General features: G+C 42.3%; 6 protein-coding genes, 1 long non-coding RNA gene and 2 pseudogenes across 36 annotated transcripts; 6 read left to right on the forward strand and 3 right to left on the reverse strand.

The window, feature by feature from the left end:
• Positions 1-10412: 10412 nt before the first annotated feature.
• LOC135228720 (uncharacterized) lies at positions 10413-15563 on the forward strand (annotated as a pseudogene).
• Positions 15564-38911: 23348 nt separating this feature from the next.
• FBXL2 (F-box and leucine rich repeat protein 2) lies at positions 38912-150163 on the forward strand. Of its 8 annotated transcripts, XM_023554869.2 has the most exons (15): positions 38912-38966; positions 66667-66728; positions 110095-110149; positions 110394-110468; positions 114144-114238; positions 121167-121235; positions 121336-121431; positions 122351-122477; positions 122603-122677; positions 124215-124345; positions 142258-142318; positions 143331-143375; positions 143925-143981; positions 147699-147911; positions 148715-150163. In XM_023554869.2, exons 1-15 carry the CDS (start codon positions 38964-38966, stop codon positions 148820-148822), a joined length of 1272 nt encoding a protein of 423 aa, XP_023410637.1. In that variant the 5' UTR covers positions 38912-38963; the 3' UTR covers positions 148823-150163. The 8 variants fall into 8 exon arrangements, with proteins under 8 accessions (XP_023410637.1, XP_023410636.1, XP_064133504.1 ...); XM_023554868.2 differs by lacking the exon at positions 148715-150163 and having other exon boundaries at positions 147699-148497; XM_064277434.1 differs by lacking the exon at positions 148715-150163 and having other exon boundaries at positions 146863-147750.
• An 864-nt stretch (positions 150164-151027) lies between these two features.
• Positions 151028-207099, reverse strand: UBP1 (upstream binding protein 1). Of its 7 annotated transcripts, none has more exons than XM_010595524.3 (16): positions 206949-207099; positions 194798-194949; positions 184374-184450; positions 180658-180763; positions 180105-180211; positions 178021-178173; positions 177808-177918; positions 177263-177370; positions 171784-171887; positions 170646-170700; positions 170305-170398; positions 167290-167380; positions 166435-166553; positions 164709-164851; positions 163967-164043; positions 151028-152608 (listed from the first exon to the last, which is right to left on the reverse strand). In XM_010595524.3, exons 1-15 carry the CDS (start codon positions 207059-207061, stop codon positions 164002-164004), a joined length of 1575 nt encoding a protein of 524 aa, XP_010593826.2. In that variant the 5' UTR covers positions 207062-207099; the 3' UTR covers positions 151028-152608; positions 163967-164001. The 7 variants fall into 7 exon arrangements, 5 of the variants coding, with proteins under 5 accessions (XP_010593826.2, XP_010593825.2, XP_023410635.1 ...); XM_010595523.3 differs by having other exon boundaries at positions 163967-164018; positions 206949-207098; XM_023554867.2 differs by lacking the exon at positions 206949-207099 and adding an exon at positions 206388-206759 and having other exon boundaries at positions 163967-164018.
• A 4494-nt stretch (positions 207100-211593) lies between these two features.
• Positions 211594-398248, reverse strand: CLASP2 (cytoplasmic linker associated protein 2). Of its 16 annotated transcripts, none has more exons than XM_064277437.1 (38): positions 398039-398248; positions 388530-388608; positions 381283-381386; positions 379098-379189; positions 377806-377881; positions 376642-376739; positions 361596-361666; positions 338077-338223; positions 322134-322213; positions 319698-319790; positions 314766-314911; positions 312422-312557; positions 308912-308982; positions 307449-307508; positions 306302-306379; positions 305522-305689; positions 299914-299969; positions 298526-298687; positions 286587-286688; positions 286410-286436; positions 280050-280220; positions 278526-278633; positions 274578-274684; positions 270697-270941; positions 267965-268028; positions 261143-261306; positions 260281-260359; positions 260098-260148; positions 255752-255895; positions 246421-246564; positions 245164-245270; positions 241917-242070; positions 237046-237274; positions 235566-235759; positions 234944-235072; positions 232649-232855; positions 224636-224752; positions 211594-222532 (listed from the first exon to the last, which is right to left on the reverse strand). In XM_064277437.1, the coding sequence occupies exons 1-38, from the start codon at positions 398231-398233 to the stop codon at positions 222446-222448; spliced, it is 4542 nt and encodes a 1513-aa protein (XP_064133507.1). In that variant the 5' UTR covers positions 398234-398248; the 3' UTR covers positions 211594-222445. The 16 variants fall into 16 exon arrangements, with proteins under 16 accessions (XP_064133507.1, XP_064133506.1, XP_064133509.1 ...); XM_064277436.1 differs by having other exon boundaries at positions 322134-322216; XM_064277439.1 differs by lacking the exon at positions 286410-286436.
• A 40917-nt stretch (positions 398249-439165) lies between these two features.
• On the forward strand, positions 439166-441395 carry LOC100662866 (adenylosuccinate synthetase isozyme 2-like; annotated as a pseudogene).
• Positions 441396-463908: 22513 nt separating this feature from the next.
• Positions 463909-529446, forward strand: PDCD6IP (programmed cell death 6 interacting protein). Of its 2 annotated transcripts, none has more exons than XM_023554853.2 (18): positions 463909-464187; positions 481647-481701; positions 483163-483232; positions 488538-488665; positions 490955-491108; positions 492291-492391; positions 494716-494847; positions 501158-501380; positions 502663-502786; positions 505010-505187; positions 513170-513281; positions 514410-514579; positions 516380-516628; positions 517907-518041; positions 519366-519460; positions 520440-520563; positions 521494-521699; positions 522636-529446. In XM_023554853.2, exons 1-18 carry the CDS (start codon positions 463979-463981, stop codon positions 522808-522810), a joined length of 2640 nt encoding a protein of 879 aa, XP_023410621.2. In that variant the 5' UTR covers positions 463909-463978; the 3' UTR covers positions 522811-529446. The 2 variants fall into 2 exon arrangements, with proteins under 2 accessions (XP_023410621.2, XP_003415757.2); XM_003415709.4 differs by having other exon boundaries at positions 463910-464187; positions 494731-494847; positions 522636-527315.
• LOC100670541 (large ribosomal subunit protein eL21-like) lies at positions 476992-477537 on the reverse strand. The gene has a single exon (XM_064277451.1). It carries the CDS (start codon positions 477501-477503, stop codon positions 477021-477023), a length of 483 nt encoding a protein of 160 aa, XP_064133521.1. The 5' UTR covers positions 477504-477537; the 3' UTR covers positions 476992-477020.
• LOC111752156 (uncharacterized) lies at positions 483239-487566 on the forward strand. The gene is made up of 2 exons (XR_002787153.2): positions 483239-485721; positions 485829-487566. It is a non-coding gene; the product is annotated as an uncharacterized LOC111752156 (long non-coding RNA).
• A 24607-nt stretch (positions 529447-554053) lies between the features above and the next one.
• Positions 554054-559514, forward strand: LOC111752152 (ral guanine nucleotide dissociation stimulator-like). The gene is made up of 3 exons (XM_023554811.2): positions 554054-555433; positions 556068-556127; positions 557041-559514. Exons 1-3 carry the CDS (start codon positions 555195-555197, stop codon positions 557270-557272), a joined length of 531 nt encoding a protein of 176 aa, XP_023410579.1. The 5' UTR covers positions 554054-555194; the 3' UTR covers positions 557273-559514.
• The last annotated feature ends 17202 nt before the right edge of the window (positions 559515-576716 follow it).

Consider the following 576716-nt stretch of genomic DNA (forward strand, 5'->3'; position numbering starts at 1 on the left):
AAAAACCCATATACACCTTGCTACACACTCGTAATTGCTCTCCCCACTGACGAGACAGCCCACTCTCCCTCCACTGTCTCTCTTTTCGTGTCTATTTCGTCAGCTTCTAACCCCCTCCACCCTCTCATCTCCCCTCCAGGCAGGAGATGCCAACATAGTCTCAAGTGTCCACCTGATCCAAGAAGCTCACTCCTCACCAGCATCCCTCTCCAACCCATTGTCCAGTCCAATCCATGTCTGAGGAGTTGGCTTCAGGAATGGTTCCTATCCTGGCCAACAGAAGGTCTGGGGGCCATGACCACTGGGGTCCTCCTAGTCTCAGTCAGACCATTAAGTCTGGTCTTTTTACAAGAATTTGGGGTCTGCATCCCACTGCTTTTTAAAACTTTAGAGAGGTTCTTTTGCAGCAGATTTTCCCAATGTGATTTGATTTGATTTTTTGATTGCTCCTTCCAAGGATGTTGATTGTTGATCCAAGTAGAATGAAATCATTGACAGCTTCAACGATTTCAGTAAAGCCGAGCAAATGGAGAGATGACCTATAAAGAGACTTCCATTATTCTCTTTGGGTCCAGAGGCCCTTTTTCACATACATGGTTGTTTCTTGTGTTTAAAACATCTCCTTTTGATCACGCTGGAGTCTCCACTCCCACATTGCCAAAATTTGTCAGATGTGGGGCGTGGTGGAGAGAGAGTTGGCATGGGATCATCTTGGGCCTATCCCACAAAGCCCATCTGGAGAGGCAAAGGGACTTCAGTAGGAAGAGGACAGAGGTTCATGTCAGCTGTCCATGGCTGAGAAAAGAGCTACAAAGGATCCCAAAACAGAGATGCATCCCTAAGAGACATGGGGGCACAAGCCAGTAGAAAGGAGAAGGCTTAATGCCAAGCCAAGTTATGGATTTTGTTTGTTAAGGGTCTAGTGCCAATTTCTGAAACAAACTATGTTTGTAACTTAAAGTGGCAGTGGGACCATTACCTTAAAGTGAATAAAACAGCCATAGTTCACTGGGTGTTGAAGGCAGGGAATGATTACCCCCCATTAAATAATTGGAGATAAGAATGTACTTGTATTTTGATCACAATCCATGTATCACTCTTGTTTAGCATGTTGTTGTTATTGTTAGGTGTCACCGAGTCAGTTCTGAGTCATAGCGACCCTATGTACAACAGAAAGAAACACTGCCTTGTCCTGCACCATCCTCACAATCTTTCCTATACTTGAGCCCATTGCTGCAGCCACTGTGTCAGTCCACCTCTTTGAGGGACTTCCTCTTTTTTGCTGACCCTTGACTTTACCAGTAATATACTTTAAACATCTTTGTATTAATTTAGAGCCCTGTCTTACCGTCTAAAGGTTTATATCAGGATTTGTAAGAATATATTTCCCTTTCTAATATTATACATTAGGTGCTAAAACCACTCACTGCAGACTTAACAAATCAACAATAATTAGATTGATTCATCTAAAAGTAATGGGATACAAATATGTATAGGAATATACACATGACAAATATCCAGGCACTTGTCTAGAACTGACTTGGATCCAGATAAAAAGCAAACCAAATCCGTTGCTGTTGAGTCAATTCCAACCCATAGTGACCCTGTAGGACAGAGTAGAACTGCACCATAGGGTTTCCAAGGAGTGCCTGGTGAATTCAAACTGCCAACCTTTTGGTTAGTAGCTCTAGCACTTCACCACTATGCCACCAGGGTTTCCGATAGGTAATGGGGAAAGGGGCAGAGATACCTTTTGTATTTTTCCTCTATTCCCTACACTGGACATTAGAATGCTGAACCAAAAAAAAAAAAAGTGGGTTCTGTCGCTTAGCTTTTTTCATTCATTCATTCCTTCAATAAACAACTTATCAATGGGAAAACAAGAAGCTGAGAAGCAGCCTCAAGGAGCATTTAAGTTGGAAGAAAATTGACAAAGTCTAGGAATAAAGCTGGGTTGGGATCCAGAGAGGACAACCACAGCATCTTGGAGGTACTACAGACATGTAGCCACCGAAGGCTCTACAAGGCATTGAGTTAATTCATGATTAAACCCTGCAGAAGGTCATCCCTGCTCTGGGAGAACTTGCATTACCTGTATCTTGGATTGCTGGCATGCCGTCTGCCATCTCAGTCCCTGTCTACTCTTTATGCCATCCATAAAAAGGTGGTCAAGCTTGCTTTAATTTGTGGGAAAGAGTAGGAACAGCTTTAGGAGAACGATTAGAACCCCACTGTTTTTTATTACATTATATTTTAAGACAGCATATTTTCCTGTCTACTGACTTTTAAGAGGGCCCTGCCAAATAGTCTGTGTAAGAGTAAATGAGCAAATAAAAAGATTGTTCTGAAGCTGTTTGGACTTGGTTTTTAAGGAACTTTATCTTCATTCATATGAAAAAATAAACAAAGTCTAACTTCAGCTTCTCCAGGACCCACAAAAATGTACAGTGTGTGCCTAGAGAAGCAGAAGGGAAAAAAAAGAATGGAACGAATGACTCAGCATTCAGAGGAAAAGATTCTGCGACCAGGGAACAGAGGGCCCTGTACGGATTGATTAGGTGGTGATGTTGACCAAAGTATCGGAAAAAGGTTGAAGAAGCAGTAGACTCTTTTGAAATGCTGGAGGGGAAAAATACTAGAAAGATACATGTATATTAAAAATAACCCCCAAATGCCAAGGACGTTGCCTGGCAAAATGACTGTCTTCCCCCAAAACGCTCTGTTCTTATTCCAAATTGTTCTCTTCACCATCATACCAAAAAGCCCAAACCCATTGCTGTTGAGTCAATTTCAACTTATAGCAACCTTTTTTTTTTATAGGACAGAGTAGAACTGAACCGTAGGGTTTCCAAAGCTGTAATCTTTACGGAAGCAGGCTGCCATATCTTTCTCTTGTGGAGTGGCTGGTGGATTTGAACTGCTGACCTTTCAATAGCAGCTGAGCACTTAACCACTGTGCCACTAGGGCTCCTTTCACAATTATGACTCTAATTTTTCAAATTTTTAATTACGCAAGTAAAACGAATTCATTCACTTTGTAAACACAAAAAAAAGTTATATAAAAGCGAAAGTACCCTTTGACTACCAGCCCTATAAAAGACAAACCCCTACCCTACTAGAGGTATCCACTATTGTGAGTTTGGTGGATATCATTCAGAAAAGAATGGGGTAGATCTGTGCATTCTAACATAGAAGTCCAAGGCATACACACAAAAAAGGAATTTGTTGAATATGCATTATGATACTATTCATGAAAGAAATGAAAATATACACTAAACAATACTATATATTTTTAATGGATATGTATGTATAAATCCATTGCTGTTAAGTTGATTCCAACTCATAGTGACCCCATAGGATAGAGTAGAACTGTCCCACAGGGTTTCCAAGGAGCGGCTGGTAGATTTGAACTGCCAACCTTTTTTTTTTTTTTTTTTTGGTTAGCACCTGAATGCTTAACCACTGTTCCACCAGGGCTGCATATATATGTACAGACAATACTATATATTTTAAATGGATCAGTGTGTACATGAATATATATTATATATAAACACATGTATGGATATATATTCAATATATATATATTCATATTTAGTTATAGATATATGGGACCAAACCAAAACCAAACTCGTTGCCATCAAGTCAGTTCTGATTCCTAGCAACCCTATAGGACAGAGTAGAACGGCCCCATAGGGTTTCTAAGGCTGTAATCTTCACGGAAACAGACCGGCACATCTTTCTCCTACAGGATGGCTCGTGGGTTCAAGCTGCCATCCTTTTGGCTCATGGCTGAGCACGCTTAACCACTGCATCACCAGTGAATGAGAAATGAATAGAAAATATTTAGAGGAATTTTTACTTCTGGTAATAGTGAAATCAGATAACTCTCTTTTTGAGGACAACTAAAAAACCTGGGCAAAATTTGAAAAACATTTATTGAGAGACATCAAGGAGCCAATCACATAGGCCAGGATCCAGGGAAAGGCAGCAACTCAGAGAGATGATCCTAGTGTAAGTGACTTCTTTTTCCTTTAGGGGTATTTGCTCATCCCAGCAGGGGCTGCTGAAAGGATGTAAAGATGAATGGTGCTTTTTATTATTTTTTTTAGTTGTATTTTAGGCAAAACTTTACAGCTCCAGTTAATCTCTTATCTGAATTTTACACACATATTGTCATAGTTACAATCCCCATAATGAGATAGCACACTCCCACTTTCCACCTTGGGTTTCCTGTGTCCCTCCAACCAGCTCCTGTCCCTTCCTGCCCTCTCCTACCTCCAGGCAGGGGCTGCCCACTTGGTCTCATGTATCTGCTTGAACTAAGAAGCACACTCCTCACAAGTATTATTTTATGTTTTGTAGTCCAGTCTGATCTTTGTCTGAAGAGTAGGCCTCAGGAATGGTTTCAGTTCTGGGGGCCATGGCTTTGGGGGTTCCTACAGTCTTAGTCAGACCGTTAAGTCTGGTCTGTTTATGTGAGTTTGAGTTCTGTTCCACACTCTTTTTTTCTGCTCCATCAGGGACTTTCGGTTGTGTTCCCTGTCAGGGTGGACATTGTTGATAGCAATGCACTATCTAGTTTTTCTGGTCTCAGAGTGGTAGAGTCTCTGGTTTATGTGACCCTTTTGTCTCTTGGGCTAATATTTTCCTTGTGTCTTTGGTGTTCTTCATTCCCCCTTGTTCCAAGTGGGTTGGGACCAATCAGTGTATCTTAGATGGCTGCTCACAAGCTTTTAAGACCTCAGACTCCACTCTGAATGGTGCTTTTGACAGCTTTGTCAGACAGAAGGGCCAGAAAAATGACAAGGTTCAACCAAGAAGGATATTTCCTGGTCAGGTTCCCTTCCTTTGTGTTGAGACCCCAAGTGCTCTACATGAGTAACAAGGTTGTACAAGAACAGACAGGTCTTCGTAGGGATTTCAGATCAGCTTTGAATGATATCAGTCACTGAATTTGACTTAAGGTGATCTTGTATTACTTGGGCGTATGTACATTTAGAGACATAAATAGAAATCTTCACTGGAGGAAGAATATATGATCCTGGGCAACAAATCCTTTTGCAAACAATTTTATAAATACATATCTGACCTATAATTAAAACAAAATGGGTACTCAGGAAATAAAAAAAATTTTTTTTGAAGAAAAGAGTGAAACCAGTAGAAAGAACAGACAATAGAATGAGATCCACAGAAAAACTACATATTGGAGCTATAAGACAAAAACTCTAAAATAACCGTTTATTATGATAAAGGCAAGACTTAGAAATTTGGCAGAAAGCTAGAAACTATGATAAAAACAGGATAGAAAGTCTACAACTGAAAATTATGGCTGAAGTTAAAAACTTAATGTATGTTTATAACATCAGATTAAAAATGCTAAAAAGAGATTTAGTGAACTGGAAGATATGTTGGAAGAAAAGGCATAGACAAAAGGGAGAAATATAAGATAACAAAGAATAAGAGATATAAAGAATACAAAGAGAATATCTAGCATAAGATGCTTTAAGAAGGAAAGAAAAGTAAGAATGAGGCAGAAAAACTATTTGAGATTATGGCTGAGAATTTTCTTCAAATGATTAAAGATATCAAGTCACAGATCCTAGAAGACTTACAAAACCCAACCAGGATAAATACAAAGAAGTCCATATCTAGGCACATCATAGTAGGACTGCTGAAAACCAAAGACAAAAACCAAAAAATTTAAAAGTACTAAAGAATGAAAGAGGGATTACCTTCAAAAGACAAACAAAAAACTGACTGATGACTTCCCTATAGAAGTAATGAAAACCCAAAGGCAATAAGAAGATATATTTAAATTCCAGAAAGAAAATAAATGTTTTCCCTATGCCCAGGGAAAACATCCTTCATGAATGAAATAAAGACCTTTTGTTTTCAGACAAACAAAACCTAGGTAAGTTAACATCAGCATGTCCACATTAAAGGAAATTCCAAAGGTATTCTTCAAGCAGAAGGAAAATAATTTAAGATGAAAAGCTGGAGATGTAGGAAGGAAGGAAAGTTAATGAAATGAGTAAAAATAGAGGATTACTGACTGCATAAGATAATAATAATAATAGGCTTCATAGGGCTTAAAATGTGTAAGAAATTAAAATGCATGATAACTACAGCATTGGGAGGGGAACAAATCAAGTTAAGATGTTCTAAGAGAAGGGAGAAAAATATCAACTAATATTACTCTTTGAGAACTTTGGATGTCAATAAAGATGGAGTAAATCTACTACAGTTTATCTGTCTGATAGAGTAAAACAAAAAACTCTTCCGGAATAGAAAAAGCAACTCTCAGAGAACTCTGAAAAGTAAACAACTACAGATGGATTGGAGAGGGAAGTCAAAACTCAAAGAATGACCAGTTCAGCATGAGTTACCTATTGTGTTTTATTTTTCATCAATACCTTGCTTTGATCTGAGGGTGACTGAAGTTGTAGAACTGCACAATTGGCATAAATAATAAAAGCTCTGAGAGAAACCCTTTGTGATAAGCAGACTCCTAAGAGGGCCTCCATGACTCATGCTTCTAGCATGCATGTCCTTGGGTAATCTCCTCCCCTTGGCATGTGGTCAAGATTTAATGACATACTTCTAATGAGTAGAACATGGCAGAAGTGACGGGATATAATTTCTTAGAGCAGGCTACAGAAAGACTGTGGGTTCTATTTCAGGTGCTCTGTCTCTGTCACTCACTCTGAGGGAAACCATCTGCTATGTTGTAAGCCACCTTATAGAGAAGCCCACATGGCAAGGAACTGAGGGAGGCTTCCATCTAATAGCCAGTAAGGAAGTGAGGCCCTCAGTCCAACAGCCTTCAAGGAAGTGAATCCTGCCAACAACCACATGGGAGAACTTAGAAGTGAATTCACCGCCAATCAAGCCTTCAGATGAGATTGCAGCCTCAGCCAACAGCTTGATCACAACCTCATGGGAGACCCTGAACCAGAGGCACCTGGCTGAATTGTTCCTGGATGCCTGACCCACAGAAGCTGTGAGATAATAAATATTTGTTGTTTTAAGCTATTAAATTTTGGAGTAACTTGTTATGCAGCAGTAGATAATTAGAAAAATATGTAATATCAGATGGGTAATTTCAGAGAGAGATGGAAACTATAAGAAAGAATCAAATGGAAATACTAAGAATAAAAAACACATTAAAAGAGGAAAGAATCAATGAACTTGAAGATCAGTGAATAGAAATTAACCAAATGAAACACAAAGAGAAAAGAGTGAGAAAAAAAGAACATCGAAGAACTGTGAGATAATATCAAATGGTTTAATATATGCATAATTCAAATCCCAGGAGGAGGTCAGAGAGAAAATAAGGAAAAATAAATATTTGAAGAAATAATGCCTAAGAATTTTCTGTAATTAAGGACAGATGCTAAATAGATGCAAAGAATTCTGAAAATGCCAAGCAGAATTAATCTAAAGAAAAAAATAAACAACAAAAAAAACCACATCAACAAAGCAAAACAAACACCTAAGCATCGTATTTAAACTGCTGAGAACCAAAGACAGAGAAAATCTTGAAGTCAGAGAAAAAAGGCACATTCCCTATACAGGAACAAGGATAAGAATTACAGCAGACTTCTTATCAGGCACAGGACCTGCACAAAGACAATGGAGTGACAGCTTTAAAGCACTGAGGAAAAAAAAGAGGAGGGGGACTTTCAACCCAGAATTTTTATCCAGTGAAAAATTTTTTTCAAAAATAAAGGAGAAATGCATACTTCCTTGGAAAAACAAAAAGCAAAGGAATTCATCGGTAGTAGACTTACTCTTTGGTTTTGGGTAGACTTACTCTACAAAAAAAGTTAAAGAAACTTCAGACAGAAGGATTATATCAGTCAGAAACTTTCATCTACGCAAAGAAATGAAGAGCGCTAAAAACGGAATAAATGAAGATGAAGTTATTTTTTCTTATTTTTATTGCTCTAGAAGATAATTGGTGGTCTAAAGCAAAACTAATAACGATGTATTATGTATTTATAGCATATTAAATGTAAAATGGAAACCCTGATGGCATAGTGGTTAAGAGTTCAGCTGCTAATCAAAAGGTCAGCAGTTTGTATCCACCAGGCATTCCTTGGAGACCCTATGTGACAGTTCTACCCGTCCTATAGGGTCTCTATGAGTCAGCAATTTGGGTTTTTTTTAATGGGTAAATGTAAAATATATGACAAAAACAGTACAAGTTGTAGAAGGGAGGAATTAGGAAGGCTCTTATACCATATGTGAAGTGATATAACATTAGAAGAAAGACTCAGATTATTTAAAATATGTACATATTGTAAATACTTAGGCAAACCACTAATTTTTTTTGTCACTAATAATAAGGCATTAGATAAAATAGAATCACAAAAAAAAGTTCTAAATTCACCCAAAAGAAGGCAGAAAAAGAGAAAAAATTAAAGAATAACTGGAACAAATAGTAAACAGGTAGTAGATTTTAACCCAACCATTTCAATAATTCCTTAAATATAAATAGTCTAAACACAACAGTTAAAAGATAGAGATTGCCAGATGGATAAAAAAGCAAGATGCAACTATATGCTGTCTACAAGGAGCTATCTTTAAATACAAAGAATCTGACTTTAAATGTAACCTATATAGATAAGTTAGAAGTAAAACGATGGGGGAGAGATTACCATGCAAACACTAAACAAAAGAAAACTGTTGTTAGGTGCTGCCATGGTTGAGATTGTGTGTTAACTTGGCTGGGCCATGATTCTCAGGTTTTTGGCAATCATATAATGTTGTGATGACCCCCACAATGTGATCAGCTGTGAGTGGTACTGGCGGGCACAGGGCCTGTGATAGCTCACTGCCCCCTCAGCTTTCATCTCTCTGTCCTCCACCACCTAGTCCTACCTGCTCTCCTTGCTGGGGCTTTTGTTTGTTCTAGACCCTGCAGCTGGCTTCTGTTCATCTGACCTCTGGTTCATGGGACCTGAGCTAGCAGTTTACCTGCCGTCCTTCCTGCCGATCTTGAGATTCGTCAGTCTTCACAGTCTGCAACAGCCCTGCTCTCCTGCCTGCCAATCTTGGGTTCGCCAGCCCCTGCACCTGCGTGAATCTGGAGAAGCCTCTTTCCTCCCCTACGGACTTGGGACGTTACAGCCTCTAAAAATCAGGTGAGCCGTTTCCTTGATATAAATCTCTCTGTCTGTCTATCATCTATCTGTCTGTCTGTCTGTCTATCTATCTATCTAATCTATCTTTACTGGTTTTGCTTCTCTAGAGGACCCAGCCTAAGACATTTGATACTGCGAGTGATTCTAGAGAAACAAAGTAGTAAGGATAAATTTTCTAAATTGGTTCTCAGGTCTGGTTAGTCTTAAAGATGTTGATATCTCTGCCTCCAGAAGTAAAGAGGGCACTGCTAATCCACCACGAGGTGGCGATTCAAATATATACAATACCGCCACCAACAGATCAAGTATTGGTGAAAGACGAGGCTCTGGGTGATTGCACAGATGATACCTTTCAACAATTTTGCCCTAACAAGAAGTGTAAGGAAGCTGGTTGGTTGGTCCTACTTTCGCTTGACGAACTGGTGAAAGAGATATGAGCTCAGGGCTTCAGGGTCAAAGCGCAAGCGTCGCATAAACGACCTTAAACTTTCCACTTGTGTTTTGAAAGAAAGCCTTATTTCTTGTAGTAACAGGGCTGATAATGCCAAAAACCAAACCCAGAATCTTATTTTAAGAGTGGCTGAATTACAATGCCAACTCAACTGCCAATCTCAAGAGGTGTCTGAAGTTAAACGGAGGGCATTGATAGGGAAGAATTGGGATCCTGAACATGTGATGGGTACATATGGGCAGATAATCAGGAAGCTGGAGATACAGAGCCCCTAAATTCCATTGAGTCACTCCTGCCAACAGAACCATTAGCTCCTCCACTCCCATCTAATGAGATTAAAACCCAGCTGTATCTAAAGCACCTTTGTCTGAGTCATTGCTTGGGACATCTCCTGAGGCAGGTGCTTTACAAGACAATGCTGAATGTTCTTAAAACATTTCCCCTGTTGGCACAGGACAGGAACCATCCCGAAGACAACTCATCAGACATGAAAGGGACTGGTCAGCGGGTGGGAGAGAGACGCTGATGAAGAGTGAGCTAATTATATCAGGTGGACACTTGAGATTGTGTTGGCAACTCTTGTCTGGAGGGGGGATGGGAGGATAGAGAGAGAGGGAAGCTGGCAAAATTGTCAAGAAAGGAGAGACTGAAAGGGCTGACTCGAGGGGGAGAGCAAGTGGGAGTAGGGAGTGAGATGTATGTAAACTTATATGTGACAGACTGATTGGATTTGTAAACGTTCACTTGAAGCTTAGTAAAAGTTATAAAAAAAAAAAAAATTCCCCACTGATTTTGGCTTCGAGGCTTAAGTCCCAATGAGCCCCAAAAGGTGAAGTACAAAGTGTGACCCAGGAGGAGGTACGCTACACTCTAAAAGAACTGCTTGACTTTACTAATAGGTACAAACAGAAACCTGGACAATATGTGTGGAAATGGCTATTAAGGGCTTGGGATAATGGTGCAGGGAACATAAAAATGGATCAGTCTGAGTTTATTGATGTGGGCTCACTAAGCACAGATTCTTCATCCAGTGTTTCAGCTCGAGAAGTTATGAAAGGATCTAATAATTTTTTTTGGTTGGGTTGCTGAAGCATGGATTACATGGTGGCCTACACTAAATCAATTTGAAATACCAGACCTGCCTTTGTAAACTGTAGAAGAAAGTGTCCAGATAAATTGGCCTGCTAGAGTGGGTTTCTCAGGTTAGACCCACAGAAGCATACATGGAGTGCCCAGAGGACATACCTTTTACCACAACTCTGAGGGACAAATTTGTGAAGGTAGCTCCAGCATCCTTGAAGACTGCTGTGATTGCTATTTTATGTGAGATTTGACAGTGGGAACTACACTAACAGAATTAAGACACCTAACTACAATGAGGCTAATTGGAGCCCATGGTAGCAGGGACTAAGCAGCAGCACTCAATTGACAGAGACAAGGTGGGCATGGTTACCATAATGGACAGCAGAGTCAAAGCAGTAATCAGAATAGTCTGACTCATCTGGACTTATGGCATTGGCTACTTATTCATGCTGTACCTAGGAGTGAAATAGATAGGAAATCTAAATATTTACTTGATCTGTACAAGCAGATGAATTCTAGGTCACGTGAACAGCAGTCTAACTTGAGTTGCCAGACTTGAGCAACTTTACAGACTCACAACTCCTTGATGGAAGGGGAGGCCGGGTCCCCTTGAGGAAGGATTCCAACACACTGCCCAAAACTTATACTGTTTATCTTTCTCCCAGCATTCCCCCAAGGGATCTATGGCCTTTTACAAGAGTGACTATTCATTGGGGAAAAGGAAATAATCAGACTTTTCAGGGATTACTGGATACTGGCTCTGAACTGACATGAATTCCAGGAGACCCAAAACATAGCTATGGCCCATGAGTCAGAGTGGGGGCATATGGAGGTCAGGTTATTAATAGAGTCTTAGCTCACGTCTGTCTCACAGTCGGTCTAGTGTGTCCCCAAACCCATCCTGTAGTGACTTCTCCAGTTCCTGAATTCATAATTGGAATAGATACGCTCAGCAACTTGCAGAACCCTCACACTGGATCCCTGACAAATGGAGTAAGGGCTATTATGGTAGGAAAAGCCAAGTAGAAGCCATTAGAACTGCCCCTACCTAGGAAAATAGTAAACCAAAAGCAATACGGTATTCCTGGAGGGATTGGAGAGATTACTGCCACCATCAAGAACTTGAAGGATGTGTGGGGGTGGTGATTCCACCACAGCCTCATTCAACTCACCTATTTGGCCTGTGCAAAAAACAGATGGATCTTGGAGAATGACAGTGGAGTATTGAAAACTCAGCCAGGTGCTGACTCCAATTGCAGCTGCTGTTACAAGTGCAGTCTCATCGCTTGAGCAAATTAATACATCTCCTGGTACCTGGTATGCAGCTATTGATCTGCCTAATGCCTTTTTCTCCATACCTGTTTCGAAGGAGCATCAGAAGCAGTTTGCCTTTAGCTGGCAAGGCCAGCAATACACCTTCACTTGCCTACCTCAGAGGCAAGTTTCCACAGGAAACTTGATTGCCTTTCCCTTCCACAAGATGTCACACTGGTCCATGACATTGATGACATTATGCTGATTGGACCTAGTAAGGAAGAAGTGTCAATGACTCTGGACTTAGATTGGAAAAACATTTGCATGCTAGAGGGTGGGAAATTAATCCCCAAAAATTCAGGTACCTTCGACCTCAGTAAAATTTCTAGGGGTCCAGGGGTGTGGGGCATGTGGAGAGATTCATTCTAAAGTGAAGGAAAAGTTATTGCATCTGGCTCCTCCCACAACTAAAAAGGAGGCACAATGCCTAGTAGGCCTCTTTGGATTTTGGAGGCAACATATTCCTCATTTGGGTGTGCTACCCCAGCCAATTACCGAGGGACTCTGAAAGCTGCTAGTTTTAAGTGGGGCGCAGAAAAAGAGAAGGCACGGCAACAGGTTCAGGCTGATGTCCAAGCTGCTGTGCCACTTGGGCCATGTGACTCCCTGATCCAATGGTGCTTGAAGTGTCCATGGCAGATACAGATGCTGTTTGGAGTCTCTAGCAGGCCCCTATTGGTGGCTCACAGAAACCCTGGTAGCATAGTAGTTAAGTGCTACGGCTGCTAACCAGAGGGTCGGCAGTTTGAATCCTCCAGGCGCTCCTTGGAAACTCTATAGGGCAGTTCTATTCTGTCCTATAGGGTTGCTATGGGTTGAAATCGACTCTACGGCACTGGGTCTGGGTTTCTTTTTTTTTTTATTGGTGGCTCACAGCACAGACTGTTAGGATTTTGGAGCAAAGCCCTGCCATCCTCTGCAGATAACTTCTCTCCTTTTGAGAAACAGCTTTTGGATTGTTACTGGGCCTTAGTAGAGACTGAACACTTAACCATGGGCCACCAAATCACCATGCAGCCTGAGCTGCCCATCATGAACTAGGTGTTTTCTGACCCACAGAGCCATAAAGTTGGATATGCACAGCAACACTCCATCATTAAATGGAAGAGGTACATATAAGATTGGGCCTGAACAGACCTGAAAGTGCAAGTAAGTTGCGTGAGAAAGTGACCCAAATTCACACGGTCTCCACTCCTGTCACATTACCTTCCATCTCCCATTCTGTACCTATGACCTCATGGGGAGTTCTTTATGATCAATTCACTGAAGAGAAAACTCTCGCCTGGTTTACAGATGGTTCTGCATGATGTGCAGGCACCTCTCAAAAATGAACAGTGACAGCCCCTTTCTGGCAACTCCCTGAAGGACAGTGGTGAAGGGAAGTCCTCCCAATGGGGAGAACTTCAAGCTGTTCACCTAGTTGTTCACTTTGCTTGGAAGGAGAAATGGCCAGATGCGCAATGGTACACTAATTCATGGTTTGGTTGTGTGGTCAGGGACTTGGAAGGAACATGATTGGGAAATTGAAGACAAGGATTTACGGGGAAGAGGTATATGGATAGACCTCTCTGAATGGGCCAAAGAAGTGAAGATATTTGTGTCTCATGTGAATGCTAACCAAAGGGTGACCTCAGCAGAGAAGGATTTTAACAATCAAGTAGATAAGATAACGCATTTTGTAGAAACCACTTATCTTCTTTCCGCACCTACTCCCGTCATTGCTCAATAGGCTCATGAACAAAGTGGCCATGGTGGCAGGGATGGAGGTTATGTATGTGCCCAGCAACATGGACTTCCACTCACCGAGGCCAACTTGGTTACAGCTACTGCTGAGTGCCCAATCTGCCAGCAGCGGAGACCAACACTGACTCCCCGATATGACACCATCCCTCGAGATGATCAGACAGCAACCTGGTGGCAAGTTAATTACATTGGACCACTTCCATCATGGAAAGGGCAGCATTTTGTTCTTAAGGGAATAGACACTTACGCTGGATATGGGTTTGCCTTCCCTGCACACAATATTTCTGCCAAAACTACCATCCTTGGACTTACAGAATGCCTTTATCCACCGTGATGGTATCCCATGCCGCATTGCCTTGGAGGAAGGGACTCACCTGACAGCAAATGTAGTGTGGCAGTGGGCCCATCCTCATGAAATTTACTGGTCTTACCATGTTCCCCATAATCCTGAAGCAACTGGCTTGATAGAATGATGGAATGGCCTCCTAAAGACACAATTATGGTGCCAGCTAGGTGGCAATACCTTGCTGGGTTGGGGCAGTGTTCTCCAGGAGGCTGTATATGTTCTAAACCAGTATCCAGTATATGGTGCTATTTCTGCCATAGCCGGGATTCATGGGCCCAGGAATCAAGGGGTGGAAATGGGAGTGGCACCACTCACTATTACCCCTAGCGACCCACTTTCAAGATTTTTGCTTCCTGTTCCTGCAACCTTACGCTCGGCAATTCTAGAGGTCTTAGTTCCAAAGGGAGGAATGTTCTCACCTGGAGACGTATTACTGATTCTATTGAACTGGAACCTAAGAATACCACTTGGCCACTTTGGGCTCCTTACGCCTCTGGATCAACAGGCAAAGGAGGGAGTTACCATACTGGCTGGTGTGATTGATCCTGATTACCAAGAGGAAATCAGATTGATATTACATAATGGAAGTAAAAAAGAGCATGCCTGGTATGCAGGAGATCCCCTAGGATGTCTCCTAGTACTACCATGCCCTGTGATTAAAGTCAATGGAAAACTACAGAAACTCAATTCCGACGTGACTACTAATGGCCCAGACCCTTCAGGAATGAAGGTTTGTGTTGCCCCACCAGGCAAAAAACCACGACCAGCTGAGGTGCTTGCTGAGGGCAAAGGGATTATGGAATGGGTGGTGGAAGAAGGTAGTTCTAAGTACCAGTTATGGCCATATGATCATTTGCAGAAAGGAGGGCTGTAGCTGTTATGAGTATTTCTGCTTTGTGCATCAAATATTTTTGTTTTCTCCACTTACAAAATATAAGATGTAAACAGGGCTAGTGCATTTTCAGTTGTATGTGTGTTTGTGGCATCATGTTAGGCGCAAGAATGACTTTATAATTGTCTTTATTCAGAGATTATGTACAGTTTAAGGAAATATGTACAGGTTTGAAGTTGACAAGGGGTGAACTGTGATGGTTAACATTGTGTGTCACCTCGGCTGGGCCATGATTCTCAGTGTTTTGGCAGTCATGTTTTGTTTTGCTCACCTCCCTGTTGAGATTTGATATGTGATCACCCCCATAATGGAACCTGATGTGAGAAAATAGGTCGAAGGGGAGTTTCCTTGGTCACATGGCCTGCACCAAGTGTGGACAGACGTCCTGGCAGGGCTCAGGGGCTTTTGCTCATTCTGGATCCTGCAGCTGGCTCCTGATGGTCTGACCTCTGGTTTTTGGGACTTCAGATAGCAGCTTACCTGCAGTCTTGCCTGCTGATCTTGGAATTCTTCAATCTTCACAGCCTGTGAGCAACAGCCCTGCTCTCCAGCCTGCTGATCTTGGATTCGTCAGCACCTGCAGCTATGTGAATCAGTAGCAGCCTTTATCCTGACTTGGGATGTTAGGGCCTGTACAATCGCATGAGCCGTTACCTTGATATAAATCTTTATATATATATACATGGTATATATATATACACTGTATATACATACATTGTATGCTTTACTGGTTTGGCTTCTTTAGAGAACCCAGCTTAAGACAGAACACTCACATAGGATACAAATATCTTCACTTCTTTGGCTGGTTCAGACAGATCTGTCACATGCCACTTCCCCATACCTCCTCGGCTCCAAATTTCCAATCATGTTCCTTCCAAGTGCCTGACTATACAGCCAAACCATTGACCACATCGCATGAATCAGTGTACACTTGCATATCTGGCCACTTATCCTTCCAAGCAAAGTGAAAAGCCATGTGCATTGATTGAAGTTCTGCCCTTTGGGAGGCTATTCCCTCACCACTCTCCTTAGGTCCCAGAAAGGGGCTGTAGTGCTGCCATCGTCCACTTTCAAGTGGTGCCTGTGTATCATGAAGAACCACCTGTAAACCAGGCACCAGTTTTCTCTTCCTCAGTCAACTGATCATGAGGTACTCCCCGTAAGGCCATAGATGAAGACTGGGAGAGGGCAGGTAATGTAACAGGAGTGGAGACCATGAGCATTTGGGCCATTTCCTCATGCAACTTACTTGAGCCTTCAGGTCCTGCTCAGGCCCGATCTCGTATATACCACTTCCATTTAATGATGGAGTGCTGCTCTGCACATCTGACTTTATGGCTGTGTAAGTGAGACAACACGTAGTTCATGATGGGAAGCTCAGGCTTCATAGTGATTTGGTGGCCCATGGTTAAATGTTGAGTCTCTACTAAGGCCTAGTAACAAGCCAAAAGCTGTTTATCAAAAGGAGAGTTGTTACCCACAGAGGATGGCAGGGCTTTGCTCTAAAGTCCCAAGAATTTGCACCATGATTCACCAATAGGAGCCTGTCAAAGACTCCAGACAATATTTCCGTCTGTCACTGACACTTCCGGAACCATTGGATCTGCCAAATCATATCGCCCAAGTGGCAGAGCAGCTCGGGTATCAGCCTGAACTTGTTGCAAGGCCTTCTCTTGTTCTGGGCCTAACTAGTCAAAACTAGCAGCTTTTTAAGCCCCTTGATAAATAGGCTGGAGTAGCACACCCAAAAGGGGGATATGATGCCTCCAAAATTCAAAGAGGCCCAACAGGTGTTGTGCTTCCTCTTTAGTTATAGGAAGGGCCAGGTACATCAACTTATCCTTCACTTTTCAAGGAATATCTTGACATGCTCCACACCACTGAAGCCCTAGAAATTTCAGTGACATGCAGGGCACCTGAATTTTTGTCAGAATAATTTCCCACCCCCTAACATGCAAATATCTTACCAATAAGCCTACAGTCATTGATACTTCTTTCTTACTAGGTCCAATCAGCATAATGTCATCAATGTAATGGACCAGCGTAACATCTCATGGAATAGAAAGGTGATCAGTGTCTGTGTGCGCTAAATTGTGACGTAAGGCTGGAGCGTTGAATACCTCTGAGATAAAACAGTGAAGTTGTATTGCTGGCCATGCCAGCTGAAGGCAAACTACTTCTGGTGGTCCTTCGAAAGAGGGAGAGAGAAAAAGGCATTGGCCAGATTAATGCCTGCATAGCTCAGGAGATATATTAATTTGCAGGCTGCATCCCCAAGAAAACTCCTCTTCCAACTCATTGGCTGCTCACATCAGATCACAAAATGGAGGATGATTATATAATGTCCCTCAAACCCCTGAAAATCGTGGCCTACCCAAGTTGACACATAACATAAACCGTCACAGTGGTGATGAAAATGTTCTGAAGTAGATTCTGGTGATGGTTGAATAAGATTGTGAAAGTATATAAAGCCACTATATTACACAGTTTAAAGCTACTAAAACAAAACTTTATTTAATGAGAAATCTACCAGTTAAAATATTATAAACTATAAAATATAAACTGAGCTGGAAAAATACTATGACAAAAAAAAACAAAAAATACCCACTCAGGTGAGGAGAAGAAAGGGGCTGGTTCTAGAGCTGATGTGCCCTGGCTGCTAATGAGTAGCTGCTGTGGAGGAGGTGTGGCAACTGCCTCAGCCTCTGGTGCCGGAGGCAGAGCTGCAGGTGGAGGACTTAGCAGTCTGTGAGGCTCCAGTGTTGGAGCAGAAGCAGGATCAATATCAGCTGTTAGCCTGGGAATTAGCTGGAGGTGGCCCAGGATGGAAATCCACCCCTCCAGCTGGCCCTTCATCTGGTGTGGGTGATAAAGCTGGAGAAGGAAGACCTGTGGCTACAGTAAGCTCCAATGTTGGTGCAGGATCAGGATGGGCATCAGCAGGTGCTAGAGGAACTATTTCTGAGGATGGCCAGGATAGGAATACAGTCCTCAATCAGGCTCTTCTCCTAGTGCCCGAGCCAGGGCTGGAGATGGAGGGATGTTGGCTACATTGAGCTCCAGTGTTGGTACGGGAGCAGGAGCAGGATTGACTTAGCTGGTGGTCCAGGAGCCAGTTCTAGATGTAGCCCAGGATAAGAATCCGACTTTCCAGCCGACTCTCTGCCTCGTGCCAGTGCTGGTGATGGAATACCTGGTAGTCTGTGAAGCTCCAGTGTTGGTGCAAGAGCAGGTTCGACATCAGTAGGTGGTACAGGAGCCGGTTCTGGATGTAGCCCAGGATAAGGATCTGACCCCCCAGCTGGCTCTTCACCTAGTCCAGTGCTGGAGGGGAGATGATCCTCTATGGAGCTCTGGTGTTAGTCCAGGAGCATGATGGACCTCACCAGGCGGTCCAGAAGCCGGTTATGGTATTGGCCCAAGAAGAGAATCTGGTCTTCAAGTAGGCTCTCTGTCACTGGCCAATGCTTAACTTGGTGACAGATGACCTGTTGTTGTACCCAGCTCCAGTGTTGCTGCAAGACCAGGACCTGACTCAGGAAGTGGTCCTGGAGTCTGTTCTGGAAGTTGCCCAGGGTAAAAATCCAGCTCTCCTGCGGGCTTTCCACCTGGTGCCAGTGTGGAAGCTGGTCAGGGGATAGGTGATGCTCTATGGAGCTTCGGTGTCGGTGCAGGACCAGGATCGACACCACCAGGTGGTCCAGGAACCGGCTCTGAAGGTGTCCCATGTTAAGAATCTGAACCTCCAGTGGGCTATCCATCTGCTGCCAGAGCTGAAGCTGGTGATGGAATAGTTGCTGCTCTGTTGAGTTCCTGCATTGAAGCAGGAGCAGAATTGACTTCAGCTGGTGACCCAGGATCTGGTTCTGGAGGTGGTCCAGGGTGGGAATCCACCTCTCCATCTGGCTCTCCATCTGACGCTGGTGACGGAGCTGGGGGAGGACCTGGGCTACATCAAGCTCCGGTGTTGGAGCAGGAGCAGGATTGACATCAGCCAGTGGTCTCAGAGTCAGCTCTGGAGGTGGCCCTCCAGCTGGTTCTTCATCAGGTGCCAGTGGAAGAGATGGTAGTAGAATAGCTGGTGCCCTACAGAGTTCCAGTGTTGGAGCAGGAGCAGGATCAACCTCACCAGGTGGCAGAGGAGCTGGGTCTGGAGATGGCCCAGGATGAAAATCCAGCCCTCCATCCAGCTCTGGGTCTGGTGCCGGCAATGGAGCTGGTGATGGAATAGCCGGTGTTCCACAGAGCTCCGGAGTTGGAGCAGGAGCAGGACTGACATTAGCCAGTGGTCCGGGAGCCAGTTCTGGAGGTGACCCTAGGTGGCAATCCACCCCTCTAGCCGGCTTTCCATCTGATGCCGGTGCTGGAGCTGGTGTTGTAATAGATGGTGCACTATGGAGCTCCAGTGCCAGTACAGGAGCAGGATGTACCCCAGGAAATGGTCCAGGAGCCCATGCTTGGGGCAAACATAGACCTTCAGCTACTTTTACAAGTGGCGCTGGCCCTGGCTCTGGAGCTGCAAGAGGAGAAATGTTCACCAGCATGGCTGCCTTTCCTCATGACTTTCCAATGATGCAAAGCATCCCATTGTCATGAAGAGAAACCCAATCCCAAGATTTCCACCCCAGGAAGTCTTCCCAGGCTGTGGTCCACCAGAGGAGGCTCTGAAGTTACTCTGAGCTCTGGCTTAACCCCAGCCTCTGGGGACCTTCACATGTCCCCCTCACAAGCTCACATGCAGGCATGCCCAGTCCTCCTCACCCTCTGGTTCTGCCTCAGTGACATCTATCTGATCCAGCTGGGCCAAGAGAAGTTGGGCACGGTGCTCCAGATGTGAGCCTGGCATGTTCACCTGCACATACTCCACCACGAGCTTTAGGCAGGGGAAGTACGGGGGCTGATCGAAATCCTCTGAGTAGTCCTTCAGCCATGTGCCCAGGATAAAAGAGATGGCGCTGGGGGTGGGTGATGAAGAGCAGGGTCAGAGGCCTGCCTTTTCCTGCCACACTGCCTTCCCAGGGCACCCCTGCAAAGGGCTGGGTTGCTCTGCCTGTCCCTGTCCTTCCAAAGGTCAGCACCACCCTACATCCTGCCCTCTGGCTGTCCTGGCAGTGGCAGGCCTGGTCACTGACAGGGGGCTGACGCAGAGCCTTGGTTCCAGGGAGCTCCCCATCAATGGTCTGACCAACTCTCCCTCCTCTGGGAGCCTGAATTACAGCCCTTTCTGTCCCCTGGCCCTCTCCCCACTGGACAGTAACCCTCTAAGAGCACGGAGATGTGTGTCTGCATGTTCACTTCGCAGCCTGGCACACAATAGTGCTCTAGGATTATCTAATTCTGAGCAACACACGGAGTCCATCCCCTGACCCAGACACCCAGGCCCTCAGGCCCCTCCTCTGAGCGTGTGTACCAGCGAGCTGCCTGGTTCTCTGCACATGTGTGAGGGTCTCTTCTCCCACAGACGCTGTTCTCCCCTGGGACAGGGGCCCCACATGCAGCTGAGCACCCATGACTGGGGATCAGAATTCAGGAGCAGATTTCTCCCTCCCCTTCCCGCACCTCCTGTTTTGGGCCCCAAATAGGGGAGGGGCAAGTGGTGATGTGAGGAGATTGTGGCGGGGGGGTGGATTCTCTCAGGGGCCTCTCTGAGCCCCCCAGCCTCTCTTCTGCTCCCCGAGGATGCCCAGGTTCCACCCCCAGCTCTTTATGACTGCTTACCTCCTTCAGGGGGCGCCCCTAAACTCATTCCTCTAGTGGAATCTAGATGTGTGAGGTCCAGGGTCTGCCCAGCTCCAGTCCAGACACAGGCCCCCTACAACTTCCATCCTTCTGTAGAAACAGGAGGCCCTCCTTCTCCACCCACAGTCCACTCACCCTTTCAGCTGGTCCTGGGGTTCACTGTCACCAGCAGAACTGGGGTGGTTACATCCATACCTAGAGGTGGTGTGAGAGTATCACATCTAATGCACTGTGGACACTACCTGCTTAAGATGCCTAGTGTTCCTGTCTGTCTGACTCCCCAACTAGAACGGAGGCCCAGGAAGGCAGGGCTTCCTATCTGCCTTGTCCACTGAATGATGTTAAGTGCCTAGAACAGTGTCTGCAAGAGTAGGGGCTGCATGGATAATTGGTGAATGAGTGAACCCAACCAGCACCTTCCCAGGTATTTAAGAGTCCTGGGGCCCCTCTACCAGCCTCCAGGGATCCCAGTTCTGGCTATACCAAGGACAAAACAAGGACCCACTAAATGGACTCTCAACCCCCCTTTACAAATGAGAAATGGGTTTGCTCAAGGGCATGTGGTCAGTGAGGGATGAGGCAGACAGCTGCTTCATGGGAGAGAGGAAAATAATAAATGTGAACACCCAAGTCCCTCCACTACCCTTTACCATAGAGCTGGGCTCCGTGTACACACTTTCTGTGGCTTGTCCCACTTGGTCTTGACAATAATTCTAGCTGACTGGTGCTTTACCACCCCATCTCTCAGGGGAGCAAACTGAGGCCCTGAGTGGCAAAGTGCCATTCCCAAGAACTGGTAGGGGACAGAGTCCCCACTGGGCTGCAGAGGGTAGGGTGCCCACCTTTGGAACAGCTGGTCTAGGACCTGCTGGGCTGTGGCGTAGCTTCTGTAGGTTCCCAGGAAGATTTTGATGTAGGAGAAGTCACCCTTCAGGAAGGCGGGCACCAGGTGCTCCACCAGCTTCTCCAGTGAGCCTGCCTTGACGGTTTTCATCACCCAGGCTTCATCCAGGGCCTGGTCTGATCCACAGATACACTGGGGTGGGACAGAGGAGGAACATATTATCAGAGGCAGCCCCATGGACCACCAGGAGGGTTGGAGGCTGGAGCTCAGACCAGGCACTCCCCTGCCATCAATGACCTGTGGCAGGAGGTGGGACATGAGTGCCTCCAGCAAAAAATAGGACTCAGCTTTCCAAGCAGAATTTGAGGTAGGGGATGATTAAAAACATTAAGAACCTTAAGTTATTTTGTTAAGTAGCCATGGTATCTCCCTGTAGGAACAGCAGTATCCTCGTGAGTTCTCACAAAACACCCCATTCCAGAGATGAGAGAACAGAGGCTTGGTGATGTCCAGCATCTGCTCGAAGTCACCGGGTCAGAGCCTGGAACTGTCCAACACCAAGGCTCTGTGATATTCCCTCTGTGTTACGTGAGGCCTGCTCTGCTTCTGACTTGGAAGTTCAAGTTCACTCCCTCCCAGCTGGAGACAGTGCACAGGGCAAACACACCCCCATGAGATGCCCTCTGATTGTGAAACAAGACACGGATTTTTTTTCCTGTACATTAAAGGGGGTTCTGAGAACCTGAAGCTATGAAGCACCCAGATCCAGCCAAGGGTGAGAGCCTGGAGATCCTGGGATGGGAGACAGGCCCCCACAGGACTGAGGATCTGACCAGACAGCACAGGGAGACAAATGCTAATAGCCGGTGAAGGACCGAGATGTGGCTCAGCTTCTCAGGGCCAACAAGCACCTCAAAGCCACCCTGCAGTTCCATTGGCCACCCTGAGAGCAGACTGGCAAAATGGAAAAGAACCCTAACACCTGGAACTGGCTCGATGCAGGGACGCAGCCGTCGCCACAGACTGCTGGGCCACAGGACTGCGACAGCTGTTTTGGGAAAGAGTCTGGCTCTAGCGTCTTAACTTGAAATGTACACGTCAGTCCCCCCAGCATGCTGCTGCAGGGAGTCTGTCCTGGGTGGGTCAGTGTGTGAGGACACACAGAAGGTTCCTGCAGCCCTGCTGAAAGGGCAGCAGAGGGAATCAGTCCAGGGCCAGCAGCAGCAAGAGGCTCAGTCACTGTGGGAACCAGCCTCCCTTCTGGAACATTCTGTAGCTAGTCAGGACACAGCGTCTGACCTGGAGGGGTCACATGATGTGTTCTCCGAGATCACAGGTGGCAGAAAAAGGTGTGTCGTAGCCTGACCCCCACGCTTTAGGGTAAAAGAAGCCTGCTAAGTGTGATGACATGTGAGTCTGGGAGAAGGTATGGAAGGACAGTCCAGCCAACTGCTGCCTGGGGCCCTGGGGTTGGAAGTTAAACACTAAAACAGGAGCAATGTGCAAAAAGACACATGGGCTGATGTGAAGTGAAAACAGTATAAAAAAACTGGTTTCTGGTATTCTCACGAATATGGGGAAAGCGAGTTTGTAGGTGGCCAGGGCAGGGAGGGCGGGGCCGGGAGGAGAGGGAAGGGTGGTGGTCAATTTCTTTGGGAGGGGGCTGGGGACCCTCGAGAAGGAAAGTCCTGGGAGGGAGCTGGGGGTCTCCAGGGCAGTGTCTGGGCCGTGGGTCCTCTTTAGTCATCTCGGGTCCCTGAGTGGGGGCCCCACTTCCCTCCCCCTCACTCACCCAGAACCTGCGCCAGCCCCTCCTGGCCCCTTTCTTGGGGTAGACTGAGTAGATGAAGCCGTCCTCCCTCTCCTGCCGAGAGTTCTGCAGAGACAGTGTCAGCAGTGGCCAGGGAGGCATCAAGGGCCCCTCCGAGCCACCTCCTTCCCTCGCTGCCCTTTCAGGCCCTTGTGCCCCCTGGCCTCAGAGGAGTTCCCAGTTCCCCCTGTATACCACATACTGGTCAGCCTGGGGGCTGCACCATCCAGCCCCAGCCAAGTTCACAGAGAAATCAACCTCTGAGTATTGCAGCAGGATCTGGGAGAAGCTGGCTGGCTCAGGGTCAGCAGTGGCCCAGGCAATGCCAACAACTAGGACTGAGCATTGACTGCCCCACTCAGGGTGAGCTGGATCTCAGGGAAGGCCCAGGTAAGAGTGCCACTCGGCCTGTGACCCCAACAGTCCCTCCCTAGAGCCCTGGTCTGAACTGGGACCTCTGGGTAGACTAAGATCCCAGAGTTCTGTGTGATCAGGGGGCTTGGGACAGGGACGTGAAGTGGGTCTCCACCTTTGCCACCCCAGTCTCTAGTCTCCAAAGGTACCCAACCTGATGAACTGTGCCCACCCGCCACCCCATTCCAGGTCAGACCCAGCCCCATGAACCCAGCGATAGTGAGAGGCTGGGGATGGACCTAGGGGCTGCCCTCAGTGAGTGCCAGTCCGGAAGCAGCAGCACCATTTTCATCATCCTCATCATCACTTCTCCCTCCCAAATCTCCCCAGATCACAGGGCCCCTCCTTCCCTGACCCTCACCCACCTCCCTCCCCTTTGGCTCCTGCCTCCTCTAACAACTTTCTGCCTCATCAATTCTGTCCTCATTTCCTCCCTGCCCCCATTACCAGGGACCCCACAAGGATAAGGGCTGGCATGGCCTGGGGGCTGGTATGACCTGGGGGGGGGTGCAGGGCTGCCCAGGTGGGATCACAGTGGTGGCCTGGCCTGGCTTGACAGCCCTGGGCCACCCTGTGTTACCTTCGGGTTCTTTTTGGTAAATGGCCAGAACCTTCGGGTATGGGGGATAAGACCATGTCTCAGCCTCCGTGAAAGGGTCGAACTCCTGGATTTCTCAAGCTTTGATACAAGGGAAGTCGAGAGACAGCAAGAAAACATGTTCCTAGCTCAAGCTTCTCCACTCAAGTGAGCTCGGTAGGAGGCTGTGTCTAGAATGTGGGTGCCTGGTTACCAGGGTTCCAAGTTCTGTGTATTCTGTTGTCAAGGAAGTGAGGTTATATCCTGGGTCCCCTTACCTGGGCCCGACCTCAGATAAGACTTCCCCAAAGTCACCTCTGGGCTGCTGAATGCTCACCTCTCCCCATGCCATCTCCATAACTATACACAGTGACACCAACACAGCCTCCTCCCCCCCACCCCGCCAGAACCTGGGGAAGGCCTGGGTGCAGCCAGGGCCCCAGATCTGAGCAGACAGAGCTGGGTTCAGACACAGTTCATCCCTCTTAACCACTTTGTGACCCTGTACAAATCTTTGTGCTTCTCGGAGTCTCCCCAGTCCCCATACCCACACAGTGGGGATTATTCTAACATCTTCAGGTGTATGTGAGATAACACCTGACACCTATAGAACCCATGGGCTGGTGTTACATGTAGCTAATCAGGGGTGGATTATCCAATAGGTAAGGTAAACACAGGGCTTACCTGCTTACCAGATCACCTGTTGTGAACATTTTTTTCACCACATCAAAGATTCTGCTTCTAGGCGTGGCTGGCACCTGTCTCTCTCCAGACACCACAGCACCTTCCTACGGAATCAAAGCCGCTTCAAATTCACAATCCCTGACATGAGCAGATGACCCAGTAAGGAAGGTAAGCACAGGCTTACTTGTGCTTACTTACTAATCTGTAGTGGACAATTTTATACGGGTTTCACCACATCAACGATGTGGTGTTCACCATGCTTACCTTGCCTATTGGATAACCTGACCCTGTAGCTAACGCACAAACTCAGAGATGGAAGAATTTCAAGCAGGGATGGGAAGCAGCATGGAGTACACCCCAAAACAGGGCTGGGTTCTGGTGGTATGATCTTGGGAAAGTCACTTCCCATGTTGGCCACGTTTCCCCGTCTGCACCAGAAGGGGTTTGGAATTAAATGAACATCAGATATTGTCACCGTCTGCATAAAACCCTCTAATAACTTCCATTATATTTAAAATCTGACCCAGTGCCTCCTCTCAGACTAGGGGATGGGCAGCCTGCACAATGGCTCCCAACAATTCCACCACCTGGTCTCCACATCCTGTGTGGCCCCTTCCCCTCAGTGTGGACTGCACTCAGGGACTCACTTCTCAAGAATGTTGTTGTTAGAGGCAACTGAGTTGATTTCAACTCATATTGACCCCATCTGGGGCAATGTCTTTTGGCTCTCTTTTATTCTCTCTCTGTCATTTATTTCTGTCTCCCCCAGGAAACAGCTGTGCTGTGTGACCTGCTGATAGAGAGGCCCATGTGACAAAGACCCGAGGGAGGGTTTTGATCAACAGAGAGGAAGTGAGGACCCCCAGTCTAACAGCTCACAGAGTCCTGCTCATAACATGGGAGTGAGCAGGGAGCGGATCTTCCCCAGGCAAGACTCAGTTGAGACCACAGCCCCAGGCTCCTGAGAACTTGGGGCAGTCACCAGGTAAGCCTTGCCCAGATTCCTGGCCCATAGAGACTGTGTGCTCTGTGCTGTTGTGAGTCATTAGTCTTGGGGTGTTGTTGTCACAGAGTAGGAGATAACTCCTCCAGGCTACCAGGTCCTGGGTCCTGGACCTGTCCTCCTCCCTGCCTCCTCTTCTCTCCAGCTCACTCTAGCCACACTGGTTGCTTTTTAACCCCCTCTCTGGACAAACTCATGTCTGCCTCCCAGTTTCTGTACCAGCTATGTCTTCTGCCTGGCATGCTGTCCCCAGACTCCCTCCTGTCATTCTAGTCACACATAAATGTCACCTTAGTGAGGTCTCTTGGACCATACCCCAGCCTCATCTCACAGTGCCTTGCTTTATTTTCTCTGTAAAATATGCTCTTTTCTTTGCATCCATTTGTTTTCATGCTTTTATGCATCTTCGGGGTCTCCCCTACAGATTGTGAGCTCCTGGGGACAGGGACCACACGAGTCATTTTCAGAACCAGCTCCCGGACCACCTGCTGATGTCAGTCCTACTCCTGCACTAACGCTGGCAGCCAGATGGAGGGGTGGATTGCCATCCTGGGCCACCTCCAGAACTGGCTCCCAGACCACCTGCTGATGTCAGTCCTCTCTTGCTCAACACCGAAGCTCCATAGAGCAGCAAGTCCTCCATTTCCTGCTCTGCCTCGGGTACCAGAGGCTAAGCCATTTGCCATACCTCCTCCACAGCCACTCCTCATTCACAGCCAGGAAACATCAGCTCCAAAACCGGACCCTTTTTTCTCCTCAGCTGAGTGGGAATTTTTGGGGTTTTGTTGTAGTATTTTCCCAAATCACTTTATACTTTACAGTGTATACTATTTTAACTGGTAGATTTCTCATAAAATAAAATTTGTTTTAATAGTTTCAAAGTGCATAATATCGTGGCTTTATGTACTTTCACAATCTTATTCAACCGTCACCAGTATGTACTTCAGAACATTTTCATCACCACTGTAATGGTTAGTGTTATGTGTCAACTTGAGTAGGCCATGATTCTCAGTGGTTTGGCATAAATTATGTAATCATCCTCCACTTTGTGATCTGATGTGAGCAGCCAATCAGTTGGAAGAGGATTTTCCTTGAAGGCGTGGACTGCAAATAAACACGTCTCCTGGTAGCTGGTATGCAGCCATGAATCTGGCCAATGCTTCTTTCTTCATCCTTGTTTTGAAGAACAGGCCTCTCTTGGTAAATCACGGCATGGACCCTTAGGATTTTGGAGCAAAGCCCTGCCATTCTCTGCAGATAACTACTCTCCTTTTGAGAAACAGCTTTTGGCTTGTTATTGGGCCTTAGTAAAGACTGAACGCTTAACAATGAGCCACCAAGTCACCATGTGGCCTGAGCTGCCCATCATGAACTTGATGTTGTCTGACCCAGAGAGTCATAAACTTGGACGGGCACAGCTGCACTCCATCATTAAATGGAAGTGGTGTGTACGAGATCAGGCTGGAGCAGGACCTGAAAGCACAAGTAAGTTGCATGAGAAAGTGGCCCAAATGCCTGTGGTCTCCACTCCTGTCCCATTACCTTCCATCTCCCCATCTGCACCTATGGCCTCATGGGGAGGTCCATATGATCAGTTGACTGTAGAAGAGAAAACTCGTGCCTGGTTTACAGATGGTTTTAAGCGATATGCAGGCACCACTCAAAAGTGGACAGTGGTAAGATAGATGCCAAGACCAATGGAGATGTCAAGCCGGTGCTCTGAATTCGGATTTCTGGCCTCCTAAACTGTGAGAAAATAAATTTCCGCTTGTCAAAGCCAAAAAAAAAGAAAAAAGTAGACAGTGGCAGAACTACATCCCCTTTCTGGCACCTCCCTAAAGAACGGTGGAAGTGGCCCAATGTAATCAACTTGCCACCAGATTTCTGTCTGATCACCTTGAGCGATGATGCCATATCAGGGAGTGTTGGTGAAATTCTCCCAATGGGCAGAGCTTCCAGCAGTGCACCTCATTGTTCACTTTGCTTGGAAGGAGAAATGACCAGAAGTCTGACTGTATATATTCTTATTCATAGGGTGTGGCCAACGGTTTGGCTGGATGGTCAAGGACTTGGAAGGAACATGATTGGAAAATTGGAGATAAGAATTTATAGGGAAGAGGTATGTGGCTAGACCTCTCTTGATGGGCCAAAGAAGTGAAGATATTTGTGTCTCATGTGAATGCTCACTAAGGGGTGACCTCAGCAGAGGAGGATTTTAACAATCAGGTAGATAGGATGATGCATTCTGTGGAAACCACTCATCCTCTTCCCACAGCTACTCCTGTTATTGCTCGAATGGCTCATGACCAAAGTGGCCATGGTAGCAGGGATGGAGGTTATGCATGGGCCCAGCAACATGGACTTCCACTCACCAAGGCCAACTTGGTTACAGCTACTGCTGAGTGCCCAGCCTGCCAGCAGCAGAGACCAACACTGGCACCATCCCTCAAGGTGATAGAAACCTGGTGGCAAGTTGGTTACATTGGACCACTTCCATCATGAAGAGGGCAGCATTTTGTTCTTACTGGAATAGACACTTACAGTGGATATGCATTTGCCATCCCTGCACGCAATGGTTCTGCCAAAACTGTCATCCTTGAACGTACACAATGCCTTTTGTACCATCATGGTGTCTCACACAGCATTGCCTCAGATCAAGGGACTCATTTCACAGCAAATGAAATGTGGCAGTGGACCCATGCTTATTGAATTCACTGGTCTTACCTTGTTCCCCGTCATCCTGAAGCAGCTGGCTTGATAGAATGATGGAATGGCCTCCTAAAGACTCAATTATGGTGCCAGCTAGGTGGTAATACTTTGCAGGGTTGGGGGAGTGTTCTCCAGGAGGCCATATATGTTCTAAACCAGCATCCAATATATGGTGCCATTTCTGCCATAGCCAGGCTTCATGGGTCCAGGGATTAAGGGGTGAAAATCGGAGAGGCACCACTCACTATTACTCCTAGTGATCCACTTGCAAGATTTTTGCTTCCTGTTCCTGTGACCTTATGCTCTGCAGGTCTAGAGGTCTTAGTTGCAAAGGAAGGAATGTTCCCACCTGGAGACACACCATTTATTCTATTGAACTGGAAGCTAAGAATGCCACCTGGCCACTTTGGGCTCCTTATGCCTCTGGATCAAGAGGTAAAGAAGGGAGTTAGCATACTGGCTGGTGTGATTGATCCTGGTTACCAAGAGGAAATCAGATTGATGTTACATAATGGAGGTAAAGAAGAGTATGTCTGGAATGCAAGAGATCCCTTAGGATGTCTCCTAGTACTACCATGCCCTGTGATTAAAGTCAATGGAAAACTACAGCAACCCAATTCTGACATGCCTACTAATGGTCCAGACGCTTCAGGAATGAAGGTTTGGGTCACCCCATCACACAAAAAACCATGACCCACTGAGGTGCTTGCTGAGGGCAAAGGGAATACGGAATAGGTGATGAAAGCAGGTAGTTCTAAATGCCAGTTAGGGCCACATGATCAGTTGCAGAAACAAGGACAGTTATTTTTATGAGTATTTCCACTTTGTATGTGTGTATCAAATATTTTTGTTTTCTTCACTTATAAAATATATAACGAAGACTATTACATTTTCAGTTGAGTGTGTGTTTGTTGTATCATGTTGTGCCCAAGTATGACTTTGTAAGTGTCTTTATTCAGAGATTATGTGTGGTTTGGGGGGATGTGTACAGGTGCCAACTTGACAAGAGGTGGACTGTGATGGTTAAGATTGTGCGTCAACTTGGCTGGGCCATGATTCTCAGTTGTATAATGTTGTGATCACTTCCCAGTTGAGATTGATACATGATCACCCTGACGATGGGACCTGCTTTGAGTGGTACTGGCAGGAGCGGGGCCTGTGGCGGCTCATCACCCCCTCAGCCTTTATCTCTCTGCCCACCACCACCTAGTCCTTCTGGCTCACCTTGCCAGGGCTTTTGTTTGTTCTAGATCCTGCAGCTGGCTCCTGTTCATCTGACATCTGGTTCTTGAGACTTGAGCTAGCAGATTACTTGCAGTCTTGCCTGCCGATCTTGGGATTCATCGATCTTCACAGCCTGCAACAGCCCTGCTCTCTGGCCTGCCCATCTTGAGTTCGCCAGCCCCTGTGGCTACATGAATCTGGAAAAGCCTCTTTCCTACCTCACGGAATCAGGACGTTACAGCCTCTAAAAATCACGTGAGCCATTTCCTTGATACAAATCTCTCACTATATATATTTACACGCTTTACTGGTTTTGCTTCTCTGGAGAACGCAGCCTAAGACAGGTGCTGTTGAGTCAGTTCCACCTTATAGTGCCCCTGTGTACAATGGAACAAAACACTGTCCAGTCTTGCGCCATCCTCACAATCATTGCTATGTTTGAGCCCATTGTTGCAGCCACTGTGTCAATCCATCTTGTTAAGGGTCTTCCTCTTTTCAATGACTGTCTACTTTACCAAGCATAATGTCCTTTTCCAGGGACTGGTCCCTCCTGATAACATGTCCAAAGTACATGAGACAGAGTCTTGTCATCCTCCCCTCTAAGGAACATTCTGGCTGTACTTCTTCCAAGACAGAGTTGTTCATTCTTCTGAAAGTCCATGGTATATTCGATATTCTTTGCCAACACTATAACTCAAAGGCATCAATTCTTCTTTGGTCTTCCTTATTCATTGTCCAGCTTTCGCATGCATATGAGGTGCCTGAAAATACCATGACTCGGTTCAGGCTCACCTTAGTCCTTAAGGTGACAGCTTTGTTTTTAACACCTCAAAGAGGTCTTTTGTAACAGATTTGCCCAATGTAATACGTTGTTTGATTTCTTGACTGCTGCTTCCATGAGTATTGATTGTGGATCCAAGTAAAATAAAATACTTGACAACTTCAATCTTTTCTCTCTTTATCATGATGTTGCTTATTGGTCCAGTTGTGAGGATTTTTGTTTTCTTTATGTTGAGGTGCAATCCATACTGAAGGCTGTGGTCTTTGATTTTCATCTCTAAGTGCTTCAAGTCCTCTTCACTTTCAGTGAGCAAGGTCGTGTCATCTGCATATCACAGGTTGTTAATGAGTCTTCCTCCAATCCTGATGCTGCATCCTTCCTCATATAGTCCAGCTTCTTGGATTATTTGCTCAGCATACAGATCGAATAAGTATGGTGAAAGCATACAACCTTGATGCATACCTTTCCTGATTTTAAACCGTGCAGTATCCCCTTCTTCTGTTCAAATGACTGCCTCTTGGTCTATGTACAGATCCACATGGACATAATTAAATGTTCTGAAATTCCCGTTCTTCAAAATGTTATCCATAACTTGTTATAATGCACACAGTCAAATGCCTTTGCATAGTCGATAAAACAGAGGTGAACATCTTTCTGGTATTCTCTTTCAGCCAAGATCCATCTGACATCAGCAATGATATCCCTCATTCCACATTCTCTTCTGAATTTGGCTTTAATTTCTGGAAGTCCCCAGTGTACTGCTGCAACTGTTTTTTAAGTATCTTCAGCACAATTTTACTCACGTTTGACATTAATGATAGTGTTCTATAATTTCCTCAGTCTGTTGGATCACCTTTCTTTGGAATGGGTGTAAATATGGATTTCTTCCAATTGGTTGGCCAGGTAGCTGTCTTCCAAATTTTTTGGCATAGACTAATGAGCGCTTCCAGCGTTGCATCTGTTTGTTGAGAGATCTCAGTTGGTATTCTGTCAGTTCCTGGAGCCTTGTTTTTTGCCAATGCCTTCGGTGCAGCTTGGACTTCTTCCTTCAATACCATTCATTCTTGATTGTAAGCTACCTCTTGAAATGGTTGAATGTCATTCAGTTCTGCTGCAGTAGCTATGCTAACATCAGACAAATTATACTTCAGAAGAAGGAGTATTTATTGGCAATAGGTAGGGATATAACATAATAATAATAGGGTCAATTCTCCAAAAAGACAGCAATCCTAAACAGGTGTATATTTAACAACAGGACTCCAAAATACAAAAGCTAATAAATCTGAAAGAAGAAATGGACAAATACACATTTATAGTTGAAGAGGTCAATACTTTTCTATCAATAATAGAACCCTGCTAGTTGGAATCCAAAGTGTCTGTATTAACTACTCATGGACTCATGGTTTATATATGTGTGGGTGTATATATATATATATGTGTGTGTGTGTATGTATCTATATAGTATAAAGACAAGTAATACAGAAATAAACATAGGTGTATGTTGGAGTCCTTGGGAGGTGTAAATGGTTAATGCATTCAGCTGCTAACCAAAAAGTTGGAGGTTTGAGTCTACCCAGAGGCACTTTGGAAGAAAGGCCTGGTGATCTACTTTTGAAAAATTAGCCATTGAACACTCTATGAAGTACAGTTCTATTCTGACACACATGGAGGGTCACCCTGAGTCAGAACCAACTGAATAGCAACTGAATGATTTTTTATTCATTCTGCCAATCTTTGTCTTTGGTGTCTTAGGCTGGGTTCTCTAGAGAAGCAAAACCAGTGAAGTATATATACAGGGAGAGAAGTATACATATATACATGGAGAGAGAGAGAGATTTGTATCAAGAAAAGGGCTCACAAGGTTGTAGAGGCTGGAAAGTCCCAAGTCCATGGGACAGGCCGGTGGCTTCTCCTGACTCACATAGCTACAGGGGCTGGCAAACTCAAAGCAGCAGGTCAGAGAACAGGCCTCTGGCTCACAGACCGCAGATGCTAATGAATTCCAAGATCAGCAGGTAAGCTGCTAGTTCAAGTCCCGAGAACTGGAGGTCAGATGAACAGGAGCCACCTGCAGGACCCAGAGTGCGCAAAAGCCTGAGAGCCTTGCCAGAAAGTCCACCTATATTGGATGCAGGCCACACCTTCAAGGAAACTCTCTGTCAACCAATTGGCTACTAACAGGAGATCTTATCATGGAGGTAATCACATTATATCAGATCTCATCATGGAAGTGATTACATCATTATACAACTGCCAAACTACCTCATAACTGCCAAAGCACTGAGAATCATGGCCCAGCCAAGTTGACACACAACTTTAATGATCACACTTAGTGAGTTTAACCCATTTACATTTAAAGTGATTAATGATGAAGGATTTATATCTTCCACTTTGTAGTATATCATATACCTTTTTTGTTTCTTATGTCCTTCAGTGCTGCCCACTTTTGTGTTTGATTGATTTTTTTTCAAGTGTACCATTTTGATTCCCTCCTTGTGTCCTTTTCTGTATACTTTTTAAGTTATTTTCTTAGTGGTGACCATGGGTATTACAATTAACATCTTATATTTATAACAATCTATTTTTAATCAATACAAACTTAGCTTCAATAGTATACAAAATTCTGCTTTTATATAGGCCAGTTCTCTCTCCCCCATTGATGTTGTTGTTCCAAAAATTACATCTTTATACATTGTGTGTCCATTAAGAGAGATGTATAGTTTTTATGCATTTGTGTTTTAAATCATATAAGAAAAAAGGAGAAGAGTAATATAAAAAAATATTACTGACTTTGATTTATCTAAGTAGTTACCTTTACCAGAGTCTTTATACCTTTTATGGCTTTGAGTTACTGTGTAGTGTCCTTTCATGCCAGCCAGAAGGACTCCTTTAGCATTTCTTGTAAGGCAGGTCTGCTAGTAACAAACTCCTTCAGTTTTTGTGTATCTGGGAGTGTCCTAATTTCTCCTTCATTTTTGAAGGATAGTTTTGCTAGATATGGCAATATTGGCTCATAGTTTCCTTTTTGTATTTTTTTCCCAGCACCTTATGTATATCATCCCACTATTTCCTGGCTTCAATGTTTTCTGATAGGAAATCAACTGTTAAACTTGTTGAGGATCCCTTGTACGTTACAATTCACCTACCTCTTGCTGCTTTCAATCTTCTTTCTCTGTCTTTTGACATTTTGATTATAATGTGTCTCTGTGTGTATATCTACATATTTATTGTCCTTTAAGTTTATTGAGCTTCTTAGATACCTAGATGACATTAGAGAAATTTTCAGTCATTATTTCTTCAAATATTCTTTCTGTCCTTTTATCTGTCTTTCCTTTCTGGGACTCCCTTAATGAGTATATTGGTATGCTTGATGCTGTCCCACAGACCCCTTAGGCTCTGTTCATTTTCTTCATTCTTTTTCCTTTATGCTCCTCAGATTGAATAATTTCAATTGTCCTTTTTCAAGTTTAGTTTTTCCTACTTTCTTGCTTAAATCTGCTATTGAACTCCTCTAGTGAAATTTTCATTTCAGCTCTGTAATTTCTGTTTAGTTCCTTTGTATAGTTTCTATTTCTTTATTGATATTCTCTACTTGTTCGTACATTGTTCTCTTGGTTTCCTTTTTTTCTTCTTCTTTTTTTTGCCTATAGTTTCCTTTAGCTCTTTGAGCAAATTTAAGACAATTGGCTTAAAATCTTTGTCTAGTAAGTCCAATATCTGGGTTTCCTTAGGATGCTTTCCGTCCATTTCTTTTCTTTATTTTCTTTTTTACAAATGGACCATCCTTTCTTGTTTCTTTTTATGACTTATAATATTGTGTTGAAAACTGGATAAACTGGATATTTTAAACATTATAATGTGGTAACTCTGGAAATCAGATTCTCTCCTGTCATTAGGGTTTTTTTTTTTTTTTTTATTGTTGAGAGCCAGTCATCATTTGCTTAGTGACGTTTCCAAACTATATCTGCAAAGATTGAATTCTTTGTCATATGTGGCCAGTGAAGTTTCTGTTCTGTTATCTCAGTAGTCAGTTCATGACCTGACAGTGATTTCTTTTAAATGCTAGTAGCCAAAAAGAAAAAGTAATACTCCCCCAGTCTTTGCAGATTGGCTTTGAGCTGGGGCATTCTTTCAATGCTAAGCCAGACCACCTAAAACTCTGCCTTAGCCTTCATTTCCTGCTTGCATGGAACCCCAAGATCAGCCAGAGGTGCAAGCCTAAAGCCTTGTTAGGTTTTTTTTTTTTTTGTGAGCATGTCTCCATCCTTAGGCATGCACATTACACTCCAGATTCCTCAATATATGTGGTAGCCCTTCAAAGCCCTTATTCCACCAACAATGTTCCTCTCAGCCTCCTTTTCTCCAAGTGTTTGGATCTCTCTGCTGCTTTCTCTGTCCTCCATCCTTTGACCCAGGAGGTAGGACCAATTCTTGGAGCTTTGTACTCCTCAATTTCCATGACATCATACATTTGTTGTTGTGTGCTGTTGAGTCAATTCCAACTCATAGTGACATTATAGGAGAGAGTAGAACTGCCCCACAGGGTTTCTAAGATTGTAATCTTAATGGAAGCAGACTGCCACATCTTTCTCCTGTGGAGCAGCTGGTGGATTTGATCCACCAAATTTTTTGATTAGCAGCTTAGTGCTTAACCACAGCTCTACTGGGGCTCCTTTTGAGGTCATGCATAATGATAGATTTTTAATACACCTTTCAAAACTGTAGAAGTCCATAAATTATCAAGGATACAGAAGATCTGAACATGAATAACGAACATTACCAAATCCCTATATGTGTATGTTTGTGTGTTATCTAGCCACTGTGCCTCTCGTGCACATACACAATGTTTATAAAATTTGTACGCTGTGCTATAAAGCAAGTCTCAACAAATTTCAAGAGTCTGCAATAATATAGAGGATATTATCCAACTACACCACAATTATTAAAAAAATTCATTTTTGAAAAAGAAAGTACAAAATCTTCGTATCCTTGGAAATTTTAAAATACCATGAGTCAAAAAAGACATCATAATGAAAGTTAGGATACATTTTGAAGTAAACAATTGTGAACATACTGTATATAAAAATTTGAGCAATACAGATAATATAATAGAGGAAACTTATAGCCTTAAAAATATAATTGGAACGAACAAATCTTGAAAAATAAGTGAAGTAAACATCCATCCCAAAATGTCAGGAAAAAATCAGAAACAAAAATTTTTGTTTCTATTAATGACTGAATACATACAACAGAGGATCAACAAAGGCTCAATAAGTTGGTTCTTAGAAAATACTAATAAAATTGACAAACTTTAGGCAAGACTGATCAAGTGAAAAAAATGAATGAAGGTATAAATAACCAATATTAGGAATTAGAAAGAGAATGACCAAAGACCTTGCAGAACTCACAGATAGTGTGAGAATATCATGAACTATATTAACCACTGCACCATCAGGGCTCGAGAACATTGGTTTAGCTACCTTGAGTGTATGCTTTTTTAGGACAACAGCAACTCAAAAGATTAGATAGGAACCTTAAGAAGCAGTGAGTTTATGTTAATGAAGGAGGAACAACTCAGAAAAGGAGGGTGAGAATGGTTGCACAACTTGAATGTAATCGATGTCATTGAATTATACGTGTAGAAACTGTTGAATTGGTGTCTGTTTTGCTATGTGTATTCTCAACAACAAAAAATAAAGAAAATTTACAGGTAATAAATAGCAAAAAAATAAAATTTCAAGGAGGGCTAAATATTTTGAAAATAAGAGAGTTACATGTGAGAGTGAGTGGGGTGAGCTGTTTTAATTAGATTAATGGTCAGTGAAGGTTTATGGGAGCAGGATATTCAAGGAGATAACTGGCCTGTATCAAATGCGAGAATGGTCTGTGTGAAGATCTGGAGGGAGAATATTGCCAATAAAGGAAAGAGTTGTTTCTGAGGCCCTTAAATAACCAAGTGTTTTGGCATGTTTGAGGAACCTCAGGAAATAAATCATGGCTAGTGTGGAGTGAGCGAGGGAAAACTGGTAGGAAATGAAGTTAGCATGGTGGGCAAGGCCCCCATCATGAAGGACCATGGGAAGGATTTTGGAATTTTTCCTAAGTGCCATGAGAAACCACTGAAGTGGTACTGTTATCTAGACTGTAAGGGGGAAGGTAGGTGGCACGGAGTCTAGTTTTAAGCAAGAGATGATGGTGGCTGTAAGGTAGAGGTAGTGAGAAGTGGATAGATTCAGGATTTATATTAAGGTAGAGCCAAGAGACCAGCATTTGTGTTGATGGATTGGATGCAAGACGTGAAGAAAGGGGAGAAATCAAGGATGATTCCTAGGTTTTTGTCCTGAACAACCTGGGGGATAGTGAGGACATTTGCTGATAAGGATGAATGGGAGGCGAGCAAGAAAGTGGGTTGAGAATTTTATTTGGACCATATTAAGTTTGGGATGCCTTGTAGACATTCAAGGGCAGATGTGAAGTCAGTTGTCAGTGAAGGAACAGCAGGGCAGGATATGTAAATGAGGGGATCCTAGAGGGCACAGGTGGAACTTACTGCCATGAATTGGCTGAGATAACGTAGGGAGTGGGAAGAGGGATGTTTCTTAAACATGGTTTGGAAATCAGTGAAAAAGGTGTGGGAGTGGCAGGGAGGCTTAGAGAACCTTCCCTCTTACTAAACCTAATGGGCTGAATTTGGAGATATCATAAGTTCCCTTCAACCATATGAGAAAAATCCAACAAACTACCAATTGATTTAATAAACTGATTCCAAAGTCCACCTTTCAGCCAAAGATTAAAAAAAAAAAAAAAAAAGCCAAACCCATTGCCATCCAGTCGATTCCAACTCATAGTGACCCTTTAGTACGGAATAGAACTGCCCCATAGAGTTTCCAAGGAGCAGCTGGTAGATTTGAACAGTTGCCTTTTTGGTTAGCAGCCCAGCTCTTAACCACTATGCCAGCAGGACTCAAAACAAACAATGCACGTGAGGAACGTGCTCCGTAGTTCAATCAAGTATGAGACCAAATGGGCAATCCCTGCTCAAAAGCAAAAATGAAAACGTAGGAAGGGACAGGAAACCTGGATGAATGGACATGGGGAACATGGGGTGGAAGGGGAAGGGGGGAGAGTACTGACATAATGCGGGGATTGCAACCTATGTCACAAAACAATGTGTGTATAAATTTTTGAATAAGAAACTAATATGAGCTGTGAACGTTCACCTAAAACACAATAACGTTAGAGAAAGAAAAAAAATCAAATAAAGCTCTCATTATAAAAAAAGGCAAAGATAATCCTTTTAATGGGAAAAAGTAGATTATAAAACAATGTGTATAACTAGCCCCCATTTTAAAGACTAGAATGTACTGTAGTATGATATGTATTTGCATTTGAAGTTTGGAAGAAGATTAGAGTTTGAGATGTGGTTACCTCAGGTGGTTGGGATTTAGCATGGTTTTATTTTTTTAATTCTTCTGTTACTGGTAATTTAAAATGTGTCTTCAAGCCAACTCTTCAGACGTGGATCGGACTGGACAGTGGGTTGGAGAGGGATGCTGGTGAGGAGTGAGCTTCTTAGGTCAGGTGGACACTTGAGACTATGTTGGCATCTCCTGCCTGGAGGGGCGATGAGAGGGTGGAGGGGGTTAGAAGCTCCTGAAATGGACACGAAAAGAGAGAGTGGAGGAAGAGAGCAGGCTGTGTCATTAGGGGGAGAGTAATTGGGAGTGTTATTTTTTTAGCAAGGTGTATATGAGTTTTTGTGTGAGAGACTGACTTGATTTGTAAACTTTCACTTAAAGCACAATAAAAATTATTTTTAAAAAAGTGTCTTCAATTATCAAAATATCAAAAATAATCAAAAGAATGCCTGTGTAGCCTGTTTTTTTAAATAAAGAAAATCCATTGAGATGGCTTCCAGCCAGGCAGTTTTCCAGCTGGGTTATTGGCCAGGTGAGGGGCGTCAAAGGGACCAGGTGAGGATGGTCCAAACCCAACCGAGAGACGAGGAGGCCCCGCCCAGGATTCGGGGGCGGGGCGGCCCAAGGGCACCGCCCCTACACGTCACGTGTCTGCTGGCCGCCAATGGCCGCCTCCGAGCCCACCTAGGGGACGGGGCGGGGCGCCTGGCTGGCGTCACCAGGACAACGGGCGTCGCCGGCGCCGTGTGACTCCGGGCTGGAGGTGCGCTCGCGGCGCTTCGGCCATGGTGAGTCTGGGGCCCGCGGGCGCCGGCTTCCTGCCTTGCTCGGCCGGGCGGGTCCCCGCGCGGCCGTCCTGCAGGCGGCGCTGGGGTCGCGGGGGCAGGGCCGCGGCCTGCGGAGCTGGGGGCTGGGCTGGGCGGGCCCGGGGAGGGGCGCCCGGGGCACCTGGAGGGTGCGCCCGGCCCGGGGCGGCCACGGCGCGGGGGTCTCTGCGCTGGGCGTCCGGGTCCCGCCGGCGCCGCACCCAGGGGGCGCCCGGGCGGCGTGACGCCGACCCTTGAGCCCGGGGAGCCGGAGACGCCACCGGGGAGGGTGTGGTTTAAAAAACAAATCTGTGCACAACTGTATTTCAACGTTTGCTTTCCTGTTTACGCTCTGCCCCGTCTGTGTGCTTCCAGCCTTGTTTCTGTGCAGCCATGTAGGTAACGGTATACAGCAGGCATTTCCTCCACATCCCTCGTTCTGAAAGGCTTTTTAGCGTGTAGAAATTCAAATTTGTCATTTTGGAGGTTTCTCCCTCTTTTTTTGAAAATGGGGGCATTAAGCTGCAGGATTTTCTCGAGCGCTCCATCCTCACTAAGGGATTTAATTAACCCATAGTTAAGACATTGTAACCATCTTAAATTGTTGCCTTTGTTTAAGAAACTTGAGGGTGAGTAGGCGTCCCACCTGACTCCTCTTAAGCTCGGTTTAAAAACCTGACTTGGAGACTCACCTGCCTTTTTGAATAGACAGGGTCCAGGGAATCGCCGACCAAAAGTATGGCTTCTCCAGGGACCTCCAGGGGGTGTAAAAGAAAAGCGGAGCGGGACACCCTGCTTGGGGCACACCCTTGGTGTGGAATATTTGAGGGTGTGTGTGGGGGGAACAGTGGGGGTGGGGGAGTGGGGTGGTTGGATAATAGGGAAATGCCTGATTTTAAGAAACAGTTTTTACACTAATTCAGCGTAGGCATGCTTCTTATCTGCAGAGGCTAGTGGCAGTGCTGAGAGCTGAGAATGTAGAGTGCTCCCCAAGCGCCAGTTGGCCTTTTGGAGGGAAAACTTGGTGGAAATCTCTCCAATTAAGCCATTTGTTTGTATTGCCTTTTTAAAAATGAGAGCTAACATTTATTGTGTACATTCTGTGTGTGAGGCCTTTTTCTAAGTGTCTTGTGTGTTTCATTTAATCTGCACAGCAACCTTATGAGAGATCCATTTTAGAGATGAGGAAACTGAGGCACAGAGAGGTAAAGTGACTTGCCCAGATCACCCCGCTGATAAATTGAACTAGGATTCAAACCCAGGCAGTTTGTTTCAGAATTTGCTTGTGTAATCACTGTGCATGACAGTAGGGAGCCCTGGTGGCTCAGTGGTTAAAGTGCTTGGCTGCTAACTAAAAGGTCAGCAGTTCGAACCCAGCAGCCTCTTTGTCAGAGACAGATGTGGCAGTCTGCTTCAGTAAAGATTTACAACCTTGGAAACCCTATGGTGCGGTTCTATTTTGTCCTGTTGGGTCACTATGAGTTGGAATCGACTTGATGGCAGTGGGTTTAGGTACCTAACAGTAATGTACAGTGTATTCTATATACCATATATATGTTCAGAAACTAATTTTCCCAAAATATACGCCATATATAGATGACCAATCCAGTTGCCATTGAGTAGATTTCCACTCATGACGACCCCATGAGTTTTCATAGTAGTACTGCACTCCAAAGGGTTTTCAGTAGCTGTGACCATTTGGAGGTAGATTGCCAAGGCTTTCTTCCAAGGCACCTCTGGGTGGACCTAAATCGCCAGGCTTTCAGTTAGTGGCCGAGTGCTTGACTGTTTGTGCCACCCAGGGGCTCTGAATATATATATGTGTATTAGGAAATTAGTTTTCCTCCTTACTTAGACTTTAACATTTTTGGGCTCTGATGAATACTTGTATTTTATTGTTCTTGGCACTGAACTAGATGCTACAGAACAGAGTAGGCACGCCTAGCCCTCTCTCTCTGCCTTGTCCCTCCCCTCTTTCACAGAGATGAAATGAAAGGGAATTAATAAAGACAGATTATTAGATCAGGGCTCACACTTAGGGCTCTAATAGCATTGGGAGTTTCTCCTGTCACTTCAGTTTGTGCTCAGGCATCAGCACCTGCTTTTTGTGAATCACAAAGACCAGTGCTTTATATAAAGCCATCTAGATGTGGGATATGAAGCAGTGATTTAAAAAAATGTTATTTTCAGAGTTTTTTTTCCTAATAATTATTTACATTTATTTTAGTTGTGTATTCTAAAGCTGTTGCAAAAAGGCATCAAATAATTGTTTAAATTTTAATTCATATGGATCAAAATATATGTTAAACTACCTATTACTTGTCATCGTCAAGTTTTTAGTAGTGTATAATACTTTAGTTTGTAAATCAGATTTTTTTTTTTTAATATAAAATGGCATTGTACAATTTTTCCGTATTAATTCATTGGGACTTTCCTCCTATTTTGCTCTTTTCTCCCTTTTTGTCTGTGGTTGGAACTTCTCAGAGGTGTTGGAAAGAACAAGTTGGGGGAAAACTTTACAGTAAAATATTTAATTGTGCTTTTTCAAATTAAGATGATATTCTTAATCAAAGATTTATAGACAGTTTTGGTCTTTTTGTATCACATGGTGTAATTAAGAAGACTTAAATGATGAGATCTGTGTTAATAGCTCACTAAAAATAAAAGTTTCTCTGTATATTAATTTTCCCACTCTTGAAAATATTGAAGTTCTTTTGTCTGTACGGGGGTGGTGGTGGTAATATTTTATAATTGTAACAGTAGTCTTTCATAGAGCCCTCCCTCTGTGCCCATTTCTGTGCTTACCACTTCACATTTATTTAATCCTTCCAAAATCTGTATGTGATTGATATTATTATACTCGTTTAACAAACCCAGTTTAATTACACCAGTTTCCCAAGATCACATAGATGGTAAGTGACAGAGTCAGGATTTGAGGCCAAACAATCTGTTTCCAAAGTTGGATCTTTTACACCATGGCTTCTTTTCCAAACTAAAGATCATGCCCAGTGCTTGGATGAATGGACTACCCCAAGATGAAGAGTCTCCATGTCTTATCAGCTGAGTCAGTGAACTCTTTGTTATTTTATGACAAATTCTCTGTTATGATGTCTAGTGACATCCTACATGATTTACTTGGCTCTTTTTCAATGCAGACAACCAAAGCTAAGATATGGATACAGATAGCTTTCACAGCTGCCTTCCCTGCCCTTGCACCATTGCTTTGTGTCCTACCTCCACCCTGTGGAGTGTCTGCTTCAGCCACTGCCACATCCAGCCCTGGGTGGAAAGCTAGAAAGGCTATGAAAGAGTTGGGGTTGGAGCAGGGAGTTCTAGGAAAGCAGAATGCGGAAGTCATTGGGAAAGTTTTTGTGGAGTCAGAATCAGGGCTCAAACCCAGGCTTCGCAGTTCTCAGTGCCACCCAATATTGTCTTTCAATTGATTTGTCTGTTGTTTGGTATTCTATCCAACAAATGTTGATTGTATGTTACTGTGTACCGTACACTGTTGTAGGCGGTGAGTATTGAGCAGCAGATGAAAGAGGCAGGACTGTGCCCTCATGGAACGTGCATTCTCATGTCAGGAAGGCAGATAATGAATAGACAAATAAGATGGTGAGACACGCTTTGGAGAAAAATACAGCTGGGTGAGAGGGTAAGGGAATTCTAGGACAGGGTGAGAAAGTAGATGCTTTTAATGTAGGGTAGAAGGCAAGGTGTCTCTGTTAAGGTGACAGTTGAGTAGAGCACAAACTGTGGGATGCCTGAAGGAAAACCATTTCAGAAGAGGGCACAAGTGCAAAGGTTCTGAGGCAAGAACATGCCTGATGTATTGGAGAAACAGTAAGGAAACCAGTGTGGCTGGAATGGAGCGAAGGGGGAACGCGGTAGGAGGCAAGACCAAAGTAGTAATGGAAGGCAGATCATGTAGGACTTGTAAGCCACTTAAAGGACTTTGACTTTTCCTTTGAGGGAAAAGGCAGGGTTTAAGTAGAGGAGTGGCATAATATGACTTATATCTCATACAAGGATTCTCTCCCCCCACCCCTTACTGCTACATGAAGATAAACAGAACTTCACATTGGAAAGAATACCAGCTCCTTTTACCTGATATGTCACGCCTGGCTTTCAACAGAAAATTGCAAGGCATACTAAAAAGCAGAAAACACAATCTGAAGAGAAATGGCAGATATCACAACCAGACTCAGATAATGGCAGAGAAGTTAGAATTATCAGACTGGGGATTTAAAATAACTATGATTTTTTTTTTTTTTTATGGTTAATATGTTAAGGGCTCTAATGGAAAAAGTGGACACCATGCAAAAACAGATGAGTAGCCTAAGCAAAGAAATTGGGAACTATAAGGAAATGTGAGAAATCAAAAACATTGCAACAGAAATGAATAATGCATTTGATGGGCTCATTAGTGGATTGGACATACCTGAGGGGAGAATCAGTGAACTTGAAGGTATTGCAGTAGAAACTTCTCACTGAAAAGCAAAGAGAAAAAAAAAAGCAGAGTATCCAAGAACTTGGGGCAATTACAAAACATGTAACATACACATAAGGGGAATACTAGCAGGAGACAAAAGAGAAAGGTACAGAAGAAATATTTGAAGCAGTAATGGCTGAGAATTTTCCGAAATTTTAGACAGACACCAAACTATAGATCCAGGAAGCTCAGAACACCAAAAAATCTACACGCAGTCATATCCTATTCAAACTGCAGAAAGCCAAAGGAGAAGAGATAGCGACACCTGTTATTGATAGAACGCAGACAAATCGGTAAGATATAAAAGATTTGAACAGCATTATCAACCAACTGAACCTAATTGCCATTCACGGAAGTGATACACTTAACCATTGCAGAATCACGTTCTTTGCAAGTGGACGTGCAACATTCATCAAACTGGACTGTATAACCCATTGCCACTGAGCCGACTCTGACTCATGGTGGTCCCACGTGTTATAGTAGAACTGTTCCATAGGATTTTCTTGGCTGTAATCTTTATGGAAGCAGATTGCCAGGCCTTTATTCTGTGGTGCCACTGGGTGGGTTTGAACCACCAACCTTCGGGCTAGTAGACAAGAGCAAACTATTTGTGCCACCCATTGCCATTCAGTCAGCTTTGACTCATAGCGACCCTGAAAAAAAAGACCCTAGGACAGGGTATAACTGCCTTATAGGGTTGCCAAGGCTGTAATCTTATGGAAGCAGAATGCCACATCTTTCTCTTACAGAGTAGCTGGTGGGTTTGAACTTCCAACCTTTCAGTCATCAGCCGATTGCTTAACTATTATGCCACCAGGGCTCTTTAAGTACCTTATACCCTTGTCCTTGAGTCAGTTCCGACTCGTAGTGACCCTATAGGACAGAGTAGAACTGCCCCAAAGAGTTTCCAAGGAGCGGCTGGTGGATACAAACTGGTGGCCTTTTGGCTAGCAGCCATAGCCCTTAACCACTACGCCACTGACCTAAAATAAATTTCAAAATGTTTAAGAGGATCAGAGTCGTAGAGTATATTATCTGGCTACAATGCCATTAAATTAGAAACCCAAAACAATAAAATATCTAGAAAACCTGCAAATAGTAGAAATTTAGGCAGTGTATTTCTTAATAATTCTTGGTTCAAAGAAGAAATCACAAGGGAGATTAGAAAATACTTTTAAAAAATATGTTTTTGGTGAAGGCTTCCATAGCAGTTTAATTTCTCATTCAGCAGTTTCTACACAAATTGTTCAGTGACACTGACTACATTCTTTACGATTTGTCAACATTCTCCATATTTCTGTTCTGGTTGTTCCACTCCCAGTAATCTAGTTTCCCTGCCCCTTTACATTCTTATCTTTGTTTTAAAGTATTTGTTGACCATTTGGTCTCATAAAGATGATTTTTTAAAAGAGCACAGTACTCATGGGTGATATTCTTTATTTTATAAGCCTGACTATTATTTAGCTAAAAGATAACCTTAGGGGGTAGTTTCAGTTCAAGGTTTAAGGAGTATCTCAGGACAGTAGTCCTCTGTTCTCAACCAGTCCAGTAAGTCTGGTTTTTGTTTTGTTTTTTAGGAATTTATGTTCTGTTCCACATTTTTCTCCCGTGCTATCACGGTCCATTGATCGTGGGCCTGATCTGAACGGTCAGTAGTGGTGGCCAGGCATCATTTAGTTCTTTTGGTTTCAGGGTAGATGAGGCTGTGGTTCGCGTAGACTATTATTAGTCCTGTACACTAGTTTCTTCTTAGAGCCCTTGGTTCCCTTCTTTCTTTTGTTCTGGATGCGTGGAGACCCATAGTTTTATCCTAGATGGCCAAATTCAAGCTTTTAAGACCCCAGACACTACTCCCCAAGCTAGGATGTAGAATGTAAACTTCATGAACTATATTATGCCAGTTGACAGCGATGGCCCATGAGACTATGGTCCTAACACTTCAAACCCAGGAAGCCAATCCTTTGAGGTGTTTGATTATGTCTAAGAAGTATCTGCAACTGTGCCCTCTATGTGCCTTGTTATATATACGTATACATGTGCATTCAGTCACATACACGCGTATGCGTACACCTGTGGACGCCTGGTGGTACAGTGGTTAAGAGCTTAGCTGCTAACCAAAAGGTCGCAGTTCAGATCCACCAGCCGTTCCTTGGAAATCCTATGGAGCAGTTCTGCTCTGTCCTGTAGGGTCACTATGAGTCAGAATTGTTTCAATGGCAATGGGTTATACGTACACAAATATATACTCGCATGTACATACCTATATACATATGCGTCTACATGCATACATACTCGCGTGTCTATTTTTTGGGTGTTGTTGCTGTTGTTTCAAAATTGTATGTCATAGCAGTTACCAAAAGGTCCTTTTTTCTTGTGTACCTTTTAGTAACATCGTTTACCTTGTCGGGCTGTGCGTGCTTCACTCATTTAGTGTTACCTTTCCATCACCAAAAATACAAGCGCCTACTATCTAGAGAGTGAATCCTCCTGTGCTCTTCTTTGTCCCTGGTAGCCACTAATGAACATTAATTTCTGTACATTTGCCTGTTCGTGTCGTTTCATAAAAGTGAGAACATACAATATGTCTTCTAGTGATTGAGTTATTTCGCTCACCATAATGCCTTCCAAGTTCATCCATGTCCGAAGATGTTTTGGGAACTCATTCTTCTTTATTACTGGGTAGATTCCATTGTATGTTGTCGTTAGGTGCTGTTGAGTCGGTTCCAACTCATAGCAACCCTGTGTACAACCGAACAAAAAATGGCCTGGTCCTGCATCATCCTCACAGTCATTGTTATGCTTGAGCCTATTACTGCAGCCATTGTGTCAGTTCATCTCATTGAGGGTCTTCCTCTTTTTTGCTGAGCCTCCGCTTTACGGAGCCTGATGTCCTTCTCCAGGGACTGGTCCCTCCTGATAACATGTCCGAAGTATGTGAGTCTCGCCGTCCTTGCTTCTAATGAGCATTCTGGCTTGTACTTCTTCCAAAACAAAGAAAAACCAAACCCAGTGCCATCGAGTCGATTCCGACTCATAGCGACCCTATAGGACAGAGTAGAACTGCCCCGTAGAGTTTCCTGGGAGCGCCTGGCGGATTCGAACTGCCGACCGTTTGGTTAGCAGCCGTAGCACTTAACCACTACGCCACTAGGGTTTCCACTTCTTTCAAGACAGATTTATTTGTTCTTCTGGATATTGTTTGCCAACACCATAATTCAAAGGTGTGAATTCTTTGATCTTCCTTATTCATTGTCCAGCTTTCACATGCATGTGAGGTGATTGAAAACACTATGGCTTGGGTCTAGTGCCCCTGAGTTCTTAAGGTGACCTCTTTGGTTTTTAACATTTTAAAAAGATCTTTTGCAGCAGCTTTGCCCAAGGCAGTGTGTCTTTTGATTTCTTGAATGCTTCTTCCATGGGTGTTGATTGTGGATCCAAGTAACATGAAATCCTTGACAATGCCAATCTTTTCTCTGTTTATCATGATGTTGCTTGTTGGTCCAGTTGTGAGAATTTTTGTTTTCTTTATGTTGAGGTGTAATCCATACTGAAGGCTGTGATGTTTGATCTTCATCAGTAAGTGTTTGAAGTCCTCTTCACTTTCAGCAACCAGGGTTGTGTCATCTGCATATTGAAGGTTGTTAATGAATCTTCCTCCAGTCCTGATGCCGTGTTCTTCTTCATATAGTCCATTGAATATATGTACCACGTTTTACTTATCCATTTATCCATTGATGGACACTTAGGCTGTTTCCATCTTCTTGCTGTTGTCAGTAGTGCTGTGATGAACATGCGTGTGCATATGTCTGTTCATGTTACTTCTGTTAAATCCCTAGGGTGTATACCTAGGAGTGGAATTGCTGGGTCATATGGCAGCTCTACCTCTAGTTTTTTGAGGAACCACCAGACTGCTTTCACAATGGCTGTACCATTTTGCATTCCCACCAGCAGTGGATGAGGGTTCAATTTCTCCACATCTCTTCCAGCACTTGTTATTTCTGAGTTTTTTGTTTGTTTGCTTTTTATCTTAGCCATCCTAGTGGGAGTGAAATGGTGTCTCATTGTGGTTTTGGTTTGTGTTTCCCTGATGACTAATGACGTTGAACATCTTTTCGTGTGTCTGGCTACACGTAGTGGGTAGTTATGGAAGCACAACATATCAAAATTTGTGCAATGCCACCAAAGTATTGCTTAGAGAAAAATTTAGAGCTTTTAATGATATATTAGAAATGAAAAAAGATGTAAAAACGATCACCTAAGTTTCCATCTTAAAAATACAGAAAAAGTAGAACGAATTAAACCTGAAGCAAATAGAAAAAAAATACAGGCAGAAAACAATGAAATAGGTAACAGGCCATAGGGAAAGTCAGCAAATTCAAAAGTTAATTATTTGAAAAAGATTAATAAAATTAATCAAGAAAAAAAGATAGGTAACCAACATCAGTAATGAAAGGGGACATTACCATAAATCAAAGGAATAAAGGGGCATTATAAGCAACTTTAAAACAATATAAGAGCTTAGATGAAACTGGCGAATTCCTTGAAAAATACAATTTAAACAAAACTGACAGAACAAAAAACGGAAAATCTGAAGATCCTGAATGAATATTCCAGTATCTATTAAATAGATTGAATTCGTTTTTAAAAATCTTCCCATAAAGAAAATCCCAGAGTAAGATGGCATCACTGGTGAATTCTAGGAAACTTCTAAGAAGAAATAATACTGATTTTATATAAACTCTCAGAAAAATAGATGCATAAGGAATACTTCCCAACAGAACTTTGATACTGAACCTGTCAAAGAAAATAAAATTAAAGACCAATATCCCTTATGAAAATGAAAACAAAACCAAACTCTTTGCTGTCCAGTTGATTCTGACTCATAGAGACCCTATAGAATAGAGTAGAGTTGCCCCATAGAGTTTCTAAGGAACAAACAGCTGGTGCATTCAAACTGCCAAGCTTTAGGTTAACAGCCAAGCCCTTAACCACTGTGCCACCAGGCCTCCTGTATGAAAACAGATGTAAAAAATCTATAATAATAAAATATTAGCAAATCAAATCTGGTAGCATATAAAAAGGATAACATATCTTGACCATGTGGGGTTTGCCTCAAAGATGCATATTTGATGTAGCATTTGAAAATCAGTCAGTGTAATTTACTGCGTTAACATCATAAAGGAAAAAATTTATGTTGCTAGGTGTCAAGCCAGCTCCACCTCATAAAGACCAGTAAGTATGATAAAACGAAACACTGCCTGGTCCTGAGCTGTCCTCACACTCGTTGCCATGTCTGACCCCATTGTTGTAGCCACTGTATCTGTCAATTCATCTTGTTGAGGATCTCCTTTTTTTGCTGACCATTATAGTGATTCATCCACTCTGAATGAGGAGCTCTTTGTTGGCTTATATGAATGGATCCAACCTATCCTTTAAAACTGCGTTTTTTTGTTTTTATGAAAAGTTTCCAATACACAGAAAAGTGGGATGCTATAATGAACGCTCATCATTTTACCCACGCCTTAGGTTGGATGGAAACCCTGGTGGCATAGTGGTTAAGTGTTATGGCTACTAACTAAAAGGTTGGCAGTTCAAATCCACCAAGCACTTCTTGGAAACTACGGGGCAGTTCTACCCTGCTCTGTAGGGTTGCTGTGAGTCAGAATCGACTCAATGGCAATGGGGTTTTTTTTGGTTTAGGTTGGATAATTTTAAACATTTGCCATATTTGCCCCTGTCATGGTTTGAATTGTGTCCCTCCAAAATATGTGTCAACGTGGTTAGGCCATGATTCCCAGTATTAAGTGGTCGTCCTCCATTTTGTGATTGTAATTTTATGTTAAAGAGGATTAGGGTGGGATTGTAACACCCTTACTACGGTCACATCCCTGATCCAGTGTAAAGGAAGTTTCCCTGGAGTGTGGCCTGCACCACCTTTTATCTTACAAGAGATGAAAAGAAAAGGGAAGCAAGCAGAGAGTGGGGACCTCATATCACCAAGAAAGCAGTGCTGGGAGCAGAGCGCATCCTTTGGACCTGGGTTTCCTGCACAGAGGAGCTCCTAGTCCAGGGGACGATTGATAACAAGGACCTTCCTCCAGAGCAGACAGAAAGCTTTCCCCTGGAGCTGACGCCTTGAATTTGGACTTTTAGCTCACTTTACTGTGAGGAAATAAATTTCTCTTTGCTAAAGCCATCCATTCATGGTATTTCTGTTACAGCAGCACTAGATGACTAAGACAGCCCTCCCCCCCCTTTTTTCCCTGAAGTTTTAAATCAATTACAGATGCTAAGGCATTTTACCTCTAAATAGTTCAGTATCATTCATCTCTTAAAAATAGCAACTCCTTCCTGTATGACCACAAAACCACTGTTGCTTTTTACAAAATTGATAGTTCCTCAATATCATCTAATACCCAGCCCGTATTCAAGTTTCTCCAGTTGTCTTGAGAATCCTTTCATAACTGGTTTATTCTGCAGGATCCAGGGCCATGTATGACATCTGATTGTTAGGATTTGGTAAAGCCAGACTTAATTTCTACCTTCTTTGTAAAATTTTTCTCGTTCATTACACTGGCCCACTCTTACGGTTTCTTTCAATTCATCAATTTTTTTTTTTTTCCTTGCCACTTATTTGGCTCCATCATGAAACACTTGTGAATTCTCTTGAATTGCTAATCCTTTTATTTAATATTTGTAGGTATTTTATTGAAGATAAGTGTAGTTGATTCTGTTCTTCAGAAATTTTCCTTTCCTTTTTTCCCACAGAGCAATTTGTACATGGTAGGTACGTACTAATAGTTTTGGATGAAAAGGAATTCTTAGGAGCATAAATTTAAGAGGGAAATTTTAGATTGAATACCAACATTTTTTGACATGGATAACTACAATGTGTGCAGGGCTATTGACAAATATGAGGCTTGGGAGGGAGCAAACTGACTGAGGTAGAAAATAAGTCCTATGTTAGTAATGATGAATTTGAGGGGAATAAGGAGAGTTGTCTTGTGGTTAGCTAGGGGAGTGGAGCTGGACTGTGAGTTAAGGCATCTGTTTCCAGGCCTGGCCCATCGGGGCTCAGTATTTACTATTGGGGAAAGGGCTGTAATAGAGAGATGTGTCCAGAACGCTCAGGCAGAGTGAAAAGTAGTAAGTATTTTTTTACTTTGGGGAAGTCAGGAAGGCTTCATAGAGAATGTGACCTTTGAACTCGGTCCTTACCATGAATACCCCTTTGCCTCTCTTAAGAAGCCGTGGTGGTGCAGTGGTTGTGCGGTGGTTAAGTGTTCATCTGCTCACCAGAAGGTTGGCAGTTCTGATCTATCAACCACTCCTTGGAAACCCTATGGGGCTGTTCCACTCTGTCCTATAGGATCGCTGTGAGTTGGAATTGGCTCAATGGAAATGGGTTTGGTTTTGGTTTTTGGTCTCTTAAGGAAGCCAGCACTTGGTGTGGAGGGAAGCCTATTCTGTGCAAAGGAACGTCTTTCTATTTTGGGCACAGCTCTTGCTCAAGATTGTACAATGTGTACCAGTTAAATGTTTACTGGGTGAGAGCAGTAAAAGAAGGACTAGAATAGTGTAGGGTCACAGGAGGCCAGTTAAAAAAGAGAAGAGGAGGAGAAAGGCTGTTATGAGAGTCAAGTCCTGAAAAGACATCTAGAAGATTGAGAGCTGAAAATAGCTTCTGGGCAAAATTCAAGTAAGGTCTATAAACCTGTTGCTGTCGAGTTGATTCCGACTCATAGCGACCCTATAGGACAGAGTAGAACTGCCCCACAGGGTTTCCAAGGAGTGCCTGGTGGATTCAAACTGCCAGCTTTTTGGTTACCAGCCGTAGTTCTTAATCAGTACGCCACCAGGGTTTCCAGACCTGTTGCCTGAGAGTCGATTCTGACTCATAGTGACCGTAAAGGTCTATGGAATAGTCAATGGTATTAGGTCAGTGTTGATTTCCTGCTTTCAATAATTGTATTATGGCTAAGGAAGAAATAAACATTAGGAAAAGTTGGGAGAAGGGTGTACGGGGACTCTGTACTGTTTCTGCAGCATTTCTGTAAGTCTAAAATTATTTTAAAATCTAATTTTTTTTTTTTTAAATGGCCTCTGGATTTGACATCAGTGCCGCAGAAAGGACTTGGAGACTTTTTTGACTGGTGTTTAAAAAGTGAGTTCCAAATTAGGCGGTGAAGTATAAAGGTTCAGATCAAGGTGGTTTATAATCTTGCCATATTTTTCTTTAAGTGATAACATTAAAAGGGATTTTTGACAAAGTAGAGTAACTTTCTGAGAAGGCTGGCCAAAATGGTGGGGCCTTTGGAAACTTGGTCATGAGACAAATGGTGTCAGGAATTGAGAATATTTAGTTTAGAGGAGAGAACTAAAGAACGGTAAGAGATGTTGTTGGGAGTGGCGGTGAATGACACCACGACAATTTTCAGATACTCAACAGTTGTCAGAAGGATGGGCTTATTATAATTAAAAAAAAAAAAAATCTTAATTGTGTTTTAGGTGAAAGTTTACAGTGCAGATTAGTTTCTCATTCAAAAATTTATACACAAATTGTTTTGTGACATTAGTTGTAATACCCGTAATGTGTCAGCACTCTCCTTTCCCTCTCTACCCCGGGCTCCTGGTGTCAATTCGTCCAGTTTTCCTGTCCCCTTCCTGCCTTCTCATCTTTGCTTTTGGGCAGGTGTTCCCCATTTGGTCATGTATATTTGAATGAACTAAGAAGCACAGTTCCTCACATGTTAATTGTTTTATAGGCCTGTCTAATCTTTGGCTGAGAGGTGGACTTTCGGCAGTGGCCTCAGCTCTGAGTTAGCAGGGTGCCGGGGGGCCGTAGTCTCGGAGGTCCCTCCAGTCTCTGTCAGACCAGTAAATCTGGTCTTTTTGGTGAATTTGAATTTTGTTCTACATTTTTTCTCCTGCTTTGTCCTGGCCTTTCTATTGTGATCCCTGTCAGAGAAGTTGGTGGTGGTAGCCAGGCACCAACCGTCTTGTTTTTCTGAGCTCATTTTTTTTTTCAGGCTGGTGGAGGCTGCTTCATATGGTCCATTAGTCCTTTGGACTACAGTTTTCCTTGTGTCTTTGGTATTTTTTTCATTCTACTTTGTTCCAGCAGTATGAGACCAGTAGATACATCTTAGATGGCCGCTCGCAAGTTTTTAAGACTTTAGACGCTACTCACCAAAGTCGGATGTAGAACATCTTTATGAACTGTGTCATGCTGGTTGACCTAGATGTTCCCCAAAACCATGATCCTTAGTCCCAGTAACTCCATTCCTCAAGGTGTTTGGATGTGTCTGGGAAGCTTCTATGACTTTGCATTGATCAGGCTGTGTTGACTTCCCCTTCACCAAACTGAACACTTGTCTACTATGTAGTTAGTCATTTCCCCTCCCTTGTAACCATCCAAGATTGTTTTTTTCTGTGTGTAAACCATTTCTTGGGTTTTTGTAATAGTGGTCTCATACAGTAGCTGTCTTTTTATGATTGACTTATTTCAGTCAGCATAGCCCTCCAGATTCATCCATGTTGTGAGATGTTTCACGGATTCATCATTGTTCTTTTTCATTGTGTAGTATTCCATTGTGTGTATGTACCACAGTTTGTTTATCCATTCGTCTGTTGATGGGCATTTAGGTTGTTTCCATCTTTTTGCTACTGTGAATAATGCTGCGGTGAACATGGGTGTGCATATGTGTATTCACGTGATGGCTCTTATTTCTCTAGGATATATTCCTAGGATTGGGATTGCTGGATCGTATGGTATTTCTATTTCTAACTTTTTAAGGAGTCACCGTATCATTTTCCATAATGCTTGTACCATTTTACAGTCCCACCAGCATTGCATAAGAATTCCAATCTCCCTTCAACTTCTCCAACATTTGTTATTTTCTGTTTATTTTGATTCGTTCTAGTAATGTCGGGATGAGATGGCATCTCATTTAGTTTTGAGTTGCATTTCTCTAATGGCTAATGATCGCAAGCATTTCCTCATGTGTCTGTTAACTGCCTCAATATATTCTTTGGTGAAGTGTCTATGTTGATATCCTTTGTCCATTTTTTGTATTGTCTTTTTGTTATTGAGATGTTGAAGTATTCTATAGATTTTAGAGATTAAACCCTGTTCCACTGGTCTGTGTGTCTCTGGTTGTACCAGTATCAGGCTGTTTAGACTACCATGGCTGTATAGTAGGTTCTGAGATCACATAGTGTGAGACCTCTTACTTTGTTCTTTTTTTTCAATAATGCTTTGCTTATCTGGGGCATCATTCCATATGAAGTTGGTAATTAGCTTTTCCATCTTGTTAAATGATGCTGTTGGTATTTGGATTGGGATTACTTTATACCTGTGTGTGTGTGTGTATATATATATATATATATATATATATGTAGTTTGCTTTGGGTAGAATTGACATTTTCACATTGTTGAGTCTTCCTTTGGTATGTTTTTCCATTTATGTAGGTCTGTTTTGGTTTCTTGCAATAGCGTTTTGTAGTTTTCTTTGTATAGGTCTTTTACATCCCTGGTTGGATTTATTCCTAACTATTTTTTTAGGGGCTAATATAAATGGTATTGTTTTCCTTATTTCTTTTATGAAGTTCTCTTTGGTATTTTGGAATCCAAATGATTTTTGTATGTTGACCTTGTCTCCTGCTAGTCTGCTGAATCTTTCTATTAGTTCCAATAGTTTTCTTGTGGAATCTTTGGGGTTCTCTATGTATTATTATATTAGGATGGGCTTATTTTTTATTCCAAGATCAGTGAATCAGAGTTACAAGATTTCAACTAAACATAGGAAATACCTTCTAGTTGTTAGAATAGGCCATACTAGAATGCTCTCTTCTGTGAAGCACTGATGCTTCACTCACAGTGCCTGGCCGAGGCCACAGAACCAAGAATTTCAGAGGAAGGAATCCCTTTTCCAGTGGAAAGTTTGACTAGGAAACCTCCAAGAATCAAATCTAATTTACTAAAGGAACATATCATCTGAGTTCTGCCCCTCACATCTGTGTAACCCTCAGACATGTCCTTTAACTTCTCTATATTGTGGTTTTCTCTAAAGTGAGGATGGGAATGGAACCTGTCTCATAGGGTTGTTGTGAATTAAATGAGTTCATATGTACATAAAGTGCCTAGAATAGCCTTGGCACCTAGTAAATGCTCAATAAATAGTAACTATGGCGATGGTTGTAATTTTGTAGGGGAACAGTCATAGTCACCTTTGAGAAAGAAGCTTCAGAAGAGCTGTGGAACGGAAACCAAATTGCAGGAGTTTAAGTAAATAATGAGTATTGAGAAAGTAAAGGCAGAAGGTATAGATCTTTTCATTTGTTTTAAAGCCATTTTTATACTTTATTCTATAAACTCCGTGTTCGGGTTCTATTTTGCTGATTTGGTTCTTGATTTTTCTATTGTTTCCAGAGATTCTTAGTTTGTGTTATATTTATTTATTTTCTTTCTGGATTTATCTATAATGTTTTTTGTTTTTCTGTTATGTTTTCTACTAAATGGCTTTAAAAAGTAAGTACAGTTAGGTCAACAAGCACATGAATAAATGCTTGAAACCTTTAGTCATTAGGAAAATGCAAATAAAAACTGCAATGAGATATCACTTCATACCTACTACAAAAAAAGGACGATAACAAGTGTTAGCAAGCATGTGGAGAAACTGAAACTCTCATTTGTTGTTGGGATTATAAAATGATACAGTCACTTTGGAAAATAGTTTGCAAGTTCCTCAAAATAGAGTTACCATATCATCCAGCAATTCCACTTGTACATATATACAAAAAATAGAAAAATATACAAAAGAGAAATGAAAATATACGTTCACCCACACAAATAACTTGTACATGAGTGTTCAGAGCAGCATTATTCATAACGCCTCCATCTTAGGCTGGGTTCTTCAGAGAAACAAAACTAGTGAAATGTATAATACTTGTATGTAGAGAGATGTATATCAAGGAAATGACTCACCCAGTTGTAGAGGCTGGAATAACCTGTGTCCATGGGTGAGGATGGAGACTTTTCCTGATTCACATAGCTACAGGAGCTGGCGAACCCAGGATCAGGAGGTCAGAGGGCAGGGATTTTGTTCACAGGCCGTGAAGATTGATGAATCCCAAGATCAGTAGGCAAGATGGCAGGTAAGCTGCTAGCTCAAGTCCCAAGAACTGGAGGTCAAACAGGAGCCAACTGCAGGATCCAGTGCAAGCAAAAAGCTGCTGCAGCTATGTGAGTCAAGAGAAGCCTCTATCCTGACCCATGTGCTTGGAACCTCCCAGCCTCCACAACCGTGTGAGCCGTATCCTTGATATAAGTCTCTCTCTATATATATGTATATGGATTTGTATGCTTTACTGTTTTTGCTTCTCTAAAGAACCCAGCCTAAGACATTTGGTACCAAGAGTGGTTCTAGAGAAACAAAATTATAAGGATAAATTTTCTAAATTGATTCTCAAGTCTAGTTTTAAAGATGCTGACGACTCTTTCCAGTAGTAGAGAGGGCACTGCTAATCCATGGCATGAGGTGACAATACAAATATGCAAAATATCATCACCAATAGATAAGGTATTGGTGAAAGGTGAGGCTCTGGGTGATTACATGTGTGATACCTTTCTACAATTTTACCATATTGAGAAGTATAAGGAAGCTGGTTGGTTGGTCCTACTTTCTCTAGACAAACTGGTGAAAGAAAGAGATGCACTCAGGGGTTCAGAGGCAGAGCTCAAGTGCTGCATAAATGACCTCAAAGCTTCCACCTATGCTTAGAAAGAAAGCCTTACTTCCTGTAGTAATAGAGCTGATGTTGCCGAAAACCAAACCCAGAGTCTGTTAGAGAGGTTGAATTACAATGCCAACTCAATTGCCAACCTCGAGAGGTCTCTGAAGTTAAAGTGAGGGCATTGATTGGGAAGACATGGGGTGCTGAAACCTGGGATGGGGACATATGGGCAGATAATCAGGAAGCTGGAGACACTGAGCCCCTAAATTCCATTGAATCACTCTTGCAAACAAAACCATTCCTCTTACTCCCATCTGAAGAGATTAGTCCATGTTTCTCTGCTAAACCACTCTGCTCAGTAAAATCATTAGCCCCTCCACCCCCATCTAATGAGGTTAACTTAGGTACATCTAAAGAGCCCTTGTTTGAGTCATTTCCTGGGGCATTGACTGAATTAGATGCTAGGTAAGCTGCTAGCTTAAGTCCCAAGAACTGGAGGTCAGACAAACAGGAGCCAGCTGCAGGACCCAGTGTGAGCAAAAAGCCCCTGCAGCTACGTGAATCAAGAGGAGCCTCTGTCTTGACCCATGGACCTGGGACATTCCAGCCTCTACAACTGTGTGGGCCCATATCCTTGATATAAATCTATCTCTCTCAAAACACTTCCCCACTACCAATTTTGGCTTCTCGACCTGTAACTAGACTTAAGTCCCAACGAACCTGAAAAGGTGAAGTACAGATATGACCCAGGAGGAGGTAATGCTACACTCCAAAAGAACTGCTCGACTTTTCTAATATGTACAAACAGAAACCTGGGAAATAAATGTGTGGCAATAGGCTATTAAGGATGTAGGTCAGTGGTGCAAGGAACATAAAGATAGATCAGTCTGAGTGTATTGATATGAGCTCACTAACCACAGATTCTTCATTCAGTGTTTCAGCTTGAGAAGTTACAAAAGGATCTAATAGTTTATTTCGTCGGGTTGCTGAAGCATGGATTATGCAGTGGACTACCCTAAATCAAGTTGAAGTACCAGACCTGCCTTAGTATACTGTAGAAGAAGATATCCAAAGGCTTAGGGAAATTGGGCTGCTGGAGTGGATTTATCAGGTTAAACCCACAGACCCACACTTGGAGTACCCAGAGGACACAGCTTTTACCACAACTGTGAGGAACTAATTTGTGAAGGGAGCCCCAGCATCCTTGAAGATTGCTGTGATTGCTATTTTATATGTTAGATTTTACAGTGGAAACTGCCCTAATTGAATTAAGACACCTAACTTTGTGGGGCTGATTGGACCCCTTAGTAGTAGGGTCCAAGTGACTGCACTCAATCAACAAAGAAAAGGTGGGTCTCTTTGGATTTTGGAGGCAACATATTCCTCATTTAGGTGTGCTACTCTGACCTGTTTATCAAGTGACTCGAAAAACTGCTAGGTTTGAGTGGGGGCCAGAACAAGAGAAGGCTCTGCAACAGGTTTAGGCTGCCAGGGCAAGTCACTCTCCCACTTGGGCCGTATGATCCAGCTGATCCAATGGGACTTGAAATGTCCATTGCAGATACAGGTGCTGTTCGAAGTCTTTGGCAGGCCCCTGTTGGTGGCTCACAGCACAGACCCTTAGGATTTTGGAGCAAAGCCCTGCCATCCTCTGCAGATAACTACTCTCCTTTTGAGAAATAGCTTTTGGCTTGTTACTGGGCCTTAGTAAAGACTGAATGCTTAACCATGGGACATAAAGTCACCATGCAGCCTGAGCTGCCCATCATGAAGTGAGTGTTGTCTGACCCACAGAGCCATAAAGTTGGACATGCACAGCTGCACTCCATCATTAAATGGAAGTGGTATATACGAAACCGGACCTGAGCAGGACCTGAAGGCACAAGTAAGTTGCATGAGGAAGTGGCCCAAATGCTTATGGTCTCCCCTCCTGTCACATTACCTTCCATCTCCCAGCCTGCACCTATGGCCTCATGGGGAGTTCTTATGATCAGTTGACTGAAGAAGAGAAAACTTGTGCCTGGTTTACAGATGGTTTCTCACGATATGCAGGCACAACATGAAGGTGGACAGCGGCAGCACTACAGCCCCTTTCTGGGACCTCCCTGAAGGACCTTGATGAAGGGAAATCCTCCCAATGGGCAGAACTTTAAGCAGGGCAACTGGTTGTTCCTTTGCTTTGAAGGAGAAATGGCCAGATGTGTGATTGTATTCTGATTCATGGATTGTGTCCAATGGTTTGGCTGAATGGTCAGGGATGTGGAAGAAACATGATTGGAAAATTGGAGACGAGGAGGTATGGGGAAGAGGTATGTGGATAGACCTTCTCAATGGGCCAAAGAAATGAAGATATTTGTGTCTCATGTGAATGCTCACCAAAGGGGACTTCATACCACCAATAAGTAGTGCCAGATCAGAGTGTGTCCTTTGGACTCTGAGTCCTTGTGCTGAGAAGCTCTTAGTCCAGGGGAAGATCGATGACAAGGACCTGCCGCTGGAGCCATTAGAGAGAGAGAAAGCCTTCCCCTGGAGTTGGCGCCCTGAATTTGGAGTTCTAGCCTACTGAATGTGAGAAAATAAATTTCTGTTTGTTAAAGCCATCCTCTTGTGGTATTTCTGTTACAGCAGCACTAGATGACTAAGACAACTCCCAAAGTAGAAACAATCCAAATGTCCATCAACTGATGAGTGAGTAAACAAAATGTGGTATAACCACACAATGAAATCTTATTCATCAATAAAAAGGAATGAAGTACGGTAGATGCTACAACATGGATGGACCTTGAAAACATACTGGGTGAAAGAAGCCAGACACAAAAGATCACATATTGTGTGATTCCATTCAAGTTCAATGTGCAGAATAGGCAAATCCATTGAGACAGAAAAGATTAGTGGTTGCCCAGAGCTAGGGAGAGAAGAATGGAGTGTGACTGCTAATGGGTGTGTGGTTTCTTTTGGGGTTGATGAAAATGTTCTAAAATTAGATACTGGTGATGGTTGCACAGCTCTGTGAATATACTAAAAACCACTGAAGTGAACACTTTAAAATGGTGAGTTTATGGTATGTAAATGTAAAAATTAAATACAATTGTGATATGATCTCTTGCTAAACACTTAAAGTGCTACCAATCCTAAATATTTATACATCTTCACCCATTTTATGAGGATTATGGCTATTACCAATATTCAGTCATTCATTTGACATGTAATCATTGAGCTTGTTTCTAGAACTTAGGAGGCACCATGGTAGGTTCTGAGCGATCAGTGGTATGTGGGACAGAAGTGCTACCTACCCTTATGAAGCCCCAGAGCTCTTTCACTCCTATGCATGTGCCCTCTATCAGATCACTTGATTTAAATCCCTTATTAGTTCTACTAGTTTTGACTTGATTCTCTGGTGTTTGCAAAGTAGACTTCTTTACATTAAACCTCTTATTTCAACGTCATATCTATCTACTGGTTTTCTTATGTATAACTCAGTTTTTCTTAGAGACCACATGGTGTAGGGAAAAGTTTTGGCTATCATCTCCCAGTTCCTAGCTGTCTGATCTGTAGCTAATCATTTACCTCTCTGGGTGTAAAATGGTGGTAGGTGTAGCATCAAAACCTGTCTAACTTCCGGGGGTATAATGGAAATCAGGGTCAGCCCAGTGATGATCCCCACGAGGTGGAGGTCAGACATACCTCTACTCTCCAACCTTTTTAGTGATTTCTGGCACCAGCCTTCCCTCCCATGGCACTCTCAACTTCTCATCTGGGTTTGATAATCCATTGCAGTGGCCACACAGAAATCACAGACCATACTTACAGTTAAATGGTTTATTAAGGAACAGGGTACAACTCAGGGTCGGGGTCAACAGGCTACAACTTAGGATCAGGAAGCACGTAGGCAAAGCCTCCGTCGGTGCTGGACAGCTCTCTCAGCTCCTCTCGGCCAGCAGTGCAGGCCTCCTCCCAGCCCCCTTACGAGGGGCTCCCTTCTGCCCTGTCATCTTTTGCCACCTACTCTGCCACAGGGCCCCTTTCAGGCCAGTTGCCACAGGCTCTGCCACTGGGCCTATTTTGAGCCTCTCACTGTCTTCAGCGTTACAGCTCTTGACCTGTGTTACAGTTCTTTTAGGAGATTCCTTGTCTCCTCTCTCTCTGTGTTTCTTCTCTCTTTCTTCCTTCTGCTTCTCTTCCTCCTTCTTTCTGTCTCCCAAAAACCTTTGTGGAGTTGGCTGCTTATATACACAACTCCTTTTCAATTTCAAGGCATAGCCCCTCCCAGCAGGGCTACAAACTGACCAATCCTCTCTTGGTAGCCAACAGGTATCTCCTTTGCATGATAGGCTATAACTCACCTCATTTGCATAGTCCATTGACTAATCCCTGTAAGGTGCATACCAATCCCAGGGCAGGCTGCAGCCCAGGACCAGACAAATAGTATCAAACCACAAGTTGTTTATGGTTTACCCAGGAAATGTCAATCAACCTGGACAAAAGTAACAAACCCTCTGGGATAGAAAACTAGGGCAAAGGTAACTCCTCAGGGCTTAGGAAAAAAATCTCTCAAGTTGTTTTTCCAAAGAACCAAGGCAAAAGGCCACATAAAGGAACTCATTTCACCACACTGTATCAGTTTTTTTCATATGTAAAAACAAGATAGTGATTTTCTTCTTGTAGAATTGCTGTGAAGATTAAATGAGACAGAAAATGGTGGGACAAGAAACTTAAAAAATCAGTCTATCGATAAACTGGCAAAAATTGACAGAATCAATTTCAGAACTCTGGATCTGATCTTTCATGCTCAAGTATCGCGGTAGCCATGGGGACAGCAGCCCATGTTCTTGGCGTGTCTTGTTGTTGCCAAGGGGCCAACATGGACATGGATCTCAAAAAATTGTGGTTATGTGTTTCGACCTGTGTAGTGGTTCCCCGAAGGACTGGAGCAGAGGCTCAGTGTTATTTCACCCCTCCCCCGTCCTTGGGCTAGAGTAGCTGACTAGGTGGTGCCTTTTGAAAGCATTTAAAAACATACACTAGCCATAGGCACTTGTGGCAAGGGATGGAGCAGCAAACAGACTGAAAATCCTGGGAAGAAGGTGGCTGAGGAGAAAGATCTTTTGAATAAGTTCTTTGAAGGGCTCCCACATGTACTGGGGAATCTGGAGTGCGGCATACGTGTCTGTGGCTGGAAAAGACCTACAGGGACCCTAGACGTATGCCTCTGCCTGATCTTTGGACTCTACATATCAGGAGGTGGTGGCTAAGGCAGAGTTGGAAGCAGTCCCGCTTATCACTGAAGGAGTACCCCAGCTCAGAACCAATCTGCAGACCAGGAGAGTGTTTTTATTTTTATTGATTTATTTATTTTGCTTCAGGCATTTAACGAAATCTCTGTCCAGCCACTGGCTGACCATTGAGATAATAGAACAAAGACCTCAGTGGATTGACACACAAGGAATACAGTCTTTGCAAAAATAGTTGGGAAAAGTTCATAAACAATTCGACTAATGTACCTGTCAGCAGTGAACAACAGCAAGTCCTGATGGGTGGGGAGAATCTGATTTCCAGAGTTACTACATTATAATATTCAAAATACCAGTTTCTAACAAAAAATTAGAAGACATACAAAGGATGGCCCATTCACAGGAAAAATAAAAAAAAGGCAGAAATTGTCCTTGAGAAAGCCCACATATTGGACTTATAGGCAGAGACTTTAAATCAGCTGTCTTAAATATGTTCACAGAGCTTAAGGAAATCATGGACAAAGAACTACAGTATACAATGAAAACTATGTATGAACAAAATGCTGACATCATCAAAGAGGTCAAAATTATAAAAGGGAACCAAATCTAAATTCAGCATACCTGAGCAGGCAGAAGAATCAGTGAAATTGAACATAGGACAATTAAAATAATCCAGTCTAAGGAGCAAAGACAGTTCTTCTTGGATGAAAGCAGAGAGCACCAGAAAGATGTTTACCTGTGTTTTATTGACTATACAAAGGCATTCAACTCTGTGGATCATAACAAATTACGAATAACATTGCACAGAATGGGAATTCCAGAACACTTAATTGTGCTCATGCAGAACCTGTATATAGACCAAGAGGCAGTCATTCTGGAAGAAAAAGGAACACTGCGCTGTTTAAAATTAGGAAGGGTGTGCATCAGGGTTGTATCCTTTCACCATACTTAATCTGTATGCTGAGCAAATAATCCGAGAAGCTGGACTGTATGAAGAAAAATGTGTCTTAGTTATCTAGTGCTGCTATAATACAAATAGCACAAGTAGATGGCTTCAACAAACAGAAATTTATTCTTTCACAGTCTAGTATGCTAGAAGTCCAAATTCAGGGCATCAGTTCCAGGGAAAGGCTTTCTCTCTGCTCTGAAGGAGGGTCCTTGTCATCAATCTTCCCTGGTTGAGGAGCTTCTCAGTGCAGGGATCCTGTGTCCAAAGTATGTGCTATTCTCCTCGCCCTTGTTTCTTGGTGGTATGAGGTCCCCGTGTCTCTCTACTTGCTTCCGTCTTTTATATCGCAAAAGAGATTGACTTAAGACACAACCTAATGTTGTAGATTGAGTCCTACCTCATTACCATAACTGCCACTAATCTCGCCTCATTAACATCATAGAGGTGGGATTTACAACACATAGGAAAATCACATCAGATGACAAAATGGTGGACAGTTACACAATACTGGGAATCATGGACTAACCAAGTTGATAAACATTTTTTTGGGAGGAGGGACACAATTCAGTCTGTAACAACGTAGTGTCAGGATTGGTGGAAGACTCATTAACAGCCTGCAATATGCAGATGACATAACCCTACTTGCTGAAAACAAAGAGGATTTGAAGCATTTACTGATGAAGATCAAAGACTACAGCCTTCAGTATGGATTACAACTCAACATAAAGAAAACAAAAATCCTCACAACTGGACCAATAAGCAAACATTGTGATAGACTGAGAAAATATTGATGTTTTGAAGGATTTCATTTTACATGGATCCACAATCAATGCCCATGGAAGCAGCAGTCAAGAAATCAAATGGCGTATTGCATTGAGCAAATCTGCAAAAGACTTCTTTAAAGTGTTCGAAAGTGAAGATGTCACTTTGGGGACTAAGGTGTGCCTGACCCAAGCCATGGTATTTTCAGTTGCCTCATATGCTTGCTAAAACTGGACAATGAATAAGGAAGACAGAAAAAAATTGATGCCTTTGAATTATGGTGTTGGTGAAGAATATTGAAATATACCATGGACTGCCAGAAGAATGAATAAGTCTGCCTTGGAAGAAGTACAACCAGGATGCTGTTTAGAAGCAAGGATAGTGAGACTTCGTCTCACATACTTTGGATGTGATATCAGGAAGGACCAGTCGCTGGAGAAGGACATCATGCTTATAGAGGGTCAGTGAAAAAGAGGAAGGGCTTCAACAAGATGGACTGACACAGTGGCTGCAACAGTGGACTCAAACATAGCAACGATTGTGAGGCTTGTGCGGGACCAGGCAGTGCTTCTTTCTGTTGTACATAGGGTTGCTGTGAGTCGGAACTAACTCAGTGGTGCTTAACGACAACAACAAGGAGCAAAAACAAAGAGTGAAGAAAAGTGAACAGAGCCTAAGGGACCTCTGGGATACTATTAAGCCAAAGGAGGAGAAAAGGACAGAAAGAATATTTGAAGAAATAATGGCTGAAAACTTTCCAAATTTGACAAAAGACTCATGTCTATCGTGTCATGTACACATCCAAGAAGCTCAGCAAACTCCAGGCAAGCCAGATAAACTTAAAGAGATTCATATTGAGGCACACTATATTCAAATTATTGAAAGACAAATACAGAGAGTCTCAAAAGTGGCAAGAGAGAATGCAACTCATCACCGACAGGGGATCCTCAATAAGATTAACAGGCAATTTCTTATCAGAAACCATGAAGACCAAAAAGTAGTGAGAGGACTTGTTTGAAAAACTGAAAGGGTGAAAAACAAACCCTGTCAACAAAGATTTCTATATCTGACAAAACTATCCTTCAGGAAAGGAGAAATTAAGATAACTGAGGGAGTTCGTCACCAGTAGACCAGCTCTGAAGGAAGTCTTTCAGGCTGAAATGAGGGAACACTAGAAAATAACCCAGAGCCATATGGAGAAATAAAGAGCTACGCTAAAGGTAACTAGATAGGCAAATATAAAAGCCAGATCATTGCATTTTTGATTTGTAACTCCTGTTTTTCTTTCTTACATGATTTTAAAGACAAATGCATATGACAATAATTGTAAATGTATGTTAATGAACACACAATATATAAAGATGTAATTTGTGACAGTGGCAACATAAAGGGGGGGAATGGAACTGTATAGAAGCAGTTTTATATGCTGTTGAAGTTAAGTTCATGTCAGTTCAAAGAAGATTGTTATAAAATTTAAATGTTAATTTAGTCTCCGTGGTAAGCAATAGAAGAACAATTAAAAATATATAGAAAAGAAAATAACAATGGCACACTTGAAAAAAATCAAATACAAAAATTGGCAGTATTGGAAGCATTGAGGAACAAAAAGGCATAAGTAATACAGAAAACAAATAGCAAGATGGCTGAAGTAAGTCCTTCCTTATCATTAATCACTATAAATGTAAAAGGATTAAACTGACCCATTAAAAGACAGAGACTGGCAGAATGGATAAAAACTCATGATCCAAATACAGGCTGTCTACAAGAGGTTCAGTTTAGATCCAAAGAAACAAATAAGTAAAACAATAGAAAAAAACACTCCATGCAAATATTAACCGAAGAGAATTGAGTGACTATTCTAGTATCAGACAAAGTAGACTTTTAAGTGAGAAATTGTTTCAGGAGACAAAGAAGGCCATTAAGTGTTGGTAAAAGGGTCGGTTTATCAAGAAGACATAACAGTTGTTAACATCTGTACCCAAACAACAGATCCCTAAAATATGTGATGCAAACATTGACAGAACTGAAGGGAGAAATGAGCGGTTTTACAACAATAGTGGGAGATTTCAGTACCCCACTTTGAATAATGAATAGAACATCTAGACAGAAAATCAATAGGGAGATAGAGAACTGAACAACAGTATAAACCAGCTAGACCTAATAGACATTTATAGAACACTCCACCCAGCAGTAGAAAGCACATTTTCGTTTAGTGCACAAGTTAAGCCCCGCAAAAGTCTCAAATTTAAGAAGATTAACGTTATTCAAGATATCTCCTCTGACCACAGCAGACTAAAGCTTGAAGTAGTAACAGAAGGAAAACTGGAAAACTTACAAATATGTGGGAAATAAACAACACACAGTTAACCAATGGATCAAAACAGAAATCTCAAAGATAATTAGAAAATACAGATAAATGAAAAGGAAAATATAACATATCAAAACTTATGTGATGTAGTGAAAGCAATACTCAGAAATTCGCAGCTGTAAATGCCTACGTTAAAAAAAAGATAGATCTCAAATCAGTAAGCTAGGTGTTCACGTCAAGGAGCTAGATTAAATAAGATAATTTAGATAAATAATCTGATACAGTGTTTACAGAAGCTGTAAGGTCCCTGTGAGTTGGAATTGACTGCAACGGGTTTGGTTTCTCAGTTTATGAGAGCTTGGAATACAGTAGGCACTTGATAAGTGTTAATCTTGCCACACCCTGGTGGCGCAGTTGCTAAGGTGATGGACTGCTAACCAAAAGGTCGGCGGTTGGAAACCACCGGCGGCTCCAAGGGAGAAAGATGTGGCGGTCTGCTTCCATAGAGGTTTACAGCCTTGGAAACCTGGGATGTTGCTATGAGTTGGAACTGACTTGATGGCGGTTTTTTTGGTTTAGTCTCACATACCACTATGACTCATCGCTGACACTACTTTGAAAATGAATGTAGGGAACTATTTATAACAGTGTTTCTACTTTTGCAGCCGGCAGAATTAGTTTGGTGGGTTGTGGTTATATGTTCTTATATATTTCTTACTGAGATATTACCCACATACCAGTAATTTCACCCTTTTAAAATGCACATTTCAGTAGGTCTTAGTGTATTCGCAAAATTGTGCAATCATCACAACTGTGTAATACAAGAACATTTTCGTTAATCCAAAAAGAAACCTCATACCAGTTAACAGCCACTCCCCAACCCTTAGCAACCAAGAATCTATTTTCTGTTTCCATGGATTTGCCTTTTCTGGACGCTTAATGTCAATGGAATTATACAGTATATGACCTTTTGTGTCTGGTTTCTTTGACTTAGCATGATGTTTTCACAGTTTGTTCATGTTGTGTATGTGTTTTATATCCATCAATTTTGCAGTATAGTGGCTTCATGAAATTAGTATAATTATATCTGTGGGGCAGTGATTGGGCGGTTCTATTTGATACAAAAAAATTTAGCAATGTTTTTGTTTTTTAGTGTAGGTTAAAAAAACATTTTAACAACTTTCCTTTTCTTTTTTTCCTTCCAGGTTTTCTCAAACAGTGATGAAGGCCTCATTAACAAAAAGTTACCCAAAGAACTTCTCTTAAGGTAAGTGTAGGTATGTTTTAGGTAGAGTTAAATTTGATCAGTCAAGTTCCATGAGTATCTTCTTTCTCACTGTGAGTCCATAGCAGAGAAAAACAGACAGAAGTAGCCTAACTGACTTTTTGTTTTTGTTTTATAGAATGCTGTTCAGCTTGTTGTTAAATTTTACTTGGTCTAATCCAGAATGTACTAAAGTATGTACATAGCATTGGTCTGGATTCTTTTTGTAATGTGGTAAGTATTGTGATAACCGTCAGTAGGTGCCATTGTCTGCTATCAGTAGATAACTGTAATGTAGCCAGCAATATGAAGAGAAGTTATCGCTAGGGTTGTGAGCTCCTAAAGTCACAGACTTTTAGGTGTTTTCTGATAAATGGGTTTTAAAATGAGTGCAGAAAATAAGAACAGCCCTTATATATTCTCATTAAGCACTTAAAATGCTGTCAATCCGAAATGTTGATTTGTTTTTACTCATTTCATGAGAATTATGTCCTGACAACAAGTATTATAAAACAGGCTTTTTGGTTTCTGTTTATTTCTAGCATCGCTGTACATGCAGTAAACGTTATTTTGCTTGTCATTTTACCAAGTAAAACTCTGATCCAACATTGGGTGACCCTGAGGTACTGCCCTTTTCTTTAGTACTCTAGAATCATCAAAGAAATCTTATTTTGGTTTTGGGTACTGTTACATTTTAACTCTTTACAAAAATTAATACACATATACATGGTGATCTTCGAATGGCATTTCCCAGACTCAGTTGCTCATTTTGCCGATATCCACAAAACAGAACAAGAAACAAATTCCACGACAACTAAGTGTGGGAAACACTGGGTTAAACAAACCGGTTTTCTGACTTTAGGACTTCTCAGAGCCATCGTAGGCTAACGTGCATGGTGATGCTCTAAGATGGGCAGTCGTGGCATTTCAAACTTCCTGACCATGGAGGCCTTTTCCTGTCGCAGGGGCAACTTGGGGGAAATGCTGACCGAGAGTAAGAGATTGACCAGATGACTCTATTCCCTTACCTAGCTAAGTCTCATTTTAACACTTGGGGAATGAGTAAGAGTTTTGTTTCATAATTGGGAGTAATTCTTTTTATCTGTCCCTGAATCTACCACAAAGTCACTCTGTAAATGCCGCCGATTAAAAATGAAAACCAAACCTTGCTGTTAAGTCGATTCTGACTCATAGTGACCCTGAAGAGCAGGGTAGAACTGCCCCATAGGATTTCCAAGGAGCAGCTGGTGGATTCGAACTGCCTAGCTTTTGGTTAGCAGCTGAGCCCTTAACCGCTGCACCACCAGGGCTCTGGTGTGAGGACTCAGCTTAGTGATGGTGGTCACATTTCAGGGGTGTCAGTGGGTTTTTTCCTTAGCCTCCTGTATTATTTGACACTGTTGTCGTGAGCTCATTCTACTCAGTATAAAAAAAAAAATTGACAGGATCGTACGAAAAATGTCACAACTATGTTTTATCCAATAAAACCAGTATTTGTTTGGATGCATAGAATATTCTTGGACATTTTAGATCGTCTTAAAGCTGTGAAAAGGAAGGCAGGTATGTATATCATATAAACCCATGAGGTCTTGATCAAACACAGCAAACTGTCAAAACCAACATTGCTGGATTATGGTAGGCACCTGCAATCACGGGGAACGCCGCCCACAACAGACCTCACTGTGGATGGTGTCCATAGAATTGTGCAGGGTCCGCCCCTGGCCAGAACATTGTTCTAGCACAGACGTCTAGCTCTAATATGAGTAGGACATCCTTACTCTGGGGAACCATAGCCAGCTTCAGGCTGGCCCATGTTAGTCACTCAACCCTGGGATGTCATTAACTCCAACGTTTGCATGATTACTGTTGCTCTCTTTGACTCAGGATATTAATTTAATATTTTTTCACTTCCAGTAGAGTAGCTTTTACACTCTATTCAGCCGTAGTGGGGTTTGTACCTGTTGGGAAAAAAAGGAGCGGGAGGTGAGGATAGGCCATATAAAAGACTAGTAAAGAATTAAGGAATTATATCACTTTTTGTGATAGTGTGATTTCTAAACTGAAATCTTAGAAATAATTTTATTTCTGTTAAAGACCTATGATGAACACAGCAATTAAGGATCCTGGAGGCTGTCATCACTAGTTATAGCTTTTGAATCACACCGCAAGGCTCATACATAGATCATTTTTCACAAAGGATTTGCCATTTGGGAGCAAATGTTCATAACATGTCTCTTCATAGATTCACGTCCCCACTTCTGATCTTATTTTGGAGCCTGTAAGAGGAATTTGAAGTACTGCTACTACAGGTCGCTGACTCAGGGATCTCAGAATTAACTCTAGCCAACCATGGTATTTTTGGTTTTTTGTTTATTTAGTTTTTGGTGGACTTCAATCATTTCTGCCATTTTATTCTGAGAGTTTCTCTTCCCAGTAGTAGCACCTCTCCCATTCCCTAGCTCTAGCCTTTCTAAGCGAGACTTTGAAGAAGAGTTTGAACCAGGCTACCAAAGCAGCTATCTTCATCTTCTGTTAATTTCACAACTGTGAGAGCAACAAAGTCCCCACCCTCCTGGAACTTATGTCTTGATTATTTTCAGCTCAGTTAAATGATGTCTTCTACTTTTGGTCTTCCGTAGGCTCACCTTTTTACTTCGTATTATAGACTTCTTTGTGACAGTGCAGACTCTTGTCTGTTTTCTTGAATTCCTTTTCACCTTTGGTCTGACTTCATCAATAGAGTGAATTCTTTGACTTTTATAATAACCGTATTTGCTTTCAGCCAAGGTCATTTTCTCTTCCGCCGTCTTTGACTGCCATCTGTTACCACCTCTTAAATTCTCACTGGTTTCCACTCCCAGGCACACCAGGTGAGGCTGCAGCTTCTACCTGGGAACCTTTGACGTGATGGCTGTGCTTCTTTTCATCTCTTTCTATTGCTTTGAACCCGCTCAGAAAACTCTGTTAATGTCCCTTTCGTCTAATCGTCTTATTGGTGATTTTAGGAATACACAGTGCTGTTAACCCACAGATTCCTTCCACCTCCTGTCCTTACTTTGTTACTAAACAACTTTTTACAGTTTTGCTATTTCTACCCAGCCTTCACTCATAAATTAATGGTTAGTCACGTTCTTCCTCTCTGCCCTTTGCTCGCACACAGCTCAACAAACAGCTTGTGGTTTTATGCTTTCTGGGGATTCAGTTATATAATGCTTACGACAATGGGAATATTTAATTTGTGGTAACCTGTAGTGAGTCAGTTTGCCTTTGCGTATGCTTGTCCTCATCATTATTGTCTGTGTTACTTCTGAAGCCAAACTTTCTGGGGTGCCATTTCAGTTCTGCCCGTATGTTAGTTGTGCGGCCTTAGCTAAGTGAATTGTTTCTCTGAGCCTTAACTTCATCATCTGTCAAGTGGTAATTTCTTACTCTGTGGGGTTGTTGCTACCAGTATGGAGTACTTGGTGCTTAATAAATGTTAACCCTTAGGGCTATTAACTAATATCAATTCTGGATGCCTGAATACTTAATAAATGATATTTGTTGCTGCAGTCAGTTTTAATGCAACAACTCATAAAGCAAGCTGTCCTGGTATGGATCTTAATGTCTGCTATTGCTAAAAGTATCTCAGTGAAGACCTGATTATTAAGTAAGTCTACGTAGAAGAAGTAAGTCTACGTAGAAGAAGTAAGTCTACGTAGAAGAAGTAAGTCTACGTAGAAGAAGTAAGTCTACGTAGAAGAAGTAAGTCTACGTAGAAGAAGTAAGTCTACGTAGAAGAAGTAAGTCTACGTAGAAGAAGTAAGTCTACGTAGAAGAAGTAAGTCTACGTAGAAGAAGTAAGTCTACGTAGAAGAAGTAAGTCTACGTAGAAGAAGTAAGTCTACGTAGAAGAAGTAAGTCTACGTAGAAGAAGTAAGTCTACGTAGAAGAAGTAAGTCTACGTAGAAGAAGAATCTGAATCAAGATGGACTAGTTCCATTTCAGTGGAAACGTGTACTACGATTTATATTAAACTAACAACTACTAGGGCTGAAGCAGATTCGTGGTGGTGGTGTGACAACTGATAATAGTTTTGGTATTATAAAAATGACAGTATCTTGGAAAGAACCATTGCTTTTTTGAGAAAAGAAGTCTATGTGAGTTGGCTCTTGGCCTAAAACTCAGATTATGAATTTTAATACTAGTTCGTTTGACCTAAGTTTTGATTTCTTTTATGGTTGCGTTCACGTTACTGATGAAATGAAGATGCACAGGAGATGACTGATACCTGCAGTAGATAGTTCACGACATTCTGAGAAGACAAAGCCCTTGTTAGTAAGAAATAATAGTGAAAGAAATCTCTTAAGGCAGATTAAAAAAAAAAAAAACCCTAAGCCATCATTTATGTGATTTATGTGATGTCTTTCCTTTTTAACCTTAACATGTATACGTTGCAAAACTAAGTACTTGTGGTGTGTGTTGGCGGATGAAGGAAGGTTTACTTGCCTCAAATGAGGGGGCTGCATCTAATAATTTGGGGCAATATGAAATGAACTACACAATTACATACAATTTAGCACTTTTAGTAGTTGAATCTGATAGGGAAAATTATAAAATGAGTAGTGTTTAAATTTTCAGGTATTCCTTTTTCAAAATGTGTAAGCCAATCCCATGAGTGAAATTGTGGGTTTTGTTGGAATCATTAAGCTACAGCCCAGTGCTTGCCTGTAAGCGCAGAACCTTGGGGAGCAGTGTAGTAAGGGGCTCCTCCTGTTGTGGGTGTACCATTGAGAGGGCGTTCTTGCCTGCTGACCGGTTTCAGCACTCCAGGTACCTTTGCAAAGGCTGGTGGCTCTACCTCCTGCTGTCTGTGACGCTTGCTGCTTTGTCTGTATTCCAAGGCAGCCTCACAGGTAAGACGTTCTTTTGGGGATACACACTACAACTTCAAGTTTTCTAATATCTGGGTAGATTATTTTGTTGTTGTTAAAGGGTTTGTTTGTTTTTCTTGTTATGTTTTTACCTTGCCTGAGGCAAAGTAAGATGCAGAAGCTTAAAAGGCCTTTTTATGACGTCTCTACCTTATTTTACACTATTTTAGGGTTGGCATTTAAGTCCAAATCATGACAGAAGCAAATTTTCCTTAGTCCAAGTTGGAGTAATCCTTGTACATTAAAACCTTTATAACGCCTTTGGATTTTTTTTTATCTACATTGAAATGGCTTGAAACATCAATGAAACTCTGCAGATAAGGAAGGATAGAACTAGATACATTCTGCCCTAATGTCTGATTCCTGGCAAGTTATTTTAGAGACCTGTTGATTTAAAAACATTGGATATAGTAGTTACAACAGAAAAGATTGGTTAATTTGTCTCTCTGAAAATACGGCAAAAAATGCCATACCAGAGAGAAATAGCACAGTCATGAGTGAAATAATTAGAATTCATGTTATAAACAATGGCCTGTTTCTTCAGTGTACAGAGAAAAATGCCCTTAAAATTGTTTGATTCCTTTTTAAAATAATTTTTATTTTGGCGAAAAACAAGGCTACAGGAATTGGTGGAATTTCAATTGAGATATTTCAACAAACATATGCAGCGCTAGAAGTACTCACTTGTCTATGCCAAGGAATTTGGAAGACAGCTACCTGGCCGACCAACTGGAGGAGATCTATGTTTATGCCTACTCCCAAGAAAGGTGATCTAGCTGAATGTGGGAATTATCGAACAAAATCGTTAATATCACACACAAGCAAAATTTTGCTGATGATCATTCAAAAGCGGCTACAGTAGTATATCAGCAAGGAGCTGCCAGAAACTCAGGCCAGATTCAATAGAGGATGTGGAGCCAGGGAGATCATTGCTAATGTCAGATGGATCCTGGCTGAAAGCAGAGAATACCAGAAGGATGTTTACCTGTGTTTTATTAACTATGCAAAGGCATTCGACTGTGTGGATCGTAACCAATTATGCATAATAACATTGCGAAGAATGGGAATTCCAGGACACTTAATTGTGCTCATGAGGAACCTCTATATAGATCAAGAGGCAATTGTTCAGACAGAACAAGGGGATACTGAGTGGTTTAAAGTCAAGAAAGGTGTACATCAGGGTATCTTTTCACCGTACCCGTTCAATCCGTATGCTGACCAAATAATCCGAGCAGCTGGACTATATGAAGAAGAATGAGGCATCAGGATTGGAAGAAGACTCATTAACAACCAGTGTTATGCAGATGGTGCACAATCTTGCTTGCTGAAAGTGAAGAGGACTTGAAGCACTTACTAATGAAGATCAGAAATCACAGCCATCAGTGTGGATTATACCTCAATATAAAGAAAACAAAAATCCTCACAACTGGACCAAGAAGCCACATCATGATAAATGGAGAAAAGATCGAAGTTGTCAAGGATTTCATTTTACTTGGATCCACAATCAACAGCCATGGAAGCAAGAGTCAAGAAATCAAAAGACGCGTTGCATTGGACAAATCTGCTTCAAAGGACCTGTTTAAAGTGTTGGAAAGCAAAAATGTCACCTTTAAGACTAAGGTGCACCTAACCCAAGCCCCATGGTATTTTCAATCGCATCATATGCATGTGAAAGCTGGACAGTGAATAAAGAAGACTGAAGAAGAATTGATACCTTTGAATTGCGGTGTTGGCAAAGAATATTGAATATACTGTGGACTGCCAAAAGAACACACAAATCTGTCTTGGAAGAAGTACAACCAGGATGCTCCTTAGAAGCAAGGTTGGTGAGACTGCGTCTTACATACTTTGGACACGTTGTCAGGAGCAATCAGTCCCTTGAGAAGGACATCGTGCTTGGTAAAGTACAGGGTCAGTGGAAAAGAGGAAGACCCTCAATGAGATGGATTGACACAGTGGCTGCAACAGTGGGGTCAGGCATAACAACGATTGTAAGGATGGCGCAGGACCAGGCCATGTTCCATTCTGTGGTACACAGGGTCTCTATGAGGTGGACCCGACTTGACGGTGCCTATGAACAACAACAAGAAACAGTGTTTGCGTTTGCTTGTTTATTAGGTGTAAAAACATATATTTTTTGAGACACATAAAAATTGTGTTACTAAGAGTGATCCATGCTGGTCTATTTGGCTCATTCATTTTTACTGCTGAATGGTATTCCATTAGGTGAATACACCAAAATTTACTTTTTAATTTCCCTGTTGATGAGTACTTGGATCCTTCCCAGTGTTTTATTAATGAAAATAGTGCTGCCATTCTTGTAGCTGTCTCCTGGTATACGTGTCCAAGAGTTTCTCCAGGAGTGGCATTGCCAGGAGTCATAGGCTATACAAATACTTAACTTTACAGTATTGTTTTTCCAAAGCGGCCTTACCAATTTGTATTCATACCAGCAATGGGTAAGAGAGTCAGTTGAGTCATTTCCTTTCCAACACTTAGTATTTTCATGTTGTAATTTTTACCACTGAAGTGTAGAATGGCATCGCATTGTGCTCTCTATTTGCATTTCCCTGAATTCTAGTAACGTCGAGCATCCGTTGGTGTTTATCAGCCACATGTATTTCTTTTCTGTGAAATCATGTTTGCTTTTTGCCTATTGAGTTATTTGTAGGAGTTTTTTTTTTTTGTTTTGTTTATATTCTCAGTAGTATTTGTGCTGATATTAAGGTTTATCTTACAAGTAATTTCTCCCAGCTCATAACTTGTTTTCTTATATTTTTAAGGTGTCTTTTCATGAAGAAACACCCTTCATGAAGTCAGATTTATTAGCCGTTTATTTTATGGCTGGTGCTTTTTGTGCTTCGTTAGGAATTTCTTCACCCTGAAGACCGAGAGATATTCACATGCGTGTTCTTCTGAAAGGTCAAAATTTTTGTTTTTGACGTTTCAGTTTGTAATTACTCTGGTGTAGGTCTTTATTTTCTTTTCCAAATGCGCTATCAATTTTTTTTTTAGCGTCATGTGTTAAACAGTTCCTTCTTTCCTCCCAAGGAATGCCATATCACCTTTGTCATATACCAAACCAAAAAAACCAAACCCAGTGCCGTTGGGTCAATTCTGACGCAAAGCGACCCTATAGGACAGAGTAGAGCTGCCCTATAGAGTTTCCAAGGAGTGCCTGGCAGATTTGAACTGCCAACCCTTTGGTTCACAGTCGTAGCACTTCACCACTATGCCACCAGGGTTTCTCTGTCATATATGTGTGCATTTATTTCTAGAGTCTTTATTCTGTTCCATTTTTCTGTGCGTGAATACCACGTACTTGGTAAGGCATCTGTATTTTTGAGTGATAAGGGCCTGTATGTTTATTTCTTATATTTTCTTTATCTGTTTTGAAATCAAAGTTTTACAAGCCTCATAGAATTGAGTTGGGGAGTGTTCACTTTTTTCCTGGTCTCTGGAAGAGCCTTTGTCTTCATATTAACTATTCCTTGAAAGCCTAATATAAGTATAAAATTATCTGAACCTGAAATTTTCTTTGTAGAAAAATTTAATTACTTTGCCTAATAGGATTTTTCAAACTTTCTATTTCTTCTTGAGTCACTTTTGCTAGTTTTATTTTTCTAGAAATTTATCCATTTCATCTGAATTTTAAAATTGTCTTGAAAGATTTTTTTGTTATCTTTTTAAAGTCTGCAGCGTTTATTGTAATGTACTTTCATTTGTAATACAATTTTGTTCAAGTGTTTACTCTTTCCTTTCTTGATCAGTGTTATTAGAACTTTACCTACTTTGTTCCTCTTTTCAAAGAACCAGCCTTTGGCTTTATTCTTTTCTAATTTTTTTCCCCCCTTTTAACAATGTTTGTTCATATCTTTTTAAATGCCATTTTTCTTTCTTGAGTTTATTCTGTTATTTTTGCTACCTTCATAAGTTGGACATTGAGCTTATTTTCAGCCTTCTTGGCAATAAACTCAAAGTTCTACTTTTGTTGCATTCTACAGATATTTAAATTTGTTTTTCTTATCTTTCAATTTCAAGTATTTATCAATTTCCATTATTTCTTCTGTGATCTTGATTTTTGTGCTTGTCACTGTATTTCATTTCTTTATAGATTTATCACCCAAATGTGTATCCTTAGACATTATAGTTCATTTTTACCCACTTTAGATATTTTTTAATTGTATCTTGGATGAGGGTTTACAGAGCAAATAAGTTTCTCATTAAACAATTAATACACATATTGTTTTGTGACATTGGTTGCTACCCCCATGACATGTCGACATTCTCCCCTTCTCCCATTATCAGCTTCCCTGTCCCTTTCTACCTTCTAGTCCTTGCCCCTGGGCTGGTATACCCATTTAGTCCTGTTTTGTTTTATGGGCCCATTTAATCTTTGGCTGAAGGGTGAACCTCAGGAGTAACTTCAATACTGAATTAAAAGGGAGTCCAAGGGCTATACCCTCAGAGTTTCCCCAGTCTCTGTCAGACCAGTAAGCCTGCTTTTTATTATTTTTTTTTCATGAGTTAGAATTTTGTTCTACATTTTTCTCCAGCTTTGTCCAGGATACTCTATTGTGATCCTTATCAGGGCAGTTTGGTGGTGGTAGCCAGGTGCTATCTAGTTTGTGCTGGACTCAGTCTGGTGGAGTCTGTGGTAGTTGTGGTCCATTAGTCCTTTGGACTAATCTTTCCCTTGTGTCTTTGGTTTTCTTCATTCTCTTTTGCTCCAGATGGGGTGAGACCAGTGGAGTATCTTAGATGTCCACTCTCAAGCTTTTAAGACCCAGATGCTGCTCACCAAGGTAGAATGTAGAGTATTTTTTTTTTAATAGACTATGTTATGCCAATTGAGCTAGAAATTCCCCAAGACCATGGTCCCCAGCCTCCAGCCCAGTAATTCGGTCCTTTAAGGAATTTGAATGTGTCTGTGGAGCTTCCATGCCTCGCCTTGGTCAAGTTATGCTGGTTTTCCCAGTATTGTGTACTGTTTTACCCTTCATCATAGTTACCACTTATCTATTGTCCGCTAAGTGTTTCTCCCTCCTCACTCCTCCCCTCCCTTGTAACCATCAAAGATTGTTTCTTTTTGTGTGTAAACCTTTTCATGAGTTTTTATGATAGTGGTGTCATATAATGTTTGTCCTTCTGTGATTGATTCATTGCACTCAGTGTAATGCCCTCCAGATTTATCTGTGTTATGAAATGTTTCGAAGATTCATCGTTGTTTATTGTTGCATAGCATTCCATTGGGTGTATGTACCATAGTTTATCCATTCTTCTAATGATGGACACTTAGGTTGTTTCCATCGTTTTGCTATTGTGAATAATGCTGCAATGAACGTGGGTGTGCATATGTCTATTTGCGTGACAGCTCTTATTTCTCTAGGATGTATTTCTAGGAGTGGGATTGCTGGATTGTATGGTATTTCTATTTCTAGCTTTTTAAGGAAGCACCATATCATTTTCCAAAATGGTTGTGCCATTTCGTATTCCCACCAGCAGTGCTTAAGAATTCCAATCTCCCTGCAGCCTCTCCAGCGTTTGTTATTTTCTGTTTTTTTGACTTGTGTCAGTAATGTCATGGTGAGATGGTATTTCATTGTGTTTTTGATTTGAATTTCCTCATGTATCTGTTAGCCATCTGAGTGTCTTCTTTGGTGAAGTGTCCTTTGCCCATTCATGTCCTCCTTTGTCCATTTTTAAACTGGATTATTTTTCTTTTTTGTTGTAGAGGTGTTGGATTTTCCTGTAGATTTTTGAGATTAGACCTTTGTTGAGTTTGTCATAGTCAAAATTTTTCCCGTCTATAGGTTCTCTTTTAACTCTTTTGGTGAAGTCTTTTGATGAGTATACGTGTTTAATTTTTAGAAGATCCCAGTTATCTAGCTTATCTTCTGATGTTTGTGTCTTGTTAGTTATGATTTGGATCCTATTTATGCCGGGTATTAGGGCCTCTAGCATTGACCTTCTTTTTTCTTCTGTGACCTTTGTAGTTTTTGGTTTTAAATTTAGGTCTTTGATCCACTTTGAATTAGTTTTTGTGTGTGCTGTGAGGTATGGGTCCTGTTTCTTTTTTTTGCAGAGGTACATCCAGTTTTTGCAGCACCATTTGTTAAAAAAAAAACAAAAACAGCTTTTCCCCATCTGATGGACTCTGGGCCTTTGTCGAAGGACGGATTTATATCTGGGTTCTCAGTTCTGTTCCATTGGTTGCTGTGTCTGTTGTTGTATCGGTACCATGCTATTTTGACTGCCGTAGCTGATTAGTAGATTCTGAGGTCAGGTAGTGCAAGTCCTTCTACTTTATTCTTCCTCTTCCATAGTGCTTTATTTATCCGGGGCCCCTTCCCTTTCCTTATAAAGTTAATGATTAGTTTTTCCATATCTTTAAAGAATGGTGTTGGTATTTGGATCAGTATTGTGTAGTATTTGTAGATTGCTTTGGGTAGAATTGACATTTTCGTAATGTTGAGTCTACCTATCCATGAGCATGGTATGTTTTTCCATTTATGTAGGTCTGTTTTGGTTTCTTGCAGTAGTGTTTTGTAGTTTTCTTTGTATAGGTCTTTTACACCCCTGGTTAGATTTATTGTTAAGTATTTTATTTTTTTAGGAGCCATTATAAAATGGTATTGCTTTCCTGATTTTCTTTTTGTAGATCTCTTTATTGGTGTATAGAGGAATCCAGCTGATTTTTGTATGTTGAACTTGTGTCCTGCTACTCTGCTGAATCTTTGTTAGTTCTAGTAGTTTTCTCATGGAGTCTTTTGGGTTTTCTATGTATGGTATTATATCATCTACAAATAGGGACAGTTTTACTTCTTCCTTACCAGTTTGGATGCTCTTTATTTCTGTTTCTTCCCTTATTGCTTTAGCTAGGACTTCCAGCACAGTGTTAAATGGGAATGGTGATAAAGGGCAACTTTGTCTTGTTCCTGTTTTCAAGGGTAATGTTTTCAGCCTCTCTCCCTTAAGGATGATGTTGGCTGTTGATTTTGTTTTTTATTATGTTGAAGAATTTCCCTTCTATACCAATTTTATTGAGAATTTTCATCAGGAATGGATGTTGAACTTTGTCAATGCCTTTTCTCTTTTGAATGAGATAACCATGTGATTCTTTTACCTGTGTGGTGGATTACGTTGATTGACTTTCTAATGTTGAACCATCCTTGCATACCTGGTATGAATCCCACTTGGTTGTGGCATATTATTTTTTTGATACATTGCTGAATTTTGTTGGGTAGTATTGTGAATTTTTGCATCTGTATTCATGACATTGGTCTGTAATTTTCTTTTTCTTTCTTTCTTTCTTTTTTTTGTGGTGTCTTTGCCTGGTTTTGGAATTAGGGTTTTGCTGGCTTCATAGAATGAATTTGGAAGTATCCATTCTTCTTCTGTGTTCTGAAATAGTTTGAGTAGTACTGATGTAAGCTCTTCTCTGAATGTTTGTAGAATTCTCCAGTGGAGCCAAATGAGGCAGGGCTTTTTTGTTGTTGTTGTTGTTATTGGGAGTTTTCGTTTTGTTTTTTTATTAGTAGCTTTTCAATCTCTTCTTATAGGTCTGTTCAGATTTTCAGCTTCAGTTTGTGTTAGTTTGGGTAGGTAGTGTATTCCTAGAAATTTGTCCATTTCCTCTAGGTTTTCATATTTGTAGCTAATGTTTTGATTTTGTCCTTTTTTTGATGTGTGCATCTATGGCTATAAATCGACCTATGACCGCCACCTTTGGTATGTCCAAAGGTTTTAGTATGATGTTTTCATTCTTATTTGATCGTGTGCATTTTTTGATTCCACCTTTGATTTCTTCTATTACTCAGTGGTTTTTAAGCACGGTGTTAATCAGTTTCCACGTATTTGATTTTTTTCCTTCCTCTTCCTGTTATTCTACTTTTATGGTATTATGATCAGAGAAAATACTTTGTATTATATCAATGTTTTGGATTCTGTTGAGGGTTGCTTTGTGGCCTAAGATGAGGTCTTTTCTGGAAAACGTTCCATGTGTGTTGGAAAAGAATGTGTACTTTGCTGTTGCGTGGAGTGTTCTATATGTGTCTGTGAGGTCAAGTTAGTTGATTGTATCTTTTGATTGTCTGTATCTTTTTGTTGAGTTTCTTTCTAGATGTTCTGTCCTTTACCCAGAGTAGTGTGTTGAAGTCTCCCATTATTAGTGTGGAACTGTCAATTCCTCTTTTCAGCACTGTTAGTTTGTTTAATGTATTTTGGAGCCCTGTCATTGGGTGCATAGATATTTATTATGGTTACTTCTTCATGATGGATTGTCCCTTTACTCATTATGTAATGCCCTTCTTTGTCTTTTATGGTGAATTTTGTTTTAAAGTCTATTCTATCTGAGGCTATTGTTGCTAGTCCTGCTATTTTTTGGTTGCTGTTTGCTTGATACATATTTTACCTCCTTTGATTTTTAATATGTATATATGTCTTTGTTTCTAAAATGTGTCCCTTGTAGACAGCATATTGATGGGTTCTGTTTTTTTAATCCATTCTTTCACTCTCTGTGCATTTAAGCCATTTAGGTTCACTGTTATTATTGATAGGTATGAGGTTACTGCTGTCATTTTGTAGTGCTTTTTTTTGTGGGGATGTTGATGTTTTCTTTGTTCTTGTTCCTCCCCTGTTGGTGTGTTCCTTTTGATTGTGGATTTTGTTTGTTTGTTTTGTTTTTGTAGACTTCGTGTTTACTGAGACTGTTTTTCTTCTTTATTTTGATGAGTAGGTTTGTTAACTTTCTTTGTGGTTACATTGAAATTTACCCCATCTTGCTAAATTTGAACCAGTCTTCTATAGCTTGCTTTCACCTTGACTTCCTCTCCATTTGAAAATTCTATACTTATATCATCTATAAGGTCGCTATGAGTTGGAATTGACATGATGGCAGCGGGTTTGGTTTGGTTTTAGTATATCGTTTATTCCCTCTTTTATTCTAATATTTTTGTCATTTACAGATCAACCTCTCTGGTCCCCTGTTGTAAATTTTTAAATTTTGTTTGAGAGAGATCATTACCTATGTTGGTAGCTGGCTGATGTAGTCTTGCATCCTAGATTCAGGTTGTTGTCTAATGTTGTTGGTTCTCTAACCAAAGGACTCCCTTTAATAATTTCATGTAAGTTTGGTTTGGCTTTTACATAGTCCCTTAATTTCTGTTTATCTGGAAATGTCCTCATTTTGCCATGATAATTGAGTGAGAGTTTTGCAGGGTATATTATTCTTGGTTGGCAATTTTTTTCTTTCAGGATTTTATACATGTTATCCCATTGCCTTCTTGCCTGCATGGTTTCTGGTGAGTAATCAGAGCTTAGTCTTATTCTTTCCTCTCTGTATGTGACTTTTCGCTTTTCTTGACCTGTTCTCAGGATTCTTTGTCTTTGGTTTTAGCAAGTGTGACTGTGATATGTCTTGGTGTTTTTCATCTGGGGTCTCTCTCACATGGGGTTCATTCAGCTTCTTGGATGGTCAGGTTTTCATCTTTCATGATATTAGGGAAGTTTTCTGTCAGTAAATCGTCAGTGATCCTTTCTATGATTTCTGTTTTCTCCCCCTGTTCTGGAATTCTGATTACACGCAGATTTTTGCTTTTGATGTATCACTCATCATTCTCAGGGTTTCTTCATTTTTCTTTGTTCTTTTCTCTGATTTTTCCTCAAAGTGGTATCCAAGGATTTGTCTTCAATTTCACTGATCCTGCCTTCCATTGTTTCAGATTTGCTCCTAAAACTTTCTGACACTGTCCATTTCTGAAACCTTTTATCTTTTGGGTTTCTTACTGCTGTTTTTGCATCATTTCTAATTGGTTGTTTATTTTGACATTTTGTTCCTGTATCATTTTCTTGAATTCTTCCATTGTTTTGTCTGTCATTTCCTTGATTTTTGGCTGTATTTTTCCCTAATTTTTTGTCTGCATCTTCCTTCATCTGTTGGAGAACCCTGAATATTAAAGTTTTTAATTCCCTACCAGGTAGTTCCAGCGCCTTTTCTTCTGCCAGAAGGTCATCTGATGTTTTATTTTGGTTGCTCTCTGGGGCCATCCTCTCCTGTTTTTTAATATGTTTTAATATTGTCTGCTCTCTCCAGGACATTCAGGAATTATTTTCGTTTATTGCTTGTAGATTTGACTGTTTCATCCTGCTTTTTTTGTTTTATTTTGGTTATGTCTGGGAAAGCAGGCTGGGTGTGTTTTGTCGCTTGCTCACCTGTGAGCATGATACTTCTCACCACCTTGTACAGGTAGGCAGGGCTAGTCACTCAGCTGTGGTGCAGCAAGGTGTATCCAGTGGGGGTGGAGGGGTGGGAATGGGTAGTTTGCTGCTCAAAATAGGGCCGATGGGGTGGGGCCAGAGCACAGTGCAGGATGGGGTCCTGGGAGTGCAGCACTAAGCACACCGTGCCAACAGGCAGGAGGGAAGGGAGTGGATGTGATATGTGGAACTAAGTGAGTGGGTGAAAGAAGAGAAAAAAAACACAAAAATAAGTAAATAAAATGGTGTGGTTGGATTTGGCAGGTGGGGGTGGAACAGACCTACCGCGGCTCTGTGCCAGTGGCACCCTAGCCAGGTGGTGTGGCTCGTCTTGTCGAGAGGAGGTGTGGATGGCACATGGGGCTAGGTGGACAGGAGAAAGGAAAATAAAGAGGGGAATGAGAGGAGAAACCAACAAAGAAAAATAATTAAAATAATAAAAACAACAACAAAAAATATATGGTGATCGGGGAGCCAGCCACTGGGGCGTGGTAGAATTGGGGTGGTGATGAGTTGATGTCTCTGTTGATATATGGCTTGGCATTGCTTGTGATGATGGGGTGGAGGCAGTTTGGGGCCTAGGTGGGAGGGAGAAGAGGAAAGATAAAAATAAAAAATAGGGAACTGAGGGAGCCATCCTGTGCGAGCGGCGCAGATCTGGGGAGGCCACGTGCCAGAGGCTTTCCAGCTGAATGGTACAACACAGCCCACCAAGAGGGGGGAGGTGGTACACAGGGCTAGGTGGGTGGGAGAAAGGAAGGAAGGGAGAGGGAAAAGAAACAAAAAAAAGGGAAAAAATTACTAATAAAATGGTGCTGAGGGAGCCAGTTAGAGATGGTGGTGCAGATCCAGGGAGGCCATGTGCAGTTATTCTATAGCTGGGTGGTACAGCATGGTCCCTCGAGAAGGGTGAGAACAGTGTACAGGGCTGGATGAGCAGGAGAAAGAAAAGGAGAGAGAGAAGAAACAGAATAAAAGAAAGAGGAAAGAAAAGAACAAAGTAAACCAAAAAATCACAGCCCATCAAGAAAGGGAGGGGATGGCACACAGGCCTAACTGGGCAGGAGAAAGGAAAGAAAATAAGGGGGAGAGAGAGAAGCAAGATAAATAAATAAGTAGAAAATGGCGCTGAAGGGGCTGGCCAGTGGGGTGGGGCAGACCTGGGCAGCAGTGAGCTGGTATCTCTCTGGTGGAGCGACTGTGACCCTGCTGGACAGCAGCAGAGGCTTGTACAGGGAAGAGGGGTGGGGATTGGGAAAGCATGTATCCCTGGTTACCAGGTACTCTGTCTCCTGTTGGGAGCTCCTGTGAAGTTGCGTTCCCATACTCCCTGTCCGCATTCCTTGGTAGCTGTAGTCCAAGATGGCAAATCTGTGCCGCATTAGCTTGTAGGGGACCTCCACTCTGTAGCTCTCGTTGTTCTCTGTTGTCTGTAAGTTTCTTATTCCATTTGGAGCTTGATTGAGTTCTTTATTCCTTCATTTGACGGCTTTATTCCTTCATTTGATCCAGGATTGACATTTGTATCTGTTTCACTTCGTTTTTTGGGTCTGTGCTGCAGAGGGACGGCATGGTGCTTCTGTCCGTAGTGCCTTGTTGGCTCCCTAATGTTGATACTTTGATCTCCTCTCATGAATCACTGGGGTGGTGCAGTTGTTAAGACCTACAGCAAGCTACATGTGCTAACCAAAAAGGTAGGCAATTTGAATCTGCCAGCTGCTCCTTGGAAAGCCCGTGGGGGAGCCCTACTCTGTCCTATAGGGTTGCTATGAGTCGGAATCGACTTAAAGACAATGGATTTTTTGGTTTTTCCTGTGAATCATGAAGGTTCTTATTGGCATCTAGATGGATGAAACCTTTCCAGAAGGTTTTCAATTTACTTTGCCCAGATTCATCAGAGAAATCACTGTCTATGGCTACTATTTCTTAAATAATAAGACTTGAAAGTCAAAATTACTCCTTGATCCGTGGACTGCAGAATAAATGTTGTGTTAGCAGGTATGAAAACAACATTAATCTGCTTGTACCTCTCCCTCAGAGCTCCTGGGTGACCAGGTGCATTGTCAATGAACAGTAATATTTTGAAAGGAATCTCATTTTCTAGGTAGCGGGTCTCAACCAAAAAAAAAAACCAAAAAACCAAACTTGTTGTCCTTGAGTCAATTCCAACTCATACGAACCCTATAGTACAGAGTAGAACTGCCCCATATGGTTTCCAAGGAGCGCCTGGTGGATTCAAACTGCCAACCTTTTGGTTAGCAGCCATAGCTCTTAACCACTACGATTCAGTAGACCATGTTGTAAACAGATGTGCTGTCGTCCAGGTTTGGTTGTTCCATTTATAGAGCACAGGCAGAGTAGATTTAGTATAATCCTTGAGGGCCGTAGGATTTTCAGAATGGTAAGTGAGCATTGATTTAAAGTCACCAGTAGCGTTAGCCTCTGATAAGAGCCAGTCTGTCCTTCGAAGCTTTGAAGCTAGGCATTGACTTCTCTTCTTCTAGCTGTGAAAATCCTAGACTGCATCGTCTTCCAGTGTAAGGCTGTTTTGTCTACACTGAAGATCTGTTGAGTGTGGCCGCCTTCATCAGTTACCTCAGCTGGATCTTCTGGGTAACTTGCTGCAGCTTCTACATCAGCACTGGCTGCTTCATCTTGCACTTTTGTGTTATGAAGACGGCCTCTTTCTTTAAACCTCATGAACCTTAGTGGTGTAGTGGTTAAGGTGATTGACTGCTAACTGAAAGGCTGCAGTGTGAAACCACCACCCGCTCTGCAGGAGAAAGATGTAGCAGTCTCCTTCTGTACAGATTTACAGCCTTGGAAATCCTATGGGGGTTGCTGTGAGTTGGAATCGACTCAGTGACAGTGGATTTAGTTTTCATTTGGGTCATTCACTTGAATATCCTCTTCGGTGAAATGTCTGTTCAAGTCCTTCGCCCATTTTTTGATTGGGTTGTCTTTTTATTGTTAAGTTGTAGAAGTGTGATATATATTTTTGATGTTAGGCCCTTATTGGATATATGGTTTCTGAAATTTTCTCCTGATCTGTAAATTTTCTTTTCACTTTGTTGAGGAAATCCTGTTAATAGATTGAATTGTGTCCCTCAAAAATTTATGTCAACTTGTCTAGTTCATGATTCCCAGTATTGTGTGATATTCCACCATTTTGTAATCTGATACGATTTTTCTATGTAAATCCTTCCTCTATGATGTTAATGAGGTAGGGTTAGCAGTAACTATGTTAATGAGGTTGGATTCGGTCTGCAAGATTAGACTGTGTCTTAAGTGAATCTGTTTTGAGATTAAAGAAAAAGATAAGGAGTAGAGAGACAGGGAAACCTCATATCATCAAGAAACAAGAGCCAGGAGAATAGCTTATCCTTTGAACCTGCAGAAAAGCACTTCATCCAGGGGAAGATTGATGACAAGGACCTTCCTCCAGAGCTGACAGAGAGAGAAAGCCTTTCCCTGAAGCTGATGCCCTGAATTGGACTTGTAGCCTACTAGACTGTGAGAGAATTAGTTTCTCTTTGTTAAAGCCATTCACTTTTGGTATTCTGTTATAGCAGCATTAGATAACTAAGACAAACCCTTTGATGAACACAGTATCTAATTTTTGAGGTCTCGTTTATCTATTTTGTCTTTTGCTGCTTGTGCTTTTGTTGTCATATCTGATAATGTATCATTAAAAACCAGTTCACTCAGCCACTCCCCTGTGTTTTCTTCTAAAATTTTTCTGGTTTTAGTTTTCACATCAAAATGGTCCTTGATTCATTTTGAATTGGTTTTTGTGTGTATGGTGTGAGGCATGGATTCTTCTTTATTCTTCTGTATATGGAAATACAATTCTATGAGCACAATTTAGTGAAGAGACTCTTCTTTCCTCAGTAAATGGACTTAGAACCTTTAATGCATTGTCAAGAACTGTCTAAATTCCCGAGGGAGAAGAATCAGGATCAGCACAAAGCTGATTCGTCTGAGGTGGAGGTCAGATATACCTCCGCTCTTCAATTTCTTCACCGTTTTCTGACACGAGTCTTCCCGCCTTCACAGCACTCTCTCCTTCTCTGCTGGGTTTGATAATTTGTTGCAGTAACCACACAGAAATCATATATAATACTCAGTTATGTGCTATCTTTGGGGAGTAACAGGCTACAAATCGGAATCAGGATCAACTGGGAAGTAATGGGAATGACTTGGGATCGGGGTCAGGATTAGGAAATACATAGGTGAGGTTTGGAAGGCTCCTCAGAGGTAGGGAGCACATCCTTCCCTTCAGTGCAGAACAGCTTCCAACCAGCACAGCTCTCTCTGCTGCTAGCAGATTTCTACCATGCTAGCTAGCCCTTCTCCGTGCAAGTTCTCCTTTCTCGGCCATGTGAGCAGGCTCCTCTCTGTTGTGCACATCCCCTCTTGGCCATGCATGGGTGTCTCTGTCTTTGGCTTCCTCACACTCAGCCCCTCTACTCCTATCTGGCCTAGCTCGTAGCCAGTGTAGCAGACTCTTCAGCTGTGCAGACCGTCTCAGCCCTCCAGCTCTACTGCTGGGCCCTTTCTGGGCTGCTCTGCCACCAGGCCCCATCTGGGCCTCTTGCCGTCTTCAGTGTTACAGCCCTTGACCCATATTACAGCTCTTTTGGGAGGTGTCCCTCGCTGAAACCCTGGGTCCAAACTGTTCTGCTCCAGGGTCTTCTTGGTCTTGAGGTTCCCTTCCTTGCCTCTTCTCTCTAAATCTCTGTGGAATTGACCTCGTAATATAAGCAAACTCCTTGTCAATTTCAAGGCATGGCCTTGCCAGCAGGACTGCGAACTGACCAATCCGCTCCATGGACTGTAAATTGCTCAATCCCGTTGAGTGGTTTTGCACACCACTTTTCCAACTAGTAAACTGGCCAATCCCTGCAAGGCGTGTAAAGTAGACCAATCACAGGTCAGACTGTGACCCAAATCATTTTTGGTAGAATTACAAATCCAGGGCCAGAAAGGCCATATATAAGAGAAACCCATTGCACTGGCTCACCCTTGTTGAAAATTAGTTGACCATAGATGTATGGACCTTCAATTCAATTTCATTGATCTCTCTGTCTGTTATTATACTAGTATCAGGCTGTTTAATTACTGTAACTTTATAGTATGTTTTGAAATCAGGAAGTATGAGTCTTCCTACTTTGTTCTTGTTCAAGATTGCTTTAGTTATTCAAGGGTCCCTTGCCCTTTCATATAAATTTGAGGATTGGCTTCTCTATTTCTGTAAAGAAGGCGTTAGAATTTTGATGAGGGTTGCTTTGAATTTCTAAATTGCTTTGGGTAGTATTGACAACCATATTAAGCCTTCTAATCCACAAACATAGAATGTCCTTCCATTCACTTAGGTCTTCTTTAATTTAGTAATATTTTATAGTTTTCTGTGTCCAAGCCTTTCACCTTCCTAGTTACATTTATTCCTTTAGAGTTATTGTAAATGGTAATGTTTCTTTAGTTTCCTCATTGCTGGTGTATAGAAACCTGATTGATTTTTGTGTGTTGACCTTGTACCCTGCCACCTTGCTGAATTCATTTATTAATTCCGATACCTTTCTTGTTAATTTTTTGGGATTTTCTATGTCTAGGATCATGCCATTTGTGAAAAGGAATAGTTTTACTTCTTTCTGATTTGGATAACTTTTTTTTTTCCCTAGCCTAATTGCTATCACTAGGACTTCTAGAAATAATATTGAGTAGTGGTGGTGAGAGTGGACATCTCTGCCTCGTTCATGATCTTCATGAGAAAGCTTTCAGTCTTTTCCCATTAAGTATGATGTTAGCTGTCAGTTTTTCATAAATGCACTTATTATATTGAGGAATTTTCCTTCTGTTACTATCTTGTTAGGTTTTTTTTATCAGGAATGGCTGTTGAATTTTGTTGTACTCTAACAAGTAACTCCACTTGTCTTCATTCAAAGTGAATTTTGTAACATCATGTATTTTGGAAAATATGGGTTCACTGAGTTATGCGAATCTTCTAGTTATTGACACATTTCATTATACAATATTGATCAATACTAGCACTGATCTCATAAGAAAAGTCTTAGTATTTTGGGAAGCTGACAACTCACAGTAGCAGATGCAAGTTTTCCAGAATTCTAATTTTCACTTGAAAACTTTATCACTGGCCTGAATTTTCCTTGAATAGACAATCTTACTTAACTCCTTTTTGAGAAAATGTCTACCAAGTACCCTAGTCTGAGTTACCGTAATTTATGTCAGTTGTTTTTCATGCCAGTTGTGTTTCATGAAAAAAGTGGCTAGTTCAGCTTACAGCTCAAGCAAGTGTTTTTCCTTAAGACAACTATTGTACTTCAATACGTAGTAGAGGCTCTTACGTATACTTCCCATTTGTCCACATAGAATATTAAAAAGATGTGTGCTCAGGAGTCAAGATTTAATAAAACTAGTAATTTAAACTGCTTTATCAAGAGTCCCTGCGTGATGCAAACAGTTAATGCACTCGGATGCCAACTGAAAAGCTGGAGGTTCAATTGCACCCAGAGGCTCTTCAGAAGAAAGGACTGGTGATCTACTTCCAAAAAACCAGCCACTGAAAACCCTATGTAACACAGTTCTACTGTGACACACATGGGGTCGCCATGAGTTGGAAAGGAAAATCAACTTGATGGCAGCTGGAAAAAAACTGGTTGATCAAGGACATTCTTAACTGAAATTGGCTTTTTTTTAAAAAAACTTAGAGCGTGGCAGTGAAGATTGTCATGACTCTAAGTATAGTTTAGTGCCACTGCCTTGAATTGTGCTAAGACACCAAGCAGTTTTACTCATCATTGCTTTTGCATTGTCAGTGCAAATTTGAATACAGTCATGAAGGTAAATAACATCTTAGTATAATGAAAATTATTAAGAATGCTCATTAGAAGGAAGGATGGTGAGACTTCGTCTCACACACTTTGGACATGTTATCAGGAGGGACCAATCCCTGGAGAAGGACATCATGCTTGGTAAAGTAGAGGGTCAGTGAAGAAGAGGAAGCCCCTCAAAGAGATGACTTGACACAGTGGCTCCAACAATGGGCTCAAGCTTAACAACGATTATGAGGGTGGCGCAGGATCAGGCAGTGTTTTGTTCAATTGTAGATAGGGTCGCTGTGAGTCAGAACTGACTCAACGGCACCTAATAACAACAACGTTATGAAAATAATTTCATGATACTTTTAGGATGCACTGAAAGGGCCTTGGGGGTCCCCCGTGGGTCTTCGGAACACATTTTGAGAATGGCTGTCTTAAAATGTTAATTATCTGTTTGGTTTATCCACTTTTGTGTTGGTCTGTGTTTTTTGTCTTTGTGTATATTCAGTGAAAAATATTTTTCTTATAATTCTGTTCTTTCCTGAGTTCTTTCACGTTATTCCGAGTTTTTCTAATTCTGATTTATGTATCATTTTCTTAAATTGTTTTAAAATATTAGTTTACAGTTTTACTCTGTTTTGTGGGCATATCTTTCTGATGTGTTAGAATTGTTGATAGGGATATTATTCTGTTCCTTTTTATTGTATTTTAGGTGAAAGTTACAAAGCATATTAGTTTTTCTCATTCAAAAATGTGTATGCAAATTGTTTTGGGACATTGGTTGCAATCCCCACATTGTGTCAGGACTCTCCCCCTTTCTCTTTCTACCCCAGGCTTCCTGGTTCCATTTGTCCAGTTTTCCTGTCCCTTCCCACATTCTCTTTGTTTTGGGGCAGGGGTTGCCCATTTGGCCTCATATACTTGATTGATCTAAGAAGCATGTTCCTCATGTGTGTTATTGTTTGTTTTATAGGCCTACCTAATCTTTGGCTAAAAGGTGAACTTCGGGAGTGGCTTCAGTTCTGAGTTAGAAGGGTGTTCCGTGGCCAGAGTCTCGAGGGTTCCTCCAGTCTCTGTCAGACCAGTAAGTCTGGTCTTTTTTGTGAATTTGATCTTTTATTCTACAGTTTTCTCCTGCTGTGTCCGGAATCCCCTGTTGTTTGTCTGAGCAGTTGGTAATGGTAACCAGACACCATCTAGTTCTGGTGTTGGGGTTGTGTAGGCTGTGGTTTATGTGGTCCATTAGGCCTTTGGACTCATTGCTCCCTTGAGTCTTTAGTTCTTTTCACTCTCCTTTGCTCTGGACTAGAAGAGACGGATAGTTGTATCTTAAATGGCCGCTCACAAGCTTTTAAGACTCCAGGTGCTACTCACCAAAGTAGGATGTAGAACATTGTCTTTAAGAACTATGTTATGTCAATTGATGTAGATGTCCCCTGCGTCTATGTCCGTTGCCTGAGAGCCTGGTAACTTCATCCCATGAGGTACTTAGTTATGTCTAAGAGGTTACCCTGGCTGTGCCACTTGTGTGTTCTATTGTCTGTATTAACATATGAGGAGCACCCACTGTCATGTATTTAGAAATTTCCACCACCAAACCTGTATCTGCTGGTAGGTATACTCCCTTACCTCCTCCCTCACCTCTTGGCACATCTGTCTATGTATCCATGTACATTATTGTTTGTTAACATTATTGTTACAGGATTGTCTGTGCTATAATGGTTACCGTAGTTGTCCTTTGTTCCTCCATTCCTGTCAGTGTCCTCTCTTGCCTTGGTCATATTGTACTGACTTCTCCCATATTGTGTATTGCCTTTCCCTTCACAACTATTAACACAACTATCTCTTGGGTAATTTCCCCTCCGTCTCCGTCCCATCCCTGGTAACCACAAAGAGTTTTTGTTTTTCCTGCATATATAAACCTTTTGTTGTTGCCTTGTAATAGGGGTCTCATACAATATTTGTCCTTTTGCAGTTGACTTATTTCACTTAGCATAATGCCCTCCACATTCATCCATGTTGTGCAGTGTTTTTTGGATTCGTCATTATTCTTTATCATTGCGTTGTATGCCGTTGTGTGTGTATGTACCATGGTTGGTTAATCCCTCCATCTGTTGATGGGCACTTAGGTTGCTTCCACCATTTTGCTATTGTGAATAATGCTGCAATAAACATGGGTGTGCGTATGTCTGTTCGTGTCATGGCTCTTATTTCTTTAGGGTATATACCTAGGAGTGGGATTGCTGGATCATATGGTATTTATATTTGTAGCTTTTTGAGGAAGCTCCATATCATTTTTCATAGTGGTTGTTCCATTGTACATTCCCACCAGCGGTGTATAAGAGTTCCAATCTGCCCACAACCTCACCAACATTTGTTATTTTCTGTTATTTTGACTAGTACCAATAATAGAGTGAGATGGTATCCCACTGGAGTTTTGATTTACATCTGTCTAATTTTTTTAATTGCTGATGATCATGAGCATTTCTTCATAGGTTTGTTAGCTGCCTGAATGTCTTCTTTGGTGAAGTGTCCATTCATATCTGCCCATTTTTTAATTGGATTATTTGCTTTTTGTTGTTGTAGAGGTGTCGAAGTTCTCTATAAATTTTAGAGATTAGACCCTTATTGGATATTGTCGTAGTCAAAATTTTTTTCCCAATCTGTACATTCTCTTTTTACTCTTTTGGAGGCTTTTGTTGAGCATGTTTAATTTTTAGGAGGTCTTATTTGTCTAGTTCATCTTCTTCTGTATGTGCATTTTTAGTTATGTTTGGAATTCTATTTATACCATATTTTAGGGCCCCAGCATTGTTCCTAGTTTTTCCTCCATGGTCTTTATAGTTTTATTTTTTATATTTAAATCTTTGATCCATTTTGAGTTAGTTATCTTCTTTCTTCTGGTGACTGTAGGCATCTTTTGCAACTGTCTTTCTAATTGTTGGAGTTGTAGGGTTAATGTTTTGATTTTTGTCCTTTTTTGATGTATGTGTTTATTGCTGTAAATTCACCTCTGAGCACTGCTTTTACATGTTATGTTTTTGTTCATATTTGATTCTAGGAATTTTTTGAGTTTCATCTTTGATTTCTTCTGTTACCCAGTAGTTTTTAAGGAGTGAGTTATTTAGTTTCCATTTATTGGATTTTTTTTTTTCCTTGCTCTTCCTGTTACTAATTTCTACTTTTATAGTATTGTGATCAGAGAAGATGCTTTGTGTTATTTTGATGTTTTCTAATTTGTTGGAGCTGACTTTGTGACCTAAAATGTGGTCTTTTCTGCAGAATGATCCATGAGCATTGGAGAAAAATGTATACTTTTCTGCTGTTGGCTGGAGTGCTGTGTATATGTCTATGAGGTCAAGTTGGTTGACTGTGATATTTAGGTTTTCTGTCTTTGTTGAGTTTCCTTCTTGTTGTTCTGTCCTTCACCAAAAGTGGTGTGTTAAATTCTCCTAGTATTATTGTGAAAGCGTCTCTTTCTCTTTTCAGTGCTGTTAGAGTTTGTTTTATGTATTTTGGAACTCTGTCTTTGGGTGCATATATATTTATTATGCTTGAGTCCTCTTGGTGGATAGCCCTTTAATCATTATATAACGACCTTCCTTGTCTTTTTTAGTGGATTTTGCTTTAAGATCTATTTTATCAGAGATTAATATTCCCACTCCTGTTCTTTTTTTGGTTATTGTTTGCTTGATATATCTTTTCCATCCTTTAAGTTTTATTTATTTGTATCTTTGTGTCTAAGGTGTGTCTCTTGCAGACAGCATATTGATGGGTTGTATTTTTTAAATCCATCCTGCCACTCTCTGTCTCTTTACTGGTGCATTTACGACATTTGTATTTTTTATGATTATTCACAGGTATGAGTTTATTGCTGTCATTGTCTTACGCTTTTTTTTTTTTTGTAGTGTTGGCGGTTTCTTCATTCCACCTAATTTTCCATGCTTTTTTTTTTTTAATTGTGGCTTGTTTTTTCATTTCTTTTGTTGTTTTTGGTTTTGTGTGTACTGAATCTTTATGATTTTCTTTTACAGTTTGATGAGTAAGTTTGTTGACTTTGTGGTTACCCTGAAATTTACCTTTATCTTCCTAAGTTTGAAGCAGGGATTTATTTCTTGATAATGGCCTTGACATCCTCTCCATATAGAATTTCTGAACCTGTACCGTTTACTCCCCCTTGATGTTTTGAAGTGGTCATCGTTTACAGATTGACCTATTATTATCTGCTTCTGTTTTGCCTGTTTATTTTTTGGTCTTTGGTGTAGGAGGACGTTATGGTGCATGTGACTAAGCCACCATCTTGGCACTGCCTCTCCTCCTTTTTCTTCTTTATCAAAATTTTGCATGGGATTTGTGAAATTAATTTTACTGAAATGTTAGGAGGTGTGGTTGAGGAAAGCTTTTTTTTTTTTTCTTTTAAATGTTCATGGAAACAGCAGCTTGCTCTCTTGATTTCCTGTCTTTCTTCCCTCTCTAACTTTTACTTAGATATTGTCATTACTTTGTTCTGTTGTCTCTGTCTTGCTCAATTTTTTATTCTATTCTTTTTTATTCCTTAATGTAGGGTACTGTCTTTAAAGGGAGCTTTAGAGGTTGCATTTAAGAGTTCATATGGCCCCAAATGCTCTAGCCCCTCTCAGAAATTGCTGTGGACCCCTTGCCCTCACATGCTATTTGATTCGGCATAATTCCCCTCCTTTCCCCAGTATCAACTGCTGTTCTCATATTGGCTGCCTGTGCTCTCTCAGGAATGTTTGAGATTCTCCTGCTCTCCCAGCATTTAAAGGCCCCTTTGCTTTCCTTTGGAAACCATGGTGGTGTAGTGGTTAAGTGTTACGGCTGCCAGCCAAAGGGTCGGCAGTTCAAATCCGCCAGGAGCTCCTCGGAAACTCTATGGGGCAGTTCTACTCTGTCCTATAGGGTCGCTATGAGTCAGGATCGACTCAACGGCACTGGGTTTGGTTTTGGTTTGATTTTGCTTTCCTTTGCTCGCTTCCACACTGATACTGATACAAATGGTCATTGATGGTTGGTCTCTACTCACTTGTATTCTGAGGAGTATCTTGTCATTTAGGCTTTTTCAAAAGTCAAATTTATTGAGGTATAATTCATGTATAATAAGATTCACTTTTTAAGGGATATTGTTTTCTAAGTTTGGCAGACATTTTCAGTTCTATAACCATCACCACAGTCAGTACATGGAATTTTCATCACCTCAGAATCTTCCCCTTGTGCCCTGTGCATCAGTTCTCCCCACCACCACCACCTCTAGCACCTGGCAACCACAGATCTGATTTTTGTACCCATAGTTTTGTGTTTTCCAAAATGTCATATAAAAGGATTTACATAGTATACAGCTGTAGTATCTGGCTCTCTTTTGCTCAGAATAAGGCTTTTATATTCATTCATGTATTGCAGGTATTGATAGTTTGTTCACGTATTGCTTAGCATTCAGCTGTAGGGACATTCCACAGTTTGTTTATGGACATGTGAGTTGCTGGACAGTTGATGGACTTTTGAGTTGTTTCCAGTTCACGGTCATTATAAATACAGCTGCTACAGATATCAGCATTCATACATAAGACTTTGTAAGCATCCATGGTTTTGTTTATTTTGGGCAGATACCTGGGAGTTGAATTGCTGAGTCAAATGGTAGGTGTGTACTTAACTTTTTATGAAACTGTTAACCAAGTGTCTGTACCATTTTGCATTCCTACCAGCAATGTACAAGAATTCCAGTCATTCCACATTTAGTATTACCGGGTGTTTTTGTTTTGTTTGGCTATTTTAGTCGTATGTCATTGTGGTTTTCTTTTGCATTTCCCCAATGAATAGATACCGAGCATCTCTTCATGTGCTTATGTGCAAATATTTTGCCCATTTTCTTTTGAGTTGTTTGTTTTTCTGTTACTGACTGTATTAGTTACCTAGTGCTGCTATAACAGAAAATACCACAAGTGAGTGACTTTAAAGAACAGAAATTTATTTCTCATGGTTCTGGAGGCTTGAAGTCTGAATCCAGCTAGAAGGCTAGAGGTCCTTCTTTGTCAATTTCAGCTTTTGGAGCTGGCAGTCCTTGGAGTTGCTGGGCTTCTAGATGTATCTGCGTGTGTGTCTGTCTTTGTCTTAGGCTGGGTTCTCTAGAAAAGCAAAACCAGTAAAGTGTGTGTGTGTGTATATATATGTATATATCAAGAGAGATTTATATCAAGGAAATGGCTCATGTGTTTTTTAGAGGCTGTATGTCCCAAGTCCATGAGTCAGGAAAGAGGATTACCCTGATTCACGTAGCCTCAAGGGCTGCCAAACCTAAGATTGGCAGGCCAGAGAACAGTGCTGTTGCAGGCTGTGAAGATCCATGAATCTCAAGATCGGCAGGCAAGATCACTGGTAAGCTGCTAGCCCAAGTCCCAAGAACCAGAGACCAGATGAATGAGAGCCAGCTGCAGGATCCAAAACAAGCAAAAGCCCTGGCAAGGCGAGTAGGAAGGAAGTAGATGGAGGAGGACCGAGAGATGAAGGCTGAGGGAGCAGTGAGCCGCCACAGGCCCCACCCCCGCCAGTATCACCAGCAGATTCCATCATGGAGGTGATCACATATCACATTTCAACAGGGAAGTGATCACAATATTATAGGACTGTCAAATATTGAGAATCATGGCCCAGCCATGTTGACACACAATCTTAACCATCACAGTCTTCATATGGTATCTTCTTCCTGTGTGTTTCTATTCTGCTTCTTTCATAACTCAGAAGTGATTAGGCTTAGGACCCACCCTCTAGGGTATATCCTGATTAATGTAAAAAAGAACACCTATTTTCAGACAGGATCACATTCGAAAGTATAGGGGCTAGGGCTTCAGTACATATTTTTGGTGAGGCACAATTCAGCCCATAACATGGAGTTTTGAGAGTTCTTTACGCATTAGGGATACTAGCCCTTTATTGTATGTATTTCGCAAATATTTTCTGCCAGTTTGTGGCTTGTCTTTTCACTTTCTTAGTGTTCTGTCTTTTTTTTTTTTTTAGTCTTGCTATCTGTCTAGTTGATGTTTTTATTTGGGGGTTTGTGACAATTCAAAACCTGACTCCATCAGTACTATTTTCCCAGAATTCCCCTGTATATTATTTAAATAAAAGTGTTTTACTACTGTTTTCCCAGAATCCCCCCATACAGTATTTAAAAGTGCTTTTAAATTTCCAAATACATAGTGATTTTAAATTTTATCTTTTTGTTAACTTCTAGGTAAATTGCATTATGGTCAGAGAACATGGTCTCTATGATAGTCTTTGACATTTTTGACATTTAAGTATGTATGAGAAGAATATGTACTTTAATTTTCAGATGCAGAATTTTATATATGATGATTAGTTTAAGCTTGTTTATTGTTTTTTTAATGATCAAAACCTTTCCCAATTTTTGGTGTCTTGCCTTATCAATAACCAAAAGAAGTATGTTAAAATTTCCTACTATAATACTGATTTGTATAATGATTTTTGTAGCTCAATTTTTGTTTTATATATTTTGAGACAACTTTATTAGGTACATATGCATTTTATATTTTTATGTCATGGTTAAGTGAACATTTTATTATATAGCTTTCATTTCTGTTTATGACAGTGTTACTTATCTTGAAATCAATTTTGTCTGATAGTAATATAGCTATACCTGCTTTCTTTTGGTTAGTATTTGCCTAGTGTGTATTTTCAATCATTTCATTCCTTTTTAAAGAACCTTTCTATTGTGAAAAAAAAAGATTGGGGGAGGGCAAAAGTTCATGATGACCCATAATATGTGGTGTAAGCTACCGTAAGATTTAATGATGTCAATTTATATGCAGTTAGAGCAATGAGAAGGAGATAAGTATATGGAGGAACATGAAAAGATGGTCCTTATGGGCCAGGCTTAGAAGTGGCACGTATTAGACCCTCACGTTCACTTGACAGTAGTAGTTCAACCGCATGTCCTCACCTAACTACAAGAGACAGAGGAGGCTAGTTGCTCTCCAGAATCTGTGTTCGCATCTTCTTCCTGGGCACATAGTCCACATCTATGTTTAAGAAGGAGAGGAAAACATGAAACTTGGTGAGCAGCTAGCCTTCCCTGGCATAGTTGGCCTTTCTGGTAATCAAATTACTATGTTGGTGACTGTCTTAGTTATCTAGTACTGTTATAACAGAAATACCACAAGGGGATGACTTTAACAAACAAAAGTATTTATTTTCTCACAGTTTAAGAGACTAGAAGTCCGAATTCAGAGTGCCAGCTCTAGGGGAAGGCTTTCTCTGTCAGCTCTGGAGGAAGGTCCTTTCTCTTCTGCCTGTTTTCTGGTTCCTTGGAGACCTCCATGTATCTTGGCCTCTGTCTTATCCCATCTCTCCTCCGCTTACCTATTTAATCACTTTTATATCTCAAAATAGGTTGATTCAAGATCCACCCTATATCAGTACTGCCTTATTAACAAAACAAAGACAACTTATTCACAAATGGATTATAACCGCAGGGATAGAGCCTAGGATTTACAACACATATTTTGGGGGGAGGTAATTCAACTCATAACAGTGACCCTTCTTCGCACACACAGAAGACACTCACCGCCCCCTCCGCTGAGAGATAATCCAGATCCTATCTATTCACTACATCTAGCTCCAAGCCCAGAATCTCTGGGCGGTACACAGTCCTCTCTTATCATATCTGGATATGGTTCTTCATGGTTTTGTTACCTCTCTCCCCATTCCTGTCTTCACTGCACATTCAAGAGCAGGGACAGGATAATGCAATAAATGCTCCCATTTGGAAAGAGGAAAAATTGAAAACACACCGTTACTGGTCCATAGCAGTGGTGAGGTTCTGTTAGGCAGGCATTATGAAGTCTCCCTAGTCCTAGCAGTAGCGAGGTTCCTGTTCTACTTTCTGGGAGGGGACTCCCTTATTCATTGTTTGGTGACTCTTCAGTCCAGCCTTTGGAAGGTACTTTATTGTCCGTTGACCTCTGTAGCTGTATTTGAAATGGAATTAGGGACTATACCTTTCTTAGGAGCTGTAGTTCTTCCCTAGCTATTTCCTATTTGTTCGGTTTTGGAGACCTGAAGATTAATTTACAGCCACAGCATGTTTCAGGCCTATGGATCCTTTGACAGAATTTAGTAGCCTTCTAATCTGTTTGATTCTAGTTAATTTCATACACTAGTAACCACAGCCGAAATTCTTTCCTAGACTAAAGCCTGAGGCCTCCTTTATTTTTTTTATTTCTTTGCTCACATTCCTTTTGTTCTCAGTGATGTCTCTCTTGAGACTTCCGAAACAATGGACTTGAAAAGAAAGGGAGCAACTTAAACTGATCTTTGCCCTAGGGCTTGGTTATTCTGTTTAATAGAGAAGCCTTCATGAGCCCTTGTAGCCCAAAGTGCTTTTCAGTCACATTTTCTAATATGTGAAGTTTAGGAACAGTTGGCTTTTTCCAGCCTTCTGAGGCCCTTAATTTCTGTATTCTCTCTCTCGTTTTTATTTCTGTTTATAAACCAGTCAATTCTTTCCTGAGTACTTCTCTTTCTTGTAATGCCTTGGTAAGTAAGGTAAGGAGAAGCCACCATTCGCCAACATTTTGCACTTTCTAACCCCTTCTGTAGATCTACATGCTTACTTAGCCTGCCTTCCGCGTTATCGTGGCAATAGTACCACATAAAGCATGTCTTCATCTTTCCAGCTTGTGATACGTTTCCTGTGCTGTCAACTACTAGGCACACACCATGTATTTTAGATTTTTGTTCTAGTAGCAAAGCACCCTGCTTTAGGAGCCCAGATGGCGCAGTGGTTAAGAGCTTGGCTGCTAACCAAAAGGTTGGCAGTTTGAATCGACCAGCTGCTCCTTGGAAACCCTATGGGGCAGTTCTACTCTGTCTTACAGGGTCGCTATGAGTCAGAAGTGTCTGGGCAGCAGCGGATAGCACCCTGCCTGAGGATATCCATTTCTGAATTAGTATAGTTAGTGTAGGCAAATTGTGGCATAGCTGTCTGGTATACATCTCATGTCTTAAGGACAATAGAACGTTTACTTACGGCTGAATTTACAGACTTGAGTGTGTGAAGAGCTCAGCAGGGTAGCCTTCCTATCTGTAGTTATTGAGGCTAAAGGAAACTCCACTGCCTTCAGCCGTGGCTTCCCTTCTACCCAGCTCACCTTCATGTTCCATGGCTAGCTCTCAGTTAATTGGCTACATGTGACTTCAGGGGAGCTAGTAAAGGTAGTATAGGTGTGTACCCAGGAATTTGGTGACTAGCTAGCAGTTTTTAATGCAAGCTCATTATTTACATAGCATGAATCCACCTCACCAAGAAGGGAATTTTCTAGGTTTTCCTTTAGATGCTTTAAAATGTCATAGTCCCAGGATCTATCAAGGCAAAACATAATTTGGGTTATCCCTGGTGTGTCTTTTCCATATTTTACAAACTGGGGACAATAAATAATGGTTCAGCACAAACTTCAGCAAGTTCCTAAAATCGACTAACAGAGAAACCCAGCCCATATTGGTGCCAAGTTCCCTGTTTTAAAACAGAGAAGAGGTTTTATAGGCAGTGAGTAACAAAGAAATTCTCAGTGATTAGTTAAGTGAACAAGGAAATTTTAGCAATTGGTCAAGTGAGAAGTATCTAATTTGGGGGGAGGGATTATGGAAGTGAGGAAAGTGAGTTCATTCAGTACATTGTAAATTCTTTCTGGTTGATTTGACTTTGGTTTACTGAATTAGAGACACTGTAATTGACAAGCTGATATAAAGGCCTTCTGAGTCTCTATTAGTGTCTTCCAAAGTTTATGGGTATTTTATCTCTTGTGAGAGGCCTTATGTTATCTAAGACAGCATAAATTTGGTGCTGCTTTGAAAAACAGCCCTGGAGAATGTTCAAGGTACCCGTTAGGTTAGCCAAATTTATTGCCTCAATTTTAATATTTAACAGGGGTATGTTGTGATATAGAGGAGATACTGGCAGAGGTCTATTTTCTCACAAAGAGGCTGTAGGAACTTCTGACAAGGGAGGAGCCAGTGGAGTCTGTATCTGGTTCTACCAAAATTATTCATATGAAATGTTAGAATAATTCCTTATAAGATTAGGAAGAAGACGAGGGTGCCCGCGATTAGTTATTCTATTCACTACTGTACTGAAGGTTCATAGTAGCTCAGAAAGATGACAAAAAGAAATAAAAGGTACAAGAACTGAAAAGGAATAATCAAAGTGGTCATTACAGATGATATGCTTGTCAATCCATTAGTAATTATAAGCAAAACCATTAGAAATAATAAGATATAGCAACATGGCTGGATATAAGATCAGTATACAAAGACTGATTGCATTTCTATATACCAGCAACAGAGAATACAATTTTAGAAGAGATATCATTTACAATAAAATATATAGGGCTTATGGTACCTGGTCCTGTGCCGTCCTCACAATCCTTGCTATGTTTGAGCCCATTGTTGCAGGCACCGTGTCAATCTATCTCATTGAGGGTTGTTATGGATTGAATTATGTCCCCCCAAAATGTTTGTCAACTTGGCTAGGCCATGATTCCCAGTATTGTGTGATCGTCCAGCATTTTGTCATCTGATGTGATTTTCCTATGTGTTGTAAATCCTGCCTCTGTGATTTTAACGAGGCGGTTATGTTAGTGAGGCAGAACTCAATCCATGAGATTAGGTTATATCTTCAATAAACCTCTTTTGAGATATAAAAGAGAGGCTAGCAGAGACATGGGGACCGCAAACCACCAAAAAGGCAATGCTGGGAGCAGAGCATGTCCTTTGGAACTGAGGTTCCTGCACTGAGAAGCTCCTGGACCAGAAGATTGATGACGAGGACCTTCCTCCAGAGCCAACAGAGAGAGAAAGCCTTTCCCAGGAGCTGACACCCTGATGTTGGACTTCCAGCTTCCTAGGCTGCGAGAGAATAAACTTCTGTTTGATAACGTCATCCACTTGTGGTGATTTTGTTGTAGCAGCTCTAGATAACCAAGACAAGAGTCTCCCTCTTTCTCACTCACCTTCTACTTTACCAAATATGATGTCCTTCTCCAGGGACTGGTAACATGTCCAAAGTACATGAGGCAAAGACTCACTGTCCTTGCTTCTAAGGAACATTCTGGCTGTACTTCTTTCAGAACAGAATTTGTTCATTCTTCTGGCAGTCCGTGGTATATTTGGTATAATTAACTAACACCATAATTTAAAGACATCAATTCTTCTTTGGTCTTCCTCACTCGTTGTCTAGCTTTCGCATGCATATAAGGCAATTGAAAACACCATGGCTTGGGTCAGGCGCACCTTAGTCTTCAAGATGACACCTTGGCTTTTCAACACTTTATAGAGGTCTTTTGCAGCAAATTTCCCCAATGCAGTGCATCATTTGATTTCTTGACTGCTGCTTCCATGGGTGTTGATTGTGATCTGAGTAAAACGAAGTCCTTGACAATTTCAGTCTTTTCTCCATTTATCATGATGTTGCTTATTGGTCCAGTTGTGAGGATTTTTGTTTCCTTTATATTGAGGTGTTATCCATACTGGAAGCTGTAGTCTTTGATCTTCATCAGTAAGTGCTTCAAGTCCTCTTTGCTTACAGCAAGCAAGGTTGTGTTATCTGCATAGCACAAGTTGTTAATGAGTCTTCCTCCAATTCTGGTGCCCTGTTTTTCTTTACATAGTCCAGCTTCTCAGATTATTTGCTCAGCGTACAGATTGAATATGTATGGTGAAAGGATACAACCCTGACACACACCTTTCTTGATTTTGAACCACGCAGTATCCTCTTGTTCTGTTCAAATGACTTCCTTGATCTGTGTACAGGCTCCTCATGACTACAGTTAAGCGCTTTGGAATTCCCATTTTTCACAATGTTATCCATAATTTGTTATGATTCACACAATTGTATAACTTTGCATAGTCAAAAAAAACACGGGTAAACATCTTTCTATTATTCTCTGCTTTCACCCAAGATTCATCTAACATTAGCAATAATATCCTTCAATCTCATGTCCTTGTCTGAATCCAGCCTGGACTTCTGGCAGTTCCCTGTAGATGTACTGCTGCAAACATTTTTGAATTATCCTCAACAAAGTTTTACTTGTGCGTGATATTAATGATACTGTTCAATAATTTCCATATTCTTTTGGATCACCTCTCTTTGGAATGGGCACAGATATGGCTGTCTTCCAGTCAGTTGGCCAGGGAGCTATCTTCTAGATTTCTTTGCTTAATGAGCAAGCACCCCCAGCACTGCATCCATTTGTTGTAACATCTCACTTGGTATTCCATCAATTCCTGGAGCCTTCTTTTTTTGTTGTTGTTTTTCGTCAGTGCCGTCAGTGCAGCTTGGACTTCTTCCTTCAGTACCATTAGTTTTTGATGATATGCTACCTCCTGAAATGCTTGAACATTGATCAGTTACATTAGCACCCCCCAAAATGAAATACTTACTTATAAAACTAACAAAATATATGCGGGATCTATATGCAGGAAACTACAACCTCCGGTGAAAAAAATCAAAGGAGATTTAAATAAATGGAGAAACATTTCATATTCATGAATAGGAAGACTCAATATTGTCATGATGTCAGTCCTTCCCAATTTGACCTACAGATTGATCATAACCTCAACCAAAAAAAGTTATTTTGTAACTGTCAGTAAACTGTTTCTAAAGTTCATATGGAAAGGCAAAAGGCTCAAAAGAACCAACGCAGTACTGAAGAAGAACTGTAAAAATGTCATGGCAGGGTTGTCTGAACTCCTCTAACTTCACTAGGGGGAAGGAGGATCAAGACAGACAGCCCAAGGCTGGTTCCTTCGAGGTGGAGGTTAGACAAGCCACCTCTGTCCACCATCTTTACCAATTCTGACACCAGCTGCCCCTCCCACGGCACTCTCTACCTCTCTGCTGAGTTTGGTAAGTCACTGCAGTGGCCACACACCTCGCAGGCCATACTCACAGTTACAGGGCTTCCTAGGGAAGTAACAGGCCACAGCTCAGATTCAGGAACGCTCAGGATGCAGTTCTGCCGCCGGAACAGCCGCTTTTCAGCCTTACTCGCAGGCACGCCTCTCTGGCCCCCGGCCTCTGCCCTGCTCGGGCAAGTGTTACAAAGCTCTTTTAGCTCTGCCAGCAAGTGCCCAGAGGCACCCCACTCTGCCAGTAAGCCTTGGCCTGAAGGCACTCAGCTCTCGCTCCATGCATGGGCAGACCTAGCTCCACCAAGTGCCCAGAGGCGCCCCACTCTGCCAGTAAGCCTTGGCCTGAAGGCACTCAGCTCTCACTCCATGCATGAGTAGACCTAGCTCCACCAAGTGCCCAGAGGCACCCCACTCTGCCAGTAAGCCTTGGCCTGAAGGCACTCAGCTCTCGCTCCATGCACGGGCAGACCTAGCTCCACCAAGTGCCCAGAGGCGCCCCACTCTGCCAGTAAGCCTTGGCCTGAAGGCACTCAGCTCTCGCTCCATGCACGGGCAGACCTAGCTCCACCAAGTGCCCAGAGGCACCCCACTCTGCCAGTAAGCCTTGGCCTGAAGGCACTCAGCTCTCGCTCCATGCATGGGCAGACCTAGCTCCACCAAGTGCCCAGAGGCGCCCCACTCTGCCAGTAAGCCTTGGCCTGAAGGCACTCAGCTCTCGCTCCATGCACGGGCAGACCTAGCTCCACCAAGTGCCCAGAGGCACCCCACTCTGCCAGTAAGCCTTGGCCTGAAGGCACTCAGCTCTCGCTCCATGCACGGGCAGACCTAGCTCCACCAAGTGCCCAGAGGCACCCCACTCTGCCAGTAAGCCTTGGCCTGAAGGCACTCAGCTCTCGCTCCATGCACGGGCAGACCTAGCTCCACCAAGTGCCCAGAGGCGCCCCACTCTGCCAGTAAGCCTTGGCCCGAAAGCACTCAGCTCTCGCTCCATGCACGGGCAGACCTAGCTCCACCAAGTGCCCAGAGGCGCCCCATTCTGCCAGTAAGCCTTGGCCCGAAAGCACTCAGCTCTCGCTCCATGCATGGGCAGACCTAGCTCCACCAAGTGCCCAGAGGCGCCCCACTCTGCCAGTAAGCCTTGGCCTGAAGGCACTCAGCTCTCACTCCATGCATGGGCAGACCTAGCTCCACCAAGTGCCCAGAGGCACCCCACTCTGCCAGTAAGCCTTGGCCCGAAAGCACTCAGCTCTCGCTCCATGCACGGGCAGACCTAGCTCCACCAAGTGCCCAGAGGCGCCCCATTCTGCCAGTAAGCCTTGGCCCGAAAGCACTCAGCTCTCGCTCCATGCACGGGCAGACCTAGCTCCACCAAGTGCCCAGAGGCGCCCCACTCTGCCAGTAAGCCTTGGCCCGAAAGCACTCAGCTCTCGCTCCATGCACGGGCAGACCTAGCTCCACCAAGTGCCCAGAGGCGCCCCATTCTGCCAGTAAGCCTTGGCCTGAAGGCACTCAGCTCTCACTCCATGCATGGGCAGACCTAGCTCCACCAAGTGCCCAGAGGCGCCCCATTCTGCCAGTAAGCCTTGGCCTGAAGGCACTCAGCTCTCACTCCATGCATGGGCAGACCTAGCTCCACCAAGTGCCCAGAGGCGCCCCATTCTGCCAATAAGCCTTGGCCCGAAAGCACTCAGCTCTTGCTCCATGCATGGGCAGACCTAGCTCCACCAAGTGCCCAGAGGCACCGCATTCTGCCAGTAAGCCTTGGCCCGAAAGCACTCAGCTCTCGCTCCATGCATGAGTAGACCTAGCTCCACCAAGTGCCCAGAGGCACCCCACTCTGCCAATAAGCCTTGGCCCGAAAGCACTCAGCTCTCGCTCCATGCACGGGCAGACCTAGCTCCACCAAGTGCCCAGAGGCGCCCCATTCTGCCAATAAGCCTTGGCCCGAAAGCACTCAGCTCTCGCTCCATGCACGGGCAGACCTAGCTCCACCAAGTGCCCAGAGGCGCCCCATTCTGCCAGTAAGCCTTGGCCCGAAAGCACTCAGCTCTCGCTCCATGCATGAGTAGACCTAGCTCCACCAAGTGCCCAGAGGCACCCCACTCTGCCAATAAGCTTTGGCCCGAAAGCACTCAGCTCTCGCTCCATGCACGGGCAGACCTAGCTCCACCAAGTGCCCAGAGGCGCCCCATTCTGCCAGTAAGCCTTGGCCCGAAAGCACTCAGCTCTCGCTCCATGCACGGGCAGACCTAGCTCCACCAAGTGCCCAGAGGCGCCCCATTCTGCCAATAAGCCTTGGCCCGAAAGCACTCAGCTCTCGCTGCATGCACGGGCAGACCTAGCTCCACCAAGTGCCCAGAGGCGCCCCATTCTGCCAGTAAGCCTTGGCCCGAAAGCACTCAGCTCTCACTCCATGCATGGGCAGACCTAGCTCCACCAAGTGCCCAGAGGCGCCCCATTCTGCCAATAAGCCTTGGCCCGAAAGCACTCAGCTCTTGCTCCATGCATGGGCAGACCTAGCTCCACCAAGTGCCCAGAGGCACCGCATTCTGCCAGTAAGCCTTGGCCCGAAAGCACTCAGCTCTCGCTCCATGTATGAGTAGACCTAGCTCCACCAAGTGCCCAGAGGCACCCCACTCTGCCAATAAGCCTTGGCCCGAAAGCACTCAGCTCTCGCTCCATGCACGGGCAGACCTAGCTCCACCAAGTGCCCAGAGGCGCCCCATTCTGCCAATAAGCCTTGGCCCGAAAGCACTCAGCTCTCGCTCCATGCACGGGCAGACCTAGCTCCACCAAGTGCCCAGAGGCGCCCCATTCTGCCAGTAAGCCTTGGCCCGAAAGCACTCAGCTCTCGCTCCATGCATGAGTAGACCTAGCTCCACCAAGTGCCCAGAGGCGCCCCACTCTGCCAATAAGCCTTGGCCCGAAAGTACTCAGCTCTCGCTCCATGCACGGGCAGACCTAGCTCCACCAAGTGCCCAGAGGCGCCCCACTCTGCCAATAAGCCTTGGCCCGAAAGCACTCAGCTCTCGCTCCATGCACGGGCAGACCTAGCTCCACCAAGTGCCCAGAGGCACCCTATTCTGCCAGTAAGCCTTGGCCCGAAAGCACTCAGCTCTCGCTCCATGCATGGGCAGACCTAGCTCCACCAAGTGCCCAGAGGCGCCCCACTCTGCCAATAAGCCTTGGCCCGAAAGCACTCAGCTCTCACTCCATGCACGGGCAGACCTAGCTCCACCAAGTGCCCAGAGGCGCCCCATTCTGCCAATAAGCCTTGGCCCGAAAGCACTCAGCTCTCGCTCCATGCATGGGCAGACCTAGCTCCACCAAGTGCCCAGAGGCGCCCCACTCTGCCAGTAAGCCTTGGCCCGAAAGCACTCAGCTCTCGCTCCATGCACGGGCAGACCTAGCTCCACCAAGTGCCCAGAGGCACCCTATTCTGCCAGTAAGCCTTGGCCCGAAAGCACTCAGCTCTCGCTCCATGCACGGGCAGACCTAGCTCCACCAAGTGCCCAGAGGCACCCCATTCTGCCAGTAAGCCTTGGCCTGAAGGCACTCAGCTCTCGCTCCATGCATGGGCAGACCTAGCTCCACCAAGTGCCCAGAGGCGCCCCACTCTGCCAGTAAGCCTTGGCCCGAAAGCACTCAGCTCTCGCTCCATGCACGGGCAGACCTAGCTCCACCAAGTGCCCAGAGGCACCCTATTCTGCCCGTAAGCCTTGGCCCGAAAGCACTCAGCTCTCGCTCCATGCACGGGCAGACCTAGCTCCACCAAGTGCCCAGAGGCACCCTATTCTGCCCGTAAGCCTTGGCCCGAAAGCACTCAGCTCTCACTCCATGCACGGGCAGACCTAGCTCCACCAAGTGCCCAGAGGCACCCTACTCCTCCAGCAAGCCTCCTGCGAAAAGGCGCTCAGCTTTCTTGCTCTGTGGACTGGGAAGCCTACCATGCCGTCTCCTGCTGCTGTTTCTCTGCCCCCGCCTCTTGCTGTCTTTGGTGTTACAGCTCTCTCGGTCGCCTGGTCCCAGGAGCTTTTCTGTGCGGGAATCCGGGTTCAAAGGACATGCTGTGCTCTGGTGCTTCTTCCTTGGTGGTATTGAGATCTCTCTTCCCGCCTCTGGGGTGGCTGATTTTAAGCCTAGAGGGATGGCAAAACTGACCAGTCTGCTTGTTAGGGTTCCATATGCCTTGTTAGCTTGGTCCCCACTCAGTCATTGTGTGTGAGTCACAGACTATGGCTAGAAGGGCCATTTAAGCAATTCATTGCACCACAAAAGAGAGTTGGAGGACTGACACTACCCAGCTTCAAGACTTACTGTAAAGCAACAAATATCAAGACTGTGTGGTATTCGTGAAAGAAGACAAATCAGTGGACTGGAATAGAGAGTCCAGAAATAGACCATGCAAATCTAGTGAATTGATCTTTGACAAAAGAGCAAAGGCAATTCAATGGAGAAAGGATAGTCTTTTCTACAAATGGTACTGGAACAATCCATATGCCCCCCCCCAAAAAAAAAACCTGGACAGACTTTACACCTGTCACAAAAATTAAGTCATGACATATCACAGAGCTAAATATGAAACACAAAACTATAAAACTCCTAGAAGATAACATAGGAGAAAATCTCAGTGACCTTTGGTTGGTAGTATGTTTTTAGATACAATACCAAGAGCATGATCTATGAGAGAAAAAATTAATTTTTTGTAACAGTAACATGTTTCTGGGTTGGAAGATATAACATTGTAAAGATTTCAGTTATCCCCAAATAATCTATAAATCCAATACAATTTCAGTAAAAATTCTGAAATGTTTTCTTGTGGAAATTGGTATGCCGATTCTAAAACTCAAGTAACAATTCAAAGAATCAAGAATAACCAAGACAATCTTGATGAACCACGCTGAAGAATTAGAAGTGGGGATGATAAAGGTTCGTAATTAAAACAGGGTCTTACTGGCACAAGGACAAACAGACCAATGAAACAGAATGCAAAGTCCAGAAGTACACCCACCCTCATGCACCCTATATATGTTTATAACTAGGGTGCCACTGCAGGGCTTACTTCATGAAGGATGGGGGTATCACATCTGAGATAGGAAGCAATTTCCAGGACAAGATGTTTTAGAGGAGCCAGAACTCAGCTTCCCGCTCCTGTAACTCCTCCAGCTACCTTTGTTTCTGTTGCCTGTATTCCAGGCCTTGTCATTCAGGGCCTTAATTTTATTCATTGAAACATAATTTGGGAATTTGGCTTAGGCTGCAGTTTGGAGTCCCATCATTCCTATTTAACTTGTGCGAATTCAACTACATGTACTCAGTTAAAGGGAGGGGGCAGGAAGGAGAGAGAAAAGAACGTTAACACTTCGAGCAATTGGCTTTTTCATTCAGTAACCGTAAAATTGGGTAGTAAGGATGAGATGAAAAATGTGATCCTATGTTCCACCTGTTGGTTCCTGCATGTGTCTCTATGTATTAGCATCTTGATTCACTAAATGTAATTATAGCCTCTAAAGATAAGTGTTTTCCATCTATAAATGCAAATCACTATATTTGGTGTTAACAGTCAGAGAAAGAGCTCGTAGTCGAATCCTCAGGGAGAAGCACCGCTCAGCTTTCCAAGATAGTACGTGTAGTGGTGATGGGCTTTGGCTCTGGAGCCACATTACCTGGGTTCAAGTCCCAGCTCCACCCTTCGTGTACGTGGGACCTGTGTGGGTTACTTAACCTCTCTGTGTTCAGTGTCCTTATGTTTCAAATAGAGATAATAACAGCACACATCTCATAGGATTGTTGTGAGAAATAACTCACTCATTAAGATATAAATAGTGGCTGACACATAGTATCTTATCAGTGTCAACTATTATTTTCAGTGTTATTACTGAGAGGTGATAGAATATGTTCTGTAGTTTGGTACAATCCCAAAAGATATTCAAAGAGAATTTAACTTATTCCTTTTTCCCCTTCAGCTTGTATGTCAGTACCCAGCCATAGCGTGTAACGGGATTCTACTGTATCAGGCCAGTTTCTTTTTTAGAGAGCTGACATTCATCGTGGCTGGTTGAGGAACAGTCATACAACCCAGCAGATGGCGATTTGGAGCAGGAGGGCCTGTGGTGGGGGAAGACATATTCTCATAGAGGCAGTATAGGTGTATAGACACCTTGTAATACATTTAATACTTAGATTTAAGTACACATAATTCAGCCACCTTCATTTTCCTAAGTACGAGGTCCGCTAAGTCCTTTAAGGTCAGTGCAGCCCTTAGTATGCCTCTGTCCTTTACTTTTCACTAGAAAATTATCAGAGCCTGCGTTGTAGAATGGAGTCTGTGTTATCACTAGCTCTGTGGTGGTGCTTGTGGGTGTGTGATTGTAGCTTTTATAGTCCTCTGCTGTTTTATGATTCTACTAACCTTCCCCAAGCCTAGGGACCTTTAACTCACCACTGAATGTTACCTTAGAAAATTTCTAAGGACCTTTACTGGTAGCTGTCTGTCGTCGCACTCCTACCCTTCCACACAGACACAAGCGTAGACTCTCATATCTGCCTTCCACGATTACCAGAATTGAGATGCCATTACTGTCCCTGACCTCAACCCCATCCACACTTCTTCTCCAAGAAAAGCTGCCCTTTGTTTTCAGCTGCTGCTCCACAGTGAGGAGGCGTGCACAGCTCTTTGCGCATCATGCCATCAGCTGCAGCCCCTCTCCTCCACTGCCGGGGTATTTGGACCCCACTCAGATGCCTGCTGTGCTGGCTGCTGCCACAGCCTCCGTGGGAATAACCGATGTCAACTATGTTTTTGTTCGCTTCTCTCTGCTTTTCTTTCCCCCGACTCTCCCGTTTCCCGTGGCTTTATAGATTTTGCTCAGAAAAAACTGTTCACTGATAGACCTTGTCAACCAGTGAGCTACATCCTTCTGTCAAGCAAACAAACACATCAGTCCGAACAGGATTGACCAGCAAGTTTTCCGTGGCCGTGTTACTTGTGGCTCAGACATCTGAGCCTGTTGGTATATCTACCACCAAAAGAAGGGTTTGTGGTGCGTGTTAGGAGTCGGAGAGGTCGAAGGATTTAGCTATCGCCCGACCCCGTGCTGGGGAGATTACAGAGTTGGTCTTTGAATAGAATTATTTATGATCTACTGTCCCATGTCAGTTCCTTAGAATATGGAAAATAAAAGCTGAATGAGTTCTGTTTTGAGAGGATTTGTGCAGTGTGTCTAAAACAGCTGCTGAACGTGTGAACATTTAATATTTCACAATGATGATGTACATTATAGTGTGCTTGGGTACTGCAAATTTAGGAATTGTGAAAAAAATTGACAGCATATCCATATGGTACACCAGATTTCATCTTTCAAGTTAGGAACGTCCTACAATGTTAACACCATTTCATTTTTGTGTTTTTTCCCTTTTTAGAATATTTTCCTTCTTGGATATAGTAACTTTGTGCCGATGTGCACAGATTTCCAAGGTAGAGTATTAGCTGTATTTTAATCACTAAAACGAATATTTTATTAGAATGAGGATAAGTTTTGGTTCAAGTAAACAGTTAAACGTTAAAATTGTATTATGTTATATTTGATATAGCGCAAAGTTATCATGATTCTGCATTTTTATTCTTATATCAAGAATAAAAGTTCTGAAACACAGAGATCGACTCAAAATTATGATTTAAGAGTTTCAGTCACTGTACCTCTTTATCTCCCACCTCTCAGGCCTGGAACATCTTAGCCTTGGATGGAAGCAACTGGCAAAGGATAGACCTTTTTAACTTTCAAACAGATGTGGAGGTAAGTTAACACAGTTAGACAGGAGAGCTTTTAAAAAAGAGAAGTATTCCTTTTCCCTGCCTTGTTATTTTGCTTCATTTGATATAAGAATAAAGTGCCAACATGGAACGGGAAGTAAAAAATTGGAAGGTATCTACCTACTTTCAGACGGAAATTCAGCGTGTGTTTTACTTTTTGTTTTGTATCAGTACATTTTCCCCTTTCGTTCATGTTTTTAATCTGCGTCTCATCACTCAGCTTTTTAAATCCTCACCCCTGCACCGTTGATAGTGCTTTGTCCTCGGGTGACTCTTGACAAGTGTTTATTAACCCAAAAGATCCACTGGGAAATCTGGGTCAGGGTCAGCAAAAATGGTAAAATGGCAGCAGCAGAGGCCCAGGAGTGGAGCAGATCTGAGGTGTCGTCCCAGCCCTCCTCCACTGGAGCCACAGCTCTCAGTGCCTTGCTTCGTTATCTATAAAATAAGGGAGTAAATAATCTCTAAAACACTTGATAATTCCAGGATTCTGGAGCATTTATCTGGGAAATACGTAAATACCTACATTTAAGAGTGGTAAACCTGGCCAAATGAGGAAAGTTTAAGGTTACTATCTCTTAGTTACCTAGTGCCGCCATAACAGAAGTACCACGAGCGAGTGGCTTTAAAGAACAGATACTAATTTTCTCACAGATCAGGAGCCTGGAAGTCCCAATTCAGGGCATCGCTCTAAGGGGAGATCTTTGTCTGTTTCAGCTTCTAGTGGTGCTGGCAACCCTTGGCGTTCCTTTGCTGGTAGACAGGTCCTCACATGGTATCTCTCTTCCCCCTGTGTGTGTGTCTGTGTCTATCCTGGTCTTTTTACAACTCAGAAGTGGTTAGGTTTAGGATCCACCCTACACTTGTATAGACTCATTAACATAACAAAGGGAAACCCTTTATTTCCAAACAGGGTTATATTTATAGATACAGGGATTGGGCTTTCAACACATATTTTGGAGCGACACAGTTCAATTCATAACGTTATTAAATACCATATTTCTGTTAATATAATAGTATTTACTGTGGCCCAGGCACTGTTCTAAACACTTTGCATGTATTCATTTAATCCTTTCAAAAACACCTTATTGAAGAAGCTGAGGCTCAGAAAGTTGAGTACCTTACCCAAAATCCACTGCCGTCTAGTAGATTCTGACTCATAGCAACCCTGCAGGACAGAGTAGAACTGCCCCATAGGGTTTCCACAGAGTGCCTGGTGGATTTAAACCACTGACCTTTTGGTTAGCAGCCATAGCTCTTAACCACTGTGCCACCAGGGTTTCCACGTTACCCAAGATCACTCATATAGTAAGGGGAGAAGATAGGTACATTGAACAGTATATTGCACAGCTGGCTGAATTCAAAGAAAAGGCAGAATAAAGTATCTGGATCACAAACGTAAACTTTGTCTTTCCTTCAGCATCACTCTTTCCTGAATATGTCATTTCCCTAATGTTTAGATATTTGTGTACCTTTAAAAGTGGAACACTTTGTTATCAGTGTCTTTGTGGTAATTAAAGATCTCCCGGGTTAAAAATGAGAAATAACTAAGTATTATATTAATTCGAAGCCACCAGCTGCTCCTTGGAAACCCTGTGGGGCAGTTCTACTCTGTCCTGTAGGTTCGCTATGAGTCGGAACCGACTCGACAACAACAGGTCTGGTTTTAGGTTTTTGTCTAAAGCCCTTCATTCTAAAATGTACGCCTACACCATGCTGTCTGGTAAATAAGATACAGAGCCGTTAACTTTAATATAATACAGTAAAACCTGTGAAAACCGGAACCTGCGTAAGGTGGAAGGAAATCTGTCAGAGAAGGAAAATGCAAATGTTTTCCATTAATACAGAGTAATAGAAAAGTGGCGAGGCTGCGCACTGTCAAAGGTGGGAAACTAGACCCAGAAGAACGAGGCAGTCACAGTTTCGCTGTATTTGAAAGGGTTTGTTCATTTGTTTTTTCTTAGTTGGAAACAATGGAGCAGAAAATTGTTATTATTTTTTTTTTAATTTAGTACAAGAATGTGTACTGTAAAGACAGAAGGAGTAGAAGTAGTTTAAATGGATGCGACTGATGTGAAATGGAGGAAATACGCTGTGTGCTCCACTTGTAGACATGGCCTTGGAGGTTTTGCTGTTTCATTAGGTACTTAAATACATTTATCTTGGATTTCCAAGGCAGTCTTTTTTTTTTTTTTCTGATGACAAAGATTTTAGAGTTAAGATTTTGTATCCCAAAGCAATTATTAGGTAGTACTAAGGAAAATATAAAGAAATGCGGCTAACAGTACAGTATCAAAGTTTGACTTTTCAACTGAGTTAAGATGTTAGCTGGATGACAAAGGCCTGTGAGCCCACTCGGGCGATCCTGTGGTTTGATGTGCCCTAGTGAATTCCTCATGCTCACAGTTCAGTGCCAAGATTGCCCTTTTATAAAGTAAGGATGATAGTAATTAAAAACAAAATTAAACAAAACCACCCTTTTTAAGTCCCTCCTCCCTTGTGGAAGGCAGTAGAAATCTCTCTGAAGAGCACACCAACTTTGAAATCCGATAAACCTGTTAAAACCCAGCTCTGCACAAAAGGGCAGCCTCAGGGTATTTAACTGTTTAATTTCCTAATTTGCAAAGTGAAGATAATACAGTCTTGTGAGGTTGTTGTGACTACTAAGTGAGTAATAATAGGTACACGAAAGTGTTAAAATTGTGCCTTGAAAAGTGAAATTGCTTCATCTATGTCCATTTTCTTTTTTCCTCCTTTAATATTTCTGCCAGTGCCCAGCAAAAGTTCCTTTTTCAAAGAAAATGTGTTTAAATAGAAGCCCGCTGGGGAGAGGGAAAACTTTGGCAATACGTTTTCATCTTCTTAGAGTGGTAACATTTAGCTAAAGTAGAATTTGTTTTTTAAGCAGCATTGTTTCAGGTCTCTGCTCAGCAGCCTGTGTTCCCAAAGCCAAGCCTCATAGCTAGTGACCAGTGGCTGTGAGTCCCGTGCAGGGGAGGCCTACCACCCCCGGGCTAAGCTTTCAAAATCCAGTGCACAAGGGTTTTTGTTTTGTTTTATTTTAGTTTTAAGGAGCCCTGGTGGTGCAGTGGTTGAGAGCTACAGCTGCTAACCAGAAGGTCGGCAGTTTGAATCCACCAGCTGCTCCTTGGAAACCCTATGGGGCAGTTCTACTCTGTCCTACAGGGTCGCTGGGAGTCAGAATTGACTCAATGGCAGTGGGTTTTGTTTTGTTTGTGGTGGCGCAGTGGTTAAGTGCTCAGCTGCCAACGAAAAGGTTGGTACTTTGAACCTACCAGCCACTCCAAGGGAGAAAAATGTGGCAGTCTGCTTCCATCAAGATTGCAGCCTTGGAGATACTATGGGGGCTGTTCTACTCTGTCCTCTAGGGTCTCAGTGAGTTGGAATTGACTCGATGGCAGTGGGTTTGGTTTTAGGGTTTTTTGAAAATAATACTCAATGTTTTGGTTGCAAATATTCTCACAAGCTCACAGCCCCTTCATACGCTAGAGGTAGAATTGAGGTGCTGGAGGGACAACCCAGAATATCTTCTCCTGCTCCTGGAAAAATGTATTCAGCTCCTAAATTTCAGGTTATTTTGCTGTTAAATAAACAGCGTGAAAAAATGATGCTTTTTCCCCAACTTCCTTAATTCAAGGGTCGCGTGGTGGAGAATATCTCAAAGCGATGCGGGGGATTCCTGAGGAAGCTGAGCTTGCGAGGCTGCATTGGTGTCGGGGATTCCTCCTTGAAGTAAGTCAGGCCACGGTGACTCCCAGCAGCTTGTAGCCGACGTTTTCGTCAGCAGAAATAAGCCAGGCATACGTTATGCTTTTCTTCTGTTAGGTTCCTTCTGTGGTAGTTTGCATGGGGTAATGGGATGACCGTGACTTTGGAGTCGGCAGGCCTGGGTTGAGCTCCACTGTTGTTAGGGACGTGACCTTGGGGCCAGTTCTTTCACCCCACTGGGCAGCCATTCCTTCTTCTGCAAAAAAAAAAATTTATTTTTTTATTTTTTATTTTTTTTCAAAGTGGGGGCAATTATCATTACTCCTGCATGGCAGTGCCATGGACGTCACGTGCAATAACATGTATGAAACACCTGGTACGTAATATATTCTCAACAAGTACTGTAATATTGGGAGTGCCCTGGTGGCACTGTGGTTAAGTGCTCAGCTGCTAACCGAAAAGTCAGCAGTTGAACCCACCAGCGGCCCCATGGGAGAAAGATGTGGCCATCTGCTTCCATAAAGATTTACAGGTGTGGAAATTTTTTAAGTACAAATTCAGTTCTTTAATGTATGTATAGCACTCTTCAGGCTATATGTTTCTTCTGGAGCGATCTTTCGTAGTGTGTGTCTTTCAATGGACTCGTCCATTTCATCTGAGTTCTTGAATTTATTGGCATAATGTTGTCTACAGTCTCCTGTTACCATTTTATTATCTGTAGAATGTACACTGGTAGCTCCTCTCTCATTCCCGATACTGGCAATTTTTGTCGTCATCTTCTGCAACCCCCATCAGCCTGACTAGAAGCTTATTAATTTTATTGATATTCTCAAAGAACCAGCTTTTGGTCTTACGGATTTTTGTTTGTTTTTCTGTTTTGTATTCATTGATTTACATTTTGATCTTTATCATTTCCTTTTATTTGGTTTTCATTTGATCTTAATTTTCTAGTTTCTTAAAGTGGAAGCAGAGATCATTGATTTGAAAACTTTTTTTTTTTTAACTAACATAGGAATTTAAAAACTGGTTGCCCTCGAGTCAATTCTGACTCATAGTGACCCTATAGGACAGGGTAGAACTGCCCCGCGGGGCTTCCAAGGAGTGGCTAGGGGATTCAAACTGCTGACCTTTGGGTGAGCAGCTGAGCTGTTACCCACCGTGCCACCAGGGCTCCAGTGTAGGAATTGAGTGGCATAAATTTCCTCTGAAGTACTGCTTTAGCAGCGTTTCTCAGATCCTAGTATGCTGTGTTTTTATTTTCATTCAGTTCAAAACACTTTCTGATTTCCCTTTTGATTTCTCATTTCTTCTTTGACTCATGATATTTGGGGACTTTATAGATATCTGTATGTTACTGATTTCTAATTTAATTCCATTGGTGATCGTAGAGGGGGTAGGTTACGACAACCACTTGTTCTTGGTTACCTGTGGAATGTCATGGGTGGCTCCTGCCCAAGTGATTCCCAGGAACTTTTCCGTGTGGGCAGGGCCCTGGAAAGCACCCTGGGAATTTAGAGGGCATATTAGAGTAGAACATGTAGATGCCCATCAGAAGAACCCGCTTCCTGGGTCAGAAGGCAATTGAGATCAGCAGGTAGACCTGTTGGCATACTCACTCGAGGTGGCAAATTGTATCTACTCAATGAGTGGAAGTAGGGGAAGTACAGCAATGAAGAGATGGGCTGAGTCTGGACATGTTCCATTGGCACTCATTGATCTAGCCCATGGGGGCTAGGGATGAGAGAGAGAAAGGGCTAGCTGGTCAGAAATGCAGGGAGTTGCGTGGACTCCTGAGCTTATGGGTGATGCTCGTTGGCCTAGACCATGGGGGCTAGGGATGAGAGAGAGAAAGGGCTAGCTGGTCAGAAATGCAGGGAGTTGTGTGGACTCCTGAGCTTATGCGTGATGCTAGTTGGCCTAGACCACGGGGGCTAGGGATGAGAGAGAGAAAGGGCTGGCTAGTCAGAAGTGCAGGAAGGTGTGTGTGAACTCCCGAGCCTACAGCTGGTACCCATTATGACCCAGCTTGGATGGTGGGGATGAGCTGACCAGAACCCAGCCGAATGAAGAGAAAGATGTTTGACACTTTGAGCTGGTGTAGATTGCTGCAATTCGATGGCTTTCTCTGGACTGGACTTTGCTTATGGATGCGGGTACTCATAGTTACAACTGGAACAGAAGATTCTTCAAGACCAAAGGACGTGCTTGTCTCCTCAGTACTGGTTTGATAGGGATGGGGAATTTAAACATTGGCTATCAAAAACGGGGCAGATAAAGGCATGAAGTGGCTGGCTTACACGCTTTCGTGCGCGTGCTTACACTCAACATGAGGGGGACAAGGGAGGGTCCCCACTGAATAGACTTCTCTTTTCCTAATGGGTCTGGGGAAGAAAGGGTAGGGGGAGATGCCCATAGGATTATATGGTACATTTATGGATGCTGATTGTTAACAGAGTTAATCGTGATTGTAAAAACTGTAATTGTAGAAGCTGTAAGTGTGAAAGAGTGGACTGGGAGGCACTGCTGGGCCAGATTACAGTGGCCAAACCTAAAGCCCCTTAAAGGTTTTGCTACGCTGATACCACCTGAGGATCAGAGCAAGGGAATAACCTTCTCTCAGTTAAGTTTCTTAGAGGCCAGGAAGGGTGATGATGAGATGAAGGTTTGGAGAAGCTGACCAGATCTGAGGGACACCTGCAGCAGACCTGAATAGCTGGTACCTGAGTAACCTCACCCCGAGGACTCTTTGCCGTACTGCAGGACTAATTGTTAATGGCTGCTTTGGACTGGTAGAATGATTGGGAGGGGCAGGTTGACCCTTCAGGTATGAAAGGGCCAATGGCTAGAAGAGCTGGGGGGGCCTGCGGTGCGGTAAATTCCTTAATAAATATGGCCCTTCTAGCCATAGTCTTTGGTCTTGTGCTTGACCCAAGCCATGGTGTTTTCAGTTGCGTCATATGCATGCGAAAACTGGACAATAAATAAGGAAGACCGAAGAAGAATTGACACCTCTGAATTATGGCGTTGGTGAAGAATGTTGAATGTATCATGAACTGCCAAAAGAACAAACAAATCTGTCTTGAATGAAGTCCAGCCAGAATGCTCCTTAGAAGCAAAGATGGCGAGACTTCGTCTCACATAGTTTGGACATGTGATCAGGAGGGATCGGTCCCTGGAGAAGGACATCATGTTTGGTAAAGAAGAGGGTCAGCGAAAGAGAGGAAAACCCTCAATGAGATGGATTCACACAGTGGCTGCAACAATGGGCTCAAGCATAACGATTGTGAGGACGGCACAGGACCCAGCAGTGTTCCGTCCTGTTGTACACAGGGGTCACCTTGAGTTGGAATTGACTTGACAGCACCTAACAACAACAACAGCCGTGGTCTTTGTAATCTGTGTAACTCCCACCAAATGACTGGGTGGGACTATGCACTTATATTAATGTGCTTATTGGCAGCAGTTAACAACAGTGTTTAAATCTGTCTAGCTATTTGTTTTCCATTTGTCCTGTACATTCTTTCTTCCCTGTTTCCATCTTCTTTTGAATTAGCTGAATATTTTTGTGGTTTTATTTCTTTTTTTTTTTTTTACTTTTGAGCTGTAATTCTTTATAATTTTCGTGGTTAGCTTAGGTTTCAAGGCTGTGACCTTTTGGAAGGAGATTGCCAGGCCTTTCTTCCAAGTCACCTCTGGTGGGTGCAAACCGTCATCCTGTTGGTTAGTAGTCGAGTGTTTAACCAGTTGCCCCGTCCAGGCCCCCCAAGGTTTGTGGTGTCCATCTTTACCTCACCACGGTCTACCCTGAGCTCATAGCACACGTCACTTCCGTTTCTCCTCCTCACCACGGTCCACCCTGCGCTCATAGCACACGTCACTTCCGTTTCTCCTCCTCACCACGGTCCACCCTGAGCTCATAGCACACGTCACTCCCGTTTCTCCTCATCAGCCTTTTGCTCTTGTCGTCATGCGTTTCGGCTCTGCATGTGTTGTGAGCTCCACACCACATTTTTAGTGTATGTGTTTTCACAGTCAAATATTTTTTAAGAGGTTTAAATAGTAACTAAAAAATCCCACACACCCACATAGGTGCCATTTCCAGGATTCTTCGTTTCTTTGTGTAGATAACGTATTTTCTACTGGTATCTTTTTCTTTCTGCCTGAAGAATTTTTTTTTTTTTTTTTTTAAACACTTCTTGTAGTGTGGATCTGCCGGTGATGAATTCTTTCAGGTTTTTTACGTCTGAAAAAGTCCTTATTTTTTCTGCATTTTTGAAAGATATTTTCTCTGAGTATGGAATTTTATGCTGTTTTTTTTTTTTTTTAATTTCAGTAGTTAATTAAAGTTGTTAACCCACCGTCTTCTCGTTTGATGTTTACCTGTGAGAAGTCTGCACTCATCTTTGTTCCTCTGTACAAAACGTATCTTTTTACTCTGACTTTTTAAAAGATTATCTCTTTATCACTAATTTTAGCAAACTGATTATGATGTGCCTTTGTGTAGTTTTCTTCATTTTTCTCATGCTTAGGAATTTCTGTGGGTTTATAGTTCTCATGAGATTTGTAAAACTTTATGGCCACCATTTCTTCAGATATTTTTTCTCGTCCTTCCCCCCCCCCCGCCCATCTCCTTTTCTTTGGAGAGTCTAATCACTGTATTTTTACACAAATAATGCACGCCTTCTATGTTTGTTTGCCAACTGCACCCTCCCCGTGAGTATTTTCGTAAGCACTATTATACCAATTTGTTTTTACATGTTGCTGTTAAAATAAAAAAAGAGAAGTATAGCAAGCTTAAGCAAATACCTTGCAACGAGAGGGCACAGTTGGCAAACGTAGAAGACTGTGCGTTATTTGCGTAAAAATAAAGTACGTTTATTTATGTTGCTTGATGTTGTCCCACAGTTGAGTGATGTTCTCTTCTTTTTCATCCTCTCTCTGTGTTTTCTTTTGGATAGTTTACTGCCATGTCTTCAAGTTCACTAACCTTTTCTTATACAATGTCTAGTCTGCCATTAATCCCATATAGCAAGTTTTTCGTCTTAGCCATTGTGGTTTTCATATCTGAAAGTTCAGTTTGGATCTTTTTTATACCTCATGTCTCTTCATAACATGCTTAATCTTTACTCTAGCTTCGTAGAACTGTATTTTATGGAACACAGTTATAATAACTTTTCTAGTATCTGTCAGTTCTGGATCAGTTTTGATAGATTGAATATTTCCCTCATTATGGATGTATTTTCCTTCTTTTTTTTGCATACGTGATAATTTTTGGTTTGATGCCTGACATTGTGAATTTTACTTTGTTGGGTGGTGAATATTAGGAAGACCAAAGAAGAAGTTACACCTTTGAATTATGGTGTTGGTGAAGAATATTGAATATACCACGGACTGCCAGAAGAATGAACAAATCTGTCTTGGAAGAAGGACAGCCTGAATGCTTCTTAGAAGCAAGGATGGTGACACATTGTCTCACAAACTTTGGACATCTTAACAGGAAGGACCAGTTCCTGGAGAAAGACGTGATGCTTGGGTAAAGTAGAGAGTCAGTGAAAAAGAGGAAGACCCTCATCAAGATGGATTGACACAGTGGCCGCAACAATGAACTCAAGCATAACAATGATTGTGAGGGTGGTGTAGGACTGGGCAGTGTTTTGTTCTGTTGTACACAGGATGGCTATGAATCAGAACCGACTTGACGGCACCTAACAACAACATCAATATTCTTGAGTTTTGTTCTGGGATGCAGTTAAGTTACTTAGAAATAATTCCTTTCAGGTTTTGCTTTTAAGATTTGTTAGATAGGACCAAATCAGTGTTTACTCTAGGGATAATTGTGCACCGTTCCTGAACCAAGACTCTTGTTAATTACTCCACGCAGTGCCTCATGAATTCTTAGGTTTTTCACTCTTAACTGGCGGGGTTGGGCACTATTCCTGACCCTGGGTGAGCTTTGGCTATTGTTCCCACTAATGCTTTTGGTCAGTCCTTTCCCTGGCCTTGAGTAGTTTTCTCACGTGCCCGTGCCGGTCAGTACTCTGCTGAATTCTTGAGGAGACTCTCTGCAGATCTCCGGAGTTCTCTGTCCATGCACTTTTCTCCACTCCAACATTGTGCTCTGCTAATTCTAGCTGCCTTGGTCTTTCTAGGCAACTCCATCGCCTCAACACAAGGAGTCCACCAGGTTCCACCTTGGCTCCCCTCCCTGCAGTGTGCGGGGTAGAAGGAGCAGATAAGGGCGCAGGGATTCTGAGGACAGGTTTTGGAGGCTTTTGAATAACCTGCAGTAGAGTCAGGATTGGTCCTATAAGATGAGTCGAAGCTGCATTTCAGGAAGATGCAGGTGACATCCGCCAGCCCTTGCTGACTATGCTAAGCAGTGAGTGGCAGATAGGAGATGTTTGATTTTCTGCTTCTGGCCTTGCTACCAACCAGTCATGAGAAAGTTGCCCTTCATGCCTCCACATCCTCACCAGTAAATTGATCAACTACTGTCCCATATCAGTGGCCAGAGATGGTTTCTCCAGAAAGTCTCCGTGGGAACTGAGTCGTGGCATGGCACAGTACAAGAAAGATTTGGCACTCTCACTTCAAAATAATTTTCCTGTAGAAAGGGAGGAACAGGGAGCCAGGGCTCAATTCTCAGATGACTGAACAAGGAGTGGGCAAAGGAGAGTCAGGACCTAGGTCGTCAATCTAGAGCCTTGTTTCTCCAAGTGTGGGGCCTGGGGTAGCAGCACTGGATCACCTGGGAGCTGCTTAGAAAAGCAGGCTGTCCAGTCCTACCCCAGATCTACTATCAGAACCTGCACTGAGACAGGAGCCCCGGATGATCCGCGTGTTCATTGAAGTGTGAGAAGCACTGTTCTGGGTGTGGACACCTGCCCTCTAGTGCCTGCCCAGCACCTTGCATCACTCCTGAGGGAATTTTAAAAATGTCTTCTCGTTTTAGGACCTTTGCTCAGAACTGCCAGAACATCGAACATTTAAACCTCAATGGATGCACAAAAATCAGTGACAGGTAGGTAGTGTGGCTTAGTGTGGTGACTGGATAGCCATGGGGAGAGTGATGGGAAAGAAATGTGGTTGAAAATATCTTTAGTTTGTCTGCTCTCTTACAGCACGTGTTACAGCCTCAGCAGGTTCTGTTCCAAGCTGAAACACCTGGACCTGACCTCCTGCGTGTCCATTACAAACAGCTCCTTGAAGGGCATCAGGTACGTGTGCCTGCTGTTTGTGGTTAAGAGAAATAGTTCCATCTAGCTCAACTGGCATAACATAGTTTATAAAGATGTTCTACTTTGGTGAGTAGCCTGTGGGGTCTTAGAAGCCTGTGAGCGGCCATCTAGGATACTCCACTGGTCTCACCCCTTCGGGAGCAAGGAGGAATGAAGAAAACTGAAGATACAAGGGAAAGGTTAGTCCAAAGGACTAATGGACCATGTCCACCACAGCCTCCACCAGCCTGAGTCCAGTACAACTATGCCCGGCTACCACCACTGACTGCTCTGACAGGGATCACAGTACAGGGTCCTGGACAAAGCTGGAGAAAAAATGTAGAAAAAGTTCTAACTCAAAAAGAAAGATCAGACTTGCTGGCCTGACAGAGACTGGAGAAACCCTGAGAGTATGGCCTCCAGACACTCCTTCAGCTCAGTAATGAAGTCACTCCTGAGGTTCACCCTTCAGCCAAAGATTGGACAGGCCCATAAAACATGATGAGACTAAAGCGGCACACCAGCCCAGGAGTAAGGACTAGAAGGCAGGAGGGAACAGGAAAGCTGGTAATGGGGAACCCAAGGTTGAGAAGGAAGAGTGTGGACATGTTGTGGGGTTGTTAACCAATGTCATAAAGCAATATGTGTACTAACTGTTTAATGAGAAACTAGTTCTATAAACTTTCATCTAAAGTACAATAAAAAACAGAGAGAAATAGTTCCCCAAACTGTGAATATTCTGGGGTGTTTGGAACTTGCCTAATGGTCTCATTAGAGCAGGAAAGTGGGCAACTCTAGCAAGTCACATGGGTGCTTTTCCCCCTGAATTGCTTGTGATGTACTAAACTTAAAGTTAGTAATCAGCTCTCTACAGGATAGACTGCACATGAGCAATTTTGTTTGTTTGTTCTTCTCTCAGTGAGGGCTGCCGAAACCTGGAGTACCTGAATCTCTCTTGGTGTGATCAGATCACGAAGGATGGCATCGAGGCATTGGTGCGAGGCTGTCGCGGCCTGAAAGCACTGCTCCTGAGGGGCTGCACTCAGGTAACAAGGGGTCAACACAGCTGCATTCATCTTATGGGTTAGGTGTGGGGACTTCACCAGAGAGCTTGCTGTTACATGTCCCTTACCTGGATTGCATTCTTCTTCTGTTTACTATGTTCACTCAGTTAGAAGACGAAGCCCTGAAACACATTCAGAATTACTGCCACGAGCTTGTGAGCCTCAACTTACAGTCCTGCTCAGTAAGTAGCATGCCTTTCCTGTGAGCGCCATCCTACTCCATGTTCCCTCCCTCAGGAATCTGCTCCTGCCACGACTATGAGCACCCCAGGCAGGTGAGGTGATGGGAACGGCCACGCTCACCACACCCAACCTCTTCTTCTGTGCCCTGAGATGACCCGTTAATCTGCCAGGAGATGAAAGAACAACAACCAAAAGGCGTTAATGCTTGGCACCAAGCCTCTGACATTTCCCCTAAAAAGAATGTAGATTGGGGTCTCAGTGTATTTTTTAACGATGTTGGGAAAGATGTCAAGAATGTTCTGAGGTAGCCACTAACTAGTTGGAAGACTTGGACAATTCATGATAACCCACTTATAAATTGAGGCTGATGATAACTCTCACATTTTCTCAGTGGATAAAAACTAAAAAAAAAAAAACCCGTTGCTGTCGAGTTGACTCCGACTCATAGCAACCCTATAGGACAGAGCAGAGCTGCCCCATAGGGTTTCCACAGGGCAGCTGGTAGATTCGAGCTTTTGGTTAGCGGCTGAGCTCTTAACCACTGTGCCATCAGGGCTCCAAAGGTGAAGTAACCAATGTGCAAATACTTTGAAAAACAAAGAAGAAGAAAAAAAAAAGCGTGTGCAAAAGCAAACGCCATTAGCCTGTGAGAGACTGTCGCTCCTCCTCCATCGTTACTGGGAGTAGTGATCGTCGAAAAGCGTGTTTGCTCCGTCCTACCAGGCTTCGCAAGGGGAGCGTAGATTTTCAGAAACGCGAGAGGAATCCCTCGTGTTCAGCTTTTAGTTAATAACTCGTGAATCTTTAGATTCCCTGATGGTGCCTGACAATAGAGAAACTGTTTCTGGACAAATTTTGACCTTATTGACCTGAACTGTTCAAAAACAGGACCTTGAATTGCATGTAAGATGGCAGTGGCGGATGACTTGAAATATAAGTGCACATGTATATTTCTACATACATTAGTATATTTAACTTATTGTTTTGACCCTTCATGGCTGAGTTAATAGAATTCTAAGCCATTTATCAATAATTTAGTGATTGATTTAATTTTCCTATTTTTTAAAATATGAGGAAATAATATTTTATAAATACTGTAATAAAAACTATAGTATTGTAAATTTTTTTTTTATGGTGGCTGTCTAGAGCTTTAATTTGTAGAAATTGAACCAAAAGATAATATGCCACTTAGCTAGGCACGTCTTTTTGAGATCTTAATTCCATCTGATTTTTAACATAATTTTATAAATTGTTCCTTAAAAAAAAAATCTGTATCTGTTTTGATGACTCCGGAGGAAAAATCAGATTTTAAACTTTCACTTTTCCTTAGTTTTTTGGGTTAGTAACGCTAGAGTATTTTCAAGTTGTTCCGAGGTGGCACAAAAACGACTCTGCCCATACCTCTCTTTATTTTGTTTAAATTATTAGGAGGATATGCCAGGTAACAGGCAACCAAAACGGGTTGAGCACAGTTGATGCTGTTTCTCTGCTCCTAGTCCGGAACTGATGGTTTTCTTCCTGTGATGTCTTCCCCAGCTCATCACGGACGAAGGTGTGGTGCAGATCTGCAGAGGCTGCCACCAGTTGCAGGCTCTCTGCGTTTCTGGTTGCAGCAGCCTCACGGACGCGTCTCTTACGGCCCTGGGTCTGAACTGCCCGAGACTTCAGTGAGTACGCCAAGCCCTCCCCTTTACTGTTCAGAGCTTGGCTGGACTTGGAGCGTGGCTGGGCTGCCCAGGAGGGCTTTCTCCGGGAGGAGGTGGCCTTGAAGGACATGCAGAAGAGGAAAGGCTTGCCAGCAAGTGGCATAGGTGATGGTAGCGGTGGTGGTTGTTAGCTTTTGTTGGGGGTGGGGGAAGTTCATTTCGGAGTATACCTGGAGAGGAGTGTAATATCCACCACCGAGGAATCCGAGCCTTAATTTCTTGATGGATTTCGTACATTTACCCACCTGAATGGCCTCATCCTGGGTTACTCTGTGCATCAGTGTGACCTCATAGGCCCACATCCAAATGTCACCAGGTTCTCCTCTAAACCCACTGCTAAATGAGCAGAAAAGGAGGAAAAGTCATGACCGCCTTCATATTTATCATCTTCCCCTCGCAGGAAGAAAAAAAAAAGTTTTTGTTTTAACTGATAGTGATTGATTTTCTGATTCTCTGGGTAAGTTATCATATCTTGTTGGAGTTGCACCGAGTCTCTTCCGACTCATGGCGACCCCATGTGTGTCCCCGTGTGTGTCCCCATGTGTGTCCGAGTAGAACTGTGCTCCCCAGGGTTTTCAGCAGCTGATTTTCTGGAAGTAGATCACCAGGCCTCTCTCCAGAGGCACCTCCGGGTGGCCTCCAGCCTCCAGCCTCTCGGTTGGTAGTGTGTTAGCTCTTTGGACCACCCAGAGACTTATCTTTACTAGTTGTGAATATTAAAACTCTAAGTGTAAAAACAGTACTGATAATAGTAACATCATTCGTGCTCATGTATGTTCAGCCCTGTGCTTGGCACTTGATCAGCATTGTTTCACTTAATCCTCACTGTATCTCTTTGAGTTAGGTACTCTTGTTCTCATCTGTTTTGCAGAAGACAGAGACTCATAGAAAATTACATAACATATCCTGGCTCATATGATGAGTAAGATGTAAAACTACAACTCAAACCAGTAGTTTAACTACAGAGCCAATAGTCTTAACCCATATACAAGAGGCAGGAAAGAAAAATACTTGTTTTCTTATTCTTCACACAGCAATAAAACTGATTTTCTCTCATACATATACCAGTTACATATCAGTTTTTTTAGATAAAATTTATATAATATAAAATGAGCCATTGTAACTATTTTGAAGTGTACAATTCAGTGACTTTTAGTATAGTCACAATATTGTGCAATCATCACTGTCTAATTTCAGAACATTTTCATCACCCCAGAAAGAAACGTCATACCCGTTGAGCAGCCGCTTCTCATTCTTCTCTTTCCCCACCCCTGTCATTGTAGTTAGGTGCCATTGAGTTGGCTCTGACTCGTAGCAACCCTGTGTGCAGCAGAACAAAACACTGCCTGGTCCTGTGCCATCCTCACAATTGTTGTTAGGCTTGAGCCTTTGTTGAGGCCACTGTGTCAGTCCATCTCGTTGACGGTCTTCCTCTGTTTTGCTGACCCTCCACTTTACCAAGCGTGATGACCTTCTCCAGGGACTGGGCCCTCCTGATAACATGTCCAGAGTATGTGAGATGAAGTCTCACCGTCCTCCCTTCTCAGGAGAATTCTGTCTGTACTTCTTCCAAGACAGATTTGTTCGTTCTTCTGGCAGTCCGTGGTATATTCAATATTCTTCAACACCGTAATTCAGAGGCATCAATTCTTCTTTGGTCTTTCTTAGTCATTGTTTAGCTTTCACATACATGTGAGGCAATTGAAAATACCATGGCTTGGGTCAGGTGCAGCTTAGTTCTCAAAGTGACATCTTTGCTTTTTCACACCTTAAAGAGGTCTTTTGTAGCAGATTTGCCCCGTGCATATGTTGTTTGATTTCTTAACTGCTGCTTCTATGCATGTTGATTGTGGATTCAAATAAACTGAAATCCTAACCCCTGGCAACCACTGGAGGAGCGCTGGCAGCACAGTGGTTAAGCACTTGGTTGCTAACCAGAAGGTCAGTTGTTTGAATCCACCAGGGGCTCCGTGGAAGAAAGATGTGGCAGGCTGCTTCCGTAAAGATCTACAGCCCTGGAAACTCTGTGGGGCCCTACAGGGTCACTGCGGATTGCAGTCGACTCGATGGCAATGGGTTTTGGGGTTTTTTTTTTTTTTTTGGTAATCAGTAATCTGTTTTCTGTCTCTACTGATTTGCATATTCTGGATATTTCATATACCATATATTTATGCATACAACGCGTGCCTTCTGCATTTGTTTGCCGGCTGCACTCTCCCTCCACAAGGCTCCCTCACAAGCACCGTCATACCAATTCTCATCCACATGTTGCTGTAAAAAAAAAAAAATTAGCACGTTTACAAAAATACCTCGGGGAGGGGGGAGGGCATGGCCAGCAAACAAATGCAGAACGCGCACACTATTTGCCTAAAAATGTGGTAAATGGAGTCATAAACAATATGTGGCCTGTGCTAACTGACTTCTTTCACTTAATAGGATGTTTTCCAGGTTCGTACATGTTGCAGTATGGATAACACTTCATTCCTTTTTATGGCTGAGTAATATTCCATTGTGTGTATATAACACATTTTGTTCATCCAGTCATCAGTTAATGGACGTCTCAGTTATCTTTACTTTTTGGCTGTTGTACACATGTGTTCATAATGCTGCTGTAAACATTTGTGTACAATTTTTTGTGTGGACATATGTTTTTAATTGTCTTAGATATATACCTAGGAGTGGAACTGCTGGATCATATAGTAATTCTGTTTTTAACTTTTTGAATAATTGCCAAACTGTTTTCCTCAGAGGCGGTACCATCTTATATTGCCACCAGGAATGTCTAATGGTTCCAGTTTCTCCACATCCTGACCAACACTCTTTATTTTCCATTTTTCTAATTACAGCCATCCTAATACGTGTGACATGGTGTCTCATCGTGGTTTTGATTTACATTTCCCTAATGGATAATATTGAGAATCCTTTCATGTGCTTATTGGCAATTTGTATATCTTCTTTGAAGAAATGTTTTGTCCAGGCTTTTGCCTGTTTTTTTAGTTGGGTATTGATTTTGTGATTGCACTGTTGTAAGAGCTCTTTACATTTTCTGGATACTAGATCCTCATCTTTTAGATTAAGAGGCAGTTGTTTGAATAGAACAAGGGGATACTGTGTGGTTTAAAGTCAGGAAAGGTGTGCATCAGGGTTGTATCCTTTCACCATACCTGTTCAATCTGTATGCTGAACAAATAATCTGAGAAGCTGGTCTATATGATGAACAAGGCATCAGGATTCAAGGAAGACTCATTAACAACCTGTGTTACGCAGATGACATAACCTTGCTTGCTGAAAGTAAAGAGAACTTGAAGCACTTACTGATGAAGATCAAAGACTACAGCCTTCAGTATGGATTATACCTACACATAAAGAAAACAAAAATCCTCACAACTGGACCAATAAGCAACATCATGATAAATGGAGAAAAGATTGAAGTTGTCAAGGACTTCCTCTACTTGGATCTACAATCGATACCCATAGAGGCAGCAGTCAAGAAATCAAACAATGCATTGCATTTGGCAAATCTGCTGCAAAAGACCTCTTTAAAGTTTTGAAAAGCAAAGATGTCACCTTGAAGACTAAGGTGCGCCTGACCCAAGCCATGGTCAGTCACCTCATATGCGTGCAAAAGCTGAACAATGAGTAAGGAAGACCAAAGAATTGACACCTTTGAATTATGGTGTCCGCAAAGAATAGCGAGTATACCATGGACTCCCAAAAGAAGGAACAAATCTGTCTTGGAAGAAATACAGCCAGATGTTCCTTAGAAGCAAGGATGGTAAGACTGTGTCTCACATACTTTGAACATGTTATCAGGAGGGACTAGTCTATGGAGAAGGGCATCATGCTTGGTGAAGTAGAGGGTCAGTGGAAGAGAGGAAGATCCTCAACGAGGTGGACTCACGCAGTGGCTACAACAGTAGACTAAGGCATAACAAGGATTGTGTGGATGGTGCAGGACTGGGCACTGTTTTGTTCTGTTGTACACAGGGTCCCTATGAGTTGGAACTGACTTGACGTCACCCACTAGTAACACATACCCTCCTCAGATTTGCACATACGTTCTCCCAGCCTGTGTGTTGTCATCTCATTTAATGATGGTGTCCTTTGATACACAGAAGTTTTTAATTTTGATGAAGTTCAACTTACTGGTTCCTTCTCTGGTTGCTTATGCTTTTGGTGCCGTATGTAAGAATCCATTGCCAAATTTGAAGCTATGAGCATTTAGCCCTGTGTTTTCTCCTAAGAGTTTCGTAGTTTTAATTCTTAAGTTTAAGATTTTGATCCCATTTTGAGCTGATTTTTGTATATGGTATGTGGTAGGGGTCCAGCTTCGTTTTTTACATGTGGAAATCCAGTTGTCCCAGCACCGTTTGTTGAAAAGACTGTTGTTTTCCTCCTTGACTGATCTGGGCACCCTTGTTGAAAACCTGTTGGCTATAGATGAACAGGTGTATTTTTGTACTCTCAGTTCTGTTGCGTTGATATATGTCTGTCCTTATGCCAGTACTACACTATTTTGATTACTACAGTTTGGTAGTAAATTTTGAAATCATGAAGTGTGAGTCCTTCAAGTTTTTCTTCTTTTTTCAATATTGTTTAGCTTTTTGGGGTCCCCTACAATTTTATGAATGTTAATCTAAATTATGCGTTTTAGAATCAGCTTCTTCATTTGTGTATTAAAAAAAAAAAGCTATTTGGATTTTGATAGAGATTGCAGTGACTCTGTAGATTGCTTTGGGTAGTATTGCCATCTTAGCAATATTAAGTCTTCCAGTACATAAACACAGAACGCCTTTCCATCTATTAGGTCTTCTTCAATTTCTTTCCACAGTATTTAAATAGCTTTCAGTGTGTAAGTCTTATTCCTCCTTGCTTAAATTTATTCCTAAGTGTTTTATTATTTTGGTGCTAATGTAAATGGAATTGTTGTCTTAATTTCCTTCTGGATTGTTCATTGCTAGCATGTAGAAATACAGCTTAATTTTGTGTGTTGATATTTCTGCCTGTAATTTTGCTGAATTTGTTTATTAGCTGTGATAGTCTTTTTGTGAATTCTTTAGGATTCTCTGTATATAAAGTCATCTCATCTGCAAATAGAGTTTTTATTCTTCCTTTCCAATTTCAGTACCCTTTATTTCTTGTCTCGTTGCCTTGGTGAGAACCCCCAGTACAGTGTTGAATGCACGTAGTGAGAGTAGACATCCTTGTCTTATTCCTGATCTTAGGAGAAAAGCCTTCAGCCTTTCACCGTTAACTATGAGGTTAACTGTGGGTTTTGCATAGATGTCCTTTATCAGGTTGAGGAAGTTGCCATCTGTTACTAGTGCTCTGAGTGTTTTATCATGAGAGGATGTTAGATTTGTCATATGCTTTTTCTGCATCAATTGATGTGATCACATTTTTTTCCTTTCATCCTGTTAATGTAATGTCTTACACTGATTTCCTTATATTGACTCTCCCTTATATTTCTCCCACTTGGTCTTTGTCCTTTTAATATATGTATACTCCTTTCAATATGCTGCTAAATTCGGCTTCCTAATACTTTGTCGACGATTTTTACATCAGTATTCATTAGGGTTGTTATGAGTCAGAATCAACTTGATGGCAATGAGTTTTTTCTTTTTTTGGTATTCATTCTTCTTTTCTCGTGATGTCCTACTCTGGCTCTGATAGCAAAGTAATATGAGCCTCTAGAATGAGTTGGAAATGTTCCCTCCTCTTCTGTTTTTTGGGAACAGTTTTAGAAAGATTGGGGTTAATTCATAAATAAAGCCAATCTGGTCCTGAGCTTTTCTTTGTTGGAAGCTTTTTAATTATTGATTCAGTCACTTCAGTTGTAAAGCTCTATTGAGATGTTCCATGTCTTCTGGACTCCATTTGGGTATTTGTGTGTTTCTAGGAATTTGTTCATTTCATCTAGGTTATCTAATTTGTTGGCGTACAATTGTTCATAGTATTCTCTTACAATCCTTTTTATTTTTGTAAGGTTGGAAGTGATGTCCTGACTTTCTGACTTTATAATTTAAGTCTTCTCTCTCTTTTCTTTAGTCGTCTGGCTCAAGTTCTGTCAATTGCTGATCTATTCAAAGTCTCTATTGTTTTTGTATTCTCTACTTTGTTTATCTCTCCTCTAATTGTCATCATTTCCTTCCCTCTGCTTGCTTTAGATTTACTTTGCTTTTCTTTTTCTAGTTGTTTAAGTTGAAGGTTAGGTTATTGGTTTGAGATCTCTCTTTATTCTTTTTTTAATGTAAACATTTACAGCTATAAGTTTTCCTGTGAGCACTGCCTTTGCTGTGTCCTGTAAGTGTTGGTGTGTTGTGTTTTCCTTTTCATTCATCTTAAAGTGTTTTTCTAATTTCCCTTGTGACTTCTTCTTTGATCCATTTTTTTAAAAAGAATGTATTGTTTAATTTCCACATATTTGTGAATTTTCCAATTTTTCTTCTGCTTTGATTTCTAATTTCATTCCATTGAGGCTGGAGAAGACACTTCATATGATTTCAGTCTTTTTAAATTTATTGAGACTTGTTCTGTGGCCTCACATATGGTCAGGGTCTATCCCAACATGGAGAATGTTCCAAGAGCACTTGAAAAGAATGTGTGTTCTGTTGGGTAGAGTGTTCTATATTTGTCTGTTAGGTCTAGTTGGTTTATAGTGTTGTTTTAGTCCTCTGTTTCCTTATCGATTTTCTGTACACTTGTTCTATTATTCAAAGTAGGGTATTGAAGTCTCCAACTATTATTGTACAACTATTTCCCTTTCAGTTCTTTCGTTCAGGTATTTGGCACTCTGTTTTTGGTAGTATCCTTGAGTGGCACAAACAGTTACATGCTGGGTGACTCCCCCAAAGGGTGGCAGTTTGAATCCACCGAGGCACCTCAGAAGAAAAGCCTGGCTATATACTTCCAAAAGATCACAGCCATGGAAAACTCTATAGTGTCCAGTTCTACTCTGACACACATGGTTTCACCATTAGTTGGAATCAACGGGACAGCAACTGTTTTGGAGTCCTTAGGGTAGTGCAAATGTTTAAGGTGCTGGACTGATAACTGAAAAGCTTGAAGTTTGATCCACCTTAGAAGAAAGGCTTATCGATCTACATTGGAAAAATGAACCACTGAAAACTATATTGACCACACTTCCACTCAGACACACATGGATTCGCGTTATGTCAAAGTTAACTTTAATGGCAACTGGTTTTTAAGATCCCTGAGTGGCACAAATGATTTGCACTTGAGCTACTAACCGAAAGGTTGATGGTTGGAATCAACCCAGTGGTGCCATGGAATACAGGCCTGACAATCTACTTCTGTAAGATTACAGCCACTGAAAACTAGTGGAACGCAATTCTACCCTGAAATATGGGGGCACCATGAGTCAGAATCAGCTTGACAGCAACAGGGTTTTTGTGTTTTGCAGGGGAATACATATATGTTTACCATTGTTACATCTTTTGATGAATTGATCCTTATTAGATAATATCCTTCCTTGTCTTCAAGTCCGTTTTGTGTGATAATACAGCCACTCCGGCTCTCTTTTGGCTACTGTCTGCATGGAATATCTTTTTCCACCCTTTACTCTCAGTCTGTTTGGCTATTTGAGTCTCTTGTACAGAGCATAAAGGTGAATCATAGTTTGATTCTGTTTGTTTTTTAAGTCCCTTCTGCCAGTGTCTGCCTTTTAACTGGAGGTTTTAATCTATTTACATTTAATATACTTACTAAAAAGGAAGGACTTATTTTCGCCATTTTGCTATTTGTTTTCCAGATGTCTCATATCATTTTTGTTCTCCAGTTCCTCCATTACCCATTGCTGTTGAGTCAATTCCGATTCCTAGCTACTCTATAGAACAGAGTAGAGCTGCCCCATAGGGTTTCCAAGGCTGTAATCTTTACAGAAGCCAACTGCCACATCTTTCTCCCGCTAGTTCCTCCCTTATTGCCTTCTTTTGTGTTTAGTAGATATTTTCTAATGTATCATTTTGATTTCCTTCTTGTTTCCTTTCTATATATTTTTTAGGTTCTTAGTGGTTGGCCTAGAAAGAATAATTAATGTCCTAATTTATAACAATTTAGTTCAAATTAATATATTGGATTAGGGCCCACGCTACTCTAGTATGACCTCGTGTTAACTAACTCCATCTGCAGAGAGTTTATTTCCAAATAAGGTGACATTCACAGATAGCAGGGGTTAGACTTGAACATACCTCTTTGAGGAGCACAAACATGTAAAACTCCTGGATAGCTGTCCACCCAATTTTATGTTATATTACCAAAGTACATCTTTATACTTTGAGTGCCCATCAACACAGGTTTATAATCATTTTATGCAGTTGTCTCTTAAGTCAGATAAGAAACAAACCAAAAATACAATAATATTGGCTTTTATATTTACTTATTTGATTACTGTTACCAGTGTTCTGTATCTCTTCATGTAGATTCAAGTTGCTGTTTCAATGTCCATTTATTTCCTACTGAAGCACTCTCTTTAGCATTTCTTTTAGGATAAATTTACTAGTGAAAAGCTTCCGCAGCTTCTGTTCATTAGAAATGTCATTTTTGAAGGACAGTTTTGCCAGACATAGAATTCTTGGTGAACAGTTTTGGGTTTTTCTTTCAGCACTTTGAATGTCATCCCACTGCCTTCTGGCCTCCAGGATTTCTAATGAATAATCATACTGAGTATCTATTGTACATTATGAGTCTCTTCCCTCTTGCTGCTCTCAAGATTCTCTTTGGTTTTCTATAATTTAATTATAGTATGCCTTCAGTGTGGATCTCTCTGAGTTTATCCTACTTGGAATTTTTTTGAGCTTCTTGGATGTGTAGATTCATGTCTTCAAATTTAGGAAAATTTCACCCATTATTTCTGGAAATACTTCTTCCTCTTTTTCTCTCTCCTCTCCTTCTGGGACTCTCATCTTGCATGTCTTGATAGGCTTGATGGCATCCCACAGGTTTCTTAGGCTCTGTTATTTTTCTTTATTCTTTTTTCTTTCTGTTCCTCAGACTGAATAATCAGTTGCCCTGTCTTCAGGTTTACTGACTCTTTCGTTTCTCTGTTCAGATCTGCTGTTTTAGTCCACTAGTTTTTTTTTTTTTTTACTTTACTTTTCAGCTCCAAAATTTCTAGTTTTTTTTTAATATATCATGTCTCTCTCTTATTGATATTCTTTATTTGGTAAGACATCATTCTCATGATTTCCTTTAGTTCTTTGTAGATGGTTTCCTTAGCTCTCTGAGCATATTTACATTCCAAAACAAAAAAACCAAACCTGTTGCTGTCAAGCTGATTCCAACTAATAGCAACCCTATAGGACTGAGTAGAGCTGCTCCATAGGGTTTCCAAGGAGTGGCTGGTGGATTCAAGCAGCCGACCTTTTGATTGGCAGCCAAGCTCTTAACATTAGTCAATTTAAAATCTTTGCCTAGAAAGTCTAATGTCTGGGCTTCCTCAGGGACAGTTTCTACGATTTATTTTAATAGTATATGGATGTGAGTAAGAATCAACACGAATCCAGTCCTCAAAATGTGGGGATTGACTCCTCCTCCTGAAATAGAGGAAACTCTGCCTGTGCCTCCCCTGAATGCCAGCTCAGATATAAGCAGCCCCAACACAGCAGGGAAGAAAGCCTCAGGCAAAACCAGAGGGCAACACCCAGCCCTGAAGGGGGCTTGCTGTGTGTGGGTTTTCTGACTGAAAAGTGGTTACAGAAACAGAGAAGGGAAGGGAGTAATAACCAGCGGGAGGGGACTGAACCCCCACTTTGACAGATTGATTAGTGCTCAGTATATCACCTGAGTGGTGGTGCCTGCTGGCAGACTGACTGACCACAGTGTGTTCTCTGGTATGTTTGGGAGACATTGAAAATTGAAAGATGAGATCTGGAACTTTTGAATTGTAATTAAACCAGGAAGGGAAGAGGAGCTATCACAGAGAAGGGGAGGAAATGGTAAACAAAGACTGAAGGCTCTGCCCACCGAAGAGATATTTTTTGCAGAAAGTAGTGCAGGCAAAAACAGTAAATGCTGAGGAGAACTGAGAAACTTAACACCCTTGAAAATTTCAATTCCCCAACAAAAAAATCACAAGATATACAAAGAGAAATGATGGCCCATCCAAGGGAACATGACAAAAAGAGTGAAAGCACATCTATGGAAGACTAAATAATGAAGAGAATGGAAGGATATAACAATGGTAAACACAATTAAAGAGTTAAGGGAAAGCATAGACAAGATGTAAAAAGAATAAGGAAAACAATAAGAAGAAATGAAGATCTTTAAAAAAGACATAAACTGAACAGAAATATTGCAACTGAAAGGCACAATAACTGAAATGAGAAGCACAATGGGAGGATTTAACAACAGATTAGAAAGAAGCAGGAAATTAGAGGATAAAATAGTTGAAATTACAGAGGCTGAAGAGCAGTAAGAATAGAGGCTCAAGAAGACTGAGCACATTTTAATGGAATTATGGGACATCAAGAGAACTAATACATGCATCATGGGAATTCCAGAAGGAGATCAGAAAGGAACAGAAAGAGTATTTGAAGAAATAATGAGAGAAAATTTCCCTAGTCTGATGAAGGACATGAATCTACAAATCCAAGAAGCTCAGAGAACTCCAAGCAGGATAAACCCAAAGAGAGCTACGCTGAGACACATCACAATCAGGCTCTGAAAAAGTAAAGATACAGAATCCTATAAAAACAGTGAGAGAGAAGCAAACAATCACACACAAAGGGTCCCCAGTGAAATAAGTGTCAGTTTTGCCTCAGAAACATTGAAGGCCAGAAGGCAAAGGAATGATACATTTGAAGTGCTAAAAGAAGGAAAAAAAAAAAAAAACTGTCAACGAAGAAAAAGTATACACAGTAAAACTATCCTTCAAGAATAAGAGTGAAATTAAGACATTCCCAGACAAACAGAAGCTGAAAGAGTTTCTATCCACCAGACCAGCCCTACCAAAAATACTAATGGGAGTTCTGCAGATTAGAAGGGAAAAGATAACTAGAAAGTAATTCAAAGAAAAATTCCGAATAAAAGGAAATGCAGGGACAAGTATCAGGGTTAGTAGTAAGGTGTTTATGCTTGATAATTGTGATTGTTTCGTCCTTCATGTTTTTTTTAAATGCGAATATATAAAAAGCAAGGATGAAATTATGTTACAGGGCATATGAAATATAAAAATGTAATTAGTGATAACAATAACAAAATGGAGGGGGAGAGGAATGATATAGAATTGCTTGTATGTTACTGAAGTTAAGTTGGTGCCAACTTACCCTAGGATGTTATGAATACAAGCTGTTAAATGTAATATTCATGGTAACCACTAAAAAAATACACACAAAGGGGAAGGGAACCAAAATGACTCACTACAATAAACAAACAAAACACAAAAGGAGGCCGTAGTAAAGGACAAAAACAGAGAAGCCTTAAGACACACAAAAAACAACAAAATGGTAAAAGTCACTTCTTATCACTAATTACAATGAATGTAAATGGACTAAATGCTCCAATCAAAAGGCAGAGAGTGGCAGAATGAATAAAAAGCCAGATGCAATTATTACTGTTTACAAGAGACACACCTTAGACTCAAGAGCACAAATAGGTTGAAAGTGAAAGGATGGAAAAAATAAACCATGTGCATACTAACCAAAAGAGAGCTGCAGTGGCAATCTTAACATCAGACAAAGTAGACTTTAAGAGAAGATACATTAGAAGAGAGAAAAATGGACATTATGGAGTGATAAAAGGGTCAATTCATGAAGAAGACTTAATCATAAATACATATGCACTCAACATTGGAGTGTCATACATTCTACTCCAGTAAACATGGCTCATTCTCCAGGATAGACCACGTGTTAGGTCACAAAGCAAGTCTTGATGAATTTAAAAAGATTGAAATCATACAGATTATTGTCTCTGACCACAAAGAAGTGAAGCTAGAAATCAATACCAGGAAAAAAAAAACAAAACTGGAAAATGCACAAACATATGGAAATTAAACAGCACGCTATTAAATCACCAGTGGGTCAAGGAAGAAATCAGAAGAAATACCACAGATTTCTTAGAGTCAAATGAAAGTGAAAGCACAACATACCAAAACTTACGGAGCACAGTGAGGACAGTTCTCTTATAGAAATAAATACCTACATGAAAAAAGAAAAAAAGCTCTCAAATCAACAGTCTAACGTGACAACTTGAAGAACTAGAAAGAGAAGAGCAAACTAAGCCTAAACCTTCCAGAAGAAAGGAAATAACAAGGATCAGAGCAGAAATAAAATCGAAAACAGAAAAACAATAGAGAATCAACAAAATCAGAAGTTGGCTCTTTAAAAAGATCAATAAAATTGACAAAATTGACAATAGACTGACAAAGATAAAAAGAGAAAAGATGCAAATAACCAAAACAAGAAATGAAAGAGAAGACATTACAACTGACCCAATAGAAATAAAGAGAATTGTGACAGAATATTATTAACAACTACATGGCTACAAACTGGATAAAACCAAACCAAACCCATTGCTGTTTAGTCGATTCTGACTCAAAGCGACCCTATAGAACACTGTAGAACTGCCCCATAGGGTTTCCAAGGAGCAGCTGGTAGATTTGAAATGCTGAACTTTTGGTTAGCAGCAGTAGCTCTTAACTGTGTTACCAGGGCTCCATAACCTAGATGAAATGAACAAATTCTTAGAAGTATACAACCTACCCAAATGGACACAAGGGAAAATAGAAAATCTCAACATACCCATAACAAGAGATTGAATCAGTGACCAAAAACCTAACAACAACAACAAAATGAAGTCCTGGACCAGATGGCTTTACTGGGGAATTGTACCAAACATTTAGAGAAGAATTGACACCAATCCTGTTTAAACTCTTCCAGAAGATAGAGAAGGAATACTCCCTAATTCATTTTATATAACAAACATAACCCTGATACCAAACAAGACAAAGACACCACAAGAAAAAACTACTGGCCAATATCCCTTACGAATATAAACCAAAAACAAACCAAACCCGTTGCTGTCAAGTCAATTGCGAATCATAGCGACCCTATAGGATAGAGTAGAACTGCCTATAGGAGCGCCTGGTGGATTTGAACTGCTGACCTTTTGGTTAGCAGCCATAGCTCTTAATTACACCAGCAGGGTTTCCCTTATGAATATAGATGTAAAAAATCCTCAACAAAATACTAGTGAACAGAATCCAACAGCATATTAAAAGCTGGGTCAGAGCTCACAAGTCAAAAGGACACTGTCCTTTGTAGTTAGAGATACTTCTCAGACAAAACCAAACACCTTGAGAGATTGGTTTTCTGAGTTTGAAAGCTTAGGACCGGAATCTCATGGGACATCCAGGTCAATTGGCATAATATAGTTCACTACGTTCATGTTCTGCCTCCTGGTGAGGCAAGTAGCATCTGGGGTCTTAAAAGGTTGTGAGCAGCCATCTAAGATAAAACTGTTGGCCTTTACTCATCAGGAGCAAAAGATAAAGAAGGAAACCATAGTCTCAGAGAAGGAACTAGTACGCAGGGCTAGTAGCCTACACAAGCCATGGGATCATCTAAACTGAGACCAGAAGAACTAAATGATGTCCTGCTACCACTACTGACTGTTCTGATCAGGGCCACAATAGATGGACCCTGATAGATCAGGAGAAAAATGCAGAACAGAACTCAAATTCCCTGAGGCTATCACCCTGAGATACTCTTTAAACCTTGAACTGAAACTATCCCCTTGATCACCTTTTAGCAAAATAACAGATTGGCACACAAAATAAAGGATATTACCTGTCAGTATGGTGTTCCATTGAAAGACCATCTACATGAGACCAAAAGGTCAACAGTTTCTCTAAAGCAGAGAAGAGAAGGGGACAGGTAACTGGAGAACTGGAACTGGAAGGACCAGAACACAGTTAAAGAGAATGTTGACACACTGAAAGATGTAACTAATATCAGTGAATGGTTTGTATAGAAATTGTTAAATGGGAACCTAAATTACTGTGTAAACTTTCACTGAAAACACAATAGTATTAAAAATAAATTTTAAAAAGGACACCGTTCTTCAGACTGCCAGATAGGCAGATGCAAACTGCTAGTTTGGGGAGTCCACATGATACCACAACCCTCTGACCTATTGGCCACAAACTTGGGGCTGCTTTCTAACTGTCCCTTCAGGATGCCAACCACAAGCTCAGTAATCTATGTGACATCCTTACTTTCTGACCTGCTGCCTCCCATTGTCTTTTTGGCTTCAATAATTTGCTGGAACGACTCACAGGATTCACAGAGATTATACCATACCTTTGGCTACAGAGTGGAAACCCTGGTGGCGTAGTGGTTAAGTGCTACGGCTGCTAACCAAGAGGTTGGCAGTTCAAATCCGCCAGGCGCTCCTTGGAAACTCTATGGGGCAGTTCTACTCTGTCCTTATAGGGTCGCTATCAGTCGGAATTGACTCGACGGCAGTGGGTGGGATGGCTACAGATATACTGCGCTAGTTAAGGTTGTGTGTCAGCTTGGCTGGGTCATGATTCTCAGTGGTTTGGCAGTTGTGATGTAGTTTGGCAGTCGTATAATGATGTACGCATTCCCATATTGAGATGTGATATAATGTAATCACCTCCATGATGAGATCTGCTATGAGTAGCCAGTCAGTTGAAAGCGAGTTTCCTTGAGGGTGTGGTCTGCATCCAATATAGGTGGACTTTTTGGTGAAGTTCGCTGGCTTTTGCTTGCTCTGGATCCTGCATCTGACCTTTGGTTCTTGGGACTTGAGCTAACAGCTTAAAAAAAAAAAAAAAAAATTTACCCGCCAATTTTGGGATTCATCAGCTTCCACAGCCTGTGAACCAGAAGCCTGCCATCTGACCTGCCAATCTTGGGTTCATCAGCCCTGCAGCTACGTGTCAAGAGAAGCCTCCAACCTGATCCGTGGACTTGGGACTTTATGGCCTCTATAACCATGTGAGCCATTTCCTTGATATAAATCTGTATGTATGAGTGTCTGTGTGTGTGTATATATAGATATACACACACACACACACACACACACACACACACACACACACACACACTTCACTGGTTTTGCTTCTCTAGAGAACAGAGCCTGAGACAACATACTGCTACAGGGCAAGGTCTGGGAGGGTTCCCAATGTGGAGCTTCTGTGTCCCAAGGGATATGCTACACTCCTGAGGGTAGATATTCCTGTCCCAGGAAGCTGTCTGAGCCTGTGTTCAGGGCTTTTATCAACTAGTCCTGCATGATAGGCTCAATCAAGCCTCCTGAGGCTAGTTGATATCAGCCTCCTAGGTGAGTCTTTTCTGGTCTAGCCAGCCCCTACTTGTCAGCACAGATTCTCAGGCATGGCCTGGAAGTCCACAGTTACTTCAAGGGTTATTTCTCTGGAGCCAAGGACAAAGGCCACCTTTTTTTTTTTTTTTGGCTTTAACAAAGAGTTTATTTCCTCACATTACAATATGCTAAAAGTCCAAATTCAGGGCATCAGCTCCAGGGGAAGCCTTCCTCTCTCTTTCAGCTTTCTCATCAATGTTCCCCCAGACTAGGAGCTTTTCTGGGCAGGGACCCCAGGTCCAAAGGATGTGCTCGCTCTGCTCCTGGCACGGCTTTCTTGGTGGTATGAGGTCCCCACATCTTGCTGCTCACTTCTCTCTTTTATATCTCAAAAGAGATTGGCTTAAGACACTATCTAGTCTTGTAGATCTCATCAGTGTAACTGAAAGGCCACCTTTCTTAAGGTGGGCCATACTTTATCTTTGCATGCCTCATAATTTTTGTTTAAAACTGTACATTTTGATTATTATAATATGGTTTAACTCTGGGAATCAGATCCTTCCTTTTCCCCAGGGTTCTTCTTGCTGCTTGTTAACAGTTGTTTGTTTAGTGACTTGCCTAATTTTTAAAGTTCCATTATTTTTTGTTGTGTGTGGCCACTGAAATCTCTGTCCCATTAGCTTGGTGGTGAGCTAGTGATTTAACAGAGATTTTCTTCAACTCCTGGAACCAAAAAAAAAAAATCTCCGGTCTTTGCAGTTGATCTGTGTGTGTGTTGGTGTACACCTTCAGTCCTCAGCCAGGCAGTTTACAGCCCTGCTTTATCCTTCACTTCCGGCTTGAGCAGAGCCTGAAGGTTGGCCACTGGGGATTACCTAGGGCCTTCTCAGTTATTTTCTTAGCATGAGCCTGACCCTGGGCGTATGTGTGGCCTTCTAAATTCCCAAGAATATGCAGGAGCTTTTCAAGGCCCTTCTTCGCTAAAGCACCTCATTTCTTAACTTTTCTTCACAAGTTTTGGTTTGTCTGTTATTTGTACAAATTGTTATCCCTGCCCCAGGTGACAAGTGCTAATACAATTGCCTTCAGATGTTTTTGACAAAGGACCCTAGGTAACTACCCCAACCCTGGCAGAGTTCTGAGTTAGTCAAAGGCAAACCCTTTGAGCTGCTCCTTTAGGGAGTCCACCAGACAGGTCAAAACAAATAGCCACAATATTTTGGATATAAGATCCCTGTTGCTCCCTCTGGTACTGGGAACCTATACCGAGAATCCAGCCTTGTCTTCAGGGTTGCCGCAGAGCTGGGCGGTAGGAACCGGTTAAAGCAACACAAAGCTCTGACCAAGACTCGGGTGTTTGGTTTGTATGTTTGTTTTGTTTTTTGGTTAAGTTTTCTGGTTGTTGTAAACTAGAGTTCCAAAAAAGTTGATTCTGATAGTTCCTGCCAGCTTATCCTTTGCTTTTGTGGCAGGACAGATTTTAGAGTCCCCTGCTCAGCATTTTCACATCATCCATATCTTATAAGGATGATCTATTTCATGCCCCCCCCCTTCTTACTGTAGTGGTGGGAAAGATTCTAGATAATTTTGATATTTCTGCTCACTGAAGGAATCTTAGTGATCAAAACTGGTCAAAAAAAAAAACTGGTCAAAAAAGAGGTCAAAATTGTTGATAAAATGGGCGTTTGACCTAGAAGTGTTATTTGTGCATCCGTCCCTGTTAAGTATGGGTAATTGAGAATTAACCCGTTTTTCATTGGCTGCAAGTTTTCTGCTTTCCTGTAGGGTACCTGGGAATTCGACAAAATACATCACATCTCAGATTTTGTTGAATAAAAGTCAATTTTAATTCTGTTTTTAAAGTCTCCAAAAATGAGAGAAATATTTAAAAACAAAAACAATGTGCAGACATTGTGAGAAGAATTCTAGATCTGATGCCGGCCGTGCTTCAGGGTGGGACTCTGGGGCTTTGATCAGGTTATAGTCCTCCCTAAGCCTAGTTCTGTCCAGTAGGGACGATGTGTGCGCCTGCAGCTGTTAGGAGAAGGTTGTTCTGTCCAGTAGGGACGGTGTGTGCGCCTGCAGCTGGTAGGAGAAGGTTGTTCTGTCCAGTAGGGACGGTGTGTGCGCCTGCAGCTGGTAGGAGAAGGTTGTTCTGTCCAGTAGGGACGGTGTGTGCGCCTGCAGCTGGTAGGAGAAGGTTGTTCTGTCCAGTAGGGACGGTGTGTGCGCCTGCAGCTGGTAGGAGAAGGTTGTTCTGTCCAGTAGGGACGGTGTGTGCGCCTGCAGCTGGTAGGAGAAGGTTGTTCTGTCCAGTAGGGACGGTGTGTGCGCCTGCAGCTGGTAGGAGAAGGTTGTTCTGTCCAGTAGGGACGATGTGTGCGCCTGCAGCTGGTAGGAGAAGGTTGTTCTGTCCAGTAGGGACGATGTGTGCACCTGCAGCTGGTAGGAGAAGGAAACGTGCGTCAGGGGTGAGCTCAGTCAGGCTGTGCGGCGTTAAGCCTGTGTTTCCGCGTATTAACCAGTCGGTACTTCTTTCTCCCTTGCATCTCCCCACCACCTAGGATTTTGGAGGCTGCCCGATGTTCCCATTTGACTGACGCAGGCTTTACACTTCTAGCTCGGGTAAGGCATCGATTAAAAAAAAAAAAATCTCTGATTCACCTCCCTAATTCAAAGTGACTTAGAGTAGTTTTGGGGTGTGCAAAACAACCATCTTCAGAAATGACGGGTGCCATGGCACAGTGGTTAAGAGCTTGGCTGCTAACCAAAAGGTCTACAGTTCAAATCCACCAAGCTGTTCCTTGAAAACCACATGGGGCAGTTTTACTCTGCTCCATAGGGTCGCTATGAGTCGGAATCGACTCGACGGCAGTAGGTATAGGCTCACTATGAGTCAGAATCAACTATGAGTCGGCAACGAGTTTGGGGTTTTTTGGTTTATGTAGAATAGAGCCCTTAGTATGTGTTTTGTTTTTTCCAGTTGGCCAGAAAACTGAGGAGGTCACGTAGAGCCCCGTAGGGGGTCCAGGCTTCACTCTGACAGGTGTGAGCGCCTGAAAGGTGCCTCCCCTCTGGCAGGAGGTGCCCTTCCTTACAGACCCCAGCCTGGCCCTCAGCACCTTTCCCCTGCTGAGCTGGGCTTGCCCTCCGTACTGCCTCCTACAGTGTTGCCCTGCAAATGCCAACCACTGCGGGCCCCCCAGGCTGCCAGGAAGCCCTATCCTCCTGGGGCGTCGATAACTTCTCCCACTCCCACCCCCACCCCCACCGTGGGACTGAGCACCCCCGCCCAGTGCTCTTTTCCAGCATGGGCCTGCTTTCTTCACCTCCTACGGCTAGAATAATATCCCATGCTGACGTGTGTGAGCCGCTGGGAAGGTGTGGGCACCTGTCTTTCTGGGTTGAGAGAAGGAAATGCAGCCATATTCTCATTTCCAGAGAAAACATGACTCAGAGGGCACCCTCTGGCTGAGAAGTGCAGCTTCATGGGGTTGCTCCAGGAACATGACACACACCCTAATGGGAGAGAACAAGGTCACTGGGCCAGGACCCCGAGGGACAGGGCGAGCCACAGTGTTGCCCTGAGCACTGATGTGCGTGGTGAGGTGGGGGCTGGTCTTGTGGACTCTTTCAGAATTGCCATGACCTGGAGAAGATGGATCTTGAAGAATGCATCCTGGTGAGTGGCTCCTTCTGACAGCCCTGCAGGGTAGCCCCTCAGTCACTGGCCAGACAGCCAAGCACGGCTACAGCCTGTGTCCTCCAGGCCCCAGTGTAGCTGGCAGGATGTGGGAACCGTGAGGGGCGTGGCAGTGGGGCATGGGAACTTTTGGCTGTCCTCAGTCATCAGACAGCTAGAAAAGTTCAGGATACCATGTTTTGCCAATTTTTGTTTTAAATGACTTATTTTTCATAGAACTTAAGGGAGAAATAAGCTTGTAGGTTTAGTGATGGAATGGCTCCAGAGAGAAGATTCCTTCAAGGAGGGGGGCCCCTCCTTGCCCACTCCTTTTTTGTCCCCTGCGGGGGACCAGAGGGGAGGCCAGAGAAGTTTGGCATCTCCAGGAGCGGGCCTCTCTGGTACAGAGACGTGCTCCCGCTGAGTGTGCCTCAGATCCGTCTTGAATTCCTTTCGGTTCTCATGCTCAGATGTGCTTCTTCACCGAAGCCAGGATTGGTGCTACATTCTGATGTAGAGGCCACACTGACCCAGCATGTTTCTCTCCAGATAACCGACAGCACGCTGACCCAGCTCTCCATCCACTGCCCCAAACTGCAAGCCCTGGTGAGTGGGAGTCTTTTGTGACATTAGTCATCTCTGAGGGATGACATCACCCTATACCACAGCGAGAACCTGTTTGGTTCTGTTTCTATAAAAGTGTCGTCATTCTTGGTTCCAAAAATCTGTTAATTGAGCTAGCTGGGAGGCAGTGTTCTCTCAGTGTCACTGCTTTCATTTTAGGATGTGAACATCATAATGTTAGTTGGCATCCAGTCAGTTCCAGCTCATGGCGACCCCATGTGTGCAGAGTAGAACTGCTCAATAGGGTTTTCAAGGCTGTGACCTTTGGAAGCAGATCCCCAGGCTTGTCTTCTGAGGCACCTCTGGGTGGGTTAGAACTGCCAACTTTCACACCTTACTACTTCACTGAAGTTCGTGTTCATCACCTTGGTCAGCTAGAGTGAGAGTCAGCACATTAAAATGTTATTATCCAAGACGAGGGATGTTTGCCATCCTTATGTTGTACTTCGTATCTGCTCATAAATACATCTGTAGGGTAAAAAGAATTAAAATACATTGAAAGATCAAAAATGAGCAGTAAAGAGTCGCTGACCCCTTTCACTGGACATCTCATTTCACACTGAGCTCTTTGCCTGGGAGCCTGGAGCAGGTGGAGGCATCTCCATTCACTGAACAGGCCCACAGAGAGGACACTCTGCTGGCCCGTTGTATGTATCATCCGATCTAATCCCACCAACAGCCCTGGGACGAGGGCACTATTAACATCCGCTGTTTATCGGAGATGCTCAGAGAGTTACACAGCTGCCGAAGGGCTTCAGGGCTCTTGACCTCCACAGAATCTGGTCTTTTACTGCCCTGGGATGTAAGCCCATTTTTCTTAAGCCAGCTTTCTCCTCTGTCTCCTTTGCAACTTGTTCTGTCCTCAAGGGCCAGGATTTTACAGCATCATTAGAGCCCTGTGTGGCCTTGAACTACTCTTGACCTGTTTTTTCCTTACTTCCATGTTCTCTCTGGACACGGTTTCCCTTAGGTGTAAGCAGGGGCTGTGGACACCCCTGGGGCTTTTCTGATCAGTCAGGAACTCAGCTGCATTGAAACTCTGGATAAATTGTTTTCCACTATGTATTAAAGACGCCAGTTAAGAACTCGGCCTGTAACACGAAAGGTTAGCTGTTTGAACCCACCCAGCAGCATTATGAGAGGAAGAGGTGGGGCTGTTCTCCTGTAAAGATTACAGCCAAGAAAAGCCTATGGGGCAGTTCTACTCTGTGACATGCAGTCACTATGAGTCAGAGTCAGAATCGACTCAGCAGCACCCAACAACATCTATATTCTGCAGATAGTTTTGTAGTTCTGTTGCTCTTTACCACCCGATTGTTTTAGACCTGATTTTATAACTGACAGAACGTGTAACTCAGGTGTACTTTCTCCTTTTATCCTCTCCAGCCCTGGGTTCCCTGAGACCTCCTGCCCCACAGGGATCGGGGAAACAGGAGCCCTGTGCCTTTTTTCCTGCGTCAGTCTCCTTGCTTCCTGCTTCTCCTGTCCCACTCTGACCTCAAGTCCACAAGAAGTCCACTTGCATCAGGTGCGGAGGCACCCAATGAGGGGTTACACTGAGAAAGCGAGGCCTGCCCCTAGCTCCTAATTCCTGCCCTGCCTGCTGGGGGATTGTACTCAGCTGCCTGTTTCTTGTGTCCAGTGTCAGCCTCTCTTGGATTCTCTCATTTTGCGGGAGTTCCTCCAGCCCATCTCCTCTAGCAGGATCTATCAGGATCTAAGTTATCAGGCATCTCCTCGCCCCAAAGCCTGCAGGACCCCCTACCTGTTCTCAGTTGCATCCACTTTTGTACTCCTGATACTTTCGACAGCCTGGATGATTTTTTTCCCCCCGTTTTAAATTTTTATTGAAGTAAAATATACACACAGAAAAATGCACATATTCTAAGTGTATATAAAAACCCAAACTCATTGCTGTCGAGTTGATTTCCACTCATAGTGACTCTATGGTACAGAGTAGGGCTGCCCCATAGGGTTTTCCAAGGAGCTGCTGGTGGATCTGAACTGCTGACCTGTTGGTTAGTAGCCAAGCTCTTAACCACTGCACCACCAGGGCTTCAAGTGTATATGGCCAATGTATTTTCATAAACTGAAGGTACTCAGATTAAGGATCAACATTACTAGGACCGCAGAGACTCCCGTTCCCTTCCAATCTTTAACTCCCCAAAGCTAGTGAGTAGCAATAGCAGAGATTAGTTTTGCCTGTTTGTATATTATGTGAGGTCTACGAATCCCATATACTGTCTGGCACCTTCACTGAGTATTTGTGACATTTATCCATATTGTCCTTGTAGTTGTACATCACGTATTCTTCTTGCCTTGTCACATAGCATTCCATCATATGAACATAGTGTAATTTATGTATCCTTCCTACTACTGGATATTCAAGTAGTTTTCCAGTTTGGGGCTATTACAGCCAGTATGGCATTGCCTTTCGTTAACACATATATGCATTTCGGTCAGGAATATCCAAACTTCCCCCTGCAACAAATGAGTTCGTTGCTCCACACCCTCACCGGCTTCATTTCTGCCATTCGGGCGGGTGTGTGGCGGCACATGACGATCTTCTTGAAAAACAAACTTATCATTGCTTTCTCCGTAAGAATCAAGGTGAAATTCCTTCACGTGGCCTTCGCACCTCTGTGATCTGGTCCCTGCTTCAGCTCCATCTGTGTTTAGATATGTCTCCACTCCTGACACGTCATGCTCGCCCTCTTCCCACACTTGGTGCTCACCATTCTCCCATCGACACAGGGCCTTGCACACAGCAGTCATCGGTTGTCACATCCTCAGGTCAAATCCCACTATGATATGCTCTCCTGGCTTCCGTTTTATAGTTTGATTAATGCCCTTCTCTCTTCAGGCTTTCAGCTCCCCATACAGAAGGTGTCTGTTCTCACTCACCACTGCACAATGTGGGACCTGGCACAGAGCTGGAGCTCAGAAGACTGAGACTTGGACGCAGTACTTGTTGTCTTTGAAGACATTTCATGGTGGAGTGAATATTACATTTTATATGCATTGGGGCAGTGGCAGGCCTGAAACTACTGACACAACTTAGAGGATGACAGAGATGCCATTTGGCTGTACAGTGAAACCTGTTAGAGCTGGAACTCGATGGATTGTTTTTCCAGGTCTCACGTTTTCTGCCTTTGACAGGGTGCAGTTTTACACTTTTCTATCACTCGTGTTAGTAGAAAATATTTGCATTTTCCTTCTCTGACAGGTTTCTACCTTACACAGGTTCTGGCTTTTGCAGGTTTACTGTATATTAATCTGGATGTGTTCTGTTCTGCAACCTTTACCATTTATTTCCCAGAGAAACAATCAGTGTCAAATCACACTATTTAAGGTCTATTTGATTGTAACATTCAAAGAGTCTGTGTGTCTCTCGGGCAGGGCTGTCTGCACCATTCTTAAATGAAGGACGTGAGACTGACTTTACTGGTCTCACTCCAAATGGAGAAATGGGCTACAAGACTCCACCAGAGGGGTAAATTCTGAGATTTTGGTTTCTGTCTTTACACAATCAGGGGAGAGAGAGGAACTACTGCCCCGTTGCAGCAAATCCACTGGCAAGGAGCTGAGGCTTTGCTGACTTCTTGGCCGTGAGCAGCTCCTGTGGGACACTGCACAGCTTCTCCAGGGCCTCGGTCTCTGGGCGAGGGCCCTGGGAACATCTGCCGCCTTCTCTTCCAGAGCCTCTCCCACTGTGAGCTCGTCACAGACGACGGGATCCTGCATCTGAGCAACAGTACCTGTGGCCACGAGCGGCTGCGGGTGCTGGAGCTGGATAACTGCCTCCTCATCACCGATGTGGCGCTGGAGCACCTAGAGAACTGCCGGGGCCTGGAGCGCCTCGAGCTGTACGACTGCCAGCAGGTTACCCGCGCTGGCATCAAGAGGATGCGGGTAGGTGGCGGCGGGGAGGTGGTCACACCCGGCACAGTTCCTGACCAATGCGTGATTACATCAACAGTGTGGTTTTCTGCGTTCTTTCCTGAGCTGGTAGTTACGCAAACTCACCTGGCTACACAAGAAGTCACCTTAGACTTCTTCAGAATTCCCTTGCTTAGACCTCGCCCTGAAGATTCAGCTTGAGCGTGCCTGGGGTGGAGGTTCCATGGAGTCTGGTGATCAGCACCCTCATAAGGTGGCCACATTGAGGTCATTACTGGTACAAAGTAGAACGTAGTCTTGGCTGATTTCCAGGATAAGACACAACAGATTTTTATTTCCTTTCCCCATTCGGTTCATCTACATTATTTTCCTGCTCACTCTTTAAACTCAGACAACGTTGCATTTACGCTCCAGAGCAGCTTCGTCCAGGAGACTACAGCTGTCCAGAACTTCACTCATTGACACACAGCCAGTTACAACACGGGGGCAGAAACCTCTTCAACTTCCCAGTTTCCATTTGTCTTTAGAAGGTGCTGTGTTAGTCTCTGTACGCGGCAGGACTAGCTTTTGAGATTTTGGTTTCTCTCTTTCCACAATCGGGAGAGAGAGGAACTACTGCCCCGTTGCAGCAAACCCGCTGGCAAGGGGCTGAGGCTTTGCTGACTTCTGTTTTAACTATTTGCCGGGTGATACTAAGATGAACTTATCTAAAATGTGGATTCTAAATGGAGGACCATGACGTTTCTAGGATTACGACCATAATCCTAAAAACACCAAGTATGAGGACTATTCCACATTTTCCTTCCTTCTTCCAGGCCCAGCTCCCTAATGTCAAAGTACATGCCTACTTCGCTCCTGTCACCCCACCAACGGCGGTGGGAGGAAGTGGACAGCGACTGTGCAGGTGCTGTGTTGTTCTCTGACGGCAGCTGCTCCTCCCCAAGGCAGGGTGTGGTGTCCCTTCCTCCAGAGAAGACAGCCTTTCTCATCTACTCCACTGCTACCCAACTCTGATGATACTCTACTGGGAAAGGCTTTTACAGGTAAAGACTTCTGTGTGGGTTGCAGTAACTCTGGTGATAACTGTCACCTTTATCCTGCTGTAGTGCAATCAAGTCAAAGCCTTGTCAGTTAACATGTGGCAGGAGTGGTCTCAATGCAGCCAGGATGGTGTGAGAGGCCCCAGAGCTCCTAAGAGGTGGGTGCCTATCTAGGTACAAAGTCATCCTGTGGCCCTGTTGGCACTCCTCAGAACAGACCATCAGTGTTAGCACAAACTGAGCAGAAAAAATCGGCTGATGAGTTTGAGACTTAAGAAACCAGTGGGCTACTATAATTCACGATTCCATTTTTATTAGCTGGATTCTTCCACTTTGAAGACTAAATAGCAACTTTATCGAAGTGACTGTACTGCAAATTCGTAATGCCTGGTCATTTGATATGTAGAGACTCGTGTGGAAGGTACGCTCGTTGGTTTCCATAAGACACCAAAGAAATGAGGACCCTGAACTGGGTGAAGCAGGGTCTTCACCCTCTGCTTGTCAGCCTGTCAAAGACACCTCCGGGAACCAAAAACGAAACAGAACCAGTTCAGAGTCTGTGTTGCCTGACTGGAAGCTCTGGCATAGGGTGCAGCACCTAGTGCATGTCTGTTAGCATGTCTGTTAAAGACAAGACGCTATGTCCACATCCCTCACAAACGGTGAGGGACCTAAAGAAATAGGACTGATTAAGGCTTTAAGTTTGTTAACATAACCAATTGGAAATAATGGATACATGTAGAGTGGATTTTTTTTTCAAGTTTATTTTAAAATCTTAGAAATCAAGTTACATCAGAACTACTCAAAAATTTTACACTTCAATCTCAGATCAGTAAAATGTTGGCACCTTTTACTCATAATAATGAATAAATCATTGCAATGTTAAAAAAAATTAACTGAGAGGGTTTTATTGCTATAATCTTATGGCAGACAAATCTGTGCGAAAGCATTTTTGAAGTTCAGACTTTCCTAACGTTGTCTAAAACCTGATCTGACCTCTTTTCTCCCATGGCCGGTTCCTGCTTTGTACTATTCCCATCTGTGGTCTTTATTAAAGATGAGAAACTCATCGCTGCTTTAGTTGTGAACTGGTGTGTTGTTAATCATAGCTGACGTTGCAACCACTCCCCCCAAAGAGAAGAGCCGGGAGCTCATGAGATGAAACTGCAAAAACCAGAGGGCATTTTTCCACACCCGGCAGCACCTCCATTAGCTGACAGATTTTAGAAGCAGCATTTTTAAAGACACACGGCCTCAGCCGTGCTCTAGGAGAGGGCGGGGGCACGCACAGCCCCATAAACCCACTTAGCAGGATGGGCGGAATACGCACTCAAGGCTGAATGATTTCACTGCCTTACGAGCTGCACCAGTGTCCCCTGTTCTGTACTTTGTGACCATTCTGTGGGGAGCAAACACCTGATGCAGGAAGTCAGTTAACAGTGGATACGGATGCCGATTTGCTTCCATGATTATGAATCAATCTCCTCTTAAATGACCAGAGCCTCCTAAGCATTCTCTTTAGAGACAGGACACAGCCCGTTAACAGCGACCTGGACTCGATGCTCAGTGACCCCTGACCTCATGCACAAAGTAGGAAAACCTCTTGAATCAGGTTTGCTTTCTCTTTGAGTGTGGGACCGTTAAACGGGGATAACCTGTCCTCTGTTGCATCAACTTTGAGAGAACAACAAATTGAAAACCAAACGCACAGGCCTAGCTGCTCACAACATTTGGACCCCCGCGGTTCTGTGTCTCACACAGGACTCGAGGTGACACTGCAGACATGGCAGAAACTGGGATTGTAAATGAGACACGTTTGCAAAACAATCGGAAAACATTTATTATACTCAAATGTGTACATCCTGCTGTTTAAAAACCAAGTAGCAAATTTGCTGGTGCCATAATTAACCTGTTTGACTGGGACAGACTCATGTTCCATACCACTCAGCACAGTTATGAATTTGATAAGCTTTTATTTTTTACTCCTAAAACCTGATGAGGAATTCAAATAGCCCACAGCATTAAGTGGCTTTTATTGTTCCATCAATCCTGAGACCCAGAAAGGACTGCTAAATAGACAAGCAAAACTCTAACACAAGAGAAGTTCACTTCTTTTTCCAAGTGATTGGTTCAGAAAACATGTGGCCATACACACGCAAAGGGGGAGTGACAGAAAGGAAAGCTGTCCTCCAGTAGGGTCTACAGCAGTTACAAGCATTTTGGAACTGAAGACAAATAGGAGAGAGTGCCCCTTTGTAGTAAGTGGTTGACCCGCTTTATGAATTAAAGTTATTCATTCCTCTGAACAAAGATGGAGATCAAATGGTATATTCAAAGCCAGAACACCTGGGCAAATGGACAGAGATAACTAATTAAAACAGAATATAAGGTTTTCTTAAAAACTGGGTCTGCTACACCACAGGCCTCAACAATGCTTGCTGATGACTTTCGGGATGGCTCCGGGCGAGGGTGGAGAGAATGAGAAAACAGTGGATTCCCTTCGGGGAAGTATACTGGCAGACAAGCATTTGATTTGGTTAAAGAGGCACTCTCTTTTATTAAAAAAGCAGCTATTACACGGTCTATAAAAAGCCCCTAATGAATAACCAGAATCTTCACCCACGATTGTATTAAGCTCAGTATTTGAGGATAAGGGACTTTCATGGTGCATTTTAGTGTTCATGACGTCTAGTGTTCCAAGAACAATTCTGTCTTGTTGACAACGAAGCCTCCTTAACACCAAGTCAGAAGCCATCAGGTGTAATACTTCTTCCCCCGCTGAGGTCACCTGTTTTCAACATCTGGGGTAGGGCTTTAAAAATGTTTAAAATGAAAAGTAGGAAACAGCGTAGAAGGGGGCAGGGGGAGAAAACCACTTGAGTTTTAAAGGTAATTGGGCTTCGAAAATGCAAAGTCAGAAACGAAAATGCTAAAAAGGGAAGCAGAAAGTTTTTCAATAAAAGTGTGACAAAGCAAAAACACACAAGTCTTTGTACCTATTAGGATTTACACTGATCCTCTCACCAAGGTACTCCTGGTCATGCAGTCTGCGTCAAGCCCATCTTTCCAGCTTGATCTTCCCCGATCTGGCACGATCCCACTGACACACACACCTTAGACATGATTTCCTCTGAGAAGGTGCAGAGCCTGTCTCACCTGGCTGCAGGTCCATCATCAGCACGACGTCTCTCCACAAACAGATCCCATCCTGGCTCTGCACTGCCCCCGCCCACCCCACCCCTCCAGGTCAGCATAAGATCCAAGCAATAAAAGCCAAACTGGCATAGAAAGGTAAATGCCCACAGTGAGTTTTTACATTCATTTCCAAACCCCATACAGTGTAAAAAGCAGCGAAGGCTGCTTCTAGGAACTTGATCTACTGGCCTCTGCCAGAGAAGCAGGCAGCTCTGTCCGCACCGGGGCCTCAAGCCGACGGTCTCACGAGGATGCTTGGCTGTGGCAGTGACAGGAGTCGCCTCTCATACAGCTCACCTGAAGGTCATCTTGTGTTTTCAATATGAAACATTTTATATGGTCAAATCCAATCCCACGACTTCTTGGATTCAGTCTTCACACACTTTTCAAGCGTGACTTTATTTGGTACTGAATATAGTTCAATCTACATAGGACATCACTTCAAAATTATGTGGATACCACCACCATTTTCAACTACAAAAAAAGGAAAAGGAAGTTTTTAGCCAGGCTTAGGAAAATAAAGACTATTGAATATTCCCTGAAATCTACAACCTCCTTCTCTAATAGAGCTGAGCTTTTAAAAATTCTAAAGAAAAAGAGCTGATTAACTTTCTCTAGCTCCTTCCTCTTCCCTACAGACAACTTCATATACACATTCCCTCTTTTAGACATTCTGCATTTTGATGCCTGACCCCTACTCCTCTTAGTGCCTCTGGTCTCAAGCTGCTCACCAGCTCTGTGGAATGGGGGCTGACAAGCAGCAAGCACACTGTAAGCATTAGGGGAACAAGAGGTGGAGTTGATGAAAATATCATGTGAGGGTGGAGGACAGTCAACTCTACAAATGTGTATTAACTGATGGTAGAGATATGAAGGGTGGAGCCAAGATGGCAGACTAGTCAGACACACTAAGCCATCCCTCTGCAACAAAGACCCAAAAAACCAAGTGGAGCAGATACAAACGTCAATCCTGGAATCCTGAACCTTCAATGAAGACACAGAGTATTAGAAGCCACTGAGGAAAAGGAACTAACGGAAAACAGCAAACCAGTGGAGACGTGGAATGGGGGCTCCCTGCCAACCAGCAAGGTACAGTGTTGCCATCTTGGTATAAAGCCAGAAACACCACATGAATAGCACAGAAAGGCACCTTTATGGAATTCCCAACAGGAGATAAGGAACAGCACAGACACACCCAAAGCAAAGTAAGGCAATGTTTGCTGGCTGCAGCTCAGAAAGGGCCCAGACAGCTCACAGTACCAGAAGTACACACTCCTATAACCCCACCCTTCTGCTGAACAGCAGCAGCAGGAACTGCCCTGTTCCTGCACCCTCGACTGCCAGAGCCACAGTATGACTTCCCATATCCCCCGACATCTAGCCCCATCCATCCCTCCCTCTAATACCCCTCGCCTCTCTCCCTGGCCCCACCATCCTGTGGCCCCAGGTGGAACAGGCACTGCTTCAGTCCTGCCCCCGCCACACAGCCCAGAGCAGAATCGGTGCCACAGACAAATGACCCATTCCCATTCCTCCTGCCCTGCCCACCCGGACAAGGTGGTGAGAACTATTGTGCCCACAGATGAGTAAGCAACGAAGCATGCCCGGTCTGCCCAGATGTAACCAAACACAACAAAAAAGCAGGATGAAACAAACCTACAATCAATAAAGAAAATAATATCAGAATATTCTGGAAACAGCAGACAGTATCAAAACATATAAAAAAAGCAGGACAAGATGGCACCAACAAATGACCAAAATAAAGCACCAGATGACCTTCCAGTAGAAGAAAAGGCACTGGAACGACCTGATACACAATTCAAAAGTCTAATATTCAAGCTTCTACAAGAGATTAGGAAAGCAATCATGGAAAACACCACCAACCAACCAAACCATAGCCAAAATCACAGAAAATGGACAAAGCAATAGAAGAACTCATGAAAATAATACAAAAACAAGATGTCAAAATTAAAAATCATACAAAAAACAGCAATTAGAAATCCAAAAGATAAAATTTTGGAAAAAGACAATGCAATAAAAAGTTTTAGAAACACATTTGAAAAAATGGAAGACAGAATCAGTGAAATTGAAGACAAATCCATTGGTGCCACTTTGAGGAAAAACTGGAGAAAAGGAAAGAAACCTAAGAATTATGTGATGATATGATACTATAGGGTCGCTATGAGTTGGAATCGACTCGACGGCACTGGGTTTTTTGGGATGATAGTATATATACATAGAGAATCCTAAAGACACCTCAAGAAAACTACTGGAACAGATTCAGCAGTAGCAGGATACAAGATAAATATATAAAAATCAGTTGGATTCCTATACTCCAATAAAGAGAACTATGAAAACGAAATCAATAAAACAATACCACCATTTATAATAATAATAATAAAAAAAAAATAGCCCCCTCAAAATAAAATACATAGGAATAAATCTAACCAGGGATGTAAAGTATCTATACAAAGAAAACTACAATATACTACAGTAAGAAACCAGAAGAGATTTACAAAAATCAATATGGTGAAAATGTCAATTCTACTCAAAGTGATCTACAATATCCCTATTCACATACCAACAGGATTCTTTAATGAGATGGAAAAACAAATCATTATATGGAAAGAGGCCACGGATAGGTAAAGCATTATCGAAGAACAAAGTAGGAGTCCTCACACTACAGAGTGGCCATAGCTATGGAAGTTAAAACAGCCCGGTAATGGAAAAACAACAGACATATTGACCAGTGGAACAGAATTGAGAACCCAGGTGTAAATCCATCCGCCTATGGTCATCTGATCTTTGACAAAGTCCATTAAATGAGGAAAAGACAGCCTTTTTAACAAAACCCAACCAAATGGTGCTGGTAAAACTGGATGTCCACCTGTAAGAAATAGAACTCATACCTCACACTATGCACAAAAACTAACTCAAAATGAATGGAAGATCTAAATATAAAACTTAAAATGATAAAGATCATGGAAGAAAAAACTAGGATCAACACTGTAATAAACTTGTTGCTATCAGGTCGATTCCGACTCATAGCAACCCTACAGGATAGGAGTAGAACTGCCCCATAGGGTTTCCGAGGAGCAGCTGAAGGATTCAAACTGGTGCCCTTTTGGTTAGCAGCTGAGCTCTTAACCACTGCGCCACCAGGGCTCCAATGCTATAGCAAGGGGCCCTAATACACAGCATAAATAGAATACAAACCATAACTAACAATACACAAAGACCAAAAAGTAAACTAGGTATCTGCGTTCTTCTAAAAATTAAACACTATGTGCTCATCAAAAGACTTCACTAAAAAGAGTTTAAAAAAAGAAACTACAGACTGGGAAAAACTTTTAGCTATGACATACCCACCTAAGGTCTAATCTCTAAAATCTGTATGATACCTCAACAACAAAAGACAATCCATTTAAAAAATGGGCAAAGATACACAGAAAACCCTAAGGAATCCTCCAGAAAACTACTGAAACTAATAGAAGAGTTTGGCAGAGTCTCAGGTTATAAAATAAACATACAAAAATCACTTGGATTCCTCTACATCAACAAAAAGAACACCGAAGAGGAAATAACCAAATCAATACCATTCACAGTAGCCCCCAAGAAGATAAAATACTTCGGAATAAATCTTACCAAGGATGTAAAAGACCTATACAAAGAAAACTACAAAGCTCTACTACAAGAAATTCAAAAGGACATACTTAAGTGGAAGAACATACCCTGCTCATGGATAGGAAGACTTAACATAGTAAAAATGTCTATTCTACAAAAAGCCATCTATACATATAACGCGCTTCCGATCCAAATTCCAATGTCATATTTTAAGGGGATAGAGAAACAAATCACCAATTTCATATGGAAGGGAAAGAAGCCCCGGATAAGCAAAGCATTACTGAAAAAGAAGAAGAAAGTGGGAGGCCTCACTCTACCTGATTTCAGAACCTATTATACAGCTAGAGTAGTCAAAACAGCCTGGTACTGGTACAACAACAGGCACATAGACCAATGGAACAGAATTGAGAACCCAGATATAAATCCATCCACGTATGAGCAGCTGATATTTGACAAAGGACCAGTGTCAGTTAATTGGGGAAAAGATAGTCTTTTTAACAAATGGTGCTGGCATAACTGGATATCCATTTGCAAAAAAAATGAAACAGGACCCATACCTCACACCATGCACAAAAACTAACTCCAAGTGGATCAATGACTTAAAGACTAAAACGATAAAGATCATGGAAGAAAAAATAGGGACAACCCTAGGAGCCCTAATACAAGGCATAAACAGAATACAAAACATTACCAAAAATGATGAAGAGAAACCAGATAACTGGGAGCTCCTAAAAAATCAAACACCTATGCTCATCTAAAGACTTCACCAAAAGAGTAAAAAGACCACCTACAGACTGGGAAAGAATTTTCAGCTATGACATCTCCGACCAGCGCCTGATCTCTAAAATCTACATGATTCTGTCAAAACTCAACCACAAAAAGACAAACAACCCAATCAAGAAGTGGGCAAAGGATATGAACACACATTTCACTAAAGAAGATATTCAGGCAGCCAACAGATACATGAGAAAATGCTCTCGATCATTAGCCATTAGAGAAATGCAAATTAAAACTACGATGAGATTCCATCTCACACCAACAAGGCTGGCATTAATCCAAAAAACACAAAATAATAAATGTTGGAGAGGCTGCGCAGAGATTGGAACTCTTATACACTGCTGGTGGGAATGTAAAATGGTACAACCACTTTGGAAATCTATCTGGCGTTATCTTAAACAGTTAGAAATAGAACTACCATACAACCCAGAAGTCCCACTCCTCGGAGTATACCCTAGGGATACAAGAGCCTTCACACAAACAGATATATGCACACCCATGTTTATTGCAGCTCTGTTTACAATAGCGAAAAGCTGGAAGCAACCAAGGTGCCCATCAACAGATGAATGGGTAAATAAATTGTGGTATATTCACACAATGGAATACTACGCATCGATAAAGAACAGTGACGAATCTCTGAAACATTTCATAACATGGAGGAACCTGGAAGGCATTATGCTGAGTGAAATTAGTCAGAGGCAAAAGGACAAATATTGTATAAGACTACTATTGTAAGATCTTGAGAAATAGTAAAAACTGAGAAGAACACATACTTTTGTGGTTACGAAGGGGGGAGGGAGGGAGGGAGGGAGAGGGTCTTTTATTGATTAATCAGTAGATAAGAACTGCTTTAGGTGAAGGGAAAGACAATACTCAATACATGGAAGGTCAGCTCAATTGGACTGGATCAAAAGCAAAGACGTTTCCGGGATAAAATGAATGCTTCAAAGGTCAGCGGAGCAAGGGCAGGGGTCTGGGGAACATGGTTTGCGGGGACTTCTAAGTCAACTGGCAAAATAATTCTGTTATGAAAACATTCTGCATCCCACTTTGAAATGTGGCGTCTGGGGTCTTAAATGCTAACAAGCGGCCATCTAAGATGCAGCAATTGGTCTCAACCCACCTGGAGCAAAGGAAAATGAAGAACACCAAGGTCACACGACAACTAAGAGCCCAAGAGACAGAAAGGGCCACATGAACCAGAGACCTACATCATCCTGAGACCAGAAGAACTAGTTGGTGCCTGGCCACAATCGATGACTGCCCTGACAGGGAGCACAGCAGAGGACCCCTGAGGGAGCAGGAGATCAGTGGGATACAGACCCCAAATTCTCATAAAAAGACCAGACTTAATGGTCTGACTGAGACTGGAGGAATCCCGGCGGCCATGCTCCCCAGACCTTCTGTTGACACAGGACAGGAACCATCCCCGAAGACAACTCATCAGACATGAAAGGGACAGGTCAGCGGGTGGGAGAGAGACGCTGATGAAGAGTGAGCTAATTATATCAGGTGGACACTCGAGATTGTGTTGGCATCTCTTGTCTGGAGGGGGGATGGGAGGATAGAGAGAGAGGGAAGCTGGCAAAATTGTCACGAAAGGAGAGACTGAAAGGGCTGACTCAATAGGGGGAGAGCAGGTGGGAGTACGGAGTAAGATGTATGTAAACTTCTATGTGACAGACTGATTGGATTTGTAAACGTTCACTTGAAGCTTAATAAAAGTTAATAAATAAATAAATAAAATAAAATAAAAAATGGGCAAAGGATATGGAGACGTGTCACAAAAGAAGACACTGAATGCCCATGATCATTTGCCATTAGAGAAATGCAGATCAAAACTATAGTGAGCTATGTCACCCCAACATTACTGGCAATAATACAAAATGCAGAAAATAACAAATGTTGGAGTGGTGTGGGGAGACTGGAACTCTTATGTACTGCTGGTAAGAATGGAAAGAGTACAACCACTATGATGAGAGTGTAAACAGTACAACCACTATGGAAAACAATACGGCGCTTCCTTAAAAAGCTAGAAATACCATACAATCCCAGTCCTAAGAATATATCCTAAAAGAGGCCTCACACAAATGGACAAACACACACCCACGTTCACTGCAGCATTATTTTCAATAGCAAAAAGACAGAAACAACCTAAGTGCTCATCAACAAAAGGATAGATAAATAATGTTACATACACACAATGGGATACTACACAATAAGAACAAAGATGAATCCACAAAACATCTCACAACATGGATGAATCTGGAGGTCATTATGGTGAGTGACATAAGTCAATCACAAAAGGACAAATATCGTATGAGACCAGTATTAAAAAAACCCAAGAAAGTTTACACACAGAAAGAATCTTTGATGGTTACGAGCAAGGGGAGTGGTGAGGAGGGGAGATGACTAATTATATAGTACCAAAAACCAAAGCCACTGCCGCTGAGTCAATTCCGACTCATAGCGATCCTACAGGACAGAGTAGAACTGCCTGACAGAGTTTCCAAGGAACGCCTGGCGCATTCGGACTGCCGACCTCTTCGTTAGCAGCCGTGGCATTTAACCACTACACCACCACGGTTTTCCGACTAGATAGTAGGCAAGTGTTAACTTTGGTGAAGGAAAACACAGCACACAAAACGGGTTAGTCAGCACAACCTGACTGACCAAAGCATAGTCACAGAAGCTTCACAGACGCCTCCAAACTCCCTGAAGGGACCGAGTTACTGGGCTGAGAGCTGGAGATCATGGTCTCGGTGGACATCAAGATCGATGGGCATAACATAGTTCATAAAGAAAACGTTCTACGTCCGACTTCAGGGACTAGCATCTAGGATCTTAAATGCCAGTGAGTGGCCATCTAGAATACACCTATTGGTCCCATCCAGTCTGGAGCAAAGGAAAATGAAGAAAACCAAAGATACAAGGGACATAAATACTAGTCCAAAGGACTAATGGACCACAAGGACCACAGCGTCCACCACCGACTGCTTTGACTGGGAACACAAATAGAGGGTCCCAGACAGAGCAGGAAAAAATACAGAGCAAAAGTCAAATTCAGACTTACCAGTCTGACAGAGATTGGAGAAATCCCAAGACTATGGGCCCCAGCCACCTTGCAAACTCAGAAGCGAAGTTACCCCCAAAATTCACCCTTCAGCCAAAGATTAGACAGGTCTATAAAACAGTAACATGTGTGAGGAACGTGCTTTGTAGTTCAGTCGTGTGTATGAGACTAAACGGGCATTACTTGCCCAAAAGCAAACACAAGGCGGCAGGAAGGGACCCAAAAACTGGGTGAATGGAAATGGGGAACCCAGGGTGGGAAACGGGGGTGTTGACACATCACAGGTTTGGCAACCAGTGTTACAAAACAATTTGTATATTGTTTAATAAGAAACTAATTTGCTCTATAAGCTTTCACCTAAAGCGCAATTAAAAATACATACGTGTGTGTGTGTATATATATGTATCTATAGATATATATAGATATAAATGCTTGCAGCCATCTTTTCTGGGAAATATTTTGGAACTCCTCAGAGGAAGACCCCAAACATTAAAAAAAAAGTATTACTTTTTTTGCTTGATGGCCTTGTGTTTCTCAGTAAATGGTGAGAAGCAGCAATATAACCATTCGTCAAAGAACAAATGAACTGTTTCAGGAAGACAAAAGTCTAAAAAAACAGTCAACTAACACTGGAGGGAGAAACCTACGTCGAACAGTGTAACAGAACACCATACAATTCTAGTATAAATTTCCTCTTTTAGACAATCTGAGCAGAAGGGCACTAAGCCAAAGATGGTTTTAAAAGTAGAAGACAAAGCCAAGCAGCTCATGATGAAAACTCAGCCTTGGGGTAAGCCTGATGGCATCTGTACCACGTCAGGCTCCAAGGGCCATCCCGAGTTCAGCACTGTTGGGGCTGCTCCCTTCTAGTGTGAAGGCCAGGAAAGTTTATGTGAAGGCTGGATTCGGACCTTAACCCACTTTTTTTTTTTTTTTTTTAAATGAGTTTTTGGTGGAAGTTACACAGCAAGTTAGGTTCCCAGGTGACAATTTCCACGAAATTGTTCGCTGACCTAAGTTCCATTTCTCACAGTTTGTCCACATCCCATATGTGCTCAACACTCGTTGTTACTTTGTGGTGCTGTGCTCACCACCTCCACATCCAGTGCCGCTTCTCCCGTTGCCACGAGTAACTAGTCTCTACGGCCTGACTTTTAAAAGCCTGAGTGTGTGGTCTCATCTCCGAAAACAATTATACATTAAAAAATCCCTCTTCTATCCAAGCTTTTAATATTGGAACCCACCTGAGGCCCATCTAAAGCCCTCTTTCCACCTTCACTCTGTAAAAGACTGACTATTCCTGTGGCTTTGGGTCAGTACTGCTACGCTGAAGACGTCCAAATTCACATCTCGAGTTCAGGCCTCTCTGAGCTGTGGACTGACACCACTAACTGCCTACCTGACATTTCTACATACCCACAACAGAGCTCCTGACTGCTTTTTCTCAGCCCTACCTACCTCTTTAATGGGACTACCCTTTACCCAGCTGCTCTCCCCAGAAAACCAGGGTCACAGGCTCCCCCCTCTCAAATGTGGAGCCGCGTGGGGCCCTATGATCTGTGGGCCACCATCACCTCGCAGGGATGACGCCTCCTGCCTCCAATGTGCCATCTTCTCATTGTCTCCACAGAGCAGTCAGGGTGATCCTTCTTCCTCCCTGTTCAGACCACCTCACTGACTTCAATCAGTACCAGGTCCTGCACATACCAGACCTTGCCTCCTGCTTTGCCCCACCTTGCTCTGCTTGCCACTCCCACAACAGCTACACTGGTCATCTTTCAGGCCTTAAATAAACCAAGCTATCTCCATGCACACTGCCATACACAGCCTTGGAAGGCTCCTCACTTGGCTGGCTCCTCCTCACTCTTCAATTCTCAGCATTCATGATCCCTCCTCAGAGAAGTCTTTCCTGACCGCCTCCTATCCCCTGACCTGGATTCCTTCATAAGCACCCCACACTGTCTCACTCCTTCATGGCACTCAAGATATTTATAATTAATGTCCATCCGTTAAAAAAAAAAAAAAAAAGAAACAGGACCTGTATCTTACACCTTACATGAAAACCAACTCATGATGGAACAGAGACCTAAACATAAAATGATAATGATCATGAAAGAAAAAACAGGGACAACATTAGGGACCCTAGTACATAGCATAAAGAGAATATGAACCATGATTAACAACTCACAAACACCAGAAGAGAAACTTCATAAATGGGAGTTCCTAAAAGTTAAACACTAACACTCATCAAGACTTCACTAGAAGAATAAAAAAACCTGCAGATTGGAGAAAAAAATCTTGGCTTTGACATATCTGACAAGGGTTTAATCTCTAAAATCTCCAGAATACTTCAAAACACCTCAACAGTAAGACGACGAATAACCCAACTAAAAAAAATGGGCAAAGGATATTAACAGGCACTTCACCAAAGAAGACATTCAGACAGCTAATAGATACATGAGGAAATGCTCGCGATCATTTGCCATTTGAGAAATGGAAATCAAACTACGAGACACCCTCACCCTGACATTACTGGCAAAAAAAAAAAAAAACAAAATAACAAATGTCAGAAAGATTGCGGGGAGACTGGAACTCTTATGGACTGCTGGTGGGAATGTAAAACGGTACAACCACTGTGTAAAATGATATGGCGCCTCCTTAAAAAGCTAGAAATAGACGATCAGCAATCCCACTCTTAGGATTATATCCTAGAGAAATAAGAATCGTCACATGAACAGACATAAGCATACCCATGTTCACTGCAGCATTATTCACAACAGCAAAAAGATGGAAACACACTAGGTGCCCATCAACAGATGAACGGATAAACAAATTATGGTACATACACACAATGGAATACTACACAACGATAAAGAGCATTGATGAATCCACAAAACATCTCACAACACAGGTGAATCTGGAGGGCATTAGGGTGAGTGAAATAAGTCAATCACAAAAGGACAAATATTGTACAGAACCACTATTATAAAAACCCAAGGAAAGGTTTACACACAGAAAGAAACAATCTTTGATGGTTATGAGGAACGGGAGGGGTACGGAGGAAAAATCACTAACTAGATAGTAGACAAGTGAAGGGAAAGATAACACACAACATAGGGGAAGTCAATACAACCTGACCAAGGCAAAAGTCATAGAACCTTCCTAGACACATCCAAACAAACACCTTGAGGGACCGAGTTATTAGTGCTGAGGGATGGGGAACAGGGTCTAAGGGGACATCTAGGTCAACTGGCATACCCACTGCAGTCATACCAACCATAGTTCATAAAGACAATGTCCTACATCCCACTTTGTGAGTAGCACCTGGGGTCTTAAAAGCTTGCGAGTGGGCCACCTAAGGTTCCATTCCATCTGGAGCAACGGAGAATGAAGAAAACCAAAAACACGAGGGAAGTCAGTCCGAAGGACCAATGGACCACATGTACCAGTCTCCTCCCCAGCCTGAGCTCAACAACTAGATGGTGCCCAGCTACCATCACCAACTGCTCCTACAGGGATCACAAAAGAGGGTCCCAGACAGAGTGGGAGAAAAATGTAGAACAAAATTCAAATTCACAAAAAAAGACCAGACTTACTGGTCTGACGGAGACTGGAGGAAGCCCCGAAACTATGGCCCCCAAACCCCCTGCTAACTCAGAATGGAAGCCACTCCCAAAGTCCACCTTTCAGCCAAAGGTTAGACAGGCCTATAAAACAGTAACACGCATGAGGAACACTGCCACTTGGTTCAATCAAGTCACGAAACAAGTGGACGGCACCTGCCCAAAAACAATGACAAGAAGGCAGGAAGGGACAGGAAAGCTGGGCGAATGGATATGAGGAACCTGGGGTGGGCAGGGAAAGGAGGAGAGTGCTGAAAAAATTGCGGGGATTGCAACCAATGTCACAAAACAATTTGTGTATAAATTTTTGAATGACTAGCGCTGTAAACTTTCACCTAAAACAAAACAAAAACTGTAATTACGTGTACCTGTTGGCCAACTTTGGTTTGATTTTCCCACTAGAGCAGGAGTTCCCTGAACTGAGGCGCTCTGCCTGTTCTGTCCTGAGCTAACTACTCTAAAAGCACGGTGACTGACAGAAGGGGCTCAGGGAAACGCTGGCGGAAAGAACTGAGATTCCTTCCAGCCATCTAGAAGGAGTGGCTCTTCTTCCCTATCGGTTAGTTCATTTCTGTTACAGTCACTAGAAATATTCTTGGTTCATTTTTAAAACTCTTTTCTTAAAATTAGTAAAGCTAGCATTTTCAAAAGTAAACACACAAGAGGGCTGCTGATTACAGGCACACGTTGTCTTTCAGACTCCAGCACCCTAAGACTCACGCCCATGCAGAGTACCTTTCACTGTGGAGAAGGAAAAACAGCTCTCTTCTTCAAAGTTGTGAACCATCTGGAAAGATAAAGCAGATGCACCCCTATAACTAAAATTCAGTTGTCTGCTCTTAACTGACTGGAAAGATTAAAATTAGCAGTTAAAGGAAAATGTCATCATCACGTATAGTTCTTGCACAGGTTCAGGAGTTGCTGGCTGACATGCCAACTTATGGATGGCACGTGAAGCAGCGGAAATGCAAGCCCACTGCCCTGCATGGCTGGGCCGGCTCTGCCCGCCCAGACAGAGGTCCAGCCCATCAGCCGGGAGCCCCTGGGCAGCGGGCCCTGTAAGTAATTACTAACAAACTCGTTTCATAAAAGTGCTTTTCTATTACTGCTTGTCATTAACCACCAGAGGGAAAACTGTCCTTCTCATCTTTAAAAGCAGTCCTCAAGTAACAGAGAACACATCCCAGCGCCTGGTGACATCAGTCGGGGCAAAGCCTGGAGCAGAGTCCCGGCGTCTCCGTTTAAACGGGGCCTCAGGGGAGCTACCGTTTCCCTTGACTTGTATTCCTCGTATCACTAGGACGCTCGAAGCTCTTGGTTATAAATTCTTAAGTTCCGATCCTTAACTCTTTGAAAAGGACCTTCGTGAGTATTTGCAAATGAGTTCAGAGAATTTTTCTACAGTTCTACAACGATACGTGGAGAAGTACATAATTGGTGTAAATACCAGGGCCGAGTGGAAGGGCGTTCTATTTACCTGATCGCTAACAAGAATGTGAATACCAGTGGGACCCTGTCTGTAAACGTGGTTAATTTGGTGCAAAGGAATATTAAACACCAACGCAAGTTTTCGAGCAACTTCTGAGGCAAGCATTTCTTCCAAGTAGATTGCATGATAAACTGAAATAAAAAACAAGAACAGCATTTTAACAGGAATCTTTGATTTGTTTGCTCCTGGTCTACAGGAAGATCACACCTTTCAAAGTACCAATATATATAATAATAACAACATTGTCCTGTCTTACTGCCCTCAAATCTCCCTGACCCTCCATCTATTCTGAGATGCCAGAGTGCACTGAGTATCTGTGCTCACGCCCCACTTAATAAACACGAGCAGCCATCTCTCTATTACAGGAGTTGAGGTTTTACGTTTTATCTGTATTTAAATCTTCCTGCAGTGAGCATGGAGTTTCATGTACTCAAAGGCTCTGTCAACGGGCACGGGGATCTCCTGGGAGGTGACAAAGCTAAAACTAGGGTGTGATAATGGCTGCAGAACCCTGGGAGGATTTTACAGGTGCAAACTCCACTGAAGAAAGTGACGTGTAGCTCTAGCAGTACATAAAAATAACCCTGTAAGCGTCACGGCTGTTGATGCGGTAATCTCACTACTGAGAATTTATCCTAAGAAATAAAAGCCGTCTGTAGTCTCCCCCGCAAAAAAATATAATTAAAAACATGAATATAAAAGAAACCATAAGAAAACTAACGATTTGTATTCTAAGTCTTAAAATTTCAAAATATGAATTTTGAATGCAGTCAAAATATTTCCAAATGGAAAAGCTCAAAACAGTGATGTTTCCTTACAAATTCTGAGTCCAATTCACATCACAAGGTATTCTAAGTCCTTTCCTACCCACTGTTAAAGCAAACAGCTGCCTCTTAGAGTTCCCTAACACATCTTTCCCTGAAAAGTTCCAAGCACGTGTTCTTATCCTATTGCAGAATGTGGGAGGAGGGAGATCTTACCATGTATCCACATTACAAATAAGAAAACAAATACAAGAAGTTTTTTGGCTTTTTTTTTTTTTTAAGGACCATATTTAGAAGTAGCGGGGGGGCCAGGATTATTTCTCTGCCCTATTTTTTTTTTTTAATCCAGCACTGTATCATACAGTTATTAAGGAAAACCCTCAGGATGAGAGGCGCTCCCACACTCGGACAGAAAATTACCTAAGAGCCTATTTCCAGTGACGCCTGAACATGCACCGGACCCCACATGGGCCCACGGTGCTGCCAGCCCAGGACACTGGTCGCATCAGCGAGGAGTCCACACACCCAGTACTTCACGCAGGTGCATCTTTGCACACATGTGATATTATAAGACATGTTCTCCCCAGTCAGTAAATCGGGGAAAAAGAAAACCCTCACGCTTCCTTGACAAGCTGTCAATGTCACATTCATCATTTCAATAACTGTGAGATTAAAAAAAAAAAAAGCCAGAGCAAGACCCTAAAGCACTCAAGCCAGTCTCTGGCTATCTCTGGCATAAGGAGCTGCACGTAAGAGCCGCGAGCGCGGCTGAGATAACCGAGGAGCTGTCGTTCCCCTTCTCTGAGAGCTGCTGCCTCCCTGCTCCCGTAGCAGCAACCGGGCCAGGCCGGACGAGAAAGGGGCCTTTGGAGCCCCACTCAGGGCTGCCCGTTTCTGTCTCACCGTCTCAGACGTGGAGCCACAGGAGTTGAGACGCCCTCGATACCCACCGTGGGGTGTCCCACTGCCACTGTCGCCTCCACTGCCTGCAGCCTGCTGCTGCCCGGGCAGCACTGTGCCGCCCAGCTGCTCCTGGCAGACGTAGATGGTTAACCGAGGCCTAACCGACCTGCAATCAGAAGATGTACTCATGAGCCTAGAGGAGAAAGTTGTCTCACGGCAGGTGCAGGGACTGGCTACAGGCATCTGAATTCTATTCCTTATGAGAACTTTACAGTGTTGTATCATTATACACAGTCATTTACTAGTAAGACTATCAAAGCCACACACCTCACACCGACTGTCACAGGTGGTCTAATGTGACGACCCAGACGCTAAACCACTGAGACGGTCTGTCAGATGCTGGTAAATTTCAGTTTCAAGATTAAGTCAGCAATTGAGAATTAGTAAGATTCAGTTTTAATGGAACTCTGACACCACAAGTCTAGAAATAGCAATGACAGCAAACGGATCTGAAAAGCCAGCATGGTTTACGGTTCTATCATTCTAATTCACAGTTAAAAGTTTACATTTTTAATAACTGTTAAGTAGCCACGACCTTGAAAACCAGATTGTGTAGAGCTCACCTAAATGAGAAGTTTTGCTTTCTTGGCAACAGACCCAGTCGTCTTCAAGAAATGAGTCCTGCCATGTGCATGTCTACCAGTCCTACGGTCTACCTCTGCCTCATCAGTGCCTGCATCAAATCTGGGCCTGCCTGAAGGTGTACACAGAACAGTCTCCTCGTGAGCGCACGCGGGCACGCGCCAGCCCAGCGTGGAGAGACGTCCTGCCCACACTCCCCACGTGAAGAAGGTACATTCTCATTTCACGCACAACCACTCCCTTGAAGCACAGTGTTTTACCTTGACTTCAGTGAGTTATAGAGCCGAATCCCATCGGCCGCACCACAGATTTGTACCAGGTCCTCTTTTGTCAGTTTTAGTAAGTCGGCACCTGGAGAACACAAAGACTTCTCTCAACAAAATGGAAGAACGACTATCAGAATTGGCTGCTCTGCTGCCTCTGTATTTGTGCAGTTAATTAAATGTCCTTCACGACCACCTCAGGTGTCCTCAGCAGACACGTACAGGTGGACAACACAAATGCACACACACCATCTGTCCCGCACGGCCCGTGAAAGTGCGGCCTCCTCCTGTCCTGTATCAGGACAGAGCTGAGAACAGAGAGGCTGGTGGACGACGTCAACAGGCGGGGTCAACAGGACTGTCCCCAACACAGGGTTTCATTGCCTACCTTGTTCCCTGGTTGGGCTTTGAGTGTGTGAATAAGCATGACTGTGACTCCAGATTACTCAACTCTCAAATCATCCAGACCAGTCAATACTTTATTTTCCAAAAAGGAAAGAAATGGAAGTCCAGAATATTGGGGACTTGTCCAAAGTCGTACAAGTATAGCTGGCAGAGCCAGAACTCAGCCTCTTTTTGCTGTAAATGCAACATACGGTCAGTCTGTAACATCCTAACGCCATCACGGCAGCCCGTCTTAACATGAACGCTGTTTCACATTAAGCTTTCCTATTGGCTTAAACTGCAGAGACCTGCACATTGTACCTGAAGACTTCCACGAGTGTAGACGACGAGGTGTCTAGGATTTACTTTAAAAGAAGACAGAAGGGTAAGGAACAGCGGAGGAGCAAGACTGACCAGAGTCAGGTCACTGCTGAAGCGGGGAGGGGGGGGCGGTGGTTACACAGGGCCCATCACACCCTGCTCCCCACGTTTGATGCTAACCTTGTGTTTACCTTTGATGTTAACCTTCTTTTTAACACCCGTGATGCAGTTTGTTGGGGAAACTAAGATGCCCTTTGAGATTAAGGTGTGATTTCCATATGCTAAACACCGCCTCAGGTACATAATGAGATGACTGACAGGGTTCTCCTGTTTTTAAGGGCTCAAATGTGAGGGCCTAATACCTTTGTAGTCTGTAGGAGAAAAAAAGACCAAAGAAGCACATCTCCCATGAATACTGATGGAGGCAGGGAAGGAGAGAGGCTCTCTCATCCGTCCACCAGGACCCACTACCACGCACCCTTGAAGATGTGGTGCGTGCACCCTTCACCCATACAGGCACGGACGCTTCCTGAAATGTGAGTGCCCACAAGGGCCAGGACAGGAACCCCCTCTCCTCCTCACTGTTCTCTTGTCAGCACTGTGTGTCCACAGATGTGACAACCCCGGAGGAAGCTCACAGGGTGAGGAAAAAGGGCAGGACCATGGAGACCACTACTCAGTGACAAATACTCTCCAGATACAGACACATATGCTCTGTATGACAACGGGAACACGCACCCTCCCTATGATAACAAGAGCACATATCCTCCCTATGGTAAGGGGAACACGTGTGCTCCTATGATGATGGCCAACAAGTGCCCTCCCTATGAAACAGGAACACATATGCTCCTATGATGAGACGTGTGCGTTCCTATGGTTCCGGGAACACCTACACTGCTATGATGACAGGAACACGTGTGCTCCTATGGTAACAGCAGTAACCCAAAGCCACCCTCTGTGCCAACTGTCAACTTTTCCTATGTGCTACACTCTTCATCTGCCTTCCGTGTTCCTCCACTGAGATTTTACAGATTCTGGCTTTTCACACATAAAAGGCCTTACTTAATCACAGAGAAATGGGACCCAGCCAGCAGGTGACCTCCATCTGGTGCTTTAACTCTAACACCGTATGGACACTGCAGTCAACAGCTGACACAGTAAGAAACAATGTTCCTTGTGAAATCGAGCATCCTCAAGGCCGAGAACGTGCACATAGGCTCTGTCTTTCCAAAGGGCTTGAGCTGCTCTCTTCTGGCCCCACAGCACAGGAGGCGAAGGAAGCTGACTGCCACTGTATCAGGGCCCAGGGTTTCTCAGGACATGCCTGCCGGGATGTGTCAGGGAAAGGGCCCCAGGGCCAGATCTGTCTGTGAAGTCCTGCCTCCACCACCCACCTGGCTGGCACAGTCCTTACTGTCCCTCTAAACAGCTTTTCCATCGCGGCACCTAAGGGAGGCACTGCTTGACCCCTTTTAAAATCCCACCTAAAGGCTCCCTTAGCTTACTCTGTGAGAAAAAAGGAAGCTGAAGCACACAAAAGTCCTGAGTACACCCATACCACGGAATGGGACTTGGCAGTAAAAGGGAACAAACTATTGATGGATCTCAAGGGCACTGTGCTAAGTGATAAAAGCCAAACTCAGAAAGTGACAGAGTGTAGGATTCCATTTAGGTAACATTCTGGAAAAGACAAGATCCTAGAGACAGAGAGCAGATCCGCAGTTACGAGGAGCTGGGCGTGGTGGGGGAGGGGCATGGGTGTGATTACACAGGGGTGACAGAAGGGACACCTTTAGTTGATGGCACAGTTCTATGTTTTAACCGTGGGGCTGGCTACATAAATCAACGTATGTGATGAAATGACAGACGCACGCTGTACCCAGCTTAACCTCCTGGTTTAATTTTACATAACGATTTCATAGGATGTAATCCCACTGGGAGAAACTGAGTTAGGTACATAGAGCTTCTCTGTTCTACCTCTGCAACTTCCTGCAAAACTGTAATTATTTCAAAATTAAAAGTTAAAAAAATGAAAAAGAAAATTGTACAGAACTATGTACACACCCACAAATAAGTGCACACACAATCTGGTAAAATCTAGACTGTGCCACGTCAACTCCCTAGTCCCGACGGGGTATGACAAGTACCCTAGACGTTAGCACTGGGGGGCCTGGGGGAGGGCACACAGGCTCTCCCCGTGCATTTCTGTGTAACCACTTGTCAATCTATAATTATCTCAAAGTAAAAGAAAAAAAATTATAAAGGTTAAGAAAAGCACAAATAAAACACACACACACACAAACTTACCTGAAAAATTGGAAAACAGTCTTGTGTAGGAAGAGAACCGGTTTTTGAGCAGCCACTGCTGTGTCTCCTGGATGGTGGCTGAAGACTGAAGTTGCTGTTAACAAACAAAGAGTATAAACAGAAGAAACTAGTTAAACTTACAAAAAATAACCCAACTTTCTGGCATATTATAAAGAAGAGCATGTAAGCAAAACACAGAAATCCTCAAGTTCTGAAATAAAAAACACCCCAGAAGAGCATGGGTCTGACTGCTTAGAGACTCACAAGGACAAGAGGCCTGTAAGAGCCTTGCAGATGCAGGGGCCTGAGAGCAGCTGAGAGGTGAGGAAAAAGACACTCACCTCACCAGAGGCCTGTGAGACGCCATCTCCCTGATGATTTGGGGAAGAAGAATTGCTGGGAGAAGAGAAAAGAAAGGGAAGGATGATTTTTATATCTGTATTTTAAAATCGAGATAATAAATAAAGGCTACACGAGTAGGTGAGTTTAGCGTAAGACAACACTGGGGCAGAGCAGTATGGGGGCAGCTAGCGGTTCCACAGCTGATCAAAGTCAGTGTGGTGATGAGACCCAGAGACTGGAGGCTGCACGTCTTAATCTGTGCCTCCTTCTCCGTCTGTCCTCGCAAGAAATTCAAGTTCTGTGAGGCCAAAGCACTCCGCTAACTATCTCCAGGGGTGCCAGGAAAATGAAAGACACTCATTCGTTTTAGTTGGAAAAAAAAATGAGAAATCAAATAAGTTAAACTGAAAATAACTGTAAAAAAAAAAAAAACTAATAACAAACTGCAAGAAATGGTATAATGATCCTAAGCCAAAATACCAAAGTTACTCCTTTAGCTAGTACGTATATCCATGATTAAAGAGAGTGATATTCAAGAGAACAAAAGAAACTAACCGGTACCACTATCCCTGTGTTTCTAAAGGGAAAATGAAAAACAACTCCACAGGGAATCCGACCACCTTCCTTTGCACCTGTACCTCAGTTATTGAGGTTTATTGTGTTGACTGTCCTTCTCTCTTTACCCATGAGCCCCATTAATGTTTTTACTTCACAAAGAATATATGCCGGCTATTAACTTCAGAATGTCCCCTTTTCTACAATTACCACAGCTGTGAACGTCTGAGGCATGCGGGGCTGGAGCAGACGGGCTGGCAGGTAAAGACAAGGATTCTCCTCTGGGACTCAGGTAGCCAGTATTTCCCATGACTGTACACTTCTGCTGTGGAGCCCTGGTGGCGCAGTGGTTAAGAGTTATGGCTGCTAACCAAAAAGTCAGCAGTTCAAATCCACCAGCCACTCCTTGGGCACCCCGTAGGGTCAATGAGTCAGAATTAACTCATCGGCAATGGGTTTGGTTGTTGTGGTTTTATATACTTCAGGTATACCAAAAAAGAGGCTGCTGTAGACTGAGAGAAAGGGAAGTCATGGCGCATGAGCACCAGTCAGCTTATCCACACAGCTACGTAAACCAGGTACCTGTCTGGGACACTGCAGGTGCTCTGCGGGGGGGAGGTGAAAGCCGCTGCTGCGGAAGGACTGTTATTCACGTAGGCTGTGGGGGTATCGGGCCACGGAGAACACTAAGGACAGAAACAGAAAGAAATCAGTGAAATGCTTTTACAGTCTGTGGAAGAAATACTTCTGCTATTCACTCTCTAGTCTGGCCAAATGCAAGATCATAAAATGCAAGATACTCGACACTCATCAAGCAACCTCACAGAAACAGGTCAAGTTTACTTCTCTGTGGCAAAGAAAAATGTTACCTGCTGTGTGCAGCTAGGTACTGATTAGTCTTAGAGAAGACCTGAAGTGGTAACAGCAGCAAACATTTATAAAGGCATTTTAAATGGATACTTTTGTACCGCTTGCTTTCAAACACTTTCACCCCCCCCATACCAGAATCTTAGTGAAATCTCAGCCCCCAGCAGGCCCCCAGCAAGGTTTAAGGCAGCAGAGAGAGAAGAGAGTCATAAGCAACACCTGACAGACAGTGGCTCCGCCCACCTGGTCTCCCCCCCATCCGTCCTCTTCCCCAAACAGCCACACAGCGCCCATGTTCACCACTTGTCTCCTGAGATTAGTAATCCCCAAGTAAGACTGAAAGGCCCAGCATCAAAATATGTCAACTGTGTAAGATACCGCCTGCCTCCATCTATCGATCTTTGCTTGAGGGGCATGGGGAACTGAAATACTGTTCACCTCAAGCAAAATCCCAACCAGATACAGGAGGAAAGTGGGATGCAGACCTGAAGTTCTACTAAAAAAACCAGACTTACTTAATGGTCTGGCTGAGACTGGAGGGACCCCAGAGATCATGGCCCCCAGACTCTGTTAGCCCAAAATTAAAACCATTCTTGAAGCCAACTCTTCAGACAAAGATTAGACTGGACTGTAAGACAAAACGATACTGGTGAGGAGTGTGCTTCTTAGCTCAAGTAGACACATGAGACTAAGTGGGCGGCTCCTGTCTAGAGGGGAGATGAGAAAGCAGAGGGGGACAGGAGCTGGGTGAATGGACAGGGGAAATACAGCATGGAAAGGAGGAGTGTGCTGTCACATTGCATGGAGAGCAACTAGGGTCACATAACAATGTGTGCATAAGTTTTTGTATGAGAGACTGACTTGAATTGTAAACTTTTGCTTAAAGCACAATAAAAAAAAAGTATAAAATATTAAAAAAAAAAAAAAGTCCCAACCAGATATAGAGCAAAGATACAAAGACACTGAAGAGCCACTCAAGGATCAGTCTTTAACCAAGTACGCAGGGACCGCGTTTCACACACAGGCACTCTTCCAAGCTATTCAGCCTGGGAAGGCCCCCCATCTCCAGGGTGCCCTTTCACAATCACCCTTCTCCCATTTTACACATGAAAGGGATCACATCTTCCTGAGGCCCTGGGGTAGGAAACTCTCCCAAAAGCCAAGCAGAAGACCACCCAACGACATCAGAACACATATGGAGAAAACACGACCCTAATGACTAAATTTTTCTGTTTAAGTCAGGTGGTTTTCCTTTCTTTTTTTGCTTTCAACAAAATTTAAGGCGGACCTAATTGAGCTGTCAGCTGGCATACATTAATCTACTGGATTGTTTTAAAAAAAAAAAGCCACTGGGATTTTGGCAGATGACCCGGGAGTTCAAAAACCCGAATGTCACTGCTGAGACAACTTCTCCCATCTACTAATTCATGAAAATAAGGTTTCTCACGTCTATTTAAAAGGAATAAAAAAAAAAACCGAATTTATGTTCTACCCTGTTGCATTCAAGATACGCTCCCGGTAACATTTCTACTTTTATATTTAATGATTATTTCTCAAAAGGTCCATGATTTTTGTTGTTCTGATAAACTGGGACTACTAATAATGCTGAGGTTTACATTTCTCGGCTGAGTTAAGAGCCATATGGTCACAGAAATTTTAAAAATTAGGTTTCAATTTCTGTAAGTCTGCTGTAAAGTGTCAGGGTGATCATTAAGACTTGCAGGCATAAAAATATGTCACATTAGGATAAAACTCTTTGCAGGCAGTGAAATGGCAATGAGATCAAGAAGAAAGAGCCAAGTAAAACTGTGGACTGTTAAGGAGTCGGAGCTCCAGCTTTTTAAATGAATGACGGTGGGTGTCCAACTGCCTGGGATTCAGACTCCGCAGGATACATTTCCAAGAGTGATATAATCGTTAACTGAAAATGTAAACACAAGTTGCAATACGCCAGAAAATTATCTCCTTTGCAATGACTTAAATTTATAATGAAAGCTTTTAGATTTCAACCTAAAAACTTATAAGGAAGTATACCCTTTTTCTAAATTGTTCTGACTGTCAAGACCAAGCGTGAAGGAGCTAACAGGCTGGAACCAAGTTTCTCCCGGGGGCAGGGGTTTAATCACACGTGCCTGACACCCACCAAAAGCTGGGGTACCACAAAAATAAAACAGCAATCCCAGAACCTAACATTCTTTACAATTACCCAATTATGTATCCCCTCAGAAATGGGAGGAAACCCTGGTGGCGTAGTGGTTAAGCGCTACGGCTGCTAACCAAAGGGTCGGCAGTTCAAATCCGCCAGACACTCCTTGGAAACTCTATGGGGTAGTTCTCCTCTCTCCTATAGGGTCACTATGAGTCAGGATTGACTCAATGGCAACAGGTTTTCAGAAATGGGAAAAATAATTGTAGATTTATTTTTTCAACTACTGTTAGCTGACTATAAAGGGAAAAAAATCTAATCTGGTTGGATGGCTTTGGCAAACTTATTGCAGGGCATATCTATGTCACCACAATGATGCTTGTACAACACAGTCCATTCTTTTTAAACTAGGGCTTTTGGTTTTCTTCCCATCTTACAAAGTAGCACCCCCTCAGCTTATGCAGTTTGCGGAGCCCAAGACCCCCTGAGCCAACTGGCAGATTCAGTCACTTACGGGTGTGATTCATGCACAGTCATCTGTACTACCAGGGAGATTTTCCTCCTGATCCATCCTCCCCAGATACACAATGTTACAACACAGTGTAACACCCATATCTAAATAATGTCAGCCTCTCAACACTGAAAACACCAAGTCTCCTCAACTTTGCTTAGTCATTACTGCCAGCTGCTTAACTGAGGAAACGAAGCCACAGAAAAGCTTCCAGGTAGGATGGCAGGGGAAGGTGGAGAAATCAAGTCTGCTGAAACTCCATAAACACACCTACTTCACTTTTATACGTTGTCACTTCTTTTAGCAGAAGGCCACAGTTCTTAAAGTTTGGCGTCTAAAACCTGCCCGATAATATGCGACTCAATTCATTGAGTGCTGGAAACCTAGTGGTATTCATTAAAAACCAGTCCCATTGGGGGGCTTCTGCTTTTAGAGATAATGAAGTCTGTGTTCTCAACTGGCCAGGCTGAATGAAAGGCCCAAACCTGCCTGTGTCCTATTTCATGGTCTTTTTTGCAGACTCAAGTGGAGGGTGAAGGCATACCGGGAAATTTTTACAATGTTTCCTTTATCTTGTCATTCTTCCTTGTCTTTAAAAGTCTGCAATGGTGGGCTGCCCTGTGCTACTAAGAGCAATCTGTAATTCACGAAGATGTTAGCAATACCTGGCCTGGACTCCGGCAGGCAACGCTGGCCCATCTTGGGCTGCAGCAGTTCTCAGCCCTGATCTGAGTCAGCGGCAGAGCTCAGCAGACACAGCGGGGGCCCTGCCGCACGCCATCTCCCAGGAGCCGGCAGTAGTGCCTCTGTTCAGCGTGGGGCCGTTCCACACAGCATCTCTTAGACTTTAACGAGAAGTCTTCAAGTCTAGGCATCCCTGCTAACTGAAAGCCGACTGGAACTACCCAAGAACTGCGAGAAAAGTTGGACTTCCTTTGTAGGCATTTTAAAGAATACAAAACATACGAAGTGCTGTGGGCCTTCTTTTTCAAAGGATGGATTCATACCCTGCTTTTCTAAACACAGGTTCTCAAGATGACCTCTAGCTACATCTATCTAGAAGCACCTTTAGCAAACCAAAGACAGCCAAGGGTGACAAGCAACACACCAGGAAGATGTAAAATCCCAAGGCCGGTCAACTGCTGACGTTTCCCGTACTTTAGACCCAAGTTAGGAATCACAGAAAACATACCAACAACAAGTCTACCATCTTCAGGTCAGTGCTGGGCTATAACTGGTTTCTTTCATTTATGAATTACTAGAGCCCATTTTTAAAAGCTGACTGAGTGGTTTGTTGTAACAGGAACGAGAGTGATCTGAGCTACCAAGATCTCCCCAAAAGGTTTACTAAGAACCATTTCTGAATCTTGAGCTGAAAAATCAGAGGGGTAGAAATATAAAATGGGGGCAGGGCACGTTTTGGGCAAGGAGTACACAGCTGTCCATACAGCCTGTGATTTGAGTCTAAAAAGCCCAATAAAGGAAAATGCCCCGTGCACGCCCCTCACTTGGATGAGTCCATTTTCAGTTTTCCTGTACACGTACAGGAGCATCTCATTTTCACTCACTGCTTTACTCTGGGAACGAGGTTCCCGTGATAGTGACTTTCACATCTGCAGATAATCATGGAAATGTGTACGAGTGACAAATCCATCTTTTGCATCTTGATATGGAAGCACTGTGATGATGAATAGTGCTGCCATTAACTCATAGGATAAGTTATTTTAAAAGTTCTTTAAGGCTCTGGGTTTGTATTTACTGAGAGTATACAGCTGACCTAAGTTAGCCTAACAGGATAATCCCTGTGGACTGTTCCAGAAGGAAAGAATCGTGCCATGAGATAAGATGTGCTGCCCTTTCCTGACAAAGCTCCGCGCTGCACGGTGGGGCAACCAGGTCCAGGTGTAGCACAGAGCACTCACTACCCTTTGTGCACCATGAAGTCACATCGCAGGTGCCAAGAGGAAACGCTAACGCAGGCAAAGGCTTGTCTCTACCAGTGCTGCAGAACAAACGGGCTTTTAGAAGCACAGACAGACACACATTCGTGTACTACATGCAGAGAAATTTGACACAAAGAATTGTCCACGTTACTGTCAAGCTTGCTGCCACCCAGTCTCTAGGTGCAGGTGGAGTTTTCTTATCAGCTACACACAGGAGAAAGCAACACCTGTTTTAACTACACAAAAATGGCAACTATTTTACTGAAAGTATTTTTAATTAATTTGAGCGCTTCAGTGTGTGAAGGAGAAAGGGGAAGGGGGGAGGGGAGGAGACAGGGAAAGAGCACACATCTGTGAGTGTTGTTTTTTTTTCCCTCCCAAACCACCCAATATGGCCAACATCGTTTTTGCTTTGCTTTAAAGTGTTAGATTTAGGAAATTTTCCTCAGTGAGGAACAAAGAGAAAGCAGCAAGTCTAAACAGAAGCAAATCAAATCAAGACAAGGACATCGAAAACAGTTTTGGCTTTACTTTTGTGGACGTCGGTCCTATATCTAACACTGCACAGTGAAAAGAGAAGCAGAAGCCCCTTACACTGCCTCGCTTTGCCAGAGAATCACCGTAGTCTGCTGGCAAAGTCCGCTTGCTGGACTTTTTCTGCTCATGTTCAACTGCATCTTCAATTATAGGCTCAAGCCTCATCTGGACAAACACCAAAGATTGGGGTCAATGTCTTTTCATCACACAAAGAAAGATCTAACACCTGACTCAGTCCCTGCAGTCCAATTACGTAAATGCGTGACCAGCTGGGTTCTCAGGGGAAGAGAAGGCAAAACCCCAGCAGTGACAGAAAGCGGACGTTCTAGGTCCCGACTTAATCTCTTGCCAACTTCCAGGTTTTAAGGTCTGTTTCTGAGACCCGATTTGGGACTTCAACATCTTCATTCAACATCCCACCCAGGAGGCTCATCTATTAAAACCCCCAAATTTATATATTTCCCCACAAATAGCACCAAAAACATTATGTCCGTCTACCCCCTGGTCTTCCCCTCGCCCCTGGCAGCGACTCAGCCTGTGGGCCGCTGCTGACCCGCAAACCTCTGCTGGTCTTCCGACCCCAAACCGCCGCTCCACATTACCTCTGTGAGGATTGTGGTGTCGTAGGACGGCTGATACTTTTCTTTTTCGTGGGCAGTTCTCTTCTCCATCTTCTCTCGGTCTGTTTTTTGTTTCCTGTCTGCTCCTTTAGGCTTAAAACAAAGCAGGTTATTTCATTAACTGGCTGAAGACAGCGAACGGATTTACTAGTGAAACAAGGTCTTAGTTCCTAAAGACTGGTGTCCATCTCTTACCTTAAACACTTTGATTTGGCAGCTAGCAGAGTGTAGATGGTCCGTGTATTCCCCATTTTCATTCTGCTTAAAGGTGTCAACCTGGATCCTGAAAGGCACCCCCTTTTCCCCCCCGTGCTTCCGGGGTGTAAATTCCGTACTGATGCAGTGCACCTGGAGAACAGTTCACACTGAAATGGATTCCAGGTACCCTCCATTCACTGCCTCCTACCTCGTCCCCGCCCAGATGTCCTGCCCCCACTATACATTCAAAATCCTTTAAAATGGACTTCCAAACATTAGCCAAGTATCTCGCTGATCTCTCTGCATCATTCTTAACATATGGCTTTCCTTTCGAATCCTATGTATGAATCCAAGTGAGTCTTTCTGGGCTCTTTGGGATAAGCTCGATCCCATCCCACAGCGATTCTCCTGATGCAGGATTTGGTCCAAACAGGGTACAGTGGCTCCCTGAACGTCTCCCACCCCGCCCTGGACTGAATGCTGCTCTCAGACCCAGAGTCCTCATGTGTCACTACCACCCTGTACTGGCTCCCAGTGGTCCATGAGTCAACTCAAAGTAAACCTACCTCACCGTTGTCTGCCCTCCACTGCCATCATCCTGCTCTGGCCGGCCATCTCACTATTCCTCGTATAACCTGTGATGCTTTGCCTGGGGAACTTCTGTAGTCCAGAAAACCCTCTCCTCATCCTGCCTGTGTTCATCTGAACGCTCCTGTTGACCCTTCAACGTTCACTCATGATCCCGAGCGCAGTACAGGCAGAGCCCAGGTTACGAGCGCGATCCGTTCCAACCTGCATCTTTAAGTCTCTACGCTGGGACGGGTGCTCTTACTCAGCCTCACATTAGTGGAAGAAACGGCTCGAAGCTTTTTCAGTAATTTAAAAGCTGCACGTGCAGCAAGTAAAGAATGTGGTGAGTAGGGGCTGGTTCAGTCGTTTCACAGGGAGGGCAAATTTAGGCAGCGTTACAGGGCAGGTATTCATACCCCAGGGACTGCCTGCGCTTATCTTCTGCCACCTCCATGCCCCCGTGCAGTGTCACCACAGGTAACAGCCTCAGTAGAAAGCATAGGGTACCAAGACTTTGGGAGCTCCTGGCCGCTACACATCCTTCTTCTAGAGTGATTCCATGTTCCCGCAGATCTCTGAAATATGACTCTACAACCTGTGATTTCAGGCCAGGTCTTACGTTGCTTTCATTCGCTACACAACTAGTTACCCTGTTAAACAGTATGAGAAAACCCTCAACTACGACAAAGCATGTCCAGCGATTATTAGTTGATGGGGGATAATATCTGATAGACCACAAAAATGCAAAACACTATCAAAGGAAGACCCTCAATGAGACGGACTGACACAGTGGCTGCAACAGTGGCTCAAGCACAACAACGATCACGAAGACGGCGCAGGACCGGGCAGCGTTTCCTTCTGTTGTGCACAGAGTCGCTGAGTCAGAACCAGCTCAACGGCACCTACCACCACCACCAACAGTTACATTTTTAAGAAGCTCATCTCTTAGAGAGGCAAGCTGAGTACTTATGGATTAAATGATGTGTCTGGAATTTACTTCACAGTATTCCAAAACAACTAAAAAAAGGGGAAACTGCTGCTTTCATTAACTTTTGAAGCCCGGTGAAGAGACTTGGAGGGCATATTATTATTCTCTTGCTGGGTCTGAAAATTTCTGTATTAAAATAGTCTCCGAATAATGTTGTAAAGAATTTCAAAACCTCAAGCTTTTTTCAACCAAATTCTTTAAATGGAAGCTTTTGTTCACAAGAAATGTATCCCATGAAAAAAATGGAAATTTTGATTATTGTTACTACTGGTGGTAAAAATATTTGAATAATTATTTACAAGTCACGAATGTCTATATGTTACTTATATGTCTATATGTTAGTTTATATCATCACTGGTTTAGTAGATTAAACCCAATTTTACTGTCTATATTTAAAAAAGAGACATTATAAGAGAATTTACAAATAAGCATTTAAAAGAAATCATACATCAGGAATTCAGTCCCATCCCTGGCCTTCTACACGACTAGGTTAACATGCATCTAAGGATATAAAAATCCAAACCTGAATGAAAGCAGATGTGCGCTTTGCAGGATCCCACAGAAATTCAACTGCATTTAACTGGCTTGGATTTGTCCTTGTGTCAATTATTCCCACAGACATTGGGATATCTACATTAAAAAAAAAAAGTGACATTAAAAACTCACCCTCACTGAGTGACTAAAATTTACAACCCACTGTATAACGTGTTCTTATGAAATGATTACAGCTTCACGTTGAACTTTGCCTTCAATGTTCCTCACAGTCAACCTCTTCAGCATTACAACCCACCTAATAAGTATCACTGTTTCTCTCATCACGGTTTGTATTTCATTTTCTTAAGCGTATGATAGATGGTGCCAAAAAAGAATTAAAAGGTTTCAAACTCGTAAAATTCATGGCTCAGGTTCTTTTAGCACCAAAAAGCGACTCCACTTTTAACTACAAAACAACTCAAGTCACATAGTGTCTGCTGATGCCAAACCTTTCTCCACACAGTGCCATGTGGAGCCAGCACACTGAGGGGGGAATACAGCCCAACAACCGCCCTCACTTCTCCACGGTCTCTCGCTCGTACCTAAATCCAGCAGTCTATCTCCCGGGCGATTCCACCTCCAGCCTTCGAGCTGCTGATGCTCCGTATACTGCAGCCGTCTGTCGTGGAACACGACTCGGATGATGCTCTATGGACAAGGGGGGAAATGACCACTTTTAAACTGCTCTAGCTGAAAGCGCAGATGCATTTTTGCTACTTATCCATTAACCTGTAACAATAGCAGATAGACAGACAGAAACAGTCTGCTTTCAGTATTTCAAAAGTGACCTTTTCTGCAGTATCTGGCTCCTGATGTCTACAGTATGGGCACAATTATTTGGTTCAAAGAAATTTAACTCAAAAAGCACAAATGAAATGGCTACCTAATATAACTTTCACAAAAGAATTAAAAGTTACGGTCCATTCCTGTAAAAGCAGTGAGCAAAGAATTGTATTTCTATGAAGAAAATGCCAAATACACACATGAATTGTTAACGTGAAAAAGCAGTATAAGGAAAGACAGAAAAACCCTGGCCCAATGGTAAAATAAACTTTGTAAATTTAAAATAACAATATGCTAACTGGATTTCTTTTAAACAGACAGTCATTCTAAAATGGTAGAACCGCTGTGAAAAGTTTCTTGGTTCTCAAAAAGTTAGAATTACTGTATGACTCAGCAATTCCACTTTTAGGTAGATACCCAAAAGAACTGAAAACGCTCAGCCAGATACCTGTACACCGATGTTCATGACAGCATATTCACAATAGGGAAAAACCAAAACCCACTGCTGTTGGATTCCGATGCATAGTAGCCCTTTAGGACAGAGCAGAACTGCCCCATAGGGCTTCCAAGGCTGTAATCTAATAAGGAAGCAAAGCAGCTGGTGGGTTCGAACTGCCAACTTTTTGGTTAGCAGCTGAGCGTTTTAACCACTGCACCATTAGGGCTCATTCATAGTAAGAAGAGAAAAACCCAAATATGCACCAACAGATGAACAGATAAACATACCCACAACACACACTGAAATACCATTTAGTCATAAAAAGAAATGAAGTTCTAATACATGTTATGAAATGGCTGAACCTTGAAAACATCATGCTGACTGAAATAAGCCAGACACAAAAGGATGCACATTTTGTGATTCCACCTATAAGAAATCTCTGGAAGAAGCAATTTCATGGCGACAGAGAGTACAGGGTGGGGGCGGGGTGGCCGCTGCCCACTAGGCAGCACAGAGCTTCCGTCTGTGGTAAGGATGTTTCCGACGCAGACAGCAGTGATGGTACACAACACAGTGCAGTGAACTGCACATTTAAAAATGGTTAAGATGGTAAATTTTATGATATATGTATCCTAACACAATTAAAAAAGCCTCAAGAACTGAGTATCATTTATGGAAAAATAATGTTACATTTCAACAGTAACAAGAGCAGAGTCATTCTAGCAGCCAACTGAAAATAAAAAACCTGCCCCCATCCCCAGAAAAAGAGAACCTAGATGCAAAATTTACTCTCAACTATTTAACCTGCAAGCAGTTAGCTGGGGGGTGTGTGTGCGTGGGAGGTGGTCCACAGGTAAATCTTGTCCAAGCACTCCTGTCCTTAGGAAAGGCTTCAACCCTAACCCAAAGTGCATTCAGACACCACGCTCGCACTAATTAGTGTTTCCGAATACGATGCAGTAAGACAGGTATTTCCAGCGGCATCTCTGCTGGTTTTAACAGGAAGTCATTGGTTAGCAACACACATAAGCATCACTTCAGCAGTCCTGCCCCCCAATACTGTCCAAAACACAATAAATATTTTGAAGAAAACCACTTGAAAGCAGCAATTTATTTTTTGACATAGTTAAAAAAAAAAAAGAGGCCACATCAGTCCTTAGGGCCCATGTGGGGCAAGTCCCGGGGCCCAGTTTCCACTCCACCCATCCCTGTCCCCCATGCTGCACCCACGTCTGCAGGGCCTTCCCAGGCAATGCATCAGCACCCACTTCACCCATCTTTTTGTCGGCAGAGCCCACAGTGATGGCGTGTGGGCTGGTGTGGCCCCTGGAACACCAACACCAGAGGGTCACAGTCTCCAACAGGCTGGTCTCTCGGAAGCAAGTGCAGCACAGAAAACATCACGATTTTGATTCTTCATATTCAGCTGGAACCAGACTAAATCCACGTATTCACATAAAAATAATCTGAGAATAAGGGTAGCAGATTTAAGAGAGCTACTAAGCCCCATTCTAGAAGGTCAGACTTGCCCCCTGAGGGAATACAGCAACCGCAGCTGCCTCGGCACACACACAACAGACTCACAGTACAGACGGCCGAGCTGGGAATGGGCTAAAAACCTCTCCCGTTCTATCCCAAATATGTGGGGCGCCCCTGGAGTCAGAAGGCGAAATCTAAGAGCTCACTTGGGCTGGCGAGACAATGATTCAGATGGGACCAGATCCCCTACCTTTCCCTCAGAGAGGAGAAACACCCAAGCTCAGCTTCCCACAGGAACAGGGGCTCCTGCCCACAGTACTGAGAGAACTGCAGCATCCCAAAGGCTCTCAGCCTCCAGGTGCTGAGCAGTTAGCCTTCCCAGGAAACATGGGTCATCAGCTAGCATCCCAAATTGAGACTGCCCGTCACCAAGCAGCCTGAGTATCCACCTCACTCGCCAAGGCTGCCTTTCCTGTGCTCGCCTCCAAGATGGCAGATCCACAAGGGAAACGGGATGCCTCCTCACATGGGCCCCATAACAACTTCCTGGGGGAGGACGAAGGACCAGGAAAACTCGTCTACTCCTCACCTGTGAACACTTCACCACAGGAAATTGTGCCTTTCCCTGGAGAACCCTCTTCCATACATTTAGCCCCGTGACGCCGTGGCATTTATAACAAACTCTGGTGTATGACAGGTAGAGGCCAGAAGGACCCACCTGGTGTGAGGCTGAAGGGGGTGGGAACGGTTTGAAGGTATATGCTAAAAGGAACTGGTTGTCCAGCCAATGGCTATGCCTCCTACATCTGGGATGACCTACTTCATTCACATACATTAAGAGGGTAAACAGATTTTTTTCCTACTTAGAGACACATTAAGAGATGAAATAAGAGTTTTTAAAAGTTTTAGAACTGATACTGGTGAGGAGTGAGCTTCTTGGATCAAGTAGACACAAGTCTATGTGGGCAGCTCCTGTCTGGAAGGGAGATGAGAAGGCAGAGGGGACAGGAGCTGGCTGAATGGACACAGGAATACAGGGTAGAAAGGAGCGTGCTGTCTCATTAGGGGGAGAGCAACTAGGAGTACATAGCAAGGTGTATGAAAATTTTTGTATGAGAGGCTGACTTGATTCGTAAACTTTCACTTGAAGCACAATAAAAATTTTTTTAAAAAAGGAAAAAAAAAGTTTTAGATTAACACATTTCCCCCCAAACTATCTTGTACTTTGATACAAGATAATGTAACTTTGGCGGTGGTTTGTTGCTGTTGTTTTCCCATAACTGCAACTAATTTTTCTATGGTTTCTTCCTTGCAAAGGGCTTTCACATTTACTTCACCCAGTAACTGCTGTAATCCCCATTTTAGAGATGAGTTAAAAAAAAAAAAAAAAAAATACAGCTCAGAAAGTTAGGATTTTTAATACAGCCTGTACTTCTTGAAGTGAAATTACATATTTTAGTGAAATTCAGTATCTTTCTTAAAAGACTCTTGTGGAAACACTGCCACCCTACTCGACCACTGCAGTGTCTTCTAGGAGGTCAGATGAACTGCCCTTACCTTTACCAGCTTCCCGCTAAGCGCGGGCGGATCTCCCATTTTCCGATTATCCAGCATCCGAATTTCGTAAGATTGACCTGTTGAAAGAAATCATTTATTACAAAGAATCCATACAAAGAACATCACTTTGCTAACGTAAGACCTTTCTCCTCCCTGCGGCTCACACCGCTCTTCCCCGCCGGCGCTATCACGGTTCCTCCGGCAGTTTATTTTCATCTGCTGTCCCTCACACCAAGTTATTATGCATGCAGACATCATCTCCAAAGCCATTTTTAACAACAGCTTTGTTTACACATGATTTACATACCATAAAATTTACCTTTTTAAAGTGTGTAATTCAGTGGTTTTTAGCATATTCAGAGGTTTACGACCATCACCACAATCCATTTTAGAACATTTTGATCACCCTGAAAGGTAACCCTGTACCCATTAGCGGTCACTCCCTATAACCCAGCTCTAGACATGTCACATAAACGGAAGCCTTTTCTAACCTGCTTCTTTCACTTAACACGATGTTCTCAAGGTTTAGCACGATGTTGCGTGTATCAGAACTTCATTCCTTTTTATGCGAATAACAGTCCATTGTGTAGGTGGAACACCTTTTATCTAGTCATCGCTGATGGATATTTGGGCTCTTTCCACTTTTTGGCTATAATGAATAATGATGCCAATCAACATTTGTACACAGGTTTTTGTGTGGACCAAAGCCAATTTTTAATCCTGGCGTCTTCTCCCCTATATCCAACGGACACCAAGTCACATTTTCCCACTGCTCAACTACAGTGTCCTTTAAGAAAACACAAACAGATATTTACACACCAATCTTGTAACTAGCAAGATAAACAGCTGCGAAAAATTAATAGTGTATTCCAAATCCCCAAAAATGATTTCTGGATTACCTGTCATTAAGTAGTAAAAATAACATAATTTGATACACAGAAAATCAGTAAGCATTAAAGAGTGCCTGCAGCACCACATGAAGTCGAAGCTCTTAATCAAACGACCACATTCCCTTGGGACTCAGAAAAATATACAAAGGGTTCTGGATCAAGGGGTCAAAATACAAGTAAGGGTTATCCAAATACAACAAAATCACTCCAAAGATGGTGAAGGAAAACAAGTAAACGTTACTATCGAGTCTTCCGTAAGTTCATTCAACAGATTGACAATAAAAACGCCTTTATGGCAAGAGACATTTAGAACTTACTGTAGTTTTCACAGATAACGCATGCTATGCCAGAACCGTCTTACTTAATTTCATCACTTGTGTGTGTTTACACGTTATTTATGTGGGCGCACTATATGTGAAAAAATACGGCAAACCAAAACACAGATTGGAAGATATCAGATCCATATTTAACAATGGATCTGAACTTAGAACCATCAGTAAGAAATACTTCGTAAGATAAAACATACAAGGAAAGATTTTCTTGAAAATCACACAAGGCACATTTAAAATGACACTCAACTTCATAAGCATTTCGGAAATAAAAATTAACAAAATGTTTGTGCTGATTATCAGATCAACAAAAAAAAGTTTACCAGAAGTCAGGTGGGCAGACATGGGAGAAATAAGGAACGAAGACTGAGAAAATCTTCCTAGACAGCAATCCAGCTGCACCTGTCAGGTTAACTGCATTATCCTTCGGCTCAGGGATTCTGAATGGTGAAGGCAAATACAGAAAAATGCCAGAGGGGGAATGTCTGCGACACAGGTTACACACAAAGGGCTAATCTCTCTAATACAGAAAGAGCTGCCAGAAAATCGCTAACAAGCAAAATAGTCCAGAGCAGAAAATGGGCAAATGACGTAACACAGGGCTCTCAAAAAAAAAAGGCAACGATGACAACTCTTGAGCATATTAAAAGGCACCAACCTCCACCCTGAAATCAAGCTTCTCCTACCAGATCAGCCTAAACCCTCGTGTGAGCTGCGTGACTGACGTACACACTCAGATGCTGACAGCAGGAGGCAGTAAGCATTTTCTGGTGTACAGGACATAAAGCGTGAGAAGAAAGAAGAGCTGAGAATTACTACATAGTTTTGGCCAAAAGAAATAGAGGAGTTGCTATTTCCTGAGACGGGGAAGATTGCAAGGAGTAGATCTGGGGCAGAAAGTCACAAATTCAACAGTGCACACACGTCGGAGACCCCTGCTGGACATCTAAGTCACAAACCACACTGATTTACAACTCTGGACTGAGAGGAAGGGGGCCAGATTGGCAATATCAATCGGGGACTTTCCAGGGTATGGCAGTTAGGTAAAGCCATGTGAAGACAGGATTACCTAAGAGTGTGGCGGTTAGGTAAAGCTGTGTGAAGACAGGATCGCCTAAGAGTGTGGTGGTTAGGTAAAGCCGCGCGAAGACAGGATCACCTAAGGGTGTGGTGGTTAGGTAAAGCCATGTGAAGACAGGATCACCTAAGAGTGTGGCGGTTAGGTAAAGCCATGTGAAGACAGGATCGCCTAAGGGTGTGGTGGGTAGGTAAAGCCGTGTGAAGACAGGTTCACCTAAGGGTGTGGTGGTTAGGTAAAGCCGTGTGAAGACAGGATCGCCTAAGGGTGTGGTGGTTAGGTAAAGCCATGTGAAGACAGGATCGCCTAAGGGTGTGGTGGGTAGGTAAAGCCGTGTGAAGACAGGTTCACCTAAGGGTGTGGTGGTTAGGTAAAGCCGTGTGAAGACAGGATCGCCTAAGGGTGTGGTGGTTAGGTAAAGCCGTGTGAAGACAGGATCGCCTAAGGGTGTGGTGGTTAGGTAAAGCCGTGTGAAGACAGGATCGCCTAAGGGTGTGGTGGTTAGGTAAAGCCATGTGAAGACAGGATCGCCTAAGGGTGTGGTGGGTAGGTAAAGCCGTGTGAAGACAGGATCGCCTAAGAGTGTGGTGGTTAGGTAAAGCCGCGCGAAGACAGGATCGCCTAAGAGTGTGGCGGTTAGGTAAAGCCATGTGAAGACAGGATCGCCTAAGGGTGTGGTGGGTAGGTAAAGCCGTGTGAAGACAGGTTCACCTAAGGGTGTGGTGGTTAGGTAAAGCCGTGTGAAGACAGGATCGCCTAAGGGTGTGGTGGTTAGGTAAAGCCATGTGAAGACAGGATCGCCTAAGGGTGTGGTGGGTAGGTAAAGCCGTGTGAAGACAGGTTCACCTAAGGGTGTGGTGGTTAGGTAAAGCCGTGTGAAGACAGGATCGCCTAAGGGTGTGGTGGTTAGGTAAAGCCGTGTGAAGACAGGATCGCCTAAGGGTGTGGTGGTTAGGTAAAGCCGTGTGAAGACAGGATCGCCTAAGGGTGTGGTGGTTAGGTAAAGCCATGTGAAGACAGGATCGCCTAAGGGTGTGGTGGGTAGGTAAAGCCGTGTGAAGACAGGTTCACCTAAGGGTGTGGTGGTTAGGTAAAGCCGTGTGAAGACAGGATCGCCTAAGGGTGTGGTGGTTAGGTAAAGCCATGTGAAGACAGGATCGCCTAAGGGTGTGGTGGTTAGGTAAAGCCATGTGAAGACAGGATCACCTAAGAGTGTGGCGGTTAGGTAAAGCCATGTGAAGACAGGATCGCCTAAAGGTGTGGTGGGTAGGTAAAGCCGTGTGAAGACAGGTTCACCTAAGGGTGTGGTGGTTAGGTAAAGCCGTGTGAAGATAGGATCGCCTAAGGGTGTGGTGGTTAGGTAAAGCCGTGTGAAGACAGGATCGCCTAAGGGTGTGGTGGTTAGGTAAAGCCGTGTGAAGACAGGATCGCCTAAGGGTGTGGTGGGTAGGTAAAGCCGTGTGAAGACAGGTTCACCTAAGGGTGTGGTGGTTAGGTAAAGCCGTGTGAAGACAGGATCGCCTAAGGGTGTGGTGGTTAGGTAAAGCCGTGTGAAGACAGGATCGCCTAAGGGTGTGGTGGTTAGGTAAAGCCGTGTGAAGACAGGATCGCCTAAGGGTGTGGTGGTTAGGTAAAGCCGTGTGAAGACAGGATCGCCTAAGGGTGTGGTGGTTAGGTAAAGCCGTGTGAAGACAGGATCGCCTAAGGGTGTGGTGGTTAGGTAAAGCCGTGTGAAGACAGGTTCGCCTAAGGGTGTGGTGGTTAGGTAAAGCTGTGTGAAGACAGGTTCGCCTAAGGGTGTGGTGGTTAGGTAAAGCCTAAGAGAGTACAGATAAAGAGGGCCAAGGACTGTAAGGCAGTGAGGAGGGAGGTGGACCAAGCGCATAGCATCCTGGGAGCCCTTTCACCTGACTGCCAACAAGTAAGGAAAGTCTGTCTCAACAGGATTATCTTGTGATCCTCAGAAACTCAAAAATTCCCAGGACTGAAAAAAATCAAATAAAAGAAATCTCAACGTCCTTACCTTCTTTTGCATTCTTTTTCCGGGTCAATCTAATGAGAGAACGTCTACGCTCAGTATAATCTCTTTCCACAAACAGATCTTAAGACTTCTTGCTCTTGTATTCTACATTTTTATTCTTCTAAAATCATAAACACCAAAACCAAACCCACTGCCATAGAGGCAATTCCGACTCACAGCGACCCTATAGGACAGAGTAGAACCGCACCACAGAGTTTCCAAGGAGCGCCTGGTGGATCTGAACTGCCGACCTCCTGGTTAGCAGCCATAGCACTTAACCACTACGCCACCAGGGTTTCCAAATCATAAATAGGTTTTTAAAAAAAGGCTCTGTAACATTTTGTTAGGCTTCACGCTTCAAATATTTTCCCTATCATTCAAGACGCAAATTTTTAACGAAAGAAACTACATGTCTCAGCCTCTTCTCTTCTTCAGGGTTATCCCAACTTGCTTGTTATCCAGAAATCCCTCTCCGCCAACAAACTTCTCCCGTGGTAGTGACCACTGAACAAACCACCAGACTTGCACGGGTTGAATTTGTCCTATTTGCATCTCCCCTCTCCGTATTTCTCTTAATAACGTAGCTTCCTCAATATTACTCTAGGTTCTAACTGAAATATAAAGAAAGGTCCACTATGAACGAAATATAAAGCTAGCAGAGTCAAGGATCAACACCCGATGACTTGTGAACCCTATTTTTAGCTTTATCTTCTGAACGCAGCTCACGGGGTTCCGCTTCTCCCTCCATTCTGGCTTAGAGACACAAAGGCACTGCCGGGTTTGAGAAATGCACCTGCTGCGAGTCCATGCCCCCACGCACCCTTCAACGTACAGACTTCTCAATCCAGTTTCCTCGGTGACTCACGAGCAACATGGAGCCCAAGACGTGACAACGTGGCTAAGGCCAAAGCGTTTGGTGTTAGCTGCCGTCAGGCCGGCTTCAATCCCCGGCGACCTTAGCCTGACCGAATGAGAGGCTGCACGGCCCCGTGCCGTCTTCGTGAACGTCGGTCTGTTTGAATCCGTTCTTACAGCTGTTTTGTTGGTCCATCTCTTTGAGGGTGTCCCTCGTTTTCACTGACCCTCTACTTTAAAACCACAATGTCCGTTTCTAGCAACTGATCTTTCCAGTGACGTGTCCAAATTAAGCGGGCTGAAGTCTCCCCATACTCGCTTCTGAGGAGACTCCTGGTTTTGTTTCTTCTAAGACTGATTTGTTCGTTCTTCTGACAGTTCACAGTATATTCTACATTCTTCAGCGACACCACAATGCGAACGGATCAATTCTGTCCTTTTTCATTGTCCAGCTTTCACATGCATATGAGGCAACTGAGAAGACCACAGCTTGAGTCCGGTGAACCGTCGCCATCTAAGTAACTCTTTGCTTGTTAACACTTTAAAGAGGTCTACTACAGGAGATTTTCCCAACATCGTTTGACTTCTTGACTGCTGCTCCGTGGTCCAACAGAGTAAAATCATCGACAGCAATGAAACTGATATTATCAATGATTTTTTAAAGCGTTAGGAACCTTACAAAGTCCTAATATATAGACCTTTAGTCTAGTAATAAGAAGCAAAGCTAATCCAAAGGAAATCTACCACAGTGTAAAGTGAAACTAACCTAACAGGTACCTTTTCTTTTCAGAGGCATGTATCATGTACCAGAATTTTTAATCCAATAAACATGCTAGTTCTGAGGCTTAAAACCTGCTTGTAACATAGCTGATGTCAGTTAATTAATACTCTTAGAAGAGGAATCTCCAAGTAGAATTCTGCCTCCACATGAACAGGTATTTTGGGGAGAAACTAGAAAGAAAAGTTGTCCTTATTTTAAGAGATAACTCTGACCTGGCAGCAACCATGAGCCCATCTGGAATAAGTCAAGGGGTTCAGATCCCAAGTCTCACTCACATCACAAGGTGTGGAAGCAGCAAAGACTCAGTCAGCCCCCAGCTCTAAGACAAGTGGCCACCTACTCCAGCCAGATCCCTGCTCAAAGGGAGAGCCAGCTGTGAGTGCTCCACCCTCTGGTGGCTCCATGTTGGGACTGCAGTTTTTTACTCCCTATTTAGCCATAAGCCAGAAGAGACTGAACTCCTCCTGTGACCTAAGAGCAGAGGGCGAAACCTGCTCAGGCACGACCAGGCAAACAGAAACACAATTTTTAAACTCTGGTAAAAATAACATACAAATTGACACTCTCTAAGGCAGCCATACGGCTTGGAAAACTTGCTCCAATTTCTACCTAATAGAGTTAGACGACACAGAGTTTTTTCCTTTTAATGGTACACAAAGGCAAATACCCTTTAGCAACAGCTGCCCAAGAGGCAGAGGATGAGCAATGAGCATTAAGGTGAGGCTACTAACAGTGACCATTCACAGCCAAAGAATGGCATGCAGCCCTCAACTATGTGCCACCCCTCCTCAGAGGAATTCTACCTGTAAAAGGCTGTGGTGAGGGGAAGCCCACATACACTCCCTGAATACTCAAAGTAGTGAAGTGTGGTCTCTGGAGGAGCAGCAGCAGCTGGAAACTGGTCAGATACGCATATTCTCGGGCCGAACCCCAGACCTACTGAATCTGAAATTCTACAGGCCTTCCAGGTGGTTCTGATGTGTGTTCAGGTTGCAGAATCACGGCTTTCTGTGAAGCTACAAATATCCAGGCAGTCAATTATCTGGAATTCCAAAACAACGTGCTCAGGACCTGCTCCTGGGAAAAGCTCTGATGTCACCCTCTGCTTAACCTTTCCCAATTTTTTGAGCAGAGTGGCTCTGCGATCCTGTAACACTGAGTGTATGTATCTTTCAGCTCTCCTCCCATTACATCACATACTTCTTCTCCACAAAATGCAAGCTCCTTGTCACCACTGGCTCCTAGAACTGAACCCGAACACATGCTCCTCAACTCTGCACAGCCAATGCCAGGGCGGAGACTGGGAGAAGGCACAGGGGGCCTGCCGGGGTGCTGGACGTGCTGTACACAGGCAGGAGTTCCGAGGGAGTGCGTGAAGGTAAAAACACACTGAGACGTACACTTCGCGGCTTTTACACACTCTACTGTATACGCGTTCTTTTTTTTTAATATCTAGCTTCCCGGATTGACACTGAGCAAGATAATTACTACTGTAAGCCTCAGTTTTTTAATCTGTAAAACAGATTAACAGAGCCTCTCCTAGGGCTATTGTGCGAACTGAGCAAGATAACACATGTATTTAGCACAATGCATCGTACACAGTAAGCACTTCATAAACGTCAGGCCAATGTCATCACTGCAGATGGTGGGCTGCAACGTTTATCAATATAAAATATCATTACCCTATTTAATAATGAGACCGATAAATGTGGGCACCTCTTCACCCCAGGCCAAGAGACAGACAAATCGGTCACTCCTTTACGTAGCTGCGGGTGTGTGTCTATTCCCCCGTATACAGGTAGCAGAAGGTATTCACTATTCCCCAACTAAGGGAATTTCAGGTCACTTCCTTTTTTATCATTACAAATAAAGCTACCATGAATATCCTTGCCCCTACACTGTTTCTTCTGATATTTTCATGTTTAAGATACATTACTATACAAATTCTTACAGTTCTTTCAAATATGAAGCTTCAGTCTCAAGCAACGAATACCTATCAAATACTAAGTCAACGTCAAAAACGAAGTCAGTTTTGCCACAGATGCTCCACAGAGTAGAATTATCTGACGTAAGTCTCATGCAGCCTACATATATGTATAAAAAGAAAAGCTGGACAAAGCTATTCTTCCATGTTTCAGGCTATCACTAGGAGCTGCTGTTAGAGGTCACCGAGTAGGTCCCAACTCACAGCGACCCTATGTACAACCGAACAAAACACCGCCTGGTCCTGTACCATCTTCACAATCGTAGCTATGTTTGAGCCCATTCTTGTAACCACTGTGTCAATCCATCTCATCGAGGGTCTTTTTCCTTCTCTGACCCTCTCCTTTACCAAGTACAATGTCCTTTTCCAGGGACCGTCCCTCTTGATGACATATCCAAAGTACACGAGATGAAGTCTCGCCATCCTCACTTCTAAGGAGCGTTCTGGCTGCACTCTTCCAAGAAAGATTTGTTCTTCTGGGAGTCTACAGTATATTTGATATTCTTCGCCAGCACCATAATTCAAATGCATCATTTTTTCTTCAGTCTTATCTGTTGTCCAGTTTTCCCACGCATGTGAGGTGATTGAAAATACCGTGGCTAGGGTCTGGAGCACCTTAGTCTTCAAAGTGACATCTTTGCTTTTTAACACGTTAAAGACATCTTTTGCCTCAGGATTTGCCCAGTGCAATGCGTCTTTTGATTTCTTGACTGCTGCTTCCGTGGGCATTGATTGTGGGTCCAAGTAAAATGAAATCCTTGACAGCTTCAATCTTGTCTCCATTTACCATGATGGTGCTTACTGGTCCAGTTGTGAGGATTTTTGTTTTCTTTATGTAAGGTGTAATCCATAATGAAGACTGTAGTCTTTGATCTTCATCAGTAAGTGCTTCAAGTCCTCATCGCTTTCAGCAAACCAGGCTGTGTCATCTGCATAACACCGATTGTTAATGAGTCTTCCTCCAATCCTGATGCCACATTCTTCTTCATATAGTTCAGCTTCTCGGATTATTGGCTCAGCATACAGATTGAATAAATATGGTAAAAGGACAGAACCCTGATGCACACCTTTCCTAACTTTAAACCACTCAGTATCCCATTCTGTTCGAATGACTACCTCTTGGTCTATGTACAGGTTCCTCATGAGCACAATTAACTGTTTTGGAATTCCCATTCTTCATAATGTTATTCATAATTTCTTAGGATCCACAGAGTCGAGTGCCTTTGCATAGTCAATTAAACACAGGTAAATACTTCTCTAGTATTCTCCGCTTTTAGCCAAAATCCATCTGCCATGAGCAATGAAATCCCTGGCTCCACATCCTCTCCTGAATCTGGCTTGAATTTCTGGCAGCTCCCTGTCGATGTACTGCTGCAACCGTTTTTGGATCATCTTCAGCATAATTTTACTTGCGTGTGATATTAATGACATCATTTAATAATTTCTCCAATCCACTGGATCACCGTTCTTTGGAATGGGCACAAATATGGGTCTCATCCAATCGGTTGACCAGGGAGCTGTCTTCCAAATTTCTTGGCATAGACAAGTGAGCACTTCCAGCGCTACGTTGGTTTATTGAAACATCTCAGTTGGTATTCCATCTGTTCCTGGAGCCTTGTTTTTCACCAATGCCTTCAGTGCAGCTTGGACTTCTTCCTTCAGTACCATAGGTTTCTGATCATATGTTACTTCCTGAAACAGCTGAACGTCAACTAATTCTTTTTGGTACAGTGACTCTGTGTATTCCTTCCATCTTCTTTTGGTGTTTCCTGTGTGTCGTTCAATAGTCTCCTTTTTTCCTTCAATATTGCAACTTGAGGCTTGTAAGTTTTTTTAGTTCTTTCAGCTTGAGAAATGCTGGGCGTGTCTTCCCTTTTGGTTTTCTAACTCCGAGTCTTTGCATGTTTCATTATAATACATTACTTTGTTTTCTTGAGCCGCCCCTTGAAATCTTCTGTTCAGCTCTTTCACTTCACCATTTCTTTTGCTTTAGCTACTCTGCATTCAAAAGCAACTTTCAGAGTCACTCCTGACATAAAACATAAACAAGATATGGGTAGATAAAATGTGAAATAGCGTACTTAGTCACAGAACACATCCTGACGTAAGTTACGTGCATTTTCAGCACAAACGTGCTTCTTCTCTGAGACCAGGTTCCTTGCTAGCTAGACCTCATATTTATTTTCAAGATCCATCTCGAAACGACTGCCATCCTTTCCTACTTGCTCCCCTTTGGATTTTTTCTGAAAAACCCTGTAATAAATCTTGCTCCACAGACTCTCCTTACGCAAATCAGTTTCCACAAGCTACTATTCTGCTGGCTCTCGGTAAAATTCCTATAATTTTCACTAATTAAAGCTGTAAAATTAAGGGGGAAAAAAACTAATTTTGAATTATTATCAATAATTTATAGGCTAGAATGCCAAAAACATTTACACTGAAATCTGTAAATTCTTACACGTCAAAACGTGACCTAGGCGTGCTTACCTTGGTTCAGGTACGTGAGCGTCTCATCGTGCAGTTTCACTGCGGGTGACGTCGCGGCACACATGACATACTGAAAGGGGGGGTGTTCAGTGTCCCCATCCAGCGGAAGGCTGGAATCTTCCTGCTTGAAGATGGGTAATGCCAGCACATCACTGAAAACCCAAAAATCAATACTGACCTTACTGGGAGTTACTAACACATAACAGCATATCAAAACATTTATGAGTAATTTCTTTTAAAAAGTAACATGAGACATGATATACAGAATAAAAGAACTAGCAACGTTAACGTGGTTAACCCAAAAGACGGCAGCGTTACCAACCCCGCACCTCGCTGGGAGAAGGGGCGGCCAGAGGCAGCTCTAACTCGGGAGAAGACTCGGAGGTGGCTGAGAGTTAACGAAGTCCACGCTGCTCATTAAGTAACAGACCAGGTTCACAATATAGACGGTATTTTTTTAGAAGCTACTCTTAAAAATTCTTTGAACACTTTAAACTCCAAGTTATTTCTAGAGCAAGTTAAAGTGTATCTACCTGTTTTGAAAGGTGGGAACTATTATTGCTGCCAAAGGTAAATCACATTGGGGCCACAGATTTCCAAGCAAGCACGTGATTAAAATGACCCCTTGTAAAAAGTTCCCTGCTCAGCCAGGCAAGTACTGAGAGCATTAGCTTCATGCTTCGTCTGAAACAAAGGCTGCTTCTCAGAGGCAAACAGTACCAATAACAGCAGCTGCTGTTTTCCCCACAAGAATAACTTGGGGCATTGATTGGGAGGGGCGTAAGGGCGGGCCTTCTAGGGTGCTGTCTCTAGTCTCGGTTAATCAGGGTGGTGGTTACATGAGCGTGTTTGGGTATTTCTGGTTGTTGGGTTTTTTTTTTTTGGTCTTTTTAACAGCTTCAATGAGACATAATTCACATACAATTCACCCTTTTAAAGTGCACTAAGTGGTTTTTAGTATATTCATATAGCTATACAACCACAACACTAATTCCACAACATTTTCATCACCCCAAAAAGAAACCCACATCCAGTAACAGTCACTCTCCATTCTGCCCTCCCCCAGTCCCTAACCACTCATCTACTTCCTGTCTCTACAGGCTGGCCTACTTCTGGACAATTCATACAAAGGGAATTACACAGTACATGGCCTTTTGTAACGGACTTCTTTCACTTAGCATGTTTTCAAGGTTCATCCATGTTGTAGCAGGTCAGTGCTTCATTCCTTTTTATGGTCAAATAATATTTCATAGTATGAACAGAACATATTTTGTTTATCCATTCATCGTGTGATCTACTTTTTGGCTACTATAATGATACTATAACATTTATGGACAAGTTTTCATGTGAACATATGTTTTCAATCTTCTTGGGTATACACACCTAGGAGCAGAATTGCTGGGTCATATGGTAACTGTTTAACTTTCTGAGGAACTGCCAAACTGTTTACAAAGTGGTTGTGCCATTTTACATTCCCACCAGTATTGTATAAGGGTGTTTGTTTTTGACCTAATCCACTGAGCTGTACATTTATACCTTGATAACTTGTCTGTATTCACTCCTCAACAAAAAGTAAAATAATAACAAAATAGCCAAATGAATAACTACTGCATCAACACCAAGGGCAGGGGCTTGGCTTTAAACTGCTATTTCTGTAAGCTGGTGACTACCTCTTATGTTTGGCTAGCCCATTTTAATTAAATTCAATTTAAAAACAAAATGTGGAAAACAAATGAAATGGGAGAAAAACTCTGGCAGGGAAAGTTATCCCTACCTGCATTCCTCTTCCCTGCACATATTTCTATTAAAGCACTGGACTCACTATCCAAAGAGACTGAACTGCCCACTAGTTCTCTCTTCTGCTTTATTAATATTATCAAAACATTCCCGAGGACCTAAGTATAACCAAGGACCACACAGTCAAGGATGGTCCCCAAACCTCCCTAGAGTTCTTAACACTTGCCAAGGGGTTTTGTCCCATCTAAGTTTCTGCCTTTGGGGCAGACATTAGAACTTAAAAGAGACTTCAAATGTTACTTTAAAACTCAATGAAGCTTTTTTTATGAAAAACATCCAAAACAATCAAAATAGCGCCAGGGTAGAGAAAAAAAACATTCTTACGTCACACAGACATACGCATTTAAAGACCCATCAGTGAGAAAGAAAAAAATGAGCTGAAAACTACGACTCAAAAACGTCAGTTACATGAACAAACCAAACTGGTGGAATAATTTTAAGATTCCAAAGCTAATGGCTTGGGTTAATCATTAGACACAAATCATTAAAGCAAGGCATAAGGCTGCATAAGAATGGCTATTAAGAAGTAAACTGTCACATACTGCAAATAAAATTTTATATGCTTTAGATACTAGAAGGGAACCACAATCTTATTCACTTGGTTACAGCCTCAGTGGTCCACACAGGAAATACAATGCTCATAAAAAAACCAAAAACCCATCGCTGACGAGTCTATTCCGACCTGGAGGTGCAGCCATTCCTGGAGACCACCTTTCCGCCAGGTGGTCTGACAGGCCCATAATATAAACAGTAACACGGAGAGGAATGTGCTCCTCAGAATAATCAATTATACAAGATCAAAAGAGCAGCATTTGCCCAGAAGCAAAGACGAAAAGACAGGAAGGGGTAGAAAATCCAGACAGAAGGAAATGGGGACCCAGGGCAGAAATGGGAAGACTGTTGACAGGCTGTGGGGAACGCAACCAATGTCAAGCAATACTTTATGTACAAACTACTGAATGAGACACTAATTTTCTCTGTAAACTTTCACCTAAAGCACAATAAAAAGTTTTTTAAAAAAGTTCTTTTTACCAGAAAGTTACTACCGTCTTGATCATGTAATACACCAAACACATGGCCACAAAATATGTAAAACTGAAAGATCTACCTGTGGCAAAGGAGGGCTGGTGGCCCAATGGTTTAGCACTCAGCTGCTAATCCAAAAGTCGGTGGTTCGAACCCACCAGAGCTCTGTGGGTGAACAGACCTGGCATCTGCTCCCATAAATATTTCAGCCTAGGAAACCCTATGGCGTAGTGTTACTCTGTCCTATAGGGTTGCCATGAGTTGACAGCACCTGGTGGTTCGAACCCACCAGAGCTCTGTGGGAGAACAGACCTGGCAATCCGCTCCCATAAATATTTCAGCCTAGGAAACCCTATGGGGTAGTTTTACTGTGTCCTATAGGGTTGCCATGAGTTGACAGCACCTGACAACAACAACATAGCTCACTTTAAAACCACAAACTTGATCAAATGGGTATACTATAAAAAAATTTCTCATCACGGCAAATAGAGAATTATTTCCTCAAGTACATGCGGAATGTGGACAAACCACCATGAAAAAGACCACACAGGAAACTGACAAGCAGCCAAAAATCCTCTTCATGCAGACTGTGCTCCCAGACCACATGCAATAAATAAAAAATCAGTGACAACAGGCTGCCACCGTGAGGACTCCTGAGAATCCAGCAGCACGAGCTGCCCTCAGGGAGGACAACTGAGTGGCTGGGAGACACCAGCGCGAGGGGCAGACGTCAATGGACACCTTTTCGTAGCTTTTGCGTTTATATGAATATATTAGCTATTCAAAGAAATTAAAATCTGAATTTCTCTTAATGACAGAAAGACTGCTAAAACATTTGAAAGCTAAATGAAAATTTTAAAGAATTCAAGAGACAAGGAAGAAACCAAGATGGAAATAACAATACCGAGAGACCTGAATGAATCTTCGGGCTCTGTTGTTGCTGAGTCGATTCTGCCTCAGGGAGACCCCATGTGTAGAGCGGAACTGCCCCAAAGGGTTTTCCAGGCTGTGACCTCTCAGAAGCAGACTGCCAGGCCTGTCTTCTGCGGCACCTCTGGGTAGGTTGGAACCACCAACCCTTCAGCTAGTAGCCGAGCACTTAACCACTGGTGCCACCCAGGGACTCTGCAGTAATGGCAGGCTACCCAGTTTAGACTGGCTCCACTCTACTCCCACTGAGAACAAGTAGGAAAAAAAGCTGCAATATGAACAAGTATTCTTAAAAGTACGGAAGCCCGATACGAGATAATTAGGAAACACGAGGTTAAAATCTAAGAGAAAGCAGCAAGAACTCAGAGGAGCAAGCCTAGAATTCTAAGTGGCATTTGCCTGATGGCACCTCCCCAACCTGAGAAAAGAACTGCAAAGCTGCACTATGGTTTTGGTAGCTTTGGGGGTCAAGAATACCCTCACCCACACTAAACCGGGATGGAGAGGGCTAAGTACCACCCAGGTTAAAACTGAGGAAAAAGTAAGCAAGCCTTGGCACGGACTTTCAGAACCAGTTAGCTTCTCCAGGGTGGTTCAGGGAACCTTAACCTTGAATTTGGACAAGGTGATTCCAGACGGATAGAGCCCAAGGGGTCTGAGAAGGAAATAAAAAGCCTGAGGCTTCAAAGTATTCCAAGTAATTTTTCAAATGCCACTAACCAAAAATAACCAGGCACACAAGGACAAACAAGACTCCAGGGGCAAGAATCATCAGCAAAAACAACAGATGGCATACACCAAGTTCCAGATTCTGTCTGCTGGTATTCGGCTCTCTGCCTCTGCGGCAGAGGATTAGGGGCCTGAAAGCTACATATAGAAGACTTCTTGCCAGCTGGGCTCTTGTTAGGTTGCTCCAAAGGGAACCCACTGGCAGGAAATTAAAAAGCCAGAGGCAGGCAGGCACAAAGATGCTGGGCCCAGGACGGTTCAGAGCAGCAAGGGCCATCATGCCTCCAGCACCCAGCCCAGAAGTGACATGGTTTCCTGGTCACAGGTAACACACCCTCCTCGCCCAGCCCTTCCAACACCTTTGCAATCAAATACCGCATTAAATCCTTCTCTGCTTCAAACATCTAAGTGGTTTCTATTTTCCTGATTGGAGACGGACTGATACAGACCCCAAAGACTTCGGATGCTGTAATTATCAGACGTGTGTTACGGAAGGATACTTACTCTGTGTCATGGTTAAGATTATGTGTCAACTTGGTTAGGCCATGATTCTCTGCGGTCTGGGAGATACTGTGTAATTATCCTCCACTTTGTGACCTCACGCGAGCAGCCGGTCAGTGGAAAAGGGAGTTTCCTTGGTAGTGTGGCCTGCCTCCCACACATAAAGATGTTCTGGCAAAGTTCCCGCTCTCTATATCCTGAGTCTGACTCGTCATCCTCTGACCTCTGGTTCTTGGGACGTAAGCCAGTGGCCTCCGTCTGACCTGCCAATTTTGGGTTCGTCAGCCCCTGCAACCACAGTACTCTGTCACGTGATGTCTGACCCACGGATTTGGGACTTGCCAGCCTCCACAGCTGCGTGAGCCATTTCCTTGAAATAACTCTCTCTCTCGATACAAAAAACCTGAAACCTGTAGCCATCTAGTAGATTCCAACTTTAGCGACCTTATAGGACAGAGTCAAAATGTCCCATAGGGTAATTCTATACAGAAACAGACTGTCATGTCTTTCTCCCACGGAGTGGCTGGTGGATTCGAACCAACAAAATTTTGGTTAGCAGTTGAGCGCTTAACCACTGAGCCACCAGGGCTCCATCACTAGTCACTGACCCACTGCTATTGAGTAGATTCCAACTCATAGTGATCCTATAAGACACAGCAGAGCTGTAACACATAGTGTTTCCAGAGCTGTAATCTTTACGGAAGCAGACTGCCACATCTTTCTTCCACAGAGGGCTCGTGGGTTCAAACTGTACACCTTTTGATTAGCAGCCAAGAGCTTTAACCACTGCACCACCAGGGCTCCTTTCGTTAGTCATTCCAAACCAAACCTGTTGCTTTATAGTCGATTCCGACTCAAAGTGACCCTACAGGACAGAGCAGAACTGCCCCACTGGACTTGCACAGAACAGCTGATGGATTTGAACTGCTCATTTTTTTGGTTAGCAGCCAAGCTCTTAACCCACTGTGCCACCAGGGCTCCCATTAGTCATTCGGGAGAAGCAAGTCAAAACCACAACGAGATACCACTTCACCTTCATTACAGTAGCTATGACAAAAATTAAAAAAAAGGAAAACAACAGGTGTTGTCAAGAATGCGGAAAAACTGCAACACTCACACATTGCTGGTGGGAATGAAAATCGTACAGTCACTGTGGAAAACAGTTTGGGGGTTCCTCAAAAAATTAAACACGGAACTACCAAAAGACCTAGCAATTCCACTCCTAGGTATATACCGAAAGAACTGAAAGCAGAAACGCAAACTGAACACCAATGTTCACTGCAGCACTGTCCACGCAGCCAAACAGTGGCAACAACCGAAATGTCCGTCAACAGATGAACGGATAAACAAACGCGGTATAAACACCTACGACAGAATGCTACTGAGGCATAAAGAGAATGAAGTCCTGATGCACGCCACAACGCGTGAGATGTTGAGTGAAATACATCATATTTGGAAATACTATGCTGAGTGAATAAAGCAATTGCAGGAGGACAAATACCGTACGGCCTCAATTACATGAGACAGGCAAATATACAGCCACGTGCCGCGTAACGTCCTTTCGGCCAACATCCAACCGCAGGTTCAGAAATCCCAATCGGAAAATGGGACGTATTGGATTTAGGCATTTCATACCCAACAATCACAACGATCCTCAAAAACAGAAGAAATTCTCCAAGCTGCTAAAGGATCAGCTCCACTGCACGTTACAAGGCTAAGGAAAACGCAAGGGCCCGTAACAGACATGGAGAAACTGCCAATGACGTGACTGAGGTCCAAACACAGAAGTGAATCCTTCTCAGCACGCCGACGATCGCCGCTAAGGCACGAAGCTTGTTTGAGATGTGACTAGATACCTAGTTTAGTGCTAGGTCTGGGTAGTTCAAATGTTTTTTGCTGCACAGTGTGAAAGGGAGCGGTGAGTCTGCGAGGGCTGAGGAGCGGGCAGCAGCAGACCTGATTGAAACCTTAGACAAGCCAATTGTGGAGGGGGGTTATTTTTCCCCAGCAAGTTTTTAATGTGGAGGAAGCCTCTATATCCTGGAGGCGAATGCCTGAAGGGACCTTTATCCGTGATATGGCACATCAACTTCCAAATCACCTAACGTCCTATTTCACAGAAGGTACCATGGACGTTAAGTGAGGCATGGCTGTGTTGAGACCATAGTTTGTCGGTGGTTACCAGGGATGGGATGGAGAGGGACAAGAGGGCACACTGCTAAGGGCGCTGAGTTTCTGTTAATGGTGGTGGAATGATCCGGAACAGGGGAGTGGTGACGGCTGCACATGATCAATATAATCGATGTCACTGATTCTACGTGGAAAAATAGCTGGATTAGCAAATGTTCTGTTACGCATATTTTTACCACACACAAAAAAAATTAAAAGCAATGTGGACACTGTAATCTGAAATCAGTACATACTTTTAAAATCCTCAATTTATTTAAAAGTTCTTTCCTGGACCACCATCGAAATTAAATTCAGAAAAAATTTTTTAAACTTAAAATAAGCTTTATTGTTGACACCTCCAGAAATATTCTTACCCACCACCATAATAAATTTTAAATATTTCGCTTCTAAATTTTTTCTTTCCTTTCAAGATGTCACCTGCTCAGAGACATTGTTTTAGCATGAGATCAAAAGATAATTAATAGCTACATAGTAAGTCCTATTTTAATCTTCTGATTTAGCAAGCTGTCTGTAAAACATGGATCTATCTCCCACTTTAGAATACAAGCAGTAAAGTTTAATTTTTGTTTCAAAGTAGATTTATACCACAGTCAAGTTTAACAAACAGGGCTGGGACGATGCCCTTTGTATTTCCAAACGATACATAATTTAGCGTCAAAGTTTCACTGAGGGTAATCTAGAGAAGCCGCCATCACTCCTTATTTCCTTCAAAAATAGTTCAATACCAACTGTAAATCCTGTAAATCAACTTACTACAGATTATAAATTTCATGTGCACAATGAGATGGAAAGAAAATTGCCAGGTGGTCCAAAAGACCCTCTTAGAAGAGTTTTAATGGGTTTTATTTTTTAAAGTCATTATCTGCTCCTTACTTCACACAACATGAGTGGCCCAGATTTCAAGTTACAACGGGTTTCAGGCTTCTCTCAGTGATGAGAAACCAACCTTCCTTTGGAGTGGTAGCCACTTTCTGGCCGCACAAGCCAATCACTTTAGCAACACTCAGCCTCAGTTCATTCATATAAGAAAAGGGTTGGTCTACAAGGTTCCTAAGATGTCTTTGTGCATCTCTAGAATCCTGAATTGCAGCTAAGCTTTACAGAAACGTTTCAGAAAGAATCTGTACAGCTTACACCTCACATACACGCACGGTACAACAGTACACACAGAAGAAAGCACAAAGAGAGCCAGAGCAAAGGGGGAAGAAAAAGGGGGAAGCAAAGGTAACATCGGAAATTAGCCTCGACATATCCCCAATACTATCAAGCTGCACTACTTAACACAAATATTTTTTAAATTAAGTTCGACTATTTAGAGAAACCATTTCTTTCTTTCAAGCTACTGTCCCAAAAAGCTGATGAAACCACTCCCTAAAAGCAGCCTTCAGAAATACTTCCTGTTTAAAGCCATCCAAAAAGCAAATACAGTAATCATACTTGACTGTAAAAATGAAAAGCTGCCTAAAAAGTAAATTTTTATCAATAAATCACTTTTCCAATCATTTCCTCAAGTTTACCACCTCAGGTTAAGTCTTCAACTTAAGACAGAACAAAGGGAGGAGAAAGGCCAGCATCGGCAGCCTCACTTCCCCTTTGCTGCCAGGGGAAAAGAGACTGCTCACGTGAAGAAGCAGCGGCTCTGACCCGGGAGGGTGTGGCCATGGTGGGTGCTCTGATGGGCGCTCCCGGAGCTCCAGGGCCCGGCACCGGCACCAAAGCTGCAATGGAAGGAGGCTTGCAACAGCCTACAGCCTTCTCCAGACTTTCTCCCGATCAAGTTAATTCCCTAATTTTGAAATTTGCTAAATCTGAATTTCAAATAAAGGGCCTTGAATTTGCATGAGGCGAGGGCACTCATGGGCTCCTCTTAGTTTTTGAGGACCCAATTAAGCACGAAATTATTACTAAATAAGCTCCTTAAAAATGGTATTTCCTTTCAAAGTTACTCAGCAATTTAGATCAAAGGACATAACCAAAAACATTAAACGTAAAACGTTTTCTCACGGGGAGCATCTAAAGGGATAAAGTACTAAGAAAAATTTAACCAGAAAGGAAAAGACTTGAATACAGATAACTATAAAACGTTACTAAAAGAAATTAAAGACAACCTAAATAAACGGAAGGACATTCTGTGTTCATGGAGTGGAAGGCTTAATATTTTTAAAATGTCAATACTACACCCAAAATAATTTATAAATTCAATGTAATCCCTGTCAAATTTTCAACAGCATGCTTTACAGAAATGGGAAAGCCAATCCCCAAATCTACATGGAATGGCAAGGGACCTTCAATAGCTAGAGCAATTTTAGAAAAAAAAAAAGTAGGAGGGCCCACATATCTTGATTTCAAAACAGACCACAAAGCCACAGTAACTAAATAAAAATTATATACTTTTGTACATCAAAGGACTTCATCAAGAAAGTGAAAAGACAACCTATAGGATCGGAGAGAACTTCTATAACTTAACAACAAAAAGGCAAACAACTCAGTCAAAAAATGGGCAAAAGACCTAGACAGTTCACCAAAGAGGACACCCAAATGTCCAACAAATACATGAGAAGACGTTCAATGTCATTAGCCACTGCTGTTGAGTGCCATCGAGTTGACTGCAACTCAACGGCAACTCTATAGGACAGAGCAGAACTGTCCCACAGGATTTCCAAGGCTGTAATCTTTAATCTTTAAGGACACCAACAGCCATCTCTTTCTACCTCAGAGCAGCTGGTGAGTTCCAATCGCTGACCTCTAGGCTAGCAGCCCAGTGCTTATCCACTGTGCCGCCAGGGCCCCCTCCTTAGCCATTAACCCATTTGCCGTTGATTTTGACTCATAGCGACCCTACGGGACAGAGCAGAACTGCCGCATACGGTTTCCAAGGAGCACCTGGTGGATTCAAGTTGCCAACCTTTTGGTTAGCAGCCAAGCTCTTAACCACTGCGCCCTGGCAACCAGGGGTCCACTTTATGTTAATGGGGCAGAGTAACTGGGACAAGGACAGGGAAGATGGTGGTACGACAGGAAGAACAGAATCAACGTCACTAAACTTTGCACGCAGAAACTGTCAAACCGGTGCATGTTTTCTGTGTATTTTCACCACAGTACTAAAAACAAGTCTCCCCATGGGGAGTACTGTAAAGAACACACAATTACAAAATGCCAGGCGCTGCGTTATGTACAAATTCGGGAAAAGGGTTAACATCAAGATTTCCTGTACTTTTCGTAGAAATTAAACCATAGATAGAAGTTCATCAGTTATGCATTATTATTACAATTATAATATTTTACTAATTACTATTAATCAGTTGGCTAAACACTAAAACCAAGTAAGTATCAAATTAAACCTAGAAAAAAGTTTTAGCTCAAAATAAGCATCAATAAGCAGAGTTTTCAGCAGCAAACTTTCATTTTGCCACAACCGAGATGTGATCGAAAACCCACACATACTGGCCTCACTTCATGTGCCCTCTTCCACCTTGACTGCAAGGAGCAGCCTGGCACCTCAGGGGTGTGTTTCCACTAGGGAAGCCTTGTGTCAGGAACTCTCCTCTGGGGTGATCTCCATGACTTTCAGTAACTCAAGTTCCTCCACAACTGAGACAGCTGGTCTAGAAAATAAACCACCTCATCTAGAGCCCTGAAGCTGCACAAGGGGAGACAGAGGAGGTGCCAAGTTCAGGGAGACCAGTGGAGGCCAACTGAGGCCCAGACACTGGTGACCCAAACCTCAGTTTAAGATGCTTTCCAGCACTGGCTTCCACGTGCATCTTTCCGATAGTTCTTCATAGCCCAGAGTTTCCCTTTAAGATGTAAAAGCCCAATTACCTAAGAGGTCACCCCCAACATTCCAGGCCTGCTCTGACCCTGAAGTCTTTCCTCTTTCGCGACATGGAGGCCCCCTGGCCTCCCTGAGAGCTGCAGTTAGATGCCTACATGAAAGCTACTGGGAAGCTGTACAGCACGTCAAAGACATCAGGCTTTACTTCAAGGAACGTTATTTGGAAAGCTTCACTTCATTCACATGAATAAAGAGCTGCCAAATAATTGAACTGTACACTTTAACCTGTAAACTACATGCTACATAAATTATATTTTAATAAAATTGCTAAAAAAACACAAAAATAGTGAACTGGCCGACTAACAGTAGTTAAAAACAAGAGTTCTTCAGGAAAAAGGCCAGAGGCTAGCTCAGATATGTTTCAACTTCTCAAACTTAAGGAAAATGAATGGTTGCTGGTACAGACAGCTCAGACTAAACAAACTCCTGCTCCCGGTGCAATCAGTGCACCTCAAAGCCCTCTTCCTGGGGAAACGGCTTGAGGGGGCCCCCCAAATGAGAAATTCTGAGACAATCAAAAACACATAACCGGAGTCGGCCTGCCTTTTCCCCGCTGTTCCTCGTTCACCTGCGATATGTTACCTTAATACCCACTGATTTTAATAACCAGCCCAGCAAAACTACAGCGCAGGGCAACGAAGGCACGGACACCAAAACGTCTCAGGGTGTTTTCCCGATGTCAAGGCTGCCATTTCGTGCACTGGGCTCCATCTCCAGGGTCCTGGTGGCGCAGTGGTTAAAGCGCTCGGCTGCTACCCGAAAGATGGTTCGAACCCACTCACGAGCCTCTCCGCGGGAGAAAGACGGCGCAGCCTTGGAGACCCTGCCGGGCAGCTGTGCTCTGTCCCACAGGGTCGCTGTGGGTCGGCACCGCCCGGAGGGCAGCGGGTTCGCTAGGGTCTCGCCCCGTCTCCAAGGGGCTGGGGAGTGACTCGCGGGGCAGTGGGCCCCTTCCCCCGTCCCCGGGCCGCTCTCAGGGGACCCAGGCCCAGGCTGGAGGCCCCGCGGCGAGGCCCGGGCACCCGCGACCCGCTTCCCCGGGGGAGACCCGCTTCCCCGGGGTGACCCGCTTCCCCGGGGAGACCCGCTTCCCCGGGGTGACCCGCTTCCCCGGGGTGACCCGCTTCCCGGGGCGCCCCCTACCTCATGCTGTAGGCGCCGGCGCCCAGCTCCTGCCCGATGCCCGACAGGCTGGCGTCGAAGTCGTGCACCAGCCCCGACTCGATCACCTCGTCCATCTTGAGCACCCAGGCCATCTTCCGGCCTCGCAGCCGCCCGGCGCGCGACGCGGCCTCGGCGTCCGGGGCCGGGGGCCGGGGTTCCGCGGGCGCGTCCTGGGGGAGGGCGCGGGTGAAGCCTCCGGCGGCGCGGCGGGCGGTCACCGGCGGCGGCGCGGGCGGCGGCCGGGGCGGGAGCGGCCGGGGCCCCGCGGGCCGGGCCCGGCGAGCCCGGCGAGCAGCTGCAGCGGGAGCGGCCGGGCCGCCGGCAGCGCCTCCCTCCCGCGGGCGCCGGCCCCGCGCCTCATGCCGCCGCCGCCCGCCCCGCGCGCCCCGCGCCGCTAGCGCTGCCGCCGCCGCCGCCGCCCGCCCCGCCCCGGGGCCCCCGGCCGCATCCTCCCCGGGACCGCGCGGGGACGGGAGCTCAGCCCGCCACGCCGACCGCACCCCGCGCCCGGCCTCGACCCCCGGCCCGCGACCCGCCCGCCCGGGCTCCGCGGCCCGCCGCCCCGGCCAACCCCGCCGACGCAGCTCCGCCGGCCCGCGCGGTGGCTCCGGCTCCGGCTCCGGCTCGAGCTCGCTCGCCGCTTCCGCCTACCTCGGCCCCGCCCCGGCCCCGCCCTCCGCTCGCCCCCGCCCCGGCCCGCCCCCGCGGCCGGCGCCTCGGGACACTCCCCGCGCCCGCCCGCCGCCGAGAGGCCGCACCGCCGGCCACGCGGCCCCGCCCACGCGGCAGCTTCCCTGCCCCCGCGGCCTCGCCGCCCGGCCGCACACCACCCAGGAAGGGGCGGTGCCCGACGGCGGCCTGTTCCCGCCCCCTCCAGGGAGCCGAGGGGATTGACAGGCGAACTGGTCAATAATGACCAGGGGAGGGCGGACGACACTCCCGTGAGCCTCTTTGGCTCGGGCCTGAGCAGCCAATCAAAATGGTCTCCTCGGGCGGACTCGAGGACTGAATTTGCTGCCAAATGAGAAGGTTCATTGGGCAGCACCGTAGCCGAGCCGTCCCAAGCGCCACTTCCGGTCGTGCCTCTTTCCTCTTGTGAACTTTCCCAGTAGTCTTTGCCCGTTACCTTCAACCGGAGGGGGAAACCAGTTGTGAATCTTAGCCAATCACCTCGCACTCCGTCTCGGGACTGGAAGGCCCATTGGGTAGAAAATCTTGATTGGCATGAGCTTAAGTCAATCAACGCTCACCGGAAGAGCTCCGGAACGTCTTCCCCCCGACTGCCGGATTGCAGCGAGCAGTATGGCGAACTTGAGTTAGGTTAGAGTGTCGGTTGCCGTCAAAGACGTGCGATCTTTTAGCCTTTGAGCTCGAAACCACTAGGAAGGGCCACAGTAGTACACCTGGGAAGACCTGAAGGTGCTGCTCAGCGACCCAGCCGTCCCACGGCCACTGGGGCTGAAGACCAACCCCTTTCCCCCCGGGAGGCGAAAGAGAAAGGGAGAGGCAGGGGCGGCACTTGTAGGCTCGCGTGCGGGTTATAGAGCTTCTGAGGTTCCGCTCCCGTAGCTCGGAGGGCGAGATTCCTCCTGGAGAGCAAGCCAGGGCTTTTGCCGCAAGAGTAACAGTCAGATACTGAGCACTGGTCCACCTGCGCGCTGCCTCACTCGTGAAACTCGGAGATCTGCTGGGGGCGGGGGAGATGGGGCGAGTGCCCATACGTTACATGTTAACAACTCACGGGATGTTTTTACGAAACATTTTTGCAAACATCTCACTTGCTGCAGCCACCGAAGTAAATACAAAAGGTAACATTTTACAGATGCGAAAATTAAGTGAAAACATCTGCCCAAGGTTACACAGTTAGTGGCTGTGCCAGGCCTTTTTGACTAACCCAGTTCTCTGTGATTCCAGGCCAAAGCAGCCCATCAGCTCAGAAAGCTCTAATCAGCTGTGATAAATAAATCTGCAGTACCAGTCAGATAGTCGGTGGACACACAGTTGGGCTGTTCCGTTGGGAGCCCAGATATGTAGCCGTTCCAGGGACACTTAAATGTCCTCAGGCCTCGTTCCTGTAACCCAGTCTGTAACCAGATTAAAACCAAAAAAAGCCAGTTGCTGTGGAGTCGATTCAGACTTAGACGGCAACAACCCCATGTGTGTCCAAGAACTAAGGTAATTCTCCGATTCTTGGGAATAGTATAATTGCGCAAGCTACCATCAATTTATCAGTCTGTACTTAGAAGCAGAGTCTTAGAAATCTAAGAAGACGCCAGTCGTCTCTGCCTGAGAAGTAGCAGAATAACACAGGCTATTTCCCTGAGTCCAATTTAAAGAAACCACAGTGACTGGGGGAAACATTGATGGATAAAAGAAATTAATGCGGGGAGGGGGGAGGGGGCGACGAAGACGCCTGGGCCATCAAAGGCGCCTGGGTCTTTGGGAGCAGCAGCCCAGAACAGAAGAGGTCCAAGCTCCGCAGACTGAGTTGGGTTTGGGCAGAGGATGTCAGCTGTACATATTTTTGCCTGTCTCTTCCACACATCTCTGGAAAATTCATCTTCCTCCCTGCAGAAAAACTGCATCAGCCCAGTACCCATAATATCAGAGAGGAACTTGAGCCCTGCTAAGATGAAGAAAAAATACCAATGGGAAGTGTCCTGAGAGCATTTCCCACTTCACGTACCCTTTCTGTGACCTGAGGGAGACGACACCTAAGAGAAAGACTTGGAGGAGGAGGTAGAGATGCCCTAAGGGAGTGGGGTAACACTAATTATTCAAAGGAGGCCTGAGGGAGACGACACCTAAGAGAAAGACTTGGAGGAGGAGGTAGAGATTCCCTAAGGGAGTGGGGTAACACTAATTATTCAAAGGAGGGCCGTAAAGTGGGGCCTAGACTTAAGTGCTTCTCTCTAGGAATACAAGACTACCCAGGGTGGCTCATAACCATAACCAGATAAAATAGAAATATCTGAAAAGTTTAATTTACCAATCTGCATCAAATGGAGAATCCAAAATAATCATATTAAATATGCCAAACAAAATATACTAACTTATAATCTATTTGTAGTGATTGAAATTAAGTAGATTATTGATTACAAAAGTAATATAGCTTAAGAACTAGGCTAGGAAACTCTCCCAGAAAACGCAAAAATTAAGAGTTATGTTGGATATAAACAGACATGCCAACAGTCATTAATAGGAGTCTCAGAAAGAGATGGAAATATAAAGGAAGTATAGGAAATATTTGAAGAACTTATGAGTTAGAGTTTCTCAAGAATAAAAGCAAAGCAAAGAAAGAAGTTCACAAACAGACTCTTAGAATCCCAAACAGGATACATGGAAGGAAAAGAAAACACCTAAATGCAACATTAAAGACAGAAAATTTCCTAAAAACTTATATAAATTGGTTCACCGACATAAATAAATAAATAATTGACTGCAACACTGAATGTTCGAAGATAAGGGAATAATTCAGTGTTGAAGGAAAAGAATTTAGAACCCAGAATTTTTTTGCTCAGCTTAACATTTATTTACATAAGAGTTAGATGAAGGTGTGTGTGTTCAGGCATACAAAGGGTCAAAAGGTTTCCCAACAAAGAACTTTGAAAACACTGAGCAAGTACGTCAACAAAAAGATACATAAATGGTGGACGGCACCCTGAAATAAAGGAAAGAATACACCAGATTCCTGTTTTATAAACAAGGTTGTATGCATAACAAATTACATGTGTAACAGTTTACAGTATTCTACGTAAAGACCACATAGGGGAAGGAAAGGCCAAAGTGAGGTAAGGGCATACAAAGATACTTTCACTTAAAAGATCTGTAACAGCTAAGGGTGTAGCCAGTCTTCTGTTTTTTAATTGAGAGAAAATTCACCATTTTAACCATTTTAAAATGCACAGTTCAGTGGTGGTTAGTATATATACACAATGCTGTCCAGCCATCACTACTACCTAATTACAGAACATCCTATCATTGCGAAAAGAAACCTGTACCCTATGGACCAAAACAAACAAGCCCATTGCCATCAAGTCAGTTCCTACTTATAGCAACCCTATAGGACAGAGTAGAACTGCTCCACAGAGTTTCCAAGGAGTGGTTGATAGATTTGAACTGCTGATGTTAAGCTTAGCAGCCACATGCTTAATCATCGCACCACCAGGGCTCCCATCAACCTAAAGCAAACCCGTTGCCACTGAGTCGATTGCAACTCATAGTGACCCTATAGGACAGAGCAGAACTGCCCTATAGAATTTCCAAGGAGCACGTGGTGAATTGGAACTGCCACCGTTTTCATTAGCAGCCATAGCTCTTAACCACTTCACCACCAGCGGTTCCTCTCATCAACAATTCCCTCCTCCCCCATCTCCTTGCAACCACTGATTTATTTTCTATCTCTACGGATTTGCCCGTTCTGGGCATTTAATGTAAATAGAATCATAAAATTGGATTTGCCTATTCTGGACATTTAATGTAAATAGAATCATAAAATACACAGCCCTTTGTATCTGGTTACTTTTACTTATCGTTGTGTTTCCAAGGTCATCTGTGTTGTAACGTGTTAGAACTTTATTCCTTTTTTATGGCTGAATAATATTCATATATATATATATATACACACATACACCATATTTTGTTTATCCGTTCATCTGTTCACGGATACTTGTGTCGTTTCTACCTTTCGGCTATTGTGGATGATGCTGCTGTTAACACTGATGTACAAATACCTGTTGGAGTCTCTGTTTTCAATGGTTTGGAGTATATACCTAGGAGCAGAATTGCTGGGTCACGTGGTACTTCTGTGTCACTTTGGGAGGAAGTGCCAAACTGTTTTCCACACCGACCGCATCATTTTACATTCTCCCACCAGCAATGTCTAAGGGCTCCAGTTTCTTCATATCCTCTCCAGCACTTGTCAGTTTCCTTTTTTTTTCTTTTTAAATAATAGCCATCATAGAGAGCATGAAATGGTATTTAATGTGGTTTGGTGGTCATTTGTATGTTTTCTTTGGAGGAATTCAAGTCCTTTGCTTATTTTTTCATCGGGTTGTTTGTAGTTGAGTTGTTGAGTTCTTTGATAATATTTTAGATGTTAAAACTTTATAAGATGTATGATTTGTAAATATTTTGTCACATCCTGTGAGGTGCCTTTTCACTCGCTAGTGTCCTTCGAAACACGAGCTTTTAAAATTTGGAGTCCAATTTAGTTTTTCTTTTATTGCGCATGCTTTTGAGGTCACATTTAAGAAACCACTGCCAAATTCAGGGTCATAAAGATTTGCCCCTGTGTTTTCTTCTAAAAATTTTATAGCTTTAAATTTAGGTCCTTGATCCATTTTTGGTTTTGGTTTTGTTTTATGGTATGAGGTAAGGGCCCAATTTCATTCTTTTGCATGTGGATATCCGGTTTTCCCTGAACCGTTTGTCGAAGAGACTGTTCTTTCTCCATTGAATGTTCTTAGCACCTTTGTGAAAAATCAGTTGAGCATAAATGTGAGGGTTTATTTCTGAACTCTCAATTCTATTCTATGGGTTACATCTCTATCCTTACGCCAGTATCACACTGTTATGAGTACTATAGCATTGCATAAAGTTTTGATATCAGGAAGTGTGAGTCCTCCAACTTTATTCTTTTTCCAGATGGTTTAACCTATTCAGGCCCATTACAATTTCTATGAAATTTAGGATGAATTTTTCCATTTCTTCAAAAAATACCATTGGGATTTTGATATGAATTCCATTGAATCTGCATTTTGCTTTGGGTGTCGTTGTTGTTGTTGTTAGGTGCCATCGAGTAGCTTCCAACTCTTAGCGCCCCTGTGTACAACAGAAGAAAACACTGCCTGGTCCTGTGCCATCCTCACAATCGTTGTTATGCTTGGGCCCATTGTTGCAGCCACTGTGTCAATCCATCTCATTGAGGGTCTTCCTTTTTTTCACTGACCTTCTACTTTACCAAGCATGATGTCCTTCTGCAGGGACAGGCCCTCCTGATAACATGTCAAAAGTATGTGAGGTAAAGTCTGGATATCCGCATTTCTAAGGAGCATACTGGCTATACTTCCAAGAAAATTTGTTCGTTTTTCTGGCAGTCCACGGTATATTCAGTATTCTTCACCACCACAATTCAAAGGCATTTCTTCTTCAGTCTTCCTTACTCATTGTCCAACTTTCACATGCATACGAAGTGAATGAAAACACCAAGGCTTGGGTCAGATGCACCGCAGTCCTTAAAGTGACATCTTTGCTCTTTAACACTTTAAAGACATACTTACAGTAGATTTGCCCAATGCAATGCATCATTTGGTTTCTTGACTGCTTCTTCCATGAGCGTTGATTGTGGATCCAAGTAAAATGAAATTCTTGACATCTTGAATACGTTCTCCACTTATCATGATGTTGCTCATTGGTCCAGTTGTGAGGATTTTTGTTTTCTTTATGTTGAGGCGTAATCCATACTGAAGGCTGTGGTTTTTGATCTTCATCAGTAAGTGCTTCAAGTCCTCTTTGCTTTCAGCAAGCAAGGGTGTGTTATCTGTATATCGCAGGTTGTTAATGAGTCTTCCTCCAATCTCGATGCTGTGTTCTTCTTCATAAAGTCCAGCTTCTCGGATTATTTGCTCAGCATACAGATTGAATAAGTATGGTGAAAGGATACAACCCTGATGCACACTTTTCTTGACTTTAAAACACACAATGTCTCCTTGTTCTGTTCGAACGACTGCTTCTTGGTTTAAGTACAGTTCCCCATGAGCACAATTAAGTGTTCTGGAATTCCCATTCTTCACAATGTTGTCCATAATTTGTTATGATCCACACAGTTGAATACCTTTGCATAGTCAATAAAGCACAGGTAAACATCTTTCTGGTATTCTCTGCTTTCAGCCAGAATTCATCTGACATCAGCAATGACATCCCTTGTTCCATGTCCTCTGCTGCATCCAGCTTGAATTTCTGGCAGTTCCATGTTGATATACTGCTACAGCCACTTTTCAATGATCTTCAGCAAAATTTTACTTGTGTGTGATACTAATGATATTGTTCAATAGTTTTTGCACTCTGTTGGATCACCTTTCTTTGGAGTGGGTACAAATATGGATCTCTTCCAGTTGGTTGGCCAGGTGGCCTTCTTCCAAATTCATTGGCATAGGCAAGTGTCATGGATTGAATTGTGTCCCCTCAAAATACCTGTCAACTTGGCTAGGCCACAATTCCCAGTACTGTGTGCTTGTCAACCACTTCGTTATCTGATGTGATTTTCCTGTGTGTTGTAAATCCTATCTCTAAGATGTTAATGAGATGGGATTAGCAGCAGTTATGTTGATGAGGCAGGACTCAATCTACTAGATTGTGTCATAAATTTATCTCTTTTGAGATATAAAAGACAGAAGTCTGGAGAATAGTGCGTCCTTTAGACCCGGGGTCCCTGTACTGAGAAGCTCCTAGTCCAGGGGAAGATTGATAACATGGACCTCCCTCCAGAGCCAACAGAGACAGCCTTTACCTGGAGTTGAAGTCCTGAATTTGGACTTCTGGCCAACTAGATTGTGAGAGAATAAACTTCTGTTTGTTGAAGCCATCCACTTGTGGTATTTCTGTTATAGCAGCACTAGATGACCAAGACGAGTGAGCACCTCCAGCACTGCATCTGTTTTTTGAAACATCTCATCAATTCCCGGAGCCTTGTTTTTTGCAAATGCCTTCAGTGCAGCTTGGACTTCTTCCTTCAGTACCATTACATTAGTTCTTGATCATATGCTACCTTCTGAAACGGTTGAACGTCAATCAATTCTTTGGTACAATGACCCTGTGTATTCCTTCCTTCTTCTTTTGATGCTTCTTGTGTTAATATTTTCCCCATAGAATCCTTCAATATTGCAACTGGAGGCTTGAATTTTTCCTTCAGTTCTTTCAGCTTGAGAAATGCCCAGCGTGTTCTTTCCTTTTGGTTTTCTATCTCCAGGTCTTTGTGCATTTTACCATAACACTTTACTTTGTCTTCTTGAACCGCCCTTTGAAATCTTCTGTTCAGCTCTTGAACTTCATCATTTCTTCCCTTTTGCTTTAGCTACTCTGCATTTAACAGCAACTTTCAGAATCTCTTCTGACATCCATTTTGGCCTTCTTTCTTTCCTGTCTTTTTAATTACTTCTCGATTTCTGCATGTATGATGTCCTTGATGTCGTTTCACAACTTGTCTTTGGTCACTAGTGTTCAATGTGTCAAATCTACTCTTGAAATGGTCTCTAAATTCAGGTGGGATATACTCAAGGTCATACTTCAGTTCTCATGGACGTGCTCTAATTTTCTTCAACTTGAACTTGCATATGAGCAATTGATGGTCTGTTCTGCAGTCGACCCCTGGCCTTGTTCTGACTGATGATATTGAGCTTTTCTATTGTCTCTTTCCACAGATGTGGTCGATTTGATTCCTGTGTATTCCCTCTGGCCAGGTCCATGTGTATCCAAAAAAAAAACCAAACCCAGTGCCGTTGAGTCAATTCCGACTCATAGCGACCCTATAGTCACTGTTCATATTGTTGCAAAAAGGTATTTGCAATGAAGAAGTCCTTAGTCTTGCGAAATTCTATCATGCAATCTCCGGCATCATTTCTATCACCAAGGCCGTATATTCCAACTATTAATTCCAAAAACTCCCTGATCTTTCTCTCCTTAGTCCCCACTGCTATGTCACATATGCCGCATTTTTCTTATTTATCTTGTCTGTCTGTCTCTCCGGCTAGAATGTTAAGTTCCTTGAGGGAAGAGATTCTTGCACACCTGCATTCTTTTTTTTTTTTTTTTGGGGGCGGGGGTTCTCGTTTTTGCCACCATGAATAGTACACATCTGGAAGCACTGGTGAAATTCATTTTTTTAAGAAAATCGAAGTGGCAAAAGTACATAGTTTAGAACATCCACTAATGCTACTAGGCTTATTGTCAGAATATTAGTCCCCTGGCCCAAACTCCTTTCTCCTGAGATTGCTACTCTCCAAAAAGAGTCACTTTCAGCCCCTAGCGACTTCTTCCGGTATTGAGTTTTAGACAGTATCTACTGACTTGTGTTTACAATGAAAGTTGAGAATTCAACTCTTTATACATCTCCTGCCTCATCATAAATATAGTGTCTTTTTGATTAAGTCAACTTTCATTATTAACATTAACCCAAAAACCCAGTGCCATCGGGTCACCAGGCGCTCCTTGGAAACTCTACGGGGCCGTTCTGCTCTGTCCTGTAGGGTCGCTATGGATTATTAACATTACGCATGTTTAAATGAAGCCCTGGTGGCATAGTGGCTAAGAGCTCAGGCTGCTAACAAAAAGGTGGGCAGTTCGAATCCACCAGCCACTCCTTGAAAACCCTATGGGGCGGTTCTACTCTGTCCTATAGGGTCACTATGAGTCGGAATCAACAGCAGTGGGTTTGGTTTTTTTTGTATATTTAAATATTACAGCTGAGGATATAGTATGACATTTGGCTTTTTTTTTCTTTTTAAATTTTTATGGTGCTTTAAGCGAGTTTACCAGTCTCTCATACAAAAATTTATATACCCCTTGCTATATACTCCTAATTGCACTACCCCTAATGAGACAGCCAGCTCCTTCCCTCCACTCTCTTCGTATTCATTCCACCAGCTTCTGACCCCCTCTGCTCTCTCATCTTCCCTCCAGATGGGAGATGCCAACATAGTCTCAAGTGTCTACTTGATCCGAGAATTCTTTTATAACATTGTCCAGTCCTGTATTTGGCTTTTCATTTGCTTAATTGTCAAGGTATGTTCCCCAAAGCTGAGAAAATCCCCTCTCGATACATTCACTCATCAAGTCTTTCAGAGCCTGGTATGCCTGCATTCCAATGTGGACTTGCTACTTCTCCTTAGGGCTGTTGTCTGGTGTCTTCCTGAGACCTCCTTCACCATCCAGCCTGGAAGACAGGCAAGCAGAGGGGAAGGATAGTTGGGGAAGGATGACATAATCTGAAGTGTGGGCAGTCTCAGCGAGAAGGTGCAGCTGGAGCGTCTGGAACGGGAGGCGAAAAGCTGCAACCACACAGCTTCCACTGTCCTGCCCAGCCCCACTTTGGGCTCTTAGGTCCCTTAAGGCAGATGTTTGCATTGAACTATGAGGCCTCGTTTTATCAATGCTTCCGGTACAGGAGGAGATACATAAACTGCGTCCTCTGGAATATTATTCTTACTTATTGTGAGTCGTTCCTAGCTTAGATGTGTGTGTTTTTAGAAACTCAATACTTTTATACACTAGTTCTTCAAAAGACCTCAAGAGCCATTTTGAAATGCTATTTTTTGAGGGGGTATGTTAAAGAGCACCAGTGTTGACAAAGTGGGTAAGGACCTTAAAATGTTCATGTAGAATAACTAGGGCACAGTGATTAAGTTTTCTGGCTGTGCTTTCAAACAGTCTGGATTTAAAACCTGGTTACAAAGCTTCCAGGCTCCATGCCTTTGGGCAAATCAATTAACCTCTCTAAGCCTCAGTTTCTTCTTCTGTAAATTGGGTATGGTGATGATAATAATACCTGCCTTATAGGATTGGAATGAAGAGAATAATGAGTCTGTCTGCGGCAACCCGTTTGCTTTAGGACAAGGTTCTCACTGAGCACTGTTAACATTTTCAGTTGGATAACTGTTTTGGGGGCCATCCTGGGTATCGTAGGACATTTAGCAGCATCCCTAGCTTTTACCCACTAGAAGCCAGTCAGCTGTGACAACCAAAAACATCTCCAGATATTGACAAATGTCTTCTGGGGGCAAAATCAGCCCCCCCCCCCGAGAACCACTGCTTTAAGAGGATGGAGAAAAGCAGGTTTCTCGCTTTGTTGAAGTAAGCCAACCCCGATTCTTACTTTCTACTCTAACCTCAACTTGGCTAAAAATAAAACCAGCAAAACTGATGGTCACACAATGTCTTTTTGCACTCGCTTTTAATTAAAAAAAACAGATCTGCCCTTCTTCAGGGGCGAGTTGCTGCCCTGAGGGTCTGGTACCAACATTGAATGAACAGCGGGAGATCCGGGCTGTAGGAGGCCTGCTGCTCAGGACGATGTGCCGGGAGCGGCGCCACTGGGTGCTGTTCTACCCCAAGTTACAGGCCTGCCCCTCCTGCACCACTCCTATTTTTGAGGGCACGTTAACGCATCTCTTCCGTTACCAGGTCCACAACTACGTATTCGGAGCATACAGATTTTAGGGGTGTCTGACGCCTAGCAGGTGCTCAAGTATTTAATAAGAGAATAAAGGACATCAGCAGTAAGTTAGGAGAGAGGCCTGCAGTGTTATAAACCATCGTGACCTGCAAATACCTCACTTCTAACGCTTAGATTCTGTAAAATTGAAGTGTTCATGATGTCAGTTCTAATCACGTTATTTTTCTGCTTAAGTCTTCGGTGAATCCTTCACCTTAGGATCTATCTTAGGACATCTATCACTCCACCTTGGGTCATTCCCCCACCGGTATCCTATATTTCTGCCAAACCAAGCTGTGTAACAGTGGCCAGCTGGGGAGACACAAAGGGACATGTTCCGTGTGAAAAAGCACACTGACTAGTATAATTTTATGTCAAGAAAACATTTTTGAAATACCAACTACGGGAAAAGCCCTATCCAAGTTTTCTTGGTCATGAGGGTCCACAGATGATTCATTTTTTTTTGTTGTTGGCACTTTTAAGGGAGAGGGGAAGAGTGTGACCTTTACCCTTAGAAAAAGCAGCTATGGTTTAAAGTCTCAGTGAAATGCCCCCATGTTTCTTGCCATTTTAAGCTTCTCTGCTTTGCCACTTTCACTTCGCTCTGACCTCCCCACTCTCTAACCCACTCTCTGACTCCCGATGCATCTAGCACACATTCAGCCCGTTGGTGACGTTTAAGCATCGTCTCTCCCAGGCAGCCTTCCATGATTCCCTCCGCCCCTAGCTTCCATCAAAGCACCCAGCGTTTCCACCAATCGCCAACCACATTGTGTTAGTTACGTGCTTTACTTTGCCCCTTGAAGGCAGGTACTCATGCCCGTTAATGGATGAATGCAGGCAGGCTTGAAAAACTGAAAATCTAGTACATGTCAAGAAATCTTGTCTGATTTTCTTGTTCTATTTTAGATTGCAATTACAATTTCAACCCAGCTATTCAGTGTATCTTCAAATAAGTGTGGCTTTCTATATTTAGCAGTTTCAAGTTGTCTAGTATGAAATAACTGGAGATGTGGCAAAGACGTAGGTGTCTGTTCTAAGAATATTCAGTGAAGATCAACCATCCAGCATTATGTGCTAGCATATGATGAACACTTTGCTGCCTTTAGAAGTCACCTTGTAGAAGGACAAAGGATTAACATATTAAAAATGTACTGTTCAGTACGTGCAGAAAACAGAAGCACTCAGAATGTTCGCTAATTCTAATCCTAACACTCTTCTGGTTAACAAAACTTAATGTCTCTACAGTTTTCAGTATTAAGTCAATTCATTGCATTAGTACCCCAAAAATATCAACACAAATTATCTCCAAGTGGTGATATCAGAGGTTATTTTGTTTTTCTACTTGGCTTTTCATTATTTTCCAAATATCCTACAATAAAGATCCATACATTCTTAACTGAAAGTTTTGTTTTTACAGCTGAGTTCTAGACCTTTCTTTTTCATAGCTGCAAAACAGTACTAATGAACTACAATAAAATGAACTGAAAACAATGCAAAGATATTCAAGATTAAGTAAAAACTCATGTATTATTGCATAATATGCTAATTCTCATTTCTGTGTACTGTAAATTTATTCTAAATTAACCCTCACAAGATATACCTGAATTTACAGACAGAGCTGGTCTGATGGTAAGGTGCGAGTCTTTTACCACAAGACAGAGCTTGATGGAAAAAAGCAATTTTAACCTTAAGTTTGTAAGAATAAAATATGAAGAAACACAGTGAATCAACTTCAAATTTGAAGCCTCAAGTTCAAGCCAAATCCTACTTTAAAATGTCGGAGGTCTATTACAGACTTTGCAAACCCAGAGGAGGCGAGCGTGTCTTAGAATCCGGACTTAGATGCTTTTAATTAACCTTGAGCAGCGCACTAAACGAATGACAGTGGCAATTAGGGGAGAAGAGTAGGAGGAGAAAATTTCAACAGTCGCTTTTTATGACCATTCTTTAATAGCTCACATCTCAGTACGTTTCTGGAACGAACAAGTTAAAGGTATACTGCATATAGTGGTTTGAATCATCAATAACAACTTTCTTACGGTCTCATCAACTGAAATTATAGAATTTTAAACAAGAATTCTTTTTTCATGTTCTTATATATTAGTTCTCACTTAGTCACGTTAAACCATACTTTTCTGTTACTCAGTACATTCATTTCTCGAGTGCCTCCCTTTAGATGCCAGGCGCTTGATCTAATTTTTCAATGATTAAAAAGAGTCCCTGTCAGCTAACATCACTCTACTTAGTTGTCAACAGCAGTTAAAGCCAGGCCTTAAGGGAGAGGTTAAGTTTTAAATCAATCATTACTGTGACTTAAACAGATTAAAAACTACGCCACAGGTCACGGTACATAAAACACTACTGAGAAGAGCTCAGGGTTTAAATTGTCTTTTCTTCTTTAAGATAAGCTCTTAATATACACAGGCTCACATCGCTACGTACACTTGAGAGTTGCTGCTATCCCGATAAATCTTTTCTCCTCGGGTGTACTCATAAAATTCGTGAGCGAACACCATCGATACAAGACCAACAACAAAAGCCCCTAGTTATATGAAAGTGACCTTTTTTTCGTCATACTGTGAGACAGAAAAACACAGCTGATATACATTATCCATTTTTCAAGTAATGTTATGTACAGTTTTATTGCCAGTATATGCACAACAGGCAGCAGGGAACTATAAATACACAATGTCATTAACAGTAGAAAACAAACTCGTTACAGGTCAGGGATGGGAAACTCAGAAACCCTTCCTGCTGCTGGAACAGAAACCAAGGAAGGGAAAAGCCGACGATCAATCACCCATTCAGTCCTCCTCTTAAATTCTTTACATACAGTTTCTACACTTTTTTTCAGTTAAACAAAGAAAGTACTGATAACTCTGCGACAGCAGCAAATTGCTCCCCTAACAGCTATTTGCCTTTCCAGTCAAATTCACTTTATCTTAGGATTAAAAAAAAAAGGTCAAGATGAGAAATGATTAGTAGCCTGGTTCCAAATCAGTCTAATTTGCCTTTCACCAAAAGTGTGATTTTTTGAAGGTTGGCTGCATGTGAAGAGAATAGGTGTAGCAAAAGGTGACTAAAAAATTTTGTTAAAAAATAACAGAAAAATCACCCTCTAAGTAGTTTTCCAAAAGACACGAGAGGCAGCAGCTCAGTCAGAAGTATTCGCCCCGAAGAGGTAGAGAATTTGAGCCCGTTCCAGAAAGACAGCCTCGGTACCATCTTCTCTCTCGTCAGGGTCGATGTTTTCAAGTAGGGCAATTTCATGGTAAAAGGAAACCAGGTGCCACCACTTCAAGACTCGGTGCGGTTGACTCCTGTGTCCAGGAATCAGCTTGTTTGTTAAAGGAGAAACAGAAGGCTGTCAACGACATATATGCACTGGGGTTTTTTTTTTTTGTCTGTTTCCATTATCACGTTTATTCATAAGTGAATTTGATATTAATAAATACAAAAAAAAAGCATCATTCACAACAAAGATAAACCAAAAAACCTTGCAATAAAACCTTCTATTTTTCTAAGTATCAAGGAAAAAAACAAAACCCAAAAGAGGCCGACGATCCGGTGCAGTTACCGAAGGGATGATGGAGGGGAGATGGTTTTAAATAAAAAGGCTAGCTCAATAACCAACGAACGGCGTCAGCTTTATGTTGCTTTCGGAGGTCTTCGTTTTCAAACTACAGACCACCCCAAAGAAGGTGGAACTAATGACATGGATCACCACACACAACAGAGTCCAGCTGCAGTTCAGATCAGTCCTGGTTCGTTTTCCCATCATTTCAGCACTTCTAGCATAGGACATGATACGGAACAAAACGCAGAGTAGCAAGAAAATATTATTTTGCAGTTGAATAAAGGCAAAAAAAAAAAAAAAAGTTTAGACTGTTAAACTTTTAAAGCTTTAAGCATTCCTGTTTAACCAGCACTTGGGAAAAAAAAAAATTGTACAATCGTAACACTGGCAAAGGTTAATGGGAAGACAAAAGGTACAGACATGTAAAATGACGAATTAGATTAAAAATTCCTTTGTATTGACCAACTGGTGTTAATACTGCTTCATCTTGGATTTGGGATAACTATCATAAAAGTTACATGCAGACTGAGGATAGCCCTCCGTTACAGAAAATACAAAACAAAACAAAAAATTAAAACTGGGAAACAATGGTAAGTCTAAAAGATATATTTGAAAATTTCCTTTCATTGACGAGGGTGGTCTTTTTGCCCTTTCTTTGAGAGACCTGGTTCACTTCTGTCAGCTTCACTAACTCTGTCCAGAAACATCAGTAGTGGGATCAGCGCCCCCGGAGCCTGTCTGCGCACGTTTGATGTAGAGATTCAGGAGCTTCATCTGCAGATTCAAGCCAGACACGAGTCATTAAGGGGGAACTCCAAAAGCTGCAAGTTGCTCACAGTTATAAGATGATCATTGAAAGAAATTATATACACACATGTGAAATTGGAAAGATTTTAGACAGGTGGCGGTTATTGTTCAGTTACTGCTGGTAATAGTTACAAAAAAGGACGTTTAAGTCTCTGAGTCTGTATATGACCACATGCCTTTTCAAAAAATGCTACAGTAATGACACAGAAGACATTAACGCAGAATTAGAAAAAGAGGTCACCGTGAAAGTAATGAGGACAAACACCTGAGGATTACGTGCTACCACTATGGGGACTGCTCTGTATCCCTGCAGCATCTCACAGGTGTGCAAACCGGGATACGGAGCGGCTAAGCCACCGCCTCAGATCGCAGGGCGGGTAAGAAGCTGGCTGGCAGGACTCTGGGACCTGCTCCCAGGGCCGAGGCCCTCGGATCGCGGGGCGGGTAAGAAGCGGGCTGGCAGGACTCTGGGACCTGCTCCCAGGGCCGAGGCCCTCGGATCGCGGGGCGGGTAAGAAGCTGGCTGGCAGGACTCTGGGACCTGCTCCCAGGGCCGAGGCCCTCAGATCGCAGGGCAGATAAGAAGCGGGCTGGCAGGACTCTGGGACCTGCTCCGAGGGCCGAGGCCCTCGGATCGCAGGGCGGGTAAGAAGCTGGCTGGCAGGACTCTGGGACTTGCTCCCAGGGCCGAGGCCCTCGGATCGCGGGGCGGGTAAGAAGCGGGCTGGCAGGACTCTGGGACCTGCTCCCAGGGCCGAGGACCTCAGATCGCGGGGCGGGTAAGAAGCGGGCTGGCAGGACTCTGGGACTTGCTCCCAGGGCCGAGGCCCTCGGAACACTGTGCCGCTGCCGTCCTAACGATCTCTGTGTCCTTTTGCTTGAGAGCTTATTTTTGGACACGCGTGATCAATGCACGTACAATTCTACACTCTGCCTTTTTCACCTAATGTTATTTCCTAATATTGCTCCCCCTTGCTACTATCTTGAGATAAGGTGCTGAATTTTAATTCTGCAGGCACCTCCAGATTACCAGAACCTAGGTTGAGTTTATCAGAAAAGCTGGGATACTTTTTTCTTTGAAAATCACGCGTTTGTTGGAGGTTTGTTTTTTAATGCTAACTCTTTGCTTCAAGCATTCCTAACCTGGTGTCGTGGGGTCCGGGGACTCGCTGAGCCCCCCGAAACCACCTGTGACATCTTCCATGTGCATTTGTTTTCCTTGGGCAGAGATGACACCTAAATCTTAAAGCTGTCTGTCACTGCTGTAATCTATCTATAACTTAGGTATTTAGTGAAAAGTGTGTACCTGAGCTGATTCTCCTTTAAAAAAGGCAGATATTTTTCTTCTGCTTTTTTGCTATTTTAAAAATAAATCTGACCACACTAATGACAACTGTTAGGATTCTGGGAAGCTCTTTAAATGAAGAGGAATACCTCCTGCCAACTGGTTCTTAAGCCATAATTCAGCAATCATCCTCAGCTACCCTCAGCCCCTAAAACAAACTTCGAGGTTTGGGTAGTAACAAAAAATGAGACAGGTAAATTCTATTTTATTTACTGAAGTCTTAAGGACTACTCAGAAGTTCTTATTTTAACACACAAAGTCAAAGTTGAACATGAATCTGGATCATAATAATAAAGAACAGAAAAAGGAGGGCAATATTTGGTTATTATAGCTCTTAAGGGGAAAATTTTAAAAAATGTTGAAGTGTTCCACTGGGGAGGGTATGAGATAGTCCATAAATGTGTAATCACGACAGCCTCTTTGTTCTTCATTAAATGGTCCCTGGGAGTAAGGATTTGGTGCTGGGCTGGGGCAGGAGTCAGCTGGGTGTTACAAATGACCAGAAGCTGCAGGCATTTTCTCCAGGAGCAGTCCACCAACCGCCCTACCAAACCGTACCTTCACCTGAGTGACAACTGATTGGGTGAATAAGGGCAGGATGGATGCTCCAAGCATTACTGATTAAGAGCCGACTAATAAATTTAACCTTCAACACACACACACAAAACTAAGTTTTGAAGAACATACCGTGGCCGCCATATTTAAAATAAAGCGGCATTACTTACTTTACTGCCAGTGAGTTGACTGAGATGGGGTTTTAGTTCATCACCAATCACCGCATGAACAGCCACCAGGCAGAACACACAGGCTTTCCGAACACTGCTCTCTGAATTATCATAACCCTAGGGTGAAAAGTTCAGTGTTAGCATTCCTGGGGCGCTGAAGAAAAACTAGCTTTCCAACAGGGACAGCAGATGCACCTCAAAGATGGAATCTCACATGTACTAAGAAGAAAAAAGCTCTCGTGACCCACGTTTACCTTTATGAACTTTTTAGTCATAAACATACCCTTCTTTCCTTCCGCTTCTCCGTCTGTACCCCTCAATCCCCACCGTTCCCCTCCTCGTCAGGTTTTCTTACCTAGCCTGCACAGCTACAGTTCTCTGGCTCTAAGGCTGCTCCCTTGCCAGTCCACCCCCCGCCCCCAAAATGCTCCGGATTAGTCTTCCTAAAGCACCCAGCTTTAAGGCATTCAACAACTCCTAAACCCTTTGGTCTGGCAGTCAACACTCTCCTCCCAGAGTTCAGGCTACAGTGGAAAGGCTGGAATTCCAAGTACACCCAGATGTACCTCGGAAGGCAGGCTAGGTGATGTGCTCCTGAAAAATCAGCCACTGAAAGAGCCTTGTGCTGCACAGTTCTACTCCGACACACACGGGGTCACCATGAGTTGGAAGGGACTCCATGGCAACGGGTAAACTGGTAACTAAGTTCTACTTCTGTTCCAGCCCGGCATAGACCCTTGAATCCAGTCAATGTGAACTGTCTCCCTTATGCTTTTGATCACACTATTTAGTTGATTCGAATGGTACTGAAATCTTATCCACAGGGTATTTTTGAACCAATTATCTAAATGTACATGAACGTGTTACCCCAGGGGACACAGAACTCATCTCCACTAAAATCGTCATCATCTTACCTTACAAAAATCACTGCCAAAACGTATCCAGCTAATAGACATATATTCCTCATAAGTCATTAAATACAACTGTGTTCAGTTTACTTTCTCAACATTTTAATATAATTTAAATTATAAAGTAAATTAATTTTTAACAGAGTGCCTGGTGGCACAAACAGTTAAATGCTCAACTACTAGCCAAAAGGTTGGCAGTTCAAACCCACCCAGAAGTGCCTTGCAAGACAGGCCTGGTGATCCGCTTCCGAAAGTTCGCCGTGAAAACCCTGCAGAGCAGTTCCACTCTGCACACACAGGGCTGCAATGAGTTAGGGTCAACTCAACGCAACTAACAACAATTTTTCAATATGGTTATGGTCTTCATTATAATGATCATTTTTAATGGTTTTATGAAGAATCCATTTTTTTTTCCTAATTTAAACATGCTATGTTCTTTATCAATGCATAGTATTCCATTGTGTGAATATACCGTAATTTATTTATCCATTCATTCATTGATGGGCACCTTGGTTGCTTCCAATTTTTGCTATTCTAAACAGTGCTGCAATGAACATGGGTGTGCATATATCTGTTCGGGTAAAGGCTCTTATTACTCTAGGATATATTCCAAGGAGTGGGATTGCTGGATCATATGGTAGTTCTATTTCTAGCTTTTTAAGGAAGCACCAAATCGATTTCCAAAGTGGTTGTACCATTTTACATTCCCACCAGCAGTGTATAAGTGTTCCAATCTCTCCACAGCCTCTCCGACATTTATTATTTTGTGTTTTTTGGATTAATGCCAGCCTCGTTGGAGTGAGATGAAATCTTATTTTAGTTTTGATTTTTTTATAGTTTTTTTTTTTATAGTGTTAGCTGGAGCCCTGGTGGTGCAGTGGTTAAGCACTCACCTGCTAACCAAAAGGTCAGTAGTTCAAATCCACCAGGCACTCCTTGGAAACCCTATAGGGCAGTTCTACTCTGTTCTATAGGGTCACTAAGAGTTGGAATCAACTCAACGGCAACGGTTCTGTTTTGTTTTTTTCGATATAGCATTATATAAGGAACCCTGGTGGTACGATGACTAAGCGGTTGACTGGAAAACCCTATGGGGGCGGTTCTACTCTGTCCTATAGGGTCACTATGAGTTGCAATTCAACTTGACTGCAATGGGTTGGGTTTATAGTGTTGTATCCTAAGAAATTATGGGTAACGTTATAAAGAATGGGAATTACAGAGCACTTAATTGTGCTCATGCAGAATGTGCACACGGATCAAGAGGCAGTTATTCGAACAGGACAAAGGGCATACTAAAGGGCTCCGAACTGGAAAAGGTGTGCAGCTGGGTTGTATCATTTCATTTTACTTATTCAATCTGTATGCTGAACAAATATTCTGAGAAGCGAGACTATATGAAGAAAGATGCGGCATCAGGAATAGAGGAAGACTCACTAACAACCTGATATTCAGATGATACAACCCTGCTTGCTGATAATGAAAGTGACCTGAAGCATTTACTGATGAAGGTCAAAGACTACAGCCTTTAGTATGGATTATACCTGAATGGGAAGAAAATGAAAATCCTCACAACTGGACTGATAAACAACTCATGATAAAGGAGGAAGAAATTGAAGTTGTCAATGATTTCACCCTACGTGGACCAACAATCAATGTCCATGGAAGCAAGAAGTCAAAAAATCAAATGAAGATGTCACCTCAATGACTAAGGCACCCCTAACTCAAGTCATGGTGTTTTCAATGGCCTCATATGCATACGAAAGCTGGACAATGAAAAAGGAAGACAGAAGAACTGATGCGTTCAAACTATGGTGTGGCGAAGAATACTGAATATACTGTGGACTCCCAGAAGAACAAACAAATCTGTCTTAGAAGAAATACAACCAGAATGCTTCTTAAAAGCCAAGATGGCGAGACTTCAGGTCACTTAATTTGGATACATCATCAGGAAAGACCAACTGCTAGAAAAAGACACCAGGGTCAGCAGGGTTCAGCGGCAACGATGGAAACTATCAATGAGATGGATTGACACAATTGCCGCAACAACGGACGAAACGTACCAACGATCACGTTTTGTTACATAAGGTCACCGTGAGTCGGAGCCGACCCCATAGCAACTAGCGATGAAAAGTGTTTACGTTTAGGTCTTCTCCTCCCTAAATTTTTCCTATTACAAATACTACTGCAAAGAATACTGTACTCATTGTTGAAATATTTAAGGGCAACAAATGTGACTAGAGAGGACCAGGTAAGTGATGCTGCAGTGCCCAGCAGGATACACAAGGTAAACCTTCCTGGCACTTTCACAACAGGACAGTTACAGGATCACACAGCAAGAGCAGGTGCTGGGGACAGGTACCGAGGGCATAGCAAAGTGACAGTCAGAAAATACTTGGCTGAGAAAGGGCTGTTTAAACTGAGACCTGAAAAATGACAACAACAAATTAAAAGAAGGAGTGGGGGTGTGGATGAGTGGACCAGACAGAAGAACATACGCAGTGGCCCCAAAGTGAGAGAGATCCTAGTGGTTTCTATGAAAGAACTGAATTCCTTACAGGTGGAGCCGATGCGGCAGGAGGGGAAGGTAGGCGGGGTCTAGCTGGGTAAACTGCAGGTAGACACTTGGACTTGTCAGGTCAACAAAAATCCCTGGAGGGTTTTAAGTAGGGAGTGACCTTATCAGATCTCTATTCAGGAAGATGACTTCGGCAGCAATAGAAAGAATGGTCTGGTGGCCTGGCAGGACGCAGGCAGATCCAATAGGACTCTACGCAGTGGTTGGGAAAGATGCAATGAGGGCCGGGGGCTTCAATAGCATAAATAAAGTAAAATACGTAGTGATGAGATGCCCGGCAAGTGAAATTGGCAAGAATCGGTGAATGGGAACAGAAGGCGGATGGATGGTAGTAGGTCTGTTCATGCTCACAGTTTTGTTTCATCAAATTTTTTTTTTCATTTTTAGTGTTTTATTACGATATTTAAACATACGCTTGTTTCACCCATTGTCAATCTTGTTTTATCCCCTTCCCCTCCTAACTCATGGCGTATTGAATGCAAATCCCTCATTAAAGCAAATCCCATTTGACCTACACATCTTCAGCACATACCTCTAAGAGATAAGAATCTTCGAAAAATACCCATACCCACAATAGTATCCACACACAGAAATCAGCAATCCCTCACTCTCATCGGCCTGTGCTCAAGTTTCCCCGACTGTCCCAAACTGCCTTTTTGTAGTTAGTTCGAATCAGGATCTAAACGAGCCTGCATTTGGCTGACATGCCTTTCTCTTTTTTTCATAACGGCTTTATTGAGGTATTATTCACATACCATAAAACCTGCCCATTGAAGGTGTGCAATTCAATGGCTTCTACTCTACCTACAGAGCCACGCAGGAATCACCACTATCAATTTTAGAACACTTTTTGTGCTCTTTGTGACTGGCCGGTCTCAGTATTTTCAAGGTTCGTCCACATTGTAGCATGTAACAGTACTGCGTTTTTATCACCACATAAAAAAAAATGGATGTATCATTTTTTTTTTTTTTCTTTTTTAATCCATTCATCAGTTGATGGCCATTTGGGTTGTATCTACCTTTTGGTTATTAGCAACTATGCCGCTACGAACATTAGCGTCCAAGGTCCTGCACAGACGGAAGTTTTCGTTTCTCCTGGTATGTATCCAGGAGCACAAGTGCAGAGTCATACGGCAACTTTATATTTAGCCTTCTGAGAAACTGGCAGAATGTTGTTCAAAGTGCTGCGTGATTCTGAATTCTCACCAGCAACATCCATTCATTCCAGTTCTTCACGTCCTTGTCAACACTTGTTATTTTCTGTACTTTTGAGTGTAGCCATCTAGTGGGTGTGAAGTGGTATCTCACTGTGGTTTTGACTTGCATTTCTTTAATAAGCAATGATGTTAAGCATCCTTTCATGTGCTTCTTGGACATTTGTATAAATTCCTGGAGAAATGTCTATTCAAACTGTCCATTTTAAAACTGGCTTATCTGTCGTTTTGTAGTGAAGTTGTAAAGGTTCTTTACATACTTGATATCAGATTCCTATCAGATATATACTTAGGAAAATCTTCTTGCATTCCATAGGTTGTCTTTTCATTTTTTTTTTATTGTGCTTTAAGTGAAAGTTTACAGCTTCAAGTTGATTGCTCATACCAACATTTATACACACATGGTTATGTGACCCTAGCTGCTCTCCCTACAATGTGACAGTACACTCCTTTCCGCCCCAGGCTTCTCGTGTCCATTCAACCAGCTCCTGTCCCTTTTCCCTTCTCATCTTGCCTCCAGACAGGAGCTGCCCACTCAGTCTCAGGTACGTACTTGAGCTAAGAAGCACTCTTCACAAGTATTTTATTTCTTATAGTCCAGTCTAATCTGACGAGCTGGCTTCGGGAACGGTTTTAATTTTGAGCTAACAAAGACTCCGGGGGCCATGTGTTCCAGGGTCTCTCCAGTCTTAGTCAGACCATTAAGTCTGGTCCTTTTACTAGAATTTGAGTTCTGCACCCCACTTCTCTCCTGCTCCGTGAGGGACTCTCTGTTGTTCACTTTTTTGACAATGCCCTTAGATGCACAAATTTTAAAGTTTGATGAAGTCCAATTTAGCTCTTTGTTCTTCTGCTGCTTGGTTTTTGGTGTTATGCCTAATAACCCATTGCTGAATCCAAGGTCATGAAGGTTTACACCCATGTTTTCTTTGAAGAATTTTATAGTTTTAACTCTTACATATTTTGTGTTAATTTTTGTATATGGTATAAGGGAGGGGTCCAACTTCATTCCTTTGAATGTTGCTATCCAGTTCCCAGCAACACTTGTTGAAGAGACTATTCTTTCCCCCACTGAATTGTCCATGACACTGATGAAAACCACTTGACCGTAGATGTATGGGTTTATTTCTGATTTTCAAATCTGCTCCCTTGGTGTATAGGCTAATGCTTATGCCAGTAGCAAACTGTTTCGATTATTGTTGGTCTGTGGTAAGTTCTGAAATTGGGTGTGTGAGTCTTGTACTTGTGTTCTTTGTTGTCAAGCTGGTATGTCCCTTAAGACCCTTTAAAATGGTAATGGTTGTTAGTCTCCTCTACCCCTTTATTCATGCCACTTCTCTGTTGAAGGAACTTGGTAATTTTTCTTACAGAATATCCTACATTCTGGATTTCACTGAGTGCATCTTCAAGGTGCCGTTTCTCTATGCTCTGAATTTCCTTCAACTTTATAGTTAAAATCTAGAGGCTTGATTAGATTGAGGGTCAATTGTTTTAGGAAAGAAAACGTTTGTAGGTAGTACTTGTACTTTCTATTGCTTCTCATCAAAAAATACACAATGTCGCACGCTTACGTGTGTGGTTGTTCCAACCCAAATATCTAATAACAGTGTGGTACACTGATGTCTTTATTAACCATCTATTAAGATGAATGAATTAAATCAACTGATACATATTCATTAACTTGAACAGTAACTGAAAATATAATGTTCACTGGAAAAAAGCAAGTTTCTTTTTCCACATTAAACATTTTTTTTCTATCATGAACACATCACAAAACAATGTTATGTATTGCTTATGCATTGCTGTACACCTTCAATATACTCAGGGAAAATATAAAAGCATGGACTGGCTTCAGATCAAAATCACGACAGAGGTTGTTTCTGAGGAGTGAGGGAGAAAAACAGAAACCTTGACTTTATAATGTTTTAATTTCTATAAAATGATCTCAAGGTAAAAACCACATGGATAATTATTATATTATCTTTTGGCATTTTTCAGCATGTTTGTTTTCCTTAAGCCTTTCGAGAAAACTGAAAAAAGAGGGGAAAAAAAGAGAGAGAGACCTCAAGGACATTCACCCAAATGGTGGGATCATGGGTGAATTCAGAGGGTGATGGAGGCTGAATGCCTTCTTAGAGGTTTAATGCCTGGGGAATGCCGCGTGACCTGCTCGTGGTCATCTAACTCCCACCTATACCAGTTCTTCATGCTATATTACTTTCCTCAGTTAGTGGGATCACCATCTACTCAGTCTCTCAAATTAAAAAAATATTAGCAATGTTTCTTGTTAACTCCTTTCCCTCATTTCCTGCCACGTCATCCCATCAGCCACCTCTGTATTTTTCTGTCACCCCCTCTGAAGTGCCAGCTCAGGGACAGCTCAGTGTCTAGGGCACAGAAGCTATTCGGTAAATGTTCTGGAAGCACGTAATGCTAGGAGAGGCATGGGGAGGAGGGAGTAAAGGTGTAGATCCGACAGGGGAGCATGCTCTTTACTTTAGAAGCATTGAAAAATATTGAAAGGATCCCTAGCAGGAAGTTACCAAGTCTCGGTTTGTATTCTTACCACCCCTTTTATCATGAAAAGGTAGGCTCGGGTATGTATTTTCAACATACTTTTTATAAATATAACACCAAAGACATCAAGAACATTGACCACAATCATCTCACGATTTATCCTGATTCGACTACGATGTCTTCTAGAAGGTACAGTCTACAGAGAGCAAAGTAAATTAAAGAACATACTTTTTTGCTCACCTACTTAAAATATTATTTACCTTAGGAGCAAAGGGGAAGTGAATTATTGAGACACTTTTTTTTTTTTTTTTTAGATACCACTAATCGAAAGCTAAGGTGTCCTGGTGGCGCAATGGCTAAGCGCTCAGCTACTAACCAAAAGGATGGCAGTCTGCTTCTGTAAAGACTAAAAACAAAACTAAACAAAACCTGTTGCCATCGAGTCAATTCTGACTCGTGGTGACCCTATGGGACAGAGTACAACTGCCTCATAGAGTTTCCAAGAAGCGCCTGGTGGATTTGAACTGCCGATGTTTTGGTTAGCAGCCACAGCCCTTAACCGCCACCAGGGTTTCAGCTTTGGAAACTATGGGGACAGCTCTGCTCTGTCCTATAGGGCTGTTATGAATTGCAATCCACTTGATGGCACACAAACAACAAGAATCAAAAACCAGTGAGGAAATGTCTTTGTTGTGAACACTGTGGACAGAAGGACGTGCCACTGGTGTGGCTTGGAAAGGGCCTCAACTAACTGAATCACAAACTGTCGTGGCTCATTCCTTCAAGCTTTACGGCTTACCTGTATCAGGCCGGGCATGATCTCCGGCAAGAGCAGGTTAAGGGTTTCCTTGGACACTCTCTCTATCACTTTTGTTTGCATTTTGATCGCAGCCAGATTAATTGGGTAGTCTGCAGTCTGGATGATGGGACAAAGGACTTTGATGCACTGCTCCGGACTAATCGAAGTGGCCAACACTGACGCAGCTTCCTCAGCAGCTCTCACCACCTGCAACAAACCAGAAATTCAGCCAGAAATAACTCCTCCAAATATTACAGGGGGTCCTGGAAGTACACACTTCATGAAGTATTGATCAGGACGTGACATATGGGATTTGCCTTGAAAATATGCCAGTACAAACTAAACACAAAAAGTCCGGGTGCAGATAAAACAGGATGGGCGACGTGCCAACAACCGTCGAAGCCAGATGATACATACGCAGGGCTTTATCTCGCCGTCTTCCCTTCTTCTGTGTAGGTTTAAAATTTTTCAAAAGAAAAAAAAAAAAGTTACTGCTGGCTATGGTAATTTTTAAATTGTGATCGAGGGTGCTGGGGTGCTATTTACATAATGTGAACGGGGTCCCCTGGCAACAGCTAAGGCAAGGCCTGGTCAACTCCAGGGGTGTTTGTGCCTTTTCTATCACATGAATGCAAAATAAAATCACAATCACCTCATTAATGTGTTATCATAAAATTAATGATAGTCTCCCTTTTGTTCATCATTTTCCTCCCTTCTGTATGGGGCTGGGGAGGTCCAGCGAGGGTGAGACACAGGTTTCCAATGAAGAGAAGACATGTCATCTTACTAGAATCTTTAATTTCTAAAGACGGTCTTTAAAACATGTAAAAATGATGGCTTTTGATCCTACTTTGGTAGTGTCTCCCTTATAACCTCAACCCATGAGAGGTACTTCAGAGGGTACGGGAGAAAATGCACTGAGTCAGAAGACCTGGGCTAATTTCAGCGGTAACATGTTAAGAGCATCAATTTTTCTTTTGTAAGATTACGGATGCTGGGCCTTATTTGGGCTCTAAAGCAGAAAACTAAACGACAAATATTAGATGCCGTTTTTTAAGCTTTGGCAGTGAGCACCAAGTGTCATGTGAAGCTCTGGATCGATTTAGATGTTATGACTCACACTCCCACTAGATTCACAGTTGACTCCTTCAAAAAACAAATTACCCTGAGGGTTTCAATTTCTCCACACCCTTGGAAGCACTTGTTACTGTCTGCCTTTCTTATCTCAGTCATTCTAGTGGGGGTCAGGCGGTATCTCTCTGTGGTTTTGTTTGGAGGTCCCTGATGGTTGACAACGCCGAGCATCTTCCATGTTCCTGTGGACCATTTGTAGATCTTCCCTGGAGAAAGGTCTATTCAGATTCTCTGCACATTTTCAAATCAGGTTGTTTTTTTACTGGCGAGTTGTAAGAATTCTTTATATATTCTGGATACTAGTCCCTTGTCAGGTATGTGACTTGCAAAAATTTTCTCGAATTCTGTGGGCTCACAAGTGTTCAATTTTGAAATCTATTTGGTTTTTGTTGTTGGTGGTGGTTGCTCATGCTGTTGGTATTATATCTAAGAAACTGCTGCCCGACTCAAGGTAATAAAGATTTACACTTATGTTTTCTTCTAAAAGTTTTAGCTCATATTTAGCTTTGATCCATTTTGTCTCACTGCTGTTTTAACTTTCTTTCTTTGGCTTGCCCTTTGCTCGTGCCTTAGTCCTACCAGAGACACAATGGTGTCTCTCTGGTGCTTTCTCTTGGAAACGTCGTCCCTATTGGAAATTTCCTGTTTGAATTCTTTCTGAGATTTCCAATAAAAATCTTCATGGTTACCTAATCAACGTCATGGGGCGGAGGGTGAAATACCACAACTATAAAGTGATGAGACAGGTTTATAGAATTCTTTCATGAAAGCTGTCCTCATTATTCAACAAACTCCTAACAGGTACATAGTTCCTATAAGCAATTTACCACAGTAAAATAACAAAGAGTTCCTGTCTTCATTAGCTACTTGAAAAATCAAATTCTTATCACTAAATGGAAAGTGAAGATGATGAGAAAGAAAATACAATTAGACATTACTTTCTAGAGCTGGCCTATGTTAGGTGCAAGGCCCAGTATCATCACAATTCATCTGACAGGAAAGAATATGTGCTGGCGTCTCAGTCAGTTGCCTTGAATATCTACGTAAGTGTCTGTTATGGGGATAACTGATAATTACAGTACTTTTCAAGTAACGTTTCTATGTTTCCTGCAATTGTATCAGAAGTGCTGAGGTTCAGTGATAATCTGTCAGGTAACTCACCTCTTTATGGGGGTCTTTATGTGCTTCCAAGGTCTTCATGACTGTCAGCTCTGCATAGTTTTTAAATCTTGCTGGCTGATGCCTCAGGATTTCTCTTAAAACTTTCAGTGCCAAAGCCCTGATCGTAGGCTGAGAAGAAACATTTCAAAGTTTTAATGTTTTGCGTTTGCAGACAGTCTTTTCAGTTTCTGTAATTTCAGGGTTACTACTGGGGGGAAACAGACAAATGTGTGAAGCATATGATGTAATTAAGTTCTCACATCTCTAGCTGAAAACTTGTATCACAGTCTCCCACTTGTAAGAAATCAACAACTATGTCTTCAGTATTAAGAAGGAGGTTTTACTTCTGAAAAGCTAGTTTAAATATGCAAAACGAGTAGCCTGGGCTCTCCTATAACCTTTCATTCTTCCCAGTGTCAATTATTCAAGATTGTTGAACTACTTTCTCACTGGTACGATCGGGTTTAAAAGAAAAAGTGAAATTTACGGTGAAAATTTCCTGCAGAAGGAAGCAGCAGGACAGACCCGTTTTCCCAGTTTCTCAGTCTGTGTAGTGCCTGATGAACAGGCAACGACAGGCAATCCAAAAGGCTGGTTATTGTTTCCATCTTCTGCCATTTACCTCTTTATCCCCAAGGGTTTCAAGCAGTAACAGCAATATGGTTTTAAAGTGTTCATCCCAAACACTGAACGATTCTTCCTGTGTTAGCTTCATTAGTTCATAGAGGGCAATCTTTCTTTCCTCCACCCGTTCATTATGGTTAGAAAGCTCCTTCAACAACTCTGCAACCAGGTCAGAATGGTCGAGGGAAAGATCTGTCAATGGGATATGAAATTAATTCTGTTACTTTAACCGTCAACTCTTTCAAGTATTGGGATGACAACTTTATAACACTGTGAAACAGATATAACCAACCCTCGTTGTTAAAACAAAACAAAACAACAAACTCAGTCATAAAAGGACTTGAATAGATATTTCACCAAAGAGGACATTCGAATGGCCGCCAAACACAAGAAAAGGTGCTCAGCATCATTAGCCAACGCAGAGATCCAAATCAAAACCATTATGAGGTACCATTTCACTCCCACTGGGATGGCTAGGATTAAAGAAAATTTTTTTTTAATTTCATTTGTATAGACCAATGTTGTTGGCATAAGAAGAACTACTACACCCTGACAAAGGCATCTCTATAAATGCCACAAAAATCACTCCTGGAAAATGGTAAGTTATCAGACTTTCGCAGGTGTCCGAGATCATTCTCACAAGAGCGTATTTTATTTTAGTGAATAAAAGGGGTTCACAAGAAAATGGCTTTCAGAGGAACTCAGTTCTCTTTTTCGTGAATGTAGGCCCTGCAATTGCTCCATGAGATAATCAGAAGTGGCCTGACATACAACAGTCTGGGTAGATGACTGACGGGAAAATAACCTCCACCAAAGAAAGGACGTAAGTTATTTATTACAAAACTGAACCATTTATACCACACCAGTGACAAACCTAAGGTAGTGAGTCAATCCAGACCAAGTGCAATCAGCTGTTATTTCCTCTTCTGACACAGAGAGGCACTGTGGTCGAGTGAAAACAACACGGGGCTTCGCAGTCTCACCAAACCTCTGCACCTTATGTTCTGTGTGACTGGACACGTTAGTCATTACTGCTGAGGCTCAGTTTTCGTATTAGTGAAATGGGAAAACAGCTTTATATTCTGCGATTATGGTGAGAACCTGGGCCCAGAATACAGTAACCTGACGAATATGAATTATCCTTGTGTCCTTCTGACAAACACTGACACAATTACAATTCTGACTAAAATTTTTGTTTCAGTGCTCAAAAAATACTGAATATTCTTTCAAATTGGTGAACTCTGACGGGTCTCCCTTGAAGAACGGTATCATCGTCACTGGAGACAGTATTTTGGAATACTACAGTCCCAGGAAACTCTACAAAGGTTATCATTAGATGTGGACAACTGTGAGGATGGCGCAGGACCAGGCAATGTTTCATTCTGCTGTACACAGGGTCGCTACGAGTCAGAACTGACCTGACGGCACATAACAACAACAACAAAACACAGGAAGTAGCAGCCTGACCCAGAACGTACCATCAGGAAACTGGTCCGCGTCATCATCAAACATGGCTTCCTTGAGGGCAGACTTGTTGAAGGGACTGATGCTATCTGAGTAGTTATATGGATTATAGTCTCGAGAGCGCGGAGAGGCGTGAGCAGGCATTGAGTGGAGCAAGGAAGCTTTATTATCAAGAACCGTTTGGCTGGAGTCGGTAGCATCACCTCCTGCTCTTGGGTCGGCTATCCCAGGACCGCCACATACCTATCGAAGGGAATGAGAAGACATGGCAAATTAACTCATTTTCAAATCTCTTCAAAATCCCAAAAGGATGTTTCTCTACTGCTTGAAAAATATATTTTAAAAAGGAAATAATAGCCAGCTGGATAAAGTTATGGCAACCAACATGATAAGCTAAAATATAATCAAAATGTCAAATTTCATAGTAACTACAGTTCACAGCTGCGAAGGGGAATAAGAGCCATAAAAGAATGCTGCCCCTAACGACATTCACGGTTCCCTGGCCAATGGCTTCACCAACAATATATGAAAACTGATTACAACAACTTCTCACACCAGCTAAATACACACAAAGACTTTCGTTAGCAACACAGAACTAAAAGCAGCTAGATTTCACTACTAACGTAGTGAGTTATATAATGATGATTAGGTCAAGAAAATATAAGAAAACCAAATTTAAAAGCAACCTGGTTAAAAAAAAAACACCCTAAAAGGTCTGCATAACTTTTAGAAGGATGTCTGATAGAATTTGGGTCCATTTAAATAGTAATTAAAATATTAATACTAATACTGATTCTAACGCTAGTATCCAAATCATTACCACCACCAGTGCCACCATCTAACGAGCAATCAATACGCTAGGCGTTTTAGGAATATTCTCCAAACATTTACTGTGTACCTATACACGCAAGGTATTGTTCTTGGCACTGGGGTCACACTACTGAACAAAAAAGAAAGTGACGTCTGCCCTCACGGAGCTGACACTCTAGTGCAGGGACAGAGACAAAAAACACACTGAATGAAAGCAGTATGTCGTATATCAGAAGATTACTGTATGGGCAAAAAAGAGCAGGTAGTGCAGTATCAGGAGTGCTGAGGTGGGGAGGCTGCAGATCAACTAGAGTGATCAAAGCAGGGTTCACTGAGCAGTCTTTTGAACAAAGACGAGAAGGAAATGAGGGAATTAGCCACGCAGCTATCTGGAGGAACACTGTTTCAGGAGAGGAACAGCCAGCACAAAGGCCCTGAGGTGGGAACGCGCCTAGAAAGTTCAAGGAAAAAGAGGCCAGCACGGTTGGCGTAGAGTGAACAAGGGGACAGCATGGATGGAGAAATGAGGAGATGGTGTGAATGGAGTAGAGTGAACAAGGTGGACGGCGTGGATGGAGTGGACAAGGGTGACTGCATGGTTGGAGTAGACAGAACAAGGGGGACAGCATGGATGGAGCAGACTGAACAAGTGGGATGGCGTGGATGGAGTAGAGAGAACAAGGGAGACAATGTGGATGGAGCAGAGAGAACAAGGGGGACGGTGTGGATGGAGTAGAGAGAACAAGTGGGACGGTGTGGATGGAGTAGAGAGAACAAGGGGGACGGCATGGATGGAGTAGAGAGAACAAGGGGGACGGTGTGGATGGAGTAGAGAGAACAAGGTGGACGGTGTGGATGGAGCAGAGAGAACAAGGTGGAGAATGTGGATGGAGCAGAGAGAACAAGGTAGACAATGTGGATGGAGCAGAGAGAACAAGGGGGACAATGTGGATGGAGCAGAGAGAACAAGGGGGACAATGTGGATGGAGCAGAGAGAACAAGGGGGACAATGTGGATGGAGCAGAGAGAACAAGGGGAACGGCGTGGATGGAGGAGAGAGAACAAGGGGGATGGTGTGGATGGAGTAGAGAGAACAAGGGGGATGGTGTGGATGGAGCAGAGAGAACAAGGGGGACGGCGTGGATGGAGCAGAGAGAATAAGGGGGATGGCGTGGATGGAGAAAAGTGAACAAGGGAACAGCATGGATGGAATAGAGAGAACAAGGGGGCTGGCAGGAGATGATGCCAGAGAGGGGACAGGGGGTCATACTGTGCAGACTGGCTTTAACACTCACAATGGGAACCCTAGAGAGTTGCAAGTAGAGACGACAAGAGGCCAAGGGCCGGATCAGGAAGGTCAGTTACGTCTGTTTTAATTATCCAGGTGAAAGAGCTGATGATGATGGTTTGGACCAGAAAGGTGGTGGTGAGAAATGGTGGATTTTGTATATATTGTGAGGGGAGAGACAATAAATGTCCTGGTAGACTGAGTGTGGAGGGTAAGCAAAAGAGAGGAGTCAAGGACTACTCTTTTGTTATGATTTTTGGCTGAGCAACTAGAGATGCCAACATCTGAGATAAGGAAGAGTGATTTTAGGGGAGAAACCAGGACTTCAACAGGCAGTTGGATATATAACTCTGGAGTTCAGGAGAGAGGTCTGGACCAGAGAGGGTTATATGACTTATTATATCAGAATAACTTTTAAGATAGGTGGTAATACCCCTATTTTCCTAATGATGTCATTGAGGGTTAGAGGTGGTAACCTGACTAGCTATTAACTGCTGTGAACCGGGATTAAAACTCACTTCTGTCAGAATCCACTCCTTGAGCTTCCCGCACCATGCCATGCTATTCTGAAAAACACTGAGGCTCAATTAAGCAATAACGTTTGCTGACCTGTCGCTGCCACCACATGAAATGTTTAGGGTTGCTGTTGCTGTGTGCCACTGAGTCGATTCCAACTCATAGCAACCCTGTAAGACGGAGTAGAACTGCCTCATATGGTTTTCTAGGCCACCACATGAAGTGTTTAGGGTTGCTGTTGTTGTGTGCCACTGAGTCGATTCCAACTCATAGCACCCCTATGAGACAGAGTAGAACTGCCTCATATGGTTTTCTAGGCTGTAATCTTTATAGGAGCAGATCACTAGGTCTTTTCTCCACTGGACTGGCCGGTAGGTTCAAACTGCTGACCTTCTGGTTAGCGGCCAGGCACTTTAACCACTGTGTCACCAGGGTAGAGAGCCCAAATATGAGAGGTACGGTGGTTCCAGGCAGTCGGTTTCCAAGGCCCATCAGAAAGGGCATGGGCAGAAAACAAGGGCAGGAAAGGAGCCAGAAGGCAGAGGCGGGAACTGGTCAGAGATGTGCTGATGCACCACGACGCTCTGCAATGTCCCAAACACTGACGAACAACGGTCCGTGATGGATGGTGGGGTGGCTTGTTTTGATATCAGAAAAAAGAAGCAAAGCAAAAACAAAAGCACTTCTCTTTGCATAATGGCAGAAGCAACAAACTGAACAATGATATTCAAAAACGTCACAGAGATGGGCTACAGCCTTCTTAGAGCCACACAAACTAATGATGGACTTAGGAAGGAGGGGAAAAATCTAAACTCTCTGTCTTCTCTTCTAGGACCCACATGACCTGGCCCACGTCCTACCACCCCCTCTTCCATGATGCTCCAGCTATAGTGGCTTTCTTCCTGGCCCTCACTATGCAAAGCCGTTCCCACTGAGGATCTCTGCGTTTGCATTCTTTTATGGGATACTCCTCTCCTAGATCTTGTATGGCTGTCCTTTTTTTATAGGAAAAAAAAAATTTTTTTTTAAATTGTGGTACAACACACACCACATAAAATTTGCCATTTAAACAATTTTCACGCTTATGTTGTTTCTAAAACTTGTCCATCAGCTAGATGGTGCCCAGCTATCACCACTGACTGCTCTGATAGGGATCACAACAGAGGTCCTGGACAGAGATGGAGAAAACTATACAGCAAAATTCTAACTCACACATACTCACACACACAACAAGACCAGACTTACTGGTCTGACAGAGACTGCAGAAACCCTGAGAGTAAGGCCCACATACACCCTTTTAACTCAGTACTGCAGTCACTCCTGAGGTTCACCCTTCAGCCAAAGATTAGACAGGCCCATAAAACAAAACGAGACTAAATGGGCACGCTAGCCCAGATGTAAGGATGAGAAGGCAGGAGGGGACAGGAAAGTGGTAACAGAGATCCCAAGGCTGAGAAAGAGAGAGAGTGCTGGCATGTCATGGGGTTGGCAACCAATATCACAAAACCGTATATGTATTAACTGTTTAATGAGGAACTAATTTGATCTGTAAACAATCTAAAGTACAATAAAATTAAAAAAGTGGGAATGAATGAATGAAGCATTTTATTTTCCATCACCTCAAACAAACTCTGTACCCATAAAGCAGCAACTCCTCACTGCCCCTCCACCTAGCCCGTGGGAATCACTACTCTACTTTCCGTCTCTGGGCATTTGTCTACTCTTGACATTTCATACAAGTGGGATCAGAGGATCTTTGTCCTTCTGTGTCTGGCTTAATTCACTTAGTATAATGTTTTCAAGGGTCATCCATGTATAGTGTGTATTATAACCTTATTCCTTTCTATGGCAGAATAGTATCCCATTAATGGCACATTCATCCATTCATCTGCTGAGGGACACTTGTCCCTCTCTTTAGTTAGGTCTCAACGCAAACGGCACTCCTGAGAGAAGCCTTCCTTGAACACTCACTTTAAAATATTCACTTTCCTCCAAGGCACTTTCAAACTAAAACTCCGTAATACTCAGCTCTATCTGAATCTCTTATTTTTTGCCTATGTGTTTGTCTCTCCCCACTAGAATTCAAGGGACTTGAAGGCAGGAACTTTGTCTTGTAAATCCAAGACCCAGAACAGGCCTGGCGTGTGGCAGATACAAGTAAAAATGACTGACTGCCCCTAAAAACCCTATTTGAAAATGACAGAAAGCAAAGTTAAAAAAAAAAAAAAACTCAATGAAATACGCAGCTTCCACGTAAGAATATTCACTCACTGAATCGCCATCTTCTTTTTTAGAATCCCTTTTCAAGGGCTCATTCATATCTTCCTGACTCCGGAAGCTGAAATTCTGAATTGCTTCTGTGACACCTCGAAGGGAGCTGTAAATATCCTCAGAGTTCATGTTTTCTGTGTCGTAATCAAATGCACTAGGAAAAGGAAAACCGAAGTTTTACTTACGTGCGGTTATAAAATACAAACCCAACTGAGGAGATTATGGAAGGTATTTATAGGGACAGGGTTAGAGAGTGTATATTCCCCCCAGGGCATCATTAGCAGAACAAAACCCAGCAGCTATAAATGGTGAGAGTACCTGGCTCCTCTGCCCCTGCGAAGGGCAGTCTGCAATGACTCTGGAATGTCTAGCCCTTAACAACTGAAGAGCCTATATTCACCTTCAAACACATTCCGATTAATCAGGGGTTAGCAAACGATGCCTGTTTTTGTATGGCCTGTAAGCGAACACTGGAGTACTGGCCACAGACGCTGTATGGCCTGTACGCTAACAGTGGAGTACTGGCTACAGACGCTGTATGGCCTCTAAGCTAACAGCAGGGTACTGGCCACAGACAGACACTGTATGGCCTGTAAGCTAACAGCAAGGTACTGGCCACAGAGGCTGTATGGCCTGTAAGCTAACAGCGGGGTACTGGCCACAGAGACTGTATGGCCTGTAAGCTAACAGCGGGGTACTGGCCACAGAGGCTGTATGGCCTGTAAGCTAACAGCGGGGTACTGGCCACAGAGGCTGTATGGCCTGTAAGCTAACAGCGGGGTACTGGCCACAGAGACGGTATGGCCTGTAAGCTAACAGCGGGGTACTGGCCACAGAGGCTGTATGGCCTGTAAGCTAACAGCGGGGTACTGGCCACAGAGGCTGTATGGCCTGTAAGCTAACAGCGGGGTACTGGCCACAGAGGCTGTATGGCCTGTAAGCTAACAGCGGGGTACTGGCCACAGAGGCTGTATGGCCTGTAAGCTAACAGTGGGGTACTGGCCACAGAGGCTGTATGGCCTCTAAGCTAACAGTGGAGTACTGGCCATAGATGCTGTATGGCCTGTAAGCTAACAGCGGGGTACTGGCCACAGATGCTGTGTGGCCTGTAAACTAACAGCAGGGTACTAGCCACACACGCTGTATGGCCTCTAAGCTAACAGCAGGGTACTGGCCACAGACACTGTATGGCCTGTACGCTAACAGTGGAGTACTGGCCACAGAGGCTGTATGGCCTGTAAGCTAACAGCGGGGTACTGGCCACAGAGGCTGTATGGCCTGTAAACTAACAGCAGGGTACTGACCACAGACACTGTATGGCCTGTATGCTAACAGTGGAGTACTGGCCACAGAGGCTGTATGGCCTGTAAGCTAACAGTGGGGTACCGGCCACAGAGGCTGTATGGCCTGTAAGCTAACAGAGGGGTGCTGGCCACAGAGGCTGTATGGTCTGTAAGCTAACAGCAGGGTACTGGCCACAGAGGCTGTACGGACTGTAAGCTAACAGTGGGGTACTAGCCACAGAGCTGTACGGCCCGTAAGCTAACAGTGGGGTACTGGCCACAGAGGCTGTACGGACTGCAATGCCTGAAATATTTACCATGTGGCCCTTTACAGAAAAAGTTTGTCAACCCCTGTGATTGATCACAACAATGGTAATGCTTGAAAATGAAATAAATGTATTTCACACGAAGTTATAAGACAGCAGAGAATTTTTAACACAGAATGTACACATTATCAACATGAATTATATAGTCAAATTCTAAAATTCAACTGAGGCTGGAATTTGGTGACCAAAATGGTCACACATGTATAGCATGGAAGGAACAGATCAGACGTTAGGTTTGCAATGTATTTTTCTTTCTGAAATGCTGATCTTATGTGTGTGTTTGTGTACACGTACGTGCGCATACATCTTATAATCGTAACAAAGAATCTGATGAAGCTGTTATACCCATTAAAAACCTACTGTTGTCGAGTTGATTTTGACTCGTAATGACCCTGTAGCATGCTATAGTATATGACTAACAACAAAAATCAAACTATTAATTACAAACGTGAACTACTACATAACCTGTTTTTTTAAAAGGCCAGAAAAAGGGAAGAAATATTAGTCCCTTAACGAGTGAAAAGCTTCCTCTGGAATATAGTCCATGCTTGAATTGCACCAGAGCGTGAGAATTACACATCTTATATTTTGTATTAAGGATCAATCTCTTACTCAAGTTTTTGCCTAAAAAATATACATAATGCTAGTTTCATTAGTTCTTCCCTATTAGTTCTTCTCTGTTTTTACATTTTGTCTATAAGCTTAATTTTCCCCCTACTTTTAGAGGTGGTTAAAAAAACCAAAACCAAACCTGATGCCGTCGAGTCAATTCTAGCTCATGGTGACCCCACAGAACAGAGTAGAACTGCCCCACAGGGTTTCTAAGGAGGAGCCAGTGGATGTGAACCACAGACCTTTTGGTTAGCAGCTGAGCTCTTAATCACTGTGCCACCAGGGTTGGTCAATATTAACTCTAAGTATCCATCATTATAATTTGACCTCACTATTTATAGTGGTTGGAGACCTGGTGGTACAGTGGTTAAGAGCTTGGCTGCTAACCAAAAGGTCCACAGTTCAAATCTACCAGCAGCTCCTTGGATACCCTGTGGGGCAGTTCTACTCTGTCCTATAAGGTCGCTATGAGTTGGAATCAACTCAACGGCAAAACCCTGGTGGCGTAGTGGTTAAGTGCTACAGCTGCTAACCAAAGGTCAGCAGTTCAAATCCACCAGGCGCTCCTTGGGAACTCTATGAGGCAGTTCTACTGTGTCCTATAGGGTCGCTATGAGTCAGACACAACTGACTCAACAGCAATGGGTTTTGTTTTGTTTCTTAACATACCTTAAAGGCAAAATTTACAATTTTCTGTACTTCCCTTTTTTCTATCTTTCTATAGATCTTTATTATTTACTGGATTTATAGAGCATCTCCAAGAAACATAACTATGCTATTTAATGCAAATTAGCAGAAATTTACCAAAGCTGTGTCAACAGGTTTCCTAGTCAGTTATAAAAATTTTTCATATCCTATGTATTTTTTTTTCCATTATCATCATCTAAACAGTTAGCTTTGGAACAAACTTAGAATTGTTCAGATATGCTAAGTTTCTACTTGTCTAAGGCTTTTTGAGTCCAGTGGAAATTAGCGGTAACGTCTCCGCTTTTTTAAGAACTGGAATTTGCAAATGCAAACCATTACCTTGGAGATAAAGTATTTTGTGATGTATTGGTAGGAGAAGTAAGAGGACTGGACCAATTGGCTGGTGAACGTGACGCTGGTCTTGTCAGAGGACTCCCCATGGAACCCTGATGGAGGGAGAGAGGTAGGTAGAACAGGTAAGTTCAACTAAAAGACTCTTAAGGAAAACACACCATCATTAGGTTGAAACATCTGAACTAGTCCCATTTGTAGGTCAACATTCACAGTCCATGTCTCTCTGGTTTCTGGTGGGGAAAACGTCCTTCTCCATCCAGACATCTAACTCTCAGTCTCTTCCTCTTCTCCTCACCCCCTCCTGCTCTCAAATATTACCAACATCTTTTCCTCAAAGATTCAACAAGACCCAAAACTAACAATTTTAAATTAACTTCCTGTTCTGAGCCAATTTTCTCCTTCCAAACATTACTAATGTCCAAGTTTTATTCCTCTTTGAGTCTCCTTTAATAAATAATTTTCACAAAGATGCCAAGGGAGTAAAATCTGCTCATAATATTAATTTATCTCTTAAGATACAATGAAACAATTCCTTCTCCTTTTAAAGAGATCCCCAACTTTGGTTCTGAAGAAATTCCTCTCGGGTTATTTTTAATCCTCAAATTTCCCCTTAAGCCTGCTGTCAGGGGATTTACCTTCTCTTTTACCTATTACTAAAGGTCTGCCTGCCTGCCTGCCTGTCTTTTAAAGCTTAACTCCAATTCTTTAGGCATATTATGCAGATTATTCCATACCATTTCTATATTTACAACAACACCGCAATCCTTCACTCACTCGGAGCTTACTTCTTTGTAACAGGGTCCCGTATATCCAGGCACACACGGACCAGCAGGCCTGCAATCATCAATTACAACCCTTTTAACACTCTTCCTCTCGGCCTCAGCTGTTAGCTGTGGAGGAGGTCATCCCTGCTAGTCCTATAATTAGGACTGGTTCACCCACAGAGCATTTTCCTACTCTGATGGCTTCCAACTGGTGTTCTCATCTGTGTCCTGCTTACATATGGCTTTCCCTGTTTACACCCTGCCCACTGCTCACCACCACCCAAATTATACACCAAATTATACTATGAACATGACAGGCCCTGGAATCTATTTCTTCCTACCAGTATTTCTGCTGAGGAAATGCTGTCCATTGCAGATGCAAAAATAGGTTCAGAAGTTCACTTCATGTGAAAGAAAGCAATTCTCATTAAGCCAACCATCACGTTATACAATAGCCATGAAAGCAAGTGGGAAATACCTGGGTCCCATTGCCTGTGTTTCGAAGGTGATTATGAAGAAGCTTGGTAGCACCATCCTGAAAAGTTTTTGGTAAAGCTCCTAACAACATCGTAAACTCTGGGGTATTGAGTTCAAATAAGGAAATCAACACTGACTGTGCTGCCTGGAAAACAAAATCATACAAGAAGGAGGTGAATACATTCTGGTTATTCAAAGGAGACCACATGCCTACTTCAGCATTTTCAGTAGCACAAGGCTTCGCGATCTTTCCAAGGGAAAAACAAAAACAAAAAAAACATATTCTTACTTGCTTTCAAGTTTCTTTGTTGGAAGCACAAAAAAATTTTTTTCTTATCTATTTCTTGAATCTAAGAAGGAAATATAATAAAGTATGACAAACGTGACCTAACAACCAAGGGCAAAAGTTAATGTTTCCTAATAAATGATTACAAGGAGAAAAATGGATAGAACTAAGAAAGTATATCATTAAGCTATACAAAGCCTAACCAGCGCAACTTAGTACTGTAAATTCCATTTTCTCAATAAGTGGCTCTTATATTAACCAGCCACATCTAGCCTTCTAACAAATTTATAATTTGAAGCTAAAACCAGTCTAATGTTTTATCGAAATGGGAACAAGACAAAGTTTACTCAAATCTGCTAAGAAAATTTACAGTTTTTCTTTCTTCTAAAGTAATCAACTCAGTTACTGAAAGCCAAACTTTGAAATTCATATTACAGAGAAATTTAACTGTGAGGAGAAAGAAACCCAAATGGGTCTAAACTGCATGACTTGTATCCAAATGTGAGTGTCTTGTTCTGGACTTTTCCTGACCCCCCTCTATGAAACCTAAGTGTTCTACAGAATGTTTATGGCATTTAAACATACAACACTGGAAACAAACAAACAAAAAAACCCACTGCTGTCGAGTCTATTCCGACTCATAGTGACCCTATAGGACGGAATAGAACTGCCCCACAGGGTTCCCAAAGCTGTAATCTTTACGGAAGCAGACTGCCACATCTTTCTTCCGCAGAGCGGCTGGTAGATTCGAGCCACTGACCTTTCGGTAAGCAGCCGAGTGCTTAGCTACCGCGCCACCAGGGCTCCCTGACAATGCTAGAGGAATGGTTAAATTACACTACACTGAAAGAACAGACTACTACAGGACACTGCTGAAATAAAAATATTACTGAAACCAGCGATGACATGAGCCCATTTTGTTAAAACTAAAACAAAGTATACGTTGTGCGGGCGTGTACTCTTTTAACACATTAATAGCTTGATAAAGCTATTTTGATAACTAAAACAAGAAGGAATGATCCTGTGTCATTTCTGGAACCACTGAGAGGACCTCAAGTTAAGTTGAGCAAACGAAAATTAATCACTGTTAACGTACAGTTTAAAGAGCCTTGGTGCTGCAATAGTTAAGTGCTTGGCTGTGAACCAAAAGGTTGGAGGTTGGAACTTACACAGCGTTCAGAGACAGAAAACACCCGGTGAACAACTGCCATAAAAATTACGGCCTAAGAAACCCTATGGGAAAGCTCTACTCTGTCGTCTAGGGTTGCTATGAGTAAGAATCGACACAACCACAGGGTACAGTCTAGGGGACGTCGGTGGCACAGTGGCAGAATTTTTGCCTTCCATGTGGAAAGCCCAGGGTTGATTTAGGGCCCCTGGGTCTCATGCACGGCCCCCACCCATCTGTCAGGGGAGGCATGCGTGTTGCCGTGGTGCTGAACAGGTTTCTGGGGAGCTTCTAGATTTAGATGGACTAGGAAGAAGGGCCTGGTGAACAACTTCAGGAAATCAGCCGGTGAAAACCCTACGGATAACAACAGTCTCTGATTCACAACTGATCATGGCGATGGAGTAAGACTGGGCAGCACTTCGCTCTGTTGTGCTTGGGGTCGCCATGAGTCAGGTGGTGACTTGACAGCAGCTAACAACAACAACGTATAACTTGTTCCATCTACAGCTTATTTAGAGTGTAGTAGGTTTAGCTTTATTTTCCCCTAGAGTCGGCCCAATTGTTTCTAGATCTAAATCTAAATTCTACACTGGCCTTTGAAGCGTTTGGTTTATTCAGGAAACTTTTTTGCTTTTGGTTTAGTCCAGTTGTGCTGACCTCTCCTGTATTGTGTGTTGTCTTCCCCTTCACCTAAAACAGTTCTCGCCTGCATCTAACTAGTGAATACCCCTCTTCCTCCCTCCCTCCCCACTCTCGTAACCATCAAAGGGTATTTTCTTCTCTGTTTAAGCTATTTCTCGAGTTCTCATAATAGTGGTCTCATACAATATTTGTCCTTTTGCAACTAATTTCTCTCAGCATAATGCCTTCCAGGTTCCTCCATGTTATGAAATGTTTCACAGATTCCTCACTGTTCTTTATTGATGCATAGTATCCATTGTGTGAATATAACAATTTATCCATTCATCCGTTGATGGGCACCTTGGTTGCTTCCATCTTTTTGCTATTGTAAACAGTGCTGCAATAAACATGGGTGTGCATATATCTATTCATGTAAAGGCTCTTATTTCTCTAGGATATATTCCAAGGAGTGGGATTGATGGATTGTATGGTTGTTCTATTTATAGCTTTTTAAGGAAGCGCCAAATCGATTTCCAAAGTGGTTGTACCATTTGACATTCCCACCAGCAGTGTAGAAGTGTTCCAGTCTCTCCACAGCCTCTTCAACATTTATTATTTTGTGTTTTTTGGATTAATGCCAGCCTTGTTGGAGTGAGATGAAATCTCATTGTAGTTTTGATCTGCATTTCTCTAACGGCTAATAATCGTGAACATTTCCTCATATATCTGTTTGCTACCTGAATGTCTTCTTTAGTGAAGTGTCTATCCATAACTTTTGCCCATTTTTTAATTCGGTTATTTGTCTTTTTGCAGTTGAGTTTCTGCAGTACCATGTAGATTTTAGAGATCAGATACTGATTGGAAATGTCATAGCTAAAAACTTTTTCCCAGTCTGTAGGTGGTCTTTTTACTCTTTTGGCAAAGTCTTTGGACGAGCACAGGTGTTTGATTTTTAGGAGCTCCCAGTTATCTAGTTTCTCTTCTGGTATTTGTGCATTGTTAGTAATGTTTTGTATACTTTTTATGCCATGTATTAGGTCTCTTAGCTTTGTCCCTATTTTTTCTTCCATGATCTTTATCGTTTTAGATTTTATATTTAGGTCTTTGATCCATTTTGAGTTTGTTTTTGTGCATGGTGTGAGGTATGAGTCTTATTTCATTTTTTTGCAGATGGATACTCAGTTATTTCATCTCTACTTAAAAAAAAATTATTTTAATATCACATTTCTCTACTGGATAAATTTTACATTTATTTTTAAATATTTTTTCAAGTCTTTAAATCAAAGTAATACATGCATATGGATTTTGAAAAAAATCAAACAGTAGAAAAGGTTTTATCATTCTTAATTCTCCTGTTCAGCTCCCTAGAAACACCCCCTTTTAATGCTTATTTCCTTCTGATAGTTAGGCATTCAAAGATTTACACAATTATTTCTTTATCAGTGTGAGACGTTTTCTAAAGATTCCCTACTGCAATAGATTAGGTTTTAGGTTCCTCTCTATATCAGCCCTACCCTTCTCACCTTCTTCTCCCTTACACATCCATCAACAGTACAGTTCTGTCACTGGACAAAAACGTGAATCAGATCGTATCACCCTGTACCTTAAACCATCCCAATGACTTCTCCAGTCACATCATATTCCTGTTCTTGGAATATCCCAAGATCATTCCCATGTTAGGATCTTTCCACCTGCTGTTAATCTTGTACCTACTTGCTAACTGAATCAGGTGGTAGTTATCCAGTTGGGCTCTCTTGAGTTCTCCAGTCATATAATCTTGATTTCAACGTTTCCTGGCAATATTTATATCTCATTTCCCTTTCTTGTCTTAATACATTGGCCATGATCTCAAACTCAATACTGAAGAACAGTAGTTTTATTAGGCGGCCATGTCTTGTTCCTAACTTTGGTAGGAATCTTTCTAATATTTTGCTGCTACAGATACTGAGGAAACCCCAGTGGAGTAGTGGTTAAGAGCTACGGCTGCTAACCAAAGGGTCAGCAGTTCAAATGCACCAGGCACTCCTTGGAAAACCTATAGGGCAGTACTACTCTGTTCTATAGGGTCACTATGAGTCGGAATCAACTTGACAGCAACGGGTTTGGTTTGGTTTTATAGATACTGAGTATAGGTTTCCTTTGTCACGTTCTGGAGGTATCCCTCTCTCCATACTTTAAGAGTCTTTAAGTTTCTTTTTTTCAAGTGTGATGAATCTTTTTTCTTTTTTTATAATTTATTTTATTTTTTTGTCGTTGGGAATATACACAGCAGAACATGCCAATTCAACAGTTTCTACAGGTACGATTCAGTAACACTGATTACATTCTTTGAGTTGTGCAACCATTCTCCCCCTCTTTTTCTGAGTTGTTCCTTACCCATTAACATAAACTCACTGCCCCGTAAGTTTTCTATCTAATCTTTCCAGTTTCTATCGTCAATTTGATCCCATGTAGATTGATCTTAAAAGAGCACAATGCTCAAGGCAGACATTCTTTACTAATTAAAATAAACCACTGTTTGGTTTTAAGAAGACTATAGGGGATATTTTTGGCTTACAATTTAAAGATTACCTCAGGGCAATAGTTTCTGGGCTTCATCCAGCCTCCATGACTCCAGAAAATCTGGATCCTATGAGAATTTGAAATTCTGCTCTGCATTTTATATTGCTATTTCTTGATTTTTAAATTCTGGGGTCTACTTCCTACTATGAAAAATACGGATTTCGCTGTTTGATCTTCCCTGTTTCAGCCACACCCATACACTTTTCATATACCTACTCATACTCCCAATATAATTATATGGCAATTTGATTAATTTTTATTCAGTATTTACATTAATGCATCTATATAAACCCTATTCACCACTAAGTCATATAGAATCTATGGTAACTTTCTTTTTCTGTGCAACCCCCTCCCCACTTGGAGTTAATAATTATCTTATTTATTATTTGCTTTTTTTTTAAAGTATTTTTATTACTAATCTAATCAAGTGTGATGAATTTTTTTAAAAATATTTTTTGCTATCTATTGAGAGAATCAGTTTGTTTTCTTTATTCTGCTAATTTGGCAAACTGATTATTATGCTGTTGGATTTGACTTATTAATGTTTTACTTGGGTTGTTTTTCATATTAACACTTTCAAACCTACGTTTATAGGTTTATAATTTCTCATCTTACCTGACCTCTCAGCAGCATTCAAAATAGTTGGCCATTCGTTTTCTCTTTCTTAAAAGACTTTATTTGGCTTCCTGACTCCACATTATCCTGATTTTTCCTCCTATTTCCTTGGTTGCTCTGTCTGAATCTGTATAATTCTACTCTTCTGCATGACCCATACGCTGGAAATGCCTCAGGGCCTGAAACTAAACCACTGGTGCGCTGGTAAATATTTAACTGGTTCTCCGAGAAAAAGAAAAAGGCCCGACTTGTAGCATTTACCAACATTCATGGTGTAAATACTCCCGTCATTGCCAACCTCACCCTACCAATGTAATGTCACTGAACACAGAGCTGAGAAGAAAAAGGCATAACTGTCTCACAACCTGCTATAAGCCAACTCCAGCACCACTGGACTAAGCCCTCTTTTCTGTCTGGACCTTCTCTCATTTCCGTGCCTACGACATCAGCTTTGTAACTCCGACTCTAACCTGTTCTTGGAGCTCCAGATACAACATCCAGCTGCCCGCTTTATGTCTTTAGTGGCATGTTGCATGGGCACCTGGAGGTCTTATCCACAAAACTTCAACCAAAAATGACAAAATAAAACAAACAAAAAACTTGGTAGGTTCACACACTAACGCGAGATCTTATCCCAGAGATACATTTCTCTACCCTCTCCGCCTAAATAAAAGATCAGTCCAAAAACGTGAATTCCTCCTTCAAGTCATAATCTCATCTCCTTCCTAATTTATCTCACATTAGTCTACTTCTCTCAGCATCCAAAACCATCATATTAGTCTTCTTACCTAAGCAGACAAAAAAACCCAAACCTGCTGCCGTCAAGTCGATTCTGACTCATGGCAACCCCACAGGACAGGGTAGAACTGCCTGTAGAGTTCCCTGGATTTGAACTGCCGACCTTTTGGTTAGCAGCCGAGCTCCTGACCACTGTGCCACCAGGGCTCTCTCTCTTCTTACCTAGACTACAATATCCTCCTAATAGGTCTCTGCTTCTATTTTGCTGTTCTACAGTTTTCCTGCTTGACGGTAGTCACAGAAATGTCTCCGGAACATAAACAAGACCATGGTACTCTCCTGCTTAAACTCTTCAAGGGCCTCTTATAGCACCTGGAATAGTGCTCAACTCCTTCTTAATACACTTGATAAAGCCCTGGACATTTCAGCAACCACTTATCGCCAAGATCAACTGATGTCACTCTCACCCATCCCACCTCACTTCAGCCATAACTGGCTTTCAGCAACTCAAATGCTCCAAGCTCCTTTCCAGCTCAAACCTGGTCCTTCTGCTCATCCCACTGTTGCTCACAGCCTGGCTTTTCCCCGAGCCCATTCTGTGCTGTCACTCTTTTATAGACGCCTTGATCATTTTTGTCACAGCACTTATCACAAATTACAATTATATATGTTTAAGGCCAGTCTCCCAGAGTTGTAAGCTTCCTGAGGGCAGGGACACACTGATTTTGTTTACCAACTATATACAGTTACCTTACCGATGCTCAAAAATAAGGAAAACACGAGATAAAAGAAGGCTTGAAGTATATTTAGGGTTTTAGATAAAATTCAGAATTCTGCCTAAATTCCCACGCAGTCAGGGGTCTAACAGGAAATAGTTTAAAGCTGTCGTGAGGTGCTATGGAGTTGATTTTGACTCGTTGCGACCCCACGTGACAGAGCAGAGCTGACCTATAGAGTTTTCTAGGCTGTAATCTTTATGGAAGCAGATTGCCAGGTTTTATTCCTACAGACCTTCTGGGAGGGTTTGAACCACCAACATTTGGTTAGTGGCCGAGTACCACCAGGGCTCCTTAGTTTAAAGCTAAACAATCGAAAACCAAAAATGAAAGAGATGATGTCTTGTTTAAAACAGCAGGTTGACCACATACTTTTATTTCCTCTTCTTCCAAAAATCCCCTTTAACTGACTATAAATGAACGCAGAAACCATAAACTGACAAGGACAAAGAGAACAGAAAAGCAAGTACCAATGAACAGAAGATCATAAATTTTTGCAAGACTGAAACCAGACAGTGGGGTAGTGACTAACCTACCAGAGTCCCTGCGTGGTGCAAATGGTTGACGCACTTATCTGCTAACCAAAAGGTTGGAGGTTCAAGTCCACCCAGCAGTGCTTTGGAAAAAAGGCCTGGCAATCGGTTTCTGAAAAATCAGCCACTGAAAACCCAATGGAGCGCTGCCACTGCCATGTACATGGAGTTGCCATGAGCTGGAATCAACTCCGAAGGCAAGTGGTTAACTAACCTAGCAGAGAGGGAGTAGTTAAAACCTACAGTGTCTAAATGGGGGATATACTGACACAAAGCAAGTCTGCAGGACACCTAGGAGGCTGCATGCCCCGTACTTTGGCAGAATGAGGGCAAGAACAGAGCTGAAAAGAGGCGAATAGGTTAACAGTTGCCTGGGAAAATCCCCAGTGGCTGTCTGTGCTCTTTCCTGGATGCATGTTCGGTGTTTGAGCCGGCTTGCACTGGGTATGAGAGCCAGGAATTTTGTGGGCCACAGCTTGAAATCGTCCATAACGGGTGTATTTACAGCATGGAAACTGGCAAAGACTACAGATGAGGGATTATTAGCATTATTTTTTCTTTTTGGAGAGCTGGCTTACCAGCACACCAAAGTTTATATGTCAGTAAAACGTTATAAAAAGGCGGAGAGGTTGGACTCCCAGCTCCTCTCCCCACCCTGTGGAGTCAGGTGACCCCCTGTGTCTCAACTATTAACGGCTTACATTTACTGTCTAACACGAGATAGTTTCAGGCTCAGGGAATCAGGTACTACAGTGAGCAGGCATGATGAGCATGACTCAAGACAAGGCAATGAGTGAGAGTCTCCAAGCTCTGGGAGGACCCTCAGCTCGTCTGCCCGATCCTGAGGCCTTCACACACTCTGCGAGCAAAAAACTGGAGAAATCAGTCAGTGGCAAAAAAGGGATCTCTGGACACTGAATTCTGAGCCCGGCACACAAATCGAGCACCTGACAGGTTCCCCAAATACACACAGAGTCTCCACTTAGGTCTTTGGTATAGCATTCTAAAATTAGAGCAAACAGTTCAGGATCTGAATCATTAAATATTTAAATAAGTCCTGAAACAGGTAAAAGATCAAAACAAACAAAAGGGAAAAAAGGACACAGAGGTGGTGGAGACACACATACACACTCACACACACACTCTCTCTCAAAATATCTTCCAGAGGGGAAAAAAATTAGAAGGTGAAAAAAAATAAGAAAATTGAGAAGCAACACTCAGGAGACATAATATCCAACTAATAATAGTTCAAATAAGAGAAAAGAGAATAGAAAGAGGAAGCTATCATCAAGGAAATAATACAAAGATATTTCCGGGAACTGAAGGACACTGAGTTTCTATCTGAAATCGCTCATCCAGTGTTTGGTACCATGAATAAAAAAGGGCCACACCAAAGCACATCATTGCAAAACGTCAGAATACTAGTGATACAAAGGAGGACCCTAAAGGTTTCCATGAAAGAAAAAGATCACATAGACAAGAAAGGAAATCAGCATGGCATTACACCTCGCAACAGTAATCCTGAATGCTAGAGGACAACCAGGCAAATGAAAAGCAAGACAAACAAAGAACTTCGGAACAAATGAAGTTTCCATGAGGAGGAGGTAGTGGTAAACCACTTGGGAGAGGAGTAAAAACCTGCACACCCAAAACGTAAATCCTTTTTACTTATTACCAACAATTGATAACTATTTTGAAGGTCATGGGGAGGGAGACAGGAAAGAATGTGGAAGTGATATGGGAAAGCTAAGTCTTCACTTACTGAGATAGAATAACTGATTGATAAACAGATACATAATACCTAAAATTATTAATAGCTCAATAGATAAAATGAACAAGCTAGAAATGGATGGTACCTAACAGCAACAACAACTGGTGAAGAACAGGAAAAAAACCCATAGATTGTGCTCTTCATAAAAAAAAAAAACAAAACAGGTAATGTGCTGAAAATATTAGCTTCCTTTACTGACAATCCAAAATAATTTACTTGCTTTTCCAATTCATCTTCCAAACCTTATATTAAAACCTACCTTCCGAACATCAGAACTTTTGGGTTCTGTTGTCCAAGTAATGACCCGAGACACTGCCAGGCGAGTTTCACTGGAATTTACAAAATCTCCTGGGTCCATCTGTTTGGCCAGAGTTTCTATGTATTTAAGGATAGCAACCTTCACCTGCAGAGGTAAGCGCACAATGAGAGAATGGCGCCAAATAGTCAATGGGGGACACTGGAGAATTAGGTGATTATTCCTTGGCAAATGAAAATGAAAAGACATCAACAACAAAAGTTACACAACCACCTACCTACCCGAGGTACCAGGTATGTGATAATGTGGATAATTTTCATTTTTCAAACACATCAGAACTTTTAAGTCCCAGGCATTTCATTCCCCGAGTCTGAACAATTGCTAAAGACTCACTCCTCCAAGACTATAAACTTCTCCTTGAGTCTGCCTTCAGAACTCGTGGCTGACTCTTTTGTTTAGCCTTAACGGGAGCCAGTCTTTGTCAACTGAGTGAAACTGGCTTTTGGGGAGCCAATCCAAAGTATTTTGAAAATAAAGTGTGGTAAATCCAGTGGGTAATCAAGGTGGGCAACATAGGGTTTTTTTTGTCAAACGTGGGTTAGAGTCATACAGTGAGATTGGTTTCCTTTAGAAGTCTATCACTGTTGTGACTGCCTTCCCAAAGAGTTGTCACAAAAATGTTTTAAACAAGAGTCACTGAAGAAAAGGCAATACTTATTTGTATAAAAGAGTTATGCTGTGTGGGTTTAAAAAGAGTCTCGCTACTCTCCCGTGAATCCTTGATGTGTGTGTCCATGTGCATGCGTGTGTGTGTATGGTGCATGCGTGTGTGTGTGTGTGTGTGTGTACGGCAGGGCAGTGGTGGTGCGGCAAGCAGGACTCAGAATCAGCAGGGAGTGGGGCTGTTTTTCTCATACTCAGACTTATCACCCTTACAGGAAGCCACCCATTAAATTCCCTCCCTTCTCTCAGGAACGCTGGGGCAGAAAAAAGGGTGAGAAGCATTGCCTTAAAGTTACATCATTCAACTTTCTAGGATTTCTAGATAATAGTTCTCTTAGATTCTACCTCTTCACTTTAGAAATGGCACCTGGCATAGCGTATGGTCCTTGCACATACATGACGTTAAGCACCGATTAAGTGATTTGCTAACTTAGAAAAATGATTAAGATTAAGTGATTTGCTAACTTAGAAAAATGATTAAGACAGCAATTTGAAAAAATATTGCTGAAGATTAAGGTAATCAGTTTTTCTATGTTCTTTTTTCCTTTATTATTGATCTTAAGGTCATGTTTCTAACTTGTTCTAAATAAAGAAATGTGTCAAGTTAACATGCAGGAAGTAAACTATTAAAATAAGGTCCTGAGTCTTCTATGTTTTCACCTCCTAATTCTAGTTAATACCCTTTTTTTCCCCCCAAGAAAAAGACAGAATGGATTAAATTACAATCTTCATTTCATAAGGAATAAATTTTAAGAAGTAAAGTTTTAAGAAATATACTGAAAAAACCAAGGGTTAACCTATCAGTCACCCTGGTGAAATGTGCAGTGAATAGGGAAAGAGACTGCAGGTGAGCTTGTAGCAGCACACACACACACACACAAAAAAGGCAGCTCCAATTAAATTACGTAGCACATAATATTCTAAATTCTTGAAGCCATGTCACCTTTTGTAAGTGGGAATAGCTGAAAGGTGACTATATTAAATCCAAAAATGAACATCAATATATTTTGTTTTTGATCTGTCATAATCAATAACTGAATGTATTTATTTGCGCTGTGTGAGATTCAATTAATGCAGCGTCTTGGAAATGCAGAGGGGCATGCGGTTTTGAAAGGGTTTCACAGAATAGGTGTGTTTACTATACCCACAGGCAAAATGACCAAAATATACATATAATCATTTGAAAGTTTGTATTTTAGTAGGACATTATACAAGGTTAAACATATCTACAGATTTAATAAGGTAAACACGTACTCTTTGTCAAAGAAGGAAAAAAAAAACAGTTGCTATAAGCTGTGTAATTTTTCAACATAATTATGAAACCCCAAAAAAGAGGTCAACAAAAACTCTACTCTTTATTTTTAAAATATTACTAATTCAAATAAGGTCCTTGGTATTGCCATGTCCCCCTAGTCCACTGCCTCTTTTCCATGACTCTAATACTCCCCAGCGTGTTTGCTCTTTTTCAAAACGGGCAATTGAGAGTGTGACATAACTAGTGTCATGATGAATCTCTAAGTTTTTTTCCCCTCCTCTGCCTGCCTTCTCCTTTCTGCATACCTTTGCTAATGACTTTGTTTTGATCTGATGCTAATGACTTTGTTTTGTTTTCTCTGGCCACCTGTGACTTAGGACTCTCCACCTGGAGAGTAGAGCCCAGATGTCTGGCACGTATATCTTTAGCCTGATAAGGAGTCTCTTGTAATTATCTTGTAATGAATAACTCATCTGAACATGCCATCTGTGGGCTACAAAGACACATCTAACCCTTGTAAAAATCATATATAAGCCCTAAGGTAAAACTGCCTTTCAGGACTCCACAAAGACAGTCTGCATTGCTGTCGGATTGTCGTTGGTGCCACCTCCTAAATAAACTTTCTCTCTCTGACTTGGAGTACGTTTTGTTGGCTTGACTGCTCCGGCGCATGGACCCTCATCGGGCAACATCTTCTGACATTTAATCACATGATACTCTTTAAGAGACTTGAAATTTTATACAGACATCTATATTTTATATGAAAGATTCATCATTTTTAATAAAAAATTTTTCCAGATCTCATACTCAAGTTACCTGTTTTTCTACATGTTAAGTTTTTAATACTTCTGCCACCCATCTGAAATTTACATTTGCTTTTGGTATAAGGTATGGGTCCAAGATAACGTCCTCTCTATTTCTGTAAAATATCAATTGAAGAGCAATCTTCCCCTGCAAATTTGCTAGTGTACAAATGTGTTTTTATGGATGTATATATGTGTGTGCTTATGTGTATATATACGTTGTGTGTGTGTTTGTTTGTTTTAGGATATTACAGAAATAATCTGTGATTCTGGTCTCCCCATAAGGTTTTCCAAAAGGAAAGCTAATTTTAATTTGCCTGTTTCCCATTTTACTCTTGCCTTTGACTGTCTTTCTCTTGGGCTGTCGGCAACTTCATTCTCTCCCTCAACTCACCCTGCAGCCTTAGTTCTTAGTTGGTTTAGACCTCCACTTCCCCCGGCCCATGAAACACCTCTACACACATTTTCAGCAGCACTTGACAGTACCAACATCATCACTCCTAAAGCAATTTACAATTTATCATATATTATTGACGATAACGATACGTAATGATGAGTTTTGCATTCCTGGGAATGCCTAGCCCAATGTCTTGGACATAAACAGAGCTCAACAAATATTTATCAATAATACCAAGTAAATTCTTCTGTAAATCACTTTTCAAAATCCAAATAGTCACTTTTCAAAACCCCTTTCACAAAGCAGCTCTGTGACAACAACAAGCTGAATGTAAGACAACCCTGGTCAAGAAATATAATTGTAATTTTGAGGCATAATCATATTCAGACACCAAGGGAAAATCAATCCTGGGGAGTAATGCTTGTGCAAATGTATTTCGTGCAGAAGAGTGCAGAGAAATAAAAGGCTTGTATATGCACACATGCTTGTTATTTCCCTGACTTTAATCTCATTTAAAACTCACTAAGAAAGATCTTGTATATGATTCGCATGAATTCTTTGGTAAAGAACTTGGGCTTATCTTTTACCTTATTTTTTCCTTTTATCTTAAATTTATAATTATTTTTAATCATAAATTAACTGGAAAATGTGTGCAAAAAAAAATGACTGAGAAGGTTAATCCTCATTCAAAACCTTATGCACACATCAGAAACATTCCACTGCAAAAACTATTTCTTATCTTGGTTATAGAAAATTAGAGAAGTGAACCAAGATTAAACTTAAAAACTTTCCTTAATAAATACGTAGGCAAAACTAACAGTCGGCCCAAAGTCACTATTAAAATTCCTAAAATTAAAAGAGAAAAAAAAAGTATTGGGAAATCACAAACATAAAATTAGATGAGGCTTCATAGAGCAAGTGTGCACTACCAGCTTAGGGTTAGACGGCCATACTCAAAGTGATGCCTTCTAAATGGGTATCCCCAGTAAGCCTCTCCAAAGGACAGTCTAGCATTTGAATAACATTTGAAATCAGATATCTGCATGCTTAAAAGTCTTACGAATGTTAGTAATTGAATACAGATGCATAAGAACAGTATCTGAAACACCGCAGAGTTTGTAAAGAGAGTTAAGAAAAGAAAATAATGCAGATTAAAGTAAAACCAAAAAACCTTGGAGCTCCAAAAAGAGTGAAGCTGGTCCCGAAGTGCTGGCTTGAACGTCTGAAAGTTCATAAAAACAAAATCCACTGATTGAACAGCTTCTCGTGTAGCAGAAATGTAAATATCAACATAACTATATTAATAAAATACTTTGATTCCTTACAAAGTTTTCAAAAGACTTCCAATTTTTACCTTGAGGCTTGGTGTTTGGGTCTGGTCAACTGTAAATCTCATTAGGATATTGAATTGAAGATCATTTGGAAAAGACTCTCTGAAATAAGAAAAGAATGAAACAAAACAAAAAAGTCAGCAAGCGAGCCTTTAGCAAACTTAACAGCAGCAGACTATGCTTAACACCAAAACACACTGTCAGGGAAAAAGCACCCACACAGTAGTTTCAGCATGTGGTATAGTCTATCTGATACAGTACCCAATAAAAGCTATGCCCAGGAGAATACAAACATGGAGTTTATACCCAGTATGGGATCAAAAAGCAACACTACAGTAAATAATAGTCTATCTTACCTCAACTACAGAAAGATGTACTCAATAAAAAGTTCAACATTGTCAGAGATGTTTCCCTACACCTACAGTCTGAATTCTAGACTCACTTCAACTTTGTAAATGGTATTTTAAATAAGTCATGTGAGCAATCTACAGAAGAAAGCAGAAGTACATCAGTGGTTCAAAATCTTTTTAAAAACTCTTTGAATATTTAAATGCATAATCAAATATTCTTCTTACACCTAGGAAATATACATATTTTTACATTAGGTTGAATAAAACCTTCAACTCTACTTTGCAGGTATATTTTAATGAAAATAAAATACTAACGTGAATTACTCAAGTGATGTTAACCAAACTTTGACCAAGCAGTGCAGTGTTTTACCAATGGGCCAACGCTGCGTCACGTGTGCATGTGAATGGGCATTTCAAACGGAGCCCCTGCAGTCTCGATTGTTTTAAGGACTCAGAAATCTCTGCTTTTAACATAGGAAGGAACTATTTCTGATTGCCATCAGGTAAACTTGAAACACATGAAGAAAAACATTACCTTGTAACATCAAGGGCTTTCTGAACTTTTGCCTGAACAGATCCAAGCAAATCAGCACCCATTTTTTTTAGTAGCTGCGTCAGCAATACAAACAACCAGTCTTGAAGATCATCCTTGTGGACTTGTATGAAGTCCACCAGAGTCTCCAAAAACATGCTGAACACCTACAGTTGATAAGAGGGGACAGGGGAGGGCAAGAGGGGGGAAGGGAGGAGAAAAAGGAGGAAATATTGACCTCTATGCTCAGTTCAAAACTGCAATGGAAAGGAATACAGGTATCAGAGGCACAGCGATTGGCAGCCAAGCGGGAAATAATCTCTCTTGCTTTTCTTTGGACTCTGTGATACAAGAGTGCATCAAACGTAATCCGACTTCTGCTGAAGTTCGACAATTAGCTATTCCATGCAGCATCACTTGGTAAAGAAACTTTGGCCATAATGGCTGGCACACCTAACGTTGTCAATGATGCCACAGCTTAAACTTGAATTCTATTTTCTCTGAAATTTAGGGAAAGGAACTATCGTCTCACCGGCCCGCAGCTTTGGAAGAGTGGCATGGGGCAAATGAGAGGATGGCTCTGCTGACAGCTACCTTAGAGTATAAACTTCCTATGACATAATGGGCTGTTGTCACATATTTTTTTGGTTTGAGATACATTATTTACTAAAACTGCCCCAAAAGTAATCTTAAATGTGGGATAAAAGTCTGTATCTAAATGTTAATGATTTTAAAAAAGTCCTAGAGGGCATGCTATTAGTCTCCATTTCTGTTGATGGGTTTTATATTTGGTTCTACTAGCTTAAAACATTTTATTAAAACATGAAGGGAGACTATTATTCATAAGTGACACATTTCATTAAAATACTTGTCAGTAAGTGAACCTTGAGGGTATGACACTTTATAAGAAATTCAACACCATACTGGAAAATTTACTTCTAGACAAATAACTGCTTTAAGACAATGTTAGTTATGCTGCATTATGAGATAAATTATAATCACAATTGATTATAAAAACACGTTTTTTAAAGTATCATACTTTATGCAAATAACGCACACTTTCTACGTCTGTTGGCCAACCACGTCCTCCCAAATGTACAAGGTGCGCGTTATTTGTGTAAAAACATGGTAGTTAATAATCTTAAAACTAATTTGTGAATTAAAAGAGTTTTGCTCTCAATGTGTGTGTTATTTCTTGAATTTCCTTTATACAATTATACACGGACTCCATTTCTTCCTCCTATGTTAGAAATGGAGGATTTTCTCTATCGGAATTATAACCAAGTTTTAACATTTGAATCTGAGTTAGAAAGTAAAAAATACACATTAGCAACCTGCTTGAGAACCTCTGTATTAGTAAAAGTAAAAACTATGAATACTTTCAAGGTTCTACTACTTTCTGGGCCCCAGGTAGAGCCTGCTTCAACACAATGAACACTCATAATGCAGGTTCTCTTACTCCCACCCAATCAGAACCAAGCTCTAAGCTATCAGCGGCCGAGGACTCAACAGAAAGCCGTTCAATGGATGAGTAGGGGAAAATTCTTAAAAAAAAAAAAAAAAAGTAAGGATTTCCTTTTAAGTAGTGTCATTTGCCCTGTAACTGGCAGCCAATCCTTTCTCCTCAATGTGAGGGAAGAGGTACAGCTATTTCCCTTCACTTCAGCCAAGTTTAACTTCTATTTCCTATAAACTTTCTGGCATCTCCCAGCTCCTTTCTCTGGGCTTATGCCAGCCATTCCAGGAGGCCCTTTCTTTTCACGTTGACATCTCTAAAGCTTATGTCCCTGTCAATATCTGAACTACTATTTCCTTCAAGAAAGCCTCTCTAAATAGAAAATCCTTTTGGTTAGATATAATGTGAATACACAGGGTTAAAAAAAATGTTGGCATGCTGTTTACAGTACACCACATATAGGATTGTACTGTTGTTTAAAGAAAAACCTTACAGCTTGTCAACGGTAACTACTAAATAACTTCATGTATTTACATTAAGTCTTTATTGTGTGTACATATATCTTCAAACTATACGTTAGAAATTTCACGCAAAATTTCTCATTTGATTGCTCTACCACAAAACGTCTGCTGTCCGATGTTGCTCTTCTCCCATTTCCTTATACGCTGATATAATACCAGCGATAAAAGCTTTCTTTCGGAACAGAAAATTAAGCATCACTGCTCTGTAAACTGCCATTTGCTTTTATGGGATGACATTAGTACAATATTAGAAAAAGTATATGGGAAGGTCAGGAGCTGGCTAATTTTTTAAACAATTGTAAACCCAGGAAATGTTTTTTAAAGTAAGTAACCCTCAGTGAAGTCACTTTTTAATTCTGCTTATCTCACAACTGCACTTAGTGGAAAAGAATCAAAATGTTTGAGCTATTACAATTGGGGCAGCCTTTTCTTAAACTCTCCTATATCTTAGGTGTGCCAGTCATCAAATACAGAACAGAAGAACGTAATCAAATTAGATTAATTAGTAGATTAAAAAAGCACATCTCCAAACAGAATGGCAGTTTGCGTAACTGCAAATAGCGTTTCGTGGATTGCAAGGGTCCAACACTGCATGAACTCTCTGGGAGAGAAAACAGAGAAAAAGGGTTAATTTCACAGTCATGCAGTAAAGTTAGGTTTCCAACAAATATTGAACCAACTTACTCTCTATTGAGAGTTCCAACACAGGGGACAGCATGCAAAAAGAAAAAAGAAAAAAAAAGAACACACAAATTAGTCGCCATCAGTGCAAAGTTCCTGTATGGGAGAAAAACACTTAGAAAATAAAAGCCACAAATGTTTTTCAAACTTTTATGACAAACTCAAAATACTTTTAAAAACAAGAGTTAAATGAACAGTGCAGGAGAACAGCATGGGGTTTTCCCGTGTTTCTCCCTCGCCTCTCTGTCAAGGAAATTCAACAAACACACAAATAAAAAAACTTCTCTTCCTGACTCTCTTATCCTGGAGGCTCAACTTCTGGAAAGAACCCAAGATTAACCCTCACCCGCCCCCATTTCTGAATACCGCCAACATTTAGTTCCAAAGCATGAAACTACTCCTTTCTTTATGGATTGTCTGCACTGCATACTGGAGATTGTCTGATATTTTAATTGGACCCCAGACCCTTACCCTAAAAAAACCTAGCAGGGAGAAGTTCTGGGGCCTGGAGAAGGTGGTTCTAGCTCAAAGGGGATGAGGCTGCTTCTCACAACCTGGCTCTCTAAGTCTCCTGCTTCTGCTGGAGACGACAGGGAATCTAATCAGGTTGGGAGAAGTAAGCACAACCTTCACATATCATGGAAGCCAACCACCAACCAGAAGCTGTTAAAACCAAAAAACCAAACCCACTGCCATCGTGCCGAGTCCAACTCACAGTGACCCTATAGTACAGAGTAGAACTGCCCCATAGGGTTTCCAAGCCTGTAATCTCTACGGAAGCCGAATGCCATCTCTCTCTAATCTCTACGGAAGCTGAATGCCATCTCTCTCTCCTGGGGAGCGGCTGGCAGTTTTGAATTGCCGACCTTTTGGTTAGCAGGTGAGCACGTTACCAGTGCGCCACTAGGGCTCCTTCAAGCTGTTAATAGAGGGACTAAAATGATGATTTCAACATAAAAAAGGACATGAGGAAATCTACCCAACTAATGCTCATGGTATGAGGTGTCTCCCAAACACTAAGGTCCATTCTAGGGGCAAGAATTCAGGCTCATTTTCTGGCCTGTGAGCTTTCGTGAGAGCTGGGGTTACAGAGAAGCAAATTCTAATTCAGCGTGGAGATCTGACCCAGGCTTGAGGAAGAGGTCCTATTTAAGCAGAAGGCCCAAGGATGCTGGCTGGCTTGGGGAAGGAAAAGTGCCCCCAGGTGGCATATTTCTAAGCATGTTAAAGCTTTGCACATTTAGGGAAAGGAACACAGTTCAAGCTGGGGTGAGAGTGAGGGCGGAACGATACGCAAAAATGATAGGCTTTGTTGGCCATTTTCCTGAGGGTAAAGGGGAGTCAGTTGTTAGCGAAAGAGTTTTAAGCAAGTGGAAAAAGAAAGATTTATCTTCAGAAAAAACACACTAAATAAACTCACAACAAAGCTGAAAAACAAAAAACGGTGCCAATCAGCAAGTTGGGATTTATGAGAAATTCCTGGAAGAGCAGGCAGATGAGACCATGTTGACAAGATAGGATATATTTATTATTACGGACCTAACACCACGGCTTCAAGGTGACACCTCCTTCCGTTTTCATAGGAGGGCAGGTAAAAGAACGGGTTCACCTGTGGTTAAGCTTACTGGTTTGGAGGCAGGAGGTGGAATTTCTGCTTGATGGCTTCTGTTTTCTCAGTGAGATAATGGGCAAGGCCACATGCTTGGGGTATAAAATGAGGGGTCGGGGTGGTGAACGGGGGTGCAGTTTTGAGGAGAAGAGAGCATCTCACAGCCTCCATGGAGGCATGAGACAGCTGAGAGGGGGAGGACTACCAGGCAGCACTGAGCACTCAGCCAAGATCACAGACCAGCTGTGCAGTGACAGGAATCTGCAGGGCTGTGTGGTTTCACCCAGTAGGGGCCAGGACACTGTTTTTCTTCAAGAGTCCTAACCTTCAACCAGTGGCACAGCCCCCCTCTTCTAAGAATATAAGTTCCTGAATCTCTGTTTCTATCTTTAGTGCCAGTGATTATACAGAACAGGGGTTGGTCTGTGAGCTAAGGATGGCTTTAACATGGTTGGGGGAAAAAAAAAAAACCCAGAAGAAAAAGAGTATTTTGTGACACATGAAAATTATACAAAAAAATTGTATATAGAAAGAAAAGGAAAGAATGCATCAAAAAAGTTAGCTGCTAGATCCTGAAGATTGAACTGTTGGTACTTTACAAAGATACATTAAAAAGGGGAAATATCTGCTATTTCCACAGTATCAGGATATATTGGTGGCGCAGTGGATAAGAGCTCAGCTGCTAACCAAAAGGACGGAAGTTTGAATCCACCAGCCACTCCTTGGAAACCCTGTGGAGCAGTTCTATTCTGTCCTACAGAGTTGCTAATAAGTAAGAATGAACTTGACAGCAACGGGTTAGTTAGATTAGGGTATACTATAAAAACTCAAACCAAACTCTAATTGGCCATTTTTGACTCAGCACAGTCATACATGTCCAGTTTACTCTTAATGAATTACATTATCGGCAGAGACTGATGGATAATCTCCAAACAAAACCAAATGAACAAACATATTCCCATCACATTTTCTTCACACACTGACTAAAACAAAGAAAGAAAAACCAAACCAGCCAACCAAAAACCAGATGGGTCAATAAAAATTATACATTGTTATAAAATCCTAAGGCGGAGCACCAAAAGCCACCTTTCTGATTTAATTCTAGGGAGAATTATAGCGGCTTCTCCATATTTCTTCAGGGAGGCCAAAAAATTGAGCTCAGTTCAGTTCCTTTACGAACGTCAAACTCAGTTTTTCTATTTGAGTTCCAAGAGCCTGTTCGAAAGCATTTCTCTTTATTACTACTTAGATCCTGGCATCCAACTAAATTACACTATCACGCCAACAAAAAATCAAACACTGTGACTTTGAGAAGTAACCCAGCCTCAGTCTTACACCTGCTGGGAGGGAAGAGTTATGTCATTCAATGAAGATGTTTTTAAAATGTATGTTTCAAAGCTGTACAGGCTATCAATTAAAATGTTGTATAATGAAACAGGTTCACACAGGTCAAAACTGTCTCTTGTTTTGGCTTATATTACCATCTAAAGAGTATCAAAAGTTCATTTGTTTAGAATTTACCATAAATTTAATTACAGCAATTCCTAGAGCTGTAATTAGCAGTAGCAATATCAGCATAAGATGGCACAGCTATCGACATGCTCAGCTCGAGAGTTACAAACTTTGATTAAGTTTGTCCCCCACTGGATTTAAATCTTTAGCTGGTTTTGGTTTAAAGTAGGCTTTTAATATATTTAAATAGTGTTGTATGTAATGGAAAAAATCAAAATTAGAAAGAAATGGAGAAACGATGTGTGTAACAGTAAATCGAATTAAAAAACAACAGTAAAGTAAAATTTGTTAATATTTTTCTTCTAATTTCCCTCCCACAACACCCTCTTATTTAGGTTAGAAATGATCCTGTATAACCTGATAACCCTAAAGGAAGATACTAACACAGTATCAACACTGTCAAACACACTGCTGGAAATAGAATAAGTGAATACATTTTTATACAGTGCTATCTATCAGCATAAACCAACACTGAAGAGTTCACATGCAGATAATGCAATAAGTATTTAATCAAACATATTTTAATTGACATTTAAAACTGAACGAAGTTTTGAAAGTCTTCATGGACTGTTTCTAATATACAAAATGGTTCTTCTTTACATTGCCAACAAACTTACGGCTAAAGCCAGAGCTTGTGTTTTTGTGTTATTTAATAATTGTTTTCTACATAACCTAATTACTTCCTCTACAAATACCACAAAACTCTTAGTAATACAACATGACATCCACCCTTGAGTTAAAATGCAGAGTAATTTCTTCCATGTCTCTCTAGTAACAAGAATGGTGCTCGTTACTATATTTGGCTCCCAGCCTTGGACAATCTATCTTTGGAGAAGCTTGGATAGTTACCAGAGAGCAAATTCTAAATTACGTGCCCTATCGAACAATTAATTTCAATCATGTTTGAAAATATTAGTACCATTTTGAGGGCAGAAATTAAAAAAAAAAAAAAAAGGCTTACAGTTTTTTGCTGCTGTTTACTGCTTTTGGGGCTATACCCAAAGGACACACTTTCGGAGCGAATAATCTTAAAAACCGAAACGTACCTTGCCGTGAGGATCAGCAAACATCCTTGTGAAAATTTCACAGAGTCTTTTCAGCTCAACTCGACTGCCAAAATAATACAGTGACTAATTAGTAACTTGCTGTAGGAAAAAGAAACTTAAAGGTAACCTTACATGTAATTAGGTTTCTTTAAAAAATAAAAACGGTGAAAACATCAGCCCTCAAAACCAGGGAATGTTTTTTGCCATTTACTTAGTCAGGGCTAAATACAAAGTGTATGACGTGCAACAACAATGAATAACGTTCTGTCACTAACCACCGTACGTTAAAAGTTGAAGGTTATATGAATAGAAATAAAATCACATTTCATTAAAGTAGCATGAGGGGCAATTTTACAATGACCTTCCCAGAACGTGAATCTTACGCTTTGTAAGTACCAGGATGTTTTCTTAAACTGTGCCACTTAGGTGCTGAAATCTTTCTAAACTATTACGCCTTTTCCCTTTGCCATTTAAAATGTATACTGAACGTAATGGTGTCCTAAGCATGAAGGGGCTGGGAACAATATTAGGACGGATTATTCAGTAATTCATTGAGTGTGATATGTGTACATGAACATATACCGGGTATTACACTGATAAACACTACTCATTTTAAATTATATACCTCTAATACTTCCTAAAATAAACAACAGCTAGTACGTCAAACTCTGATTCACACAATCAAGAAGGAGCCCTTCATATTTCACCACACTCAAACCCATGAATTGTTTGAAACTAGCTTCTTTTTTTTTTTAAAACTTAAGGAATGTTCAATTTTAACAGCATCTTGATAAAGGTATGCTTCCTTTCATTTCAATACACTTCTGCACATGTGTATGTTTTAAAATCTAGGAAACGGACAAACCACAAGTTAACTCAACATGACACAATGACCCCTCACTTATCGACTATCTTCTTATCTGATATTTCACATTTACGACTATAATGAAAACCCCACTATGAGCCGAAGTCAGAGGGAGAGGAGGAGGAGGGCAAGGTTTGTGAGAGGGTGCGAGGCCCTGCGGGCAGCCAGCTGTTCGTGTATTCGCTGGGCGGGCACAGGAACTGGGCCGACCTGCAGCGCAGGGCTGGGGAGTGATGTGGGGGAGGCGAGGGCACCAGAGCTGGGGTGAGAAGGGGTGGGGGTGGAGGGTTGCTCAGAAATCTCATCTTTCCAAAGAGGCCTCTCTGCCACCTCTGCAGCCTCCACCTGCCCCCAGGCCCAAGAGCCACACCCAGTCAAAGCCAGTCGCCAGGGTTGGTGGGTCGAGCAGGAAGGTTAAGAGGCATGGTGGGGGGTGGGGGGGGGCGGCGTGGGGGTGGTCCATACGATGCCCAGAGCACGACCTGGTGATGGTGGGCCCCTGCTGCCCTGCAGACTTATAGGCAATCCCCTACCACCACCACCCCAACCCCCACGGGCTCTGTGGTGCTGGGGAAAGCGTGGTGAGGAAGGGGGGGTCCACCAGCCATGGGCATCCCGAGAAGTGCCAGGGGCTAGGCCCATCTATCACGTGGGTTCTCCCATGACGACCTTTTCTTTGGAACCTAATCTTACAGACAGGTAAGGAGTGGGTGTATACATGTTGCTGTGTGCCATCGAGTCCAACCCAACCCATAGTAACCCTATATGACAGAGTAGAACTGCCCAATAGGGTTTCCTAGGCTGTAATCTTCATAGGAGCGGACTACCAGGTCTTCTCTTCCACGGAACTGGTTCATACCACGGAGGCTTTGGTTAGTAGCCAAGTGCTGAACCATTGTGCTACCACGGCTCCGTGAATATACAGAGTTAACGCTGTACTATTTTTATGCAGCCCCTTCGAAAAAGCACTGATACACCCAACTGTTACATGTATCACTTCATAAAGAACACAGTGTTTACCATCACTAATACCCACACAATCAGTTCACGTTCTGGGATGCAATGATTTAGAACGCAAGCTTCTGCTGCAAATGGCTTAAACTCATGGCAGTTTTGTCGTTCAACATCGAACTTGAGAAATTGAGATTAGTTAAGAAAAACGAAATAAATACTAACCCTAATTTATGTTACTTAAGTATTCAAATCTTTAAAAGTAGGGAGTCTGCGGTCTATTTGTAATTAGGTTTTAAGGAGTTTGAAACTAGGTTCTTGAAAAAGTGAACTAAAGGGGCTTAAAGCAATATCTAGATGAGTACAATACAGAATGTAGGAGAAAAAAGCCATCAAAAGCCATTAGGGAAGGCAACTAAGCCAGAAAAAAAAAACAAACCATCTTTGTCCTTCGGGAAGTTCACTCCAATTCCATCTTATCTCACACACATCTCACGAGCACTAAGAAAATAGCTTCATCTCCAAATAAGCGCATGCACTTCTGCCCTCTCAGTGAAAAAGTTACCAGGAACGGATTTTCATAAACCAGTCAGCTTTCTTTTGGTACATTTCATTGCTTAATTTTTTTTTTTTTAAATAACAACTTTTAAAATTTAACTTCCATTTATAAACAGAAGTTTTCTTTTAAAAATATTTCTTTAAAGAGTGCATGAATTGATAAGAAATTTAGTAAACTGTGGTGCAGATGTTCTACAGGACTGAGGTTTAGGGAAAACCCATTGACACCATTTCCTGTATTTAGGACGAGCCGGGGCGGTTTGTCCTATATCAGCGTCTCTAAAATATTATGGAAACAAAACCAAGTCAAAGGGTGCAAACGCGGGCAGGACAATTCCTTGAAGACCACGTCCCTCACCTTAGCGTTCTCTGATTTTTAAGTAAGTTCTGCAGACCCAGAAGGCCTTCTTTCCTTTCTGACCAGTTGGAACTGGCGCATCGGTTGAGGACCTCTGCCACATCTTCCGTCTGCCTCATGTATGTTGGAATGCTGCCGTTCCGAGAACTATAGGAGCGCTCTGAGCAAGCGCTGGACGCGTCACTGTTGGCATCATCGTCTGAATGCATCCCGTAGGACTCGTATCTCCTTCGGGCAGGCTTTTTCTGTTACACATAAGGGATCTCATCAGTGGGAGCTAAAACCGTACATTGACCGCTAGCTATCTCTGCTATCTACTGACCACAAAAGGATCAATTTTTGCTTTAAAATCAGTGCAAAGCATGCTGCTAATCACTGTAATAATAAAATGACAATATTTAGTTTTTCTTCAGAAAACTTGTTTTTGATGTTAGTAGAAGATGGAATATTCTTTAACTATGATGGAAAGTGGCAGAAGCAGAGCCAGGCTACATGGAAGTTCAGGGACGTGGCGTGGGAAGTGCTCAAAGATGGGGGTCTTTTCCTTTTCTTCTTTCTCCCTGTTAGAGAACCAAGAACTGTTCCTGTTTTGTGCCGTCAAGTTGATCCTGACTTATAGCAACCCTGCAGGACAGAGTAGAACTGCCCACAGAGTTTCCAAGGCTGTAAATCGTTGCAGAAAGCGACTGTCAAATCTTTCTCCAGCTGAGCGACTGGCGGGTTCAAACTGCTGATCTTTTCGGTTAGCAGCCAAGTGCTTTAGCCACTGCACCACCAGGCTCCTTCAAGAAGAACTACCAGGATGCAAATTAACATTAACTGCACTAGAAACGTAAGTTGATAAGAACACAATATTACCTTTTGAAAAGGAAGAGTCCACTGGATTGAAAAGCTCATGCTTTACCCTGTGTGAGGCTCTACCTTCCCCCTTCTCTCATCTCTGTTCTCCTTTCGCCTCTTCTACCACTTCTCTAACCTGTTGCCATCGAGTAGATCCTGACTCACAGCGACCCTACAGGACAGAGGAGAACTGCCCCATAGGGTTTCCAAGGAGCAGCTGGTGGATTTGAACTGCTGCCTTTTGGTTTGCAGCCGAGCTCTTAACCAATGTACCACCAAGGCTGTGAGTCAGAATCGACTTGACAGCAACTAGTTTCGTTTTGTTTACCACTTCTCTTTCCACTCTGCCTTCCCTTGTACCCAACCTTCATGTCTCCTAGAGAAGTAAGATACAAAGAAGGATATGAGAAGCTGTTCTGCTTACTATTTTTAGGATGCAAGCTCCTTGAGGGCCCTTCTCTGCTTTTCTTAACGTATCTACACTGTCTACTTCAATAAACAAGAGAAAGCACATTCGGATTCCTTCTATGTCTTTATACCTAAGGCTTGTTATTTAATATATGGAACTGCCAATCTTACCTTGCACCTTAAAAGTGAAATGAGAAAGAATAAAGAGCTTGCTTAAGATTTCCTTGGAAGAGCTGGAAACAAATCTTTACATAACCTGACATTTGAATTCAGGTCGATGAATGGTGAAGACATTTCTATGACATATGTTAAGCACAATAATTTAACATAGCTCTAAACCCAGTGCTGTTGAGTCAATTCCGACTCACAGCGACCCTATAGGACAGAGTAGAACTGCCCCTAGAGTTTCCCAGAAGCGCCTTGCAGATTTGAACTGCTGACCCTTGGGTTAGCAGCTGTAGCACTTAACCACTACGCCACCAGGGTAACATAGCTCTAGGTACCTACAAACTCTCCAAAGTCCAAAATCTAAAAGAAATGTGATTTGAACTTAATTTGTAATAATTCTATAACGACGTTTTTATTACTAAATGCCTTAGGCTGATTTAGAGACTGCAACCTGAATTTTCTTGGCAAAATTAAGTGCCCAAACCTAGAAAGGTAATGCTGTGATGTTTCCTGTATTGGGTCAGTTTTGTTACATGCTTTGGTGTTAATGACCTCACCTCCTCTGTATGAAGTAGTCAGCCATAAAGGACCAGAACCCCATGGGACACTCTATTAAGGCAGAAATCTCCTTGTTGATACTCATATGTACAGAAAAATAAATGTACGTCTAACAATCATTACTTTCACTTAATTTTTTACAGAAGACTATCATCTGTTAAACTGATGAAGCGAAAGAAATAAAAATCATGGAATAAGATGTCAGAAAATATCGATGTCTATACCTTAGTCCGTATGTCTCCTAAGAGCTGAGAGCAGTATATTTTTAAAGAGAAAAATTGAAAATAATGAAGAACATTTTGCTAAACAGCACAGTGAAGGGGGCATTATTAACCATGCCCGTAACCAGAAACATCAAGTTTTTTAAACACATAGATACAAAGGAACTGCTTATTAGCAAGATAATCTTTACTCTTGCCAATATCCTTTAGTCCAAAGAGAAATACCTAAGCGACAAAATATTCCCACAACCAGTTTTCCCAAAACGTCTTCTATTTGACTCCTTTTGTCATTTCCAATGTTGATTTTAACTCTTTGATTTTCCCCATGCCCAGATTAGGCTTCACAGTCAGCAAATCTGCTCCTAAATATCGGGGGTCGTAATGGGAGAATCTACGGTATGTAAATAACAGAGGTGACAGAATCAGGTCACTGGGATTCGGATTTTGGCCTCAGTGGTTAAACTTTCCTCTTATAATTCACACACAGCATTTTATTATATAATTAGTATTTCAAGAAAAGCCCATTCAATTCACAAAACTATATATAAGCAGAATCTAACCAGTAAATCACCCAAGTAAACAAAAATAAATGAACCAAACTAGAAAACATCATTTAAGAAATATGTTCATGAGAATAGTAAATCTGAAGCATCTGACCAATTTAATATCATCAGATAAAGATGGGATCCAATATATTCCATGTTCAAGAGAAAAAAGTCCCTACTTAGTTACATTAATTTATATATTAAAAAATATCAAATGGCTAAGGTAAAGGGAAAAATTCAGAAGACAGAGGCTTTCAGAGCAGAATTACATGTGTGATTAAATTTAATACATTACAGCTAAGACCCGTGAATATTTTCAAAAGCTTGTTTTTCAAATATATGTTGCAAAAATTATATCAGCACTGGTTAAGATGTGATCTACACTTTTAAAAGGCACAATATATTTTGTATTTCAAGATAAAGACAAAGCCTTTTATAAATTCTGGATAAGAAACTGGGTAAATGCTTCAGAAACTCAGGTTTAAGATCATAATTCAGAAGAGGAAGCGTCATACTGAATTCACGGAAGTCAATTAGATACATTATTTCAGGTGACAGGGATTTACGCACAGACTACAGACACTTCAGACAAACTATCATGAATCTCTGGATTGTTTTTAAGCCTCCCTGCTTAATGTTGGGCATAAAGAACCAGGAAGATATCTTAATTATAACGTGTTTTAAAGCTATACTTTCTCTTAGCTCAGAAAATGCAAATAATTGAGACTAAACAAAATCTCCCCCCAAACAAAAACGATCCCTAAACACTCGAGATTAAGCTGGTCCTGAGACGATAGGCTTGTAAGTGTGCATATTTACGCAGTTATCCAACTGCCCTGAGTGTGCCACAGCGCATGAAACGCCATCACCACGTAAAAGGCATCATTGTTTATATTCCTGACCCTGCCCCCATCAACTATAATTGGCCCTGGCTTAAAATTCTGACCAATTAATAAAGATCAGGAATGAATTATTCTGCTCTGTTTTTCACACTGCAAAAGTCTGAGAGCCCACGTCTTATCTTCCTGGATTTAATCCCCAGAACTTCTCGGATCTCCTTCCCCACACTGGTAAAGTGGCTCACTCAGCATTAGCTTCCTAACTGGAACACTTTAAATGACAGAGACACGGAGAAAAGTACCAGGGCATCTGCGACCGCCTCTTCCACATCGGAGCCGGTGTTCAGGACTCGCATGGCGCTGACGGAGGATGACAGTCGGCTTGACTGGCTGATCCCGTACCCTGGACCTATTTCATCAGAGAAAGGAAAAGAGCTGTGAGAGGATCATAATGTAACAGGGTCGGGTCGGAAAACTTGAAGATCCTTAAAGGGGAGGGGGGAAAAAAACCCAATGGGGCAAAGCATTTTAAAAGCAATACTGTAGTCCCTGGGCACATTTAATTTTTGGCAAAATAAAAGGGTGAGTGCAGTTAAAATTACTGACAGTGTGTGGAAAATACATTTAAACACAGCAGCTATAATGTATTGATGACCAGGAAACAGAAGAGAGCACGGCTGGCCAACTACGGGCTTGCAAGTCTATAGCCCTGTAATTAATCCAGCTTTATCAGTCAGGCAGATCTCATCTATATGGGTAAACCATAGAGTGGCTCAGAACAAATATTAATCCTCAATTGGACAAAACTCAATGAGGCCACACCAGGGACTTGACATGGAAAAAGCTCCAGTTACCCTCTCCTCTCCCACAAGTTAGGCTGACTTCAAATTCTTTAAGTAAGACATGCCATTTGATATCTGTTAAGTGCCTATGTGCCCGGAATTCTGAAGTAAAGACAAACCAGAGACGGATTCTGTCCCCCGCTGCTTTCTGTAGCAAAATTTACAATTAAAACACTTCATCCACCATTGTGGTTTTTTTTTTTAAACACACATACAAAGATGAAATACAAAACTAAGAACATAAAACAATACTACATTTTAAAATAACGTAGGTTACACAAATAATGTCCATCTACCAGTGAGAAATATATTCAAATAAGGTTGCTGGAGGGGAAAAAGTTACTTGGGGGGAAAAAAATCACAAATGATTTACTCTCCAACAAATTAAATTTAAATCAAAACAAATAAATTTTAAAACATGAGTATCATTGGATGGAAACTGAAAAGGACAAAAATCTGAGATGAACGCACAGATGATAGTGAAAATGTACTCATCCTTCACCTGAGGCCCCGTACACATCGGGGGCGTAGAGGGCACCAGTAGACCTGGAGTGGTGTCTGGAGGCTGGAATAACAGGACCATACAAACCTCGTCTATCACCACAGAAACAAGGAATAGTGGCAGCACTACAGTCAGGAAGGGGGTTAGTCAACATCAGCGTGCTTATTACAGTTAAAGACCAGAATCCTGCTGAACAGGGCGACTGAATGCTAGCGCTGACACACCATCCTGGATTCGTAAGCACGTCTTACATCTAAGTGGACAGACAGGCCTTCAGAAGACAAAGAAACAAGTATTCCAATGGAAGGAAATGTCAAAAGTACAAGCGTGAGACAAAAAACAGACATTGTAGTTAAATAAAAAAAAAACCACTATGGTAACTAGTAACAATAATCTTATCTCCTTTAATCCTGACGCCAAATGAAGCAGTTATTACTATTCCGTTTAACAGACGGAGAAACTAAAGCCTGGGAAGGTTCTTCGATCTGATCAAAGCCACACCCCTGGTAACCGCTACAGCTCAGCGTCTGTCCTCTCCAGGGTCTCTGCTCTCCAACAGAACACACACCCCCTCCACGTCGTTCAGAAGATAATATGCCCTGTTCATGTCGACGCCGACATTTTTTACATAATGGTCATGGGAAATAAACCCTGCGTTTAGTAGATTAAATACCGAAAGACATTTAAATACTTAAAAAAATAATTTATCCCCCCTCAAAAAAAAAAAAAAACCTGGAAATTTGTGATGTGTCTCCTCTATATACTGCTCGAGGACCTAAATTTAATATATTTGGTTTTTTAGATTTAAAACTCTGATTTGCATAAAAACATAGTCAATTTTTCTCTTAATACAGAAACAATCATACTCTTTAATGAAATGTATTATTTTTATTTTAAAAATTCCTCTTCCTCAGATATTTAAATTAGAATGGTTAAAATCCCTTTATAACAGGAATCACTCCTTGGCCACAGGATAAACTTTAATGACCAGGAAAATGGTCAGAAGATCGAGAGAAAGAAGGATTAAACACAGAGAACGCTATATCCAATGTTTAACCAGTCCCTGAAGGGCGTCGGTGTATTTAGGAAAACATAGCAATATATCGTTAGTTTTAATTTTACTTAACGGAAATAATATCGAACAAACATGGAACTGCCTAGTGAATGAAAGTCTTTGAAAACGTTCACGGTGTCGACAGTTACCTGTGGCTGAAGGTAACAGGCAAGAGACACCATTCATGTGCTTCTAATAAGGGAAGCCTTTTTCTGAATCCTGGTTCCAGAGGTAAATGGAAATTCAAGGTGTGAGCTCCAGAGCAGTTCAGCTTTGCTCAGCTTTGACTTATTTTTGATGCTCTGGGCTCCTCACACTGGCCTAATGCCACCTTTATTACTACGGCTGTATGGCTGACAAGCTCTGGGATTATCTGCTGGAAGGCAATGCTCAGTGACAGGCAACGAAAGGGTGCCACCAATACACCAATAAAGCGAGGAGAGCAGAGGGCAGGCGTGGACAGCGGAGAACGGGAAGGGAGAGGACAGTGGATCTCAGAGATGCTCCCCTTCAGACCTGTGAAACCAACAGAGCTAACCTACCACCTCTGCTACACAGTTCACATGTCAATAAAAGGGCTATGGAAATCGATCCTTCTAAAATTATCTGATTACCAGGTTTAATCATCTTTAGCCCAAACAGGGCATTACACTCGAATCAGGAAAACTGCTTCCTCTAATCATAAAAGTAATTTAAACGGCCAAATGGAGGCTTTGAGAAGGATCTAGAAAACTAATGGCTAGATGATGTACGTTCGTTTTAAGAAACAGCCATACCAACATCTACAATAGTACTTTTTAATAGTATTTGCTTGTAATTTTCCTCTAATTTCTGACTACCGTATGGGCTTAAAAGGGGGAAAAAACATATTTTGGTTTCTTCTTGATATCTCGCTTTTCCTAGTAACGCTGTAGGTGTTCTACCACTAAAAACCCCGAGATGTGTGCCACCAACATAGAGAGCTACCGCTGGGTAAGAGACTGTGTTCTGGAGGAGAGGGATAGGAACAGCGGCAGTGGTGGCAGCAACGCCCTCGATGCCATCATGCAGAGATTCTAAGGTCTCGATGTAAAAACTCTGCCTCTCAGTTATTCTAAAACTACTAACCATTTGTTTTTAAAAAGTCAATTAGTATTTTTATAATTTAGGTAAATATTATAATCCAGTTTACGATACAAACTCCATTATAAGGGACAAGTTTTAGGGCAGCGACATGACATGAGCTATTACGTGGGAAATGACAAACAATAAAATACTATAAAAATGCGAGTCCCTCCCCTCAAGAAGTAGTTCCTGTACTGTTTTCTAGCACTCTTTCTAATAGCCTACGTTAAGCGATCTAAGTTGTAATGTCAACATTTCTGCTGAAAAGAACAAAAGTGTTTACTTCATCCAACTAAATCATCCTTATTCCTTCAGATTAAATTTTAAAATATTATCTTTACATTTTGTAGGCTTATCTGTTAAGAAAAATCTTGAATTCAATATTCTGTAGTTTAAGTCTGTGTGACATTTACTTGATTATGAAGTCAATTCGTTTATAAAGTGACTAGCCTACTCATTTAAGACAAGTGTCAAAGGGAAACTCTGGTGGTGTAATGGTTAAGAGCTACAGCTGCTAACCAAAAGATCAGCAGTTGGAATCCACCAAGTGCTCCTTGGAAACTCTATGGGGCAGTTCTACCCTTTCCCAAACATGCAATTTCCTTCTTTCTCACCAAAAAACAAAACCAGAAAAGAGATAGAGCCAGAGACATGGTCGATGAGGAAAGCTGAATGCAGCTATGCCCAGATGGCCAGATGCAGCTAACACGGGGACGGCAGTGCGCCTCACACCTGCCCAGGTACTCACCGAGGGGCTGAAAAGAGCGCACAGGACTTGTGTCTCTGCTGCTCTCTCGACTAGCTTCCCGGCTGCACCCCTGACTCACGCTTGGTCGAGGAATACGGCTGCTTCGGGCTGGCGTGAAGCAACAGCAGCAGGGGCAGGGAGGAAACAGAAGACATGTACGTGGGCTTTATTTTTCTTCTTAAAAACTGTTCAGTAATTTAAGTTTTTCTAAGGTTGAAAATAAATTACTCTTGATGAGGCATCGCGACAATACAGTTAAATTTCTTGAATGTGCTCCTCTGGTTTGTATGAAATTAGAAGGGTATGATAATATTTCATTTAAAAAATATATTTTAAATTAGAAGATTTAAAATATTGAACCACATAATAAAATTCAATTTTTCTTTTCCAATGTTGACTAAACTTTATCTATCACGCTTTTGGTATCGTAGGTCCAAATCTTTATTTTATTAGAAATAAATATCTTTCCATGTAAAATATTAACCCAGAGTATAAAACCCATCCTTAAGCTTTCAGTTCAAGAAAAGGAAGGAGCAATGAGCATCCCTCTCCTGACTCCTCACAAATAAGAACACACAAACACAAGTACAGAAAGAAATAAACAAGTAACAGGAAATCAATGGGCAAAGATGGATAAAAAATGGAGTAGAGCCTTTAAAATAATGTCTGGAAAATAAACAGAAGCAGGTTCAGTCTAGATAGGAACTTCAGAGGCTCTGGGGTCAGATATAACAAATATCAGGAAAGCATAAGCAAAAAGTGGTACTGTGCAAAGGACAGAGCCTGCAAGCCTAACAGAAGTCTGTGCCACCCACGGAACGAAGACATTCTCAGACGAGTGAGGCCTCAAAAAGCTCAACTCCCACAAAAACAATCTTAGGAATTTATTTGAGAATGTGTATGAATAAAACAAGGGAGAAAATCAAGAAAAAAAGACAGAGGATCCAGGGAAGAGAAAGGGAGTGAGGGAATAAGGAAGATAGGTTGATTCTGGGTCCATGCGGACAATGTTGACCACTCAACCCCTGGATCAACCAATCATGAAGGCTGCATTACCTCCAAGCTTTTCAGTTAAAAGAGGCAATAAATCCCCTTTTATTGTTTAAGCTGGCTTCAACTGCAATTTGTTATCTGAAATTAAAAGTATCCTAACCAAGACACAGAGGAAAAGAAAGTTTATTAGCATTCAAACAGGGTTGATCTAAAATATAAATGTCAAATACAAGCAGCTAACACATATACATTTAAGTGCATGTGTATATGCACATATATATGAAAATATATTGTGAATTACAAAATAATTCTGTGCTTTAAAATGCTAGCTATATTTTTTAAAGCTCCCTATCAATCCTACTCTCAAGATAAGATACCTAATTCAAATCATCACCCTATTTGAATTGATTCTCCTGGAATTTGTTTTCCTCTAACTTATCAGTGCCTAATTGTATTCCAAAGCCTTCAATGCTACCAAAGACTGAAACAGAAAAGAAATACAAAGTCCCAGTCACACGCAGGAGGTCTTACCCACTGAGAGCCTAGACGGACTAGCCTCTCTGCTGCAGCCCTGGCTCCGTGGAATCTTGCTTCTCTTCTGCGCTGAGGCGGAATTGACCAGGACTCTTTGAACACCGGAACTCACAGTAGAGAGGGCAGTCGTGGTCAGGACTCTTCCTGGGGACCCAGACCGGCTGCCAGCTGAACACCAAACACACACACGATTAAGATATGAACTCCAAGAGAGCTTGCTGAAAGAAGGATGAAAATTAAACCTGACAGAATGGCAGGTTCTAAGTTCAAAGGAAACGGACCAAGGAAGATTTGTATATAATCATAACCTGGAAAGAAAACAGTGTACAGTGAAACCTGTGAGAGCCAGAACTCGACAAGACTGCCTTGTTTTTCCTGGTCTCACAAGTTTTCTGCCTTTGATAGGGTGCAGTCTTACCACTTTTCCATTACTCTCTATTAGTGGAACGTATTTGAGTTTCTCTTCTCTGATAGGTTTCCGCCTTACACAGGCTTTACTGTACTGTATTCACAAGGACTGAATAATAAGTCACCTAAATTATATTTTCAGTTTTGAGCGTTATGAGATACTAAGCTTAATGAGGACATTATTATAATTTTCAGAACGCAAGTAGTAAAAAAGACTTCCAAAGAAACCACTTATCTGACAAATACACTGCATGTAACTACGATGTTCTGTATGAAAAACCTTATATATTTAAAAGGGAAAAAATGAATAATTCTATTATTGCTATAATCTTTGTTAAGAACATAATGATAATTTGCTTCACGGTAAACAGTTTGCCTGCAGAGATGCCTCTATGTGGCTTTAACAGAGTTTATCTATCTTACTACTACATATATTAATTTTTACAAAATTTAATTTTAAATATTAACAAAAGTGGGCCAGCTGAAAAAAGAAACCTGAGGAGACTATAGCTGCCTTCAAATAGCAAAGAGCTCCTGGGTGGCCCCGGGTGGGATACGGAGGTACTGAGTACAGACAAGGACTAATGGGCAGATGCCAAAGAAGGAAGACCCCTTCTGAAGTGCTGGTTTTCAGTTTTGGAAGGCAGAGGAGACGCGGTCAGGTAGACAGAGACGGGAGCTAACTGGATGCTGCTGAGTCGATTCCGGCTTGCGGCGACCCTACGTGTGTCAGAGCAGAACTGTGCTCCGTAGGGTTTTCAATGCCTCATTTTGGGATGCAGACTTCCAGGGCTTTCTTTCGAGGCACCTCTGGGTGAACTCAAACCTCCAACCTTTTGGTTATCAGCCCAATGCATTAACTGTCCGCACCGCCCAGGGACTCCTTAGAGGTGGAGCTGGACAAAATCTCAGAGTGCAAGACATGGAGTAAAAAAAAAAATAACACATTTTTAAGCCAGAAGTGTACTGGTTACCTTTTAAGGATGGGCGCCCTGTCAGTAAGAGCATTTGACATCTGCATTGAATGGGAAAATAAACTAAATGATTGCAAGATATAATCTAACACTAGATCCTGAACAGTAACTTCATAGGGGGAAAATCAAACTTGCACTTCAGTGAATCTCTGTGAAAGCTGCCCTTTCCCTTCATACCACACCAGTTCTCCTAACCAGCAGGGCATCTACTGCTTGCCTTCTAGTCTTACCCGATCCTGCTTCACTGCCACACAGCAAAGACCAAAGCTCAACGCCAACGGGAAAAGCAGAGGGTGTCAATGGGGGAGGAGTGCTGAGTGCGGGCAGGCAGTGGTAAGGAGATCATGATCTGCAGGGGCTGTTTGCCCCTTTCCTAAGAGAGAGGCGGTGTTTCAGTTCCTGGTGGTTTGCCCTGAGCTAACACCAGCCAGGTCTTGGGATTTTTTTTTAAATGGAAGCTTTGCAACTTCGTGAGTTTTATCCTGCCATGTGGGCCAAACTCTAGCCGAACGGAGGCTGGCTGGGCGCAGGCTGCTGGTCTGTGGCTCTTGCTACAGTTTCCTTGACGGGCAGTCGCTGACTCCAATTTACACTTGTGTTTAATCCCTAAACGTTAGCAGCACACAAACGAAAACTTATCTTCCACGACTTATAGTGATATTATAAAACAAAGCAATGTTTCTGCTAAGATGAACAATTTGCATCTAAGTAGAAGGAATTCTACATTGTTGCAGAGAAATTATTCAAGTCTACTTTTAAACGATGGCTCATCTGGACGTTTCACAGTATTTCAGGTGAAGAATTGTTGAACAGGTTTCTTTCGGTGATAACCTTCAGGATACTCAGAGGGCACCCATTTTCTCCATGCAGCATCTAAACTAAACGTACACACCGAAACATCCAAACACTCAACATGCCACAGACTCACAATGCAAGAGCAGCTGATGGAGTATTTGATGGGAAAATCCACAACGACGTAGAAAGTACAAATGATGAACTGAGCACAGACGATATGGTATTCTGTTACAACCAACAGAAATCTGGGGGGAGGGCTGGTGGGAGAGGGTGGAAAGTTCTTTGACATGTGGGTCTATTCAGCAGACAGAAAACGTGCAGTCCAGAAGAGCGACCTCTGCATCTACTTAGATTTCCTGAATTTATCAAAATTATGCACGCTCACTTTACGTGCAAATTTGCTCATGCCCTCTCTTATGGAACAAAATGGCATATTCATTCTGCTTTAACCATTACCATCTCTTCTCCAAGACTCCCTGGCCCCCACCAAGAGGGTGACAATCCCAGTGCTTATCATTCATTCTGGAATTCTATATTTTTACTCAGAAGAAAATACCAAGGCTCTTTCTCTAGCAGAGAACCACCAAGGCTGGAAAACAGTGCTGATTACTTCTTCCAGGGAAGTCAGAGAGCTGATGAAAAAGGGCATGACGTACCTAGAGAGTAGCACGCTACTAGAAAATACTCTCATTTGCAAAACCTGAAACTGGATGCCGCATTTCTCTTCCTCTCTTTCAAGTTTTCAAACTTTATACATTTTATGAGATAGCTCCACGGCGTTACTAAAGCACCTCTGCTTCTGGACGTTTATACTCGTGGGGTCAACTTGGATAATTTAAACAATCCAGGGTTTGGGTAATAAAATAAAAACAGGCCAGAGAAAAACTGTAACGGATAATTTCTGCCTTGCTACGGCTACAAAATGATGAATAGTGTATGTTAAGAATTTCTGCTGAATAGAACCTCTTCTTAATAATGAACGTAGGTGATCGAACGACAGATGCACACTCGTAGGTCTGAAGATTCTTACCACCAATGGTATTAGCAGATTGGGATCCTGAACAAGCGCAAAGGCAGAATTAGGGTAAGGGTTAAAATCCGTGAGGGAAGGAGCAGATTAAAACGGATGGCAGATGGAAATAAGAAAGCTTTAGTCAGTTCTCAGAAACAAAAAGCCCTAGAGCAGAAAAGCAAATTTAGAAAAACCCAGAGCCACAGAAGTCCGTGGTAAAAGCGGCACATTCGGTGGTTTCTGTGGCTGATAAATTGAAATCAGACATTCCCGCACGAAGCAGACGGAACGAAGCTGCAAACGTAGATGTAAATTCTTCAGCTCTTCCGCTACTGATCATCCAAACTCCAGACAGTCAAGTGTTCAAGCTTTCGTTACTCAAACCTTTAATTTAAAGCTATAGGCCAGGAAGAACTGTAGCATCTGACAGCTGAAGAAAAATTACATTAAAAAGCTACAAATTTTATCTTTCTCAAGGCAAAGACAGAAAAAAAAAAAAACAGGGTTGGGGAGACAAAGTTCATGACAAGCTGTGTAATCATCTGCACACAACTAGTCACTATTAACAGAAAAGACACTCTCCTCGCATAAATGCAAATCTCAAAGTCTCTCCTGGGTCTGCTCTTATTTACTTTGGTTAGCCATCAGAACATACCTGCTTTGATCCAAGAGATTTTTTTCCCTAAGTGGTAATATAAAAATTGGGAAAGACTATGCAAACCCCAATGAATTACTTTATAACAAGGTGAAGATGGAAATCCCAGTAGTATTTCTGTGCAATATGTTGTAAAGAAACCTGCATCAAGTTACATAAGGCCACCATATCTTTCTTAAAAAGAATTTAGGAGGGAACACACAGTCGTTCAAATAAACAAGTGAGCAAACTTACAAATAAAACCCCTGTACTAGGACGTAACACCTAAGTGATGTCACAGCGAGAAAGTCTTTCATCTGAAAGGCCTACAAGGTCTGAAAGCACAGTCACTGTGTTCACGCACCTCAGTAGAGGACGTGAAGTCTCCTGCATCGGGTTTCAAAGTGAAAACCATACACGTGTGGTCATTACAAACCATGTGAGTGCACGGTTCACTCTATTACCATAGAATAACGTCTCACTGGATTGATCTGTACTTACAATGTACCTAAAAGGAAGGTTCTTAAGTAATATGCTAAACCCACTGCCACTGAGTCGATTCTGACTTGCAGCGACCCTGTAAGGACAGAGCAGGGCTGTCCCAGAGCGTTTCCGAAGCTGTAAACCCCGATGGAAGCGAACTGCCCCATCTTTCTCCGGGGCGCGGCTGGCAGGTCTGAACCACCAATATTTTGGCTGGCAGCTGAGTGCTTTAACCACTGCACCACCAGAGCTTCTCCATGTAATGTACTAAAGAACCATATAAAAAGCACTCTGAATAGTTTGCCCTAAGTTCGACCTGACTATTATTTTAGAAGAGAATAAAGTAAAACATCTCACATACAATTTACTTTTATCCTTAAGACACTGAACATGGACGGTTTTGTGACTGCTACTTTTATTTTTCTTTACGTTTTAAGTTTCCTAACTCCACCATTATTCATGTCTGTTTCCTGGATGCCATAAGGATAACTAGGTGGAGAAGTACACACCAGGAACATCAAATTCAATTCACCTAAGATTAATGAGGAGATGTTATCAGCTACCACATGTGGTGCTTATCCTAGGCCGGGCACGGCTGCCAGTTTATCACATACACTACATCATTTAACCCTCACAACAACCCTCTCAGGGGTAAAATTCATCTTATAGATGAGCATACAGACACACAGAGAGCTTAAACAGCCTGGAGAGGCCGAGGTTCAGACCTCACAGTGTGGCCCCAGAGCCCATGACCTGAATCGGTACTCCTTGACCTTTACCGAGATACAGATCACCCAGTGGTCTTGTTAAAATGCAGAGCGTGATTCGGCAGACCTGGGGTGGGACATGGGACTCTGCATTTCTGACAAGTTCCCAGGTGACGCTGACATTGCTGACTGTGGACCACATGTGGAGCCGTGACAGCAAGGCTCCCAGTGACTACTCTATGCTGCTAAAGATGAAGCTACTCTGAAAATTACTGGAAAAACACACAAGTTCAGGGCAGAATGTGGTAAGATCTACTCCTCATGTGGGTAGGAGAAATGCCCTTGGCTAGAGTACATTTGCCATTTTTCCTATTTGCAAATAAATCCTTAATTTGCAAAGCAAGTTTACTGAGTATTTCTGCTGCTGGTACAGGGCCCGTCGCCTGCTCCCGAGGCTACGCTGGCCATGGATTTGTACAACCAGCACCCTGCCCGCCAAGCCCCAGCTCTTTTCACCTATCACAGGTCAGAGGATCAAAGACTCAGGCATCAGGATCAGGGGCAAACAAACAGGGCACCCACAGTCTGGTAGGTCACCTCAACAGCTGAAGGCCTTAAGTCCGCTTCTTTCCCAAAGAGCCAAGTATGCAGAACCACCCTTCATAATCACCTCCCCAGAAAAGTTTCCTGCTTTCAGAGGTAAGTGCTCACGAAAATCTCTTGGTAAAGGAGGGATGGGAAAGAACGCTTTTAAATTAATAATAAATAGATGTTACTATTCTGGGACACGTAGAGATGGATCATTCGTTTTACCTAGACCTCAAAATTGTGCTTTTTAGTAATTGTGCTCATCAGGAAGTCAGCTTCCAGCGAAACAGCAAAAACAGAAATCTTAAATTTAACAGGGTTACAACTGAATTGGTCATTTCAATATATGTTTCCTCACTCTGAATTGCTATATATCTGCTGAAAATGCTGACCAAAAATAAGGAGTTTTAATACGCTCTGGGGTGAGTAAGAAGCTGTACCAAAGATCTATCCTTGGACAGCATTAATCAGATGCAGCCAGATTCTGGTGCTAATATACGGCTACTATTTTGCCTCTAAAAAGCACAATCTTTTACATTTGCCAATTTCTGAGTAGACTGTGGAAACCTTAATGCTGCGGATATGTGCTGTTTAAAATATCTCCATGCAGAAGTTGCTACGGAAGATGAAGTTTTTCTTTCTAGGTGGCAGACATCAAAGATGCAGCCCTAATAACACATCCAAGACAAGACAACACCCACTCAAAAAAATTCCAAGACATGCACAACGACTGACCCAAAACATTGAAAAAAATACCTTCGTTTCTGTCAGGTGATGACGAACCTAAAGCACAGAACAAGAACTCAGTATGGGGCTCGTCTCTGGTGAAGTCAGCTCTTTATCCAACGGTCAATCGCCCAATACAGAAATTGACAAGCAGCACGCACATCCTACCGCACGGACGAACGCGGAGGACTGATAAACGGTACCTACGCTGTGACTGGGACACCATCTTCGTTCGACTTCTTCCTCTGGAGTCTGTCTTGGCACTTCCCGTGCCTGCCAGTGGTGCTGAAAGCTTGGCTCTCACCCGGCCTGAGGAATAAAATATTTCCATCACTAAAGACATTTTTCTCTAATAATATTTAGGAATGAGGGAAAAAAAATTCACCATATTTTCTAATTGGGTGTGCTTTAAAACCATACTATTTTTACCTGCTGTACCATAAAAGCTTACTTCCTTAAAGGGTCGGAATATTGTCTAACTAAAAGATTTCCATTCTTACTTTGACCTTACTAGTCCAGTAAAGTGGGGCTGTAATTAAGGTAATTACCACAGACATGTCACTTGCTACTTAATTGGTAGTTCCAATTCTAAAATTTTATTTTCCAAAACATTTAGCTTATTCTCAAATCTGGCCTACGGTTTTAAATATAAGCCTATTCTTAGAAGCAAAAACCTAAACAACCGTTTTGACCAAAAATGTACTTCTAAAGGGGCTGCAGGAAGAGATACTACCAGATAAGACAGTTCATCTTTCGATCCCGTATCAAACAGGAGATTACAACAGATGTATATGGACATGTCTACTGCTCTCTTCCCCCAAGCAACCAATTTCATTTAGAAAATAATTTGAGGAAACATGTATCACGTGAGAGTTGGCTCTTTTCTCAATTTCTTTCTCTACCTCCCCGTCCTACCCCTCTCTCCTCTACCACTGTTCCACCTTCCTCCACAAAACCAGGCCACAAAATTCTCATCCTATTTCTAGAGCTCTTGAAGCAAAGGAGATAATGCTTATCAGAGCTCTTAAGTAATCTGTCATTAAAAAAACAAAACAAAACAAATTTTAAAAAAAGAAACAAGTAAGAATATAGTATCGCTAGCAGGTCTATAAAGAAGCCCTGATGGTGCAGTGGTTAAGAGCGACAGTGAGCTACAGCTGCTAACCAAAAGGTCGGCAATTCGAATCCACCAGGTGCTCCCTGGAAACCCTATGGGGCAGTTCTACTCTGTTCTATAGAGTTGCTATGAGTCACAATCGACTTGATGGCCACAGGTTTAGCAGGTACAATGGTATTCTAGGAGCCCTGGTGACACAGTGGTTAAGAACTCAGGCGCTAACCAAAAGGTCATCAGTTTGAATCCAGCAGCCACTCCTTGGAAATCCTATGGGGCAGTGCTACTCTGTCCTTTAGGGTCGCTATGAGTTGGAATCGACTTGATGGGATCAGGTTGTATGGCATTCTAAAGCAACAGTCTCAACCACTATCAAATGAGGACCAGTACCAAGCATGATCACAGAACAGGGCTTGGGCCGTTTCAGTTAAAAGGCATAATTTATAGCACATAAACAATATCGCCTGATATAGCTACATTAATTAGGAAAAAACATACTGGAAGAGTAAGTAGAAATCTCAAAATTAAGAAATGTGTGATGGAAGAGAAGAGAATAACAAGGACGAGGAACAAAACAGATGCAAACCCAGAAGGGCAGCTGGTAGAGTCCTTGCATTCCACCAACTTCCTCAAGTCTCCTAAGGAGCCCACAGTTCAGGCCTCCTGCCCTTTCACAGAGTCTATTTATAGTAAGGCACAATGTTCTCCTGACTCCCAGGGAAAACAGAAAGACCAAGCTGTTATTTTTGAAATAGAGAATCTACCCACATTCTATATAACAAAGAAATTTGGATATGATAAGCATTTCAATATTAAAATTCCTAAGTCACAATGCCAGTGTCACAAATCACGTATTTCAGTGCAAAACTTGAAATATGACAACATTCCACATGTATCAGAGTAAAAATTAGACCTAAAAAAAAGGTAATCTACTTGGTTTTATAGCAGAAGAAAATGTTATCCATGTAAAATTTGGAGGGAAAAAAAATGTGATTCAAATCAGAGGCTTTTGTAAGACAGCTTCAGGCAGGATAACTATAAGGATTGAATTTTTCTACAAATTCAAATGCAATAAATAATTATTTTGAAGAGCACACTGAATCAATAAAAGAAGGTCTCGTGCCACAGTCATTTTTTCGTAACACCAAATTCAAATAAAATGTCTCATTCCACAGTCACTGATTCAAAAATAAGACTCATTTAAAAGCCGACTAAATAAATGCTTTTAAACTCTAATGAGATGATTATAAAAACCATGGTGCATGCTTCCCCGAAGTATAAATGAATTGGCGTAAATTAAAAAATAGAGCCACAAAAACAAAATGAAAAGCATTGATGTCACTACAGAAAAAAATGAAATTATGTACTAATTTTATAGTAGATATTATTAAACATGTTAAGCAATTATGTTTTTTAAGCATGTGATGATCCATGATATAGAAAGCAAAATCAGAGGGTGGGAAAAAAAAAAAAAAAAATCCAGACATACAACACAACCAAACAAAAAATGTAGAAGCCGCCACAGCTTGCAAATTATATAGATTTGCAAAGAAATTAGACTACTTTAGTTTCAACATTTAATTCCTACTAATGAAAAAATTAATGTAGAGATATCCGTGTTACTAGCAAAATGTATAACTCTTACCATCTTCAGATGCTGTTCCTAAATAAGAGAAATAAAACAATAACATTTCAACAAACTCTGCCAATGTTGATGTTAAGACCTACCTCGAGACCCCACCCAAGACTAAAATGAAAGGATAAAAACAAAAAATATCTTTAGTTTGATAGCCTCAATTTAACTTCAAAAAGGTTCATTTTGACAAAAAGAAATTTCAAGTAACTTAATGACACACAGAGCCCACGCGGGCACACACACAAGTTAACACAAGACAACTGAAAATGGTAAAATTTCATAGTAAACACTTTTATCTGCTATATTCCATTCTTAAAATTTGAAACGGTGAAGAAAATTAGAGAAATTAGTCACTCGAGGAAGAAGCAACTCTATCACTACTCTTCTTTGCAAAGAAGAGCAGAAATATATTCCCTGCATTTTCAAAAGGTCATCCCTAGAGGAACTAGAGAAGCTAACTGACAAGCATGGGAAAAAAATCCACAACCTAGGCCTCATTAGCCCGGTATTTTCATCAAAGCATCTACAGAGCCAAAGAGCTACCAATTCATCAGTTATTTACTCAACACGTTATCGATGAAAACTAGTATGAAAAAAAGATCAAATATGAATATTACTATTACTAAAGAGCAAATATATACATGTGTGTATATACATGTACACATACACACACACACGTATGTAGCCCTGGTAGCACAGTGGTTAAGAGCTCGGCTGCTAAACAAAAGGTCGGCAGCTTGAATCACCAGCTCCCCCTTGGAAGCTCTATGGGGCAGTTCTATTCCGTCCTATAGGGTGGCTATGAGTCATCAACTTGATGGCAAGGGGTTTGGGTTTTGTGTGTGTGTGTAGGTACCTATGTATATGTATGTACGCAAGTGATGGTGTGAGAATATCTATATAAACACAGGATTTGCACACAAGTGAGGGTAAGACACTACATAACAGGTGACCCTCAACTACGTTGATCTGGAAAATGAGAATAATTTGTTCTTAAAGGATTCAGGATATTACTATCAGAATCTAAGGGTCTGACACACAGAAATCATCTCTTGATGGGTCTTCATTTCATTCAACAATTTTTAAAAATTCATCAAATACTATAAACATACAGAAAAGCACAGAGACTACCATATATAACTAGCACTCATAAACCTAACCCAAGATTACCTAAATATTCCATTTTATTAAAGTGGAAGGTATATTAAGTCAATTTTCAGAGTATACATAATTATTGACAGGGAAAAATCATTCTCTATTTAGAGAGATGCTACTCTCACATCTGGTGGTGCAGTGGTTAAGAACTCGGCTGCTAACCAGTTCAAATCCACCAGGTGCTTCTTGGAAACCCAATGGTGCAGTTCTACTCGGTCCTATAGGGTCGCTATGAGTTGGAATCGACTCTGTGGCAACGGGTTTATTCTCACACCATGACTTCCAGATTCAGCACCTTATTGTAAGTTCTTAAAGAATGTACAAGTTCCCAGAGAGCATGATGGTATCAGATGAAGTGAGGGGAAAGTGCAGACCACAGGCTGTCTAGTATCAGACAGAAACGCCACACAGGGTTGTTATTGAATCAAACAAATACAGATAAACTAATCATTTGAATGCTGGGATGTAAAAGGCAAAGCTTAAAGTAAATTCAGTTTTGATTCAATGTTAGTTTGAAAGTCACTCTTAAAAAGACAGCATCTGCAACTTGCGTTTCATTTTCGTAAATAACCATATGAACTTGTAAAATATGTCATTTTGTCTCTCTCTGCATCAGAGTTAATAAACTGAAAAGCTGAAACAAATGACTTAGGAGAGTCCTCTCCATTCTTCTGAGTCTAGTATCTTAGAGAAAGACTTAAACAGAATTTTCAGAAGAATATTTCTAACAGCTCGGGTAAAAACATTTAAGATATTTAACTTACAACAAACAGTAACCTAGCGTTTGAGTGGACTAGGATGGATATGCTTAACCCAAAACTCAATCATAGAACTATGCTGCCATTTTCACATTAAGACTGTTGAGGAATAAGCAGCATATTCCCAGAAATTAAGAACGAACAAAGATATCATATCAAATCCAGGGTCATAAAAATCTCTAATAATAGAATTAGAAAAGGAAGTTCTTACCATCCATCTTGTCAGAAGTATCCTCTTTGATGAAAGAGCAAGCAAAGAACAGAGGAAAACTTAGTATATTAGAACAAATGGTTTTATAATACCTAGAAAAATTTTTAAGATAGAATTCATAGCACAGACATACATATCAAGCTTGTTTCCAACTAGATCATACTACAAGTTTAAACTAAATGAGGTTCCTATGTGAGATAAAGACTACATCTAACATCCTAAAAAAGGGCACTAAAAAAAAAAAATTGACACTAAGTCTGAAAGAAAAGTTAGTGAAGCCCATGCCCAGGCCCAAATCTGGACAAATCTAACAAGTCACTTTCTCTGCTCCCCTAGGTGCGGTGCACCACAGCCTCGAGCAGGCTTCCCTGGACAGAAACTCTGCAGACGTTGGTGCATTTCATGTTGAAGGATCACGGTCTGTGCAGCCCCTCCCCCCGCCTCTGAGAGGAGAACTTCTGGAAACCTGAGCCCAGACTCCTTTAGGCTCCACCTGACCAGCCTTTGGCCCTTGCTGATCCTGCTGTGAACCCTTTCTGCTGTAAGAAAGTTCAGCCATGAAACAAGACTCAGAGCTCTGTGAGACCTTCTACGAAGTCACCAAAGGCAGGGGTAGTTGTGGGTGCCTGCAACAGTTCTGAATCTCTTGGGACCTTCACTGGTGACTCTACACCTCAAGGCACCTCTCACAGGCACCCTGTTTACCCTTAGCGAGTGACCCGGACTTCTTGAGTAGAATTATCAACAACTTCCTGACTGTACTCTTCTTCCTGCTCCTGGCCTGCTTAAAAATAAAAATAAAGTATACCTGAATCTACCTCTTTCCTTCCCTGGTGCCTCAGGGAAACTGGTGCCCCTTCCACACCTACAGCTAACTCCTCAGCTAAAATCTACAGGTCCCAGTCCTCCTGCCTTCCACACCTACAGCTAACTCCTCAGCTAAAATCTACAGGTCCCAGTCCTCCCGCCTTCCACACCTACAGCTAACTCCTCAGCTAAAATCTACAGGTCCCAGTCCTCCCGCCTTCCACACCTACAGCTAACTTTGGTTTTCCCAGAGCAATTCCAAACAAGTACAGTCAGTGGATCCACAGCTTTATAAATCCAGTTGTTGCAAACATTCCTAAATACATATACATATATATTTTTTTATATTAAAGTTTCTTTAATGCAAATTTTTTGTGACTGTCTCCAATCACATCAAGCTTTCTTTTTAGGCTAAAGATAAAGGGTAAACTCAAAACACTTATGATACCCTTACTGCCAAAAGACGCAGCACTTTAGGAAAAAAATACAAGGTGCAAATGCTTTAAGGCAAGTGCTGAGTTTAATACTAAAGGGGAGATTACAGTCAGAACAACTCTCTAAAGAATTCCCAATCTAATGTCTAGCATAAATCTCTCTCCAAAGCTCTATTTACGCCATATCCCAACTGCCTCCTGAGCACATCCAGTTTATGTCTCACAGGGACAGCAAACTTAAAACACTTAAAACTCACCCCACTTTTAGGTGCTCATCTCTTCCCAGCAAACTACCGACAGATTGAGAGGCCCTTTGAGTATGGAAGCATATGCCACTGGACCCCCTAGCAGGTGCCTGGCAAAAGCTAAGCGCCCAATAAGGGCTTTCTAAAACAAACTGGGACACTCTCTCGGATGCAAAAATGCTCAGCCATGATAACCTTGGGTGTGAATGTGGGACAGCTGAAGAAAAGAGAAAAGTGGGAATCTTCCCCTTCTATAATTAAGCAAACATAAAATTCAAACTTTACGGAACCAAAGGAACCAAATTAAATCAATCTCATAGCAGTATTAGAGGCTTTCTTATGAAAAGATACTGTTGCAAATTAACTTTCCAGTTCACAATAAAACACTTAAAATATGTGGTTTTTTTTTTTAATGGTAATAAATAGATATTCAATGTAATTTTTCTGAGTGAGAATGGTCTTTTTTTTTTTTTTCCTTTTGGAGAAATAATTCATAACCCAAAACTTCTCCCTTTTATAGTCCACAAGTCCAGTGATTTTGAGCACATTCATATGGTTGTGCAACCCTCACCACTATGTAATCCCAGGACATATTCATCACCCCAAAAAGAAACCCTGTGGCCGTCAGCAGCCACTCCACATTTCCCTAACTCCCAGCCCCTGGCAGCCACTAGCTGTTTTGTTTTTGTGGATCTGCCTATGCTGGACATTTCAAGTAAATAGAATCACACAAAATGCGGTCTTCTCGGTCTGGCTTCTTCACTCAGCACGTTTTCGAGGGTCATCCATTCTGTAGCTCACACTAGCACTGTCTTCCTTTTGTTGCCCACTAATGCTGTATTGAATGGTTAGACCACATTTTGTTTATCCATTCGTCAGGTGATGGGCATACAGGTTGCTTCCCTTTTTTGCTAACATGAATAATGCTGCTGTGGATGTCCACATACACGTTTTTTGTGAGGATATGTTTTCATATCGCTTGGGTCTACAGCTATGAGTGGAACTTGCTGAGTCACACAGTAAGTCCTATATTTAGCTTTCTGAGGACTTGCTGTTTTCCAGTGTGGCTGCCCCATTTCACGGTCCCACCAGCAATGTACGGCGATTCCAGTTCCAACAGTCTTTGCCCGCACTGGTTACTGCTCATCTTTTTTGCGTCTGGCCACCCTAGTGGGTGTGGAGTGGTATCTCATTACGGTTCTGTATTTCCCTAACGACTCGTGATGCTGACCATCTTCTCATGGGCTTACTGATCACTTCTACATCTTCTTTGGAAAAATGTCTATTTAAATCCTTTATATATTTTAAAATCAGGTTGTCTTTTTAAAAATTTAATTGTAAGAGTTTTAACTTTGTATATACCCCTCCAGTCTTGCATCTATCTATAATTTTAGACAAAATGATGAAACCATTAACACATTGTTTGGTAGTCCATATCACTGGATTTTCTTTGAAAAATATGACTCGCTGATGGCTGTAGAATACATATAAGGATATAACGTAATCAGTCCTCTTGTTACCTATTAAACTCTAAAAACATCTATTATTAAAAATACAATGAATATTCTTTTTTATTGCTCAACATAATTATCTAGACATTGAATTACTGGGCCCAGAATTCTGAACTTTTAAAAGCTTCAGAAAAATTGCTCCATCACCAATTCACATCAGCACTGCATGAAACAGCCTTTCTCACTATATTCTTGTCAACAGTAGGCACTAACTTTACCTTTCTTGTTACATTTATGGTTCTTTCGATTTGCATTTACAGTAAAATCTGAGAAAGCCGGAGCCTGTGTAAGGCAGAACCTGTCAGAGAAGGAAAACCCAGATATTTTGCACTAAAACGAGCACTAGGAAAGTGGTAAGACCGCACCCTGTCAAAGGTGGACAACTTGCGAGTCCCGGAAAAAACGAGGCCGTCCTGTAGAGTTCTGGCTCTCACGGGTTTCGCTGTATTTGATTACCACTGAGGTTTAACGTTCATTCTGATGTTTACTAGCAATTCTAATATATGCTTTTACTGATACACTTAAAACTTTTTCCTATAAAAGTAAACTCATTCATTTCTCACAGACTTAAAAAACTTTCTGATATATTAACTTCTTTTTGTAACATGTGGTTAAGTATCTGTTTCCTTTTAGTTTTCAGCCACTTGATTTTCTATTTTCACACTTAAGTTTTAAATCTGAGATATATTTCCTTCATGGTTTCTTTGCGTTTACGTTCAGAAATTCCTTCCCCAATGTGAAAGTAGAATACTCACCTACGGTGTTTTTACCTAGTGGCTTTTAAGTTTCTGTTCAACTTTTCAGTCATTCGGAATGTATTTTTATATGGCATGAAGCATTGTTCTAACTTAATTTTGTACTAAATAGTAAATCGACTGTCTAAACACCACTAGTGAGTAACCCATCCTTGCCTCATGGTTCTGAATGCAGCCATGCCAACGTATTACATTCCACGTGCACACCTAAAGTCTCTGCACTTTCTGTTCATTCCAATGCCGGCCTAGCTCCACTAGTTCCACCAGGTCCTAACAGCTACAGCTTTGTAACAAGCATCAATAAGTAACAGGGAGAGCAGCTCTTCCAAGTCTTCACAGGTATTCCCTTCATTATTATTCTTGGTTCAAATTTTTCTCAAGTATTCTGATCCTTTAATTTTTCCAGGTAAGTTTGAAAATTATTATGAAAGTTGAAATTTCTTAAAACTGGAATTTTAATGAGTTTAATTCCACTTTCATATTGATTTTGGAATAAAATCTTTATAATATTGAGCCTTTCCTTCAGGCCATGTCTCCAACAGTTCAAGTCTCCACAGTAAATTTTTACAGATTTCATTCTCTAAGTCTTTCAACTGCCTTAAATTGTTAATATGTTATTAAATATTTACGTTGCTAACTTAATATGAATAATTTTAACTGAAGGCTACTATATCTTTGTAATTCTTATCTTGTATAATTATTTTATATCTAATCAACGTGTTTATCTTTCAGTCCTAATAATTTCCTAGTTGACTCTCCAGGGGTTTCTAAAACATCGTCTCTGCAAATTACGGTAATTTCTTTCTCCTTCTTCCCAATAGTTATTAATTTCATTTTCATTTTATGCCATATTTCATCAGAGTGACTTAGGGAACAACGCTAAAATCACGGTGGTGACTATGCGCAACCTGATACCGATGGACTGCAGCTGACAAGTATAGGATGCTGTCTGAGGAAGTAAAGGAAAAAAAACAGAAGTACACCCACTCCTCACTTATCGACATGGTTAGGTTCCAAAGACCAGGTTGTTGCGTGAAAATTGGCATGCAAAAATGGGGGATTTTTTTCTTGTTTTCAGACCATCCATTTACTCAATTTCCTTTATTTAGAAAATATGATCAGAGAAATAATAACTGCTAAGATTTACTGATGTGCTCATCACTGTCCAGTTACGGATCATTCCGCTGTGGAGAAGGAGGCTTGGAGGAGACAAATCTGCATGCAGCCGGGTTATGTGACTGGAGGGCCCACGGCTTGACCACTTCCCCTTCTCGCGGAGCCGCCTCTGGGGCTCCACTTCCACCCCTGCAAGCCCTATGTTCAGTATCTGAAGTCTGCTCTGCTCTTGGGCCTGATGAGTCACCGAGGCTGGGCCTCCTGAGAGGGCACTGGGGGCCTCGCCGCACACCCGGCCCCACCAAGGTGGAAGCGTCAGGCCCAGTGGGGCTCACTTTGGGAAGTCATTAAGGTCACATGCATTTCTTCCAAACACCCTCTCCAATGCCACCTCTTTCTTTCCTCCCTTGCCATCCCACAGCAATTGTGAGCTGCAGGGCCACAGGCCGCATAGTCTCAGTGCTGTCTGCACACTTGCCTGGAGGCCCTGACCACGAAGGAGGCTGCCCCATGCGTGTGGCAGCTGGACGCTGTGGCCCCGCTGGCAGGAGGGAATGGAGGGTGTGGGGCAGCACAGCCAGGCTTCCAGGTGGGGGGAGACTCTCCTAGAGGGAGGAGGTGCTCCCCAGCCATTGCCACTATGCCTCCCACCTGGTTAATGCACAAAAAGTCAGACAGTAGATTTTTTCACTATTGTCATAAACGCGAAACGTCAGATAATGAGGCAGTCAGTAAGTAAGGACTGTGTGCAAATGCCTTAACATGACAGAGAATATGTATAAGCCACCGTGTCAGGAACAGATGTTAATTTTTAATCGAACAGTTTTGGGCGTCTAGTAAGATGACCGTGTCCCTTCTTTACTGTCCTGCGATTTCCTTCCTGCGTGCGCCAGTCACGTGACAGGAATGACGGCACTGCAATAGTAAAGCCCCCACGCTGGCTACGGGATGTTCTGATTTTTGACCTATTACTGAATTATATCTGCTATCACTTTCTTCTTTAGGATGTTGACATCTACACTCATAAATGAGACAGGTTTTCTTTGTACGTGCTTTTGGGTTTTGAAATCTCAGGGTTAAACACATACGCAGTTCAATTTCTTTTGGGTATCCTCGAAGTTAAGAATGTTTCTTATTTCAAGGATGTTTATTACTGAAATGCTATTCACGCTACAGAGGGACAGAAACACAAACCAGAGCACTCAGTTCAGACGGTTCAAAGTGGTTCCCTGGATTGCTTTATTGGAATAATCCAAATCCGATGACCTTTTAAGTGCTCTGATTTGTCCCCATACCTCTCAGCAATCCCAGAAACAAACACACAATAGGAAAGGCGGGTGGCTCTACCAAGTGCACCCACATGACTTCAGAAACACAAAGACTCTGATACAAAACAGTTTTTTAGCCTGTGCTCTTCCTTGCCTGCTTGTCTGAGCCAAAACAAAGCACACTTCAAATTTTCACATCTAATTCATAAAAACCTCAAAGGCATCAGAGGAAGGAATGGAAGCCAGGCTGTAGACAGGAAAATCAGGGCAGCAGGTTAAAATTTTAAGAATAAAAACAGTAATAAATAGAAAGATGCGGCTGTGTCCCCATCTGTTTTCTGTTCATATAGCGAATCCTAACAGTATCCCATATTGACACCTACAGGCTTACTCAGTTAAAAACACAAGGCGAAAATGCACATGAATAATATATGATTGTGCTAACCTTCCCAACAACATATCTAACATGGACAAATTAAAATTCACGTCTGGATTTTACACCACCAAAAGTTCACAATAATTTACCATGCCTTTAGGACACACTATTCAAGTCTGCGCTGCATTTAGTGACATGGTCAAATGAAGAGTTTGAAGAGAAAGAAAAATCAAGCACAGAGACAGGCAACATGGAAAACTAACCTCATGCTTTTAAGTTGATGGACATAAAAATATACAAAAACGGGCTCTGACTAGCCTTTGGGATATACGTTAAAGCTGTGATTAGAAACAGAAAAGCTCTGCTGTCCTCCCAGGTCCCTGAAAGGCTTTCACTCCTCGGCACAGTGATAAAAGTGGGAGAAAGAAAAGAGAACAGAGAAGCAAGACACAAGGCCCATGCCCTTCCCAAAGCCCCTTAGTAACCGGTGGCCTGATGCAGCACAACTGCAGAGCTGTGTGAAAACTCTACAGGCAAATCATGGAATCGAGGATCGTTTCTTTGATCAGTACGATGAGGAGGAGGACAAGTGCGAACAAGGCAGCTTAGATACCTCAGAATGGTGTCCCCACTATGAAACCTTACTAAAATGTGTCACCACCCATAACTAGCAGGAATGGAAGGGAGGTCATGAGGTATCATCCTGCCTTCACTGAGACTGGGGTGAGAACGCTGTACAACTTCCCAATGGCCGACTTACCTAGAGACGCATAGCAGCCTGGTGCACCTAAGCGCCCGCTCCGCACTGACTGCCCGGCAGCGTGATGTGCCTTGGCACCAGCAGCGGCATTCACATCAATGTCACTTCGCGAACGCTGCAGGCTTCCTGGGAGGGAGCTGGCTTTGCTGCTGCTGGCCGACACTAGGGAAGACAAAGCAAAGGCAACCTGTGTTATTTAAATCACTGCCCCAAAACCAAAAAAACGAATCCACTGCCATCAAATCCATTTCAACTCATAGCGACCCTACAGGACAGAGCAGAACTTCCCCATACAGCTTCCGAGGCTGTAATCTTTACGGAAGCTTTCTCCTGCTGAGCGGCTGGGGGGTTCTAACTGCTGACCTTTCAGTTAGCAGCCAAGCGCTTAACCACTGCGCCCCCAAGACTCCTTTAAATCGCTGCTAGCAACATGAAAATAACATAGACGTGAAACCAACATGAGGTAACCCATGATGACGAACGGTCAAACAAGAAAGCAGTGTACGATGGACAATACTACAAAGTACTTTAAAGTCAGGGCCACTCAGTTTCAATCCTGGCACAACCAAAGCTTCTAAGGGCAATTTTCTCAGTGGGAGAAAGTGAGAAAAGTGATCATACTTTGACTGCAAAATTCACAGGACAGTTTTGGTGATGACGAGATGACGTTTCTGGTTTATGAAAATAAAGCACTGTACCTGATCAACAGATGGCAGTAGTTTTATTTTTCACTATCAGAAAATGCAACAACTGGAGCAGCAACAGGGATACTCAGATTCAAGGCAGGCTCTGACACTCTTCAGTACTAAGTCATTAAGTTGCTGGTCGTTAGTTTTTCAGTTTTAAAAGTGAGGAATTTTACAGCATAGCTGTGAGTCCTCGCCCACCACCCACTGCTGCCGAATATATTCCGACTCATAGCGACCCTCTAGGATAGAACAGAACTGCCCCATAGGGTTTTCAAGGCTATAGTCTTTACAGAAGCAGACGGCCACATCCTTCTCCTGCAGAGAGACCTGGTGGGTTTGAGCTGCCGATCTTTTGGTTAGCAGCCAAGCACTTAACCAGTGTGCCACCAGGGCTCCTCAACTGTGAGTCAGGTCCCATTAGTAGGCCGTGAAATCAAATGACCAGGACATAACCAGCATTTTTTAAGGGATGAAATGGAATAAAAAACAGAGTGCATCACAAGAATGCGTAAGTAGTGTTTCACGGAACTTCTGCATATAGTGTACTTGTACACCGCAGGCATACACACAGGTATAGTGTATTTGTGTGGTACTGGGTTAGGATGTAATATGATTTTTCCACTGTGACTCACCTGCAAGCTGTTAAAAAGTTGCTACCTTAGAGATAAAGTATGCTACCATTCTTAAAAAGGCCATTACCTCTTCCAGCCACAGTTGACGGGTTTGCTGTAGACCATTTGGAAGAAAAAGGACGACTGCAAAGTAAAAAAAAGGGCTTTTAGTAAGAAGACTTGATTTACCACTTTTTCTGAAAATAGTGAAATACTTCAGTGAGTTTTCTGAAGAAAACATAAGTTACAACTACAAGTTCCCAAAGTACTTCTAATTTTAACTTTCATTTACAAATCATTTTACAACAATTGTTCTCAAACATATGTCACCACAGATCAATGGTTATCTCAACAGGCTGTGACGCAAAAATGAAGTACTGGCAGTGAGTAAAGACTGTAAGCTCTACAGAACACGGGGCAGGGTTACTTCTGTACACTCTGGACCTCAGCACCACCAGTGCCCAGCACAGAGGCTCAATGACAGCACTCTCAACTACTTGCAGTCTGCTGTTTTGCTCAAAGGGAGAGACAGGCAGGGTTACTTCTGTACAGCCTAGTCCTCAGCACCCATCAGTGCCCAGCACAGAGGCCTCAATGACAGCGCTCTGAACCACATGCAGTCTGCTATTTTACTCAGAAGGAGAGACAGGCAGGGTTACTACCAGCACACAGGTAACTCTCTCACCTAAGCCACATGGTTGTGGCCAGTGGCAATTCAGGCAGTTATCTATCATGTAGATAATCTGCTACCCACAGCAGCGCTATCAGTGTCACTGCCTGGGCCAGCAGAAAAAAGGCTAAGAGCCACTGCCAAAGACAACACATTAGCAATTACAATGGTACTCTGCAGCCCACGGATACATAATACAGCTAAATAGGTATGTAATCGGGATCTGGAAAGTACATCTATAAAGTTTTAAGGGGTAGGGGAAACACTGAAAACCAATCCCCTTGCTGTCAAGTCAATTTCCACTCATAGCAACCCTACAGGACAGAGTAGAGCTGACCCATAGGGTTTCCAAGAACTGCCTGGTGGATTCGAACTGCTGACCTTTTGGTTAGCAGCCGTAGTTCTTAACCATTATGCCACCAAGGGTAGGAGAGGGAAGCAAAAACCTCAAACTGATTTATGCCAGAAAAATATTATTTAAGTTATATCATCAAATAGTAAATTTGGTAGTTCATTATTAAACCCAGTGTTATATAATTTTTATAACTGTCCTCTAAAATTGCTATCATCTTATATTGAGGGAGGCCACTTTAAGGTCCAAAAATTTAAAGTTGTTAACCCACCCAGGCGTAAGGTGGAAGATAGGCCTGGTGATCTGCTTTCATTAAGATTACGGCAAGGAAAACCCTATGGAGCAGTTCTACTCTGCGACTCATGGGGTTGCCCTGAGGCAGAACTGAGTCAACCGCAACTAACAACAAAATGTTTAAAGTTGCTATCAAAACCCAAACCCACTGCCATCGAGTCGATTCCGACTCACAGTGTCCCTACAGGACAGAGGAGAACTGCCCCATAGGGTTTCCGAGAAGCACCTGGTGGATTTAAACTGGCGATCTTTTGGTTAGCAGCCAAATGCTTAACCACTGTGCCAGATACTGTACTAAGTAAAATAATTTTGCTACTCAAAGTATGGTCCATGGACAAACAGCTTTGGCATCACCAAGGGGCTTGTAAAAAGTGAGACCTCCTGAATACAAACCTGCATTTTAACAAGATCTTTAAGGTTCACGTATACTTTAAAGTCTGAGAATACTAAAATAAAACTGAGAAAGAGCAACAAAGAGCTCATTTCAGGTGAGGCGGTCACCATAATTTTAAATAGATGTTTAGATGAGTTAATTACTCTTACATTAATTATTTTTTGAAATCAGATCAGATCTGCTTTTATTAAAAAAACGTGTGTCACTGAGCTTGTGTACAGGTGCTCTTCTGAAACTAGGGCCATGGGTCATAGGTCTTTCTAAGAGCCCCCAACTGACCCGACTCGGGGGAAATGCTTTATTTAGAACCATCTTAGAGCTCTGAAATCACAACCCAGTGACCCGCCACGAACAGAACACCACCTAAAGACCAGAAGAGAAGCCACAGAGAACAGGCTTCAAAATGTTTTCTTTTCTTTTTTACGTTTTTTAAAAAAAAGCATCACACATGCATGGGAGAAACAAAAACGGTAGAAAATATGTGGAAAAGCAAGTCTCCTTCCACACGGGATCCTCCACAGAGACAACCATTACCACCAACCCTTGTCTTTCCTCTTCCAGGGACACTCTAGGCTTATGTGTATGGGTGGACGACTATACACACGCCCCCCTTTTTATACCAATGGTAGCTTTGTATACCCGTTAGGCCACACAATAAATTTACCTCTCTTTGAACAATACCGTAGTTTTTTTTTCTGCTTCTACCACCTTGTAAATAGTTCCTCCCTGATGGCAATTTATGCAGTTTCTAGTGTTTGTTGTCACAAAAATAACTACATGAATATTCTCTTTAGTGTAGTTAAGAACTGCGCTTTGAACCCCTGCTAGGAATTCGCATTTCTAGCGAGTTCCCAGGAAGTTATACATAAGAATCACCTGGGGATCTCCTTGAAGTGCAGATTCTGATTCAGTATATCTGGGGCAGGAATGCAAATTCTCAGCAGGGGTGCAAACTGGAATGAACAGTCTGAAGCCCTGGTTAAGAACAGGTTCAGTTTGTTGCTGTAAAAATTCCACCTCAAGACATGTATTTTTAATCAATTTATTTCTTGGTTAACTTTTAATGAAAAATTCAAACATATATGAAAGTAGAGAAAAACCCGCCCAGTACCCACATCCACCTACGGCGTTCATCAACTTATTGCTAACCTTGTTCCAACTGTCTCGGCCCCTCAGACACACACACACACCCTCAGACAGACACACACCCCCTCAGACACACCCACACACACACCCTCAGACACACACACACACACCCCCTCAGACACACACACACACACCCCTCAGACACACACACACACACCCCTCAGACACACACACACCCCCTCAGACACACACACCCCTCAGACACACACACTCCCCTCAGACACACACACACACCCCTCAGACAGACACACATACCCCTCAGACAGACACACACCCCTCTCCCTCTCTGCCTCCCTCTTCATCTATACTATTAAATACTGTCTTAAAAACATACAAGCACTGTTTTAAAAAACAAACTGCAATACTGTCATCACCCTTAAAAATCTGACAATTCATGGATGTCATTAAATGTCTACCTGGTATTCAGATATCCCAGCTTCCTCAATATTTTTTTAAAATAATTTTTATTGTCCTTTAAGTGAAAGTTTACAAATCAAGTCAGTCTGTCACATAAAAGCTTATATACACCTTACTCCCTACTCCCACTTACTCTCCCCCTAATGAGTCAGCCTGCTCCCTCCTTCCAGTATCTCCTTTCGTGACGGTTTTGCCAGTTTCTAACCCTCTCTACCCTCCCATCTCCACTCCAGACAGGAGACGCCAACACAGTCTCAAGTGTCCTCCTGATACAAGTAGCTCACTCTTTATCAGCATCTCTCTCCAACCCACTGTCCAGTCCCTTCCATGTCTGATGAGTTTTCTTCGGGAATGGTTCCTGTCCTGGGCCAACAGACGGTTTGGGGACCATGACCGCCAGGATTCTTCTAGTCTCAGTCAGACCATTAAGTCTTGCCTTAATATTTTTTATAGTTAGTTTGTTCAAATCAAGAGGTCCACACATTAAATGTGTTTGATACGCCTCCTAAATTTGTTTTACAAATGGTCCAAAATTACTCTGAAGCCAAAGATGAGAAGGTAAGGGGGCAGGGAAACTAGAGAACTGGAAATGGTACAACCAGATGGAGTGAATAGGAACGGTGGCACTTGGTGAAAATGTAAACAGTATCACTAAGTTGTAAAGAAATTGTTAAATTGGAACCTAACCTGCTGTGTAAAGTTTCGCCTTAAACACAAGAAGTATTAATTAAAAAAAAAAATTGTTTTAAGCTGTAGGTCCTGCTTCCTTTATTTCCGCCCATTTTCTGTGTTGAAGGAACTTGGTTGTTTATTCTATAGAAATTCCCACACTGGGGATTTTTGCCAGTTGTACTCCCATATTATCACAATATTTTCATCTGTTCCATGTTATTTCCTGTAAACTGACAGATCCAGAAGACTGATCTGATGCAGACATGACTTTGGCAAGACTACTTTTATATAGAAACACGCATTTATCTACATGTACATGTATGTGTATCAATGTATGTATACACATATATACGCATATGATACTTTCAGAACAACAGTATTCACAAGACCCAAGTGCCTCTTAAATTCTGCATGATAGGTGCCTCTCTTGCCTCACCCTCATCCCAGCCCTGTATCAGGATGCTGCCAAGACAACCAGAAATCTCTGTGGGGTTCAAACTCCCAAAGAGAAGGAAATTACAGAGAGGCAAGCTGACCTTCTTTGAGCCACTCTTCCCTGGGGAATCTGGAGATACTTGGCACAGAGCAGAAAGCCTTGAAGATGGACAGAAGCCGCTGATGAGAAGCAGAAAGGCCACGAAAGCTTGTAACAATCTCACTGGGTAAGTACGACAGTAAGTAGGGACAGGGCTGCCAAGGCAGCAAAGATCCATGGATCTCACCATAATAATGAGAAGGAAGTTACAGAGAAGTGAGTCAGATACTGGGTAACTTTGCACCCCGAGGGATTTGCTGAATTCTTAAGCTGAGCAAGCGGTGAGGAAGGAAAGCAATACAGATTTTACTAGCCACCCAGGGCTGTGTAACACTCCTGCAATAAGTTCTCAATCTCCATTACAATGCCCCAGAAATGGGTTACTTATTTTATGTACTATTCTTACATAAAAAAAAAAATTTTTTTTTTTTAATTCTTAGTACATTAAAAAAAAGTATATACCAGACTTAATGGTGAGACTAGAGAGACCCTGGAGGTCACAGTCCCCAGACCCTCTGTTAGCCCAAAACTGGAACCATTCCCAAAGCCAACTGTTCAAATAGGGATTGGACTGGATCGTAAGAGAGGAGTAAAGATGAGAAAGCAGAAGTGGACAGGAGCTGGTTGAATGGACATGGGGAATAGAGGGTGGAGAGAAGGAGTGTACGGTCTCATTAGGGGGAGAGCAGCTAGGAGTACATAGCAAGGTGTATATAACTTTTTGTATGAGAGACTGACTTGATTTATAAACCTTCACTTAAAGCACAATTTAAAAAAAAGTATAAAGATCAGTGCCTCTCAATCTTCTTCACAGATATGAGTGTACAGAGAAGCCACGCTAGCATGTAACCCAACCCTTGAGAAAATAGACCGAAGACATTAAGTACACTTGAATCAACCTTTTTTTTAAGGCTTTAGGTGAATGCAAGTGATACTCAACCATTCAACTTAAGTGCTCATGGCGACCCCATGTGCGTGGAGTAGAACTGCTCCACAGGGTTTTGAAGGCCGTGACCTTTCTGAAGCAGGCTGCTAGGCCTGTCTTCTGAGGCACCTCTCGGTGGGTTCCAACTATCAACCTTTCACCTAGTAGCCGAGCACCAACCTTCACCATGGGCTAGAACCAACTCAATGGCAACTAACAATGACAACTTAAGTAACTTTGGGGAGTAGGGGGCAAGAAGAAATCAGTAATGATCACATAAATGAACCTTACTTGAGACTTTCTTGTGAGCTGGATGAGGACCTGTCTGACTGAGGAAGAGATGCCACGCTGCCAGAACTCTTTAAGTAAGTTTGAAGACTCTTCTGATAAGATGGCTCCAGGGAATTATACAATGTCTCAGCTTCACCAGGAAAGTGGTTTCTAAGACCCATGTATGTCCTGTAAAACAAACAAGAAGGAAAAGAAAATGGCATGAGGTAACAGCTTCTATGATTAGGCATTAACAGCAAAATGCACACGTTCAGGAAGAATAAAGATGAGCCCACAGGTTTTAATACATCTACTAAGTGCGATGTGGATAAATTCAACACGTTTCAGCAGAAACACAGTAGACCATGAAAGCAGACCTCAGTTTGAAACTTGGCTGTGCCGCCCACGGTTTACCCGGCCCCGAGAAAACTGCAAAATCTCCAAACCTCAGCCGCTACCCATGGAGGTAACATCCACTTTGTGGAATCATTTTAACAATTAGAAAATCATGTCTGCCAAGTGCCTCACAGAACATTAGGTACACATGTTCAACATATTAGTGATTTTTATTTACAATGAAAGTGACAAGGTTGTGATGGGATAGCAACACTGATGACTACACAGACCAGTCAGTCGGCTAGTGAAGATTTAATGGAGAAACACCAATCCAAACTGTATCAACGAACTAGGGAAGCAGAATACTTGGGACGCCTCCGATATGTTTATTCTCCCAGTACAACTCCTTTCAGAGAAACGACCAAAGTCTGGTTAAAATGTCACAAAAACACACTGTAAACTTACTTTCTTGCCTCCACTCTGGCCTCAGCATCAGCATCATGAATTCCCTTCTTAATTGTTTCGACCAAGACAGCTGCATGTCTATAAAATAAATATCTATCATTATATTCTTGTATAAAGGTGTGTATTTCACCACCAACGATACTGCCTATATGTTAACATCAATGACAAAGGGGCAAGTGAATGGATTTGTCAGTGCATTACAATAAATCTAAGACAGCAGGATTGTTCTAAGAGCCCACCCCATGTATTCCACTCATGCATGGTTTCCTTCTAATAATTCACTCACTATAACCCTGACAACAATTATTTTTATAAGGAATCCAATATAAATTTATAAATATACAGTACTCAAATTTCACCTTTTTTAATTAAAAAAAAAAAAAAAAAACTTCCATGTGGTTTCTAAGTCACTCACCCACTGTAAACAACAATTTGCTAAGAGGCTAATCAGTTACAATCTGACCAAACTGAATAGCAACTACCACCAAAGAATTTAAAGAAAGCCTAGAATTATATCATGCCTACATTAAACAACAAATTCTATTTTTTAAAAATAGGCTGTGACAGGATAATATATGATTTAAGGATTTCCACAAAAATGGGAATCAGCAGGTATTACCAAGCTTCAAACTTGAAACTAATGAAAAACAGAGCCGCGCGACTAGCCAGTGACCAGCTGCTGCCCACCGTTTTCCTCTCATTCCTCTCAGAGCTACATTACGCACGGCCCAGTATACACTTGACCGACGACACCTCATGATGATGAGGTGAAACTTTCCAACAGTTTCTCTCTTTCCTCTGAAAGGATGCCCCTTCCTTCTGTCTTAAATCATTCACTACTTGATTAGCTGTATCTCAGAAAACCTCTCTCACATGAGTAGAGATACATATTAAAAATTTTGCCCAACTCAACCTGCAGTATCTTACATATCCTATTCTAGTTAAGAAGGCCTTATCCACCCCACAAAGAAGGAAGTATACTATACACGCTGCAACAATTAAGAGAAGAACAACGCCACATCTTTAAAGGAAAACCAATACAAATAACCTTTAAGCAAAATGAGAAATAATGCAAAACCAATACCACCAACTTCTAAAGAAGCAGTGGCAATGGGGGAGGGCACAGGGAAGGAGAGTTTCTGCGTACCTTTCCAATGAGTGAGTCTGCCACTCCTGTAACAGCAAATCTAGGAACTCAAAGGAGCGCCTGAAAAATACAAGTTACATTATAATTACATGTTATGTTAAGAACTGCACTAACACTTTCTTCTATAATATTACACTTTGCCCGCTGAATTATATGTTAAAAAATTTTTGGAGATCTTAACTGTTGAATACCTCTTAACTTATTCCAGCTATTCTTACACTAAATCTATTAAAAAGACCTTAGGAGCTCCTCATAATTTTAACTTAAAATGTTTGTCTACTATAAAATATAACAAATTTCATTTATTAATTTAAAAATATTTATGAAGCAGCTACTATGCACTAGACACTGAAGATACACAATAGTGACCGAGAAAGACATGCCAACAGGATCTCGCATTCTACATTTCCCTATTTACACTGTATACCCGCACGTGATTTTGAAGTAAACATTTGTACATTTCCTCCCAAGCCCTCTAGTTCTCAGCTTTTTCAACTGTCTCCTTCTTGAGTTCCTCTTCTTCCCTGGTATCTGATGACACAGCTCTGTCCCGTTTTTCTTTCACTATTAACACTTCTTCTCTTTCTCCACCCACTCTTAAACAGGCGCTTGTCTGGCTGGCACTGACCTCAGCCCACTTCATGTGACTAACAACATCCACCCTTAGCTCTGACTATCAGCTATGCTCTTCAGATCTAATCCTCCATCTCCTGCACTGGTTCTCCACCTCAGCTGTTAAGTCCGAGTTCCAACTAGCTCACGGGCATCTCCACGTAGGCACAGGATGTCAACTCAAGCACTACCTACAGAGGAACTGATGGATGACAGCCAATTTTCGTTATCTGCAGTGGTCACGTTCCATAAAGCTGTCATGAACGCTGAATAAGCGAATACTGTACTAGCTCCTAGGAGAAATACCTCTGGTGAATGGTGCTGACACTAAAAATTGCAGAAATCACAGACAGAAAGAGAGCACAAGCTCTCGTGTGCACGTGGAGGCAAGCAGGCGAGCACAGTAACAAGACTGCTTACTTTGTTCTGAGCACTGTGGCGAGTTTCAGCAATGTGTATCTTGGTTAATCCTTACAATTCTATGGGATCAACATCATTAGTGCTATCAACATGTACAGACAGTAAGGTCCAGAGCAGTTAAAACGATCACCAAGGCGGGTCAGCTGGTGGCAGGTGCCGGCCCCTAGCCCGGACCCAACTCCAGATGCCGTGCTCGCTGAAACCCACAGCGATCCAGCGTCCCGAATAAACCACAGCTTTGATGTGATAAAACTAAAACGGGTGGTCATTATCATCGCCCCAGGACCTTCCTTTACATGAGATAAGATGAAAAATTTATTACAGTTTCCGGAAAGCAAGAAATTAGTAACAAACAACGTTTGTGACAGACTGAGAATTAAAGAAAGCAACGTTACAGCTACAGTTAAAAAAAAAATCCCCCCGGAGCTTACCTCCTCACAGGAACGGATTTTGATGTGCAATTGCTTGTTATTAATGGTATGAGTCTGGGTACATGAGTATGCTGAAAAACATATTTTAGAAAAAGTTCAAAACTACTGTGAACTTCGCAAAGTCCCTTCTTCTATTTCCTTCACATTCAAGTATTTAAGTTAGAACAGGACAATAAAAGCATAAAATCAGATTCTGAAACCACTGTCAGAATCGACTCAATGGCATACAACAACAATAACAATAATGCGGAGGTAAAAGAAGGAACAAATCTGTCTTGGAAGAAGTACAGCCAGAATGCTCCTTAGAAGCAAGGATGGTGAGGCTACGTCTCACATACTTTGGACATGTTATCAGGAGGGATCAGTCCCTGGAGAAGAACATCATGCTTGGTAAAGTAGAGGGTCAGCGAAAAAGAGGAAGCCCCTCAACGAGATGGATTGACACAGTGGCTGCAACAATGGGCTCAAGTGTTAACAACAACTGTGAGGATGGCGCAGAACCGGGCAGGGTTTTGTTCTGTTGCACACAGGGTTGCCATGAGTTGGAACCGAATCAACGGCACCTAACAACGTAACAACAATATGGAGGTAATACCCATACAGATACCCTAGCTACACAGCCTACATAGGAGTTCTCACATTCAGCCCCCTCTGATCGCTCATAACCTCCCCCCCACCCTGCTGTACACACGTGCGCGCGTGCGCGCGCACACACACACACACACAAGCCCCACTGGTAGGCTAACCACGTCCAGCATAATGGCTGGGATGGGAGGAATGCAGCCCTAACTATAGCTGTACCACATTCAGCAGGAGCTGTACCAAAGGACGAAGAGTGACCCTTATAATCACAGACAACCATTCGACCAAACACTAAGTCATAACAATTTAGACTTGACTGTATTAATACAAGTTGACAAGTGAAAACAAGCTTCTCTAGAATGTAGAAAAGAATCAGGAATCAGGGAGAGCTATCTGAGGATGCAGTTCTCTGGGAAACAAAGGAAACACACACACACAGAAATGAGATTTAAAACATTTGTTTTTCAATGAGATGATGGGATATTATGTCAAAAACATGGGACAAAACTCATGACAAATGAGCAATTTGGAAACAAAGAATAAAGTGTAAAGCCTAAGAATGGCAGAAGGGGTACTGTCAAATAAGCAGAATGTAAAAGAATTCATCCTGAGCACACGCACCACTGTAAGTCAAAGGGCAAAAGCTACCCAGGCAGTAATAAACGACATTAAGAGTTTCAAAATGTTTATAACAAGAGTAACAGAGGAAAAACACTGGGCGAATGAAAGAGAAGAAACAAATCATGGAATTTTTTTTTTTTTTTGGCTATAAAAGAATCAAATGGTATCTCAGAGAGAAAAAAAGAGCAGTTAAGAGGACAGCTCTGAGGCAAAAGGATTGTGAACCTAAAACGCAGCAGTCAGGTTTTAGTTCTTGTGTAAGGGCGAAGAAAAGCCATTTCAAAACATGCAAGGAAAAAAACCTGGAAGTCAAACTAAAATGACCTAGGACCCATTCAAAAACGAGAAGTGAGAGTATACCAATAACACTGGTCAAGAATAAAAGCAGTAAAACGTTACAGTTAATCCCAACTGCTGAAAATAGAAGTGTCTTTGTTAAACTGAATTCAATGGTTAGGAAAAAAATTCTGGCACAAGAAAGGTAAAGTGTATGTTTTTAAAAAGGGGAAAGTAAAACAAACATGGACGAAGAATGCGGAACTTCTAAATTACAGGAGGATGAAAAGAAAACAAGAAACAGATAAAAAGAAAACACAATGAAAAAATAAAGCAGAAAAAATAGCATTTCGAGATGCTAACAGTCAAAAACTGTGACCAAGAGCTGTTAGGAAAATAAACTGACAAAACCTATAATCGGAATTGGCCAGATAAAACGAGACTATAAAGAATTTGAAATAGCATAAACATTAAGACTGACTTAGTGGTGAATAAAGAACTTCATACGCTACCAGTGGATCCCATACTCCACAAATGCTAAAGGCCTAAGAGTATAAGCTGATGATCAACTAGCACGTTAATAAAATTTCAACGCAATCACAAAAAAAAGAAATCATATAATAAAATTTCCTGAGCAGAGTATCATGAAATTAGAAAATAATGAGGATAAGGACAAAAGAGCCATTTGAAAATGAAAGCACTATTATTATATAATTCAGAGGTCAGCTGAAACAGCTATTACAAATGATGTAGAAATACGAAGAGAATGGTACACCCTTAGGTAATCTGTCACAGCTTCTTACTTAATATTACGAGGCTGTAAATTTTCTTCCGAGTTTGGCTTTGCCAGCATCCCAATGATTTAGACATAGCATAAAGATCCAGAAATAAATAAAATAAGCCAAAAAGCAGGTAGAAAAAAGGATTTACAAAACTTAAATGCAGAAACTAAAGAATGAGAAAAAACTAAAGAACCACACTAGAAAGCAGTAAAACTACAACTTGAAGCTCATGAAAGACCCGTAATAATGGCCTTGGCAAGTATAAAAAATATAAATGCATAACATTATCATAAAAAAAGTGGTATCACAACTACAGCGGTAGAGATTCTTTTAAATTATGAAAATAGGATATGCAACCTTATGACAAAGATTCTTAAAATCTGTACTGTAACCTAAAACACTGGAAATACTATTAGATAATTTCAAAGATCATCAAACTCTAATAACAGAATAATATAACAAAATGCATAAAACACAGGAAAATACAGAAAATTATACAAGACTCATTCATTAAAACAAGTGCAAAATTCTTAACTAAAATATTAGCAGATGATTCTAGCATTATCATAATGTTCAAGGGCCAAGCAAAGTTTAGCTGCTAACCAAAAGGTGGGTGGTTTGAACCCACCAGCTGCTCTGAGGAAGAAAGATGTGGCAGCCTGCTTCCGTAAAGACCGAAGCCGTGGAAACCCTATGGAGCAGTTATTCCCTGTCCCATAGGGTCACTATGAGATGAAATCAACTCAATGGTAGCAAGATTGGTGTGTGTGTGTGTGTGTATTCATACACACACACACATCTTCCATTTGTGTAGCAAATATGTTTGATAGAAGTATGGGAAAAAAAAGGACACACTAAATTGCTAATTGTAGAAGAGTGGAATTCAAGAAAGAAAAATAATTTTTAAAAGTCTGTTCTTTTGTGCATCTTCAATAACTAGATGATTGAAAAAGAGATACAGATGAAAAGCTAAATTAAGAATCTGCCTGCTATCTTTCATTATTACCTGTAATACCTGTGATTTTACACACACGCATATATATAGACATATATGTACACACATGTACATGTAAATATGCAAGCATACTTATTTTGTTAGCCCCTGTATTACTTAAATGTTCTATATTGACCATGTATTGTTTTAATTATCAGGAAAATAATTCAATAGCTATTTTCCTTTAAGGGTTAAAAAAAAAAAGTTCGCCAGCGACTTAAGTCCATTTAAATAAAAAGAAAGGAAACAACCTACCCGAATGATGAATCTGATCGCTGCACATCCAGAAGTTGCCATGACTTTTGCACTATTGGGGACGAGATTAAAAAGTGTGGGCACAATGGCCTCGGCGCCATGATCAAACTTGTTTCCCAAAACTGTTGACAGATGGCTACGAAGACAAAAATGTTGTTACATGGTTTAACATTAAACACAGATAGGACCACAGAATTTTAAAATACTCTTTTAATGAATTAATTCAGGAATTTTTATTTTAATTCATTCTAGTGACAGAGAAAGGGAAGTACAAATACTGACATATCCTTTTCTTTTCCCCATCTTTTACCTGGATGCTCCCAAGTCAAAATTTGGCATTTTCCTCACCTCTCTGCAATGGCACTTCGGGAATTTGACAATCAATCTAAGTTAATGACAGTCAGATAACTCTGACTGGCCTGACCTGTAGCCATTCTTCAGCAGATATTTCCATTTTGATGCCCCAACATCAATCTTCGGTTAAACGTATTTTAAAAACAAGTTCAAAATCTTACCCAAATCAGTGCTCAAGACATTGTCTATGTTAATGGTACCACGTTTCTGGTCACAAATACTCCATGACTTGGGCAAGGATTTTGGAATTCTTGATTGAAATTACAACTCTACCACACTAGTTAGTTGCATCATTTTAAGGAAATCTGTCTTCTTTTTCCAAATTAGTAGCTAACCTAAGTTAGACTTTAATTGGATGATTTTAGTTAAAACACTTAAGATGGACAGCTCTGACAATACATGCCGTGTTGGTTGGTTTCCATATAGTTATATTTTATTAAAATACATGATTGGGATAGTCGACTCCAAAAACTCAGGTTCTTAATTCAACGAAATACGCAGACTCAAGTTATAATTTCAGTTTTCCAGGTCTAAACTCATAGGCAAAAACGAACTTCAAATCAGAAGTAGGCAGGTGTCACCTGTCGCATAAATCAAGGTTCGAACTGACAGTTCTATTTCTGGTATATCTGTTATGTTCTTCTTCTCTAACTCAGTACCAGAACCTCATTGACTTCACTCATAGATTTCCTAAGTAATTTTTCCAAACTGGTGACACAAATCACCCCCATTGTGTTCTTGAGGTGGGTCCTGGTCATCCTCAGGCCTTTGTTCTTTCACACAACTTATAGAATCAAAATCTGCTGGGACTTTCAATGAAACTCACTGAGTCTATCTGAGGGCTGACATATTTGGTGCTAACTGACATTTTTCAATATCAAGACTTATTATACAGTATAAATTTCATTTTTCAGTACTTCTTTAATATGTCAAAAAGCTTTATTTTTTTTTCTAAGAATATCATCAATACCCTTTGTTAGAATTATTCCTAAAATATTATGTTTTTTCTTATATTACACACACTATTTTTTGGAAGAGTAAAAATCTTTCATTTTGATGATGCCTACTTTATCTTTTTTTTTTTTTTGAGGTTCGTGCTTTCTGGATCTTATCTAAAAAAAACTACACCCTCACTAAAATTGTGAGGATTTTCTCTTATGTTTTCTTTTACAATTTTTTAGCTTTCATGTTTAGGCCTGTAATCCATTTCAAGTTAGTTTTTGTGTGTGATATAAAGTAAGGCTGAGGCTGACTTTTTTCCCGTAGATATTCAATTATTCCAATAAAATCGTTATTGGACGTTATCTTGAAAAGGCTTGCCTTAAACCAAAAAAACAAACAAACAAACAACAAACCGACTGCCGTCAAGTCAATTCTGACTCATGGCGATCCTGCAGGACAGAGTAGAACTGCCCCATAGGGTTTCCAGAGGTGTAAATCTTTACGGAAACAGGCTGCCACATCTCTCACCCTTTGTCAAAACGTAATTGACCAAATACGCATGGGTATGTTTCTAGACTATTTGGTCCAACTGGTCTTATGTCTATCCTCACCAATAGCAAACTAAACTTTATAATACCATACTTTTATGCAAATAACACACAACTTCTACGTTAGTTTGCCAGCCATGCCCTCCCCCGCTCGAGGTATTTTTAAAGTGCACTGTGCTAATTTTTTTACAGCAACATGTAAAAAAAAATCGGCATAGTGGCGCATATGAAAATACCTAGTTGGGTGCGGGATGTGGCTGGCAAACAACCGTAGGTGTTCGTTAAGTCTTGAAATCAGGTCGTGTGAGTCCTCTGACCTTGTTCTCCTTTTTCAAAAGTTCTGACTCTTCTAGGTCCTTTGCATTTCATGTAACTTGGATTTCTGGGTCATACATATGATTCTTTGGGTTACCCTGCTACCGCTTTACTTAATGACTGCCGAATCAGTACGTACTAAATCTGCTCATAAAAAATAAATATCACAAAAAGAATATACTTACGCTACAGTAATACAAGCTTCCCTAACCACCTGGGATCTGAGATCCTTAGCTGAAAGTTTCAGTGCGCCATCCAGCAAACGCAGGTGTTGGAAAAAGCAGTCATAGTTCGCAGCTCCAGCCACGAGCAATGACCGAATCTTCTTAAGCTGAAACAGAGAGTTTTCATCATTGACATAAAAGGTGGCAATGCCAAAAAAAGGGGAGAGAGCCACCTAAACAAAATTTAATAAATTAAATGCAACACATATAATGTCTTCGTGTATTTATACTTAGACATTCTGGTAGCAATAAATACCTTAAAAATAAGTAACACAAACCAAAAAAGAAGAACTTTCTGGAAAAGAACATTCTAGACTTAGTTATATGCATAATGAACACGTGTACTGTGTAAGTTGATAAGTTTTAAGGGAGTGGTTTTTTCTATCGTAAAACACAGACAGCATAAATTTACCATTTTAAAACGTACATACAATTCAGCGGCATTACGTGTATTCACAACGTCATGTAACCATCACGGCTATCTAGTGAGGGAAACGATTTTTAAAAGGGCCAAATCTGGAACTACATTCATCCATCAGCAAAAGTACAAAATCAAAGACCAACAACGATCAAGCCACCATCATGCCTGTATTTCAGCATGATCACACTGGATTTGTGAAGCACACTACTCTTTCTCCCTCTCTATATACCGTTAGCGATACTTTTTACTAAGAGTTGCCAAATATTTTCTATGTGAACACCAAATACATATAATAAAATTACATTAATCCAAAGAGAAACACACAGGTACACATCTGTGCTCACACATACTTAGACGCTAAATGTTTGTTTACCAAAACCATTGCTATGCATAATTTCACATTAAATTCTGAGATTTTGTAAATTTTTAACTTCAGATGTATTCAAGATGCAAATGTAAAAATAACAAGCTGTAAATATTATGAAAAAATCGGAAAGAATATTTATATTACTTTGGGGTATATGATCGAGGGGAAACCACCGTTAAAAAGAGAGCAATTCTATAAGGCATGTATACAGGGTTAATTAAAAACAAAATAAAAAAACACAATACGGTAGGAAGAATTTACCTATGACACCTGAGACCTTAAACAAAGAATGAAAATAAAAGAGAAAGAATTACTAAATTGAGCAAAAAAAATATGAAAATATGATCTACTTTAGTAGCAGATATGCAAATACAAATTACAACAAAGATACATAAATTTCTCCCTTCGGATTGGCAAAAATTAAAGACTTAATAGTATCCTGTAGCAGGAAATTTAAAAAATGCTCTCAAACAACACAAGTAACATTACAAATGACTAATACCTTTGTTCAAAATATTTTGGCAGTATCTACTAAAATAAAATTGCACCTACTCTTTACTCAACAACCCCACATTTCAAAACCTAACCTACAAAAATAAATGCCACTGTTACAAACGTGTACAAGGGCATTCACTGCAGCATGGTGAAAAACAGCAGAAAAATAAAATCACTTAAAGCCCACTGCTGTCAAGTCAATTCCGACTCACAGCGACCCTAATGAAGGCCCAGCTAAAAATCTATCCAATGGAAATGGCTTTGAACTAAGGAATACAGGTACCTGTGAGCTAAAGAATACAGTTACCTGTGAACTAAGGAATACAGGTACCTGTGAGCTAAGGAAAACAGGTACCTGTGAACTAAGGAATACAGGTACCTGTGAACTAAGGAATACAGGTACCTGTGAACTAAGGAATACAGGTACCTGTGAGCTAAAGAATACAGGTACCTGCGAGCTAAAGAATACAGGTACCCGCGAGCTAAGGAATACAGGCACCCGTGAACTAAGGAATACAGGTAGCTGCGAACTAAGGAATACAGCTACCTGCGAACTAAGGAATACAGGTACCCGTGAACTAAGGAAAACAGGTACCTGCGAACTAAGGAATACAGGTACCCGTGAACTAAGGAAAACAGGTACCTGTGAACTAAGAAATACAGGTACCTGTGAACTAAGGAAAACAGGTACCTGTGAACTAAGGAATACAGGTACCTGTGAACTAAGGAAAACAGGTACCTGTGAACTAAGGAATACAGCTACCTGTGAACTAAGGAAAACAGGTACCTGTGAACTAAGGAATACAGCTACCTGTGAACTAAGAAATACAGGTACCTGTGAACTAAGGAATACAGGTACCTGTGAACTAAGGAAAACAGGTACCTGTGAACTAAGGAATACAGCTACCTGTGAACTAAGGAAAACAGGTACCTGTGAACTAAGGAATACAGCTACCTGTGAACTAAGGAAAACAGGTACCTGTGAACTAAGGTATACAGCTACCTGTGAACTAAGGAAAACAGGTACCTGTGAACTAAGGAATACAGCTACCTGTGAACTAAGGAATACAGGTACCTGTGAACTAAGGAAAACAGGTACCTGTGAACTAAGGAATACAGCTACCTGTGAACTAAGGAAAACAGGTACCTGTGAACTAAGGAATACAGCTACCTGTGAACTAAGGAAAACAGGTACCTGTGAACTAAGGAATACAGCTACCTGTGAACTAAGAAATACAGGTACCTGTGAACTAAGGAATACAGGTACCTGTGAACTAAGGAAAACAGGTACCTGTGAACTAAGGAATACAGGTACCTGTGAACTAAGGAAAACAGGTACCTGTGAACTAAGGAATACAGCTACCTGTGAACTAAGGAAAACAGGTACCTGTGAACTAAGGTATACAGCTACCTGTGAACTAAGGAAAACAGGTACCTGTGAACTAAGGAATACAGCTACCTGTGAACTAAGGAATACAGGTACCTGTGAACTAAGGAAAACAGGTACCTGTGAACTAAGGAATACAGCTACCTGTGAACTAAGGAAAACAGGTACCTGTGAACTAAGGAATACAGCTACCTGTGAACTAAGGAATACAGGTACCTGTGAACTAAGGAAAACAGCTACCTGTGAGCTAAGGAATACAGGTACCTGTGAGCTAAGGAAAACAGCTACCTGTGAACTAAGGAATACAGCTACCTGTGAGCTAAGGAAAACAGCTACCTGTGAACTAAGGAATACAGGTACCTGTGAACTAAGGAATACAGGTACCTGCTCATCTGCATTCAATAATACCTGAGTGACTCTTACATGCCTGACACCTATACAGGTGTGCAGACTAGGCATGGTTTGTTAAGTTAAAAAAAAAAAAGTTACTAAGTAACATATCCAGAACGATCCCGTTAGTTTTTATACAAAGGGTGAAAACAAAACCAGACCCGTGTTTATCTGATTATTCATGTTTGCACACACACACCTAGAGAAGGACATACCCCGAAATGGAAACACGCGTTCCCTTAATAGGGACCGAATTTTCACTTTTGGTTTATAATCCTTTGTATTCAGTTACTGCAATGAGCCTGTGTCATTTTCCTAATTAAAAAAAGACGAAAAGACCATCTGCTGTTTCCAAATGGTACAAAGTTCACATTTTACAGGGATACCATTTAATCCGACACGTTTCTCCACAGATCACCTGTAGCAAAGGTTTTCCTGCACCAGCCTAGCCTCAGGACTGAAGGGGGAGGAACAAACTATATGTAACAAATGTGCGGCAACAAACCCTCTGTTAAAAACAGTATTTTGACATTTTAAGATACGTAGATTTCCTAACAAAGAGAAGCTAAAAAATTTATCTTTTGTTCATAGCATACAAGGCCATTTTGATTGTATTCATCGAAATGGATATTTTCACAACCAGCTCATTTGGGAGCTCTTAGAGCAGATGGGAGTCTTCAAATGAAACCCATTCTCCGGCTTGTTGCGGACTCCTAGCTACTCAGCTGGTGCCTTACATGTAAATGTGTCAAATTCACGAACTTAAAAATACAGGGTCCTTTGTCAATGCAAGTATTATTTTAAAATTCATCAAATGTTTTCCTCAAGGAATTTAGGCTAAATAAAAATATTCTTAATTCAAGGATACCAGATTTTTTCTTTGGTAAGTGAGAAATATGCATCACATTCAATGAGAGATACGTAAGAGAAGAGAAAAACCAAACAAAAGGGACACTCTGTTGTGAATTTATGTCAGTACTATGAAAACGTTCAGCTCACAGAGGCGGTGTGAGCTGCTTCACTGGTAAACCTCATTACGCGAATACAGGGCAGTACCGAAGAGCAGCCCTGCAGCCCCACAGAGAGGCCTCACACTTCCCTGGTCAGTCGTACACCTAGGAGGCTAGGTCCCTGGGTCGTGTAATCGGTTTGTGCTTGACTACTAATCAAAAGGTTGGTGGTTCAAGGTCATCCAGCGGCACTGTAAAAGAAAGCCCTGGTGATCTGCTTCGATAAAGATCACAGCCAAGAAAACCCTATGGAGCAGGTCTACTCTGTAACACTCGGGGTTGCCATGAGTCAGGATTAGCTCGATGGCGATGGATTTGGATTTCTGGTTTTGGTGGAGAGGCTAACAAATGGATGGAACGGGTTCTATCTGATAAGCAAATCCACAATAAAAACTGACCCTAAGATCAAATTGACAACAGCAACTCGAAAGATTAGGTAGGAAATTTAGGGAGCAGTGAGTTTATGTTAATGGTGGAGAGAGAGTTCCAAAAAGGAAGGTGAGGATGGCTGCAGAATTCAAAGAACATAATCGATGTCACCGATTTGTACATGTACAAACTGTCGAATTGGTGTATGTTCTGCTATGTATATTCTCAACAACAAAAATACGATAGATTAAAAAAACACTGACCCTAAATCAGAAAATACCAGGCCATTTTATATCCAGTATTATGGCAGCATGATTTCCAGAAGGAAATCTTACCTACCAGACTCTCCATTTCATAACCAGACACCAGACAGTACTACTCATCAATTCCTATCTTTTTAAAAACGAACGTTGAAAAAATAAGGAAAGGGATAAGAAATTTTTTAAAAACTTACTGCATTGGCACGCTGATCCCAATCATGCTTGTCATCTGACAAAATTTCCCTGATTTTATTTAATGTTTCTTCAAGTTCTCGACTAGAATAGATCTTAAAGGAAAGATTCAGAATTATAATATTTCTTCACAGAAGCAATATCAAAATTACGCTCTGATTTTTAAAACAACCTTTCAAGTAATAAGGTTATTTCCCCCCTAGCATCATTATTATCATTTTGTAGAGACAGAAAATACACTATAGACAATGTTAAAAAACATTTTGTCTTTCTACCTTACCTGTGACCCCTTTTGCAATTTTCCTCCTCATGAGTTTTTTTGGTTTTTTTTAAGTAGCTTTAAACATACTCTTAAAATGCTTTGTAATTTAAAAACAAGATGCAAACATCCAAATAATTAATAAAGACAGGCCTAATTTCTCAAGACAGTTTCAGGTATACAACACAGCTTACTGCATTCATATGCTTATTACAACATATTGTCAAAAGGATGTATTTTTAGTATATATTTTTTCCCTCCAGTGTTCTCATAGGCTGTAGCCAGGATAGACACAAGCTTTGTTTCCTCTGGACCCAGTTGCCAGGCAGCCAGATGTCGTTATTGTTTTACTCATTCAACAGATGTTCACCTAATAAGACTGCACTAGTCTAGGCAACAGGGAAACTGACCTGAGCAAAAACCTTCTGCGTAAGCACTAACATTCCTGTTTTAAGAGAAGGCAACTAGGTAACTTGCCCAAGGCTGACAGCTGGTGTGGTAGAGCTGAGATTCAAATCCAGGCAACAGTGGACAGTCGTCCAGGTCAGTACATGGCAGCAATAAGGAGGCCGTACCAACAAGTGGGTGTTGGAATAACGCTCACCAAGTGGCAAGGAGGAGAGCAAGAACCACAGACCCTGTTGTTCTTGTATAGTAACAACGACACTATCAATTACTGAGGGCATGTGGGTGGAGAAAAATGAATAGTGTTCCCTTTAAAGAACTTCAAGAAATAATCAAGTTTTAACTAAGGCAAGGATGTTGAAGGGGTCCTCAAAAAACGAGGTTAAGGATTTTTTGATAAGGATTTAACAATAAAAAATGTTCAAATTCAGCAAGTTTTACTACTTGTTCCTCCAATACTAATCTGGCCCCAATAAGAAAGGCCTGTAAAAGATAAAATACTTGATGTTATGAAACAGATGCTCCAGAAGGCATAATGGAAGGTGCGGAACGTTTGGAAGGTGAAGGCCTGGGGGGACGGTGGGGGGTTAGTTGTAAAGGAGCACTGGGTAACTGTGAATCAGCTTTTTTCCCTCCATAGAGTTGAGGAGCCCTTGGCTTCACTGATGCCATGATGCTAAAAGTCTGGCAGCTCATTGAACAATAAAAAATGTTCAAATTCAGGAAGTTTTATTACTTGTTCCTCCAACACTAATCTGGCCCCGATAAGAAAGGCCTGTAAAATACAAAAGGAAAAGGTGTGTGTGGAAGTTATGTTTTTCCTTTTCTTTAAACAAGTATGTTCAGATAAGAAAGATGGGCCCAATAAAGGTATAACAAAATACACTCAAATCAGAAAAGTTTCTAAAGCTTTCCAACAACTTTTTAAGATCTAAGTAAATTAAATAGCCTACTGGACAATTCTTCCTTTCAAAGAGCCGAAAAGGTAATACAGACAGTCGAGGACTATCTGCAAAGACAGTCTGTAGGAGTTTAAACTGGAACAACCATCTCTACAGAGTAACATCTAACAAAGCTGGAAATTCTAACCATGCAATCGCACTCCCATGTTTACACCCTAAAGAAACCCCTACAAATAATCAAGGATGTAGGTACGAGAATCTTCATCGCAGCACGCGGCGGAATAGCAAAAAGCTAGAAACAACCTAAACGTCCACCAGAATTGTGGTCTGTTCATACAACAGAATATTATCTATCGGCAAAGTGAACAAACAGGAGTCACACATTTTATAATGCACAAAAATATGAAAAACCGTACTGGATGAAAAGTCAAATTGCAGAGGGCTATTGAGAATATGCCATTTATTTTAATTTTTAAAACAGGGAAATAATACTTATATGCCTTATTTATGCATACATTCACTTTGGCTACATCAATTCCTTCTATGCAAATGGCTTCCAAATTTCCACTGTCAACTAATCTCCCACATGGTTCTGGGCTCAGAACTCATTAACTCAAGAATCTGAACTTTAATTAGAACACACGACAGTGTACAGTGATTTGACAGTTTGGGTTCAATTTTATTTCACCCTCACTGAAAATATCACTTGAAAACCTAAAAGTACCAACAAATGACAGCTTGGTAATAATGAGTCAAATATTTAATTCATGTAGCTATTTAAGAAAAAAAAGAATAAGAAAAGCAACAAAAATCGTTAGATAAGCAGGTAGAGGAGCACTATTCCTGGAAGGCCGTCCTGCTGGGAGCCTCACCTGGACCGAAGGAACGTCTGTAAAGGCTTTTATAAAATCATCTTCATCAACTGCTCCAGCGCCTCCTTCCTTAGAACCACCTGCTAATTAAAAGAAAACGTATTTTTCAACATGATTTGAAATATTTTAAGACCAAGTACAAAATAAAAAATGACCTTTTCAATATTAATGAAGGCATAATTTTGAAGGACATTCTGTTTTATAAAAAAGCATTATTTCCTCAATAGTCATTTAACAATCTTTATATTAAATTCTCTCTGTAAAAATAGCTGTTGTCATTTCTGGCCCCTGAATGAATCCTGGCTGATAAAGGTGGTACTTAACTTTCTAACTCCACCTTACAGAGATCTGTTTTTTCATGTTAAGAATTTAACACTCGAAATGGACTTTGGCTACACCAGGCATACATTCCAGGGGTCAAGCAACATAAAAACCTATCAAACATATCCCAATGAAGTTTCAATATCTGCCAAAGGAAATATTCACACTTGAAAATTGGATTTAAAAAATCAGCATCATCATAATAAAAAGTACACAGCATTTCCAAAGGTAGGTAAAAAGCTCTTCATCTTAAAAAACAAAAACCTTTGAAGATCTTTTTTATGAGATTTAGTAGGAATAAGAGATGGACTGCAGGATAGCATAACATGAAGTTGTAGGGCAACACAAAACGACGAATTAAAAGAACAAGAAATTTAATGACCTGAAGAAAGAGTGCATGCACACTTGCTATAGAGATATTCAACAATTACAAGGGTAAATACAGTACAAAGCTATTACTTAGATGGTTAAAAAACTGATAAATTTTTCTTTAATATTAAAAATAAGCAAGCAAGCAATTGCACACACACGTACAAATATTCTGAATCACTTGGAGGTATTTTCACAAGTGGGCTAACTTTTTTTACGGCAACATGTGGAAGAGAATTGACCTGGAGGCCCTTGGGAGGGTGTCTAGGGGAGAAGATGTGGCCAGCAAGCAAACACAGAAGGTGCGTGTTATTTGCATAAAATATGGTTACTGCGAGGGCAGAGCGTGCACACCAAGAGCAGGGCGTGCACACCAAGAGCAGGGCGTGCACACCAAGAGCAGGGCGTGCACACCAAGAAAAGTGTTTTGCTAAGGTAAGTCTGAAAGAAGAAGCACAAGCAGAGGCTGGCTGAAGGGAGGCCCAGTGCTGGCTTCCAACTTGTCTACAGCTCCCTCAAACAGGACCCGTTAAACAATCACGTTAGAGGGGATTATTGGGCTAGAACAGAACAAAACAGCTTTGCCCAGTTGTCTAACCATTCTAGAACAGGGGTGTTATGGACTGAATTGTACCCCCCCGCCATTGTGTTGTAAACCCTAACCTCTATTCCTGTGGTTATAATCCCATCTGGGACCGGGTTGTCTTTGTTATGTTAATGAGGCAGGATTAGTGTCTTGTCTTGAGTTGATCTCTTTTGAGATATTAAGGAGGTTAAATGAAAGCTAGCAAGCCTACATGGGGGAAGAGTGATGCCAAGCGACACGAAGGCTGCTGAGGAGCACTAAACAAAAAAGACTGCCTACGAGCAGAAGCTCACAAGAGACAAGGACCTTCCTGCAGAGCCAAGAGCGACAGAAAGCCCTCCCCTAGAACTGGCACTCTGAATTTGGACTTCTAGCCACCTAAACCGTGAGAATATACATTTCTGCTTGTTAAAGCCACCCATTTGTGGTATTTCTGTTACAGCAGCACTGGATAAGACAGACAATGGGTCAGAAACTTCTTCTGTAAAGGGTAAGACAATAAATAGTTCAGAGCCTGGAGGCCATCTGATCTCTGCTGCCCCCGCTCACTTTGCTACTGCTGCAGGAAAGCGGCCAGACGCCCTAACGACCGAGCGAGGCTGTGTCCCGGTACAGCTTCCTACGGACCCCGAGACTTTAATTTCATGTAGCTTTCACATGCCACGATAAGTCATTCATCTTCTGAATATTTTTAACCATTAAGTAAGATTTAATGAAAAATTCTTAGCTCATGGGCAAAGCAAGGACAGACAGCTGGCTGGATTTGGCCCTTGGGCTGTAGTTTGCTGAACCTTGCTCTACAACTCCCCCCAGGGTGGTAGTGGTGGTGGGGCAGGAGGTCGGGCGGATACTGCCATTCGAGAGACGTCATGGTTTCCAGCGTGCCAGAATGACCAGAGGGGGCACACCACAAAAATCCCCAAATATTACTTTAACATGTTCTGCCATTCCTTAAGAAAAGCATCGTAAGTATCAAGAGAAAATTCCATTCTACTTAGTCCTTAACTACTTATAAGGTGAAGTGCTGGGTATGAAAGTAATGTTTCAGATATAGAAGCAAGGAGAACAAAGTTCCAGGCATGGCAAGGGGCAAGTTCTCCTCAGGTTACAATGAAGGGCCTGGCACTTAGGAGAAGGATAAATGATGACGAAATAACATGGCAGTAAATATGCAGCAAACCCTAAACAAATTCACACAAAATTCACAATTTTTAAAGAGAGTTGTACGAATGAAGGCGCCCTGGTGGCACAATGGTTAAGAGCTCGGCTGCTAACCAAAATGTCGGCAGTTCAAATCCACCAGCCGCTCCTCAGAAACCCTACAGGGCAGTTCTACTCTCTCCTGTAGGGTTCCTGTGAGTCGGAGATGACTCGACAGCCGTGGGTTTGGTTTTTGTACCAACGAAAGCACTACTGTCTTGGACTAGAAGAGACAGAGGCAGTCTGAAATGCTAAGAGCCTTCTGGATCTCCAACATTCTAAAAGAAAAGCTGAGAAAGTCACTCAGCTGTAAGCACAGGACGTTTCTTATACAAAAGGAGGAAAGGTCATAGAGGGAGAAAAGAATACATTTTAATGATTTAACGGCAGGCATTAAGGAATACCAAAATAAATGGAGAAATAGTCCACATTCATGGACAGGAAGACTCAGTATCATAAAGATGTCCAGTCTCCCCAAAGAAATGCAATATCAAACCTGCAACAGAGTCTCACGAGAAATTTGCCAAGCTGATTCTGAAGAGCAATGGACCAAGAACTGTTGACACACTCCTGTGGAAGAAAACGGTGAGGCAAAGATTACCTTACCAAATATCAAGGCTTACAAAGTTATCATAAAATAAGTATGACAGCTAGGTTTTGCCACAGGGATAGACCAACTGGCCAAAAGAACAAACAGAAAGCTCAAAACTAGAACCACACCTTGGAATATATCCTAGAGAAATAAGAGCCTTTACACGAACAGATATATGCACACACCCATGTTCACTGCAGCACTGTTTACAATAGCAAAAAGATGGAAGCAACCAAGGTGCTCATCAATGGATGAATGGATAAATAAATTATGGTATATTCACACAATGGAATACTATGTATCGATAAAGAACAGTGATGAATCCCTGAAACATTTCATAACATGGAGGAATCTGGAAGGCATTATGCTGAGTGAAATTAGTTGCAAAAGGACAAATATTGTATGAGACCACTATTATAAGAACTGAAGAAATAGTTTAAACACAGAAGAAAATATTTTTTGATGGTTACTAGGGTGGGGAGGGTGGGAGGGAGAGGGGTATTCACTGATTAGATAGTAGACAAGAACTATTTTAGGTGAAGGGAAAGACAACACACAATACAGAAGAGGTCAGCACAACTGGACTAAACCACAAGCAAAGAAGTTTCCTGAATAAACTGAACACTTCGAAGGACAGCGTAGCAGGGGCAGGGGTCTGGGGACCATGGTTTCAGGGGAAATCTGGGTCATTTGGCATAATAAAATCTATTAAGAAAACATTCTGAACCCCACTTTCATGAGTGGTGTCTGGGGTCTTAAACACTAGCAAGCGGCCATCTAAGTTGCATCAATTGGTCTGAACCTACCTGGAGCAAAGGAGAATGAAGAACACCAAAGACAGAAGGTAATTATGAGCCCAAGAGACAGAAAAGGCCACATAAACCAGAGATTACATCAGTCTGAGACCAGAAGAACTAGATGGTACCTGGCTGGCTACAACCAATGACTGCCCTGACAGGGAACACAACAGAGAATCCCTGATGGAGCAGGAGAGCAGTGGGATGCAGACCTCAAATTCTTGTAAAAAGACCAGACTTAATGGTCTGACTGAGACTAAAAGGACCCTGGTGGCCATGGTCCCCAGACCTTCTGTTAGCCCAAGGCTGGAACTATTCCCAAAGCCAACTCTTCACACAGGGATTGGACAGGACTATAAGATAGAAAATGATACTGGTGAGGAATGAGTTTCTTGGCTCAAGTAGATGCATGAGACTATGTGGGCAGTCCTGTCTGGAGGGAAGATGAGAAGGCAGAGGGGGACAGGAGTTGGCTGAATGGACACGGGAAAACATGGTGGAGAGAAGGTGTGTGCTGTCTCATTAGGGGGAGAGCAACTAGGAGTACACAGCAAGGTGTACATAAATTTTTTATGAGAGACTATTTGATTTGTAAGCTTTCACTTAAAGCACAGTTAAAAAAAAAACTAGAACCATAAATAGATGAAACTTTGACACATGACTAAGAAATAATAATTCAGATCAATGGGGAAAGTAGGAACTACTCAATAATAATGACCCAGAATTTAATAAAATGCTGAGACCATGAATCATCTATTTAAAATATTAATGGAAAACGTACTTCCTTACTAGATATTAAAACTTACAGTAGACATTTTCATTCCCATGAAAAAACAGAAGTTATCCAAATTCAAATCTTTCATTAAAAACTAGAGACCAAAAAGAAGAGCAAATACGATCACTCACAGCCCAAGTGAGACAACACTTCAAACTTCAATTTACACCTAAGTAAACCAAACCCACTGCCTCTGAGTCGACTTTTACTCATAGCGACCTTAAAGGACAGAGCAGAACTGCCCCACAGGGCTTCCAAGGCTGTTATCTTTACCGAAGCAGACTGCCACATCTTCCTCTGGAAGAGCGGCTGGTGGGTTTGAAACGCTGATCTTTTGGTTAGGAGCCAAGTGCTTTAATCATTGCGCCACCAGGGCTACTTTTACCAGTTGCCGTTGTTAGGTGCTGCTGAGTTGGTTCCAACCCATAGTGACCCTACAGGACAGAGTAGAACTGCCCCATAGGGCTTCCAAGGAGCGGCTGGTGGATTTGAACTGCTGAGCTTTCGGTTGGCAGCTGAGCTCTTAACCACTGCGCCCCACCAGGGCTCCAGGCTTTTACAAGTAAGTAAAAAAAAAAAAAAAAAAAAACTAGTGCCATCGAGTCGTTTCCGCTGAGCTTTCGGTTGGCAGCTGAGCTCTTAACCACTGCGCCCCACCAGGGCTCCAGGCTTTTACAAGTAAGTAGGGAAGTATAAATACCCAAGATCAGCAATGCCAAGTCCAGAGCCCTCGCTGGAGAGAAAAATCAGCAGAAATTGTACGGAAGAAAAGGATCCTGGTGATGGTGGAATACAGGCTTCAACTAAGGTTTACTCTCTCCCCAGAAGGAACGGTCTCATTCTAAATGAAAATACAGTAAGCAAAGCATCTGAGACCAATGAGCCAAACAACTGGCTTTGGGGCATGCGATGTGGCAAGACCAGAGGTAAGTACCATTCAGAAGGTGGAGGTGTCCCTTAGTAAGCAAAGGATCTGAGGCCTATGGGCCAAACAACTGGCTTTGGGGCATGGGACGTGGCAGGACCAGAGGTAAGCACCATTTAGAAGGTGGAGGTGTCCCTTAGTAAGCAAAGCATCTGAGGCCTATGGGCCAAAGGCCATGGCTTTGGGGCATGGGACGTGGCGGGACCAGAGGTAAGCACCATTTAGAAGGTGGAGGTGTCCCTTAGTAAGCAAAGCATCTGAGGCCCATGGGCCAAAGGACTGGCTTTGGGGCACGGGACGTGGCGGGACCAGAGGTAAGCACCATTCAGAAGGTGGAGGTGTCCCTTAGAAGCTTGGTGGGAAAAGGAAGAAACAATGGAAGAGCTCCACTGAAACAAGGTGGTATCACAGAGTCAGAAAAAGCCCCTCACATGTCATTTAGCTGGCGGGGGGGGGGGACACCAAAAAACCAAACCCGTTGCCGTCAAGTCGATTCCAATTCACAGCGAGCCTTTAGGACAGAGTAGAACTGCCCCACAGGGTTTCCAAGGAGCGCCCGGTGGATCTGAAATGCCAACCTTTTGGTTAGCAGCCACAGCGCTTAACCACTACGCCACCAGGGTTTCCATCACTTAGTAAAGCAGCTGCGTTTTACTACTCCAGGAGAAGAGGGCTCTTGAGCCAAGGAACTGAGTAACCCTTTCATCCTGGCCCTACAGCATCACCTGTTTTTTGTGTTCCAGGGAAATATAATACTTTATCACAAACAGAAAAATAAACCAACATCTATTCCAGGCTTCTGTAAGAAGAAAACAAAGTAACAATGAAAAGCTGTTCTGCCGATGAGCGTAACCCACTTAAAATAACCTCAACCACCAAGTGAAAAGAAAAAACCTCTAACATAATACTCCAACATGAATTCTAAAGGACTGAAATAGTAATTGCAGGTTTGAAAGAATACAGAAATCAGAAATTCAAAAACTGTGAATAGATACGGAAGATGTGAAAAGATAGTTGGCTAAACACAAGAAAGAAACCTAACAAAGAGACAAAAATCATCAGAGAATAAATACATCTAAAAGTACAGTAGGGGAGAGAGGATAAGAGTGAAAAGACAAAGAGGACAAAGCAAAATACAGAATATGGTTAAAAAGGATCAAAGATCTAAAAAAACGTTAAAGTTACCATACGTCCCAGAAATTCTACTCCTACCTACATACCCAAGAGATACGGAAACATATCCACACAAAAACCTATACACAATGTTCACAGCAGCATTATTCATGATAGCAAAAAAGCTGAAATAACCCTCCTATCTACCAACTGACGAATGGACAAATAAAATGCGGTATAACCATAATGTAGTTTTTAGGTGCCACTGACTCAGCTCCGACTGGGACCCTGTGTGCAACAGAATGACACACTGCCCGGTCCCGCGCCATTCTCACAATCACTGCTATGTTTGAGCCCGTTGTTGCAGCCGCCGTGTCAATTTATCTCCTTGAGGGTCGTCTTCCCTTTTGCTGACTCTCTACTTTACCAAGCATGATTTCCTTCTCCAGGGACTGGTCCGTCCTGTTAACATGCCCAAAGTACGTGAGACAAATTCTTGCCATCCTCAGTTCTAAGGAGCACTCTGGCTGTACTTCTAAGACAGATTTGCTTGTTCTGGCAGTCCATGGCATGTTCAATACTCTTTCTCAACACCATAATTCAATGGCATCAATTCTTTGGTCTTCCTTATTCATTGTCTAGCTCTCGCATGCATACGAGGCAACTGAAAATACCATGGCTTGGGTTAGGTGCATCTTAGCCCTCAAAGTGACATCTTTGCTTTTTAAACACTTTAAAGAGGTCTTTTGCAGCAGATTTGACCAACGCAATAAACCGTCTGACTTCCTGTTACTTCCACGGAGGCTGATTATGGATCCTAGGAAGATGAAATCCTTGACAACTTCAATACACAACCATATAATGAAATATTATTCTGCCATAAGAAGCAATGAAGCACTGACGCATGCTACAATATGGATGCACCCTGAGAACACCGTATGTGAAAGAAGCCAGACACAAGCGGCCATATATTGTATTACTCCATTAATACGAGATGTTTAGAATAGGCAAATCCACACAGATGGAAAATAAATTAGTGGTTGACAGGAGCTGGGGAGAGGGGATAATGGGGAACGGCTGCTAATGAGTACAGGGTTTCTTTGGGTGATGAAATGCTCTAAAATAACACAGTGATAACAGCTGCACACCTCTGTGAATACACTAACAAACCACTGAATTATACACTTTAAAAAGGTAAATTTTGTGATATGTCAATTATATCTCAATAAAGGTGTTTAAAAAAGTATCAAGGAGAAACAGCAACCAAATGAATCAAGAGAACTTCGTTGGACCCTGGTTTGAATAAGAAAAGGTATAAAAAAATCTTCTTAGGACAGGAGGATATTTGAATATGGAATGGAGGTGCTTCAACCAGAGCGAGTTAAAGGAGGTACGGAGACAGCTTACACTGACAGAAAACAAAGGGGCTAGAGCAGCGAGTTAACATCAGGAAGAAATCAGATTCAGAACTTGGAATTTTCTGGAAACAACAACTGGCCTACACTCTTCTAAAAGTCAGTGTCAGGGAAGTAAAAATTGGTGAGGGGACTATCTTAGATAATATGAATGAATTTTCTGCATATGGTAATGGTATCCTGGTTATAATGGACCATGCCTGGAGGTTCTCGGAGATGCACGTTAAATATTTAAGGGTAAAATGTCATGATGTCTACCATTTATTTTCCAATGGTTGAGACATAAAAAAGGCTATGTATGGAAATACATCTACACAGTGAGAGTTAAAGGGCTAACAGTTGCATACCTCTATGAATATACTAACAAACCACTGAATTATGGCAAAATGCTAGTTACTAAATCTAAGCGATGAGTTTCACTGTACGTCAACTTGCTGTAAGGGCAAAACTTTTCAAAACAAAACAGTTTGGGAAACTACTCACTCATCATAAAGCTAGAGTAGGTACAGACAGAGCAGTAAAAACAGAGAGAAACTCAGAAACTGATCAAGACACACATGGTGGCACTTCAATGAGGGAAAGAATGTTTTTCTTTAATTGCACAGACCACAGGCTATGCACAAGGAAAAAATAAATTAAAATGGATATACTGTCACTTTGTTGCAAAAAAAATTCCAGATGTACTGAACAAACTAGATGTAAAAAATTAATGTTTTAGAATAAATTAAACTATTTTTATACCTTTAGACTAGACAGTAGTCCTTCTTATTCAAGTCAGGAAATGTGGAAGTCAAAAAGAAAAGGACAAATATTTTAACTATCACAACAAAAGTTTTTAAATTTTGATGTAAAAATGCCATAAGCAAACTCAAAAAACAAAAAAAAGACTGAGGAAATATTTTAGCCACAGAATAAAAAACTCCAACAAATTGGTAAGACAAAACAGCTGAGTAAAAAAAAGGCAAATAATAGGAACACATAATTCACGGGAGATACGTTAATTCTTATTAATGGATTTAAATATTCTGAGGCTCAATATAAGCTCCATGAGGACAGGGTCTTTGTGCTTTTCACTAATACTTCCCCAGAGATTACAGAAACAGCAGCGCACTAAAGCCTTTAATAAACATTTGCTGGCTGACTAGTGGGGTAAATGGAAAAATGCAAGTTAAAAGAAAGAAGCACCATTTTTTACCCATCAAAAGGCAATAATTAATGAAGTCATTATATCCAGTGGTGCAGAAGGTAAAATAATCCGTCTTTAACTATTAAAATTAAAAAAAAGAAGAAGAAATACAACCAAGCCTCCTGCCCCCCACCACGGCCACACACAACCTCTGACGGAATTGAATCCTCTCCTGTAGAGAAATCTGGTCTACGGAACAGAAGAACCGGGATGTCCAAATACATAAGTACATGGGGATTCACATTTTTTATCACAACATAAAGCTGTAAACCATGACAGTGACAGGGGACACCTTACTAAATCGTGGTACCTCGACAACGTGGGACTACCATACAGCTATTAAGAGACAGCTCTCACTCTTGATATTCAAGGATGTTGTGGGAAAAAGTCAAGCTGCATGTTCACCAGCATGTTTAATATATGAGCCCATTTAAAAAATACGGGCAAAAATAAAATCTCACTTGAGTACCTACATCCATGAACGTGGAGATGCGAAAGGATACACATCAAACTTAACCCTGGCACCTCAGGACAATGGAATTAGAGACATAAGATACCAGTTTGTTTCTGAAACATCTCTGTGTTGTTTGACTTGTTAACAATGATTGTGACTTGGATATTTTTTTAAAAAACCAAACTATGCATTTTAATTCTTTATTAGTAAGAAATGCATACATCAGCTCTAAAAAAGAGAAATAAAAAGTTAATTTTAAAAATCAGCTTAAATTCACAACATGCCCATGTAGAAATAATGCATCTTACCAACTTAACTATATTAGGGGGTATGTGATAAGCACAAGCCTGAAATCACAGTTATTATCACAAAAATTTCTACGGGTCAAATATAAGGAATCTAATGAAAATTCCTCATGTATGAGATCTAAATTACTGTTTTACTCTTTTCTGAGGCAAACCTTTAATCAGTTTCCCTACCTATATGAGGTTTTATGATTTTCTAACACACAAATTTCAATCAAAAAGTAGATCAAATAAAGTATGAAAGGATCAAAATGGAAACAGTAACACTGATTGGTAGAATAAAGAACATGGCAGATGCTGTAATTGTCTTTGCAGATTTAAAACCTTCAGCTGAACACTCCACACGGTCTTCTCAGTGCCTAACACGGAGCCTTGTACACAGCAGGCTCTGTACACAGCTGTAGGTAGCAACAACAACTCAACTGTGGGGAGGTTATCTTCAGTTTGCCTGTTCAAGATCAATCAAAATGACTTGGCTGTTTATACTATTTTCTCCCTTTTCTTATACATACTGGATGTCTCAAAAAATAAATCCTATACAGTGAAATTTCTTTATTGCTTCAGTTTGTACAGGAGGTAACACAAAATTGAGGTCAAAGAAAACAACTACAGTAAATATATATTCTTATACATACTAAACAACTAGGCAACTTACTGGTTTATATTGATAATAATTTACCTATTATTTACTCAAACTATATTTACCCTCCAATCTAAATTAAGATCAATAGTATAAGGGCATCTTATGATGGGCTCGTAGTGACTTAAGGCAGAAGAGTGACTGGCCAATCTCTGGATAATCTCTAAATTCCAAGTGTCAGTAATAATGTTTTGCTACATGGGATAAAAATAGGAAATATGTACAACAAGAACTATTACTTAGAAAATGACCCAGAGATGATCCAAGAGGAAGTCCTTGACAGTAGGCCCAACACTGGGTTCTCCTCTCATCTGTGCTAAGAACCAACCGTCTGACCTAGGCTGCATCATTCGACTCTCTGAGGCTCACTTTCTTCCCCTGAATCTGGGTCAGATCATTTTTAAGGCCCTTCAGGGCTAACGTCCTCTGTGTTTAGTACCTTTCCCTGTCAGTAATGGAAGAAGAAGGAAACAAACAAAAACAAAACGCACAAATGGAAAAGTTAATTGGCTTATATACGGTTCACAAACAAGAAGCTGAGGTCTATCAGGTAAAGCACAGGTAATTTGGATTCTAGGATTAAACGACAAATTCGGTGAGGTTTGTTTCATGAAATATATACAGATTCTCATGACCTTTATTTCTTTAAAAAAAAAAAAAGTTTTCATGATGGGAAAAAAATGAAAGCAATTAGCATCATTTGTGGAAAGATAGAATTCAGACATGCTTAATAAAATCTAAAGTCAGACATAAATGAAGGAAACAAATATAAAAATTCTCTGAAGTTGAGTAAAAAGTTGAGTAAGTCCTACTAATTTGAAAAGGTGGTAATTACCTAACTAAGAGAACTGAAAGAAAGATAAAGCCATTTCAAAGTCATCTTTTGATATCAGATGGGAAACCCAGGGAGAAAAAAAGGCCCTGCCCACTTGGACGAGGGAGCGAGCGAGTGAGTAACTACAACAGAACTTTGAGAACTGATGACTAGGTCAACGATGTGTCTCAATGATTACCTACAAGCCTCAGCGACAAACCAATCGCAAATCTCAAAGTCTGTTACTAATTCTACAAAATGTTGATTATGTAATCGTCCAATTCAATCCATATTTAAAAAAAAAAGAAACAGCCAAAATAATTGGTACAGAAATAGGGATACTCTAACTCAGAAAAGAAACTTCAAAAAGGCAATTTCGACAAGAAATTATTTAAAAGCATTTCTATTTACAATGTAAAAATTACAGGTTTTCTTATTTCTAAAGATTCTATTTTGCTGGGGCTCACGTTAGTGACCTTTAGATGACTGACTTATGGACGCAGAAAGGTGGTGATCAGTACTACAGATTACAGGATGTAAAATCTAGAAGCTGTAAAATCTAGAAGAATCGTTATTTACCCAGCAAGATCAGTGTGAGTGGAAGTGGCAAAGTGGTTTTTGTGTTCTTCCCACTTACTACATGTGTGAACCTGGGCAAGTTACTTAACTTCCCCAAATTTAAGTTTGCTTATCAGTAAAATTGGGAGAATAAAGTGCCTAACTCAGGGTTTGAGGTTTAAATGAGAGAATATATGTAAGAACACTCAATAACTCTTTTTAAATTGTAACTTAAAATACCAGAGAGGTAGAAGTATTTTTAAAAAATAAGGCACCAAATCACTGAGCCAAAAGAACAGGGTAAGTGTTTCCCTAATTTTCTATTATGAATTTCCAAGTGTTATTCAGAAAATAAAGACTATTCAAGGGAATTCGCTTTATCCCTATTCTAACTAGTAAAGCACAAAGGTGACACTTTAGACACCCACGTAATTGGGGTTTTCAGAGCAACAATATATTTTTCAATTCTCCTCAGCTTAAAAGGCAAACAATTACAATGTGAGTATAATAGGTTGGCAGACTGAGGCCAAAGAATAAAATAAAACACACACTAAAGGTTAAATATGTGTCTTATTTGCTTTAATGAAATGGGTAGGACACTTAGACAAAAATAGCATACCTCTCTTTAATCTTGACAAGTATCTCTGGAAGAAGTAAATTAAACCCTAAAACTTCAAAAGGCGATTCAGTCATGATTGCAAAGACTGACCTCCCTTTGGGGTGGGGGTGGGGTTACTCTAACCTAAAAAGAAATCTGAAAAAGCCCTTGGGCTCTGACTGGTTTGCACCACTATTACAGACCTCCACTACCATATTCCTTTACGTAGAAACTAACCATCTTTCTTTGTTGGTTACAGACCGAGGAGTAGCGAATGAAATGCTGTGACTGAATTATCAGCATTCCGTGTACCCTTACAGGGTGGACATATGACAGGAGAGAGATAACAAGAGGTGGGGCAATTTTCAAGTACTAGCAAGTTTCACACTGACAAACAATTCACCCTCCCTGTATAAGTTACAAGGAGGCAGAGTTAATGCAACATAGAAAAGAACTAACATATCCAGTATTGGGACGGGTTTGTAACTTTCTGGAAGACACTTTGCCAAACTGAAAAAAAAGAGCCCTTAAAAACACTTGCAGCAAATTCAGTGAATTTTAGAAATTTATTCCAAGGAAATGATTGGAGATGTACCAAAAGATATAAGAGTAATGACACTGTTTATAAAAGAAACTATAAACTGGAAGCAATCTAGGTATTATTTATCCTTGAGGAAATTTCAGTTGGTAACTGAGGACAATGAGAAAGTGCTCAGGGTAAAATATTAATAAGAAAAAGGTTATACGTAACTATATACTCAATGGTGTCAATTTCGTCAAAGAAAACATTTGTATGTGTAAAAATAAGAAGAAAGTAATTAGAAGACAGTACATCGTAATTTATTAGTAATCGCTTCTATGTGCAGCAGTATTGAGTTTTAATCCATGAGCACCTGTACTTTAATCAAATACTGAAGATTCATCTTTCAGGAATATTAGGGGAGCGAACTCTATACTTGAAGAGTAAATTTAGGTCCCTTCCAACTTAAAGATTCTACAACTCTAAGAAAACTTTTTTACAACTCCTTTAAAAATTAAGACCAGAGAATCTAAAGTTAATTTTCAAAGAAGGACTGACAGCCAAGAATGGCATTAATTTAAGAAGCAATATCAGTATCTTCTGCCTAGGAGCTCTTTCCTAGATAGGAAAATGGGCAATGAACCTAAAAGAACTGTGGCAAAAAAAAAAAAAAAAAAGGATGAATCTGCAATTGAAAAAAAAAAAAGATGAAGGAGAAGAAAGGATGAAGGTTTCTCCTTGATTTTTCTCAAAACAATTTCTGCCTAGATGCTAAAGGCATAATCTGTATGAGTGATTACTAACTACAATGATGAAGCTGCCTGACGTTTTCCCACCCAGCAGGGCCATAATGCGGTAACATTTGCAGAGAGGGGAACATCCCATGTTAAGAAAGTCTCTCCTCTTTGAAAGAAGAGTCTCTGATTATGTCAATGTGGTTAACACCAGAATTATGGGACCTTTGGCAAATAAACTACAATCTCAACTTTCATCTAAAAAAAGGCAGGAAAGCCTGAAAAACAGCTAATTAGGAACCACTGGGGCCCAGACTGGTTCCTAATTAGCTGTTTTTCAGGCTTGGCCCAGATGAAAACCCTGGTGGCATCGTGGTTAAGTGCTACGGCTGCTAACCAAAGGGTCAGCAGTTCAAATCCACCAGGCGCTCCTTGGAAACTCTATGGGGCAGTTCTACTCTGTCCTATAGTGTCACTATGAGTCGGAATCGACTCGAGGGCACTGGGTGTTCTAGGTGGCCCAGATTCACAAAATGTTAGAAATTATCACGTGTATTTCAATGTTAATTCGTTTCAAGTCAAATAAGCCAGTCTCATGAAATAATTATAATAGAATCATAGATTAGAATCTATAGCCCAAAATAAGAAAATAAACTCCTTGTAATAACTGAAAGTAGCCGTTAGCTACAAAAGGAAATCTTCAAATGTGATATACTTTTTTGTAGAGAGGAGTAAGAATGCTTAACATAAAATATCATTTGACAGGATATCATAACTAATATCTGGATGAGAGTATACGCCTATAATTAGAAAAACAAAACGAAAATAATTAAAATTCTAAACGGTTACTCTAAATAGAAAAATTAGTAAGACATTATTATTTCATAGCATTTCCTTCATTTATTTATATGCTTACATATACTATATTTACTCGTTTATATGTACATACACAACATACACACATAGATATCATACTATCTTGCTAGTTATGTGGCAAATAAGATAGGTAAAGTACTTACAATAGTTTTCCTATAGTTAGAATATCAGATAATTTGGAAAAAATATTTCTGGTTATATAGAATGATCAAGGGAACACAAGTCTTTACAGAACCTGGCCAAAAACATACAGTTTACCTTTATTTCCTTTTTTGAATAAAGGAACTAAATACTAAAAGAGAAAAAATGAAAACCACGAAGACCATGATTTTCCCACCAGTTACTGCCAACGAGGTAAATATCTGTTCTCCTAAATTATCACAACTATCAACACGATTTAAAAAAAAGAAGAAAGCGAGAAAGGAAGAGAGGCTACTGCCCTTTAGCATTAATGTTGACCTTTATTCTTACCGGATTCATTCTCTCAGCGAGACCCATAGAAACTAACATGCGAAATGTACTCAGGGCTTTCAAATCAGTATATGAGAGGAGAAAAAAAAAAAAATATATATATAAACCATATGCTACAAAAAATAGTTCTACTATGATGAGAAAACAAACTACGCCCTACAAAACTGCATAAAACTTGCTTTTTCTCATTTATTTTTATCCAGAAGCAATTTCTGAGGCAATTTTACCTGACCACCACCCATTGCCTATTGTGGTAAATATGATTCAACACTCGGTGTCTCCAACCGTCTTCTCAATGCTGGAGAATTTAAGACTCACTACTTTGATGAATGTGCAAAAATATTACAGAATTCAACATTTCTGTAACGGTTACAGCACCTGAAAATTAATAGCCAGATCTGAAAAACCTGCGTTATCCTTTAAAAAAAAAAACCACTCCCTTTAAAAATGGCACCTGAAAATAAACACTCTCAAGAAGACACTGATTCACCTATGTTTTGACTGGACACAGCCCCATAGAGCATTTTCAATGTTTTCTAAAGGCACCACATTCTTCAGTGTGTTGCCAGAGACCCTCCAGCTCCGCGACCACGCTGCAGTCATGAATAAACATGCTCCCCTCAAGTTCTGGGGCTGCGTGGCCGTATCAGGGGCGCGGGGCATACACAGGAGATCCCAAATGGATTGACATTACCTCCAACCTTGGGGCCACCTGCTGAACCAGGCTTCCTCCCACTGTTGACAGGATTTCCGGATGTTTTAGGTGCAGGAACCTTGAAGGCTGAAGCAGCTGATGACGGCCTATTTCCATCCAGTGATTCTTCATCATCAAAGCTTTTATCTGCACAGAGCATTAGAAAACCGAGTTTGAGAGAACTAAGCTTTGCTGCATTTTTCATAAAACTCAAGAATCAAAGCCATGTACCAAATCACTACTGTGGAAAGATACATAATACAAAATAAAGCTCCTCTGACTAAGCACTGCTGTATTAGCTGGCACTATGTAAAACAACCCCGTGTCATTTAAAATCAGAATGCAATACTGTCGTTAATTCCTACCTACATATACATTAAGTCAAAACAGAAAGCCAAAGACGTAACTCTAAGGATAGTAAAAAGCCATTTTCGGTTTTTTGCTACTCATGCAAGCATTTGCTGCCAGCCCCTCCCATGGAGCATCTTCTAGCACGCCCTGCCTTGTCCCTCACACCCAGACTCTGCAACTTACAATCACAGATCCGTTTGCAGATCAGCCGCCTCATTCCTCTGAAAGCTCTGAATTCCCCTCGCCCTAGGCCGCTCCCGATAGCTCACATGGCCAAACACAGCAGGTCCAACACTAATCAAAGATTCTATCAAAAATGGGCAGAAACGGCCACAGAGCCACCAGTGAGGCTCGTGCCGGCATTTTTCTTTCTCTTCCCTGCCCTAGGTGCTGCAACAGCCAATCAGCGACAAGGTGACATCATCCCATGGCAGCTACCGCCAGGCGAAAGGTAAAAATTCTCCATGCAGCTAAAAAATTCTCCATGCCGCTACAATCCTGGTTCTCCAGAAAACCCGACGGTGCGAAATACTGAAGGTTTGTAAACCTCAATCTGTCTTCTCTTTTTTAATTCACATCAAAATTTACGCAGATAGGGAAGGAAAAAAAAAAAGGTTTTATGCAATATTCTGCAGGGGCGATTACTATTGCATCAGTAAAGCATGGAGTATCACGGTGCTCATTACTGTGCATAATTAACTCTGACTATGCTGTTTATTTAGGCCATGGAAACCAAGCTGAACCATTTTCTTCTCGTAAATGACTCTACAACATTCAATAAAGCTCCTTTTACGAGGCTTCTATCCACACTAGTATCATCTCCTTGCATATAAATGAAACACACACACACACACCCCTTACAAGATGTACGCATTTCACTCTTCTCTTGTGAGAAGCTGGTTCTCTCTAGGACCCTGCAGAAGCCAACCATGACAAACAAGATGGGAGAGGCAGAGACGCAGCCTCAGCAGAGGCTTCAGACCAATATGCAGGATCTCTCTCCCCTCTTCTTTCTGCCCCCTTACCTGTGCAAATACCTGAATCACCTAGAACGAAACTGTCCCTCCAAAAGCATCCTTAAATCCAACTACTAAATATATTTGAAAGAAAATACACCAAACAAGTTTTAACACTTTTATTTACTGGGGGGAAAAAAATCAAAGAGACACTCTAACATAAAGCCACATTCCATTTCAGCAAGTGTTTTTCTTAAATAGCACAAGTTACAGGAAATAGAAGTATCTTCCAGTTAAAAAAAATTTTTTTTTTTTTTGCATAACACTATCAAGGAGCCAGCTTGGATAAAATAGTGGGCTTATAAACCTATGGCTTAAATAGACTGTTAAAACATTAATACAATTCCCAAATAAACTTTTTTGCCACCAACATATAAAAATAAAAATAAGGTGAGAGACAGCGTAGACACACAAACCCCACGGAAAGACAGGCAGTGAAACACAGAGTAGCCAGAAGTTCCCATGGAAACAGCATTCCCTTTGCAAATCAGCTGCCTGATCCAACACACAAGAATTGAAAGAGTAAACTTCCCTACCATTAAAACAAACAAACAAAAAAAATAACTCTTAACATTCTCAAACTACCAGGAAATTAATTTTTAACTTTTTGTCAGAATAGACCAGAGAAAAGTATACAAATCATAACATAACTCAATGAAATTTCACAGAATAAATATGCCAGCATCACCAGAATCCAGAGCAGTAACAGATTAACAGCATCATGTAAGCACCCTCATGACCCCCAGTTACCATCTCCTGCTTAAAGCTAACTAGTCTTAACGTAGCTGGTTCGTGCAATATGTACTAGGTGTCCAGCTTCTTTTCATTCAGTATGTTTCGAAGATACACTCATTTTCATTGCTGTATAGTTCCTTAGCATATGAAATGTACGATGATTTATTAATATCCATTCTACTGCTGACTGGCATTTGGGCTGTTTCCCATTTGAGGTTACTGTAAGAGAGTGCTTCTCAGAGGTAAGCAAACAAAGTTAAAGGGTTCTAAGGCTTTCAGCATTACTGGGGAAGTAGTAAACATACTAATTTAGTTTGTAATAAGTCAAAGATGCATATCATAACCTCTAGGGGCGTGGTACCCAAAGGGTGGTTCCCAGGCCAGCAGCTGAGCATCACCTGGTCCCAACACAAACCTGCATCAGAAACCATGGGGATGGGGGCTCACAGTCTGTGTGCTAACAAGCCCTCTAGGTGGTTCTGCTGCATGCTCTAGTTTGAGAACCACTCGCAGTGGTTAGGAGCTCGGCTGCTGACCAAAGGTCGGTAATTTGAATCTACCAGCCCCTCCTTGGAAACCCTATGGGGCAGTTCTGCCCTGTCCTATAGGGTCAACAGGAGTTGGAATCACTTGATGGCAACAGGTTTGGTTTTTTGGTTTTAGCCCTAGGGCAGGGGCTGGCAAATTTTTTCTGTAAAGAGCCGTACAACAAATATTTTAGGCTCTGCAGGTTCACGTATATACTGACTGACTGTGCAGCTACTCAATTATGCCACTGTAGCATGAAAACAGTGATAAAAAATGTTAACAAACGGGCGTGACTGTGTCTCAATTAAATTTTATTTAAAAAAACAAGAGGGCAACTGGATATGGCCTGTAGACAATAGTTTGTCAAACCTTGCCCCAGGGTAACTACTAAAAGAACAGTAAAAGTAAACATAAGTAGACTAATAGAAGAGAAATAATATAATAAAAGTTTCTGATTAATTGAAAATAGGAAAGAATACAAAACGAGATATAAAACATGGAGAAACAGAATAAATTATAAAATAATAAAATAAATACAAAATAAAATACAATGTCCGTAATTACCTCAACTTTGAGTGAACTAAATATTCCAAGCAAAAGATCAAGATTAGAAAAAAATATATAGGCTGCTTAAATGTGGTATAAGATCATACCAGGTTAAAAAGGCCCTCCGTGGTACAAATAGTTAACACATTTGGTTGCTAACTAAAAGGTTAGCGTCCACCCAGAAGTACCTCAGAAGAAAAGCCTGGAGGTTCACTTCCCCAAAAAATCAGTCACTGAAAACCCTGTGGAGCATAGTTCTACTCACACACTGGGTCACCGTGAGTTGGAATTAACTTGATGGCAACTGGTAAAAAGTAAAATGTTAGTGAAAGGTACGCCGTGGCTGACACTAAACTAAAAGAAAGCTGGGGTAGCTCTAAACACACACACCAACTGCCGCTGAGTAAATTTCGACTCACAGCAACCCTGAAGGGCAGAGCAGAACTCCCCATAAGGTTTCGAAGGCTGTAACCTTTACGGCAGCAGAGGGCCACATCTTTCTCCTGCTGAGCGGCTGGTAGGTTCGAACTGCCGACCTTTTGGTTCGCAGCCGAGCGCTTAACCACAGCGCTACCAGGGCTCCTTACTAATTTCAAACAAAGCAGCTTCAAGAAGCATTACTAAAGAGAAATAATAATGATAAAGCAACCAACGGGAAGAAATCACAACCTCAAATTTTTATGCACCCAATACATAAGGTATATAAGGCAAAATTTGAAGAACTAAAAGGATAAACAGACAAATCTACAAACATAAGGGAAATAAATTTTAACCCACTCCCAACCTACAAGAATTCATAAAGCTAATTCATCATCACAGGCTCTAGAATCAAAAAATCTGTTTTACAATTTATATAGAGGTTATAAACACTCTTGGCTCAAAAATATATTCTTAATAGGTATATCAGAACAAACCTCAATTACTTTTCTCCCTAGCACCTACCACTTCGTGAAATAACAGACACTGATTTTTATGAGAGGACTGCAAGCTTCTTAAGGGCAGCAACTTTGTATTGTTCATGCTGTAACCTAGGATAATGCCAGGGTAACTGTCATAGCCAACTACCTCCTCTCCCTGCTTCCCACCTTTGCCTCTTTAGAGTTCACTTTCAACACAGCATCCTGAGTTGAACAGTCATATCAATCACTGCTCAAAATCCTCCTATGACTCCATATAGAGGCCTACCAGCACTCTAAGGTCTTAGAGATCTCAGCAATCCCCCAGGTCTCTCTAACTTTACCTCCTACTCATTCCCCATCTTTCTCTCTACACTGGTCGTCCTGGGCTCCTGGCTGTGACTCATGCCAGGGCCTCTGCACTCGCTCCCTCTTCCTGGAATGCCCTTCCTCTCCATATCCACACTGCTAGTTCACTCACCTCCTTCAGATCTTTATTGAACTGTTACCTTCTTACTAAGGTCTTCTCTGGACACTAAAACCACAAACTCACCAAGACCTTGACAATCCTGATGTACCCATTCCTACCTCCCTGCTTTATTTTTCTCCCTAGCACTTACCATCTACGTATTTTACTTCTTTGGTTCATCTGTCTCTTCCCACTGAAATACATGATCTACAGGGTGGAGACTTCTATTTTGCCCACTGCTATCTCCCCAACATCTGGAACAAAATCTCCCCAACATCAGGAACAAAATCTTTGTAGGGAGACTTTAGGTCTTTAGTATAAGCATTACCAGGTTATCTGAAACAAAACTCTGAAGACAAACAACTATAAACACTGGATAAAATGCATATTTTAAAAAACCTTCTTAAAAGCAATAAATGGCTAAGACAAGATAATAGGAAATACAAGGATAAAACTGGTATATTTGAACTTCTTTCTGAAAGCTTTGTGGGGCAAGGGAATAGAATTCAAAACCCACAAAATGTACAGTCTAACAGGAGACCCTTCCCACCAAATGCTGTTATATCAAGTTACTACGCCCTCAAGGTCAAAGTGAACCAAAAGTTTAAGTCCTTACTATAATTTATTCTTTTTCAAACTTTTCTCAAAAGAGAGCAACAAAGAAGTAAACAAATTGACCACTTCATTTAGGGTCAACTGCTTAAGCATTCCAGAGAGACTCAAGCTTTTACACTCAGTGGGTTCAGACTAGTAGTACTACCAAGCAACAGCCAAAGCAAATGCAAAATCCCTCTAGAAATAGGTCTCTGGTTTCAAATTATTCCCACAAATAACTTTCCAAAGGTTACCAGGCGTAACAGGAAACAAGACACCATGAGCAAGAACAAATACAAAGAAGTAGACAACAGAAACAGGTCTACCTCAAATCCTAGAATTATCAGATAAAATACAGACTATAAAATGCTCATGTTGAAAATAATTAAAAAAAAAAAAAAAACAGTGTCAGGGATCAGGAAAATTATAAAGAGTGGCATAGATTTTTTAAATAACCAAACAGAACTTCTAGAAATGAAAATACAATAACTGAAATTTAAATTCAGTGGCCAGGCATAACAGCTCAAGGGATCGCTAGTAAAGTGGAAGATAAATCAATAGAAATCACCTAGGATAAAAATAGTAGGTGCTCTAATATTTACTGAATAAACTAAAGAAGGATCAAACACAGAAACCCAATAGTAAATTGTAACTATGCTGACACTTCCATTTTCACTCCATTGTTTCAACAAGACAATACTATGGCTGAGTAAGGAAACCAAAGACAAACATTAAAAAGTAATAGAGGACAGAAGCTAATAAAATGAGGAGGCTACAGCGGCTAATTATATGATGGAGAAGATGGAGAAGGGGAGGAAGAGGAGACAGAGATGATGGAGAAGATGAAGAGAGGAAACGGAGAGGAGGAAGAAGTGATGGAGGTAAAAAAGGAGAAGGAGATGGAGGAGATGGGGAGGAGGTAAGAAAAACAGAGGAGATATAAACAGAAGAGGAGGAGGAGATGGAGACAGGAGGAGGAGGAGAGAAAAACAGAAAAGGGGGAGGAGATGGAGGAGGATGAGATGGAGGAGACGGGAGGAGGACAGAAAAACAGAGGAGACATAAACAGAAAAGGTGGAGGAGATGAGAGCAAAGGAGGAGGAAGAGATGGAAAAAGGAGAGGAAGAGAGAGAAGAGGAAATGAAGGCTAAGAAAAGGAAGAGGAGATGGAAAAAGAGGAGGAGGAGAAGGGAGAGAGAAAGGGGACAGGAAGAAAGAGGGAGGAGCAAACAGGAGGGGAAGAAAAGAAGCCCAAGTAAGGGTCTTAACTTACAGCCTTTCACTAACTTTCATTAACATGTGGAACCCTCCTCAGCAAGCACTGAGATACTACAGGTCCACAGTCACATACCTGCGTGTCTGAAATCCAAAAAGCTCTGAAAATCAAGTTTTTGTTTCGTGTTTTTAAACTCATTTGGTGGCAAAATCTGAACTCAGTTTATGGCAACACATGATGTGAACTGCCATGAAGCTATTAACGGTCTTTATCTATTCAACTCAGTGTAAATTTGCATTAACTGCAAAACATTTACCTGCATTTGATTGATTATAAGGTGCTGCCCCAGACTGGAGTCGCTACGTGGTATATGGCATATAACCTTGTATGTATCTAAAACCTGACTCATCTATATGGCATATAACCGTGTATGTATCTAAAACCTGACACATCTGAGTTCAAAGCTCAACTGTCCTCAAGGTTTCAGACAAGGAGTTTTGGATTTGTTTTCTTAACCAAGCTTCTTCCCCCTCTTCGAAGGAAAACCATATATTCAAATGGCTTTTTAAACTTTCCACTTCACTTTTGTTGGTATATATATTCCAAACCCTGAAATTTCTGCTTCTGAATTCATATAAAGGATGAAAAATGACTCCATCTTGCATGGCAGACAAAAGACCAAGTCAAAACTTTATACCACAACTCAGAAAATAAATTCACTTTGTGTGGCTTTTCTTCAGCAGAAACCCGTGAGAGAATCCCCGATAACGTAGCTTCTCATGCACAAAATACAATTCATTTCCTATATTAAGTGGATTCTTATACCAAAGTTCCTCTTTTCACTGGAAGCTGTATCCTTCCTTCTTCTTGTGAAAACAATGAGCAAGAGGACTCTGGATTTGTGAGCTGTTTCATGCTCTTTCATTTCCAGCAGTGACCACAGTCATGTCTAAGAGCTAAACCAGTGACTGAGGTCAGGAAACGATAATGCCTAAACTACTGCAGCATGAGTGTCTCAGAAAACTCTACAAGTTTTAGTTGTTAGCACTCCAGACTTTGTGCTTCTGCAATGGGACACTGCCCCTGGCTTTCCTCTGCCTTCACAGGCCCCTCCAGCTGGGTCTCTTGTGTTGGCTCCTCCTGTTGTTGCTAGTTGCTACAGTCGATTCCTGCTCCTGGTGACCCCGTGTGTGCAGCAGAACTGCTCCATAGGGTTTCCAAGGCTATGACCTTTCAGAAGCAGATGGCAAGGCCTGTCTTCCGAGGTGCCTCTAAGTGAGTTCAAACTGCCAACCTTTTGGCCACTAACAGAAGCTTAACCATTCATACCACCCAGAGACTCTTCCTGGTCCTCTACCCAACCACTAAGTGTTGAATATCCTCCTTCTCCCCAGATTACACAGTCTCTAAATGGCCTCATCCGTTCTCAATGGTTTTAAACCTCATCTGTATGCTACAAACTCTCAAATATTAGTCTCTAGCCTAGATTATCTCTGAGTGCCAGGCCTGTATATCCACAACTGCCTACTACACATTTCCTTGATGGATATCCGAAAGGCATTTCTAATTTAACATAGATAACACCAACAGCCATCTCTAAACCTGTTCTCCTTAATGCTTTCCGCATCTCAGTAAATTACATCACCACCTACTGAGCTGCTGAAGCTCATGAGTGGGAGCCCCTTTGACCAACACAGACAATCTACCCACAGTTCATGTACGTGTAACTCCAAGTTAAATCTCAAATCCACCTATTTCTCTTTACCTAGGCTGCCACTTGTAATCTAAGATCAGACCAATATCATCTTTGTCTATATATTACAACAATCTCTTAACTGCTCTCCTGTCTTCCGTCCTTGGCCTCCTTCCAAATCTATCTCCATAAAGTAGACAATGCAATTCTCTTAAAAAGTAATTTGGCAAGGGGCTCAGAAAAACCAAAGCAATCTTGAAAAAGAAGAACAAACTAAGAGGACTCACACTTCCTGATCTCAAAACATATTACAAAGCTACAGTAATTCAAAGTCTGGTACTGGTATAATGACAGACATAGAGACCAATGGAATAGAATTGAGAATTGAGAAACAAATCTGTACATCTATGATCGATTAATCTGGACAAAGGTGCTAAAGTCCATTCAATGGGGGAAAGAATAGTCTCTTTAATAAATGGTGCTAGGACACCTGGATTTCTACAAACAAAAGAATGAACCTGGACCCATATCTCACACCATGCATGAAAACTAACTCAAAATGGATCAAAGACCTAAATATAAGAACTAAAACCATAAAACTCTTAAGACGAAAGCATAGGGGTAATGCTTCAGGACCTAGTTTTTAACAACAAATTCTTAGACATAACACCAGAAAAGCAAACAACAAAAAACAAAATGAATAAATGAGACCTCATGAAAATTAAAAACTTTTATTATCAAAGGACTTTACCATCAAAGTGAAAGACAACCTACAGACTCAGAAAAAAAATTGGGGTACCTGATAAGGGTTTAATATTCAAGGTATATAAAGAACTCCTCCAACTTAACAAGAAGACAAACAACCCAATCAAAAAGCAAGCAAAGCCTCGTGAAGAGTGTGCTTCTTAGTTCTAGTAGATACACGAGACTAGACGGGCAGCTCCTGTCCAGAGGCGGGATGAGAGGGCAGAAAGGGATAGGAGCTGGTTGAATGGACACCCAAGGTGGAAAGGAGGGATGTGTGGTGACATTACAGGGGTAGTAAATGGGGTCACATAACAATATGTGTATAAATATTTGTATGAGAAATTAACTTAAGCTGTAAACTTTCACCTAAAGGAAAATTAAAAAAAAACAAAGAACTTGAGCAGACATTTCACCAAGAAGGAACACATATGGCCAACAAGCACGTGAAAAGATGCGCAGTTAGAGCAATGTAAATCAAAACCACAATAAGATAGCACTTCAAACTCACTAAGATGGTTATGATTAAAAAGCAAACAAAAATGGAAAACAACAGGTTTAGCGAGGATTTGGAGAAAACTGGAACCCTCATCCATTGCTGGTGGTATTGTGAAATGGTATAGCCATTGTGGAAATCGGTTTGACAGTTCTCCAAAAAGTTAAACATAGAATTATCATATGATCCAGCTATTCCACTCCCAGGTATATACCCCAAAGAATTGAAAACAGACACGCCAACAGGCATTTGTACACCCGTGGTCATTGCAGCATTATTCACAACAGTCTAAAGGTAGAAACAGCCTAAATGACCATCAACGGATGAATGGATAAACAAAATGTGGTACATTCACACAATGAAATATTACTCAGCCATAAAGAGAAATGAAGTCTTGATACATGTCACAACATGGATGAACTCTGAAAACATTACGATGAGTGAAATAAGTCAAATATAAAAGGACAAATATTATATGATTCCACCTATCTGAAATATCTAGAATAGACATGTGTGTAAAGACCAAAGTTTATCTGTGGCCACGAGGGGCAGGTGAAAGGGAAGGGGAGAGGGAGACTCACTGCCTAGAAACACTGAGCTTGGGTTAAAGGTGACAGGCTAATTGGGAGACAGTAAGGGTGATGGTTGAACAACGCGATAAACACAATTAATGTCACGGGATTGTACATGTGAAGAGTGTTGTAGTGCTAATGTCTTGTTACATGTGTATTTATCACAATTAAAAAAAAAAAGTCAATTTGGAGCAATGGCTCCTGAAACCGTTAAGTAACAGGCTCGTGGGAACTTCATAAAAAGATGGATGACATCTGAGTCCACTGATGAACAGTAATATCACCAAGACAAACAATCACAGAAATACATAACACCACCTATTAAAACTCATACCAAAAACACCAGGAAAAAAACAGATTCTGACCAAACTGCTAAAACAATTTTCAGAAAACACAGCCAGTACAGAAACATTAATAACCAAAACATAAAAATACCATGACAATGCAATCAACAAAAGCTAGTATAGGGGAACAGTCTACCTGACAGATGACCTATGTCTTCAAATAAACAGCAAGTGGAGGTGGGACAAAAGGGAGAGAGGGAGAACCCTTACAGATGTACAGAGCCTTAAGAGACGTTATCAACCAACTGCGGTGTTGAACCTTGTTTGAACACAGATTCAAACAAACTCACTGTAAAAGAATATTTATGAAATAACTGAGGAAATTCGAACACTGAATATTTAATAAATAAAAATATATATATATTTAATACTAAGGGTTAATTATTTTATGTACAGTAATGGCACTGGGACTGTTTTTCAAAAAGAAGCGTCACGTTATATACGGGTATGGATAATGACTGGCCATGTATTGACAATTTGTCGACCGGATGATGGGTGGTACTTGGAGGCTCATTACAGTATTCTCTATTTCTGGGTATGTCTGAAATTTTTCCTTAAAAATTTATAATGATTTGAAACACTTTATTCCTTGTGTAAAATTCTACAATGGAATCCCAAGAAAATGATAAATGACATCATGAGAGCAGAGAAAATAAGGAAGGGGCAGAAAGTATGCGAAATCAGCACCTAAAGCTTGTAGCAAATACTTAAAAGATGCAAATAAAAGTATGAAAGATTACTGAAGAACAGCACCACAGCAAAACTGCCACTGGGGATTCTCAGGAAGGGTCTAAACAGCACAGAGAACTGGTCTACCTTGCAGAATGACAGAAAAGTGACAACTTCTGAGCCAGCAGGTATACGAAAGAGCAGCAAAGAACAACTGAAAATCCATGGAATGTCTTCCCCACACTCAACTCCAGGCATTCAACATTTTACACACAGGTATGCTCATGCAAGCACATGTGTGCACGTGCACGTGCGCACACACACACACACACACAATCTGTGAAAATGGAACCATCAGAAAAAGAAAAAAAAGTTCTTGGAACCATTTAAACCCTGTCTGCCAAAATTAAAATTTAATAGAAGGGCTGGAAACAATGAGGAAATCTCCTAGAACATAGAGTAAAAAAAAAGAAAGGTGTAAAACTTGAGAAAGAAGATAAAACATAAAAGATAGTGGACCAACCCAAGAAGTTCAACATTTAACTAATAACGGTTCCATAAGGAGAGACTAAAGCTAACGGAGGGGAGAAACATGAAAAAAGTAATCAGGCATGGTTAATATCTATTTTGCTAGTTCATTTAGGACTTTTACGTTTTTACTCACAGGTGAGATCGGTCTGTGTTTGGGCGGTGCGTATGCGTGTGGTGTGCTCTGTCAAGTTTTTGGTATCAGGGTTATGCTTCCTTGGTAAAAAAAATAACTGGAAAATTTCCCATCTTTTTAAAAAACCCTGGCCACATAGTGGTTAAGTGCCACGGCTGCTAACCAAAAGGTCGGCAGTTCGAATCCACCAGGTGCTCCTTGGAAACTCTATGGGGCAGTTCTACTCTGTGCTATAGGGCCACTATGAGTCAGAATTGACTGGATGGCAATGGGTGTGGGTTTTGGTTTTTTTAACACTTTCAACAGCACTGGAGTTCTGCTAGGACTTGCCTCCTCCTGCCTGTGCCCACCCCCACCCCCAGCTCCGCTAAGACACACGGGCCAGAACCATTTTTAAAGGAAGTTATTTGAAAATGTATTCAACTTTTCTTATGATTATTGCACAATTTGAGTTTTTTTTTTCTCTAATAAGTTTTGGTTATGTGCTCCTAAAAAAAAAAACAGTCATCCCTTTCATCCAAATTTTCAACTCTCACCATGCTTTCTGAATAGCAGGTTTACTGATATAGAATTCACATGCCATACAATTTACCGATGTAAAGGGTACAATTCAATAGCTTTTAGTCTATTCAGTGAGCTGTGCAACCAACACCACAAGGCATTTTAGGACATCTTCTATCACCCAAAAAAGAAACCCCATACCCATTAGCAGCTACACTTCCCCCTACCCTAGTCCCATGCAACCACTAGTCTACTTTCTTCTTCCACAGATTCGCTTATTCTGGGCATTTCATACGAATGGGATTATACAAAAAAAAGGGAGAAAATTTCTCAGAGAAATCACAACCCTTCACTATGAAAATAATTAAATGGTAAAAATAAAAAATGTCCTCCATTTAAACTAAAATGAAAAAAATTTCAGTAAAATGATTAAAAAAAAGAAAAAAATGATTAGAAGCTAAAAATTCAAGCACTTCAATAAAAAACAAAGGCCCAATTCCAACATTCACATGAAGACGCTGTCTTATCAGCAGCATAGTTAATCTGATGTAGTTAACTATTTTATGACTTCATTTACAAATAAAGTTTACAAGAGACCAAGAAATTTGATTCAGCATCTTAAAATATCTAGGTAGGTTTCAACCAACTAGTTAAAAACATATTTGAAGACTTTCACCATTTTCTTTAAAGGCATCATTGAAAAATTCAAGACCTTCAATAATTCAATGAAGTAAAGGGACAATCACAATTTAAACCATTATTCGGTATTAATAAAATTAAATGACAACATATGTTATGATAATCATAATATCAAAGTAACTAAATGAGGCTCACAATAAGGTTTATTTAGAATCTTTTAAAAATTTAGTCGTTCCAGGTACTTAAATTTTCCAGCAGCTGAAGGCTGATCACAGCAGCTGTTAAGAACACTGACTATTCCATTCTGTATGTACAGAGAAAAGCTGTAAACCTCTCATGGCAGATTCAGGTTCATCAGCAACCCTATGCAGTAGTCCTACTCTGTAACTCATGGGGTTACCATGAGTCAGAATCATCCAAGGGCAACTAACAACAAGAACAACAAGCAACATCAGGCTTACGGAGATCCTACTACTAGTGCCCAACTCCTTATACCCAGACGGACAAACGGGACTGCCTCGAGACGGCTACTAGAGTCAGAAGTACAGCATAGGTGGCTGGGCACCCTTAACACAGACCCAAGCCACTGGATGACCGTCCAAGGCCTTCAAGGGCTAAAATAGGGAGTGCTATAGGGTTGCTTGGAAACCCTGGTGGCGTAGTGGTTAAGAGCTACGGCTGCTAACCAAAAGGTCTGCAGTTCAAATCCAGTAGGTGCTCCTCAAAACTCTCTGGGGCAGTTCCACTCTGTCCTACACGGTCACTATGTGTCAGAATCGACTTAATGGCAATGAGTTATAGGGTTGCTCAGAAACCCTGGTGGTGTACTGTTAAAGTGCTACGATCGCTAACCAAAAGGCTGGCAGTTCATATCCACCAGGCGCTCCTTGGGAACACCATGGGGCAGTTCTACTCTGTCCTATAGGGTCGCTATAAGTCAGAATGGACTTGGCTGCAATGGGTGTGGTTTTGGGTTTTTACAGAGTTGCTTTACTTTGGCCACTGTCTATTTTCAATCTTTGTGATCACTGCTTAGTGCCTATACTGCTGCTGAATGCCCAAGCTTCTATCCCTTGTAATTTACTTTTTCTCCTTACAGGCTCTTCTTTTTCCTATCATTGCTCTTTCAAGAAAAGTTTGGACTTTTATTAGATTTGCCAGGAAGTCAAAGGGTTCCTTTCTTTCAGTGACTTAAATTATCCAATCCTAATTATCACATAGAATATTCAAGGATTGGAAGAGGAGAGATCTATTCAGCATTAACTTCTTGCCCTTGTTCCCCACCCCCTAAATCAATAGCTACATCTCAGTTTGGAGTGGTCCCAGAAACCCAAGGGTCCCAGAGGGCTAACCTCTCGAGATCCCTGGTTCTACAATCATTTATATATACATATTTTTAAAAGACTGAAGTTTGCAATAGTAGACTGTGGTGAAATGTTAAATGTTTGGCAACAGTCTCTTTATTATAAAACCATATTTCTTTCCCCGTCAATCTGCAGCATAACAACAAAAGGCCAAATTCCTCTCGTGCGCTTTTGAGGCAGATTGCAGGACTCAGCATTACACAGTAATCCTACAGGTTTTTAACTCTATCTGGTATGACTGCCCAGAGCTCCTACACAATCATCTGGCTGCTTGTTTTCATGCTCTTGGGTAAGGATGAAGACAACAAAACAGAAAAGCACCCTAAAGCCATTCCCAGAAAATTCAGTTGACAGCCACTGTAGTGGTAAGCTACAGCTGCTAACTAAAAGGTCGGCAGTTAGAATCCACCAGGTGCTTCTTGCAAACCCTGTGTGGCAGTTCTGCTCTGTCCTATAGGGTCACTATGAGTCAGAATTGACTTGACATCAATGGGGTGTTTTTGTTTTTGTTTTTTAATAGTGTTTCACAGAGCCCTGGTGGTGCAGTGGTTAAGAGCTCGGCTGCTAACCAAAAGGTCAGCATTCTGAATCAATCCACCAGCTGCTCCTTGGAAACCCTACGGGGCAGCTCTACTCTGTCATATAGGATAGCTAGGAGTTGGAGTCAACTCCACGGCAGTGGGTTTGGTTTTGGCACAGTGTTTCGTAAATCCAATCTCATCTAGGAATAAAACTGCTAATGAACTCATTCATATGGCCCTGAAGTTAAGCTTATATACGACACACTAGGCTAATAAGTAAGAATATATAAAGAGCAACTATAAACAAATTTTAAAAAGTCAGACAACCAAGAAGTTTGCTAAGGATGCCAAAAAGCAATCCACAGATAAGGAAATACAAATAACCAAAGACAGGGAGACAATCAAATGCATCAGAAAAGCAGTGGTGTTTTAAAAGGCTGATGCCATTTTTACCTATCTGGAAGGCAAAATTAAAAAGATTAGTAGCAGCCAGGACTGGAAAAAATGCAGGACAGCAGCCACTGCTGGTGAGAAAGTAAGTGGAAAAGCTTTGGGGGAGCAATTTAGCTACAGCTAACACATATAGGATGGCACACAACAACAACAACACAACTTAAAATGAATACAAACTTGAATCCAGAAATTCCACTTCTAGACTGTCTTAAGAAATATACGTGTGTGTGCATACACGTACACATGGTTTGTACAAAGATGTTTATTTCAGAGCAATTTAGAAAAATTACATGTGATAATCTAAAATTCCATTAAAAAAAGAAATGGTTATGGTGCATTCAAATGAGGCAGATTTACATGATTGCATTAAAAAAAAAAAAAAAACCAGCTCCATGCCATATTGAATAGACATAGTAAATGGCAAAAATACATTCAGAATGATATCGTTCAGGTAAACACAGTCAAAACAAAATTATTCTGGTACTTAACCTGCATGTAAAGGCACAGTAAAAGGTATAAGACATATCCTGAACTAAGAAAAGTGCTCACTTCTGCTTATACCAAGCTTGGGGGTTGAAGGTGGTTTTGAGGGAATTTTTGCTTTATCTTCATTATTATTATATTCATTGTTTGAATTTTGAAAAGGAGAAAAACAAACACAGGTTAGGACTAGTATGATCCATTTATGTTAGATATTCTCATGAGTCTGGTGTGTATTGTAAATGAGAGTGATTAACACATAAATATACACTAAGCTGTTAAAAACTATAAATCCCAAGATAACTGTTACTATACACACATCTTTATTTTGGTATATTTTATTTCTACCTTCACTACCAGTAAAATCCAACAAAAATATTCCTATTTTAAAGAAGAGAATGAGCTGGAAGGTTAACCTCTGAGCCTCACAACAAGTTACTTTTTCTTTAAATCAATACATTTCTGAACAACCTGAATGTATTTATGTACTACTTGAAAAAGACTAAGTAAATATACATTGATAGCTACTGAACCTATAATATTTAAGAATGAAAATAAAATCTGGATATGGCTCAAACCAAATGCAACATTTAAAGCTGCCTGCAAATTAAGATTTAAAAAATGATGAAAACAAAAAAACAAAAAGAGAAAAGGAGAAAAAAAAAAATCCCTTAAGTATCGGAGAACTTAATTTGTTAATTTTGACAGCTTTCGCCTTAAAAAGTAGTAGTTAAAATGATATTCATTTTTGTAAGATCATACAAGACAGTTATATGAATTCTTGGAATAGACCATAACAATATGCAAACCCAAATTTACTATCATGTTTCAATTTAACTATACGCAACAGTTTAAAGGACTGTTCACCAATACCATCATTTTCATGAGTTTGCGTCCTATTCCTCGTAACCCTGAAGGGACTACTCTCCTTAGACAGAAGAGCCATTATATAGACATGAGGGAGGCTAAAACAGAGTTAAAACCCTACATACAGACCAGTCTTCCAGAAGAGCCTAGTGAAAAACACACAAAACATTCTGGAGCAACCTCAAATTCCCCTTTATATACATCTCTGGTGTTGAAGCAATTATGAAAAACACCTCGAAGCATCTTAACAGAAGGCTTAAGAGTGGGAAAAAAAAATAAAGGAGGAAGAAAAAGCTCAGTTACCAAGTGTTACAAAGGACAATGCCAAATGCACCCTTGAGGCCCTAGATATGGGTTCTGGGTTGCTCTCTGGGTCTGGATCAGGGGCATATAATCTCAGCAAGTTTCAGTCTCCCCATCTGTAGCATGGAAATACTAAAATACTCTGTGCACTTCACAGTTATTTGTACCTGAGGAGCTAATGTATACTAAGTATCTACAAAAGTGCTTAGGAAAACTATAAAACACTACAGAAAAATGTGTGTTTTTAAAAGTATTCTTGTCAAAATAAAGCACCGGTAAAATCAGTTTTTAATCAAATTATAACTTCTATAGAATTCTTAATAGGGTAAATATTTTCTAGAGAACTCTTTACCAGGAACGCTCACAAAACACAAACACGTTAATTAAAACAGTGGCCGTGGCAAACCATTTAACTTCTTTAAATATTTTCTTACCACAGAATTCTGTCTGGGATCAAATACTCAGGAAAGATGTCAAGCCAGCTAACCAAACCCTGTCATCCCTCCAAAGGCCATGTTCTCACTTCAAAGCTTTTGCATATATTACATGTTTCTTCAAATAGCCCTTCCTACCCACAACCAGAGGCTGAGCGCTTGGCTGGGTCACAAGGTAAACTGTCACCTTCTATCTGCCAGCTGCGGACTGATCAAGTAGAAAAGACACCAAATGACAAGTGAGCACACACGTGCATACATGCACACACGTGTGTACACACACACATACGCAAAAGTGTCCTTCGTTCTTGGAAGAGATGTGTTTCTCGCACGGCAAACGACCGTCACCTTAAAAGGAAGTGGTGAACGCAAGGAAGGGGTGAAAAACAGATCTTACTCACCATCTCCCATAGCCATTCGGATGGTCCAGGGAGCCCTGTGAAAGCGAGAGGTCAACGGCCGCGGCAGAGGAGTGCGGCCCGGTGCCTGCGCCACTGGGCTGGGCCTGCAGCCTGCAGACACCGGGAGCCCTGTGTGTGTGACCCAGGCCGCGCTGCAGCTCAGCACCGCAATAGCCAACAGCTGCTACTCCACTTCAAAATAAAAGTCTGGGGGCTTGCTGAAAACCCTCCTTTATTCGGCAGAGCCTAGCGGGGCTCGACCGAGATAATTCCTGAATCACACAGATGCTGCTTGATGCGAGTTACGAAGCCTCTCCTTGCACTGGCTGCCCGAAATTTAATGTAGGAAAAGCTCTGGGAGCCAATAAATGCCACCCCACTGGGGGACTTTTAATGCAATCATCAAAACACAAGGCATGTGTTCAGCGATCATTTTCTGCTTCCCTAAAGATATCCTCTAATCAGTGGCAATCACATGATCCGATGGATTAACTGATTTGCGCCTTTTTAGGAAGGTTTTCGTCCCTTTGCCGTTACCTTTGAATATTTACAACGGGAGACTGCTGGGTGTGCACAAACAGGAAGAGCCCGGTCTCCACGATTTACTGCTCTCACTATGCAGGAAGCATCTCTGGCTGCCGTAAACAAATCACGTCAAAGGCCGCCCATCAAAGGCTGCTCTGTGTGTGGACAGCGGGCCGCACAGAACAAAGCTTGCTTCTGGTGGAGACAGAACCCAGCCAGTGCGCAGCTGCGGGGGTGCAGGGCACCCTCCATCCAAGCTGCACAGCCCTCAGCGTAGCACCAAGCTCTAGCAAGGGCCTGCGCTCATAAACAGGTTTTCACATCAGCCTCGGAAAAGAGCCGCTCTGCCTTTCACAAAAAGGGAATGTTATAAACACACACAAGGCCAGACTGCAAACGCTGCCTCGTTGCCTCTTGTAAGCCAAACATCAGAGTAATTCCAAAGCCTAATTTTCATGGCTTATTTTATCGTCAACCTCCAAGAGCAATTCTTTTCCTAGCAAGTGTTTCAAAGAGGGAGGCTGGAAAATATTTTACAACTGTACGCCAAAACTACACCGGGTCCTACACACAGCCACAGACAAATCAGAATTAGGCGTAGCTTCTTCACAGCCAGTGGGGAGGGGAGGCCTGCAGTCACAGCCACAGCGCTGCTGCCGTTTACATCGTGGTTAGCCTAGGAGACTGTCTAGAAGGCTCCATGGCGACATCAGACCCTGCCGAGATCACAGAGGGGCTGCAACTTCCAGTCTTTCCCTCCCTACAGGGCGGGCGTGGACGCTTTCCAGCCACTATCTGAGCAGATTTAAATCCAGTTTCTTTCTAACAGCAGAGCTAATGCCACTGCATTTAGGGACTCTGCCTTACTCACTCTGTACAGAGAGAATTAGAAGTCAGGCTCAAAAAAGCCCTCAAGACAGGAAACGTCTCACTCGTCTTTCTGTTCCTAAGCTGATGATACGTTCCAGTCTCTGAGGATACAACGCACCGCTCAGTGCTCCTGAGTGTGCTCAACTAGTGCTCTAGAAAATCAAGTTAACCGATTCTACCAGAACTGAACCCCAAGGAATACAAATACGGCAATGATGAAAGGAAGCAGATAAAAGCAGGAGATGCGAAAGATATGGATCAGAACATGCCTAAATGGAGAACTGGGAGAATAAAGAAAAGAAAAAAAAAACAGACTTTATCTGAACCAGAAAAGTAAATAGGATGAGAGCCTACACCAGGTCACGCCCACTCAGCCCATCCCTCTCCGGGCTAAAACCCCTCACCGGGTTCCCACTGCCAAAAGGCCCTCTGAGGTCTTCCACACGGCCCACGAGGCTTCATATCACGGTTCCTACTCACTTCTCTAACTAGACCTCAGACGTGGTCACTCGTTTTCCCAACCTACTAGGCTTTGGCCAGGCCTTCCCTCCCTTCTGCTCTTCAAACACACCAAGCCCTTTCCCACCTCTGGGCTTGATGGTGGCGTTTTTCCTGTTGCTCATTCTCTGTTCAAATAAGTCACCTCTCAAAGAGGCCTGTCCGCTACTCTTCTAAAGTGGCACCCCTGAGCTACTCATCATCCGAACACCCTACCTGCTGCACTTAATGACTGACTGTTCAGGGCTCAGGTGGTACAAGCCGTCAATGCACTCAGCTACTACCTGAAAGGCTAGAGGTGGGGGTGCACCCAGAGGCACCTTGGAAGAAAGTCCTGGTTAGCTACTTCTGAAAAACCAGCCAATGAAAACCCTGTGCAGCGCAGTTCTACCCTGACACGCATGAGGTTGGGCTGCCATGAGTCGGAATCGCCTCGACCACCAATGGTTCTTCTGGTTTAACCACTGCTCGGATAACAACTTTCCGCTAAAGTAGTTACTAAGAAGTTGTCACACTGTTGCAACAGATCCTTTTTCTGCTGTTGTCGGTATCTGGTAACATGGCTTTTTCATCCCAAAACACTCTGAATCAATACACTATGAGGTGATATTTCATTATCATGGTTTCAGGAAAACACATGAAAAGGTTTTACTTGCCATAATAGTTTCTGAGGTGATATTTCATTATCATGGTTTCAGGAAAACACATGAAAAGGTTTTACTTGCCATAATACTTTCTGAGGTGATATTTCATTATCATGATTTCAGGAAAACACATGAAAAGGTTTTACTTGCCATAATAGTTTCTAGTCAGAGAATATCATACATAAAATAATTCGCTTTGCACACACACACCAAGGGAGAGAGAGGCATCTTCCCTGCTACTTCAGTATGGTGTGCACAGGAACCATCTCCACAAGTTCTTTATGTCCTATAGGTTCATTTTGGCAACCCTGGTGGCGTAGTGGTTACGAGCTACGGCTGCTAACCAAAAAGTCGGCAGTCCGGATCTACCAGGTGCTCCTCGGAAACTCCATGGGGCAGTTCTGCTCTGTCCTATAGGGTTGCTATGAGTCGGAATTGACTCGACAGCAGTGGGTTTGGGTTCATAGCTTAATTTTAAAGTTTTCGTTTTAGTGGAAGATAACAAAGAGCCATCAAAAAGCTGAAAATTTTGTGGAAAAAACTCGTGTAGAAATAAAAAAGGAATCCAATAAACTCCATGATATTACATTTCATGTGTAAACTATTTCCTTTCAAATTTACTCATATGAATATATTTTCAATGTTCAGTCAATACCTTTTGCTACTTGTGAAGATTATCTGGGTATGCTGGGTAGGAATAAAACATAAGATCATAATTTTTCCCACTAATATTAGTGAGAAAATTTCCTTTTTTCGTTTTAATGGCTTTTCACTGAGGAGCAGGGTTCTTAGGAATAATTTAAAGTCATTCAACAAGGAGTAGTCGCATTTCCTCCATTTCCAACTATAATCACCTTGTTTATCCATTTGTTTGCTTACGTACATCTATCTCCCTCAGTAGAACGCAGGTGCCTTGAGGACAGGAACTTTAACCGTCCTCCTCACTGTTGTGACATGATCTCACTTATATCTGAAGAAGTTCACTCTGACTTCTGGGTAGAAAGTGGATTAGAGGGGAACAAACATGCAACAGAAGTCTACTGCAGGTAAAAACGAAAGGCAACTTAAGAGTGGCGTGCTAACAGCAGAGACGGAAAAAAAATAAGCAAATTTGGGACTTACCAGTATTTCAGAGGTAAAAAAGAGTGATTAGCTAGAAAGGGTGATTGACAATGATCTTCAGGTTTCTATCCTGAGTGAACAGTGGTACCAATGACCAGAACAGATGAGAATTGAGGAGGAACAGATGTGAGGGGCAGGAAGAGACAACGGGGTTCCACTTTTGGACATGTTAAGCCTGAGATACCTATTAAGCATCCAAGTGGAAATGCCATCGAGGCCACAAGCTACCATGTCTAGAACATCAGGGAAAGATGAGTCAGGCTAGAACTACACATTTGGGAGTCATCAGCAAATAGTTGTCATTTGAAGCCTCTGGCGGGATTAGAGCACTGAGAGGTGGGGGAGGGGAGAAAGAGAAAGAAAGAATATGAATGAATGAAGGGAGACAGGGGAGAAGAAAGGTCAAAGGCCTGGGCCCTGCCAGCATGATGAATGATCTTCCCTCTTCTATTCCCCTCCCTTGTTAACTAATCCATTATTTTTCATTGACAGCATCAAAAATATCATGACCAATTTCCTTATCTCAACGCATATACTGTAAATAACTTTCACATTTGACAATGCTTGCCATATTCAGATCATATTCTCTAAGACAATCTCTGAAAACTCTCTCCAAGAGAACATATACATAAAAAGAGAAAAAAGGGAGCTAAAAGAACAGGAATCAAAAAAGCTTCTGTTTTGAGGGTCACAGAAATAACCTCACAAAAAGTAGGACAGTGCTTGCAAATAAACTATATCCAAACAGCATCTTAAAATTTATAATATGGATTGCATCTTTTCCTTCAGAGTTTTAACTACATAGAATGGAATACACAAATAAGAATATACTGTAAATGTTATGAAAACACACATCTCAGTTCAAGAAATTTTAACAACTCTATATTCCTGCTGTTTCGGGTTTCCATGGAAATGGAAAAAGGTAACCACTGGCAAAAATAAGGACGAGGAACTTAAAACACCTTCTATTCAGAGAAGAGAAGTGAGAAACAGCTGGCAGTCAGGGTGAGGGCTGGCAGCCCCAGAGTCAACGTATGCTTCTGGGACTAAGTTTAGATTAGGCCAGACACAACCTGTGTAACACTAAATTCTCACCCCATCTGCCTTCATGCAACCCAACCAGGCTTAGCCTTGGTTTAACCCAGAGAAAAATAACTAAATCACACTGCTAATCAAAAAGTCAGTAGTTCAAATCCACCAGCCACTCCCTGGAAGCCCTATGGGGCAGTTCTACTCTGTTCTTTAGGGTTGCTATGAGTTGGAACTGACTCAGCGGCACCCAACAATAATAAAAACAACAATCTGCCTTCATGCAACTGAACTAGGCTTAGCCTTGGTTTAACTCAGAGAAAAATAACTAAATCATATTAGTAACCAGTTTTCCTATTTGGCTACACAGTTCACACACCAAACTCATTCCCCAACAACATTTACATTTCCAACCTAATCAGACTCTCTCTTTGTCATGAAGCTACTTTCCTAGGTGGAAAAACCACCTATACCATCTTTGGAAACGGCATATATTCTTCACATACATTGCTAATTAGTATTTAATCTAGGTAAATGCTGCCCAATAAAACTAAACACAATTCAATAATCTTATAAAAAGGAGAACCAAAACCAAACCCGCTGCCTTGATGAGTCGATTCCGACTCCTAGTGACCCTACAGGACAGAGGAGACCTGCCCCATAGGGTTTCTGAGGAACGGCGGTGGATTCAAACTGCCAACCTTTGGTTAGCAGCTGAGTTCTTAACCACTGTGCCCCCAGGGCTCCTACAAAAAGGAGGGCAACCACAAGATCAAATAAATGCCAGATACTAACTTCAAGCCTCCCCGGGTTCCAATTTGGTCTCATCTGCATGAAGAAGCCAGAGGTGATCATGCTGGTGAAGTTCCTATGCTTGTGTCTCCTCGCCAGCATCACTGATTGTCTACGTAACAGAGTCCACCAACCCCACGACTTCCACTAGAAACTACCAAGGAAAACAATTACTCTAAAAAAAAAAAAAAAATTTTTAACAAAAAAATATATTTTATGCATGGAATGTGGGGAGGGGGGCAAAGGGGTCATCCCACCTTCAACCCAGAAGACCAAGAAAAAAAAAGTAAAAATACAGTATAATTTTACACAAGTGATCTAGAATTAAATTTTAATTTATTTCAAAAAGAGTCACATGATAGGTAATCATCAGCAGGACGGAAATGCTATTACTGTAGCTCAACTGAGCTGTCAAGCTACGAAACCAACGCTGGCTAAATCGCAGCGACGTAATAGCTGACGTGAAGACTCTTGTTAGTGTCTAAAACGTTGCTAAATAATCTTAGAAATGTTTGAGAACTGGAATAACTTAATCACTCTTACCTTTGCAGACACTCAAAATCATACCGCCTGAATTTTGCACTTCATCAAATTTGGCAAATATCATTTCTAATCTGGGAATAAAGAATAAATTTTGTTTGTTCATTTGTTTTTACATACAGATTAAGTAGAAACAATTTCCTTCACTATCTCCCTTAGAAAAAACAATTCTAGGGCCTTCGTCTGACTTTCCACACAACTCCGTTTTGCAATTAATTCACTTACTGAAAGGAGACACCAAACCCATCTCTCTTCAGTTGAGAGAAGCTAAGTACTGGTAGCCTTCTACATACCCGCAGGTATGTTTGTGAAAAGAAGACTCCCAGGCAAAGCAATTTCATGTGTTTCATAAAAAAATTAATCCTCTAACCCCATCAGAAATATTCTAGTTCCAAACATAAAAACACTAAAATATAAAATACCGGAAACCAAACAATGCTGACACAGTGACTGATAATCCAATGCTATCCCTATTACCCTGTTTCTATACAACACTGATGCCATTAACGCTTCTAATTTTACATTCAGGATAATTACTCTTTCTACACTTTTGCTATCACATTTTTTTAAAGTTAAACACGTGTTTCTTATTACACAAGCAAAGCACACTCATTACAAAAGAAAATGCAGACAAGAACAAAGGCGGAAAAGCACAATTCCACCATTAGAGAAGGTCACTGTGTCCTTTCTTTATACTCATACATAGATGTTCTTTAGACCACAATGGGAGCATACTGACAGTACTGTTATTTTAGCTTGTTTTTCTTTTACTTTCTAATACATCATCTTATGATTGCTTCATCATTTTGTGACTTAGAGATTTGGGGAAGCAGGAGGGCGATCATCATGTCTTTAAATCTCAAATGGTTTTCCCCGACTTTGCCTATGTTTCTCTCACAATTTTATTTCCCAAAACCTTAGGTAAGCCTTGGTCCACACACCACCACTTCTTACTTATAAACTGAGGAGGAAGGTATTTTTTGGCTTAAATTTTTTTTTAGTTGGAAGACGCCCAGGGATTCATTACAATGGAATTTCTAAATGTTGACCTCACCTCCTACCCCCACTCACATGAACAAATACAACTATTCACACACCCAAAAGCACTTCAGTGCAAAGACACAGGTCCTCTGACCCTACAGAGCAGCGTTTTCCCCAGAGCTGAGCAGGCACCAGGCAGGTCCCAGGAGGCAGACAAGATGTGGACAGGAGGTGGGGGAGCAGCCCTGGGATTGGAGGCTGAGCTGTCTGGGAAGGAAGCAACACAAGTGTTGAGAAGCATGAGATTAACACTCAGCTATAGATCATGAAAGTAGAAGTGGGAAATTTAGGACTGAAAGATCAGATTGAGAACAGGGTTGGCAAGAACTGAGGTGTGGGAGATAAAACATATCAGAAAGAAATGGAGATGTAGGTAGTTTTAACAGAAGGCGGCTCAATTGAAATACTAGACAGATACAACAGGAACAGGGCAAGAAAGAGAAAAAAAGAAAGGCAGGGGAGGAAGGTGTCATCGAAGGTCTTTTAGGGAAGGACACACAGAGAAGATGCTGACCTCACACCCCTCCGCCAACCCTCACTTTGTTCTTTTTACTCTCCCTGTGACTGTCCTCACTTCTCGCTGTCCCTTTCCTTCCAACGTTTCTCACTTTATCAACTCTCGTGAAAAACTAATACCTGACTTTTGTTTGGTATTTACTCAGGATGATGGAATTAAAAAAGCAACGCTAACCAAAGTCCATAGTAAAGTTTAAGTTAAGAATAATCAATCCCAAGGACAATATGAGAGAGACGATTAGGATCTCAGAGCTGATCTTTTCCTTTTAGTAATAGCTTTGAGATACAATTCACATACCATACAATCCACTCCCCTGAAAATGTACAAATCAATGGTTTTCAGCATATTCAAAGAGTTGTACAACTATCACATGACCAATTTTAGAACATTTTCTTCACTCCAACAAGAAACCCTATGCCCACTAGCAGTCACTCCCTATTTCCCCCAACCCTTCCAGTCTTGGGCAACCCTTAATTTACTTCCCGTCTACAGGTTCGCCTTATCTGGCCATTTCACACAAATGGAATCATACAATGTACAGCCTTCTGTGACCACCTTCTTTCACTGAGCATAATGTTTTCAAGGTTCATACACGTGGTAGTATAGGTACAATGCTTTATTCCTTTTCATAGCTGAATAATATTCCACTGTCTATATATACCACAAGGAGCCCTGGTGTCACAGTCGTTAAGTGTTCAGATGCTAACGGAAAAGTTGGCAGTTCAAACCCACCAGCCGCTCAGAGGGAGGAAGGTGTGGCAGTCTGCTTCCAAAAAGATTTACAGCCTGCCTTACAGGGTCGCTATGAGTTGCAGTCAACTCGACGGCAGCGCGTTTGGTTTTTGGTATATATACCACATTTTATGTATTGGTACATTCATCGACTGATAACGACATTTGCATGGTTTCTACTTCTGGGCTATTACAAACAATGCTGTTATGAGCATTTGCGTATAGGTTCTCATGTGGGCATATGGTAAGTCTACGTGTAACGTTTTAAGGAACTGCAAAACTGTTTTCCAAAGTGGCTGCACCATTTTACATTCCCACCAGCAATGAATGAGGGCTCCAATTTCAATACATCCTCACCAATATTTGTTATTGTCTGCCTTTTTAAATTTAGCCATCCCAGTGGATGTGAAATGGCATCTCACTGTGGTTTTTATTTATATTTCTAAGACTTTTTTATACATTTGGTATATAAGTTTCTTATCAGACACATGATTTGCAGACATTATCTCCTATTCTATGGACTCCCATTTTACTTTCTTGATAGTGTCCCCTGAAAGGTAAGTTTTTAATTCTGATGAAGTCCAATTAATCTATTCCCCCCCGCCACCCCTTGGCTGTTTGTGGTTTTGGTGTCATATATGAAAAACCACAGCCTAATCCAAGGTCACAAAGATTTAAGCCTATGTACTCTTCCAAGAGTTTTATCAGTTTTGCTCTTATAGTTAGGTGTACGATCCATTTTGAGTTAATTTTTGTGTGTGTGGTGTGAGGTAGGGGTCCAGCTTCATTCTTTTCCAGTATATCCACTTTTCCCAGCACCACTTGTTGAAACGTCTTGGCACCATTGTTGAAAATCAACTGACCACAAATATAAGGGTTTATTTCTGGGCTCTCAACTGTACTTCATTGGCCTATATGTCTACCTTATGCCAATATGACACTGTTAGAGATTATCTTTTTAAAAATACCTGACAGAGGAAAAATACGTTTAAATCATTATTTTAAAACTATTTGATTTAGCGCCTGATGAATTATATTTAGGTTTAGTTGTTTTAACAAAGAAAAGTGTCTTTGACATAAACAGGAGGGTGAGCTAAAGCAGAGCTTTAACCTTAGAGGGCTGTATCCAACTGGGAATTTGGAAACCACAAGGGGAGTCATATCTGAGAAGAAAAAATAACGCTTCTGAAAATTAAGTCAGAATGTGACCACTATGACAAGAGGGTATACTGTTTCAAATGAATGTCATACTCAGTATAAATTAACTCTCAAGAATAAATGCTAGTGGAAAGAGGCAAACAATGGAACAACTGCCTGAAGAAGTGGGTAAACCAAAGCTCGTTCACACGGTTTTAGATTTCTTTCATATGAATGTGTCCAGTGTTTTGAGGACTCAAAATACTGCCTTTAAAATAATGATGCCGTATGTTGACAGAAAACACTATGCCTGCTTAAAAAAGCAAAGCCCACCACTCCGTGTACCTGGGCAGAATCCTTCCCACTCTTGACTACCTGTTAGATGACTATCTGCTGAAAACAGCAACAAAAGCACAGTGTGGAAGAAAGAATAGCATGAGTCCGGAAGCCTTCAGCTTCTTATCAACTAGCTGTCACTGCTCTAGGTCTCGGGTCTCAGAGTGAGGCCTCATCTGCCCACTAGCTAGACACTTGAGGGTGGGAGAAAGCATAAGTACGAATGGCTACAGTTAATAAGCCACTGACTTATTTTGGTAAGAACATTAAAGTATTAGCTGCCTGCATATAATAAAATCCGTATGCGGTGCAATGGATTACTTTTTTGTGTGGCCTTTCTAGCCATGGTCTTGTAACTCCCACCCGGATGATTGGGTGAGACTGTGTGATAGGGTAATTGCGGTCCACCAATGGAATTGGTCAGTTTTGTCTTAACAGAGAGCAAATTCTAGAGCAGAGATGAGGATCCTAACACCACCAAGGAAGAACAGCCAGGAGCAGAGAGTGCTTCCTTTGGACCCAGGATGCCTGCCCTGAGAAGTTCCTGGAAGCAGGAAGCCGAGAGAGAGGAAGAGAGAGAGAGAGAGGTAGCTGTAGACCTGAAGATGGTGAGAAGAGGAGAGACCCAGCAGCAGAGACCCGGCAGCAGGAGATAGCACAGTGGGCTTCCCTGGTCCACGGAGAGAAAAAGCTGAGTGCCTCTAAACAGCCGCCTAGGGCCTGGGAGAGGCGTGCCTGACAGCATGGCTAGGAAGAGGCTGTCCTGGTGGAAGACCTGTTTCCTTGAGTGTTCCTGAGCCTGAACTGCAATCTGTTACTCCCCTAATAAACCCCATAACTGTGAGTATGGTCTGTGAGTTCTGTGTAGCCACTGCAATGAATTATCAATCCCAATAGAAAAGTAGAAAGCACTGTGCAAGGGACGGTTGGTGTCAGAATTAGTAAAGATGGCGGAGAGAGGAGGCATGTTTGGCCTCTGTCTCATGGGAGTCACCCTTGTGCTGTTGATCTTGATTCTCCTTCCCCCTTGTGAAGTTAGAGGTCAGACACCACCCCCAAGCCATTTTTACACCATATCAGGTTGACTTTGATTGAGGGGGGGAGGGAATTAAATAAGAGATCTCCTCTAACAACTAAGATTACTAACATAAGTTACACAAGAAAAATTATAAGCCTTTCTCACTTTGAGCATAGATGCAAAAATCCTAAGCACATCTGTGGACACTTTATAACACTGGGAGCACCAAAGAAAGATCTTTCAGTAAGTGGTGCTAAGTCAAGAGGATACCCATCCGTACAGGGGAAAAATGTATCTCAACCTCACACCACTTACAAAAGTGAATTCCAGAAGGACTACAGATCTAAATGTGAATAAAACCTCAAGACACTAACATAAGAAAAATGTTTTCATGATGTTAGGGTAAGCAAAGGTTTCTTAAACAAGGCACAGGAATGTCTAGTCACAAAGGTCATGATTGAGAACTACATTAAAATTAAGAACTTCATGACATCAAAAGACATCAAAAAAGTAAAAATGGAGAAGATATATGAAACACATGTATAGCTGACAATGATTTTATATCCTGAATATATAAAGAACTCCTACAAACCAATAACGAAAAAGACAGACAACCTGTCACGGACTGAACTGGGCCCCCAAAAAGTATGTGTCAACTTGGCTAGCCCATGATTCCCAGTATTGTGTGGTTGTCCTCCGTTTTGTGATCTGATGTAATTTGTGTTGTAAACTCTACCCTCTATGTCTGTGGTATGGTTCCATTTGGGAGTGAGCTGTCCGTTATGTTAATGAGGCAGGGTTAGGTCAAGTTAATGAGGATTAGGTTATGCTTGCAATCCTAATGAAACAGGATTGGGGGCATGTATCTTGAGTTCACCACCCTAGAGATAAAAGTAGCTGAGAAGTGAGTAGAGATAAGGACCTCAGTACCACAAAGAAAGAAAAGCCAGGAGCAGAGCACGTCCTTTGGACCTGGGATCTCCTAGACCTAGGGGAAGACTGATGACAAGGACCTTCCTCAACAGCCGACAAGAGAGAGAAAGCCTTCCCCTGGAGCTAGTGCCCTCAGTTTGGATTCCTGGCCTCCCACACCGGGAAAGCCTTTCCCCGGAGCTCGTGCCCTCAGTTTGGACTCCTGGCCTCCCACACCGGGAAAGCCTTCCCCTGGAGCTAGTGCCCTCAGTTTGGACTCCTGGCCTCCCACACCGGGAAAGCCTTCCCCTGGAGCTCGTGCCCTCAGTTTGGACTCCTGGCCTCCCACACCGGGAAAGCCTTCCCCCGGAGCTCGTGCCCTCAGTTTGGACTCCTGGCCGCCCACACCGGGAAAGCCTTCCCCCGGAGCTAGTGCCCTCAGTTTGGACTCCTGGCCTCCCACACCGGGAAAGCCTTCCCCTGGAGCTCGTGCCCTCAGTTTGGACTCCTAGCCTCCCACGCCGGGAAAGCCTTCCCCTGGAGCTCGTGCCCTCAGTTTGGACTCCTGGCCGCCCACACCGGGAAAGCCTTCCCCCGGAGCTCGTGCCCTCAGTTTGGACTCCTGGCCTCCCACACCGGGAAAGCCTTCCCCTGGAGCTCGTGCCCTCAGTTTGGACTCCTGGCCTCCCACACCGGGAAAGCCTTCCCCTGGAGCTAGTGCCCTCAGTTTGGACTCCTGGCCTCCCACGCCGGGAAAGCCTTCCCCTGGAGCTCGTGCCCTCAGTTTGGACTCCTGGCCTCCCACACCGGGAAAGCCTTCCCCTGGAGCTCGTGCCCTCAGTTTGGACTCCTGGCCTCCCACACCGGGAAAGCCTTCCCCTGGAGCTCGTGCCCTCAGTTTGGACTCCTGGCCTCCCACACCGGGAAAGCCTTCCCCCGGAGCTCGTGCCCTCAGTTTGGACTCCTGGCCTCCCACACCGGGAAAGCCTTCCCCTGGAGCTAGTGCCCTCAGTTTGGACTCCTGGCCTCCCACACCGGGAAAGCCTTCCCCTGGAGCTCGTGCCCTCAGTTTGGACTCCTGGCCTCCCACACCGGGAAAGCCTTCCCCTGGAGCTAGTGCCCTCAGTTTGGACTCCTGGCCTCCCACACCGGGAAAGCCTTCCCCTGGAGCTCGTGCCCTCAGTTTGGACTCCTAGCCTCCCACGCCGGGAAAGCCTTCCCCTGGAGCTCGTGCCCTCAGTTTGGACTCCTGGCCGCCCACACCGGGAAAGCCTTCCCCCGGAGCTCGTGCCCTCAGTTTGGACTCCTGGCCTCCCACACCGGGAAAGCCTTCCCCTGGAGCTCGTGCCCTCAGTTTGGACTCCTGGCCTCCCACACCGGGAAAGCCTTCCCCTGGAGCTAGTGCCCTCAGTTTGGACTCCTGGCCTCCCACGCCGGGAAAGCCTTCCCCTGGAGCTCGTGCCCTCAGTTTGGACTCCTGGCCTCCCACACCGGGAAAGCCTTCCCCTGGAGCTCGTGCCCTCAGTTTGGACTCCTGGCCTCCCACACCGGGAAAGCCTTCCCCTGGAGCTCGTGCCCTCAGTTTGGACTCCTGGCCTCCCACACCGGGAAAGCCTTCCCCCGGAGCTCGTGCCCTCAGTTTGGACTCCTGGCCTCCCACACCGGGAAAGCCTTCCCCTGGAGCTCGTGCCCTCAGTTTGGACTCCTGGCCTCCCACACCGGGAAAGCCTTCCCCCGGAGCTCGTGCCCTCAGTTTGGACTCCTGGCCTCCCACACCGGGAAAGGGTAAATTTGCTTGTTAAAGCCGTTTCCTTGTGGCAGTTGCTATGGCAGCACTAGATAACTAAGACATAATCCAGTTAAAAAAACTGGGTGTCATGTATTGAATTGTGTCCCCAAAAATATCTGTCCACTTGGCTAGGTCATGATTCCCTTGTATAATTGTCTACCGTTTTATCTTCTGATGTGGCTTCCCCATGTGTTGTAAATCCTATCACTACACTGTGAAAAGGTAGATTAGCAGCAACTATACTGATGAGGTCTACAAGATTAGGTAGTGTCTTAAGCCAGTCTCTTATCAGATATAAAAGAGAGAAACAAGCAGAGAGACATGGGGACCTCATACCACCAAGAAAGCAGCACTAGGAGCAGACCATGTCCTTTGGATCTGGAGTCCCTGCACCTGAGAAGCTCCTTAACCACAGAAAAATTTAGGACACGAATCTTCCTTCAAAGCTGACAGAGGAAAGCCTTCCCCTGGAGCCGGTACCCTGAATTGGACTTGTTAGCCTACTAGACTGTGAGAAAACAAACTTCTCTTTGTTAAAGCCATCCACTTGTATTTCTGTTACAGCAGCACTAGATGACTAAGCCACTGGGTTAAGATCTGAAAAGATATTTCACAAAAGAACATAACCAAGTGGCTGGTAAATACATGAAATGGTGCTCTTCTTTATTTGTAATTAGAAAAACGCAGATTGCAATCACAATGAAACCACAACAAACCCACCAGAAACCTAAAATTTATAAGCATATGTAAAAATGGTGCTAAGGCATCGGACCCCCTCATCTAACTTCACTACGAGGAGGAGAAAGAATCAAGCCCATCATCAGCCCAAGGTTGACTCCTAAGACATGGAAGTCAAACGCCTCCACCCTCCAATCTTTTTACCAACTCTAACATCAGCCATCCCTCCCACACCACCCTCTACTTTTCTACTGGGTTCCGTAATTTGTTGCAGTGGCCACAGAGTTCAAAGACAATATCCACAATTATAGGGTTTATCAGGGAAGTAACAGGCTACAGTTCAGGGCCATGAATGACTCAGAATACAATTCTACAATCAGGACAGCTTCTTCTCAGCCATGCCCGCAGGCAGGCCTCTCTCTGGTCCTCGGTCCCTCGGCTTCTCAGCCTCATCTCTGCCCTGCTCAGGCAAGCGTTACAAAGCTCTTTAGCTGTTACAGTAAGTGCCTGGAGGCACGCCACTCTGCCAGCAAGCCTCCTACACAAAGGCCTTCAGCATCCTCGCTCTGTGGGTCAGCACGCCCACTGCATCATCTTGTGCCAGTCTCCTGGTTCTGCTACCGTCACTTCTCATCATCTCTCACCACCTCTGGTGTTACAGCTCTCTGTCTCCTGCGTCTAGGAGGTTCTCAGCAGAGGGACCCCAGGTCCAAAGGATGTACTCTACCTCCAGGTCTTCTCTACTTCCAGCTCCTCTTTCTTGGTGGTACTGAGGTCCCCTCTTTCCACCTCCGGGATGGCTCATTTTAAGCCTAGCAGGATGGAAAAACTGACCGATCCCCTCGTTCCAGTTCCACACACCTTATTTGCAGGGTCACACCCCCCACAAGTAGGTCATGCACCTTATTTGTATTATTAACGAGCTGTCCAACCCCCTTGATGAGTCATAAGCACCTTATTTACATAGTCCTACCCAATTGTTCAGTGGGGGTTACAAGATGATGGCAAAAAAGGTCATATAAAAGCAATCCATCCGGCTGCATGATGGGACTAATACCAGATATCGGTAAAAGTGTAGAATAATGTGAACCTGAAAACAATGCTAGTGAGAATACAAATAGGTACAACTAGTCTTAAAAACTGTTTGGTGGTATCAACTAAAGGTGAGCACGAACATACCCTATGGCCCAACAATTTCACTCTTAGATATATTCCAAAAGAATAATTATGTACACCAAAAAAATATGTGCAAGAATGCTTTTAGCAACATTACTCATAAAAGCTAAAAACTGCAAACAACCCACATGTCTATCAACAAAGTATGATCTAGTTATACAACGGAAAACTACACGGCAAGGAAAATAAACAACTACAGCTGGATCCAAACCCTTAAAAAGATAATATTGATTGAAAAAAAACAGTCCTAAAAAGAGCACATATTATGTAATTCTACTTCTCTAAAATTCAGTAACAGGAAAAACTAAGCTATGGTAGCAGAACTCAGAATTGTGGTTCCCTCTGGGAAGAGAGCAAGAGGAAGGGACTGAAAGGGGGTGTGGAAAGAAGTCTAGGATGTTGTAAAGTTCTACGTCTACACCTGTATGGTAGACACATGGGTGTAGTCACTCTATAATAACTTTTAGAGCCGCATACTTACGATTTGATTACATTCTGTATGGGTATCATACTTGAATAAAACTAAAAAATACTTCAATAAAAAAGTAACTACAATAAAAAGTTAAAAATACTTAATGTACATACATATGTACACAAACGCATTCACACACATAGACAAAATATATGTTAATATCACTTCTTTCATCAAACGAAATGATATGGCATTTACTCAACTGAAATTTCTGTCAGCCCTGGAAGTAGAAAGTAAATAAATGAACAAGTAAACAAACTGCCTATTTACGGGACAACCTTGTTATCAGAAAACAATTGGTACTGTAAAAAATCTACAGCTATTAAGAGACTCCTGATAATAGAACACACTAATAGTACCTATGAAGAAGCCTTCTCCCGACTGCACAATAAATTCTGACCGAGCCCCTAGATCCAGCTACTTATTTATAGTATATAATGAGGAGAGAAGAACATGGTAAACCAAAAAAAAAAAAAAAAAGTCAAGCCCGCTGTCATAGCATCAGTTCCAACTCACAGCAACTCCACAGTAAATCATACCACAGGAAAAGAATCACCAAAGTCTAGAACGTGGGAAGCTTCACAGGATAAACTAGCCAGCATGTTCAATAAATAAAATGCGAGGGGAAATTAAAAAAAAAAAAAGAGCATGCTGGGGGAACATAAAAATTTACATATGGACTCTATTTGGATTCTGATTCAAACAAACTGTGAAAAATTCATACATACTTAAAGCATTTATAAAACAACTGGAAATTTGAACCCTAACTGAGTATTTGGTACTATGTAATTACATTCAATTTGTTAAGGAGTTACAATGGTATTGTGGTTGTAAATGAAAAAAAAAAATTTTTCTTTTAGAAATATACTGAAATAAATTTCAAATGAAATGTTTTCATGACTTTGATTTGCTTCAAAATAATACAGGAGATAGGTAAAAAATAGGTCCCCATACATCTGATACGAAACTGGCACGAGTTGTTAACTGCTTAACTGAGGTAACAGATACCTGGAGGTTCATTATACTACTATACCAACTTTTGCATATGTTTAAAATTTTACATAATAAAAAGTTTAAAAAAATTCTTTTAGTGAATCTCCTTAAAACGGGGACTAAAATGTCATTGCAAAAAAGAAAAGAAGGTTTAATTGGAACAATATCTTTAATAAAAATGTGGACTCTGAGATGCACTAAGGGTCCTTTGGAAAAAAATGTTCTGGTACACCAGAAGCTTTTCAACAAGATCTGTCTGGATTAACATTTTTTCACTAAATCCTTACCCCAACATATCTCAAATAATGACTATTATCACCTGGTATCAAAAAATAGTTACCTGACAATGGTATTTAATTGTTGTTGTTGTTAGGTGCCGTCGAGTCGGTTCCGACTCATAGCAACCCTATGCACAACAGAACGAAACACTGCCGGTCCTGAGCCATCCTTACAATCGTTGTTATGCTTGAGCTCCTTGTTGCAGCCACTGTGTCAGTCCACCTCATTAAGGGTCTTCCTCTTTTTCGCTGACCCTGTACTCTGCCAAGCATGATGTCCTTCTCTAGGGACCGATCCCTCCTGACTACGTGTCCAAAGTATGTAAGACGCAGTCTCGCCATCCTTGCTTTAAGGAGCATTCTTCTAAGACAGATTTGTTCGTTCTTTTGGCAGTCCATGGTATATTCAATATTCTTCGCCAACACCACAATTCAAAGGCGTCAACTCTTCTCCTTCGGTCTTCTTTATTCATTGTCCAGCTTTCACATGTATATGATGCAACTGAAAATACCATGGCTTGGGTCAGGTGCACCTTAGTCTTCAGGGTGACATCTTTGCTCTTCAACACTCTGAAGAGGTCCTTTGCACCAGATTTGCCCAATGCAATGCGTCTTTTGATTTCTTGACTGCTGCTTCCATGGCCGTTGATTGTGGATCCAAGTAAAATGAAATCCTTGACAACTTCAGTCTTTTCTCCATTTATCATGATGTTGCTCACTGGTCCAGTTGTGAGGATTTTTGTTTCCTTTATGTTGAGGTGTAATCCTTATTGAAGTCTATGGTCTTTGATCTTCATTAGTAAGTGCTTCAAGTCCTCTTCACTTTCAGCAAGCAAGGTTGTGTCATCTGCACAACGCAGGTTGTGAATGAGTCTTCCTCCAATCTTGATGGCCTGTTCTTCTTCATACAGTCCAGCTTCTCAGATTATTTGTTCAGCATACGGATTAAATAGGTATGGTGAAAGTATACAACCCTGATGCACACCTTTCCTGACTTTAAACCAATCAGTATCCCCTTGTTCTGCCTGAACGACTGCCTCTTGATCTATGTAAAGGTTCCTCATGAGCACAATTAAGTCTTCTGGAATTCCCATTCTTCGCAGAGTTATCCATAATTTGTTATGATCCACACAGTCAAATGCCTTTGCATAATCAATAAAACACAGGTAAACATCCTTCTGGTATTCTCTGCTTTCAGCCACGATCCATCTGACATCAGCAATGATATCCCTGGTTCCACGTCCTCTTCTGAAACTGGCCTGAATTTCTGGCAGTTCCCTGTCGATATGCTGCTGCAGCCGTTTTTGAATGATCTTCAGCAGAATTTTGCTTGCGTGTGATATTAATGATATTGTTCCATAATTTCCACATTTGGTTGGATCACCTTTCTTGGGAATAGCCATAAATATGGATCTCTTCCAGTCAGTTGGCCAGGAAGCTGTCTTCCATATTTCTTGGCATAGACAAGGGAGCACCTCCAGGGCTGCATCTGTTTGTTGAAACATCTCAGTTGATATTCCATCAGTTCCTGGAGCCTTGTTTTTCACCAATGCCTTCAGAGCAGCTTGGACTTCTTCCTTCAGTACCATTGGTTCCTGATCATATGCCACCTCTTGAAATGGTTGAATATCGATTAATTCTTTTTGGTATAATGACTCTGTGTATTCCTTCCATCTTCTTTTGATGCTTCCTGCATCACTTAATATTTTCTCCATGGAATCCTTCACTATTGCAACTCGAGGCTTGAATTTTTTCTTCAGTTCTTTCAGCTTGAGAAACTCCGAGCGTGTTCTTCCCTTTTGGTTTTCCATCTCCAGCTCTTTGCGCATGTCATTATAATACTTTGTCTTCTCGAGAGGCCCTTTGAAATCTTCTGTTCAGGTCTTTTACTTCATCAATTCTTCCTTTTGCTTTAGCTGTTCAATGCTCAAGAGCAAGTTTCAGAGTCTCCTCTGACATCCATCTTGGTCTTTTCTTTCTTTCCTGTCTTTTCAGTGACCTCTTGCTTTCTTCATGGATGATGTCCTTGATGTCATTCCACAACTCATCTGGTCCTTGGTCACTAGTGTTCAATGCGTCAAATCTATTCCTGAGACGGTCTCTAAATTCAGGTGGGATATACTCAAGGTCATATTTTGGCTCTCATGGACTTGCTCTGATTTTCTTCAGTTTCAGCTTTAACTTGCATATGAGCAGTTGATGGTCTGTTCTACAGTCGGCCCCTGGCCTTGTTCTGACTGATGATATTGAGCTTTTCCATCGTCTCTTTCCACAGATGTTGTCAATTTGATTTCTGTGTGTTCCATCTGGTAAGGTCCATGTGTATAGTCGCCGTTTATGTTGGTGAAAGAAGGTATTTGCAATGAAGAAGTCGTTGGTCTTGCAAAACTCTATCATTCGATCTCCGGCATTGTTTCTATCACCAAGGCCATATTTTCCAACTACTGATCCTTCTTGTTTCCAACTTTCGCATTCCAATCACCAGTAATTATCAATGCATCTTGATTGCATGTTCGATGAATTTCAGACTGCAGCAGCTGATAAAAAATCTTGTATTTCTTCATCTTTGGCCCTAGTGGTTGGTGCGTACATTTGAATAATAGCCATATTAACTGGTCTTCCTTGTAGGTATACAGATATTATCCTATCACTGACAGCGCTGTACTTCAGGATAGATCTTGAAATGTTCTTTTTGATGATGAATGCAACACCATTCCTCTTTGAGTTGCCATTCCCAGCATAATAGACTATATGATTGTCCGATTCAAAATGGCCAATACCAGTCCATTTCAGCTCACTAATGCCTAGGATATCGATGGTTATGCATTCCATTTCATTTTTGATGATTTCCAATTTTCCTAGATTCATACTTCGTATCTTCCAGGTTCTAATTATTAATGGATGTCTGCAGCTGTTTCTTCTCATTTTGAGTCGTGCCACATCAGCAAATGAAGATCCCAAAAGCTTTACTCCATCCACATCATTAAGGTCGACTTACTTTGAGGAGGCAGCTCTTCCCCAGTCATCTTTTGAGTGCCTTCCAACCTGGGGGGCTCATCTTCCAGCACTGTATCAGACAATGTCCCACTGCTATTCATAAAGTTTTCACTGGGTAATGCTTTTCAGAAGTAGACTGCCGGGTCCTTCTTCCTAGTCTGTCTTAGTCTGGAAGCTCAGCTGAAACCTGTCCTCCATAGGTGACCCTGCTGGTATCTCAATACCAGTGGAATAGCTTCCAGCATCACAGCAACACACAAGCCCCACAGTACGACAAACTGACAAATACGTGGGGAGCTATTTAAATTACGTATTAAATAATATATAAGTAATAAATGAACATATAATGAAAGAGTGACCAAGAAAGTTACAGGACCTAAAGAATGTTTTAAACAGCAATAACCTACACATGGAGCCCTGGTGGTGTGGTGGTTAAGAGCTCCACTGCTAAGCAACAGGTGGGCAGTTCAAATCCACCAGGTGCTACCTAGGAACCCTATGGGGCAGTTCTACTCTGTCCTATAGGGTCGCTATGAGTCAGAATCGACTCCACAGCACTGGTTTGGTACCAAACCAAAACCAAACCCATTGCTGTCTACTCCACAGCACTGGGGTTGGTACCAAACCAAAACCAAACCCATTGCTGTTGACTCCACAGCACTGTGTTTGGTACCAAACCAAAACCAAACCCACTGCTGTCAAGTCGATTCGGACTCACAGGGACCCTATAAGACAGAGTAGAACTGCCCCACAGGGTTTCCAAGGAGCACCTGGCGGATTCGAACTGCTCATCTTTTGGTTAACAGTCACAGTAGTTAACTACTTTGCCACCAGGGTTTGGGATGGGAATGTACATATTCTTTTTCATCTCTGAATTCTGAAACATTTCAGAAATTATAATTTATTTAAAATAAACACCTTAAATTAAGACATTTTTAAACAATGGCAAAAAAATAAATCCAGCGAGACTTACCTAGCAGGAGGAATTCCTCTCCTCTGAAGGTCTACCCTCACTTTCTCTCCCACGTGTCTGTAAATCTCCACTATGGCCAATACTGCGGCATCTCTCACCTGTCAAAGAATGCACAACTATTTTAAAACTTACATTCCACCCAACAAAATACTCCATCTCACAGTAACACTGCACTACCAACCATTTACCAACTTGAAGCTCCAAGCTGATTTTACTGCCTGTAAGCCCCCTGAAGATTATCATGGCAGGTCATAGCAAAAACCAAAAGAGCCTGCCAAAAAGCCTCTAGGGAATCCTCGTGAAAGGGTTTTACAGAAATCTAAGAAATCTGTAATTAAAGGTTACTGGTTTGGCCTTTTAAAAAATCAAGTTTATAATAAGATTCTGTAAAAAATGACCAATAATTGTATGAATACAAATTATTATCAAGGTTAATATATTCTCCTTGAATAAACCTGCCTTTCAAGAATGTGGCCTAAAGACAAGAATTTGGAAGATAGCTCCAGTCCCCTTGGACAGTTCAATGTCAAAGACCACCTGGACAGACAGCAGAAATCTCTCTTTACAAACCTCCCGAGGGGGAGCCAGGGCAGGAAAGAAGAAAAAACCTTGCCCAGGGTACATTCGATATACGCAAGCTGTGCCAGAAAGGTTACAGCCAAGGCTGAACTCCAGCAGGACAGACAGATCTACAACACATCCCTGTAATTCTGCCTAGAGTGTGTGCAGCTCAGATAAAGGCATCTTAACCAGTGATAAAGCACTGGCCCCAATCCCCTGCTAAAGTTATAAGACTGCGACAAGGACCAGCTATATTCAGGAATGAAGAAGGGAAACCAACAACCCTCCCCCCACAATTTGTGTACAGGGGACTATAGAAAAGAATCCAGGTTCTTTGTTATTTTATCTCCAAAACTCAATAACTAGCCGTTAAATCCCATCTACCATTAATACTAGCCAGATATCTGACAAACTAAAGCAATTTATGGGAATATAATACATTGTTTTTAAAAATTAACTTTGGTGCAACGAAAAAAAAAAAAAAGAGGTAAGATCTTAATTTCACCCCCCTCCACTGTCTTTCCTCTTTATTTTAAATGGGGTTAAGAGCACCAGAAAAGAAAGACCCAAAAAGGCAACCCTTAAATGTAAATAAATTTTTACCTGACTGTTGGAATCTCCAAAAAGGGTGCACAAATGTGGTACCAACTTGCTGAGAACTAACGGCTGAGCCCCGAAACTAAAAATAATTTGAGGAAAAAAAAAAAGGTTTTAATCAGAGTAAACCAAAATATCCTTATACTTTCTTCTTGTCTGTATCAATAAGACAAATATCATGGCAGACAGCCTGGGCACCCATCATTAAAACACGACGGACATGAGACACGAGCAAAAATTAATTTTACCTGATATGAAACACACCAACTTAACTAATAACTGACACTGAAAATTGTCAACCCAAGATTCAAAAGAGCAAAACGTTCAGCCATGAACATAATGGCACATTTAAACCTAGTCATCTACCAGTCATCTATGCTCACGAAGAAAATCAGAGTCTCACATTGCATTCTAATGAAATTAGATAGATGTAAAAGGAAATAAGAACTTATTTAATTAAAAGATCTTCATGTATGTTTATTAATGGTTTGATGAGGTCATGGGCTGACAGCAAATGACAAGTATGTCAAATACCACAAAAGTTGTGCATACAGAATGCATTCCCAAACTCTAAATGGCAGAAAGGAGTACGAGAATACTGTTAGAGAAAAGGAAGTAAAAGAAAAAGCGGAAAGCTACTACTTATTACCTATTATGTCGCACAGAAGCTGAAAAAAAAAAAGATCTACCATGAGGACAAAAGGCCTCAGCTTACTATCTGTGCAGACTGGCAGTCCTGAGCTCTGTAGCATCCATGCAGTCAGAGCCCTGCACGCCGGTACCAGACCTGCTCTCTAGTTACCTGGGAGAGTCTTATTCAGTCTATGACTTTAGTAGCCACCCATACTGCTCTAGGAAGCCTATTGTAAACCACCAAGAGAAAGATAGAGACAGAAAGAAAGAACACTGGCTACAATATCTGAAATCCCACTGAGTTAACAACAATTCCAAATCACCAGCCCAGAAATGGGTCCTGTGTTATCAGTGTATCAGTTATATGACCGCCTACTTTGAGTGGCTACTGTTAATACACTGAAGAAAAAGAAGGAGAGAAAGAAAAAAGCACTTCTTACCACTGAATGATAATCTAAAATTAACAACATGGAAGATAACAACATACACAAAAAACAGATAAAGGCATCAAACTAGAACTCTTGTGCTGGAGTTCAATCATTAACTATTTAAAAATTTCATAGCTATTTCCATAGCTTTCCTTCAGCTTTGTCATATGGATTTTTGTTTTTCTTAAGAAAAATAGAAAACATAAGAAGTCCATTCTAAGTAATCATTAAACTTACATGTTTAAGGTCTCAACAATACACAGACAGACACCTTCCCGTGACCGAAAATTCTTGTGCTTAAAACCTGAAGCCAACTGCTCCCAGATGTACTGTTTGAAAAAAAGTGAACACATATAACAAAAAATTAAATTACTCATGTTGTAACCTTTTATCTCTTTCCAACCTTATTACTAATTTATTATCAACCTTACTGGTAACTGAATTTTCTCCCCAGTTACTTCACGTCTCTACTATGTACAAGAAGTCTTTCTAAGCCAAATTTGTACTACATGTTTTGATATCTTAATCTTGTGTTTAGTTTTTATTTATATAACACTTTTGCTTATTCTCAGAAAAACCATGTCCTGTATCGAAACGGAAACCCTGGTGGCATAGTGGTTAAGTGCTACGGCTGCTAACCAAGAGGTCGGCAGTTCAAATCCACCAGGTGCTCCTTAGAAACTCTATGCGGCAGCTCTACTCTGTCCTATAGGGTCGCTATGAGTCGGAATCGACTCGACGGCATGGGTTTCACTTCATTTTTTATATCAAAACATCTTAGAATTTTCAGGGACATAGGATTTCTCCTAAGCTTTAGTAACCTTCAACAACAATGCTACTACTATAAGCTCAGTAGTCCAGTGAGCATTTGAGAGGTCCAACGTTTCCTAGCAACTGGCTACAGACTGTCACACAGAACAGGTTTTTTCAACATTTTATAATTCAGTCTGTTCTCCTTTTAATACTGGATTCAAATACATAAAAGTATTTGGGCAAGTCATCTTATGGCTAAGACAAAACACCACACCCACAGCCTTCAAGTCGATTCCAACTCGTAACGACCCTAAAGGACAGAGTAGAACTGCTCCATAGGGTTTCCAAGGCAGGCTGCCACATCCTTCTCCTGTGGAGTAACTGGTGGGGTCAAACCACTGACCTTTCGGTTAACGGCTGAGTGTTTAACTACTGCACCACCAGGGCTCCTATTCTATGGCTTCCTATTTTACTTCTCTTTTGGAATAAGCATTTATAAAATATAAAAATAATCCAAAATGAGTACACGAGTTTGACATAAGGAATCCTACTATTTTTCCAAACACAAAGATAATTGTTCCAATCCATCCTTTCTCCACATTTGGAAACACCACCTTTGCTATTTACTAAATTCACTTGTATCTATCATATGCCTCTTTGTGGACTTTCTGCTCAGTTCTACTAATGTGCTTCTCTCTTCCTGAAAAACTTTTTGGATGGTAACTCCAAAGTTTATACAAAAATCTTAGCTGTGAATAACATGACTCAGCAACACCATCTCCAGAACTTCAGCCTATAGAAATGTTTATATTTGCACTCAAAGATACATGTACAAGGATGTTTCTTACAGTACTTTTTGCAATAAAAGAAAGTCAAAAGCAACTTAAAGTACAAATCAATGAAGTATCGAAGGAATCAATAAACTATCGAAGGAGATCCACACCAAACGACAAAGATTTAGTTGTGAGGTGTCTAGAATCTGGGAAGACAATTCACTTTAACAATTCATTATATCTGGATTTTTTATAAAATATTATAATTTTTATACATTTTAAATGATATTATATTATTATGCATACTGTATATTCTGGGATTTTTTTTTCCACTTAACATAAGCTATTCTTTAAATCTTTGTATATGTGTCAATATATTTTTGCTCTGCTTTCAAAATACCTCTATAAGGACACAAATTATTCCTATTGTATTCATAAAATGAGTCATTGTCAGAGAATATATGTCTTACATAATTAGTAACCACCTGCTAAAATAAAAATATTCTTCCTGTCTCTGCTGCAAAAATTAACAATGTAACGTTCACAGTTGTCAAAATAAGTTTCTCAATAAACTTAACTTGCAGGCAGGGAAAATAAAAAAATATTAAGTATAATATACTCAGTATATTGTGAAATCATTTAAAACTATGGGCTAGCTTAAAAAAAAAAGCATTGAAGAATAGAAAGTAAGAAAAAGAAAACTGAAAATCCAGTAATTTAAATATTGACATTTACCATAAATTTCAATTCCTTCTAAGCATTAGTAACCATTCATTGTTTAAAAAATTCCACTATCATGCCCCCTGGGGCTTTACTGACCCCACTATCGTTACCACCTGTCTTTATTGATGTTCCTTCTTAATTAGCAAAATCAGGATTTTAACAGTGAGGCCTACCATGGGTGATGCTACTTGATCCATCAACTTCAATATCAGAGTCACAGCTTCATCTCGAACCTTGTCTTTGGCATCTCCCATTCTGTCTATTAAAGCTACAATAACTAGAGAGAGGGAAAGAGGAAAAGCGTGAGTATTTACTAACTTATCTCCACCACAAACTATATTTTACAAATTACAAGCAACAACTGTTTCTGTAAATGAAAAGTTACAAGGTAAGCAAATTAATTGTTCTAAGTTCCTTACTCACGAGTCTGATCAAAGAAAAATAACTGAGAAGCAAGCTTCAGAAGACTACACACAGGACGACTCCACTTACAATCATGTTCAAAACTACAGGCGGCGCTAAGTATTTTATTTAGGGATGCACCCTGGTAGTGCAGTGGTTAAGTGCTATGGCTGCTCCCCAAAAGGTCGGTGGTTCAAATCCACCAGGCGCTCCTTGGAAATTCCATGGGGGCAGTTCTACTCTGTCCTATAGGGTCACTATGAGTCGGAATCGACTTGACGGCAGTGGGTTTGGTTTTTTTGGTTTTTATAGATGGTCATGCTCTACAGACAAGCCAAGGAGTGACTAACCCAAAGGTCAGGATGATGGTTACCTTTGGGGGAGGGAAGCAGAAGGTGTCATCAGGAAATGCAAAGAGGAAGCTTCTAAGGAACTGGCAGAGTCCTATTTTCTTGACCTGGGCATAGTCTAGTGCTGGTTTTATAATTATTCTTTCAGGTGTACATTTTCGATATGCATTCTTCTGCATGTACGACCTATTTCACGACAGGCCCCTGGGGCTGAAGACTTTCCCGACTCCCTCCTAGTCTTTGGCACTACCCCATAAAAGGAGACAGGAAAGACGGGTCAGAGTCCAGTCTTGAAGAGACTTCATGAACAAGAGCTCTATAACGCTAAGTGAATAATCCACCACAAAGTAATCACATCTTGTACCGGAGGAGCGGAATGTGAGGAAGGGGTGGCATTCAGGGGGGACAGGGTCTAAAGTCAGCTCATAGGGCAAAAATTTCTCACAGTCAAAATTATCTTTCTGTAATTCACTTAGTGTAGTGTATTTAGGTTTGTGACTCTGAAGAGGTTATTTAACATCTTTTCATCTTTACTTCCTCACCCATAAATGGAATGGGGTTAGCAGTACTCACCTCAGATAATTACTGTAAGACAATACATGTAAACAACTTAAAAAAAAAAAAAAGAAAACCAAATCCATTGTCAAGTTGATTCTGACTCATAGTGACGCTGTATGACAGAGTAGAACCGCCCCATAGGGTTTCCAAGGAGCAGCTGGTGGATCTGAACTGCCAACCTTTTGGTTAGCAGCCTTAGCTCTTAACCACCGCGCCACCAGAGTTCTGCGAGCAACGCAGACAGTCATTACCATCCTGCATGTTTAAAAGCAAAGAAATCAACTTTCTTTTCTGATATTTCAGCTCCATCTGGAGCAACAAAGGGCCGGAGGTGTAGTTCAAACAAAGGAAGGAGGAAAAAATGAAATCAGGAAAGGGATTTTTCTCTAGTGCATTTATACTGGGGAAAAAAAAAACCCAAACCTGTTGTCATCAAGTCGATTCCAACTCATGGCAACCCCATGTGTTTTAGAGTAGAACTGCTCCCTAGGGTTTTCCTGGCTGTAATCTTTATGGAAGCAGGCTGCCAGGACTCTCTTCCACGGCACTGCTGGGTGGGTATGAACCACCAGCCTTTAGGTGGGTAGTCAAGTACAAACTGTGCCAGCTGAGAACCTCAACTTACAGACACAATATAATTAAATGTGTAAGTCTGATGCTAATGTATTTGTACAAAATGTGATAACCAATTGAAATGTTATAACGATCAATAACACTTGAGGAGAAAATAAATTACTTTCTTTTTGGAAGAAAATGACTAGGGTGGGAAGCCACTATTACAAACTGAATGAGATCATCCAAAAACCTAACATAAAAATCATGGGGCAGCAGAAATATCTGTTGTTTAGGTATGTCAATGCTAGAGAAATTTATGGACATACGCAAGATTGGCTGTTGTGGGACTCTGGTTCTGATAACCTCTGAGAGGCAAAAGTCAAAAGAAAAGGCTCCACAACTGTCAGATGTTACTATGCGCTAAGCACCGTGCTATCTCTTTAATCCTCACGATGACCCTACCCAGTGCCAGCAGACTAGGCTCCTTGGAGAAGGCCCAGGGGGATTAAATCACTAGCCCAAGGTCGTACAAATAACAAGTGGTGAAACCAGGGTGTAAATAACCTAGACAGTGTGAGGTCCCAGTAGTCATGACCACTTCTGTTTGCTGTTCGAGCCGTCTGGATGCACGCATGTCTTTGTTTTAACAATCATGTAACAAAACCAAAACCCGCTGCCATCCAGTGGATTCCGACTCATAGCAACCCTATAGGACCATGTAACAATAACAGGAAAAAAAAAATAGGCACTTGATTCCTGAGAGCTGGGCTTTAACTACAAAAGGGAAATAGTAATAATAATGTTGGCCCATGCAAGGCTCACGTCAGTACTAAAAACAAATTATGTAAAGCAAGAACAAAAACAAAATAACCTCACACTACATAAACCTAATAACATCACAGCTATTAAACAAAAAATTCGTAATTTCTTTTGTGTTAGAATCCCTTTTGAACACATACTGTCTTGAAGATTCTATTCCAGCTCTAGCAGTAATTAAGTACGTTGTTGTTATTGTTGTTAGGTGCCATCGAGTCAGTCCCAACTCACAGTGACCCTGTGTACGAAAGAAAAAAACACTGCCTCGTCCTATGCTATCCTCACAGTCGTTGTTACGCTTGAGCCCACTGTTGCAGCTACTGTGTCAGCCCATCTTGTTGAGGGTCTTTCTCTCTTCTGCTGACCCTCTACTTTACCAAGAATGATGTTCTTCTCCAGAGACTGGTCCCTCCTGATAACGTGCCCAGAGTACGCGAGATGAATTATATAAGACAATAAAGGTCTCTCAACTCTGAAGTCTCCTTTGTAAGATGAGGACGGATACGAATACTAGGCCTGCACCTCACATGACCAACGTCAGGATGAAGTAACGAGAATTAAAAGCCCCAGTGCCAGGCCCGTGATAAGCACTCAGAGGTGTCAGTAGTCTTCCCTAAAGACGTGTATATTGTACAATGACCACTGAAATATCATTAAATACAAGCAACATTCAACAGGTATTTACCGGGCATCCAGGACAGAGCTTTTCACGCTGTTAGCTGCCGTTGAGTTGGCTCTGACTCAAGGCAACCTTAGATGTAACAGAACATAGACTCTCAATGAGAATTTGTGAAACAAGTGAACCAGTCTATCACAGCCTGGAATTTGCAACGTAAAACATGGACTAAGCGTGAAACATACCTGTTAGTACATTTTACTCTCTTAGCATGGAACGAGATGAAAACCATTTTGCCAGATACAAAACCAAGGATCCTGACTATTCCAGCAGTCTTTATACATTGCCATTCAGGTTAAAACTCTCTGCTCCGGATTCGTAAAATACAAGATCCTTTACTGAATTCGGAGCCCCGGTGGCGCAGTGGTTAAGAGCTACTGCTGCTAACCAAAAGGTCAGCAGTTCGTATCCACCAGCTGCTCCCTGGAAACACTACGGGGCACTTCTACTCTGTCCTATAGGGTCACTATGAGTTGGAATCCACTCAACAGCAAAGCGTTGGTTGGGGTTACTGAATTCAGTTATAAAACCTGGGTTAGCGACCAGTGTTAAATGTAAATTGTGTATCTGCTTTATTTGAAAATTTTATTTCTTCACAATACACGTGGTCACATAAGAAAAAAATTAAAATTATTTAGATTACTATGCAAATGTACGGGTTAAAGTATTACATGAATACAGCCCTCACCCTTTTGGAACAATGTCTAAAACTACATGCGACTCTCAATTTTTCTACAACACCCTTACACTTTTCATGCAAAAGGGCATTAAAAGTACCGATAAAGATAGTTAAAAACCTAAACACGCCAAAACAATACCACTGAAACGAAGTTACATCTATCTAGGGTTATAGCATCAAAAACTTTCAGAACAAAATTTAACCTAATCCCTTCCTCTTACAGTCAGGGTCCTAAAGTTTAGGTGTCTTGACTCAGGGTTGAGACAGGGATAGGAAGTTAACTAACCCTGTGGACTCAGTCCAGCTCTGAGCCTCTTCAAGAGTGCACAGGTGTACTGCCTGTCTCGCAGGGACCCTGTTGACTCAGTCCAGCTCTGAGCCTCCTCAAGAGTGCACAGGTGTACTGCCTGTCTCGCAGGGACCCTGTGGACTCAGTGCAGCTCTGAGCCTCTTCAAGAGTGCACAGGTGCACTGCCTGTCTCCCAGGGACCCTGTGGACTCAGTTCAGCTCTGAGCCTCCTCAGGAGTGCATAGGTGCACTGCCTGTCTCAGGGACCCTGTGGACTCAGTCCAGCTCTGAGCCTCTTTAACACTGCACAGATGCACTGCCTGTCTCACAAATCCTGTGGACTCAGCCCAGCTCTGAGCCTCCTCGAGATTGCACAGGTGCACTGCCTGTCTCCCAGGGACCCTGTGGACTCAGTCCACCTCTGAGCCTCCTCAAGAGTGCACAGGTGCACTGCCTGTCTCGCAGGGACCCTGTGGACTCAGTGCAGCTCTGAGCCTCTTCAAGAGTGCACAGGTACACTGCCTGTCTCCCAGGGACCCTGTGGACTCAGTCCAGCTCTGAGCCTCCTCAAGAGTGCACAGGTGCACTGCCTGTCTCGCAGGGCTGTTTTGAAAATCAGAAATAGTGGGAGGTAATCTTCCACGCATGTAAAGCGGACAGGCTCAGTAAATGGGTAAAAGGTGGACGTTCAATAAATGGTAGCTAAACTGTGATGAAATTTCCTATTATACCACACCAACCCTCAAGTTCATAACAAGTTCAAGCTCCATGAAGGACAATGATGAGCACTTAGAGATCAAAGTGAAAACAATATTGAGGAACGGGGTAACCAGGCAGAGTAGGAGATTTAAAACTAACAAACTGTATGCGAGATTTTGTAAATATGTGGTATCTAGCTCAGCAAATACATATGAAGAACACTAACGAACAAAGGCAACGTAACGTAATTCGTTAAGTATTTAAGGGCACAGGAATCACGGAGTAAAGAAATTCAGTATGTCATGAGGTTAATCTGAAAAGTCCCCAGACATCAGAATTTAAAAGGAAAAGAAAGAACTATGGAGAAGAGGAGAGGATCTGAAAACAGAAGTAATAGGACAATGGAGACATAAACAAGCTAGAAATAAAGGGTGAGCAAGTTTCTGATTAGCTGGAGTGGATAAAGAGCCCTTGGTGAAGATCACAAAGAACTAAAGCTATTCGGGTGGAGAAGGGTCATACGCGGTGGGAGAACCTGCAGGACGGAGCGCGAAGCCGGAGAAGGTTGTGAAAGCAGAAGCGTGTCGGGAGGCAGCAAACTAGGATCGTGGCGCCAACGCTCTTACTGCCTCAGTGTGAGCGGTCAGTACATCGAGCCCCACCTGGCCCTCCTCGTGGCTGAAAAATAAGTGACCCAGCTACGTAGTCCTAGAATTACGCTCAATTTTATAGTGTCATCTTTAACAGCTAATAACAGAGGGCTTCTACGACAGGGCAGGTCACAAACGAACGCCTACAGCCAAGGAGGTGTAGGAAACGCAACCCTGAGCCAGCTCTGCAACCTGCGTGCGGTCGTCCAGCCCTACCGCTCTGTGACCAACGCTCTCAGTGACCAGGGGACGAGAGCAGACCGACTTAGGAAATGAAGAGCTCACGCCCCGCCCCAAAGGGAAGCTGTGACAGGGCCTCAGCCAATAACCACACGCAGGGCTGGAAGGCCAGGGACGCAGCAGCAGCCAAAGTTTTCAAGATAAACGAGACATATAAATTTTCATCTATAACTTCCCAATTTTAAACACTGCCTCAAAATGTTTTAAAACAAGCAAGCAAATAAGATGTGTTTTCGGGGAAGAGTTTTTAACATCTACCACAGGATTCTGAACAGGAGACTGACAGAGTAAAAAAAATTTTTTAATATATTTATACAAATGATGACTTTGAACAGGGTATAGATTATAAGGGGAATAATAAAGATAGGAAAATCTACTAGGATGCCTCAGCTAAAAGGGTGGCGAACCAAACCAAAACCCATTGCCACTGAGTTGATTCTGGCTCACGGTGACCCTACAGGACGGGGCAGAATTGCCCCATAGTGCTTCCGAGGAGTGGCTGGTGGATTCCAACTGCCAACCTTTTGATTAGCAGAAAAGCTCTTAACCACTGCGCCACCAGGGCTCCAAAAGGGTGGCTACAAAATAAAAATAAGGGAAGAAACTGGCAGAATTTGCTGACACACTGAGCATAAAGAAAAAAGCCGACTAAAGATATCTGGATCTGAGTGTGATGGTACACTGACATTTTGAGGTATCAGTTTGACGCACAGAAAAATCACTCTAACATCTGCGGTTCCCCTGAGATGTACTGCTATATGATAGGACCAAGTTCATGCACCAGAGCATTCAGAAAGGCAGGTGAAGGTCACTCAGGTTTACAAAACAGGTAAGACCCCACTTCGTTATCCCTATTGCATTATACCACAGACGTACTGTAAGTAAATAAGTATGACTCAAACTGTGGCCAGCAGCCCCGAGCCAGTGTGCAAACTGCTCGGGGTAAAGAAACTGAGAATGTTTATAAAACATTTCTGAACTAATCTGACCAAAGTAACTTTGCTTTTTGACTCTAACAATAAAAACTTGGGCCTTGTATTTTCTTTTTTTATTTCATTTTTTTAGTTTTTATTGTCTTTTACAAAATATTGGTCTGCAATATTTTCATAGGCAGTGACAGAACTGGTCCTTCAACACAATCTGAAAAGTGTTGCTACGAGTTATGTTTTAAATTTTCATATTTTACAAAAAAGTACAAGATGTGAAAACATTAGATAAAAATCTATTTAGCAGTATATTTAACAGGTTTTTTGCCTCAAAGGGGATATAATTATTTATTTAAACAAGCTCAAAATCTTTCATGTCTGGGCAAATTAAATGCTAAATGGTGGACCTCTGGGTTGTACAAACTTGTGTTTTTGCGCTTACAGAAAGCTAATGATCTCAGATAAAAAAAGGTTACTATGGATTTTACTAGTTAATAGAATATGTGTTTGCCAAAAAAAAAGAAAAAGTCACTATGTTAATTCTCAAGATGATTTTTTAAAATAAATACAGTTAACTTACCCATTGCTACATAGGATTTAAATCGTGTCGATAATCTATCCACAAAGGCACTTAGAATTTCCAATCCCATTAATGACACCTACAAAGAAAAAGGCGTTTTAGTGAATACAAATTATAGATGCATACTTTAAATCCACTTAAACTGCTGACATTTAAAGACATTCACATAATAAACTACTGAGGCTTTTAAGAAATATGGAGATGGAAGTAATTAGGGATGAACTGTCACGAGTTTGGGGCTCCTTGTTCTCTGATGGTTTGACAGTAACACCGATAATAATGCACAATTTGAATCTTCAGTTACCTCGGTGGGCAGTGACATCAGGCATCAAGTAAACACAAATTAAGACTACGAGGAGACACCGCTACATCTACAGCAGGATGCTGACATTCCAAAGACCGACAGCATCAAGTAAACACAAATTAAGACTACAAGGAGACACCGCTACATCTACAGCAGGATGCTGACATTCCAAAGACCGACAGCATCAAGTGTTTACAAGGACACGAAGCAGCCACAACTTTTATACATTCCTGGCGGGAGTGTAAACTGATACAATCACTTGATAAAACTCTTTGGTAGTATCTTTAAAGCTACAGCCAAAAAAACATTCAAAAAAGGAAAAAAAATCCAAATGTGCGCTGACGGGAGAATGGATAAATAATTGTATATTTATACAATGGAATAACACACAGCAAGAAGAACTATTGCTAATATTTGTGCTAGATACAACAACAGACAAATCTCAAAGTGAAAAGAAGCCAGGCACAAAGGATACATGCCATTCCACACCTTCCATATCGATAAAGTTCAAGAACAGGCAAAACTTACATATAATGATGACAGTCAAAATGGGTTTACCTCTGCAAGCTTAACAACTAAAGAGGCTGAACCAGAAATCAAAAAACCATCCACAAAGAAAAGCCTAGGCCCAGATGGCCAAATTCTACCAAACATTTAAAGAAGAATTAATACTTCTTCAGAAACTCTTCAAAGAAAAAAAAAACTGAAGAAAACACTTCTCAATTTACTATCGTATCCAAAATCCATTGCCGTCGTCGATTCCGACTCATAGCGACCCTATAGGACAGAGTAGAACTCCCCCATAGAGTTTCCAAGGAGCGCGTGGTGGATTTGAACTGCCGACCTTTAGGTTAGCAGCCATAGCACTTAACCAGTATACCACTTACTATAAAACACCACTTACTATATGAGGCCATTATTACGCTGACAACAAAATGAACATAAAAATACAGGCAATATCACTTACAAATAGACACATCCTAGTAACAAATCCTAGTAAACCAAATCGAGAAACATAAAAAGAATCATACACCATGAACAAACGAGGTTTATCCCAGAAATTCAAGGTTAGTTTAACGTTTAAAAATCAATTAAGGTACTACAAGGCATCCTGGAATAAAAAACAAAAACCACATGATCATCTCAATAGAAAAGCATTTGACAAAAATCCAACTGCTTTCACGATACACTCAACACACTAGGGAAAAAGAAAAACTTCCTCGACTTAATAAAGGGCACCTGCAAACAACCACAGCTGTCATACTTAACAGGAACCCTGGTGTCAAGTGGTTAAGGCCTTGGCTGCTGACAAAAAGACAGGCAGTTCACATCTACAAGCTCCTCCTTAGAAACCCTATGGAGCAGCTCTACTCTGTCCTATAGGGTCGCTATGAGTGAGAATTAATTCTATGGCACTTTTTTTTTTTTCAAATCATACTTAACAGTGAAAGGCTGGATACTTTCCTCCTAAGATCAGGAACAGGACAAGGATGTCTGATTTCACCACTTCTATTCAACGCTGTATTGGAGGTTTAGCCTGGGCGATTAGGCATGAAAGAGAGTTAAAAGACATCCAGATGGAAAGGAAGAAGTAAAACTACCTCTATCTGCATGACAGAAAATTATTATATAGAGAAAATCCTGAGGAATTCACTAAAATACAATTAGAACCAATAAACTAGTTCAGCAAGGTTGTGGGATACAAGATCAATAAACAAAAATCAGTTACTTTTATACATTCACAATAAACAATACAAAAATGAAATTAAAAAAAAATTCTATTTACAACAGCATCAAAAAGAATACTGAGTAATAACTTTAACAAAAAGTACAAAACTTACAGTCTGAAAACTATAAAACATTGTTGAAAGAAATTAACAAGGTCTAAACAAATGGAAAAACATCCCATGTTAATGGATCAGAAGGCAATATTGTTAAGACGGCAGTACTCACCCAAACTCAAGCCTATTCCTATTAGAATCCCGCCTGGCTTCTTTTTAGAAACTGGTAAGCTGACATTAAAAATCACATGGAATCGCAAGGGACCCAGAATAGCCAGAACGATCTTTAAAAAGAACAGAACAGTTGGAGGACTCACACTTCCTGAGTTCAAAACTTAGTACAAAGCAATAGTAATCAAAACAGCGCGATGCTGGCCTAAGACTAAACATATACCTCATTGCTGTTGAGTCCACAGAGGCTCACGGCAACCTTACGTATACCAGAAGGGAACACTGCCCGGTTCTGCACCACCTTCATGATCGTTTGTATATCTGAGTCCATTGCTGTGTCCACTCTGTCAGCCCATCTGACTGAAGGTTTCCCTTTTCACTGACCCCCTACTTTACCAAACACGATATTCTTTTCTAGTCATTGGCCTTTCCTGGTGACATGTCCAAGGTAACCGAGTCTCGCCATCCTCGCTTGTAAGGAGCATTCTGGTTATATTTCTTCTAAGACTGACTTATTTGTTCTTCTGGCTGTCCATATTATGTTCAATATTTTTCACCAACAACACAGTTCAAATGCATCAAACTCTTCTACCTTCCTTCTTCACTGTCCAGCTTTCTCATGCATAGGAGGCGACTGAAAAGATAAAGCCTCGGGTCAGGCACACCTCAGTCATCAAAGTGACTGCTTTTGAAAATGTTAGTGAGTTCTTTCGCAGCAGATTTGCCCAATATAATATGCTATTTTATTTCATGACTGCTGCTTCCATGCACACTATTAATCAAAGTAGAATGAAACCACTGACTTCAATTTCTTCATTTATCATAATGTTTGTTATAGATATATATAAATATACATTAATGGCACAGAATTGAGAGAGCAGAAATAAACTTATTTGTGGTCAAGTGATTTTTGATAAGAGTGTCAAGACCATTCAATGAGGAAAGAACCGTCTTTTCCAAAGGTAATGCTGAGACAGCTGGATATCCGCATGCAAAAGAATAAAGCTGGACCCTTACCTCACACCATATTCAAAAAGTAACTCGACACCTCAAGAAAAAAAAATTTTTTTTAAATTAGCTCAAAATGGATCAAAGACCTAAATTTAAGAGCTAAAACTATAAAGCTCTTAGAAGAAAACATAGGCATGAATCTTCATGGTCTTGGCAATGCTTTCCTAGACATGACACCAAATGCATAAGCAACAAAAGAAAAAAATATATAAATTTGACTTCATCAACATTAAAACCTTTTGTGCTTCAAAGAACACTATTAAGAAAGTAAAAAGACAATCCACAGAACGGAAGGGAATCTTAGCAAATTACATGCCTGATAAGGGACTGCTATCTAGAATGTGTGAAAACTCTTAAACATTCAATAATAAAAACAAATAACACAATTAAAAATGGATAAAGGATCTGAATAGACATTTCTTCAAAGAAGATATACAAAAGCCAATAAGCACACGAAAACATGCTCAACATCACTGGTCATCAGAGAAATGCCTACTGCACAATTAGACGCCACTTCACACCCACCAGGAAGGCTAGAATCAAAAAGACAATAATAGCTGCTGACAAAATTGTGATGTTATCAGAACCTTCCTACACTGCTGGCAGGAACATAAAATAGTATAAACCCACCGCCGTCGAGTTGATTCCAATGCATAGTGACCCTATAAAATGGTACAGCCACTTTGAAATATAGTGTGGCAGTTCCTCAAAGTCAAAAATTGTTGACGTTGTCGTGTGCCGCTGGGTCTACTTTGACTCACAGCGACCCTACAGGAACAACATATTTCCTTCATGCCTGTACTCAAATGTCATCTGACTTCCTTGACCACCCAAAATGGAGCCCCGTCTTACCCTATTTCTTTCAACATGCTGATTTACCTACCCTTGTTAACTGAAATTATCTAATTTGTATTTTTGTCTGTCTACCTCTTTCTATATCATCTCCATGACAGCGGGGATCTCTCTCTCCCATCCAGTCAGCAAGCTCTTCAATATCAACTGTTGAAATTTCCAACCACCCTCCCCAGCGCCCCCTATTCCCTTCACTGCTTTGTCGCCAAAGCATTTATCACTATCAAATATATTATAAATTTTACTTATTTATCTTGCTTATTTCTCTCCCCCAACTAAAATCTAACTCCACAATGTTAGGAATTTGTCTTTTTTTATTTTTCACTATTGCATCTGCAGTGCCTAGAAGAGTGAGTGCCTATAGGTAAGAGGCCCTCAATCAATATCTGAAGATTGAATGAATGAGCCTGGCTTGTCTTGTTCACAAATAGATTCTCCACATCTAGAACAGTGTCCAGCATATAAAAGGCAGTCATTAGTTGTTAAATCAATAAACGTAATATACTCTGTAAGTTAAGACGTTCAAAATTTGAAGTACTTTCCTCATCCAAAGACTTCGCCAAAAGAGTAAAAAGATTACCTACAGACTGGGAAAAAGTTTTTAGCTATGACATTTCTGACCAGCATCTGATCTGTAAAATCTACGTGATACAACAAAAACTCAACTACAAAAAAGACAAATAACCCAATTATAAAATGGGCAAAGGATATGAACAGGCACTTCACTAAAGACATTCAGGTAGCTACATGAGGAAATGCTCAGGATCATTAGCCATTAGAGAAATACAAATCGAAACTACAATGAGACTCTATCTCACTCCAACAAGGCTGGCATTAATTCAAAAAACACAAAATAATAAATGTTGGAGAGGTTGTGGAGAGATTGGAACACTTATACACTGCTGGTGGGAATGTAAAATGAGACAACCACTTTGGAAATCGATTTGGCGCTTCCTTAAAAAGCTAGAAACAGAACTACCACACAATCCAGCAATCCCATCCCTTGGAATATATCCTAGTGAGATAAGGGCCTTTACACGGACAGATACATGCACACCCATGTTCACTGCAGCACTGTTTACAATAGCAAAAAGATGGAAGCAACCAAGGTGCCCATCAATGGATGAACGGATAAATAAATTATGGTATATTCACACAATGGAATACTTCGCATCGATGAAGAACAATTATGAATCTGTGAAACATTTCATAACATGGAGGAATCTGGACGTCATTATGCCGAGTGAAATTAGTCTGTTGCAAAAGGACAAATATTGTATGAGACCACTATCATAAGAACTCGAGAAATAGTTTAAACAGAGAAGAAAATATTCTTTGATGGTTATGAGAGTGGGGAGTAAGGGAGGGAGAGGGTAATCACTAATTAGATAGTAGAAGGGAAAGACAACACACAATACAGGAGAGGTCAGCACAACTGGACTAAACCAAAAGCAGTTTCCTGAATAAACTGAACACTTCGAAGGACAGCGTAGCAGAGGTGGGGGTTTGGGGACCATGGTTTCAGGGGACATCTAGGTCAAGTGGCATAATAAAATCTACTAAGAAAACATTATGCATCCCACTTTGGAGAGTGGCATCTGGGGTCTTAAACGCTAGCAAGCAGCCATCTGAGATGCATCAATTGGTCTCAACCCACCTGGAACAAAGGAGAATGGAGAACACCAAAGATACAAGGTACTTATGAGCCCGAGAGACTGAAATGAAAGGGCCACATAAACCGGAGACTCCATCAGCCTGAGACCAGAAGAACTAGATGGTGCCCGGCTACAACCGATGCCTGCCCTGACAGGGAACACAACAGAGAACCCCTGAGGGAGCAGGGGAGCAGTGGGATGCAGACCTCAAATTCTTGTAAAAAGACCAGAGTTAATGGTCTGACTGAGACTAGAAGGACCCCAGTGGTCATGGCCCCCAGACCTTCTGTTAGCCCAAGATAGGAACCATTCCCAAAGACAACTCTTCAGACAGGGACTGGACTGGACTATGGGATAGAAAATGATACTGGTGAGGATTGAGCTCCTTGGATCAAGTAGACACATAAGACTGTGTGGGCAGGTCCTGTCTGGAGGGGAGATGAGAGGGCAGAGGGGGTGAGAAGCTGGCCGAATGGACACGGAACGAGAGAATGGAAAGGAGGGTGCTGTCTCATTAGGGGCAGAGCAACTAGGGGTATACAGCAAGGCGTACATAAATTTTTGTATGAGAGAGTGACTTGATTTGTAAACTTTCACTTAAAGCAAAATAAAAATTTTTAAAAAACACTTTAAGGAAAAAAAATAAAGGTAACAAAAAAAAACTGAAGTAATTTCAAAGCCAAAAAATTATATTTTAGTTGAAATAATTTAAAATGTAAGTACAATTCTCTTTGTGGTTATGTTCAAAAATGTCTACAATATACTTTAAAAAAAAAAAGAGTTAAATATATTTCATTGTACCTTGAGTAAAAAATGATAACCTAGTTGAGTAACTAAGGAGCTCTAGTAGCACAGTGGTTAAATGCTCAGCTGCTAACCGGAAAGTCAGTGGTTCGAATCCACCAGCCACTCTGCAGAAGAAAGATGTGGCAGTCTGCTTCTGTAAGGACTAGTCTTGGAAACCTTGCGGGACAGTTCTACTCTGTCCTATAGAGTTGCTAGGAGTTAAAATCTATTCAACAGCAATGGGTTTGTTTTTTTGTTTGTTTAGTTGTGTAACTTAGTTTATAAAACTAATAGACTATACAAAAAAAGACCAGACTTACTGGTCTGACAGAGATTGGGGGAACCCCCAAGACTATGACCCCTGGACACTCTGCTACACTGAGAACCGAAACCAATCTCAAAGCTCACTTTTCAGACAAAAATTACACAGGACTATAAAACAAAAAATAACACATGTGAGGAATGTCCTTCTTAGTTAATCAAATACATGAGACCACATGGGCAACTCCTGTCCAAAAGCAAGACTGGAAGGCAGGAAGGGACAGGAACTGGACAAATGGACACAGGGAGCCTGGGGTGGAAAAGGGGGGCATGCGATCACGTTGTGGGGATTGCAACCAATGTCACAAAACAGTATGTGTATATATTTTTGAACAAGAATTTACCTTGAGCTGTAAACTTTCACCTGAAGCACAAAATTAAAAAAAAAAAAAAAGTGCGGAGAAAAAAAAAGTAATAGACTAATAAGAATACTCTCTACCTCACAATGGCAGAGAAGAGTTTTAATATTACAGAATTCAGTGGAAAAAAGAGAACTAATGATTCAGAAAGACAGCGCAGAGCTGATGGATCGGTGTCCCTAAGCAGGCAAGAAGAGATGGGACCTGACACACATTTAGGGATTGGAATTAGTAAGGAACACAGACCATCCATTCATTGTGATGGGAAGGAAGGTGGATGTGAGGGTACAGCTACAGGGAAGTGTGTAGATGAGGTGGAGGGGGCCTGTGGCAGTTCTCTTCTGATGGCTGGAATTGTCTCAGGCCACTGAGTCTGGCAAGAAAATGTATGCTAAAAAGAGATGAGCAGGTAGGACAGACTCTGGACGGATGGATAAAGATCGGCAATCTGCTTCTGTAAGGATTACCCAACAACCAAAACCCTATGGGGCAGTTCTGCTCTGTCACACGGGGACACTATGAGTTGAAAATCAACTAGACGGCACCTAAGGACAAGAAGGATCAGCTAAAGGAAAAACAGCACTAGGTGGAAGTAATGCTTAAGACGTAAAAGAAAAATGGGTATAATGTGGTATCATAAAAGCCAAGAGTATGTTTCAAGAGATTGGACTGCCCAGCCGTTGTGGACTGATGGTACATCTGAGGAGGAAAACGGCCCAAAGCCAATTCGCTGCAGCCAGTGCAGAAGGAGGCAGCCGGGCAAGCTTCACTTGGGAAGGGAGGCCAGACGTCAAGAGCTGACTGTCCACAACAGCCTACGCTACAGCATAAAAACGACTATCCGGAGTGTACCGTCCGTACGTGCCTTTCTTGCAGGGTAAGTAAATTCAGCTGTTTCTTCCAAAGAAATAAGAATAATCCCCCACAAATGGTAATAATAGCTTATTAAATATTAACTTTTTCCAAACTTTTAAAAAAAAATGGTATGTAATAGAGCTCAAGGCAGTTAGCTCAAACTGTTTATATTTTCCTTGTAAATCAAAAATCAAGCCATTCCAAAACTCATACAGGTTTCACCATTAAATCTGCATAATGATTCTGGAGTTTGCCTTTCTTTACTACGTGGACGAAAGCTCTCAAAAACTACAGGCTATCCCTGGGTTATAAGGACAAACTGCTAAAAAGAATCTCTTCATTCACGGGAGGTTCAAGTCAACATTTTAAACCAACACTGCCACCAGAAGACTAGAAAGAAAAGTAACTGCCAACAACCACCAACCCAGTGCCATCGAACCGATTCCGACTCAGAGCGACCCTACAGGACAGAGCAGAACTGCCCCATAGAGTTTCCAAGGAGCGCCTGGTGGATCTGAACTGCCGACCCTTTGGTTAGCAGCCTTAACCACTACGCCACCAGGGTTTCCAACAACTACAGTACATACTAACGACAGAATTTTTATCTTGTCTCCCAACGTGGCTGCATTAAAGCCAGCCTACTACAGACTCCAGAAACACTCATTCCTTCTTGTACCTCATCCTTTTTTTTTCTCAGCATCAGCCCAGTCTGCTATGACACGGTTTCAAATCCGAATCAGTTCTCAACTGCGGCAAGGCAAAATCAGAGAGCGCTCAACTCATTTCCGCCGTCAATAAACTACAAAGCAGATAAGTAACGCCATGAGGTCAGCACCTTTTCATCAGATGTAACGGTAAACGCGATCAGACACCAGATTAAATCCTAAAGATGCTTGAGAGACCAAGAGCACAACCTCCCAGACGTAAAAATTATAAAAGAAAAAAAGAAACGAGATATCAGGTAGAATTAAAAAAAAAAATTAGGAGGGGTAACTTGGACATCTCTTTCCAACTTAAACACTGGCTTCATGCGCTGTCCTGGTCAGGGTGGTGTTTACAGAGGTATGTAAAACGGAAAAGAGTCTTCCAGCCCTGTATTTTAAGTAAGTTATCGGGGACTTTGTACCAGCGATCAGCACTGGGTCCCAGTCCCGCGTTAGCCCCACAACGTGCAGTGGAATCGCGAGGTCTGTCCCAACTGCTCAGAAACGTGGGAAAACCTGCCGGCGGCGGGCAGCCGGTCCCCGCCGGCGTCCGGAGCGGCAGGCTCGCCCGCGGGGCGCCCCTGGGGTCCCCGGGGCTGCGGGGTCCCCTCCCGGGCGGGCCCCACCGGCCGTGCCGCCGCCTCCGGGCGCTCCGGTCCCGGATTAAAGGGCCGGCCGCGGAGGGCGTGCCCGCCGGCGGCGCCGCTCACCCGGTAGTTGCTGGAGCCCACCCAGCCGGTGAGCGCGTCCACGGTCTTGCCCAGGCGGCCCGGGTCCTCGTCCAGGTCGGGGAGGGCGCCGGGGCTGGCGAGGTAGAGCAGCAGCTCCTGGCCGCCCTGCAGCCGGCCGCCCACGTCCTTCTGCTGCACCTGGGCGCTGAAGTACTCCATGCTGCGCGGCTCCATGGCCGCCGCCGCCGGCCGGCGAGGGGCCGACCTCCGCCGAGCGCCGCCAGCCGCCGGTGCGGGCCCCGCCGGAGCGGGTCGGGGCGCAGCGGGCGGCGGGAGCGGCGCCGAGCGCCCGGCGGCCCCCGAACTAGTCAAACTCGGCGCCCCCCGAGCCCCAGCCCGCTTCAGAGGCCGCGGCCGCCGGCGACGTCAGCGCGCGTGTGACGTCAGCGCGGCGCCGCCGGGAGCCCGCCGTCCGGCTCGAGGTCGGCAATGGCGGAGTCGGCCATGGCGGGGCCGGGGGGCGGCGGGGACACGGGGGGCGGCGGGGACACGGGGGGGTCGGCCATGGCGGGGCCGGGGGGCGGCGGGGACACGGGGGGCGGCGGGGACACGGGGGGCGGCGGGGACACGGGGGGCGGCGGGGACACGGGGGGGTCGGCCATGGCGGGGCCGGGGGGCGGCGGGGTTGGGGACACGGGGTGGGCCGTGGCGGGGCCGGGGGGCGGCGGGGACACGGGGGACGGCGGGGACACGGGGGGCGGCGGGGACACGGGGGGGTCGGCCATGGCGGGGCCGGGGGGCGGCGGGGACACGGGGGGCGGCGGGGACACGGGGGGGTCGGCCATGGCGGGGCCGGGGGGCGGCGGGGACACGGGGGGGCCGGCCATGGCGGGGCCGGGGGGCGGCGGGGACACGGGGGGCGGCGGGGACACGGGGGGCGGCGGGGACACGGGGGGGTCGGCCATGGCGGGGCCGGGGGGCGGCGGGGTTGGGGACACGGGGTGGGCCGTGGCGGGGCCGGGGGGCGGCGGGGACACGGGGGACGGCGGGGCCGGGGGGCGGCGGGGCGCTTCGCGGGAGGCTGCCCCGGTCTCCATCTGGCGCCCTTCCTCGGGCTGGGAGACGTGGGAGCGCTTTCCCGCTGCTCCTGAGATGTCTGATACCTGGACCCTCCTTTCCCACCCCACAACCATGAAAACTAAAACCTTGCACGGAAGAACCCGAGACTATGGCCCCGGACAGCCCGATAACTCAGAACTGAAATCACCCCAGAAGTCCACCTTTCAGCCAAAGATTAAACAGGCCTCTAAAACGGTAACTCACGTCAGGAACGTGCTTCTCAGCTCAGTTATAGGAAACCAGATGGGCAACACCTGCCCAAAAGCAAAGCCAAGAAGGCAGGAAGGGACGGGAAAACTGGACGAATGGACACGGGGGGACCGGGGTGGAACGGGAAAGGGGGTGCGTGAGACAATGCCAGGATTGCAACCAATGTCACAAAATAATTTGTAAAGTATTCGAGTGAGAAACTAATTTGTGCTGTAAACTTACACCTAAAACACAATTTTAAAAAAACCTTGCAAAATGTCCTTTAATAACCTTCTTCATAGAAAATAGTGTGACCTCCTACTTCCAACCACCACATACAGTCAAATCACGCTGTAATACCTTTTTTTTTAAAGGTTTAATTTATATAGAGTAAAATGCACAGGTTTTTAACTGTGTTGTGTAAAAATATATACAACAACGTGGACAAAATCAGTGGTGTTCACATCCTTCAAGTTGTGCCACCTTTCCTGGCAACCTTTTCCAAACTACTTCACCATCGTTAATACAAACTTACTGCCCCCCCAAGCTTCTCATCTATCTTTTCAAGTTGTTGTCAGTTTGATCCCGTATAGATAATTCTTTAAAGCAGGGTAATGCTCAATGCAGGCATTCTATTCTAATTAGGCTAAGCTATTATTTGGTTCAAAGATGACTTCAGGGGATAGCTTTGGTTCAAGGTTTAAAGATTTCCTCAGGGTAATAGTTTCAGGGGGTCATCTGGCCTCAATGGCTCCAGAAATTGTGGATTCCACGAGAATTTGAAATTCTCTTCTGCAAAACACAGATTTTAAGTGTACAGTCCGTGAGGTTTGACAAATATATTCACCCTGAAACCACCACCCCAGTCAAGATCCAGCACATCTGCATCACCCCAGAAGGTTCCATCATGAGGCTACCCAGTCAGTAGCCACACATTCACCACGAAATGCAAACCTGATGTCTACTACCACAGCATAATTTTTCATGCCTTTGAACTTCACACATAACCTCATATAGTAGGAACTTCTTGAGTTTGACTTCTTTAGCTTAGCATAATGTTTTGAAATTGATTCGTGTTGTTGGTTTATCACTAATTTCTTGTTAAGTAGTATTCCATTGTATATTCATTAAAAAAAAAAAAAAAAAAAACTTGCCGAAGAGTCTATTCTGACTCATACCCACCCCATAGATACACAATACCACAACTTGTTTATCCATTCATCTGTTGATGGACATTCGGACTGTTGCCAACGTTTGACAATTATGAATAAAGCTGCTGCGACCATTCCGGAAAAAGTCTCTGTATGAACGTATGTTTTCATTTCTTTTCAGTAAATACCTAGGCACCTAGGAGTGTAATTACTAGGTCTTAGGGTAAGTGTGGGGCCCTGGTGGCACAGTGTTTAAGCAATTGGCTGCTAACTGGAAGGTCAGCAGTTTGAACCCACCAGCCATTCTGTGGGGAAAAAATGTGGGAAAAAGATGTGGCGATCTGCTTCTTAAAGACGACAGCCTTAGAAACTCTGTGGGGCAGTTCTGCTCTGTCCTGTAAGGTTGTTACGAGTTGGAATCAACTCAAGGTCAGGGGGTTTAACAGGTAGGATAAGCGCGGAGTCCCTGGTGGTGCAAACGGTTAGCAGCGCTCAGAAGCTGCCTTGAAGGTTGGTGGCTTGAGCATACCCAGAGGTGCCCCAGGAGAAAGGCCTAGAGTGATACTTCCTGAAAAAACAGCTCTTGAAGAATTCTATGCAGCACAGTTCTGCTCTGACACACGTGGGGTCCCCGTGAGTCAGAGTCTACCCCACAGCAGCTGGCTGTAAACCGACAGTTTTCCAAAGTGGCTGAGCCGGATGACACTTCTAGCACCCGTGTTTAGGGACCGAGTTGCTCTACGTCCAGGCAACAGCTGGTGCGGTCAGGGTTATCAGGTTTAGCTAGTCCAGTGGGTGTGACGTGGTCTGTGTTGCTGGCCGCTGTGGAGTTGGCCTCTGACTCATGGCGACCCCAAGCACAATACAACCAAACTAAACTCTGCCGGATCCTGGGCATTCCTACGATCGGCTGGAGTTTGGACTGTTGTGACCCATAGGGTTTTCACCAACTGATTTTCAGAATCAGGTCACCAGGCCTTTCTTCCCAGCCCATCTTAGTCCAGAAGCTCTGTGGGAACCTGTTTAGCATCATAACAACGCAGAAGCCTCCACTGATGATGAGTGGTGGCTGCACCCGAGGTGCAGTGGCCGGGAATCAACCTGGGTCTCCCACGTGAAAGGCGAGAATTCTACCACTGAACCAGCACTGCCCCAGGGTGGTCTATAATACATTCTAAATCCACACTGTATCTTCCTGACAGTTTACTCCCTAGTAAACACAAATAATGGGTGCTCAATCAATTTAAGTTGGATGAGTGAATGAATTAAACAAAAATTGGCATTTGAAATGTTCACAACAGCTAAATAATAATAATAAAAGAAACAGAATCTCCGAATTCAAGATAACCTGTTTTCTATTTTTGTTCAGAAACTTTTTCTATTTTTCTGTATTTTCCATTGAATTGTATTCTAAAGTTTCTTCCGTCTTTAATTGGCTGTGATTTCCTTGAAACTGGGCCTCCATCAAGTAAACTGTGGTAACTATCCCTTGGGTGCCTAAAGTCCCATTCTAAAAGGGTTGCAGAAGAAATTTAAGAGGGTTCTGACCACAACAAGCCAACGCTTTAGTTGCTGGTGGCCAGCTGTGGTATGAAAGGAGCCCTGGTGGCATAGTGGTTAAAGTGCTTGGCTGCTAACCAAAAGGTTGGCAGTTCAAACCCACCAGCCACTCCACAGTAGAAAGATAGCAGTCTGCTTCCGTAAAGACTACAGCCTTGGAAACCCTATCTACCCTATGAGTCAAAACTGACTTGACGGCAATGGGATTTTTTTTTTTTTTGGTTGGAGTGTGTGGTATAAAAACTAAAACAAAAATTGCAACTCTGAAAAGGACAAATATTGTATAAGACCACTATTATAAGATCTTGAGAAATAGTATAAACTGAGAACACATACTTTTGTGGTAACGGGGGGAGGGAGGGAGGGTGGGAGAGGGTTTTTTACTGATTAATTAGTAGATAATAACTGCTTTAGGTGAAGGGAAGGACAATACTCAATACATGGAAGGTCAGCTCAACTGGACTGGACCAAAAGCAAAGAAGTTTCTGGGATAAAATGAATGCTTCAAAGGTCAGCAGAGCAAGGGCGGTGGTTTGGGGACCATGGTTTAAGGGGACTTCTAAGTCAATTGGCAAAATAATTCTATTATGAAAACATTCTGCATCCCACTTTGAAATGTGGCGTCTGGGGTCTTAAATGCTAAGAAGCGGCCATCTAAGATGCATCAATTGGTCTCAACCCACCTGAATCAAAGGAGAATGAAGAACACCAAGGTCACACGATAACTAAGAGCCCAAGAGACAGAAAGGGCCACATGAACCAGAGACCTACATCACCCTGAGACCAGAAGAACTAGATGGTGCCTGGCCACAACCGATGACTGCCCTGACAGGGAGCACAACAGAGAACCCCTGAGGGAGCAGGAGATCAGTGGGATGCAGACTCCAAATTCTCACAAAAAGACCAGACTTAATGGTCTGACTGAGACTAGAGGAATCCCGGCGGTCATGGTCCCCAAACCTTCTGTTGGCCCAGGACAGGAACAATTCCCGAAGACAACTCATCAGACATGAAAGGGACTGGACAGTGGGTAGGAGAGAGATGCTGATGAAGGGTGAGCTAATTATATCAGGTGGACACTTGAGATTGTGTTGGCATCTCCTGTCTGGAGGGGGGATGGGAGGATAGAGAGACTGGAAGGGCTGACACATCAGGGGGAGAGCAAGTGGGAGTACGGAGTAAGGTGTATATAAACTTACATGTGACAGTCTGACTTGATTTGTAAACGTTGACTTGAAGCTCAATAAAAGTTAATAAAAAAAAAAAAATTGCAACTCTGGGTTCCAAATTCAGCCTGCTTGTCCCTATGACCAAAAGCGACCCCTGTTCTCGGCCTGGGTTGTCTCTATTCACCTTTCTGAGCTTCCGTAACTCAACCATCATACTAGATGGCCTTTAAGTTATAACTAGACAGTCTAGTTGTGATGTGATGGCATTTGCATAACCCCAACAGCAGCTGCAAAATGCTTAGTAAACACTGGTTACTGTTAACCTGTATGTACCCTGTGTCTCATTAATTCATTAAACAAACAGCTTCTGAGTACATTATGTGCCAGGCATTGTACCGATTTCATAGACACTAAGTTCATTTGGAAACCCTGGTGGCATAGTGGTTAAGTGCTACAGCTGCTAACCAAAAGGTCGGCAGTTCGAATCCACCAGATGCTGCTTGGAAACTCTGTGGGGCAGGTCTACTGTGTCCTATAGGGTCGCTATGAGTCGGAACTGACTCGATGGCAATGGGTTTGGTTTGGTTGGTTTAAGTTCAGTTAGACCTGGTCTCTGTCCACAGCAAATGCAAATCGAGACCAGAAAATCAACATTTCCAGGACACTATGATTGAGCAGGAGCTCTGGAGACATACTGGTTAAGAGCTTGGCTGCTAACCAAAAGGTTAGCAGTTCAAATCCACCAGCCACTGCTTGGAAACCGTATGGGGCAGTTCTACTCTCTCCTATAGGGTTGCTATGAGTCGGAATCAATGCTGCAGCACCTAACAGCAACAACAATCAAGTAAGGGGCCCTGGTAGCACAAGGGTTAAGAGCTGGGGCCGCTAGCCAAAAAATTGGCAGTTCAAACCCACCTAGCAGCTCTGCAGGAGAAAAGACCTGGTGATCTGCTCCTGTGAAGATTACAGCTAAGAAAACCCTATGGGGCAGTTCTACTCTGTCTCATTGGGTCTCTATGAGTCAAAATTGACTTAACAACAACAACATGAAGGAGCAAACAGGGAGTTTTTGAAAGCCCAGATGAGTCACCTTATCTAGATGGCACTGAGAATAGAGGTAGAAGAGTTGGAAACCAGGGAAAACTTCCAGGAGGCCCTTATATTTAAATTGAATTTTGAAGATAAGTAGGAATTAGCTAATTAAGGAAGTGGTGGCCTGGGGAATAGCATGTTTATCTACAAGATATAGCCTTGACTATTTTCATTTTAAATGTGTGTTATTAAGTGCCTGCTACAAAATTTACATCTTTATCTTTATCACTGTTGTCTGTTCTAGGTTAAATATCCTCAGAGCAGAAACTTCCCAAACTTCCTAGTTCACAATGCTCCTAGTGGCTCAGCCATTTTTTCACAGCACTCCTAAAGAAATACCTAAGAGATACCACTTAATAACAGTAAGGTTCGAATAACTCAGTGATTATTCATGTCGGTTAAGTGCTTGGTTGCTGACCGTAAGGTTAGTGGTTCAAACACACACAGCAGCTCCACGGGAGAAAGACCTGGCAATCTGCTTCTGTAAAGATTACAGCCTAGAAAAACCCTACAGAGCAGTTCTACTCTGTCACAGGGGGCTGCCAAATCGACTTGATGGTACCTAACAACAGCTTAATAGCCATAGGAAAAAATAATACACTTAAATTGAAAAAAAATTGTTCTATTTCCTTCTTAAATGACCACAATTCCTTACTGATGGGATACGTCCACCTGTTGGTCGCTGCACAGGTTTGCAAACCTTGGAATCAGATTGAACACCAGCACCATCATATCCCGTTGCACACTGATTTTCACACAGTACCTGCTGTTTTATTGCAGCAACCACAGAAAACACAGCCTTACAAACATAGAGTATCAATGAAAGAAATGTACCACGATCCATTGTTGGAATTGTGAACTTCTGGAAGCCAGTCGTTCAGCCCATGTCTGAGAGACGTCAAATACCACCAGTTTCCCTTTACGTTTTAAAACATTCAGGTGTGCTCCTAGTGACTTTGCTACAGCTACCCGAAGGTGCCTCAGCCTTCAGTTTAGGAACCATAGAAGATGATGTCTAACAATGCCTAAGCTATCAGAGAGACAAGAAGAGACAGGAAGAAGGCATGGGTCCAGTGAGAACTGGGCTTCACAAGGCTGCTGCCAGAGAGCCCAGCCTGACATGCGTTAGGTCTTTCATAATCCTCCAAACAATCCTATATTTTAGAGACGGGAAAGCTGAGGCTCAGGGACCCTAGCTCAATCGTGTAGCTAAAAGTAGCTAGAGAGGTTCAAATCCATGATTCAAACCCAGGATATCTGGCCTCTTGTGGTCTCCCAAATAGATAGTCTTAAAGGAAAGAACAACCACCCATCTGTCAGTTTGTCATACTGTGGTGGGTTATGTGTTGCTGTGACGCTGGAAGCCATGCCACTGGTAGTTCAAATACCAGCAGGGTCACCCACGTGGACAGGTTATAGTGGAGCGTCCAGGCTAAGATTAGGAAGGAAAAAAGCCTGGTGATCTCTTATGAAGGTTAGCGAATAAAAACCCGATGGATCACGACAGAGCAATACTTGATACAGCGCTGGAAGATAGACTGGAAGGCACAAGACGGACTCCAACGATAGCCAAGATGGTGGGAGACGAGGCAGCATTCCATTCTTGTACACGGGGTTGCCATGTGTTGGAGCTAACTCGACAACAACTAACAACAACAACAAAGTGAAAAAAAAGTTTGCAATTAACTACCAAAATAATAACACTCCCTGTAAAACTTATTGCATCTCTTTGAATATCTATATAGTATTTCCACTGTCATTCTCTGAATTGCTGTGGGAAAAAAAAAAAAAAAGAAGGGGGTAGAAATGCGGAACAGGATTTCAGTCTCATGGAACCCAGACTTTCCGGAGCCCTTGAGGTTGGATGAACCCATGAAAATATTGCCCTGAGATAATCTTAAAACCTTAAATAAAAAATATCCCCTGGAGTCTTCTTTAAACCAAACACTAGTTTAGTTTAGCTGATAAAGAATGTCTGTCTTGAACACTGTGGTCTTTTAAAGAACTGTCTATTATGGGTTCAGAATGACAATAATAGCTGAAAAGAGGAGCTAGAAAGCTCCAGGGGAAATGTGTTTATGTTAATGGGGGAGGAACACTCTGGAAAAGTAAAGTAAGAATGATTGTACAACTTGAAGAATGTAATAGAATTTTAGGAAAGAAAATGGTGGAGGAAATACCTACAATCTTTTGTAATCAGTCACCAAAATGTATCAGGGAGCACAAGTCTATTTTTAGCTGGCAACAAGACTGAAATAGGTCCTTTAAATACAGGAGACTGACTTCCTGACCTATTTGTCCGTAATTCATGGTAATAGCGGAAACTCTGAGTAGACTTTGTTCTGACACTGAATTTTATTTTCCATACAAAGGCTAAGAGGCAGAAATCACCACGCTGCCTGTTTGAAACCATATGTCAGCAAATATCCATCAAGAAGGGCACTGTGTTAGGTGTTGGGGTGGGGGGTGGGATGAGAATGGGACCAGAGTGGGTCACCGAGGGTGTATTACGGTATTTCCTCAAAGGTTAAGAGAGAAATGTTCATAGCAGCACAAACAGGAAGCAAAGTATTTTTTTTTCTTTTCATTGGTAGTTGTTCTGTATAATATGCAAGCAAAACAAGAGTTTACCAACTGGAAAATAGATAACTCTAGTATATTCACAATGGAATTCTACAAAGCAATAAAAAAAAAAACTCGATAATGAAGATTGTCTTAGTCATCTAGTGCTGCTGTAACAGAAATACCACAAGTGGATGGCTTTAACAACGAGTTTATTTCCTCGTAGTTAAGTAGGCTAAAAGTCCAAATTCAGGGCATTAGCTCCAGGGGAAGGCTTTCTCTCTCTGTTGGGTCTGGAGGAAGGCCCTTGTCCTCAATCTTCCCCTGGTCAAGGAGCTTCTCAGGTGCAGGGATCCGGGTACAAAGGATGTGCTCTGCTCCCAGTGCTGCTTTCTTGGTGGTGTGAGGTCCCCACTCTCTGCTTGCTTCCCTTTCGTTTTTATCTCTTGAGAGAAAAAAGGCGGTGAAGGCCAATCTCAGGGAAACTCCCTTTAAACTGGATCAGGGATGTGACCTGGGTAAGGGTGTTACAATCCCTTCCTAATCCTCTTCAACATAAAATTACAATCACAAAATGGAGCATAACCACACCATACTGGGAATCATGGCCTAACCAAGTTGACACATATTTTGGGGGAACACAATTCAATCCATGACAAAGATGAATCTGAAAAACACCATGTTGAGTGAGAGAAGCAAGACACGAAAGAGTATATACTGTATGATTATATTTCTGAGAAGTTCTAATACAGGAAAATCTTACTGATAGTGACAGAAGTTAGAAGAGGGGTTATCACAAAGGTGAAGTTGGTGGGTACTGACTAGGAAAGAGCGGAGAACTCTCTGCAGTGATGGCAATGTTCTACCTCTTGATCCCGGTGGAGATGGTGGGAGTCAATGTAGAGGGAAAAATCAGCAAGGTCTGCACTTAAGATTAGGATACGTGACGCATTTTCTATATGTATATTATACCTAATAAAACCAACATCCAAATAAAAGGTTAAAAGCAAGAGATTAAAAGAAAAACAAAACAAAAAAAAGGTTGAGAGAGTTGTGGTCTATCTATCACAGCACCGTCCAACAGGAATATAATGTGAGCCACAAACATAAATTTTCTAATAGCCGTATTTTAAAAAGTAAAAAGAAACATACGAGAGTATATTTAACAATACATAAATTGGAGCCCTAGTGGCACAATTATATTTAATAATACTTCATTTAATGACAGCTAATTTTTTAATAATACTTAATAAACTATAGGTGATGATATTTTGTTAAATATTGTATCTCCTAATATTATTTATTATATTTAATAATAGTTTATTAATACCTAAATATTGTTATAATCTGTGATAAAAATAAAATTACTGATAAAAAATTTACAAGTGGGACAGCATAGGTCTGTTGAAAATAGTACCAATTAAGATTTAGAAGATCTAAGTTCTGCTATTACCAGCTTGTCAACTTAAGTCATCTACTAACTTTATTGAGCTTCAGTGTTTCAGTCTATATAATGGGGGTTAATAATGATTGTTGGGAAAAACACTCCTCCATGGCTATCTTCTACTTCTATAAGTCTTGCTGGATATGCCAAGAATGCAAGGTCTTGATCACTCATCAGCTGGGGTGTTTCTCAGTGTTATATTTGCAGCAAGCGCCCTTGAGGGATGAAGAAACGTCTTCCTCTAGGACAAAGAGCACACTTACTTACTGCTTACTATAAAATCGTGGGTTTCCCAAGGTTAGTGTTTCTCTCCTGTAACACACCACCATGGGAACTGGAAGGCCAGGAGAAGCAATGCAAACATGAAGCTGATGCTGCTTGCTGTACTAAGAGTAAAAAAGTCCCTTGGCTCTGACCCAGGAATCTATTGCATCCATCAAACAGTAACAGGCTAAGTTATTGGCTTATAAGTATGATAAAATCAAATCCCATAGCTGACAACCAAAGGCTATTTATTTTCTTGTAAAGATCAAGTATATCTATTAGGAGGTGAAAGACTCCATAAATGTAGTAAATTACATTTAAATATCATTATTAGACAAAATGTAATTAACCCCTAGGCAAATGGAACCCAACTGTTAAGGAGGTTCAGCTAAAAAGATCAGAGAAAGCTTCATAGGCTGTCCTTAAAAGTAATAAATGATGGCATATACCTGCCCCAGCAGTATTTGCTATAAAATTATTTCTGGAGTAAATATTATTTTCTCATTGATTTCCAAAGTAAGAACATCAGAGGTGGTTTTCCAATGAGTAGAATACTTTGTTGAAGAAAGCGGCTGGTAGTTAAATTGAAGACTGGGTTGAAGATGCTCTGTGAGCACTGAAGTTTCCATCACTCTGCCTGTTGGGAGGGCTCTGTTCACCTCTGTGCCACCAATGGCTTCAATTCTCCTAACTTCCCACTATAACCCCGAAGTGCAGAAGGGCTTATTCCCATAATCCTTTAATTGGGAAATACTCTTGGGCCCCTCTTATGGATTGAGTTATGTTCCCCCAAAATATGTATTGTAAATCGTAACCTCTATGCCTATGGTTATAATCCCATATGGGAGTGGGCTGTCTTTGTTATGTTAATTAGGCAGGATTAGGGTAGGGTATCTTTTGAGTCCGTCTCCGAGACATATAAAAAGAGATTAAACAAGAAAGGCAGAGAGAGAGATGGGGAAAGAGAGACTCCAAGACACAAGGAGATCTCCAAGTAACCAGGAAGTAGAAGCTGAAGAGACAAAGACCTTCCTACAGAGCTGACAGAGAGAGAAAGCCTTACCCTAGAGCCAGCACCCTAAATTTGGACTTCTAGCCTCCTAAACTGAGAAAATGAATTTGTTTCTTAAAGCCACCCACTTGTGGTGTTTCCCTTATAGCAGCACTGGGTAACTATGACAGCCCCTTACCACTTTTTTAAAAGGTAATTCAAATTCAGAAGGAACTTAAATTCTTTTACTGGAGAAGAATTTAACTCCAAATGTCTAACTGTAAAAATGCATCTATTGTAACACTAAATGTGGAAATATTCGTAAGTGTATACAGCCCAAGGTGGGAGAAATTACACTCCCATGGAAGCTTCCTGAGAAGCTTCTTGACATAGGAAGGAATGAGATGAGTGGGAACATGGATAAGCATTTCAGCAAGGAGAGGCATAGAGCATAGAGGGAATTCCAGCCTTGGGAAGGAAACTGGATGCAGAGGCAGGAAAGCCAGGAGGAGCTCAGCAATGGTGGCCAGGTCAGCTCAGCTGGTTCTCAGGACCTATGTAAGTGGAGTTCTTATTGGAATTTTTCTTTAAACCCTAAAAAGGTTATATGACATTCATTCAATAAGGAAAAAAAACAATATACCATTTTGTATGGTAGCCAATCTCTTGTTTTCTGTAAAAGCCTGGAAAAGTAGAAAGTTTTTATGTGCAATGAATGATAGGAAAATTTAGTACTTTAATGCTGTTAGAGAGCCCAGCGGTGTTTTCCTGTCAGATGAGTCAAAGGTGTGTTGGTAAAACAAACTATGGAAATATCACAGGGACCCATTGTATTAATGTGATATTTCTCGCTAAGTCTGCAAAAACCCACCCATCCAGTATTTCCAAAATTAAATTCTCAGTTTTTAAAATTTTTGACAAAAGCATTATCTATTCTCTATTATCTATTAACTCCCATAAAATTACTTCCTGCCCCAGTAGCCTACGTCTGTAAATAGCACTATTCCAGTTCATTTAGGAGTGAGTTTTCTGATTTAAAAAAGTACTGAAAATTTTGTGCTTTGCAACCTCGTTTCTGTTTGATTGCTTGTATGTTATCTATTGCTGAGTAACAAATTACCTCACAACTTAGTGGTTTAAAACAACAATAAATACTTATTATCTCATAGTTTGGGTGGGTCAGGAGTTCAGGAGCAGCTTACCTGAATGGTTTTGGCTCAGGTTTTTTCATGAAGTTGCAATCAGTATGTCAGCTAGGACTGCAATCATACGAAGGCTTGACTGGGGTGGAGGATCCACTTTAAAGGTGGCTTACTGTTATGGATTGGATTGTGTCCCCCCAAAAAGTTATGTGGAAGTCCTAACCCATGTGCCTGTAAATATGACCTCCTTTAGAAATAAGGGGTTTCTTTTGTTATATTAATGAAACCATACCAGAATCTAATGGTACTAAACCAAATCCCTTCTCAGTGGTGTCTCATAAAAAGTGCAAAATAGACCCAGACACACACAGGGGGAAGACACCTTGTGAAGACAAAGGCAGATGAATTTACAAGCCCAGGAATGCCAAGAATCGCTGGTGGCTACTAGAAGCTGAAAGAGACAGAAGAATTTTACCCAAAAGCCAATACTCTGAATCCAGATTTCTACCTTCTAGAGTTATGAGAAAATAAATTTCTGTTCTTGAAAGCCACCCATTTGTGGTATTTTTTTTTTCTTTTTGTTATAGCAGCAGGAGGAAACTAAAACATTCACTCACATGGCTGTTGGCAGGAGGCCTCAGCTCCTCCCCTCGTGGGCCTCTTCACAGGACTGCTTGGTTGTCTTCATGAGGTGCAGCTGATTTCCTCTAAAGTGAGTGATCCAAGAACAATCAAAAAGGAAGTTGCAATGTCTTGTATGACCTAGCCTCAGAAGTCACACACCCTAATTTCCACAATATTATATTACTTGCACAGATCAGCCCATTTGGTATAGAAGAGAATAAGGTATAAATCCCCAGAGGCAAGGATGGGGGCTATTCTGGAGGATGACTACCACACTATCTTAAATTATAATACTCTAAAAATTGTATTTTCAAATGGTAACGTGGATCAATGGCTTAAAAGAGAAAGTTGTCATTGTAAGCTTTAAACAGTGAGAATAGAAAAAATTCAGAAAAACCTGAAATTATTGAGATTACTGACAGTCAGAACTACACAAAAAACTCCGTATTATTTTGACATTGATGAATTCCAATCACCACTCTAATAAGTCCATCTAGAATATACTCAAATGTTTACCTGTAATATAAATTTCTGTTATTGTGGATATGCGAATGAGCCTAAATCTTGTTATCTGTTCTTTAAGAAAACTGAGCAGTAATTACCTGAAACCATTATGCTTGAAGGGACATTTAAAAAATCAGTTTTGCTAACTATTGAGGAAGACCGTGTTTTTTTTTTTTTTTTTAATTAGAAAGAGAAGAATTATGATAAAATGCATAGCTAAGTTAAAAATTGCATAAATCTTCAAGGTCTATTTTTTAATTACCTTGGAAACTGAAGTTTATAAAAAATAAAAACTGATGATGTCCTGACTGGTAGATATTTCCATATCTGCTTTAGGTCAAAAACAGGTTTGTAGTCTGAAAATTTGTTCTTATGTAAATGACACAGCTAATAAACACATTTAAATATACTTTTAAAAAAGTCACATTTAACCCATTTCTTTTTTTTCTTTTTATAGTTGGATGAAAACACGGTTGTTATTGGTTACACAATTCTCTACTGTATTTTTAATGGTGACATCTGTGAAGATGAAGGTGACGCCTGATAAAACAACTGGTGAAACTATTTTCAACCAGAAAGGAAAGGTTTTCAGCACATAGATTTTCTGGGAACAAATGTATGGGACTATACAGAGATGAAGCCAAGTATCTGACAAATAGATCTCCAGTAGCGGTGTCTTAGTCATCCAGTTCTGCTATAACAGAAATACCACAAGTGGATGGCTTTAATGAAGAGAAGTTTATTTCCTCATAGTAAAGTAGGCTAAAAGTCCAAAGTCAGGGCATTGGCTCCAGGGGAAAGCTTTCTCTCTCTGTTGGCTCTAGAGGAAGGTCCTAGTCCTCAAACTTCCCCTGGTCAAGGAGCTTCTCAGGTGCAGGGACCCTGGGTCCGAAGGATGCACTCTGCTCCCAGTGCTGCTTTCTTGGTGATATGAGGTCCCCAACTCTCTGCTTGCTTCCTTTTCCTTTTATCTCTTTACATTGGATCAGGGAGGTGACCTGAGTAAGGGTGGTATACCCACCCCACCCAGTGCCGTCGAGTCGATTCCGACTCATAGCGACCCCACAGGACAGAGTAGAACTGCCCCATAGAGTTTCCAAGGAGCGCCTGGTGCATTTGAACTGCTGACCCTTTGGTTAGCAGCCGTAGTACTTATCCACTACGCCACCAAGGGTGGTATAATCCCACCCTAATACTCTCAACATAAAATTACAATCACAAAATGGAGGACAACCACAAAATACTGGGAATCATGGCCTAATCAAGTTGATACGCACATTTTGTGGGGGACGTAATTCAATCCATGACAAGCGGTAAACCATATCAAGGCTCCTCTTTCAAGAACACTGTCACGGAGTGAACTGTGTCCCCCCAAAATATGTGTCAACTTGATAAGGTCATATTTCACAGTATCCTGCAGTTGTCTTCCATTTTGTAATTGATATAATTTTCCTATGTGTTGTAAATCCTAATCTCTGCCTGTGGTTAATGAGACAAGATGAGATTATGTTGAAAAGGATTAGGGTGGAATATAACACCCTTACCCAGGTCACATCCCTGATCCAATGTAAAGGGAGTTTCCGTGGGGTATGGCCTACACCACTTTTTATCTCTCAAGAGATAAAAGGGAAAGAAAGTGAGCAGAGAAGGGGGAAACCTCATACCACCAAGAAAGCAGTGCCTGGTAGCACAGCGTGTCCTGTGGACCCAGGATTCCTACATGGAGAAGCTCCTAGTCCGGGGGAAGATTGATGAGAAGGACCTTCCTCAAGGGCCAACAGTGACAGAAGGACTTCCTTGAAGCTGACACCCTGAATTTGGACTTCTAGTCTACTAGACTGTGAGATAATAAATTTCTCTTTGAAGCCATCCACTAGTGGTATTTCTGTTATAATAGCACTAGATAACTAAGACAAACACTATGCCTCAATGGAGAATAGAATTTCAAATTATCATGGGATTCAGACTTTCTGGAGCCATGGAGGCTGGATGAACCCTCAAAATTATTGCCCTAACATAGTCTTTAAACCTTAAACCAAAAATATCCCCTTAAGTCTTCTTTAAACCTAACAATAGTTTAATTGAAGTAGTAAAGAATATTTGCCTCGAGCATTGTGCTTTTTTAAAGAACTCTCTATATGGGATCAAACTGACAACAGCAAGGCAACCAATGTCACAAAACAGTGTGTGTATTAATTGTTGAATGAGAAATAAACTTGCTCTGTAAACGTTCACCTAAACTCTAAAAAAAAAAAATTAGTTCACCTAAAGCACAATTAAAAAAAAAATTACAACAACAAGAAAATTGACAACAGCAACTCAGAAGGTTAGATGGGAAACTTGGGGCAGTGAGTTTATGTTAAGTGGGGGAGGAGCAGTTTGGAAAAGGAGGGTGAGCATGGTTTTACAACTTGAAGAGTGTAATCAATGTCACTGATTTGCACATGTAAAAAAATTGTTAAATTGGTATATGTTCTGCTGTGTATATTTTCAACAGCAACAATAAATAATAAATTATTTTTTAATAAAATAAGCAAATAAAAGAAACAACACTTTGGCTCAAAATTTTTATTTTCTTATTTTCACAGAAGGATAGTAAAGAAGCAGGTGTCGCTTAAAAAAAAAAAAATCCGTGGATTGGTTATTTGTTCTTTTGAGTCCAATTTATAATGAACATGTTGATTTTTGAAAGTTTGCTTCATTACACAGATGTATACTAGCTTAACCAGGACTGGCCACTGGTCAGTTTTCAAGGATGAATTGTTATTTTCTTTATGGAAAAAAAGAAAATGCTGTGACAAAGGGTAAAACTCAAATTAAATGAATAGCTTCTTTATCTGCTCCCCTTGTAGATAAATGTGGCTCACGAACCCCACTTAATCTGAATTTTTAAAAAGCTAAAGCTTTAAAAGGCAATTACAAAACAAAGCTAATATTTTCATTGCACGCGGCAAGATTTGTAGAGTGAAAATAAAGTGTTTGGGTTAGAAGAGAGTTCATGGTGGGGCTGTGAGTTGCTTGAGACATGAGCCATTTTCTCGGGATAAATCTCTCTCTCTGTATATATGTTTCACTGCTTTTGCTTCTTTAGAGAACCCAGCCTAAGACACTTACTAAGCCATATATTGCCTTCTCTACCTAAGTTCATTTAAGTTCATTTTCTGTTGCTTGCAACCATGAGAATCCTGACCACTATAGCCTGTCAACATGAAGGTACATTTATTAAAACTTTAATCAACTGTAGTCTGAAAATGTTCAATGTTCTACTTCTCGGTCAGCATTCAGAGCATCTCTATTTCATAATGGAAACCCTGGTGGTGTAGTGGTTAAGTGCTATGGCTGCTAACCAAAAGGTTGGCAATTAGGATCCACCAGGTGCTCCTTGGAAACCCTACGGAGCAGTTCTACTCTGTCCTGTAGGGTCGCTATGAGTCGTAATTGACTCGACTGCAACAGGTTTGTTTTCTATTTAATAATCACCCAGCATAGTTCCTAAAGAAGTTAAAAAAAATTATATCCATACACTTAAGTGTCCGGATTCTAGAAATATCGTGACACCAAAAGCAAGAAGAAATTGCCTGATACGAGCTCTCAGGTCCCTGCCATTCAGTCTAATTATCCATAATAGACGTATTTAACCAAAACCAAACCAAAAACCAAATAACCAAAAAACCAAACGCATTGCCATGGAGTCGATTCTGACTCATAGCAACCCTACAGGACAAAGTAGAACTGCCCCATAGGGTTTCCAAGGAGCAGCTGGTGAATTCAAACTGCCGACCTTTTGGTTAGCACCCAAACTCTTACTCATTGCGCCACCAGGTTTCCTATTTGATGCAGTAGCTCATATCAACTAACCAAGGAAACAATCGGAAAAAAAAATCTTTTGAAAACTTTTCTGATGGTAAGAAATGTAAGATGTTTTTTCAATTAAAAGAAGTATGGGACCAGAAGAACTAGTTGGTGCCCAGCCACGATCGATGACTGCCCTGACAGGGAGCACAGCAGAGGACCCCTGAGGGAGCAGGAGATCAGTGGGATGCAGACCCCAAATTCTCATAAAAAGGCCAAACTTAATGGTCTGACTGAGACTAGAGGAATCCCGGCGGCCATGCTCCCCAGACCTTCTGTTGACACAGGACAGGAACCATCCCCGAAGACAACTCATCAGAAATGAAAGGGACTGGTCAGCGGGTGGGAGAGAGACGCTGATGAAGAGTGAGCTAATTATATCAGGTGGACACTTGAGATTGTGTTGGCAACTCTTGTCTGGAGGGGGGATGGGAGGATAGAGAGAGAGGGAAGCCGGCAAAATTGTCAAGAAAGGAGAGACTGAAAGGGCTGACTCAATAGGGGGAGAGTAAGTGGGAGTAGGGAGTGAGATGTATGTAAACTTATATGTGACAGACGATTGGATTTGTAAACGTTCACTTGAAGCTTAATAAAAGTTATTAAAAAAAAAAAAAGAAGTATGGGCATGTTATGGACTCGAAGGCAAAGTTGATGTAAAATTTTAAGAGCCTAGAATCAAAGACATTTCTTACTTGATCCCAGTGGCTTTAGTTCATACATCCCAGGCCACGTGTTCATTTTCCTGTAGAGTTAGAAAAGGTACTTCTATACAAAAGTTGGAGCCCTGATGGCACAGTGGTTAAGAGATTGGCTGCTAACCAAAAGATCAGCAGCTTGAATCCAACAGTTGCTCTTTGCAAGCCCTGTGGGGGCAGTTCTACCCTGTTAAAATAGAGTTGCTTTGAGTTGGAATCGACTCTGCAGCAACGACTTACGCAAAAGCTAGAGAAGTCTCACAACAGAAATGGGGAGCCGTTAGAAAGTTTTGAAAACACTGGAGACGTGACCAGGGCTACTAACCTCTGTAGATGAGACGGTCTTGAAAGACAGGAAGCCAGAAAGGAGAGCGCTTAAGAGTTCAGGGCAATCCTCCTGACAAGGAATGATGATGGTTGGTCTCAATAAAGGTAAAGTGTTGCCTGCCGTGGACCTCACCTTGCTTATCAGGAAAGCATCAATGACAAAAGGAAAAGTACATGTTGAACACTAAGCAGTTAACATATACAAGCTTCTTTATTTTTATTTTAGCAAACCCTTAGATAGCATTCAAGAGCCAGGAGCTGTTCCAAGGATTTTACAAGTATTAGCTCACTGAACCCTTATAATAAACTTATGACGTAGGTACTATTAATATCCCCATTGTACAGATGGGAAAACTGATCAAAAGAAGACTAAATAACTTGTACACGTTTGCCCAACCAATAGATGGGAAAGCCAAGATTTGACTCCACATTGTCTCCAAAACCCTTAGTCTTAACAGCAATACTGTGTTCTTTTTGTGAGGAGGTGGGGGAGGGCTGTGTAATTTGAGAGGTGATACTCAAGATATATGGTTTAGGTCATGACTTTAAGAACTAAAATGTAAATGGTGAGGAGAGAACTATTACATACTCATCAACCATTCAGGGCTCCTGGATGGATTTGTGGAAGAGAATTTCATCAATGTACCAAAAAAAAAAAAAAAATGCTAAACACAGCAAACCATACCTGAGGCTATATTATTAACGCCTTGGTTGATGGTTAAACCAAAAAATACCAAAAAAAACCCCAACAAAATATTGAAACAACAACAAAAAATTAAAGACCTGAGCTTGTGAAATCAAACTTCAGTTAAATAGCAGCTGCAGAGAATCTCTGGAAATCTCCCCTGTAGCTGGAAAATTTGAATGCGTTTATTATGTTTGTACTGGCATTCAGTGAGGGGTGAAGTCAAAGTCATTTTAATTGTTTATTTCTACTTGTGGCAGCAATGAAAAATTTGAGGTTTTCAGAGAACTGAAGTCATGCTGGTTTGCCAGAGAAAATCTGTCTGTTGGGAGCTTCTAGGGTGTGTGGAGGGAATACTGGAGGGTCACTGGCTGTTTTCACTGTCCTTTCCCTGGTCTAAGCCCTGGTGGTGCAGTGGTTAAAGCGATCGACTGTTAACTGAAAGGTCTGTGGTTTGAAACCACCAGCAGCTCCAAGGGAGAAAGATGTGACAGTCTGTGTCCATAGAGATTTATAGCCTTGGAGACCCTATGGGATCACTGAGTTAGAACTGACTCCACAGCAGTGGGTTTGGTTTTGGTTCCCTGCCCTACTAGTTATGTGACTTTTACTCACCATGATTCAGTTTACTCATCTGTAAAAGGAGGATGGTAATAATCAAATCTTGTAGGATTGTCATGAGAATTAATGAAAGACTACAAACTAAAGAACACTTTTGAATGACGGAGGGAAATTCACAACTGTCAACACTGGTGAGGCTGAAAATTTGATAGAAGAAAAAAAAAAGCTTAGTTTTCTTTTTAAAAAAAGAAAACAGCAACTAATACCAAATAAATGATCATGGTTCTAAATTTTAAGAGGCAGGTAACTGCAGTAAATGATTAAACTTAAACAAACTTTCCAGAAGTTAAATGACAATCACAATTTATTATTTAGTCTGCTCTTGGGAATTTTCTACGCATTTTACATACATGTCTTTTGTCATTTAATTCTCATGACCACCCTACAAGGTTTGATTATCATCACCCTCCTTTTACAGACAAGTAATATTAATATCACCGATATTAATGATATTGTTAGATGATTTCCACATTCCATTGGCTCACCTTTCTTGGGAATAGGCATAAATACGGATCTCTTCCAGTTGGTTGGCCAGGAAGCTGTCTTCCAAATTTCTTGGCATAGATGAGTGAGCACCTCCAGTGCTGCATCCCTTTGTGGAAACATCTCAGTTGGTATTCCTTCAATTCCTGGAGCCTTGTTTTTCACCAATGCCTTCAGTGCAGCTTGGACTTCTTTCTTCATTTTTACTCTACCTACGCTTGAACCAAAATATACACCAAAATTTTTTTTCAAAAGAAAAATAGTGTTTAAGATAACCTACATAATCATAGAACCAAAAACCAAACCCGTTGCCGTCAAGTCAATTCTGATTTTTAGCGACTCTATAGGACAGAGTAGAACTGTCCCGTAGAGCTCCAAGGAGTGCCTGGTGGATTTGAACTGCTGACCTTTTGGTTAGCCGCCAAAGCACTTTACCACCACTCCACCAGGGTTTCCACTTATTCAGGGATGTCTTCAATCTTACTATGTAAGCCTTTGGGGAAAGAGGTTATTATTTTGGGCCAGCTGACATTTACTTCTGAAATGTTAAATAAAAATACAGAAACACAGAAGTCAATTTATTTAACATCTTAGCAGGACCAACTCATGGATAACTTTCAGAGCACTCAAGGTATGTTATTGTAATTACCCAGCCTCTGCTCTGCTGTGACTGACTTTAGGACAGAGTGTGCCTAATTCACCCTTTTATCTCTAAAGCCAAGCTCGGGGCTGGGCACAAAGTGAGTTTTCAATAAGTTAGTAGGGAAAAGAAACCAGAAGTCATAATCAGATGCCTGCAGACCAAATGAACCACACAGATACGTATGTATTGCTTGGGCTGCACGCTGTCATTGTTTTTTTTTTTTTAATTTGAGTTAGTTTTTAATGTTTAAAATTTAGTGGAGGCTACATACATGTTCAGATAACTAGTTTCTTTTGGAAAATGGGAAGGTCTTGCCATAACTAAACCCACTTTCCCAAAAGGCAACATATGGCTTGAGTTGAACAGTGGCTGTGCTCTCCAGAAAGGGCCTGTGCCCCCTGCAATTCCAGCCAGCCTGCCCTCCCATCGAAGTTCCCAGCCTGAACTCAAAGCATGAGTTGCTACCTATGTCTGACACCCCAGTTCTGGAGACAATGTCAGGGCAGTCACAAATCTGGATAGCTTTAATATCCTGGGTTACCTTACTGTAGCATTTGGCACTCAACTGTTAGGCTAATGTGTGAGGTGGGCTTTTTCTGTTGATGTCCACCTCCCACCCCCGAAGAAAATGAACAAAATTTCAGGTGGAACTGTAAATCAAGTTCCCACTTGTTTATGCGCCTCAATTTTACTCTCTGTGAGCATGAAAGCATACAATTCTGTCATCTGTTTCAGAGGTCACAGTACAAAAATTAAAATAGCAAAGCTATAAGTTATACCTTCAGGAAGGAGGGAGAATACCAGAGCTGTTCTTCCCTCCTGCATCCTGATCATACCTCTTCCTAATAGTACCTGGCACCCTTTGGGTTTGGGAGGTGAAGAAAGGGAAAGTAAAAGGGATGAGAAAAGGAAAAGCGGAGTAAACCATGGGGATAATGGAACAACGCATAGAAAAAGTTTTTTTTTAAAGGAGCACGTCTTTTAACCCAGCAAGTCCACATCTAGAAGTGTATTCGCAGAAAATATTTAAGGATATATGCACTTATTTAACAACAAGAATAGTCATCATAGCAGTGTTCATAATAGTAAATGATAAAATGGGGAAACTGCTGAATAAGTTATGGCTTATGGGATATTAAACCCAAACCCATTGCCATTGAATTGATTCCGATGCATAGTGACTGTATAGGACAGAGTAGAACTGCCTCAGGGGGTTTCCAAGGTGGATTCGAACTGCCAACCTTTTTTGGTTAGCAGCTGTAGCTCTTAACCGCTACACCACCAGGGTTTCCTATGGAATATTAGGCAACCATTAAAAATAGCAGTGTCGAAGAGCATTTAATAACATGAAAAAGTACACAACATGTTAACTAAGAAAAATAAGTAATAAGCAGACATGTACTAACCAAAAGTTTGGCAGTTCTAATCCACCCAGTGGTGCCGTGAAAGAAAGGCCTGGCAATCTACTTCCCTAAGATTACAGACATTGAAAACCTTATGGAGCACTGTTCTACTCTGAAACACGTGGGGTTGCCATGAGTCAGAGCTGACTCGATGGCAATGGGTTTATAGTATAATTTTATTCTTGTTTAAAGTATATAAACAAAATTATACCTGTGTTTTACATAAGCATAAAAAAATCTGGAAAGTAATATACCACAATATTAACTGTGGTTCTTTCTGGGTAATGGAATCATAGGTGATTTTAATTCTCTAGGCATACTATTCCACATTTAATCTAATGAACACATATTACTTTTTGTTTTCTTACAGCTTAGAGGTGGTATTTATTTGTGTTACATGTGATTTTCTTTTAAAACCACAAATTTTAGTTGCATCGTGTAGCTTAAAAACATACAAGTCCAGGATAGTTCAAGGCAAGCAAACAAACAAACATATTCTATCAGTAATGATAAATCTAATAGACAATACAACATTGAAATTAGGGTTTGACGCATGGGAAATGTTCAAACAAGCCATTCATCATCTCAGGCTTCCAACCTGGAAACAGCTAGTGAATTTCCCTGGGTTCTGCCCTGGATGTGGTCAGCAGGGAGACATAGAGGGAGAAGGGGAAAGTGGTTCAGCGTTCTTCTCTAGAGCCCAAAAGGCCGTGAGTCTTTGGCCAAAGATGGACAGAAAGGCGGAGTGTGAACCTATTACTCTTCTAATTAGAAAATGTTATTTTTAATAAAAGTGTTCCGTGTCGAAATAGTGTTATATCATGTTCTAAAGTAAAAAAGTATAGTCTCTTTAAGTAAAGAAGGAGCTGCTGTCTTTGGCAAAACACTGAGGACTTGGAAGAAAATCTGGGTTAATGGAAGACTGATAAATAGGGAGGAAGACAAATAAATTTGGAACATGGTTGCTAAGGCAACTTGTCTCTATTTGAAAGAAAGGAGTGGTGGTTTTGGAAGGAGCCTTTTACAAAGACTAGAGAAAGATACACAATAGAAGGGCGCGTCCTTCAGACCCATCTTTTCCACATTCTCGTCTCATGTTACAGTAAATATCGTTACACCTAGATTTTTTTGCGTGTGTTCCTTTTTTTTTTTTTAAGTTTTACTGTGGTGAAATACGTGTAACCAAACATTTACCATATCGACCATTTTAACATGTTATGCAACCATCACCATTATCCGTTTTTCCAAGTTTTTTCATCACCCTTCACAGAAACTTGTACTCCTTAAGCAAGGCCTCCCATTTGCCCCTCCCACCCGGCCCTGGTAACCATAACAAACTTTGGTGTCTATGCATTTGCCAGTTCCGGATATTTCATGTAAGTAGGATCATACAATACTTGTCCTTTTGTGTCTGCCTTATTTTACTCAGTCAGTGCTTTCAAGGTTCATCCATGTTGTAGCATGTATCAGAACTTCGTTTCTCTCCATGGCTGAACAATATTCCATTGTATATATAGCACATTTTATTTATCTGTTTGTCTGTTGATGGACACCTGGGTTGTTTCCACCATTTGTCTATTATGAATAATGTCACAAGAGCATTTCAAAAATCATTTTGGAAAATTTCAAATATGTACAATATGTACAAAAATAGTGAGCACATTGTATAATGAATTTCATGTACCCATCAAAAAAAAAATTGGGGGGTTTTTTGGGTATCATGCTTCTTCAACAAACTTCAATTTATGACCAATCTTTTGGTCATAATGAACTTAATGAGTTTAAATGAGTATGTCTACAGTACAGATTACTAGTTGTAGAACTGATGAGTAAATGGATTTAGGCACTTTAGATTTTTTTTGAAGGGGCGTTTCGATGGCTGATTTGTGTGTGTGTGTGTGTGTGTGTGTGTGTGTGTGTGTGTGCATGTGAGTGCTTTCGGTGAAAGTTTATAGCTCAAGTTAATTTCTCATTAAAACATGTATACACATATTGTTTTGTGACATTGTGACATTGTGTCAGCGCACTCCCCCTTTTCACCCCAGGTTTAATGTGTCCGTTCATCCAGTTCCTGTCTCTTCCTGCCTTCTCATCTTGCTTTTGGGCAGGAGTTGCCCATTTGGTCTCATATATGTGATTGAACTAAGAAGTATTTTCCTCATGTTTGTTTTACAGGCCTGTCTAATCTTTGTCTAAAAAGTGAGCTTTGGGAGTGGTTTCAATTCTGAGTTAGCACAGTGTCCAGGGACCATAGTCTCGAGGGTTCTCCAGTCTCTGTCAGACCAGTAAGTCTGGTCTTTTTTCATGACTTGATTTCTGTTCTACTTTTTTCTCCTGTTCTGTCCAGAGCTCTCTGTTGTGATCCCTGTCACAGCGGTCGTTAGTGGTTGCTGGGTACCATCTAGTTCTTCTGGGTTCAGGCAAATGAAGGCTCTGGTTTATGCGGTCCTAAAGGTTATGTGGGCCTTTGGGCTAGTATTTTCCTTGTGTCTTTGGTTTCCTTCATTCTCCTTTGCTCTGGACGGGATGGGACCAATAGATGTATCTTAGATGGCTGCTTGCAAGCTTTGAAGACCCCAGACGCTGCTCATCAAAGCAGAATGTAGAACATTTTCTTTATGGGTACTTTAGATTTTGATGTAAATTTTCTGTAAACAATGTCTACATGGAAAGAAATCATTTGCTGTCGTCTTGTAAAATCTATCACAGTGGTTAAAACAATTTTACTGAGAGAGAATTTCCTACCTCAAAATCAATGGAGAATATTTTCAATCTAGGTAAAAGGTAGTTTTTCTGTGTATCTGAGGTAATTGTTAATGAAGCTATTGTATGGTCTCCGAGCTTTAGTTTCCTAATACGTTACTCAGATCTTTGAGAGCTGGTGAGACTCATTCCAAGGGCAGAAATACAATCTTTCTTCAACGTTTGCAACAGCTTTCTCAAGAAATGATTCCCCAACTTTCAGCCTCTCCTCCCCTTTGACTTACTCAGCACTTCACAGCTCCTTTACTCAAAAATCTTCAATAATCTCCCATTGCCGAAGGACAGATTATAAACTACTGTGCTGGTTCCGCTCCATCTCTCCAGCCTTCATGCGCCTTATATCCCTAACCACATGGAACCAATTACTGTCTCTTGAAAACCCCAAACCCTTTCTCACTTCCTCGGAATATATATAATGAATCCCTGGTATCAGAAATTGCTTTGCACCATTCTAAAAGGTTTTCAGGTCAATACCAAATTCTACATGTCAAGCCTTTGAAAAGATGAATGTAAAAGAAGGAATTTAGCACATCATAGAAAGGGAAGCTTTCGCCAACCACATTTATAAAGTGCATAGGGCACATTGGAGCTCAGCCAGTGTGAGTGGGTTAACAGCTGCTTAGACAGGTATGATAAAAAAAAAAAAAAAAAAACACCAAGACAGGTATGATAGAGGGGGTTTAAATGAACTTGTTTTTCAAACTCCCTGTTTCACTTTTAAAGTTTTCAGAGAAGTCTCAGATGCACTCAGTAACTCTGCCCCTGCCATTATTAGTTGTTATCAGTCCTTGGTGGTGCAGTGGTTAAGAGCTCAGGCTGCAAACCAAAAGGTTGGTGGTTCAAATCAACCAGCTGCTGCTTAGAAACCATGGGGTGGGCTGCTATGAGTGACTCGATGGCATCAGGTTTTTGTTTTTTGTTTTGTTTTGTTTCCCATCGGAAACAGTAATACAATAGAAGAGGACTGGACTAGGAATCTAAACATCTGGGTTCTGGTTCTGGCTGTGTCTCTTTGTTTCATGTTCTCATACAACTCACATAGCCTATCCTATATTATGATTGTATATTATTTTATAAAGGTAGTTAAGCTGAAAAAGATATTTTGAAGTTCTTTTAACTTCCTTAATGGAATAGGGTTAACTGAAGGATCTAGACAGGATTGGCTCGAATGTTTATATTCCACGCCTCGGGGGAAAGGAAACCCAGTGTGCTGGCCAAGATCTCTGTGAATTCCCTGGGGAGTTATGGTCTCCTGGTCCTTCTGGCTCTGACTGCCTTCACGGAATTCTTGCTCTCCATTCTGCAACTTGAGGCTGTTCCTTTATCTCCACCCTGACTTTAACTGGCTCATTAGTTTTCATGCCAAAACAGCTCCTATTTTCCCAAGGTTTTGAGAATATAGCCATCTACCATGAATGTTTAGGGAGGTGAAACCACGCAAACATCTTAAAAACAAACACCAGACATGCATATCCTCAGCAGTCTTCTGGCTATATTCCTTGTTGCTGTACTTACTCTTCTGTCCTCTCAAAAGAAGAAAGAATAAATAACATCAACACAGAAAACAAATTCTTTCATTTCCTACTGTAGAACTCATCAGACTTCTCCAGCTCCTGCTTCCCACAGCACCTCTGAGCTTTCATCCGGGATTTTTATGGTTTTCCTTTTTTTAGATATAAATCTTTGGACTATATGGTATTTGCTTTTAAGTCTTTTTTTTTTTTTTAATTTATTGCATTTGTGCAAATCAATACAAAGAGGCGGATATAAATTAGCAAACTGACCAAGAAAGGAAAATGAAAAACCAACAGACAAAAAAAGTAAGGTTCAATAGGAGCGTCTTGTTCAGAATGAATAAAAGAAGCCCTTAAAGGGGACTTCTAAGTCAATTGGCAAAATAATTCTATTATGAAAACATTCTGTATCCCACTTTGAAATGTGGCGTCTGGGGTCTTAAATGTTAACAAGTGGCCATCTAAGATGCATCAATTGGTCTCAACCCACCTGGATCAAAGGAGAATGAAGAACACCAAGGTCACATGATAACTATGAGCCCAAGAGACAGAAAGGGCCACATGAACCAGAGACTTACATCATCCTGAGACCAGAAGAACTAGATGGTGCCTGGCCACAATCGATGACTGCCCTGACAGGGAGCACAACAGAGAACCCCTGAGGGAGCAGGACATCAGTGGGATGCAGACCCCAAATTCTCATAAAAAGACCAGACTTAATGGTCTGACTGAGACTAGAGGAGTCCTGACGGTCATGGTCCCCAAACCTTCTGTTGGCCCAGGACAGGAATCATTCCCGAAGACAACTCATCAGACATGGAAGGGACTGGACAATGGGTTGGAGAGAGATGCTGATGAAGAGTGAGCTACTTGTATCAGGAGGACACTTGAGACTGTTGGCATCTCCTGTCTGGAGTGGAGATGGGAGGGTAGAGAGGGTTAGAAACTGGCAAAACCGTCACGAAAGGAGAGACTGGAAGGAGGGAGCAGGCTGACTCATTAGGGGGAAAGTAAGTGGGAGTATGGAGTAAGGTGTATATAAGCTTACATGTGACAGACTGACTTGATTTGTAAACTTTCACTTAAAGCTCAATAAAAATTATTAAAAAAAAAAAAAAAAGAAGCCCTTAAAGACAGTTTGTTGCCAGGTGTAGTGAACATGGTTGGCATCTCATAGAATCCTTCAGTATTGCAACTTGAGGCTTGAATTTTTTCTTCAGTTCTTTCAGCTTAGGAAATGCTGAGCTGAGCGTGTTCTTCACTTTTGGTTTTCTAACTTCAGGTCTCTGCACATTTCTTTATAATACTTTACTTTGTCTTCTGGAGCTGTCCTTTGAAATCTTCTGTTCTGCTCTTTTACTTCATCATTTCTTCCATTTGCTTTAGCTCCTCTATGTTCAAGAGTAGGTTTCAGAGTCTCTTCTGACATCCATTTTGATCTTTTCTTTCTTTCCTGTCTTTTTAATGACCTTTTGCTTTTTTTACGTATGATGTCCTACCATAACTCATCAGATCTTTGGTCATTAGTGCTCAATGTGTCAAATCTGTTCTTGAGATGGTCTCTAAATTCAGGTGGGATATACTCAAGGTCATACTTTGGCTCTTGTGGACTTCTTTTAATTTTCTTCAGCGTCAACTTGAACTTGCTTAGAAACAATGGATGGTCTATTCCGCGGTTGGCCCCTGGCCTTGTCCTGACTGATATTGAGAGTTTCCATCGTCTCTTTCCACAGATGTAATCAGTTTGATTCCTATGGATTCCATCCAGTGAGATCCACACGTATAGTCGTAGTTTACGTTGTTGAAAAAAAGTATTTGCAAAGAATAAGTCACTTGTCTTGCCAAATTTTATCATGCAATCTCCGAGATCATTTGTTCAAGGCAGACTTTTTTTTTGCTAGTTAAGCTAAACTACTGTTTGGTTTTAAGAAGATATAAGGGGATATTTTTGTTTTAAGGTTTAAAGGTTATCTATCACAGGGCAAAAGTATCAGGGACTCATACAGCCTCCATGGCTCCAGAAAGTCCAGAGTCAATGAGAATTTGAAATTCTGTTCTGCATATTCCCCCTTTGATCAGGATTCTTCTATAGAATCTTTGATTAAAACATTCAGTAATGGTAGCAGGGCACCATCCAGTTCTTCTGGTTTCATGGCAAAGGAGACAGTTGTTCATGAAGGCAATTAGCTGCCACACAGTAATATTTTTAATTTTCTTGCTACATTTTTATTAAACCCTGTTGCTGTCAAGTCAATTCTGACTCATAGTGAACCTATAGGACTTATTAGAACCGTCCCATAGGGTTTCCTATGCGGTAAATCTTTGTAGAAGTGAACTGCCACATTTTTCTCCTGTGGAGTGGCTGGTGGGTTTGAACTGTTGACCTTTTGGTTAGCAGCTGAGCACTTAATCACCGTGCCACCAGGGTTCCTGATTCTGAACTCTGTTCCATATCATTGGGATTGGCGGGAAGTTTTGGGCATCACCCTGAGCTGCTTCCAGGTATTATGATCAAATGTGAACCCTGAAATTATAGAGCAATTTTTCTCTGACAGCCCTTTTGGCACTCTGCAAAGTTGATAAACATATACTCAAAAGCTGGAAGAAAAATATATCGGCTAGGAGACTGGATTCCTGAATTTCTCTTCTGCTCTTTGGCTGAATTTTGCTCTGAATTTCTTCATGTTCAGGTATTGTATACAAATATGCCCATAATATGCCATCTGCTTATGTCTTTGATGTGTACAGAAAAGCGCCCATTGTTGAGAGAGAGTTAAATCCTCATCAAGTGGTCTTCTCAGTTTTATCTTCTTGAGACCGTATCCTCCATGTTAAAAAGTATAATATCTTGGCTATGTGAAAGCTAATGAAGGTAGTCAATACATCACTGAGGTGCACCCCTTGAGTAAGCTACTTGAAAACTGGCATTATCAGTGACATGCAGAAATGTGTTCAGCAATCCCTTATAAAAGGATGGATGTGAGCACCTCTCCCTCCGCAGGAAAGATCTTCAGGGGGGAAAACCTGCTCTATTTGCTGTCTTTTTTTTTTTTTTAAGCACTCACTGGAAAGCCACTTGTTGCAATTTCATCGTGTTTGACTTTTTTCCCAGCCATTATTATTTTTTTTAACTATACTTACATGCAAAAATGTTGGTTAACTTCAGAAAACTTCTAGCAAACACCAGTTCCAAACCCAAATCAAACCCACTGCCGTGGAGTCGGTTCCAACTCATAGCAGCCCTGTAGGATAGGTTAGAACTGCCCCACAGGGTTTCCAAAGTTGTAAATCTTTATGGAAGCAAACTGCCACATCTTTCTCCTGCAGAGTGGCTGGTGGGTTCATACCACCGACCTTTAGGCTAGCAGCCGAGCCAAGAGCTTTAGCCACTGCACCACCAAGGCTCCTAAAGACCAATTAGGCAGTGACAAATAACTAGAAATGGTGACTTTTTTGATCAAGACTGACATGGAAGAAAGGGCTCTACAGCTATGGTTTATCCTCAATGAGACTATGGCACAATGACCTGCATAAGCTAGAGTGACAGTTACGTTTAAATCTGATCAAAATGTTGAATCTCTTTCATGAAGCTAGCAAATCAACTGCAGCATATGTATTTCTAAGCTTTATAATTTTCAAGGTCAAGAACCACAAAAAAGATTAAAAGAGAGTAAGAAAAAAATAGTAAAATAAAGAGATATGACAACTAAATGCAATGCACAACCCTGGAGTGGATCCTAGACTGGGGGGAAGTAGCCGTGGAGGTCAATACGCAGGCAATTCAAGAATCTGAATATGGATAAAAAAAAAAAGAAATGGATAGTGATTAGGTATTAATGCTATAAGAGTCTTGCATTTCCTGATTTTGATAACTGTCTTGTGCTTACATAAGAGGATTCTTTGTACTTTGGAAATAGATCCTGAAGTATTTAGGGGAGAAGGGGCATGATGTCTCTACTTTCAAATGGTACAGAAAAAACATACACAGATGTATTTGTATAGAGAGGGTGATAAAGCGAATGTGGGAAAACATAAACAATCTGGGTAAACAGTATGTGAAAGACCTTTGTACCAGAATCACCGCTTTTATGTAAAGTTAGAAATCATAACAAAATTAAAAGTCAAACAAACAAAAGGCTTTAAAATTAAGCCTCAAAAGTTTTTAAAACCATATATTTGAAGTCTTTTCCTGAGTTCACTCTAAATAACTCAGACTTTTCTTAGTTCACTCGTAACTACAGATAGACTGCTTGGCCTAAAGATGTAAGCATGAGGGGAAAACATGTGAAGATGCCACATAACAGTCTATCAATCCATAGCTGCTGAAAGGAAAATATAAAATGAAGAGAAAGATTTTATCTTAGATTCTCACCATCTTTTCTTCCTCAATTAGGAAATGAACTCTAGTGCAAAGGCGATCATGTGTATAAATAGGTTTTTTCTTTGGTGAAGGAGACCCAGGAAAAGATGTATATCTCACTTTCTTCGTGAGCTATCAGATGCGGAGTATTTAGGGGGGTGACAGCACTTTACTCTCAAATGGTTCAGAAAATAATAATACATTAGAGAGAAAGACAGAGACTAGTAAAACAAATATGACAAATTACTGACAAGTGGTGAATGGCAATGAAGAGTACATAGGAGCTTTTTGTATGATTTTTTTTTCTTCATAACTTTTTTCCCCAATACTTCTACAAGTTTGAAATTATTTCAAAATTACAAAAAATACATTATGAATTATCAGATGGATTGTCTCCACACTGCCTTCTTTCTCTAGTACCAGAACAAATTCTGTCTACACTGCCTGTACTATCAAAGGCCTAGATTCATCCTAGTTGGATATTTGCCAATTTTTGTAGCCCGCACCTCAGACTCAGTGAGCCTGACTCATTCCAGAATGTCACTCTACTGAGATTTGTCATAATTGGTCAGATCGGTCGGGGCATTTGACAGCTTGTGTAGTTAACAGGTGAGTGCCACCAATATCCCCATTTTTATATGTGCTGTTTAGTTGAAGCTCTAAAAACAAAACAAAAGCTAATTTTCATCCCCCCCCCCAAATTTTTTTTTTTGCTTATCAGTAAATCCTGAGAGGCTGAGAAATATATAACTTAACAATGGCTGCCTGGGTCTGCAACTCAGCTGGGGCGAAACTTTGATCTCCCTAGACTTCCAGTCTCTGTGTTTACAGTTTTTATTTTCATGACTCCCTTCAGTATTAAATCGAGGTCAAGTAGCATATTGTTCTCCACTGAGACAGTAAATAAAGCACTGTGTGGGTTGACATTCAGCCTGACTTTTTAAATTTGCCTATCAGTGCCTTTCCCTGTTGTCCACGAAGCTGGTGGGACATCAGTGCTGATATAAATACACATTTTTCAGACTCACAACATTATTATAAACAACAATAAACAAACAAACAAAAAACCCAAACCTGTTGCCGTCAAGTTGATTCCAACTCATAGCGACCCTATAGGTCAGAGTAGAACTGCCCCATAGAGTTTCCAAGGAGTGGCTGCTGGATTCAAACTGCCGACCTTTTGGTTTGTAGCCATAGCTGTTAACCACTACGCTACCAGGGTTTCTAGGTAATATTAATTAGAAGAGAAATTTACTGGATTAGGGAAGTTTATTAAGATAGCTGATAGACATACAATTTGTATTCAATAGAGGATTTGAAAAGGAAAATAAATAAGATTCTGAACGATTGAGATGTGAACCTACCCGGAGGCCCCTCAGAAGACAGGCCTGGGGATTTGCTCCTGAGAGGTTGCAGCCTTGAAAATCCTATGGAGCAGTTGTACTCTGCATACGTGGGGTCTCTATGACTTAGAGCCGGCTTGACAGCAACTAGAAACAACAATAAGGTTGTCTCGTGGTGTACCTTGCTGTAGTGCAACTCCAGTCTCACACTCCTGTTAGAAATAAAAATGAAGAGTTTTATCGAAGGGAAAAAGTTTCACGGAACGGGAGACACACAAGCACCCAGTCAGGATGCTGCAGTGTGTTCCAAATTGCAGGGAGAACAGTGAGGTTTTTATCAGATGAAGTGAACAAAAGGCCATGGGGTTGCAGCCACCAAGGGGTGGGGAGAGTAAAAAGAAAGGAAAAAAGAAAGAGGTTTGTCAAACTACAAACTTTGTTAACATTAATCTCTAACCTAACATTATTGTCTTAGTCATCTGGTGCTGCTATAACAGAAATACCACAAGTACGTGGCTTTAACAAAGAGAAGTTTATTCTCTCACAGTCCAGGAGGCTAGAAGTCCCAATTCAGGGCACCAGCTTCAGGGGAAGGCCTTCTCTTTCTGTTGGCTCTGCAGGAAGGTCCTTGTCATCAGTCTTCCCTTGGTCTAGGAGATTCTCAGGCACAGGGACCCCGGGTCCAAGCGACACACTCTGCTCCTGGCACTGCTTTCTTGGTGGTATGAAGTCCCCAACTCTCTCTGCTTGCTTCGCTTTCCTTTCATCTCTTGTAAGACAAAAGGTGGTACAGGCCACATCCCAGGGAAACTCCCTTTACATTGGATCAGGGATGTGACCTGAGCAAGGGTGTTACATCGCACCCAAATCGTCTTTAACTACAGGCAGAGATTATGATTTATAACACATAGGGAAATCACAAAATGGAGGACAACCACACATACTGGGAATCATGGCCTAGCCCAGTTGACACATATTTTTGGGGGACACAATTCAATCCATGACATTATTAATCTCTAACCTCCTGGAATCTATGGACTAAACCAATTTCTCTAGGGCAAGCTGCAAACACATCCTTGACAAACATCTTTTAACGACCAATTCCTCGTACAAGCTAAATCCCTGACCCTTTCTTCTTTTATGTTATAAACAGTTGAACTTTCACAAGAAGCTAAATTGTTTTGTCAGACGAGTAGAAGCGGAGATTCCAGGTCTAGCTACAGCTTAATTTAAAATGGAGTTTCTCATTTTACTTCTGGGGCAGCTATCTAGTTACGCCAAAGTGCCTCAGTTTTAAGGTTTGCTTACTCAGTCTCAGTACGTTCAGGGATATGTGGTGAAAGACATTTTGTAAATAACTTGGTGGAAGAATAGTGCACGGGACTGGTAGAGTTAGATGAATATGCTTTAATTAGCAAGACACTTGGGAGGCACAGGCATGATAACGAGGAAGAAGTTCAGCTTTTAAATTTTTGCAGTCAAACAGTGAAATGAGACAAGAAAGGCGCTGGGATCTGACGAAGGAGAAAGGAGGTCTTGAGTGAACAGATTGCAGAGCCATACGATTGTACCCTAAGGACCCCGCTCATATTAATTATATTATAATGAACAATATATCACATGAAAATAAGTTGTGCACGAGAGATGGTAGGGCACTTAGGGGACATACTGGGGTAGCATTTAGGAGTTGGAGGAACAGATTTTTAAAAAATAATATCACCTGGGGGAAGGGCATGGATTTTAGATAAGGCTGGATATATTGTGTCTGTGAGTTCCTGAATATCTTGGCGCTGCGCATACCTATTGTTTCTCCCACTGGCATAGCTACAATCTGTGAAAATCGCTATGGTTTTCCATAGAGCAGAAATTCTCGACCTTGTCAGGCAGTGGAATCACCTGGGAAATTTTGACAATCCCAATGCTTGGGTCCCACCTCTAAAGATTCTGATTTACTTGGTCCTGGGTGTGGCCTGGGCATTGGAACTTTAAAGGCACCCGGGTGATTCCAACAGGCAGCCAAGGTTGAGAGGCCCCATCCCGGAGAAAAAGTGGCAACAGAATACCTTTTTTTTTTTTTAATTGTGCTTTAAGTTAGTCTCTCATATAAATATTTACACACATTGTTATGTGACCCTTGTTGCTCTCTGATACTGTGCCAGCATACTCCTCCTCTCCCCCCTGTATTTCCCTCGTTCATTCGACCAGCTCCTGTCCCCCTCTGCCTCCTCATCTTGCCTCCAGACAGGAGCTGCCCACTTGGTCTCAAGTGTTAACTGGAGCCAAGAGGCACACTCCTCACCAATACTATTTTATGTCATAGTCCAGTCTAATCTTTGTCTGAAGAGCTGGCTTTGGGAATGGTTTTAGTTTTGTGCTAACAGAGAGTCTGGGGGCCATGTCCTCTGGGGTCCCTCCAGTCTCAGTCAGGCCATTAAGTCTGGTCTTTTTTTTTTTTTTTTTTTTTACCAGGATTTGAGTTCCGTACTCCATTTTTTCTCCTGCTCCATCAGGGACTCTCTGTTGTGTTACCTGTCAGAACACTCATTGGTGGTAGCTGGGCACCATCCAATTCTTTTGGTCTGAGGCTGATGGAGTCTCTGTCTCTTGGACTCTTATTTTCCTTGTGTCTTTCGTGTCTTCATTCTCCTTTTCTCCAGGTAGGTTGGGACCAATTAATGCATCTTAGATGGACGCTTGCTACCTTTTAAGACCCCAGGGGCCAATCATCAAAGTGGGATGCAGAACATTTTCTCAATAAGCTTTATTATGCAAATTGACCTAGATGTTCCCTGAAACCACAGTCCTCAGACCCCCACACACTTGCTACTCTGTCCGTTGAAGTGTTTGGTTATTTCCAGGAAACTTCTTAGCTTTTGGTTCAGTCCGGTTGTACTGACTTCCCCTGTATTGTGTGTTGTCCTTCCCTTCACCTAAAATAATTCTTGTCTACTATCTAGTTAGTGACTACTCCTTTCCGCCATTCCCACCCTCGTAACCACCAAAGAATGTTTTCTTCTGTGTTTGAACCTTTTCTTGAGTTCTTGTAGTAGTGGTCTCATACAATATTTGTCCTTTTGTGACTGACTAATTTCACTTAGCATAATGTCTTCCAGATTCGTCCATGTTATGAGACGTTTCACGGATTCATCGTTGTTCTTTATTGTTGCGTAGTATTCCATTGTGTGAATATACCATAATTTATCCATTCATCCGTTTAGGGGCACTTAGGTTGTTTCCATCTTTTTGCTATCGTGAGCAGTGCAGCAGAATATCTGACTCGTTTTAAGGTCCCCTGATGCCCTGAAATTTCCACTTAGTGCTCATTTTTAAAAGCTTATAGTCAGGCCTAGCCCAGACAAATGACGTCAGCAAGTGCTTACAGAAGAGCTAAATTATTCTTAGTGGTAGCATGTAGGTTACTATTTTCAACACTAACTTTAAGCTTCCAAGAACCACATCTGAACAACTGATACAGTAGATGACTTGGGGGCCATAAAACAACAGAGCCGAGCCCATCAGAGATATTAACAAAAGTAAACAATCACATACAAATTACTCAAAAACACAGTGGCTGAGATGAAACGACACCTCAGAGTAACTCAGCAAAATGACTTACTCTTTCAGATCAGTTCGAAAGCCATCCTTACACTGTAATGATTTTTAAGATTGCAGTCAGAAAGCCACAGTTAATCCAATATTTCCAAATTATGAATAACATTGTTCATCGTTTTTCCCTCAAAAACTTCCAAAGTGCTTGACGGCCACAGACCAGTGCTCTGGAATTAACACCTGGGGAAACACTTTCAGTGGTTCGTTGTTTCCGTCAACGGTGAATCATATCCAAGGCCGCACCTGCAAAGTCTCCACTGCCTTATCCAGCTGCTGTGACTTTTTTAAACTTCATTTTTTTTAATTAATTTATTACTTGTAAAATGCGCACATTTCTGTTTGTACATTGTACTTTAACAAAAGATTTCTTTAAAAATTATGGACGTAAATAATTTTACAAGTCAAATAGTTCAATGAATCTGGTAACAAAAGTAAAAGCAATGCATATCCATGCCTCTCCCCATTTTCGTTTTCCACTCCCTAGGAGCGACCCCTTTGATCACGTTTAGCTGGTTTTTTAGTATTTATTGTCATATTTCCAAATACCACCTCAGGATGCTACTTCTTGACTTTTCAAAGTTAACAGTATTTTTATTGTCTTTTTAAAATGAAAATTGAGGATTTCTCTTTCTTACACTCCCATCTTCCTCTCCTCACCTCCACTTCCTCTCAAACCACTTTTCCCGATATATTTAGATCACAATTTATGGTTAGCTCAATCAATATTCATGGTTTAATCTCAGGGAACAGCTAGCTCATTTGGCATAAGATAGTTTATAAAGAAAATGTTATACACCCTGCTTTGGCGAGTAGCGTCTGGGGTTTTAAAGCTTGTGAGCAGCCAAGATATTTCACTGGTCCCATCCTATCTGGAGCAAGGGAGAATGAAGAAAAACAAAGACACAAGGAAAAGATTAGTCCAAATGACTGATGGACCACAGCTATCACAGCTTCCAGCAGACTGAGTCCCACACAACTAGATGGTACCCAGTTACCACCACCAACTGCTCTGACAGGGATCACAATAGAGGGTCCTGGACAGAGCGGAAGAAAAATGTAGAACAAAATTCTAACTCATAAAAAAGACCAGACTTATTGTCTGACAGAGACTGGAGAAACCCCAAGAATATGGCCCATGGACACCTTCTAAGTCAGTACTGAAGTCACTTTTGAGATTCTCCCTTTAGCCAAAGATTAGACAGGCCCATAAAACAAAACGAGACTAAATGGGCACACCAGCCCAGGGGCAAGAACGAGAAGGCAGAATGGGACAGGAAACCTGGTATCAGGGAACCCAAGGTTGAGAAGGGGAGAGAGATGACATGTAGTGGGGTTGGCAACCAGTGTCAAAAAATGATATGTGTATTGTTTAATGAGAAACTAATTTGCTCCATAAAACTTCATCTAAAGTACAATAAAAAAAAAAAGAAAGGAAAAAAAAAATTTGTGGTTCATTTTATTAAAAAAACATTTTATTATGACAATGTAAATATTGTTCACAACTGAGCCACATAGATAACTTCTACAACTTTTCTTCTGCAACTTTTTGTTTATTCAAACTAAGAGATACTTTTAAGCCTTGTTTTTTTTTGTTGTTTAATTGTTTAATATTCCATATACGTACAATTAATTACAAGGAGCCCTGCTGGAGCAGTGGTTAAGCACTCGGCTGCTAACCCAAAGGTTGGCAGTTTGAACCCACCAGCTGCTCAGTGGGAGAAAGATGTAGCAAGTCTGCTTCTGTAAAGATTACGGCCTCGGAAACCCTGTGGGGCAGATCTACTCGGTCCCGTAGGGTCACTATGAGTTGGAGTCGACTGGATGGCGGTGAGGTTTTGTCATTAGTTCATCCTCATCATCTTTTTCAGAGAATACTCCCAATGATTTTTGGTTTTTTACTCCCAGTGAGTATATTGTAGGGCTTTGAACCGGTTCATTCCAGGGAATTTGCATTTCCACCCTAGATACGCTGAATCAGAATCTTCACTTTAACAAGATCTCCAGGTGATTCTTACATACAATAAATGTTGAGAACTGCTGCTCTACTAGTCATAGTATGAGTTGGAATCAACTCAACGGCAGTGGGTTTTGGGGCTTTACCAGTGGTTCTCAGAATTGGTCCCTAACCAGCAGCATAAGCATAGCCTGGAAACTTGTTAGAAATGCAGATTCTCGGCAGGGGTTCGAATTGGAATGAGCCGATTAAAAGCCCTTGATTCAATTATTTTCTTTAAAGGTATCAGTTCTGTTCTCACTTAGGCTGGTTACTTTCTGGGTGGACTACACAGCTGTCTTGGGATTTCATTTCACCATAATCCAGGGAATTGCCTTCTCTTCTCCCTTGTGTCATAGATCCTATAGTTTGTCTTTCTTGGTTCACACCCTTGTCTTGGGTAAAGCACATCTCCAATGGAAGATAAATTATTAAAGACTGGCGTTTCTAATCAGGTATTTATTATATCCTCACACTGGGGTGGTTTGGGTATAGTATGTTGAAAATAATTTTCTCTCACAGTTTGTTAGGCATCGCTGAAAGGCCTTCTGTATTCCAATGTATTGGTTGAAAAGCTTTTTTTTTTTTTAATAATTTTTATTGAGCTTTAAGTGAAAGTTTACATATCAAGTCAGTCTGTCACATATAAGTTTATATACACCTTACTCCATACTGCCACTTACTCTCCCCCTAATGAGTCAGCCCTTCCAGTCTCTCCTTTTGTGACAATTTTGCCAGTTTCTATCCCTCTCTACCCTCCCATCTCCCCTCCAGACAGGAGATGCCAACACAGTCTCAAGTGTCTACCTGATACAAGTAGCTCACTCTTCATCAGCATCTCTCTCCTACCCATTGTCCAGTCCCTTCCATGTCTGATGAGTTGTCTTCGGGCATGGTTCCTGTCCTGGGCCAACAGAAGGTTTGGGGACCATGACCCCCAGGATTCCTCTAGTCTCAGTCAGACCATTAAGTCTGGTCTTTTAATGAGAATTTGGGGTCTGCATCCCACTGATCTCCTGCTCCCTCAGGGGTTCTCTGTTGTGCTCCCTGGCAGGGCAATCATCGGTTGTGGCCGGGCACCATCTAGTTCTTCTGGTCCCAGGACGATGTAAGTCTCTGGTTCGTGTGGCCCTTTCTGTTTCTTGGGCTCATAGTTATCGTGTGACCTTGGTGTTCTTCATTCTCCTTTGATCCAGGTGGGTTGAGACCAATTGATGCATCTTAGATGGCCGCTTGTTGGCATTTAAGTTGAAAAGCTTTTAGAATGATTACTTATCACAATTGTAGTGAAATTTCAGGATAATGTGTCCTGATATGGTTCTTTGTAATTTATTTTGCTGGGCACTCAGTAAAACTTTTCAATATGTAAATTTATGTCCTCAAGTTTGGAGACGTTTTGTCTTATGTCTTTGAAGACTTTTTCCCCTCTATTTGCTCTGCTTTCTTTTTCTGGAACTCCTATTTGTTGCATACTAGACTGGGACTGGTTGTACTTAACTAATTTTCATACCTTTTTCCTCCTATTTCCTATATCTTTGATTTTTATTTTACTTCTAAGAGAATTCCTCTATTTAAAAATATATTTTGGGGGTGTCCTATTTTTAATTTCCACAAGCTATTTCTAATCCTCTTAAGGTAATTGGAGCAGTGGTGGAGCAGTGGTTAAGAGCTGGGCTGCGAATCAAAACAGGCAGTTCAAATCCACAAGCGCTCCTTAGCAACCCTATGGGGCAGTTCTACTCTATGAGTTGGAATCAACTCCACAGCACCAGGTTTTTTGGTTTTTTAATGTACTTAAGAAAATAAACAGTCTGTTCTTTTGCAATGTTCTCTCTTATCTAAACATTCTTTTAGATTTTTTCCTGTTCCCTGCATATTCGGTCTACTCTAACTTCCTTCTTTTTTTTTTTTTTTTTTTTATCTCTGTCATTAATGATAGAGTATTTCCTCAAATGCTTATTTGAGAAGGGAGTTATTAAAAAGCTACCGGACCTACAAAACAAACAGTAACACATGTGAGGAACGTGCTTCTTAGTTTATTCAAGTCTAGGAGACCAAATGGGCAACTTCTGCCCATAAGAAAGAGCACAAGGCAGCCAAAGGCCGGGGAACCGGGACGAATGGACATGGGGAACCCTGGGTGGAAAGGGGAGAGTGCTGACATATTGCGGGAATTGCAATCAATGTCACAAGTTTGTGTATATGTTTTTGAATGAGAAGCTAATTTGCACTGTAAACGTTCACCTAAAGCACAATAAAATTAAAAAGATGAATTTGTTCGTGCGCAATGTTTTCTCCTGTCGCTCTAAATGTCCTTTTAGATTTTTTTCTGTTCCCTGCTTATTGTTTAACTTCCCTTTTTTCATCTCTGTCTTTAAGGATAGAGCATTTCCTCAAATGCTTATTGAAAAAAACCCGTTGCCTTCCAGTCAATTCCAACTCCTAGCACCCTATGGCACAGACTAGAACGGCCTATAAAGTTTCCAAGGAGAAGCGGGTGGATTCGAACCGCTGATCTTTTGGTTAGCAGTTGAACACTTAACCAGTGCTTCGCCAGGGCCCCAGTGCATTGGAAAAACCAAATACCAAACCGTTGCAGTCAGTTCCAACTCACAGCGACCCTACAGGACACAGTAGAGCTGCCCCATAGAGTTTCCAAGGAGCACCTAGGGAATTCCAACTGCTGACCTTTTGTTTAGCAGCCATAGCTCCGAACCACTAGCCACCAGGTCTCAGTGTATTGGAAAAGGCAGTATTAGACAGCTGCTGGAGCTCGGCCCCGGTCCCCCGGCGGCGCTGCCGAGGCCGGTCTGCGCCGGGCCGTGGGGGCCCCACTGGGTGGGCCGTGGCCAGGAGCGGGCCGCGCCGGGCTGGCGGCCGGTGGGGGCGCGGGCGGGCCGGCCTCCAGCCCCTGCCTCCTCCCGCGTGGCCTGCAGCCGCAGAGCCGTGCGCGCGCGCGCACTTCCCGGGTCTCCTCGGCTCTCCTGGCGCCCCTGGAGCTGAGTCGCCCTCCCACACCAAGCCCGCAGCAACCTTCCTGCGCAGCCGCAATTGTGGTCGCCCCAGGGTGCGGCCCGGAGGGAAAGGGGTGGTGGTGACGCTTGGTCCCCAGTGGGGCCACCAAGGCAGAGGGAAGGTGGCGGCCCTGATGTCGCTGCCTAGAGAGGAACTAATACTGACCACAGAGTCGTTCTAGATTCCATAAACTATAACTGTCATCTTTTAGCCAGTGTAGTGATTAATCCAAACGTTACTGCAGTGGTTGGAAATGATGCGGTGAATTCATCTACCCGGAATGTTTGAGGAAGCAGAGAAAAATGTTTGAAAAGGAAAAGGTCTAGAAGGCCGGGGAAAAAAAGGCTTATCTCTGACAGAGCTCATATTGTATTTGACTTTCATCAAACAGTTGATGGTATCCAGGAACAACAAAGAACAAGCAGGAAAAAATTTCGGTACCACAATAAAGGGCATTGGCCCAGCCTATTCTTCCAAAGCTGCTCAGAGTGGACATAGGATGTGTGATCTCATCTCTGACTTTGATGGCTGCAGAGTTCTGGCTAACCAGTACAAATCTATATACCCCACTTTGGAAATAGACATTGAAAGTGAATTACATAAACTGAAGTGTTACATGGGAAGAAACCAATGGTGAAAGATGGCATTTATTTCCGAAATGAGGCCCTACATGGACCACCAAAGACAATCTTGGTAGAAGGTACAAATGCAGCATTGCTGGATACTGATTTTGGGACTAGTACCTTTGTGACCTCTTCACATCGTACTGCTGGAGGTGTTTGTACTTCTTTGGGTATGCCCCCTCAGAATGTGGGAGAAGTGTAAAGAGTTATGAAAGCTTATACAACCAGAGTTGGTACTGGTACCTTTCCGACAGAGCAGGACGATGAAATGGGAGAATTAGTACAAATGAGGGGAGGAGAGCTTGGCATGACTACCGGAAGGAAAAGGTGTGGCTGGTTGGGCCACGTTTGCTCAAATACGCTGACATAATTCATGGATTTACTGTTTTGGCACTTAACAAATTGGATATTTTGGACATAGTTACGTAAATCAAAGCTGGAGTTGCTTACAAGTTAGATGGTGAAATCATCCCCCATTTCCCACCAAATCAAAAAGTCTTAAGTTGAAGCTCACTATCAAACTCTTCCAGGATGGAACATGGACACATCAAATGCAAGGACATTTAAACAACTACCTGTTAATGCTGAAAATTATGTTCGCTATATTGAAGACGAGCTTCAAATTTCTGTTAAATGGATTGGCATAGGTAAATCCAGAGAGTCTGTGACTCAACTCTTTTAAGGATTTCCAGTGACAAAAGAAACACTCCCTGAGAGAGGGAAAAAAAGATTTTTGTCAACATTTCATTTATGATCTGCAAATTCAAGAGTAAAGGCATTGAAGTGAGTTGTAAGCCATACAGTTCTTTCCAGTCTTTTAAGACGGAGGGATGTTGTGGAAATAAACTTTGGCATATCCCAGCATCAGCTTTCCTTCACTGGCATGATAGCCCAATCATTTGTTGCTCCTGCCCCTCATGGTGCCACGTTTTCTTTTTAGTGTTTAGTAACAGTATAATCCATATTGTTTGAAATCTAAAAGAGAATGACTTTCTATGTAGTTTTTCTTCATTATTGGCATTGTGTGTTCGTAGGTTTCACTCCTATTAGATGGTAAGAGTAATTAAATACCATTTCGCACAAATATTTGTACATTCCGATCACTCAGTTTTGTCAGTATAATCTCTGTGGTTAGGAAAAATGATTAAAGGATAGGGGTTCTGTAAACTTTTGCAATGCTACCAATTCTCCTCAAATTATGAACTGTTTATTTTCTGCTGAGATCACTGCAAAATTGTGCTTTGAGGGGAGGGGGTAATTACAAGTCCTTTAATTTGTATGTGGAAACACTGGTGGCGCAGTGGTTAAGTGCCATGGCTCCTAACCAAAAGGTTGGCAGTTCCGCCAGGCGCTCCTTGGAAACTCTATGGGGCGGTTCTACTCTGTCCTATAGGGTTGCTACGAGTCGGAATTGACTTGATGGCACTGGGTTTGGTTTGGTTTTTGTTTTTAATTTGTACAGAATACAGAACATATTTCTGTAAATTATTTAATACATTGAACATTTAAGCAAATGTTCAAAGAGAAACAGTGTTCCCCCAAACAATAATTTTAATGTTAAAAAAAGAAATCATTAAAAGATCTGTTGTGATATTTGGAGGATATTTTTCTTTAATTTCAGACATTAACTCTGAAATGTGTATCTTTCCTTTTTTATCTTACCATTATTCCTAAATCTAGTGGACTGATTTTTCAACACTATGCCTGCCAATATGCCTACAAAATCTCCTGTGTCCGAATGAACCCCAAAATGTTGGTCATCATTTTAATCATACCTTTATTTCTCCTTTCTTGGGGGGAAAAAAAAGACATTATTTTGACAATTAGGCTTAAAACATTGTGTTGCAGATTACCCTTCAATGAACGATTTTAAATGCTGAGATTCGGTGCCACTTATATTTCATTGTACCATCAATAGTGATTAAAAAGAACCAAGTATTTCTAGTTAAAAATAAAAAGCTACTGGAAGCTTTGTGAAGTTTTGTTATCTCTCTGTGCGAGATTATTGTGGGATGATCAGGCAGGGACCTGGATGTTCCGTTGGGGCGTCATCAAATTTCATTACCTGTTTTTTTTCTTTTTTTTTTCTCTTGACTTGGTCAATTTTCCCAGAGAAGAATGTCCAAACTTTTGCCTGGGACTCATAGGCCTGTTGGAAACCCTGGTGGCGTAGTGGTTAAGAGCTATAGCTGTTAACCAAAAGGTCAGCAGTTCAAATCCACCAGGCACTCCTTGAAACTCTATGGGGCAATCCTGCCCTGCCCTATAGGGTTATTATGAGTTGGAATCGACTTGACAGCGATGGGTTTGGTTTTTTTTTTTGCATAGGCCTGTTATTTATTTTTAGTAATATTGTGTTTCCGGTGGAAGTTTACACAGCAAATTAGGTTGCCACTTGACAATTTCTACACAAATTGTTCAGTGACATTAGTGACATTTTTCAGAATGTGTCAACATTCACTTTGTGGTTTTTTCCTAGTGCTCTGGTTTCCCTGCCCCCTTATCTTCTCCTCTTTGCTTTAGAGTAATTGGTTACCTTATAGGCCTGTTTTTTAATGTTCTGGGAGCCAGCAGGCCAAGGGTGAATGTGGTTTCCCACACTCAGATCTAGACTTTTATTTACTACGCCTCCACTCACTATGGTACTTCACCCCCACCCTCTGCTCTACCTCAGATCCTCTTTGGTTAATTTTTTTTTCCCAGTGTGTAAACCTCAAATCATAAGTTGCAGTGGAGAAGGATGGCTATCTGGTTGTACAGGATAGGGGATGTGGCCTCGTGTCCTGACTGGTATTTTGACTTCTCCCTAACAAGAAGGCCTGGCGGCGCAGTGGGTAAAGTGATCAATTGCTAACCAAAAGGTCAGTGGTTTGAAACCACCAGTGGCTCTGTGGGAGAAAGATGTGACAATCTGCTTCCATAGAGATTTATAGCCTATAGACTTGGAAACCCTATGGGGTCACTATGAGTCCGAATGGACTCATGGGCAGTGGGTTTGGTTTGGGTATACATATCATCAGCCACTCCTCCCAGCTCTTCAACCTACCATCAGAGGTACATGGTCCTTCCAAGTTCAAGTCTTTTCTGGAGTTTTTACCCTTTGAATTGGCTTGCTTCTTTTAAGGTCTGACCTCCTCCACCAACAATGGGAAGGTAGGTAGGTTTGCAGCTTTCTCAATGCTGCCAAGTCAGTTTCCACTCCTCCATCTGCTTTCAGCTGCCAATATTTTGGCCTATTGTTATCTCCTTTCCAGTTCTCCTTATTCTTGCAGGTTTATGTTTTTAAAAAAATCATCTATGATTATTTTGGTGAGGATTCAGGAAGGAGCAGAGAAATAGATGTAGTTTATCTACCACGTTAACCTGGAAATTCAATCATAATTTTTTAGAGGATACAGTTTCCAGCTTAGTAGGAATAGAAGAGAACTTCCTCAACTTGATAAAGGGCACCCACAAAAAGAAAACCCTACAGTTAATATAATAACGGCAAAAGACTGAATGCTTTCTCCCTAATATTGGGAACAAAACAAGGATATCACTCTCACCACTCCTATTCAACATTGCACGGGAGGTTGCAGCCAGTTCAATTAGGCAAGAAAAAAAAATGAAAAGGCATCCAGATTGGAAAGGGAGAAGTAAAATTGTATTTACTTGAAGGTGATGTGATTGTCTATGTAGAAAATCCAAAAGATTGTAGTAAAAAAGCTTTAAGAATTAATGAGTTTAGTCAGGTTTCAGTATGCAAGATCAATATACAAAAATCAAGTTTATTTCCATACACTAGCAAGGAACATTAAATTGAAACGTAAAAAAAAAAAGCTATAAACTACAATAGCTTAAAGAAAAAAAATGAAACACTTAAGGATAAATTTGACAAAGGATGCAAAGGACCTGTGCACTGAAAACTATAAAACATTGCTGAGGGAAATTAAAGAGGACCTAAATAAATGAAGAGATAGATCATATTCATGGATAGCAGATTCAATATTGTTAAGATCTACAGAGTCTCAATCAAAAAAATCCCAGCCGGGAATGCAAATGGATACTTGCACACCAATGCTCATTACAGCATTATTCACAACAGACAAAAAGTGGAAACAACCCACGTGTCCATCAATAGATGAATGGAGAAACTAAGTGTGTTATATACATACAATGGCATATTACTCAGCCATGAAGAGAAATGAAGTCCTGATATATGCTGTGACATGGGTGAAACCTTGAAAACATTATATGGAGTGAAACAAGTCAAATACGAAAGGACAAATATTTTATGATAACACTTATAATAGGCAAATGTATTTACAGACCAAAGTTTATTAGTGGTTACCAGGGGTAGATGGGAGGGGGAAAGAGGGAGTTATTGCTTAAGGGGCACAGAGTTTCTGTTAAGGGCAATGAAAAATTTGAAAACAGTAATGCTGATGATTGCATAACACGGTGAATGCAATTAACATCACTGAATTGTACATGTAAAAATAACTGAAATGGCAAATGTTTTGTTATATATATTTTACCACAATAATAAAAAAAGTCTCAACAGGCTCTTTGCATAGAAATCGACAGGCTGATTCTAAAATTCGTATAAAAATATGAAGGACTTAGAATAGCCAAAACAACTTGGAAAAAAAAAACAAAAAAAGAACAAAGTTGGTGGATGACCATTACCTGATTTCAAGACTTATGAAGCTATAGAAATCAAGACAGTAGTATTGGCAAAGAGAGAAACAAATAGAGCAGCGGAACACAATAGAGTCAAGAAAAAAGCCCACACATATATGGACAATGGGCTTTTGAAAAAGGTGCAAAGGCATTTTAGTGAAGAAAGGATAATCTCTTCAATAAATGTTTTTGAAAAAATAATTGAGCATCCATGTGCAAAAGAAAAAAACAAAAACTTCAATGACTTGATCCATATACAAACATTAACTCAAAATGGATCATGGACCTAAATGTAAAACCTAAAACTAAAAAACTTCTGGAAGAAAAGGTAGAGGAAAACCACTGTGACTTGGGTTAAGTAAAGACTTCTTAGATACAACACCAAGAACACAATCAATTGATAAATTGGACTTGAACAAAATTAAATACATCTGCTCTTCAAAGGGCACTGCTAAGAGAATTACAAGCCAGTCACAAAGCAAAATGCTAATAAAGGATTGTATCTAGAATACATTAAGCACTCTCAAAAGTCAGTAATAGGAAAGCAAACAGCACCATTAGAACACGGGCAGAAGATTTGAACACACTTCACCAAGGAAGATAAATGGATGAAAAGATGCTCAACATCATTAGTCATTAGGGAAATGCAAATTCGTCAGAGATACCACAGTACACTTATTTACATGGATACAATTAAAAGGACTGGTTATACTAACTGTTGGCAAGAATACGGAGGAAAAGGAACTGGGAATTTCCTACATTGCTTGTAGGAATGCAGAATAGAGTGATCACTCTGGTAGCCACCTTGACAATTTCTTAATAAACAGATGATGGATATGTTCATTATTTTGATTGTGGTGATATATATACATATATCAAGATAACGAACATATTTAAGAAGGTACCCAGAAAAAAAAAAAAAAAAAAACCTCCATGCTGTTAAGTCGATTTTGACTTATAGTGACCCTATAGGACAGAGTAGAGCTGCCCCATAGGGTTTCCAAGAAGCAGTTGGTGGATTCGAACTGCTGACCTTTTGGTTAGCAGCCAAGCTTTGACTGTACGTACTTAAAGTGTATATATAAATATATACACACACACATGGACCCTGGTGGCACAGTGGTTAAGAGCTCGGCTGTTACACACACATTCACACACACTTAAAGTATGTACAGTTTATTGTACGTCAAGTTTCAACTGCACCTCAATAAAGCTGTTAAAGATTCATCTAGAGGTGTTCTGGTGGGGTTTCAGGACAGAGCAGAGAAGCAGGCGTCAGTCTGCCAGGTTTAGCTGGAAATCCAGTCACATAACTTCTTAGAGCATCCAGATCTCATTTTGAAGGACACATTTATTCATTTTCCTTGCTCTTTCCCTCTCTGTCACTCCTTAATACTGCTGTTCATTTATGCCCTATCTTGTTCCCAACCCAACCAAGCCCTGGGTTGGGAACTAGGGAGGGCCCTGCTGCAGTGAGTTACCAAGAGTGGCTGGAATGTTGTTGCCTTAGGATTAATTCCTTAGTTGAATCAAGTACAGATCTGTCCCTGAGGCAAGAGAATAGACTAGGCAACCTTTCAGGTTCTTTTCAATAAATTCATTAGTCATGTTATAAATGGTTAAAATGAAGGAGGCAAGCAAATTGCATAGTGGGTGTGGGCATCTGCAGCTTTGTATGTCCTCCCATCTCTTGGTCCAACCCTTATCCAGGTCTTAGTAACAAGACCCAGACTCCACAGGTTTGGGGTGGGTGTGGTGGGCATGAATGATGATGACTGCACACGTAAGTTATGCCCAGGACACGTGTAGGCATGTCAGAGGCACACCTAGACCACGGCTGGTAGATCTAGACTGGAATTCTTTTCCCCGCAACTGCTTTAATCAACCATCACTTCTTTTAATAAAAGGAGCCTCTGGTTTTACCAGTTACGTACATTTTACTCACAAACCCAGTAGGCAGATGATGTGTTTAATTTTAAATCTTTTTGTTCTCATTGAATGGGAGAGTCCCAAAAAGATCAGGAATTTTTCTTGAGTATAATTCAGAAACGGAAACTCCCAGGTCTCAAAGATCTTTAAAGAGCATTCGGAAATCTGGAATAGCACCTTACAAATGAAGTACAGCAACGTACTAAATTGTCAAAGGTATTGGGAAGGTTTTTGGGATGAAAGCTCTGAAGAATTACGCCCTGAGCGCAGTGTCCCCGTTTTATCACCCTGTGTTCCCGTTGCCAAGCATGGTGCCCTTCACGTGGTACCGAGACTTCTGTGGGACATCCATCGTTTGGGGTGGGAGCTCCATCCCCTGCAGCTCACCCTGGTACTTGGGCACTTCCTTCCTGTGGGGGATTCATTTCACGTGGTTCTGGTGAAGCTCTCCATGTTCACTCACTCACAGGCGACCAGGCCTGGTCAAAAACTTTACTTCATTTCCTGTGGACAGTGATTGGTTTAGGCATAGGCATGTGGCCTAAGATAGACCAATCTGACTCCTTCCCAGGGTTTCTCTTGTTGTTGTTGTTGTTGGAGAGACTTTTCTGAGATACAGACATAGCCTTTGATTACAGAAAAAAAAGGCGTGAGGCCCTGACGAATGTGTTTGGGCTCCCAAATCCAGCTGTAGCTGAAGGTAACCATACCTTGTTCTGTTTGAGCCAATTTCAGGAGGGTTTTTGTTGCTGGCAACCAAAAGAATTCTGGCTAATGCAATCTTGATGATTTAATGACACCTTATTAAATATGATTTTTAAATTAAACATTGAGGCCAGCTGTTTTCCAATTCAAATGAAAACAAAACACAAGAAAATACAACTTAACCTTTTTGGTACAGTCTAGCTTGCAAGTAGGAAAAACTTTCAAATAGTAAAACTACAGTTGGTGAAGAGCATTTGATGAAATTCAACATCCATTTTTGATAACAGCTATCTTTTTTTATTAATGTAATAGGAATTATGAGCTGGATTATTTAATAAGTGGTATTGAGATATTCATCTTGAAAAAATAGAGATGGATTCCTGCTTCCAATTTACACCAAAATAAATTGTAGATGCATTAGATTAAATGTAAGAAAAAACAAGGTGAAATTATGACATATTAGAAGGAAAAAAAAAATGGGAGAATTTCTAAAATAATCTTGGGCCTGGAAAGGACTTGCTAAGTATCACACAAAAATCACGAAGCGATAAAAGAAAATAATTACATATTCAACTATCTAAAAAAGAATTCTGCATAGCATTAAAAATCCTATAAACAGAGTAATAGGACAAATGATAAACTCAGAGAAATATAATTCACATTACAGAGGGTTAATTTTCCTGAAACATAACAAATCAATAATACACAAACCCAATATAAGAATAGCAATAGACAAACAGACAGTACTCAGAAATTACAAATGATTTTTTTAAAATTATAGTTTAGATGAAGGTTCACAGAGCAAATTAGTTTCTTATTAAACAATACACACACTGTTTTGTGACACTTGTTGCCAACTCCATGACATGTCAACGCTCTCTCCCTCTCAAACTTGGGCTCCCCGTTACCAGCTTTCCTGTCCCCTCTTGCCTTCTTGTCCCTGACCCTGAGCTGGTGTGCCCATTTAGTCTCATTTTGTTTTATGAGCCTGTCTAATCCTTGGCTGAAGGGTGAACCTCAGGAGTGACTTCAGTAGTGAGTTAAAAGGGTGTCTGGGGGCCAAATTCTTGGGGTTTCTCCAGTCTCTGTCAGACCAGTAAGTCTGGTCTTTTTTTTTCAGTTAGAATTTTGTTCTACATTTTTCTCCCCCTCTGTCCAGGACTTTCTTTTGTGATCCCTGTCAGAGCACTTGGTAGCAGTAGCTAGGCACCATCTAGTTCTTCAGGGCTCCTGCTGGTGGAGGCTGTGATTCACGTGGTCCATTAGTCCTTTGGGCTAATATTTTCCTTGTGTTTTTGGTTTTCGTCCTTCTCCCTTGCTCCAGATGGGTGGAACCAGGGGAGTATCTTAGGTGGCCCTTCACAAGCTTTTAAGACCCCAGATGCTACTGACCAAAGTAGGATGTAGAACATTTTCTTTATAAACTACGTTATGCCAGTTGAGCTAGATGTTTGCCGAGAACAAATGACTTAAACATATAAATACATGCATAACCTAATTAATTATAACAGTACTTTTTTTTTTTTGCATATCAGATTGGCAAATATAAAAAGTTGGGCTATACATCATATTGTTGAGAGCTGGAAAAACAGGCACTCCCATATATTCTCCGTGGTAGTGAAAATTCATTTAACTTCTGTGGAAGGCACTTTCGCAACATCTATCAAAATACAAATGTATCTATCTTTTGATCAAGCAATTCCATGAATAATTTATTCTACAAAAATGTTCATAATTGATATTATACATTGTGATGGTTCAGATGGTGTGTCAACTTGGCTGGGCCCTGAGTCTCAGTGTTTTGGCAGTTGTACAATGTTGTGATCATTTTCCTGCTGAAATCTGGTGTTATCACCCCCATGATGCAATCTCCTGAGTGGTACTGGCGGGGGTGGGGCTTGTGGCAGCTCATCACCCCCCACGGCCTTCATCTCTCCGCCTTCCGCCACCTACTTCCCTCCTGCTCACCTTACAAAGGTTGTTAGCTTGTTCTGGATCTAGCAGCTGTCTCTTTTCTGACCTCTGGTTCTTGGAACTTGAGCTAGCAGCTTACCTGTCCATCTTGGGATTCGCCGATCTTTACGGCCTGTGAGAGAGTCCTGCTCCCCGACCTATCTTGGGTTTACCAGCCCCTGTGGCTAAGTGACTCAGGAGAAACCTTGTGGTTTGCCTGTGGACTTTGGGGATTCCTCAACCGTCACAACCTGTGAGCGGGATCCCTGCTCTCCAACCTGCTCATCTTGGGTTCACTAGCTTCTGCAAAGGGCTCTATCCTGATCCAAGGACTTGGGACGTTCCAAGCCCTACAATCGCGTGAGCTGTTTCCTTAATACAAATCTCTCTATGTATATTTATATGCATTACTGGTTTTGCTTCTCTAGAGAACCCAGCCTAAGACATACATGTGCAAATGACTTTTCACTATAGCACTGCCTGTAATAGCTGAACATTGGAAACAATCTATCTGTCCCTAATTAGGGGACCAATTACCTTAATTATAGTAGATTCCTGCAACCTAATACTATGCAGCTTCTACAAAAAGAACAGCACTATGTGTACTGATTAGAAACCATCTCTGAGATACATTAAACCAAAAAAACCAAACCCAGTGCATTAGCAAACAAAAAAGGTCAAGAGCAGAGCAGTGGTAGTGAACGATACCATTTGTGTATCCTTTGTGTACCACATACATTTCAGATGTGAAGAGCAAGGGCTGGAAATGTTGAGTAAATGGCCTGGGGTCACATAGCTAGTAAATATTACAGTTAGAATTCAAATCCGGAATAGTTCTATCTTTAAAAAAAAAAAAAAAGAATTCAAATCCTGGCAGTTTGGATTCCAGACACCCTTAACCACCGGACCACACTGCTTCAACCAAGTAAAGAAGTCAGGTTTTAAAACGATGTGTGTGGTAAAAACCCATTTTTGTATATAATAGTTTGCTCAGCAAGGTAGAACTTTAAATTTTTATTAGCATAGAACTACCACTGAAAGTAGCCAGCTGTATCCCTGGTAGTGGAGGTCTCCCAAATAGCCCTTGGAGCACCGACTGAGTTGCTCCTTTAAACCAGGGAGAGGTAAGGCAAGCAGGGAAAGGGTGTAACGGACATTTGGAGACTGAGAAATGTATCATGTGCTTTGGCACAAGGAGTCTGAAGGTGGCTGGGAAGAAGTTAGAAAGTGGTATTTGATATATACCAAAAGACATGAGAAAGCTAAGGAGCCGTCTGGGAAGGAAGGGGTTGGCCATTTCCCTCAGAAGCATCAGTATTACCAGACTACCTCTGATGGTCAGAAGTAGCCCTAAACTGATCTGGCAACAGGATACCCTATGGTTCAAAAAACAAAAAAAACGAAACCCATCGCTGTCGAGTTGATTCCAACTTGTAGTGACCCTACAGGACATAGTAGAACTGCCCCATAGGATTTCCAAGGAGCGGCTGGGATTTGAACTGCTGACCTTTTGGTTAGCAGCCCAGCTTTTAACCACTGTGCTACCAGGGCTCCACACCCAGCAGGGATTCACCGTGAGTGAGAGGAGAGCCTCACCTGCCGTCCAGCATTGCTGGCTGTGAAGGCAGGTTCTAAGCTCAGCCCCTATAAAGGTTACCCTAGCATCTCAGCGTTATCATGTAACATTGGAACCACAGGCTCTGAGAGCATTTATTTGTTTAGTCTTCATGGGGTTTTTTAAAAATTATTTTTGCTGTTGAAAATATACACAGCAGAATGTACACCAATTCAACAATTTCTACATGTACAATTCAGTGACATGGATTACATTCTTCAAGTTGTGCAGCCTTTCTTATGCTGCTTCACCAAATGCCCCCCTAAGTTTCCTATCTAACCTTTCCAGTCGCTGTCCATATAGATCTTTAAAAGTGCACAGCGTATTTAAATTTTAATAGCTCTATTTTTTATTTTGTGAGCTCTCTTTACATAGTGGATCTTTGCTTCAACAGTGACACCCTGTGGGCCTGAGGTAGCAGAGACTGGAATCTGTGTGGACTGAGTGGTTTCCCTTCTTTTCTTTCTTAAAGCCAGTTCTTATAAGCAGAACTGATCCTTTGAACGCTGTTTCCGGACCTATCACGATGTAACGAGGTGGAGGTCTAGCCTGTTTGAGTGTTAAAAGCAGGTAAATGCTTCTCATAAGACCAGACTTAATGGTCTGACTGAGACTGGAAGGACCCCAGTGGTCATGGCCCCCAGACCTTCTGTTGGCCCAGGACAGGAACCATTCCCAAAGCCAACCCTTCAGACATGGATTGGACTGGACAATGGGTTGGAGAGGGATGCTGGTGAGGAGTGAGCTTCTTGGATCAGGTGGACACTTGAGACTATGTTGGCATCTCCTGCCTGGAGGGGAGATGAGAGGGTAGAGGGGGTTAGAAGCTGGCAAAATGGACACGAAAAGAGAGAGTGGAGGGAGAGAGCGGGCTGTCTCATTGGGGGGAGAGTAATTGGGAGCGTGTAGCAAGGTGTATATGGGTTTTTGTGTGAGAGGCTGACTTGATTTGTAAACTTTCACTTAAAAAAAAAATTAAAGCACAATAAAAATTATTTTTAAAAAATGGGTAAATGCTCAAAGACATGACAAAATGATAACACAAAATATATGAAAAAGGGAAGATAATTAAGAAACAAAGAGCACTTATACGTCAGTAAGAAACATGATGAGTAATCCAAAAGAATAACAACCAAAGGGTAAAAATAAGTAGTTAACAGAAAAATAAATGTAAATAATTAACACTTAAAAGGTGCCCCTGGGTGGAGCAAATGATTAAGTGCTCAACTACTAACCAAAAGGTTAGCAGTTTGAGTCCACCCAGAGGCCTGGAGACCTACCTTGGAAAGGTCACAGCCATTAAAAACACTAAGCAGCACAGTTCTACTCTGACACACATTGGGCTGCCATGGGTTGGAATCGGTTTGGTTTTTTTTTTTTTTTTTGGTTTAACACAAAAAGAGTTTTGATTTCATTCATTTATCGAACATAAAGGTTAAAAACACAGTAAGATTATTTTCCACCTAACAGATTAATGGGTATTAAAAAATAAGATAAAATGTAGTGTGAGTGAGGGTGTGAGGAAACTCACAAGCTGTGAATGACAATAAAAAGTAGTGGGAAGTTTTGGAAAGTAAGTTAGTTATTTTCAAATTAAATACACACATGTCCCATAATCTAGTAAATTCATTGTTAGGAATTTGGGAGCGTTTTCCAGTTGCTTTTCATAGACATATTGTATTAATTAAATGTCCCCAGTGGGGTGAAATCACCCCAGGGGAGAACCACTGGGCTAGATTAATATCCTGGGGGAAGAGGTTGTGGATTCACAGGATAGGCACTGGAGACCTCTCCTATTTCCCAGTAACGGTGGAGAACTTGGACTCTTCAGGTCCTACAAAAAAGTACAGGGTAGGGGAAGTTACCCCAAATACTGTCCTCTTTGGAAACTTACTTCCACGAGGTGTAGATGACTCTTTGTTCTCCTAATCGTCCTGCAGGTGATGGCTGAATCACCGTATCCCAAGGACAAGCATTAATCTTCAGGGAGAGTACAGCTTCCAGGAGGTGGAGGACACATCCTCTCTCCTCTGCCCTGTAATCTGCAAGGCCACATCTCTCATAACGAGGTTAGTGTTACACAGTATTATTCAGGGCAGACTTAATTCCTCGGCCTTGTTTCGAAATGTAATCTCCGCTGGACCGTCCTTGAGCAACACTCCTTTCAGTTCCTTAGCTACTCATAGTTGTGGTCAAAGGATTTGAAAGGATTACTTGTAAACTTAACCTTGTAGTTTCCCTTTTACGATGGTGGCTGTTGTGTTATTTGGTACATAGATTTCAAAACATTTGTCTTAACGAAAAACTAATTTGCACTGTGAATTTTCACCTAGAACACAGTAAGATAAAAAGGTGGAAACAGAAACAAATGAACCAACCCAACTTTTATCTTTATTGTGGCCTTTAGCTACAATCACATTTTTTTTTTCCTGGATAATTTTGGCTTTTAGCATTCCAGAGTATCCTTAATCATATTTAAGTCTTTCTGGCTTGAATTGTTTGATATCCAGGAAAAAAACCTCTGCACCCTTTTTATTTCCATTTCCTTGGTGTATCTTTGCCCTTTACACTCAGCCTTTCTAAATAGCTTTGTTTTAGCCGTGTTGCTTGTATGCAGCATAATATTGGTATATTCGTTAGCTTCTGATGCATGCATGACCATACCAAAACTTAGTGACTTAAAACAAGACTCATTTAGCTTATCATTCTAAATGGCTGGGCATTTCCGGTCTAGGCTGGCTGTTTTGTTCTCTGCTGAGTATGCTAGTATGTTTGAGGTCAGTGAGTGGGTTTGCTGGTGGCTGGATGATGTAAGATAGCCTCATTCACATGTCTAACAATTCACAGACTGTTGGCTAGGGCTAGGGGAGTGGCCGGGCCAAGTGGTTCTCATCATCCAGCAGGCTAGACTACACACACAGAGGTCACAGGGTTTAAGGGCATCAAGACAGGACAAGTCTTTATGCCCTTTCGTGTCTCCTTGCATCAAAGCTGCTAATGCTTCATTGGCCAAAGCAATCCATACTGACAACCCAGATTTAAAAGGTGGAGAAATGGACGCCACCTCTAGATGGGTGTATCTGCAATGATACATTGCAAAGGCATGGATGAAGGGAAGGAAGCATTTATGGCCAATTTTATAATCTACCTTAGTTGGGTTTTCTTTTGAGTCAGTTTAAGTCTTTCTGATTCAATGGTTGATTTAAGTTCATTTTTTTATATTTATTGTAAGATGATGTTTGATCTGAATTTTGTCATATTTTTCTGTGCTATGTTTACTGAGTATATTGTTATTTTTACTATGTTTCTCTTTTGGTATTTAGGAAAGTTTTTATTTTCATTTTAGTAGCAACCTTTAGCCTAATAATGTCTTTTCCTTAATTACTTGGTCCTTTTTTTCCTTACTTCCTTCTGCTATTTGGTTTGTCAGTTTGAAATGACAGTAGTTGATATCATTTAAATAATTTCCTTTGACTCCCATCAATTACCTATTCATCAGTCTGCTTATTCTATTTTTTCTTCCTGATGTTATCAATTTACTTTGAAATGCATCATAAAAGTCAGATAGATTAATGGATGGATAGAGTAATGATCACATGGATCGACTGTGATAAAGCGAGCAGGGCAAAATGAAAACGTCAGAATCTAGGTAGTGGGTATGCAGGTAAATATAAAAGAAATGATAGCTTAAAAAAGCCACCATTTGGAGCCACCACAGCAACAATAGGGTCAGACAAGCATCATCAAAGAAAGCTGCACTAAACCAGGGACACAGTGCGTAAACCCCACGTTCACTGCTAACTGTGTGTTAAGGTCAGCATAAATATAATCCCTACAACGTGGGGATACATCCAGTCCTCACCATCTCACGTCTCCATTCTTGTTACAAGTCACTCACGTGGCACACTTTCCCTCTGACCCCTAGCCACCCAGAGATGGGTGAGAGTCAGGGGCGGATTAACCAGGAATCAAGGTACCTGTTTATAGTAAGCGAGGCCTGAGTGGGCTTAGAGAGTACACAAGTACTCTGTAGTGAGTAACTTCACATGGGTTTCATGTAAAATTATTCATTACATAAACACAAATAAGCCCGTGCATACCTCGCTTAGTGGGTAGTCCAGCCCTTGTCAGACATCATGAGTTAGATGGACACTGTCTTTCAGACCAGGGGCCCATGCAGCACTTGTTGGGGCCTAACCACCCAGAGCTAGGTCAGAAATCACACATTAGGACACCTTTTAGACTGGCAAATATGCAGACGCCAGCCCCTGCTGGCTCTCACTGCCCCTGTGGGGAGTCACTCACTGGAGTGACTCACAGAATCTTATGGAGAGTATATCATACTTACATCTACAAATTTTTATAACCAAAAAGAATACAAACGAAGAGATGCATAGGTGAGGTCCGGGAGGGGGCAAAGCATGGAGTTACCACGTCTTAAAAATGGATACACTACCCTCTTCCATGCATGGTCACCCACCAGGAAGCTCATCTGAGCCTTAGGGATCAGAGCTCTTATTGGACTCACTGTGTGGCCATGATAGATTATATCATGCTCTTCCGGCTTAGTCAGCACTGGGCCCCTGGGTGACCCTTGGTCTGGTCAGCTTCCTTTCATTAGCCTTAGGCGTTGGTTAGACTCTAAAGAACTCAGAGCAAAGGCCAAATTGCTTCCTACAAGGTTATTCCACCTCATGGACACTGAAACTAGTGAAAAACTTTGATGAGGGACAGGACATTTCACATATTCTCCCAAATTAATTATTGATTATAAGGGAGAAAATAGTAACATTTCCAGGGTGAGTCCCGGTAGATATCACCTTAAAGAAGTGTTTATTATGACTATGCAAATTTCATTAACAGCATGCCATATATACTATGATTTTATTTCCTTATTTGCTCAGTCTTTTGTTTTCCTCAGACTCTTCTTCTTCCTTATAATTCTTATTTTTTTTCTGAAAACTCTGCCACATCAGGTATTCTATCAAATCCCTTTAACTTTTCTTGTTTTCTCTGTCAGACCTTTCTTCTGGAACCATCCATCCTCCGGCTTTAATTTGGGCTGGTGGCATTTAAGGCATGCAGCATAGCTGCCATTTTAGGACTACTTTTAGCTGCTGTCCTATATCTCCTCCTATGAAATATCTCCTGAATTCTCCTCTATTAGTGTGGAATCAAGAAATCTATAAATATAGGTAACAGATCAATAGATTTACTGGTTACAGAATTCTCTTGGTTTTAATTTTACTCGGCACATAGTGGAAGCTCAAAAATATTTGTTGAATGGCAGTAATGGTCACTCATGTATTATTGATTCTTCCCATTGTACCATGAAGCTTATGGGGCTTGGTTATTGTTAATATATGGTCATAAGTATTAAATAAGTGAATATAAATGAAACTACATATGTTTTGTGTGTATGAATAATTTTCTTACAAGGAAACTTAAGTGTATTTTATATGAAGAGACACTGTTGTTGTTGTCGCTGTTGTTAGGTGGTTCCGACTCATAGCAACCCTATGCACAACAGAAGAAAACACTGCCTGGTCCTGAGCCATCCTTATAATCGTTGCTATGCTTGAGCTCATTGTTGCAGCCACTGTGTCAATCCACCTCATTGAGGGTCGTCCTCTTTTCCACTGACTCTGCCAAGCATGATGTCCTTCTCCAGAGACTGATTCCTCCTGACAACATGCCCAAAGTATGTAAGACGCAGTCTCGCCATCCTTGCTTCTAAGGACCACTCTGGTTGTACTTCTTCCAAAGGATTTATTCGTTCTTCTGGCAGCCCATGGTATAGTCAATATTCTTTGCCAACACCACAATTGAAAGGTGTCAATTCTTTGGTCTTCCTTATTCATTGTCCAGCTTTCACATGCATACGATCCGATTGAATATGCCATGGCTTGGGTCAGGCGCACCTTAGTCTTCAAGGTGATGTTTTTATTTTTCAACACTTTAAAGAGGTCCTTTGCAGTAGATTTACCCAATGCAACGTGTCTTTTGATTTCTTGACTGCTGCTTCCATGGCTGTTGATTGTGGATCCAAATAAAATGAAATCCTTGACAACTTCAATCTTTTCTCCGTTTATCATGATGTTGTTCATTGGTTCAGTTGCGAGGATTTTTGTTTTCTTTATGTTGAGGTGCAATCCATACTGAAGGCTGTGGTCTTTGATCTTCATTAGTAAGTGCTTTGAGTCCTCTTCACTTTCAGGAACCAAGGTTGTGTCATCTGCATAATGCAGGTTGTTAATGAGTCTTCCTCCAATCCTGATGCCCCATTCTTCTTCATACAGTCCAGCTTCTCGTACTATTTGCTTAGCATACAGATTGAATAGGTATGGTGAAAATGAAGAGACACTACTAACCATTTACCTACTGCTCCTTTGTACTGAATCTGAAACAGGGAGTTAATGTATGCCTGGGGGAAACAGACTAAAGAAGTGTTTTTATATAGTTCCAAAACCAAATTGTTGCCGGGTGGAAACCCCAGGTTCTGCTGGTGTGACTTGCTACAGCCAATGAACAAGAGGCCGAGGTGTGAGATCAGAGAGATGCCTTTATTTTGTTGTGCAAGGAAAGGAGCAATTGGGGCTGCTCCCTCCAAGGCTGCTCGTAGGCATCTTGGGGAGGTGGGCTTTTAAAGAAAGCAGACAAGGAAATGCAAGCTCATCGTGAATATTCAGGATTGACCTTCATGAAGGCACTCAGAGCTTGGGGATGACTAGGCATTTTCTTTAGACAAGGGTTTGATTCTCTGGGAAGGAGGAGGAGGTTGATTCTCCTTCACTAGCATGTTAAGTCTCCACCTAGCAGTGGGTTGAGGCCATGTATGACCTATGGTTTTCTTGTCAAGGACAATTTCAGAAGAACATGCAGCTTATTCAGTTTGGTGTAGGAGGATAAATCAGAGCAGGTATCTTTTAAAAGGGCTGGGCTCTGAGGCTGTCTGCCTCAGAATTAACAACAAAAGGCAGGGCAGGAGGGTGAGGGTTTTCACTTTCAACTTTAAATGCTTAAACAAACATTGGCTTTTAGTAAAAATAGGAGTTTTGAAATGTGCCCTCAATGTTAAGATATTTACTCAAGGGATAACTTCTTCTCCAGATTTGTGTATTTTTCCCTATAAACCAATTATTTCAAAATAACATTGTTTATTCTCAGAAGTTACCTTACACAGGTTATTTCTCTTGTATCTAAGGGAAATTACTGGTGGCAAAGGGCAGTGAAGTTACTTAAACAGATGTGAATGGTATTAGGTAATGGGCAGCAGATGGAAATTTAATCTGCAGCATATGGGATGAGAATGGGCTCAATGGGGAGTCATTTTACATAAAAGACTTAGTAGTTTCTCCATTTGTTCTTTAAAAATTCTCATTTCATGCAGTTGACTTTACATACCATGACCCACATGTGAAAAATGGGTTACATTTTTGTCATTCTTCTTTCTTTTTTTTTAAAGTTAAATATGCAAATAGGTTAAAGGAGATAAAGCTTTCTCCATCACATGTTGCAAAAAGCCCATTGTCCCCTGCCCCACACCATTTCCCTCTTTCTATTCCATACACAGGATGTGCCTCCCTAGTTTATATCTGGGAACACAGAGCAACATCCTTGATGTTCTTGATTTCATCAAGTCCATTTGGGCGTTTCTACTCCATGCCTCCTTCCCTCTCCCCCACTACCTATACGGTCTAGATTAACCCTGAGAGTGTGGAGTGAGGAACTGAGGACACCTCATTTATCTTTTGTCCTTCTCTTTCTCTCTCTTAGATGTGTCCTCTTGGTACCCGTGGCCTTCCCTTACCTGGCATCACAGGAACTTCCCTTACATCAAATCCTCATCCTGTCTACTCTCATTCATTGTAAAATTACTGTCTTCTAGGCTTGGCTTTTGTATGCCTCTTTTCTCCCTCCACAAAATTTGGCTTCTCCAAAAATTACAGGCACTTCTACTCAGGCTATTGTCTCCAGGCTGACTTGCAAAACTCCATTTTGAAGCTCAAACCCATTTTCAGCAGTTCTGTCCTTTCAAAGAGGCAATTAATTTGATCAGTGCGAGAGGTGATAGGCCACTAGGAACTAGAGATTACTAAGAATGGAAATCTATTGATTCAATATCCTCAAAATATTACACCCATTATGCTGAGAATACACTCTAAGAACGTATTTTTTTTTTGAAGGTGAATCAATGAATTTTTATTGCTATTATCTACCAAATCCAGAATATATTTTGATTCCAATAAATTACACAGCAATCCAGTGAAGCAGATTTTGTTAGCAATTCCATTTTACAAATAGACACTAAATAATTTACCTAAACCCATGTGGAGCCCTAGTGGCACAGTGGCTAAGAGCTCGGCTGCTAACTAAAATGTCGGCAGTTGAATCCACCAGTCACTCCTTGGAAACTCTATGGGACAGTTCTACTCTGCCCTACAGGGTCGCTGTGACTCGGACTTGACTCGATGGCAACGAGGTAACTAACGGGTAAACCCATGTAGCTAGGAAGCGAGTGAGCTAAGGCAGTCACACTCAAAGTGTGTTCCATGGACCGGCAGCAGCTGCATTGCCTGAAAACTTGTCAGAAATGCAAATTCGCAGGTCCCATCCAAGACCTATGAGACAAAATCTCTGGGGCTGGGGTGAAGAGATCTGGGTTTTTAACAAGCTTTCTAGATTATTCTAACGCTCGCTTTTAAGTTTGAGAAGCACCTAGCTAAGGATGAATTTTTTGATGATTTTAGGTCTGTGTGATATTGAATCTTATGTTCTTGTCACTGCACCATGCTATTACTTGCACTACAGTAGTTGGGAAAGTTTTAGGAAGGAAATCAAGATAAAAGCTGTCTAAGTACATATTTTACGGAGTTTCATTACATAGATGAAAAGTTAATGTTACCGTAAGCATTTTTGAAAGTAGTGAAACCCATCCTTGGAAAACATCCTTCTGCTGCTAATATCTGATTCTTCCTTCTTCCTGCCTGGGCAGATAGAAGACCACTCGTCCCAGTCACCCTGCAGTTACATGGGCCTTGTAAGAGATTCTAGCCAATGAAATGTGAATGGAAATGAGAGGCTGATACAGTAAAAAGCCCTGAGTGATGCTATAGATCCCCTTTTCCCCTGTGAAAGTGGAGGCTCCGGTGGAGATGGCTGAGATCAAAGAAATCCATATTGCTGAGACACTGTTTTGAGGACAGCTACCCTGGAGAGTTGCCTGTCCCTGTATTATTCTTTGTGTGAGCAAGAAACAAATATTTATTTTGCTAAGACACTGAGATTTTGAAATTGGTTATGATTAGAACATGAGATAGTCTACCTTGACTAATACATTATCTTTCTGTCTACTATCTACTGCCTAAATAATGGGGGGTGCTTCTTGCTGTGAAAGTATGTTATTTGGGTAGTAGAAAACCAGTTATTTTTACCATCGGTGAAACTCATTCAAAAATATTTACTGAGTGCCTACTATGTGCCAAGTGCTGGATGTATAAAAACCCCAAAACCAAACCCGTTGCTGTCAAGTCAATTCCAACTCATAGTAGCCCTATAGGAGAGAGTAGAACTACCCCACAGGGTTTCCAAGGAGCAGTTGGTGGATTGGAACTGCTGACCTTTTGATTAGCAGCCGAAGACTTAATCACTGCACCACTAGGGCTCAGGACATATCATGGTATAGAAAACAACACAATTTTTGCTGTCACAGAGCTTACATTCCAGCGGAGAAGTCAGGCGAAATCAAGTCAACAGACAATAAAATACTTGCAAGGTCGAGTTTTTTGAGGGAAATATACAATGGGCTGAGCTAGAGATTAACAATCTACTAGCTACATTGCTTGTAGCTAGAGATCAAACTGCATCAGATAGTGAAATGGGGAGAAGAAAAGGTGGAAAAGCACTTTAAGTTGATAAGGAATAAAAAATCTTAGTGAGTTTGAGCAACTGACAAAAGACCAATGTGACCGCACAGTAACAAATTAGGAACAAGCGGCAAAATATGAAGTTGAAGAAACAGGCAGAGCTATCTCATGCTAGGGTAAGGAGTTTGGATTTTATTCCAAGTTTCATCAGACAGGAGCATCTTAATAATCCTCCCTTGGTCAATGTGACAAAATTAACCACATTTATGTTCGTTTTGGAAAACATGGTGGTGAAGTGGTTAAGTGCTATGGCTGCTAACCAAAAGGTCAGCAGTTTGAATCCACCAGCCGCTCCTTGGAAACCCTAGCGGGGACACAGTTCTACTCTGTCCTACAGGGTCCCTGTGAGTCGGAATTGACTCAATGGCAACGGGTTTGGTTTTGGTTTTCAACATGTTTATTTCCTTTTTCTCTCCATCTGTCTCAACAGACATCGTGCCCCTCACCTTCCTGAAGGTGAATCCGTGTTACCCTGGTTACCCATTTCTCTCCCCTTTTCACAAACTTTGCTCCGTTGGTTATCTTCATCTCTCCTGAATCTTCATTCTCTCCCCAATGATTCAGTCCTGTCAACCTACAATATAACCTAGTATTTTCTGGTTTAAAAAAACCAAACCAAACCAAACCCTAATCTGATACTGTACCTTCAAATAGCTCTGACCCATTTCTATTTCTTTGTGCTTCTTTATAGTCCCTGGGGCTTAAAAATAATTTGTATCCCGACTTCCAACCCACACCTCTTCTTGAAACTTTACTCTTATTGTGGTTTATGGCCTAAAATTTCGGCCTGATATTGTGTGTCTTGACATCTGGAAAAAAGCAGGAGGGCCTTGACTGGCCTGACTGCCAGTTCCCCTCTCCGTTGTGCTCCAGTGGATAAAACCATCTAGCTAAACAACGTCCTTATCATGGGTATCAGCCTGTGGCATTATTCAAATAAGCTAATAAGTTATTCAAATAAACCAATCACATATTCCAGTAGGAACCAGAGGTCACCCCACCCCTTTGTTACTACAAAGCCTGCCTCCCACAGCCTCTGCTTGTTCACTCTGTTCCTGAGTGCAACCCGTGTGGTGTGCTGTGTTCTTGTCCCCTGGACTCTGAGTATATGTGCTCAATAAAATGCTGTAGACCTCATCTGTCCAGTGCCAGGTGTCATGTGTTCAGCCATCTCTATAACCCTAGAGTAGAATCACTGCCTCACCAGTTGGGTGACGAGGAGGTGACCAAACACTCATATATCAAATTGTCAATTTAATAACTCCACTTGAGTACTTGGATGTGAACATTCCTCTCCCCAAGTTGTTTATTCCTAGTCTTCTTGATCTCATTAAATGATTCCACTAACCACTTAGATGTTTAGGACCCAAAACTGGGAGCCAACATTGATCACTCCCCTTTCTTCACCTTCCCATCCAGTTTAATCAGTAAATTCTTCAGTTTTTAACTCAAAAAATATATTAATTTGGCCCACTCTTGCTAATGTTTAGCTTTCACGATCTCTTGCCTGGATTTCTGAAATGGTCTTATGATTTGCCTCCCTGCTTCCATTCTTGTCTTCCTCTAATACATTCCCTATATACTAGCCAGGGGGTATTTTATCCATTTTAACCTAAAATATGTTAATTAAAATAAACTTCTATTACAACAAAAGTAGCAGATATGCTAGAAAATTTAGAGAAAAAAACATAAAAAGGCATAGATACAGATAAAAAAAAATAAGAATACATTTCTTCCACCAAAGATTACAAACATTAACACCTTAGGGTATATCATTCCAGATCTTTTTCATTCTGGTATCATTAACATACATAGTGTTTTGTGACCTACTTTTTTCAGTTAATGATCTCCACCTTTCCACAATACATTTTCATCTTATCTAATCAGTAGTCCATATATATTCGAATTTTCGCAATTGTCCCGAAAATGATATTATAGATGGTTTGTTCAAAACAGGATTCAATCCAGACTGTCATGTCCTTTAAATTTCTTTTCATAGAGCACAATATTTTTTCCATGAATTGTTGAAGAGATGGGGCCACTTATCCTGCAGAACGTTCCATCCAGAAGATTTGTTTGGTTACTTCCTATGGTGTCATTTAGTTTGTTCCTCTATTCCCTATAAACTGTGTGTTAGATGGAAAGGTTTTGTACGCTCAAGTTACTTTTTTTTTGCCTGGAATACATCGTGGATGATATCGTATACTTCATGCTACATACCATCAAGAGATGCAATACGAAGATGATTCACAGGACGGCCTTTAAAAAAAATAAGCTGTATCATATCACTATTGCTTAAATGCCATTAGGAGCTTATTTTGCGATAAAAATTTCTTAGCTTGATGTACAAGGTCCTGAATTATCCGATGCCTGCTTACCTCTCCAACTTTATTTTATTTCACTCTCTACTTGGCTTTTAAACTTTTGCCATATATTTTGTTTCAGTTCCCTGACAATGGAAAGTGCCTGCCTCCTACGGCCTTTTTCCACTTCCCTTTTCTAATGTCACTTGTCTTCTCAAACTTAAGGTATCATTTTAAGTTCCCTTTCTCAGAGAAGACTTTTCTAATTACAGTGAAACCTGTGAACTCAACAGGGCTGCCTTGTGTTTCCGGGTCTGGCAAGATTTCTGCCATTGACAGGGTGCAGCCTTACCACTTTTCTCTCTCTCCGGATTGGTGGAAAATATTCGCGTTTTACTTTTCTGACAGGTTTCCACTTCACGCGGGTGCCCGGCTTTCGCAGGTTTTACTGTATCTTGTTTAAATCACATTATTTCAAGCGACCCTAACATTCTCCATCCCAAGCCCCCTGATTTTTCCTTCCGACACTGTCATCCACCTGTTTAGGGTATGTGTCCTTACCTGGCTGTAAAACTGTATAAGTGCAGGCATCTTGCCTGCTAGGTTCACGGTCCACTCAGTACATGTGCACAGCAGCCCGTCAGTATTAGCTGAACGAGGGACCATAGATCACAAGGACCCCGAGGCTGCGAGGACCTGGACAGGTGGCTGCAGCTCCTCGCAGGTGGCAGTGACAGCAGTACGTCGCCGGGAAGTGGTTGGAGTGGGGGGTTGGAGTGGGGGAATGGTCACCACCAGGGGAAAGCGCTCGGTCCACCCGCCCAGACAGCCAGGAGGGAAGGAGCGGTTTCTGACGCGGAGGAAGCCACGCCTCCCTGCACGGGGCGGACCCAGCGTGATCACGTGGCCGCACAGCCGTCGCTCTCACGTGACCGCGGGCGGCGCTCGCGCCGAGCGACCGGCGCGCCTGCGCAGTAGCTCCCGGAAGTGGCCGGGGCCGAGGCGCCGAGCGGAGCGCACGTCCGTCGGCCCGTCGGTCCGCCCGTCCGGTGCCCCGCGCCCCCAGGGTCTGGTCGCCGTCCCGCCGTCCCGCCGTCCCGCCGTCCCGCCGTCCCTTTGAGCCGAGCGGCGGCCGAGGCGCTCGCCATGGCGACGTTCATCTCGGTGCAGCTGAAGAAGACCTCGGAGGTGGACCTGGCCAAGCCGTTGGTGAAGTTCATCCAGCAGACGTACCCGAGCGGCGGCGAGGAGCAGGCCCAGTACTGCCGCGCGGCCGAGGAGCTCAGCAAGCTGCGCCGCGCCGCGCTCGGCCGGCCGCTCGACAAGCACGAGGGCTCGCTGGAGCCGCTGCTGAGGTGGGCGCGGGCCGGGGGTGGGCGTCGTCGGCCGGCTCGTCATCGTCGTCGTCGTCGGCCGGCTCCCGGTCGTCCTCGGCCGCCCCCCCGTCGTCGTCGGCCGTTCCCCTCCCGCCCAGGGCCCAGGCTGCCCGCCCCCCAAGTTCAGGACCCAGGCTTCCGCCCCTTCCCAGTCCAGGACCCAGGCTGCCGGCCCCCCCAGTCCAGGGCCCAGGCTGCCGCTCCCCCCCAATCCAGGGCCCAGGCTGCCGCCCCCCGTCGTCGTCGGCCGTTCCCCTCCCGCCCAGGGCCCAGGCTGCCCGCCCCCCAAGTTCAGGACCCAGGCTTCCGCCCCTTCCCAGTCCAGGACCCAGGCTGCCGGCCCCCCCAGTCCAGGGCCCAGGCTGCCGCTCCCCCCCAATCCAGGGCCCAGGCTGCCGCCCCCCGTCGTCGTCGGCCGTTCCCCTCCCGCCCAGGGCCCAGGCTGCCGCTCCCCCACCCAGTCCAGGGCCCAGGCTGCCCGCCCCCGCCCCAGTCCAGGACCCAGGCTGCGCCCCCCAAGTCCAGGACCGAGGCTTCCGCTCCTCCACAGTCCAGGGCCCAGGCTGCGCCCCCCCAAGTCCAGGACCCAGGCTCCCCCCCCAGTCCAGGACCCAGGCTGCGCCCCTCAAGTCCAGGACCCGGGCTTCCCCCCCCCAGTCCAGGGCCGAGGCTGCCGCTCCCCCCCCCCAGTCCAGGGCCCAGGCTGCCGCCCCCCGAGTCTGGGGCCCAGGCTGCCCGCGCCCGCCCCGGTCCAGGACCCAGGCTGCCGTCCCCCCAGTCCAGGACCCAGGCTGCCGTCCCCCCAGTCCAGGGCCCAGGCTGCCGCTCCCCGCCCAGTCCAGGGCCCAGGCTGCCGCTCCCCGCCCAGTCCAGGGCCCAGGCTTCCGCCCCCCCAGTCCAGGGCCCAGGCTGCCGCTCCCCCCACCCCAGTCCAGGGCCCAGGCTTCCGCCCCCCCAGTCCAGGGCCCAGGCTTCCGCCCCCCCCCCAAGTCCAGGGCCCAGGCTGCGCCCCGCCCTGCCCCGGCCGTTCGCGTAGGTGTGTCCGCGTCCTTTTCTGGGGAGCTGGAGCGGCCCAGCCGACCCAGGCCGTCGCCCCCCGCGGGGGGCGCCCCTGCCACGTTCTGAGCCCCCCTCTGGCCACGTTGACTCGGAGCGAGCTTTGTTCACCTTTTTTGCCTCTGTTCCTCCACCCCCCGTTCTGCATCACAGTCCTGTGACTTCTTGGGCAAAATTGATTTCCGCGCAGTAGTTGCTTGGGGGGAAGTGGGGGCCTTGGGATTCCGGACCTGATGTCTGTTGGCGAACTCACTGCGTCGCCCGCTTGAAATGAGCCGTCTTTCCCAATTCATTATTAGATACCACACGGGGAGTTGTAAAAGTTAGGAGCTGCAGTTATTTGAGATTAAACTTGAGGGACCTCATAGAGAGTTCAGGGTGGGTTGCTTCAAGTCGGTTTGTTCACCGACAAGAACGCTCAGAATGGAGTAAATTTGTTACCGTTTTAACAAATGCTTAGTGAGCTCATGCTGTGATTCATAAGGTTCCCCTTTGTGATACATCCTAGTTGCAGTGACAGGACCTTTTTGTAGCACTTTATAGTTCGAACTTTTTCACCTACTTTGTTAACATTTTCATTTTTTATGTGTGATGTATTTTCCTTGTTTCAGTATGTTTTGTTAGGTTTCAAGTAGCAGAAACTCAGATTAAACTAGCTTAAGCTTTGGTCACTGAAAAGGAACCCTGGTGGTGCAGTAATTAAGGGCTTGGCTGCTAACTGAAAGGTTGGTGGTTGGAACCCACCAGCAGCTCCGGGGAGAAAGGTAGCAGTCTGCTTTCCTGAAGATTTAAACAGCCTTAGAAACCCTATGGGACAGTTCGGCTCTGTACTAGAGAGTCAACTGGATGGCCGTAGGTTTGGCCACCGAAAAGTCTAGGAAATTGCTTCCTTAGCTTGAGGTCATCTTGCATCCATGATGGTTTCTTTCTTAGGTGAGCTTTGTTCGTGCAGTGGGAGAGATGGCCACCAGCCACCCTGGTGTAATTATAATGGTTATAATGCTTGGGATCTTATAGAAGACTGATTTTCTCCTTATTGTTGTTAGGTGCCATCGAGTCGTTTTTGACTCATAGCGACCTCATGGAACAGAGTAGAACTGCCCCACAGAGTTTTCTTGGATGTAATATTTACTGAGGCAGATTGCCAGGTCTCTCTCCCATGGAGCTGCTGGGTGGGTTTGAACTGCCAGCCTTGCAGTTAGCAGCTGAGCAGCAGGGTGCTCACCTCCTGTGGCCTTTAGGCAGTGCTTTTCTCCTTAGTGTTGTGAAGAGGCCATAGGAGGCCTCTGACTAGCTTGGCTTGTGGGAAATGGGTTAATTTGATAGGCTGTGTCTAGGTCACCCAGGAGCCTCCGGTGGCTCAGTGGTTAAGAACGGGGTCAGCAGTTCGAATCCATCAGCCGCTCCTTGGAAACCCTATGAGGCAGTTGTACTTTGTCTTGTAGTATTGGTATGAGTCAGAATTGACTGGATAGCAACAGGTCTTTTGTTTGTTTGTTTGAGGTCACCCAGCTGGTTTAACTTGTCCATCCCCATGAACCAAGTAAGATTAGTATGGACTGGGGAAGGGTTGGTTACCCGAAGGAAGGGGTACTGAATAGATTGCTCCGAATAGTGATTAGGACCCTGTGGTGTCAGTTTCAAAGACTGTCAAGCTGCAAGGACCACTAGCCTGATATTTTGTTGTTGTTATTCATTGCCGTCCAAATTGATTCCAGCTTATGGTGACCCCATGTGTGCAGAGTAGAACTGCTCCATAGGGTTTTCAAGCCTGTGACCTTTTGGAAGGAGAGCACCAGGCCTGTCACTGGAGGTGCTCCTGGGTGGGTTTCAACTGCCTACCTTTTGGCTGGTAGTTCAGCCCTTAACCGTTTGGGCCACCCAGGGACTGCTACTCTGATAGTTAGTACACACACAAAAAAGCCATACTCTGCCATCAAGTCAGTTCCCACTTACAGCGACCCTGTAGGACAGAGTAGAACTGCCCCATAGGATTTCCAAGGAGCAGCACGTGGATTTGAACTGGTGACCTTTTGGTTAGCAGCTGAGCTCTTAACCACTGCGTCATCAGGACTCCGATACTTACTTTAAAAAAACCAAAAACTGAACCCATTGCTGTTGAGTTTGCATTTTTTAAATTAATTCAGAAATACTTAGTCTTTCTTAAGAATTAAAACCCATTGCTATCGAATTGATTTCGGTTCATAGCGACCCTATAGGACAGAGTCGGACTGCCCCATAGGGTTTCCAAGGAGCACCTGGTGGATTCAAACTGCCGACCTCTTGGCTAGCAGCTGTAGCACTTGACCACTACACTGCTAGACTTTCCTCTTAAGAATTAACATACTTAAAAATCTTCAAAACCATTTTTATGTAGATATGAGTAGCAGCATTCAGTTAAGCTTTTCCATTGGTAGCATTAATGGTTGTGGTATAGTGAACCGTATCGTAAAGCCCTTTTGATTAGGTTTGGCCCCAACCCTTAAGGGGCTTGGGGTCTTCAGAGGCAATTGGTGCATGGATTTGAGAATAACAGGTAAGGGAGAATTAGTGGATGGAGGTCCTGATAGGGTTCTGCTGTAAACTTTTAAGACGTTTTTTATGCCATTATTGTTTACAGCCGTTTATTGATGTAAATGTTGAGAACTGTTTGTAGGTACTTGGGCTGTTGCAGAGATAGACTCTTTGAAACCAGCCATTTCATTAGTTCCCTCTGTATGGCCCTTTCCTAGCATATTCATTCAACAAATAATGCATTTATTCATTTCTTGTTCTTCTAGCGAGGTTAGGGTAAGCTGATAGATGCTCCATAGCCTGATAAATTCCATAGTGGAGGCATATATGCTTGTGAAAACCAAGAAGTTGGGAGATGTTCTTTCAAATCAGGCAGAATATCTTATTTTTTAATAATTAGGTAACATTAATTTACATTTTTAACTTAATCAAATTTTAAATAAAAAATTTGAAACAGCGTTTAAACTAATTTCTAAAGACTAGAAGCTGGCACTGTGTTGGCATCTCCTGCCTGGAGGGGAGATGAGAGGGTGGAAGGGGTTAGAAGCTGGTGAAAAGGACACGAAAAGAGAGAGTGGAGGGAGGGAGCAGGCTGTCTCATTAGGGAGAGGGTAATTGGGAGTGTGTAGCAAGGTGTATATGGGTTTTTGTGTGAGAGACTGACTTGATTTGTGAACTTTCACTTAAAGCACAATAAAAATTATTAAAAAAAGAAAAAAAAAGAAGCCAACCTGGTAAATACTGGTACACAGCGCCATGTATGGATCCAGTGATGGCCGTTTTCACTCTGTTATTCTTTTTAACTTGCAGATGAATGTCCTGGAATGTGTGTTCATGTGTATGGTGTTGAGGAGACTCGTTACTTGTATGGTACCTCGTCCTTTATAATACGACTCTTACTGAAAACTGATCAGAAGTGCTCTGTCTGGGTAGGGCCTGTTGACTGGTAGATCCGATGGAAGCCTTGCTGGTTTTCGGGACAGTTCAGATATCATCATCTGTGTCTTCTGTCTGTTGTGATGTTTCTTCAGAGAGGAGGCTTCCAGTGCTCGGCCCTGGGAAATCCTGGTTATTAGTTTTCTGAAATTTGATTGGAAATGGAGCTTGGGAATCTCAATCATGTATGCAGTCTTTCACATCGTCTTTGTTTTTCTGTATGGCATCTGTATTAGGTTAGCTTCAGGTGCATATGGTAGGTCCCACATTATCAGTGACTCAAATATGTAAGATTTTATTCTCGTATAAAAAGCTAGCAGATAGGCAGTCCAGGCTGACCTGGTGGTTCCGTGAAGTTCATCCGGGCTCATACTCTTCCCTGCATTCTGCTCTGTGAAGCCTGGAGCGTGATAGCAGCCATACCCAGGTTCTAGACAGCAGGGTGGGGAAAGAGACTCTGCCTCCAGGACGGTTTCTCAGAACTGACCCTGACCCACGACACCTCCCTTCACATGTTATTAGCTGTTACGTAGTTATGTGACCACACCTCATAAAAGGAGTGCAAGGAAATGGAGTTTTTATTACAGGTAGCCATATATATAAAAAAAAAACTACTGCCGTCGAGTTAATTGTACAGGGTTATGTTAGTAAGGGAGAGCTGATAATGACTTAGGCAGTTAGTACTCTGCCGAAACCTCTCGGAGCCCCTGGCATGGTTAACGTGCTCAGTTGCTGACTGAAAAGTCGGAGGTTTAAGTCCAGCCAGAGGCATCTTGGAGGAGAGGCCTGGTGATCCACTTCTGAAATGTCGGTCTTTGAAAACCCTCTGGAGCACGGTCCTACTTGGACACCCATAGGGTTGTCATACATAGGAATCTACTCCAGGGCAACTTTTTTTTTTTTTCCTGCTGTAATCTCTTACCTTTCCTCCTCCCCACTTGGCTTTGCTTGTTACCTCCAACATCTTCCGGGAGGTAAACCTACCCTTAGAGTAGAGGGTTTGGGAGGCCAGAGGTTTGTCTGGAAGATTATCAGCCCCTGCTCTTTCCAGCCGGACGCTGAACTGTATTCAGATCCTTTTCTGGCCTTCCTTGCATGATTTGGTTTCTGCTTTGTTGGCTCTTTCCTCCCTAGGGAGTTAGATTTCAAGTCCCTCTGTCTTGTTTTATTCATTCACTCTCTACCTACAACGCTTTGTTGAAATCTCTCATGTACTGTCGGGTCCTTCTCACTCTCTTTGTGCATTTCTGTCTTTTTAATTCTCAGTGGGGCATGGGGCGGGAGCAGAGAAGGGTGTTTATTCAGATCTCTTTGTTTACCTGGAAGAAAGTATCTGCATTTTCAGCTCCTCACAATGGTTTATCAGTTTACATTTTCATCAGCAAGCATATGTGAGTTTTTATTCCTCCACGTCCTTGCTGACACTCGCTGCTTATTTTTTATTGTACTTTAGGTGAAGGTTTGCAGAGCAAACTAGTTTCTCATTAAACAGTCAACACATGTATTGTTTTGTGACATTGGTTACCAACCCTACAACGTGTCAACAGTCTTCCGTTCTTGGCCTTTGGTTCCTTATTACCAGCTTTCCTGTCCCCTCCTGCCTTCTCATCCTGCCCCTGAGCTGGTGTGCCCCTTTAGTCTCATTTCATGGGCCTGTCTAATCCTTGGCTGAAGGGTGACCCTCAGGAACGACTTCATTATTGAGCTAAAAGGGGGTTGGAGGCTGTACTCCCAGGTTTCTCCAGTCTCTGTCAGACCAGTAAGTCTGGTCTTTTTTTTTTTGTGTGTGTGTGTGAGTTAGTATTTTGTATTTTTCTCCAGCTCTGTCCGGGACCCTTTTTTGTGATTCCTGTCAGAGCGGTTGGTGGTGGCAGCCGGGCACCATCTAGTTGTACGTGACTCAGTGTGGTGGAGGCTGTGGTAGTTGTGTCAGTGCTTAGGAATTTAAATTATTGCATTTTGCTAATCTGATGAGCGAGAATAGGCACCTCGTGTTAGTTTGCCTTGCCCTGATTTCTCTGAGATTGATCATCTTGGGTTTACTGGCCAATTAGTTTGTTTTTCTGTGAAAGGTTTGTTCTTTCCTTGGTGCATTTTCTATTGAGTTGTTTTTTTCGTACTGATTTGTAGAACTTGTTTACATTTTCCGAATATTTGTCTGTTTTTCATTATATGTGTTGTGAGTATCTTCCGATCTGATTCATGTCTTTTAATTTTGTTTGTGGCGTCCTTTGTCACACAGAAATTCTTGGAAAATGCTTTAGCCTACTCCTAATCAGTAGTTAAAATTTTTTTCCTTACTTTTAATGGTGCGTGTATGTTATGTGCGATTTCCTGCCCTGATCAGATTTGCTGAAAGTTTGGAGCCACCTTTTCCTTTTTGTTTTTTAAACCAAGTGTGTGTGTTTTGGTTTTCTGTTTTTATTATTCATTTATTTTCTTTTCGTATTGAATGATTTTTCCATCAATACAAAAATGATTTTTTTCCTGTAATGTATTTAGGACTTCCAGTTTTTTATAAATTTGCTTTGGCTGCCTCCTACACGTTTTGGTATTTATTTAGAAAAAAATTTTGTGGTGAAATGTGTATAACAAAACATTTGCCATTTCAACTAGACATTTATTTTTTAATAATTTGTAATTCAGTTTTTCTTTTTAACCTTTGAGTGACTTAGATTCACTTTATAGATTTCTGCAGAATTTCTGAACAGTCTCTTTGTCTTGTTACTATTATCTAATTCATTGCGTTATGGTAGTCTTTTACATTTGTAAAAGGAAGTTGGTGAAACTAGTCTCATGATTTCTAAAATATTTTCCAAGCCCTAGTGGTTTATATATCAGGAAAGCAATATTGTTTTTCAGCTTTACTTCACAACTGTTGCTTACATTCTCATTGCTGGGTTGGGGGTGAAGGTGTTGAGGTGATGCTAGCACTAAGGATGTTGCTACAGTTTGGTACAATAATCAAGTACTAATGGTGGATCCGCGTGAACCGTATTATAGGAGACAATGTAGAGGAGATAAAAAACCAGAAAACCAAACCCGTTGCTGTCGAGTGGATTCTGACTCTGTAGGACAGAGTAGAACCACTCCATAGGGTTTCCAAGGAGCGGCTGGTGGATTCGAACTGCCGACCTTTTGGTTAGCAGCTGAGCTCTTGACCACTGCACCACCAGGGTTTCTGCAGAGGAGATAAGGCTGTGTAATACAGGGTACCTGGTCTCAAGGAGTGTGTGTGGTTGCCAGGCCGTGCTTTGGCTCAGTAATTTTATTCTACATACGTAAATGCACATGAAGATTTAAAAAAAGATTGAAAAAAATGATATAACAGCATTTGCAGATTCAGCATTTTCCACACGTATAATTCTGTGACATCGATAGCACTGACCATGTTACACAGCCTTCACCGGTCTGTTGCCAAGCTTTCCGTCGCCAGAAGCAGATACTCAGTGCCTCCTGAACAGTGACTGCCTATTTCACCATCCCTCTTGTCCCTGGTAACAGCTAATAAACTTGGGCCTTCATACATTTGTATCTGTGAGCCTTGGAGACCTAGCTGTGGTGTACCCCTCTGCCCCATTTACCTGTTTTGTTCCCAGTGCCAGCTTCCCTGGCCGGTGGCTGTGCCTCATTGCTGCCCAGGACTTTCACTGGCACCACCTATCCCCTGGGGACTTTGTTTTTGGCAATGGCATGACACCGAATAGTGTAATCTCAGTTTGGGAATTGGCAACTCAGCAGATTGTCTCCCGTCCAGTCAACGGTGCTAGTTGCCCAAGTTGAGGGAAGAGCAGGGCGCCCTCAGATCTGGGTGTCACTGGGATACAGAGTGAAAGTGATCATGGTGACTGCAACCCACCCTGACTTCTCCTTCAAATTGATCCCTTTTGTTTCCAGCTGATGGCAAGTGGACTCTGTGTCTGTAGCATGCCCACCGTCTGAGACAGCCCAGCCCCATAACAAGGGTGGGGCAGGCCAGGAGTTCTCTCTCGTTATGTAAATACATACATTCTAGCCTTGATTTTGCCTTTTGACCAACAAAGCCTAAAATAGTCCTTTTCAGAAAAAGTTTGCCAATCCCTGCTTCCCAGCCATACTGGCCTTCTTGCTGTGCCAGGCTCACTGTCGGGCACAGGGCTACCTCAGGGCCTTGGCACTTGCTGTCCCCTCTTTATGGATACATTCTCTGGTAGCTCTTGTTTATTCTCAAAACGGGGAATCTTAGGTTTTACTTTTCAAGGTAGGAAAAAAAAGTTACTTTTCAAAACTTTGCATTTTATGGGTTCATTTGCTTGGGGATACTAATTGTGTAACAAAATTCTTACTCAGGAGTAGAAAAAAATGAGTTTCATTGAGGAACAGAGCAACTGCAGTCAGGGAGCATGAAGCAAAAATGCTCAATGCTTTGAAGGAGAGGAGTTGATGGAAACTATACCTGAAAATTAAGGGAACAGTGACCACAAGGCTCCTAACAATGAGTCTGCAGGCATCCTGGAGCCGGTCTGCACAGGTATCTTAGGAAAATGGCTCTGCCTGTCCTTCAAGGACAAGTTTGCACGAGAACATCCGTTCTGAGAACAGCTGCTGGTTTGCCCCTCTGCTCGCTTCCCCGGAGACAGAGCAGATTAAGCCGTTACTGCAAGCCCAGACTGAACGCCTTCCATTTTAGGGGTCTGCTAACAGCAAAACAGTGAGCAAACAGATCCAGACTCTGCCCTCCTGGAGCTTAGAGTCCTGTGGAGAAAAGGCTTGAAACATAATCCCATGAATAAATACCATATATGAATATGAACTGATAAATTCTATGAAGGAAAAGTTCTGGGGTTGAGAGATTATAAACGGGGGAACAGACTTAAAGAGGGGTCACATTGATTGCTTTTTATCACTGTCACCATCGTTGAACCCTGGTCCTTGCTAGCATCATCTCGACTGGATTACTGCTGGTTATTCATCTCTCTACTTCTGTCCTTGTACTCTGCAGCCATAGTGATTCTATCAAAATAAATTAGATCACCGCACTCTTTTGTCCAACTCCTCTGATGGCTTTCCCTCTCATTTCTTATATATAAAAAAAAAAAAAAAACCCAACCCTGTTGCCATCGAGTCAGTTCCAACTCATAGCGACCCTATAGGACAGAGTAGAACTGCCCTATAGAGTTTCCAAGGAGCGCCTGGTAGATTCAAACTGCAGACCTTCTGGCTAGCAGCAGTAGCTCTTAACCACTACGCGACCAGGGTTTCCCTCATTTCTTATCGTAAAAGCCAAAATTCTTACAGTTGCACCCTAGGCATTATTATTTTTTTTTGACTTCATCTCCTGCTGTTTTCTTCCTTGCTCACCTTAGGGCTGTCCTGGCCTCCTTGCCATGCCAGGTACCTTCTCAGGCACACACTCTCTTCTTCTCCCAGGAGCTTGGCATTCGCTGTTTCCTAGATTGGTAATGCTCTTTCCTCAGATGTCTTCCGTGCTCACTTCCTCATGCCCTTTACGCCATCTCTATCCATGCTATTTAGAACTTTTAATTTTTTTTGTAGTCAGATGATCATGTTATTTAACACTGCAGCCTTCTGCCCCATACACACACTTCCTCTCTCACCTCTTTAGTTTTCTCTGTAGCATTTATTATTACTGTACTATCTACTTGTAGTCTTTATTATTGTCTGTCTTTCCCTCTAAAAGTAAGTCTCACGAGGACACAAATATTTAAATGTTTTGTTTACTCCTGAATTCCTGTGTCATGGAACTGCTTGGTGTATAGTAAGCTTTTGGTACGTGTCTTAGTTATCTGGTGCTGCTATAACAGAAGCACCGCAGTGGATGGCTTTAACAGAGAGAAATTTGTTCTCTCACAGCCTAAGAGGCTAGAAGTCTGAATTCAGGGTGCCATCTCTAGGGGAAGGCTTTCTCTCGGCTCTGGGCAGAGGTCCTTGTCATCAACCTTCCCCTGGTCCAGGAGCTTCTCAGCGCAGGGACCCCAGGTCCAAAGGACGCCCTCTGCTCCTGGTGCTGCTTTCTTGACAGATTTTGGTACCGATAGAGTACCTGCTGCTCTAACAGGTAACCTGAAATGTGGAAGTGGTTTAGGAACTGTGAATGGATAGAGGCTGGAAGTTATAAGGTGCCTAATATAGCAAAAGCCTAGATCGCCTTGAAGAGACTGTTGGTGGAATTATGGGCGTAAAAGACAGTTCTGGTGAGGATTCAGAAGGACGTGAGGAAGGAGAGCTGTTACACTAGAGATGACACAGATGGAGAGAAGCAGCAGCAGCAGAGAACTGGCAGCAGCAGATCCAGGAGACCAGCGTGGGCCAACCCACAGAGCAGGAGAGCTGGGTGCCTTTGTGCAGGAGTGCACTTCCCGGTGGAGCTAGGCTTGCCCACACCAGAGCAAGAGAGCTGAGTGCCTTCCGGCCAAAGTTTACTGGTGGAGTGGAGCTACAGAGCTTTGGAATGCTTGCCCCAGCAGGGCAGTTGGGGGTGATAAGGCCTAAGGGCAGAGAGGCCAAGGAACAAGGAAGCAGAAGCTGAAGAGACAAGGAACACAGGAAACAGCTGCCTCAGCCTCCCAGGGTGTGACTATGACCTTGGGGTCTCAAAGGGTGGAGCCATGGCCTCTGGTGTTTCTAAGGGTGGAGTCACCACTCAGGTGGACTAGGAGAGTGGTGTGCCTAAAGCCCAGGGAGGAGAGTTGTCAGTTCTAGTGGGCCTGGAAGGTGGAGCTGAAGCCCAGGGCTGAGGGACCTCCACTCAGAACCTGGAGAGCGTGGCCAATACCTGGAGTCTGGAGGGCCAGGACCATTGTGGAAATAACCTCAGAGAATAGAGTATTATTTTCCAGCCTTGAGGGCTAATTAACGTGTTCTGCTGACGTCCTTGGTGCCTGTTATGCCTTCTTCCCCTCCAGTTTCTCCTGTTTGTAATGGAAATGTCTACCTTGTACCTGTTCCACCATTGTACTTTGGAAGCAGATAATGTATATTCTGTATTTCACAGATAAAGAGAAATTTTTGGATTTTGGATTTTGGAATTGATTTAAGACTTTTGTTATGATAAGGTGAATGTGTTTTACATGTGTCAAGGACATAACTTTTGGGGACCAAAGGGTGAAATGTCATGAATTGAATTATGTCCCCTAAAATATCTGTCAACTTGGCTGGTCCATGATTCCCAGTATTGTGTGATTCCCCACCGTTTTGTCACCTGATGTGATTTTCCTGTGTGTTGTAAATCCTGTCTCTATGACAGTGATGAGATGGGATTAGCAGCAGTTATATTAATGAGGCAGGACTCAGTCTACAAGATTGGCTTGTGTCCTGAGCCAATTTCTGTTGAGATATAAAAGAGAGGAGTAGAGAGATATGGGGACCGCATACCACCAAGAAACAAGAGCCAGGAGAATAACGTGTCCTTTGGACCCAGAGTCCCTGCACTGAGAAGCTCCCAGACCAAGGGAAGATTGGCGACAAGGACCTACCTCCAGAGCCAACAGAGAGGAAAAGCTTTCCCCTAAAGTTGACGCCCTGAATTTGGACTTGTAGCCTACTAGACTGTGAGAGAATAAACTTGTTAAAGCCATACACTCGTGGTATTTTTGTTATAGCAGCACTAGATAACTGAGAAGGTATTCGAATAAGTAAATGAGGAAAGGCTTCTTCGAGGACACATCAGACTAGACGAGAAGTAGGAACTGGTGATGGGAAGTTTCCAGGCACAGAGAAATAAATAGGGAAAGGCCCTGAGTCAGGAGAGAGCATAGAGTTTGGTACTTAAAATGATAATAGTGAATATTCTGAGATGAGGCTGGAGAGTTGGGGGAGGAATATAATGCAAGACCTTGTCAGTGTTTTTGGACGTAAGTTTAAATATAATTGGGAACCATGAAAGGGTTTTGAGTACTTAATGCTTTACAATTTATTTCAAAAGTACAAGAAGAGTACTCTCCTGCATAACCAAAGTACAGTTTTCAAAATCAGGAAATTAACATTGATTCAGTATTGTCCTCGAAATCTACTCATTTATATTTCCCGGATTCGCCCAGTAATGCCGTTACAGGTTCAGGATCTTGTGTTGCATTTAATTGTCGTATCTCTTTAGTCTTGTTCAGTCTGTTAAAAGTTTGAGTTTTCCTTGTCTTTCACGAACGACCTTGACATTTTTGAAGAGTACAGGGTGGTTACTTTGTAGAAAGTCTCTCAGTAAGGGTTCGTCTGATATTTCCTCATGATTTATACATTTTGGGCAGGAGTGCCACAGAAATGGTTTTGGGTTTTTTTTTGGCATTGCAGGCATCTTTATTGTACACCTGTTAGGCCATGAATTCATAGGGAATAGGTTCCAGCAGCTCAGGCTCCTTTCCATTGGTTCTCACAAAGTGTGCCTCTTGGGGTGAAGCAGGCTGGCGCTTCAGTTGAACCCAGGTACCTTTCTCTTTGGCTTCCTTCTTTTTCTGATCATTTTCCTTCACGCGTTTCAAGAAGCTATCTCGGCTCTTAGAGTGCTTAATGTGCTCAACACGCACGTTAATTCTCTTAGCAAGAATCTTGCCCTTAACTTGTTTGTTCACAATAATGCCAACAGCATGCTGGGTAACATTGTAGACTCTCCCAGTTTTGCCATGGTAACATTTGTGGGGCATTCCTTTTTGAACAGTGCCCGTTCCCTTGATGTCTACAATATCACCCTTCTTGTAGATTTGCATGTTTGTGGCCAAAGGAACAACACCATGTTTTCTAAAAGGCCTAGAGAACATATAGCGGGTGCCTCTTCTCTTTGCCTTTGTGTTCGTCATTTTGGCGAATTACTGCAAGATGGCGGTTCTGGCCAAAAGGTTGGGTTGTTTTTAGTGCTTATCAGGAGGGGCATGGTGTTGGTTTGTCCCATTACTGGTAAAGCTAATTTTTATTGCCAGTTAAAATAATCTTTGCCAAGTTTCCCAACCTCACAGTTTATAAGTATGTTGTACTCATTAGTAAGCATTTTGTGGGGAGATACTTGGAGACTATGTAATTATTCTGTTCCTTGTCAGAATTTCATGTTCTAACATCCATTGATCAGTCTTACCTGAATTAGATATTATACTCTGAAAGCTATCAGAGGGCTATTTTCTAACTCCATCATTTCTTCTAGGGTAAATGTTTACTGTTTGGTCTCAGATCATTGATGATTTAAGGGAACACAGTACTCAAGGGTGATACTGTTTATTTTATAGGCCAATCTATTGTTTGGATGAAAGGTGACCTGTGGGAGTGGCTTCAGTTCCAAGTTCAAAGGTTATCTTAGAGCAGTAATCTCAGGGGTCCCTCTAGTTTCTATTGGTCCATTAAGTCTGGCCTTTTTTTTAGGAATTTGAGTTTTGTTCTTCATTTTTCTCTCTTCCTATCTGAAATCTCCTATCATGTCCCTGGTCAGAATGGTCAGAAGTGGTAGTCAGGCACCATCTAGTTCTCCTGATCTTAGGCTCAATGAGGCAGTGGTTCATATGGGCTGTCAGTCATGTGGATTAGTTTCTTTTTTGTGTCTTTGGTTATCTTCGTTCTGCTTTGTTCCAGATACTTGTGTCTTAGATGGCTGCTTGCACCAAAGTAGGGTGTAGAATGTTATCTTTATGAGCTATGTTAACGCCAGTTGACCAAGTTGTCCCACAACACTATGGCCCCAAAGCTTTTAACCCAGTAAACCAATCCTGTGAGGTGTTTGGCTATGTCTAGCTCTGCCCCCTGTGTGTTTTATTATATGTAGAAAGAAGCCACCCATTGTCCTTGAGTATATATGTATATGCACAACACACACACAAACATGTATATACATGTGCCTACAAATACACCTGTGCATGCACACACATGGACTCGTGTATGCCTTTCTATACACGTGTACGTATACCTATCTACCTGTGTAACCACACACACATTTTTTGGTTGTTACTTCTGTTGTTGCAAAATGGTATTTTATAGTGTCTGTCCATCATTGTGGAAACCCTGGTGGCATAGTGATTAAGAGCTTCAGCTGCTAACCAAAAGGTCAGCAGTTGGAATCCACCAGGCGCTCCTTGGAAACCCTATGTGGCAGTTCTACTCTGTCCTGTTGGGTTGCTATGAGTCAGAATTGACTCAACGGCAACGGGTTTGGTTTGGTTTGGTTTTGGTATCCATCATTGCTTCTAGATTCATTAGCTTGCATTCTCCTGTAGGGTAGAGCTTTCTCTTTTTACCTACTTATTTATATGTATATGGCATTCTTATTTTCTCTGTGGTTTATAATTTATTACTATTATTTATTCTGTTTACTTTGTTCTAGATTTGGCCAGAGGTAGCCCCTTCAGGCTAGTTCCTTTGTCCTTTTGAAATGTCCTTATCATTTTTTGAGTACTTCTTACTTTTTGTTATAACAAGATGTTTCAGGTTCACCTTGAATATTCCTGCTTCAGCCCTGAGGTCAGTCATTTCTCTAAGGAGCAGTGGGTTCGTTTTAATGCAGAGAGTTAGTAGCCTGGTGTGGTACAATGGATCACCTTTATAAGGCTTTTCTTGCCACGGTCTTGTAACTCTCACCAAATGACTGGGTGGGACTATACAAATGAGGTGCATGTGGCCCACCAGGAGGATTGGATAGTTTGTTAATAATGCAGATAAAGTGAATGGCACCCTTGTGGGGGTGAGACCATTCAGATGAGGTCTGTGGAACCCTAAAGAAGGGAATGGTCAGTTTTGCCATCTCACTAGGCTTAAAATGAGCCATCCCAGAGGCAGAAAGGAGAGATCTCACTACCACCAAGAAGACGAGACAGGAGCGGAGCACATCCTCTCGACCCAAGGTTCCTGCACTGAGAGCCCCCTAGACCCAGGAGATGGAGAGTTGTAACACTGGAGAATGGGGCAAGATGACAAGAAGCAGTGGCAGAGAGGCAGTGACAGCAGGACCAGGAGACCCTGTGAGATGGTGCAATGAGCTTCCAGGTCCGTGGAGTAAGGCAGTTACAGTGGATGTGCCGACCCGTGGAACCGGAGAGCTGCGTGCCTTTGGGCAGGAGACTCCCTGGTGGTGGAGTGGTGTGCCTCCAGGCACTTGCTGGCAGAGCTAGGCTTGCCATCCTGTGGAGTGAGAGAGCTGCGTGCCTTTGGGCCGAGGCTTGCTGGTGGAGTGGGCTGCTCCCGGGCACTTATTGGCAGAGCTAAAGAGCTTTATAACACTTGCCCAAGCAGGGCAGAGGCTGGGCCTAGGGGTTGGGAGGCCTGGGGCGAGAGAGAGGCCTGCCTGCGGGCACAGCTGAGAGGAGGCTGTCCTGATTGAAGAGCAGTACCCTGGGTCATCCCTGATCTGAATATAACCTGTTACTTTGCTAATAAACCCTGTAATCATGAATATGGTCTGTGAGTTCTGTGTGGCCATTGCAACGAATTATCGAGCCCAGCAGAGAAGTAGTGCCATAGGAGGGATGGCTGGTGTCAAAATTGGTAAAAAGGTTGGAGGGCGGAGGTATGCCTGACCTCCGCCTCATAGCAATCAGCCTTGGGCTGTTGATCTCGATTCTCCCTCCCTCGCCCCCACCATGCCATTTTATACCTGCACACTAGACGTGCTTATTGCTCCTGAGGTGTCATTGCTTCTAGGCCCTTTCAGCATGGACAGTTAGGAAATACACACGTTTGTACTTGACTCTGTACCTCTCTACTGTGTTAAGAACGTTAGTTCACACAGATATCTCTGCTTCTGCTCCAAAACCAGAGGGTAGTCTTGTCTTCCCTCTTCCCCCTTTCTAATTCCTGTCTGTGACGGTGAGAAACCTGGCTCCGATTTTCCTCACTGTATTGCTTATTTGCCCAGTTCTTCCTGTTTTGCAACCAAACTCATGGCCAGGCCAGCCAAAAGCTTGGTCTCAGACATGTTGCCCCTCGCCCCAAGCCTGACTGAAAACTTGGCCTTGAAATATCAGAGGAAGTGCCACCTCCATGAATAGGGGACCAGGAGGGGAACAGGAAAGACCAGAGGCTGATTAGAAAGCTTGGTCCTGACTTCTGACCCCACACATGCCCGCTGAAAGCTCATTCAGATGAGGAGGAAGACTACTTCATGTTCAGTGATCATCTGGGCTGCTGTGTGGAGACTAGATTCGAGAAGCATGAGAAAAGTGGCTCATTGTCTTCTTTGGCTTTGTTCTCCTGTGAGATTGGCTGTGAAATTTTTAGATCAGTCCACCTGAAAGTAATTTGCCCAATGGATATAAGCATTTTGTGTGTTGTCAAGTCTATTCCCACTCACAGCGACACTATAGGACAGAGTAGAACAACCCCATAGGGTTTCCTAAGCTGTAATCTTTACAGGAGCAGATCACCAGGTCTTTTCTCCTGTGGAGCTATTGGTGGGTTCGAACTGCTGACCTTTTGGTTAGCCAAGCGCTTAACCATTGTGCCACCAGCAGTCCTTTGGATATAAGCACAGTTATCTTAATAAGGAGTAATATTTTAAGAAATTAATATTTTCTTGGGTAGATATTAGTTTGCTTTTAGACAAAAATAGTTGATAAATATTTGTCTGCGGTGGTTCTAATCAGGACTTTATCTGGTATATACTAATTTATCTGATGAATATAAACGTAGTTACCTTAGTAAGAAATAGTATTTTAAGAAATGTATTGGTTTCTTAGGCAGATGTTAGCGTTTGTTTGTTTTTAGCCAAAAATAGTTGATAAATGTTTTTCTGTGGTGGTGGGTATGAGGTTTTTGATAGTCTTTTCATTGGATACTTTTTAGTTTCAGCTTTACGCATTAAATGACTGACACTTTCATTAACCTTGAAATAGCTGATTGATTTTGATTTGTGGGCTCTTCAAAGTAAGCATGAATAATATTTGTATATATTTTAAACCAGTTGTGTTTAACATAAACAATGTGCATAATTCTTCGCTATGGTAAATATTATTTTTCTCTTTTTTTAGGTATTATGATCAGATTTGTTCGATTGAACCCAAGTTTCCATTTTCTGAAAACCAGGTAAGTCATTGATTTTGTTTTTGAAGTTATGTGGTAGTTGCAAATCACCCATTTCCTTCTACCCATGGTTTCATTTTATTGAAATAAGCAATGCCTCTTCACTATCTTTAGGTTCCATAATGAGGCAGTTTTATGCAAATGAGAAACATTAAAACCCATCTGATATGAATCTATTTCCTTCTGAAGACAGGGCCTCCTGGCATTCCTGAGTCGCCTCTGGGGCTTATGTCAGCACTGAGCTGCCTTTTCTATTAATAGACTCTTGACTAATACAATTCCTACAGCCTTCCCCTTGGCCTTTACAGAAGTTAGAAGGAAACTGCATAATTCAAGAACTGTTAATTTTAGTTTATGTGCTTTAAAAAAGGTTTGGCTAAAGTTCACATATGCACGTAAATGTTATAAAAGCTATTATAATGAAGTGTACACTTCACTTTTAAAGACTAGATTTTGAAAGTGATAATTTCATGATAGTTTTATTTGGGAGATTTGTTTAAAATTTTGTGTGGCACTTGTAAATTTTAAAATAGTATTAAAAAAGACTTTGAACATTCTTGTACTAACGTTTGTATAGGTGGAATAATGTGTCTGAGATTTGCTTTAAAATATTCCAGGAGAAAAAGTGTGTGTGTGTGTGTGTGTGTGTGTGTGTGCGCGCACGCACGTGTATGCGCATGCGTGTGGGCGGGAATAGGTAAATGAGCCAAGAAGGCAAAAGGCTGACATTGATGATGGGTCCTATGGGGGTTCAGTACGTTATTCTCTCTACTTTTTGTATGTTTGAAAATTTCCTTAATACAAAGTTAATAAACTTCGGTACTAGATTTCAATAAATAATTTAAACGAAGCTAAGTTCTTTTTAACCTTGGTATGTGGAGTACTTTAAAAGGAGAGTGAGATACACGTTTTGTAAGTGAAAGTTTTCTTGACATAGACCACACATGCAGAAAGGTGAACAAATCATGTGTATAGCTTGAATCTTCACACCACCCAAATCAAGGAAAAATATCTCTTCCCAGAAAGGCCCCCTTTTGGTCATTCCCCCAAAGGTAGCCATTCTCCTGCCTTTGTCCTTGTGGAATTGTTGGTTTTAATTTGACCTTCTGGGAAGTCTGTAGTATGTACCTTTTGCCTTTGCTTCTCTTAGCTTATTTGACAAGCATTCATTAAGTGCCTGCTCTTTTCAGACCATCGTATGTTTACAAGATGAGTAAGACAGCATTTGGGGAAAAGACAATATATGTATAATTACTGAGGCGGGATGACTATTTGAAATAACCTAATTTTTTTTAGGTTTTAATCTGTGGTCCAGGAAAAGGAGTTGGTTAATTAGAGGAGGTTATGTCTTAGAGAGGTTAAAGCTTTTGTCCTTTTCCTCACTGTGGATTTTCTTGAGAGAGACCTTATGTTTCATGAGATGCAGGAAGGTGACATGATTGTCTGTTTTCTCTTTCTGCCCAGATTTGTTTGACATTTACCTGGAAGGATGCTTTTGATAAAGGTTCACTTTTTGGAGGATCTGTAAAATTGGGTATGTAGTCTTTATTAAAATAAAATGATAGGATACTTAGTTTAAACACTTTGTATTGTATTAAGTCTTTAAAATTCCTCTCCCGATGACTCTTCATGAAAAAGTTTTTTACATTTGTAATGTACTGAGTTCCCAACTTCTTAGTGTGAAGGACTGTTTAGAGCAGAGCACAGACCAGACGCTTGCAGTGGTATGATCACTAGGCCTTTGTTACTCAGAGAATAAACAGGACAGGGATGAGTAGAACAGCAGACACCATTAGCCAAGTTTCCCTGAGGTTAGGCTCCCGTGCCAGCGTGGGGCAGTACGGTCACGTGCAAGCGTGTTCCACTTCGCACCATGGTTGAGGAACCCCAAAGTCCCTCTCTCCGGGTTTAGTATACTAGCAAGCTACAGTGATTACATGCCAGAAAGCAAGTACAGAAAGAGCATAGGGGAAGGGGGTAGTAAAAGGGGAAAGCCCCCTGCGGGCAAGGACGCTACTCATAGTCCTGATTGGCTGTTCTGGACTTACTGGGGCCAGTGAACAGTCCTTCCTCCTTTAGCCCACTAAGATAAACAGTAAATGTTGTGGACCTCTCAGAGGGCAGTCATTTCCCCCCAAGGCGTGTACTTTGTGTCCATCAATAGCTATCATGTCTGTTAGTAGCTGTGGAGACAGTGGGAGGTGATTATAGTATAGAACACCTGTACACCCAACATATCTCTCATTTCTTTTTAACCTCAACTTTTAATACAATTTCCAAATATTTGTAGGGAGCCTCCACCTTGCCAGGCACTGTCCTAGTTATAAAAATGGTTAAGATACTGCCTGTCTTTTCCGTTGTACTCAGTCTGGGTGGGAAGACAGTTGGTCATTCTGAAGCGTAATATGTACTATACCAGTTTATGAACCAACTTACAGGAGCATAGAGATGGAAGAACTGTGCATGTTGAAAGCAAGTGATGTTTGAGTTAGGCCTGGAAAGGTGAATTCAGTTCTTCAGGGTAAAAGATAATATTACACGTAAAATAACTGGAGGTACAGAAGCATGAAAGTGTTTTGTTCTGCCAGCTCTGGGAAGTTAACCACTCTGTGCTTCAGTTTTTCATTTTTGTAATGTGAATGGTGGGTGTTTTTAATGAGGGTAACACTAGTTATCTCATTGGATTCTTGTGCGAATCAATTGAGTAAATATGTGTTAAGTGCTTGCAACAGTGCTCAGTATAAGTATCAGCTGTAATGAATAATAATTAGTATATATTATATAAAGTTACAGTATATATAAATAGGATATTCACTTATTATATAGTTTGTGATATTATATATAAAGTTAAATGTGCTAGTATATGTAATTGGAATTGACTCGATGGCAGTGGTGGGCAGTATATATAATACATAATATGATGATAATAGATTTTTTCTGTGGCTTGAGACCGTAGATTGAAGATTGTGAAAAGTAATGAGATTATAAAGTAGATTGTGAAAAATCTGAATTTTCTCCTTTTATAAATGATAGCTAACATATACTGAGCACTTATTCCACCCAGGCACAGTGGAAAGGGCTTTACATGTGTTATCTTACGGAATTTTCCCAGCAACCCACTCAGAAAGGAACTATAATTACCAGTTGAGCAAACTGGTTGAAAAAGATTGACTTCCCAAGGTCATTTGGCTAGGATGTAATGAAGCAGAAACATGAATTCAGAGAGCCTAACCCCAGAGACTGGAGGGAAACACGTCACCGAGGAGGCTGGATTGAGATGATGAGGTCACACGATGTAGCGTATGTGGGTTGGGGAGAAAGGGTGGGCTTAAGAGACGTTTCAGATATGGAATTGACTGGATTTACTGTCAGTCAGAGGGAAGAGCAGAAGTTGAGGGCCCACCTGGAGATGTATAACCTGGCTTGACCTGTTGGGTATTTGTTTATTTCAGCAGATCTGCAGGTGCTACTTGAGTGCTCACTGAGAGGCATGCCATGGAAGATGCAGAGATAGAGACGGCCCAGGAGGTCTTGCGGTTAGACGAAGTGGGGAGGAGCAGAGTTGGTTGAGCAGGAAGAAATGTTTTAGACAGGTCAAGTTTGACATTTTTGTGTTATATCTGGGTAGAAATTTTTCTTTGGTACTCAGTGGAAGTATGGATTTAAATCTCAGAAGATGTAGAGAGAGAGATTTGGGAACAATTACTATTAAAAAAAAATTAGGTGGTAATGTATACTCTGGTAGACTGTAGACTGAGAAGGTATGAAGGTAAAAGCTAGGGGGAGTGTATTACTTAGAGGAGGTGGGAAAATTGAGTGTAAATAAAGCAGGAGGAAGTTCAGTTCATAAAGATATCTGGAAGCAAAAATTAGGAATTGAATGTCATTCAGTAGGGTATATTGGTTGAATAAAGTGTGGACCATCCTTTCATTAGAATACCATGCAGTATGCGGGGAACAAGGTCGAGAAAGAGCTTTACGTCCTCAGAGGAACCAGGAAGTGACTGCAGGAAAGTTTTAAAGGTGATGTAGTTCAGTGATTCCCAGACCTGGCTGCACGTTAGGATTACCTGGGGAAAATTTTAAAGATGAGAAGGCTAGATGAGGCCCTGGCATCACTGTCTTTGCAGACCTCGCCAGCTGATTCTGATGATTAGCCAGGTTGGAACATCATTGGCAGAGTCATTGTACCAGAGGCCAACTCATGGGAGGCTGGAGAAGCCGCTGGATTTGCAGTGAGAGAGATTTTAGTAGGGTCGTGCTGAAGAAGCCAGATTGCATCGGATTGAGGGGTGGATAGGAGGTAAGGAAATGGCAATAGCAAATGTGGATTGTTCGTTCCAGCAAATTTAGGGTAAAGATTGGGGAACAAAGGGAGCATTAATGCTGAAGGGGAAGCAAGGTTAAAAATAGGATTTTTAGTGCTGTCATGACTTAAGCATATTGGTAGTCTAAGGACCAGATGGTGGGAGAGCTAGAAGATAATTGGCAACATAGAATAACTGATGAACCAAGTTCCTGGAAGAAGTGAGAAGCAAAAAATATTAAGAGCGTAAATAAAGCAGGAGGTCGTTCGATTCATGAAGACACCTGGTAGCAAAAATGAGGCATTGAATGTCATTCGATGGTTCTTGGTTGAGTGAAGGATGGACCATCATTAGAATATGTTGCAGTTTTAGAGTGCTGGGAGTGATAATGCAGATACTTATTTGTGGGTGTAAAACTGTCTGTGGAAGACTGAACCTCAGATAAGGCCTGTTACAAATCAGCTCCTCCATCGTACAGCTCCATGGAGTGCTGCTCCGTGGAATGCCATCCATATAGACCCTGGTGTGAATGCTGCTCCCAGCAGTTGTACAGTCCAGGCAACCTGACTATGGTGTGATATTCCATTTGTGAACAATCTTGTGTGTGAACATGTATGAAGTTATTTGTGAAGATAGTCTCCAGAAAAATTAACTCTGGTTATCTCTGGGTGGTGGGGTATTGGCTGATGTTTAAATTTTTGTAGTTTTTTTTACAGTTTTGTTTAAATTTTAGAAAAGCTTTTTATTTATAATGAAGCTCTTTTCATTTTGAAAAACAGTGAAGAAGAGTTCAGGTGAGAACCAAAAGTAGAGTTGAATATTAAGAAAAAAGCTCTTTAAAGAAAGGAGCATTGCTTTTTTAAAAAAACAAAAAACCCTGGAGGGTCAAGTTCTTTTTAAGTTTAGATGTGATAGAAAAAATCATAATGGAAAAAAAAGATCAGCAGATTAATTACAAGAGCAAACAAACTAAAAAAAAAAAAAATTCCTACAAAATCTCTTGTACATGAGAGATTGTCAAGGTGAAACGGTGGACAGCGGCCTGTCATGGTAATGTTTTTGGGGAGTGTAATAGATCAGGATACTTACTCGTTTTGTGAAGAGTTTACTGATCTAGTCTGTTACTTGGAATATGTTTCATTCTTCTTGAAGTCGATTGGCTTTCTGTCATGTCGTAGACCAGTTGCTTTGTATTAAGACCACGACTATCTTGTACTGCTCTGTGTGTGTGTGTTTAAGAGGTCCTAAATGCTTCCCCACCACACACATTCTGTGCTGCTTCGAGATTCCCCAAACTCTGGGTCTTACTGTCAGTCTCCCTGGGGTGCGCTTTCTCCTGAGGGACCTCCCTAATGGCCTCTTGTGTTTTCTTGCCTGAATCTGGGCTGTTTGCTCTCTAAAGCTGCTGCCTGACTCTCACCCTGGATCATCGCTGCTCTCCTAGGTTAGACCCATTATCTTCCAGGTATTGTGTCTCCCGTTTTTGCTGGAATATATTATCAAGTAAGTTTCTGGAAAAAAAAAAAAAAAAGGCCAGCTTTCTGAATCCCTTCTTTCTGAACACGGCTGTGTATTCTAACCTCACACACAGTTCGGTTTGAAATTCCAGCAGCTGAGTGCTTATATCGAAAGCATCGGAGCCATCGTTGACTCTGTTTTACTTTATTTCTCACCTTCTGTTTATGAGCAGATCCTCTCAGGGTTCACTTTAAAAGACACTCAGAATCCAGGCAGCTCTCACCACCTCCACTGCTGCTGTCCTCTGGTGAGCCACCACCCTCTTCCTAGTCTCCCCTTTTAAATCGTTGCTCCCCTACTGCCTGTTCTCCACAGGGGGACGCAGTGATTCTCTGTTCCAAACTCTCTTGACTTCCACCCGAGTAAAACCCAAAGGCTTTACAGCACAAGCTGCCTCTCTCCGACATCTTTGCCTCCCAGTTTTTCCCTGCTCACTGCTTTCCAACTGTGTTGTTGTTAGGTGCTGTCTAGTCAGTTCCGACTCGGCGACCCTGTATGACGCTAAAACTGCCGCGTAGGGTTTTCTAGGCTGTAGTTTTTATGGAAGCAGATGGCCAGGTCTTCCTCTCACGGAGCCACTGGCTGGGTTTGAACTGCCAGCCTTTATATTAGTAGCTGAGTCCATAACGGTTGCTTAATGAGGACTTTTCACCCGTGCTATCCTCACTGTATGTATTTGTTGGATTAAGTAAAATTGTATTTATTTAGAACTCAGAGGTGTTGCTCCCTTATGTTTTACTATCAAGTTATTTTCGAAAAGTATGATTTTTGTTCTTTTGTAGGTGATCTGTTTTTTTTCTCACAGGAAGATTTTTATGATCTTTATCCTTCATCTTTGGAATCTCAAAAGATCTAATTGGATCTCATTGTTGGTATATGGCATTTGTTGATGGCCCTTTCAGTTTGAAGACTCAGACTTGCTTTTGTGAGGGTCAGTGGGATGGAGGTCATAGTATTTCTCATTTGTTTTCTTTAGAAAAAATAAAATGATAAAACTTTTCGATTTTTTTACAGCTCTTGCAAGCTTAGGATATGAAAAGAGCTGTGTGTTGTTCAACTGTGCAGCCTTAGCTAGCCAGATTGCAGCCGAACAGAACCTGGACAGTGATGAAGGATTGAAAGCCGCTGCTAAGCATTACCAGGTACGCAGAAAAGTAAATACTATGTAACAATTGACACCAAGTCGGATGAAATGGAAAATAATTTGCTTTTAGGTTTATAGATCCTTCCTTATACAACAGATGCTTTAAAGTAATGTACTTTTCAAAATAAATTGATTCATATTCTTGAAACCCTTAGATAAACTACTTACGGATAGGTCAGTCTGTTTTCCCCTGCTGTTGTGTACCGAGCCACACCTAGCACAGTGCCTGGCACGTACAAGAGGCTCACTGAATGTTGGTCGGACAAATGATTAGATGTCTGAGACAAAATCCTTGGTAAATCCTCTTTTAAATCCATAACCTCATTTAAAAATTTTGTACATTAATTTATATATTGTTTTCTTAAAGTGAGGCACAGCTAAAATTTTACCAGTGTCATGGAAATTAAGACCTCTTATCAACACAGTCAAAGTTTGATTCTGAGACTCGAGAGGTCCCATTTAACTGTGGTCAGATTAATACTGTTATTAAGTCCGCTAAATCCATAGTCTAGGTTCTGAGCATTCACTAACCTGGCATATTATTTTGTAGCAGTTTTTTTACTTACAGCTTTTATGTTTCTGTTTCAGTTTAAGGATTAATAAGTGATGATTGCTAAGCCATGTCATATATACAATCATGTTCCCATATTTTATGTTACGTTATAATTTACAAAGTATTTGCATGTACATTGTTTGACTCTTGGATAAACCTTGTGGAGCAGGTCACATAACATCATTTCCATTTTACAGATGAGGAAACTGAAGGTTAAAAGTGTTAATAAAACGGTTTTGGGTTTCAGGTGTTCTGAGTCCAAATTTCATGGAATTCTAACTGCCCTTCCACTGCTTCCCAGTGGCTCTGGAATTTGCTCATCTCCGAGGTGGAGTCTGATTTTTCCCATTATTTAAGTTAAGGAGAGAGGCAGGTGAAGAATGCTGTTTGAGGGAAGTGAAAGGAAAATACAGCTTAAGCGAACCAAGTGCTCCGAATTGTGGCTCACCATGTAGTTTTGGGTGGGCGCAGATGACAGGCATGACACAGACACTTTTTGAGTCCATGAATGGCAAATGTCCTAAAATGTGAAAATGAAGTAAAATTTTACTTAGCTTCCTGTTAACTGGAACTTACTTGGCATGTGAGATTATAGCGGGTGTACTGAATTATTGAGGAAGCATTGCATTCTGTGAGTGTTCACAGCAGGTCGCCTAGTGTGATCAGAGTTGAATGGCGGAGGGCCTTATTTGCCACCAAGGGACCTTGTGCCCTTGGGCAAGTTCTTTGACCTCTTTGGGCTTCCATACCTTGGCAGTTCTAGTCTGTCTGTTCTGGTCTACGAGACTGCTGGTTACTGAACCAGACCAGCTGGTCACTCCTACAGATACTTCAGTTTTACAGTACTTCCTGACTGCAGAAAGTGTGGTGTTCTTTCAATACAGTGAACTTTGAGTTACCTCTGTAGCTTACCTAAATAAACCAATAAACCACAGCACCTTTTAATTCCAGACTAATTTATCCCTGGTGTATTTGTTTTATAAAAGCTGAGTTATTTTAGCGTTAACCTCAGCAAAATGTAATTGAGAAGAAAAACCTCGTGGGGGACATATACCAGGGAGCGCCGAAGGCTGATTGGCAGTGGACAGCAGTGCTGATCCCCCGAAGACTAGGTGTATGTATATACTATTTGAGATTTCCTCTATGTGCTCACCCAAACCCACTGCCGTTGAGTTGATTCTGACTCATAGTGACCCTGTGGGGTTTCCATGGCTGTGAATCTTTACAGAAACAGACTGCCACATCTTTCTCCCGTGGAGCGGCTGGTGAGTTCGAACTGCCAACCTTTTGGTTAACACCTTACCGCTTTAACCATTGTGCCACGAGGGCTTCTCCTGAGTACAGCCTGTTTAATTATTTGGGAGCTGAATCTTTTTGGGACCAAACCAGGAGCCTTCCTGTATGAGAAGCATTCTCGTGGTGTTTGCCCAGCTGCTTTTCTTATGCTAGCTTTGAGGGAGTCTGTCTAAAAATAAGCCCACTTGATGTCCCTGTAATTTACTTTGTTTTCCTCGTAGTTTACTTTTAATCTTTCCTAAGTCTCTGTAACTTTACAGAGTTTTGTTGAAAAGTACTTCCGGTGTTTAGGCCTGTTTTGCACACTGTGAAAATGTACATATTGTAACTGTTCATTGAGGTGACCTTTGGAATGGTGTTTTTGTGTGAGAGTAGAACATGAAGTCTTGCTGAGTTCTATAGATGTAAAACAATGATTTTCTCCTCTCTCCCCTCTAGTTTGCTAGTGGTGCCTTTTTACATATTAAAGAGACGGTTTTATCTGCCTTAAATCGAGAGCCTACCGTGGACATATCTCCAGATACTGTTGGGACCCTCAGCCTTATTATGCTGGCACAGGCCCAAGAAGTGTTTTTTTTAAAAGCCACAAGAGGTAATTCCAGTTTGTCTTCCATCTTGTTGCATGTGTAAAGAAGTGGTAGACTTTTTAAACTAAGGTGATTACAGTATAATATGTTCTGTATAGAGCTTTCCTTTTTGAACTTGATCCCTGGCTTAGGGAAATTTTCTAACTCTCCTTTTCTGAGCTGGTGGTGGTACAAATACACATGTAAGAACATAGACTGTTATAAAGTGGATAGTTAGCTATTGTTCTTAAACACTGGGCTCTGCAATAGTACTTATTTGTATTCATGATATGTCAGACAAAAAAAAATTCATATAGCACGTGTTTATTGGGTGCCTACTGTGTGCCAGTCACTGTTCTATCCTAGGCTTTAGATAAACCTGAGCAGACAAGCAACGATCTGTTTTCAGGAAGCTTACATTTTTTGTGGGGACTGACAGAAAAAAAAAACAAGAGATGAAGTAGCCACGGTAATTTCAGAGAGAGGTAAGTCCTATGAAGACAGTAAGAATGGATTATGTGATAGTGGCTGGTGACCTGGCTGTGGGGGAGGAATGTAGAGAGAGTTATGCTAATGTAGATTCCTTAGTTGAGAAGGGTTTCTTTGAAGAGGTCCAGTATAAACTAAATCTACCTGACGTCCAGGCCGAGTGAGGGAATAAGAACAGTTCTTATAAGGTGTGTTGGTTAGTATGAGAGACTGACACATGAGTTGAACATACGAGTGCAGAGAAATTGAAAATAAGGGTACAGTTATCATGTGGAAGAGCTATGAATTAGAATAAAGTTGTTTTGTATTTTTTAAATAATAGCTTTATATTGAGATCTAATTCATGTGCCACAGAATTCACCCTTTCAAAGTATACAATTCAGTGCTTTTTAGTAAATTCATAGAGTTGTACAACCATTACCACTATCTGATTTCAGAACATTTTCATCACCCACAAAAGAAGACCTGTATCCACTAGCAGTCGTGTCGCGTTCTCCTGTCCCTCTTGACTCTGGCAGCTACTTACTATTTTCTGTCCCTGTGGATTTACTTGTGGAATAATTAACTTACAGACAGAAGAATTGATTTTGTCAGTAAGGATTTTTTAAGATGAACGTACGAACATACGATCTCAATGCCTATACTGTGTCCTCATGGTGTATCAGATTATCTCATATATTTATTTTAATTATAATGGCCAATTTATTGTTTTATTCCAGATAAGATGAAAGATGCCATCATCGCTAAGTTGGCCAATCAGGCTGCAGACTACTTTGGCGATGCTTTCAAGCAGTGTCAGTACAAAGATACGCTCCCCAAGGTCAGTTACCGTTTCCCTGAACAGTTAACCAGCTTTGCTTGTAGGAATAATTCGGACATTTTTGTGTACAAGAATCACAAGTTGAAAATTACATACTTTAAAGAAATCTGAAATTTCAAGAGAGGCAATTTGAAGAATATTTGTAGAAATAGGTTTTTTTTTTTTAATTTAAAAATGCATGAAACTTGTTTTATATGTAGGGGATGCTTTTGTCTTTACTGTTTCCTAAACTTGTTCTTCCTGGCTAAAATTCTTTCTGGAAATTTTTGACTGTCTTATCTCCAGTAGTCTTATCAGATGCAGTCATGGTGTAGTTCTGAATCGTTAGTGATTTCGTCCACGCATGACTATTCGAGCACGTTGGTTAGTCACACTTTTAATTATTGTCCTGTTTTCTTAAAGCTGAGTCTTAACAGAAAGTTCAAAAACAAGCGTAATGAAAACGGAAAAGAAAGCTTACAGCTTCACCCAGTAGTTTGATTAGAATTACGTTTTGCTAATAGGGGTAGGAAATCGGTCTGCCAGGTTGGACAGCCAAGGAAAAGCAACCATCTTAAGCCACACAGCGCAGGACGTAGCATGTTTTAATGTCAGCTTTTCTCAAATGACAATTGAAAAGGCTCTTCAGTGATGATCATTTGTAAATGACAAAGCAGATGACTAGACTGACATACAAGCAAACTTAGAATGATTAAGAAAGGAAACTTGAAGATTGAGTGGAATGTAGTGTGTTTCGACTGCTTTCCATCAGAAATGTGCAAGGAATGAGTTTCATCAGCATGATCACATATGGTATTGGTTGCATGATCTTTTGTAGGGGAGTTTATTGATTTATAACTCATATTCAGGAATCTTTGTAAATTACGAAATTGCAGGCAACTTTGGAGTGAAGTAAAAAAGCACCTAAGTGCGTCAACAGCGCACATCAGTCTAAGACGTCAGAAATGAACAGTAATGAACCAGTGTGAAGATACCTGTGAAATGAATGTGAGATAAGCCACAAGCCCAGTAGAAATTTGCCCCGGACTCTTGAGTACTAATTACAGTACTCTTACAGAGAGAGCTGGGGGTCTCCTCTCACCTTCCTTTCATCTGAAAGACCTCATGTTCAGCTGCACGGTGTACTGTTACGTCTGGTTGGGCCATTAGCTCAGTGCTGTCATGGAGAGAAGAATGTCACCTGCCGAGACCTGGACTCTACGTCCACTGCAGTGCCTGGTATTCCCAGAAAATCTCCTGTTGAAGTACCAGGCTGCCCAGGCTTGCTTTGGGAACTGGCAGTTTGAGAGTCAGAATCTTTCTTTGCTCTATTTTTACTAATAAAACTCCTCAGGTATTTTCATATTCTAGTTATAAAACTGGAATATCTGCAAGTAGTGATCCAGGAAGCTAGGAAATTATTTCCTGGGAGACAGGGAAGCATGCCAGGTAGTGACTCAGTTTCTGATTCTCTTATTTTTCTGTCTAGACAGTGATTGTCTAGTGTGTTTCTTGGATTTTACATGGCATGTACTTCATAAAAACAAGGTTGCAGGTTAGGATTTGGCATTTTGGGAGAGCCTCTACCAATATATAACTGCATTTCTGGTTCACGTCTTTCTATCTTTCTAGCAATTTTGACTGGAATTTTTTTTTCTTTAAACAAAGTAGGACAAAATAACACTTTATCCTCTCATTAGTCATTAACTTAGTGCATTCGTGTGTCTGCTATGTGTTTTTGAGTCTGATACTGAAATGTTAGTGCTTGTATGATACTAAATAATTTTTATGTGGCTTTTTCTTTATTAAAAAGTCTGTAAGGATATGAATTTAAGTGGGAACTTACTTTACTGTCTTTTGTCTTTTAAACATGATGACACAGTCAGCTCGAGAGCAGTTGCATTTAGTGTATGTGAGTCCTGGTGGTTTAGCTAACTCAGGGCTGGGTCACGGCTCATAAGAAAGCGTCTAAAGCCCTGGGCTTGGTCTCCCTCTGTCACTGTCCATTCTCCTCTTTTCCTAACGCATGTTTTCCTTTCTTCTTCGTAAACAAAATGTCGACTTCATGGCTCCATTAAAGAGAATTGCAAAAACCTACATTGGCATCAATTAATAGTCTTAAAAAAAAAAAACCAAAAAAACCTTAATTTTAATTGGAAGAAAAAAATTGAATTCATTAAATGCAGTCCATGCACAATCATGTGGTCTTCTCTGTTTACGTCTACTGACCAACCTACCTCTAAACCATTAATGGGGTGATTCTAATTCCCGTCTCCTTTCCCTTTTTCTTCTTGCATCCCATGTTGTGTGTGGTGATTTGTGTGGTTGGACTCTCCCCTGGTCAGTATTTTTATTTCCAGGAGGTGTTCCCCGTCTTGGCTGCAAAGCACTGTATCATGCAGGCCAACGCTGAATACCACCAGTCTCTCTTGGCAAAGCAGCAGAAGAAATTTGGAGAGGAGATTGCAAGGTTACAGGTGAGCGTCTTTGCAATAAATATTTGAGTAACTCAAGTCTCCATTTTTTTCCTGGTGAAATTCCCAGGTTTGCTCATAACAGCCTTTTCCTCCCATTGCCCCTGTCAATAGAGACAGGTGACTGTCTGTATTTTTTGGCGTAGCTACTACTCATTGTTTTAGTCTTTTGGTTTTCCTGTGAGCTTGAAAACTTTCAAAATAAAACTTGAGGAGCAGGTGGACGTACATATAAAGGTGTATACTCCAGCCCATCCCTCTACCCCGTTTCTTCATCCTCTTCTCTCCGTCGTCTTCCCCATTGCTCCATAAATAATTTTCATTAGTTTGATTCTTCCAGGGTTTTTTTTTTTTTAAATACAAGCATATACGTACACCTGCACGCACTTCTTATTTCCATTCACGTGCAGAAGGTGGTATGTACAGTTTTGTGCATCTTGCTCTTCTCATAAAACAAGGTATCTTGAAGATCTCTCCATTTTAATACAGCCATAGAGCCCATCCTCGTTTGTTTTTAGAGCGTCCGTGTATAAACCACAGTTCGTTGCTGTCCCTTATTGTGGATACTTGGGTGTTTGCACGAGTTGCTACTGCAAACAGTCCTGTAGCGAATAATCATATACTAGTGGCATTTTGTACATGAGCAGGTATAAAAATGTCACTAGAAATGGGATTGTGATATCAAGTATAAACACACCTGTAATTTATAGACACTACCATATTCTCCTCCTCAGGGATTGTACTCTTGTGTTCCCACCAACGGTGTGAGAGGGCTTGTTTTCCTCATGGTCTTAACAGCACGCTTTCAAACTTCTCCATTTTTTTCAGTCTGATAGATAAGAGGTATATTAGAAGATCTTTAAACTTTTTTTTTTTTAATTTTGATGAGAATACACACAGCCAAAGAAACACCGCTTCAGCAGTTTCTATGTGTACAATTCAGCAACATTGATTACGTTCTTCAGGTTGGGCTACCACTCTCGCTATCTGTTTCCAGATTATTCCACCATCATTGTTTTAAACTTACTGCCCCCAAGCTTCCCATCCAACCTTTCCAGTTGCTGTGGTCAGTTTGATCTCACATGGATAATTCTTTAAAAGAGCACAATGTCAAGGCATGCATACTTGACTATGATACGCTTTTTTTTGATTCAGAAAAAGACTTTGGGGGTAGCGTGGTTTAAAGTTTCAAAATTATCTCAGGGAAATAGTTTCAGGGGCTCGCCCAGACTCAGTGGCTCCAAAAAGTCTGGATTCCATTGAGAATTTGAAATTCTGCATTTCTCCCCTTTTGATCAGGATTGTCCTATTGACTCTTTGATCCAAAAGTTCAGTAATGGTTGCTGGGCACCATCCAGTTCTTCTGGTCTCATGGCAAAGGAGGCAGTTACAGAACAACTTTTAAAAATTAAATTAGTATGGAAAATACCAAACTTATATAAAAATAGGGAGAATAGAACAATGAACCACACAGCTGTAACAATTATCAACTTAAGGCAACTCTTGTTTAATTCGTAGTTTCCCCTCTTCCTCACATTATTTTAAATCAAATCGTAGACATTTCATTTCATACATCTTGTGTGTGTGTATTCTTTTTGTTTTTTGGTATATATTTCTAAAGATAACCAGTGGCTGTCCAGTTGATTCCAGCTTATGGTGACCACGTGTGTGTCAGGATAGGACTGTGCTCCACAGGGTTTTCAGTGGTTGATGTTTCAGAATTAGATCAGCAGCTCTGTATTCCGAGGTGCCTGTGGGTGGCACCAGAAGGCTCCAGCCTTTGGTTAGCAGCTGAACGCCTTAACAGTTCGCATCACTGAGGGGTTCAGTTTCTGAAGATTCCCGTTGACATCGAGTCAGTTCTGGCTCATACCAACCCTACAGGATAGAGTAGAACTGCCCCATAGGGTTTCTGAGGCTGTAATCTTTACGGAAGCAGACTGCCACGTTATTTTCCCTGGGGGGCGGCTGGTGGGTTTGAACCACTGACCTTTCGGTTAGTAGCTGAGTGCTTAACCACTGTGTCCCTCTGGTTTCTTAATCTTAAAATAAGGACTCTTAAGACATCGCCATGATATGTACTCAATATAATTTCATTTTTAATTATGCTTTAAGTGAAAGTTTATAGTTTGTCGTACAGAAGTTGATACACACATTGGTATGTGACCCTAGTTGCTCTCCCTGTAATGTGACAGCACACCCCACCTTTCTACCCTGTATTTCCTGTGTCCATTCAGCCTTAATAGAGTTTCTAAGTATAATTTTAATATCTATTTCTCTTATGAGTGAGGTTGAGTAACTTTATGTTTAAGGGTCATTTGTATTTGTGAGCTCTGTTTTTTTTAACGTCTTTTACTTATTTTTCTCTTTGATAATTGATCTTCTTTATTTTTAGGAGTTCTTTATATATTAATGGAACCCTGGTGGCACAGTGGAAACCCTGGTGGCGTAGTGGTTAAGTGCTATGGGTGCTAACCAAGAGATCAGCAGTTCGAATCCGCCAGGCGCTCCTTGGAAACTCTGGGACAGTTCTATTCTGTCCTATAGGATCGTTATGAGTCGGGATTGACTCGACGGCAGTGGGTTTGATTTTTTTTTGGAGGCACAGTGATCAAGATTTCCACTGTTAACTGAAAGGTCAACGGTTTGAATCCATCAGCCACCCCTTAGAAACCCTTTGGTGCAGTTCTTCTCTGTCGTGTAGGATCGCTATGAGTCGGAATCGACTTGATGGCAATGGGTTTGGTTTTTTTGATTTTATATATTCATAGCTAATTAGCCTTTTGCAATGAGAAGTATTTTTCCAGTTTGTGACTTGGTCTTTTAAATTCTCTCTGTGTATTTTTGTTTGTTTGCAGAAGGCTTTGACTTTCAGGTGATGAGATTTATTAGTGTCTGTCTTCCTGGCTTTTGAATTTTGAGTCATGATTTAGAACACTGTCCAAGGCCCATTCCAGGGCTGTGAAGGAACTAACGTGTGTTTTCTTCTAGACTTGGATGTCACCATGTTTTGGATCCGCTTGGAGCTTATGCTGGTGGGTTATGTGGTGGATCCAGTTTTTACCTTTTTTCCAAATTGGTACCCAGTTGTTCCAAAACCATTTATTAAAATGACTTTCTTTACCCCCTGATTGGAGATTATGTCTTTATCATACACTAAATTCACCATAGGTGTATTTGAGTGAATTTAACTGTTTATTCTAGAAAGTTTCAAGCATATATAAAAGTATGAATCATCAGATATCACCCAGCTTCATCAATGATCAGTGTTTTGGTGTTTGTGTTTCATTTGCTTCCCCTTCCCCTTTTATTTTTCTGGAGTATTTTAAAGCTATCTCAGACAGACTATTTCATCTGTGAGTACATCAATATGTATCACTAATAAAAAAAAAAAAGTAGGTAAGAATTAAAAAAATAATAAAACCACAATGACTTTATCCCCACTAGCAAAATTAACACTGATTAACAGAATAGTAATACTCATGACTTAGTATTATCCAAATCTCAGTTTTCTTTGATTATTTATAAAGTGTATTTTTACAGTTGGTTTTATTTAGTCAGAATCCATGCAAGCTTCTCACGTTGCGTTTGGCTGATGTCCCCTAAATCTTTCAGTCTTCCCTCTCAGCTGCTGTGTTGGATTTTCTTTACTTTTTATTGTTCGGTTTTATGTGTCTTTACTGTGATTATTTTGTGATGCCTGCTTGCCCTTTTGCTCCTTGCATAAACATTTTAAGTCTTCCTTTCTTAAATGATTTTGTATTTTTCTTAGTTTCTTTCCTGAGTTCTGTCAGTTCTTGTCTCACATTCTTTTGCTCTCAGACTGTTATCCACTGTTGTCTGGCCATCTGGTCCTCTATTGATATTTTGTGTTCTTTTGGTGCTGTGATTGGGTCCTTAAGTTTTTTCCTTTATTTTGGAGTGTTAGCATACTGTTATCAGCTGCTTTGTGGTAACATTCCTTTGGTGAGTATTCATTCTTTGTTGGAAAGCTATGCTGTACGTTTTTATCCTTTTCCTCATGGTTGGTTTTGTCAAGGCAGATGGAATGCCTGATTTCAGCTACTCGTTTTGGAATGAGATTGATTCTACTGGACGAATAGCAGGCAGAGCTTCCTGGTCGGAGAGTGGGCTGGAGCAGTGTGCCCACTTCCTGACAGAAGTGCCCTGCGTGGGCTGGAGCAGTGTTCCCACTTCCTGACAGAAGTGCCCCGCGTGGGCTGGAGCAGTGTTCCCACTTCCTGACAGACGTGCCCTGCTGCAGTGCCGCCTCTCTGGCTCTCAAAGCCTAGTCTAGTCGAGAAAGGATTTTACCTCGACACGCGTGCTTCTCTGACTTCCTCACAACCCTTGCTTTTCAAGGGGATGCGTCTGCTTTCAGACCTTGTGTTTGCTGGTGTATCCTGAGTGCCTTCTGCCCCTTTCACGCCTTCTCTTTTTCTGCTTCACCTAGCACCCTCCTTTTTAATTAATTGGACTCCTGCTCTGTTTGTTACCTCCCTGTTGGGGTGAGGCCCCTCAGTAGCCCATTTTTCCTGCGGCCTCCTGTTACAGTAGCAGTAGATGACTAAAACAAATAGTATAGCCCATTTTCTTAGATTTTCCTGGTATACCTGGTATACAAATCTTCTTCTTCTCTGATTAATAATTTTTGCCTTTTCTGAACTTTATGTCCCTGATTGCTTTGTCTGATCTGACATGTTAAGTGGTCGTGTTACTGATGACGTGTTTCAGTCCTGCTCTGGGACTGTCCCATTTATGGTAAGGAACTGTATCTGTTTCTGTTTTCTTAAGATTTTTAGAAAAATCAAGAACCAATATTGAATTTTATTGAGTGCTTTTCAATATCTGTGGGGAAAATTTGATATTTTCACTTGGATCTCTTATTTTGGAGAATTACATAAATAGATGTTCTAGTATCAAACCATTTTTGTATTCCTGTAATTTTGGTGTTTGAAACTTGTGTTATCGTCTCATGAGGTTGTTTTATGTAAAGATTCTTTATATACTTGAGAATACAATATGTTCTTTCATTATGGAGTCCAGGGTTGTCTTTATGTCTGGTAAATCAAACTCATTAATTTTGTTCAAATTTTCTGTGATCTTACAAATTTTGTTTACTTGCTCTAGCCATTCTTGAAATAAAAAAAAAGTGTTAAAATCCTCCACCGTGATCATGGGTGAATTTATCAATTTCTCATTATAATTATTTATATAGATAGAGACTTAAATATAAAATTTAAAAAGTTATTTATGTTTCTGGCAAATTGTCTTTTTTAACATTTATGCTGAGTTTATCCCTGATAATGCTTTTGGCCGTGCTGTCTGTTTTATCTGATGTTGTTATGGCTGATACCTCCTAAAACCCAGACCGAACCCCTTGCCATTGTGCCGATTCTGACTCATAGCAACCCTGTGGGAACGGCTAGTGGATTCTACTGCCAACCTTTTGGTTAGCAGCCAAGCTCTTAACCACTAGGCCACGAGGGCTCCTAATACCACCTAAATAATGTAATTTGAACCCTAAATTTGTGCGAGGCATACTCTCATCTTATGGATTATAAGGGAAGACCTTTTCCCTCTTTTTAAATTTCCTAGTCATGTGAGATATATATGCTTCTTTGTTGACTGGGCTGATGGGGGCACAGCCGTTAAAGTTCTGTCTTGATGTGAGGGAGTGAAAGGGGTGCATCTTGGTATTTGGTTCTGTGTGTTCCCAGGACCCTGGTTTCAGGTCTGCATGAGGGCTCTAAGATGCTAGTTAGTCCCTTGGGTTACAGAAATAACCCAACAGCTGATCTTCCTCTTGGCGGTTTATACTTATTACTCTGCTTTTCCCTTTCTTCTTCTTCGTTTTATCGGCCCATGGATTTCTTTTACTTTCTTGACAGTTCACCCGTGTGTTTACAGGAATGTCTGCTATATAACCCCGTTGCCGTCAAGTCAGGTCTGACTCATGGTGACCCTGTAGGGCCCAGTGGAGGTGCCCCCATAGGCTTTCCAAGGCTGTAAATCTTGACAGAAGCAGCTGGTCACATCGTTCTCCTGTGGAGCCGCTGGTGGGTTTAAATCGCCAACTTTTCGGGAAGCAGCCTAGTGCTTAACCGCTTGCTGTGCCACCAAGGCTCCCTGTCTGCTGTATATTATCCTTCTTTTTTTAGGTGTGTAATGGGAGAATTTCCAGGTTATCCTGTTAACCACGTTGCTGGAAGTGCAGGCCCTCAAAGATTTTCTTTAAGCCAGTGTTTGAATGCTTGGCTGAGAAAGAGAAAGAAAAAATTTCCTTTTTTCCTCCTGATGTTTTTCTTTTTAGCATGCAGCAGAATTGATTAAAACAGTGGCATCTCGCTATGACGAATATGTCAATGTGAAGGATTTCTCGGACAAAATCAGCCGTGCCCTTACTGCAGCAAAGAAAGATAATGACTTCATTTATCATGATCGAGTTCCAGACCTTAAAGACCTAGACCCTATCGGCAAAGCCACACTTGTGAAGCCCACCCCTGTCAATGTGCCCATCAGCCAGAAATTCACTGGTAAGTCAGGTGTTCAGATGCGCTTCAGCCTCCTCATCTTTTCTCCAGCATTAATCTGTATTTTGTAGCTAAAATCACACGATTGCTATGGAATGCTCTGAATTTGTGACTTGCATTCAAGTTGTTTAAAATAGATGGGAGAATAAAAATTAAGTGCTGGGGTAGCTTTAGTGAAATTTTAAGATGGAAAATAAGTGGTCATAAAGCATGTGAGGCATACGGCCGAGTAGAAAACTTAAAACTTTGCATATTTGACTAATGATAAAAACATAAGCATTTGTCATTTTGTTAATGTAACATGTATTATATTATTTATGATATTCCCAATTAAAAATGAAGACATACCAGTGTGATTTTAAACATGTAAACTTTTGGAGTTGTATCTGTAGAAGATAAATACATGTTATGTTACCCTTGGATATTGTAGATATATGCAGTTATGGTAGTGTCTAGCTGAGACCCCAAGGATGACTTATTTACTTTTATTTAGGAAACAAAGTGTTTTACCATGTGCCATGGATGCTTTTAAGAGCTGTACAGATATTAGCTGATTTATTTCCCATAATAACCCAGTGAGACACAGGTGCTATGATTATCCCATTTGACTGGTGAGAGTGGTGATGCACAGACTGGCTAGGTAATATGCCGAAGGTCACACAGCTAGGAAGTGGTAGAGCTGGAAATCCAACCATGGCACGGTGGCTCACTCATTAACCCATTTAATCAACAATTCAGAGTGTTTTCTTGTGTGTAACTCTTCTCTTCCTTACCAAAATCCCTCAAGCTGAGTTACAAGCACCCAGCTTTAAGAGCAAAGAAAATTAAGTGCAAGGAAAAAATATAGTGATTTAAAAATTCTCTTCAACAGTATGCTTTTAATAGTGATTTAGGGATTTTTTTTGGTAGCTGTTTTAAAAAAAATTTTTATTGTGAGATATATAAACACTTGCCAGTTCTCCCAGTAATGATTTAGTTTTTTTTATTGCACTTTAAGTGAAAGTTTACAGTTCAAGTTAGTTTTTCGTACAAAAACTTACACACATATTGTCATATGACCCTAGTTGCTCTCCCTATAAGGTGACAGCACACTCCTCCTTTCCACCCTGTGTTTCCCATGTCCATTCACTTAGCTCCTGTCCCTTTCAACCTTCAGTTGTTTAGTTTTGATCTTTAGATAATTGTAGACCTTTTTTGTGAATCTTATAAAGCAAATATGAGCAGGCACTTCAGAGCTTGAGTTTTCGTATGAATATTTTGTTGAAATTTCCCTTCCTTGCTTTAGATCTGTTTGAGAAGATGGTTCCTGTGTCGGTGCAGCAGTCTTTGGCTGCTTATAATCAGAGGAAGGCCGATTTGGTTAACAGATCGATTGCTCAAATGAGAGAAGCCACGACTTTGGCAAATGGGTAGGTAGAGCTGGACTTTCATAAATCAGTTTCTGGAGCTCTGAAGTTTTCCTGTTTGATAGTTCTTTTAAGTAGTCTTTATGAACATTTTAGTTTTCTGAGCTCAGAGCTAAATGCCAAGGTTAGGTGAAATAGCTAAATGCCAAGGTTAGGTGAAATAGCAAGTGTAGACACACAGACAAAACACATGCGTGCACATTTCTTGGGGACACTATATTTACTAAGCCCTAGCAAATGTAATTGGACAAAATTTAATTATTGAAACAAGGGGAAACATTTTGACCATTAGTTTTTATTTTAGGAGCTATTTATTTGAGGAAAACGAGAAGTAGCAATGAACTCTTAAGATGCATGATGGTATTCTGAACCAGTTTTTATTTCTGGTGGATTGAAGATTAAGGAAGTAATTCATTGGTTTAAAAAATTTTAGTTGTAATTTGCACTCGATAAAATGTACTTATTTTAAGCATATGTATCCATGTTTGTTCAATATATACACCTGTGTAACCACCACCATAATAGAGGACATTTCCACTTCCCTAGAAATCCCCTCATGTCTCTTTCTCTTCAGTCCCCCCTTTTCTGGCCCTGGGCCACACTGATTTGCTCTTGTGATAGGTTAGTTTTACTTTTTATGCAATTTTTACAGCATGTACTTTTTTCGTGTTTGGCTTCTTTCACTTAGCATAATGTTTTTGAGCTTCATCTCTATTGGTGTGTCAGGTTGATCCTATTTAATGCTGACCAGCATTCCATTTGATGGTTACACAGCAGTTTGTGTTATTCTTTTCACCTGTTCACGGACATTTACGTTGCTGTGAGCATTCACGTTCAGATCTTTTTGTGGACCTGTGTTTCTGTTTCTCTTAGGAGTGAAATTGTTGGGTTGTAGAAAGAGGTGAGCAGTTCGAATCCACCAGGTGCTCCTTGGAAACGCTATGGAGCAGTTCTGCTCTGCCCTATAGGGTCGCTATGAGTCGGAATCGACTCGACGGCAGTGGGTTTAGAGTTAGTATATGTTTAACTCTGTAAGAATAAGTTACCAGATTGTTTTTCAAAGTGATTATCCCTTTTTATATTCATACCTGCTCTGTTTGAGAGGCGTACTTGCCCCGCACCCTCATCAGCACTTGGTATTGCCATTCTTTTTAATTTTAACCATTCTAGCAATTGTAGAGCAGCATCTCAATGTGGTTTAATTTGTATTTCCCTTAAATTGAAGATGTCGAGCAACTTTTCATGTGCCTAGTAGCCATTCAGATACCTGTTGAAATGTTTTACTCATTTTCATTTAAATCGAGATTTCCTTCCTTAAGAGTTTTAAAGATTTCTTTGCATATTTTAAAGGCAAGTTCTTTGCTCCATACATGTTTGAGGGTATTTTTCTCCCAGTCAGGCTTTCTTCATGGTGTCTGTTGAAGAGCAGAAGTTTTTAATTTTGATAAATGGGTGGATTTTGACTTTTTTTTTTTTTAATCCAGCAAGAAAGCAGTGTAAGTTTAACGTGTTTAAAAGGCAGTCTGAGTTTATACAGGGCTTATTTTCTGAGTTCATGGCATTACATCATTTCGTTTGCCTGCTTTTGTCTTATTTCATGGGGATAAGTTTTTTTCCTTTCATGTAAATGAGATCCCTGAAGATTTGTTATCGTGCTGAGAACAGAAGACGACTCTCTGGTTTAGTGCTTAGATCAGTGGTGTTCTGTTGACATTTTGCCTAGACAATATGTAATTGTAACTTTAGTATGTTATTTGATTTGTTACTGACAATGTGATAAAAGACTGCTTTTTTAAAGCTAAAATGATTCACTTACAATTTTGATTAAAATTGATAATTATTGATTTCCCGTGTTGGCATATAGACTGAAGGATGTTCAGTATGAGCTTCGAGCAAAACATGCCTAGTGTATTTTACTCCCATAGGTTTTTAAAAACTTTTTGGCTTTTAATTCTGAAATGTGAAGTAATTCAGTTAAAGATTTTGAATTTTATTAGTCGCTTATTTTGTTTTTTCCTTTCTCTGTTTTATTTGTCCATTAATAGGGCTTATTTTTATTGGTAGCTCCGTTGCTATTCATCCGGACAATGGAGAGTAAGGGTTTAAAGATGGTCTAGACTTCTAGGTTGCTATGAGTTGAAATCATCTCAGGGGCAGTGAGTTTTTTTTTTTTTTTAAAGACCTCTAGATGACATAATATATCTCACTTTTTTTTTTTTTCCTTAGGGTGTTAGCTTCCCTTAATCTTCCAGCAGCAATTGAAGATGTGTCCGGAGATACTGTACCTCAGTCAATACTGACGAAATCCACGTCTGTGATTGAGCAGGGAGGCATTCAAACTGTTGATCAGTTGATCAGAGAGCTTCCAGAACTACTGCAGAGAAATAGAGAAATCCTGGATGAGGTACGTGAAAAATGACTTGTTTCTTAAGTAAAAACATTGGGATCCCCCCAGACCTTCTGGAGCCATTGAAGCTGGATGACCTCTGAAACCATTGCCCTGAGATCATCTTTACACCTCAGACTTGAACCAAAAATATTCCCTGAAGTCTTCTTTAAACCAAACAGTAGATTTATTAGTAAAAAATGTCTGCCTTTAGCCGTGTTCTATTTTAAGAACTATCCATATGGGATCAAATTCACAATAGCAATTTGAAAGATTAGATAAGAGACTTAGTGGGAAGTGAGTTTATGTTAATGGGGGAGGAACAGGAGGCCGAGAACGGTTCACAGTGTAATCCATGTCACTGAACCGTACATGTAGAGCTTGTTGAATTGGTGCATGTTCTGGTGTGTATATTCCCAACAACCACAACAAAAATAAAAACAGGCCCTGTGATCTCTTGTTGTTGAGCAGGATCAGGAGTGGAGGGTTCCCCCTGTTGGGTTTCACAGAGTAGTGGTCCTCACTTGATGAGTTTACTGTCACCCAGAGCCTCCCTTTCAGCGTCGAGAGGAGTTTGGATTAAGCGAGGATTTACGTCTTCTTGTTGTTAGCTGCTGTTGAGTCGGTTCCAACTCGTAATGTGACCGCATGTACCACAGAACAAAACACTGCCTGGTGTTGCATCGTCCTCACAACTGTTAGGTTTGAGACCATTATTGCAGCCAGTGTGTCAGTCCATCTCATCGAGGGTCTTCCTCTTTTTTGCTAGCCCTTTACTTTACCAAGCATGATGTCTTTTTCCGGGGACTGGTCCCTCCTGATAACATGTCCAAATACATGAGACGAATTCTCGTCATCCTTTTTTCCAGGAAGCATTCTGGTTGTACTTCTTCCAAGACAGACTTGTTCGTTCTCATGGCATTCCATGATATATTCAGCATTCTTCGCCAACACCATAATTCAAAGGCATCAACTCTTCTTTGGTCTTCCTTATTCATTGTCCAGCTTTTGGATGCCTATGAGGCAATTGAAAATACCATGGCTGGATCGGGCTTACCTTAGTCCTCAAAGTGACATCTTTGCTTTTTAACACTTTAAAGGGTAAATAAATGTACATTAATGAAAGTCATGTGATCACTATGTAAAATTTGTGTTCCATGAGCAATCGCTGTCACACAAACTGTTCAAAGTCTTTATAATTAATGTTTTCTCTCCTACACAGGCATATTGGGTTTCTTGGTGAACATAAAATCAGACAAAGAAAGTTAGGATATCAAATGTTTTATAAGCCTGCTGCATACACCTTTCAGTAGAGATAGTGGTTTATCAGTAGGAATGGAAGACTCAAAAGTTTTTAGTTGGCTAAAGTGAACTGTCAGTATTATTCTCCTTCTGCGGTGCCTTCACCTGTTCCTCCCAGGTGATAGAGTCTTCATTTAGGTACATTAATATATTCAAACTGGTTATAGTGGTCTCTTGCCAGTTCAGCAGTCACGTTGTGTCGTGCAGATGACTCTCGTCAATACTTTAATCCGTGATGTTTCGATGGTTTAGTTAACTCTCAGAGGATGTTGTATTTGCATCGTTGAAATAACGAAGTGGCCGAGGGCTTAGAGTGTGAAGCTGCACTGATCCCTAGCCCTTCTACCTAGCCGTGGCCCCAGGCAAGGTACCTAACTTCAGGTCTCATTCACCTCTCTTCGTGAAGCTAGATAACGCATGTGCTTACTACTTAGGAGTTACTTTAGTATTCGTAAAACTATTCGTATATTTCCTTGATTTTAAGATAATTCAAAGGAGGTTGGCCTAATTGCAAATTCTGAAGGCACCATCCCACAATACTATCCTTATTTCAGACAACAGCTGTGAATTTGGGGGTCCCCAGGGTCACCCTCACTTCAGACCAGCTGGCTACTAATTCAGGAGTTCTCATAGCCACCCTCAAGCTTGATATTTGCTAGAATGGCTCAGAACTTAGGAAAGCACTATACTACCAATTACAGTTTTATTAAAGTGTTAAAATTAGGACCAGCCAAAGTAAGAAGCACGTAGGGTGGAGTCTGAGAGCGTTCCATATTCAACACTTTCATTGTCCTCAGTAACACACTGCGCTCCTGGAATCAATGTATGGTCAGACCCGTGGAGTATTGCCAACCAGGGAGGCACACCCAAGCATCCTGTGTCCGAAGTTTTTATTAAGGCATCATTAAGTAGTCATGGATTGAATGATTGCCCCCTTGTTTGAACTCAATGTCTAGCTGCCCTCTCTTCCCCAGAGGTCAGAGGTCAGGCTGAATATTACTTGGCTGAAAACCTCAACTATCTAATCACATGGTTGGTCTTTCTGGCTTGGCCAGACCTCACCCTGTGTTATCTCTTCAGCATAAACTACTAGATGTTGTCTGAGGGACCCCCAAGAACCACAGGGATACTTCTTTCACTTGGGCAATTCCAGGAGTTTAGAGGTTGACTCTCAAGACCTGGGGCAAAGGCCAGACTTCTCTCTGGAGGGACCATTCCTTACTATACAGGTGCTGTGGTTTGGAAGATGCATGTTTGATGTTGAAACAAGGTTTTTTTTTGGAAAAAGAAATGGTGCCTAATGAAAGACTATGTATCGATTTTGAAACGTGTTTTCAGTAGAAATATTAATGTGCAAATAATTTCTTTTTATAAATTAAGGAAAAACTGGCAGTATATTATTGTGTACGTGTACGTCTTTTGTCTCTCTGCCTAAAAATGAGGTATTTTTATTTATTAGGTTTGATTTCCTAACGACCTTGTGAATTAGGGTCCCTGTTTTTCTCTTGTACTTGGAATGAGTACTAGAGGGTCTAATATTAAGTGTTGAAGCTGGTAGCTTTTAGAAATTTTGTTTTAATGTTGATTTCCAGAAATTTTGAAACGTCCAGTAATTTTTAAAATAAATTTATACTGCTTGGGACCTGGTGGCCCTTTTCAGTCTTTAATTCCTATACATGGATTCTGTCTTCAGTTACCCCTTCTTCTCTAGTTTCCATCATCTGCTTACAAGCTCCTGTTGGATTGACGATGGTGGTGCTTCTGGATCAGTTCGTTTATCACTTAACATTTCTTTTACTTTTGTACTTCTGTTCTTCATTCTGAGGTACTGTTGGTCTCAGGCAAGCCGTTCAGCTCATTAATTGTCTATCAAGGGGTGTCCTTTCTGCTCTTTAATCATCTATTAATTAAAAAAAATGCATTGATACTTTTGATTTCCAAGGTATCTAATTGGCTGTTTTTTACAATCACCGATTTTTATTTCACAACTGTATTTTTTTACAAATTGAGGTAAAATTCACGTAATGTAAAATTTACCGAAAGGTTAAAATCCTTTTCAGAACGTGTACAATTCAGTAGGTTTTAGTGTATTCACAGTGTTGTACAGCTGTCGCCTCTATGCAATTCATTTTCATCCCTCCGAAGTGAAACCCTGTACCCAGGAAGCAGTCAGTCCCCCTTCCCTCTCCTCCTGGCCCCTGCAGAACAATAATCTGCTTTCTCTCTGTGGATCTACCCATTTTGGAAATTGTATTTAAATGGAATCATATACTGTGGGACCTTTTGTGTCTTTTTTTTTTTTTATTTGTAGCTATCCCAGTGAATATGAAGTGGGGCATCTCATTGTGATTTTGGTTTGCATTTCCCTAATGACTAATAAATTTGGGCATCTTTTCATGTGCTTTTTGGCTATTTGTATATCTTCTTTGGAGAAATGTCTGTTCAAGTCCTTTCTGCAGTTTTTAATTGGGTTTTTGAGTTGTAAGAGATCCTTATATATTCTAGATACTGGACTGTTATTTAGAACCGTTAATTAGATATATAATTTAAAAATACTTTCTCCCATTTTGAGGATTGTCTTTTTACTTTCTTGATAGTGTCCTTTGACGTACAGAAGTTTTAAATGTTGATAAAATCCAATTTATTTTTCCTTTTGTTGCTTATACTTCTTGGTGTCATTTCTAAGATTCCATTGCTGAATCCAAGATCATGAAGACTTACTTCTATGTTTTCTTCTAAGAGTTTTATAGTTTGAACTTCTACATTTATGTCTTTGATGCATTTTGAGTTAATTTGTACATATGGTATGAGGTAAGGGTCAAACTTCATTGTTTTGCAGTGGTTATTCAGTTGTCCAGGTGCCCTTTGTTGAAGAGAGTGGCCTTGGCACCCTTGTTGAAAATCAGTTGACCATAGATACAGATACATGGGTTTACTTCTGAACTTCCAGTTCTGTTCCATTGATCTGTATGTCTGTCCTTATGCCAGTACCATACTGTTTGGGGAAACCCTGGTAGCATAGTGGTTAAGAGCTATGGCTGCTAACCAAAAAGTCAGCAGTTTGAATCCACCAGGCATTCCTTGGAAACTCTTTGAGGCAGTTCTGCTCTGTCCTATAGGGTCGACTCAGCGGCAGTGGGTTTTTTTGTTTGTTTTATTGAGATAATTATATGTTTTTTTCACTTCATTCTACTAATATGGTTTATTACATGAATTGATTTTCATATGTTGAACCACCCTTGCGTTCTAGGATAAATCCCACTTCATTGTGGTGTATAATTCTTTTAATATCATACAGGATTTGGTTTGCTAAGTATTTTGTTGAGGATTTTGTCTCGATTATCATAAGGGATATTGGTCTGTAGTTTCTTTTCCTTTGTGTCTTTCATGGCTTTGATATCAGGGTACTACTGTTAACCTCACAGAATGAGTTAGGAAATGTTCTCTTCTCTTTTTGGGACAAGTTTGAGAAGGATTAGTGTTCATTTTTCTTTATGTGTTTGATAGAATTTACCAGTGAAGACATCTGATCCTGGACTTTTCTTTGTTGGAAGTTTTTTGGTTATTTGTTCATTTTCTTCACTTGTTAAAGGTCTATTCAGAGTTTCTACTTCTTCTGGAGTCTGCTTTGGTAGTTTGTATGTTTCTAGTAACTTGTCCATTTCATCTGGGTTATCTAATTTGTTGGCATAATTGTTCATCGTATTCTTTTATAATTCTGTTTCTATAAGGTCAGTAGTAATGTCTTCATTTTCATTTCTGATGTTAGTAATTTGAGTCTTTATTTTTTTGATCAGTCAAGGTAAAGGTAAAGTTCTGTCAATTTGTTGATCTTTTCAAACAACTGTTCGTTTTGTTCATGCTTTTATTTTTCTATTCATTATTTTGTTTAGACTATCATCATTTCCTTTTATCTGCTTTTTTTTTGGATGTGATTTGTACTTTTTCCTAGTTCCTTAAGGTGGAAGGTTAGGTTATTGATTTATGATCTTTCTTCTTTTTTAGTGTAGATGTTTACAGCTATAAATTTTCCTTTGAGCACTGTTGTAGCTGCATCCCCTTAGTTTTGGTATGTTTTTCTTTTTTTTCGTTTTAAAGGGTTTTCTTATTTTTCTTGTGATTTCTTCTTTGATCCATTGACAGTATAAGGATGTATTGTTTAATTTTCACATATTTCCTGCTGTTACTGATTTCATTCCGTTGTAGTCAGACAAGATACTTGTTTGATTTCAGTCTTTTTAAATTTATTGAGACTTACTTTATGGCATAACATATCATTGGTCCTGAAAAACGTTACAGGTACACTTGAGAAGATCATGTATTCTGCTGTTGTTGGGGTAGGGTGTTATATATATGTCTGTTTGGAGCCTTGGTGGTGCAGTGGTTAAGAATTTGGCTGCTAATCAAAAGGTCAGCAGTTCAAATCTACCAGCCACTCCTTGGAAACCCTGTGGGAGCAGTTCTACTCTGTCCTATAGGGTAACTATGAGTTAGAATTGACTTGACGGCAATGGGTTTTTTTTTTGTTATTGTTGTTAGGTAGATCTAGTTGGTTTATATTTTTGTTCTGTTTCCTTGTTCTTCTTCTGCCTAGTTCTATTTATTATTGAAAGTAGAGTGTTGAAGTCTCCAACCATTATTGTTGAACTATTTCTCCTTTCATGTCTGTCAGCTTTTGCTTCATACATTTTTGTGCTCTGTTGTTAGGTACGTAAATGTTTATAATTGTTATATTTTCTTGATAAATATCTCTTGTATTATTATATAACATTTTCTTTGTCTCTTTTACCAATTTTGGTCTTAATATCTACTTTGATATGTCACCACTGTAGCTCTCTTTTGGTTACTGTTTTTATGGAATATGTTTTTCGTCCTTTCATTTTCAAAATATTTGTGTCTTGGATCAGGAATGAGATTCTTGTAAACAGCGTATAGTTGGGCCATGGTTTTTATCCAATCTGCCAATATCTGCCTTTTAATTGGAGAGTTTATTTACATTTAATGTAGGTACTTACAAGAAAGAACTTCTGCCATTTTGCCAATTTGTTTTTTATTTGTCATACCTTTTTTGTCCCCAGTCCTTCCATTATTGCCTCCTTTTGTGTTAGATGGGTGTTTTTTAGTGTACCATTTTTGATACTCTTCTTGTTTATTTTACCGTATTTTTAAGTTATTTTTTAGTGGTTGCCCTGGAGATTACAGATAACATCTTAATACAGGAAATCTAATTTGAATCAGTACCAGCTTAGTTTGAATAATAATAAAAAAAATTTGCTCCTACGTAACTCCATTCTCTTCCCTTATGTTATTATTGTCCAAATTACATCTTTATATACTGTGTGCCCATCAGCGTAGACTTATAATTAATGTTTTATATGGTCTTTTAAGTCATCTAGGAATAAAAGAGGCATTAGAAACCAAAAATACATTAATGCTGACTCCTGCGTTTACCCCGTAACTACCTTTCTGGGTGTTCTTTCTTTCTTTGTACGGATTTGCACTAACTGTGTAGTGACCTTTCATTTCAGCCTTTAGTATTTCTTCTAGGGCAGGTCTGCTAGTAGCCGACTCTACTGAGTGTCACCTCTTTGGGAGTTGTCCTAATTTTTTTTTTTTTTTTTTAATTTGGAGGGGCGTTTCTTTGATCAGACCTCCCACCCTTTTGGCCCCACCTTTGTGTCTTGTCTCTTAAATTAACATGCTAAGCTCAGTGGTCAGTGAGCTATAGCTGGTGGTCCAGTTCTAGCTTGTGACCTATATTTGTATAGTTCACTAGTTAAAAAGATTTTCACCACTTTTAAAGGGTTGTAAAAATAATAGTAATATATGGTAGAGACCATATATGGCCTGCAGAGCTTAAAAGTATTTACAACCTAGTTCTTCACAGCAAAGTTTGCCAACCTTTGCTCTAAGCTATTGTTATTGTTAGATGCTGTCAAGTCGGTTCCGACTGATGGCGACCCTGTAGGACAGAGTAGAACTGCTGCCCCATAGGGTTTCCAAGGAGCGGCTAGTAGATTTGAACTGCCGACCTTTTGGATAGCAGCCGAGCGCTTAACCACTGTGCCACCAGGGCTCCATCTCTAAGCTATTGGCAGATACCATTTGCTCTAGCACTTTTGTCTGCTGGTGATTAGCATTTTCTTGTGTTTCTGGCCCCTTACTATCCTGTCTTCTATGCAGTTATAAATCAGTTTTTATATGTTAAACAATCTTAAGTGTGTCGTCCTGGGATGGAAATTGAAAATTTATTTTCCTGTCATTAAGCTGGCGTTTTTTTTCCTTTTGCTTATGGCTTCTGAGTGAGGAAGACCAGTTTATTTTAATCTTGTAAAATCTTTGATTCTAATACTCTTTGTACATCTGGAAATAAATAGTCTCTTATTTATTATTCTTACCTTATTTTACTTAGTTAGGGTAATGGCTAACGTAGCCTTGAATTTTATAAGATCTAAGGTATCATGTATTTAACAAGGGAAAAAAAAATTTTTTTTCTTTTTTTTTTTTTTCTTGTTAAATACATGATACCTTAGGTTTCTGCAGCTAAAAATGTTGCATTTTTAAAATATTCTAACAGGCAGCATAGGCTTACCCTGTCTCACTAATTCTCACCTACATTGCATATGATGATTTAGAAAATATTTTAAATATTTTATATCAGAAAAGATACCTCACTGTTGTTTTGCCCTTTTTTAAAGTCGTTAAGATTGTTGGATGAAGAAGAAGCAAGTGACAATGACTTAAGAGCCAAATTCAAGGAGCGCTGGCAAAGGACGCCGTCCAGTGACCTGTACAAGCCTTTAAGAGCAGGTAAAGATGCCCACGATGTTACTTTCACTTGAATAAATTCCAGTTTGGCCCCCCCCCCTTTTTTTTGCTTGATTAAACGTTTTTTTGCTGACTTATTACTCTTTTGCTAAAACTGCTATTATGAAAACTCAACAGTTTTTCCTCAGTTCAGTGTTGTTTAAGACAAAAAAATACAAAAGTAGTTAACATTCGTTGTAGAAAGTTCAGATTCTTATGAAAGGTGTAACGTGAAAAATAAAACAATCTCATAGCTCCCCTTTTCTAGTCCGAGGCCTGCGCATTTTTAAAAATGCAAATGAGGTCATATTATATGTATGGTTTTGGTAATTCTTTTTTACTTAATGAGTTCTGGATAGTGAAAGATGAGTTTTAATAGTTACTGTATTCTTATAGGAATAATGAGCGCCTTCCACATTTGTTTGCCAACTGTGGCTCCCCTCAAGGAACTTCCGTAAGCGCTGCTATGCCAGTTTTTTTACATACTGCCGTAAAATAAAGTAGCATAGTGTGCTTACAGAAGTACTTCTGGGGTGGGGGGAAGATGTGATTGCCAAACAAATGTAGAAGGTTTGTGTTATTGGCATAAAAGTACAGTACTTTGAAGCCAAATTTAGTCTTTTAAAGACTGATGATTAAGATTTTGTGCTTATGGTAAATTATTATGGCTGGAGACGTCTCTCTCTAAAAGAATTTAATGCTACAAAGACTTTTCTAAAAATACAGGAACTGTTCTTTTAAGTCAAGTAGAAGCAGTGATCTTTTGAGAGAAGAATACTTTTAAAATTGTTACTGTTTTTGGAGTGGATGATTTCTTTCTACATTCATGTCTTATGGGAAAAGATGAGACTAATATATAGCTTTTACTTGGTGGGCAGTAACCACCAAATGTAATTTGAGGTCTAACTGTGCCCTTGCTTTTATAAATGATTTTGTCGTTTTGCCAGACACAGTAATACAGAGAGTGACAGGAACTGTGTTTTAATTTATATGGTGAGTTGGAGCCTGTATTGGAGCCTGTAGAGGAGGATGATCAACAAAGTCGAGGCCAGAGCTAAAAGTACAACCACCCCAACAACATTATCCCTAGATTCAGTGTTGTGATTGGGAAATTATTATTTTTTTCACCAGAGGGTGCCAACTTTAGAACCGTTTTGGATAAAGCTGTACAAGCAGATGGACAAGTGAAAGAACGTTACCAGTCTCACCGTGACACCATTGCACTTCTCTGTAAGCCAGAGCCCGAGCTGAACGCCGCCATTCCTTCTGCCAATCCGGCAAAGACCATGCAGGGCACTGAGGTGAGGAGATAGGTGTTGATGTGGGTGGCCGTCTGCTCGGGAGAGCTCTGTTCCTGCCATTACATACACTGAGCTGTCAACTTCTCTCTCATTGTCATGTTGTTAAATACACTGAGCTGCCAGTTTCTCTCTCCCTGTCATGCCATTACATACACTGAGCTGCCAGCTTCTCTCTCATTGTCATGCCATTACGTACACTGAGCTGCCAGTTTCTGTCTCACTGGTGTGTTTTTAAAGATGCAGGAGTAAATTGGGGTTGTTACAGGTAAAGCATTATTATATATACTGTTCAAAAAAAAACCTCTTGAAAAATGTGAATTTCCTGGGAAAGTAGATCCCACAAGTTATCAGTGGTTTTCTTTACTTGTGTTTTTGCGTAGAAGCCTTTCGTCTGTTTATTCATTCAGGATTTACTGGATATCTGCTGTGTGTAAGGCAGTATGCTAGGTGCTTTGAAAAATCAGCAAACGAATCATACAGTCTTTACCTTCAGTTTGTGGTCGACTGTGGAAGACCAGACATGTACAAGGGTAGTTGTAATGCGGGGTGGAAGTTAGAAGTGCCCCAGGGAAGGTATAGAAGGCCTGCTGTGGAGGTTTAAATGATGAACTGCTTCCTCCTCCTAACATTTAGAGGCCTCTCTTAAGAGGCTCCTTAAAGAACTGGTACATGGTGAAAGCAGAGTAGACGGGCAGAAAGGGTGAACGTGTAGTGGATCCAAGAGGACTGAGTGAACGTAGCCACAGATGCTGGGCTTGACAGCGACAGGTTTGGTTTTTTGGTTTGGACACTATTTTTAGGAAAACAAAAAACCCAAGCCAGTAGCATCAAATCGGTTCTGATTCATGGCGAGCCCATGTGTGTCAGAGTAGAATTGCGCTCCACGGGGTTTCCGATGGCTGTGATCTGTCAGAAGTGGATTGCCAGGCCTTTCTTCCGAGGTGCCCCTGGGTGGATTTGTGCTGCCTTCCTTTTAGTTAGTAGCCAGATGCATAACTCTTTGTGCCACCCAGGGACTCCTGTTAATATAAAGAGGCGTTCATAAATCATGTGGATGTAAATCGGAGATTGTCTGGACTGAATAGGAGGGGTACAATTCTTAGTGATATGAAGAGATGTACGAGAACCCCCTCTCCATCTTCCTCTCCTAGCATGTAAAATATATGGTTTATAACTTTCTATATCTCTGTCTTTGTACTTTTTCTGCATAGGACATTCTCTTTCCGTATATATCTCTCTTTCCGCCTGCATCCTTATCTCTGTGTATTTGTATATCACTGTCTGTCTACACAGGCAAAATACAACATCTCTTTACCTGGCATAAATCATACCTTCCCCTCCCTCACAGCACAGCAGGGAAGCCAGCATAGTGTAGAGTGGTTAAAGGATGTTTTGAAGATGGGCAGACTTAGTTCTCAGACGTCACCTCTGCCGCTTGGCGGTTGTATAATCTTGGGCGCGTTACTTAATTTTTCTGAAACTCAGTTTCCCCATTTGTGAAATTGAGATAGGAATATATATCCTATGGGATGTTGTAAGGAATACGTTAAGTTATATATAGAAAGTGTTTAGCATAGTGCTCGGCACATGATGCACGCTCAGTGAGCAGCTGTTGCCGTTATCACTGTAACCTGAATCCACTGAAGGTATGGCGTCTATATCTAAACAAACCGGACGTGCAGTTCCTGTGTGGCTGGCTGAGAAACCGCCTCTCCGGCCCTGCGAGCCTTTGTGAGTTTATTCCATTCTTAAAATTTGCTTTAATTTTTGTGAGTTAAACCGAGGTTTCTTATTTTTCAGGTTGTACATGTCTTAAAATCCTTATTGACAAACCTTGATGAAGTGAAGAAGGAAAGAGAGAGTCTGGAGAGTGATCTGAAATCGGTGAATTTTGACATGACAAGCAAGTTTCTGACTGCCCTGGCTCAGGATGGTGTGATCAATGAAGAAGCTCTTTCTGTTACTGAACTGGATCGAATCTATGGAGGCCTTACAGCTAAAGTCCAAGAATCTCTAAAGAAACAGGAGGGACTTCTTAAAAATATTCAGGTGAGATTTTACTCAAAAAGATTACAGAAAGAGTCAGCATGGGCTAAATCTATGTTTAGGAAAATGAAATGAATGGAGCCCTGGTGGTGCAGTGGTTAAGAGTTCGGCTGCTAATCAAAAGATCGGCAGTTCGAATCCACCAGCTGCTACTTGGAGACTCTATGGGGTCAGTCCTCCTCTGTCCTGTAGGGTCACTTTGAGTCCAGATAGACTCAACAGCAGCGGGTTTGGATTTGGGTTTTTTGATATATTTAAGGGGATGATACATTTGTATTTTGCAGAATTTAACTTAGCATGTTAGCTTTAAAAATTTATGAAAGAAAGCCACATTTCTGTGGCTAAAATGTTGCTTGTTACTTAGCAATACTAGATGCTTCAGATATTTGGGGTTGCTCAAGCTTTTAAAAGCTTCGTTTGTATTTTTTTGCTGTGTGAGGGAGAAGTAAGCATTGGAATTATCGATACCTGTAATTATGTGGCTAACACACATAGGCTTCAATCCTTTTTTTGAAAATAATGCAAAACTAAATAGGCTGAGACATTGGAAGTTAGTATTTGAACTTAAAAACGAGTGATTTGTACAACAAGACTTGAAAATTTGCCTTTAGTAGTTAATGTTCTGAATTAAACATTGTGTTTCCATTTCTGAATATGATATCTACGTGTAGTATAACCAAAACCAAAAAACCCCATTGCCGTTGAGTTAGTTCCCACTCATAGCGACCCTGAAGGACAGAGTAGAACTGCCCCACAGTTTCCAAGGAGCACCTGGTGGATTTGAACTGCCGACCTCTAGGTTAGCAGCCGTAGCACTTAACCACTACACAACCAGGGTTTCCACGTATAATATAAAAATATTATACTATATTTTTAGAATTTTTTATATAAAAAACCCAGTGCCATCGAGTCGATTCAGACTCATAGCGACCCTATGGGACAGAGTAGAACTGCCCCATAGAGTTTCCAAGGAGCGCCTGTATACTATAAAAATTTTCTAAAAAGTATAAAAGTTTTCATCTTAATTATTTCTTGCAAGTGTTAATAGAGATCTGTAATCATTCTTGGTTGTGTTTGACACCCTTTGGGTTTGCGGTGTTTTCACTTTAAGGAAAGATTTCAAGCCACGTGATTTCCCAGAAGAAATGTTACGTCAGGCGTTTCTAGTAACCCCTGCATATGATCACATATGATTTTCATAGTTGGAAAAGGTGTCTAAAAATGTTATGTACCATATTAATTTTATTAAAAAAGTTAAACATATATATTTCCTTTAACAAGGTCTCACACCAGGAATTTTCAAAAATGAAACAATCTAACAATGAAGCTAATTTAAGAGAAGAAGTTTTGAAGAACTTAGCTACCGCGTATGACAACTTTGTTGAACTCGTAGCCAATCTGAAGGAAGGCACAAAGGTATGACTGACTGTTAGAGATGTGAGAGTGTGGGTTTGGGGAAGTTAACTGGTGTTTCCAGCCTCTGGCTTATTAGCTTTAACCCCTTCTCCTCTGTGAGGGAGATTAGGAACGTTTTAACGGAAGTGGTAACATTTCGTGTGAATTTTTGGAAAACATTTCACCAGGCAGAAAAGGGGTGCGGTATAGGCATTTAGGGTAGCAGGAATTAGCACGGAGATTTCAAAAGCCAGCGATTGTTCTTTTGGGGGCTGGGAAGCTGGCCAGTTTGAGTGACTTACAAGGGAACGGGAGTAGTCAGAGCTGATCTGTGGGGCAGGAAGGGCATGGCTTTACGTTCGGTGCTGGTGGTTTGGGTGATCATAGACGTGTGACCTGCGTGGGTCTCAGAGTGCTAACTTACGAAATATGTTTTAAGTATTTTCTTGACTCGTCCTCTATCGAAAGTTTAGGGAGATGCTTATGTTTATTTTTACTGCTCTGTTTTTGAGGGAACAAACGATTTTTATGTTTTTTAGATGCACAGTTCCTTTGGTACTTTAACTCCATATTGATCGTTCAGTAAGCTTATTTTGACGTAAATATAGTAGGTTTGCTGCAGAACCCTCTGGAGAGAGGGTAGAAATACTACAAAGCCTTCCAAGTAGAGAGAATAGTAAAATGCCATTTTAATTTGGTTTAAAATGCTTTGCTCAAATAGATAAGCCGAAAAATCTCTCCAGAGGCCTTTGAAAATTCTTCCAAGGATACCTGAAATGATTCCTGCATCTCTGAAGTGAATGTGCTCATCTGAACCTTGCCTTGTCAAACAGGGTTAATGTCTTCCTTAAGTTACAGTCGTCCACTTTTCTGTAGGAATTAGGAACAGGTTCAAAATCATGAAACTTTTAACTTGTTAACCATTTAATTTTTAGTTAAAATGTTCTCTAAAAATGATTTTACTGTATTTTCTTTAGGACTCTTAGGTGATACTTAACATTTTTAAGTTTTTGGACTGAGTAATTGGTTTGACTTTGTATCCCATGAAGAGGATTTCAGTTCTTCGGTTTTTTTTTTTGTTTTTTTTTTTTAACTTTTATTAAGCTTCAAGTGAACGTTTACAAATCCCATCAGTCTGTCACATATAAGTTTACATACATCTTACTCCGTACTCCCACTTGCTCTCCCCCTCTTGAGTCAGCCCTTTCAGTCTCTCCTTTCGTGAGAATTTTGCCGGCTAGTTCTTCAGTTTTAAACCACTGTTGATAAGTTATCTTTAGATGGTGTTCCTCCCTAGATTAAAAATTGTTATGGTGTATTACTTATCTTTGTTCTTCGCTTCTAGTTTTACAATGAGCTGACTGAAATCCTGGTCAGGTTCCAGAACAAATGCAGTGATATAGTGTTTGCACGGAAGACAGAAAGAGACGAACTCTTAAAGTGAGTGTGTTTCGTGTATCAGATTGTGCTTAAGTTGTTATTCTTTTAGAAAATCATACATGGAAACTTTTGCGGTGAACGTGGCAGCGTGAGACAGCAGTGTCCTTCCATTTCTCCGGGTGTTTTTTAAGCAAACAGCCACACTTGACAGCACACAACAACAACAGTCTTTTAAAGCTTTTGTGTCTGGCGATACACATAGCAACCATGAATTTTCCAGCCTCTGGGGCTTATTGGGAAGCTCATGTACCACTGACAGTGAGAGCTGTTGCCAGGAAGGGAAAAACAAATTTTGAAAATAATGCTACACATATGTACCAATAGACCCCAGTGGGGACTCTGGGATGTAATTCATGAGACTTCATACGTACCACCGAACACTTAGTAGACTTGTGGGAGGGGGCAAGAAAAAAAAACATACTATCTACCAAAAATTCAGGCACACTCAGTGATTCAGCATGCTTCTATTAGTGAAAACACGTGGTAGCAACAAAAAATACAGAGCAGAAAATAGTTGGGTCACCAAAAGATTAACATAAAATATCTCAGTGCCACGTTTCTTTGAATATCTTCAGAAACTTTTCCTCTAGAAATTTTCATAATGGTGTGAAAGGTTAGTGATCTTACTTGATTAGTGTTGTCTTGGATACATTTTTTTTCTTTTACATGTGAAAAAGAAGGGAAAAAAAAAAAAGACCTGGTATTAACATAAAACCAGACCCATTGCCATCAAGTCAGTTGTGACTTCTAGCGACCCATAGGACAGAGTAAAACTGCCTCGTAAGGTTTCTAGGCTGTGATCTTTATGAGTGCAGATTGCCAGGTCTTTTCTCCCATAGAGCTACTGGTGGATTTGAACTGCCAAACTTTTAGTTAGCAGCCAAGTGCTTAACCAGTGCACCACCAGGGCACCGTGAGGTATTATATATGCTTTGGTATTTCCATTGTGTTCATCTCTAACATTTTTGTCTTTAACAAGGGACTTGCAGCAGAGCATTGCCAGAGAACCTAGTGCTCCTTCAATCCCTACCCCTGCCTATCAGTCCTCTCCAGCAGGGGGGCACGCGCCAACCCCTCCAACGCCAGCGCCAAGAACCATGCCGGTTAGTAAGCAGATTGATTTTTAAAACGGAGGTTTTGCGTTCGTGACAGTTCGCTTTCTGTAAGACTAAAACATTGCTACAGCAGAGAGAGTCGGTGATCACCACCTTCATCGGGAGACCACCCTTCTCATCACTAAGTGCCTCCTGGGGTTTTACCATGTGAGGAACCACACAGTGTCACTCATGAATTCTTGTCAGCAAAACGTTTAAACGGAATAGAATCAAGCCTTTAAAACTTTGTGTTTACAGCAGATACAGTGATAAGACAAGTTAAACAGTGCCCCTGGGAAGCAGTCGGATAGTCCTGTGAGACACCTGGCTGGGTCTTTATAGTGGTAAATAGGGCAGCTTGAATGTGGGCTGGGTACCTGGTGATACTGGGAATCATTGTTAATTTTCTTAGGGCCGAAATGGCATTGTGATGATGTCTGAGTCTGTCCTCATTCTTAGGACTTGTGTTCTGGAGTCTTTAGGGCTAGTGTTATGAAGTCTGCAACTTATTTTCAGGTGGTTCTGCAAATGCATAAACAGATAAATATGTGGGTATAACTGTAGCTAAAGCCAATACGCAGGATGTTAACAGTGACTGAATTTAACTGGTGGATATGTGGTTGTTTGTTATACTATTCTTTAAGTTTGATGTTTTTCATATAAAAAGTTGGGTGAGGGGGAGTGCTCAATTGTTGGTGGGAGCCGTAAATGATTAAATGTTAGGTATCAGGAAGAGAGTGGTGACTGCGGACCATTCGCACACTGGAGGATTGCTTCTCAACTATGATCAAGTTCTAGAGTAAGCCAACATTTAAGAATGGAATTAGAAATATATTTGGTTGGATTCTGGAATTCCCCATGAGTCCTCATTTATTTTAACTAATAGCACTTTGAGGAAATAAAAAACATTTTGTGGTAAATGCTGACTTTTCCTTACAGCCTGCTAAGCCTCAGCCCCCGGCCCGGCCTCCACCTCCTGTGCTTCCGGCAAATCGAGCTCCTTCGGCTACTGCTCCGGCTCCGGCACCAGCCCCGGCTCCAGTGGCTACCGGGACCACTGCATCAGCTCCGTCACAGAGCCCTGGTTCAGCTCCCCCTCCCCAGGCCCAGGGACCCCCCTATCCAACCTATCCGGGATATCCTGGGTAAGGCTGGAAACATCGTGTGGTGCAGCAGTTTGGCGAATGTTGTTTCTAGCTCTGGTTAGCCTTTTAAAACGGGATCGTCCCTTCCTTAAACAGAGGGGTCATGAATGTGAATGAGTTACATTGTCTGCTTATCCAGAGATAAAAATGTTATTGTCACTTATTTAAGTACTTGAATAGCCATTTCCAAGGCCTTTTTGTTTCATTTATTAGTTTTTTTTATTTTGGCATATATGTTTATTCATATAAAGAATTCAGTAAGTCTTTCCTTGGTCATCTTTAATAGGTGTTAAGTAGATAGCTTCTCTGAACATAGTGCAGCGAGACTGATGAAATCCTGTTTGTAGCTGTACCTTGAAGTCTCGGCATTCTGATAGTGTTTAATTTAGCTCAGCGTGAAAAGACGCTTTTTCACAGTCAGCTTTCTCTGCTGTGACTTTCTGTTCTTCAGCAGCTGGACGTTTCACTCCCTTCTAAGATGTACCCAAACATTGTGTCTTCTAGACGCTAGAATTCTGTGAACAGTAAATGTGTGTACATTGCAGTGAACGTTGAATCTTGTGGACCAGGGAATAGATTCAGATTATTTGTTTTGCTACTTTAAAGTGAAAGGTTTCCGTCTTTATTTCCTGCAAATAGAAAGATAAATATATGTTTGCAGTTAATAGTTGAATGTTTAGTCTTATTTCCTTCAACAATACTCTTTTCTGGACCGTATTAAATGCTCGCTCGATATGCGTTTATTTCAGTGAATAACAGCATAGGGTTGCTTTTCTTTAACAGGTGAAACCTCTTTTTTCTCTCTCCACTGTTCTCTCATAGACTGCAGAATGGAGAAAAATGGCTTTCTTTAAAAATACTGGTTTTAGAATAAGCTTGCATCCTTTCCTAGCGTTTGATTTATGATGCCATTTTTTTGTTCTCTTCTCCCATCAGGTATTGCCAAATGCCCATGCCCATGGGTTACAACCCTTACGCCTACGGCCAGTACAATATGCCGTACCCGCCGCTGTATCACCAGAGCCCTGGACAGGCGCCGTACCCGGGACCCCAGCAGCCTTCCTACCCCTTCCCTCAGCCCCCGCAGCAGTCTTACTTTCCACAGCAGTAATGTGTCTGTCCAGAGGCTCCGCTGGTTCAGTTCAAAGGGAGAGAAATACCAAACCTGCAATAAGTATACTAAACTCCGCGCTCCGGTTGATCTAATGCACTCCTGCTGTGCCGAATGCAGCGTGTAAGCCCTCGGCGTCGGCGGTGGAAGGCTAAACGTCCCGCGTGCCCCAGCTCCACTTTTGATTGCACACACGAGACTTCCTGCTGTTGGCGGCATGAACACTAGGTATAATAGGATTTGAAATAAATTACACTACCGTTCGTAAAAAAGTTGAAAATAAGAAATTAAACCCGCAAGTGAAACGCTTGAAGCTATTATTATACTTCATACCTGAGGTGTGGCTGGGACATCAGATACTTAGAATGACTTTTTAAGTACTGATATTCAGGAAAACTTAAGTTTTCTTTCTCTTTTGGTTTATTGATTTGGTTTGATTTCCCTGATACTATTTTGAGTAATCAAGACATTGTAAATCCTATAATTTAAAAATAAATTACTTAAGAACAGTTGTCATTGTTATGCTTTGTCGTTATTCTCATTCCTGGCTAATGTCTTTCTGGTAGTAGCCTCTGATTCTGTATGTGCAAAAGTTAAAGGGATGCCGTCTTCCAGTGCCTGAGTAGTGCAAGCTGGAAGTCAGGCTCAAGGAAAACTAGAAGAATAGAACCGTAATTTATCTTTCACATGCTGATTAGTGAATTAATTTTGACATTTCTTTTAAAAAGTCCTATAATGTGGAAGAAACACACAACTGCTACCAAAGATTCTTCAAATAAAGCTACAAATATGTATATTTAAGTTTTACTGTTAACTTCTCCAAGAAATTGATAACAAATTCTGGTAATCTTTTTTTTTTTTCTCTCATAACCTGGTTAACATAAATACGTGTCACTGACAATACTGTCTAATGTAATGGAATTGTCTGAAGAAAGTTGAGCTGTACTCTGCCTTTCTGCCACCTAACTGTCTGAACTTAACCAACGTTTAATGCACAATGTGAATGAATGGCTCTAAGACCTTCCGTTTTTATGCCACTAAGAGAATGGACTGTGTTATAATCCAGGGAATACACAAAACAATTGCTTGGGAACACATGCCGACTCTGGAGTAAGCTGTGGGCTTAACAGTAATCGCTGCTGTTAGGGTTCCTGATCACTGTATAGACCTCAGTAAAGTAGTGAAGACTTGCGTCACCGAATGTAGAAAGGAGCGGGTTGCCTAGCATCTCAGTGGGAGCTCTCCTGCGGGAGCTTCGTTTGTGAACACAGTAGGCATTTGAGCAGATGGTCAATGAATCTGTTGATCTCTTGAGTTTTAATGCCGGCCCATTCTTTCATTATTGTTTTGTCTAAATGATACTGGTACTTGATCCACTGTTGTTCTCTTTGACAGTTCAGGTTTATTTTCAGTGTTAGCCTGAAGGTATGATTGTAAGAGGGCATGGATTGGTTTAAAAATACGTGTATTACTTAAAAAAATCTTATTGTATGTAGAAAACTTGGAGGCCTGTTACTTCAATATAAATGACCTTTGATTACGTGGAATATTGAAATTGATTTAAAGTCCAACAGTTAAGTCTTGGCAGAAGTAGTTTTTTTTACATATTGCTAAGTTTTAATAATATGGATCCATCACAGTGTGACATGGGCGCGTTTGTTGTATAAATGGCGTTTAAGTTCCGCATTCTTATTACTCACGATACCATATACTAACACAGGACACTCAGTGAGAGTTTGGGATATCCCAGATTGCTAGTTTATAATTCTTACTCATGCAGAAACAACAAAACTGGCCTGAATATTCTCTTGGGGGAAGAGGGCACTAAAGAAAAGGGTAAGTGCATCCAAGGGCCAAGAAGAGAAGTTCCGGGGCCAGGTAGCCTGCTCCTTGTGCTTAGCCAGGCCTGCTCCTGGAGAGCCACAGGGACATCGCTCAAGCTCTAGGGAAGGAGGCCCCGCAGCTGCCTGTGACAGCCTCTTTCAGCACACCTGACTCTGCACCTCTGTTAGCAAAGTCTTTTTTACGCAGCAGCCCAGAGCCGTTCTCTCCACTGTGTTCACTCACCCCTAAGTAGCTGAAGATACTTCCTTTTGGTCACCCATGTCTAGGTGCACGTGACCAAGTTTCTGCAGCCCCTCACTGCTGGGTCTGTCTCCAAAGGCATATCTGGTTTCAGTAATTACCATCGCTCACGAGAGGAGGCTTTCCTCATGGCTATTTCACATTCTTGTTAAGGAGCCGTGGTAACACGGCTGCTAACTGTCAGGTCGGCTGTTCGAACCCCCCAGCCACTCCACAGGGGAAAGATGTGGCAATCTGCTTCTATAAAGATTACAGCCTTTGAAACCCTATGGGGAAGTTCTACTCTGTCTTATAGGGTTGCTATGAGTCGGAAATGATGGCAGCGTTTTTTTTTTTTTGTAAAGGAGAAGAAAGCCCTCGCTGAGATTGTTACTGAACTTCTTTATTCTTTACTTAGCTTTCCATGTATCACAAATACCCTAAAGTTGTTGTGCGTAGTGCTGCGCAGTTGGAGGTAGGTGGAAGGTGTCACTGTGGTTCAGGCGTGTCGTGTACATGGTTATAGTTAGGCTCTTTGATTATCTTCCTAAGGAAAGGAAACCATCTCCAGGCCATTTACGTTGGGTTTTGGAGTACCATTTTAAGATAGATTATACTTAAAGTAATGAAACATTGCATAGAGGACCTAGTTGGAAGTGGGGAAAAAGCCATCCAACTTCTCTTACTCCTAGTTGGAGACATGGCCTGACCTCTCAGTCTCTTGTCAAGTATTGGTCTAAAGAGAGCTAGTCCTTTGCCCCTTATTTTTTTAATTCTCAGTTAAGAAAAGTAGTACATTGCTGCAAACCAGTCAACCTTGTTGAAATACTCCACACCCAGACACCCAGCTTCTTTGCAATTATTGTTTCCCCTCACAAATCTAAGTAGTTAACAGAAAAAAAAGGGTGAGGTTTCACAGCCTTGTGTCCCTGACACCTCATCCCAGTTGGCCTTTCCAGCCAAAACAGATTTTAAAAACACTTTCCATTAGAGCTTTACAGTTCACAGAGTGCTTTCTACACATTTCTAATTTCACAGCTGAAGTAGAACACAATCTGTAAGTAGATTTTAGTTTGCTAACGGGGAAATAATTTTTTTGTTATGGTCAGTATATCTTGAATCTTGCTCTATAATCTAGTGGCATCTCATTTTTAAGACTTCCACAATTATTAGTTGATTCGTAGTACAGAATAGGGTACAAAGTAGAAAAAAAGCAATGTTGTGTTATAATTGCTGGTTTAAAAGTAGACTTTAGAACTAAATGGTCGATTATAAGATTTACGTGGAAGAGTAAAGAAGGAAAAATTATATTTTTAAAGAGAAGAGAATATTCAGGCTTTATTTCCAGTATGAAGTTTATATTTTTAAAAAAATCCTATATTATCACACCAGAGATTTTTGATTCTTTTCTGGTTACAAAGCATTGCTGGTAGTTGGATTATATTTTTACTGTATTCATTTCTCTTAGGGGGAAGATTGTAAAGAAACAAAAAGGTTCCAGATGAATGTATCCTAGAAATAAAAGTTGAAAGATTCTTACTTATTTGGAGTATGAATTCTTATTTGAAGTGTTTTCTCCTTTAGCTTTGTGAATTTCCAGACTTCCTTTGACAAATGGTGTGGCGGGAAATAAAATGCCCACCTTGTACGCAACCGTGAAAGCGGCCGGGTGGTTTAAATGTTTCCTTGTAGCTGCCAGCCTGTGATCTAATTCTGTGCATCGGCTGTGGTTTTTGTTAAGATTTGCCCCGGTCCTTTCAGAGGAATAATCTCTCCTCAGGTACCATTTTTCTGGGTTAATTTTTGAAAACGGTCAGCAAGATTATCATCTTAGTTGATCAGGGAAAGGGGGATGGTAGAATGTGTTCATTTTTTAAAACATTTACGTATTTTTACCTTCTTCCTAGATCTCCCATGTTTTGAGGTCAGAAGCAACTGCTTTATTATATAGCACAGGATACTCAAGTTTTACTGGAAGACGTGTTGATTTTCTGTGTTTGTCAGATTTGTTGAACAGGTGCTATCCAGCAAATGAGCCAGTAGCCTGATGCCCCATTCCATATATTGAAAACATACAACACTTGGGCATAGTTACACCTTGACTTTGTCTTCGCATGTCTGGTATCTTAAGGCCTGTAGTTTAAGTCCACCAGCTGCTCCTTGGAAAGCCCATGGGGCAGTTCTACTGTCCTATAGGGTCACTACGAGTCGGAATCAACTCAGTGGCAATGGGTTTGGTGTTTTGCCACCTGGCAAAGAGAGCGTGGAGCTGACACTGAGGGGTGCAGGAACCCAGAGGAATGGGCTGAGAGACCAGTGGGACCTAAGGGACAGCTCCTGGAATTTGGGTTCTGCTGAAGCCTGAATGGAAGGGGTCTGAGAAGCTGTGCTTACTTGCACTGCTTGGGAGCTGCCTTTGAGCAGATGTCAGCAGCCCTGGGGGTTTAAGAACTCAACCAGGCCTGCGCTCAAGAGAGCAGGCCACCGCCGACCAGCATGTCTGCCTGCTATGGGGCGTGTAGGCACGTGGTCGGCCTTTGATGCCTGTTGGCATGCCTGCTGGCTGGGGACCCTCGTTTCCCTGAGTTCTGGGACCCCAATAGCCTGCCTTTTTCCTAAGTTGCCCAAGTGCCTTGCAACTGAGCCAAGTGAGAAAGGGAGAAGGTGAAGGGTCCTATTACCATGATTTCTGAAGTTCTGTTATTTTTAACTGTTTCAGGCTTTGCATACTTCGAAGCCGTTTGACTCAAATTCATGTTATTTGTGTCTATCATGAACAAGAAGTGACCTTTATTCTTTTTGCACCTTGGGTTATATTTTGTTAATGTCACCACTCTTGCTTTTTGTTTACTTTATTACGTGTACCTTGGTTTTCCTCGTTGCCGTTGAGTCTAAAACCTTGGTTTTAGAGATTGAGGTTTAGTTACTTGATCCAATCTGCCCCAATCCTTTTTTTTTCTTAATTAAAAATGTTTTTTATGGCAGTCTAATAGGGAAGTATGGAGCCCTGGTAGCATAGTGGTTAAGAGCTCAGGTGGTTAACCAAAATGTCGGCAGTTTGAATCCACCAGCTGCTCCTTGGAAACCCTTTGGGGCAGTTCTGCTCTGTCCTATGGGGTCCCTATGAGTTGGTAGTGGGTTTGTTTTTTTCTGGTTTGGAATAGGGAAATATAACCAGTTGGTAATTTTGTTAAAATCATAATTTATATGCTATTTTGCCATTTTGTCTGATATAAACATTTTGTGTTTTCTATTTCCTTTTCCTGTCTTTCATTTCTTGGGTTATGTTTTCTAGTGATTTGGAACCATTTTTGAGGGCATTAGTCGACTATTGTCTTCCCTCCTTTCCTCTGCCAAATCTTTAGTGTTTTAAAATGGCATTATTTTTACTTTATGCATCTCGATTTGAACCCTTGACCTTTGCATTCAGCCCCCTGTATAACAGAACAAAATACTGCCCCGCCTGGCACATGCTCACAGTCATTGTTATGCATGAGCCCATTGTTGCAGCCACTGTGACAACATAGTCGCTTATAACCCAGGAATAGCTGGGCCCTCTCTGTCCCCTTCTCAGGGTGGCCTTTGAACATTCAGGAGGTTTGGTCTTGCCTTTCTTAATATCTGCCTTCCTCAGCTCCCCCAGATGCGTGGGCTTCTCTGTTGCCAGTGAGCAGCCGTGATTCCTGATGAGGTCCCCCAGCAGACCAATGCCCCCTTTGTCCACTGGAACCTGGAAGAAAAGGGATGAAGAAGAATGGCCCCTTCAGCCTCCACCAGCCTACGACAGTAGACTGGACTGTATGATATATTCTTAAAATTAGTTCACTCTTTGAATAGATAATACTTGCATGTGGTACAAAATTCAAAAGCTATAAAAAGGTGTGTGTTAAAAAGCAAGTGTCCTTCCTATACCCACCTCTCAGTGACCCAGTTTGCACCCTCAGAGACTTTCTGCTCCCAGCGCCCAGAGCTCCGGTTGTGTTTAGGTTTATAAACTCCCAGAAGCGGAGGGTGTGACCTTCTATGGGAAGGGGCACTGTGAATTGTGACAGTTGGATCTAAAACCAAAATCTGCCTTGGATTCTTTCATGGAGGGCATACACACACACGTGGCCGTCAAGTCGACTGTGACTCTTGACGACCTTATAGGACAGAGCAGAACTGCCCCGTGAGGTTTCCAAAGAGTGGCTGGTAGATTCGAACTGCCGACCATTTGATTAGCAGCTGAGCTCTTAACCACCGCGCCACCAGGGCTCCCATGGAGAGCAAAGCCTGCATTCTTAGCTGGAAACCTGTGAGAGGTAGTTTTAAGTTCAGCTACCCCTGACATTAACCGTAATGACAGGTGTGAGTCACCACTAATCTCTAATCCGACTGTACTTTGTGGTTTTTCGTAATTATCCAGAGCACGTGTCATAATCATTTACACAGATTTATATTTTAGACCCACGTTTTCATCAAGAAAACCTTTAATATTGAATCATAGAAAATAGCTGTGTTTAAAGAGGGACCAGAGCGTAACGTTAATTTCCTTTGGAAGTGCGGTAGGCAGCATTAGAATAATGGCTCAAGGATGTTTCATCCTGATCCCCTGGACCTGTGGATATATTAGGTTACAAGGCAGAGAGGAATTAAGGGTGCAGATAAAATTTAGGTTGCTAATTAAAAAAAAAAAAACAAACCCACTGCCGTGGAGTCTATTCCCACTCATAGAGACCCTGTAGGGTTTCCAAGGCTGTAAATCTGTATGGAAGCAGACTGCCACACACCTTTCTCCTGAGGTGGTTTTGAACTGCCAACTTTTCGGTTAGCAGTTGATGGTTTTAACCACTAGGTCTACTTAGCGTTGCTGATTAAAAAAATTAGGTGGCCTTAAAACAGGGAGCTGAGATTTTCCTCTGCTTTCTCCTGCCCTGGAGGGTGGTGGGCCCCACTTCCAGGAGGGGGCTTCCAGGAGGAGGCCACACAGGGCCCCTGCAGCCCAGACCTATATACATAGTATGGGACCCTGCAGTGGGCACCTCAGCCAAGGACAGCGGGCAGGGGCTTGAGTTTGGAACAGCTGAATGTGGCCTGCGACCACAAGAAGGTGGCCTGGACCATGGGGATCTCTGGATCCGAGGAGGCAGATGAATTTCCTGAGTGCCTGCAGGCCCTGAGCAGCGCTGGAGGCACCTGCTCAGCTCATCTCCTCCCACCCCTCCAAGCCCTGCACCCCCAAGAAGGGAGTGGCAGGGCTGGGAGCTCAAACTGGCCGCTCCGCTGACGGGATCTGTGACGCCCATACAGAACGCCCACAGGGAGAAAGCCTGGCTCATCACACAGGAGGAGGAGGACTTCAAGGCATTTGCCAGTCCTGCCTGGTCTGTGCCAAGGCCTGGATCCCAGCAAAGAAAGCCAAGGAGGCCGCAGAGCAGATATGGAGAAAAAGCAAACCTGTGAGAAACCTTTAATAAAAAAGGCAACAAAGCCTCTAAAAAAAAAGAAAAGGGGAAATTATCCTGAATTGGGAGTCCCTGGGTGGCAAAATGGTTTCTGTGCTCATGAGCCAAGGAAAGCGAGCAGCAGTTGAGACTGGAAAAGGTAAGGGGACGTTCTCCTTAGACTCCAGAAGGGAAATAGTACTGTTGACACCTTGACTTCGCACAGGGAGAATCATTCCAGATTTCTGACCTCCAGAACTGTAAGATAATAAATTTGTGTTATTTGAAGCCACTGAGTTTGTCGTAAGTTATTACAGTAGCCGAGCTCTTAACCACCGCACCACCAGGGCTCCACTACAACAATGGTAGGAAATGGATTCCTTATGACTTGGTGTGGCTGATTAGCAAATAATTTCCTGGTTTAGCTTCCTGGGTTATTCTGAATGAATGGAAGATACTACATCCGTGAGCTTCTCTCATCAACAGAAAGGCAGGGATACGTGGAATAGTGGTGGCCCCACAAAGGTCGTCTGGGTTCAGCTGTTGCCTTCATTTCCTTTTAATGAAAGAGCATTTGCTTCCTAAAGGAAGAGTCACTCTCTTATTTCATATTTTGTTTTCTCAAAGGGGCTCTTCACATCATTCCCTTCCCATGTCAGTTTCTTTTGTTATTTTATGGTGTTTTCAGACGGGAAATAGTATGTAAGTTTGAAGTTGGGAGCTCTGAGGGAACTCTGCACAAAGGGAGACATTTTAAAACTTAGACCATAGTGGTGTGCAACAAATGTCTGCTGCTAAACAGATATTTCTTTTTTTTTTTTTTAATTGTGTTTAGGTGAGAGTTTACAGTGCAAATTGGTTTCCTCATTAAAAAATTTGTACCCAAATTGTTTTGTGACATTGGTTGCAATCCCTGCATTGTGTCAGCACTGTCTCCCTTTCCCTTTCCAGGCTGGGTTCCCTGTGTCCATTCCTCCAGTTTTCCTGTCCCTTCCTGCCTTCCGGTCTTTGCTTCTGGGCAGGTGTTGCCCACACTTGATTGAACTAAGTAGCATGTTCCTCACAGGTGTTATTGTTTGTTTTATAGGCCCAATCATCAGCCGTAGAGGTGGATTTAAGGAACGGCTTCAGTTCTGAGCAGGGTGTCCAGGGCTTTTACAGGTAATCTTGTACATTTTTTACTACTAAAATCCAGATTTTTCTCCAGGCAAAGGCCTGTGTTTAGTAAAATTACCTGAAAAGGCATGAGCCTCTGGAAGAAAACACTCAAATCTTTCTTAAGCTCAATTTATTCTCTCCATGGGTGTTTTGATAGCCTTCAGGAATTCCTGTCATCATAGATGCTGGACTGCTCCGTGTACTTCCTTTGTACCTAGCACATAACAAGAGCTCAGTAATGTTAGCCATTATTTCCTTATCCATTATTTTGATCTTCAACCCTTAAATCTGGGAGTTTCTTGATCTGGTCTTGTAATTCAGAGTTCCTTTTTCTGCGATATTCAGTTTGTCACACTGTCTCCAGAGCACTTTTAAATGTGGCAGTCATATTTTACTTAAATTTTTAAAAATGTATTGTTGTGTGTATGTATGTATATATATATATATATATAGCCCTGGTGGCCCAGTGGTTAAGAGCTTGGCTGCTAACCAAAAGGTTGGCAGTTCGAACCCACCAGGAGCTCCTCGGAAACCCTATGGGGCAGTTCTACTCTGTCCTATAGGGTTGCTATGAGTTGGAATCGACTCGACAGCAATGGGTTGGGTTTTTGGTGTATATATATATGTAACGTGTCGTTTCATCATGCTGTGCATATATTTCACTTCTGATGCAATCTTTACCGACCCCGTTTCCCCCTGTAGTCAACGGCTGTTCTATTTCACTGATGTCATAATGGCAGCCCTATTTGATCTAATAATCTCTTGCTCAGCATCAGCTACACACTTACTAGGCCCAGGTCCTGTGCTGAGTCTTTAATGATCGTTCACTGAAGTTTCCTAGGAACCTCACGGAACTGCTGTTTTTTTTTATTCTTCCTCATTCTAAACGAGGGGTTGACTTAGTTGCAGAGCAGCTGGGCAGTTTCTTATCCAGGGTCACGTGGCTGTTGAGTAGCTGGGGTGCAGGGGGAGCTCTGTTCCCCTTCACCTGATAGCCTCCGATTGGACCTACTGTAGACACGCAGCTTCCTCTTGGCTGCTGCTGCTGCTACAATTAGCTGTCGTTTACCGAGCACTCATCTTGCTCCAGGTCTTCTTCTGTGCATTTTGCGTCCGTTCACTTGATTTAGCCAACCAGCCACTTGTGAGGTGGGTGGTAATTTCAATCCCCATTTTATAGGAGATGAGGCAGGGCACAGAGATGCTGAGTACCTCAGGCTGGTGTCTGAGGGAGCTGGGATTTACTGAAATTTAAAGTTAGAGTGTTTCTAAAGCACCTTCTTCTTGGGGAATTTGTTTCTTAGGGCACTTGTTCCCATTCTTCCCATCCATCCATCCGTCTGTCCATCCATCCATCATATATCCATCCATCCGTCCATCCATCCATCCGTCCATCCTCTGTCCATCTGTCCTCCTTCCCTCCCTCCCTCCCTCCATCCATCCATCCATCATATATCCATCCATCCATCCATCCATCCATCCATCCATCCATCCATCCATCCATCCATCCATCCTCTGTCCATCCATCCATCCTCTGTCCATCCGTCTGTCCTCCCTCCCTCCCTCCATCATCCATCCATCCATCCATCCATCCATCCATCCATCCATCCATCCATCCATCCACCCATTTTTTTCTTCCCAATCTTAAAAATTGTATGTTGAGACAGTGCTTACTATTCTAAGTGTTGGGGATACAACTGTGCCCTCAAGGAAGGACAGAGAGGAAATGAGCTAGGAATAACAATAGATAGGTTTGAAGGTGAATACTGAGTTAAGATGTGAATTTGTGGGTGTCTTTCTCCCTGTCTTTTTTAAAACATATTATTTTTATTTTGTTGTGGTGAAATTCTTCCTCCCTGTCTTAAACGGTGTGTCGCAGGTTCTTGTCCCAGGGCTTGTTCCCAGAGGAGGGGGGGACCAGAAGTCTTTGGAGCCAGGAGTTGAAGGAAGTGTCAAAAACTCACAGTGGATGGCTTTTGGGTGTGGGAGGGGTGTCTCAGCGTTCCTAGAGGGTCCTGTGCTTCACCGAGGCAGGAAAGCCAGTGAGCTGCTGTGTCTGAGGGCACCATGAGGCTGGCAGCATAGACGGATGACCCAGGACCACGCCACCTTGGGGGTTTGTGTGCTGAGCCAGTAATTAACTGAGAGAATTTCTCATCACGCTGCGGGAGGGGCTTCAAGGTCAGTAACAAATTAATTCAAGAAAATAAGGAAACAGCTGCTTCCTGTGAACCTGGGTTGGTGGACTTCTTCACAGCCACCCGCTGTATTTGGGGATGTCTCTGGGATGACAGTGTTTACGTAGTGCACCCCTACCTCCATGGTCTGGCAACAATGCTGCAGTCATTTTGTGGGATTGGCTGTGACTCACGTTGGGGAATTGATGAGCAGCGGTAACGTGGCTCTCAGAGACTGAGTTTGAAAGAGGGGTCCCAAGGCTCCCACCTACGAGTCGGCAGAACAGAAAAGAGGTAAAGTAGCCGTCTTCTTCGACAGAGCTGAGGAGAAGCCTGCATCACAGTCTCAGGAGAAAGTGTCCTGTGCCTGGAAGGTGGTTTTCAAGGCCCCTGTGCAGGACTCCAAATTTCTTAAAACAATCTACTCATGGAAGGATGTGCCTGGCACTCAGAAATACTTCCCAAATGGTCCCAGTCTGGTCAGCTCAGGTGCGGCCTAGGCCTGTGCCAGTTGTTGGGACAGCTGTTTTGTTTGTGGTGGAAATGAACCCACTGGACACAGTGGTGCTTTGCAGGGATGAGGCTCCCTGCTGGCCCCAGAAGAGCCTTTGAGGCTTGCTGGGGCCCCTTCCTGAGATGCAGCAGATCTGAGGAAGAGCTGAGTGAAATCCAGGGGTGAGGCCCTCAGGCCTCCAGGCCTCTCAGAGCAAAGGAAGCTTCAGCGGCTCCTTTCCCAGAGCTCTGTGGCAGGCTTGCGGGCACAGGGAGGGCTGCCGCAAGATGCCTGCTCTTGCTTGTGAGGAGACAGGGCCCAGAGGGGTTTTCTCAGGGAGTTCTGGGTTTCACTTCTGGGCATTCAGAACAGGCGTCGACGTCCTCAGTAGCGCGCCCCACCCTGAGCTCTATCTGACAGACTCTTGCCCTCGCATTTTCTCACAACTGCTGAATCTGGTGAAGGCTGGTGAAGTATGTGAAGGGAAGTGAAGAGACAAAGTCTGATTTCGGAGGGTCCAGCGCTCAGCCTAACACATGGGATGTGGTTCAGAGCCCAAATGCCCTGAAGGACTCGCTCTCTCAAACTCCTAGGAAATGGGCTGGGAACCTGGATCCCAAGAATGAGGGGACTTGGTGCATCCAGGCTAACGGGCCACCCTCAGTCTGTCCTTGGTGGGGTGTCCTGGGAGGCCCTGGGGAGAGGCCTGCAGAGCAGGGAGAGCCAGGTGAGCCAGGTACACCTGCTTCAGAGGGAGGTGGCCCTGAGGAGGCTCCTCTGAGCCTGTGGGGGAGAAAAGGGGCATTTCACAGGGCTTGCAACTGTAGGAGAACCCACAGTTGGCGGTCATGGCTGAGGAGGAGTTGGAGCCAGGAATCCAGGGTGAGCCTAAAGGGTGAAGCCAGTGAGATGCCAAATGGTGCTCCTTCCTATAGAGAGTAGACTTGGGCAAGGGAGCTTGCCCGCCACTTCCGTGTGTGCATGTGTGTGCATGTGTGCTTTGTGCACGTGGGGGTGTGTGTGTGCATGTGTGGGTGTGCGCATGTGTGTGCACGTGCACGTGTGCATGTGTGGGTGTGTGCTTGTGTGCGCACGTGGGGGTGTTGAGTGAAGAGGTGGCAGTGTTTGGACAGTGGAGTGTTTCAGACAAGGGACAACGTGTGGGGCTTTCCTGAGGCGAGAGAGGTCAGGCAGGGAGGGAGGAACCCATCTTGTTGGCAGCAGAAAGTCCCAGGTGGCTGTGGTCAGATGAGGTTTAGTAGTCCAGCAGGGAGAAGGGACATAGTTGGAATTGCTGCAGAATTCTTCGTAGATTAGAGGCTTGTGGAAAGCGGGCTGGGCAGTCCAGCCAGAGGTCTTTGATTGCTCTTCTGTGTGGGCATTGCCCATTGTGTGGGACCCTCAGCTGACCCCTTCAGTCCCACTCCCCGGGGCATCTATAGGACAGATTTGCTTGTACCCATGCTTGTGGTTGACTTCCACGTGACCTTGTCACCACAAGCAGTGGGCAGCACTGGGGTTCTTCTGGGGTGAGGCTGCTCCCCACTGAGTTAGTGCTATGTAGTGGTTAGAGACTTGGTGTTAGAACTGGACCAGCCTGGGCTCAGATCCTGGCCTCACCACCAGCCAGCTATGTGGTTCTGGGGAAGACACCTTCCCTGAAGCCTCGGTTCCTCATGAGTGAACCTCCCGCAGAATGACAGACTGTCTGAAAGAGCATGTGGCCAGAGACCAGTCCCTTTGAAGTACTCAAACACTGTTGACTGTTTTAATTATTACTACCCGTTGCCGTCACGTTGGTTCTGACTCATGGAGACCCCATGTGTTGCAGAGCGGAGCTGCTCCATAGCGTTTTCTTGGCTGTAATCTTTATAGGAAAGAGCCTTGGTGGCGCAGTGGTTAAGCACCTGGCTGTTAACTGAAAGGTTGGTGGTTCGAACCCACCAGCTGCTCCACAGGAGAAAGATGTGGCAGTCTGTTTCTGAAAAGATTTACGGCCATTAAACTCTATGGTGGAGTGGTTAAATTGTTCAGCTCCTAACCAAAAGGTTGGCGGTTCGAACTCACCAGCTGCTCTGTGAGAGAAAGATATGGCAGGCAGTCTGCTTCTATAACAATATACAGCCTTGGAAACCCTATTGAGCAGTTCTACCCTGTCCTCCAGGGTCACTATGAGACAGAATCGACTTGATGGCAGTGGGTTTGGTTTTGGTTTGAAAACTCTATGGAGCATTTCTACTTTGCCCTATAGGGTCACTATGAGTCGGGATCAACTTCACGGCACACAACAACCATCTTTATGGAAGCGGGTTACCAGGTCTTTTCTTCTGCAGAGCTGTTGGGTGGGTTTGAACCACCAATAGTCCAGCACAAACCATTTGCGCCATCCAGGACCTTTGATTATTACCAGGATAGGCAAACTTCTTCCTCACTTGTGGGGATTTTTGTGAGTTTATTGATTGGCCCTTTACTTGGAGCCCTGGTGGCACAGTGGTTAAGAGTTTGGCTGCTAACCAAAAGGTCAGCAGTTCAAATCCACCAGCTGCTCCTTGGAAACCTGAGCTCTTAACCATGGTGCCCCCAAGGCTGCAGATCTTTTTGTTTACTGACCCCTAATTGAAATTTAGAATTTCCTTCGATTATGGATGGCAACAAACCTACCTTTGTGGTATTAGCAAAACCGTGACTTTGTCACTTACAGAAATCTCAGCTATATCCATATCATATTACAGTTGCCACTGATTTTTCAAAATATCATTTATGCTCGTCACTACTTTGCATTATTGCTATTAGGTTAAGTAACCAGTACAGGTCTTGTTACTTAACCGTGCTAAAGGAACACACCTACTAGTACATTGCAGTTTCTTTCTTCAGTAATTTGATGAATGAATCTAAATATAATTGGTTTTCTCTGCCATTCTATGTATTGCACCTTATGAATTTGAGGAGGGATCCATAGGCTTTATCTGACTGCCAATACAATCCCAGAAAATTCATTAACCTTCAGACACTGGAGAACTTACTGGTAAATGGTTTTAATCACAGAAGATCACAGCTGCAATTCCCAAGTAGACCACTAGAGAGAACTGTTTCCCTACTTATGTTTTAAAAGAGCCCAGCAGGGATTTTTCTTATTCCCTCTTCACCCCTGTTCTAAAATTGGTTCAAGTTTTCTTCTTTACTGTTAGCCGTGTAATTGGGGCCCTGTGATGAGACTCTAGCTGTAGCTGAGGCCCTGCCAAAAGATGAAAAATTCTTGTATTGTGAATCCCTGAAGAGTGAGTCTCCCAGGTGCTAGATGAGGCCAGGAAGCTTGTTTGCTGTTGTTAAAAAAAAAAAAAAAGAAAAAAAATCTAAAGCCTTGCAGTGCAGAGAAGGTGCTGGGTTTGTTATCCTGGTAGGGAACAGACCCTTCCTCAGGGCTGAAGCATAGTTAAGGGTTCTTGGCTGTAATCTTTATGAATATAATAGCTGTTTTCAGAGGAAGGTGTGGTGTGTGTGCTGTGTGCGGGGTGTGTGTGGTGTGCATGTGTGTGTATGTTGTGTGTGGTGTGTGTATATGTATGATGTGTGTGTGTGTGGTAATTGGTGTAGGAAGGAGGGAGGGAAATAAGAATTTTTTAGGTGGAGAAAGACCATGATCCTATAATTGAAAACACCGAGGCCCCAGCCAGGCCATCCACTTGGTAATGCAGCTGATTTTAATGGGAACAGTTTCAGGAGTTCCACTGTCCTTTGGCCACATCGGTACTCAGGTCAGAGTAATGTAAGGGCACAGAATAGAGGTCGTCTTAACCCAGAACCCAGTGCCGTCGAGTCGGTTCCGACTCATCAGAGGTCGTCTTAGGGAGCCTAGTTGCAAAGGGCAGCGGCCACTCTTACAAGCCAGCGTCGCACTGGGAACAGCGGGACCTGAAGGAGGTAGGACAGCAGAACGCTGTGTGGACGGAGTCACTGCCACTTGCTGGTTAAACTACGGTAGAGACTCTAGCGTTGACGTGAGTGACTGATTGATGACTGCTGTGTGGCCTTTCTAGCCATGGTCTTGTAACTCCCACCCAGGTGATTGGGCGGGACTGTGTGATAGGGTAATCCAAGGGGATTGGGCAGGTTTGCCTAAAAAGAACCAATCCCAGAGCATAGGGGAGAAACCCCCCACCACCATGGAAGCAGAGACCCAGCAGCAGGAGACAGCAGGGTGGGCTTCCTGGCCCACCGAGATAGAAAGGTGAGTGCCTTTGGACGGAGACTGAGGGCCAGGGGGAGGCTATCCTGATGGAAGAACCCTGTCCTGAGTGTTTCTGAGCTTGAATCCTAATCAGCTCCATATGGCGAGTATGGTCTGTGAGTTCTGTGTGGCCATTGCAATGAATTATGGAACCCAGCAGAGAAGTAAAGCCTGCTGTGGGAGGGAGGTTGGTGCCGGAGTCCGGAAAGATGGCGGAGAGGGGAGGCATGTCTGACCTCCGCCTCACAGGAGTCAGCCTTGGGCTGTGGATCTGGTTCTCCTTCCGTCTTGTGGGGGGTTGGCGAAGGTCAGACACTGCCCCCACGCCGTTCTTATGGTGTGGCTTAGTTCCTGGAGCATGTGGTGTACAGCTGGTGGGCAAATATTAGCACGGAGAGTGTGAGCGGCTGCAGCGGCCCGCTTCACTTTATGGCCCTGGCGCCCCCGTCACTGCTGACCTTCACACATGCTGTTCACTGAAGCGTCTTAGGTTTGTATTGGGAGGTGACAGTGACACAGTGGTTAAGGGAGTGGGCTCCGGGCTGGATGGCTGGGGCTAAATCCCAGGTTGGACACTTACTAGCTGCAAAACTTTCAGCAAGTTATTCAGCCTCTCTGTGCTGCGGTTTCTCCGTCTTTAAAATAGGGGTTATATGGCACTTACTGTGTACATGTTAACGTGAATGGGTGCATGAAAAGCACTCAGAGAGGTCCTTGGCACATAGTAAGCACTCAAAATTATAAGCTGTTGTTACTTGTGGTCTTAGTCATCTAGTGGTGCTATAATAGAGATACCACAAGTGGATGGGTTTAGCAAATAGAAATTAATTTTCTTGCAGTCTAGTAGGCTAGAAGTCCAAATTCAGGGCGTCAGCTCCAGGGGAAGGCTTTCTCTGTCCGTTGGCTTCCTTTGGTCCAGGAGCTTCTCTGTGCAGGGACCCTGGGTGCAAAGGACACGCTCTGCTCCTGGCACTGCTTTCTTGGTGGTACGAAGTCCCCCTCTCTGTTTGCTTCCCTTTGCTTTTATCTCTTGTAAGATAATTTTTTTTTTAAGATAAAAGGTGAGGCAGGTCACACCCCAGGGAAACTCCCTTAACATTGGATCAGGGATGTGACCTTGGAAAGGGTGTTACAATCCCACCCTAATCCTCTTCAACATAAATTACAATCACAAAATGGAGGACAACCACACAATACTGGGAATCATGGCCCAGCCGAATTGACACACACATTTTTTGGGGGACATAATTCAATCCATGACACAATCCTAGGCAACTCGTTACATGTTCACTGATGACAAATTTAAAGGGTGGTGTGAATCTACCAGACAGTCTAGACAAGCGGTCATCTGTCCCAGGACCTTGTTTTCTCCACATGCTAGGGTGGCTGTGATGATGGGATGGGAGGAGATGAGTGATGGTGGGTGGTGGTAGTGGTGGTAGGCTGTGGTGGTAAAATTGTGGTGCAGATGATAGTGGGGTGGTGGTTACAGAATGATGGAAGGCTGAAGTGGGGTGGTGATGGGGGGATGGTTGTGGTGGTGATGGACGGCAATGTTGATGGAATGATGGTGAGATGTTGCTGGTCGAGTGATGGTGAGGTGGTGGTATTTGGGTGTCATCTGGGGTGGTTGTATTGGAGTGGTTGTTGTTTTTGATGGTGATGGAGAGGCAAAGTTAGTATTGCTGATGAAATGATGGTGAGATGTTGGTCAAGTGATGATGTTGGGGTGATGTAGGGTGGTGTGTGTTGGGGAGTTCTTAGTGTTGGTGGTGGAGTGATGTTGGGTGGTGGTTGGTAGTCTAGATGGTAGAATGATGATGGAGTCATAATTTGTTGATGATGGAATGGTAGCAGCAGTGGTGGTGTTGTGTGGTGGGGAGTTCTTAGTGTTGTTGGTGGAGTGATGTTGGGTGGCGGTTGGTGGTCTAGGTGGTAGAATGATGATGGAGTCATAGTTCGTTGACGATGGCATGCTAGTAGCAGCAGTGTTGGTGGGATGTCTGGTGGGACATTGTTAGTGTTGGTGGTAGAGTGATGTTGGGGTGGTGGTTGGTGGTCTAGGTGGTAGAATGATGATGGAGTCATAGTTCGTTGACGATGGCATGCTAGTAGCAGCAGTGTTGGTGGGATGTCTGGTGGGACATTGTTAGTGTTGGTGGTAGAGTGATGTTGGGATGGTGGTTGGTGGCCTAGGTGGTAGAATGATGATGGAGTTGTAGTTTATTGATGATGGTGTGGTAGCAGCAGCAGTGGTGGTGGGGCACTGGCAGTGAACTGACCCATCTGTCTGACTCGTTGGAGTCATCCTTGCTGTGACTATTATAGTCATGTCATGTGCAGGTATTCCAGTGTGGACAGCAGGTTCAGAGCTCTGTAGGCCTCCTGACCATCTCCTAAGGTGCCCAGGTGCTTTCTTAGCCTTGACCCTAGGCTTGGTGGAATTCTTGGCAGCAAGACCAATTTTTGCATGTGGACTAAGAACTTGTTTGACTTATGGGCATGGCCTCACTTTATTTTATAGTCTTGCCTCATATGCCATCTTTCTCTGAGAAACCACAGCCCTTTAAAGATATTCTACAACAATGGCGTCAGTAGGGTTGGTGTGTCACCGAGTGCGGTAGCTCATGGTGTCCCCCTCCTTCATGAGTCTCCTCCCATACCAGACCATACTGAACCCCTAGTAATGTTTTCTGTACTGATGTTACTCGTCAGTAGTAATTCCCGTATATCACTGAACGTAACAACAATAGTAGTAATGTACACAACTAGCAAAATTAAAATGACGCCTTTAAATTATGATATCCTACGTCCAGCCTAAATATATTTACATTTACTTAGTTTCATGTGGGTAAAGTGAAAATTCGATCAGAAAACAGAATTTGAAGTAAAAACGTCTAAGAACTACATCAAAATTATATTTGTTTTAACGTTAAACGTTAGCATTACTTGAGATACATTAATAGACTAGGTTTGCATAAACAATAACATCCCAAATAACGCAGAAGTTGTAGACAAATGCAATGGAAATATATTCAGAAATGAAATAATACTGTAAAAGTAAACAGGAACAAATACACAAGAGTTTCAGCACGTGGTGAACATGTAGATTAAATCAGAACTTTCCTTCCTCTCCTGCCTTCAAAGCTTCGAACCTGTGAATGACTTCACTGAAATCAGTGCTTTTTGCCAACTCACTTTTTCCTATGTCACTATTTTTTTGAATCATAATTCAAACTTAAAACCTGAAAATTTCCTTAAAGTCAGATATATATTTGCAAGACAGGAATGCTTTTAAAGAAAATTTTAAAAAAGACTAATTTTTTTTTTTTTAAACTGAATTTAATAGTTTCTTTTAAAATCGTGCTTTAGGTGAACGTTTACAGAGCAAATTAGTTTCTTATTAAACAATTAATACACAGATTGTTTTGTGACATTGGATACCAACCTGTGATGTGTCAACACTCTCTCCTTCTCGACCTCGGGCTCCCCATTTCCATTTGTCCAGTTTTCCGGTCCCCTCCTGCCTTCTTGTCTTTGCTTTTGGGCTGCTGTGCTCATATCTTGTATGCATGGTTGACCTACATGTGTTACTGTTTGTTTTATAGGCCTGTCTAATCTTTGACTGAAGAGTGAACTTCAGGAGTGACTTCAGTACTGAGTTAAAAGGGTGCCTGGGGCCATAGTCTCCGTGCTTCCCCAGTCTCTGTCAGGCCAGAAAGTCTGGTCTTTTTTGTGAATTTGAGTTTTGTTCTACATTTTTCTCCTGCTCTGTCCAGGACTCTCTATCATGATCCCTATGAGTTTAAGATTTAAATTATATTTCTAAACATGTGTCAAGAAACATAGCATTTCCCCTGCTTCATGTCTTAAACTGTCAATTTCTCTATTTAGTTATCAGAGTTATATAATCAATAACTTATACATGTAAGTTTATTATCAATTTTAATCATAGAATAATATGTGATAAATATAGCTGTAAGTTGCTGAAATGTAATATTTATTAGATTATATGAATACTAACAACAAAATTTTTCTGTAAAATCTTTCTACATTGAATTTCAACATTATTAGTTACAACATATTAGCAACTGAGCAGAAGCTTTTTTGATTTTTCTCCTTTTCCTTTTGTTGCTACTTCATTCTCAGAAAAGTTGATATAAGTTCACAAACGCTAATTACCACAATACTGTTGCTAAAACATCAGAAAATTTGACAAAATCAGGGACCATAAAAAAACAGCAGCAGCAGGGAAAACGTGGCAGACGAAACCACGTGATTTTCCAAGTGGCTCTATAATTGGGTAATAATAGCAGCTCTGCCTGGAGCCCACCAGAAGATTCAGAAAACAAATTAGCATAGTTTTAGCCTTGTAGGTATATTGGTACCTGTAAGCTGGACTGACAAAAAACTGTTTTTGCTGTTATAACTAACTACAGGGATATTATTATGAAAAATAACAAATTTCTGCTGAAACGCTGCACAGTAATTTTATAGACAGTCATTTTGGTGTCACCTCCCCGACAGTGTCACCTGGTGTGGTCTGCACCCCCAGCACCCCGGGAGGAACACCACTGTGGCACAAATGTTTCTTATAACATCCCTTTGATGTAGGGTCAGGTAGAAGAACCCCCCTTCATGAGTGATGAAATTGAGGTGGCTCGCCAGGTCACATGTTTCTTAAACTCTTGAGAAGTGGCATCTGGCTTACAACACTTTCTGTGGCTGGAAGAATTAATTTTTGTTGGGATAAAAAAAAAGCCATTTTGTTATATTTCAAACTCCCCTCAACTATGGAAAAAGAGACAAAAGCTGTTATTATTTTCTTTTTCTAGAGAGTCGTGCTGGGCACCTTCTCCCCTGTGCATTTGTGATCCTAATTCCTTGATGGCTAGGGTGTGTGTGGGTGGGGGGAGGTGTAGATTACACCCTCGACACTGTCACAGGGGGCAACACCCACATGACCCCAGGGTCTGGTGCGCTGGAGGGGGGCAGGCAGGCTGGTGTTGCTGCTGGGGAAGGGGCGGCCAAGGCAGTGGTGTCGCTAAGGTTGGTGCCATCTGTCACCCTGTGCGGTAACTCCTTACATGCCCCACACCCGCGAGTCAGGCTGGGGCGGCCAGGCCACAGCACCCACCATTGGAGGAGAGAAGGGTCTCCCTTGGCCAGTGGGAGAGGGAAGGAGCTACTGAGGGCTGGCCACGTGGTGTGGTGCTCAGCCCTACTGGGTGTGGGGCAGGGCCGGGTCACTCTGCCCTCAGGGGTGGGGGTTTGTGGGGCACACTGCCCAGTGTGGGGGGGCCTGACTCCATGACTTACTGCACTGGGTAACACTAACCCTAGTGGCCACTGGAGGAGTGAGGGGCTGGGTGGGGCATGCTGCAGGCGGGAGGGACACACGGGAGTGGAATGTGAAGTTTGCTTGTGAAACCTGGTGAGTGAGTGTACAGCCCATGCCTCTCAGAAGGAGCCCTGGTGGTGCAGTGGTTAAGAGCTCAGCTGCTAACCAAAAGGTCAGCAGTTCCAATCCACCAGCCGCTTCTTGGAAACGCTATGGGGCAGTTCTACCTTGTCCAATAGGGTCTGTGAGTCGGAATCCACTCGATGGCAGTGGGTTTTTAAGGAGCTGTGGTGGTGCAGTGGTTAAGGGCTTGGCTGCTAACTAAAAGCTCAGTGGTTGGAACCCACCAGCCACTCCATGGGAGAAAGATGTGACAGTCTGCTTCTGTAAAGATTTGCAGCTTTGGAAACCCTATGGGGCAGCTCTACTCTGCTGTATAGGGTTGCTGTGAGTTGGAATCTACATGACAGCAATGGGTTTGGTTTGGTTTGGGTTTTGCTGTCTCAAGGAACCATTTTGGAGAGAAAAAAAAATTCTACTGTTTTGACCACTTAAGTCTACATCCTGTTTGCTCCACATTTGGTACAGCTGAGCGAAAGCCCATTTTCCTTGGTGAAAGCAGCTGCGATTGCTTCAGGATGCCTCCGACAAGGAACGTTGCTGCCACCACCCCTGTTGGCAGGGGCAGATCAACCAGTAGGCAAGGTACGCAGGGAAGGGGCTTAATTGTGTTTATTCACTAATCTGTAGTACACAATTTCACATGGGTTTCACCTCATCAGCACCTTGCTTATTGGGTAATTCGCCCCGTCTGCTGGAGATGGTGTCTAGTGGGGCGTGCCCGGATAATGCAGCTTACCTTCAAGCTGGTGTGCTTAAACTGAAAAAAGGAATAATGGGTATAGTTTAGGGCATACTGATTTCCCAAGAGCTGCTTCCTAAAAATGCTAATTGTGCATGTTAAACAGGAACCCTAGGCTCCCAGCAGCCTCCCGGACACCTATTTGCAGATGTTTTATAGAGGTGATTTCAGCCTGAGAACGTTTCCTTTCTTCCCCCTGGAGAAGGAGCTTGGTGTTATCAACTCATTAACTGTGTCCCCGTTATTTGCCTGCACTTGCAGTCCTCTGCTTTCAATAAAGGGCTGTAGCACTGCTGGGGGATGTTTAAGTCACAGAGGTGGCCTGGCGGACAGTCGACCATGATGGCAACTTTGCAGAGTTAGGACTGGCACATCAGGCAAAAATTAGAAGCAGTATCTGGAGTGCTGATGAAGAGCAGTTTTCTAATATTCCCATCTTGTGGTTCTGCATGAGATGGGGGCTCGAAGGAGGATGAGATATGAATGATTTGATGCTTCTAACTGAGATTTTTTGAGGCCTATGTGTGGTGCTTTGTGGTAGGGAGTTTGGGGCATTTATTCAATAAAGACATCCTGGGGACCTATTCTGTGCCAGGCCTTGGTCTAGGTGCTGCAGAGAACAGTAATAATGAGGCCATGAACCCTGTCATCGGGGAACAAACAGCCTTGTGGGAGAGAGGTACTGGAGCGTGTATACCAAGAAGTGCCATACAGTGTAAGACGTTTTGCAATAGTGATGTTCCAAAAAGTATGCAAAGAAGTTGCAAGTACTTGTAGGTAACAGAAGTCTGTGGGAGATCAGCCTTGCTACGCAGCGTTGAAGAAGGCTGCACAGGGGACTGTCAGTGACCACCGGCCAGAGACCGCCATAGACGCACCCACAGGTAAAGCTGGGTTCATAACCTGCTGCACCAAAGGGGAACACACACTGTGGACAGCCGTGGAGTTCTGGGTAAGAGGGCGTTGCTTTTGTCGTTGTTTGTTGCTGTTGAGTCGGCTCTGCCTCGTGACGACCTTCTGCAGAACAGAGGGAAGCGTTGCCTGGTCTTGGGCAGCTTCACGATCATAGGTATGTTGGAATCCATTATTGTAGCTATCGTGTCAATCCATCTCACTGAGGATTTCCCTTGTTTTTGTTGACCCTCTGCTTTACCAAACGTGATGTCCTTGTCTAGTGAGTGGTCTTTCCCAATGACCTGTCCAAAGTAAATAAGATGAAGTCTCACCATCCTCACTTCTAAGGAGCATTCTGGTTGTACTTCCTCCAAAACTGATTTGTTCGTTCTTCTGGAAGTCTGTGGTATATTCAGTATTCTTCACCAACACCGCAAGGATTTGGGCTTCTGTTTGGTTATTTGGGGGAGAATAAAAGGAAGTGGAGGTCTGTTCTGGATTGATGCTGTCAGAAAGTGGGGCAGTTTGCTGACTAGTATTTTTTATCTAGAAGGTGGGAGGAATGGAGTGAGGTAGCATATCACTGGAAAAGAAGCAGTAGCCACTCATGTTAGCCTGGGGAGGAGGATGTTTGATTAATCTCGTGGTTGCACAGTGCCTTTGTTTTTAATCTTTGTTCAGGTATGATTATGGAGTGGTCTTGTTTTCCCTTTACTGGCATTCTTAACTGATGTCCATTCTCTGTGAAATTGTTTATGTCCATCAGGGCACATCAAAGCCTAGCTGGTAACAACTAGGCCAGCTACCAGCTGACAGCGCTCCGGGTTGCTTTTATTTTTCTCAGGATGTTAGATCTGGGTGCTGAAGGATGAGTAGAAGTTTCCAAGATTAAAAAGGGGAAGGCATCTCAGGCAGAAGGAGGGTGTAGCTCAAGTAGAGGGAGGCATTGACTGTCATAGGAGGCTGAGGACGCTAAGAGTCCCTGGTTGTTGCATATGGTAAATGTGCTCAGCTGCTAACCGAAAGGTTGGAGGTCCCGCGTCTGCCCAGAAGTGCCTCAGGAGAAAGCCGAGGTGACCTACTTCTGGAAACTCTGTGGGTCACAGCTCTGTCCTGACGCGCATGGGGTCACCATGAGTTGGAATTGGCCCAACGGTAGCTGGTTTGGGTTTAGTTTTCAAGGTCACTGAGTAGCTCGGGATACCAAAAAGGGAGGGTATGTACAGGAAACCAGGGGACACAAGGCTGAAGAGTCAGAGAAAGTCAGATGGTGGAGGGCTTGTAGGTTTGGTAAGGAGCTCAGACGGAATTCTTAGGACACCTTCCTCTGAATGCTCCAGTCAGAGCAGCTGAGCAACAGGTATTTACTACACTGAGATGGGTTGCATTGTCTTTGCATAGTCTTCCCTCTTCTAACCCATATATTGCCATCAAAGCCCCAAAGGAAGGCTACCTGAAGAAGAATGTCCTTCTAGGAGGCCAGATGTACTTCTCTTTAGTAACTTCTAGATGACTATATAGTCTCAGAGCCGGAAGGGTTCTTACGGAGGATTTGGTCTGCCTCTCTCCTTTTACAAAGGGGGATCTGGAGCCAGACATGGCAGAGGACTTGCTTAAGGCGCCACGGAAAATTGTGAAACACAGAGGACTTGAGCTCCCATCTCCTGTTTCCTCATCTCTGCTCTTCCCACTACATCAATACTTGTCCTAGTCATTGAGAACTTTCCTAAATTACTGCTTATATAAGCCTAGTAAATCCTGGGGACCCACACGGCTCAGTCTCTGCAGAGGGCCCCACACAAAACATGTAAAATCCCAGCCAGAAGTAATTTAAAAGGAGTTTCGTTTCTTAATGTGCCTCTGTTGAAGGACTTTAAGGGGATATGATTCATGAGTCACAGAGCTACCTTTCAAACGCCCTTTCCTCCATGAGCGAAACTCATGTTGTTTTTTCAGCTGCTGCAGTCTCTTGTGCCAACCCCCAATCTGGAGTTTATCTAACCCCAATCTGGAGCTGACTCTTCTCTTGCTGCTTCTTTCCCTTTGTCTAGTTCTTTATTAGATAGATTGACCTATCCTCTCTACCCATACCCTCCTTATCTTCTTCCTGTCTCTCAAGATCCATCCCCCCATTCTGTCAGTCAGGGTTGTTTCTGGTTGCATGTTACAGAAACCTCATTACAGTGACAAAAACAAGTAGCAGGCTTATTCTTCTCTCATAACAAGAAGTCCACAGAAAGGCACTCCACAGCTGGTCTGGCATCTCTGCTTACTTTTCTGCTTTGCCACCTATAGTGTGCAGCCTTTTTCTTCATGCTCACAGGATGGTTGCTGCACTTCTAGGCATCATATTCATATTCCAGTCCGGAAAAGGGTTGATGGTCAAAGACAAAAGATAATGTGCCTGCTGAATGGTCTCTTTATATCAGGAAAATAATTGCTTTTTCAGAGCCCCGACCAGTAGATTTCCACTTATATCTTCTTGGCCATAAATGGTCACATGGCCACTGCTAGCTGCAAGGGAGCCCGGGGAGGAAGTTATCACTGGTCACCTTGCCACCCCCCAAAAAAAAATCAGGGTCATGTTAATAAAGACAGGAATAGTGAATGTTAGGTAAGAAACTAGCAAAAGTTGCCATACCCACTATGATGGTTAAGGTTGTGCATCAGCTTAGCTGGGCCATGATTCTCAGTGGTGTGGCAATTAAGTAGTGATGTAATTTGGCAGTTATGTAATGAAGTAGTTATCCTCCAATTTGTGATATAATGTCGTCACCTACATGGTGTGACCTGATGTGATTAGCCAGTCAGTTGTAAGGGGAGTTTCCTTGGGGGTGTGGCTTTTATCCAATATATATGGATATTCTGGCGAAGCTCACTGGCTTTTGCTTGCTCAGGATCCTGAGTTGGGCTCGTCATCATCTGACCTCTGGCTCCTGGTACTTGAGCCAGCGGCCTGCCGTACTGCCTGCTGAACTTGGGTTCATCAACTCCTGTAGCAATGTGAGTCTGGAGAAGCCTCCAGCCTGACGCCTGACCCATGGATTTGGGACTTGGCTGATTACGTCAAAACACATCATGGAGGTGATTATATTATATCACAAAATGGAGGATAACTACATCATTACATAACTGCCAAACTATATCATTATATAACTGCCAAACCATGGCCTAGCCAAGTTGACAGACAACTTTAACCATCACAATGGGTATGGCAACTTTTGCTAGGGTCTTACCTTAACCATCTCCTAAGGTAATGTGACAGGAGTGGGGGCCGTGGGCATTGGGGCTACTTCCTCATGTAACTTACTTTTGCTCTCAGGTCCTGCTTGAGCCCAGTCTTGTATATACCACTTCCATTTAATGATGAAGTGCTGCTGTGCATATCCAACTGTGGGTCAGACAACACCCAGTTCATGATGGGCAGCTGAGGCCGCATGGGATTTGGTGGCCCATGTTAAGCATTCAGTCTCTACTAAGGCCCAGTAACAATCCAAAAGTTATTTCTCAAAAAAGAGGGTAGTTATCTGCAGAGGATGGCAGAGCTTAACTCCAAAATCCTAATGGTCTGCACTGTGATTTACCAATAGGGGCCTGCCCAAGGCTCCAAATAGCATCTCTATCTGCCACTGACACTTCAGGCACCATTGGGCCAGCTGAATCATATGGCCCAAGTGGAAGGGCAGCTTGCACAGCAGGCTGAACCTGTTGCAGGGGCTTCTCTTGTTCTGGGCCCCATAAAACTAGCAGCTTTTTGAGTCACTTGAGAAGTAGGCCAAAGTAGCACACTCAAATGAGGGATATGTTGCCTCCAAAATTCAAAGAGGCCCACCAGGTGTTGAGCCTCCTTTTTAGTTGTAAGAGGGGCCAGATATATCAACTTATCCTTCACTTGTCCCACACCACTGGACCCGTAGAAGTTTCACTGAGGTGGAAGGCACCTGAATTTTTGTTGGAATAATTTCCCACCCTCTAGCATGCAAATATCTTGCCAATACGTCTTTCTTACTAGGTCCAAACAGCATAATGTCATCAGCGTAATGGACCAGTGTGATGTCTTGTGGAAGGGAAAGGCAATCAAGGTCCTGTGGACTAAACTATGACATAGGGCTGGAGAATTGATAAACCTCTGAGATAAGACAGTGAAGGTGTATTGCTGGCCTTGCCAGCTGAAAGCAGACTGCTTCTGCTGGTCCTTCAAAACAAGGATGGAGAAAAAGGCATTGGGCAGATTAATGGCTGCATACCAGGTACCACGAGATGTGTTAATTTGCAGTCCACACCTCCAAGAAAATTCCTCTTCCAACTGATTGATTGTTTACATCAGATCACAAAATGGGTGAAGATTAGATAATTTCTGCTGAACCACTGAGAATCACAGCCTACCCAAGTTGACACATAACATTAACCATCACAGCGGTGATGAAAATGCCCTGAAATAGATACTGGTGATGGTTGAATAAGATTGTGAAAGTACACAAAGCCACTATAGTACACACTTTAAAATTATTAAAATGAATTTTATTTTATGAGGAATCTATCAGTTAAAATAGTATACATTATAAAGTATAAAGTGATCTGGAAAAATACTACGACAAAACCAAAAAATCCCCACTCAGGAGAGAAGAAGAAAGGGTCTGGTTCTGGAGCTGACGTTTCCCGGCTGTGGATGAGGAGTGGCTGTGGAGGAGGTGTGGCAACTGGCCCAGCCTCTGGTGCCCGAGGCAGAGCAGGAGATGGAGGACTTGACGCTCTATGGAGATTTGTGTTGAGCAGGAGCAGGATCTATAGCAGGAGGTGGTCTGGGAGCCAGTTCTGGAGGTGGCCCAGGATGGCGATCCACCCCTCCAGCTGGCTGTCCCTCTGATGCTGGTGATGAGGCTGCTGTTGGAATGGCTGGTGCGCTATGGAGCTCCAGTGTTAGCGCAGGAGTAGGACTGACATCAGCAGGTGGTCCGGGAGCTGGTTGTGAAAATGACCCACATGGGCCCTGCCCCCAGGAGCTCACAATCTGTGGAGGAGATGCAAAGATGGGTAAAAGCATGAAAACATACATGCAAAGAAGAGAGTGTGTTTTACACAGAAAATAAAGCAGGGTGCTGTGAGATGAAAGTGGGGCATGGTCCAAAGGGCCTCACTAAGGTGACATTTATGTGTGACTAGAATGACAGTAGAGACCAGCCCTGCATGAGCCTGGGGACAGTGTGCCGGGGAGAAGACACAGCTGGTGCAGAGACCGGGAGACAGATGTGAGTTTGCCCAGAGAGGGGGTTGAAAGGAGTCATTGTGGCTGAAGCCAGCTGGGGAGGAGATGCAGGGAGGAGGAGAGGAGGACAGGTCCAGGACGCAGGGCCTGGTGGGCTGGAGGAGTTATCCCCTGCTCTGTGACAACAACACCCCAAAACTAATGACTCACAACAGCACACAGCACACAGCCTCTGTGGGCCAGGAATCTGGGCATGGCTTACCTCTTGACTGCCCCAAGTTCTCAGGAGCCTGGGGCTGTGGTCTCAACTGAGTCTTGCCTGCGGAGGATCTGCTCCCTGCTCACTCCAGTGTTACGAGCAGGACTCTGTGAGCTGTTGGACAGGAGGGCCTCACTTCCTGTCTGTCTGTTGATCAGGAACTTCCCATGGGCCTCTCCATGGGTGGGTCATACATCACAGCTGCTTCCTGGCGAGAGGGGCAGGGAGAGAGAAATAAATGACAGACAGACAGAGAGATGAGAGAGAGAATAAAAGTGAGCCAAGAGGGATTGCCCCAAATGAGTTCATTATGAGTGGAAATGAACTCAGTGGCACCTAACAACAGCATTCTTGAGAACTGAGTCCCTGAGTGCTGTCCACACTGAGGAGAAGGGGCCACACAAGATGTGGAGACCAGGATGTAGGATTGTTGGGAGCCGTTGTACAGGCTGCCCATCCCCTAGTCTGAGAGGGGGCGCTGGGTCAGATTTTACATATAATGGAAGTTATTGGTGGTGGTGGTAGGGGTTTATGCAGAGGGTGAGAATATCTGATGTTCATTTAATTCCAACCCCTCCTGGTTCAGACTGGGAAAAGTGGGCAACATGGGAAGTGACATTCCCAAGATCACACCACCAGAACTCAGCCCTAGCTTGAGGTGTACTCCATGCTGCTTCCCACCCCTGCTTGGAATTCCTCCATCGCTGTGTTTGTACATTAGCTACAGGGGTGGATTATCCTATAGGCAAGGTAAGCATGGTGAACACCACATCGTTGATGTGGTAAAACCCATGTGAAATTGTTCACTACAGATTAGTAAGTAAGCACAAGTAAACCTGTGCTTACCTTGCTTCCTGGGTCATATGCCCCCATCAGGGATTGTGAATTCGAAAGGAGGCTTTGATTCTGTAGGAAGGTGCTGTGGGGTTGGGAGAAAGACAGATGCCAGCCATACTAGAAGCAGAGTCTTTGATGTGGTGAAAACAATGTGAAAATGTTCACTACAGATGATCTGGTAAGCAGGTAAGCCCGGTGCTTACCTTGCCTATTAGATAATCCACTCCTAATTAGCTACATGTAACACCAACCCGTGGGTCCTATAGGTGTTATCTCACATACACCTGCTGATGTCCCTAGGAAGATGCTAGAATGATCCCCACTGTGTGGGTGGGGGGGCACTGGGGAGGTTCTGAGAAGGACAAAGACTTGTTCAGAGTCTCAAACTGGTTAAGAGGGATGAGCTGTGTCTGATCCCAGCTCTGTCTGCTCAAAGCTGGGGCCCTGGCTGTACCCAGGCCTTCCGCAGGTTCTGTGGGGGGCTGCGTTGGTGTCACTGTGTATAGTTATGGAGATGCATAGGGAAAGGTGAGCATTCAGCAGCCCAGTGGGGACTTTGAGGAGGTCTTATGTGAGGTCGGGCCCAGGGCAGGGGACCTGGGACATGACCTCACTTCCCTGACAACAGAGTACACAGAACTTGGAACCCTGGTAACCAGGCACCCACATTCTAGACACAGCCTCCTACCGAGCTCACTTGAGTGGAGAAGCTTGAGCTAGGAACATGTTTTCTTGCTGTCTCTCGACTTCCCTTGTAGCGAAGCTTGAGAAATCCAGGAGTTCGACCCTTTCACGAAGGCTGAGACATGGTCTTATCCCCCATACCCGAAGGTTCTGGCCATTTACCAAAAAGAACCCGAAGGTAACACAGGGTGGCCCAGAGCTGTCAGTCCAGGCCAGGCCACCACTGTGATCCCACCTGGGCAGCCCTGCACCCCTCCCCCAGGTCATACCAGCCCCCAGGCCATGCCAGCCCTTATCCTTGTGGGGTCCCTGGTAATGGGGGCAGGGAGGAAATGAGGACAGAATTGATGAGGCAGAAAGTTGTTGGAGGAGGCAGGATCCAAATGGGAGGGAGGTGGGTGGGGGTCAGGGAAGGAAGGGCCCTGTGATCTGGGGAGATTTGGGAGGGAGAAGTGATGATGAGGATGATGAAAATGGTGCTGCTGCTTCCGGACTGGCACTCACTGAGGGCAGCCCCTAGGTCCATCCCCAGCCTCTCAGTATCGCTGGGTTCATGGGGCTGGGTCTGACCTGGAATGGAGTGGCGGGTGGGCACAGTTCATCAGGTTGGGTGCCTTTGGAGACTAGAGACTGGGGTGGCAAAGGTGGAGACCCACTTCACGTCCCTGTCCCAAGCCCCCTGATCACACAGAACTCTGGGATCTTAGTCTACCCAGAGGTCCCAGTTCAGACCAGGGCTTTAGGGAGGGACTGTTGGAGTCACAGGCCGAGTGGCACTCTTACCTGGGCCTTCTCTGAGATCCAGCTCACCCTGAGTGGGGCAGTCAATGCTCAGTCCTAGTTGTTGGCATTGCCTGGGCCACTGCTGACCCTGAGCCAGCTAGCTTCTCCCAGATCCTGCTGCAATACTCAGAGGTTGATTTTTCTATCCATGAACTTGGCCAGGGCTGGTTGGTGCAGCCTCCAGGCCCATCCCACTCCACCCCCAGCACGTGGTATACAGGGGGAAATGGAGCTCCTCTGAGGCCCAGGGGGCACAAGGGCCTGAAGGGGTGAGGATAGGAGGTGGCTCGGAGGGGCCCTTGATGCTTCCCTGGCCGCTGCCGGCACTGTCTCCGCAGAACTCCCCGCAGGAGAAGGAGGATGGCTTCGTCTACTCGGTCTACCCCAAGAAAGGGGCCAGGAGGGGCTGGCGCAGATTCTGGGTGAGTGCGGGGGGAGGGAAGTGGGGCACCCACCCAGGGACCCGAGATGACCAGAGGGGGCCTGGGGCCCAGACACTTTCCTGGAGACCCCCAGCTCCCTCCCAGGACTTTCCCTCTGAGGGGTCCCCAGTTCCCTCCCAAAGAAATTGGCCACCACCCTTCCCTCTCCCCTCCCTCTGCCCTCCCTGCCCTGGCCAGCTACAAAGTCACTTTCTCCATATATGTGGGAATATCAAAAACCAGTTTTTTGTACTGTTCTCACTTCACATCAGCCCACACGTCTTTTTGCATGTTGTTCCTGTTTTAATGTTTAGCTTCCAACCCTGGGGCCCCGGGCAGCAGTTGGCAGGACTGTCCTTCCATACCTTCTCCCAGCCTCACACATCATCACACTTAGCAGGCTTCTTTTACCCCAAAGTGTGGGGCTCAGGCTATGACACACCTTTTTCTGCCACCTGCGATCTCGGGAAACACATCATGTGACCCCTCCAGGTCAGAAGCTGTGTCCTGACTAGCTACAGAATGTTCCAGAAGGGAGGCCTGTTCCCACAGTGACTGAGCCTCTCACTGCTGCTGGCCCTGGACTGATTCCTTGTGCTGCCCTTTCAGCAGGGCTGCAGGACTGTGCGTCCTCACATAGTGACCCACCGAGGACAGACTCCCCACACCGGCATGCTGTGGGGAAGGACATGCACATTTCAAGTTAGGATCCCTAGAGCCAGACTCCTTCCCAAAACAGCTGTCGCAGTCCCATGGCCCAGCAGTCTGTGGCGATGGCTGTGTTCCTGCATCGAGCCAGTTCTGGGCGTTAGGGTTCTTTTCCATTTTGCCAATCTGCTCTCAGGGTGGCCAATGGAACTGCAGGGAGGCTCTGAGGTACTTGTTGGCCCTGAGAAGCTGAGCCCCCTCTCAGTTCTTTACTGGCCATTCAGATTCACTATTCCTGAGCCATCTGGTCAGATCCTCGGCCCTGTGGGTGTCTGTCTTCCACCACAGGATCTCCAGGATCTCACCCTTGGCTGGTTCTGGGTGCTCCATAGCTTCAGGTTCTCAGAACCACCTTTAATGTGCAGAAAGAAAAACCCATATCTTTCTTTGCAGTCAGAGGGCATCTCATGGGTGTGTCTTCCCTGTGCACTGTCTTCAGCTGGGAGGGAGTGAGCTCGTACCAGACCTTCTGCTCTGAGTCAAGAGCAGAGCAGGCCTCACATAGCACAGAGGGAACATCACGGAGCCCTAGCGTCAGATGGTTCTGGGCTCTGACCGGGTGACTTCGAGTAGGTACTGAACATCTCCAAGCCTCTGTCTTCTCTCTGGAATGGGGTATTTTGTGTGGATTCACTAGGATACTGTTATTCCTCCAGGGAGATACCATGGCTACTTAGTTAACACAGTGGCTTCAGGCTCCTAATGTTTGTAATCATCCCCCCCCGCCAATTCTGTTTGGAAAGCTGAGTCCTGTTTTCTGCTGGAGGCACCCATGTCCTACCTCCTGCTACAGGTCGCTGATGGCAGGGGAGTGCCTGGGCTGAGCTCTGGCCTCCTGGTGGTCCATGGGGCCGCCTGTGACAATATGTCCCTCCTCTGTCCCACCCAAGTGTATCTGTGGATCAGACCAGGCCCTGGATGAAGCCTGGGTGCTGAAAACCGTCAAGGCAGGCTCACTAGAGAAGCTGGTGGAGCACCTGGTGCCCGCCTTCCTAAAGGGTGACTTCTCCTACATCAAAATCTTCCTGGGAACCTACAGAAGCTACGCCACAGCCCAGCAGGTCCTAGACCAGCTGTTCCAAAGGTGAGCACCTCACCCTCCACAGCCCAGTGGGGACTCTGCCCCCTGCCAGTTCTGGGGAATGTCACTTTGCCACTCAGAGCCTCAGTTTGCTCCCCCGAGAGGGGTGGTGGTAAAGGGCCAATCAGCTAGAGTTACTGTTAGGACCACGTGGGACAAGCCATGGAAAGTGTGTACCTGGAGCCTAGCTCTATGGTAAAGGGTGCTGGAGGGGTGGTGAAGTTCACATTATTTTTCTCTACCCCATGAAGAAGCTGTCTGCCTCCCCCCTCACTGACTGCGTGCCCTTGAGCAAACCCATTTCCCCTTTGTAAAGGGGGGTCGAGATTCCATTTAGTGGGTCCTTGTCCTTGGTGTAGCCAGAACTGGGATCCCTGGAGGCTGGTAGAGGGGCCCCAGGACTCTTAGATACCTGGGAAGGTGCTGGTTGGGTTCACTCATTCACCAATTATCCATGCAGCCCCTACTCTTGCAGACACTGTTCTAGGCACTTAACATCGTTCAGTGGACAAAGCAGATAGGAAACCCTGCCCTCCTGGGCCCCCATTCTAGTTGGGGAGTCAGACAGGAACACTAGGCATCTTAAGCAGGCAGTGTCCACAGTGCGTTAGATGTGATACTCTCACACCACCTGTAGGTATGGATGTAACCAGCCCTCTTCTGCCGGTGACAGTGAACCCCAGGACCAGCTGAAAGGGTGAGTGGACTTTGGGTGGAGAAGGAAGGCTTCCTGTCTCTACAGAAGGGTGGTGGTTGTGCGGGCCTGTGTCTGGACTGGAGCTGGGCAGACTCTAGGCCTCACACATCTAGATTCCACTAGAGGAATGAGTTTGGGGCACCCCCTGCAGGAGGTAAGCGGTCATAGAGACCTAGGGGTGGAATCTGGGCGCTCTGGGAAGCAGAAGAGAGGCTGGGGGCTCAGAGAGGCCCCTGAGAGGATCCGTCCCCCCACAATCCCCTCATGTCACTGCTTGCCCCTCCCCTATTTGGGGCCCAAAACAGGAATTGCCAGGTGGGGGGAGACGGAGACTGCTCCTGAATCCTGATCCCCAGTCGTGGGTGCTCAGCTGCATGTGGGGCCCCGTCCCAGGGGAGAACAGTGTCCATGGGAGAAGAGACCCTCACACGTGTACAGAGAACCAGGCAGCTCGCTGGTGCGCATGCTCCAGAGGAGGGGCCTGAGGGCCTGGGTGTCTGGGTCAGGGGACAGACTCTGTGTGTCGCTCAGAATCAGATAATCCTGGAGCACTACTGTGTGCCAGGCTGTGAGGTGAACATGCAGACACACATCTCCGTGCCCTTAGAGGTTTACTGTCCAGTGGGGAGAGGGCCAGGGGACAGAAAGGGCTGTAATTCAGGCTCCCAGAGGAGGGAGAGTTGGTCAGGTCATTGACGGGGAGCTCCCTGGGACCGAGGCTCTGTGCCAGCCCCCTGTCAGTGACCAGGCCTGCCACTGCCAGGACAGCCAGAGGGCAGGATGTAGGGTGGTGCTGACCTTTGGAAGGACAGGGACAGGCAGAGCAACCCAGCCCTTTGCAGGGGTGCCCTGGGAAGGTAGTGTGGCAGGAAAAGTCAGGCCTCTGATCCTGCTCTTCATCACCCACCCCCAGCGCCATCTCTTTTATCCTGGGCACATGGCTGAAGGACTACTCAGAGGATTTCGATCAGCCCCCGTACTTCCCCTGCCTAAAGCTCGTGGTGGAGTATGTGCAGGTGAACATGCCAGGCTCACATCTGGAGCACCGTGCCCAACTTCTCTTGGCCCAGCTGGATCAGATGGACATCACTGAGGCAGAGCCAGAGGGTGAGGAGGACTGGGCATGCCTGCATGTGAGCTTGTGAAGGGGACATGGGAAGACCCCCAGAGGCTGGGGCTAAGCCAGAGCTCAGAGTAACTTCAGAGCCTCCTCTGGTGGACCACAGTCTGGGAAGGCTTCCTGGGGTGGAAATCTTGGGATTGGGCTTCTCTTCACGACAATGGGATATTTTGCATCATTGGAAAGGCAGCCATGTTGGTGAACCTTTCTCCTCTTGCAGCTCCAGATCCGGGGCCAGTCCCACTTGTAAAAGTAGCTCGGGGTCTACCTTTGCCCCAACGACCATCTCCAGGACTGTCTCCTGGGGTACATCCTGCTCCGGTACCAGCATCGGAGCTCTATAGCAAACTATCTATTACATTACCAGCTGCAGCGCCAGCACCAGATGGAGAGCCAGCTGGAACGGTGGATTTCCATCCAGGGTCGCCTCCAGAACCGACTGCTGGACCACTGGCTGATGTCAGTCCTGCTCCTGCTGCAACACTGGAGCTCCATAAAACACTGGCTAGTCCATCACCAGCTCCATTGCCGGCACCAGATGAAGAGATGGCTGGAGGGCTGGATTGTTATCCTGGGCCACCTCCGGAACCGGCTTCTGTACCACCTGGTGAGGTTGATCCTACTTCTGCTCCAACAATGGAACTCCATACAGGACCAGCTATTCCATCACTGGCTTTTGTGGTGGCACCTGATGAAAAGCCAGCTGGATGGTCGGATTCTTATCCTGGGCCACCTCCAGAACCGACTACTGGACCAGTGGCTGTTGTCGATCCTTCTCCTTCTTCAACACCGGAGCTTGATGTAGCCCAGGTCCTCCCCCAGCTCCGTCACCAGCGTCAGATGGAGAGCCAGATGGAGAGGTGGATTCCCACCCTGGACCACCTCCAGAACCAGATCCTGGGTCACCAGCTGAAGTCAATTCTGCTCCTGCTCCAACGCAGGAGCTCAACAGAGCAGCAGCTATTCCATCACCAGCTTCAGCTCTGGCAGCAGATGGATAGCCCACTGGAGGTTCAGATTCTTAACCTGGGACACCTTCAGAGCCGGTTCCTGGACCACCTGGTGGTGTCGATCCTGGTCCTGCACCGACACCGAAGCTCCATAGAGCATCACCTATCCCCTGACCAGCTTCTACACTGGCACCAGGTGGAAAGCCCGCAGGAGAGCTGGATTTTTACCCTGGGCAACTTCCAGAACAGACTCCAGGACCACTTCCTGAGTCAGATCCTGGTCTTGCAGCAACATTGGAGCTGGGTACAACAACAGGTCATCTGTCACCAAGTTGAGCACTGGCCCATGACAGAGAGCCTGCTGGAAGATCAGATTCTCTTCCTGGGCCAACACCATAACCGGCTCCTGGACTGCCTGGTGAGGTCCATCATGCTCCTGGACTAAAACAGCAGCTCCATAGAGCACCATCACCAGCTCCAGCGCTGGCACCAAGTGAAGTGCCAGCTGGACAGTCAGATTCTTATCCTGGGCTACATCCAGAACTAGATTCTGGACCACCAGCTAATGTCAATCCTGCTCTTGCTCCCGCACCAACACTGGAGCTTAATGTAGCCCACACCCCTCCATCTCCAGCTCTGGCCCAGGTATCAGGAGAAGAGCCTTTTGGAAGCCTAGATTCCCATCCTGGTCCACCTCCAGAAATGTTTCCTTGACTACCTGCTGATGATGATCCTGCTTTGTAGTGCACCGGCTATTCCATCATCAGGTTGAGCAGTGGCACTAGACAAAGAGCAAGCTGGAGGGTCAGATACCTATCCTGGGCCACCTGCAGAAATGGTTCCTCTACCACCTGCTGATATCGATCCTGATCCTGCACCAACACTGAGCTTATCGTAGGCACAGGTCTTCCTTCTCCAGCTTCACCACTGACACTAGATGAAGAGCCAGCTGGAAGGGTGGATTTCCATCCTGGGCCACCTCCAACTGACTCCCAGATGAACAGCTCTAACACTGGAGCACTACAGACTATTAAGTCCTCTGTCTCTAGCTCTGCCTTGGGCACCAGAGGCTGAGCCACTGGCCGCGTCTCCTCCACAGCAGCTCCTCATTCACAACCAGGGAACATGGCTCCAGAACCAGACCCTTTCTTCTCCTCACCTGTGTGGGTATATTTTTGGTTTTGTTATAGTATTTTTCCAGCACAATTTATACTTTATGCTATTTTAACTGGTAGGTTTTCATTAAATAAAGTGTTATCTTAATAGTTTTAAAGTGCGTAATATAATGGCTCTGTGTACTTTCACAATCCTATTCACCATCACCAGTATCTACTTCAGAACATTTTTATCACCACTGTGATGTTGATGTTATGTGTCACCTTGGGCAGGCCATGACGCTCAGGGTTTTGGCAGACATTATGTAATCATTCTCCATTTTGTGATCTGATGTGAAGGGCCAGTCAGTTGGAAGAGGAGTTTCTGCGGGGATGTAGCCTGCCAATTAATATATCTCCTGAGGTATGCAGCCATTGATCTGGCCAATGCCTTTTTCTCCAGCCTTGTTTGAAAGACCACCAGAAGCAGTTTGCCCTTAGCTGGCAAGGCCATCAATACACCTTCACTGTTTTATCTCAGAGGTATATGAACTCTCCAGCCCTGTGTCATAATTTAATCCATAGGACCCTTGATCACTTTCCCTTCTACAGTACATCACACTGGTCATTACACTGATGACATTATGCTGATTGGACCTAGTAAGAAAGAAGTATCAATGACTCTAGAATTATTGGTAAGATAGTTGCATACTAGAGGGTGGGGATAATTCCTTCAAAAATTCCGGTGCTTTCCATGTCAGTGAACTTTTAGGACTCCAGTGGTGTGGGGCATGTCAAGATATTCCTTGTCAAGTGAAGGATAAGCTGATCTATCTGGCCCCTCCTACAATTAAAACAGAGGCATAACGCCTGTTGGGCCTCTTTGAATTTTAGAGGCAACATATCCCTCATTTGGGCGTGCTACTCCAGCCTATTTATCAAGCGACTCAAAAAGATGCTAGTTTTGAGTGGGGCCCAGAACAAGAGGAGAGCCTTGCGGCAGGTTCAGGCTGAAGTGCAGGCTGCTCTGCTACTTGGGCCATATGATCCAGCTGATCCAAAGGTGCTTGAAGTGTCAGTTGCAAATAGAGATGCTATCTGGGGTATTTGGCAGGCTCCTATTGGTAAATCACAATGCAGACCCTTCGGATTTTGGAGCAAAGCCCTGCCATCCTTCACAGATAACTACTCTCCTTTTGAGAAATAGCTTTTGGCTTGTTACTGGACCTTAGTAGAGACTGAACACTTAAACTTGAGGCACCAAATCACCATGTGACCTCAGCTGCCCATCATGAACTGAGTGTTGTCTGACCCATACAGCCATAAAGTTGGATGTGCACAGCAGCACTCCGTCATTAAATGGAAGTGGTATATATGATATCGGGCCGGAGCAGGACCTTAACGTTCACGTAAGTTGCATGAGAAAACGGCCCAAATGCTCATGGTTTCTACTCCTGTCACGTTATCTGCCCTCTCCCAGTCTGCACCTATGGCCTCATGGGGAGTTTCTTATAATCAGTTGACTGAGGAAGAGAAAATTTGTGCCTGGTTTATAGGTGGTTCTGCATGATATGCAGGCCCCACTTGAATGTGCTTAGTATTGCAGCCCATTTCTGGGACTTCCTGAAGGACAGTGGTGAAGGGATATCTTCCCAATGGCAGAACCATGAGCAGTGCACCTGGTAGTTCACTTTGGTTGGAAGGATAAATGGCCAGATGTGCAGTTGTGCAGTGATTCATGGGCTGTGGCCAGTGGTTTGGCTGGATAGCCAGAGATTTGGAAGGAATATGATTGGAAAATTGAAGTCAAGGAGAGATATGGGGAAGTAGTATGTGATAGACCTCTCTGAATGGGCCAAAGGAGTGAACACGATGTTCTCCAGGAGGCTGTATATTCTCTAAACTAGTGTCCAATGTATGGTGGTGTTTCTTCTATAGCCAGTATTCATGGGTCCAGGAATCAAGGGGTGGAAATGGAAGTGCCACCATTCACTATTACCCCTAATGACTCACTTGCTAAATTTTTGCTTCCTGTCCCCACAACTCTATGCTCTGCAGGTCTAGGGGTCTTAGTTTCAAAGTGAGGAATTCCCCCAGCAGGAGACAAAACACTGATTCCATTGAACTGAAAATTAAGAATGCTACCTGGCCACTTTGGGCTCCTCATGCCTCTGGATCAACAGGCAAAGAAAGGAATTACCATATTGGCTGGTGTGATTGATCCTGATTACCAAGGGGAAATCTAATTGATGTTACATAATGGAGGTAAAGAAGAGTATGTCTGGAATGTAGGAGATCCCTTAGGACATCTCTTAGTACTACTACGTGATAAAATTCAAGGGAGAACTACAGCAACCTAATTCTGACATGATTGTTAATGACCCAGACCCTTCAGGAATGGAGGTTTGGGTCACCCCACCAGGCAAAGAACCACAACCATCTGAGGTGCTTGCTGAGGGCAAAGGGAATACGGAATGGGTGGAGGAAGAAGGTAGTTCTAAATACCGGTTACAACTACATGGCCGGTTGCAGAAATAAGGACTGTAATTGTTATGAGTATTCCTTTCTTGTATGTGTACATCAATTTTTTTTTTTGTTTTCTTCACTTATATAAGACATAAACTGTGCCAGTGTGTTTTCAGTTGTATGTATGTTCGTTGTATCATGTTAGGCACCAGTATGACTTTGTAATTGTCTTTATTTGGAAATTGTGTATGGTTTAAAGAGATGTGTACAGGTGCCACATTGACAAGGGGTGGACTGTGATGTTGCAGGTTGTGTTTTGACTTGGCTGGGCCATGATTCTCAGTGTAATGGTGTAATTTGGCAGTTATGTAATGGAGTAGTTATCCTCCTTTGTGATATGATGTATTCACCTCTATGGTGTGATCTGTTGTGATCAGCCAGTCAGTTGTGAGGGAAGTTTCCTTGGGGATATGGCCTGCATCCAATGTCTATGGGTGTTCTGGCAAAGCTTGCTGGCTTTTGCTCACTCGGAATCCTGCATCTGCCTCATCATCTGCCCTCCAGTTTTTGGGACCTGAGCCGACAGCATGCCATATTGTCTGCTGATCTTGGGATTCACTGGCCTCCACAGCCTATGAGCCTGCAGCCTGCCATCTGACCTGCCAATCTATGATTTGTCAGCACCTGCAGCTATGTGAGTCAGGAGAAGCTTCAAGCCTGACGCCTGACCCATGGACTTGGGACTTGCCAACCTCTACAATGGCAAGAGCCATTTCCTTGAGATAAATCTCTCTCTCTACTGTGTTAGAAATTAAGCATTTGCGGTTTCCGTTTTTTTTGACACGTAGCACTCCTATGCATGTTGTATTCTTCTTGATGGTTTTGCATTCTTGGCATTAGAAACATATTTACTAATGAAGCAGGGTTGGAAGATGCTGCACTCATTCAGGAATCATTTATTCAGCACCCCTTTGCACTAAGTGTTGGAGGGATATCGGAAACAGCAGACACGTTTGTTTGGAATCCAGCAGGGAAGATATACAATGATGAACAATACAATGGAATGAGGTTTCTATTTGGGTAGTGATGGGTGTGGAGGGACCAGGGAGCTTGTACTTGGGGCCCAGAGAGTTGATGTGCGAAGTGTGTGTGTGCGTCCTGTGTAAAGCAAAGGTTCCTAAGGATAATGGTTGGATTTGGTTTTGAAAAATGAGTTTGTAAGGCAATGAATGTGCTGAAGAGTCATTCCAGCAACCACAAGGCATTTTGTCCCAGACAATGAAGGTGCCCTGGGCAGGGAGCAAGTCACAGTCAGATGGGATGAGAAGCAGGGAGGGCTTCAAATGTCACGCCTGCTGTTGACCTTTATCTTGGGGACAACACAGAGCCACTGAGGGCTGCACACTTTATTGTGCAGATTCTGAGGGCTGGTACTGAAGAGAGTGGCTTTGATTGGTGTTGGCTGTTTGACTCCCTGCTGTTGGGAGCAGGTTCTAGTCCCAGAGCCAGATCAGAATCACATTTCTTCTCTGAACACACTTTGGTTCTTTGCGAAATCACACTAGAAGAAGTGAAACTTGGCTTTCCCTCACATCTCCCATCAAAATAACTGTCAGATGGATCAAAGACTTAAGTATTAAAAAAACAAAGTCATAAAGTTTCAGGAGAAAATGAGAGAATTATTTTAATCTCAAAATGGGAAAGGCTGAGGACTGAAGCCTGCCTTGAAGTCCACCTTTCAGCCAAAGATTAGATAGGCCTATAAAATGAGCAATAAGAGTGAGGAACGTGCTCCCTAGTTCAGTCAAGTATATGAGACCAATGGCCAATACCTGCTCAAAAGCAAAGACAAGGTGGAAGTAAAGGACAGGAAAACTGGATGAATGGACATGGAGCACCCAGAGTGGAAAGGGAAAGGGGGACAGTGCTGACACATTGCGGGGATTGCAATCAATGTCATGAAAAAATTTGTGTATAAATTTTTGAATGAGAAACTAATTTGTGCTGTAAACCTTCACCTAAGTAGCACACCCACACACACAAAATTGTCAAGGCTTTTCAAAGAATGATATAGACCTTGAAATCTTACTAAAAGAGATTGATGCATCTGACTACATGAACAAGATCAAAAATAAAAAAGCTGCATTGCAAAAACCCCAGCCTATATAAAGTCAAAAGACCAGCAACAAGTTAGGAAAATATATTGGCCATGCAGAGGCCCTGCTTTCTGGTCATTTTGGTTTTTTCCAACATTATTTTGTTGAAAAAAAAAAAAAAAAAAAGTAGCTGATTCAAAATACCACCTTTATTGTATGTTAAATTTTTATCTATTTATACATACTCACATGGGTTCCTGGGTCTCTTTCTGGGCTTTAAATCCCATCCAGAGATGTTAAAATGTGAAAAACTGTGCAGCTTAGATGCCGTCTGCTCTTGTACCCAGTCCACGTAGACAGTGCTGTATTTTAGGCTTTGTTACTTGAAACTCCGGACTTATGGGTACCAAATTCTGTTTAAATTAGTATTAATTGTTGTCGTTCTGCCATCTTTCATGTTCACTTTCCACTCCATGGTCCAAGATGGCTGCTGTAGCACCAGGAACCACATCATTGCCCACCAACAGGAAGGAAGGAAGGAAGGGAAAAAAATGGGCATTCTCTCTCCCTTTAAGTATATGCTCAGGAAGTTGCACATGCCATTTCTACTTATATTCTATTGTCTAGAACTTAGTTACGTGGTCACACCTAGCTAGAAGAGGGTAGTTTTTATTCTAGGCAGCCAAATACCCACCTAACATTCAGGTATTCAATTACTGTACAAGGAGACCATGCCTACCGGGGACAACTAAGTGTTTCTAAAGGTCTGTAAAATAGTCTTGAGATCATTAAGATCATTCCTGTTCTTATTAAAAATGAAATAATCTTCCAGAATGAATGTAATGTCATTAAATACCTGTTAAACATCTCTGGAGATAACATCATTTTTTTTTTTTGTATTAAGGTAATAGAATTCCTAATATTGAACCATCTTTTGCATTTGGCTGCTAACCAAAAGGATGGCAGTTTGAATCCACCAGGTTCTCCTTGGAGACCCTGTTTGACTCTGTCCTATAGGGTCGCTGTGAGTCAGAATTGACTTGATGGCAACGGGTCTGGGTTTCTTTTTTTTTTTTTATCATGATATATTAATTTTTCAAATTTGTTCGTGGACTCTGCTGATATTTAATTGAGAATTTTTTTGTGTTTGTATTTATAAGTGAGATTGGTCCATAGTTTTCTTTTTTGGTGCATCATTGGTACCTTTTGCCTTGACTATGAAGCTGTATTCTTCTGGGCATGAAAGAGGTGCCGTTATTGGAGCTAAGACCTATCTGAATTCTTAGCTTGCACAGTATCTGGAATGTGGGGACATCCCATTTTGGTCTCTTTGGTCTCTCCATCCTCTGATGTCCAGGAGCCCCTTCTTGCCTTTTGTGGAATCTGTCACCTTCAACCTGTTATAGGTGTCTATGTGAGTCTTCTCCCCTAGACCAAGTTAGAGTCTCCACATGCCCAGCCATTCATGCCTCACTTCAAGATCGAGCAGTCCTTCAGTGCTGGGAACTGGAGATCCAGGTAGGGAGGGGCCCAGTGCTGGGCTACAGTAGTTGCCAGTCTGGAGGTGAGAGGGTCTCTATGGAAACAGATCAGTAACATCATGTGCATGGGAGTGATGGAGGATTCTACAAAGCGTTGAGCTCTAGGACCTGGGACATGTTCTTCTGAGATGTTGATGATTGTGTTGAGTCTTGAAGCAATATTGGAAGTGAGCCTAGTACAGTGTCTGACAGACATTCCATTCAATGCCCAATATACATTCCTTTAGTGAATGAACGAAGACATTTTTCTAGGTAGACAAGGCAGGCAAGGAACAACACATGAGAAGACAAGGAGGAAGGACCCGATGTGTTCAGGACATGGTGACATACTCAGGGTGGTTGGAGCACAGAGAGTGGGATGAAGAGGAGTGGAGCTGAAGAGCAAAAGACCTTGGGATGTGGGCTGTAGGTTCCAGCCTGAGGACAGCAAAAAGTGACTGGATGTCTCTCTTTACGATGGGCTGGATGCGATCAAATTTGAAGTCTGGATGTGAGCCTGACTTATTTTTCCTTTTTTATATTGAGGGACAACATACATATTGCGTGTAAAGTGCACTGATCTAAGTGTACAGTTCGATGAATTTTTACACAGGGATGCCCTGTGTAATCACCACCCACACCAACAGGCAGACCATCTCCAGCTCCTGGGAGTCTCCCTTGTGCCCCTAACGAGTCATTAACCTCCCCACTGGGTGTTTTGACTTTTGTCACCATCGACTAGTTCTGCGTGTTTCTGAATTTCTTATAAATGGAATTATGCAGTATGTTCTCTTTCATGCCCGGCTTCTTTCATTCGTGATATCTATGAAACTCATTCATGCTATTGAAGTGTCAGTAATTTGGACATTTTTATTTCACTATGACTTAATATTGAGTCCACCATGCTAATATAACGCTCCACCCACTGCCGTCGAGTCGATTCCGACTCATAGCGACCCTATAGGACAGAGTAGAACTTCCCTGTAGAGTTCCCAAGGAGCACCTGGCGGATTCGAACTGCCGACCTTTTGGTTAGCAGCCATAGCACTTAACCACTACGCCACCAGTGTTTCCAATATAATGCTAGTGATCCCAATATTGTAAATACCCAATGAATAGTAGCGGTATGAATGAGTGAGGGAATGAATAAATTAAATGGCCTTTCTACACATCCCTTCTAAAAGAAGCCCTTACTACTGAATCCATATTTATGGATGAAGAGAACCACGGATACTCATGGCTTTAAAAAAATTTTTTTTAAATGGCTATTATTTGTACAATTGCTACTTGCAGAAACCACTCTCCAGGAGAAACCACTTTCTAGGGCTGCACCCAACACATCCAGGAGACTAGAGCTTTCCAACTCACCTGGAATCATCTCCTGGATCAACCTGGCAGGGGTCCTGCATCCCTGGGTCCCGGCTTCCCTGGACTTGTCATCAGGCACATTCTGGGGAGCCAACCCGGCACTCACATGCCCTGTTCCTTACTCTTGGAGGGCACGTTGGCAGGTCCCACAAAAGGGTCAACTTCTCAGAACCTGGCTGGCTTCCCTTATTACCAGGCCCCTCCTTAGGGTCTCAGCCTACAACCAACTTCAGGGTTCCCAGCTTCCTGTTTAGCTGAGTCAGGCCTGTGAAGGCGGAAGACTACCAAGCCTGCACCTTTGCACACCTATGTGTGTGCCTGGGGAGCATACAGGACCATGAAAAGTTCTGGGACCCCGAGGATGGCCTCTGCTGACTCCGCATCCCTGCCTGAAATCATCACATCCCTCAGCCTTTGGCTGACAGTGTCAGAGGCCCATTCTAGGACACAGAGGTGCTGCGATAACAACAGCAGCGAGCTGCATCCTCTGCTCATCTTTATATTTGCTGTTGTCTTCATGTAATAAGAGCTCTGCTCCCCAGGACCTTTCCAGCCTCATCTTGAGCCACCACACTCCTCCTTGGGCTCTGTTCACTCTCAGCACCGGGCCTTTGCACGCACTGTTCCCTGTGAGCCGAAACCAAAAAACCTGCTGCTGTCAAGTCGATTCTGACTCATAGCAGTTCCATGAGTTACAGAGTGGAACTGCTCCACAGGGTTTTTGTGGCTGTGATCTTTACAGAGGCAAATTGCCAGACCTTTATTCTGCAGTGCTGCTGGGTAAATTTGAATTGCCAGCCTTTAGGTTAGTAGTTGAGTGCACATCGTCTGGGCTACCCAGGGCTCCGTAAAGTGCTCCTAATTGGTTGTTACTTCCTGCTTCTGCATCAGGTACATTCCACTGTTGAATCCACAGGGAGGAAGTCCCTCGTGCACCCCAGCCCCAGGCTCAGTCTGGGCCCCTTTTCCTAAAGCGCAGGACCTACGCTTTCGTCATACTCTGAACCTCTGTGTAGCCGCGACTGCAGAACACAATTACGCTTTCGCTTCTGTGATTGCTTGATTCAAATCTGGCTCCACCCTGAGCGTGTCAACTTCACAAGACAGACCAGGGACCATGTCTGTTTTGCTCACTACAGTAAGCCTAGCACCACGGAGCCCTGGTGGTACTGTGATTAAGAGTTCAGCTGCTAACCAAAAGGTTGGCAGTTCGAATCAACCGGCTGCTCCTTGGAAACCCTATGGGGCAGTTCTACTCTGTCCTGTAGGGTTGCTATGAGTTCAAATCCGCCTGATGGTAGCTGGTTTGGTTTGGTGTAAGCCTAGCAACTAGTATAGAACTTGGCATGGAGTGGGTGCTTGGGAGATTTTTCTGCATAAATGGATGAATGAGCAGTTCCCGTTTTTTGTAAGGGTTCTGAAGGAAAAAAGAGAACATCTTTCTGGCACTCTTCTACCTAGCCCTTCCCTCCGTCCCACATGTTGCAGTTCTGAAGAGATGGTCAATAGAACTGGTAGGTGGCTCCTGGTATGTGGGCTGTAGCTTCCAGCCTACCTCTCAGGGCCTGCGTGGACATGAGCAGCTTTGAATTCATGGCCGAGCACAGCCCTGAGAGCATATGCAAGCAGCACTGGGTACAAGGGCATAAAGCTGTTGGCAGTGCCAGGCTGTGAAGTCATTAGCATAGGGGACAGGGCTTGCTTGGAGAGACCTGGCCAATTACTGTGAGCATAGGTGGCAGGGAGGTGTATCCAGGTTCACACCAGCCCGGCCTGCTGCTGTGTCATCTAACATGGCAGGCCCAGTGTGACCTTCCTTCTTTAGAACAGAGAGCTGCCATTTAGCATTTTTGACTCTGGCAGGAGTAGCATGCTGGGCTGAGAAATCTTTTCTTGCCAGCTCATTAAGGACGGGGCTGGAGCCTCAGGACGCCCACTGACTTGGGCCACTTAGCAGGAGAGAAGACCCTGGAGGCTCCTCCTCAATTTCAGGCCTTTCACTTCTTCAGTTTCCCTCTTGCTCTCTGAGCGGGGTTACAGGAGGGGCTGGAGGAAAGAGGGTGAGGTGGAAGAAAAAGCTGTTGTGTGGGGTAAAGATAGCTGGGATTTTTCTTGGGGACAAAGTCACAGTTAATACTACTGTGGTTTATTGTCTGCATTCACAATTGAAGGAGCTGCTACGTTTCAGAAAGAGGCTAGTGAAAATAACGATGCAGGTTTATTTATTTATTTTTATTTTGCATGCTCAAGTTCATTGACTCCCTAAGGGATTTGGGGGCCCAAGGTTAATAGACCCATTTGAGAGTGAGAAGAAGAGAGGGCTTGGGATGCTAGGATGGAGTCCTGGACCATGCAGGGGAACATAAGTCTGCAAAGGGACACAGGAGAGACCCGAGAAGTAGGTAGAAAACCAGGAGAGTTTGTGAACAGAGGCCACAGGAAATGAGTGATCCAGGTGGTCAACTGTGTCAAATGTTGAAAAGCCCTGTACTGTGAAGACTGATAAATATGTGTTGGATTTAGTGGCTTTGCAAGGAAGACATTTGTCTTGTTTATTCCTTAATTCCTGGTACATTTCGGGGCACATGATAACCAGTTTTCATTGAGTCGATTCTTACTCATGGTGACCCCATGTGTGTTGGAGTAGAACTGTGTTCCATAGGGTTTTCGATGGGTGGTTTTTCAGAAATAGATCATCAGGCTGTTCTTCTAAGGTGCCTCTGGGTGGACTCGAATCTTCAACCTTTCAGTTAGCAGCTGAGCACATTAACCGTATGCACCAGCCAGAAGCTCCAGGGCACGTGGCAGGCACTCAATACCTGTTGAAGGAATGGACAGGTTGCTGTCTTTCCTCATCAGGCCCAGGAGGAGAACATCTGCCTGGTGGGGTGGGCAATGGAGCCTGCAGACAATTCTTGACTGAGGACTCTAGCGGGTCCTCAGGAGTTAATGAAACTTCCAGAGTTTTGGAGGCCCTTGGGGGTAGAAGTTAAAGTGAATGCTCCCCATCTAGGAACTTTGGGATTTGAAGGCCTGTGCCTCATGATGGTGCTCACTTTACTCAGCTCTGCCCACAGCTGTTGGGCTTCTCCCATTATGTTACTCATGATCAAAGTTGAATCTCTTCCAGTAGATGGTGATCTTTTCTGAAGACCCAGCTTTATCTTTTCATTTTCTTCTAGTGCCTGGTAGCTGGTGGACAGTAGGTGGACCCATGTGTTCCAGAAGCTCCCCGTTGCATGCTGGGAGTTCTGGACTACCCCTTTCCCAGTGCCTCCATGGGTAAGCTGAGCCATTTGGCCAATCTGCCCATTGTACAGTATCCATTTGTGATGTAGGGCCACTTCCGTTGGTTGTCTCTTATCAATGTCTTTGCGCCTTGAGGTGGGAGGCTGAGTCCCTTGTGGTTACTCCGACTAACGTGACTATGATGAATATCTGTTGTGGAGGTTTTTCTGTCATAGGTTTGGACTGTTTAAAACAGTACAATGTGTTAAGATGGACTGACGTAGGCAAGAGCTTGACAACAAGAATAGCAAAGATTGGGTTTTGATGAAGACTTAAAATTCACTCAGGGCAGAGGGTTTCAGCCTGCACTCCAGGGAGACCCAGGGTTCCACGAGACACACTGGGAGCTCCAAGATGGGGCGAGGAAATTCAACCAGGTGGGATTTGGGACCCATAGGTTCTGCTGGAGAATGTCCTTTATAGATTGAACACCCATCTACAATATCATTTGAAGAAAGAATTCTGGTGCTGAAAATTTTGGAAACCACTGATTTAGTCCAGCTCCTTAATTGTACACAAAAGGAAACTGAGGCCCAAAGAGGTGGAAGGCCACATGCAAAGTTACACAGGTAGTCAGTGGTAGAACTGGGACTGGAATGCAGACCACGTATGTGGTCTTTTTTACAATTTCATTTTAACTAAATACTTGCAAATTCATGTATGTTACTGTATATGTAAGTAGGTAAAATACCAGCTTACACATGGATCATGGATAATTTCTTCTATTTGTGCATCCGCATGGTGAGTTTGTTTGTTCTGAAAGGTGTTTGTGGAAGGACACTTAGGATTCTTATAATTCAGCAACTCTTTTTTACTGTTTTTTTTTTTTGGGCTTAAGAAGTACAAGGTGAATTGAGCAGGCCTATGAAGATGTTGAACATTTTTTAAATTCAGAGACATGAACCCCCCAAAGAAAACGGTCTAATGGGGTTAATAAAGGTCAGCATTCCTCAGCGAGCTGGGAAATTAATCTGACGGCTAAAACCTCTGAGGGGGTTAATGGAAACTGTAAAGCGTCAGGTCTGCATATTGAAAAGACTATAAATAGCTCAAAGTCCTGAAATGCCTCGTGAAGCTGTGATAGCTTCCATATTAACTTCAGTGGCTCTGTGTCAGGCCACGATACAACCTGAATTTATTCCACCTGCATCCTTAAGACCTCTGCAATACCTTTCAACCAGGACCAAAAGAGTGGGAGGTGGGAAGGCTGACTGGTTATGAATTATTGCCAAATTCCCTTAGAGTGAGTGGTGAGGGTTGTGTGTGTATGTGTGAGAGAGAGAATTTATGTGTGGTATCTCAATTTGGCCAGAGCAGGTAGGCCTCTGGAGTTGTTTTTGTTGGTAATAGGATTTTGGGTAACAGGACATGGTAAACTCATTTATGCACCTTAAACATGATCTATTTCAATCTCCTCATTTTTTATGTGAGGGACCCTCCAAGGCCCAAAGAGGCAGGTAACTTGCCTGAGGCTGTGCCTCAGTCAGCCAAGGAAGTGGGCACAGGGTTCAGCCCTGGAGGCCTTCCCTGACACCCTGACAGAGCTGGCCGTCCCTTGCCTGTTTCTGTAGCTCCCTGTCTCACTCCATTGCAGCACCTGTCACCTTGTTTTCTGTCTTCTTCATCTGTCTCTCCCACTAGCCTGTAACCTTCTCAACAGCGGGGACTCTGTCTTGTTCAACTTTAATACCAGCACTTGGCAGAGGGTCTTGGCACATTGCAGGTGCTCTGGAAAGTTTTGTTGATTGATTGAAGGAATGATCGAACTTTCCTAGGAGAAATCTTCTAAGAGTCAAATAACCGTATAAGGAGAGACAGGTGGTCATGGGACAAAGTTTTGAACAGAAGTCAAAGACTCCCCCATTCTCTAAATTAAAAAATGATAAATAATAATAGCTTTCATTTCTATAAAATTAATGTTCACTTGATAATCCTGATAATGTGTGAGAGACAAGGCAAGTAGTTATTATCCCCGTTTCATGGATGAGGAAACTGAGGCCCTGAAAGACTCAACATTTGCTCAAGGTTACACAGCCACTAAGAGGCTGAGCCAGGACTCAAGTCCTCTCAGCCTCATCCTGAGTCTTCTTTACTCTGGGGCAGGTATCTAGTTGGATCGCCTCAGGAGAACCTTGGCAGGAAATCTCTGAAAAGTAGAAATCATGAATTAGCATTTGGTGAAAGAAAACCAGAGTTAGCATCTGCTTATTGCTTTCCAGACCATTTGATGAGCTTTTTCATAAATCATCTCATCGGTCCCTACAACAACCTTGAGGTGTTGCTATGATCATCACTCATGTTTCATAGATGAGGTAGCAGACTCAAGGACATTGAGTGATTTGCTCCCATCACCTAATTGATAAATGATGGCTTTGGAGCTGGGCCTAGGTCTTCAGTCACCTGAGCCCTAGAACCAACGACTGTACCACCAGGCATCAATCCAGAGATGACAGGACAGGCCTGACAGCAGGAAGAAAGACCCTATCATCTAAGGAAACTGTGTCCAGTGTTCAGGATGGCGAGTGTTTCAGGGCCAAAGCTAGAAAAGGGGCTGTTGGGAAGACTGATGGGTTTAGAAACTGCAGGAGATGGGGAAGTTGAGAGGGGAGAAGTCCTGCAGAAGATCAGAAAGCAAGCAAAAACAGAGGGAGAGGAAAGAATTCGGTGATTTTATCAACAGGAGATGGATGGGAAAGAGTGATGTAAGCCAAACAAATGCAGATAAATAGAACATATAGTTCTCCCCGTGAAATGCCTTTAAGCTGCAATGTGTAAAGAGATGTTATTTTTGTATTTGTGACATTTTCGACTTCAGCTACTTGCAATTTGAAATGAGAAAAGAAAATCCCAAATCAACCCCACTTACTCCTTACCGAGTTAAGGAAAATGACAGAGGAAGGACGCAACACTTAGCTGCTAATTGCCATTCTTTGACAACCCGGGAAGACTATCCTCAGCTTATTTAAAATAAATGTGTTCTCCACTCCCTCGCTTTCATCGCTGACATCACTGTTAGGGGAGAGGAGCTGAGAAAAGACCAGGAAAACCATCATAAACCACCCATCAGAGCAGGGAGGATGGAAATAGGTTTAAGAAAAATCAACACTGTTTCAGAGAAAAGGCCCTGGGACAAAAAGGGCATCCCAGGCACCAGTTCAGATCCAAAGCTGGGGTCACCAGACAAGGCTCCCTGGCCCTTGAGTACCCTCTGGCCCATGCCCCTTCTCCCCAGGGGCGACAGGGCTCTCTCCAGGCCTTAGCTCTGCAATCAGGTCCTCCTCTTTGTTTGAGGTTTTGATTGATCTCAGATTTAATTTTGTCTTCTAGGCTTTCCTGATAAATCTCCAAGCAGGAAACAATATCACTTTTCCTTTCTCCACAGTGAAGAGAGGGCAGGACCTTACAATAATTTTTCTTTGTGGAAGAGGATGAATTGAGATGTTTGCAGGCCAGGAAGGAATACAAAAAAAAGGATGGTAGATAAAAGGAGCTTGGAATGGCCTGAAGAGTGAACCCCAAACTGTAACAAGTAGCTGCTACAATCAAATTCACACTCTCTCGGCCCCCTGACCAAATATTTTAGCTGCATCACCACTGCCAACTCCCCCCCCGCCAGAAAAAAATCCAAACCTTCAAGTGAATGAGTTCAAACCCAAACTAGAGCCTATCTGTTGTCTAATGGTGTTGGATTTGTCAAAACACAATTTTCAAAATGTTGAAAACATGACTCTCACACAAATGTGGAATACACATGTGTCAGAAAAAATACACGTGTCAAATCAGCCATTGAAAATTCCCTTTTGAGCACAGTTCTACTCTGACACACATGGGGTCCCCATAAGTTGGAACTGACTCTGCAGCAAATGGTTTAAAGACTTATTTAACTCAATGAAGGAACCGGCACGATGTTAAAGCTATCTTCAAGAGGAGGTGGTGAACCTGAGACCCAACTCTTTTTGGAAAAGGACAGTTCCTAGCCCAACAAGGCCCCTCATCAAGGGCCCACAATATGGCTCCTGACTTTTGCTTTCTTGACCTCCTGAGAAGGGGACAGCTAGATGGAGATGGAATGTTGTCATGGATTGAATTGTGTCCCCCCCCAAATACCTGTTATCTTGGCCAGGTCATGATTCCCAGTATTGTATGATTGTCTACCATTTTGTCATCTGATATGATTTCTCTATGTGTTGTAAATCCTGTCACTATGATGTTAATAAGCTATATTGATGAGATCTACAAGATTAGATAGCATCTTAAGCCAATCTCTTTTGAGATATAGAAGAGAGAAGCGAGCAGAGAGACATGGGGACCTCATACCACCATGAAAACAGTGCCAGGAGCAGAGCATGTCCTTTGGACCTGAGGTTCCTGCCCTGAGATGCTCCCAGATCAAGGGAAGATTGATGACAAGGACCTTCCTCCAGAGCTGACAGAGAAAGCCTTTTGCTGGATCTGATGCCCTGAATTTTGACTTGTAGCCTACTAGACTGGGAGAGAATAAATTTTTCTTTGTTAAAGCCGTCTACTTGTGGTAGTCCTGTTATAGTAGCACTATATGACTTTTTTTTTTTTTTTTATGTGACTAAGACAAATGTCCACATCCCTAGTGTATGAAGGGCTGCCACTTGTTACCCTGTTGCTGTTGGGTCGATTTCCACTCTTGGCAACCCTATAGGACAGAGGGGAACTGCCCAATAGGGTTTCTGAAGCTGTAATCTTTAAAGAAGCAGACTCCCACATCTTTCTCCCATGGAGTTGTTGGTGGGTTCAAACCACTGACCTTTCAGTTAGCAGCCAAGTGCTTAACCACTGTGCCACGAGGGCTTCCTAGAGCTGCCACGGTGCTCTACTCTAGCTTTTCTACTGCTGGATTCTAAAGGAATGTTTTCTTCCCCTCACAACTCTGTGTTGTCATGTCCAGGATATAACGGACTCTTGTAAGGGGAAAAGAGGCTGCTCTCTGTGGAAACTGAGTTAAGTAGGATTGATTTTTAGATGGCAGGCCTTTCTCAGGCAGGGTTAAGATAAAAACAGTCAAGAGATGAGATTGTGAGCAGGAATTTTGAAGGCAGACTTCACAGGACCTTGCAAAGGCTGAGATTCTTTGTTTTAGGTTCTCACTTGATTCATTCTGACATAGAGCTTGGCACATAGCAGGTGCTCAAGGGAGGCCTGGTGGTGCAGTGATTAAGTGTTCAACTGCTAACCAAAAGGTTGTCAGTTCGAATCTACCAGTCACTCCTTGGAAACCGTATGGGAAGTTCTACGCTGTCACATAGGGTCACTATGAGTTGGAATTGACTCGGGGGCAAAGGGTTCAATGGGTTTAGGTGCTCAGGAAGAGTTTGCTGAATGAATCATCTGGAGAATTTTCCTCAGGACAGCAAGGACCCCTATTTCCAGAAGGGGGTGTGTTGAAGGGCTGGTAGGAAGGAGGAGGCTTTTCTGTTCTGTTAATTGAATAAAGTATATAGTACAGTAAAAAAAAAAGTAGGTAGTGATAAATGAAGAATAAGCAAAGGAGGCAACATGGACTGACATGTAGTTGGGTTGAAGTGTAGAGAAGGAAACGCCTGAGTGAAGACTAAGGTTAGGGAGTGAGCCTTATGGACATCTGAAGGAAGAGTGTTGGGAGCAAGTGCAAAGATCCTGAGGCAGAAGTGTGCCAGGCGTGTTAAAAATCAGCAATGATGCCAAGATGGCTGTCCTGGAGAGAACCCAAAGACAGGAGGGAAAGTATGGAGGGGAGGGGGAGTAGTTGGTGTTACAGATGATGGAGTGGGACAACAGTTTGGAAAAGTTGGACAATTGGGACATCTTTAACCTCTACCTCATAGAAGCCAGCTTTGTGCTGATCCTTATAAAAGAAATTGATTTAGAGAGGCCAGATGCCAGATTATCCAGGGCCTGATGGGTCTTGGACTTTGGCTTTTATTCTAGGTGAGATGGGGACCACTGGAGAGATTTTGAGCAGAGGAGCGACGTGATAGGACTAACTTTAACAAGATGGCTCTGGCTGCCGTGTTGAGAACAGATTAGGGGAGAAAAGGAAGAAGTTGCAATATTCCAGAAGTAATGATATGAGATGATGGTGGCTTGGACCAGGGGAGAGAGAGTGCCAAGAAGTACATAGTAACATTCAGGATCTATTTTGAAGGTGGTTTTAACAGGATTTGCTAAAGACTGGGTGTAGGATGGTCGCTACGGGGTCACTATAAGTTGGAATCGACTCGACGTCAATGGGTTTGGTTTTTGGATTTTGGCTGTTGATTGGAGCCTTGGTGGCCCAGTGGTTAAGAGCTCAGCTGCTAACCAAAAGGTTGGCAGCTCAAATCCACCAGCTGCTCCTCAGAAACCCTATGAGGGTAGTTCTACTCTGTCCCATGGGGTCTCTATGAATCGGAATCGACTGGGTTCTGGGTGTGAGATGAGAGAGAAAGAGAAGGACCAGGAGTGACACCAAGGCTTTTGGTCTGAGCAACTGGAAGATGGAGTTAGCTTAATTGAGATGAGGAATACTGAGATAGGAGCAGGCTTGGATGGGTGAGTGGGGGGCATATATCAGGACCCCAGTTTTGGACATGTGAAGTTTGAAATGCCTGGTACTTAACCAAAACCAAACCCATTGCCATTGTGTTTAGTTTTGAATATATATAATATTACAGGCAAAAAAACCATAGGGTATTC

Source organism: Loxodonta africana, chromosome 27 (assembly GCF_030014295.1).
Source record: "Loxodonta africana isolate mLoxAfr1 chromosome 27, mLoxAfr1.hap2, whole genome shotgun sequence".
Taxonomy (NCBI): domain Eukaryota; kingdom Metazoa; phylum Chordata; class Mammalia; order Proboscidea; family Elephantidae; genus Loxodonta; species Loxodonta africana.

Excerpts from the sequence above, each read along its gene's own strand:
- FBXL2 (XM_023554868.2), top strand. Across the intron at positions 122,478-122,602 it reads TCCTGAGGGGCTGCACTCAG|TTAGAAGACGAAGCCCTGAA; the intron begins GTAACAAGGGGT and ends ATGTTCACTCAG. Across the intron at positions 124,346-142,257 it reads CTGAACTGCCCGAGACTTCA|GATTTTGGAGGCTGCCCGAT; the intron begins GTGAGTACGCCA and ends CCCACCACCTAG.
- UBP1 (XM_010595523.3), bottom strand. The coding sequence starts at position 207,061 with ATGGCCTGGGTGCTCAAGATGGACGAGGTGATCGAGTCGGGGCTGGTG. Across the intron at positions 171,888-177,262 it reads CTCTGGCAAAGCGAGGCAGT|TGTTCTCCGTGGCCCGATAC; the intron begins GTAAGGGGCTTC and ends TTCTGTCCTTAG. Across the intron at positions 170,399-170,645 it reads TCTCACAGGCCTCTGGTGAG|CAACTTCAGTCTTCAGCCAC; the intron begins GTGAGTGTCTTT and ends GTTTGTTAACAG.
- CLASP2 (XM_064277436.1), bottom strand. The coding sequence starts at position 398,233 with ATGGAGCCGCGCAGCATGGAGTACTTCAGCGCCCAGGTGCAGCAGAAG. Across the intron at positions 306,380-307,448 it reads CAGACTCACTCATTGGAAAG|ACATGCAGCTGTCTTGGTCG; the intron begins GTACGCAGAAAC and ends TTTATTTTATAG. Across the intron at positions 280,221-286,409 it reads ATCACCTGACAGAAACGAAG|CTGGCAGCCGGTCTGGGTCC; the intron begins GTATTTTTTTCA and ends TTTGGTGTTCAG.
- PDCD6IP (XM_023554853.2), top strand. The coding sequence starts at position 463,979 with ATGGCGACGTTCATCTCGGTGCAGCTGAAGAAGACCTCGGAGGTGGAC. Across the intron at positions 505,188-513,169 it reads ATAGAGAAATCCTGGATGAG|TCGTTAAGATTGTTGGATGA; the intron begins GTACGTGAAAAA and ends CCTTTTTTAAAG. Across the intron at positions 518,042-519,365 it reads ATCTGAAGGAAGGCACAAAG|TTTTACAATGAGCTGACTGA; the intron begins GTATGACTGACT and ends CTTCGCTTCTAG.
- LOC100670541 (XM_064277451.1), bottom strand. The coding sequence starts at position 477,503 with ATGACGAACACAAAGGCAAAGAGAAGAGGCACCCGCTATATGTTCTCT.
- LOC111752152 (XM_023554811.2), top strand. The coding sequence starts at position 555,195 with ATGGGGCCGCCTGTGACAATATGTCCCTCCTCTGTCCCACCCAAGTGT. Across the intron at positions 555,434-556,067 it reads CTAGACCAGCTGTTCCAAAG|GTATGGATGTAACCAGCCCT; the intron begins GTGAGCACCTCA and ends CACCACCTGTAG. Across the intron at positions 556,128-557,040 it reads CCCCAGGACCAGCTGAAAGG|CGCCATCTCTTTTATCCTGG; the intron begins GTGAGTGGACTT and ends ACCCACCCCCAG.